The following is a 536,281-nucleotide window of genomic DNA, read 5'->3' as shown; positions in this document are numbered from 1 at the left end:
ATTCATCTTACCACAGTCTGTTGCCCTAGACTTTTTGGTATCTTCTCTTTTCTCTGAGTGGAGCTTAAATTTCCTTTGCTTTCTGACATTTCCATTGCCAGAAGGAGCAGCCGCGAGGTTCTTGGGTTCCAAAAGGTGTAGTATGAAGAGGAAGCACGAGAAGCCTGAGTACTTACACCCGGGGCGCCTGGTCAGAGCATCACACCCAGGGCCTGTTGCACCTGAGAACTAGCCCAGGTTTCAGAAGAGAAAGTCCTGCTTTCTGACGTCCACAGGGCACAGGGGATCTGAAATCCCTCTCCTCCCGGCACCCCGCCCCCTGCTGCTCTCAGGCTGCAGGTGCATCCAGTGCCTGGGCGGGTCTCGGGAGCAATCCTGTACCCCAGCCTTCTCACCGCTTCCCGCCCTCCCAGCATCTGCTCTGGCCTGGCAGCTGTTCTGAACTTTCCCTTCCTCTATTTAAACACCTTTCACTCCCCTAGCATTCTGTGCAGACAACAACAGCAACATTGTCCACTCATTCTTTTTCCTCTGAACTGAGAACTGAGTGGTGCCTCCACTCAAAGAAATAAGCCCACCCGAGCTGACCGAGCTGACGGAGCCGGCCTCGGTGATGCACCGGTCGGCTGCTCTGTGGTTGGCAATGGCGAAACTGCTCCTCTTCCTTCCTGGAAAAGACCAAGCTTGAGATGAAAATGATTTATTTAGGCCCATGCCTGTCTTCCAGGTGATTACGAATTGTTCTACCGTGTGAGGATTTGCCGAGACACTTGGGGGCTCGCTTGGCAAGTGGACTTCTCTCACCTCTCAGTTACCCAGCCCTTTACCCACGCATGCATGTCTGGCGACATTGACTGGGCAGCAAGACAGCACAGTGAACTGTGTCTCCCGAATGATGCAGGGCAGTGTTCCTCCTACTGAACCTACAGCACAGACTTTTGTAGGGTGGGGCATCCAGAATCAATCCCGAGCTGGGTGCTGGCACTCTGGATTTTTAGGAACTCTTAGGTTTATTCTCAGTGAAGCTTCCTCTCACCCCAAGTCTTTTGCATCTTCAACTTTCACAAAAGACCTTTGAATTAATCAGACACTTCCCTTCCTCTGGTAGCCAGCAACCAGGTTTGAGATCCAGAAGGCACTTCCTGTTGTGTGCAAGTTTTACAAATATTCACCACACACAGCTCCCAATACACATACCACACAACACAACACACACCAAAAACACACACACATCTCACACATACAACACATATACAACACACAAAACACGGCACACAAACCACACACAGCTCACAACACACACCTCACACCCAACACAACAAAACACACATACTACAACACACACACACCACAACATACAACATACACCACAACACACACATTCTACGCATCCCATCCACACAACACCCATAGATCACCACAGCACACACAGCTCATAACCACATACCATACACACACAGTACACACAAAACACACACACCACCTTCCTCTGTGCTTCCTGCTTGCTAATAACCTTTCTTGCTTGCTTGCTCCTCACCATAAAATACTGAAGGTGGTAGAGACCCAAGAGTCTGCTGACTGCACCCATTCATTACACAACAAAGAAACCAGAGCATTTTAAGAGGGAATGACTTGTCCAGGGCCGCGCACCAGTTGCTAGGGGACCAGACATGAATCGGGCCCTCAGATCCTGGGGAGAACACAGAGGTTGGAGGCCATGTGGGCAGTGGGGGACATCACAAGGCTCCCAGCTTTTGTGGGACACTTGGCAGGTCTGCACCAAGTGCCACCGAGGCTGGGGACTGATTCTCTGAGCTGCCCTGGCAGGTTTGTCCAGAGGGGCTTGTCGTGGTTCAGCCTGATGCTGGGCTTTGGCTGACATGAGTAAGCTCGTCTTAAAAGCTCCCCTTAAAAGAGGAATCAAGATCATGTTGCACAATAGCCGGAGGCAAACGCCCTGCTGCTGTTTAGCAGATGCACGCCTGGGACTAAGAAAACAGCACAGCCCCATTCAGGGGATGGCAGTGCCTGCTGTTAACCACTCACCCTGGTTAGACAATCCCAGAGGGCTGGCCATGAGAGGGACTGATGTCACCCATTATTTGGTCCCTCAGCCTCAGGAGCATCCCAAGAACCTGTGGACCAGAGTGGTGTTGAGGGTCCCACTCTGGCTTCAGAGAGACGTGGGTCACATCTGGTTTTGCCTGTGACTCTGTGTGCAACCTTAGACCCTCCACACAACCCTGCAGCACTCCTGTCTCTCATCTGTGAAATCATGAACTTCTAGGAGGTCTGGGAAGATGCAGTGAGCAGTTCAAGTTCAATGGGAGCTTCATGTGCTGGGACGAGGACTAAGTGCTTGACATGGAGCCCTTCAGTTCATTGCTTAGTTTTGTTTTTTAATGTTTCCAAAAAAAGTTTAAAAAAAAAAAAGTAGCACAACAAGTGCCTGTGTGACCAGAACCCAGCCTGCAATTCATCAAACCTTCTGCCATGATGTCATTGTTTCATTACAATGTGTGGCACACCAGTTATATTCCTGGATGCCCTACATGACCCATTCCTCTCCTACCCTCCACAAAGGTGACCACCTTCCCAAAATTACTTTGCAGCTTTGACATGCATGTTCCCCTTCTTTGAAGACTTTGCATCTCTCCGTAACAACATAGACTATTGTTTTCCACCCCTACTGTCTTTGATATAATGAACATATTCAATAACTTGCTTTTCTTGCTTATTTGATGTTTCTCAAATGTACCCATTGTGATACCTATGCTGGTTCATTCCTCTTGTTTATGGCACAGTCTGCCAGTGTCTGAAGAGAGCTCTCTGCTTACTAAGGGATGCATGCTCTTGCAGACCATGCTGTACTGTGCATTCACTTGTGTGTCTCCTTACGTGTCTGCACTGGAACTTCCCTCGTGCATTCACTTGTGTGTCTCCTTACGTGTCTGCACTGGAACTTCCCTCAGTGTAGACTGAGTAGTGGGGTGGGTAGATCACAGCAGCTTGGGAATCTGCATCTTCACTAGGTTTTGCCTACTTGTTTTTATCAGTGTACTTGGGTCAGCCCAGGTCATTACTCCTTCACCTGCAATGTGGCACCACACACAATGCCATGAAGGCACAGCAGAAAGAGAAATCAACCAGAAGGCAGGAAACACAGGTCCATGGAGACATGGAGACGCAGAGTGGGAAGGCACTTTGGAGGAGGTTTAGAGTGACACTCCCAGCCTTTTACACTTTAAATTATAAATAGGAAATGCTAATATTTGTGAGAACACAAGAATAAACAAACAAGGATGACTGCAGCTGAAGGCAACTGGTCTCAGAGCTCTGGTCCCCTGACAGCCTGCACAAATAGACCAAGGGTGAATATACGAAAACACACTACATTGTACTGAATTGTACACTATAAAAGGATAAATTTTATAGTTTGTGAATTACATCTCAATTAAACAAACTGTAAAAATCTAGGCACACAAAATGAATCAACAGATAAGCTAAATTTCATATACATATATTTTAATTTGTAATTGAAAACCATCTCGGCCAGGCGCGGTGGCTCACGCCTGTAATCTCAACACTTTGGGAGGCCGAGGCAGGTGGATCACCTGAGGTCAGGAATTCAAGACCAGCCTGGCCAACATGGCGAAACCCCATCTCTAATAAAAATATAGAAATTAGCCGGGTGTGGTGACACACACCTGTAGTCCCAGCTACTCGGAAGGCTGAGGCAGGAGAATAGTTTGAACCTGGGAGGTGGAGGCTGCAGTAAGCCAAGATCACGCCACTGTACTCCTGGGTGACAGAGCAAGACTCTGTCTCTCAAAAAAGAGAAAGAAAGAAAACATCTCCATGTGATGATCAAGACATGGGTGGTCACTGGTTTCCAAGACCAGTGTCAGAAAAGAAAAAATGAGCTTAGTTCCAGGGAAGGGCTGCACAAGCTGCTTTGCACTTGAAGTACAAGTACAAATGGTGTGCCTTTAACTCACAGAGGGCCAATCTTGCCCACATCCCTTTATAAAATTCAATGACCAGTGTAGTAGCAACAGCCACCTATGCTTCAATGCAGCCAGCACTGTACTTCCACACGTGCAAGGGGGCTGTGAGCATGAAAAGAATGGTCTGGTTCCAGGTAAGATGGAGCAAGAACACTCCACCCTGTCTTTCCCATGGAATGCAGCAATAAAACTAGCATGAAATGCATGGAGCAGATATTTGAGGACTCTAATAAGGAAACAGTAGCAAGCAAATTGGGAAGGAAGACCAGAATTCTAAATCCTAAGCTACGTAAGTGGTAAATTTCCCATTTTTCCTCTGGTAGATCTCCTGACCCAGAGCTGAGGCACCTCCAAATCTAGAATTGGGCCCTGGAGCTCAGAGAAATTTCTAGGATAAATCCTCTGGTTCTAGCTTGAGAAACAAGAAAGAAGCTAATCCCTCAGAGACAGTAGAGGAAGTCCCCCACTTTTTCTTTTTGTTGTCTCATATCCCTGTCTTCAGATAACCCCATAGTAACAAGAGTCAGTGATAATTGCAGGGGCAGGTACCTAAAACCCTGAGTTTTTTCCCATCAGTCACCTGTTGCTTGCCTAGACATGGGCACAATTGTGGGACGTATACAGTAGTAATACCCTTCCACCCAGAGTGAAGAAAGCCACAGCTTTCCAGTTAGAAGACAAAAAATAGGGAGCTCAGGAAACTGGAGAGCTTGTGAGACATCATGAAGAAGGAGGACACTGAGAAGTCAACCCCATAAAGTCGTTTATGAGCTCCTGAGCTCACACTGAAGTTGCACTGGCCACTTAGTGATGCATATGCAGGACAAATCCCAACAGTACTGCAAAGGCTTGGAAAATGGAAAGGGCATTAAAACCATAGCTTAAATGATGCTGGCCAGACCTGGCCTAAGCTCAACTGAGTAAATGGCCTGCTAGAATAAAAATAAGAACTTTTTAAAAAATTTAAATGAGACCCAGAGTCTCCTAACAAAATATTTAAAATGTCCAGGAGAGAATCCAAAATTATTTACAATACCAAAAATCAACTCAAGTGGGAAACAGTCAACAGACACCAATGTAGAGATGACAGAGGTATTAGAATAATAAGAGAAAGGCTTTCTGTAGCTATTATGAAAGTGCTCTGAAAAGTATGGAATAACAATCATGAAACAAATACAAAAATATAAAGTCTCACAGTGGGAGAAAATCTTCACAATCTTTACATACGGCAAAGTTCTAATATGCAGAATCTACAACAAACTCAAACAAATCAGCAAGAAAAGAACAAATAATCCCATCAAAAAGTGGGCTAAGGCCATGAATAGACAATTCTCAACAGAAGATATACAAATGGCCAACAAACATGAAAAAATTCTCAACATCACTAACGATCAGGGAAATGAAAATCAAAACCAAAATGCAATACCACCTTACTCCTGCAAGAATGGCCATAATCAAAAAATCAAAAACAGTAGATGTTGGCGTGGATGTGGTGATCAGGAAACACTTTCCACACTGCTGGTGGGAACGTAAACTACTACAGCTACTATGGAAAACAGTGTGGAGATTCCTTAAAGAACTAAAAGTAGAACTACCATTTGATCCAGCAATCCCACTACTAGATATCTACTCATAGGAAAAGAAGTCATTATATGAAAAAGAAACTTGCACACACATGTTTATAGCAGCACAGTTCACAATTACAAAATCATGGAACCAACCCAAATGCCCATCAATCAACAAGCAGGTAAAGAAACTGTGGTGTGTATATATATATATATATACACACGATGGAATACTACTCAGCCATAAAAAGGAATGAATTAGTGGCATTTGCAGCAACCTGGGTGAGATTGGAGACTATTATTCTAAGTGAAGTAACTCAGGAATGGAAAAACAAACATCATATGTTCTCACTGATATGTGAGAGCTAAGCTATGAGGATGCAAAAGCATAAGAATGATACAATGGACTTTGGGGACTTAAGGGGAAGGGTAGGAAGAGGGCGAGGAATAAAAGACTACAAATAGGGTATAGTGTACACCGCTCAGGTGATGGATGAACCAAAATCTCACAAATCACATGATAGAACTTACTTGTATAATCAAACACCACCTGTACCCCAATAACCTATGGAAAAAATTTAAAAACTTTTTGCACGAAAAGCAATAGAAATTATAAAGAAGGACCAAATAAAAAGTTTAGAACTTCAAAATACAATAACCAGAGTAAAAATTTCTCTAGATGTGCTTAGTAGCAGAATGGAGATGAATGAGTGTGGGTGGCAAGCCACCCAGGTGAGGAAAGAGTCAGTGAACCGGATGATAAATAAATATTATTTAATCAGAAAAAAGAGGGAAAAGATAAAGAAAACGTTGACAGAGACTCAGAGACCTGTAGGTGATACAAAAGTCTAACATTCTCCAGATGAAGAGAAGGAATGTGGATTAGAAAAAAAAACTTGAAGAAATATTGCCCAGAAATGTCTCAAATTTAATCAAAGACATAGACTTGCATAATAAAGTAGCCTAACAAGCCCCAAAGAAAAAAAATAAAGAAAATAATAGTCAACTGAGAGTTGTGTTTCTAGGAAAAATATCATTCAGAAATAAAGGTGAAATTAATACATTCTCAAGTGAAGAAAAACAGAGGATCTTGTCAGCACATCTACTTTAAACAATTACTAAAGGAAGTCATTCAAACAGAATGGAAGTGTTATCAGAGGGAAACCTGGAATAATCCTAAGTAAATAATGATAAATAAATGAAGCTCAACAGAAATAGTACACATCTAGGTAAATATAACAGACTATTCACACCTTGAGTTCTTTAAAATAAATGTAATACTCAAAAGCAAAAACATCATCTGATGGGGTTTTTTATGCATATGGATATAATCCATAAAACAACTACAACATAAAAAGGGGAGGGTAATGGAACCTATAAGATGAAAATATTGTAAATTCCTCTTTAAGTGGTAAAGTATTGATTCTAACTAGACTACCAAAGGTTAAGTACATCTTTTGCAATTAAAAAAAACACTAAGAAGAAATTATGCAAAAAGATAAAGTCAAAAATAAATCAGAAAATTAAAATGTTATATTTAAACAAAAGGCTCAAATAACCCTGCAGAAGGTTGTAGAAAGAAAGCAGACACACACACACACACACACACACACACACACACACACACACACACAGGACAGGACAGAAAGACTGATCTAAACATGCAATGAAAATAGCAATAAGATTTTTTTAAAATCTAAAAAGCCTCTAGCAAGACTGACAAACAAAAGAGAGAGAACATACAAATTGCCAGTGACAAAAATAGAATAGGAGATATCACCACAGACCTTGCAGATAGTAAAAGAATAATAAGTGAATACTACAACAACTCTACGCACATATATTCAATAACTTAAAAAAATAGATCAGTACTTTGAAACCACAAAATACTAAAACTCACCCAAGATTAAATAGAAAGCCCATACTAACTCATTATTTATACATGAAATTAATAGTTTAAAACCTTTCAAAAAAAGAAATCTCCAAGTTTCATGAGTGAATTCTAAAGAGAAGAAAATTATACAAATTATACATATTGTTTTCTAGAAAATAAGAGAATACATCCCATTTTATTCTACGAGGCCAGGATGGGCTTTATAACAAACTAAAAAATTATACAATTTATATATATAGTAAAACATTACACTGTACCCCATAAATATGTAATTGTTTTATTTGTATTACAAATAAAATAAAACCAAAAAAGAAAAACATAGACCAATATCCCTCATGAGTATAACAACAAAAATCCTAAACAAATTCTTAGCAAATCAAAAATAGCAATATGTATTTTTTAAGTTCCACCATGATCAAGGGGTTTAATCCTAGGAAAGTAAGGCTGATTCAATATTCTAAAATAAATTAATGTCATTTATTATATTAAGACTTGAAATAAAAAATATTATCATATTAATTGATACAAGAAAAAAATTGACAAAATTCAACATCCAAACATGATAAAACTTCTCATCAAATTAGAAACAGTAGAGGACATCCTCAATTTAATAAAATCATCAATAAAAATTCTACAGCTAGCATCATACTTTATAGTGTAAGAATGAATGCTTTATCACTAAGATCAGGAACAAGGCAAGGCTGTCCTTTCTCACAGCTTCTATTAAACACTGTATTAGAAGTTCTAGCCACTGCAATAAAGCAAGGAAAATAAATGAGTCAGAATGATTAGAAAGGAAGAAATAAAAGTGTTTACATTTGCAGATGGTATGACTCTCCATGTAGAGTATCTCAAAGAATCTACAAAAAACATAGAATAAATAGATAAGTGTAGCAAGGGCATAGGATACAATGTCAACACAAAGAAAACTCCATCATATTTCTGTATACCAGAATGAGCAATTGAATTTTTAACTAAAAAAAATCATTCCAAATAGCTCCAAAACATAAAATATTTAGGTATGAATGTAATGAAATACCTATAAAATTTTTATGCTAAAAATGATAAACTCTAAGGAAGTAAACTTTAAAATATCTAAATATATAAAGATACACACCATGTTCATGGATTGGAAGACTGATAAAGATGTTACTTCTCTCCACATCTATATAAAGACTTTACCCAATTCCAATTAAAATCTCAACAGAAAACTTGTAGATTAAAATTTATATGAAAAGGCTAAAAACAACTAAAATAATTTTTAAAACAAAGAATAAACTTAGAGGAATCACACTATCCAATTTTAAAACTTACTATATAGTAATCTTGATTACTGTAGTAATTGAGACAGTGAGATCTTTATAAAAGGACATATAAATAAATCAATGGAACAGAATAGAGTCCAGAAATAAACTCACACAAATACAACAATTTTATTATTGATGAAAGTCTCAAAAGAAGTTGAATGGGGAATGATAGTTTTTCAATAAATTATGTTGGAACAAATAGACATCTATACGCAAAAAACAACCCTGACAAAAACTTTGTACCTTATAAAAGTTAACTCAAAATGGATCCTAGGTCTAAATATAAAATGTAAAACCATAAAACTATTAGAAGAAAATATAGGAGGCAAATTCTATGATCTGAACTTAGAGATAACACCAAAAGCATGATCCATAAAAGAAAATAATGTTAAATTATATCAAATTCAAAAGTTTTGCTGCTTAAAAGACACTGTTAAGAGCCTGAAAAGACAAGCTACAGACTGAAAGTATTTGCAAATCACAGATGTGACAAAGAATTTGTATGCAGAATATATAACTAACTCTCAAATAAAAGAGTAAAGGGGAAAATGTTCAATTAGAATCAGTTAAAATGCATGAACAGACACTTCACCAAAGAGAATATACAAATGGCAAATAAGTACATAAAAAGTTGTTAAAATTCATTACCATTACAGTAATGAAAACTGAAACTGCAGTGAGATGCCACTACATACTTACCAGAATGGCTAAAAAACAAACAAAAAATTTGACAATTCTAAGTGCTGAGGAAAATACAGAGCAACTAAAACTCCCATATATTCCTGTGAATGCAAATGGCACATATTCTGAGAAATGATTTGGTGGTTTCTTATAAAGCTAAACATACACTCACCATACAACCCAGCAATTGCATTCCTAGATATTTACCTTGGAAAGTGGAACCTTATGTTTGCACACACAAAAAAACCTGTACACAAATGTTTATAGTAGCTTTTCCATAATTACTGAACACTGAAAATAACCCAAATGTTCTTCAATGGGTGAATAGATCAACAAACTATGCTATTTTTATAAAACAGAATGCTAGTCAGCCATAAAAAGGAATTAATTACTGATATATGTATCAATGTGATGAATCTCAAAGGCATTATGCTGAATCAAAATAAAAGCCAGTCTCAAAGGTAATATATGATTCTATTTTCATGATGGTATGATTCCATTTTCATGACATTTTAAGGCCATCATGAAACTATGGTGAGACAGAACAGATCACTAGTTAATAAGACTTAGGGGAGAGGTAGGGATGTGATTGAAATGGGTCAGCATAAGAGACGTTTTGGGGGTGATGGAACTATTTTGTATCTTGATTATGGTGATAATTACCATGTGCACTAATTTCTTAGGGCTGTCATAACATAACAAATTACCACAAACTGGGTGACTTAAAAGAACAGAAATTTATTCTCTCACAGTTCTGGAGGATATAGGGCTGAAATCCAGGTGATGGCAGGGCTGTGCTTCTTTTGAAGGTTCTAGGGAAGAATCCATCCTTTACTCTTCCGGGCTTTGGGGGATTGTTGGAAGTCTTTGGCTTTCCTCAGCTTGTAGCTGCAACATCCCAACTTCTGCCTCCGTCTTCAAATGGGCTTCTTCCTTCTGTGTGTCTGTGTGTCTCCAAACTCTTTTTTCCCTGTAAGGAGACTAGTCATTGAATTTAAGACCTACTATAATCTAGTATCACTTCATCTTAACTAATTACATCTCCAAAGATCCTAGTCCAAATAAGGTCACATTCAACGTATCTTTTGGGGTACCATTCAATGCACTATGGTCTACCCTTGGAAGTCCCCAAAAATTGACATGTGTCTTACATGTGCAATATATTCACCGCACCCCAACAACCCTAGAACCTACTATGACATCAACTCTTAAAGTCTCATTTAAGTATCATCACTTCAAAATTCCCAAATCTCATCATCTAATTGTCTAAGTAGCCCAGATGGGTGATATTCTGGGTATGATCCAACCTGGGGCAAAACTCATCTCCATCTGTGGACTTTCTAAACTCGAAAACATGTTATCTGCTTCCAAAACACAATAGTGGGACAGGCATAGCATAGGGAGTCCCATTCCGAAAGGGAGAAATTGGAAGGAATAAAAGATTTATGTGTTCCAAGAAAATTCAGAACCTAGCAAGAAACATTACATTAGGTTTCGAGACATAGCGACACTCCTCTGTTGCTTAAGCTTCACCCTCTGGGTCTGCAGAGGCAAAATCAAAACAAAACAAAAGCAAGCACAAAAATCAAAATTTCCTACAAAGAAAACTTTGGTCCAAAATGGCTTCACTGGTGAATTCTACCAACCATGTAAAGGAAAAAATAAGAATTCTGCATATCTCTTCAAGAAAAAGACATTACAAGAAAATTACAGATCAATGTCATTCATGAACACCAATGCAAATTTTTTTAGAATTTTTTTAAGTCTTAAAAACTAAGTTCAGCAATATATTTTTTAAAAGAATAGAATGATACATCCTGATCCAAGTGTGTGTAGTCACTCTATCTCAGGAATATAGGAAGGTTTAACATTCAAAAAATTAATCTGTGTAATTCACCAAATTAATAACCTTAAAAGCAAAATTATATGATCATTTTATCTATTCAGTAAAAGCATCTGACATAGATCAACATCCATTCCTGATCAACAGCTCTATCTGCAAAACAGAAAGAGAAAGTAACTCTCTTATCCTGCTAAATGTCATCTGTGACAAACCTACGGCTAACATCATGCTTGATAGTAAAAGACCAAATGCATTCCCCGCAAGGTCAGAAACAAGACAAGGATGTCATCACTGTTCCTCTGAAACATTATACTAGAAGTCCTAATCAGTGTAATAGGGTAAGAAAATGAAATAAAGGCACCCATATTAGAAAGAAAGAAGTAAAACTGTCTTTATTCACAGACGACAAAACCCACAATAAAACTACAAAAACTAATGAGTGAGTTTTGCATGTTTTCAGGCTACAAGATCAGTATTCTACAATCAACTGTGCTCTTATATACTAGCAATGCAAACTTAGAAGTTTAAATCTTTAAAAAAATAGTATTTACAACAGCACCAAAAATATGAAATACTTAGGAATATGTCTAACAAAAGAAGTATAAGACTTATACACTGAAAACTACAAAACATTGCTGAAAGAAATGAAAGATGTCCTAAATAAATGAACACACATGTCATGCTCATGGGTATGAAGACTCGGTATAGTTAAGAGGTCAATTCTCTCTAAATTCATTTTTAGAATCAATACAATCCCAATCAAAATTTCAGTAGCCTTTTCTGTAGAAATTTAAAAACTGATTCTAAAACCCATACAGAAATTCAAAGACATGAAAGAGCCAAAACAACTTTGAAAAAGAACAAATGTGCAAGAGTAGCACTACCTGATTTTAAGATTTATAATAAAGCTATCATAATGAAAACTGTAACCGTGGCATAAAAACAGATGGCATAATAAATAGATCAGAACAGGGTGGAATGGAATGGAATGGAATGGAATGGAATGGAATAGAATACAATACAATAGAATACAATACAATACAATACAATAGAATACCAAAAGCATGATTCATAAAAGAAAAAAATGACAAATTGCACCATATCAAAATTAAAATCTTCACTTTTCAAAGGCCTCATTAAAAACTGAAATGACCAGCCACAGGAGAAAATATTTGCAATTTACATGTCTAATAAAGAAGGACTTATATCCAAGATGTACAAAGCATTCTCAAAATTCAATAAGAAAACAAATGTCTTAATTTTTTAAGTGGGCAAAAATTTTAACAGACATTTCACCAAAGAAAATATACAGATAAAAAAATTAGCACATGACAGCTGCTCAACATTCTTTGTCATGAGGCCAATAACAAATTAAAACCAAGATGAGATGCCACTACCCATCTAATAGAATGGATAAAATTAATAACACTGTCCATATCAAGTATTGCCAAGAATGTGGGAGAACTGGAACTCTGATATACTGCAGATGAGGATGTAAAATGGTACAATACACTTTGAACATTTTTGAAAACACCAAACACACACACACACACACACACACACATATATAACACATATTTCAAATAAAGCATATATATGTGCTTTTTATTTATAATTTAAAAATCCAGACATTCCACCAGCAGGTATTTACCCAAGAGAATTGAAAGCATACATCCATGCAGAGATTTCCACAAAAATATTCAAGAGATTTCTACCCAAATATTCATAGCAGCTTATTTCTGTTTAATAGCCACAAAAAAATGAAAACAACCCAAATGTCCATTAACAGATGAATGGATAAACACACCGTGATATATCCATCCAATAGAATTCAACTCAACAAAAAGGAACGACCGATTTACACATACAATAGGGATGAATCTCAAAATAATCATGCTGAGTAAAAGAAACCAGGAGAAAAAAAGTAGATGCCATATTATCTCACTTACATAAAATTCTGGAAAATACAAACTAATCTAGTGTGACAGAAAGGAGATCAGCGGCTTCCAGGAGATAAGAATGGAGAAAAGGAGGGCTCAAGATTATGAAAGGTCAAGAAGTTTTTGAGGATGATGGAAAGGTTCATTTGTATGTTAGCGATTTCCTAAATGTATACATATGTCAAAACCTATCAAATCATACACTTCCAATCTGTGTAGTACATTGTATGTTAATTATACATCAATGAAAAAGAAAAATCTATCTCTCTGTCTATCAAATTGGAGAGGCACCATGGAATCTGTGGATTATGATCTAGGAAATCCAGCAAAAAGGGTCTGCCTCCGTCTCTCCATCTCCAGTGAAAGGGATAGATAACAGGACTCTCAGGACTCTTCTAGCTATGATAGGAGAGCTACTGGGAATCTTCTCCTTTCTATCTGGCCTTGCAAAGCTGGAAAAGGAGCTTGAAGTGGCACCAAAGATGCCCTTGGGTAAAGACACAGGATTGACACTGGTGCCGGGGACAAACCAGCTGAATGAAAAGTGCTCCTAAAATCTTTCCTGTCCCCTTTTAAGACTTCACTGGGCAGGGAAAGACCATACTAGACTGTTGGCCAGTTTGAAGACTGTATGTCATGCCCACAGGTAGACTCAATTGTTAGCATGTTGACATTTGAACTAAGGAGACAAGGTATGTGGGCTGTGTGCTAGGACTCATTTGAGAATAAAACCTTTAAGATTGTTCAGGTGGCTATGTGAACACAAGGATGAACTTTTATTTCCCATTCCCCAGGCAACACTGTGTCTAAGAGTTCATCCTTCCATCAGTGCTGTAAGATAGGTACTAGTGCCCTTACCTGGTCCTAGAATTGAGTTGCAGAACTTGCCCAATGTCAGAAAGCTATTGAGAGGAGAACTGAGCAAGCAGTTAAGAATAAACTCTAGTCTACTGTGATTGAAGTCCCCAGTCTCTCTCATTGTTCTGAAGCTTCAACCTTGAAGAAAAGTTGGAAGTTAGACAGAGTCAGGAATTGCCTCTGTTTGAATGACCAGGAGACACAGAGGTAACTCTTATCATGTAAATGACTAACTGTGTAGGCAAGGGTGTGGGTGCCCACATGTAGAAGGTAGCACTATTGTGAGAGAAAGCCATGACAGGAGTATCATTGTCCTGAGCAGAAACCTCCCTTCCATGGGGTGGGCTCCCAATGTCCAGGCCCCTTCTCTGGAGCATCTATCTCCAGATTGTCTGACGACACGGGACAGCACTAACTCTGAGGAGCCCCTGTCTCTGGACCATGGATTTCCACTGCCACAGGTACCACTGTCCCCATCCAGTATATCCAGTTACCTTCTCTTCTCTTCCAAATCTCAGAATTATGCCTTCCACAGGTCACATGCACAATGCCAACACCATCCCCTCTGAGCCCTCCCCTCGTCCCTCCAGGCACACAGAATGACTCTCTGTGGATGCCCATACTTTCTTCTTGCCTGCCTCTCTCAGCTGGACTCTCCCACATTGTTTAAGACTCAATTCAAATGCCACCACCTCTCAGAAGTTTTTTCTGACCACACGGACAGGTTTGCCATCCCTCCAGCAGGGTTATAAATGCACCCGGTGAACCTCTCTGTTTTCTCTGCTGTCACACTGCCTACCACTGTCTGGACTCTGGTGAGTCACTCCAGCCAGCCTGTGAAATCCTGCAGCTGGCACATGGAGGTGCTTAGTAATCATTCTTGGACTAAGTGGATAGATGAACTCTTAATGATGTTATTTGTGAGTAAAAGTCATTTGCAGTGTTGTTAGCCACCGTGATGTTGGCAGTTGATGGTCCCCAATGCATCCCCAAGCCCAGTATATGTAATTCCGGGAGGCTCACCCAGCAGGCGATCTGATGGAGAGAAAATTAGATTTCCTGTCTCCACCAATACGTCCCCTAAAGGGGAAAAAAAACCTGAAGCTTATAGGGTGAGAGCCACTGAGTCCTAGCAACTGGGTCCCCAACACTGCTTGCCTTTAGAAGTTTGGCTCTTTCTGTTCTAAGTCTATTGGTGGTCAGTAAGACTGATAGCCACACCCCAGAGGACACTGAGAAACAGTAGTGCTGTCAGAAGGAGAGAGACCCTAGGGTGGCTTGTCCAGCTGGGGGCTGAGCAGAAGAAAAGCAAAGGAGCCAGTATCACGCAGCGACAAGGTGCCCTTTAGCAGCAGGAGTGGGCTCAAAGAAATGAGTGGTTTAGGTCACCTGGTGAAAATAACGAGGCTGACCAAAGGAAACACTAATTATAATCAGGTCAGCTGGACTCCGTTAGTGAAAAGAGATCTATGCAGCCTCCTGACCTCTATTCGGATGGTTATTCGCTACTTTTGCAATGATTAGCAATTGTATGCCAAGCACCTTCACAGGGGGTAAACATCTTTCTCACTAAATACTAGTTTATGTTAAAAACTACAAACACCAGATGAATTGGAAGTTTAACAGAATTAACGAGCATGTCACAAAATTAAGTTTTATCCAGTCCAAATCCTTCCTGCAACAATTATGTTCCGGGAGGGGCAGGGAGCTTGCAGTTATCAAATAAAACTGGCTAAATAACAAAACACAATTCTCCCCGTGTCACTGCCTCAAATTTACTCTGCTGTTGCAAGATGTCATGATAAAGGTGATGGCAATCTATATAAAACATTGTTATTGGAATAGCCTTTGAAAGTTGAAATGTGACTTAGTCTTTACGTGTGTCCCGTGGTCCCTGAGGCCGGGCTGGACGCCTGGAGCTTTGGCGCCCCCTAGCCATTCGGCACTGAACAAGTTTCTCCAACTGCAATGCGAGGGAAAAAAGAAGAGAACCAAGAATAAAACAAATTTTTTAATCCTTTCCAAAAAGACATTGTTTCTGATCTTCCCCTGTCCACTCTCCAGATGATAAAGCTGAATAAAAAGTGCTACACTAACCAGTGGTCAGTCCAGGCTCTGCTGCAACATTGCACTAACCAGAACTGCAGACCTGGGACCTCAAGAATTGCATTTGATGCCGAACCCAGCTCTAATTTCAGAGTCAAGGTCTCTGCGAGTATTTAAGGAACGGATGTAAACCTGGGGGATTCGTTTTGTTTCCTTCAATTTTCCAATGAAATCAGAGATCCTGTTCTTGGGTGTCAACGCAGATACTAGAAGGAGGTGATACAAGAGAAAGGAAACAGCAAGCGACGATTATGGCACGGTTTCCTGTAAACAAGGTTGAGTGTAGCCACAGCCTGAGCACTGTGGGAGAAGAGCTCATAAGAAAATGACGGTGCTGGGCCTTCGTCACCCCGGGGCACTCCATTGTTCTTGTCTTTGGTCTCTTTTTATTTGTAGAGGTCCAATTATTTATTTATTTAGTACAAGAGGGAACGAAATTGATCTTTCCATTCTAAAAGGAGAGTATATATGTATAAAAGGAAGCTGTATAGATATGGGGGAAGAGGTGGACAGGGGGAAAAGGGGAGAGGACGAGAGAGAGAAAGGGAGGGAGAGGGACAAGGAGAGACACTGGGCGAGAGATCGATTAGGAGAGACAGAAATGATGAATGAAGATTAACTTCACCCAAGGCTTCGTGCTGGAGGGGAATGGAGGAGCTCCTGATTTGCTATTACTACTCCAAACTGCAAAGGGCTCCTTCAAGTCACCTATCCACCTCCTAAGGCAAGCGTCCAATTTCAACAGCGTTCAGGAAAGTCTCCTCCCGCGGAGGTCTCACCGCTTCCCACTCCACCCCCACAAACTCTTTGGAAAAGTGCCTTGAAAAATTTAATCCTCAATCCAATCCTGGACCACCAGCGTCCTCTGTTGGTCACCGAAGGGAGGGGGTGCGCAGACAAAACTGAAGAAACTCGAGTGCCAGAGAAGGCCGACAGGAGTTACAGCGACCTCAGCGCGCAATTGCGCCCCCGAACTTTACTGAAAAGTGTTTAGATTGCAGAGATAAGCTAGAATCCCAACGCATCGAGAATACAGTAATACGAAGTCGCCTTCAAAAAATGACAATGAAAATTGCCTATTAAAGGACTATTTGGTTAATTACGTTTCAGCAGTGCCCAGTTTATTGTCTTTATTATTCTTTTGTCATGGGTGTAAACTCCATTTGAAAACATAATCAGGGAGAATACCCAAGACAAGAAGAACAGTTGTCATTTAAAATATTTGAAAAGCCCTGCCTTAAGGACGCATTCGCTTGCCGGTCCACTCTTAATTGGAGACTTGCGGTGTAGCAACACGTGAGAGTCTTCTTGCGTTGAGAAGTAAGCCTGGAAAGGGGCGAAGGCCCCGGGCGCATCTTCAGATGCGTATTTGTGGGCCCCTGGGGATATAAACAGCCCAGCGGGTGTAAATTAAACCCCGCAGTGCCTTGGCTCCCTGAGACCCAAATGTAAGTCAGAAATGTCCCAAGACTTCGCCTGCCAACGGAATTAAATTTTAGAAAGCTCCACGAGGTACACACGAATGCGGAGCGCTGTATGCCAGTTTCCCCGACACCGGCTCGCCGCAGGGAGACCTCACCCCGAGAGCGGAAGGGGTAAGGGCGGCGGGGTCAAGGAGATCGGGGGTGCTGAGTTGGCCAGGAGTGACTGGGGTGACCGGGGGTGCTGAGGTGGCCTGGAGTGCCGGGGTGGCCGGGCACACCTTGGTTCTTGTAGACGACAAGGTGACCCGGGCTCCGGGCGTGCGCACGAGGAGCAGGTGCCCGGGCGAGTCTCGAGCTGCACGCCCCCGAGCTCGGCCCCGGCTGCTCAGGGCGAAGCACGGGCCCCCGCAGCCGTGCCTGCGCCGACCCGCCCCCCTCCCAACCCCCACTCCTGGGCGCGCCGTTCCGGGGCGTGTCCTGGGCCACCCCGGCTTCTATATAGCGGCCGGCGCGCCCGGGCCGCCCAGATGCGAGCACTGCGGCTGGGCGCTGAGGATCAGCCGCTTCCTGCCTGGATTCCACAGCTTCGCGCCGTGTACTGTCGCCCCATCCCTGCGCGCCCAGCCTGCCAAGCAGCGTGCCCCGGTTGCAGGCGTCATGCAGCGGGCGCGACCCACGCTCTGGGCCGCTGCGCTGACTCTGCTGGTGCTGCTCCGCGGGCCGCCGGTGGCGCGGGCTGGCGCGAGCTCGGCGGGCTTGGGTCCCGTGGTGCGCTGCGAGCCGTGCGACGCGCGTGCACTGGCCCAGTGCGCGCCTCCGCCCGCCGTGTGCGCGGAGCTGGTGCGCGAGCCGGGCTGCGGCTGCTGCCTGACGTGCGCACTGAGCGAGGGCCAGCCGTGCGGCATCTACACCGAGCGCTGTGGCTCCGGCCTTCGCTGCCAGCCGTCGCCCGACGAGGCGCGACCGCTGCAGGCGCTGCTGGACGGCCGCGGGCTCTGCGTCAACGCTAGTGCCGTCAGCCGCCTGCGCGCCTACCTGCTGCCAGCGCCGCCAGCTCCAGGTGAGCCGCCCGCGCCAGGTGCGCTGCGTGCAGCACCCGGCGCACTGGCGCCGAAGGGCCTGGGGGTTGCTGGGTGCCGCTGCGGGAGACTCCGCTTTTCTTCTCACTGGAGATAATATGTGGGGAAACTGAAGGCGCTCCGGGAAAGGTGAAGGCGGTCGCCGGAGGGACCCTCCCCAGCCGGCCCTCTACTTGCTCGATTCTCTAAGTGCAGAGTACTTGTAAATTGCAAAGCGCTTTCAGTGAAAATGGGTTAAAGGTTTCCGGAGCTGAGGGGAGCGGTACCGATGTTTAGCTGTTGGAAAGATCCTGGACACAGGAGATTCTCCTCGCCCCGCACGGGGGTGCACACGGACTGCAATCCCAGGGATGCTTGGGGATGGGGGGGATATAGGCGGATTTGGACCAAGGAAGGTGGGCAGGCACGTTGTAGGAAATAGTACCTCTCTTTTAAAATACTGACTTTGCACAGCCTTTTGGTTTGCAAAGCAATGTCTAGTCCCGGTATGTCCAAAAACAAGTAAAGTGGATTCGGGTTTTGATATCTTCTGCGGTTGGAAAACCTGAAGCTGAAAAAGAAGTAACTTCTTAAGGTTACCCAGCGGCCACAACAGAGTGTAGGTTTGAACTCCGCGTGCCACTTTCAGTACCATACCATTCTTACAACTCGGGCCACCCCTGCACCTGCGCCGACCTCAAACAAACTTCCAGGTGCGTGGTGGGTGCGGGCAATGTGGACTAAGTCAATTTCAATGACACGGAAGGGAATTGGAATCAGTCCTAGGGCTGTCTCCCTTCTTAATCTGAAATGGGGGGGGGAATGAGATGTTGTTAAGGGGAGCCCCAGAAGAGGAAAAATGCAAACATTTGGCAGAGTTACCCTCTTGGCTTAGCCACTATCAGTATCAGGCAGACAGCGACTCTGGTAAGGGCATCACATTGTTCCCTTAAAAAAAGGAGCGGGGGTTGTTTAAATGGATTTGGCAGCTGTTCTTTCAAGCATTCTTAGCCAGCCTCACCTAGTTATATGAGAAATAAAGTTCCTGCCTTGCACAGCTGAAGGCTGGGAGAATTCTCCCCATCCTAATTCCCCCAACTCCCCAACGATCACGTTGGACAGATGTCACTGGGCAGGCCCCCATCTAGGGCTAGCAGGATGAACAGTCCCTTTATAATTTATGTAGCTGTAGAGTTCCACGCCCGGGTGAAGTTATTTTCTGGCTCGGCAAGGCTGGCTCTGTTCACCCCTGAGAAATGCTGGATTCATGGAAAGGCAAGATGCCTGAAACATACACTGGCTCTGGTCAGCTGTTAAAGCTGCTGGAGGCATTTGTCTCTCGGGGCAAAGTTATGTCATTTGCCAAGTGTCGTACATTATTGTGCATTTTGGGGTATTCAAAAAGTGATCTTAGAAATACTGATACACATCGTCATTCTTGGGCTTTAGCAATCATCATGATTACCACCTTAGTAGCACTGTAGTATAGGTTGATGTGAGTTATAAGATTATAAAAAGATCTAAGTGACTTCTAGAATCTATTTGACAAAAAAAGGTAAATTTTCGACAGTCAAAAGTCACAATTATCTGTTGCTTAAATAGAACTGTTTTGTCTTCATGCCCTAGTCTGCAGCCCAGGCATTAAGAAGAAACCAAGGAAATTTAAGAAATTACTCAAGGTTCTTAGAAAAGAAGTATAAATACGTTTATTTACATGTTCTTAGAGTATTTACATTCTTAGTATCTCTTTTATCTCAGTATTTCCTTGAAAAAGAAAGCAAGCTAAGATTAAAAGAAATTGAAACCAAATCCTCGCAGGTAGGGACCTCCTCTGTGAGGCTCTGTGCTGGACCCTGGGAATGTGTGCTTCCCAAGGTATGAAACCCCTTGGGGAACTTTACAGCAGGACCTCAGTGAGCTGTTTGGCAGGTGAGGAAACTAAGACCCAGAGAGGAGAGGGACTTTCCTAAGGCCCTGGTGAGTGACCTGCCAGTAGCCACTTCCAGGGGAGAGCAGAGCATCTGCAGCCAAATCATTGCAGCCCCAGGTAGCTTTCTAGAATAGACTGTGGACCAGATGGGCCACCTGAGCTCCCTGCTAGGGTTACACATTATAGCCCTGTTTGTTGTAGTAGAGAAATTTCATGACTCTCAATTGTGGACTTAAGCCGATGCCTCCAGACCTTGGCATGGTCCACAGGCCCTGGGAGCATGGGCTCTGAATGTAGCCTTTGATCCCCATAGCGGTCTTACAGCCCCTCCAAGTTCATTCTGAAGAAGGAATGGAGTGAGAATCCTGGCTGCAGATCCAGTCTTGAATTTAGTCATATACTTAAAATTCCAATTCAACTGTTAACATTCCAGCATCCATTTTAAGCATCAGACTTTCTTCATTTAGCACTTTTTATTATAAAAGGGAGATCTGCTGGAGGGGGATTTCTCCTACCCCACCCCCACCCAGGGAAGGAAAAGCTCTTTGGCACTTAGAAGTCTGAGCCGTGAGTGGGACTTTGGCATTGTCTGCATCCATGTGCTGCTGTGTTCACCCGGGGTGAAAAGGACTCACTTAGGCAGGCACCAGCAAGATGCACAGGGTCTGTGTAGACCTTGAGTTTTAGAGATGTAACGGGGACCTAGAAAACAAGCCACCAACATGCTTGCATGATTCTGAGCCCCTGAGGCAAAACGCTTTGCAGGTAATAATTCAGTTTTCCCATCTGAGCTGGACACCAAGCTCTTATAAGCGTGTTTACCTGGTAGCATTGAGGACGGTACTGGTCAACCTTGGAATTCCCATAAGGGCTTGTTACAACTCAGACTGCTGCCGCCACTCCAGCGTTTCCGGAGTGGAGAATGTGCATTTCTTCCAAGTCCCCGGGCTGCCGCTGCTCCCGCGGGTGGGAGGACCACACTTGGAGTTGACTGCAAAATTTCTGAGCCGGCGCTGCAGCAGCCTCCCGTGGCTCAGGTCTGCCCCCTGCCGGTGGAAGATGAAGCATACTGCCTTCACCTACTGAGGGGCACTGAAGCGTTTGTCTGCCTTCTTTAGTTGCAGCTACTTAGGAAGAGCACCTGTCAGATTGACTTTCAAACAGATAACTTCTTGAGGTAGAGCAACCACCATGTAGTGAGTAGTATGATGGAATAATACTTCATCGAGGTATTTTAAAAAAAAAAACTCACTTGGATTGCCAACTAATATTGTCATTTACATGTGACCTGGTTGCAACGTTAAGATTTTTAAAAGACTGTGATAGATATTGATGACTCTCATGTGTTTGTCTCTCTTGGGCGTTTTAAGGAAATGCTAGTGAGTCGGAGGAAGACCGCAGCGCCGGCAGTGTGGAGAGCCCGTCCGTCTCCAGCACGCACCGGGTGTCTGATCCCAAGTTCCACCCCCTCCATTCAAAGATAATCATCATCAAGAAAGGGCATGCTAAAGACAGCCAGCGCTACAAAGTTGACTACGAGTCTCAGAGCACAGATACCCAGAACTTCTCCTCCGAGTCCAAGCGGGAGACAGAATATGTGAGAGCTTTTCCTCTTGTTAAAGGAGGAGGGCAAGACCTGCCAAGCCTGGGTACTCAGAGCCTCTTGAGGGCAATTCTTACTCAACAAACCCCAGCGCCTGGCTGATGGGTGGGCAACCCCTAGCCCCTCTGTGCCCTACCTCTCTCCTCTCCTTACATAAAGAATATTGACCCTTTTGGAGAATCTTATGAGGATCAAGCTGAAATAACACTCTTAAAAGCATATGGGATGTCATAAAGACCTCTGCAGATAATGAAAAATATTCTCATAAAGATAGTTTTATTTACTTCATCCTCTATGCTTGTTGACCTGCTATTGGTTCCATACCAGCTTCTGTGCCTTACTCTGGGAAGAGCAAAAAGGAGACAGGGAGTGATGGTTAGCTTATTCGGGGGACTTTCGTGCTACATCAGACATAAGGTATCTGAGGAGCAAATTACAGGTCCCACTTTTGGTAGTTGTGCAGCATCGTAAGATTTTTAAAGCACACATTCTAGAGTAAAAACTGTGACTCTGTTGCTCTGGTCCTTCCTGATCCCCAGGGTCCCTGCCGTAGAGAAATGGAAGACACACTGAATCACCTGAAGTTCCTCAATGTGCTGAGTCCCAGGGGTGTACACATTCCCAACTGTGACAAGAAGGGATTTTATAAGAAAAAGCAGGTGAGTGAGGTCCTCAGTGTGTTTTCTTCCTCTTCTGTTGACACAGAGGAGAAACCCATCTCACCAGCCCCCAGGCTCTTCTGGCCATAGCTCTAACTCTGAGCCTGTGCAGCACCAGTGCCCAGGACTTGGTGCCAGTCTCAGGAGGTCAGACCAAGGGCTGCTTTGACTTGTTGCTCTGAGTGCTGCTATATTGGCCATAATCCTCAACCCTAGTGCCTTTCCACCACCCGCTTCCCACTCCTGTCCTTTCAATGGTTCACCCACAGGGCGGACAAGATGCTGCCCAGTGGCACCCTTTATAAACTGCAAGTGGACATGTTAACACATTTGTTAATGCTGCGTCAGGGAGTGACATTTCAAACAACTATTATAGTCAGTTTCCAAGAAGTGTGACATGAGGTCATACCACAAAAAGCTTACCCTGAAATCCCACAATCGTCCCCTTTCCTACTGATGCCTTCCCGATAGTGAGCAGGTTGCAATATTAAGATTTTGAAAAGGCTGTTGCTAGATGTTGGTGACTCGTGTGTCTCTGTCTCCCTTGGGCTTTTCAAGGAAATGCTAGTGAGTGGGGGGATGACTGCAGCATGGCCAGCTTGGAGAGCCCAGCCATCCCCAGCACATACCAGGTGTCTGTCTTGGCGTGGAGGGGATGGAACTTGAAATCAGACACTCGGTCCATGCTGGGGATGGCCAGTCTCTCCAAACTGGCCATGTGGTCTTCCTCCGACTCACTGGCATTTCCCTAGAAAGTCCAAGTGAGAAGAAGGCATGAGAGTCATCAACATCAAACAACAGTCTTTTCAAAATCTTTATATTGCAACATAGTCCCATTCCTGGAAAAGGAATGGAGTGAGAATCCTGGCTACACATCAGCCCCAAATGTAGTCATATGCCTAAAATCCCAATTAACCTGAAAATGATCAAACAAATTTAAGATATAGTAATATTAAGCTGTAATAAATATGCTTCTATAGGCTTTGTGTTATGTGATGGCACTATTTCAATTGGCTTTCTAATTGGACAATTGATACTATGCTATCTACAGAATTGGCCTTTGGAGACCTAAGTGAGCCACAGTGGCCTCAGGGTGACCATATACTAGGATTCATAGTAGTGGCCACAGTCAGAAAGCCTAAGCTTTCCTCCATTGCCATTGCTCGTTTATACCCACGTTTTCTGTCAAAGTCATATTCATTCAACAAAGTCATACTGAGAAGGTGTCATGTGAGGCTGGATGTGGGCTCCAAAGTCATAGCTGTGACATTCGCAGGCAGCGGGGATGTTCTCAGTCCCACATTTGGCAGAGAAGTCAGTCAAGAGGTTCTACAAGGGCTGGTGTCCACCTTATACTCCTAGAAACACAAAACTGCCCCCACCCCCGCTTTCTTGGAGCAGGAAGTTACACCCACACGCATGCACAGGCGCACACTCAGCGGGCCTAGGCACGCATGGCTCTTGTGTTGCCTTAGCTGAAATTTCTGTTGTGCTTTCTCAGCATAGCAGAGTCACGCTGGCAAACCATCATGCGCCCTGGCCACCGACCTGACACCAGACCCAGGAGCATTCACTTCTCTGTCTTCTGTTTCTCTCCCACAGTGTCGCCCTTCCAAAGGCAGGAAGCGGGGCTTCTGCTGGTGTGTGGATAAGTATGGGCAGCCTCTCCCAGGCTACACCACCAAGGGGAAGGAGGACGTGCACTGCTACAGCATGCAGAGCAAGTAGACGCCTGCCGCAAGGGTGAGTACTCAGGAGGGGCAGCCTGGGGCTCCAGGGCCTCACTGTCCTTGGACCAGCCTCAGGGGCTGGGCGTGGCCACTGGCCCTTCCCCAGGCTTACAGACCCAGGAGCTGCAGCTCAGGGCCAGAAAGAGCAAAGCAAATAGGACAGAGCCCTCAGAAGGGTGCAGGGAGAGGGAGACCCCATCAACCCAACCAAACAAGTGTGGGGAAGGAGGCCGGCCAGTGCACCTCAGGGACACTCTGCTTTATCTCAGATACCTCACAGCACCTAAGCTATCATTCATCCACACACAAAGTGAAGATTTTCAAAGTTAGGCTTTACCCGTGAGGTCTGGAGGTCCATTTATCTTCACAGAGAAACCGTTTTAATCCGCAAGAACCTGCTAAAGATACATGTTTCTAAATTAAAGATGTGAATGTGAGACAGCTGAAATAGCTCAGTTGGGAGAGCATCAGTTTGAAGATGCAGCTTTTTTTTTCTGTAAAATATATAATGAATATTCTGTTAGTCTGTGGCTAATATAATTTTAATAAAGTTAATTTAAATCTGATAGAAAAATGAAATTTTAAACGATAATTTTAGAGAATGCTATTATATCCAGTCTTCTTTTTTCTTTTAATAAATGAGGGAACTATTGGGGGAAAGGAATAAATACATTTTCTTTCATTTTATTAAGACAAATTTAGTAAGCAGAAGAAATTTGCATGTTTAGTTATAAGGGTTTCTTTTTTCCTTACAAGTTGGAAAAAATAATTCTAATTTAAGGGTAACTCTTTGACAATGAACACTGTGAGCAGCATCTGGTACTCGTTGCTTTGTTTGAAAACATGAGTTGAGACCCCAGCCCTGCACTTGCAGGCCTAGTGCCATTAGCCTGCAGGCTGTGCTGGATATCTCAGGGCAAGAGTCGAGCCCTTTTGATTTTGGGGGGATTATTTCAATATATTTCTTTTTCTTTTTGTTTTAGTTAATGTGGAGCTCAAATATGCCTTATTTTGCACAAAAGACTGCCAAGGACATGACCAGCAGCTGGCTACAGCCTCGATTTATATTTCTGTTTGTGGTGAACTGATTTTTTTTAAACCAAAGTTTAGAAAGAGGTTTTTGAAATGCCTATGGTTTCTTTGAATGGTAAACTTGAGCATCTTTTCACTTTCCAGTAGTCAGCAAAGAGCAGTTTGAATTTTCTTGTCGCTTCCTATCAAAATATTCAGAGACTCGAGCACAGCACCCAGACTTCATGCGCCCGTGGAATGCTCACCACATGTTGGTCGAAGCGGCCGACCACTGACTTTGTGACTTAGGCGGCTGTGTTGCCTATGTAGAGAACACGCTTCACCCCCACTCCCCGTACAGTGCGCACAGGCTTTATCGAGAATAGGAAAACCTTTAAACCCCGGTCATCCGGACATCCCAACGCATGCTCCTGGAGCTCACAGCCTTCTGTGGTGTCATTTCTGAAACAAGGGCGTGGATCCCTCAACCAAGAAGAATGTTTATGTCTTCAAGTGACCTGTACTGCTTGGGGACTATTGGAGAAAATAAGGTGGAGTCCTACTTGTTTAAAAAATATGTATCTAAGAATGTTCTAGGGCACTCTGGGAACCTATAAAGGCAGGTATTTCGGGCCCTCCTCTTCAGGAATCTTCCTGAAGACATGGCCCAGTCGAAGGCCCAGGATGGCTTTTGCTGCGGCCCCGTGGGGTAGGAGGGACAGAGAGACAGGGAGAGTCAGCCTCCACATTCAGAGGCATCACAAGTAATGGCACAATTCTTCGGATGACTGCAGAAAATAGTGTTTTGTAGTTCAACAACTCAAGACGAAGCTTATTTCTGAGGATAAGCTCTTTAAAGGCAAAGCTTTATTTTCATCTCTCATCTTTTGTCCTCCTTAGCACAATGTAAAAAAGAATAGTAATATCAGAACAGGAAGGAGGAATGGCTTGCTGGGGAGCCCATCCAGGACACTGGGAGCACATAGAGATTCACCCATGTTTGTTGAACTTAGAGTCATTCTCATGCTTTTCTTTATAATTCACACATATATGCAGAGAAGATATGTTCTTGTTAACATTGTATACAACATAGCCCCAAATATAGTAAGATCTATACTAGATAATCCTAGATGAAATGTTAGAGATGCTATATGATACAACTGTGGCCATGACTGAGGAAAGGAGCTCACGCCCAGAGACTGGGCTGCTCTCCCGGAGGCCAAACCCAAGAAGGTCTGGCAAAGTCAGGCTCAGGGAGACTCTGCCCTGCTGCAGACCTCGGTGTGGACACACGCTGCATAGAGCTCTCCTTGAAAACAGAGGGGTCTCAAGACATTCTGCCTACCTATTAGCTTTTCTTTATTTTTTTAACTTTTTGGGGGGAAAAGTATTTTTGAGAAGTTTGTCTTGCAATGTATTTATAAATAGTAAATAAAGTTTTTACCATTAAAAAAATATCTTTCCCTTTGTTATTGACCATCTCTGGGCTTTGTATCACTAATTATTTTATTTTATTATATAATAATTATTTTATTATAATAAAATCCTGAAAGGGGAAAATATTTTAGCTGTAGTGGAAAACTTCATAACCACAAATGTTTCCCTGCTTTCCCTTTTAGCAAAAGAACCCAAGTCAGTTTCCATGGCTTTGTGGGAAGCCTATGGAGGCATTGGGTCATATCTGCAAGATGGTCCAATTCTAGGAGGTTGTGTTGTTGGGACAGTCTGTGGCCCAGGTTTGATCAGGTCAGCAATGTGCACCTATGTGACTGGTCCTTGCCTTTTTTGGGTTGTGTCCTGTATTGTCCCATCTAACACTAGCAGCCATCCACAGACAAGCAGGGAAGGACCAGAACAGACACTCAGCAATTCAGTCTCGTGTCCTTTACCGCTTTGTCCCCTTCCCATCTCCAATCAGAGAGTGGCCCTTCTCTGCTCCAAGCAGAAGGGGTTCTGGGATCTAAGCCCCCTCATCTGCAGCCTTGGAAGAATTGTTACTTGTCAAAGCCACTTTAGACAAAACACTGAGCCTGTGGCTTCAGAGCATCCAAGGATAAACTGCAGTCGAAGAGTTACCTCCTGTCGAGTTACCTCCTGTCTAGCGCCATGTCTGATTTGTTGATGAAACATCTAAAATGATACCCTTATCACGTGTTGTATGTGATGAGCAGCAAGCCGGTTCTGTAAGTGTTCAGAGGACTGGTATTGTGGTGTGTGGTCTCAGGCTGATCACATGAGAAACCAGGACAAATGAGAAAGCAGGCCCCTTGGGGGTGCTGTGACTGCAAGGCTGTGAGGATGGAGGGAGACAGTGAGCAGAAGGAGCCCATTGCAGGGAGCAGGCACCAAGCGTCACGGAGAGTTGTGCGGCAGAATCCTGGAGCACCTGGGGAGCGAGGCCAAGTGTCTGGAAATCCAGGACCGGAACGTGGCAACCTCTTGGGAGCTGCTGAAGAGCTATGAGCTACAAAATAATGCTTGCCTTCTAAGCCCACTGGGTTTGTTTTCCTGGGAGCCACCAACTCATGTGCCCTTTCTTGTCCTCATTTCTTAACCTCTAACTTCTGCTGCTTCCCACACTTCATGATGATTAATTCTATGTGTCAACTTGACTGGGCCATGGGGTGCCCAGGTACAGCATCTGTGAGGGTGATACTGTGAGCGTAGTATCTGTGAAGGTGTTTCCAGATAAGATTAGCATTTAAATCAGTGGACTCAGTAAAATAGATTGCCCTCCCCAATGTGGGCAGGCATCCATCGATCCATTAAGGTTCTGAATAGAACAAAAGGCAGAGGAAAGAAGGGTTTGTGCCTTTTTTCTGTCTGCGTGGGCAGAATTGCACCACCAGCTTTCCTGGTTCTCCAGCTTGCAGATTACAGATGGTGAGACTTAGCCTCCATACTTAGCCAATTTTTTGTAATAAGTCTTTTTTGGTGGGTGATTAGAGATAAGTAGGTAGATAGACTAGATAGATGATAGATTGATAGATTAGATAGATAGGTAGATTAGACAGAGATAGATACATAGATGATAGATAGATAGATAGATAGATAGATAGATAGATAGATAGATAGATAGACAGACAGATAGATATAACCTGTTAGTTCTGTTTCTCTGGGAAACCCTGACACAATACCTATGATCAACTATTCCCTCTAAATGCTCTCCTGCCACTTCCAGTAAATACCTTAAAATTGCATACTCTCATTCTCCTCTGGACCCTCCAGTTCTTCTACCTCCCTGCCTTGGTTCTGATCCTCTGCCATCTTCCTCAGGCAACTTCTGCTCCCTGGGGCTTTTGCTTCCACTAACCCCTAAGGTCACATGTACCCAAGCAACCTGCACGCAGACACACACAGAAATGAACAAGTAAGGGTGGTCTCCTCCATGGGAGTCAAGGTGATGCAGGTGCTACAACAACAGCTTCCTAAGATTAAGTTATCAAATCAACACACTTTAGGAAAAATAAAAATCACCATTGTTGATGAGGGTACCCTAATGGGATTCCAGGTTCTCTGCTGTGGCAGCCTGTCTAGAGGGACATTTCTGATCTGATCAAACTCCTTGAACTAGTCATCCCACTGGAGAAACAAATCCCACAGGCATCATCAGAGACGTGCACAGACAGTTAAGTACAAGGGCATTTTACACTGAAATGCATTGGTACAAAGAAATATTATGCCACCACTAAAAATGTTTTTGAATAAGAGTTACAGCAAGAAAAATGTCTGTGGTGGGCTAAAAGAAAAGCAGAATGCAATTATATTGTGTACACACACACATAAAACCAAAATAAAATACACCAAAATATTAACCTTGGCTATGTGAGTGTAGGTAATGTCCTTGTTTTATTTCTATTTTGATACAATCTCAACAATTTCCACAGTGAACATGATTTGTTTCTTTTCATTCAGAAAAACTTGCTGCATGTTTTATGCCCCTGCCTCTACTTCATGAATGAGCAATGAGCCTACATTTCCATCAGCCCACTGGTCATCTCCAAGAAGTATAGAACCCTGACCTCCTGGTCCAGCCACCTTCCCAAACCTTGGAAATTGTCTTGGCTTCTCTCCTTGTCCCACATTCAGGCATAATTGTTTATCTACTTTTTATGTTCTAGAAGGGCACATAGCAGTGAACAAGCCATATAAAATCACTGCCCTTGTAAATAAAGACAATAAACAAGATTAGTCAGTGGGATAGATAGGGTGGTCAATAGTGTTAAGTGCTATGGGGAAAAAATAAAGGGAAATGTGAAGTGTCAAGTATTGTTAATGCAGGGGTTTTTTTCATCTTCTCTCTCCCTCCTTTCCTTCCTTCCTTCCTTCCATTCTTTCCTTCCTTTCTTTCATTTTTAGAAAAGCTAGCCAAGGAAGGCCTCATTGAGAAGGTTACTCTTTTGTTTGTTTTTAATTGACAAAATGATTATTTGTACATATCTATGGGGTACAGTGTGCATGTATATAATGCATGTATACATTGTATAATAATCAAGTCAGGGTAATTAGTATATCCATCATCTCAAACATTTATCATTTCTTTGTGGTGAGAGCATTCAAAATCCTCTCTTAGAACTATTTTGATATATGCATTATTGAGGAGCTCTCATGACCTAATCACCCTTAAAGGCCCCACCTCTTACCATCACATTGGCCATTAAGTTTCAACACCCAAATTTTGGAGGGACACATTCAAGCCATAGCAGTATGAAATATCTAATAGTTGAAATGAAAAATAAAGCAGATGGAATTTTTAAAAAATGATAACAGCTAGGCCAAGCACAGTGGCACACATCTGTAATCTCAGAACTTTGGGAGGCCAAGGTTGGAAGATCACTTGAGCCTATGAGTTTGAGACAAGCTTGGGCAACATGGTGAGAACCTATCTCTACAAAAAATAAAAATAAAGAGCCAGGCATGATGGTGTGCACCTGTGGTCCCAGCTGCTTGGAAGGCTGATGTGGGAGGATTGTTTGAGCCCACCATGTTTGTGCCGCTGCACTCCTGCCTGAGTGACAAAGCAAAACCCTATCTCAAAAAAAAAAAAAAAAAAAAAAAGAATGGCTACAGCTAAAGGACAATTTAGTAAAGGGGAAGAACAAGTGGAGGAACTCTCTTAGAAGGAAGCAGAAAGAATAATGACTGGGAAATACAAAAGATCAGTTGAGAGAAATGAAGGACAGAACCGTTTCTGTATCCGTTACAGATAACAGAAGTCTTAAGAAATAACTAAAGAAATCACAGAGGTAATTTTCTCTAGGATTGAAAAAGGGGAAGACTTTATATTGAAAGACCTCATAGAATGTAAAAAGAGATAATTTCAAAAGCATTGCTTGGTAAATTATGGTGAAATCTTAAAATAGCAAAGTTTCAGCACAGAAAGAACATATCACAGATAAAGAAATGAGTATCCGTTGACACCACGTTTTTAAAGAGTGACTCTAGACACAGGAAGATGAGGGAAATAATTTAGAAGCTAGAGTTCTATACCCAGATAAACTGTCTTTAAAAGTGAGGGCATGGTCAACTAGTTTAAACATTCTCACAAAGAAATCACCAAGTTATTTAAGTTCTACACCAAGTGCTTGAGAAACAGATCGTCCAATTCAACAAAAACTTTTTAAGAAGCTGTAAAAGGAAAGAATATACCTCAAGTTATTCTACAAAACCAGTATGTATAACCCCAAAGCCAAAATCAAGCAAAGACAAATACAGGCCTATTTTGCTCATTAATGAAAAACCCCAAGGAAATCATTAATAAAGCAAACTCCATAGTCCCTATTAAAAGCATTACACTGTTTCCAACTGCGGTTTACTCCAGGCATATAAAATAATTTAATATTAGAAAACATATAAATATATATATATCACAATATATTAAAGAGAGAAGTGATATTTAATGGAAACAGTAAAAGCAGTTTACAAAATTCAACCCAACAAAAACTGTTAATAAATTAAGAATGCAAGGGAATGCCCATTATCTGATGATGTGTATATATTGAAGAACAAAACCCAGCAAGCACCATTGTAAATGGAGAAACATTAGAAACAATCTCTTTAAAATAATAAATCAGACGAGGATATTCACTCTTACCATTTCCATTCAACACAGTATGAGAGAACAGTAACAGTTTGTACAGTAAGATAAAAAAGAGACTTGACAGTTGAAAAATACTGTCACTACTTGCAGATATTTACATGGAAATAACAGAATCTACAAATTATTATAAATAATAAAAGTATTTAGCAGTATGGCCAGGTATAAAAATATGCAAATGTGAATTTTATTTCTGTCTACCAGCGACAACCAACATAAAAAAAGACAATGTAAAATCATCTCAGAGAACATGAAATACCAGCTCCCTTTGCCCTGCCTCGGCCACTCTGAGGTGTGACCCTCCCTATCTTGATGAATTGAACTTCTGTGGAGTTCAGTGTGGCTTGGCCTGGATTGGCCTTCCCACCTTCTGGGTCCCATTTCCTCATAACCATATTGATTTTTCATGAGAACGCTGCCTAGTAAGTTGCTTCCCTGAGTCTTTCTCTTAGTATCTGCCTTCTGGGGATCTAATCTAAGAAATACATGTACACACATGTACAAGAATATTTTTGCAGCACTGTAGACAATTTTTTAAAACCTGAAGATAACCGAGTTCCCATCATCAGCAGCCTGGATCAATAAACTGTGGTGTATTTTCAAGAGAGAGGACCCTGTAGAAGCCTAAATAAATAAACAGCAGGTGCATAAAACAATCAAGAGACTGGCAGCTTTACAGCATCAGTTTAAAAGCCAAGTCCCTAAAGATCATTTTCTGCATGGTACACTTTTTATGATGTTAAAAAAGTAACTGAAATCATCTAAAATAAAAATATATGTTTAAAAAATAGATATAGATAAAACATATGCAAAGAAAAGCAGTGAGTGATTAATTCCATATAGGTTGTCAGAATTCTGGTTAAGTTGGATGGGTATTTGATGGATCTTTATTGCACTATTAAAAAATAGAACAAATAAACAAGAGAGGACCAGGCGTGGCTCAATAATGAGAGTGTGTTATAAACCAATTATAATCAGCGCTTGCAGTTGATTAGGAAGTGTTCAAAAGAGAATAGGAGAGAAGGTGGAGTCAGCAAGCACAGGTGATTCTTTCCAGAGATTGATTCTCCGTCCCTTGTGTACCCCAATCTGCTTCCTTCTACTTTGATCTTCAGCATTTGCAACATAAATAAGTTTCACCAACTTCTATCTGGCTTTCTAATCTCCTTTGATCTTCAGCATTTGCAACATAAATAAGTTTCACCAACTTCTATCTGGCTTTCTAATCTCCTTTATCTTCTCAAATCCCATGACAATCATTGCTCCCTGAGTCTTCTTTCTAAATCTCAACACTGACAGAGTTGCTCCTACTGAAAAATCTTTCTTTTTAACAAATTTATTGAGACAGAATTAACATATCATAAAATTCACCCATGTTATGGCTTTTAGTATAGCTTTAAATGTACAGCCATCACCATAGGCCAAGTGTGGAACATTTTCATCACTTCAACAAGAAACCCTGAACTCTTTAGCAGTCATCCTCCATCCTCCCTTCCCAGCCCTAAGCAACCATTAATCTACTTTCTGTCTCTATAGATTTCCCTATTCTGCACTTTCATGTAAATGGAATTATAATGTATAATTGCATGTGACTAGCTTCTTTCACTTAGCATGTTTCCAAGGTTCATCCATGTTGTAGCATTATCAGTACTTCATTCTTTTTGATGGTTGATTAATATTTCATTGTCTAGATATACCACAATTGACAAATGTGTATCCGTTTGTCCATTGATGGACATTTGATTTATTTCCACCTTTTGGCTATTGTGAATAATGCCTCTATGAACATTTATATATAAGTTTTTGAATGGACATACATTTTCATTTATCTTGGGCGTATACCTAGAAGTGGCATTCACCCAGGAGCAGAATTGTTGGGTCATATGGTAGCTCTATGTTTAAACATTTGGAAAACTTCCAGACTATTTTTCAAAGCAGTTGCACCATTTTGCAATCCCACCAGTATTCTAAGAGGGTTCTGATGTATCCAGATCCTCATAAACACTTACTGTTATCAGAATTTTTGGTTCTAGGTATCCTAGTGGATGTGAAGTGATAACTTTGATTTGTACTTCCTTCACGACTAATAATGCCAAAGACTTTTTCATGTGCTTATAGGCCATTTAATACATCTTTTTTGAAGAAAAGTCTGTTCAGTCCCTTTGCCTATTTTTAATTGGGCTATTTGTCTTGATATTGTTGAGTTGTAATTGTTTCTTATATATTTTAAATGCCAGTCCCTTATAAGATATATGATATGCAAATATTTTTGACCATTCAGTGGATGTCTTTCACTTTCCTAATGGTGTCACTTGAAGCACACAAGGCTTAAAGTTGAGGAAGTCCAATTTATCTATTATACTTTTGTTGCTCATGCTGATGGTATCATATCTAAGAATCTTTGCCGAGTTCAGAGTCTTGAAGACTTACCCCTATGTTTTCTTCTAAGAGTTTTTTAGTTTTAGGTCTTACATTTAGGTCTTTGATAGATTTTTGAGTTAATTGTTGTTATGGTATATGGTAGGGGACCAACTTCACTCTTTTGCCTATGGATCATTTGTTGAAAAGATTATTGATTGCTTTTGGTACCCTTGTTGAAAATCAGTTAATTATTAATGTATGGGCTTGTCAACGGACTCTCAACTTGTCTATTTTTGTGCCAACACCACATTATGTTCATTACCATTACTTTGTAGTAATTTTTGAAAACAGAAAGTATGAGTCCTCCTACTTTGTATTTTTCTTTTCAGGATTGCTTTGGCTTTTCTGCGTTCTTTGCATACATTATGAATTTTAAAGTCAGATTGTCAGAGAAGTCAGCTGAGATTCTGATAGAGACAACACTTAATTTGTAGATCATTTTGGGGTATGTTGCCATCTTGACAATGTTAAGTCTTCTAATCCATGAACATGAAATATTTTCCCATTTAGTTAGAGCCTCTTTAGTTTCTTTTGGCAGTGTTTTATAGCTTTCAGAATATAAATTTTACACTTCTTTTTTCAATTTATTTTTAAATATTTTATTCTTTTTGATGTTATTATGAATAAAATTGGTTAATTTTATTTTTGAATTGTTTATTGCAAGCATATAGAAATATAATTGATTTTTTAATCTTGATTTCATATCCTGCAATGTTGCTGTACTCATTTATTAGTTCTAATGGACTTTTAGTATATTCCTTAGGAATTTCTAAATAGCAGATGGTGTTATCTTCAAATAGAGTTTCTTTTACTTCTTCCTTTCCAATCTGAATGCCATTTATTTATTTTTCTTGAATATATCCTCCAGTACAGGTAGAAGTGGCAAGAGCAGATATCTTTGTCTTGTTCCTGATCTTAGGCAAAAAGCCTATAGTCTTTCATCAAGTATAATGTCAGCTGTGGGTTTTTCCTAGATCTCTTTCATCAGCTTGAGGAAGTTCCCTTTTATTCCTAGTTTGCTGAATATTTTTATTATAAAAGGGTATTTTTGTTTGTCAATTATTTTCTGCATCTACTGAGATGATCATGTAATTTTTTTGTTTTTATCCTATGACTTATTAATTTTATTAAATTTTAGATGCTAAAATAATTAATATTATTTTAATTAATTAATTTTCAGATGCTAAAATAACTTTGCACCCCTGGAATAAATCCCACTGATCATGGGATATATTCCCTACTGATCAAGATTCTTTTAATATGTTGCTGTATTCAATTTGATCACATTTTGTTGAGAATTTGTGTGTCCATACTCATAAGAGATATATGATCTATACTTTTGCTCTGATGTCTTTGTCTGGTTGTGGTATCTGGGTAATAATAGTCTCATAAAATGAGTTGAAAAGTTTTCACTTTTTATATGTTGACCTATCTCCAAGTTCACTAATTCTTTCTTCTGGAAGTTCAAATCTACCATGGACCCTTTTTAGAGAATTTTGTATTTCAGTTACTGTACTTTTCAACTCCAGCATTTCCATTTAGTTCTCTTTTTTTCATAATTTTTCTGCATTGATATTATCTATCTGATGCAACATCATACCCTTCTTTACTTCTTTAATCATGTTTTCCTTTAAGTCTGTGAACATATTTATAATAGATTTCATATTCTGAAATCTATTTTTGTTAAATCTGGCATCTGAAAAGTACTTTGTGCCATCCGGTGTTGTTGTTGTTGTTGTTGTTTGTTTGTTTGTTTGGGACGGAGTTTTGCAATTATTGCCCAGGCTGGAGTGCAATGTCGCGATCTCGGCTCACTGCAACCTCCGCCTCTCGCGTTCAAGCGACTCTCCAGCCTCAGCCTCCCGAGTAGCTGGGATTACAGGCATGCGCCACCACGCCCGGCTAATTTTTTTTTATTTTTAGTAGAGATGGGGTTTCGCCATGTTGGTCAGGCTGGTCTCGAATTCCTGACCTCTTGATCCACCCGCCTCGGCCTCCCAAAGTGCTGGGATTACAGTTGTGAGCCACCACACCCGGCCTGCTTTTTTACTGGTGTATAGGATCTACTTTACTATTTATTTGCATGCCTCATAATTTTTATTGGAAACTGAACATTTTAGATTGTATATTGTAACACTTCTGGGTCCTGGTCTCTCCCTCACCAGCGCTTGGTACTGCTACTTCTTGTTTGTTTTTTAGTGATTGGCTCAATTATTTTAGTGAAGACTATTCCTGCTCACCACCACCAGGGTTCAGCAGCTGATGTTCCTCCTAAGGCTGCTTTGCTATGGGTATGTCCACAGGCACCCTGGGATGACAGTGGTACAGGTAGGACTCTCTTCCTCTTCCCAGGCCATGCCCAGCTATTAAACTCCACTGGTTGCCAATGGCCTCCTGTATTGTTTTCAACAATTCCCTGGGCACAAATTCCAAACTGTAGCTCATTTGAAGGAATAGTTTCTGAAGCCAGAGTTTGATATTTGTTCTGATCCCAGAGTCTGGTATTTGTTCTGTACCCAAGAGGACTCCTCCCAGCTGTCATCCCTCAGTTCTCTCCTGCAAACTAGCTGGGCTATAGTCCCGGCTGTATCTTCATTAGATCTATAAATCCCCTTCCAATTGCCTGTCATTACAATCTCCACTTTCTTGAGAGTGCCCATAGATTTAAACTTCTCCAGGTTCTCCTGCAAATGATGTTAGTTTTCATGAGAAGAGAAAGGAGCTACCTGTTTCATGTCCTGCATCTCCCTTCTGGCAAAAATCTCTGAGTCAGGGCTCTGGACTGGGGATAGGGACAATGACAATCTTCTCTCTAAATGATTTCCCTGCTCTGAGAGCTAAGTACTTCCTGGAGGGGGGATCATGTCCTTTGGCTTGCCTCTTCTGGTGTGAAACCAGAGCCTGGGCAAAGGAAATAAGAGCCCTAGTGTTCTCAGCATGCCACATCCAAGGTAGACTCCATTCCATGAATTGGGGCTGGGCAGAAGTGAGCCCCCTTCCACTTCCCCTCTTCTCTTCTCTCCCCTTCCCCTTCCTTAAACTCCCCACCTCCTTGCTCTTGACTGCACTTGTCTGGAGCTTACCTTAGCAACAGGTAGCTGGGGGCAGGATGAGACACACTGAAATCCTGACCCTCCTGGAAAGACAGCCCACTGACTGGCAGCTGGGAGGAGAGGAAGCTCTGTGTCCTTAGCTGCACCAGTCTGGAGTGTAATCTCTACCCACAGAGCTTAGAGGGGAAGGGAACAAGGGATTTTGGTTCATATACTACACTCTTATCTTTCTTACTGAACTTTCATAGATTTTCTTGGATAGATGTTTTTTCACTTGTTGTTTGCTTTTACAGCCATTTTAGGACTCTGAATGGTTTTGTTTTGTTTTTTTAATATTTTTCACCAGTTTTACTAGGGTGTAGGTTGGTGAAGCATCTCACACTGTCATGCTGCCTCCAAATCTTAAAAGTTCCCCATTGCCTTCCAACTAAATCAAAACTCTGAGCCTGACATTTACAGCCCACACTGGAAACTCCTAGCACACCTCACCTCTCATTAATGCCCATAAACATACCCTGTGTTCTCACTACACCAAACAGCTTACTAAACCCAGCATGCACAATGTACTCTCTGGTTCTTGTATTTTCCTTTGTTGAAACTAGTCCTTCCTCCATCTTGCTCAGGCGAGCCATCCTATCTGCCCATTCTTCAAAGTCATGGCCTGAAGGCCATTCCTCTGAGAAGCCCTCTTATCCACTGCATACAGAGTAGTTTCTCTCTCTCCTCTGAAAACCCCAGCACTATCTCAGTATATTTTAATGGACTTGACTTACTTTTGTTGTTATTATCTTACCCACCTCCTTCCCCTACAACTACCAAATCCTTTAGAAGAAAGATTCTTCTCTGTTTGATGTTGTCACCTCCCTAGCACCTATGTCATGAATAACGTTCATTAATTATTTTTAAATGAATGCATGCATGCATGCATAAATGAGATTGGGTAAATACAGGGCAAACCAAGAAGGAACTGCTGCAACAGCCCAGTTGTGACATGGTAAGAGTTCAAATCAGAGGATAAAAAGACAAAGTAAGAGTCATTAAAGAGCAAAATCAGCAAGATTTTGTCTCAGTTTTAGAGTAGAGGGAGACTACAAGGAAACATTAAGGCCAGGGATGCACCATGGATAATTTTTCACTCTCTCTATAGCCATGATGTGTGGATAATTCTGGATTTGAACACGTTTACCTCGCCCAAAAGCTTGCCAATGTCTGTCCATCTTACTTGCTGTCTTGCAAAACAACACCATACTTCAACATCTTCTCACACAGAAGAAGGGTTGTGCTGAAGACATGAAGTATGGAAATTTGGAGAAGAAGCTGGTTAGGGGACCAGGAGTTCAGATTTGACAAGCTGGGTTTCAAGAGAACAATGACCATGTAGAATATCATGTGGGAAAAAAGAAATTTGAGGTAAGAGTGAGGTAAGAGTGCTGAAAGCTAGGTGAAAGCTTTGAGAGTCCAGAGTAGAACACCTATGCAGGAGAGGGTTAGTATGTCCCACTGTGAAGGAGCACTTCTTTTAAGGAGAGAGTGAGTTTTTTTGTTTGTTTTTTGTTTGTTTGTTTTTAGTATTTCAGCTAATGTATGTGTCCTGTAAGCATTTCCTGACATTCATTCCATTCTAACAGGACAATTGAATAATGACACTAACAAGATCTTTCAGACTAAATATTGGTCCTCCATCATCTCTGGACTAGGGTGGCAGTGACTCACAGAAGCTCCCACATTTTCCAAGATGCCTCAGGGGCAGTCTATATTATTTCTCCTAGATCTCCCAGAGCATCCTGCTCTGTCCTCTTGTCTTACATCTCTGGTGGAAATCCTTTGTACCAACAGTACCCAGATGAAGGAGGGCCAACCATTTTGTCTAGAAAAGTGGCTCTAACTCCAAGTCACTGTTCTCAGACCAAGCCAGTATCTCTTCATTCTCTTTCCAAGGCCCCTTCCAGATGGAGGGACTGAAGCTGACAGCATCCTTCCTACTCAGCAGTGGTACTCAGCCCCTGTACTATGCTGGGGACACAACTGACATTGTAGTCCCTGTGAATGCCCTATTGTGGAGCCCTTAGAACACAACATGAAAGATGCCCCCTGGAGTTGTGCAAAATCTACTGTCCTGGCCAAAGAAGCAGTAAGAGAAAGGCAAGGTATGAGTGCACATGCTTCCTTGGGAAGCCAAAGAATTATTAAGGGAAGTAGAGCAATGGTTTTCAACGTAGCCTCAATAAAGTCTAAAGCTTTCAACCAAGGGCCTTAAGGAAAATTGTTAACATGAGTCTCTGAGTGTCATTATGATTTTTTAAACATTTAGTCCAGTATTCTTAAGTACAATATAACAAGACTTATGAAATTAATTTTATTTTCTAAAGCTTTTCTTTCTTCTTGTCATGACATTTTTAAATATCATATATAAATACACATATTCGATATCTATGTAATGATGGTCTATGAGAAATTCTTTCTTTTCTATTTCTACTGTAAATGTATTTTTCTCATATAAGAGTACTGTAACTAAAAGATAATTTTTATAGAAGGAAGGAAGAGAGGGAGACAAGGAAGAAAAGAGAAGAAAGAGGAAATGCCACCACAGCCCTAATGCTCCTACACAACCAAAGCTAAAATCTGAATGTTTTTCAGCCTGTTGTTTTTCCACTGCAGAACCAATGTAAAACTACCAGCAATCTTACTATAACCTGGATCTTAGCATTATATCTTGGTGATATAGTATTCTTTTTATACATTGTTGGATATGATTAGATAACATTTTCTCAGAATTTTTGCATCTATGTTGATGAGAGATATTGATCTGTAGTTTTCATTTCTTTTAATGTCTCTATCTGGTTTTCGTATCAAGATAATACTGACCTCATACAATGAGTTAAGTGTTAATTTGTATCTATTTTGAGAAAGAGATTGTGGAGCGTTGGTGTCATTTCTCCCTTAAATGTTCGGTAGAATTCACCAGTGAAACAATCTGGGGTTAATGCTTTATTTTTGGAAGGCTAATTATTGATTTAATTTTTAATAAGTATCATTCTATTTAGTTATTTATTTCTCCTTGTGTGAGTTTTGGTAGTTTGTGTTCTCAAGGAATTAGTCCATTACATCTATGTTTTCAAATTTGTGGGTGTAAGGTTTTCATAGTGTTTCTTTATTATCCTTCTAATGCTCATGTTACTAGAACTGATGGCCTCTCTTTTATTTCTGATGTAGGTAAAATGTGCCTTTTATTTTTCTTGGTTAGTCTAGCTACTGGTTTATCAATTTCATTAATGTCTTCAAATAACCATATTTGGTTTCATTGATTTTCTATATTGTTTTCCCAGTTTGGATTTTATTGATGTTTGCTTTATTTCATTCTTTATGCATGCCTTAGGCTTAAATTGCTCTTCATTCTCTAGTTTCCTAAGGTGGAGGTTTAAATGATTTATTTTAGACCTTTCTTAATAATTTCTATCTGTATTTAATGCTATAAATTTCCCTGTAAGCACTACTTCAGCTGCATCCCACAGGTTTTGATAAATTGTATTTTAATTTTCATTTAGCTAAAAATAGTTTTTAATTTCCCTTGAGACTTCTTTTTTTAACCCATGTGTTAGTTAAAAATGTATTGTTTAATCTCCAAATATTTTGTGATTTTCTAGCTATCTTTCTGTTACTGATTTCTAGTTTAATTCCATTGTGATCTGAGAGCAGACATTGTATTATTTCTATTTTTTTAAATGTGTTGAGATGTGTTTTATGGCCCAGGATGTGCTCTATCTTGATGACTATTCCACACAATCTCGAGAAGAATGTGTATTCTACTGTTGTTGGATTAAGTCATCCAAAGATGTTCATTATATCCTCGATTGATGATGCTGTTGAGTTCAACAATGCCCTTACTGATTTTCTGCCTGCTAGATCTGTCCATTTTTGATAGAAGGGTGTTGAAGTCTCCAACTATGGTAGCAGATTTATCTATTTCTTCTTGCAGTTCTACTTGTTTTAGCCTCACATATTTTGATGTTCTGTCATTAGACACACACACATTAAGGGCGATTGTGTCTTTTGGATAATTGACATCTGTTTCATTATGTAATGCCCCTCTTTAATGCTGATAATTGTCTTTGTTCTGAAGTTTTCTTTGTAATTAACCTAGCTAATTCTACTGTTGTAATTAGAGTTAGGGTGATATATATTTCTCCATCTCTTTGCTCTTAACCTATAGCGTCATTATATTTTAAGTAGGAATCTTATGAACAATATATATGTTGATTTTGTTTTTCATTTTCTAAAGCATACTGACAACCTCTTTATTTTCGTTGGGACATCTAGTATGTTTAAAGGGAGTGCTGATATATTTTGTTAAAGCCAGCCACATTTGTAAATGTCTTCTACTCATTGAATTATTATTTGTTTATTTTTCCTCCTCTTTTTCTACTATGGTTTTAATTGAGCATTTCACATAATTTAATTTTCTGTCCTCTCTTACATATCAATTGTATTTATTTAGTAGAAATTATAACTGGTTGTGATAGTTAATTTTATGTGTCAACTTGGTTGCACCACAATGACAAAAATGGGGTCAAACATTATTCTGGATGTTTCTGTGAGGGTGTTCTTGGATGAGGGTAACATTCAGATTGGTGGATTTTGAGTAAGACAGATAGCCCTCCATAATGGGGATGGGCATCATCCAATCAATTGGAGTCCTAAATAGAACAAAAGACTGACCAAGCAAGAAGGAATTCTGCTGGCAAACTGCCTTTGCATTCTAACCACAGCAGTGGCTGCCTGCTAGGTCTCCAGCCTGCTGATTTACCCTGTAGATTTTGGACTTCCCAGCTCCATAATTGCATGAGCCAATTCTTTAAAATAAATCTCTCTATATCCACATCTCATTGGTTCAGTTTCTCCAGAAAATCCTGACTAATACAGATTTTAGTACCTGGAGTGGTTCTAAAGGAACTCAATCTTTTTTTTAGATTTCAAAGTATTTATTTATTTATTTATTTACTTATTTATTTATTTATTATTTCAATAGATTTTTGGGGAACAGATGGTGTTTGTTTACATGAATAAGTTCTTTAGTAGTGATTTCTGAGATTTTGGTGCACCCATCACCTGAGCAGTGTACCCTGTACCCAATGTGTAGTCTTTTATCCCTCGCTCCCCTCCTTCCCTTTCCCCTAAGTTCCCAAAGTCCATTATATCATTCTTATGCCTTTATGTCCTCATAGCTTAGCTCCCACTTATAAGTGAGAACATACAATATTTGGTTTTCCATTCCTGAGTTACTTCACTTATAATAATGTTCTCCAATTTCATCTAAGTTATAGCAGCACAATTCACAATTGCAAAAATATGGAACCAGCCCAAATGATGAGTCTGAGTGCTGAGTTTACAGCACTTCAGTCAATGAGTAGATAAAGAAAATGTGGTATATGTATGCATGAAATACTGCTCAACAACAAAAAGGAATGAAATAATGGTATTTGCAGGAACTCAATCTTAAGGGTCAGTTTTCTGAATTGGTTCTGGGATTTCTGGAATTGGCTACCTGTTTTGATTATATTTAAAGACACTAATAACTCTATTTCCAGTAACAAAGAGAATACTGATAGTCCACAGCATAATGTTGCAGCAGAGATATGCAAAATATTACCACTGGATATTCTCAAATACTTGTAAGAGGCAAGGATCTGGGTGACTATGTATATAGTATCGTCAAACATTTTTGTCTAACTAACAAGCATAATGACATTAGCTGGTTGTTTCTAATTAAGCTGGATAAAGTGGGGAAAGGAAAGGATGAGCTCAGGCATTCAAATTCCCAGCTCAAGCCTATATAAATGACCTGAAAGCTTAGATATCTACTCTGAAGAAGTCCCTTGTCTCCTGTAGCTCCAAGACTAGAATTGGTAAAAATGAAACCCTGTGAGTGACTGACTTACAACAAAAATTGAATTCCCAGCCTCCACTTTAACAGTGCTTTCTGTTAAAGTGAGGGCATTGATAGGGAAAGAATGGGATCCTGAAAGTTGGAATAGATATGTATGGGAAGACCCTGGTGAAGGTGGAGAATTGAGACACTAATTTCTGCTGAGTTTTCTTTTCCAGTAGAAGCAGGCTGTCCACCCCCATCTGAGGGGATTAACTTTTTATTGCCCGAGGATACTGTAATGGCCTCCCCTGAGGCAGTTGCCATGCAAGACAATATTGCTTCTCCTCAGGACTTACCCCTACCATTCTTCTTTGGTTCTAGACCAGGTCCCATAAGACCCCTAAAAGTGAGGTACAATATGTAACCCATGAGGAGGCGCACCACATTCCGAAAGAACTACTTGAGTTTTCTAATATATGTAGATAGAAATCCAGGGAACATGTGTGGGAATTGATATTAGAGGTATGGGGTAATAGTGAAAGGAACAAAAAGTTGGATCAGACTGAATTTATTGATATAGGCTTACTAAGCAGAGATTCTGTGTTTAAGGTTGCAATTCAAGAAGCTAGAAACAGCTCCAACAGTTTATTTAGTTAATTGGCTGAAACATAGACCAAAAGGTAGCATAGACCAAAAGATCTTGAACTGCAAGATCTGCATTGATTTACAGTAGAAATGAACTCAAAGGCTTAGGGACACTAGAATGTTAGAGGGAATTTGTCATTTAAGACTTTCTTACCCACCATGGGCAGGTCCAAAGGGCATTATCTTGCACCTTGACCATAAGGAATACATTTATGAGGGGAGCCTCAGCATACTAGAAGAGCTCTGGCATTGCTCTTCTCTGTAGGCCAGACCGTACAGTGGGAACTGCAGCTGCTGAACTGGGAAACATAAATGCAATGGAAATAATGAGAGTCCAAGGGTGGCAGGGACCAAGTGGAGGCACTCAACCAACAAAGGCAAGGTAGGTACAGCTACTCTAATGGACAGCAGAGCCAAGGCAGCACTCAGAATAGTCAGACTCCTGTGGATCTATGACGTTGGCTACTTGATCATGACATTCCTAGAAGTGAAACTGATAGGAAGCCTACTAAATTGTTATTGACTTGTATAAGCAGGAAAGTTCAAGGACAAGTGAACAAAAATCTAATTTGAATCACAAAAACAGAGTCTTGGCACCTCAATCAATTCTCAGACTTAAGCCAGTTTACAGACCCAGAACCCCTTGAATGAAGGAGGGGCTGGGCCCCCTTGAGAAAGGGCCCCAGTACACTGTTGAAAATATTTCTACCAGTGTTCTCCAAAGGGACCTAGAGGCTTTCACTGGGGCAATTGTGGATTGAGGGAAAGGAAGTAATCAGACCTTTCAGGAACTACAGGGCACTGGCTCTGAACTGTCATTGATCAGTTCAGAAGCCATATTGCAATCCCAGAGAGATGGCAGAAATTAGTGCCACCATCAAGGACTTGAAAGATGCAGGAGTGGTGATTCTCACCACATCCCCACTGAACTCTGCTATTTGGCCTGTGCAGAAGACAGTTGGATCTTAGACAATAACAGTGAATTATTATAAGCTTAATGGAGTGGTGACTCCAATTGCAGCTGCTGTGCCAGATGTGGTTTCATTGCTTGAGCAAATGAACACACCTCCTGGCCCTGGGCTGCAGCTATCAGTCTGTCCCTGTCCCACATCGGTCTGGCTGCTCCTCTTGATGAGTCTGAGTGCTGAGTTTACACACCAGCCCTAGGGTCATGGCAGAGAGGATGGCAGCCTGGCAGCTATGGGGTTGGAGGGTTAAAGGGGGGACCCAAGATAGGGAGCTAGAGTCTCCAGGAAAAACCAGAATGTCAGGGAGGCCACCAGCCCCACAGATGAGAGAAGCAGCCATGGATGCCAAGCCTCCAAGAGGTGGCCTGAGGCAAGGAGAAGTGTGGGCTTTCACCCCGACATAGAGCAGGGGGAGTCCAAGAGACAGGGCTGGAGGCAGCCAGCAGACCGAGATGGAATCCCCTGGGATGGGCAAGGTGCTAGGAAAGATGTGGAGGGGAGGAAAGAAGCAGTCAACAGGGTGAGCAAGAGTTAGGAGGGGCAGCGTTGGGCACACCAAGCAGGGCACAGTGTTAAGGAAGAAGAGCTCTGAGGAGCAGAGAAGAGAGATGCAATCAGGGCTCAGTCATGGAAACAGAAGTGACAAAAGGATGCTGGGAGCCCTGTGGAAGAAGGAGGCTAGCAGGAAGGGAGGGCAAGCAAGGGAAAGGCTAGGGAGCAAAACCAAGGAAGCACTTCTGTCTTGTGTTTAAGAGGAAAGAAACCCTGTTCCTATTTATAAGTTGAACGGAAGGGACAAACCAAACCAAGAGGAAGAGGCTGAGGACCCTGGGGAGGATGGGGACTAATGGAGAGGTGGGACACAGGAATGCCCAGCCTGGCCAGGCAGAGGAGGAAGGTCCCAATGCCACTGGGAAGTGGAAACCCTGGGGCAGCCGGGGCAAGATCTAGGGTAGTTAGGACAAGGGGCTCTGCAGACCCAAAACACCATCTTGGTATCACAAAAGCACAAAATGCATAAGGAAGGTGAGGGTGAAGGACAAAGGGATTTCAAAAAGATAATATCACTAAATAAACATCCACAGAGATAACAGTATTTCCATGCAGAATATTTATTGTAAATGTTTCCATTATAGACACGTGTTTAACAACATATCCAGTGTACATTTTAACAGGTGGCAACATCACCACAGGTAGCTTTGATTATGTAATCAACACTTTTAACTTTCCCTACACATGTACATCAAATGTGAATGGTGGAATATACAAGTTAACCGTCCTCCTTCAAACTAGCTGAAAAACTACTCTCTCTTATTTCATTTTGCATTTTCTAGGCAGTATTTTTCCATGCTCTTTAAAAACAGACGCAGGAGCTTTGGAAGAGCAGAAATGCAATTACTTACATACAATATGATGAGAAGTGTTTCATGATATACAAATTGACATAGGACAAGTTATTAACATAGTACAAGTTTTTACTGTGTAGAAAAAATAAACTTACAGTGAATAAATAAACAGCTTTCTATATCAAGTTATGTATGGAGTATAAAAAGTAGTTACTATATATATATACATATACATATATATATAAATGTGCATGTTCTAGAGTATAAATATACTATATACTTAAATATTTCACGTGACAGAACATTATTTCATCTGGTTTCAGTTTTGTACATTAAAATATATCTGGCAGTTGGGGTCTCCCCTGATCTCTGGAGACCCAGGGATCCTCTTCCCATTCCAAGGGTAGACGCACCAGCAGAGTCCCGCCTCTCCATCCATGGATGTCTCACACTGCAAAGACAAGACCAAGGTCAAGAGCAGCAGATGACAAGCTGACAGGGAAAGTAGAGCCATAGCTGGCCCTTTTTTCAGTGCAGCCGAGCACTGCAGAGCCAAGCCAAGAGTCCCGGCTGTGAAACCAGCTGCCCATGATGCAGGCAAATCTCACACCCTCCTGGTTCTCATCATAAAATAGAGACAGTGACCGAGTGGCATGTGCAATAATGACTTCCCATGTGTGTTAAACAGTACAGTGTGTGCACAGCTGTCTGCTTCATAGCCTGATGTCAGGGGAGCCCAACCCAGAGGGAACATGTCTCGTGTGTGCCCCACTGTTCATTGCCTGTGAAGCAGGGCCTAGTCCTCAGTTTCTCCCAATAAAATCTACAGAACCTGTACTTCACTGAGACCTAAAGCACTCCTCAATATGAAATCTTGGTCTGTTTGATCTCATTTATTATCTGGCAAGCCACAAAAATGTTGTTGTGTTTTATTAGACAGTTCAAGGAGAAAAAAGTGTTAAGAGCTGTCCAAATAGATACTTGCTTTTCTAAGTTAAGTTTGTTCCCTTCCTCTCTTGTATAGGTGAGGAACCCAAGATCCAAGCGTTAGGGGGCCTAGGAAAGTCTTCCATAGCTATTGGCTTGCTGAGTGATGGAGCTCAGGCTTAGCCCCAGGGCCCCTGGTCCAGCGCAGGTTTTCCACCTCTGGTGGTGACATATTGACCTGTTCAATAGGCTTTCTTCACCTAGCTGTTCCAGGTTCCCAGAGGGGTGGATCTGGCTCAATACAACCACTTCTGGTGTCTACTTTGGAGTGGACCTTCTTTGACATGAATGACCGTGGCTTGGCAGGAATGTAGGGCAGTAGTCCCTTTCACCCTGACGACGCACACTGGCAAGGCCACCTACCTGTCTGCTGTGATAAAATCCATTCTTGTTGCAGTTTGGCAGGTAAAATTTGGAAATTTCTTCTCCTGATGTCTCCTGTGCCTTGGCTAAACTCTCTACGACTCTGTAGAGTTCTATTCGGCAGGGCTCCTAAGAGAATAACTTGACATTAGCATATCTAACAAGACACAGTGAATTATCAGCCTAGACAATGACTGATGGAAGAGGTTTTGTAGAAGCAGGAGTGGCCCTACGATCTGGCCACGGGGACCTGGGACTAGGTGTCATGTGATGTGCTCCCTCTGGGCCTCTTTTTCCCACCTGCAGTTAGTCTGTCTTAAGTTGTTCAGATAAAGAACAAGAACACCATTCTCTCCCTCACCAATCACTCTCTCAACACCTGCACAGAGACATCCCCTGGCAAGAGCCTCACCAACACCACAAAACTCTTCCCAACTCTTCCTGCCACCTACTGAATACTTTTGGCACCCGCCATCTGGTTAGAAGAGTGGGCATAACTCTTAATTAAGAATTTAGCAGAAGACATTTCTAGATTTTGAATAACTTTCCTCTGCAATCTACAAGGTTCTTTTACATAAACTAAATCAAGTGAGGATTAAGGCATTCATTTGGATAATTTAAGAATTAACTTTCCTCCATTTATCGTTATTCTCAGATGAAATTCCAAAATGTTGAGAAAATGGTTTAATCCTCCCTTTTTCTGGGTAGGCATGTTTGTGGAAGTAATTTATTTTCTCAAATCAAATCACTCCGACTTTGATTCTCTGTCGCCCTCAAGTGGTAGAATTCAAAACAGACATAATTAAGATAATGGAGAGTTGATGTTTAATGAGTTCCGAGCTTCAGTTTGGGAAGATGAAAATTCTGAAGGTAGATATTGGTAGTGGTTGCAGAATAACATGCATTACTTATTGTTACTTAATGCCACAGAAACCTATGCTTCAAAATAGTTAAAACAGTACATTTTATGTCTATTTTATGACAACTTTTTTAAAGGGAGGCAAATCATACAATGGGGGTGAAAGCAGTTAGGCCCTTGTACTAAGTTTTGGAACAATGTAACTCAATGTTCTCACACCCTTTAGAGAGGAGCTCAGAGACATGAAGTAACCTATCGTCCGGAACTACATTTTCTTTGCATCCAGTGGGCTCCTCTCCTGAAAGTCCATGTGTTCACAGTTTGACAAAGTTTAACTGAGAAATGGCCACTAGGTTTTGGGGGAAAAGCATTTCTTTCCAGGGCATCAGGACCAGGAAGGAGTGGGCCAGGTCTGCTTGTCACAGCCGACTCAAGCTACATCCTCTGACAGGAGAGTTCCCACCACCCACCTGCTGGGCCTCACCTTCCATTTTTTGATGTTGGTGACATGGAGAGCCTTCGAGCCATCATAGGTACTGATGGCGTCCCAAAGGATGGAATGATCCTCTTCAGAAGGGGCCATCAGATGGAAATTATCCAGGAGCTCCTCCTCAGTTATCTCCGTGCTCTCTGGGCTTTCAGGGCTCCCTGCCTCTGGAAAGGAAACATTGCAGACCCCATGAGCCCTCCCAAAGCATCTGCCCCTTTCGGGCCCCCAGGAGATCACTTCCTTCCCTCAAAACCAGGCTGGGCCATGAGGATGGCCACATTCCCTAACCTGATTTTCACTGACTCTCACTGTAAAGGACCTTGTAATGGTTTCCAGGAAGAGTTATGTCCCAACAGCATGCCAGCTCTGTTCCTGACAATAGTAAGTTTCAGGGCCTGGCAAGGGTGCCCCACGTTTCTGCTTTTAAAGCAGCAGGGGAGCAGAGCAACAAATGCATTTGCTGAGGTTGAGAACAACCCTAAAGAAGCCAGGATTAGAGTTCAGTTCCTAACCGCATTAGTAGGGAGCCTCGAAACCTCAGCTTCTCCATCCTTAAAATGGGGATTTTACTAATATCCCTGAATGGATGGTACAGTTCATCTAGAAGTGGAGTCTAGAATGCAGCTCTCCTGACCCAAACTACTACCCTCTTCTATTTTGGGGCCCCTGCCTTCCCACGTCCTAATGGACTTCTCTGCAACACCCCCTCCACCCCCATGGCAAGAGGATCTTGCAGATAGAGTCCAAAGGTACATGAACAGAATCAGCACACTGGCCTATAAGGGACCCCCTGTGGAAATCCATCTCCTTGAGGATCAGTGAGACGACTCCCTTTCATTTCCTCTGAAGGGCAGAGAATCCGCAGGAAATCCCTGTTCCCTCCTTGGAAGGGTCACTGACTCTCACACACTCACTCTAACACCCTATCAGGGTATGGAAGTCCTAATTCCTCCAAGAATGGCACAGGACAGGACGTGCAAGCAGTCCAGATGAGGAGATAGGGGCTGGAGTAGAGAAAGAGGCATTTCCTCCACTTCCCGCTACAAACAAATGCCTGCTTAAATCCAGGAAAGAACCTGATTGTCATGTTCTTAGGGGGCAACATACACATCAAACATTGTTTTTCTATGGCAATGAATGGAAGTGAAGCTTTTAGCCTCAACTCTCACATTATGTTCTGTAAACATCTGGGAAGCACATACTGTATCCAGGACGTATATTACAAAGGACATTCCAAACACCTCCTGGGGAGGCCAGCAGGAGGGATTCCCTTCTTAGGCCTTCCCGGATGCTCCAGCCACTGGGGCTGCCCACGTGCTGGCAAGGAGACTGGTGGGGGACCCAGGGTGGCATCCCAACTGCGGAGGCAGCCCCACCGCCTCCCTCTACTCTTGCTGTCTGGGTCTCTAAAGATCTCTGGGCTACGAGGGCCAAGTGGGAGCTTCCTCCTTGAGTCTCCACTAAGCTATGTGTGCCCTGGAACATCTTCCTTCTTCTCCCAGAGCACGTCCTGCCAAGACCGTGCAATGAGCGGGCTCCACTGGGTGACCCAAGCTCCTTCCCCAACTACGTGCTCTGGTTTCAAGCTCTAGTTGTGGACAAGCCCCTGCCCGGCTGCAGCCCCACCCAGTAGTTAGGGGAGTGGGGGCGGGAGGTGCCGGGCGGGGGCGGGCGGCAGGAGGTGCTGGAGCAGGGGCGGGACTGTGGTACCTGCAGCATGGGGAGCGGAGGCGTCAGACTCCTGCACGCAGGCGCCTTGGCCGCGGGTGAGGGCGTGCAGAGGTTGCTGCTCCCCCGGCAGCGCGCGGCAACTGAGTCCCCGGGCGCAGCGTGCAGTCGCCACGCCGCACGCGGCGCCCAGAGGCAGGGCGCACATCGGGCAACAGCCGCAGCCGGCGGACCGGGTGACCTCCGAGCACGAGGCGGACACCGGCGGGCAGAGCGCGAGCTTCTCGGCGGAGCAGGGCGCGCACTGCCACGGAGCGCCGGCTGTCACGCCGACCTGGACAGTCAGCAGGAGCAGTACCAGCCAGACGCGAGCAACGGGGACCTCTGACATCTCCAGGCGCGAGCAGCAGACAGGGGCCGATGCTCTCTGGGCTGGTGGCGGCGGGCGGTGGCCCAAACTCTGGGCAAGTGATGGTGGAGCGGTGGCCAGTGCTCTCTGGGAGGGTGGCGGCGGCGCGGCGGCAGATGCTCGCTGGATGGGATGGCGGTGGCCGATGCTCGCTGGACACAGCGCGCACCTTATAAAGGGCACAGGCCGCGCCACTTGCACCAGGAGGTTAATGATTGGCAGCGCCGCACGCTAGGAGCTGAGTGTTCAAAATAAGTTTGTTTTGCTAGTGCACCCAAGGCCCTACGCAAACCGCTGGTGGGAGGAGGGTAAACGGTTTTGATTTCATACTGTTTGTCCCGTTGTTAGGGGGTTCAGGCCCTCAGTTAAAGTCCAGTTCTAACAAGTGCTCAGCTGGGAGGGGGATGACGTTTGTTTTTGTCAAAAAGACAGCCCAGGTCCAGCTGGCCAGGCTCTTTAATTGACACAGAAAAAAGCCCTAGAGATCTCCTGCAAAGCGTCTCCTGCAAAAATTTAAAAATCCTGGGTAACACCAGCCCACCCAGCAGTTCTCAAACGCAGAAAACAATGCCCCAGGTGAGGAAAGGCGAGATGGGGTTAGAATCCAGGTCTCTGCGAGCCCTAGCAGGTTATCTGTGGAAAAGCCCGGAATTGCTTCTCTTTCTGCAGGAAAAAGGCTCCAACCTGCAACAAAACAAAACAAAAACACAGTTCATCCTAGGGCTCTGCCAAGCTCCCCAATCTCACTCTACCTCCAAGAGCCTTTCTCCTCTCTGGAGGGGCAGTTAAGAAGGTCTAACAAGGTCTTGTTAGCAGTGGAGCCAGAATCCCAGGGCACCCATGACTTTCCCGCATAGGCCAGATATTTATCAGTAGCAAATGCAAAGGTTTTCTCTTTAGTTAAAATTCTCATTTCTCGGATATTCTCTTTCACAGGAAAGAAGTCGAAAGAAAAAAATCCTTCAAAGAAAGTCAGAATCAGGCTTATCTCCAGGAGTTGCAGGCTCTCCCCATCACTCCCTCCATGGCCTTCCAGTGGAGAGCTGTGATCAGGGAGCGTGCCATGCTCCAGGCCTGCCCCTTGGTCTCTCCTGTGACCCCCAAACCCCACATTTTCCCACCCACCTGCCACCATCTTTGCCTCCCATTCTAGGCACAGGCTCAGGGCTACCCTACCTCCAGGCCTGGGCCTCCTGTTGTCCCTTCAGATCCTTTAGGAGTGGTGTTGCCAAACTGGGAAACTGGAGATGGCTTGTCCAGCCCCTTGCTTTATAGAGGAGAACACTGAGGCCAGAGAAGGAAGGCTATTGCCAGGTCAAAGTCACAGAGGCTATAACGGTGGATCCTGAACAAGAATTCACATTTCTGATGCCCATACAGTCCTGTTTACTGTAAGCAAGCCCTAAGTAAATGCCTTTCTCTGTAATCTGGCTAAAACACTCTAAAACAGTAGAGCATTGCTGAATCACCTCAAGTGACAGTCATTCTTACATTCAAGGAAATGATCCCTGCTGCTCCCTTCAGGGAAGGTGTAAGGGCAGGTGAAAATAATAACTACCCTGAAATTCTGAAGCTGGAGGTAGAATGGTCTGTGCTAACAATGCCACCCTCAGCTGTTTATCCTACAGATGATGAGACAGACGTGAGAGATCATTTTAAACTTATGTGAAAAAATACGCGAACCAATCCCTATCTGGAAGCCATACTGCAAGTAACCTAAATGCCCATCTCTAGGTGCTGGATACATAAATCCTGGGGCATCCTTCCACTGGAAGATAGACAGCTATCAACAAGAAAGAGCAACTCTGATTTTCTTATAGAGAAAAATCTCTAAAAGTAAAGTGATTCAACTGAAGTAAAATCTCCTAGCTAAGTACAAATGAGAAAGTACAGAGTGTGGTACTGTTTGTGTACAATAAAAGCAAGATGAATGTATGCAACTGATTCTACATTTATTGAATGTTTTGGGAGGAATACATAAATTGATAGCAATGCCTTCTTGTGGGTGGTGGTGAAAAATGTGACTGAGGGACAGACCGGTTTTCCTTGCATACCCTTTCTTAACCTTCTGAATTTGTAGATGTATTTACACTGTCTGTTACATTATCAATCTAAAGAATAACCAAGGGGCCAGGCTCAGTGGCTCATGCCTGTAATCCCAACACTTTGGGAGGCCAAGGTGGGCGGATCACCAGAGATCAGGAATTCGAGACCAGACTGACCAACATGGCAAAACCCCATCTCTACTAAAAATACAAAAATTATCCAGGCATGGTGTCAGTCACCTGCAATCCCAGCTACTCAGGAGGCTGAGGCAGGAGAATCGCTTGAACCCAGGAGGCAGAGGTTGCAGTGAGCCAAGATCATGCCATTGCACTCCAGCCTGGGAGACAAGAGCGAGACTCTGACTCAAAAAATAAAAATAAAAAAATAACCAAGTTGAAATTAACTGACGACCTCCTTTTCTCACCACTTTCCTGTTTCTGTGGCCTTCGGGAAGTGACTTGGATTTGCCAAGCTGGCTTTTGTTCTACCTCTAAAGTCTCCAAAGAGTAATGGCCCCAGCGTCTCCTGCAAAAATCAAAATAAGGCAGTGAGGTCACTGCAGTTGGAAGTTTATGATTGTTTGTCATTATTTCTTTACAGAGCAGAGTTTGGTGTTTGGTAAAGGAACTGACCAACGGTTTTGAATTTTTTGACATTATTTTTAGGGTAGATGCCTAAGCAATTTGATTTCCAGAAGAAGAATGTGTGCTCTGTATTTTCTCTCTGACTTCCTCAGCTTGCAATCAGTGCCCACAGCTGAAATGTTTTCTTAATGAAACACATGAAAGAGGCAATTCTTTGGTAAATATCTAGAGGCCACCTGCTGTGTGCCAGGCAGTGTACTCCGCCCTGGATAGTTGTGCACTTGCTCAGCATTCGTCCCACCCATCCTCCCTGAGGTCTCACTTGTCCTGCATGTAGTGAAAATTCCTCCCCTCAAGGATCGATTTCCCAAATGTTTTCCTTGCTTGCTTCATAGCAACAGCAAACCAAACAGCCCCCAAATCAAGAGAGAGCTCTCCTCCTACTCCTGACCCTCTGTCAACACAGATGGAGCCAAGCCCCTCCCTACAGGCCTGTGTAGGCCGACTGTCCATCCGTCCATCCTGTGTGGGAGTGAGCGGCCCTGCCCTGGCAGGTTGGAGTTACAGCCGATGATGTGACTGCTCACACAGCCATTTCTGGGAACATTCATGAATCCCCAAGCCCCACTGCCCCCTGGCAGGGGTCACAGCCTGGCCTGCCTTTGGTGGTCCCAGTGCTCTGACTCACAGCTGACTGGGGAGGCTGGGGAAGTGCCCAGGGGAGACATGAAAGGAGGTGCATCTCTCAGCTCTGGGAAGTGCAGGGTGGGCCCTGGGAGAGAGGTCTCCGGACCTGCTGCACCTCAGCCTCAGTTGGCCTGACCCTAACCCCATGACTCTGGTCTTGCTGTTCTCAGTGCCTGAACTTCCATCACCCTATCATGCTTATCAAGTCCATGGTCTCTTCCATCCATCCCGGAAACTCTTTCTTGCAGGACTCTATCCTGATATCCCCCACCTCCTGCGGCTGCCCCCTCAGAATGAATTGCTCTTCCTTCCAGCTTCTCCATCTCAAGCTCCCAAGCTTCTGTCTGCATTCTTTCCCTCACCCAACAGTGACCGCAGTGGAGTGGAAGGGAGGTACCCTTCCAATGTAGGGCAGGTACTGAGCTAGGTGTGGGGGAAAGGAGTGATGGGATGCCCTACACTGAGCCACAGTCTTGCCCCCATCTAGCAGGAGGATGGTCTGTCAAGGGCGGGCTACTTACAACCTGACCCTTAGGATAAGTGAGGTGGGAAGAGACAGCAGGTCTATTTGTGTCTGGGTACGTCTCCATAAGCTGCTGGCCATGGCTGGTCTTGGAGGGTAAGTGGCCTTCCCCCAAGCAGCAAAGGGATGGGGTGTGCAATGTGGGAGAATAGAGATGATGGTGGGATGACAGCAGACAGCTGGGAAGAGTGCAGTGTGTTCAGGGAAGAGCCAGTAGTTCTTCCTGCTGGGAGCTGGAATAACAGGCAGGGAGTGGCAGGGGAGCAGGCAGGGGACCAGGCACAAAGAGGCCTGGAGGCTGTGCAAAGGGGTTTAGACTCCTCATTAGGGCAGCAGGCCACCACCACAGGGGTATAAGCAGGCTAAGAGAGTGGATATCCTTAGAAAGGAGGTTCTGAGTCAGGCAAAGTGGCTCACGCCTGTAATTCCAACACTGAGAGGCTGACGTGGGAGAATCGTTTGAGGCCAAGGATTTGAGACCAGCCTGGGTAACAAAGCATGACCCTGTCTCTGTGAAAATAAAAATAATTAGCCAGGCATGGTGGTGTATGACTGTAGTCTAGCTATTCAGGAGGCTGAGGTGAGAGGGTCACTTAAGCCCAGGAGTTTGAGGCTACAGTGAGTTATGATCACACCACTGTACTCCAGCCTCGGTGGCAGAGTGAGACCCTGTCTCAAGAGAAAGAGAGAGAGGAGAGAAAGAAAGGGAGAAAGAATGGAGGAAAGGGAGGAAGGAGAGAGATGGAGAGAAGGAAGGAAGGAAGGAAGAAAGAGAGAGAAAGAAAAAGAAAGAAAGAAAAAGAAAGAAAAGAAAAGAAAGAAAGAAAAAGAAAGAAAGATCGGTTCTGGAAGATCACCAGGGAGGGAGCCGGCGCCTGGGGACCCCTCATTCCTGCACCCCTTCTGAGCACCAACCAGACACCCAGAAGCTGAGGATCAGCCATGAAGGAGGCAGAGCCCCACCCTCAAAGATGTAGAGGGGGAAAAATAGTAAACAAATACTTTAACAAATGCACTGCAGCTTGTGATTAATGCATGAAAGAAAGAAAAGAACATCAGGAAGGGGAGTATGGAATGATGCTTCAGATGGGATGGCCCACATAGTGACCAAAACTGGTGAGAGGAAGAGTTAGAGACAGATAAGAAAAGTCAGAGAGCCATAGACGAGGTCCATGCCGTAGCTCAAGGCCCCTCGGACTCCCTGGAGCCAACTGCACAACTGTGTGCTTCCGTGTGGTCTTTGGGAGTCGTCATCGACTCTAATGGGCCTTTGACCACCCAAAGGTTGAGGACCATTCTGGCCTCAGTTATATCTTCATGGCACTGTTCCTTCCTCCTATGACCCCTTCTCCATCCCTGGGGACCCACCATAAATGTCCTCACCTCTGCACAGCCTGATTTCAGTGCCCCCCTGTGCAATCCTGATGCTTGATCTCACATTGGGTTATACTCATGCTGAAGAGCTAAAATAAATGCCTATCTACGTACTTCTGTGTGTGTGTGTGTGTTGGGGTGTGTGTGTGTCTCACCTGGTTTAGTGAACAGGGGACAAGCACATAGATGTCCTTCTGTCCAGCACCACACAGGCACCAATAGGTGCCCCATGCCCATTTGATAAAGAACTATGAATCCAATTTCACAGGACACCTGGAATCAGAGCACCAAGAGCAGGGAGGGGTGGGGGAGCTAGTGTTTCATAAACGTTTACTATACTGGGCATACCTCATGCCAAGCCACACATGCCAAAGTTGCCAGTAGGTCTCATCACCACCAGCTGGAGATGAAGCCCCTTCTTCACCCGAATCAAAGCCTTTACCCTTCCTGCCATACCATACAGGCATTTTATGTAGGCTAGGGCCAAAAATGTCTGTATGTGCAGGGGCAACTGGGAGCATATTTTGGGAGGCAGGGATGAACAGTTGTTTGGGGTAAGTGTGGAAAGCTTTCAGTGCTAGACATGGAATTTGTATTCAATCAACTGAGCAAAAAAGGGTATTAAACCGGGGACCAGGAGACCTCCTGCCGCATTGCAAATTCTCTGTGCTGCAAAGAAAAGGAAACCACTATCAGTGATTCAGAAAAGGTGAGGGACACATAATCATAGCAGTCCCATTGTGTCACTCCAGGGGGTGCCTATGAATAGGGCCACACACGGCCTCTGCCAGCAATTTGATGGCACTTCAGAACACATCTGTCTTTTTCTTGTGGGAACCGCAAGAACAAATGTTGACCGTTGCACTCAACAACTCAACTCTGACAATTGTGTTAGCCCTTGAAGGGGAGGTCATGAAAGCTGGGAAGTATCAACAGCAGAACAGCTCTGGAGCAAGACCGTTTGTTTTTGTGCCTTAGATTTCTATGTCCTAGCATGTTGCATAAAGCCCCTGGCCTCAGTTTTTTCACCTGTAAGATGGGGATGATGGATTGCCTGGTACAAGAAAGCACTGCATGAACAGGAGCTATTGTCATCCTGAGCAGCACGGTGGCTCGTTCCTGCCAACGGCAGAGGCTGGGACCTCTGGGGTGGTGCAGTCACACGGGTGCTTCCATCATCTGCTCTTCCCAATCCTGCCTTCGTGCAGTGTGCTGCTTACTCACCAGCAGCTGAAAATTGGGCAATCCATGCTCTGAAAAACAATACAAGAGTCAAGGGCAAAGTCAAACTTTCAAAGGGAAGAAATGCTGCAATCCAGGGACACCTCAGAAAGGAAGTTGTTTTTAACACGGGGAAAAAAAACAAAGTGATGTTTTGCTTATGTTCCATGATCAACACAGGGGATGATGTAAATCTGTGCAAAGGCCCGACGTGCTGCCCTTATCTCCCAAGCTGATGAAGGACACTGCTTGGCAAACTGATGGGAAAGTTTGAAAAAATAGCTCTCGCCCACACTCCCCACTAATCAAAGTGGAAAAGTCACCTAGCTCTTGTCACGTCAACAAAACCCAGTTTCTAAACACAGGAGGAGCACAGATGTGTCCAGGCCAAAGCCCAAGGGACCCTGTCAGAAGACCAGGGTCTGAATCTCAGTGTTGGCGATGGAAGCGAGGCCATCCCGAAGCATTTGCATTCAGGGTGCAGTGGGTTGGGTGAAAGAGGGCAGGTATCAAGTGCCAAACATAGGGCAGGTGCTCTTCGTCTTCATTCTGTTATGCTCTCCCCGCATCAAGGCTGCTCAGGTGACAGACCCCTCCTAATTTCTCACCTCTGGTAAAGGGGGGTGGGTTAGACCACGGTCACTCACTAATTGGCATTTCTACCTAGATGAGTAGAAAGGCCCATCCCCAGGCCCTACACCAACCCCAGACTCCGGCCTCTGGGGGCGCATCCCACACTCTGTTACTAGGCAAGCCGCCTAGGAGAATCTGTTGCATGCTCAAGTCTGAGGCCATGGGTTCACAAAGCACTTCTGGGCCCGCACTTGCACAAAACCACTCCATAAGAAGTGAGAGATTAGGGTAATGGACACATTTGAGGGAAGAAACAAAGAGGCAGAGCTATCATTGCTGCAGCTGGGTGGTGAGAGGGCCTGGGTGGTGGAGGGAAATGAGGACGAGCCACCAGGACACCAGAGCTCCCTGTTGCTCACTCCCAGGAGACACATGCATCTCATTCCCCCAAGAATCTTCGCCACCCATATAAAAACTAAGATGATTTGGTAGAAGATGACACTTACCCGGACCATGCATGGGCTTCAGGAAAGTCACGACTGTACTACGTTAGATGTGGTGTTGTTTGATTAACCCTGAATTCACTAGATGGTGGGAAGTGTCCATCACTTTGGTGAGGTGAAAATTCCCATACCAGTTTGGCCCCGTGAACTCATGCCATGACCCCCATGGGGATTCTGTCAGCAAGAAACCTCAATGTGCTTGTGAGGCCATCAGTCCAACACAAACACCAGGGCTGCCACTCACCCAGCCCATAATAGGTCACCCCACAGGGGCAGCAGGACCTCTCCCACCCCAGGATGGAGCTGTCAAATTACTGTCCTCAGGTCCCCAGGCCCTTGCTGCACTCGCTACACACACTGAGTTGGAGCAAAGCCTGCCAATTACAACACGGCGGCAAGCACTAAGGACAGGTGACCCTGGCTCTGCAGGACTTTGCGACATGGCCAGGCAGCAATGACCCTGAGGTAAAAAGAGTGGGAGTCTCATTCCCCAAGTCACAGTGTGCCCATCACGTGGGGTACCATCACCTGCATATAACGTGCCCATCACATGGGGTGCTGTCACCTGCATACAGTGTGCCCATCACCTGGGGTGCCATCACCAGCATACAGTGTGCCCATCACCTGGCAGGCCATCACCTGCATACAGTGTGCCCATCACCTGGGGTGCCATCACCCGCATATGGTGTGCATATCACACAGGGTGCCATCACTGGAGTTACCGTATGAGGATCATGTGTTTATGAAAACCACAGCATGTTACTTTTGGGGGACTTGGACTGTGGTTTGTTTCCAACTTTTCTTCATTACAAATAATGCTGCAATCATTTTAATCTTTCCTTTCCTTTCCTAATGATATTTTCTCAGGATAAAATTCCAAGTTTAAAATAATAAAATAATAAAAAATAACTCCTCTTCATCTCAATTTAAACAGCCAACAACAATGTATGAGAGTATAAGTTTCACTTCAATATCAGCAGTATTATATGTTGACGTTATCATGTTTGCAGATTCAGTAACTTTATTTTTTTGTGTGTGAAGACAGAGTCTCACTCTGTCACCCGGGCTGGAGTGCAGTGGTGCAATCTCAACTCACTGCAAACTCCATCCCCCAGATTCAAGTGATTCTCCTGCCTCAGCCTCCCGAGTAGCTGGGATTACAGGCACCCACCACCATGCCTGGCTAATTTTTGTATTTTTAATAGAGATGGGGTTTCACCATGTTGGCCAGGCTGGTCTCAAACTCCTGACCTCAAGTGATCTGCCTACCTCAGCCTCCCAAAATGTTGGACTTACAGGCATGAGCCACTGTGCCCAGCCAGATACAGTAATTTTAAAGCAATACTGTGTTAGGTTATTTTGCACTTAGTTGATTATTAATGAAGTTTATAGTTGATATGGTTTGGCTCTGTGTCCCCACCCAAATCTCATGTCAAATTATAATTCCCACTGTTGGAGGAGGGGCCTGGTGCGATGTGATTGGATCATGAGGGCAGTTCCTAATTGTTTAACACCATCCCCCTAATGCTGCTTGTTTGAAAGTGTATAGCACCTCCTCCCCATCACTCTGCCACGTGAAGATGGTGCTTGCTTCTCCTTTGCCTTCTGCCATGATTGTAAGTTTCCTGAGGTCTTGCCAGAAGCAGAAGCCTGTTCAACCCACAGAACCATGAAGAGATTAAACCTCTTTTCTTTATAAATTACCCAGTTTCAGGTATTTCTTTATAGCAGCATGAGAATGAACTAATGCAGAAAATTGGTGCCAGGAGTGAGGCATTGCTATAAATATACCTTAAAATGTGGAAGCTACTTTGGAACTGGGTAAGGGGCAGAGATTGGAACAGTTTGGAGGGCTCAGAAGAAAACAGAAGATGAGGGAAAGTTGAGAACTTCCTAAAGACTTTTCAGATAGTTGTGACCAAAATGCTAATACTGATATGGACAATTAAGTCCAGGCTCAGGAGTTCTCAGATGGAGATGAGGAACTTATTTGGAATTGGAGTAAAGGTCAATCTTGCTATGCTTTAGCAGAGACTAGCAACATTTTGCCCCTGCTCGAGGGATCTGTTAAACTTTGAACTTGAGAGAGATGATTTAAGGTATCTGCTGGAAGAAATTTCTAAGCAGCAAAGCATTCAAGACATGACCTGGCTGCTTCTAATAGCATCAGCTCATATGCATGTGCAAAGAGATTATCTGAAGCTGGAAATTATTTTTAAAAGAGAAGCAGAGTGAAAAAGTTTGGAAAATTTGCAGCCTAGCCATGTAGTAGAAAATAAAAACCCATTGTCTAGGGAGGAATTCAAAGCTGCAGAAATTTGCATAAGTAAAGGTGAATCAAACGTTAATAGCCAAGACAATGGGAAAAATGCCTCCAGGGCATTTCAGAGACCTAGGGGGGCAGCCACTCCCAACACAGGCCCAGAGGCCCAGGAGGGGCAAATGGCTTTGTGGGCCAGGCTGAGGGCCCTGCTGCTCTATACAGCCTTGGGACATGGTGCCCTGTATTACAGCTGCTCCAGCTCCAGCCATGGTGAAAAGTGGCCAAGGTACTGCTCAGGCCATTGCTTCAGAGGGTGTAAGCCCCAAGTTTTGATGGCTTCCACGTGGTGTTGGGCCTGTGTGTGCACAGAGGCAAGAGTTGAGGCTTAGGAGCCTCTGCCTAGATTTCAGAGGATGTATGGAAATGTCTGGATGTCCAGGCAGAAGTCTGCTACAAGGGCAGAGCCTTCATGGAGAACATTTATTAGGGCAGTGTGGAAGTGAAATGTGGGGCTGAAGACCCCACACAGAGGGCCCACTGGAGCACTGCCCAGTAGAGCTGTGCGAAGAGGGTCACCATTCTCCAGACTCCAGAATGATAGATCCACTGACAGTTTGCACTGTGCACCTGGAAAAGCTGCAGGCACTCAATGCCAGCCTCTGAAAGAAGCTGATGGGGCTGAACCCTGCAGTCCCACAGGGGAAGAGATGCCAAGGCCTTGGGAGAACACCCCTTGCATCACTGTGGCCTGGATGTGAAGTCAAAGGAGATTGTTTTGGAGCTTTAAGATTTAATGACTGCCCTGCTGGGTTTCAGACTTGCATGGGGCCTGAAGTCCCAATTTCTCCCTTTTGAAATGGGGGCATTTTCCAATGCCTGTACCCCCATTGTATCTTGGAAGTAATTAACTTATTTTGGTTTTACAGGCCCAAGGTGAAAGGGACTTTCTTTGTCTCAGATGAGATTTTGGACCTGGACTTTTGAGTTAATGCTGTAATGAGTTAAGACTCTGGGGGACTATTGAGAAGAAATGATTGTATTTTGCAATGTGAGAAGGGCATGAGATTTCACAGGGGCCAGGAGCAGAATGACACGGTTTGGCTCTGTGTCCCCACCCAAATCTCCTGTTGAATTGTAATTCCCAATGCTGAAGGAGGGTCCTGATGGGAGGTGATTGGATCATGGGAGTGGTTTCTAATGGTTTAGCACCATCCCCTACTACTGCTTGTTTGAAAGTGTATAGCACCTCCTCTTCCTCTCTCTCTCCTGCTCCACCATGTGAAGGTAGTGCTTGCTTCCCCTTTGCCTTCTGCTGTGATTGTAAGTTTCCTGAGATGACCTCAGAAGCAGAATCCTGTACAGCTTTCAGAAACGTGAGCTGATGAAACCTCTTTTCTTAAAAATTACCCAGTTTCAGGTATTTCTTTATAACAGTGTGAGAACAGACTAACACAATAGTTTTCCCTGCCTTGTGGTGCTTTACAAAGAGTACTGACCACTTATTTACATCCTGGGGTCAAAAGAAACCTAGAGCACACTGGTTGTGTAGAAAACAACATGTTATCTGTTGTGGTGGAGTTTCCACAAAAATATATTCAATGGAAATGGAAATGGGGGCAGAGAAGGGAAATGCAGGTGGAAAATCATGACTGTAACAATGTGGGTAGAAGATGTAGAGAGAGAAGGTGCTAAAAGTTGTTGAGTTTACCACATGCCACACACTGTCTTGAGGATTTTCTACACCTTATCACAAGACCCAGTGAGGGGCTCTCATCGTCCAGGGCTATGTGTCCCCTCCAAGGCCCATGTCAGCAAGATGACAAGAGCTGGGCTCTGAACCTCATCCTGCCACCACTTCCACAAGCACTGTATGTAACCCTAATGGGGTTTCAACATGGCTGACTAGCAGCCATACCCAAACTGGCAGCTTGGACTTCGATCGCATCTGAATTCAGAGCCTGTGTGTCCTGCGCAGTGAGAGGTTTGGGATTCTGTGCTGCAGAGCTTTCCTGGGACCCAGTGAAAAGAATGTGTCAGGCTCTAGGCTTGGACCCAGGAGCTTGCAGGCACATGCATGGCTTCTCCCCTGGCTGCTGCCCAGTGATGGCCATGACAGCACCTGACGGCTGCCACCCAGTGCCAGGCTAACACCACTGTGTGGAAACACACTTTGATTTCCCAATTATATTATTCACAGACACAAACAAAATATCCTTACACTGCCCAAACCAGTGTACCTATGTGCCAGGAGGTCACAGAGACCTGAGATTCAGGAGGTTGGGGCAACCCTTAAGTCAAGAGGTCAGGGCAACCCTAGAGTGAGGAGGCAACTCTGGGGACCTGGAAGTCAGAAAGCCCTGGGGGTGGCCTGGCCAGCTTTGTGCTGTATTTTGGGACATGAGATGGGGTCCAGGCTAGGTCCTTGGCAGCTCTGTGATCTTGGGCAAGTAGCCTGATAGCTCTGTGCCTCAGTTTTCCCATTGGCAAATGGAATAGCACCTGCCACATCAGATTTTTCTGTATCAGTCCTTGTGATAGAAAATAATTACACTATAGGAGGTCAGGGTTCCTCACCAGGTAAGAGGGTTGTCATGGTAGTCATTTGAGTTACTGTTTTCTTCCTTGTGCTCAAGAGGGCCCTCTGGGAAAGTCATTGTGGTTTCTTCGTCCTCTACAAGATTCAACATGGCCTCACCCTGATGGCTCTCTGATGCTGTCTGCCCCTCTCTCCTGCCCTCTGACCCCTTCTAACCAGGACACACTCTGCTGTCCTCTTGACTCCCCAGCATACTCTCCCAGTTTTAAGGTCTGACCCTTAATTCCATCAGCAAAGTCTCTTTTCCCATGTGACAGAACAGATTCACAGGTTCAGGGGAATAGGGCGTGGTCATCTCTGCAGGCCACTATTCTGGGGCCAAGTGGTACTTCTGACAAATACTTGTCATGTGCATCTGTTTCATCCTTGCCTGGAACTGTTAAGGTCTTATGACAGGGAACTTAGACTTTTGTGCTTTCAAAAGTAATTCAAGACTCCAGTCTAAGAACAAACCACTCTGTCCTCAGTCACGCCCAGGTGGCACATAGTGCAGGGAAGAGAGACCTGAGCAGGAACTGGGAACCGGGACCAAGCAGCCCCCGCTGCTTCACTCCAGTATTCTGCACAAGCCTCTCCCTTCTGCTGCCCTCAGTTTCCCCATCTGGAAAATGAATTGACGGTGCTAAGGGAGCTTTACCTTCAAACACTCTTATTCATTAGGTGTTGTTTTTAGAAAAAATGCGAAACAATTAAGTGATGTTAAAGTTTATCCACCATCCTGCCATCTGGATGTCACAAACGCTACCATTTCTGTGTGTCTCTTTTTGGATATGTGTGTACATATGTGCCTGTGTTAATTTTGTTCTTTTTTTTTTTTTTTTTTTTGACTGAAGCCTCCTCCTCCCGGGTTCAAGCAATTCTCGTATCTCCGCCTCCCAAGTAGCTGGGACTACAAGTGCACACCACCATGCCTGGCTAATTTTTGTATTTTCAGTAGAGATGGGGTTTCACCATTTTAGACAGGCTGGTCTTGAACTCCTGACCTTAGGTGATCCACTTGTCTCAGCCTCCCAAAGTGCTGGGATTACAGGCGTGAGCCACTGTTCCCAACCCTGTGTCATTTTTAAAATGAGATCACACTATACTGTCTATTCTATAGCTTTTTTCTCCTTTAATATATCACAAACATCTTCTCTGTAGTGTGTGTATGCACACATGTGTACATCCATGCACATACACATGTTCATACTCACATACTGGCTGCAAAGTATTCCTTCCCTCAGACTCATTCTAATTTATTTCATCAGTGTCCTTTTCCTGGCTTTGCACACTGCATCTACTTGGGCTTTTAAAGATAACACTCCATGGCTACCAGTAACAGGAAATAAGGAATGACTCAGTTTGATTATCTCCTGACATACTCATACAAGTGGAATTGCTGGTTCAAGGCCATCCATACTTTTAAGTGTATCATACATTCACACCAACTTGCACTCCAGAAAGGCTGTACCCCTAGAGCCCCACCCCCAGGGTAGAAGAATTTCGAGCCACTCTCAGCACTTGAACCTGGAGCCAGTCACCCGGCTGTGTTGCTCTGCGCCAACCAGGGCAAGTTGGGATGGCTCTCTGACAAACCCTTTCTAGTGCTCTCTGAAGCCTCAGGAAGAACCCAGGATTCAGGGATCTCAACCTCTCTTGCCACTGAGTGTTCTGAAAGCGGACAGTCAGAGGGTGAGGGTGAGCATTCACCGCAGGCCTCAGCTCTGCGTGCTGTACACAGGCCTGGGTGCTGAGAGCCGCTTAGCTCTGCAGCCGTGCCTCCTCATTTAGGTTCCTATGTGCAGATGTTTCAGAGCTGGGAAAGCCCTCACATAGCACTTCATTTTACAGAGAAAGGAGAGAGCCAGTGACAGCATTCATTCACCAAAATCACATGGCAACTTAGTGGCAAAGTTCAGAAAAACAATACAGAGTAGCAAGGGATAAAAAGCACTTATTTTGGAGTCAGACAGTCCTGGGTTCTTGTCTTGGTTCTGCTAAATACCACTAGGTAAACTCCAGCAATTTGCCCCACAACTATGGGCTGTCTTTCCCTTATTAAAACAGGCTTACTGGCCGTGCATGGTGGCTCACACCTGTAATCCTGGCACTTTGGGAGGCCAGGCGGGCAGATCACGCAGAGTTCGAGACCAGCCTGGGCAACATGGCAAAGCCTGTCTCTACAAAAAAGTACCAAAATTAGCCAGGCATGGTGGCATGCACCTGTAGTCCCAGCTACTTGGGAGGCAGAAGCAGAAGGATCCTTTGACCCCAGGAGGCAGAAGTTACAGTAAGCCAAGATCACATTGCACTCTAGCCTGGGTTACAGAGCAAGATTCTGTCTGAAAAAAAAAAAAAAAAAAAAGTAAGTAAATGAATAATAAAATAAAATAGGCACACTAAAAACTTTGCTTTGGGGTTGTTAGAAAACTGAGATTATGTCTAAGAACAAACTACCACAGATCATTCTAGTCGTTACTAGCTTCTGAATTGCTCTTTTTAGTTTCATTCCCCAAAAAAGTTAAGGCATGGTTAGAGATTACTATTAGTATAGATCAGCTTTAGTATAGATTGGTAAAGATTAATTTACCATTACTCTGTGGCACGTGTTGCCTTTCATTCGTGCAGTGGTTCCTAAGTGGACCTGCAGCAGAGCAACACCTGGGAGTCGTTAGGTGATACCAATCACGGGTCCCTGCCCAGGCCTGCCCAATCAGGAACTGGGGCTGGCCCAGCGCTCTGGGCTCTAACAAGCCCTCCAGGAGGTTCTGAGCAGCTCAAGTTTCAGAAGCACTCAATGAAGGACTGACTGGTAAGGAGTCTTCTGCAGAGAAACATACCTTGTAGTCCAGTGGTTGTGGGTCCTCTTTTCTTGACATGGAAACGTGTTTTTTTTTTTTTCCAGTTGCCTTGTGGATTGAGTTGGGGTGGTAATCTCCTTTCCCGTAGGTGGTTATGATGCACATCAAACAGTATTTGGCACAGGTGGCTTGTTGCTGGGGGGTGGGGGGGTGGGGCGCAAGTGCCCAGCCAGCCTTCACTTCCCACAGGCTCAGGTGCACACAACAGAAACCAACAAGGGGAAGACCTAGAGGGCGAGGGAAACCTGCCCCACACCTGTGCAATGGCGTGGCCGTCAGGCTAACTCTGGCTCGGGTGGGCTCCTGCATACCTACCTGGGCCTAAGTGGGGACACAGCAGGTATTTCTTGGTGCTGAGGGCCACAGGGTGGGCGCTGCAACTGCCCACTTGGAAGCCAGCCCCAGAGGCAAAGCAGGATGGAGCCTGGGGTGCAGGTAGGTGGGGAGGGGTGCAGCCTGGGAATGAGATCTAGCTGAATACAGTAAGAGGTGGCGGGTGGGTAGGAAGGAAGGGCCCTCAAGGCTGCCCGAGCAAGAGGTTGGTTGAGGACTGGCCTTAGGCCTGGCCCTGTCCTGAGCTGGCACAAAGCTGTGGCCTGGTCCTGGTGGCCTGTGGGTTGGGCAGGCCGGGCACTAACACCCTGGGGTCCTCGGGAGCCTTGCCCAGAGTCTCCTCTTGATGCCCACGACATGGCCTGCAGGAGAGATCTTCTGCCAGAGCCCTTGGGCTTCCACATCTCATCAGCCTGGGCTCTGAGGCCCCAGGTGTGTCCCAGGCCCTCCAGATTCCCCAGAGCCCACGCACAATCTCAGTGACATCAGGTGGGGTCAGACATTGTCCTGAGACACTGGGCATTGGTCCTCCTCCATCTCCTCCCCTGGCCTGTCTCATGAGGCCTTTGGAACCTCAGCATTAAGAACCACCTTAGCCACAGCCCTTAGGGAAAGCCAGGCCACCAAGGGGACCAGCAGCCCCAGGGCACAGTGACAGGACACCTCATGCTCTAGATGCAAAAGGAAATGCCATCCTGCAGAAGTAGATCACAATCCCACCTGAAGTTAAAACCTGTCCTTAGCACCCTGCGTTGCATACAGCTCTGGAGCCTACAGCTCCGCCTGCTGGATGGAGAAGTAACTCCCTCTCCCAACCCAGCAGTCCTGGGCACCCCATTCCTAGTTTCCCGTGCCTGGGCTTCTTCGTCAGAGAAGTAGGGATTCTTTTTCTATTTTTTATTTATAAATAGAAAATGCATGCCTGTGGTTTCAAAAGTGATCAAAAGTATAAGAGCATAAAATTTCAAAAGCATAAGATGCACAGTGACCACTGCTGTCCTCCAGCCCTTTCCCCACCATAAGGAAACATTGTTTTTAGCTGTTTCGAATATCCTTCTATAGAGTAACTCTCTAGAAGGGGAGTTGGTGTCCAAATAGAATACTAACTTACAAATTTGAGTGCTACCAAATTGCCTTCCATAGAAGATGTTCCAGTTTCCAAACTGCCTTCCATAGAAGGTGTTCCAGTTTCCTCCTTGTGTTGTCTAAAGTTTTCATACTTCTAAATTTTTGAAGTCCGATAGATAAAACCAAATGGGAATTTGGTTTCATTTTGATCTGCATTTTTATTACTGAGAATGAGGTTCAGCATGTGTATACTGAAGGACCAGTTTCTATGAACTGTTAAGAAACTGTGTGGATTTATCCATCAGGTTGTTGGATGTTTTTCTAAATAGGAAGATTCACTGCTTGTTTATCTTCTATAGAAATTGTGGTTCATCTTTTGTCTTTGCATTGGTGTATCTTTTTTCTTTCCTTTTTATTGTAGAAGTTTTTATAAGTTTATATGTAGTCTAGCTCTTTTATGGCCTCTATGTTGTAAGTCATAGCAAAGCCTTACATAAGTTTATAGATAATGCACTGATAGTTCCTTCTAATACTCTTATGGCTTTCTTTTCTACATGTAAGTCTTTAATCCACTTGGAGTTATCTTGGTGAACAATGTGATATAAGAACCCGACTTTGTTTCAGATTTTTAATTTTTTTGTTTTTTTTTCTGGTAATTTATGAATTTTTAAAATCTTAGATTCCTTGTCATTTATTTTAGTGTAAGCCATGAGTTACAGGGACTTGGCTTTGCTGTTATTATTTTTTTCCCAAGTGGCCAACCAGCCAGAAGAAGATGTGATGAAAGAGAACAAAAACACATTCTTCTCTAATTATTTGAGATGTACCTTCTGCCACATGACATCCTCCTATGCATGTCTGGGTCATCTGTTCTGGGCATACATTTGTAAAACATACTAAATTGTTTTCTCTGTAAGCTTTCAATATATTACAATATTTTATCAGAAAACATCAAATTATCAACATTTAAGTACTGATTTTTAGATCACTTTTATAAATAGATTAGTTAAAAGTAGTTTCTGTTAATAAAAATATACTTAATGTTACCTTGCAGTTTCTGTTTGATAAAAGTCCCAGTCTGTCTTCTCACCCCCATTTCTTAACTTTACTCTGAGATCTCAATCTCTTTTTTGAAGTTGAAGAATTTAAAGTCTTTCCAGTGCTGATTATTCTCCAAGTAACAAGATAATCTTCTATGGGATTTTGATTTTGTTGTTGTTGGTTTTTTTGTTGTTGTTGGTTTGTTCCTCCACCCGCCCGCCCCGTGATCTAGCATGGGCTTAAAAAGGTGAATCAGTCTCAGTTACTACTTTATTTCTGATTTTCTGTATTTTTTTCCTAGGAGTTCGCTCTATGAATGTTGATGCTGTATTGTCTGTTGTAATCATAACAGCTATGCATTTTGGTTTTGGGTTTTATTACACTGTACTTCCAGTTTTGGTCTTGTTTCATGTATTTTGCCATAAATTCAACCTTTTCCAATATAAATATTGATGTCCACATTTTTTCATTTGCATTTCTGTGGCATTATCTTTGCCCATAATTCTACTTTGAAGCTTTCTACAGTACTTTGTCTTAGGTATGTCTCACTGTATGCAATGTGTAGTTGGATTTTGCTTTCTAACCCAATCTCAGTGTTTTAATAGGTGAGTTTATTGTTTGCCTTTATTAACATGACAAATATATTTGGCTTCTAGTTCTTTCAGCTTACCAAAGGAGTCATATCAATGGTAAATAAATACATGAAAAGATGTTCAACTTCTTTACTCATTACAGAAATGCAAATCAAAACCACTATGCAAGTAAGATGCTGCTTGTGCAAATGAGATGCACTACTAGACTGTCAGAAAACTTTTTTAAAAATTAAAAATTGGCAGTGCCAAATGTGGGTAAGAATGTGGAGCAACTGCTGGCTGCGGTGGCTCACGCCTATAATCCTAGCACTTTGGGAGGCCGAGGCACGTGGATCACCTGAGGTCATCTGTTCGAGACCAGCCTGGACAACATGGCAAAACCCCATTTCTAATAAAAATACAAAAATTAGCTGGACATGGTGGCACATGCTTGTAATCCCAGCTACTCTGGAAGCTGGGCAGGAGAATCGCTTGAATCCAAGAGGCAGAGGTTACAGTGAGCTGAGATTGCACCACTGCACTCCAACCTGGGTGACAGAGCGAGACTCTGTCTCAAAAAAAAAAAAAAAATGTGGAGCAACTAAACTGTAAAGTAGCAGTTTTCCAGCTTGCCTGTACTATTCTTCCAACCCACCAGCAATGTACGGGATGCTGGTTGGTGGGATAGAAACATGGTGCAGGCAGGTTGGAAAGCAGCTTGGCAGTTTCTGATGCTGACTCATGCTGTGGAGTAAATCCTATCCTTCAGGTTATTTGGAGTTCACACAAATCCAGTTTTAAGGGCTTTGCTGAAGGAAACGATGTACAAAATAAACATACTCCAAGAGCAACACAGTAGAAGCTCTGTAAGTGGTCATGATCAACTCATCATCCCAAAAGGAGGAGGCACTCCCTCCCTCCTTTCCGGCCAAGACTGACGGGTTTGGGATGTGAAGCCAGACCTCCACAGAACAGTTGCTCCTGGGTAAGCCTTGGTTTCACCAACTCTAGTTCACACCTCATTGTTGCTGCTTCTGTTTCAGGCCAATAAGCCATCTGGGTTTGAATATTTCCTCTGGTGACTTGACTACAATTATACTTACCTCATAAGAATGCATAAGAAATCAATGAGAACAGATTTTAATGTTCCAGCACACTCTACTGAATAGATGGTTCCAAGAAGAACCTTCCTTAGACCACATTTTTTTTCAAACCTCTTCTGCCCTGGCCTCATTCTAAGGCCTTGGTGGGAAGTGAAACACATAGCTCTTTCTATACTATCTCATTATGCCACATTCAAATATTCTATTGTGCATGTTTTGTTCAAAAGAGTCAGTGACATGAGAAATCGTCAAGGATGTGGAAAACTATGTAACAATGTGTATTATGATTCCATTTATGCAGATACCTAAGTTTTTTCCTTTATATATGGAATGCATGTGTCATATTTGCTTACATGGAAATATGCTGGAAGGAGAGGTAACACAGTGCTAAAGGAAACTACCTAGAGGGAGAAGGACTAGAGAAAGGTTAAGACTGGACTTTCAACTGGACTTTCTAGTATAACTTGTTTGTTTCTATATTGTTTGACTTTAACAAGAGGAATTCACTTAGAAAATGAGAGCTGTGTTTAAGTGCTACAGCCCCTTCCCCTGAAAGCTGAGGGCAGGGTGGTTGAGGAAGGGTCCTCCCCAGAGTGGATGCAAAAACCATGTCAGAGTGCTGGCTTTGAAAAATACAGGGCTCATCTCCTAGGATGATGTAAGACTCTTTCCATTCTTTGTCCAGCCATCTGTGCTCTGAAGAGTGAGGGGAGTCCTGAGGCCTCACATTGGGGATGAGGTGGGAGAAGCCACAGACCAGGGACTGTGGCTTCTCCTTAAATGCAATTTTCACTATCTCTTCTATGTCAGCCAGTCCCTAAGATGGCCATCGGTGACCTTCACAATTTGGTAGTCATACCTTTGTGGGGTTCTCCCACACTGAAGAAAACTGACTGGTGCAAGCAATAGGTTTTGCAGAAATGAAGGAGTGTGACTTCTGAAGTTAGATTATACAAAGACATTGCAGCCTCCATGCTGTGCTCTTTTGGCCTACTCTCCTTGGAGAAGACTATTCTGTATCTGGAGGACACTCAACTAGCCCCTGGAGAGGCCAGGCAGAAATAAACTGAGGCCTCCCACCAATAGCTAGCACCAAATTGCAGGGCATGTGGGTAGTGAGCAACCTTGGCATAGAACCTCCATCCCCAGTCAAGCCTTCAGATGAATGAAGCCAATACCTCAATGACAGCCTCATGGGTGACCCCAAGCCAGAACTTCCCAGAGAGGCTGCTCCCAAATTCCTGACCCATAGAAATTACAATTACAGATGTCTGTTTTAAGCCACTATGTTTTGGTGTATTTGTTACCCAGTAAATAACTAATATACTTTCCCACCACTTTGAATGAATATCCCTAATCCATCTCAGGTTTAAAGCAAGTGCTCATCTATCTCTTTGTTCTAAGAGAAACTTAGCTCTCTATTACTTCACCATCATTAAAATGGTTTCTAGCTGTGCCTCCCCCAAAATTAACTACCAGATAATCCTCTCTGTGTACAAATGCATACAATAATTTAGCAAAGTGGTGACGTCCTTGAACTTATGACACAGTTATCAGCCTGGGAAGAAGCTGCAAGCCAGTCCTGAGCAGGTGGACTCCTAGGTGCAGCCCTCAGGGTTTCACCTTAGACTGGAGTGGACCTGTTTTCAGGAATGCTGATGTGCTTTTTTGAGTCTCTCCTAGGTACATTCTGCATTCTTGTGATTGCTGGCTCTGTCCAGGCAATGGACATGCACTTGCTAATTATACGGTATTGGCAGGCATGCATCAGGAAATGTTAAAATCATTCCATTTTTAACATTCTTTTCTTTTAGAAAAGTTCCAGTTTTTTCTACACCCTGAATGACAGTGGCTTCCTTAATTGATTTAGGATGTCATTGCCTGCAGCAGACATTGTAACTGGGCACTGTTACTCCTACTACCAAAAAATAAATGCCGGAAATTGTTCCATTCAAGTGGGATTAAACATAAAATGAAAAATCTGATATTGCTTTGGCAGTTACCTCCATTGGTAGTAAATCGGCCAGATGTGCGGAGATACCAGTTAGGAGCACGCATGTGTGTGTCTGAGACACCAAGAGATCATTACAAAGCAATTGGACAACTCAATCTGCTGTCAGGTCACTTTAACATGGACAGACTTCAAGGGGCACTGCAGAGGCACATACCTTATGGTGAACACAAATGTGCTTGCCGGGTATAGTTCATCAGGATCTGAGAAAAGGGTGTGAGTGCAGGAGCATGATTCACTTAAGGCATTCTTTTGGAAGAAAACATTGGCTGTGATGGAATTGTTACAGTCCATCCTGGGGCTTGGGGTTGGGATGTTACCTCCAGGGCACACAGCACCTACTGCAAGCCACCTGCCCAGTGTGCTTCACCTGTTCATAAAATACTACAATGTTTGTCAACAGTTTTGCCTTTTTATGTTGTGAGTCTACAAGTCAGGATGATTTCATTGACAATGCCTTACAGATTTTTCTTGGTGGAAAAATATGGTTACCTGAATGTTATCTATGCTTCAATCCTATTCTTGAAAAATACATCTCTGACAATGCTTACTGTTTTGACAATAATTACATCCATGAAAAGGCAAGCACAGAGGGGCGTGGTCTAGCCCTGTGCAGGGTTCCATCTCAGGGCCTGCAGTTCTGCCCCTGGGTTCTGCACACTCCCCTCTCTGGGCGACAACTTAGGTCTGCCTCATGGGGCCATCATGCTTAAATAAGAATGTGCCTGGGGTCAGAGTTTAGTGCCTGTCTCAAGGCTCCCCAGGACTTTCTAGGACTCAAAACTCTGTTTTTACTTTGCAGGATCTAGGATTGAGCTCCTCTGAGGATGAGAGCCCCTCTCTAGCAATCAGGAGCCCCACCTTGAGAAAGCCCCTGAAACACAGCACCCCTGAGGAGGCAGCCCTGGGTTGGAGCCCAAGGCCATCGGGAGGTGCCTCCTATCTCAGTGGGTCCCCAATGCCTGCACACTTCTCTCAGGACCTTGCATCCCACCCAGCAGGGGTCAGCCCTCCAGCCACTGTTAGGAAAAGGAGGCTTTCTACTCTCTGGGCCTCCAAGGAGTCCAGCTTGGATCTCTCAGCTCCTGGGGAGGAGCCGCCCACATCAGCCTCCTTAACCCAGCGGCAGCGGCAGCGGCAGCAGCAGCAGCAGCAGCAAGAGTCCCTCCGGGCAAAGAGCTGGGCACAAAACCCTGGATTGCCTGGGATCCTGAACACAACAGGGAGGAAGAGACGAGACCCGAAGAAGCGGGCAGCTGCGGTATGCATTAACCCTGTCCCTGCCCCATCCCTTTCCCCCAGGAGTTCTGGGTCCCTGTGGAAGATTAGGAGAGTGAGCACTGCTTGGGACATGGAGCACTCAACACCCTCCTTCCCCCAATTAATGCTCCCATGGCGTGGCATTGGGGGCCAACACACCCTTACTCTGCACATGAGGTCACATGGGACAGGATCAAGGCTGTCCAGCCTTTCTGACACCTGCTGCTGCCCTGTCCCAAGACAGCTCTCTGCTCTGAGGGCCCCCGTGACTGATGCTGCCTATGGTAAACATGAGCTTCCTGGCCTCATGGTCTGGCATCCAGACCCAGGCTGCCGCTGGCTGGCTGCTTTGTCATTGCTCTTTAGCTCACAGGAGTCTGGGTGATGACTCTTTCAGCTTTGGGGCTTTGCAGACATGTTGGGGTGACAGGGAAGGTCTGATATGTCATCTTGTTACAGAATAGCAGAAAACAGCCTATTCTAGTAAAAATCTGCCTGGCTGTGCTGAGTCTCTTGGCATCTTCCTATGCTTTGAAGAGGGAGCTGTTACATTCCTGGAGCACTCCTGCATTTCTAAGGACCTGGCTAGGGTGGCTCTGGTGTCTTTCCATGGACCATTGTGACAGGGATGTCCCACCTTCACCATAGCCAGGTTTGCAGGCCCTTGCCACAGCTGGAGAACCAGCAGGGCACACACTGTCTCAGACCTACTTTTTACTCTCAGAGGCCATCTTCTTCCTTTGCTAATTGGAGATGCTGTGAAGCTGAAAGGACCCAATGAGAAGAGGATTGCAAGGGCTCTGATCCCCAGGGTAGCAGCCAGTTGGGAGGTGCCCTGGCCCTCTCCTGGCAGAATTCTGCCTCCTCGCCCATTTCCTGGTTTATCCTCTGGCCTTGTTCTAGTAGCTTCCTGAGAAGGGGCACTTTTCCGGCCAGCAGTCTTGGAGCCCTTTCTCAGAACTGGAAGGCCCTGTGTGCCCCTGTCCCTGACTCCCACCTGCCCAAGCCTCTCCAGGTCCCTTTTGTGGTTCTTGGTGGTGCTGAGTTTCATTTTGGGGTGAGTAGTCTTGCTCAGCTGCAGGACACTCCCTGGGCCCATCTGACTCTGGAAGACCTTCCCCTACTTTTCCTTCCTAACCTTGGGCTCTGTGTTCTTTCTCCGTCTGTGATCCTCTGCAGTTGGATGTTGGACATCCTGATTGATTCTCTGAGTTTCTTTTCTATTTGCTATTTAGCCCTTTCTTCTACTTTTTAGGAGAGTTGCTCAGTTCTGTCTTCCGAGGTTACTGCATGATGATATTTTCTTCCTTGCCACACTCCCTCATGTTCTTTACCCTGGCTTGCTTGCTGTCTTCTCTCACCTTCTGAGGGTGCTGATTTTGCAGTGGAGTTTTCCAGCCTCTCTTCCATGCCCTGCTGTCCTGTGGCTGTGCCTGGCTGCTGCCTCCCGATTTGGAGGGGGCCATCACAGGGCTGGGTGGGAGCTGACGGAAAGCCCCGAGTTCCGAGTGGGAACTGTCCACCAAGGGTCACCCGGGGGTTAACTGCTTCTTCACTGCACCACATCTGCCACCTCTTGCTAGTCAGCATCCCCATGGGTTAATGTTCCCACCTGCGGCCAGGAGAGGTGGGACTGGCTGGGGTATTCTGGGAGCTGAAGGTGAGAAGGGACCTGAAGCTCTCACTATGGGTAGAGCTTGTGGGGAACAACCCATGTGGAACGCATGTTGTGGATGCTCCCGATGGAGCATCCCAGCGGCCCCCAGCTGAGCCTGGATCCCCACAAGGCCCCTCTGTGGGATCAGAGGCTATTGCATCTTCCTCAGTCGCTGTGACAAACTGAGTTTCTGGGAGTCCAGACAGGCAGTGCCTGCGCCACACAGCCCTCTGAGAGCCTCAGCTCTCAGCAGCCTCCCTAGAGGTCACCCTCTGTGGACGGACATAAACACTGGGCACCAGGAAGGCAGCCCCTGCCTCGGGTAGGGAGGGGCACTGGGAATTCGCTGGTCCTCCTACCAGATGATCATGGGATCTTGCAGACCCCAGCCTGGCCCTCTCTGCTGGCCAGCAGTGGTGCTTAGAGCTTTGGCCACTCTGTCTCTGCTCCAGGACGCCTCCCGGTGGCTCCTGCTGGCTCTGGCTCAGGCCTTCTGCTCTTACAGCTGGCCCTCTGGAGGCCACTCTCGTTCCTTATTCTCAGTCCTGTGGGTTTGCTTCTGTCTTACACTTTCAGGGCGTTAGGAAGACACTGACCACTGACCCATGGTGGGCCTGCCATTGTTGGCCAGCGGACCCCAGCTACACTCCACGTGATCTGACTCAGCCACCCAAAATCCCCAGGTTCCAGTCTCTACTCCATCCTGGCATCGTGTTTAGTGTCAGGAGTTTACCCATCCTCGTCTTCCCTGTGCTGAACTGGGGAGGCCTCCTTCATTCCCTGCTGCAGCTGCCCTAAACACCCTCCTAGAAGAGGGGGTTCTAGAGAGCACAGTTACAAAATCCCATCTAGACTGACCTATGCACCTGTTCCCACGCAGGCTCGTCTACTCCATGCTCGCAGCCTGTCTGCCCCTTCCCTGGAACTTTTTGTCCCTGTCCCCTCCTTTGTCAGACACAGACTTCATCTGCACCTTACCCCATTCACCTATACACTCGTCTGTCTCCACACCAAGAGTGGGCCCTCTGGGTGGCACAGTATCCCATTTGAAGTATGTTTGAAGCACACAGGCAGAATTGTATAGGGCTGGCTGGGCCAGCTGCAGACCTTGAGTGGGCATTTATTTTCTAAAGCACATTTTGCAGCAGAAGAGCTTGTCTCCAGTAAAGATGGATGCTGCTATGGGGTGATGCCTTTCCTTTAAACAGATGGAGCGAGTGCGACAGTGGGAGATCTACGTGCTTCAGAACATTGAGGAAGCCACCCAGCATGAGCTCACCATCGAAGATGACTGAGTGCTTGGTGCCAGGACAGGAAGGCAGGGTGCTCTAGAGCTGCCTGCCTTGGGCTGGCTTCATCGTCCACATGGTGCCCTCCTTGGGCTGGCCCCCAATGCTGTTGCCCTTCTCCATGGGGTGGGAAAAACAGGTTTGAGAAGATCCTGTTGCTTAGACTGTAAATGTGTTTCTGGGAGGCATTGACATTGATGAGGGTCAGCAGAGGTGGCAGGTTAAAGAAGACAAGGCTCTGCATGGTGTGTAACTTGAGCCCTGGGTTTTCCACTGCCCAGCTCTGGCCTTGGAGACAGCTCTCTGCTTGTCTGAGCCTCAGGTTCCTTACCTGACACATGAGGAAACCCCATCCCAGACTGATGAAATGACTGTGGAGCTGATGTCTAGGCGAGGGCGGCCGTAGCCACTCAGCCTTCTCAGGAAAGAGTTGGGCCAATGCCCCATGAGCATATTTGAGACAGCAGGATTGAAGGCCTGAAGCAGGAACTGGAAAGAAAATCTCTGCACTGGATGGTGGGTTTCCAACCCTATGGTTATGGTGGTCTCATTGGAGCACCAATGGTGAGGGATGTATGTTCCCTTCCCTTATGTGGAGAGGAACCAGGTTTTGAGAGGAGGGGAGTGCCCATAGTCCCACCCCTAGAGGGTACCTACCTCCTTCCTCAATAGGCTGTAGGAGAAACCAGACTGTGGGATCCCAGGATGTTTGCAGATAAAGGCAAGGAAGCTTAGAGGAACTCAGAGGCCAGTCCACCCACACTGCATGGCTGAGAAGTCTCCAGGAGTCACCACACCTGGTATCAGGGGCAGGGTAGGTATCCTAGTGAGCCTGAAATGCCACTCTAGGAAAGCCCCAAAACCGTGATTCTCACCTGGAAGGCATTCTGGAAATCTGAGAGTGCTGGCTGTGTTTGTTGAGTGTGTAGGGCTAGAGGAACTTAACCTTTAACAGTTACATGGGCCAACCCCCTACACTCTCCAACGCTGTGCTCCCTGCTTAACATCAGGGTCCCACCCAGGTGATCAATAATACGAAGGTAATACATATTGTAAGGAAGAAGAAAGAGATGTCCAGGTAGCTTCAGTTTAACCCAAAGTCAGCATCAATTCTCCCAAGTACAGGCATCTCAGCAAGACCTGTTTGTGTGGACATGTTATGGTTACTAAATACAGAGCTAGAGTTTATTCATATAAATGTTTGCATCATCCACTCTAAAAAGCTTGCTTTCTACTTCCTAAAAAGAATGCACACATTTCCAGCCTAGTCCTACACTGCCTCCCTTCAAGTGTGCGGACAGGTGGGCTGGCATCTGGAGTCAGTGAGAAGGGCAACCCCTAGATGAAATCTGAGACTGGCTTAAAACATAGGCTCAGACTGGCTTAAAAGATAGGACATAATAGATTCTAAGGGCATGTGAGGTCTAGGATGTTCAGTTTTAAGAGACAGGTGAAAAGTTTAGATCTGCAGGGTGGGTGGAAAATATTCCTGATCAATAATTGGGTTCTTCCTGGAAACACCCACATTTCTTTGGAGGTTTCCAACAGAGAATGAGATTCTTCACAGGAGGGATTAGATATAGCGGCTGCAGTTAGACAGTAACTTCATATTTCATTGGATGTTCTATATGAGTGATAAAAATTTATTTACTGTGTAGTGTGTTTAAACATTTATAGGTTTTATGAACTAGTTCCTCCTGTATAAGCTATTAAAAAGTTTACTTTTTTCTTTTTTTATAACTTATATATTATTGGGTTACAAAATTATCAGATTTAAAAAATGTTTATTTTACAAATTAGAGTACAAAGAAGCAGAAAAAAACTGCCTATATTGCACACCATAGAGATAAATACATCAGAGTAATTCTTTCCAGTCTTTACTATTAAAAATAAACTGTTTTCATGAGAACTATTCCCGTGGTCTGTGTTTGATGCAAAGTGATTCAGGCATGTAGTTATGTTTCTATCTCGTTTTTCAAAGAATGAAATTCAAATTCAAAATGAGTCCCTGGAGGAAGAAAAATAATGTGAGTGACTCTGGGGAAGTGTGTCCTTGAAAGATTGGGAATTATCAGCACTCAGAAGAATGTTTTCACATATAAGATGATTTCCTAGATATTCATATTGCATCTTCTACATATTAGCACAATGTACTTACTATGTTTTTACATATTTGGAGTATATGCAGTTATCCATAGGCACTCTAGTTAAAGTGTTCAAAATGCAATCTCTTGGATTTCACAAATGGTGCACATCACATGTTCCATCCATGGGAAGATACCTACAGGAAGCAGCTAAAGACAGAACAAGTCTTGCTGCCCCAGCGCCTAGACATGCCTATGGAACTGAGTCTCTGTTTGGCTGCTACAAAGCTTTCCAAATTCTTGGGGACAGGAGACGATGAGAAACTTAGAAAGGGAGACAGGGCATTCTCAGACTGAGGGACACGGAGAAATGAGTGCTGCCCGCTTATGTTAGACATAGGGCAAGATTTCTAAATGATCATCTTTGAGGAAAATAATAAACAGCTAAACAATAGCCCTGGTAATAACACCAACAATGCTCACTTAGAGGTAAGCATAATGTAACTTGCAGCAATTATTTGGGATAAAATAGATCTTAACTCTCACTGTGTATGCGAACCCATGTATTTTGCAGAAAATGCAGTTTTGAAACCTGTCAGGCCCCTGAGCCCAAGCTAAGCCATCATATCCCGTGACATGCACATACACATCAGATAGCCTGAAGCAACTGAAGATCCACAAAAGAAGTGAAAATAGCCTTAACTGATGACATTCTACCATTGTGATTTGTTTCTGCCCCACCCTAACTGATCAATGTATTTTGTAATCTCCCCTACCCTTAAGAAGGTTCTTTTTAATCTCCCCCACGCTTAAGAAGGTTCTTTGTAATTCTCCTCACCCTTGAGAATGTACTTTGTGAGATCCCCCCGCTGCCCACAAAACATTGCTCCTAACTCTACCGCCTATCCCAAAACCTGTAAGAACTAATGATAATCCCACCACCATTTGCTGATTCTCTTTTCAAACTCAGACTGCCTGCACCCAGGTGAAATAAACAGCCATGTTGCTCACACAAAGCTTGTTTGGTGGTCTCTTCACACGGACGCGCATGACAAAACCTATGAGGAAAGGAAGTGCATTCTTGTACAGTTTCTATTCAACTTAAAATGCCCACAAACTCATCTTTATTGAAATCAAACCCTTTTTCCCTAAAATAAATATATTTACACACAATGCCTGAACCCCTCTGCCTCCTTGTAGCCAAGTGTGGTTCAAAGACCTGATTTCTGGGCACTGCCAGCTTTGCGTTATAAGACACACCTATGTTATGTGTTTAAATCATCTAACTTGTATATCAGTTTTCTATTGTGTATTATTTTCTATTAGTGTTTCTGTTGCATTTTAATTTTTTATGGCAACATAACAAATGACCACAAATAGCACTCACAATATCCATTCATTATCTCACAGTCCTGGTGGCTCAGCTGGGTCTCTGCCTGGGCTCTCTCCAGGTGAGACGGTGGCTTCTTACCTGGAGAATCTGGGCAGGAATCCATCTCCAGCTTCCTTCAGGTTGGCAGGATCCAGTTGCTTGTGGTTGTAGGACTGAGGTCTGCTCCCTGTTCCCCTGCTGGCTGTCAGCTGGGGGCTGCTCTGCTCCCAGATCCTGAAGGCCGCTGCCTTCCTCATCACCTGGCTGCCTCAACTTTCAAGTCACCAGGGGCTGAACAAAACCTTTTCAGGTTTGGAATCCCTCTGACTGGCCGTTCCTGCTGCCAGCAAAAGTTCTCTGTTTTAAGGGCTCATGAGAGGTCCGGTGTGCCAGATCACAGAGCCCATCGCACTGTTGGAAGTGGTAGTGTCTCATCCCACTCACAGCTTCTGGAGACTGGGGTCATGGAATACAGAGGAGTGTCTTTAAAATTCTATCCAGCGCCATTCCCAATTTTTCCTCATTATAAATACCAGTGATAACCTTTGCATAAAAAAACCTTGTACTTGTGTCTACCAATTTTGTTAGATAGGATCCAGAAGTTGACTGTGTTAAAGGATGTGAATGCTTTATGGTCCTTGTTATGTTTCAATTAATGAAGTATGAACTCCCAGGAGCGGTGTGCAAGTGTGACCTCACTGTCATTTTGCCAGCATTATTGTCAGAGGCATTTAAACCAGAGCAACTCCATTTTAAATAGGAGCTGGGTAAAATGAGGCTGAGACCTACTGGGCTGCACTCCCAGACAGTTAAGACATTCTAAGTCGCAGGATAAAACAGGAGGTCAACACAGAATACAGGTCATAAAGACCTTGCTTATAAAACAGTTTGTGGTAAAGAAGCCAGCCAAATCCCACCAAAATCAAGATGGCCACCAGAGTGACCTCTGGTCGTCCTCACTGCTACCCTCCCACCAGCGCCATGACAGCTTACAAATGTCAGGGTAATGTCAGGAAGTTACCCTATTTGGTCTAGAAAGGAGAGGCATGAATAATTCACCCCTTGGTTAGCATATAATCAAGAAATAACCATAAAAATAGGCAACCATCAGCCCTCAAGGATGCTCCATCTATGGAGTAGTCATTCTTTTATTCCTTTACTTTCCTAATACACTTGCTTTCACTTTAATATATGGACTTGCCCTGAATTCTTGCATGAGATCTAAGAACCCTCTCTTGGGGTCTGGATTGGGACCCCTTTCCTGTAACATAATACACTTAAAAACATTTGGCACATTGAAAGATGTCTGTGGTCTATCATTCTTTTCAATTTGCATTTAACAGTTTCATTGAACATATATATGTTCATATGTTTTTGGCTTAGCTGTATTTCTCTGACAATTCTGAAACTGCTTCTGAAAATTCTATCAGTGAGAAAATTATGACAGTGAAAGAGATGTGAGCTAACCCACACCCCATCTTGCCTTTCCCTTAATTATTCCTGGGCTGTTGGGCCAAGCTAACTCTGAGAGACTTTTTTTTTTTTTTTTTTTTTTTTTGAGAAAGATTCTTGCTCTGTCACCCAGACTAGAAAAAGAAAATCTTTCTTTTTCTCTCTTTCTTTCTTTCTCTTTCTCTCTTTCATCTTTCTTTCTTCCCCTTCCTTCCCTTCCTTCCTTCCCTTCCTTCCTTTCCTTCCTTCCTTCGTTCTTTCTTTCTTTCTTTCTTTCTTTCCTTCCTTCCTTCCTTTCTCTCACTCCAGTGTCCAAGCTGAAGTGCAGTGCACTGAACATGGCTCACTGCAGCCTTCACCTCTTCAGCTCAAGCAATCCTCCAACCTCAGCCTCCAAGTAGCTGGGACTACAGATGCATGCCACCATGCCCAGCTAATTTTTGTATTTTTTGTAGTAACAGGATTTCACCACATTGCCTAGTCCGGTCTCAAACTCCTGGCCTAAAGAGAGCCTTACACCTTGGCCTCCCAAAGTGCTGGGATTATAGGCATGAGCCACTGCACCTGCCCAGGAACAGAATATCGACCGCCATTTTAAAAGAATTCAAGAAGTTTGCTTGAATTCATGATCAAGCAGCTCACCAGCTGGGAATAATATAATGCCAATTTTTAGAGTAATGGCTAAATAAATCAGGATATAGCCATAGAACAGAATACTATGTAGAAAGCGAGAATGAAGTATTCCTTTATTTCTTCTTAAGGAAATACCTCTAAGCATAACATTGAGAAAGAATGAGGTATTCCTTTATTTCCTATTAAAGAAAGAACTCTAATCATAGCTTTGAGTGATAAAAGCAGGTCGTACGCTATAATAACATTTAAATAATGCACACAAAATATAGCATATTTTAATTATATAGGAATGTTTATATGCATTCCATATTGCGACAGTTAATTTTACATATCGCATGGCTAGGCCATGGCCGAATACTATCTTAGATGTTTTTGTAAAGGTATTATTTAGGTAAGATTAACATTTAGATCAGTGTACTTTGAATAAAACAGATTACTCTCCGTAGTGGGATGGGCCTCACTTAATCAGTTGAAGGCCTTAAAAGAAATAAGGCTGACCTCCCCCAAGGAAGAAGGAATTACATCTCCAGGCTTTCTTTGGACTCAGGGTGCAACATCACTTCTTCCCTGGGTCTCCACACTGATGGCTGGAGTTACCCTGCCTGCATATTTTGGACTTGCCAGCTTCCACAATTGTGTGACCCAATCCCTTACAATAAATCTCTCTCTCTTCTCTCTCTCTTTCTGTCCCCCTCTCTCTCTCTCTCTCTATATATATATATACACACACATAAATATATATAGATATATACACATATGTATATATACATAAACCTATGTATATATACCTATTCCTTACCAATTCCTTACAATAAATCTCTCTCTATTCTCTCTCTTTCATTCTCTCTCTCTATATATATATGCATACACACATATATATATACATGTATGTATATATACATAAATATATGTATACATAGATATGTGTACATAGATATGTATGTGTACGTAGATATGTTTATATAGATATGTATTTGCACATATGTATATGCACACTTATCTATGCATACCTACATATATTTATGTACACATATGCATGTGTATGTGCACGTATATGTATGTGTACATATATGTATATGCATATATACACAGGTGCATGTATACATGTGTATATATACATGCATATACACATGTATGTATACATGTGTACATCATATATACATATATGTGTATACATACACATATATGTGCATAGATATATATGCACACACATATATATACACACACACACGCAAATGCTCACCCATGCACCTGCTCATACACACACTTCTGGAATTGGGTAGGGAAGGAAGGACAGAAGGGACCAGGGACATTTTAGACTTACCTGAATTGTTTTCATTTTTTAACAAAGAAAACGTATGCAAGCATTAATTTTGCAATTAAAAGGCATTCAAACATTTTGCTGCAGGCACTGACCAATATCCCCTGTGAAATATCGCTAATGTCATGTTACTTACCCCTGTTAATGTTACAAAATTACACTATTTCTGTTTTCTGCTTTCCTAGTTTCCTGTTGCACCGTTTTTGATCTCTGCATGGTTCCACTGTCATCTAGCTTTTTGAAAAACTCATTTTGTTTGCTCTCCTTCCAGGTCCTGGCTTCCTGTCCTGGCCATCCAATCATATCCACCCAGAGCAGGCCAGGTCTGAACCGTCTATTTTCTTCCACTGACATAGAAAGATGAGATGCGTCAGCACCCTTGCAAACATGAAAGCCTAGCCAGTGAAGTGCTGAGTGCTGGAAGCTTTGCCTGGGCATGAACAGGTAGAGAAACTGGAGATTCTGTATCAGATGAAGTGACTCAAAGGGACAGAATGGCCATCTTTGGACAGTTTAAGAGCTTTCATAAGGAAGAGTAATCAGAACTCACTTCATGTGGTGCATGGTGCTGAATCAACAAGATAAGTGTTCCCAGGAAGCAGATTTCAGCCCATCTCAGCTCACTTCAACCTCTGCCTCCCGGGTTCAAGTGATTCTCCCACCACAGCCTCCCGAGTAGCTGGGATTACAGGCATGTGCCACCATACCCAGCTAATTTTTGTATTTTTAGTAGAAACGGGGTTTCACCATATTTCCCAGGCTGATCTTGAACTCCTGAGCTCAAGGGATCCACCCACCTCGGCCTCCCAAAGTGCTGGGATTACAGGCTTGAGCCACAGCGCCTGACCTATATGCGTATTTCATGTCCAAAGAAAAAAGGACTATAAATAAATATGAGAGTCTTGTTATGTGTGCTGAAGTGTTTAGGGGTGAAATGTACTAATGCCACAATTCATTTTGAAATGCCTCCAAATAGGATGGTTTGAGGGATGGATAGTTGAATAGATTATATGATAAACTGAGCATAATGAAATGTTAATTGTAGACTTCAGGGGTGGGTATGGATGTTCACTGCAAAATTCTTTCAACTTTTCATTAAGTTTGAACATTTCTTAAAAGTGTTAATTCATTTATTTTTTAGAGACAGGGTCTTGCTCTGTTTCCCGGGCTGGAGTGCAGTGATGTGATCCTAGCTCACTGCAGCCTCAACTCCTGGGCTCAAGGGATGCTCCCTTCTCAGCCTCCCAAGCTGAAACTACAAGTGTGCTCCACTGCATTTGGCTAATTACCCAGGCTGGTCTCAAACTCTTGTCCTCAAGTGATCCTCCCACCTCGGCCTCCCAAAGTGTTAGGATTACAGGTGTAAGCCCCACACCCCAAACGTTTTTATAATAAAACACTGAAGGGAAATTCTGATGCTGAGACCCTGCACTTACATCTGTTAATGAGATCTTTCCTCAATTAAATATACTGCCATTGGAAATTGGTACATTTCTTCGTCAAGGGCAACAGTTTGTCAAGGGCAACATACACATATTCCTGGGAGAAGTGACACTGTGGGAGATTGTTGAGCTTTTTTACCCCTGAAAATGAACTTGTCGGGGAATACGTTCATGATCTCTCCACAGGTTCTAATAATGAGGGGAGACCTGGGTTCTGCACCTGGCCTTGTTGTCGTGGTTACTGTTGCTTTCAGGCGATGGCACCTGTCCTCCAGGTGTGAGTTTGGACTTGTACTCGCTTTAGCCATATATGGCCACCAGAGGGCGGAGTTACCCAACAGTTGCCTGGAGCATCCACACTCTTCAAACTCACAGCTTGAAATGTCACCTGCAGCCGTCCGAGGTCATCCAGTTATTTTCTTTTTCTTTTCTTTCCTTCTTTCTTTCTTTCTTTCTTTCTTTCTTTCTTTCTTTCTTTCTTTCTTTCTTTCTTTCTTCTTTCTTTCTCCCTTCTTTCCTTTCTTCTCTTTCTTTTTTCTTTTTTCTTCCTTTCTTTTTCTTTCTTTCTCTTTCTTTCTTCTCTCTTTCTTCCTTTCTTTTCTCTCTCTCTCTCACTCCCTTCCTTCCTTCTTTCCATCTTTCCTTCTATCCTTCCTTCCTTCTCCCCTCCTCTCCCCTCCCCTCTTCTCCCCTTCCCGACAGAGTTTCGCTCTTGTTGCCCAGGCTGGAGTGCTGTGGCACGCTCTCGGCTCACTGCAACCACTGCCTCCTGGGTTCAAATGATTCTCCTGCCTCAGCCTCCCAGGTAGCTGGGATTACAGGTGCCCACCATCGTGCCCAGCTAATTTTTGTATTTTTAGTAGAGACGGGGCTTCCCCATGTTGGCCAGGCTAGTCTTGAACTCCTGACCTCAGGTGATCCACCCTCCTTGGCCTCCCAAAGTGCTGGGATGACAGGTGTAAGCCACTGCGGCTGGACATCCACGGCTATTTTCATCATGCCTCACCTTCCCCTGTTGGTTCAGTGACCCTCAAAGGACAGAGCCTCTGTGCCATGGGCCCTTCCCCCGGATCTGTGCATTGCCTAATATGACTGGACCCTCCTCCTCACCCCTCATCCTGCCCCAGCTCCTCTGATGACATCATCGGCTCTGGAGCCGCCACTCAGCCTCTTGCAAGAGGGTCCCCTCCCTCCGACCCCACTGGCCCCTCAGGACCCCAATTCCGCTGGCACCATCTGGAGCAGGGAGTCTTTTTTTTCTCCTATACCCCACGTACTGCAGAATCTAAAGTAGGGTCTATATCCTCCATGCTTCCTGTGGTTGCGTCCAAGACATTTCTCTTCCAAAGGCAGCAGAGTCACCTGCTGTCCCTCTCGGTGACTGCTGTCTGCTGGTCTTCCCCTTACACCTCCTCATCCACTGAGGACTTGGGCTTTCTGTTGACAGTGTTCTCCATCATTCTTGTCATCTCGTTAGAGGGGTTGCTGCCTGGCATCCCCTCTACATCCCCCAGGAGGTTTGCAACAGTGATTTCATACAAGACGTTGGCGTCGTCACCCACGTGGACATGCCAGGCTACTCCCTGAGGGCGTCATCACCCACGTGGACAGGCCAGGCTACTCCCCGAGGGTGATGTCACCCACGTGGACAGGCCAGGCTACTCCCTGTCTCTCTGGGCACCAGGACTGCTGCAGCTCCAGTGACCTTTTCCAGTGTGCCTCTCAGCCACCTCTCCCTGCCTGCGGTCACACCTGGGACCCTCCATCACCCAGAAAGGAGACTTCAGACAGCTCCCCACTGACCTCTCCTCTCTCGTTCCAGAACTCTCCACTTGGCCTCGTAACCTCACTGTCACTCTCTCTGTGTCCACTGCCTTCCTTAATCATCGTTCATAATTAAAATCAACTCCTGCAGGGCGAGGTGGTTCACACCTGTAATCCCAGCACTTTGGGAGGCCGAAGCGGATGGATCACTTGAGGTCAGGAGTTTGAGACCAGCCTGGCCAACATGGCGAAACACCCATCTCTACTGAAAATACAAAAATTAGCCAGGTGTGGCGGTGGGCACCTGTAATCCCAGCTACTGGGGAGGCTGAGGCAGGAGAATCACTTGAATCCGTGAGGTAGAGGTTGCAGTGAGCTGAGATCACACCACTGCACTCCAGCCTGGGCGACAGAGGGAGACTCCGTCTCAAAAAAAAAAAAATCAATTCCTTTGTCTCTCTCTCTCCTGACATTGTTCCCCTCAACAAGGGTGACATGAACGGGCTAGATGTCTTGCGTCTGCACCTGGACAGCCAAGCATCACTGGGAAAGCACACACTCAGCTAAACTTTTACTTTATTTATTCATCTATTTATTCATTTGTTTATTTATTTTAGAGACAGCTTCTCACTCTGTCACACAGGCTGGAGTGCAGTGGTGTGATCAGAGCTCGCTGGAGCCTCCACCTCCTGGGCTCAAGCGATCCTCCCACCTCAGCCTCCCTGGGAGCTGGGATCACAGACGTGCACCACACCATGCCCAGCTGACTTTCTAATTTTCTGTAGAGATGAGGTCTCATCATGTTGCCCAGGCTGCTGTTGAACTCCTGGCCTTAAGCAATCCTCCTCACCTCAACCCCTCAATGTGCCGGGATTACAGGTGTGAGCCACCATGTCTGGCTGTACTGCCCAGGCTGGAGCGCAGTGGAGCGATCTCGGCTCACTGCAATCTCTGCCTCCTGGGTTCAAGCGATTCTCCCACCTCAGCCTTCTGAGTAGCTGGGATCACAGGTGCCCACAAACATGCCTGGCCAGCTTTTATATTTTAAGTAGAGATGGGGTTTCACCATGTTGGTCAGGCTGGTCTCAAATTCCCGGCCTCAGGTGATCCACCTACCTTGGCCTCTCAAAGTGCTGGGATTACAGGAGTAAGCCAGTGCTCTCGGCCTGGACAGACTTTCACTTTAAATTCACAGACTTCAAGTAGGCTGCCTGGCAACCCCTTTACATTCCCCCAGGAGGTTTGCAACAGTGATTTCATACTTCCTCTCTCTCTCCTCAAACCTCCTGTGCTTCCTTCCCTCCCTCTCTTCTGCTCAGCTGAAGCTCACTTCTCTAACGTTATTAGAAGACATCAGAGTGAATGTTCTTTTTTTTTTTCTCTTTTTTGAGACAAAGTCTTTCTCTGTCGCCCAGGCTGGAGTGCAGTGGTGCAATCTCACTCCAAGCTCTGCCTCCTGGGTTCATGCCATTCTCCTGCCTCAGCCTCCCTAGTAGCTGGAACTACAGGCGCCCGCCACCACGCCCGGCTAATTTTTTGTATTTTTAGTAGAGACGGGATTTCACTGTGTTAGCCAGGATGGTCTCAATCTCCTGACCTCGTGATCCACCCACCTTGGCCTCCCAAAGTGCTGTGATTACAGGCGTGGACCGCGCCCAGCCCAGAGTGAATATTCTTATCTTCCCACCACCCACCGACTATGTCTCTGTTCCTTCCACTGTCACTGTGTAATAATTGCCCTTCTGGGGCTGGGCATGGTGGCTCATGCCTGTAATCCCAGCACTTTGGGAGGCTGAGGTGGGAGGACTGCTTGAGGCCAAGAGCTTGAGACCAGCCTGGGCAACATAGTGAGACTCTATCTCTACAAAAAGTTTAAAAATTAGCAAGGGTCTGGGTGCGGTGACTCCCACCTGTAATCCTAGCACTTTGGGAGGCTGAGGCGGGCAGATCACCTGAGATCAGGAGTTCAAGACCAGCCTGGCCAACATGGTGAAACCCTGTCTCTACAAAAATACAAAAATACAAAAATTAGCAGGGCCTGGTGGCATGTGCCTGTAATTCCAGCTACTTGGGAGGCTGAGGCAGAAGGATCACTTGAACTCGGGAGGCGGAGGTTGCAGTGGACTGAGATCATGCCATTGCACTCCAGCGTGGGTGACAGAGCAAGACTGCATCTCAAAAAATTTAAAAAAGTAAAAATAAAAGTTAGCAAGGCATGGTGGTGTGCACCTGTGGTCCCAGCTACTCAGGAGGAGCTGGGAGGATTGCTTGAGCCCAGGAGGTCAAGGCTGCAGTGAGCTGTGATTGGGTCACTGCACACCAGCCTGGGCGATGGAGTGAGACCTTATCTCTTAAAAAAAAAAAAAAAAGAATTGTCCTTTTTATTGATGAAGCCACAGACCACCATGAGCTGTGCTTCCTATTCCTTCTGGCTTTCCCAAGCTTTTCTTGTCCACCGGAAGCTTTCACTAGAAGGTAGAGGACTGGCTCTGTAGTTGGGAACTACAGTTGGGAACATTCAAGAATATTCTATTAACATATTTACATTTTTTAAATATTTGGTTTTAAGAATATCAGCCCCCTTGGCCAGGCACAGTGGCTCACGCCTGTAATCCCAGCACTTTGGGAGACTGCGGTGGGCGGATCACCTGAGGTCAGGAGATCAACGCCAGCCTGACGAACATGGTGAAACCCTGAATCTACTAAAAAAATACAAAAATTAGCCAGGTGTGGTGGTGGGTGCCTGTAATCCCAGCAATTTGAGAGGCCAAGGCAGACAGATCACCTGAGGTCGGGAGTTCGAGACCAGCCTGACCAACATGGAGAAACCCCGTCTCTACTAAAAATACAAAATTAGCCGGGTGTCATGATGCATGCCTGTAATCCCAGCTACTCAGGAGGCTGAGGCAGGAGAATCGCTTGAACTCGACAGGTGGAGATCATGCCATTACACTCCAGCCTGGGCAACAAGAGTGAAACTCCATCTCAAAAAAAAAAGTCAGCTAGCTCATGTCTTTTTATTTTTATTTTTGACACAGGGTCTTGTTCTGTTGATCAGTTTGGAGGGCAGTTGTACAATCATAGTTTACTGCAGCCTTGACCTCCTGGATTCAAGGGATTCTCCCATCTCAGCCTCCAGAGTAGCTGGGACCACAGGCATGCACCACCATGCCTGGCTAATTTTTATATTTTTTGTAGAGATGGGGTCTCTTCATGTTTCCTAGGCTGGTCTCCAGCTCCTGGCCTCAAACAATCCTCCTGCCTCAGCCTCCCAAAGTGCTGGGATTACAGGCATGAGCCACCACGCCCAGCCTCTTTTTATAATGTACTGAAACACTCTTTCAAAGTACTGGTGAGTGCACAATACAATTTTCCTTTAGGTTCAGTTTTTCTATCCCAGAACTTGCTGAATCTGAATCCCAGCCTTGTGCATTCCTGGACTCTGTTTCTGCCATTCACTCTGAGTGTGGGATGCAGAAACAGCTTTTTAGATACTGGTGCTTAATTAACTCCCAAAGGCATGAAGAAAAAGGTCTTTGGGCCAGGCGCAGTGGCTCACACCTGTAATCCCAGCACTTTGGGAGGCTGAGGCAGGTGGATCACTTGAGGTCAAAAGTTCGAGACCAACCTGGCCAACATGGCAAAACTTCGTCTCTACTAAAAATACAAGAATTAGCCTGGCATGATGATGGGTGCCTGTAATCCCAGCTATTTGGGAGGCTGAGGCAGGAGAATCGCTGGAACCCAGGAGGCGGAGGTTGCAGTGAGCAGAGATCACACCACTGTAATACAGCCTGGGCGACAGAGTGAGACTCAGTCTCAAAAAAAATTAGAAAAAAGAAAAAGGTATTTGCACATTTCTGATCACAGGGGCCCTGAAGATGGGTCTGCTGGCCTTTTACTATTCTCAGAAACCTGCTTGGTGTTTGGGAGGAGGGTTGAGAAGGGGGCAAGAGCTGACCTTCTTCGCCCTGCAACTGCACGCAGGGGTGGCTGTTCTGTGTTCAGTCAGGCGCTAGACTCCAGACCTGTGAGCCCTCACATGTTTTCCTCCCCTTCTCTGGCCAGGCGCTGGTTGGCCCACATGCCCTTAGCTTTCAGAGCATCCAGCTCTGCCAACCTTGCAGGAAGATCCGGGGGTAGGGGGTTCGGGGAAGAATCTTTATTGGGGCCATACACACTGCAGCCTTATAGGATGGGTGGGGCAGGAGCCAGGGCCCAGTTGACCCTGATGAAAAGCTTAATAGAGATATGTAGCCCAGCTCTGGCCAGGCACAGTGACTCTCATGCCTGTAATCCCAGCACTTTGGGAGGCTGAGGCGGGTAGATCACTTGAGCCCAGAAATACTAGACTAGCTTAGGCAACATGACAAGACACCCCTCTTTATTTTATTATTTTTTATTTATTTACTTTTTTGAGACAAAGTTTTTCTCGTTTCGCAGACTGGAGTGCAACCGCACGATCTCGGCTCACTGCAACTGCCTCCTGAATTCAAGCGATTCTCCTGCCACAGCCTCCTGAGTAGCTGGGATTATAGGCATGTGGCGCCATGCCCAGCTAATTTTTGTATTTTTAGTAGAAATGGGGTTTCACCATGTTGTCCAGGCTGGTCTGGAACTCCTGACCTTAGGTGATTCACCTGCCTCGGCCTCCCAAAGTGCTGGGATTACAGGCGTAAGCCAGGGTGCCTGGCCAATGCCCCTCTTTATAAAAAATGTATAAAATTCGCAGGGTGCGGTGACTCTTGCCTGTAATCCCAGCACTTTGGAGGCTGAGGTGGGCGGATCACGAGGTCAGGAGATCGAGAGCATCCTGGCTAACATGGTGAAACCCATCTCTACTAAAAATACAAAAAATTAGTAGTCCCGGCTTCTCAGGAGGCTGAGGCAGGAGAATGGTGTGAATCCAGGAGGCGGAGCTTGCAGTGAGCCGAGATTGTGCCACTGCACTCCAACCTGTGCAACCGAGCGAGACTCTGTCTCAAAAAAACAAAACAAAACAAAACAAAAAACAGAAAAACAATTATAAAATTAGCCGGGTGTGATGGTGCATGCCTGTAGTCCCAGCTACCAAGGAGGCTGGGGTGGAGAATGTCTTGAGCCTGGGAGGTTGAGGTTGCAGTGAATTGTGATCATGCCACTGCACTCCAGCCTGGGGGACAGAGCAAGATGAAAGAAAGAAAGAGAGAGGGGCGGGGGGAGGGAGGGAGGGAGGAAGGAAGGAAGGAAGGGAGGGAGGGGAGAAAAAAGAGAGAGAGAGGGAAAGAAAGAGAGAAAGCAATTATTATAATATGATGGTCAAAGTGTTCTTATTCAGTTAGCCTCTCACCAGAGCTTAGCGGAGGGGTCTTCAACTCTAGACTACAAGTTAAGGCAAAGTTTTCAGAATTGAGTTTTTTCCTGTTTTTGTTTTTTTGTTTGTTTTTGAGACAGGATCTCGCTGTGTTCCCGAGGCTGGAGTACAGTGTTGCAATCATAGATCACTGCAGCCTGGAACTCCTGGGCTCATGTGATCCTCCCATCTCAGCCTCCCAAGTACCTGGGATTACAGTAGAGAAGCACCACCATGCCCAGCTAATTTTTAAATTTTTTTGTAGAGACAGGGTCTTGCTATTTGCCCAGGCTGGTCTCAAACTCTTGGGCTCAAGCAATTCTTTCTCATTGGCCTCCCACAATGTTGAGATTACAGGTGTGAGCCACCATGCCCACCCAGAGTGATTTTTTTCTTTTTGAGACGGAGTTTCACTCTTGTCATCCAGGCTGGAGTGCAGCGGTGCAGTGGTGCAGTGGTGCAGTGGCGTGATCTCGGCTCACTGCAACCTCCGCCTCCTGGGTTCAAGTGATTCTCGGGATTACAGGTGTGAGCCACCGTGCCTAGAGTCCATATTTTGGAATATTTTCGATCTGTGGTTGGCCGAATCCATGGATGGGGAACCTGCAGTTATAAGGGTCAACTGTACTGGCCTCGTCAGTCTGGAAATGCCCCTTCTTCTGTTTTCTGGAGATTACGTGTAATTGGTGTTGCTATTTCTTTAACTATGAGCAGACTTCTCCAGTGAAACTATCTGGGTCTGGAGATACCTTTTTTAAGAGTGGGAGGAAAGAGTTAACACAACAGGTCTGATTCATTCATTTCTCACTTATTTCTATAGCCAAAGCATGGCCATTGGTCAAAGTCTGAAAACCAAACTCCTGGAATATTCACATAGCTACCGGGTCAGATGTTATTCTCCACGCCCAAAACAGTGAGCCCAGATGAACCAGGCTGTCAGCAGGTTTAAAGTAAACATACAGATTCATGATGCTTGGCCAGGCTCAGTGGCTCAGGCCTGTAATCCCAGAATTTGGAGAGGCCGAGGCAGGCAGAATCGCTTGAGGTCAGGAGTTCAAGATCAGCCTGGCCAGCATGGCAAAAACCTGTCTCTACTGAAAATACAAAAAATTAGCTGGACGTGGTGGTGAGTGCCTGTAATCTCAGCTACTTGGGAGACTGAGACAGGAGGATCATGTGAACCCAGGAGACAGAGGTCGCAGTGAGCCAAGATCACACCACTGCACTCCAGCCTGGGTGACAGAACGAGACTCTGTCTCAAAAAAAAAAAAAAAAAAAAAGCCACAGTGAGCTATGATCATGCCACTGCACTCCAGCCTAGGAGACATAGTGAGACCCCATTTTTGAAAAAAAAAAAAAAAGAATAAAAGATTCATGATGCCCAACCTGGTGGTTTAGGGCTGTTTGGTCACATGGCAGGAATGTCACCCAGGCTGGAGTGCAATGGTGTGATCTCAGCTCACTGCAACCTCCGCCTCCTGGGTTCAAGTGATCCTCCCGCCTCAGCCTCCCAAGTAGCTGGGATTGCAGGTGTGTGCCACCATAGCCGGCTAATTTTTTTACATTTTTAGTAGAGATGGGGTTTTACCATGTTGGCCAGGCTGCTCTCGACCTCCTGACCTCAGGTGATCCGCCCCCGTCAGCCTCCCAAAGTGCTAGGATTACAGCCATGAGCCAGATGGAGTCTTGCTCTTGTCTCCTAGGCTTGAGTGCAGTGGCACGACCTAGGCTCACTGCAACCTCCGCCTCCCGGGTTCATGCGATTCTCCTGCCTCAGCCTCCAGAGTAGCTGGGATTACAGGTGCCTGCCAACATGCCCAGCTAATATTTTTGTATTTTTGTATTTTTAGTAGAGATGGGGTTACACCATGTTACCTAGGCTGGTATCGAACTCCTGACCTCAGGTGATCCACCCGCCTTGGTCTCCCAAAGTGCTGGGATGACAGGCATGAGCCACCACGCCCAGCCTTTTTTTTTTTTTTTTAAATAAAGATCTGATCTTACCATGTTGCCCAGGCTGGTCTCAAACTCCTGGACTCAAGCAGTTCTCCCATCTCGGCCTCCCAAAGTGCTGGGATTACAGGGATGAGCCACTGTGCCTGGCCTAACCACACAAATTTTGACTCCAGAACTCAAGTGCGATTTCCTGGGCAAGGACATCTCACACAAGTCCTTGCAGTTTGCTCCTGGAAAAGATAAGTCTGTGCTGTCCCTGCAGAGGTTAAGTATGCATTTGACCTTCCAGCCTTCATCTATTAATATCCTTTTTCCTGCTGTCTTTGTATTGTATCCTCCACTGTAATAAACCTTCACCTAGAGTATAACTTGATCTAGAGTCACATGGGTCCTTCCAGGGAATCACCAAACTAGTTGTATGCGACCATGAAGACAAGAAATTCTTTTATTAAAACTATGAATTCAAGGACAGGCGTGGTGGCTTACACCTGTAATCCTAACACTTTGGGAGGTTGAGGTGGGTGGATAGCATGAGGTCAGGAGTTCGAGACCAGCCTGGCCAACATAGTAAAACTCTGTCTCTTCTGAAAATACAAAAAATTAGCCAGGTGTAGTGGTGGGCACCTGTAGTCCCAGCTACTTGGGAGGCTGAGGCAAAAGAATCGCTTGAACCCAGGAGGCAAAGGTTGCAGGGAGCCAAGATTGTGCCACTGCACTCCAGCCTGGGTGATAGACTGAGACACCATCTCAAAAAAAAAAAAAAAAAAAAAAGGATTCAGCTGGGCCTAGTGGCTCATGCCTGTAATCTTAACACTTTGGGAGGCTGAGGCAGGTGGATTGCTTGAGCCCCAGGAGTTGAAGACCAGCCTGGGCAACTTGGCAAAACCCCATCTCTACAAAAAATAAAAATCTAGCTGGGTGTGGTGGCGGGCGCCCGTAGTCCTAACTACTCAGGAGGCTGAGGTGGGAAGATCACCTGAGCCCAGGAAGTCAAGGCTGCAGTGAGCCGTGATTGTGCCACTGCACTCCAGTATGGGTGACAGAGTGAGATACAGTCTCACAATAAAATAAAATAAAAATAAAAAACCATGAATTCAATTTTTAAAATTGTTACAAGATTTTAAAAATTATGTTTCCTATGGAGTGTTTTTTGGTAGTTTGTAGTTTTCAAGGAATTGGTCCATTTCATCCAACTTGTTGGATTTATATGGGTAGAATTGCTTAGTATTCCCTTATTATCCTTTTGTTAGTTGTTTTGTTTTGTTTTGTTTTGTTTTTTGAGACAGAGTCTCACTCTGTCACCCAGGCTAGAGTACAATGGCACAATCTTAGCTCACTGCAACCTCTGCCTCCCTGGTTCAAGCGAGTCTAGTGCCTTGGCCTCCCGAGCACCTGGGATTACAGGTGCCCGCCACCACGCCTGGCTAATTTTTCTTTTTTTTTTTCTTTTGAGACAGAGTCTTGCTCTGTCGCCCAGGCTGGAGGGCAGTGACCTGATCTCACCTCACTGCAACCTCCACCTCCTGGGTTCAAGCGATTCTCCTGCCTCAGCCTCCTGAGTAGCTGGGACTACAGGCGCCCACAACCATGCCCAGATAATTTTTTGTATTTTTAGTAGAGACAGGGTTTCAATGTGTTAGCCAGGAAGGTCTCGATCTCCTGACCTTGTGATCTGCCCACCTCGGCCTCCCAAAGTGCTGGGAATACAGGCATGAGCCACCATGCCTGGCCTAATTTTTGTATTTTTAGTAGAGACGGGGGTTTCACCATGTTGCCCAGGCTGGTCTTGAACCCCTTACCTCAGGTGATCCACCTGCCTCCACCTCCCAAAGTGCTGGGATTACAGGCATGAACCACTACACCGGCCTTGTTTTGTTGTTTTGTTTTGTTTTGTTTTGTTTTGAGGTTTTGAGACAGAGTTTCGCTCTTGTTGCCCAGGCTGGAGTGCCCTGGCACGATCTAGACTCACTGCAACCTCCTTGTCCCAGGTTCAAGCGAATATGGAACGCAACACAAATTTGCATGTCATCTTTGTGCAGGGGCCATGCTAATCTTCTCTGTATCTTTCCAATTTTAGTATATGTGCTACCGAAGCATGCACAATTTTTGTATTTTGTGTAGAGATAGGGTCTTGCCATGTCACCCAGGCTGGTCGCAAACTCCTGAATTGAAGTGATTCGACCACCTCGGCCTCCCAGAGTGCTGGGATTACAGGCATGAGCCACAACACCTAGCCTCAAATGGAAATTTTAAAACAAAAATACAATAACAAAAATTTAAAACTCACTAGATGGACTCAATTAACAATATGAAGGTGAGGAAGAGTCAGTAGACAAACGTGGATTGATAGAAAGCATTCAAACTGGCCGGTCAAGGTGGCTCATGCCTGCAATCCCAGCACTTTGGGAGGCTGAGGTGGTGGATCATTTGAGGTCAGAGTTCGAGACCAGCCTGGCCAACACGGCAAAGCCCCGTCTCTACTAAAAATACAAAATTAGCCAGGCATGGTGGCACACGCCTGTAATCCCAGCTACTCAGGAGGCTGAGGCGGGAAATTGCTTCAACCTGGGGAGGCAGAGGTTGCAGTGAGCTGAGATCGCGCCATGGCACTCCAGCCTGGGCAACAAGAGCAAAACTCCATCACAAAAAAAAAAAAAAGTGCTGAAACTGAGGCCGGGCGTGGTGGCTCATGTCTGTAATTCCAGCACTTTGGGAGGCCAAGGTGGGTGGATCACCTGAGGTCATGAGTTTGAGACCAGCCTGGCCAACATGGTGGAACCCCGTCTCTACTAAAAATACAAAAATTAGCCAGGCTTGGTGTTGACTGCCTGTAATTCCAGCTACTCAGGAGGCTGAGGCAGGAGAATCGCTTGAACCTGGGAGGTGGAGGTTGCAGTGGAGCCGGGATCGTGTCACTGCACACCAGCTGAAATGACAGAGCAAGACTGCATCTCAGAAAAAAAAAAAAAAAAGAAAGAAAAAAAAAGATCAATGGGATTACTTGGTGTGTTTCTGTTTCTTTCAGGGAAATTTATCAGAAGAAAGAGAAAGGATATTTCAGTTTTCTCTGAAAAGCTGATTTTGAAAAGAGCCCTATATCTTATACATAATTTCCCCATGATTCTCCAGAATTCTAAAAAGGGAAGCACATTGTTAATGTTAAAAGGTTTTTTCCTAGGGCTATTTTTGGACTGGACAGAAAAGCAGAATAGTTTGTGTTTTGTGTGGACTTCAGAGTGCATTGAAGGCTGTAAAATAACCGATCTTGTTAGACATCTGTATCCAAAGTCACAGCACTCCAAGCATAGTATAACCCTTGTATATTACTAAAGACTACCCCATTGTTATGTTTTTGCCTTTTTTTTAATAAACCGGCTTTACTGAGACATAATTTACGGACAATAAGTTCTACATATTTGAAATATCAAGTAGATGACTTTTATCAAAGGTATAAAACATTTTCACCTCCTTCCCTCCCCTTTACAGGCAATCTCCCTTTCACTCCCCACTCCAGGCAACCACTCATCTGATTGTTCTCTCTATAGGTTAACTTTGCCTGTTCTAGAATTTCATGTAACTAAAATCACACAGTATGTGCCCTTTTGTGTTTAACACGTCTCACTGAGCACAATGTGAGATTCACTCACACTGCATGCATCAGTAGGTTCCTTTTTATAGTTGAGTGGAGGTTTTGGTCTGAACATACCACAATTTATTTATTCTCCTCTTGATTGACAAAAGGGTTGTTTAGGATTTTTTGGCTAAGTAAATCTCTTTTGAATGTTATTGGACTAGAATTTTTTTTTATTTCATTATTATTATACTTTAAGTTTTAGGGTACATGTGCACAACGTGCAGGTTTGTTACATATGTATACATGTGCCATGTTCGTGTACTGCACCCATTAACTCGAGATGGAGTTTTGCTCTTGTTGCCCAGGCTGGAGTGCAGTGGCATGATCTTGTTTCACTGCAACCTCCACCTTCCAGTTTCAAGCGATTCTCCTGCCTCAGCCTCTCGAGTAGCTAGGATTACAGGCACCCACCACCACGCCCAGCTAATTTTTGTATTTTTAGTAGAGACGAGGTTTCATCATGTTGGCCAGGCTGGTCTCAAACTCCTGACCTCAGGTGATCCGCCTGCCTCGGCCTCCCAAAGTGCTGGGATTATAGGCGTGAGCCAGCGCACCTGGCCATGTTTTTGCTTTTATGAGATATTCATTGGAATTAGAATTTGTTTGATGCCGCTTCAGGATATCAGTAATTATTAAAAGAAAATGTGACTTTTTAACAAAGCAGTCCAGGAATACATTGTAGAGAAAAAAGATGACTGCTTAAAATATGGCTATGGTTAAAATGTTGTCTATATTAAGGAACCTTCGTGAGATCCCCGACATCATTGTGAACACAATCTTTTGTGATTATGTTACATGATTTTCATCTTTTTTCAATTTATCTAAGTGCTTGGCCATAAAGACACAACTGACCACGCTTAACCCCTCTTGAAGACATTTTTAAATCTCTACATGAATACTAACTCCAACATATCTATCTTGTTTTTACCACAAGCATTTTGAAAAAGCAGAGTAGGCCAGGTGCAGTGGCTCATGCCTGTAATCCCAGCACTTTGGGGGGCTGAGGTGGGTGGATCAGCTCAGGTCAGGAGTTCGAGACCAGCCTGGACAACATGGTGAAACCCCGACTCTATTAAAAATACAAAAATTAGCTGGGCATGGTGGCAGGTGCCTATAATCCCAGCTACTCAGGAAGGAGGCTGAGGCAGGAGAATCACTTGAACAATCCAGGAGGCAGAGTTTGCAGTGAGCCGAGATCTCACCATTGCACTCCAGCCTGGGTGACAGAGCAAGACTCTGTCTCAAAATAAAAATTAAATAAAAAAAAAGAAAGGAAAAGAAAAATCTGATGAATGGGGAAAATCTATATGTATTCTTAGAAAAAAATGCTTTTCAGGGCTGGGCGCGGTGGCTCACACCTGTAATCCCAGCACTTTGGGAGGCTGAAGTGGGTGGATAACCTGAGGTCAGGAGTTCAAGACCAAATTGACCAACATGGAGAAATCCTGTCTCTACTAAAAATACAAAATTAGCCAGGCATAGTGGCACATGCCTGTAATCCCAGCTACTAGGGAAGGCTGAGGCAAGAGAATTACTTGAACCCGGGAGGTGGATGTTGCAGTGAACCAAGATTGCACCATTGCACTCCAGCCTAGGCAAAAAGAGTGAAACTCCATCTCAAAAGAAAAGGAAAAAACGCTTTTCAAATTTTTGCATTTCTGACAACTGGATGTCCCCACCTGCCAACCAGTCCTGTGGCCCCCACTCAGGAACTGACTCAGCCCAAGAGGACAGCTTTAATTCTCTATGATTTCATCTCCTGCACCCAACCAATCAGCAGGCCCCCTATCCTAGCCCCTTGCCCACAACACTATCTTGGAAAAATCCCTCTTCTGCAAGACGTTAGCAAGATTGATTTGAGTAATAACTCCATTTCCCACGTGGCATAGCTGGCTTCGCATCAATGAAACTCTTTAACGCCATGGTCTTCAGTGGATTTTGTTTGTGTGGTAGTCAGGAAGAACCCCTTGGGCCATTACAAACATGGGGACATGTAGAGGACCATTTTAGGGACCCCATTCTATTGAGTGCCATGAATACAGAAAAAATCGTGATTCCATTTACATGTTTTAGAAGTGAGAGAAACTCCAAATATGATATGGTCAAGTTGTGCAACAGAATTCAGAATTTATTCAATATTACAGTGTTTATATCACAGAGAACATCTTTGTCACTTATACAGGCAGTTTTCCCTGGGGCTCACATGCTATTGAACACTGTAACGTTTATTTTGGAGAGAATCTGTGGAGATGGGGGAGGCATCGTCAACATTCCAATGCAGCATCAGCTAATTCACATGCAACAAAGAGTCTATCAATGCAGAAATGTGCAAGAGCTTTTGGAAAAGTATAGCTCATTCAACATCAGAGAATTCACAATGGAGGAAAATCGTATGTGTGTAATGGACGTAAAAATGCTTTGAGATGGTGCCCAGAGCTAATCAGACATTCTGGGATTTTGTAGCACAGAGGGGCCTTGTGAGTATAATGGATGAGGAAGAACCTTCAATCAGAGTTCCATACTTAGACAATATCAGCTAATTCAGGTGGGACTTTAAATGGTCATACGTAATGAAGACGGAAAACTCGGGGAAGCATGGGGAATATGGAATGTGAGATCATCCACACTGGAAAGAAGTCTTAGGAGTACAATGAGTGTGGAAAATCACTTGGGGACAAGTTTAGCTTTCTCATCATTGGAGAATTCACACACAAAAAAGGAATGAGCTTGGACGGATCATGGGAGAACTTTCAGGCACTAATCAGGCTAATTCATCCCGGAGAAAAACCTTGATGATGAAGAAGGGGAAAAAGTCTTCCAGTTTTTTTCCTTATTGGATTTCAGAGAATCCTCAGTGACATATAGAGAAACTTGCTGGAGGAATTCAGGGTTTATTAAGATTCACGTTAAAACATTAATCCCATTAAAGTAGGAGTTTAAACTTTTTTGCTTCTTTCACCCCAATCAAAGTTTTCATTCCTTACGTCTCTGTTGAGGGAATGAAGCAACAGGCAAAAATCAATGGTGCACTGGCTTTGCCTTTCAAAACATTACACAATATGTGGGGTGCAGAAGGACAGCATTGAGAGGTGCTGGGTTTGGTGCCAGAATATGGCAGTTGCAAATTCTAATATCATCACAACACACTCATAGGTAGGCCCCATATATCTGATGAACTTCCAGGACCACATCTCTACAAATGCTGAAGATTATTTGGAGATGGGAAAATGTGGCTGCAGGTGCTTTTTCTCCAGGTCTGAGTAAAATGAAATAGTGGGTATTTCTAAGATACATTAGGAGGATGCCAGTTTCTCTTTGTTTCATATTTTCAAAAACAGAGATTTAAAGAGGATGGGCTAGAGCTCTTACGTTCAGCTTCTTATTCCATAAGGGAAGAATCAGGCGTATTTCTTGTGTTGAAGCAACACACACACACACACATACACACACACACACACACACGCACATGTTGTTTGGCAAAAGTCAGACCAGAAGAAAGCTTCTCTCCTACCAGCCTCATTCCTTGGCCTTGAACCAGCATTCTAAGTCTTCCAATACATCCTTGTCTCTCCCTACAGTAACTCTCCCATTGAGTTCTGTTTTTGTTTGTTTTTTGAGAAGGATTCTTGCTCTGTAGCTAGGCTGGAGTGCAGTGGCACAATCTTGGCTCACTACAACTTCTGCCTCCCAGGTTCAAGTAATTCTCCTGCCTCAGCCTCCCAAGTAGCTGGGACTACAGGCATGTGCCAACACGCCAGGCTAATTTTTGTATTTTTAGTAGAGACAGGGTTTCAGTATGTTGGTCAGGCTGGTCTCAAACTCCTGACCTCTTGATCCACCTGCCTTGGCCTCCCAAAGTGCTGGTATTACAGGCGTGAGCCATCATGCCCGGCCCATTGAGTTCTTAATAGAAGTGAGTTAGGTTTTGTAGATTTTTGGCTCCTAGCTTTGCTTAGAGAAGCCAGAAAGAGGCTCAGTGGCTCACACCTAGAATCCCAGCACTTTGGGAGGCCAAGGCAGGCAGATCACAAGGTCAGGAGTTCAACACCAGCCTGGCCAACATGGTGAAACCCCATCTCTACTAAAAATACAAAAATTAGCCAGGTGTGGTGGCATAAACCTGTAATCCCACCTACTGGGGAGGCTGAGGCAGGAGAATCGCTTGAACCTGGGATGCGCAGGTTGCAGTGAGCCGAGATCGCACCACTGCACTCCAGCCTGGGAGACAGAGTGAGACTCCATCCTAAGAAAAAAAAAAAAAAAAAAAAAAAGAGAGAGAAGCCAGAAAGAAAATGTAGGAAAAAAGAGGAGAGGCAGGGGAGATGAGGAATGAACAAAGTTGCAGAGGGGTTGGGGTGGGGGGCGGTGGCTATGCACATAGAGAATGGCAACTGAGGACACCTTATTCCTGAGAACTAAGGTGGCACTAAGGTTGATGGCTAGAGAGTAACTGAAAGGCCTATTTCCCACTAGGCCAGTTTAGTTCCAGCTGCCATCAACTTTTTCTAGTTAGTTCCCTTGCTCACACTCAAAATCTCAGGCATTAAAGCCCCACTGAGTTACCACAATTCATCGAGTCCTGTTTTAGAAGATGTCTAAGGCTGGGCAAGGTAGCTGACACCTGTAATCCTAGCACTTTGGGAGGCCAAGGTGGGTGGATCATGAGGTCAGGAGATGGAGACCATCCTGGCCAACATGGTGAAACCCTGTCTCTACTAAGAATACAAAAAAAAAAAAAAAAAAGTTAGCTGGGCATGGTGGCACTTGCCTGTAATCTCAGCTACTTGAGACCCTGAGGCAAGAGGATTGCTTGAACCAGGGAGTCAGAGGTTGCAGTGAGCCGAGATCACACCACTGCACTCCAGTCTGGCAACAGAGCAACTCAGTCTCAAAATAAAAAAAGAAGATGTCTGGAACTTGCATGAATATCTCTTTCTTTCCTTGTCTATGTCCCCTAGGCCTTGGGGTTAGGACTCTGAGCTGGGATTCCTCTGTAGGCTAAGACCAATCCTCATTCTTATTCCCTCCATATGAGCAATAATTTGATTTCTAATGTCTAAACTTAGGTTGATTTTCCATTGGGAGTTACAGCAACAGTCACGGGGTTCTGAGAAGCGGTGAGGGATGCTTTAGGCTGCAGGTAGCAGAAATCTGCCCAGAAAATAAAGACACGTGACTTACAGATCAGTAAGACTGGAAGTGGGGGTTCCAGGATAGGTATGGTGGCTCAACGCTGTCATGGAGGACATAGGCTCTGCCATCCTCAGTATGTGGGCTTTTCCCCTTGGTCTTGTTGCCTCGTGGTCTCAAGATGGTCCCAGCCATCTCGCCATATGTTTTTGTTTTGTTGTTGTTGTTGTTGTTGAGACGGAGTCTCTCTCTATCACCCAGGCTGGAGTGCAGTGGCATGATCTCGGCTCACTGTAACCTCCGCCTACAGGTTCAAGCGATTCTCCTGCCTCATCCTCCGAAGTAGCTGGGATTACAGGCATGTGCCAGGACATCCAGCTAATTCTGCATATTTAATAGAGACCAGGTTTCACCGTGTTAGCCAGGCTGATCTCAAACTCCCAACCTCAGGTGATCCACCCACCTCGGCCTCCCAAAGTGCTGGGATTACAGGCATGAGCCACGGTGCCTGGCCCACAATTTTTGTATTTTTAGTAGAGACGGGGTTTCACCATCTTGGCCAGGATGGTCTTGAACTCTTGACTTCGTGATCCACCTGCCCTGGCCTCTGAAAGTGCTGGGATTACAGGCGTGAGCCACCATGCCCGGGAAATGGGATGGCGTGCTGCATGGGCTGGAAATCCCTCTACGTTCTAGCAGCACAGCTAAGTCACCCACCCACTTCTAAGCCAACTGACAGCAAAGGGAACAAGTGGCAAACTGGCTGCAATGACACCCACAGGCAGGAGGTCCCCCTGGGATGGCTTCTCTCGGCCCTTTTTGGAGTCCCAGCTCAGTTCCTGCCCTGTCCTCCTTTATCCTCTCGCCAAAACCAAGCTCATTTTCCCTCCGCAAGGGGATTTTCTCCATGGCTTAGCTTATTTTGGTTTTGCTTCAATCGCCAAGTTTCTTCTCCGGTGTAATTCTGGCCAGCACACTGGTCTGACCAGGCCCTACTTGCCCTTAGGACATCTTGTTGCTCATTGATTCTACTGTCTGGTTTTTCCACTCCAATTTCCAAAAGGGGCCATCTGACTGGCCTGGCTGGCTTTCCCTACATTTGTGAGCCAGATGACTTCAAAAATCACTGGCCAGCTGTATGTGATCCTGGTCCACTGAACTGTATATCTGGGGGCTTGGGGGGTGGCAGAGAGGCAGGGTCACATGGTGTGACACAGCTGCCTGGGCAGCGGTTTCCATGGAGAGGCTGGGGGTAGCACAGGTGATGGTGCAATGGTGTAGGGTATCCATAGAGGGTTCTCAGAGCCCAGCAACTGTACAAGATGACAAGGCTACTCTGTCAGGGAGAGAGACCACATGGAAGAACATGAGGCATCAGTCATGTGACTGCAAAAGCCACTTTGGACATTTCAGCCCCAATAGCTGTGGAGGAGAGGAGACCTCAGACATAGTGGAGCAGAAATAAACTGGAACACAAGACTCACGGAGCTGAGGGCATCATCACAGATTCTTGAGTCCCAGCGGCCTCAAGGCTTCCATGGCTCAAGAATGTCCCCCAATTCCCACAGCAGAAATTCCAGTTGCTGCAGGTAGAAAGCTTGAGTTCTCTCATGAACATGGCTTTAATAGTGATTGGAAGTGTTTCTTGCCTACTGGATTTAGGATGTTGAAAAACTTTTTTTTTTTTGAGACGGAGTCTCATTCTGTCACCCAGGCTGGAGTGCAGTGGCATGATCGCAGTTCACTATAACCTCTACCTCCCAGGTTCAAGCGATTCTCCTGCCTCAGTCTCCCGAGCAGTTGGGACCACAGATGTGCGCCACCATGCCTGGCTAATTTTTTTTTATTTTGTTTTTGAGCTGGAGTCTTGATCTGTTAACCAGGCTGGACAGCAATGGCGTGATCTCGGCTCACTGCAACCTCTGCCTCCCGGGTTCAAGTGATTCTCCTGCCTCAGCCTCCCAAGTAGCTGGGATTACAGGCATGCACCACCACACCCGGCTAATTTTTGTATTTTTAGTAGAGATGGGGTTTCTCCATGTTGGCCAGGCTGGTCTCAAACACCTGACCTCAGGTGATGTGCCCACCTTGGCCTCCCAAAGTGCTGGGATTACAGGCATGAGTCACCGCACCCGGCCTTGGGAAACTTTTTGTGGCTTTGACAGGCTGAAGAAGGAACTGTGGAGGCAGGACTATTTCAAGATGGCCCTGTTACAGACAGAAAATGGGCTGGTTCTTCCAGCAAATGGAATTTTAAAATTCTTCAATGGAAAAATGAGAACTTTTAGAAACATGGGTGATGGGCAGAGCTGGATTTGAACCCCTGCTCTTCTACTTACTAGCTGCATGACCTTGGGCAAGTTATTTAGCCTCTTTAAGTCTTATTTTTTTCATTTGTAACAAGAGGATAGAAACACACCTCTTTCACAGGGTTGCTGGTAGGACTAAATGAGATACTGCATGGGAAACAATTGGCACCACTGGCCCAGGACACATGATGGTGACTGCGATTGTGAGTCACTTATGCACTTGGCAAGTGAGGGCCAAAGGCCCAGTGAGAGACCCAGCTAGAGCTTCAGGGCACTGGCTTGGCTCTTCTTAACAGGGATCTGGTGCCCTCCATGGTGGGGACTGGGGATGGGGTAGGGGTGTCTTTACAGCTCTCCATCTAGATCCAGTTTCTTGAGCAACTTTATAGAAGCCTCTCATTTTATTTATTTATTTATTTATTTATTTATTTATTTATTTATTTATTTTGAGATGGAGTCTAGCTCTTGTCACCCAGGCTGGAATGCAATGGCTTGATCATGGCTCACTGCAACCTCCGCCTCCCGGGTTCAAGCAATTCTCCTGCCATAGCCTCCTAACTAGAATTACAGGCCTGCACCACCATGCCCGGCTAACTTTTCTATTTTTTTGTAGAGACGAGGTTTCACCATGTTGGCCAGACTGGTCTTGAACTATGGACCTCAAGTGATCCACCCGCCTTGGCCTCCCAAAGTGCTGGGATTATAGGCATGAGCCACCATGCCTGGCCCTCTCATTCTCTTTAGAATGGCCTTTGCTACCCCCATGGGGATGCCTAGCTTCTCCAATAGCCTTCACCTGGTCTTTCTTCCTCCTCTCTTTATTCCTCCTCTTTCTTTCTCTCCTACTCTCTCTCTCTCTCTCTCTCAGGGTCTTGCTCTGTCACCCAGCCTGGAGTGCAGTGGTATCACATCTCACTGCCACCTCGAACTCCTGGGCTCAAGCAATCCTCCTACCTCAGCCTCCTGAGTTGCTGGGATTACAGGCATGCTCCACTACACCTGGCTAATTTTTAAATATTATTGTTTGCAGAGACAGGGTCTTGCTATGTTGCCCAGGCTGGTCCAGAACTCCTGGACTCAAGTGATCCTCCTGCTGTGACCTCCCTAAGTGCTGGGATTACAGGTATGAGCTACCATGTCCAGCCAGGTTATTAATGTCAATCTCCGTCACCTCCACCTGTTTTTGTAATTTCTTATCCAATTTGGCCTGGGGATCATCACCAGAGGAGGGATTTGAGAGGGTATTCTTTTTTTTTTTTTTGAGATCGAGTCTCACTTTGTTGCTCAGGCTGGAGTGCAGTGGCACAATCTCGGCTCAGTGCAACCTCTGCCTTCCAGGTTCAAGTGATTCTCCTGTCTCAGCCTCCCGAGTAGCTGGAATTACAGGTGCGCACCAGCATGCCCGGCTAATTTTTGTGATTTTAGTAGAGACAGGGTTTCACCATGTTGCCCAGGCTGGTCTCAAACTCCTGGGCTCAAGCAATCTGTCCACCTTGGCCTCCTAAAGTGCTGGGATTACAGGCATGAGCCTCTGCGCCTGGCTGAGGATATTCTGGAGGCTCACTGTAAATGGCATTCCAGCTATACAATTCCAGGACTTGAGCAATGAAGCCAGCAACCGGCTGTCTCCTGTGGCCTGCAGAGAACTGGGTAAATACACGAGCATCTGGTAAGCAGACAGAGAGGCAGCTGGCCAGGGAACTCCCTTTCCTTCTCTCCTGAATGCTGAATGACCTGCTGACATGTTCGGCAAGTCAAAGTTCAGCAGTGTGGAAGACTTGGCTTTCTAGGAAATGCAGTTCTCACAGGCAGCGCCAACACTAAGAACTAGTTCTTACCATCTGTGTCAAGATAACAAGAATTTTAACTTACTAGGTTTTTTTTTTTTGTACGAAGTCTTGCTCTGTCACCCAGGCTGGAGTGCAGTGGTGTGATTTTGGCTCACCGCAACCTCCACCTCCCAGGTTCAAGCAGTTCTTCTGCCGCAGCTTCCCAAGTAGCAGGGATAACAGGTGTGTGCTACCACACCCAGCTAATTTATGTATTTTCAGTAGAGTTGGGGTTTTACCATGTTGGCCAGGCTAGTGTCCAACTCCTGACCTCAGGTGATCTGCCTGCCTCGGCCTCCCAAAGTGCTGGAATTACAGGTGTGAGCCACTGTGCCTGGCTAGTAACTTTTAAAGTTAGAAGGGAGCTCCAAGGCTATATAAAACTCTGGACTTGGCTGGGCGTGGTGGGTCACGCCTGTAATCCCAGCACTTTGGGAGGCCGAGGCAGGTGGATCATGAGGTAAGGAGTTTGAGACCGGCCTGGTCAACCTGGTGAAACCCTGTCTCCACTAAAAATACAAAAATTAGCCGGGCATGGTGGCACTCACCTTTAATCCCAGCTTACTCGAGAGGCTGAGTCAGGAGAATTGCTTGAACCCAGGAGGCAGAGGTTGCAGTGAGCCGAGATCACACCACTGCACTCCAGCCTGGGCAACAGAGCAAGACTCCATCTCACAAAACAAAAACAAAAAAAACTCTGGACTTGCACACAAATTTGTTCCCTCTCAGAGGAGATTGACATTTCACCACCAACAAAAGGTGAGAGGCCTTTTCTGTCCTGTGTCCTTGAGACCCAGAACTTAGCCATATATCAATGGGATGATGTCCTCCCCAGGGGCAGGAGCAGACCCAGGTGGGACATTTCAGCACAGTCCTTAAGGTCTGTTCTCCTCGCTACCTCCAAGAACTCCTTGGCTGCCTGGGAACCAGAGTGCAACATTCATTCAACAGATACTGAGTGCATACCTACTACGAGCCAGATGCTAAGCTGGGCACTGTGGACACAGAGACAGGCCTAAGGCATAGCCTTGCTTTCAGAGAGCCCCAGGTTCACATCGAGGGTGGTCCCTGAGCTGGTCATACTTAACTAGGACTGTGAATGCACAGCTCCCCAGCAATGGTGACTTCTATTTTTTTTTTTTTTTTTTTTTTGAGAGCAGTCTTTCTCTGTTACCCACGCTGGAATGTTACCCAGTAGAATGCTCTCAGCTCACTGCAATCTCCACCTCCCGGGTTCAAGCGATTTTAGTGCCTCAGTCTCCTGAGTAGCTGGGATTATAGGTGTGCACCACCATGCCTGGCTATTTTTTTGTATTTTTAGTGGAGATGGGGTTTCACCATGTTGGCCAGGCTGGTCTTGAACTCCTGACCTCAGGTGATCTGCCCAACTTGGTCTCCCAAAGTGCTGGGATTGCAGGTGTAAGCTACCACCGCACCTGGCCAACAACACTGACTTCTTGCTTGTTCCTTGCCTTTCCATCCCCAAAATTGTTCCCAGGGCCTAGTGTAATACAGGGCAACTAGCAACAACTCTCAGGCAGAGCTGAAGCTGTGGAGACCAAGCATCGACCACCTTGGCTAATGCGGCTGGCCTGCCTGGGGCTGGAGGTTGGGAGGGGAGGAAGAGGTGGCAGTAAGTATAAGATCACCTTCCTCCCCGTGTGACCTTCAAGGGGCAACCACCCTGAAGAAGGCGGGCTACATCTTCAGTGGAAGGTAAATGACCTGAACAACAAACCCATCTGCCTAGATGACATCGTCACAGTTATAAGCAGTCTCCTGTCCACACAGTCCGCCAAGCCACCCTGAGTGTCTCAGGGTTCAAAGGATTCTTGGACCATCCAGAGGACAAGGGGCGGCCCCTCTTCAAAGATCTCTCAGTCTGCTTCAGAAGAAAAAGTCATCAAAAGATAATGAAGGGCTAAGTGTGGCATGAGTGTTAAACGGGTTTCACAGGCAGTGCATTCTCATGAAGGGAAGCAGGGGAGCAGGGCTCCAGGCTCACAGCATCCCAGGAAGGCTTCAGGGAACAGGTGGGCTTTGGGCCAGGCTTAAAGGATGGGCAGAATGCGGAGTGGCAGGGGTGGGCACCCCACTGCATTCCAGGGGGCGCTGACCATCAGCAATGACATGGCACTCAGAATACAGTTTGGGCTAAGCACGGTGGCTCATGCCTGTAATCAGAGTGCTTTGGGAGGCTGAGATGGGAAGACTCCTAGAGCCCAGGAGTTCAAGAGCAGCCGGGGCAACACCGTGAGACCTCATCTCTATAAAAAATTTAAAAATTAGCCAGGTATGCTGGCGTGTGCCTGTAGTTCCAGCTGCTCAGAAAGCTGAGGTGGGAGGATCACTTGAGCCCAGGAGGTCAAGGCTGCAGTAAGCTATAATCATGCCACTGCATTCCAGCCTAGAAATGCAGAGCAAGACCCCATCTCTTAAAAAAAAAAAAAAAAAGGTACCACTTTGGGGAAATTGCAGACTCTAAGCCTAAACTCTACTGGCCTGATACACATGGCAAAACACTTGGTCAGGATTTGCAGTAGAATATCAAAGAACTCACAGGGCAGAGGAAAGCTTCAAATATTATGAATGAGGGAAAATTTCCATTCATCTCATAATTCATACTAGAGAGACTCCCAGTGAATGGCACTAGTGGAGGAAAATCCTCAGACGGAGGCGAGCTGTTATTGGAGATGCGAAAATCACAGGGGAGGACAAAGCATAGAAGCGCGTGGAACCATGTCACAGCTTGCACCTGAAAGCATCACACGGGAGAGAACTTGCATCCTCAATGAATGGCATTCCAAAAAAGCGCAACCGCATCAAGCATCAGACAAGCCATTCTGAGCTCAGTCTTTGCAATGTAATGAATTGGGGGTGGTAATCATTTGAGAAGAAATCAGCCCTTACTCATCAGCCAATGGTTCCGACTGGAGAGAGGGCGGGTGCTCATCATGGATGATGAAGCTCTCGGGGTGCTCCGATCACATATAACAAAGGAGGCTGCAGAAGGGGCCTGAGGAGGGCTGTCAGGGGGTCCTAAGGGTACACGTGACATAAAACGTTCACAAGAGGAAAACATTTCAGATGAAAGGGGCGAACTTAGAAAGTGATTTCGGGCCGGGCACAGTGGCTTGCACCTGTAATCCCAGCACTTTGGGAGGCTGAGGTGGGGCAGGGGGAGGGGAATCACTTGAGGCCAGGAGTTCATGACAAACCTTAGCAACATAGCAAGACCCCATCTCTACCAAAAATAAAAAATAAATCAATAAAAAATTTTTAAAAGCTTTTTTTGGAACTTGTCCTCTTAGAACCAGGAATGGCTGTGGGGAACGCAGATACCCTTCAGAGGAGTCTGCTCAGAGGACACAATTGTGCACATGTGATCCTTGGGGTGACTTGCAGGGGTACCCTCATGCCATGCACAAGAATCCAGCCCAGCAGTTCTCAAAGTTTCCTTTTCCCACAGAGCTATACATTTTCTTTATCTTCCCTCCTCCTTCCTCTTTGTCCTTTGGTAAAGTCCAATGTCAATTTTTCTGTTCCTTGTCGTTGCCTTGGGAGGGTGTCCTGGCACCTGTGTGTTCACATGTTCTCTGCCTGGCCTGCCTATCAAGAGGCTGGTGGCAGGCCAGACACAGTGGCTCACCCCTGTAATCCCAGCACTTTGGGAGGCCAAGGTGGGCAGATTGCCTGAGGTCAGGAGATCAAGACCAGCCTGCCCAACACAGTGAAACCCCATCTCTACTAAAAATACAAAAATTAGCTGGGCATGGTGGTACATGGCCTGTAATCCCAGCTATTAAGGAGGCTGAGGCAGGAGAATCACTTGAACCAGGGAGTTGGAGGTTGCAGTGAACTGGGATTGCACCACTGCACTCCAGCCTGGTGACGGAGTGAGGCTCCGTCTCAAAAAACAAAACAAAAAAACCCAGACATGGTGGTGGGTGCCTGTAATCCCAGCTACTTGGGAGGCTGAGGCAGGAGAATCACTTGAACCCAGGAGGCAGAAGCGGAGGTTGCAGTGAGCCGAGATCACACTACTGCATTCTGGCCTGGGTGACAGAGTAACTCTGTCTCACAAAAAAAAAAAAAAAAAAAAAAAGGAGGCTGGTGGCCACTGGGGATCATGCCCCAGGGGATACTGTGATGGCTGCTTCATTCATTCCTTCATTCTTTTCATGTCTTTGGAGCATCTATTCCGTGCCTGGCACTACTCTTTGTCAGGGGATAGAGGAAAGGGCAACCTTGGGGAGGACAGAGGTGGGTCAGGAAGTAGCGGCTGCTACTTGAGATTGCAGGAGTGTGTGTGTGTCCCAAGGTTCCAGAGGTGAGTGAGCTTAGGCAGGGGCACTGGGAAAGAGGGAGGAAGACCCTGATCTAATGACTGCCTACCATGTGTCAGGCTGGCGGGCAATGTGTCACAGCAACCCTGCAAGCTTGGTCCCATTTTCTCACTTTGCAAATGAAGAAAATAAGGTATGTGCACAGCTGGTAAGTGGTAGAGCCAGTTCTGAGGCTGGGTCGGCCTTCCTCCAGATCCCATTTCTTTTATTTATTTATTTTTAGTTTTATTTTTTTCTGAGACAGAGTCTTGCTCTGTCACTCAGGTTAGAGTGCAGTGGCACTATCTCGGCTCACTGCAACCTCCACCTTCTGGGTTCAAGCGATTCTCCTGCCTCAGCCTCCTGAGTAGCTGGGATTACAGGTGCGGGCCACCACACCGGGCTAGTTTTTTTATTTTTAGTAGAGACAGGGTTTCACCATGTTGGTCGGGCTGGTCTTGAACTCCTGACCTCATGGTCTGCCCACTTCGGCCCCGCAAAGTGCTGGGATTACGTAGGCCTGAGCCACTGCACCTCTTTCTGGCTTCTCTAAGCAAAGCTAGAGGTTTCACCATGTTAGCCAGGCTGATCTCAAACTCTCAACCTCAGGTGGTCTGCCCGCTTCAGCCTCCCAAAGTGTTGGGATTACAGGCGTGAGCCACCACACTCGGCAAATGGGATGGCGTGCTGCATGGGGTGGGAATCCCCATACGTTCTACCAGCACAGCTAAGTCACCCGCCCACTATGCCCGGCTAATTTTTGTATTTTTAGTAGAGATGGGGTTTCACCATGTTAGCCAGGCTGGTCTCAAACCCCTGACCTGAGGTGATCCAACGGCCTTGGCCTCCCAAAGTGCTGGAATTACAGATGTGAGCCACCATGCCTGGCCTCTTTTTTTTATTTTTTAGAGACAGGGTACACCTGTCACCCAGGCTGTAGTGCACCGGCGTGATCATGGCTCACTGCAGCCTCAACCTTCTGGGCTCAAGCTATCATCTTGCCTCAGCCTCCCAAGCGCTGGGATTACAGGCATGCACCACCACACCTGGCTAATCTTTGTTTTTTGTAGAGATGGGGGTCTTACTATGTTGCCCAGGCTGGCCTCAAACAATCCTCTTGCCTTGGCCTCCCAAAGTGCTGGGATTACAGGCGTGAGCCACCGCGCCCAGCCCGAATCCCATTTCTTTCCACCATCACAAGGAACAGAACTAGTCCTTCAGCAGCACTGTTCCTTGGGATGTGTCTGCAGAGGCTTGGGAGACAATGAGAGGCACCTGGTGAACAGGGAGGGAAGGGGATGGAAGGAAGTACACTGGCTTTTGCAGACACTTCTCAGGGAACAGGGAAGAATACACTCATTCATTCCTTCATTCACACATTTAGTCAATTTTTTTTTAGAGACAGGATCTCATTCTGCCAGCCTGGCTGGAGTGCAGTGGCACAATCATGGCTCACTGCACCCTTGAGCTCCTGGGTTCAAGCGACTATCCCACCTCGGCCTCCTGAGTAGCTGGGACTACAGGTGCACGCCACCACACTTGGCTAAGCTTTTAATATTTTGAAGAGATGGGGTCTCAGTATGTTGCCCAGGCTGGTCTCAAACTTTTGGTTTCAAGTGATCCTCCCAACTTGGCCTCCCAAATTGCTGAGATTAAAGGTGCGAGCCACTGTACCTGGCCATATTTAGTAAAATCCTTACTGAGCCCTGTGGTGTGCAAAGCATGGTATCGAGGTGCTGGGCATAGGTGTGCATGAGGTTGACACGTGCTCACCCTCATGGAGCTTCCATCTGAGAAGGCAGGCAGACACTCCAGTGTGCTAAGTGGTGTGACAGGGGCTCATTGGGCCCAATGAGAAGCTCAGAGAATTACACAGACTCACAGGGTGGAGGAAGACTTCTGGGAAGAGGTAACTGCTTATGAAATACTGGGAAGGCTGGGCACAGTGGCTCACACCTGTAATACCAACACTTTGGGAGGCTGAGGTGGGAGGATCACAAGGTCAAGAGATCGAAACCAGCCTGGCCAACATGGTGGAACCCTGTCTCTACTAAAAATATAAAAATTAGCTGGGTGTGGTGTCGTGTGCCTGTAATCCCAGCTACCTGGGAGGCTGAGGCAGGAGAATCTCTTGAACCCAGGAGGTGGAGGTTACAGTGAGCCGAGATCATGCCACTGCACTCTAGCCTGGGCCACAGAGTGAGACTCCATCTCAAAAAAAAATAAAAAATAAAAAAAATAAAGAAATGCTATAAAGACCCTTCCAGAAAGGTGCATACAGGAGGGTCTGCTGGTGGCAGAGATGAGTGATAGCAATTGCAGCTGACATGAGCCCAGTGCTGTCTGGTAACAGCATGTGGGGGTGGCTGTGGCAGGGAAAAAGGCCAGAAGCAGGGCCAGGGCATCGGGGCCTGACAGGCCTTATAAGGAGTTCACAACTGGGTCCTGGGCAATGATGGGAAACCAGTGAAGAGCATGAAGCTGGGGGAGATGACCTGCGAAGCCTGAGGCTACAACACAAGGGGAGAGCTGTCCAAAGGTTCACCAAATTCAGGCCGGGTGTGGTGGCTCATGCCTGTAATCCCAGCACTTTGGGAGGCCGAGGCTTGGTGGATCACCTGAGATCAGGAGTTCAAGACCAACCTGGCCAACATGGTGAAACCTTGTCTCTGCTAAAAACACAAAAAACTATCCGGGCATGGTGGTGGGTGCCTGTAGTCCCAGCTACTTGGGAGGCTGAGGAACGAGAACCGCTTGAACCCGGCAGGCGGAGGTTGCCATGAGTTAAGATCGCACCACTGCACTCCAGCCTGGGCAACAGAGCAAGACTCTATCTCAAAAAAAAAAAAAAAAAAAAAAGGGAAAAAAGCAGCATGCAGGAAGTTCTGCCGGTGGCTGAGGTGAGTGATCGCAATTGCACCTGACATAAGGCCACTGCTGTCCAAAAACAGAGAGTGTGGGGTGGCAGGTGACAGGGAAGGAGGCCGGAAGCTGGACCAGGACATCCCGGGCCCGACAGGCCTTATGGGTCCTGGGCAATGATGGGACATTGGTGAAGGGTGTGAGGCTGGGGGCGATGACCTGCAAAGCCCAAGGCCGCAACATGAGGGCAGACGAATTCGGGCAGAATGGTCCAAGAGTGAGCACATGAGTTCTTTTTTTTCCCTCATGAACCAAGGTTTCCAAGCGGCACGCTGAGCAGTAAGCAATAAAGCTAGGAGTGACTAAGGGTGATCTGAGTGAGAGCTGCCAACACCAGGTGCCAGGGCTGAGATTTCCAGTTTTCGGGCTGATGTTCCTGAGCACATATCCCCCTTTTGTGGCTGAGAGCGCTGTTGCTGCTGAAGAGACAGGCTGAGGACCCCGTCCAGCCTCTCATCCTGAAAACCACAAGATATGGTCCAGGGGCCAAATCTACCTTGGGGACCCCAGGAGATTTCCCACTTGGTTTTTAGAAAAATCTGATTAAGGCTGGGCGCAGTGGCTCACGTCTGTAATCCCAGCACTTTGTGAGGCCGAGGTGGGAGGATAATCTAAGGTCGGGAGTTCCAGACCAGCCTGACCAATATGGAGAAATTCCATCTCTACTAAAAATACAAAATTAGCCGGGCGTGGTGGCACATGCCTGTAATCCCAGCTACTCCAGAGGCTGAGGCAGGAGAATCGCTTGAACTCAGGAGGCAGAGGTTGCCATGGGCTGAGATCGTGCCATTGCACTCTGGCCTGCGCAACAAGAGCAAAACTCCATCTCAAAAAACAAACAAAAAAAAAAAACAAAGAGAAGGCAATGTGGGGACATAGCAGAGACTGGATAAAGAGAGTACATGTGCAGGTTTGTTACATGAGTGTATCATGTGATGCTGAGGTTGGGGGTATGAATGATCCCATCACCCAGATAGTGAGCATAGTACCCAATAGGTGGCTTTTCTGCCCTTGCCTTCCCCCTCTGTTCCCTCTGCCCCCTCCAGTAGTACCTTGTGTCTGCTGTCCCCATCTTTATGTCCATATGTACCCAATGTATGTCCATATGTCCCACTTGTAAGTAAGAACATGCAGCATTTGGTTTTCTGTTTCTATGTTAATTCTCTTAGGATCACGGCCTCTAGCTGCGTCCATGTTGCTGCAAAAGTCACATTCTTTCTTATGGCTGTGTAGTATTTTACAGTGTATATGTACCACATTTTCTTTATCCAGTCCACCATTGATGGGCATCTAAGTTGACTCCATGTCTTTACTATTGTGAACAGTGCTGTGATAAACATACAAGTGCATGTGCATTTTTGGTAGAATGATTTATTTTCTTTTGGGTCTATATCAAGTAATGAGATTGCTGGGTAAATGGTAATCCTGGACAGATTCCTTGAGGCCAGGAGTTTGTGACCAGCCTGGGCAACATGACAAAACCCCATCTCTACTAAAAATACAAAGAAATTAGCTGGGCATGGTGGCACATGCCTGTGGCCCCAGCTACTTGGGAGGCTTAGATGGGAGAATCACTTGAACCCAGGAGACAGAGGTTTCAGTGAGCTGAGATCACACCACTGCACTCCAGCCTGGGTGACAGGGCAGGACTTTGTCTCAAAAAACAAACAAACAAAAAGACAATGTGAGAATGTTGAAAACTCAGAGAGAAGAGCAACTCTCACAGATAGAGATCCAGATAACATTAGCAGCTGATTTCTTGGCAGAAACCTTGAAGGCCAGTAGGCAGTGGATTATATATTTAAAATAATGAAGAAACCTGTCAATTGAGAAATCTACAGCTGGAAAACTTATCCTTCAAAAATGAGGGAGAAATTAAGACATTTCCAGATATTTTTTTTAAACTGAAAAAAATCCATTTATCCCTGAATTTGCCATTCAAGAAGTGTTAAGTCCTTCAAGTTGAAACAAATGAACTCTAGGCAATAACTATATAAGTAACTAAGCAAGCTGTATGAATATACAAAGCTCTCTGGTAAAGGTAAATACATAAACAAACATAAAAACAGTCCTATTGTAATTTTGGTTTGTAACTCTGCTTTTTATTTTCTACATAATTTAAAAGGCAAATGCATAAAATGTAATTGTAAATCTGTTAGCTGGTACACAATGAATAAAGATATAATTTGTTACATCAATAACATAAAAAGAGTAGAGCTATATATATAGCAGTAGAATTTTGGTATGTGATTGAACTTAAGTTGAAATAAATTCAAATTAAAATGTTATAACTCTAGGATGTTATATGTAATTCTCATAGTAACCAAAAACAAAATATACATAGAATATAAACAAAAGGAAATGAGACTAGAAACAAAATGTGTCACTACAAAAAAATCAACTAAAGATAAAAAAGAAATAAATAATTGAGAAAATGATTGGCAAAAATCAGTAACTCTGAGGTATTAAAACTTTCCATGCTACATAAATCTGAAAACTCTATTTCACATAAAACTGGAGCTGAAAGAGACAAATATTTACCTATAAAGTTAAAAGTTATATAGGGAACAAACACTAATTTTTTTTAGAAAAAATTATAAAAAGAGTAAAAATATGCCTTATACTATCATAATTTCATGTTTTACAGCTCTGGGAAAATAGAAAATAAAATGTTCTGTTAGCATGACTCCTTCTGTGCCCCCAAAAAACCCTATGGATTGCATCATTATTACCTAAAAAGTCTATTCTCAAATGCAGCAGAGTGATATTTTTTACAAGGTAGATATTAATTTTAGATATGGAATAATATTGGTGATTTCAATTTTATAACATTGGGTTAAGATGAAAGAATGAGAAGATAAAGGTCCCTCAGCAATATAACTCACAAACATGTTCAGAAACAGTAAGAAGTTACATTAATTATCTTTTGAAAGTCAATAATCTACATCTTTAATGTATGCATATAGCATAGCTAATGTACTATCGCTGGGTCCATTTATTCAATGAATAATTGCCGCTATGTGTCAGACATTTTTCTAGGCCTAGGAATGGATACATAAGTGAACAAAGCAAAGATTCTGGTTCTTGTAGAGTTTCCATTAAAAGACCATTTAGTAAAACTTTTCTTCCCCCAAATTATAAAATCTGTAAGATGATTTAACAACATGTATAAAAAGTCCTTGTGGGTCAGGCACGGTGGCTCATACCAGGTGTGGTGACTCACAGCACTCTGTCACACAGGCTGGAGTGCAGTGGCACAATCTCTGCTCACTACAACCTCTGCCTCCTGGGTACAAGCGATTCTCCTGCCTCAGCTTTCTGAGTAGCAAGGACTACAGGTGCACACCGTCACGCCTGGCTAATTTTTGTACTATTAGTACAGATGGAGTTTCACCATGTTGGCCGGGCTGGTCTCGAACTCCGGACCTCAAATGATCCGCCCACCTCAGCCTCCCAAAGTGCTGGAATTACCCATGTGAGCCACAATGCCCGGCCTTATTTTCTACAACTTTGGTAACTTTAGCATATACCTCAAATCTGTAAGACATAATATAATTCAAATGCAACTCATGGCTTTTCATTGTACTCTTTCTCTAGCTTTTGAATTATTTATTCTAATATCAGTTTTAATTCTGACACAAAAGCATGGGAGTTCTAATCAAAATCCAACCTTTTATCATAAAAACTATGAAGAAATTATGAGTAGAATTTAAAAAGGAAAATAGGCCTATTAATTAGATTTGTCTTTGTAGCATTTAACTCTATAATAAATAACATAATATTTTATGCCTATGAGTCCCCAACAAAGCCTCCAGCTTCTATTTAGATATAAAATGTAAAAGTCACTACTGGATCCACAAGCAAGACTATGGTAAAGAAATTTCTCCACCTAACCAGCTCCTTTTACATATGTTACATGTTTCTTTTGTTTTTTCATTTTGGCAAATATTGTCATCTTCGTGTTTGTCTATGTCCTAAGTGCTGGGATACAGAATCTGAAAAGATGGACACAGGACCTGCCTTCAAGGAGTTCACCTTTTTTTTTTTTTTTTGAGATGGAGTTTTGCTCTTGTCGCCCAGGCTGGAGTGTAATGGTGAGATCTCGGCTCACTGCAACCTCCACCTCCGGGGTTCAAGTGATTCTCCTGCCTCAGCCTCCCAAGTAGCTGGGATTACAGGTCCCGGCCACCATGCCTGGCTAATTTTTGTATTTTTAGTAGAGACAGCGTTTCATCATGTTGGTCAGGCTGGTCTCGAACTCCTAACCTCAGGTAGTCGACCCACCTCGGCCTCCCACAGTGCTGAGATTACAGGCATGAGCCACCACGCCCTGCTAGGAGTTCACGCTTTAGTTGGGGAAAATAAACAATAAGCAAGCCAATTTTTAAAATGAGAACTGCAATTAGAGTTAAATGCTACAAAGACAATCTCACAGGAAGATGGGATGTAGAATGATAAGGCTCTCAGAATAGTAACAGAAACTATTGCTTCTTACGATGCTTGTCTTTCTTTGTATCAGTGCTCAGCTGAGTCTGCAGTGCTTCAGAGGCAGCTTTCATTTTATAAAAATCTATGATTTCTCCTTCCAGTTGTTTTTTCTCTTCCTCGAGCTTCCTTATCTCCTCCTGTTGAATCATTTTAAGATGCTCGAACTTGTCGTGCAGCTGTGAAACCAATGTGCAGTTGTGACACCAAAGCACAGTGTGGCTGAACACCCAAAAGAATATGCTTTTTTCTGATTATCAAACAAACCCAAATCATCACAGTAGAGCATGATCTTAATAACAATCTCAAAAACTCAGGAGTAAACACTCAGATATGGAATTTTTCTTTTCTTTCTTTTTTCCTTTTATAAGATGGAGTCTCACTCTGTTGCCCGGGGTGGAGTGCACCGGTGTGATCTGGGCTCACTGCAACCTCCATCTCCCAGTTCAAGTGATTCTCCTGCCTCAGCCTCTTGAGTAGCTGGGACTACAGGCATGCACCACCACTACAGGCGTGTGCCACCACACCTGGCTAATTTTTGTATTTTTAGTAGAGATGGGGTTTTGCCATGTTGGCCAGCCTGGTCTCGAACTCCTGACCTCAGGTAATCCTCCCGCTTTGGCCTCCCAAAATTTTTTTTTTTTTTTTTTTTATATAGAGACAAGGTCTCAGTATGTTGCCCAGGCTGGTCTCAAACTCCTGAGCTCAAGTGATCCTCCCACTTCAGCTTCCCAAAGTGCTGGGACTGACTGGATGCAGTGGCTCATGCTTGTAAACTCAGCATTTTGGGAGGCCAAGGTGGGAGGATCGCTTGAGCCCAGGAGTTCAAGACCAGACTGGGCGATATAACACAATAGTAAACTTCAACAGGAGAGATAATCTGTAAACTTGAATATAGATCTTCTGAAATTATCCAGTCAGAGGACAAAGAAAAAAGGAGTAAAAAAGAGAAAAGAATGCTGGGCATGGTGGCTCAAGCCTGTAATCCCAACACTTTGGGAGGCCGAGGCAGGCAGATTAAGAGGTCAGGAGTTCAAGACCAGCCTGGCCAACATGACAAAACCCCATCTCTACTAAAAATACAAAAATTAGCCGGGTGTGGTGGCACACACCTGTAGTCCCAGCTACTTGGGAGGCTGAGGCAGGAGAATCGCTTGAACCCAGGAGGCGGAGGTTGGAGTGCAATGTGAGCCGAGACCACACATTGCACTCCAGCCTGGGTGACAGAGCACAACTCTGTCTCAAAGAAAAAAAAAAAAAAAAGAAAAAAAAAAGAGAAAGAGAAAAGAAAGCCAACAAGACACCATTAGGCAAACCATTGTCAGGTTATGGGAGTTTGAGAAGGAAAGTAGAGAAAGGAGAAGAAAGCTTATTTAAAGAATGGCTGAAAACTGCCTAAATCATGGGAAAGATTTAGACATCTAAATCCATGAAGCTTAAAGATTCCTAAAGAGCTTCAAACCAAATAGATACTCAACAAGTCACAATATAATCAAATAGTCAAAAGTTAAAGAAACGTTGCAGGTCAGGACAGAATCGAATAATACATTCAAAGTGCTGAAAGAAAAAAACTGCCAGCAACTAATACTATGTCTGACAAAGCTGTCCTTCAGAAAGAAAGAAGAAATAACGTGTTTCCTCGACAAACAAAGTTGAGGGCATTCAGGACCACTAGATCTACCTTAAAAAAATGCTTAAGGGAGTTTTTCAAGTAAAAATGAATGAAGTTGGGAGCGGTGGCTCATGCCTGTAATCCCATTTTGGGAGGCCGAGGTGGGTGGATCACCTGAGGTCAGGAGGTCAAGACCAGCCTGGCCAACATGGTGAAACCCCACCTCTAGTAAAAATACAAAAAATTAGCCAGGTATGAAGGCCACTGAGATCGTGCCACTGCACTCCAGCCTGGGTGACAAGAGTCCAACTACATTTCAAAAACAAAAAACAAAACAACAAAAAAAAACAAAACATGAGGCCTGGCCTTCTGCTCCTCTCCAACCCCTCCTTCTCTGGGCCCAAGCCACCTTGGCTGAGGAGGGGGCTGAGGAGGTGTGAGCCCCTGCCAGGAACCCCCTGCCCGGACCAAGTACTCGGCCCACAGGCCTGCGTCCAGCGAGGCCTCTCGTGGCGTCAGCATGTTCATGTGGAGGAATGTGGAACCTCGCTCTGTGGCCATGTTCCCCTGGTACTCCGTCCCCTTCCTGACCCCTCCCTGCAGCCACACGAGGCCCGGCAACCTGCCAGTCACTCAGTGGCCTCCAACCAGAGCAAACAACCTGCCAAGTTGGCAGCTGTTGCTCATGAGCGTCCACCAGGTGGGACAGGGAGTGTTGACCCTGCGCGGCCCCCTGGAGCCACCTGCCCTGAAAGCCCAGGGCCCGGAACCCCACACACTTTGGGGGTGGTGGAACCTGGTAAAAGCCCACCTCCCACCATGGAGGAGGAGCCCTGGGCCCCTCAGGGGAGTCCCTGCTGGACAGTGAGACAGAGAATGACCACGATGAAGCTTTCCTCTCCGTCATGTCCCCTGACACCCAGTTGCCTCTACCACTCAGATGATGTCAGGCCCAGTCCCTCAGTGCCCTGCGCAAGGAACAGGACTCATCTTCTGAGAAGGATGGATGCAGCCCCAACAAATGGGACAAGGACCACATCCGGTGGCCCATGAGTGGTGGTCATGATCTTCAGCAAGCGGCACCAGGCTCTGGCAGGGCGCACCAGGGTCACCCCAACCAGGATAACTGGACCGTCAGCCAGATCCTGAGCAAGCGGTGGTACACCCTGGGGCCCAATGAGACGCAGAAGTGCTACGACCTGGCCTTCCAAGTGAAGGTGGCCCACTTGCAACAAGGACCGAAAGAAGTCCAGCTCAGAGGCCAAGCCCACAAGCCAGGGGCTAGCAGGAGTGTACAAGGGCTCGTGGGAGCGGAGCATATCAGAGACGGGCACTGCCACTGCCCCTGGGGTGTCCTCTGAACGCCTGTCAGTTGCGGCCCAGACACTCCAGAGCTCGGATACCAAGGAGCAGCTTCTGTGGGGCAGGACGGCTGCACACAGTCAGGGAACCTGGCTCAGCCTGGCCCAAGCCTTCTCCCACAGCAGGGTACACAGCCTGGACGGCAGGGAAATAGACCGTCAGGCACTACAGGAACTGACACAGGTGGTGTCTGGCACTGCATCATACTCTGGCCCAAAGCCTTCTACTCAGCATGGAGCTCCAGGCCACTTTGCAGCCCCTGGTGAGGGAGGTGACCAGTGGGCAGCCCTGCTGCTGCCCACCTGAGCTGCTCATTCCCAGCACATGGCCGGTGAGGACACAGCGAGTGACGAGGAGCCCATGGTCATCCATGAGGAGGAGGGCGTGATGATGTCATTGCTGATGACGGCTTTAGCACCACTGACACTGATCTCAAGTTCAAGGAGTGGGTGACCGACTGAGAGTGGGGACGACTCTGGGGAGGAGCCAGAGGGCAACAAGGGCTTTGGTGGGAAGGTATTTGCACCTGTCATTCCTTTACTCCTGCCGCCCCTTGCTGGATCCTGAGCCCCCAGGGTCCCCCGATCCACCTGCAGTTTTTGGCAAAGTCTATGGTCCCACCCCGTCCTCCTCCTACACACTCCTATGCTTCCTCCTCAACCTTGGCACCCACCTCCTTACTGGGCCCAGGAGCCTTCAAAGCCCAGGAATCTGGTCAGGGCAGCAGAGTGGGCCCATGGCCCCCACCCCTGGGGATGGGGGCCCAGGGACGCCTTCCAAGGCGACCTGTTTCCTCCCAATGGATCCTGCCACCTTCTGGTGCAAGAGACCTGAAAGTGTGGGCAACCTGGAGCTACCAGGCCCCTCAGTCATCACGGTCCCTCCCAACACTAAGGCTTTCCTAGGCAGAAGCTGGGCTGAGCCACCCGGGGGGCAGAGCCTGAAGAGGAGAAACTGACTGGGCTTTGGGGGTCAGGGCAGAGGGAACCCCACGGACATGGATCCCGCACTGGAGGACCCCACCACGCTCAAATGCAAGATGAGAAGATGCTCCAGCTGCAGCCCAAAGCCCAACACCCACAAGTGTACGATGTGTGATGGGGACAGCTTCCCCTTTGCCTGTACAGGTGGGAGAAGCCGAGGACGGGCTCAGGGAACCAGAGACCGAGAAGGCAGTGTCTTCACTGCACGTGCCCTGGACCAGTGCCGGCCCTGATCATGCAGCTCTTCCAGGCCTACTGCTTCTTCCTGTCCACTAGGCCACAGCCGCCCTCCAGGCCCACTATGCACACATCCTCCCCTCCAAGGTTTGTTCTGCCCCTGCCCTGACTCCCAGCCCTGTGGGGGTCCTGACCCCACCTCACCTGGCTCAGACTCTGACGCTGCCCTGGCTGCCCCACCACTGCCTCTGCCCGAGAGTCACGTGAGGCTGAGAGTAGAGGCAGGGGCAGCAGTGGTGCCAGTTGGGGGGCGGTCCAGTGGGAGGAGCCTCAGCCTCGCGGGCTGCTCCGTGGGACTGATGACTGCATGATCTTCTGGGCACCTCACGGATCTTCAACTGCAGGTGAAACGGATGCTGGTGGTGAGTGCAGGGCCGCTGGGAGCCGCTGCATGGGTCCCAGAGGCTGGACTGGAGCAGGTGCCAACTGAAGCTGCTGGGGCAGCATGAGCAGGATGTTCTGCACACAAACCTTGGAGAAGAAGATGTGTGCATAGCGGGTCCACTGCTGCTGCCCCTGCCCTGACTCCCAGCCCTGTCTGACCCCACCTCACCCTGCTCAGGCTCTGGCGCAACCCTGGCTGCCCTGCCACTGCCTCTGCCCCAGAGTTGGGGCCTTGACAGCCTGGCTGGAAGGGGACACCCCAGCCCTGCCTCAACACCTGGGGGTCTCCATAACTACCACAGGCAGGTGGGCGACCCCAAAGAAAGATCCCAGGACTCACAGTACCCCCTGAGAACATGGACAGTATGTGGGGGTAGCAATGGAGGGCAGGATGGTTATCTTCTCCTGGGTAAAGCCATTTAATCCTTTCAGTCTGGGACAGAATAAGGCCTGCCTCTTTCTTTTGAGACGGAGTCTTGCTCTGTCGCCCAGGCTGGAGTGCAGTGATGCGATCTTGGCTCACTGCAACCTCTTCCTGCTGGGTTCTCCTGCCTCAGCCTTCCGGGTAGCTGGGATTACAGGTGCACGCTACCACGTCCGGCTAATTTTTGTATTTTTAGTACAGATGGGGCTTCATCATCTTGGTCAGGCTGATTTCGATCTCCTGACATCGTGATCCACCTGCCTCCACCTCCCAAAGTGCTGGGATTACAGGCGTGAGCCACCACACCTGGCCAAGGCCTGCTCCTCTTATATATACCCCCTAGCCCTGCAGCTGTGCCGGGGAAAGCTGGGCAGTTTCCCTCCTCCGAGCCCCTGTACATACCATGAAGTGTGGGACCTTCAGAGCTTTTCACTTTTCGGAAAATAGCTCCTGCTGGGGCTACAAGATGGAGTGTGAAGAGGGCCTTGGGCCACAGGGAGGCGCCTGTGGAATAGGGGGAGTTCATGCACCCTTTCTTTCCCCAGAGGGGCTGGACTCAGGTGAGTATGGGGGTGGGGGCTCCTGCACTTCGACACAGGCAGCGGGAGGGTTTTCTCCCCATTTCCTCTGCACTCCCAACTTGAGCTGTACTTTTTAAGAAAGTGATTCACCCTGCCTTTGCCCCCTTCCCCAGAACAGAACACGTTGATCATGGGTGGTATTTTTCATTGTGCCAAAAAGTTGCCATGACCGTCATTAAACCTGTTTAACACCAAATAATAAGGAAAATAAAATAAAAAATTCAGGCTTGGTGCAGAAACTCACTCCAAATAAATTACATACGAAAATATTTATATAATGGTAGCAATATTCCAAAATTCCATATTTTGGGATTTATACACAAAAGATAAACAAATTAGAGGCCAAAAGGCTGCCGGAAGGGAAAAACGGGGCCTGGAAAGGCCGTTGTGAGGAATGAGCTGGGCCTAAAGAGGCCACTGGCAGGCAGGAGCTGGGCCTGCCAAAGCGGCCGAAAGGCAGGAGCTTTCGACTGGGGAGGCCGCAGTGAGGCGAGAGCTAGCTGGGCGTGGAGAGTCCGCTGTGAGGCTGAGGCTGGGCCCGTGCAGGCCTTCGAGAGGCAGGAAGCCGGGCCTGCAAAGGCCGACTGGAGGTCAAGTTCTGGGCCTGAAGAGGCCACCAAAAGTCAAAAGCGGGGCCTGGGAAGGCTGCTGAGAGCCATGAGCTGGGCTGGGCCAAAAGAGGCCACTGGGAGGCAGGAGGAGCTGGGCCTGGAGAGGCTGACTCGAGGAAGTTTTGCACCTGGAGAGGCCAAGAGGACGGAGCTGGGCCCAGGGAGGCCAACTTGCAGCTCTTCCAGGCCCACTTCCAGGCCGACTTGAGGACAACTTAGGCCTGCAGAGGCTGCCGGGAGGCTGGAGCTGGACCTGGAGAGGCCGACTTCAGGACGATTTGGGCCTGCAGAGGCCGCCGGGAGGCCCAAGCTGGGCCTAGAGGAGCCCACCGACCGGAGGCCGTTTGGGACCTGGAGATGCCATCGGAGGGCAGGAGCTGAGCCTGGCGAGGCCACCGTGAGGCCTGACCTGGGCCTGGGGAGCTTGGCTTCAGGAAGTTGTGGGCCTACCAGGGCCACTGGGAGCTGGGCAGGAGCTGAGTCCAAAGAGGTTGTTGGGAGGCCGGAGTCGGGCCTAGAGACGCAGCCGGGAGGAAGAGCTGGGCCCGGAGAGGACGCCGGGAGGTTGCAAGTGGGTCTGGAGAGGCCTGGCCTCTGCCTCCCGCATGGCGGCCTCTGCAGGCCCAGCTGTTCCTCCCGGCTGCATCTCCCGGCCCACCCCCTGCCTCCCAGCAAGCAAGCTCTTTTGGCTCAGCTCCCGCCGGCGTTTGTAGACCCCGAAGTTTCTGCAGCCAAGCTCTTCAGGCCCACATCCTGCCTCCCAGTGGCCTGTACAGTCCCAGCTCTGGCAGGAGAAGAGCGTCTGCAGGCCCCACTGTTGCCTCCCAGGGGCGTCCCCAGGCCCAGCTCTCGCCCCACCGCGGCCGCCCGGGGCCATGTCCCTGCCTGCTCCCGGCAGCCTGCGTGCGGCCCTGCTCCTCCCTCACGGTGGCCTGTTGAGGCAGGGGCTCACGCTGACCTCTCTCAGCCTGGGAGGGGCCGGTGTGAAGCAAGGGCTCATGCCGACCTCTCTCAGCATGGGAGGGGCCAGTGTGAGGCAAGGGGTCAGTGTGGGAGGGGCCGCTGTGAGGCAAGGGGTCAGCGTGGGAGGGGCCGGTGTGAGGCAAGGGGCTCACGCTGACCTCTGTCAGTGTGGAGGGGCCGGTGTGAGGCAAGGGGCTCACGCTGACCTCTGTCAGTGTGGGAGGGGCCGGTGTGAGGCAAGGGGCTCACGCTGACCTCTGTCAGTGTGGGAGGGGCCGGTGTGAGGCAAGGGGCTCACGCTGACCTCTGTCAGTGTGGGAGGGGCCGGTGTGAGGCAAGGGGCTCACGCTGACCTCTGTCAGCATGGGAGGGGCCGGTGTGAGGCAAGGGATCAGCGTGGGAGGGGCCAGTGTGAGGCAAGGGGCTCACACTGACCTCTGTCAGCATGGGAGGGGCCGGTGTGAGGCAAGGGATCAGCGTGGGAGGGACCGGTGTGAGGCAAGGGGTCAGCGTGGGAGGGGCTAGTGTCAGGCAAGGGGCTCACGCCGACCTCTGTCAGCGTGGGAGGGGCTGGTGTGAGGCAAGGGGTCAGCGTGGGAGGGGCCAGTGTGAGGCAAGGGGCTCACGCCAACCTCTCTCAGCGTGGGAGGGGCCGGTGCGAGGCAAGGGGCTCAGGCCGACCTCTCTCAGCGTGGGAGGGGCCGGTGCGAGACAAGGGGCTCACGCCGACCTCTCTCAGCATGGCAGGGGCCGGTGCGAGGCAAGGGGCTCATGCAGACCTCTCTCAGCATGGGAGGGGCCGGTGTGAGGCAAGGGGCTCATGCGGACCTCTCTCAGCGTGGGAGGAGCCAGTGTGAGGCAGGGACTCATGCCTCTGGACAGGGTGTCAGAGGCATGCGTTGGGCATCAACAGGCCACCGTGAGGGAGGAACTGGGCTGCACGCGGGCTGCCGGGAGGCAGGCAGGGACTTGGCCCCGGGAGGCCGCCGTGGGGGCGAGAGCTGGGCCTGGAGAGGCCTCTGGGAGGCAAGAGCGGAGCCTGCAGAGGCTGTTCTACAGCCAGAGCTGGGCCTGTACAGGCCACCGAGAGGCAGTAGGCGGGCGCGAAGAGCTTGGCTCGAGAAAGTTCGGGGCCTACAAAGGCGGCTGGGAGCTGGGCAGGAGTTGAGCCAAAAGAGCTTGCTTACTTGCTGGGAGGCAGGGCCGGGAGACGCCGACTTCAGGACGACTTGGGCCTGCAGAGGTCACCGGGAGGCCCAAGCTGGGCGTGGAGGAGCCCACTGACCGGAGACCATTTGGGGCCTGGAGACGCCATCGGAGGGCAGGAGCTGATCCTGGAGAGGCCACCGTGAGGCCTGACCTGGGCCTGGGGAGCTTGGCTTGAGGAAGCTGTGGGCCGACCAAGGCCGCCAGGAGATGCGCAGGCGCTGAGTCCAAAGAGGTTGTTGGGAGGCAGCAGTCGGGCCTGGAGACGCAGCCGGGAGGAAGAGCTGGGCCCGGAGAGGACGCCGGGAGGCTGCAAGTGGGTCTGGAGAGGCCGACTTGAGGAGGCCCGGCCTCTGCCTCCCGCATGGCGGCCTCTGCAGGCCCAGCTGTTCCTCCTGGCTGCATCTCTCGGCCCAGCTCCTGCCTCCCAGCAAGCAAGCTCTTTTGGCTCAGCTCCCGCCGGCGTTTGTAGACCCCGAAGTTTCTGCAGCCAAGCTCTTCAGGCCCACATCCTGCCTCCCAGTGGCCTGTACAGTCCCAGCTCTGGCAGCAGAAAGCATCTGCAGGCCCCGCTGTTGCCTCCCAGGGGCGTCTCCAGGCCCAGCTCTCGCCCCACCGCGGCCAAGTCCCTGCCTGCTCCCGGCAGCCTGCGTGCGGCCCTGCTCCTCCCTCACAGTGGCCTGTTGAGGCAGGGGCTCACGCTGACCTCAGCGTGGGAGGGGCCAGTGTGAGGCAAGGGCTCACGCTGACCTCTCTCGGCGTGGGAGGGGCCGCTGTGAGGCAAGGGGCTCATGCTGACCTCTCTTGGCATGGGAGGGGCCGGTGCAAGGCGAGGGGCCAGTGTGAGGCAAGGGGCTCACACCGACCTTTGTCAGCGTGGGAGGGGCCAGTGTGAGGCGAGGGGCCAGTGTGAGGCAAGGGGCTCATGCGGACCTCTCTCAGCATGGGAGGGGCCGGTGTGAGGCAAGGGGCTCACGCCGACCTCTCAGCGTGGGAGGAGCCAGTGTGAGGCAGGGACTCACGCCTCTGGGCAGGGTGTCAGAGGCATGAGTTGGGCATCAACAGGCCACCGTGAGGGAGGAACTGGGCCGCACGCGGGCTGCCGGGAGGCAGGCAGGGACTTGGCCCCGGGAGGCCGCCGTGGGGGCGAGAGCTGGGCCTGGAGAGGTCCCTAGGAGGCAAGAGCGGGGCCTGCAGAGGCTGTTCTACAGCCAGAGCTGGGCCTGTACAGGCCACCGAGAGGCAGTAGGCGGGCGCGAAGAGCTTGGCTCGAGAAAGTTCGGGGCCTACAAAGGCGGCTGGGAGCTGGGCAGGAGTTGAGCCAAAAGAGCTTGCTTACTTGCTGGGAGGCAGGGCCGGGAGACGCCGACTTCAGGACGACTTGGGCCTGCAGAGGTCACCGGGAGGCCCAAGCTGGGCGTGGAGGAGCCCACTGACCGGAGACCATTTGGGGCCTGGAGACGCCATCGGAGGGCAGGAGCTGATCCTGGAGAGGCCACCGTGAGGCCTGACCTGGGCCTGGGGAGCTTGGCTTGAGGAAGCTGTGGGCCGACCAAGGCCGCCAGGAGATGCGCAGGCGCTGAGTCCAAAGAGGTTGTTGGGAGGCAGCAGTCGGGCCTGGAGACGCAGCCGGGAGGAAGAGCTGGGCCCGGAGAGGACGCCGGGAGGCTGCAAGTGGGTCTGGAGAGGCCGACTTGAGGAGGTTCTGGGTCCGCAGAGGCCGCCGGAAGGGAAAAACTGGGCCTGGAAAGGCCGTTGTGAGGAATGAGCCCCATGGGCCTGAAGAGGCCACTGGCAGGCGGGAGCTGGGCCTGCCAAAGCGGCCGAGAGGCAGGAGCTTTGGACTTGGGAGGCCGCAGTGAGGCGAGAGCTAGCTGGGCGTGGAGAGTCCGCTGTGAGGCTGAGGCTGGGCCTGTGCAGGCCTTCGGGAGGCAGGAGGCCGGGAAGGCCGCCGGGAGGCATGAGCTGGGCTGGGCCGAAAGAGGCCGCTGGGAGGCAGGAGGAGCTGGGCCTGGAGAGGCTGACTCGAGGAACTTTTGCACCTGGAGCGGCCGCCGAGAGGCCGGAGCTGGGCCTGGGGAGGCCGACTTGAGGACGACTTGGGCCTGCAGAGGGCACCGGGAGGCAGGAGCTGGCCCTGGACAGGCCGACTTGACAACAGTCTGGGCCTGCAGAGGCCGCCGGGAGGAAGAGCTGGGCCTGGAGAGGCCGACTGGAGGAAGTCCAGAGCCTGGAGAGGATGCAAAGCAGCAAACGCTAGGCCTGGAAAGGCTGCCCTGAGGCACGGGCTTGGCCTACAGAGGCCACTGGGAGGCAGGAGCTGGGCCCGCAGAGGCTCCCGAGAGCGGGGAGCATTGCCCCAGGAGGCCACGGTGAGAAAGAGGTGGGCCTGGAGAGCCCACTGTGAGGTAGAGGCTGGGCCTGTAGAGGCCGCCGACAGGCAGGGGCTGGGCCCGTTGAGGCCACGAGAGGCATGAGCTGAGCCTCAAGAGGCCAGTGTGAGGCAGGAGCTGACACTTGGGCAGGTTGCAAGAGGCATGAGTTGGGCGAAAAGAGGCCACCGTGAGGGAGGAGCTGGGCCCGTACAAGTTGCCGAAAGGCAGGCGCAGCTTTGGACTGGAGAGGCAGCAGACAGGGAAGAGCTGGGCATGGAGAGTCTGCTGTGAGGCAGAGGCTGGGCCTGTACATGCCCTCGGGAAGCAGGAGGCTGGGCCTGGAGAGGCCGACTTGAGGCAGTTTTGCTCCTGCAGAGGCCACTTACAGACAAGAGCTGGGTGTGAAGAGGCTGACTTGAGGTCGATTTTGGCCTGCAGAAGCCACCGGTAGCTAGGAGTTGGCCCTGGAGAGGCTGACTTGAGGACAATTTTGGCCTGTAGAGGCCACTGGGAGGGAGAGCTTGGTCTGGAGAGGCCAACTGGAGTAAGTTCAGGGCTTGGAGAGGATGCACAAAAGGAAATGCTCAGCCTGGAAAGTGTGCTGTGAGGCATTAGCTTGGCCTACACAGCACTTGGAGGCAGGAGCTGGGCCTGCAGAGGGTGACTTCAGGACGATTTTGGCCTGCAGAAGCCTTTGGGAGGAAGAGCTTGGCCTGGACTGGCTGACTGGAGGAAGTTTTGGGACCGGAGTATGCGTCAAAAAGCAAAAGTTAGGCTAGGAAAGGCCACTTCGCGGCATGATCTTGGCCTACAAAGGCAATTGCGAGGCAGGAGCTGGGCCTGTAGAGGCTGCCGAAAGGCAGGAGCTTGGCCTTAGGAGGCTATGCTCAGGCAAGTGGTGGGCCTGGAGGGTCTACTGTGTGGTAAGAGTCTGGGCCTGTGTAGGCCGACATGAGGCAGGAGCTGAGTTAGGAGAGGCCAACTTTTGGAGAATTTGGGCCTGCAGAGCCTGCCAGGAGGCAAGAGCTGTGCCTGGAGAGTCTGTCTTTTAGCAAGAGCTGGGCCTAAAGAGACCATTGTGAGGCAGCAGCTGCCTGGGAGGCAGGCAGATTCGTGGCCTGGGGAGGCCACCGTGAGGCAAATGCTCAGTTTTCGGAGGATGCTGTGAGGCAGGGAGAAACTTGGCTTTCGGTGGCCGCAGTGAGGGAATAGTTTGATTGCTGAGGCTGCCGGGAGGCCGAAGGTGGGCCTGGAAAGCTTTACTTTAAGAACTCTGTGGCCTACAGAGGCTGCCAAGCAGCTCAGCAGGAGTTGGACCAAAGGAGGTTGTTGTGAGGCAGGAGACGGGCCTGTAGACGCACTGGGAGGATGAGCTCGTCCTGGAGACGCCGAGTTAAGGACATTCTGGGCCTGGACAGGCTGCAAAAGGCAAAAGCTGTGCCTGGAAAAGTCGCCGTGGGGCATGAGCTTGGCCTAAAGAGGCCATTGCAAGGCAGGAGCTGGGCCCGTAGAGGCTGCTGAAAGGCAGGAGCTTCGCCTGAGGATGCCACAGTGAGACACCATCTGGGTCTGGAGGGTCCACTGTGAGGCAGAGGCTGGCCTGTAGAGTCCGACAGTAGACAGAAGTTGGGCAAAAGGCTGATTTGAGGAAGTTTTGGGCTTCAAGAGTCAGCCAGGAGGCAGGCACTAGGCCTGGAAATGGCCCGACAGTCATGAGTTGGGCCTAAATGGGCCACTGTGAGGGAAGAGCTGTGCCTGTTGAGGCTGCTGGCAGGCAGGCAGAAACTTGGCCTGGGGCAGCCGCCATGAGGCAAGAGCTGGGCCTGGAGAAGCCCCTGGGAGGCAAGAGCAGGGCCTGCAGAGGCTGTTCTCAAGTCAAAGCTGGGCCTGTTCATGCCACCAGGAAGAAGGCAGGCCTGGAGAGTTTGACTTGAGGAAGTTTTGGGCCTACATTGGTCGCTGTGAGCTGGACAGGAACTGGGCCAAAAAAGGCTGTTGTGAGGCAGCAGTTGTGCCTGTAGACTCAGCCCAGAGGAAGAGCTGGGCCTGGAGAAGCCCCCATGAGGCAGAGGTTGGGCCTGTAGACGCTGACAGGAGGCAGGAGCTGGGCCTGGAGAGGTCAACTTGAGGAGATTTTGGGCCTTCATAGGCCACCAGGAGGCAGCAGTTGGGACTAGAGAGGCTGACTTGAGGAAGTTTTGGGCCTGGAGATGACGTCCTGGGACAGGAGCTGGGCCTGGAGAGGCCACCGTGAGGCAAGAGCTGGATGTAGACAGGCCAGTGTGAGGCAAGACCTGGGCCTGTCTAGGCTGCTGGGAGACAGGCAGGAATGTGGCCAGGGAAGGTTGCCATGAGACAAAAGTTGGGCCTGGAAAGGCCCTTGTGAGGCATGAGCTTGGCCTAAAGAGGCCACTGGGTGGCAGGAGCTGGGTGTGTAGAAGCTGCTGAAAGGTTGGGAGCTTGGCTTGGGTGGTCCACAGTGAGGCAGATACTGGGCCTGAAGAATCTGCTGTGAGGCAGATGTTGGGACTGTAGAGGCTGACAGGAGGCAGAGGCTGGGCCTGGAGAGGCTGCCAAGATGCAGGAGCTGGGCCTGGAGAGGCTGCCAAGAAGCATGAGCTGGGCCTGGTGAGGTCGACTTGAGAAAGCTCAGGGCCTGGAGAGAAGGCTGGGAGGCAGGAGCTGGGTCTAAAGAGGCCATTGTAACGGTGGAGCTGTGCCTGTGGAGGCTGTTGTGAGGCAGTAGCCTCATCTGCAGAGACTGCCGTGAGGTAGGGTATGGGCCTAAATAGGCCATTGTGAGTCATGAGCTTGGTCTGTGGAGGCTGACTGGAGAAAGTTCTGGGCCTGGAGAGGCTGCCGGGAGGTAGGGGCTGGGCCAAAAGATTTAAGCACATTACATTTATTAGACACTTTATTTCCATTATTACACTGTAATATATAATAAAATAATTATAGAACTCACCATAATGTAGAATCAGTGGGCGTGTTAAGCTTGTTTTTCTGCAACTGGATGGTCCTACCTGAGCGTGATGGGAGAAAGTGACAGATCAATAGGTATTAGATTCTCATAAGGACAGCGCAACCTAGATCCCTCACATGCACGGTTCACAACAGGGTGCGCTCTCCTATGAGAATCTAATGCTGCTGCTCATCTGAGAAGGTGGAGCTCAGGCGGGAATGTGAGCAAAGGGGAGTGGCTGTAAATACAGACGAAGCTTCCCTCACTCCCTCACTCGACACCACTCACCTCCTGCTGTGTGGCTCCTTACGGCTCCATGGCTCAGGGGTTGGGGACCCCTGCTCAAGTGCATCCAAAACAACCCTTCCCACACCAGTCTTCACAGTGGTCAAGTGCAGCAACCACTTAGCTCCCAAGGCATGTGCCTCAGCTGGCATTTCGTCACAATCAACAGTAAGTGGTAGCTTGAGTCATTGTGAGGTCACTTCCTGGAAATCACCAGCATCCCATTTCCCACTGGCAAAGAGCTCAGCACTGCCCCCTGGGAAACCAAACCTATGCCCAAATCCCATCTGTGTGGGTTTATCTCCTGGGACCCTTCCTAACATATTAGAGTCCAATCAGGAAGCATAAACTGCTCAAAAGTTTAAAGTGGTAAAATTTAATACAGAGAATTATTCATTATAACAGGTGAACAGCATAATGAGAGATTGGCTAGCACAAAGTAAAGAGAACTCTAGAGAATATAGGACTAGCCCAGGCCAGGCATGGTGGCTCATGCCTGAAATTCCAGCAATTTGAGAAGCTAATGCAGGAGGATTGCTTAAGGCCAGGAGCTAGAGACCGGTCTGGACAATACAGTGAGACCCTGTCTCTATCCAAAAAAAGAAAAAAATTAGCTGGGAGTGGTGGTGCACACTTGTAGTCCCAGCTACTCGGAATGCTGAAGTTTGAGCCTGGGAGGTCAAGGCTGCAGTGAGGCATGATTATGCCACTACAGTCCAGCCTGGTGACAGAGCAAGACCCTGTCTCAAAGAACAAAACAACAACAACCATTTACAGACAGAAAAGAAATAGAGCTAATAAGCTAAGGGAAGATGTTGAAATGTGACAAGTAAAGTAATATGAGGTCTTTTATCTATTTAAAATAATCAAACAAAAAATGACTTACTAAATTATAATACCCTGTGCTGGCAAAGGTGCAGTGAAATGGGCACTTTCTTATACTATGAGGGATGTTTAAATTGTGTATAAGCCTTCCAGGGTAAAGCTTGTCAATTTTTAAAAATAATACAGACAGGGTCTCACCATACTGCCATATTGCCTCCTCCAACTCTTGGCCTCAAGCAATCCTCCTGTCTTAGCCTCCCAAAGTGCTAAGATTATAGCTGGGAGGCACCCAAAACCTTGTCCATTTACATCAAGGGTAAGGAGAATGTCCATTCACCATGACTCACAGTAATCTTACTTCTGGGGAGACAATTCAATCTCAACAAAAGGTCATCTGTACAAACACAGTAAAAATCTGGGGAGTAACTGAAGACAGAGTTGGTAAGTGAAATAAGAAACAGTTATAAGAAATTAAACTATGGTATCAATAGGCACCTGGTAAAAGGTCAGTTGATGTTAGCTGCTACTTTTTTGTTGTTCTGAGACAGGGTCTCACTCTGTCACTGAGGCTGGAGTGCAGAGGCCTGATCATGACTCACTGCAGTCTCAGCCTCCTTGGGCTCAAGTGATCCTCCCAGCTCAGCCTCCCAAGTAGCTGGGACTACAGGAACATGCCACCACACTAGGCTAACTCATGTATTTTTCTATAGGGATGGTGACTCCCTTTGTTTCCAAGGCCTATCGCAAACTCTTGGCCTCAAGCCATCCTCCTGCCTCAGCCTCCCAAAGTGTTGCGATTACCAGTGTGAGCCACCACACCTGGCCAGCTGCTACTTTTATCAATATTATTATTCCACTCAATTAAAAATTATTATTTTCAAGGCTATGCAACAGTATGTATCTTACAGCGTAATTGTAAAAACATATACTGTTGTCCCTCAGTATACAGAATTAGTTCCAGCCCCCCATCTCTGCATATACCAAAATCCATGCTTACTCACGTTTCGCTGTCACCCCTCTGGAATCCACGTATAGGAAAATTCCAAATATTAGTTGGGCATAGTGGCAAGCACCTATAGTCTCAGCCACGTGGGAGGTTGAGATGGGAGGATCGCTTCAGCCTGGAAGGTTGAGGCTGCAGTCAGCTGTGATAGCACTACTACACTCCAGCCTTGGACAAGAGAGGGAGACCCTGTCTCAGAAAAAAACAAAACAAACTAAAACAGGTTAGAAATTGTAATGAGGTCTGTTGGGCAAAATTCCATATAAGCAAAGTATAAATTAATAAAGCAAATGGTGATAAATTAGTATGATTGACTTTCTGGAGTTTCTGACAATAAAAGTAAGGAAAATGCAAAACACAAAGACAGAGAGTAAAAAGAGAAATTAGGAAAGCATTCTACATGTTTAATAGGAAGACACTGGCCATGTTCGTGCAGCGGCAGTATGTCATGATATGACATACCTTGGAGAGAAGTTAACAGATGAGGAAGTTGATAAAAATGATCAGAGAAGCAAAATACTGGTAGCGACACTCAAGTAAACCATGAAATTTCCATAACTTATGTCAGCAAAGTGGGAATATTGTACAGTGTGTGTTGAAGTTCCTATACAACATTGTTTATCTGCCTTTTGTTTGTTTGTAAGGAATGTATATACTAAAAGTTCTTCTTGCTATCAAAAGAATATGTGTGAATAAGTCATTTTAACTTATTCTTCTGTTTTATCTTCCTGCCATCATCCCACAGCCTTACTTTAGAAATTTTTTTTTTAGAAAATTGAACAAGTGCTCCTTGTGATGGCACATACCTCTAGGATGGGAGGCAGGGGTGGAAGGGTCACTTGAGGCCATGAGTTTGACACCAGCCTGGCCAACAAAGTGAGACCCCATGTCTACAAAACAATTTAAAAATTAGCCAAGTATCGTCATGTATATCTACAGTCCCAGCTACTCAGGAGGCTCAGGTAGGAGGATCCTTAGCCCAGGAGTTCAAGGCTGCAGTGAGCTGTGATAGCACTACTGTACTCAAGCCTGGGTGACAGGGTGAGACCCCATCTCCTAAAATAAAAAACAAAGAAAAAAAATAGTTCAAGTAGCAAGTTGTATGTGGCTTACTCTGAATATTTCTAAACTAGAAATTCTCAATCTTTTGGGGTCTAACATCCCTTTACATTTTTTAACTTTATTGAAGAACTCTAAGACTATTTCTTTCTGTAAATAATTATATTAAAACTAGAAAATAAGACAAAAATTTTTAAATATTATTCATCACATATTAAAGCCATTACATGTTGATATAATACAAGATTTTAAAAATATTTAATATTCATCACATATTAATAATAAAACCATTACATGTTGATATAATACTTTTGTTTTTTTCTTTGAGACAAAGTCTTGTTCTTTTGCCCAGGCTGGAGTGAAGTGGCGCAATCTCAGCTCATTGCAACCTCCGCCCCGCAGGTTCAAGCGATTCTCCTACCTCAGCCTCCCAAGTAGCTGGGATTACAGGCGCCCACTACCATGTCCGGCTAATTATTGTATTTTCTTAGTAGAGAAGGAGTTTTCTTAGTAGAGAAGGCTGGTCTTGAACTCTTGACCTCAGGTGATCCATCCGCCTGGGTCTCCCTAAGTGCTGGGATTACAGGTGTGAGCCACCGCACCCACCCCGATTAATATATGTTTTAAAACACTGATTAGACATGCAACAACACCGGGCAGGGGTCTCCTCATTCCCAGCGACACAAACCCCACTGCACGGCTGAGGGGTTGCAAGTGCTGCAGAGCCAAAAGGCTCTGACTTGAGATTTCATTATTTTACTTGTATTTTTATTTGTATTGTGAGACAGGTCCTGCTCTGTCACCCAGACTGGAGTGCAGCTGTGCACTTACAGCTCACTGCAGCCTCGACCTCCTGGGCTCAAGCCATCTTCCTGCCTCAGCTCCCCAGTAGCTGGTAGTACAGTTGAGTGCCCCCATGCCTGGTTATTTTTTTAATTTTTTTGTAGAGTGAGGGGTCTTGCTATGTTGCCCAAGCTGGCCTCAAACTCCTGACCTCAAGAGATCTGCCCACTTCAGCCTCCTGAGTAGCTGAAACTACAAGTACACATCACCATGCCTAGCTACATTTATTTAATTTTGAAAAATATTTTTGTAAAGAGCAGATCTTGCTGTGTTGTCCAGGCTGGTCTTGAACACCTGCCCTTAAAAGATACTCCCACCTCTGCTTACCAAACAGCTGGGACTACAGGCATGAGCCACTGCAATGAGCCTGAAGAGATTTCTTTAATCTAGCATCCCATACTTGGTAGGATTGGGAAAGGCAGTAGTGTTTTTTAAAATTACTTAATAATTTCAGTAACAATCAAACTCAACCTTGACCCCTGCCTTCTCTCACACCCCATATCCAGTCTGTCAGGAAATCCTGTTGACTGTCTTCAACATGTACTAAAGATCCCCACCCAGTAACTCCCTGGCCTCCTCCCCTACTTCTCCCCTCTGACCATCTCTCAACACCACCACGACCCTGGTCAGGACCACCATCATCTCCCGCCTGGATGTTGCCAAAGCTTGGCCCCCATGCTTCTACCCACATCTTCCCACAGTCTTTCTCAACTCAGCAGCCAGACAATGCTTTTAAATTGGGAGACAGATCATGTCACCTCTCTGCTCAGAACCTTCCCGCAGTTCCCATCTGAGTCAGAGTAAAAGCCAAAGCCCCAGGAATAACCTCCCAGGGCTTATGTGATCTGTACTGATCTCCACCCAGCAATTCCCTGGCCCCCTTCCCCTAATTCTCTCCCTCTCTCCGTCTGCTCCATGGGCCTCCTTCCAGAGCCGCAGACACACCTCAGACACTTTATTCTATTGTTTCTGCCTACAAGCCTCTTCCCTCAGCACCTTGGCCAGCTCCTTCCCCTCCTTCAAGTCTTTACTCAATTTTCACTTAGGAGGCCACCCCTGACCATTCTATTTAACATTGCCATCTGTCCCCATGCCCACCATGCTCATTTCTTCTTTCTTTACTTTCTTCTTTCTTTTTTTCAAGATCTCACTGTCACCAAGGCTGGAGTGCAGTGGCGCAATCACAGCTCACTGCAACCTCAAATTTCCAGGCTCAAGTGATCCTCCCACCTCAGTCTCCCGAGTAGCTGGGACTCCAGGTTCATGCCATCATGCCTGGCTAAATTTTTTAGTATTTTATTTTATTTTATTTTGAGACAGAGTTTCACTCTTCTTGCCCAGGCTGTAGTGTAATGGTGCAATCCCAGCTCACTGCAACCTCCACCTCCCAGATTCAAGTGATTCTCCTGCCTCAGCCTTCCAAGTAGCTGGGATTACAGGTGCGTGCCACCACGCCCAGCTAATTTTTCTATTTTTAGTAGAGCCGGGGTTTTGCAATGTTGGCCAGGCTGGTCTCGAACTCCTGACCTCAGGTAATCTGCCCACTTCGGCCTCCCAAAGTGCTGGAATTACAGGCATGAGCCACCATGCCTGGCCAATTTTTTCATTTTTTGTAGAGACAAGGTCTTACTATGTTGCCCAGACTGGTCTTGAACTGCTGGCCTCAAGTGATCCTCCTGCCTAAATTCCTAAAGTGCTGGGATTACCGGCATGAGCCATCATGCCTGGCTTCATGTTCATTTCTTCTTGCTGCTGCAACATAGTTTGCAGTTTCCTACATTTAGTGGCTTAAAACACCACAAATCTACCATCTTACAGTTCTAGGGGCCAGAAACCCAAACTAGGTCTATTAAGGCTAAAGTCAAGGTGTCAGCAGGGCTGCATTCCTTCTAGAGACTCTAAAGTGTTCCCTTGGCTTTTCTAGCTTCTAGAAGCCACCCCCATTCCTTGGATCATGGCCCCTGACTCCATCTTCAAAGCCAGAAGTGAAGCATCTTCAAATCTCCCTCTCTTACCTCTGCTTTCATCACCACATCTCCTGCTCCAATTCTGAATCTCCTACTCTCTTTCTTTTATAAAGACCCTTGTAATTGCTGGGCATGGGGGCTCCCACCCAGAATCCCAACACTTTGGGAGGTCAAGGCAGGAGGAACACTTGAGGCCCGAAGTTTGAAACTAGCATGAACAACATAGTGAGACCCCCGCCTCTAGAAAAAAATAAAAATAAATATTAGCCCAACATGGTGGTATGCGCCTGTAGTCCCAGCTACTTGAGAGGCTGAGGTGAGACAATCGATTTAGCCCAGGAGTTTGAGATCAGCCTGGACGACATAACTAAATCTCATCTTTACAAGGATGAGGTGGGAGGATCACTTGAGCCCAGGAATTTGTGGCCAGCTTGGGCAACAAAAGAAGACCCCATCTGGCCAACATGGTGAAACTCCGACTCTACAAAAATGAGCTGGGCATGGGTGACATGCATGTGTAGTCCTAGCTACTTGGGAGGTTGAGATGGGAGGATCGCTTGATCTCAGAAGGCCAAAGCTAGAGTGAGCTATGATCACATCACTGCACTCCAGCCTGGATGACACAGGGAGATTCTGTCTCAAAAAAAAGAAAAGAAATATATATTTCATCTCTGTCCCTGGTTCCTGGCACAGAGCTTCTAAAGCTCTTACAAAGACCTCAGTGATAGATGTGACAGGAACATCTTTTGTTTTAATATTTGGTCTTGGTCCCAGGTTTCTAACACAAGAGCCTCTAAGAATTTTGGGATCTCCAGCATGGTAAGAATGCATTTGGGGATGTTGTTGAGATGACTGGGTGACTGCAAGCTCCTAGATTTCTTCAGGAGGAGGGCTGATTGCCAATGGAAGCAACCACATGATTAGACGCTTGGAACTTTCAGCCTCATGCACTGAACTCCAGGAGGAAGAGGGGCTGGAGACTGCCTTAATCACCAATGGCCAAAGATTTTATCAATCATGCTTGCATAATAAAGCCTCCATAAACACCCTGAACAGGGTTTGCGGAGCTTCCGGGGTTGCTGAACACAGGAGATGCTGGGAGGGTGGCATGTTCAACAGAGGGCATGGGAGCTCTGTGCCCCTCCTAACTTACCTTGCCCTGGGCATCTTTCTTTTTTTTGAGATAGGGTCTGGCTCTTTTGTCCAAGCTAGAGTGGAGTGGCACAATCTCAACTCACTGTAACCTAAGCCTCCCCAGTCCCCAGCTCAAGGTGTCCTCTCACCTCAGCATCCCTAGTAGTTGGAACTCTAGGTGCACACCACCACACCCGGTTATTATTATTTTTTTGTTTTTTGTAGAGACAGGTTTTCACCATGTTGCCTAGGCTGGTCTCAAACTCCTCAGTTTAAGCGACGTTCCCACCTTGGCCTCCCAAAGTTCTGAGATTACAGGCGTGAGCCACTGCATCCAGCATGTACGTCTCTTTCATTGGCTGTTTCTGAAATGTATCCTTTGCAATGAACCAGCAATAGGAGATGAACTGGCCAGATGCGGTGGCTGACATCTGTAATCCTAGCACTTTAAGAGGCAGAGGTGGGAGAATCACTTGAGACCAGGAATTTGTGGCCAGCCTGGGCAACACAACAAGACCCCATCTATACAAAAAATAAATTAGCCAGATGTGGTGGTGCAGGCATGTAGTCTCAGCTACTAGGGAGGATGAGGTGGGAGAACCACTGGAGCCCAGGCAGTCAAGGCTGCAGTGAGCTATGACTGCACCACTGCACACCAGCCTGGGCAAAAAAATAAGACCCTCTCTCTTAGAAAAAAAGAAAATAAACTGTTTTTCTGAGTTCTGTAAACTGTTCTAGCAAATAATTAAACCCAAGAATAGAGTTATGGGAACCCCCAATTTGTAACAGGTTGGTCAAAAGTACAGGTGACAACCTAGGACTTGCCATTGGCATCTGAAGTGAGGATGGTCTCGTGGGACTGAGCCCGTAACTTGTGGGGTCTGTGCTAACTCCAGGCAGTGTCAGAATAAAATCATGGGATACCCAGTTAATATCCAGAGCACTGGAGAATTTGGTGTAGAAACTCCATACATACATTCAGTCGGAAGAGTGTGAGTAGAGACAAACATGGGCTTTTCTGTCACCTGTCTACCTGCTTAACTGCATAGGAGAGGAAATACGTGGTGCTCATGAACAAAGCAAACATTAAAGTCAGACCAGACCCAACATTTGACTCAGTCTTAATATCCAGGTGAGCTTGGGCAAATCATTCATTATTCCTAAGGCTTCATCACTCCATTCATAAAATGGGGATAACTGTGGCACCTACCTGTGATTCTGTGAGAATTAATGAAATATTATGCTTGGGGTTATTATGATCATTCTATTCCAAACTATTTGACAAGGACAGTGATGAATGATGACATCAAAAAATCAGAAACTGCAATGAGGTCTCTCAGGCAAAATTCCATACAAGCAAATTACTGTCTCTACAAAGCATTCCTGCCACACCTAATTCACCATTCCCTGAACAAAATATGCCATCTTCGTTGTTCAGGTCTGTACAGTGCTGGTTTCCCTTCCAGGGCAGTTTGCGCTATCCCATCCCAGCCCATTCCCCATCCCTCCACCTCCCCCTTCCCTCCCCTCTCTCATACAACTCTTCCTCATCTTTCAGGACTTGGCTTCAATGTTACCTTAACTGGAAGCTTCTCTCACTCTCCAGAAGAGCTTCCCATTGCACTTGATGCATGCACTATTATTTGATCATTTTTAACTTACAGTCCAAATCTTTTTGTACCTGAATAACATGTTGCCCAGTCAGTCTCTCTTCCTGGATTCAGAAGTCTTTCATGGTAGATCCAGCTGGAAGTGACAAAAAGACATCTTTTGACATAAAGGGATGACACAGACAGACATAAGTTCTTAAACGTCTTAAATGTTATGTGAAAATTAAACAGAATTCAAAGACTTGTGGGGAACACTTAGGAGGGAAAGTTACTGGGAATGTCATAAAGGGTTAATTTTTATTTTATTTTATTTTATTTTATTTTATTTTTTGAGACAGTTTCATTCTGTCACCTAGGCTGGAGTGCAGTGGTGCAATCAGGCTCACTGCAGCCTTGACAACCTGGGCTCAAGTAATCTCACTTAATTTTTATTTGGTTTAAGAAAGTCTTGGTTGAAGGTGGTGGCTTATGCCTGTAATCTCAGCACTTTGGGAGGCTGAGAGAGGTGTATTACTTGAGGCCAGGAGTTTGAGATCAGCCTGGGCAATATATTAAGACCCTGCCTCTACCAAAAAACAGAGTGAATGTGTGGAAGACAATTTTTCCACAGATTGGGAGTGAGGGAATAATTTCAGGATGATTCAAGTGCATTACATATATTGTGTACTTTATTTCTATTATTACTACATAGTAATATATAATGAAATGATTCTACAACGCACTATAATGTAGACTCAGTGGGATCTCTGAGCTTGTTTTCCTGCAACTAGACTGTCCATCTGGGGTGATGGGAGACAGTAACAGAATATCAGGCATTAGATTCTCATAAGGAGTACACAACCTAGATCCCTCGCATGCACACTTCACAACAGAGTTTGTGCTCCTATGAGAATCTAATGCTGCTGCTGATCTGACAGGACATGGAGCTCAAGTGGTCATGCAAGCGATGGGAGGGGCTAGAAATACAGATGAAGTTTCCCTTCACTCGCCTGCTGCTCACCTCCAGCTCTGTGGCCCTGTGGTTGGAGACCGCTGCTCAAGTGCATTCGAAAGGATCCATCCCATGCCATTCTTCAGAGTCATCTTTACTGCTGCAGTGGTCAACTTGTAGCACCCCTAAGCTCGCAGGACATATGCTTCAACTGGCATTTCACAATCAACACTATGTGGTAGCTTGAGTCATTGTGAGCTCACTTCCTGGAAATCACCAGCATCCCATACCCCATTAGCAAGGAGCTCAGCACTGCTCCTTGGATAACCAAACCTATTCCCAAATCCCATCTGTATGCGTCTATCTCCTGGTACCCTTCCTAGCATCAATTCTGTATTTGTAGGAGTCCAATCAGGAGACACAAACCACTCAACAGTTTAAACTAGAATGAGCAAGGTGGCTCACACCTGTAATCCCAGCACTCTGGGAGGACAAGATGGGTGGACTGCTTTGAGCTCAGGAGTTTGAGAACAGTCTGGGAAACATGGCAAAACCTCGTCTCTACAAAAAACACAAAAATCAGCTGGGTGTGGTGGCACTTACCTATAATCCCAGCTACTCAGGAGGCTGAGGCAGGAGAATTGCTTGAGCCTGGCAGGTGGAGGCTGCAGTGAGCAGAGGTTGTGCCACTGTACTCCAGCCTGGGTGACAGTGTGAGACCCGGTATCAAAAAGAAAAAACGTATATATATGTAAATTTAATATAAAAAGTATTAATTTCGGCCAGGCACAATGGCTCATGCCTGTAATCCCAGCACTTTGGGAGGCCAAGGCAGACAGATCACCTGAGGTCGGGAGTTGGAGACCAGCCTGACCAGCATGGAGAAACCCCATCTCTACTAAAAATACAAAATTAGCTGGGCATGGTGGCACATGCCTGTAATCCCAACTACTCGGGAGGCTTGAACCCGGCAGGTGGAGGTTGCGCTGAGCCGACATAGCGCCATTGCACTCCAGCCTGGGCAACAAGAGTGAAACTCCATCTCGAAAAAAAAAAAAAGGTATTAATTTTTACAGAGGATCAGCACAATGAGGGACACACTAGCAGAAAGTAAAGACAACTCTAGAGAATATGGAACTAGCAGAGGCCAGGCATTGTGGCTCATGCCTGTAATCCCAGCAATTTGGGAAGCCTAGGCAGGAGGATCGCTTGAGGCCAGGAGTTGGAGACCAATCAGCGCTAAATAGTGAGACTCTGTGTCTACCAAAAAAAGAAACATTAGCCAGGTGTGGTGGTGGTGCACACCCGTAGTTCCAGCTACTTGGGAGTCTGGGGTGGGAGAATCCCTTGAGCCTGGGAAGTCTACACTACAGTGAGCCAAGATTGTGTCACTGCACTCCAGCCTGGGCGACAGAGTGAGACCCTGTCTTAGAAAGAAAAAAGAAAAGAAAGTGTTAATCCCCCTATGGGAATCTCCTCTTCTCCTGCCCTCTCTGGAACCTCACTTGTCAGTTCTTCCTCCCACTTTCCTGTATCTTTAACCTATCCCCCACTTTTAGCTCCTTCCCATCATAATTTAAATTACTCAAACTTCTTCTGTTTTAAAAACCTTTCCCTAAACTCAGTGAGAGGTATCCTGCACACCCATTGAGCCATCTGCTCTCCCTGGTGCCTTCTCTACAGCAGCCTGAGCCATGTCTCTAATCCATGAATCTCATCATGTTACTCCCCCATTTACATCACTTCTCCTTGCCTCAGGGATTAAGTCCAAACTCCTTAACAGCCCCTGCTCTGCCCTGCCTTGCAAGGCAGCCTCACTGCTTGCCCCTCTCCATTTCATCTGCTATGGAGTCCAACTGAGCTTCATCTGCCCCTTGAACGCCCACTCCTTCTCCTCTGGGAGTCTCTGAAGTGGGTGATATCCTCTGCTTATAATATGCTTCCCCTTAAACCTCTACTCTCTTCCTAGCTAGCTTCGACTCCTCTGTCACTTGTCCGCTTTGGCATCACCTCCTCATAGAAGACTTCTTTGACTGCCGAGATTCTCAGGAGCATGGCAGGTGAGGTGCTCCTCCCATGAATGGATGGAGATTAGGGAGTGTGTGTTATTCATGCTTAATTCACCAATGCTTAGCTGAGTACCTGGCATAAAATAGTTACTGTGGTGGCCAAAGTAATAACCCCCACCGCCGCCACCAATTGCTCATGTCCTATGTTACACAGCACAATTACATAGGAAGGGGGAATTAAGAGTGCAGATAAAATTAATGTTGCTCATCAGCTGACCTTAAAACAAGATTATCCTGGAGTATCTAGGAGAGCCCATGTAATTACAAGCATTCTTTAAAACTGGAAGAGGGAGGCAGAAGGTTAAGAACCAGAGACGGTGGGCACAATAGCTCATGCCTGTAATACCAATACTTTGGGAGGCCAGGGCAGGAAAATCCCTTGAGTGCAGGAATTCAAGGTCAGCCGTGGCAACATACTGAGGCCCCATCTCTACAAAAAAATAAAAACAAAATTCACTGAGTGTCACGATGCTTACCTGTAGTCCCAGCTACTGGGAAGGCTGACATGGTAGGATTGCTTGAGCCTGGGAGTTTGAGGCTACAATGAGCCATGATTGGACCACTGAACTCCATCCTAAATGACAGGGCAAGGTCCTGTTTCTAAAGAAAAAAAGGACATTGGAATCAGGGTCCTCTCCATCCTGAGGTGCCTACAAGGCATCTCTCTCTGCAAACGAGTAAACATCACCCTCCAACTCCTTACAGAGTGGAGCAGCAGGAAAACTCCTTCACCTCATTTCTGTGCTGCTTGGGAGGCCTGGACAGCCCAATAACCAGCTTCTTGCTGATGAAGCAATCAGGAAATGGCTCGAGTTGAGCTAAGGAGAATTTGGATCCTTCTTTTGGTTCTCAATAGGCAGGGTAGGGGCCAGGCATGGCGGCTCATACCTGTAATCCTTGCACTGTGGGGGGCCAAGGTGAGAAGATTGCTTGAGGCCAGGAGCTCAAGACCAGCCTGGGCAACATAGCAAGACCTGGGTGGCATATACCTGTGGTCTCTACTACTTGGTAGGATGAGGTGGGAGGATTGATCACTTGATCCCAGGAGTTTCAGGCTGCAGTGAGCCATGATCACACCACTGCACTTCAGCCTGGGTGACAGAGCCAGACCATGTCACAAAAAGTTAGAAAGAAAAAAAAGAGAGGGAGAGAGACTATACACAGGCACCACCACGTTTGGCTAATGTTTAAATATTCTGTAGAGACAAGGTCTTGCTAGGTTGCCCAGGCTAGTCTAAAACTCCTGGCATCAGGCTGGGCATGGTGGCTCATGCTTGTATCCCAGCACTTTGGGAGGCTAAGGCAGGCAAATCACCTGAAGTCTGGAGTTCGAGACCAGCCTGGCCAACATGGTGAAACTCTGACTCTACCAAAAATAAAAAAATTAGCTGGGCAGTAGTGGCGTGTACCTGTAGTCTCAGCTACTCGGGAGGCTGAGGCAGGAGAATCACTTGAACTTGGGAGGTGGAGGTTGCAGTGGACCCCATCACTGCACTCCACCCTGGGTGACAGAGCGAGACTCTGTCAAAAACAACAACAACAGCAACAACAACAACAAAAACAAAAACAACAACAACAAAAAAGACTCCTGGCATCAAGACATCTTCCTGTCTTAGCCTCCCAATGCCCTGGGATTATACTGTTTCCTATAATTGAAGACACTTGTTCTTATACTGCTTTAAGGTATAAAGGAAAAAAAAAAAAGCAGATAATGGCAAATGTTGGTGAAGGCCGGGCATGGTGGCAGCCTGTAATTCCAGAACTTAGGGAGGCTGAGGTGGGCAGATCACTTGAGGCCAGGAGTATGAGACCAGCCTGGGCAACATGGTAAAATCCCATCACTACAAAAAAATATAAAAATTAGCCAGGCATGGTGGTGTACACCTGTAATTTTCAGCTACTCAGGAGGCTGAGATGAGAGAATCACTTGTGCCTGGGAGGTCAAGGCTGCAGTGAACTGTGATGGCATCATTGCACTGCGGCCTGAGAGACAGAGCAAGCCCCTATCTAGAAAAAAAAAAATGTCAGTGAAGATGTGGAGGAATTGGAACCCACATACATTACTGGTGGGAACATAAAATCATGTAACCATTTTGTTTGGGTATTTCTTTTCTTGTCATTTTAATTGGATTTTAAAAAAATCAAGACAGGGTTTCACTATCTTGCCCAGGCTGGTCTTGAATTCATGGGCTCAAGCCATCCTCCTAGCTGAGCCTCCTGCGTAGCTGGGATTACAGGTGTGAGCCATTGCACCCAACTGGTGTAGCCACTTTAGAAAACAGTCTGGCAGTTTCTCAAAAGGCTAAATGTACAGTCATCCTATAATGCAACAATTTCACTCATAGGCATATATCCCAGAAAAATAAAAATATATGTCCACACAAAAACTTGTACAACAATCTTCATAGCAGCATTATTCATAATGACCAATACATGGAATACATGGAAACAACCCAAATATCCACCAACTGATGAACAAATAAACAAAATGCAGTGTGTCTCTACCATGGAATACTGCCATAGAAGGAATGAAATATTGATACACACTATGACATAAAGGAACTTTGAAAACACTGTGCTAAGAGGGAAAAAAGCCACAAAAGATCACATATTGTACAATTCTATTTGTCCAGATTAGGCAAATCTATAGTGACAAAAAAATTAATCAATGGTTGCCTAAGGCTGGGGGCGAAGGTAGGTGGGGAGAGTAGGAGGTAGCGGCTAAGGGGTATGGATTTCTCTACAGGATAATGAAAGGTTCTAAAAGTGACTGTGGTGATCAATGCACAGCTCTGTGAATATTCTAAAACCTACTGAATTGCAGATTTCAATAAATAAATCAATTGAAGGGTATGTGAATCATATATATTCTCCATTTGCCTTGTGATATTTTATTACCTTGTGAAGCATGTGATCTCTGTGACCCACACCCTATTCGTACACTCCCTCCCCTTTTGAAAATCACTAATAAAAACTTTTGGTTTTGCGGCTTGGGGGGCATCGCAGAACCTGCTGACATGTGATGTCTCCCCTGGACACCCAGCTTTAAAATTTCTCTCTTTTGTACTCTTTCCCTTTATTTCTCAGACTGGCCGACACTCAGGGAAAATAGAAAAGAACCTACATGAAATATCAGGGGTGAATTTCCCCCGATATCACACGGGCTCTTCTCTCACCTGTCTACCTGCTTAACTGCATAGGAGAGGCAATGCACGGTGCTCATGAACAAGGCAAGCATTAAAGTCAGACCAGAATAACATTTGACTCAGTCTTAATATTCAGGTGAGCTTGGGCAAATTGCTCATTAACCCCAAGTCTTCATCATTTTGAGCACATAATGGGGATAACTGTGGCACCCACCTGTTTTTGTGAGGATCAATGAAATATTATGCTTGATGTTACTGTGATCATGATACTATCTGACAAGGGCAGTGATGCATGATAACATCAAAAAATTAGAAACTGTAATGAGGTCTCTTGGGCAAAATTCCATACAAGCAAATGACCGTCTCTCCAAAGCATTCCTGCCACACTTAATTCACCATTCCCTGAACAAAATGTGCCATCTTCATTGTTCAGGTCTATATAGTGCTGGTTTCCCTGCCTGGGCAGCTCATTCCATCCCAGCCCAGCCCAATCCCCATCCCTCCACCTCCCCCTTCCCTCCCCACTCTCATATAACTCTTCCTCATCTTACAGGACTTGGCTTCAATGTCACCTTAACTGGAAGCTTCTCTCCCTCTCCAGAAGAGCTTCCCATTGCACTTGATGCATGCACTATTATTTGATCATTTTTGAGTTACGGTCCAAGTCTTTTTGTACCTGAACAACATGTTGCCCAGTCAGTCTCTCTTCCTGGATTCAGAAGTCTTTCATGGTAGGTCCAGCTAGAAGTGACAAAAAGACATTCTTAAAAAAAGAGGGATGACACAGACAAACATCAGCACTCAAAAGTTTTAAATGGTATGTGAAAAACAAAATTTAAGGGCTTCTAGGAGAAACGTAGGAGGGAAGGTGTTACTCAGAAATATGATAGAAGGTTAATTTTTATTTTATTTTTAGAGAAAGGGTCTTGCTCTATCGCCTAGGCTGGACTGCAGTGGTGCAATCACAGTTAACTGCAGCCTCAACCTCCAGGGCTTGAGCAATATTCCCATGTAATTTTTATTTTGTTTAAGAAATGCAGTCTTGCTCTTAGCAAAGCTAAAGTGCAATGGTGTGATCATAGCTTACTGCAGCCTCAACCTTCTAGACTCAAGTGATCCTCCAGTCTTAGCCTCCCCAGTAGCTGGGACTACAGGTGTGCACTGCAACATGTAGCTCATTTTTTTTTTTTAATTTTTAGTAGACACAAAGTGTCGCTATGTTGACCAGGTTGGTGGTGATCTCCTACACTCAGGATGTTCTCCCACCTCAGCCTTCCAAAGTGCTGGGATTACAGGTATGAGCTGCCACACCTGGCTGAGGGGGTTAATTTTTAATTATATAAAGAGCTCAAAGCAAATATTAGAAAGAGCCTAAATGCCTCCAGCAGTTGACTGGTACTGGTAAATTGTGATACATCCATATAATAAAATATTATGCAACCATGAAAAAGATTAAGATAGATCAATAGGTATTGGCACAAATGTCCACAAAATATGAAAATGTGAAGTGATGTTCAATCACCATGTACGTATCTTGAAGGATATGGCCCATTTTCTCAATAGCAATTATTTCCTGAGATAAGATTATGGGTCTAAAGAGTGAAGGAAATTTTTCACTTATTTAAAAGTATTTACTATTTTTATAATTTAATAAAAGATTAAACAGATCATTGAATTAGTAAAAGACAAAGTAACTCTATAAATAAATGGAAAAGACACAGATACCCCAGGCATGGTGGCTCATGCTTATAATACCAGTACTTTGGGAGGGGGTGGTGGGGGGATTGCTTGAGGCCAGGAGTTCCAGACCAGCCTAAGAAACAAAGCAAGACCTCGTCTCTAGTAAAAATAAAAAAATAAAAATAATTGGCCAGGCATAGTGGCACGTGCCTATAGTCCCAACTACTGAGGTGGAAGGATCACCTGAGCCTAGGAGGTCAAGGCTGCAGTGAGTTGAGACTGTGCCACTACACTCAAGCCTAGGAGACAGAGCAAGACTTCATCTCAGAAAAAAAAAAAGGACAATAAAGAAATAAAGCTAATAAGCTAACATAAGGAAAGATAAAATATGTGACAAATAGGCTGGGCGCATGGCTCACAGCTGTAATCAAGCACTTTGGGAGGCCGAGGCGGGTAGATCACAAGGTCAGGAGTTCGAGACCAGCCTGATCAACATGGTGAAACCCCATTTCTACTAAAAATACAAAAATTAGCCAGGCACGGTGGCATGTGCCTGTAATCCCAGCTACTCAGGAGGCTGAGGCAGGAGAATCGCTTGAACCTGGGAGGCAGAGGTTGCAGTGAGCCGAGATCACACCACTGCACTCCAGCCTGGTTGACAGAGCGAGCCTGCATCTCACAAAAAAAAAAAAAAAAAAAAAAAAAAAAATGGGTGACAAAGTAATAATATGAGGTCTTTCATTTATCACACAGAAAATAACTTGTTAAATTATAATACCTGTGTGGGCGAAGGTGCAGTGAAATGGCCATTTTCTTGTAGTACTAGTGGTGTTTAAAATGTATATAAGCCTTCCAGGATAGAGCTTGGAAATTTTTTTTAAATCATACAGACAGTGACTCATTACACTGCCTCCTCCAACTCCTGGCCTCAAGCAATCCTCCCACCTCAGCCTCCCAAAGTGCTGGACTTACAGGCTGACAGCCACCATGCCTGAAAACTTTGCAATTTACATCAAGGGTAATAAGAATGCTCATGCCCTGTGACTCACAGTAATCTCACTTTTGGAAATTTCATCTTTGGATATAATTCAACCTAAACAAAAGGTCACATGCACAAACACGGTGAAAATCTGGGAGTAATTTTTTCCTCTTTTTTTTTAAAAAATATGGAATGCTTCACAAATTTGCATGTCATTCTTTCACAGAGGCCATGCCAATCTCTCTATTGTTCCAACTTAAGTATGTGTGCTACTGAGGCAAGCATGAGTAATTTAAGATAGAGTGGTTAAGTGAAATAAGGAAGAATTATGGAGAATTTAAAAATCTATGCTATTTATAGGCATCTAGTAACAGCTCAGTAAATATTAGCTGCTACTATTATTATTTTTATGGTAATTTCACTCAATTAAAAATTGTCATTAAAAACTACCATTGTCATGGAACATAATGTCTCCTACAGTATAATTGTAAAAACAGATACAATTTGTCCCTTGGTATATGGGGTGATTAGCTCCAGCTCTCCCATTTCTGTGTATACCAAAATCCATGCATATTCAAGTTTTCGAAGTCAGTCCTGTGGAATCCACATATAACACAAATGGGAAAATTAGTGAGGTGTGGTGACAAGCACCTGTAGTCCCAGCTACTTGTGAGGCTGAGGCAGGAGGATTGCTTGAGCCCAGGAGGTTGAGGCTGCAGTGAGCCATAATTGCACCACTGCACTCCAGTCTGGGCACCAGAGTGAGACAGAAGGTTGACTTTTTAATAGAATTTTTCTGTTCACTTGAAGATATGGTCAGGATTGTGGCATATGAAAATTCTTCATAAAATAACTATCTAATCCAATTAATGCTGGAATTGGGAACAGCAGAAGTGTCATCTCAGAGCTACTCACAATGAAAGGTGATGTCTGGGGCTCAGGTGTGTTGAGGTCCCCATGCCTGGACTATGGGTGATGAGTGGGATTTACTTGTCCATCCATTTTCTATATTCCAGCACTGGGAAACTAGGGTTTATCCATCTTGATAAGATGTCATTTAAATTCCACTTCACAAGAACCACAAATGGAAGAAAGGCCATGAAACCACAGGACAGTACTTGTTCTCAAGGGAATCTTCAGCTTAGGTGGCTCTGTAAAAGAGAAATTACATTGTTGAAAAATCGTCGCAGGTCAGGTGAGGTGGCTCATACCTATAATCCCAGCCCACAGGGAGACTAAGGCAGGAGGATCCCGTGAGGCCAGGAGTTCAAGACCAGCCTGAGCAACACAGTGAAACCTCATCTCTACAAAAAATTAGAAAATGAACTGGGTGCGGTAAAACATTCGTATAGTCCCAGCTACTCTGGAGGCTGAAATAGGAGGATCGCTTGAGCCCAGGAAGTGGAAGCTGCAGTGAGCTCTGATCTCACCACTGCACTCCAGCCTGGGTGACAGAGTGAGACCCTGTCTCAAGACACACACACACACACACACACACACACACACACACACCCCCCTAATCTCAGTCTGTCCAGCCTTGACTAATCAAAAGGGCCTTCTGGTTACAGAAGAGGTATGCTCTTTTGTAGGATAGGGAGAGACCAGCAAGCTTGTTTACAGACTTTTCCTCATCCTCTGCTTAGTTTTCCAAGAACCCTCACAGTGGAAATGGAGTCTCTGGGAAAATGACCTAAATCTTTGGGTTACCAGGGGAGAAATATGCCTCCTTTGTCAATTAATAAATGGAACACGTGCCTTAAAATCCAGGGAGTTCTGCTAGAATGAATCACTCCCTAAGACCCTGACCTATGCATGGAACATGAAAAACTGAAGTTTAACTGGGCGCAGTGGATCACGCCTGTAATCCCAGCACTTTGGGAGGCTGAGGTGGGCGGATCACCTGAGGTCAAAAGTTCTAGACCAGCCTGGCCAACACGGTGAAACCCCGTCTCTACTAAAAATACAAAAATTAGTTGGGCATGATGGTGGACACCTGTAATCCCAGCTACTCGGGAGGCTGAAGCAGGAAAATCGCTTGAACCCGGAAGGCGGACGTTGCAGTTACTTCTAGAAGAATTTCCATTAGCCCTTTGAAATCCTTCAACATTCATGAAGGCCAAAGAGTTTTCACTTAATTTAATCTGATGGGTATGTGACCAGAGTCTTTCTAGGGAATAGAGACTCCCAAACCGTTCAGCTGGGAAGTGAGGAGAGAATTTATTACTTAAAATCAAAGGGAAATGAAAAGAGGCCAACATAGAATGTCATTATTCTTTCTTGGTGGGGAATGGATTCCAGAGTCATTCTGTGACCTTTACATGACCTCCTTATTAGCATCTAAAAGCTTCCAGTGTAGGATGCAGCCAGCTAGGTTCTCTTCTAATGTAATAAAATTTGCTTCAGCAAATCTTATGCAGAGCCATCTCCAGACTCCAGAAATAACAGGCTATAAATTACTGGATCTCCCATTTGATATAATGAAGTATAAGCATGGTCCTGAATGACTCCTCTACATACTACTCTGGGTGGCTTGAAGTGAATTTGATACAAGAACTGGAGCGAGCGCAAAGCAGAGCTAGATCTAGGATTAATGTGCTTGGGCCCAGCTCCTCACTACTCACCTATGAGTCCAGTTCCAGAACCCAAGTAGAGGGTGGGGAAACAAGGCTCCTGACTTTTTTCCCTAATGTCTGCATCTCTTTCACATTTCTTATCTCCTTGCAAAGAAACTAAACAGGCTCAACTGAAATAACTAAATGATTAAACCCTATACAGAGAATCTCCAAAGACTGATAAAATATCATTCAAGACTGTTACACAGACAACCTTGAGGATGACTTGATGTACCAGTGATCTACAATATTTGGGATCATTCCAAATTCCCATCAAGGATCTGCCTATATCAACACAGGAGCCAAGGACCAACCATTCAAATGGGCCCTGCTGCCAAGCGTTTTTTTTGTTTGTTTGTTTGTTTTTTTTTTTTGTTTTTTTTTTTTTACAATGCCATCTCTTCATATTGTTCCATTTAACAAAACTGCAGCCCTTCATCTATCCTTAAGTCCCTTGGCCAATGGTACAGAGCCAGAGTATGCTACTCCCTAGCAGGAAATCAACAGGATGACCTACTAAACACCATTCAGAAGATGCTAAGACCCATGAATTGCAAAAGGAAAGAAAAGACAGAGAATTAGTCAGACAGGTACATGCTGTGCAAAAAATGCACTACAGCCCCCACCCAATTCTGCCTAATCCTAGCTGGGCTGACACCAACCTGATGAGACAGGCCTATAAGATCTCAAACTAAAACAGAAACTCCTGAACTGGGTTCTTTTGAACCCAGGAAGCAGCAGTAAATCATTAAAGAACAGATAGGTTCTTAAGGTGAGGGAGAGTTTCAGATAAATGGAATGCTGGTAGAACACAGGGCCCAAAGGAGCAAAAGTTAACCTAAGCCCAGGTAGAACCTTGTTTACTAGAGTATTAGGCATGGGTTGGGGCAACTATTCTAACCAGAGAAACTGGCTTCAGTGAGGGCAAGTTGGCAATCCAAGGTATAGCATGCATAGGGCTGGCAAAATTCAGGGTGACTGAAGCAAAAGCTTCAGAACCAGAAAGACCACATCTGGGGGTAGAGCACAAAACTCCCAAGAGATGAATCTTTTGTAAGAGTGAGGCAGAACTATATAGCAGTTTTAGGAGATCTGTTGGTGCCCAGCAAGAGCTCCTAACGGGCTATATGCAGGGAGGCAGGCTGTAGTCTCAGGAGAGGAGGTTCACAAAAGTCATTCAGTCCAAGACCTCAAACTGTGTTCTCTACTAAAAGGAATCAAGGTTCCCTAGAGAAATGGCTGACTCCATGTATGGTGCAGTATATTGATCCTGGAACATCTTGTTTGCCAGAAAGCAAGGAAGCCATCAAAGTCCAAAAGACATCACGTCAAAAAGACATGAAAGTCAACTTGAAGAGATAATTATTAACCTGGATGAGACAATGTAAGCATCCAAAACAATAAAGACTGCAATGGCCTGAAATACATCAAATGCAAACAATAATCTGTGAGTTCATAATGGTATTCAGAAAAAAAACTACTGGTCATTAGAGGGAAGGTTACTAGGTCACTAACTTACTACTCTGAAAAGTGACTTAAGATGAGAGGTAGGGTGGAGAATTAGCTATTTATTCAGTTTTTCCTGTACAAACACAAATTTTTAGGGAGATTGAAGCAGATGAAACAAATCTGGAAAAATGGAGGTAACTGCTTAATCTGCGGGTTGGGTGCATGGAGGTTCAACACATTTCTTTTGTGTATATTTGAACCCCTACAAAAAAAGCACAAGACAGAATGTGAGCCAAGCAGCTTAGGGTTTAGGCAAGGCTTCTGCCTACAAGAGACACTAGGATATGAGGGGTAGTTTTAGTCCTGATGGGCTGAGCCAACTGGAGGTATATAGGGAGGTGCTAAATTGCAGAGGTATCATGTTGCCCAGCACTTGATCAAATCCTAGATCCTAGGTCTGCTTGGTAGCATGCTTCCTAGGTAGTAGATCTGAGGCTACCTATAGAACTTCCTTTACAGTCATAATTCGCTCAGAAACTACAAAAGTGCTTGTTCTTGAAAATGGAGTCTGTCTTTGTCCATTTCATGCTTCTATAAAAGAATACCACAGACTGCATAATTTATAAAAAGGAAAAAAGGAAGGAAGGAGGGAAAAAGGGAAGGAGGGAAGGAAAGGAAGGAAGGGAAGGAAGGAAAGGAAGGAAGGGAAAGAGGGAAAGAGGGAAGGAGGAAGGGAGGGAGAGAGGGAGGGAGGGGAAGGGAAGAAAAGGGAGGAGAAGGGAAAGGAGGAAGAAAAGGAAAAAAATAAATTTTATTTCTTAACAGTTCTGGATGTTAGGAAGTCCAAGGTTGAGGGGCCTGCATCTGGTAAGGGTCTTCTTGCTGCATCATCCCACTACAGCAGGCAAAAGGAAAAGAGAGTGCAAGAAAGCAAGAGGGCAAAAGGGGCTGAACTCTGTTTTATAATAAGCCCACTCTATGATTACTAATCTATTACCACAATAACAACATTAACTCATTCATGAAGGCTATTGTATTAGGCCCCACATCCCAACTGTTGCATTGAGGATTGAGTTTCCAGCACATAAACTTTGGGGGACACATTTAAACCATAGCAGAGCACTTATGTTAATTCAACCAAGAGGAGCTGGGAAAATCAAAGGCATGAGAAAGACAGCAAAAGCTAGCAGAGAGAAATGCACAGGTTAAGGAAAAAAGTCACAATGAATCCTGTAGTGCAGGCTACTTTATCAAAAGCACCTAAAAAAGATCTCATTAACTCCCCCAGCTCACCTCCACCCACATCTAAAGAGCCACACACAGTACCACCAAAGGCAGCACAATGAGAACAGCATTCTCCTCAACAGACAAGCTGGGAGTATCTAGACACCTGACCTCAATAGCTCCAGAACAGCCCTAAAACATCTCCTCCCTAACCACCACTCAAGTCATCAGCTTGGAAAGTATTCAGAAAACCCAAATCCTGACACACCACTATGAAACAACTTAAAACAGCAAAGAACAACCCATTTAAACAGCAATGCCAGCTGCTGGGAAAAGAAGGAACAATGAGTAGAGGAGAACCAGATCTCTTGGGGTCCACCAAGACCCAGTCTCTCAGCTTCAGCACTTTCGAATGCAGAATCCATACCCCTCTGGGGCCTGTGGAGCTCCACAAGGCATGTTGTCCTCAAAGATAAATGAGCAGGCAAGCTGGCTAGAAAACCACTAAGGGTATTATTCTTTAAAGAATCTTTATAGGGTCAAAGAGGAATGGGTCTTAACTGGCTATGTGAACTCCCCACAGATTCTGAGGATGATGTCAGTATCCCTTTCCAGATGTGTTTAACACTTTGCAGTCACTTGTATTCCTGCCACTGAGTGCCAGTGCTTTGCTAATTTGAACTGATTCCAGCTCATGCTGACCCCAGCTCCCTGGATGTTACCATTAGCCAAGACTGTCACCCATACTGTACCCTTTCAAAGAGTCCTAAAAACAGCTCTTCGCCTACTCTTCCAAGACAAGTAAAAATGTCTGCCAAAGAAATGGGGAAAAAAGATTCAGAGAGTGAAAACAATTAACATACTAACAAGAGAGCAAAAAGCAAAGGGGGAGGAGAAACTAGGAAGATCATATATGGGCTCACACCTATTTCCAAAGCTGGGCTAATGTCCTTTTGCTTGTGTCTGAATAAGGCACCAATTTTAAGCTGCTAATGAAAAAAAAAGAAAAAGAGAAAGAAGCAGGCCCAGGCTGGGCGCAGTGGCTCATGCCTGTAATCCCAGCACTTTGGGAGGCCGAGGCGGGTGGATCACCCAAGGTCAGGAGTTCTAGACCAGCCTGGTCAACATGGTGAAACACCATCTCTACTAAAAATACAAAAAATTAGCCAGGCATGGTGGCACATGCCTGTAAATCCAGCTACTCAGGAGGCTGAGGCAGGAGAATTGCTTGAACCCAGAAGGCAGAGAATGTGGTGACCTGAGATCACACCATTGCCCTCAAGCCAGGGCAATGAGAACAAAATTTGGTAAAAACAAAACAAAACAAAACCACCATAAAATAACTCAGACTTAATTAAATACAACCCTAGTGGTGAATGACTAAAGATGAATTACTCCTAACAGAGATAACAATCCAATAAGAATCCAAGAATCTTACCTTTTAATAACAAAAAAATCCTTTCCTTCGAAAGTAATATCCTCTCAAGGCCAGGAATTCCATTAGTAGAAAGCCTTCCTAAAAAACAAAATTCCTGGCCAGGCATGGGTTCATGTCTGTAATCTCAGCACTCTGGGAGGCCGAGGCGGGAAGATCACTTGACGTCAGGAGTTCAAGACTGGTCTGGCCAACATGGTGAAACCCCATCTCCACTAAAAATACAAAAATTAGCCTGGTGTGGTGGTGGGCACCTGTAATCCCAGCGACTTGGGAGGCTAAGGCAGGAGAATTTCCTGAACCCAGGAGGCAGAGGTTGCAGTGACCAGCAAGGTTGCACCATTGCACCCCAGCCTGGGCGATAAGAGCGAAAACTCCATCTCAAAAAAAAAAAAAAAAAAAAAAAAAATTCCTTTGGGAAGGCCTTCTACATAAAAATCTTCAACATGAGACTGGAAAAAAGGGTATGGGATCATCACCGGACCTTTGGCTTTTACAGCTCGAGCTATAAGAACAAAAAGAAAAAGGGATATCATTTAAACACAATATGTAGAAAAGAATAATTATTGAATCTGTACTGGTCTTTAACTTTTACACTTTGATCTTTAATTCTGTTATTGTGATTGAGTCCAAAGAAAAATAGTATGAGTAAAATAAAAAGAACACCAAAAATGCTAATATTCTGTTTACTAAAGTCTGTAGTGAAATATCCCATTAAATCCAAGTGCAGTGACTCACACCCATAATCCCAGCACTTTGGGAGGCTGAGGCGGGTGAATCTCCTGAAGTCAGGAGTTCGAGGCCTGCCTGGCCAATATGGTGAAACCCCAACCCTACTACAAATACAAAAATTAGGCAGGCGTGGTGGCAGAGGCCTGTAATCCCAGCTACTTAGGAGGCCGAGGCAGGGAGAATTGCTTGAACTCAGGAGGTGAGCTTGCCATGAGCTGAGATCATACCACTGCGCTCTGGCGTGGGCGACAGAACAAAACTTCAACTTACAAAAAAAAAAAAAAAAAAAAAAAAACAGCTAGCAGGTGACATTTGCTACAGGGAGACTAGGGATATGATCTTGCTGCAATCCTTCCATTTTAGTAAATCTAAACAGTGTGAATCCATTCCGTTTTGTCCCCACTCCAGAGCCAAAACAAGAAAATCAATTATATTTCTATTTCTTTAAAAACATATCTAACTAAATCATCTAATTACAAGATAATATGCATGGTTCCCTACTCTAAAAGAAAACTTATGTCCTGCATATCATGGACATTTGATGAATGCTTATTCAGTTGACTGGTGTAGACTTCAATAATAACCTGTTCAATGCATTATGCCAGATGAATCTTGCATCTCAAAAGTAGAACAAATATTGTTCTTTCAGTTTTGTCTACCCATAAATGCAATATTTACTAATAAAAAGAAAATGAGTTTATTGTTCTAGAGAGTATGAGAATTTTGACAACATGAATTCTCCTGTCCTAGGACATAATTAATACTTAGAGGCATACTATTTCATGTGGAAGCTACCATTAAATCAATGTTAAGTGTTAATTACTTCACATAATCTTCTAATCTGACTTAAGACTGAAGACGTACCTCACGAAGCTGATTTATCAAGTTGTAAATCTTCACCTGTTGAATTCATAAGTTCATGTCTGAAAGGTGAGAATAAATACTTAATATTCACTAGGCAATATTCAGCAAAGTAATATCCACTAGTACATATTTAATATTTCATCATGAACTGTGGGTGTGAAGAGAAAAGACAGGCTGGGCACAGTGGCTCACACCTGTAATCCCAGCAGTTTGGGAGGCCGAGGCAGGCAGATCATGAGGTCGGCAGTTCGAGACCAGCCTGGCCAACATGGTAAAACCCCGTCTGTACTAAAAATACAATAACTAGCTGGGCATGGTGGCAGGCACCTGTAATCCCAGCTACTCGGGAGGCTGAGGCAGAATTGCCTGAACCCAGGAGGTGGAGGCTGCAGAAACCACGATCACGCCACTGCATTCCAGCCTGGGCAAAAGAGCAAGATTCTGTCTCAATCAATCAATCAATAAAAATATAAGGAGGAAGCATTTAGTGTATATTTATATGTCTGGTATTATGTGAAGCACTTTACTATCTTATCAAATCTTTGGGACAGATCTTCAGTTCTCATGACCACAAAAGAGGATACTAAAGCTCAGACAGGACAAGAGACATGGCCAGCCTGTGTCCCCAGGGCCTATGGTCTTACCACTAGGTTACAGTGTTTCCAGGTATCACATGTTGTAAGATTTTTGCTTTAAAATGAACCAAAAAAACCCAAAGGCGAAAAAGGCTTAAGCTATTAAAAAGTGGGAGAAACACTAAGAGAACCTTAAGCATGTAACTAAAAATATTATGAAAATGTTATTGAATTCATTAGCAAATTTAATGCTAGGTTTTCATTGACAAGTAGGTTATATTACTCATGATGAAGAAAAATGTTCATTTTAAGTATATTAACATAAATACCATCAATATGGTTTATCATGTTTAAATGTTCACTTAAAGCAATTCAGTTAAAATTGTGCATATCATACAATTTTATAGTTTGCTAGTAGGTTACAAGTAAATAGTCATCCAAATAAAAACATCATGTGTTTTCCACTGGTTGTTGCTCTTTTTAGGTGAGCATTTGATGTATACCAACAGAGAGAGGATAATAACAAATCACTAATTTCTTTCAACATTATATAAAGGTGGCTTCAGAATAGAATAGTATAAGGGCAATGATGAGTTTGAAATCTAACATCAATTCAGTGATGCATCAAGATAAAAGTAGAGACAATAGGGGCACCTTGGTGAGTACTGAACATTTTATTTATTTATTTATTTTGAGATGGAATTTTGCTCTTTTTGCCCAGGCTAGAGTGCAATGGTGCAACCTCGGCTAACCGCAACCTCTGCCTCCTGGGTTCAAGCGATTCTCCTGCCTTGGCCTCCCAAATAGCTGGGATTACAGACATGCGCCACCACGCCCGTCTAATTTTGTATTTTTAGTAGAGACGGGGTTTCTCCATGTTGGTCAGGCTGGTCTCGAACTCCCAACCTAGATATCTGCCTGCCTTGGCCTCCCAAAGTGCTGGGATTACAGGTGTGAGCCACCGCGCCCAGATGAATTCCAAATTTAACAAAGCAGACTAAGAGAAACAATTCATTTAAAAAAATAATATTTGGCCAGGCATGGCGGCTCACACCTGTAATCCCAGCACTTTGAGAGGCTGAGGTGAGTGGATCAGGAGGTCAGCAGTTCAAGACCAGCCTAGCCAAGATCATGAAACCCCGTCTCTACTAAAAATACAAAAATCAGCCAGGAGTGGTGGCTGGCGCCTGTAATCCCAGCTGCTCGGGAGGCTGAGGCAGAGAACTGCTTGAACCCGGGAGGCGGAGGTTGCAGTGAGCCGAGATCGTGCCACTGCACTCCAGCCTGGGCGACAGAGTGAGTCTCCGTCTCAAAAATAAATAAATAAATAATTCAATGAAATCCCTAAGATCCAGGGCTTTGCAATAAATATGTAAATAAATTTCCAATCTCCATACTGAAAGTTTAAAAGAAATGCTAACTAATAATTAAAGAAATACAACTTTTCCTCAGCTTTGCAGCAATCTAGAAACAAAGTGTGTAGACACTACAAAGCACCTTACAAGGAGAAACGTGTAAGGATGGCATGACTCGCCGGCAGCCCTGGGCTTGTCCACGGTACCCCCATGATGAACAGTAACTCCATTGTGTAAACGCCCATGAACATAAGATTACAGGACTTTTCCAGTTTAGACATACCATACTTTCTTTCAGACAATTCTTCAATTTGTTTACGTAGATCAGCGATACGATTATTCCATTTCTCTGAAAATCAAGCAAAAGTTGATTCTCAATAATACGTCCCTATGTCAGAGCAGCACTAACATATAATGACTTATTTCATATATTTTACATTCTAACAGTCCATATCATTTTACTGCTTTCAAAAAAAGATTTCCCTTTTTTGGTGGTTCTTAGAATTGGTTTAATGAGAGACTATTAGAGAAGCTGAAAAGCAGGAGGGCAGAAAAGTTCAATCAAATTAGACACAATAACAGGGAGGTCACAACGAGGAGGTCTCCAGGAGTCTTTCAGCAAACTTCCTAAAACATGTCTCAGCTGTGTGAAATAAGACTTTACAGCAGCCGGGTGCAGTGGTGCAGGCCTGTAATCCCAGCACTTTGGCAGCAGAGGCAGGCGGATCGCTTTGAGCTCAGGGCAACATAGCCAAAACCCCCTCCCTAGCCCCACCCCCACCCCGTCCCTACCAAAAATACAAAACAGCAGGGCATATAGCCTGTAGCCCCAGCTACTCAAGAGGCTGAGGCAAGAGAATCACTTGAACCCAGGAGGCAGACGTTGCAGTGAGCCAAGACCACGCCACTGCCGGCCTGGATGACAGAGCAAGACTCCACCTCAAAAAAACAAAAACAAACACAAGGTTAAGAGGGACCCCAGACCTTACAGATATAAGTTTAAGAGGGACCCCTAAGCAAAAAATGCCAACCCTTTTTCTCCCAATCATTGAAACACCAGGAGGGTGTAATAGTTTTGCAGCCTAGCTGTAGCAGGCTGATGTCCCCAAGATGCCCATATCCTAATCCCGGGAACTGGTGAACATGACCTTATATGGCAAAAGGGGCTTTGCAGATATAATGAAGTTAAGGGTCTTTGGCTGTTGGGGTTGATGTACTCACCCAGATCCTTATAAGAGCAGAGCAGGTGATGGAGAGGGTGGGAGGTGTAGTGACAGAAGCAGGAAACTCCAGTCATTCGAGACGGGCAGCACAAGCTGAGGAGTGCAGGCCACCTCCACGGCCAGGAAACAGATTCTCCCACAGAGCCTCAGAAGCCACCGACCCTGCTCCCACCTTGACTCAGTAGGACTTACTGTAGAATTCTGGCCTTCAGACCTGTAAGGGAATACATTTTGGTTGTTTTAAGTTACTAAGTGTGTGGTAATTTGTTGCAGCAGCCACAGGAAACTAGTATTGTAGTGAAGCCTCAAAACCCCCTGAAGGGGCTGGGCTCAGTGGCTCATGCCTGTAATCCCAGCACTTTGGGAGGCCGAAGTTGGTGGATCACTTGAGGTCAGGAGTTCGAGACCAGCCTGGCCAACATGGCGAAATGCCATCTATACAAAAAATAGCCGGGCATGGTGGCACATGCCTGTAATCTCAGCTACTCAGGAGGCTGAGACAGGAGAATTGTTTGAACTCAGGGGGGCGGAGGTTGCAGTGAACTGAGATTCCACTACTGCACTCCAGCCTGGGTGACAGAGCGGTGCTCCATCTCGAAAACAAAACAAAACAAAAAAACCCCACCTGAAGGTTTCCAGTTCTGCCAGCAGTCTCCCACCCAACCCCTAGAAGCAGACATTCCATTGCTGTGGGCCATGGACAGGCAGAAGGAAGCGCCTCCTCATGGCAGAGGCCTACCCAGGAGAAACCCAAGGGAAGGCACTGCCGGGCTGGCCCCTCTCTGCCAAGGCCATATTCTTTTTTTTTTTTTTTTTTTTTTGAGGCCTAGTTTCACTCTGTCTCCCAGACTGGAGTGCAGGGACACAATCTCGGCTCACTTCGACCTCCGCCTCCCCAGTTCAAGTGATTCTCCTGCCTCAGCCTCCTGAGTAGCTGGGATTACAGGAGTGTAGCATGCCTAGCTAATTTTTGTATTTCTAGTAGAGATGGGGTTTTGCCATGTTGCCCAGGCTGGACTCGAACTCCTTGCCTCAAGTAGTCCACCTGTCTCAGCCCCCCAAAGTGCTGGGATTACAGGAGTGAGCCACTGCACCCAGCATTTGCCAAGACCTTTGATGGCAGGCTTTTTCCAGGTGATCAGTCCTTGTCTGGTCTGGCTCTGCCCCACTCTCCTTCTCACCTAGTTGGAATCCCTAGCTACTTTTCAGCAGAGGAGAGTGTGTACCCCAGTCCCAGCTTGGTTCAGATCTGCATTTAACTCATGGAACCTGGCTGCTCCCCAGGTCCTGAAGAAAAAAAGGGGTCTCTCTGTGGGTATGATAAAGGATGGGCCTGTCCCCAGGACCCTGTGAGAGGGAAGCCCAATGTCCCACCAGGTTGGCAGGGCTGGGGAAGGGAGTGTTATGGTAGCCCCAAGAAAAAAAAAGGGCAGCAGAGGGAGCAGGACAGTGCTCACATGGAACTCTTGCCACTGCCTGAGTGAGGGGAGGGAGGAGTGCACGCCAGCGACGTCAGGGGGCAGAGAGGCGCAGTTCCAGGGCGGCTTTCCCCCTCACTTCCTGCCATGTTGCTCTGATCGCCTCCAGGTGAGCCTGCCCACTTTGTGCCCAGGAGCCTGTAGAAAACCACAGCTCCCCATGGTTATGGCCCCAGGAGTGGGGCAGAGCAGGGAGGAGTCCTGGACAGAGGAGAGGCAGGGGCAGGAGGGAGTGGGCCTCAAACTCCAGGAGTGGGCCCTTCTCATGGGTCCTGCTTTCTGGCTTCTCCTTCCTTACCCCTGGGCTGATCACTCGGGGAAGAACTGAGACAAAGTTTCTCACCCTCAGGCCCAAGGGGTTTAATTACTGGCCCCTTAGGGAGGTGTGAGCCCCCTGAAAGGATGCAAGGCTTTGTTTTGTTTTGTTTTTTGAGACAGAGTTTCGCTCCTGTCGCCCAGGCTGGAGTGCAGTGGCGTGATCTCACCACACTACAACCTGCGCCTCCCGGGTTCAAGTGATTCTCCTGCCTCAGCCTCCGGAGTAGCTGGGATTACAGGTGGCTGCCACCACACCTGGCTAATTTTTTGTATTTTTAGTAGAGACAGGGTTTCGTCATGTTGGGCAGGCTGGTCTTGAACTCCTGACCTCAGGTGATCCGAATGGCTCTGCCTCCCAAAGTTCTGGGATTACATGAGCCACTGTGCTTGGCCACAATGAAAGGTTTTGTGTGGAGAGCACATACATGCCTTTCTGGGAAAACAGTCCACAGCTCTTATTCTCAGCAGACTTCACGGTCAAAAAAGTTTAGAACTCTTGCTACAGAGCTGTGGAAGCAGCTAGGTGAGGGGCCTGCCAAGGGCACTCTGGGCACTACCTGGGCACTCTCGAGCCCATCATCCCCTAGGCAGGCTGCGCTGCTTGGTATTTGCAGAGCTGAGGGGGTGGGGCATGTGGGGACTGTGAAATCGCCCTGAGATGACCCACAGTCCTCAGCTGGGAAGTGAGCGGTGCATCTCCTGCAGTGTCCTCCATCCCTAGAGCCATGGGGCCAGGAGAACCGGCCCTTGCAGCAAGTGAAAAGCCTATTATTGACTCCCTCCCTAGCCATGTAGACAATGAACCAAGACACTCATATCAGGTAAATGCCTTGGTCTCTGTCACCGAGGTGACCAGTAGGCATTCCCAGATACAGTGAAGGTCCTCACACCAAGATATGCACCTGGCCACCTGAGGAAAGAGAGAGGACTATCTGAGGGGATGGGGCTGAGCTGGGTGTGGAGTGGTCCTTGTGGGTCTTGGTGAGTGGGAAGGGGAGCAGCATGAGCCAGGCCTCAAGGCAGAAGGACAACCAGGAGACAGCCTGGAAAAAGTGCTGGACCCACAACGGCTCGAGGCTGGCCAGAGGGGAGGTGGGATAGGCTGCAAAGTCCTGAGGTCTGAAGATTGGCCCTGGCAGGAAGAAACCAGGTAAGGTGGGGTGTTACCTACACCCTCGGGGCTAGATGCAGGCCAGAGCCAGCCAATTACCAGGCCCTTAGGGAGGTGTGAGCCCCTTGAAATGATGCAAGGTTTTTTGTTTTTGTTTTGGAGACGGAGTTTCGCTCTTGTCGCACAGGCTGGCACCTTTGCCCAGAGCAGGCACCAAGATTTCTGGCTCTGGGTGTGACCTCAGTCTGGGGAAAAGCCCCAGCCCCCACCAGGACCACCTACCCCCTAGACTACTTCAGGTGCTGAGCCCAAGCCAGGGACAGGAAGCTAAACTGATGCCTAGGGTAATCCCAACAAAGTCCCTGGTTCCCCGCAGCTATGGGGCTGACGGGGAATTACAGCCCAAACCCCAGATGCTGGCTCTCAAACTAACACTGAGCCCTCAGTGCCCACAGGGAGATACAATCAGTGCACTTTCCAGATGGGGAAATGGGCTCAGAGAAGTGCAACAGCCTTGCCCAATGCCCCAGACCACGGCTCCAGGCCCAGAGTGTTCTTTTGTCACTGTGTCCAGAGGGCAGCAGCTGCTGTGATGTACCCACCTGAGCCTGGCAGCTTTCTCCAACTTTGGAAGCCCAGGAGCATGGCCCCTGTCCACAGATGCACCTGGCATGAAGCGTGCCCAGAGGGACAGAGGCAGATGAGTTTCGTCTCCTCCACTGGATTGTGAGGGCCTAGAAGGAGACAAGGGTCTGCTTGAGAAGGCAGTGAATAGTGAGCAACCTGAGGCAGTGCCCCTCTGGATGGATGCGCAGTGCCTGGATGGAAACTGGCTCAGACAGAGCTCAGTTCTGCAGGTCCCTGAGGCATGGAGAGTTCACAGCTACCAAGTGTAGGAGTCTGGATTCAAAGCCAACGGCGTGACTCCAAAGTCCCTGCCCTAGCCCCTGGACCACCTTGCAGGCCCATCAGATGCCTTGGCCAGCAGCACAGCCGGCCAAGACCAGGGAAACTTCAGAGCACCCCCAGGTATTCCAGAGCCTCAGAGCACCCCCAGGTATTCCAACCTAATCCTGGTACCCCTGCCTCTCACCACCCTTCTTCCTGCTTTAACCTCAACCCCTACACAAAGCCTGGGCCACTTAATGTGGCATCAAACAGATGCCTCAATAAATCAGAGTGTAATCTTGAAAAAAAAATAAGACTTAACAGATACACAATTGCATGTTAGAATGCTAAAGACCATAAACATATAACAACTTAAAGTACATATAAATTCAATATATATCCAATCGTTGTGACTATGACACAGTAGAATATTAAAATACTATTTTCAAAATGTATACAAGCTTAATGTTCTATGTATTCAAACTATTTATTCAAAATACAAATCATCAACATAATTTGCCACTAATATTCAGTCCCTTCACAGGACACGATTCACTGGGAGTTAATAAATTAGCAGCCGGCAGGCAGTGACGCACAGCAAAAATGAAAACCAAGAGGTGAAATAGTTCTGAAATAAAGGTTTTAAAGCTAACAGAAATCACTGAATTACTAAGTCATTAGCACTAATTTTGAGCCGACTAACTAATTAATACGAGATGATACAATGTCCTATACTTTGGTAAATACAGACTATGTTTAAACAATGTCTGTAACGTGACTTTCAAAATGCTCCTGGCTTTACAAAGATGTGATTAAGACGTAGTAATACATGCTAAACCATTTCCCCCTGCAGAGCATGTGGTAACTTTCATCAGTCACACTGAGAGTCCAGAAGATAAAGGAAAAGGTCATGGATTTTGCTAAGAACTTACCAGAGTTGAACTCCCTCATTTTCCGTTCCCCAGCATTGGCGGGTTCTGGGACTGGTGGCTGTGGTGGCTCGTTGGTCTTTGTCTCTCAGAAGGTGGGGAATAATCATCATCTTGAAAAAGAAAAAATGGTCATTACTGAAGGAACCATCTTAGGTTACAGCCACCTCTGGGTCAATTCCCAACATTGAAAAGCTGAGCAGGGCTTTAAAGCTATCTTATTAATAATTATTTCTGTATTGCGAACTTCAGCATACTTTTTTCTAGTTACATTTGAAATGTTATTCTTTTGGGATGTGCTCAAGTGAATACTGCTTTTTCCTCTGTCTTGCTTTATTACTTTTTAGTTTGCTTCATTTGAATCATCATTTTAAGTCTCCCCTTCTCCTCAAATAACTTTCAAATTGCTGCCAAGAACTACGTTCTATTTTAAGGCTTTTGAGAAAAAACTTTCAATGAAGATAGCCACCTAAAGTTATACAAATATAGAAGAAACGGGATAAAATAAAGCTTAGATTGGAAAAAATATTTAAGATTATACAAAATTCAAGCATAAACAAGGGAAGCTGAGTAATTGTATGTTCAAATACTTTTAACAAGTGCAAAACATGTAGTCTTAAAGAAATAGAGCTGGCCAGGCATGGTGGTTCACGCCTGTAACTCCAACACTTTGGGAGGCCGAGGCAGGCAGATAACTTGAGGTCAGGAATTCGAGACCAGCCTGGCCAACATAGTGAAACCCCCTCTCTACTAAAAATACAAAAATTAGGCCAGGAGCGATGGCTCATGCCTGTGATCCCAGCACTTTGAGAGGCCGAGGCGGGTAGATCACCTGAGGTCAGGAATTTGAGACCAGCCTAACCAACATAGAGAAACCCCATCTCTACTAAAAATACAACATTAGCCGGGTGTGGTGGCACATGCCTGTAATCCCAGCTACTTGGGAGGCTGAGGCAGGAGAATCCCTTGAACCCGAAAGGCAAAGATTGTGGTGAGCCGAGATTGTGCCATTGCACTCCAGCCTGGGCAACAACAGCGAAACTCCATCTCAAAAACAAAAAAGAAAAAATTAGCCAGGCGTGGTGGCACATGCCTGTAATCCCAGCTACTTGGGAGGCTGAGGCAGGAGAATCGCTTGAACCCAGGAGGCTGAAGTTGCAGTGAGCCGAGACTGCACCATTGCACTCCAGCCTGGGTAACAGAGCAAGACCCTGTCTCAAAAAAAAAAAAAAAAAAAAAGAGAGAGAGAGAAAGAAAGAAAGAGGGCTACATTATTTATGAAACAGATACTGTTAACTCAGTCACCAGAAAGCCTGTGTATAAATGAGCAGTGAGATATCCAAGCACAGCACACACACACTTCTCAGGACAGCTGTCGTGAGAGTCCATGCTCGTTTCCTTCTGGATACATCAGCAACTCACTCTGCTATGATCCTGCAATACATCTCATGTTAGAATTAGAGACATCTGGGCCAGGCACAGTGGCTGACGCCTGTAATCCTAACACTTTGGGAAGCCGAGGCAGGCAGATCACCTAAGGTCAGGAGTTCGAGACCAGCCTGGCCAACATGGTGAAACGCTGTCTCTACCAAAAATACAAAAAATTAGCTGGGCATGGTGGCGCACGCCTGTAATCCCAGCTACTCGGGAACCTGAGGCAGGAGAATCGCTTGAACCCAGGAGGTGGAGGTTGCAGTGAGCCGAGATCGTGCCACTGCATTCTGCCATGGGTGACAGAGCCAGGCTCTGTCAAAAAAAAAAAAAAAAAAAAAAAAACAGAAAAAGAAAAAGAAAAAGAAAAAAGAATTAGAGACATCTGGATCAAATCAGCTGCCAGTCTCGCAAAGTGTCGGGTTAACATCCTATTAAGATTGCTGCTTACACATCATCTATAAAATACTGAAAATATCATTTTAAGAAATCTTTTTTTTACTTGGAGACAGAGTTTTGCTCTTGTTGCCCAGGCTGGAGTGCAATGGTGCGATCTCAGCTCACTGCAACCTCTGCCCCCTGGGTTCAAGCAATTCTCCTTCCTCAGCCTCCTGAGTAGCTGGGATTACAGGCATGCACCACCACGCCTGGCTAATTTTGTATTTTCAGTAGAGACAGGGTTTCTCCATATTGGTCAGGCTGGTCTCTAACTCCTGACCTCAGGTGATCCACTGACCTTGGCCTCCCAAAGTGCTGGGATTACAGGTGTGAGCCACCATGCCTAGCCAAGAAACCCTTATTTGAAAACAAGCCAGGTGCGGTGGCTCATGCCTATAATCCCAGCACTTTGGGAAGCCAAGGTGGGTGGATCACTTGACGTCAGTAGTTTGAGACCAGCCTGGGCAACATGTTGTAACCCCATCTCTACTAAAAATATATTTAAAAAATTAGCTGGGTGTGGTGGTGGGCACCTGTAATCCCAGCTTCTCAGGAGGCTGAGGCAGGAGAATCACTTGAACCTGGGAGGTGGAGGTTGCAGTGAGCGGAGATCATGCCACTGCACTCCAGCCTGGGTGACAATAGAAATACTCCATCTCAAAAACAAAACAAAACAAAACAAAACAAAAAACCACTAAAAAAAAGACTCCATTTCAAAAACAAAACTAAAATCAAAAACACAACACAAATGTAGTATACAAATGAAAATAATTACTGTGTTAAACACAGTTTCATAGAAAATAAAAGACCAATCAAATACAATAAGCTGCCTTTTTAGATGGGTATGTTATTCTTCTTTTACAGCTAAAGAAACAGGCTCAGAGAATGTTATTTGATTGGACCGTGTTGCATCTCTGGACAGTGCAGCTGAAATCAGACTGTGTGTGTAACTCCACTAGCCTACCAGGGTGCCTCTCATAAAGTTAGTAAGAAATGTAAATTTGGCCTAATATACAAAGTTGCCAGGGCAGCACTGGGTCAATTCTACATACAATACTTCTATGTTCATCAAGGGAAACCTTAAGGGAAAGTGAAAATGCTTTTAGAAGGCGACTGGACACCAGCGCCTTTGCTTGTTGCCTTTGGGCTCTTCTTCTAAGGCCAACAGTGACCTGAAATTATTGACTGACTTTTCCAATCAGGTGGACAAAATGGTACCAAGGTCGCCAACATCAGACAAATTCACTTGAGGGCCTTATCTGTGTGCTTTGAAAGACAAAACTGCTTTTGTAAAGGATACTTTACAAAAACATAATCACATTAATAACTAGTAACACTGTAAAATGCTGACGTGTTGAATGCTACTTTAGAAAAACATGTTCAAATTTAGGGAAAAAATTTGATACAAAACTACCTATCAATTATCTAGCTAGCTAGCTAGCTATCTCGAGACATGCTTTCATTCTATTGCTCAGGATGGGAAGCAGTGGGATTACCATAGCTCACTGCAGCCTTGAGCTCCTGGCCTCAAGTGATCCTCCTGCCTCAGCCTCCTAACTAGCTAGGGCCACAGGTGGACACAGTTACGCCTGGGTTTTTGTTTGTTTGTTTTGTAGAGACAGGGTTTCACTACATTGCCCAGGCTGGTGTCAAACTTTGGAGTCTCGCTGTGTCGCCCAGGCTGGGGTGCAGTGGTGCGATCTCGGCCCAATGCAACCTCCGCCTCCCCAGTTCAAGTAATTCTCCTTTACCAGCCTCCCAAGTAGCTGGGACTACAGGCATGCGCCACCACGCCCGGCTAATTTTTGTATTTTTTGTAGAGACTGGGTTTCACCATGGCCAGGCTGGTCTCCAACTCCTGACCTCAGGTGATCCACCCACCTCGGCCTCCCAAAGTGTTGGGATTACAGGCGTCAGCCACTGAGCCTGGCGGAGCACTTTCTTATGTTATTAAGTAGCCTAACCCAGGTGGGGCGCGGTCCCTCATGCCTGTAATCCCGACAACTCTGATGGCCAAGGTGAGAAGATCGCTTCAACTCAGGAGTTCGAAACTGGCCCGGGCAACATAGCGAGGCCCTCCCCCTATCTCTAGAAAAAAATACGAAAATTAGGCCAGGTGCGCACCGCGCCCGGCTAATTTTTGTATCTTTTGTAGAGACGGGGTTTCGTCATGTTGCCCAAGCTGGTCTCGAACTCCTGAGCCCAAGCCATCCATCCTCCCGCCTCGGCCTCCCAAAGTGCTGGGATTACAGTAGGGCCCAGCCAGCCTCATGTTTTATTTAGTAGTCCCTCCCTGTTGCACACTTGGATAGATTTTTAATTTTTTTAGACAGGGTTTACCTCAATCTCGCAGGCTGGAATGCTGTGGTGGGATCATAGCTCACTGGAGCCTTGAACCTTTGGGTTCAAGTAGCTGGGGGTCTGAGGTAGGACTACAGAGATGGGGTTGCGCCATGTTGCTAGGCTGCTCTTGGCCTGAAGGGTCCTCCCGCCTCGGCCACGCCAGACATAGTTTTCTATTTTTGACCAACATAAACACTGTGCTGGGTCTGAATTTTTCAGCTACCCTTCTTCAGCCGGCAACACACAGGACCTGGCGGGGAGGTCACTGTTATTAGTCCCCACTCTGATGAGAAGACTGCCCAGCTCCAGGTACTGTAGCGCCCCAGTGACGTAGGCGAACACCCGCTCCTGTGGCGTCGCGGAAGGCCCACCTCTATGGTGTCGGCGAAGACGCGCCCTTGTGACGTCACGGAAGGCGCGCTCTTGTGACTTCGCAGGAGACCGCCACTCACGCGGAGCCAATCGGAACTCGCGGCGGGGTTGCTGGGTCTTCCAGGATCGCGCATTAGCGGACGCTGGCTACGGGTGGCCGGGCGGGATGTAACCGGCTGCTGAGCTGGCAGTTCTGTGTCCCCAGGCTTCGGCCCGGCCGCCGCCGCACATAAACTGCGAGGAGGAGCTTTACGACTTCTCGGTCTTCGGGGCCGGGCGCAGCAAGGGCCAGACTCTGCGCTAGCAGGCGCTGCGCGCCAACCGGCCGGCCCCTGTCGCAGAAGGTGCAACCGATCGCACTGTCGCGCAGAAGCTCCTCAATGGCCAGCGCCAGCTGCAGCCCCGGCTGCCCACTCGCCTCACCTGAGCCTGGGTACGTGCGCCCCACAACACCTCCACCAGCCAGGGCCCGGGGACTCCCGGTAGCGTCCCCGGCTACCTGGCGCCGTTCATCCTGGGCAGGGTCGGCCCCCTCTGAGGCTGCCCGGCATGAGGGAGCTGCACCCCTGAGCTTGACGTCTGACGGCCCTTTGTAATAGCATTAAGTCTTTGAAACTTTGTAGCGGGGTAGAAGGGGCTAGGAAACGAAGAAAACATCTTTTTAAAAATATAAGCGATCGGCTGGGCGAGGTGGCCCACGCCTGTAATCCCAGCACTTTGGGAGGTCGAGGCGGGTGGATCACGAGGTCAGGAGTTCAAGACCAGCCTGGCCAGCATGGTTTCACTGAAACCCGGTCTCTACTAAAAACACAAAAATTAGTTGGGCCTGGTGGCGGGTGCCTGTAATCCCAGCTACTCGGGAGGCTGAGGCAGAGAATTGTTTGAACCCGGGATGCGGAGGTTGCAGTGAGCTGAGATCGCGCCACTGCACTCCAGCCTGGGCAACAGACCAAGACTCCGTCTAAACAAACAAATATATGTGTGTATATACATGCGATCGAGCCCGGGAGGTTGAGATTACAGTGAGCTGAGATTATATAAGCGATCAAGCACGGGAGGTTGAGGTTACAGTGAGCTGAGATTGCGCCATTGCACTCCAGCCCGTGTAACAGAGGGAGACTCTGTCTCTAAAAAATTATATGCAAGTGAGAGCTTTTCTTCCAGCCCTCATGCTCAGACTGAAGAAAGTAATTGGGCCAGGCCCGGTGGCTCACGCCCCTAATCCCAGCATTTTGGGAGGCGGAGGCGGAAGCGGGTGGATCGCTTGAGCTCAGGAGTTCCAGACTAGTTTGGGCAACATGGTGAAACCCTGTCTCTACAAAAATACAAAAAATTAGTTGGGCATGGTGGCATGCACTTGTAGTCTCCGCTACTTGCGAGGCTGAGGCGGGAGGATCGCTCAGCTGCAGCCTCGACCTCTTGGGGCAATCCATTTCAGCCGCCCAAAGTGCTGAGATTACAGGAATGAGCCATCGTGCCTGGCTTTACACTATATTTTAATACTTTTTTTGAAAATGGAAAGTTTTACAGGCAATTCACTTCCTTCAAACTAATGATAAGGAAGTGATGCTGTTCTGTTCTGTTTTGTTTTTTGTTTTTGTGTTTTTTTTTCTTTTTTGAGATGGGGTCTTTGCCCAGGTTGGAGTGAGGTGGTGCAAACAAGGCTCACTGCAGCCTTGACCTTCGGGCTCAAGGAATCCTTCCCTGTCAGCCTCCCCGGTAGCTAGGACTACAGGTGCATGCTACCACGCTTGGCTAATTCTTTTTTTGAAATGGAGTCTCACTCTGTCTCCCAGGCTGGAGTGCAGTGGTGCAATCTCGGCTCACTGCAGGCTGGTCTCAACCTCTGACTTCGGATGGTCCACCCACTTCTGCATCCCAAAGTGCTGGGATTACAAGTGTGACCCACCGCGCCTGGCGATTTTGCTCATTTTAGATACTAGAACTTTTTAATTTAAATTTTTTTTTCACTGAGATGGAGTCTTACTTTGTCTCCAGGCTGGAGTGCAGTGGCGTAATCTCGGCTCACTGCAACCTCCGCCTCCTGAGTTCAAGCGATTCTCCTGCCTCAGCCTGCCAGAGTTGCTGGGACTACAGGTGCGCACCACCGCACCCAGGAGTTCAAGGCTGCAGTGAGCCATGATCGTGCCACTGCACTCCAGCCTGGGCAACACAGCGAGACCCTGACTCCACAAATAAATAAATCAACATCATATGATCTGTACCAGGGTATAGGCAGGTGCTATGATCCCCACTTTTCATCCTCAACTCTAAGTTGAGTCATACATCAACCTCTAGTAAAAAGTGGCATGCTCTCAGTCAAAGGGGTAAGCCCAAACCACGTGGAGAGAATCTTATCTCTTTTGAGAGCTAATATAAAAAGAATTCCTCCTAGGCATAAAAATATTGTGACATCAGTTACTTAGGCTAAACATGCCTATTATGCTAAGTGAGTTATTAACAATAAATACTTTAACTCTGTGCCATGTTAATTATCATAATCTGATTTATAATTTGTTTTAACCTTAGGTTATATATACCTTGAAGCCATTTATATTTTGGTATACTTGTAATAGTTACTATACACTGGACTATGTATATTGGACTAAACATGGAGAGTCAAAAAAGAGTATGTGGTCAGAGTAGAAATCATGCCCTAGCTTCCTTCGTGTCTACCTCCTACCTTGAGTAGAAGCGGTAGAAAAAGTAATTACCTAAGATTTTTTGGATTCTGGTTTGTGGAGAAGCACCCTTATATTTAGGCTGATGGGTGGCGAAATTAGAAAGTATTTTTTGTGATTTAGAATTTTATACGGAGATGTTCATTGTGATTAATTATTCTTTGTATTAGCAGATTTTTGCTTTTTATAGCTGCATGATTTCTTGTTTATTATTCATTCATTATTGTCTATTAATAAAGAAAAACTTTATTTCACTGAAGCAGTGATACATAATCCAACTTGGATTTTTAAATAATGACTGACTTTTTTCTTTGGGAATACATTACTGTTAAAAATGTAGATTATTAGATACATTACTTTTAATGAATATAAGTGGTATAATTAGAAGGCTGAAAAGAATCCTTGGAAACGTGAGTTTAATTTGATAGCTAAGAAACTGAGGACAAGATACTTATTCTTTGTAGCGTATTTTCTAATGTCATTTCATTGTCTCACCAAGAAATACTTGCATAAAGCAAGTTCAATTATAGCATCTGTTGAATATTTAAGGTTGGGTAAAGTGGGTGAGTTTAACAGATATTTTCCCTTATTTCTTTTAGGTGAATCTGGACTGGGAAAGTTGACATTAATCAACTCATTATTCCTCACAGATTTGTATTCTCCAGAGTATCCAGGTCCTTCTCAGAGAATTAAAAAGACTGTACAGGTCTAGATATTAGTATTTTTAATTGATGATAAGCTGGAATAATATTAATACACACAAAGCACATGTTGTAACTTTTATTATGCTTCCTTAGAGGTAAGATGCAAATTTGCCCTTAGCCAGTGTAAGATGGTAAATATGACTTCATAAAATTAAAAAAACAGAAGAAGTACAGTTAATCAAAAGAATTATCTTGACTAGAACTTTCCAAATTTGTCCTAAGGATTCTCCTAGAGATGACACTGTGACATAGTAACCAATTCCCCTGGAGTTGTGCTATGTCGTATGATAGTCATTTGCCACATGTTTAAATCAATTAAAATTAATTAAATTAAAATGCAATTTCTCATTTGCTCCAGATACATTTCAAGTGCTCAACAGCCACATGTGGCAAGTGGCTGCCATTTTGTGCAGCACATATATGAAGATTTTCATCATTGTAGAAAATTGCATTGGACAGTGTAGAGAAAACATGATTCATAGAAAAGCTATTGTTATTTAAATACAGTGTTCTATATTAGTCGGTGGGATAATACCATATCATAGTTGAATGGCAATAGCAATTCTGTAAGACTCCCAAGGTATATGTGATCTAATTTACTGCTTCTCAGTCTTTGCTATGAATTCCAATCCTGGGTATCCTGTTAAATTTAGTTCTTCTAGTAGTTCTGAGATGGGCTGCCTTTCTACATTTCTAACAAGATCCCAGGTGATGCTGATGCTGCTGGATGGTAGATCACACTTTATAAAGCAAGGGGCTAGACTCTAGATATGCACTTTTTATTAAATAGTACAGCAGCCTGTAGCCACATGTGGCTATTAATCTTTGAAATGTGGGTAGTCTGAATTGTGATGTTCTGCAAATATAAAATATACCACAGATTTCTAAGACTGAGCATGGAAAAGAAAATCTCCGTAATTTTTTATATTGATTGTATACTGCAGTGATAATATTTTGGATGTATCGGGTTAAATAAAATTGACTGATTTCACCTTTTTCCTATTTTAAAAGTGGCTACTAAGAAAATTTTAAATTACTTACATGATTGACATGGTATTTTTATTTGGCAGCGCTGCTCTAAGCTGTTAATGAAAAATATTGTTGGTGAGCTCTGCTTAGGTAATATATAGGACACGAGCAGAGAGGAGGCACGTGAACAGTTCTGGCGGGAGTAGGCTTCATTGAGGCCGTGATGCTTTTAGCTGGATTTGAAGAAGTGGTAGTGATCATCCCAGTGCACAGGATAGTAGGGCAGTCTATATATTCTGAGCAGTAACTCATACATATCATACTGCAAGACCCCAAAGGAGTAATTTTGTGAAGTAAATATCTTATTTCTCCTTTTTAATGTTTCCATTTTAGGAATTTTTTTTTTTTTTTTTTTTTTTTTAGTAACCTTCATAGGGCTTGAGATTTAAAATTACCTGCAAAATTCTACTCTAAAAACTTGATCCTACATGCTTATTTATTTTGTGATAAATATTGGAAATTTTAAACCTAAGTAAGAAAATGAACTTTGAACTATCTTAATTTGGGTATCTGTTATGAATACCTTCACTTAAGTATTTATGAATTTAGATATGAAAGGTAAAACTAACCACTATCCAAATTAATATACAGTTCATTTCCAGAACCCTAGTTTCTTCCATGTGCTCACTCTCATTCAGTATTACAACCCCCAAAGATAAACACCATACTGACTGCCTTCTCCATAAATTTGCCTGTTCTTGAACGTTATATACATATACTTTTTTGTATCTGTTTTCTTTCAGTGCAGATTATGTCTGTATTATTTACTCATGTTGGGTGTAGTTGTTTTTTCATCGTCGTATAATACTCCATTGTGTGACTGTATCAGTATATATCCTTTATTATTTATTGTAGATAAGCCTTTGGGTTTTCAGTTTTTTACTAACGGGAACATTCTTGTGTATGTCTTAGTAGACTTAGGCACTCATTGCTGTTGTGTGTGCATAAAGATATAGAGGTATTTGAGTTTATTTTATTTGATTTCTAGTGAGGTTGAACATGTCTTTTGTACTCAATAACTGTTCAGATTTCATTAAAGTGTTTTGGTAATCTTAATATTTTCTGTCATTTTCTTGCTGATTTATAGGAGTTTGAAAAATCTAATAATCCCCTACATTTTAGATATTGCAGACATTTTCTCCCCAGGTGAGCATCTGTTAAAGATGTGACATGCCCTCAATTTACTAGAATTCTTACATTGGCTTAGCTTCAAAATAAATTGCCTAAACCCATTTTACCTTCCTTTAAAGTAACACTTCAAAAATATCCTCTTCTGTTTTGAATATCTTCTCGGAAACTCTCTTTATCTTGAAAACAAAGGGGTAATGGAGGTGAGAATATCTCTGGTAGGATTTTTAAGACAGGCCTGTGCACCACTGTTAAATATCTTTTCTTTACCAAAAAGAAGACCTGTAGCATTTGAGAACCAGATTGATCCTTAGTAGAATCTTGTAGAAGTCCTCTTTCCTGATTGAACCATGGAGGTGTATTCCTTTATATACTGAAAACTAGCTGAAGATAATGTAAACTCTTTTGCCCAGTTAGGAAAGAACATGCCATATTACGGACAGGGTCAGAGTCATTCAAGAAGCCTGAATATAGTTAGAAAATGAGAATGTAATCTTTTTAATAGTTGGCTGGCTCCTTACCAAGCCCGGTCGTCTTGAAGATATAGGGGAAATAGTGTAAACGGTTGTCAAGATAAATCTAAAATGGAAATTAATCAGTTTCCTAGAATAGATTGAGAAATTAGCTTTAGGAAAAAGATAAATTTCACACACACTCTACCATGGAAGGTACAGTGCTGATTCAGACAGACTGGGAATGGTCTCATTTTTAAGTGGTGATGTGAGGTACTTCACTGAGCATTGTGACAGGCACGGGCTTGGGAAGAGCCTATTAGGAAATGGGAGAGGCATGAGATTAAGGAGCACATAAGAGGAATATTAGCAGAGAAATTCTTGTTGAGGTTGAAGGTCATGAATTTTATGGTATAGGAATAGAAAGATGGGTTAATCCAGAATGGGATTTGAGTTGGAAAGGGAAAGAAATAAAGGTTTTGGGAAGGAGGTTGCTAGTAGAAATTAAGAGGGGCAAGGGATTTGAGGCTCAGTGTAAGGAGACAGGGATATGAGGAGTGGAGAGGTTCAGAATAGAAAGCCAAATTAGAGTTTTGGGATCAACTTTCTTCTTAGTAAAGTAGTTCTGGGTCTTCATGAGAAGAAAGTATTCTTTAGGCATAACTGTTCTACTATTGGTTACTTCCTCTTTCATTTTCTTGTGGAACACGATGAAATATTTAAGATGATATTTGTCTTTTGAGCCAATAAATAAGGGAAATAGATAGTTTTTGTGTTTGAGCTAAGTGGAGTATCTCAGGCCATTCCAATGTCTTCAGAGTTTTGGCTGTAATGCTACCTCTTGAGCAAGTGTAGGTAGAGGTAAGCTCTTGAAAGAAAATGTTAACCCTCTCTTCAAAATGTTATATGCTTAATTAAATAACTTCTTAATTTACCTTAATAAATGGCACGTAAACATTAAGTTAGAAAAGGTTAGTGTATATGAAGCTGTATAATCAACATTGTTTGACTTTTTTTCCTCAGATTGTAAAACTGAAAACTCGGTATACTAATACTCTTGTATACTGTATACACTCAGTATTAGAAAATGAGTACCTTGGATTTCTGGAATCTCAGATTCCAAAAGAGGTCTCAATAGATGAATTATACATAGATGATTCATAGACGATAGTTTTAGTTTTATTTATTTTTCAGGGAAAAACAGTTGAAAATGCCCTTGATTCATTCTTTTGGTATTAGATGATGCAGCTAATCTTAGAGAACCCTGAGTGATGCCATAAAAGATGTTGATGTGACCTGCTTAAGGGAAGTGCGTGGGAAAGTGACCATTTGGAATAGATTTGTTAGAAAAGTTTGAAATTCTTGGACTTGAACTAATTTGTTTTCCATGGATCCCATGAGGATACTTGTAAAAGCAGATGATAGGATACAGTTGGATCCTGTGAATGGCACTAGTTTACAGTTATGTTTTCTGGATCTCTTCCATATGTCGCTGACTTCTTTGTATTTGACCATGTATGGACATACAGAATTTCATAGGCCAGAGAAGAAAAGAAGCTTTATAAACATTCCTTATGTGTGTAAAATACAAATCTTCATTTGTCTTAGCAAGTCAATAAGTAATTAAGTTGTTGGACTGATTTTTTTTTTTAAACAGGGAAATATCTTAAAATTTAAGCTGTTAGGTTAAAATGTGTATTTGGTATACAGCATATTACTGAAGGTAGAATGGGCTTCATTTGGTAATAAAGGAACCAGAAATATTTTTAAGTAAAATTGGGAGATGATTCATGTAGATTAACTATGTTGTTGTATCACTTTCTAGAATACAGTACTATGTTGTTTAAAAGAGTAAGTACGTAAAGGAGTGGTATAATTACTTTGGATATTTCTGCTTCAGCCACAGTTACCATGAATAAATGATCTGTCTTTATAAAGGAGAGGGAGGTGAATTCAAGATATTGAGATGTTAGATTTGACTGGGTTGTCCTTTGACTAGAAGATCACCAGATAAAGAAAATGTAAACTACCTAAACCAGATAAGATGATATTGTTAAAAATTTTTTTTGGCCCAGCACTTTGGGAGGCTGAAATGGGAAGATTGCTTGAACCCAGGAGTTTGAAGCTGCAGTAAGCTATGATCTACCATGCACTCCAGCCTGGGCAACAGAGTGAGACCCTGACTAAAAAAAAAATTTTTTTTCCTTTGGTTCTCATGATTTCACACTGATGAATCTGATTGTTTTCTCTGAGTCATTTTGCCTCTCTCATGTTATTAGGGTAACCTGATAATAGACATGTTATCTTAGTTATGTGGTATGTAACAGTGATCTTCTAAATGATGTGCATCCATCACTGATGCTGAGGATGATCAGAAACTATTACAACTCTTATTTATTGATGTTTACTTTTAATCTACAGATAAATGATAATACATATTAATACTTAATATTCAGATTGCCAATAATATATATTTGGTGGGTAAATATCTTTTGGATCTGCAAAATTTTCACTGATAGTTTGTATCAGGATCAAAGCAGTTTCAAGAACATTAATCTAAAAGATAAGACTTTGGCATCTCATTTCTCTAAAAGATAAGTCATGCATGTCCACATCTCAGGCAATTTTTTTCAGTTTTATAAGTTTTATTCTTGATAATAAAATTCTTTTAACAGAAAACTCTTGATTGCTATAGACCTCTGCTGTGTATTCAGTAGTCACTAGCCACATGTGGCTATTTAAGTTAATTCAAATTAAATAAAATTAAATATCAGTTCCTTATTTGCACTAGTCAGATTTTAAGGAGTAAGTAGCCACATGGGCAAGTGGCTACCATATTGGACAGTGTGGATACACAACAATTCCATCATCTCAGAAAGTGTTATTGGATAGTGTGGCTACAGACTTTTCTTGCTCAGCAATCTTAGTCTCCGCATGTTAGTCTCTTCATGCATTAGGTAGCATCTATAAAACATGCCAAAAGGAAATAGGCTATCTGTAAAAGTGTCCCAAACTTTTTGTCTTGTAAATTAGCTTATCAGCATACTTGGAGCCTCTTGCCTTAATAAGGACTTGATATAAATATGTATCAGGAGAAAGCCTATCTTATGAAGGAATTATTCCCTTTTTATTTGAATCCGTGTTTGCTTTATCTTGGGCTCCTGAAAACTGATACTTTGCATTTAATAGCAGCATATGCCCAGGATGAATGATAATACATCTTCTGATACAGAGCTTGAGGTTACAGAATATCTTAAATTGTTCCAGGAACTGTTGTTATCATTTAAGTCCAATAATCAGTAAGGTTTCACCCTACCAGAATACACTTTTTTTTATTAACTGTCTGGACTTTTGCTGATTACATTGTCCAGAATGTGGAGTATCGCATTTGAGAAGAGGATTGGATCCTAGCCATAACATAAATATAAGGGTAATTACATCCATGCTGAGAAAGATTTAGGAATGATAGTAAGTTCACTTGAGTGAGTGGTTTGGGCCAAACTTGATAGAGAATAGTCCAGGAAGACATTTACTATAAACAGTAGATTAAATGTTCTTGCCTGATTAATTACATTTGAACTCTGTGAATGACTGAATCACTCAATCTGCTTATTTGTATTATTAGATGCACATTTAAGTTATGTATTACATGTCTTTAGTGGTGATCACTATTTTATCAGTTCCTCTGTCTTTCTTTATACCAAGTATGACTCATAAACCCAGTATTAATTTTCCAAGAGATTGGCATACTATTTGTATATACGCTTTTCTTTCAAATAATCTGGATTCCCAATGCCCACAATCATTGATCCTAAAGAAAATGTGGGAGTAGGTAGATAAACTCAAACATCCCTACCATCACCCCTGGTAGGAAATCACTGGTGTAATGTATGATACTAACATCTGCACCAATTACTCTTATAGGTGGAACAATCCAAAGTTTTAATCAAAGAAGGTGGTATTCAGTTGCTGCTTACAATAGTTGATACCCCAGGATTTGGAGATGCAGTGGATAATAGTAATTGGTAAGAAGGATTTGTCCTCACAACTTTCCAGTGTATTTGGGGTACTGGGGTGGTTAAACTTTCTCTTCTTAACATTTTAAAACTCTTCTTAGCAAAGGTCACCAAACTTCAAGTAACATGACAGGTTTGTATACCAGCTTTGCCACTTATTTGACAAAGTTTAACTTCAAAGTTAAACAAAGAAGTTTAACTTCTTTGAACCCATTTACTTTTCTATAAAATGGAGATAATACCTATCATAAAAATTGTTTTTAAGACATGTTCCAAAATAACGTAGCTAGATAGAAGAATTCTCATTATTGTAAGAAATTTAAAACTGTTTGCTTTAATTTTATCCATTTGTATAAATTCTATCTCAATCCTAATTTAAACCTGATATTTAGACCTTCAGTTTTTCCATAAGTCCTAAGTGAAGAAAACAACTATGAAATTTTAGTCTGAAGTAATTATCTTAGTATTTTATAAATAACTTTTATTTTTGTTTGAATTCACATTGTTTTTGAGGTATTTTTCTGTCAACTCTTAAAACTCCTAAGTTCATCATGAAGTTTTTATATTATTTAAAGTAATCTCTCATTTGAAATTTGAAACTGAATATAATTGTTTTCATATTATGAAGTGTGTTATTAATACACTTACTAGTGCCAGTAATATGCTAATAATTTAGCTGTGTTTCAACAATAAATATTTTCTTTCATTTGGAAAGTTTTGAAATAATAAAGATTTATTCAACATAATTTATATTTTTGAATCTTTATATAGAATAACTTGACATGTCTTCCATTGGTAAATTCATTTTGCCTATTTGAAAATATTGATTATTGTTCTTTAACAGTCATCAGTTAATTCATATATAGAATTGCAACTTAATTGTTTTGTTTATTTGCATTCTATAGCTGGCAGCCTGTTATCAATTACATTGATAGTAAATTTGAGGACTACCTAAATGCAGAATCGCAAGTGAACAGATGTCAGATGCCTGGTAACAGGGTGCACTGTTGTTTATACTTCATTGCTCCTTCAGGACATGGGTCAGTAACCTGATACTTCTGATTCCTTTTTGTTGTTGTTGCTTACTGTTACCTTTATGTGCATATTTGAGTAATCTTTAAGTTTGTGAAGTACATACAACTATACCCATTATTAAGTACCAAATTTCATGTAGAAATGTCTTAGTTGAAAAGCCTTTTTAAGTCCTGTGTAAGCTAACAGTGATTTTACTCCTTAGTTCTTCATTCATGAGGATTTTCCCTGCTTCATGGAAATAAACAGTGTTGCCACCATGGTTTGAGGTCTCAGTGTGGCAAATTTAGCTTTCATGTTGAACTACCAAATAAAGAGAAGCAGCCAAACCAGTTAGACATATTCAAAATAAATCCAAAGATGCTATTTATTATAAGTCTCATAAGAGATGGTTATCAAAAGCACTTGCATGCCAATGTTTTCTTGTGCCATTTCTTTCTGCAAGAAATCTGTTTGGCTTCTGTTTCACCTTAGCTGTCATAGACATGTCGTTTAAGTATCATATTGTCAGTACTAACCTTTTGTTTATTAGGACATAAGATCTAAGAATCTAGACATTAATCTGATGTGATTGTTCTGTTTGTTATAGTTAGCCTGTACTCCCTTTTTTTGTTCTTCGTACTTCCCCTTTCATTTTGAGTACATATATGTGTCATTTGTAACTGCAGATTTTTCCAATTATTCTTCCTCAGTCTTTTCCTTTGGGTAAGTAACTCAGCATACATAATTCAGCCACCTGGTGATTGTAACTCCACCATCTCTCCACCAAAAGAACTGTAGTAGCATCAGGCTAAATAGCATTAAGTTATCTAACACTCACATTACAGTAGAGTAAACCAATTCCTTCAGGTATACCTTTCTCTTCCATTTTTGGCTTCTCGCTCTCTTTTTTTTGTTTGTTTTTATAGATGGGTCAATGCCCATTATCACTGTAGATGGATAAGGGAGCCTTAATTATATACTTATATTTTTGCACTGTCAGATTGGAGTGGGGTAAAAATGTTTCTTCTTTTATGTCTAATACTCTTGTTTTTTTTTGTTTTTTTGCTGTGCCCTAGACCGTTACATAACTGAAGACTCCCACCTTCAGGCAGGATTGGGTAGTACATGTTTGTAACTACCTGGCATTGCCTTTTGTTGAGGTAATTTCAGTTTTTATTATTATTATTAGTAGTAGTAGTATACTTCTACGGTATATGTTCACAATGTGCAGGTTTGTTACATATGTATACATGTGCCATGTTTGTTTGCTGCACCCATTAACTGGTCATTTACATTAGGTATTTCTCCTAATAGTATCCCTCCCCCATCCCCCACCCCACGACAGGCCCTAGTGTATGATATTCCCCGCCCTGTGTCCAAGTGTTCTCATTGTTCAATTCCCACCTATGAGTGAGAAACACCTATGCGGTGTTTGGGTTTCTGTCCTTGCGATAGTTTGCTCAGAATGATGGTTTCCAGCTTCATCCATGTCCCTGCAAAGGACATGAACTCATCCTTTTTTATGGCTGCATAGTATTCCATGGTGTATATGTACCACATTTTCTTAGTCCAGTCTATCATTTTATGGTGTTCTCAGTTTACATATTTAAATCACTAAACTGACTCTTTGACTTAAAAGGCTCAAAAAAAGTCATCTCAAAAATACAACACACTGTATAACCTTTTATAAGTATTTGTGTAGCTTCTTGAATTTATATTTTTAAATCATTCTCATTTAACTTGTCAGGGCCTTTTCCTGAAAGCCAGCAGAGTGAAATCTTAACCTGCAGTTAAGTCAATAAAATTTGTTAGCTTATAACCAATTTTATTATTTTAGATTTTCCGAACTCTCTCCAACTAGGGTAATTCTCATGAAATCACATTCCTGCCATCCCTTTGGGGAAAATTTTATTTCTTAAAATTGCATGGGAAATGAGAGCTTTTTTAAAAGAAAAAGATTTTTATATTCAAATGATATGTAGTGGCTTTGTGCCATTTCTTATTTGTCACAAGGGGTAAGATGTTTAAAATTGCTATATCTTATATATAAAAATGTACCTTTGAATAATTTCTTAGTTTAACTATTTTTAGAAATGAAGCAAAGTTTTGCCCATTGGTACATGATATTGTGGATTAAGTGAAAGAATATGAGGCTGGGCATGGTGGCTCATGCCTGTAATCCCAGCACTTTGAGAGGCTGAGGCAGGCGGATCACCTGAGGTCGAGAGTTCGAGACCAGCCTGACCAACATGGAGCAACCCCATGTCTACTAAAAATACTAAATTAGCTGGCCGTGGTGGCACATGCCTGTAATCCCAGCTACTAGGGAGGCTGAGTCAGGACAGTTGCTTGAACCTGGGAGGTGGAGGTTGCGATGAGCCGAGATCACACCATTGCACTCCAGCCTGGGCAACAAGAGTGAAACTCCATCTCAAAAAAAAAAAGAATATGACACAGAATTTTATGTATAGAGTTCCAGGTACCCTGCTCACTACAGACTGAAATTCTATGCAGTCTAGTAAATGAATCAGAGCCTTTCCATCTTGTCTAGGTAGTCCCTAGGTTCCCTTTTTAGAGGGTTTTGTTTTTAGAGTGATTATAAATTCGTCCAACAGTGCACTTTCAGTGCCTCCTACCTCCCTCTACCAAGTATGAACTGCATGCACGGCTGATTTATGATTTTGGCTATTATCGCTTCATGTGTGTTCTTCACTATTTTGTAACTGTTATTAAAGTAAAATACTGACTTGGAACATGAATTTTAAAATGGTGTTTTATCCTTCTAGTATTGATTCCCACTTTTAGAAAAATTGGTGTCATCCAGTGAGTTTTATACAGAAGGATTTTTTCCCTTAGAAATACATACATACAAAAAAAATTTGTCACTTTCCCTGTAGTTGTTTATTATGCTGTAGAATTTGAGGCTAAATAGTCTTTTCTCTCTACTGTGGGTTTATCTTCTAGAAATGATAAAGGATTTTCTATTTCTTAAAAACAAGATTTAAAGACTAAATTTGTTGATGAAAAGACTAGCCAATATAAATCTAAATGGACAGAGGGAAAAAATTCAACCGGAATGTAATACACATGTGAACTAAATGTTTTCTGTTGCTGACGTCTTGTAGGCTTCTGAAATTTAATGAGACTTTTACAAGGTTTACCTTTTTTCCTAAAGTTTAATTTCTAAACTGACTTAAATGTTTTTTGACCCTTTGGTTATATTTAAGAAGTTGACTTCTCTAATTTCCTTGTCACGTTTATTTTTAAATATCTTTCTCTTTAAAAGTTGGGATACTATAATAAATATTCAGCAAGTATTTTGCATTTAAAGATAAAATCTTCTTATTTGGATTTTAATACTTTATATTAAATGCCTTTAAGATTTATTAAAATTTTAGGTTAACTGAACTCTGCTTTTTTGTCACTGGATTAATAAGCAGGCTTGTATCTGACATAATAGCTTAATAAGGCAGTGACAATTTAAATTTGTCATGAGTATAAATTGAAAAATCATAACAATTTAGAAATCGGAGATTGAATATTTCATGGCATTTATATTTAGTGTTTTATATAATGATTAATGAAAAGAAGCAAAACTTAAATTTTTTTTCAAAGATGGATAGGTTCAGGCCAGATGCAGTGGCTTACTCCTGTAATCCCAGCACTTTGGGGACCAAGGCAGGAGGACCATTGCTTGAGGCCACAGACTAGGCAACATAGTGAGATCCTGTCTCTACAAAAATTTAAAAATTAGTTGGGGCTGGGCGCAGTGGCTTACGCCTGTAATCCTAACACTTTGGGAGGCTGAGGCAGGTGGATCACCTGAAGTCAGGAGTTCAAGACCAGCCTGGCCAACATGGTGAAACCTCGTCCCTACTAAAAATACAAAAATTAGCCGGGCATGGTGGTGGATGCCTGTGATCCCAGCTACTCGGGAGGCTGAGACAGGAGAATCACTTGAACCCGGGAGGCGGAGGTTGCAGTGAGCCGAGATTGCGCCACTGAACTCCAGACTGGGCAATAAGAGCGAAACTCAAAAAAAAAAAAAAATTAGTTGGGCATGGGGGTGCACTCCTGTAGTCCTAGCTACCCAGGAGTCGAAGTGGAAGAATTGGAGGCTATGGAGAGCTATGACTACACCACTGTACTCCAGCCTGGGTGACAGAGCAAGACCCTGTCAAAAAAATAAATAAATAGAAATGGATAGGTTCTTTTAGTTAACACTAGTGAGGCAAGAACACAGTTTACAGATAATCTAAACAGTGTTATTCCATCCACACACTCTTTTTCATTGTGCTCCCTATTCTCTGAATGCCAGTGTCAAATTTCAAGGGATTTAAGATAAGGAGAATTAGAATAGGAGGCAACTATCTTAATTCTCCATATTTGCATTCTCCCCCTCACTGTCTCTGTCTTTCTGCCTGTCAGCCTTACCGCCACAGTGAAGTATATGCGGTAATCTTTGTTAGTAAAAAGGACTGGACTATCTTATTAGTTTTAGGGCCCTAATCCCCCCAATTTTAATATATATGTTTCTCTTTCTTCATTTTAAAATGTGAGTCAATTCAATTATTAGTATTAGTCAATAAAATTAATAACAGAATGAGACTTTTGTTTCATTTTTCTCATGTTTTTATAAAAGTTAATGAATACCTCCGGGCACGGTGGCTCACGCCTGTAATCCCAACACTTTGGGAGGCTGAGGCAGGTGGATCAGGAGGTCAGGAGTTCGAGACCAGCCTGACCAACATAGTGAAACCCAGTCTACTAAAAATACAAAAAAATCAGCTGGGCATGGTGGCGGGTGCCTGTGATCCCAGCTACTCAGGAGGCTGAGGCAGGAGACTTACTTGAACCTGGGAGGCGGAGGTTGCAGTGAGTCGAGATCATGCCATTGCACTCCAGCCCGGGCAAGAGTGTGAGACTCCGTCTCAAAAAAAAAAAAAAAAAAAAACAGTCAAGGAATACCACTTTAGAATGATAGTCCTTTGCAAAATATTTCTAGTATCTTCATTTATTCTTGTGAAACATTAAATTTTAGTCCACAGTATATTCTAGATTTGAGGACTTTGATTCTCATTTAGAATTACTAAAGGAAAATTACAGCAGCTTACTTTTTTTGTCAACAAATATTTGGGCACCTTCTCGAGTGTTAGATACCATGCTAAGTGCTGAGGATACAGATGAATGAGATAAAGCCCTCACTGTAAAGGGTATTTCAATGAGAAGATGGGAGAAACAAATACAGATGCTCCTTGACTTGGGACAGGGTTACATAAACCCATCATAAGTTGAAGATACGTTTGATATACCTTGCCTACTAAACATTATAGCGTAGCCTACAGTTGGGCAAAATCATCTAACATAAAGCCTATTTGTAATAATGTTTTGAATATCTCATGTAATTTATTGAATACTGTACTGAAAGTAAAAAACAGAATGGTTGTATGGTTTCTATTCAATGCGTATTGCTTGCACACTATCAAAAAGTTGAAAAATTGTTAAGTGGAACCATAGTTGGTGAGGAACCATCTGTATGCAGGCAGGCAGTTACTGTACAGCACATTAAGTGTTGTGACCACATAGAAATATGCCTAGTCTTAGGTTAGAAAAGGATTCCCAGTGGAAATTGGATCGTAAGCCAGTGTCCTAAAGGATGAATAGGAATTAGCCAGGCCAAGGAGAAGGAGGATGAGAATGGAGGGTGTTCCAGCCAAGGTAATAGCCTGTGGCCAGATGCCAAAGTATGGTGCTTTTAAGGAATTGTAAGAAGTAAAAGTAAAAGAAGTAAAAGGCTGGCACATTGGAAGTAGGAGGCAAAGGAAAGGCCAGGAATGCTAAGAGATGAGGTCAGCTGGAGAATCTAGGTCTTCACAAGCCTCGTAGGCCATACTAGTTAAGGCATCTGGTCTTGATAAGATTTTTGGTCAGGGCATAACTCAGTAAGATTTGGATTTAGAAAGACCACTCTGACTTTAGTATGGATGGTTTGTATTATAGTTATTCATTCCAAAGGTCTTGGTGGCCTAGACTAAAGTAATGGAATTGGAGATATGCATACATACATATATACATCTATACACATACTATATATATGGGAAGAGGATTAGAGGAGGGGAGGAATGCTAGGTTTCACACTTGAGTAACTGGGTAGACTGTAGTGCCATTCACTGAGATAGGAAGCACAGAAGAGGGAAAATGGGGTTCAGACGAGCTTTTGATTTTAAGGAGCCCATGGAACACCTGGGTAGCGTATCCACTGGGTAAACACAAATGTGGAACTTAACAGTAAGATATGGGCTGCGTATGAAGATTTGAGAGTCAGTCGACCAACTGAAGATAATTGAAATCTAACTGGGGATGTGAAGAATCTTGTTCTCTCAAACTGATTAATTCAGTCATATAAAATACGTCTATTTCAGACTTAAACCATTGGATATTGAGTTTACAAAGCATTTGCATGAAAAAGTGAATATCATCCCACTTATTGCCAAAGCAGACACACTCATGCCAGAGGAATGCCAACAGTTTAAAAAACAGGTGAGCAGGATGTGTTAACTCAGGTTTCTTATACCATTCTCATAATTTGCAGGTTTTACTATTTTTAGTATAATGTGTTGCAATCCATTCCTCTTACTGCTTTACTGTATTGTCATTTATACTGTATTAAAAATAACTCTTGAATCTTCTGCCTTAGTTTTCCCCTCAAAGCTCTTACCCATTGTCATAGTATCCTTATCCTTTGTCAGTTTTTAAATATGGCTGTTTTAAGTTTTGTTTTTTTTTTGAGGCAGAGTCTCGCTGTGTTGCCCAGGTTGGAGTGCAGTGGCATGATCTCGGTTCACTGCAAGCTCTGCCTTCTGGGTTCACGCCATTCTCCTGCCTCAGCCTCCCGAGTAGCCTGGAACTACAGGCACCCACTACCATGCCTGACTAATTTTTTGTATTTTTAGTAGAGACAGGGTTTCACTGTGTTAGCCAGGATGGTCTCGATCTCCTGACCTCGTGATCCACCTGCCTCGGCCTCCCAAAGTGCTGGGATTACAGGTGTGAGCCACCACACCCAGCCTTAAGTGTTCTTTAATAACACCTCCACACAGATAATTTTGACCCATACTCTTTAGAATTATTTTCTTAGAATGAATTCCCAGGAAGAGGATTATTCTTTCAAAGGCTATGATTGTTTTTATGGGTCTTTATCTTCCCCACTCCCCATTTTGTCATGGTGCTTTCCCAATAAAACAAATTCATTTTATAAAGCGTACATCTGTTTCACTGTGACTTTGCCAGCATTGTTTGTTATTTTTATTTTGAAAACCTTTTTGGAATAAAGTGGTACCTAATCATTTCTTTATCTTTTCCTTTTATTTTCCAGAAAGGCTGAACATTTAAAAACAAAGTTTTTTTTTAACTTTTTGTAAACACCTGTTTAAATCCTTTGTCTTTTTGACCGGTAGTACTTGGTATTGCCCGTATTTATTGATATGGGTTCTTTTTATTCTGGGTATTTAGTTGTCTCTCATTTTCACAATATTTTTTATGTTTTCTCTTTTGCTGCTTATATCCTAATTTTGTTTTCAGTGCACTTTATGGGATATTTATAGTTTAAGTTATTGTTCAAACCCGTGACCCTAAGATTAAGAGTCTCATGCTGTATGACTGAGCTAGCTGGAAGACCACTAAACTGTTTTTCTAGACTCATGTCTAGTTGTCTCAATAATATTGAGTTATACAGTCACACATATTTCTAATTTAATTGTGTTTGGTTCATTATATATTACATTTTATGAAATGTAGGGTCAATTCTGGAAACTTTCTCTATTCCAGTAGTCTTTATTTTCAGCCAGTATTATATTGTTTAAACCACAACAACTTTGTATAATATTTAAAAATAGATGGTAATTATCTCTATTGTCCATATAGTCCTGTTGTAACAAAATATTTTGTTTTTCACCTTTTTCAATATGCATTTCAGAATACCTTGAAACCTGTTATAAAAAGCCTGTTAAAATTTGCTTTGAAGTTACGCTAAATTCATATAAATTTTCAGAATGTTTTAGTACATTGTTTTTACTGTATCTAGTATTTTTCTGTTTTACACTTATCCATTCCCATTTTTATTTTGTAATGTGCTATTTCTAAGTTTCAAGTACTATAATACATTTCTCTTCTTTTATTATATATTTCTATTTGGATTTTTACTGATAACTTTAAGGTAAAAAAAGATGAATATGAAGTGACGTCTTCTTTCAAATTGGTCACATTCTGGTGGTTGTACTCAGGTCATTTTAATATACAACCTCTGACTAAAACCACTGCTTTTAAACCTAGCTACAATTATTCGTTTTTCTCTTCATTATGTATATGTTGCCTCATTTATTCTGTTTTTTTTTTAATATATATGTAGGTACATACCCTAATTATAAAAGATATGTGGTCCTATTTTTCTTCAGTGACAGTTTTACTTCTGTTTACTTCTATCTAGTATAGTAACCATGTAACACAATTTGTTCAGGGTCCTTTTATAGCTGCTGGGAAGCTTTGCCATGAAAATTGCACCAAAATATAAGTATAGGCAGGGAAGCTAGTTTTAGGTATATCAGCCATTGGTTTGTTATGGGCTCAAAGAAGGATAGGTAGTTGAAAATTATTTGGATGTCTGTATTCTGTTTAGAATTTGGAGTGGTTTTGGACATGATAATTTAATTTGAACTAGGTCATTCCTGATGTTATTAATAAGTTGTCTTCTTTAGTTTTCTGCATTCTTATTAATTCTTGATTTCTAGGGTGTGTTTTCTCCCTGTGTCCTCCCCTAATCTTATACCTGCTGCTCCTCAGTTTGTGTGTATGCACATGTACATGCAAGGATTTTTCTGATGAATGTGCAGGGGGCAGTGTTGTACTTAGTTTCACTTTACTTTTGCCAGATTCTACTAAAAATTTTAGGTGAGTTTAGCCCTGTTTATTCAACTAAATAAGATACTTGGAGATTTATATCTAAAGGAAGAATCTCAGTCATTGTAAATAAATGACCTAAAGTCATTATTCTGGAAATCAACCAGAGAAATTCCTTTCTGGAGTTTTACATCTTTTTTGGAACTCTTTTGATATGATAGCTGTATGACTTCAACACTTCTGAAGTAATTGGATTTGGTGTTTATATATCAACTTTACAGTTTAAAAAAAAAAGACCAGCATAGTACTTTGATTTTAGATTACAACTTTGCATCATTAAAAAAACAGTAAAGGATGTGGAAACAAGGAGCCATATAGGAATCTAAGAAGCATGTAATAAACATAAGACTAATGTACTAATTATGTATGGTGCTCTTTTGCTGACTACTTCCATTTTAGATAAAGAAATCCAAGAACATAAAGTTAAAATATATGAATTTCCAGAAACAGATGATGAAGAAGAAAAAAAACTTGTTAAAAAGATAAAGGTAGGTTCATCCCTGTACATACACTAAAGTAATCTGAGGCCTTAAAAACATACTACAGCGTCCACAGGAAAGATCAAAAGTATCGGTGTTTTAAGTAGTTGGCTTACAAAATGCCTAGGGAGATTTAATGTTGAATTCAACTTTATAGTTAACTTTGAAGATTAGCTAGTATATATAACAAGCAATTGTGTAAACTACTGAGGTGAATAACACAATCCTTATTTCAAATTGTTTTTAATTAACTGGCTTTCATATTATGTAATTTTTTCCCTCTTAAGAAACAAGTGATGAGAAAGGAGAGAATTCCTTCTGTTATGTTTTAATTGCCAGACAAAAACTGTATTTCTTTTATCTTTATAAAAGCCAACCAAAATTACAGCTAGATAGGAGGAATAAGTTCTAGTGTTCTGTAGCATTGTAGGGTGGCTGTAGTTAACAATAATTTAGTCTATATTTTCAAATAGCTAGAAGAGAGGATTATGAATGTTCCCAATACAGAAAAATAAGTGTGAGTTGATAAATGTGCTAATTACCCTAATTTGATCATTACATATTTGTATACAGGTATCAGAATACCATACTCTACCCCACAAATATGTACAATTATGTTTCAATTAAAAATAATAAAAACCAACCAAAAATTCACATCAACACAATTTTCTGTATTTTAATTTATCGTGGTTTTCTAAGTACTTTGTCCCTAAAAATGGTATACTGAATAATGGCATTATGTAGGCAAATACCTTGGAATAATGAAATGCTTATACCTCGCCAGTGAAGAATTTCTGCAGTTATATAAAATAGCTGGTTAGATATTTCCAGGAGCCACAGAACTGTGAAGGGCTACACATGGATGAATACAAATCCAGTCACCTGGATTTGAAGTTCCAAAGTTAGAGCTTAGCAAATATACTATTCCCTGTTTAGGTACTGTTACAGTTGGTTTGTGATCAAGTAGTCAGGCTAGTCATTAGCCTCCTTTTATTTTCCCAGATGCTAATATATTTTTTACCTTTTTCCCCCCAAGCATGGGACAACTTTCTGTAGTGATTTTTAGTAAATAATTTGACCAGTATATGCTTGAATATTCTTAACTTTAAAGAGAACATTTAATTTTATTTATTATTTACCTTGGTGGTAATATCATGTGATGTCAATTTACTAAATATTGGTTAAATGGCCTATAAAAACTAATGCAGAAACTATCAAAAGTAATTTTTTTTGGCTAATCTGTTGAGTCATGTAACTTTTTTTATTCTTGAAATTTGTGAATACTATAGAGATGTATTTGAACAAGAATACTTTGTTTTATAGGACCATTTACCTCTTGCTGTGGTGGGTAGTAATACTATCATTGAAGTTAATGGCAAAAGGGTCATAGGAAGGCAGTATCCTTGGAGTGTTGCTGAAGGTAAGGTTTTCTTCAGTGAATGAGTTTCTATAAGATCTCAAAACTGATTAAAAATTTGTATTTATAGTAAGGAGTATAATATGCACACTGTATTGATATAATCTAGATTTCAAGGATAGTACTGATTTCAGGTTCTTGTAGTCTCATTTTCCTCTTAAATACATTCATATTTTTCAAACCTGTATCCTACTAAGTCATGCAAGTATGTGTTAAGTCCTAAAGTTGTAGTATAGGTTGAACATTCAATTTTTTTTTTTTTTTTTGAGATGGAGTCTCGCTCTGTCACCCAGGCTGGAATGCAGTGGCATGATCTTGGCTCACTGCAACCTCCGCCTCCCGAGTTCAAGAGATTCTTCTGCCTCAGCCTCCCAAGTAGCTGGGACTAAAGGTGCGTGCCACCACGCCTGGCTAATTTTTGTATTTTTAGTAGAGACAGGGTTTCACCATATTGCCCAGGCTGGTCTTGAACTCCTGACCTTGTGATCCACCCGCCTCAGCCTCCCAAGGTACTGGGATTACAGGCGTGAGCCACTGTGCCCGGCCTAGGTTGAACATTCTTAAAGAGAAAATTCAAAATATGAATTGCTCCAAAATCTAAAACGTTTTGAGCACTGACATGCCACTCAAAGGAAATGCTCAGTGGAGCATTTTGAATTTTGGATTTTTGGATTAAGGATGCTCAGCCAGTAAGTATAACACAGATATTCCAGAATTCCAAAAAAATTCAAAACACTTCTGGTCCCAAGCATTTCAAATAAGGGATACTCAACTTGCCCCACCCTGGCTGACATCCCTGCCTCATTATTAAGTCTATTTCTGTTTTCTTATTTGAAAACATAACTAAAATTGAGGGGTTCTTTACCTGGGGCCCTAAGTTTGCTCCCAGGGAATCTAATGAACCTCCTGGAATTAAACATTTTGGAGAGAAGGCTAGTCACTTTTATCAGAATGTCAGATGGGTCATGGACCCTCAAGAATTATTTTAAAAATGAATAAGCCCAGTTAAAACATTCACAGTCTCCTTTCCTCAGTGCAAAAGTTGCCTTTTTTGACATCGCATATTTAGAGTAAAAAAATTTCATTAGTAAGAGATACTCTTTACTAGTTTTGTAAGGATTTTTTTGTTTTTTAACCTGCTATCTTAAATTATTAAGGGTTAAGTAAGGAGTTTTAAATACCAATAAAATCTTATTTATAACACCAAACCTCAGAAGTCCTTCCTCTTGGCAATAGGTTTATTGTATTGGTTTAATCTGATATTTAATCTTCTGTATTATAGTAAGCTGAAACCAAAATTGAGACATGATTGTTTTATGTTTGTTGCTATTATTTTTGAATTTTTTTTTTTTTTTTTTAAAGACAAGGTCTTGCTATGTTGCCCAACTGGCCTCAAACTCCTGAGCTCAAAGTGATCCTCCCACATGCTCCTCCCACATCACATCACTATAGGCACACACCACTGCCCCTGGTTTATTTTGAACAGTTCTTTAATTTTTAGGATATTGTTTCAAGTTACTGTCCTTATTGACAATTTTCCCACCAGTGACCCCTGTACCTTGTTCCCAGCTCTCTCTGTCATGCCCAGGCAACTTTCAGTTGCTGAGTTGAGGCTTTAGAACTTACATACCCCTTAAAAATAGGCACCAGAGAAATTGATTTGCATCTCTCTTTTGTAGTTTACCTCTCTACTCCCAAGTAATATTCCTGTTTGTGATACATTCTTTAAAAATAAAAGTAAAGAATCTTAAAGTTCTTGGCTCCCTTTTTCATTTTGGTTACCTTAAGATTTTTTTCTAAAGTGATTCCCCCTTCACTTACACCACTGAATTTTTTAAATGTATTATATAATAAATATATTTTTTACCAATAATGAGAAAATGTGTGATTTCCCCTTTCAAAATTTCAAAGTTGTTTCCGGAGAGCTCATTTTAGTTAGGTTGACATCTGTTTCTGAGGATTAAACTACAGTAAGGTAATAATATAGTACACTTCTCTGTCATGCCCTTACATTGAGTACTATGTTAGTGTTAAATCTCAAAAAAATTGATCTGAGCTGTTTTGCATTTCCCCTCCCTTGTTTTTACCCCCCAAGTTCCTGTGAAATATTTTTTGAAAAGACTAGGCTTAGTGAAAATATAATATTTGCGGTCTATTTTTTTCTTACAGTTGAAAATGGTGAACATTGTGATTTTACAGTTTTAAGAAATATGTTGATAAGGTAAGTACAAGCAATGATGGAAATAGCATAAGATTTTCTTTCCCTAAATAAGAATTGGATAGATTTACTTTTTGCCTTCTATAAATGTAGCTAATTTAAATTTATATCTTCAGTCTAGTAATGAAGTTAGCACTACAGGTAGACGATTCTTTCTCCAAGGTTTTGAAGTCATCAGCAAAAGTTACAAAATAATTTGTGTGTCTAGGGATACATAGGAAAATTAGTCTCTTTACTTTATCGTTATACTTTGTGTTGAGGTTTAATACTGAAATAACTATGGAAGGTGAAATAGAAGAGGCTCTTCTTGTTTCTTAATGTGAAAAACTTGTGAAAACTGTATAAGGGAAGGCTAGTTTTTGAGTCAAAAGCTAGAATTTGAATGTTAAAAGGTACACAACCTGGTAGCTGGTGAGTAGGGCATATTTTATGTACTGGAACATAGAGAACAAAACCAATCTTCCTATCAGGTGAGACAAAAAAATCCCTACACTGTGTCTTGCACACCTGCTGAAAGAGAAGGAAAGCCTATGGGAGCAGGACATTGAGACCATCCTGATTAGAGGACCAGGACTAGTAAAGAGGAGCTCTTACTAATGAATTAGAAAAGCAGCAGCAGAGAGGAAATCATGAAGAAAAAGTGTAATAGGACTAGAGATGTTAGTAGGTAAGGAACAGAAAGGGCATCAAAATGATCCTCAGTGTTTTCATCTTGAGACACATTCCTTCCTCTCTCTACTTCACTCCCTATTTCCCGCTTCTCTCTCTTGCTTCTCTACGCCTTTACCACATACTCTCTTTAACCTCCAGTTTTAGATGTCTGTCTTAAGTTGATATCTATTCATTTTCGTACCTCTTACCCACTTTCCCGAAACGCAAGAATCTCTTTAGCTATGTAAAGAAAGGTAGTAACATAAATATGGATAATAATTGGAAATCATGGAATAACAAGAAGGTCATTCTCACAAGTGAGAAGTGAGGGGGAAAATTTAAGAGAGTCAAACTGCTACTTCAAGAAATACAATAGAGATGAGAGTGAATTTTGAAATGAAAGAAATTGACATGTAATTGACTTTTATTTTCAAAGGAGCAGGTGTTTTTGGTAGGAACTACATGACAGGGTTGATTGAGCAGTTGGGGTTGCCAGGCCTCAATTAGGGGAGAAGAGCAAATGCACGAGAAGGTCATCCTCTGGGTTTTGAGAATACAACACTTCAGGCTGTGTTATGAACTATTCCCTTCCTCTTCCATTCTTAAAGTGTGACTTCAAAAGGATACCTATTAATAATATAATCTGCTATGACAGTATATAAGTAGAGAATGTTTAATAAATACTAATTACCATTGCATTCCTCTTATTTTTAAATCTTCTATGGTACTTGTCCAGTGCTTGACATGGTGGCATTCTATAACTTTTTCTTGTGTATTTTAAAAGTATACAATCAATAATTTCCTACATACCTAAAACACTGTAGAGGGGAAAGCTAGTTACTAAGCCAGAGGCTACTTTGTTGAGATGGAGTCTCACTCTGTTGCCCAGGCTGGAGTGCAGTGGCACGATCTTGGCTAACTGCAATCTCCACTTCCCCGCTTCAAGCAATTCTCCTGCCTCAGCCTCCCGAATAGCTGGGATTACAGGCATGTGCCACCACACCCGGCTAATTTTTGTATTTTTAGTAGAGATGGGGTTTCAGCATGTTGGCCAGGCTGGTCTCAAACTCCTGACCTCAAGTGAGCCACCAGCCTTGGCCTCCTACAGTGCTGGGATTACAGGTATGAGCCACCACGCCCACCCAGCCCAGAGGCTACTTTGAATATTTGAAAGTTCACAGCCTGGCAGCTAGTGAGGGTCCTCCCTAGTATAAGCATTACAGAGCAAATTGACCATGCCTGCAGGAAGATTTAATACAGCAGAGCAGCAAGCCTTTTATGCCTAAAAATTCTAAAGTTATACGTATTAGAAAGATGTATATTTAATTTAGCTCATGTCTTTAAGACAAAGGCGTCTAGTGGATATTTAGTAAATACCTGAAGGAAGGAAATACAATACCAGTATTGCAGATGTCTGTAAATCCCAAGTAATTGAAATCTTCAGGTCAAAGGAATAGTGATTGCTTCTAAGAAAGAGTCAAGTTCAAAGAAGTGTTTGCTAATTAAGAGAACTGAATTACTCCAGGCAAACCAAAGAAGGCAATGGAAAGGAGGAAAACTATACAAATATTTTCAGGGTGTGGAGATGGGTGTTTCAGAAATCAAATATGGAAAGAAAACAAAAGGAGAACAGAAAGAGTTATGGTATCAGCAATGGGAAATGGAAGAGACAAATTCCTGAAACTGTGGGGAAACTGTATTGCTAATTACCAAATTATTTTGAGAATGGAGGAGTGGGATGAATCATAAAAGGTTAAAGCATATTTAATTAAATGGAAATAAAGACTTATATAACCTGAAAAAATCAGAATTATGTAGTCATATAGAAGTGAAAGTGATTTTAGTGAAAGGAAAATCATCCATTATCTAAAACATTAGATGACACTAACAAAAATAGCTTAACAATTAGTAAATTCACCTTACCTTTATTTTACACATTCATGCAAACATTTCATGTAAGTATTCTTCCTTAGAACCTTTAATGATTTTTCAGGGATGTAGTGATGATATGTAATATATAATAATTAAAATTAGGCCGGGCACAGTGGCTCACACCTGTACTCCCAGCACTTTGGGAGGCCAAGGTGGGAGAATTGCTTGAGCTCAGGAGTTTAAGACTGGCCTGAGCAACATGGCGAAACTGCGTCTCTACTAAAATATAAAAAATAGTTGGGCGTGGTATTGCATTCCTGTAGTCCCAGCTACTCAGGAGGCTGAGGCAGGAGGATGGTTTGAGCCTGAAAGGCAGAGGTTGTAGTGAGCTGAGATTGTACCACCACACTCCATCCAGCCTGGGCGACAGAGCAAGACTCTGTATCAAAAAAAAGAAAGAAAAAAATTACATAAACTTTTTTTATATTGGCATAGGTGTTTATTCTTATTATTCTCCACTTAGAGAAACTGGTAACAATAATTTATTCCAAAAAGTGTTTATCATATCTCAGCTTCAATCTTGAGTTACCAATTTTGTTAAAATTCCTATTTTCTGCTATCTGCATTGGGACACAAAAGGTAATGGTGTGTTCCTTGTAAAGGGGAACTTATAGTTGAAGAGGTATGATGTCACCTGTGACATATACTTGTACCAAAAATGAATGACAACCAAGAAGAAAATGTTCATGGTTGGAATGCTTTGATGTCAAGGCTGGGACAAAGGTTTCTAAAGCAGTTGAACTCTTTGATGAGAGATTGACAAATTAGCCTGAACTGTTCAGTGTCAATCACCAGATACGCCAGGAGTAGGGAGCTGTCTGACTTGCCCTAAGTGGAGTGGTAGAGCTTTAGAAGTAACTGTTGTGGCTATAAGAGAACATGAATTTATCAAGGGACAAAGTCTGGGAGATGAGATTTTTGGAAAACTCAGACTTAGGACTAAGGGGAGTGAACTATCAGAGAATTGCATGGAAATGTCAGTACGATATGAATCAGAGTAATTGAATATCACATTTTATTCACAAAGGGGGAGATTCAAGAAGCTGGATTGTGAAGTAACAGTAAAGGTTTTCTGGATGTAAGGAATGATAAAAACAGTACAACAATACGCTTTTTTTTTTGAGACGGAGTCTCACTCTTATACCCAGGATGGAGTGCAGTGCACGATCTTGGCTCACTGCAACCTCCACCTCCTGGGTTCAAGCTATTCTCCTGCCTCAGCCTCCCAAGTAGCTGAGATTACAGGTGTCCGCCACCACACCCAGCTGATTTTTGTATTTTTAGTAGAGATGGGGTTCCACCATGTTGGCCAGCCTGGTCTCAAACTCCTTGAGCTCAGGCAATCCACCTACCTCGGCCTCCCAAAGTTCTGTGATTACAGGCATGAGCCACCACACCCAGCCAACAATACACCTTTGTGTTTGTCTCCCAGAAGGGAGTTTTAGTAAAGTGGTGAAGATGAATGATGGCAGATATAGGAAGTTTGAGATAGAACAGATGATGGGAAGAGGGAGAACTGACAATACAGAGTATTGCCACACCGTGTATATCCAAGAACACTACATTGGTAAAGGATATCCATGGAGCAGCTAAGGGTATCTTCGGTGTCTTGAATAATTAAATAATGATGACATCATCCCGTATTTATTGTAGATTTATCTCATATGTATTGATTTTATATATGATAGAAATGCTGTAAGCAAAAATTTGTTTAACCAAAATACCACATTCACCTAGACAGTTTGAAGAAACAGAAATTTACTCTAAAATTCCCTAGTTTGAAAGCAACTTGATATGTCATCTGAAATGTATTATTATGTCTTAATAAAAACTCATATATTACCTTAGTAATATTGCTAAAAGGCAATTACTTTTAGATTTTATGAGCTTCAGTAGTAGCTAATCTACACTCTCTTGTCTAGTATTTAAATAGATAATATAAAAATGAATACTCTTTCATAGAAAGGTCATCCTTCAGTTACTGCTTTGGGAGATTTGTGGGTTTTTTTTTTTTCTTTTTTGAGGATTCATTTTCTTTATTTAAAAAAATGTTTTTGGCCGGTCGCGGTGGCTCACGCCTGTAATCCCAGCACTTCGGGATGCCGAGGTGGGTGGATCACAAGGTCAAGAGATTGAGACCATTCTGGTCAACATGGTGAAACCCTGTCTCTACTAAAAATAAATAAATTAGCCAGGCGTGGTGACACGCACCTGTAGTCCCACCTACTCAGGAGGCCGAGGCAGGAAATCGCTTGAACCCAGGTGGCGGAGGTTGTAGTGAGCCAAGATTGCACCACTGCACTCCAGCCTGGCGAAAGAGGGACAGAGGGAGACTCCGTCTCAAAAAAAAAAAGAACAAAGAAAAAAAATGTTTTCCCCTATGTTATTTTAGGAATCAAGCAACATGGGACGTGTTGAGGAGACAGCACAATCGGGCAGGAAGGAGGGTTGAAGAGCAGACAGGCTCGCTGGGAGAGCAGAGGACAGGGACGGGGAGAGAGGGTGGGATGGAGAGGGCATCTGAGGGGAGATGGTCAGAGGTCGACTGCTGTCTCAGGCCCTTTTTCAAAGTCATCCCAGCTCTTTGAAAGGGGCTTATTTGCCATTTAAGAGCTGTTGATGTTTCTTTAAAAATGAATCTCAGGGTGTGTGGCTGGGCAGCAGGCACCAGCACCAAGAGGAGTACAAACAAGGTCCCTGGGCTGAGGATCCCACTGTGGGCAAAGCCTGTAGTGCAGAGAAGTGGCGGAAAACTTAGGGCTCCAAGAGGCAGACCTACAGGGAGCTGGCCATTTGCACTCACCCTTCCTATCCTAGGCAAAAGAGGGAGCGAGCTGAGGAAAAGTTAGAACTAGGCTTCTTTAAAGTAACAGATTAAGCACTATTTAATTTCTGCTCTAGACCTCAAAGGAGTTAAACCAGGCGACTTCCACCAGATTTTCTTGATTCTGTGTTTATTCCATGAGAAGCTGTGGGCTCGATCCTGTACAAGTTCTAGAACTTCGTGGAACCTGCAGAACCTATATGGGCAGTTGAAGTGAGTGGAGAAACCAGGAATCTCAAAATATCTCAATATAAAGACACCACTCCTTCCCCTCTCTTCACTGCTCCTGCAAAAGCAGGTCCTCCACGCCACTGCTGCCTACCCAGACCGCTGCACTCTCACTAATGAGGCTATTTCTTTCTTGACTTCGCTGTGCTCTTGGCCCAGTGACAACAATCAGAAATAATCCGGCGCAATCAAGCCCATGCTACCCTGGACAGAGAGTAATATTTCCATCCAAGGCCTCCCTAGTGGTTTTCCCTCTCTGAGCAGCGGGGACATGGAGCAGCTGTCAAAACACCAAGGGAGGCCCAGGAAAGATGCTCATCTCCGGGGAGGAGCGGAGGGGACAGCCAGCATGTCTTCAGCCAGGAAGGGGCATGACAGCACAGGGCAGCCTGTGGGGGGCATGGCGGGGTGAGAAATCTTCCTGTGGCTGTGGAAATCTTGATAAGGTGGCGAATGTGTTGTATAGTGGCATCCTGAAGGCTGCCTGCCCTCCCAGGCACCCAGGGCAGGCAGGCAAGCTGCACGCTGTCATCGCCTAAGTCAGAGGCATGGGGCACACTTAATTACAGGGGAAGCAGAATCTGACTGCACTTTCTGTGCCAGCTGCTGAGTTCGTTTGCATCGTCATTTTTTTTTCCTTTTTCATACCTCAATGGAATAAATCTGAAAGATGTTTAGAGCTAGATTTTCACCAGCAGGTCTTCAGAAATGAATACAGGGATGAGGAATTTCATCCATTTATCCTTGCATTGGCTGAGCAAATATTTATTGAGTGCCTGTTGTATCCAGGTACTGTGCTTGGTGCTAGGGGGGTTCTCAGATTTGTTTTCTAAGGTGAAACAATCGGAATTTGGAGCCACCGATATTTTCCATGCTCATCACAAGGGAGAGGGGAGCTATAATATTTGGACATCACAATGAGATAAACTGGAAGTAATCAGCCCAGAAGACACTGCCTGGTTTCTGGAAGGTGAAGATTGAGATGCAGGCTCATAGGTGGGAAGCTCTGCCTTTGATCTGGGCATTGTGATATTTCCATTAATGAGGCATAAGGTGGAAAGGTGGTGCCTGTCATCTGGGCTTGACAATCTTCTCAATGCCCTAGAAGAAAGTCTTCCCTCCTATGGCCATTTCTCTTTTTCTTTTTTTCTTTTTCTTTTAAATTATACTTTAGGTTCTAGGGTACATGTGCACAACGTGCAGGTTTGATCCATATGTATACATGTGCCATGTTGGTTTGCTGTACCCATCAACTCATCATTTACATTAGATATTTCTCCTAATGCTATCCTTCCCCCAGCCCTCCACCCCTGACAGGCCCCAGTGTGTGATGTTCCCCACCCTGTGTCCAAGTGATCTTATTGTTCAGTTCCCACCTATGAGTAAGAACATGTGATATTTGGTTTTCTGTCCTTGTGATAGTTTGCTGAGAATGATGGTTTCTAGCTTCATCCATGTCCCTGCAAAGGACATGAATTCATCCTTTTTTATGGCTGCATAGTATTCCATGGTGTATATGTGCCACATTTTCTTAATCCAGTCTATCGCTGTTGGACATTTGGGTTGGTTCCAAGTCTTTGCTATTGTGAGTAGTGCTGCAATAAACATACGTGTGCATGTGTCTTTACAACAGCATGATTTATAATCCTTTGGGTATATACCCAGTAATGGGATTGATGGGTCAAATGGTATTTCTAGTTCTAGATTCTTGCGGAATCGCCACACTGTCTCAATGGTTGAACCAGTTTACAGTCCCACCAACAGTGTAAAAGTGTTCCTATTACTCCACATCCTCTCCAGCATCTGTTGTTTCCTGACTTTTTAATGTTCACCATTCTAACTGACGTGAGATGGTATCTCATTGTGGTTTTGATTTGCATTTCCCTGATGACCAGTGATGATGAGCATTTTTTCATGTGTCTGTTGGCTGCACAGATGTCTTCTTTTGAGAAGTGTCTGTTCATGTCCTTTGCCCATTTTTTGATGGAGTTGTTTGTTTTTTTCTTGTAAATTTGTTTGAGTTCTTTGTAGATTCTGGATATTAGCCCTTTGTCAGATGGGTAGATTGCAAAAAATTTCTCCCATTCTGTAGGTTGCCTGTTCACTCTGATGGTAGTTTCTTTTGCTGTGCAGAAGCTCTTTAGTTTAATTAGATCCCATTTGTCAATTTTGGCTTTTGTTGCCATTGCTTTTGTTGTTTTAGTCATGAAGTCCTTGCTATGGGTCTCAAAATCTCTATGGAATCTAAATTTGGTGTCAAGTTAGCTTATTTTTTATTCTACTTTGGGTGTAAATGAAAGCAGATGAATGCCACCTTCCTTAACAATAGTCTTTTGTTCATTTTAAATCTGAAATTTTTGTTTTGGTAAAATTTTGAATTTATATTAAAGCTTTTTTAGCTTTATGCCCCCTAGCTATTAATAGAAGCAAACTCTTGCCGTTTATTTATGACAGAACACACGCAGGACTTGAAAGATGTTACTAATAATGTCCACTACGAGAACTATGGAATCAGAAAACTGGCAGCTGTGACTTATCATGGAGTTGATAACAAGAAGAATAAAGGGCAGCTCACTAAGTAAGTATATATTTTTTTCTCCAAAAAAAGGTATTCTTTCTGTAGTCAGTAATCATATTGTTTCATTTTCATTAAATTTCTCCTGGCTACTCAGTAGAAAATTTGGATAACATTCTCTATGCATAACAGCATAAATTTATATTGTTATGCTTTGTTAATAGTAGAAGCTTTTTTGAATGAACCATTTTGATAAGAGTTTTCACTTACAGATTGTGTGGAAACAAAGGACAGGCTTTAAGAAAAGGAATATTTAGGGCCGGGCGCGGTGGCTCACGCCTGTAATCCCAGCACTTTGGGAGGCCGAGGTGGGCGGATCACGAGGTCAGGAGATCGAGACCATCCCGGCTAAAACGGTGAAACCCCGTCTCTACTAAAAAAAAAAATACAAAAAATTAGCCGGGCGTAGTGGCGGGCGCCTGTGGTCCCAGCTACTTGGGAGGCTGAGGCAGGAGAATGGCGTGAACCCGGGAGGCGGAGCTTGCAGTGAGCCGAGATCCCGCCACTGCACTCCAGCCTGGGCGACAGAGCGAGACTCCGTCTCAAAAAAAAAAAAAAAAAAAGAAAAGGAATATTTAGATGAATTTATTCTTGGTTACCTTCTCTATTCCTATTCCAGGGAGTAAATTAGCTGGAGTTTCAGTTTCTTCTTTTGGTTGTTAGACTGGTGTAAGTGACTACGAAGTGTGTAGCTTTGCCCTATTGAGCTTATATCTCAAGCTGTGGTGGTTTCATGTTGGAGTCAAAAAAAGAGATGTGTGAGGAAGCTGGTAACCATGTCTGTGCCCTACTTTTAAAAAATTTGTCATTATTGAAGATCACAATTACATCATATGTCACTTAGCAATGGGGATACATTCTGGGAAATGTGTCATTGGGCTATTTCATCATTCTGTAAACATGATTGAGTGTACCTACATAAACCTAGATGGTAGAGCCTTCTGCACACCTAGGTTATGTGGTCTAGCTATTGCTTGTAAGCTGTAAACCTATACAGCATGTTACTGTACTGAATGTTATAGACAGTTGTAACATAATGTTAAGTATTTGTGTATCTAAACATAGAAAAGGTGCAGTAAAAATACAGTGTAAAAGATTACAAATGGTTTATCTGTATAGGGCACTTGGTGTGAATGGAGCTTGCAGGACTGGAAGTTGCTCTGGATGAGTCAGTGAGTGAGCGGTGAGTGAATGTGAAGGCCTGGGACATTACTGTACACTACTGTGGACTTTATGAACACTGTACACTTAGGCTATACTAAATTTACTTTCTAAATTTGTCTTTAGTAATCTTATTTTGCTGTAACTTTTATAATAACTTAAATTTTAAAAAACTTTTTATTCTTTTGTAGTAACACTTAGCTTAAAACACAAACACATGAACAGATGTACAAAAATATTATCTTTATAATCTTTATACCATAAGCTTTTTTCTATTTTAAAAGTTCTTTCTTTTTTCACTTAAAACTTTTTTTTTGTTAAAAACGAAGACATAAACTTACACATTAGCCTAGGCCTATTCAGGGTCAAGATCATCAAAATGCTACTGGGCAGTAGGAATTTTTCAGTTCCTATGGGCCACCATCATATATGCAGTCCCTTGTTGACTGAAATATCATTATGCAGTGCATAGCTGTATTACGAAACCATTTTAAATAATGTGCATTTGTAGCTCGGTGTTATCTACCATTAGACAATAATCCTGACGGATCAACTGTATAAATACATAATACAAGTTCTCAAAGTAGCTATGGTGTTTTCCGTAGTGGTTAACATGCTTTATCATGGAATAGAAAAATGTCCCTTCTTAAATATTTAAAATACAAGATTCTGTTTGAGGTAAGCCTCAATACATGAACAAAAGGAAGGCTTTTTATCTCTTTTTTAGCCAAATGTTTATTGAACAACTTTGGCACAAAAATTTAAGGATCCATCATAGTGAATATTGTTCATAAAATCCTAATTCACTTTAAACTCATTCTCATTAATGATGAACGTTTTAACTCATTAAAAGAAACACATACACAAAGCTACTGATGATTTTGTATATTAAAAGAAAATATACAAAATATACAAAAAATATATGTACTTATACAATATATTTTTTAAAACATTTGTTATGTTGTCGATATAAGGAACTGTTTAATTGTTCCCATGTCTCAAATGTAAGGCTTTTTAAAGTAGTGCTGTTGGATGCAGGTAAGATAATTCAGAGAAAAATAGTAAACTTTACAGTATCATTAGGTTTTTTTCCGCATACACAAAATTCTGTGTGGATACGTGAGTTAAACTATATCCCAGGTGAAAACATAAATAGTAGAATTCTACTGGAAATATATCTCTTAAAGAGAGGAATCATACCATACTTTGTCTATGCGAATAAGAAAAGAAATGTTTGCATTGCTAAAAAGCAAATTGCCCCAGGAGCTAGCATAATATTTTATTTTATGTTAATAATAAGTAGAACAATAAACATTTGAGAAGATCAAGCCAACTAGGGAATGGCTGTAATTGGAATAGATATTTGATATGATTTGATAAATTAGATTGTTACTACTTCATTGAATAACACATACTGAATCTGAAAGAAATCGCTTAGAAGTTTATCTATTGGTTGTATCTTACATTGTCTTGAAAATGTTAGCAATTTCAAAAAATATTTTTGTTAAATTTTTCTTTAAAAGTCATTAACAACTTATGGTGCTTTAGCTGATGTAAGGTGCTTTTCCTCATAGCTCAGTACATATCCATGAATAACTGAAAAGAAAGACTAATGTTTAAATAAGTGAAGTAAGCAGGTATGAGTTAGGCTTCTTTTAATCTTCTTTTTATATTGCTCTCATGCGACTCTCCATAGCAATGTATTCTTTAACAGTGGTAGTGGGGAGGGGTTGAGAGTTGCAAGAATTTTGGAATGGAACATGAACCTATTGAAAATTTATAGTTAAATTGATCTTTGGCAATGTATGCTTCACAAAGTGCTAATCACACTTTGGTTTTAGAATATAAGCTAAACTTTTTAAAGATGTTAGACATTGAATAGTAAAATACATTCATGCGCCACATAACGATGTTTTGGTCAATGACTGACTGTATATACGACAAGATCCCATAATATTATAATGTCTATACCATAGAGCCTAAGTGTGTAGTAGGTTATACTATCTACAGTCGTGTAAGTACACTCTGTGTTGTTCACACAATGACAAATGAATTTCTCTGAATGTATCCCCATTGTTAAGCAGTGCGTGACTGTAGATCAATTTATCTTATATTTAAATTTTCTGAGGTAGTTTTGGGCAAACTGTAGAGGCTATTGAAACATGAAATAAAAATAAAAATTAAAAATATATGTGTAGATGTCTGAAAATGTGCCTTTCTGTTAATAGCCCTGGAACAATTCTATTTTAGAGGGACTTAAAACAAGAATTAGATGTGTTGTTTAAATCTGAAGAATAGCTGAACTTGTCCAGTCAGCTGTAATTTGTCTCAAGGTTAGATCTGGAGAAGTGGATGCTGTTCTTAGCAGCTATCCAGTAATTACCTGTTTCTGACAAAGAACGTATGGAGCCATCAAAGTACTTCTTAATTCCTTAGAGAATGTATCTTGCATCCCTTATGGAGGGTAGTGGGTGGCTGAAAGCCACAGAAAGGGTAGCCTTTCAAATCAAAGGAAATTCAGCAAGGGTCTGTAAAGGAAAGGGGAGAAGAGTTGGTCATATCAGATTGCTGATCTCTTAAAGGAAGTGATTCCCAATAAGAGGAGGGCCATCTTGTTAAACTTCCTTCTTGAACTTTTATCTGCCTCCTTTTTTCTTGATCTTCATTGTACCTTTTACTTAAAATCACATTTGATTGGTGACTCTTTTTCAGAACTGATGTGTATCATTGGTACCAATTGTGACAATAGATACCTTGCTCCAAGTTGGGGCACACCCTAGTCTCTCTTTCCCTTAACGTTAATTTATTTTTCTGTTCTCCATAGCCTTTTCCATCAGTCATCTTGGGAAAACTTTATAAGTAAATGACTAAAAATACAGGTTCCAAAGGCAGATCCTCAGAATTCTTCATACAAGAGTCTCATTGATCTAAATAGAAATAAAGACAATTTTCTGAAAATTTCAAGTTGTTTCAAAAAATTAAACTTATTTATTTATATCTTTTACTCTTTATTCAAGTGTCCTTTCATAAAATTATAATGATAGTAGTTGGAGTTTTGTTTATGTTTGGTTTTAATACTCTTACTTGGCAAAACAAGATGTTGGCAACCATTATTACTTAAAATTTTTGGAAATTTTTATTGATCTTTCAAATAATTTAAGTGAAATTCCTTTGGAAAATTTTGCACATAGTGACCTACTAACCACTGGAGCGAAAAAGTATGTAAATCTACTTGCTTAATGTATTCTTTAGGAAAGACAACCACACATAATTTAAATGAAACATGATTGTTTTTTATTATACTCCAAGGGTGGGTCACGTGTAATGCAGCAAAGTAGAACTTGACTAGGTCATCCTTATGTGGTGGCTGTAATTCTCTTATTAGTCACATGAAGGGGTGTGGCTTGCAGGAATTTTAACCTTATAAAGACATCCCTAGAAGGAGCTAAATCTTTGGGGATTTAGTTTCATATTCGGGTTATGTTGTAACCATTTACTTTTGCTTGTTTTACTAGGCTTTTTTCATTTCTTTGGGTTTTTAATTTCGCTGATAGGTTTATAAGCTTTACTACTACATGTGTGTGGGTAAGAGTTTCCTATTTAAAAGCAGGCAGGCAATGATATAACTTAAATGGTTTTTCCAGCTGTTTAATAAAAGGTTTTACTTGGAAAAAAATAGTAAATATGAAGACAAAAAGTGATCTCCCTATATTTTCTGCCTTGTAAGCATAATTTTTTGTTTCGATTTTCTAAAAATTAATAAAGATGTCTAGAAGTGAGGCATTAATTTAAAAATTAAAAATGTGAAATATTTTTACTGGTGAGAGACTTCAAAAAATTCATTTTAAATATGCATGAACATTTTTTCACAGTATTTGAGTATGTTTGGTCAGATTATTTTTACAAGCCTAAAAACTTACAGTATCTTAACTGTTAAATATTGCACATTTCTTTTAGAAAGTACACACATTTAGCAGGTTTAGAACTTTGAACAGACTTTCAGAAGATAATGGCACAGCATATTTATTTTCATAGTGATTTAGTGTAATGATTACGAACATAATTTGGGAAATAAATTAGCTTTAGCGAATTTTACTGTACATTTTTTATTTACGGCACATACCTTCATAATTTAATTGTGAAAGCTACGCATTTGCCTTTAATTGAAGCTTTTAGCATGCTTTACTTTTAATGTGCTAAATCGCTAATTTTTGTTCCTTTAGATATGATACAGTTGAAGGCATGTAAGGCGGGGAATTGTTTTTCCAAAGACATAGTAGTTTTACTATACAGGGATTTTTAATACTTAAATTTTGAATTTAAAAGAAGTTTTTTTTTCCCTTCGAGATGGAGCCCTGCTCTGTCACCCAGGCTGGAGTGCAGTGGCACGATCTTGGCTCACTGCAACTTTTGCCTCCTGGGTTCAAGCAATTCTGCTGCCTCAGCCTCCCAAGTAGCTGGGATTACAGGTGTGCACCAGCACATCTGGCTAATTTTTGTATTTTTAGTAGAGATGAGGTTTCACCATGTTGTCCAGGCTGGTTTTGAACTCCGGACCTTGTGATCTGGCGGCCTTGGCCTCCCAAAGTGCTGGGATTACAGGTGTGAGCCACTGTGCCTGGCCTAAAAGAAGATTTTGAAACATCATTGCATGTTTTCTCTGCAGTCTCTTATTTTCCCCTTGTAGTTATTTAAATAATAATTTAGGTAGCAAAATTACCTGCTCCTTCCCAAGGATAAAGTAAAATAAACATTTTATAGATGAGTTATATAAGTAGGACTAGATATTTAATTATATCTGATTTCTAATTTAATGTATTTACAATCACAATTATGTTGTTGAATAATCTTAAGTTGCTTAAATATACATATTCGGTTACTTAAGATGAGCAATTAATCGTTTTTAGATTATTTCTTTTCTAGAGCCTAAAAAAGATTTGTGGGGTGTTAGGGGACAGCGGGAATTACAGACTCTTTGAAAATGTAACAAAAGCTTTGGACCCTTTCACTGGAAGAATGCTGGCAAACACATTTGGTATGCTGTTTCAGGGCAGTCGCTGACACTGTGTGTGCTCAGGAGATCAGAGGCAACTATATTAAAAAACACCTGCCATTAATATGAGGAATATATTATTAAGAAGGATCTCATCAACTTTTAACCAAAAAAAAAAAAAAAAGATATTTACACTTGAAAATGTATTTCAGCTGACTCCACTTTTTTTTTTTTTTTTTTTTGGAGATGGAATCTCGCTCTGTTGCCCGGGCTGTAGTGCAGTGGCATGATCTCCGCTCACTGCAAGCTCCGCATCCCGGGTGCCACCACGCCCAGCTAATTTTTTGTATTTTTAGCAGAGACGAGGTTTCACTGTGTTAGCCAGGATGGTCTCGGTCTCCTGACCTCGTGATCCAACCGCCTTGGCCTCCCAAAGTGCTGGGATTACAGGCATGAGCCACGGTGCCCGGCCTCAGCTGACTCGCTTTTAAAATGCAGGTTCTTGTTCTAAGTTAATATGTCTGGTTACTTTCATTTTCAGAACTTTTGATCCATTGCTTAATTGGAAAAGTATATGGCAGGTTTACATGTAGAAGTAAGTTTTCTTTCAGTGAAGAAATATCCTTGAGTTAAATAACATTTTATTCTAATTTACGCAATTGCGAAAACAGATCATCTTAATTAAGAAAAACTGGTAGCCAGTATGCTGTCTTTTTTGTTTTGTTTTTAACATTTTCACTCTAGCTCTCTTGCCTGCTTCCTTTATAGAAAAGATTGCTATGATGGTCAGAAATATTTAGCCAAATAAGGAGAAAAGACACCATAATAAGAGTGTGTCAAATCAGGGTTAAAATGACCAGCCTTAAAGTTATGGGTGAAATCCAAGGTCTGGTTTTTGTTTTTAAGCCATGAGTTAATTCTTTTCTTAAAATTAGTGTATTACAATAAAATTTACCCATTTAAAATATAAACCTTAATGGTCAAAGCCTGTTTTTATGGAGACAAAACAAGCATGCTTTATTAACAAATTCAAAGAAGGATCTACCTCATTTAATTTGTCCCAGGGTATTGAATAATTTTCAGAGACTCTCAAAGCAAAGAGCCCACTTCTCTTTCTGCTCCTGGGCTGAAAGCATTAGGTACTTTGGTATTCTCTTGTGTCTCTGTGAGTAAGTATATTGGCCTTAACATAAATCCCACCTGTAAATATATCTCAGTGTGAAAAATTTTGAACCCAATTGTCCAAAGAGATTTGAGTCCATGGACTTTAACATCAACAGAGTGAACATTTTTTTTTATTTAACTATGCTTATGTGTATATTCTGGCATTTAAAAAAATATTTGCTTCTGATTATCTCTAAAGTATGTGTGTGTGTTTTAAATCATTGAATTTAAGACTGAAATATTTAAGTGGAATTATTATTATTTTTTTTTTTTGAGATGGAGTCTCTCTCTGTCACCCAGGCTGGAGTGCAGTGGCGTGATCTCGGCTCACTGCAAGTTCCACTTCCCAGGTTCATGCCATTCTCCTGCCTCAGCCTCCCGAATAGATGGGTCTACAGGCGCCCGCCACCATGCCCAGCTAATTTTTTGTATTTTTTTTTTTCAGTAGAGACGGTATTTCACCATGTTAGCCAGGATGGTCTTGATCTCCTGACCTCGTGATCCACCCGCCTCGGCCTCCCAAAGTGCTGGGATTACAGGCATGAGCCACCACGCCCGGCCAAGTGGAATGAATTTTCAAGAGCATTGAAGTTACCATAAGGGGCCTAGAAATACTCTGTATACCTATATAGTGCTCTAGGTATTGACTAGTAGTGATTTCCAGCATATCAGTTCAGTTACCAAAATAAATAATAATATTGTTCATTTTTGTGGTGTTAGTAGCTGTCTTAGAAGAGATTGTAACACTTGAAATTTTGGTAAAACTAAAAATACTCTACATACATTAACTTCATTACTCATTTTCTGTTTTTCATGTTAAAATGTTGTTTAAAGAACAAAATTAAATGATTTTCTTCTGATATTTTATTCTGTGAATGTATTTTGGGAATTTTTTTCCCCATTTTCCTTCTACACTTTATTTGGTATGTCATCATCCTTAGATTTGATATGTAGTAGGTTTAGAGAATATCTTTGCTTTTTACATTTTTTTCATAAGTTTTATATATGAAATATCATGGAAAGAAGTTCTAGGTTATAAATATATTAATAATGGCATATATACATTTATAGCATCTCTGTTTTCATCAAACTGTTTCATAGTTCTATTATAATTTTTATTCACAGACATTTAATGATTACCCTTAATATTCATGACAGGAGCCCTCTGGCACAAATGGAAGAAGAAAGAAGGGAGCAAGTAGCTAAAATTAAGAAGATGGAGATGGAGATGGAGCAGGTGTTTGAGATGAAGGTCAAAGAAAAAGTTCAAAAACTGAAGGACTCTGAAGCTGAGGTAATCAGTCCAATATTCCATCTCTTAGCAGACATTGTGTTCCTTTTTAAATAGTATCTTCAGTAAAATTTATAGATAATATAACCTTCTTATACATATTTTTTAAAAATTAATACCCTAGCATAACAAAATGGAGAAATTTCTACAAGCAAGCACTGTTTACAATAAAATAATATAGACTTCAATACATAAGTGCTTGGACATAGTGTATTAGGTATGACAGCATAATAGAGTACTTACAATGAATTATTAAAGTTATAATGAACAAGTGTGAGTTGGGAAAAATAAAATTATAAGCCATTCCATACAGGTGGCATAAGAACACTAAAAATGAGAGTTTGGGGTGGATGTATGCACAAAAACTAGTGTTAGGATAATAATAATTGACCAGACTTATTTGTGTATGAATGAAAAAGAGGGAAATAACCTTTACTGAACTAAAGACATGCCTGGATAAATTACACACAGTTAAAGGAGAGAAAATTAGGGAATGTGATATTTTTGCTAACAGGTTGGGCCTTATTTATAATGTAGTGTCAAGGAAACTCCTAGCGTCGCAACATTGGGCAGGGTAATGACAAAACATCCCAGCAGACATATCTACTATCTTGAAACCCTTCTAGATGTCGAGTTATACATTTAGTTTCTATTAGTCAAAAAGACCTTGGAGACATTTCCTTCATTAGGTGGCAAGAAAGAAAAGATGGAGAAAAGGATAAACTTAATATAAGAATCCACAGAGCAGTAGTTTGATAGATATCTGAGAATAGTAGGAAAAAAATTGGGTAATCCCAAAATAAATCAGTGATTTCAGTATGAAGTTTTCTCAACATAAATCTGCTATAATTAAAAATTACAGGCCTTCAGGAAGTGTCGAGTCTGGGACGCCCAGCGCGGGCCCGAGCAGGGGGAAGGGAAGCGCAGCTCGGTCCGCGTGGGTGGAGGGGACGTGAAGCCGCCCTGAGATGATGGTTGAGGAAGGGCTCTACGGCTCCCAAGCTAGGCCAAATGCCTCCGGCGGCCGCGCCCGGGCGCCCCTTCCCCTGTGGGGCAACCCTAGCTTGGGACGCGTGAACCACCTCCGTAGCTGCCCCACCAGCACCCCCAGCCGTGCGCCCCTGCACCATGCAGCTGCCCTGCGCATGGAGCCGCGAGGGACAGCAGGCCCAGCCCTCAGCACCACCTGCCTGCCAGGAGGTTCGGGAAACTGGCGCCGCAGCGGAGAGGGCATCTGTCCAACGCCTCCCCCGGGGCTCAGCTGCGGGCCCCCAGGCATAGGCACCCATGACCCTTCTGTGTTGTTTGTCTTTGTATAGTCTGCAGATGTGGATCCTGACTCCTGAGAGAAGTAGCTCACCGTGACGAAGCTGCGTTTGCTTTTATCGATTTGCAAATCAAAGAAGGGGGACATATTGGGAGAAGGCCCCCCAAAATCTGGCCATAAACTGGCCACAAAACTGGCCATAAAATCTCTGCAGCACTGTGACATGCTCATGATGGCCATAACGCCCACGCTGGAAGGTTTTGGGTTTACCGGAATGAAGGCAAGGAACACCTGGCCTGCCCAGGGCAGAAAACCACTTAAAGGCATTCTTAAACCACAAACAGTAGCATGAGCGATCTGTGCCTTAAGGGCATGTTCCTGCTGCAGATAACTAGCCAGACCCACCCCTTTATTTCAGGCCATCCCTTCATTTCCCATAAGGGATACTTTTAGTTAATTGAATATCTATAGAAACAATGCTAATGACTGGTTTGCTGTTAATAAATAAGTGGGTAAATCTCTGTTCGGGGCTCTCAGCTCTGAAGGCTGTGAGACCCCTGATTTCCCACTTTACACCTCTATATTTCTGTGTGTGTGTCTTTAATTCCTCTAGCACCACTGGGTTAGGGTCTCCCCAACTGAGCTGGTCTCGGCACTTCTCTTTGCCTTAAAAACAGGTACAGCGGACCTTCCTGGCATCAGAAAAAGGCCTCCAGAAAAAGAGACACAGGTACTAGCAATTCCAAATTATCCAGAGCCCTTCTAAGTTGTAAGATCTGAAAGAAATGTCTGCCATCTATATTCTCAGCCACACTTAGTTTCTTAATCTGCAAGATGGAATTAATAATAGTACTTACTTTATGATGCTGTTGCAGAAATTCACTGAGTTGCTACACGCCAAACACTGAGAACCCAGCTGGGCATATAATAAGCATTCTATTGCATGGCATTATTGCCATCATTTTTACTTCTATTACTGCTACTGCTTGTAACTGCTTGTAACTGTTTGTGCTTTTTTGATATGAAAGTCCACCATCAGGGAGCACTGTAGTGGAAAAGGTATTAGGCCAGGCATAGCCTTTAGTTCTCTGGCCTTGGGTCCTTCATCTGTGATATTCAGTTAACAATACCTAGCCAGTAGGGGTGTTAAAGATTAAATAAATGTGAGAATGTGCCTGTTGCTTAATCTTCCTCAAAGGGTTATGGACTCTCAGAGCCAGAAGAAGGTCATCTCTCCTTTGCTCCTCGTATGCTGGGATCTGCCACATCAATGGCAACCGCTGGGCCTCCAGAATTTGCTCCAGGGTGTTTGGAAGTCCTGACACCCTCCTGATCTTCTCTGTAACATGCACACTTTGGCCTGTGTCAGTTTGCTGGAACCACATCAGGCCGGCCCTCTTCCTGGGACAAAATTCTTTCTTTTTCTTTCTTTCTTTTTCTTTCTCTTTCTTTCTTTTTCTTTCTCTTTCTTTCTCTTTTCCCTTCCTTCCTTCCTTCCTTCCTTCCTTCCTTCCTTCCTTCCCTTTTCTTTTCTTTTCTTTCTACTGTGACATGATCTTGGCTCACTGCAATCTCTCTCTCCTGGGTTCAAGTGATTCTACTGCCTCAGCCTCCAAAGTAGCTGGGATTACAGGTTTGCACCACCATGCCCGGCTAATTTTTTGTATTTTTAGTAGAGACAGTGTTTCACCATGTTGGCCAGGCTGGTCTCCATCACCTGATCTCAGGTGATCCACCCACCTCAGCCTCCCAAAGTGCTGGGACTACAGGCATGAGCCACCACGCCTGGCCGAGAGACAGTTAAGTTATACTTTAAATGATAATAGGCCTCCCCCAAAACTCAGCTGCTTTTGTAAAGCTAATGGGAGGCCATCAGGCTGGGGGCAAGGAGGAGAGCCCGGATCCTGCTAAGGTGCAGACATAAACGAGTATCAGCCATTATTCTGGAGGTTATAAGATATGCACCTTCCCCAATTACCCCTGCAATCACACCATTATTGTAGATTGGCCCTTAGAGTATCTTTTCAGGTTTTTTGGCATGTCTGACACTCATGGCTCTACTTGGACCCACCAACCCTGCTCCTATGGCTCCACCCAGAAGCCATTCAGCCTAGAGGACAGCTCTGACCCCCCCTGTGATTTCATACAATCAGCAGCAAGTAACTGTTACCTCACCATCCCCACCCCTTCTGCCAGACTGCCTTTGAAAAACCTCTAACCTGTGAGCACGAGATGATTCCAGAACAAACTCTGTCTCCCATGTGGCATGACCAGCCTTGGGTCTCTTAAACTTTTTCTCCACTATAATGCCATGGTCTTTATGCAGCAGGCAGGAAGAATTCAGGTGGTTATAATTCCGTATGTGCTTTTTGAACATTTTTCTACTGGGCTATTGCTCTCTTCATAATGATTTTTTTAACTTCTCTCTATAAGGAACTGATTTCATCTGAAATTGAAGAGACAATCAGAGAAAAACTATAGACCACTCATGATGGTTGTTATATGTGCTTGGCTGGGCCATGGGTCCCAGTGTTTGGTGAAACACAGCAGCAGATGTCCCTGTGAGTAGATGTTGCTTTGAAGGTATCTTTTAGATGTGATGAACATTTGTCATCAGTAGACTTTGAGTAAGGCAGATAGCCCGTCACAATGTGGATGGGCCTTATCCAATTAGTTGAAGGCCTTTGAAAAAAGACTGAGATCCCAAACGAAGAAGGAATTCTGCCTCCAGACAGCCTTCCAACTCAAGTAGCAACATAACCTCCTCCCTGCGGCTCTAGCCTGCTGGCCTTTCCTATAGACTTCAGACTTGCCAGCCCCACAATCATGTAAGCCAATTCCTTAAAATAAATTCTCTGTCCTGTTTTTGCCCCCTCTCTCTTTCTGACAGCACACACATGCCCTCTTGGTTCTGTTTCTTTGAAGAACCCCAGGAAAACACACAAAGGAAAAACAACTCGATAGACAGAAGATTCTTCAATGACAACAATGGAAGCCATCTTCACCATTCAACTAAACTTGAATGGGATATTATCAAACTTAAAAAAAAATTATCAACTGATCGTGTAATCAGTTTCATCTTTTAAGACAGGAAATGAAATAAAGTATTTACAGATGAATGTAAAATGAACTTATCATTGCATCCTGAGCTACAGTAACTTCTGAGAGACCAAAAAAGCAATACTGTCTCAGCAAGATATTCTAAGATACAAGAAAGGCTAGTAAAATGGAGAGTCTATATTACATTTTAAATATTATCTAAAATGTAATTGTGAGATTCAAAAAGGCACAAGATGAAAACACTGGATAGGAATAGCATATAATGGGCTGGGCTCGGGGGCCCACTTGTAATCCCAGCACTTTGGGAGGCCGAGGCAGGTGGATCACCTGAGCTCAGGAGTTCCAGACCAGCCTGGCCAACATGGTGAAACCCCGTCTCTACTGAACATACAAAAATCAGCCTGGCGTGGTGGCATGCACCTGTAATCCCAGCTACTTGGGAGGCTGAGGCAGGAGAATGGCTTGAACCCAGGACGCGGAGGTTGTAGTGAGCTGAGATTGCGCCACTGCACTCCAGCGTGGGCAACAGAGCCAGACTCTGTCTAAAAGAAAGAAGAAGAAGAAGAATAGTATGTAATGGGGGGATAACAGTTCATGTGTGGTTTAGTCTAAATGGGGTCACGTAGTATTTAATACTTTGAATAATAAAACTTCCCCCAGAAGTTATGTGAAACAGGCAGGAATGTCTTCAAAACATCCACATAACCATTTATTTTTCAACTGAAATGGCCACAGAGTTTAGTCAAGCAATTTTTTCCCTTTATTTTTGTTAAATAAGATTCCAGAAAGTATAGTGCAAACACTCAGTAGAAAAGTTGCAATTAAGAAATGTACATTCACATTTAACATTTCAGTCCATTCACTTTTTTTAAAATAAAAATAGGACAAATTATTCAATTACTTGTCTCAATTTAACAATCTTGAAAAAGACTGGAAGGTACCCTACAGTGTTCAGTTGACATAAAAATAGACCCGTATTGATCATACAAATCTATCATGAGAAGTTACCCAGTGAGAGTGAGTTATTGTAATTCTGAATGTACTCATCGTGTTTCTCACTTCTACAGAAGCATCCTCAGTGAGTTGTATTGTGCGAGAAAATGACACCCTTGCCCACATCACTCTCCATTCCATAGAGGGACACAACCCTATCTAGCCAAACCCAGAAGAACGCAGGCGCTTACACAACTTTTCTCGGACAGTCGAGAAAATCCAAAAGTGGGCTTTGGGCTTACCTTAAATAGGAATGGAATGTACCACTACGAGATGGTCATCATAATAAGGACATTGTTGTTTGAGCGGGGGGTGTGCAATCAGTATAAATGAGGATGGCGGAGGAAGAGGAGTGGTGACTGAAGGGAGGTGGTGCATAATAAGTGCACGAGCTACACAAAGCTCGAGCTACACAAAGCTCAGGCTCCACGGGCCTCGCCTTGGCTCCCAGGGATGCTCTGCAGCCAGCGGGCGGATGACCTGAGGTCGGGCCTGGGCCTGTCCCTTTGTGCATGCGGCGTGATTTCAAATTCAAACTAAGTTCCACACCATTAGGAGTTTTCACGGCATGCAGTTCCAGAGTGCAAATGGCTTGCATATGTGCAGTTTTTACAGGTGGAAGGCAAGACCATACATCTCTCCCACACTGGGCGTGCCTCCTAGTGGACAGTTGTATGCAAGAGGCGGTGATGGGCTCCCTCAGGATCCCCCAATGTGGGAATGGTCCCCTGAGACTTGTGCTTCGTGTGCCTGGGGCCCAGAGTTGGGTGGGGGGTTGCTGGTGGGAGGTGAGAAACAAGTTCTGGCTGCCGTCGGGCCAGCTTCCCACTGCCCTCACCTGGGAGGTGGATGCCCACAGGCAGGATGCTCTGGGCTACTGTTGCACAGTCCTGCACGAGATATTTATTCAGCCCACAAGATTTAATAGATCTCTTGGGAGTTCATCTAGGCTATTATGTCTGTTTAAACATTAATTCTCAATAAGTGCCTGAAAGCTCTTTTGAAAGCAACCTATTTGAAGGTCTGAACCGCCCGGTACCAGCAGGAACCAATGCCCAGGAGAGGGTCAGAGCACATGTGCTCTGGTGGTTGTCAAATCTCTCACCATCCATCATAAGCCCTCTGAACTCCTGCTGAAATCGGCCCTTTGAACATCCTCTAACCCCTGGGAAGGCACCCGGACCCACCTTTACCTCACCAGCAGCATATGACAATAACATTAAATGGCTCTACAGCAGAGGAAGATGAAAGTAAAAGTAGCAAATACAACCAATGGCCTTCCCATAGCTCACAGAACTCCTGAGCAGAAGCTGAGCAGGGAAGAAATGGTGTGTAGTTTCAGGGTGTCTGGAGGTGCCACCATTTCTCCCCATTTGATGTCAGAGAGGCTTTACAAAAAAATAAGGCAACAGCTCTTAAGGAGATTCTGTATATTTGAAATTAGACGCAATGACAGGTTTCGCTCAAATATAGTTTTAGAATATAGTCTGATATGACAAAGTAGGGATTTTTAAAGCCTAACATTTTATTTCCTTGCTGGGGATCAGTTAGTAAAGAAGGAGGAATTCCTCTTACCCAAGAGGAATTGCATTGCTTTAATTTAGCAATGTGAGGTAAGGCCTGCCAGTGCCAGGGAGGACTTAGGCACCTGCTCTGAGGGCGGGCAGTTGGAGCGAGTCTCACCCATTGCGGGGACAGCCTTGGCTGCATTCAGAACCCACCTGCTGAGGTGGCCCCTCCACCACTTGGGCACTAGCATGTGGATGAGCTAGAGTTCTCCATCAAAACCAACACAAATCTTGCAGATGTTGCTGTTAGCAAAGAGGCACTAAACATAATGGAAAACACAAGGGCTTGGAACTGGATAGAGCAGGAATGGAACCCTGGTCCTGCCTCTCAGGGCTGTGTGACTTTACTCAAGTCCCCAACCTCTCTGGGCCTCAGATTCTTCACTGTCAACATAAGGAGTATAATAATACCTCCCTCCATGGGCTGTTTGAAGTAGAGAGTGAGGTGAAGCACACAGAAGGTGCATAGTTACTGTAAAGCCCGACTTAGATACTAGTGATGAGTGTTTCCTTTATTTGTGGTCACGGCAAAAGACCCATGGAGACTGTGGTAACCAGGTGGGAGAGCGACAAGTGCCCTTCCCCTGTGGTTATCGGTGTATTAATAGAACATATTGAATCTGGTGACGGGTAGAAGGAAACTCACTAATTTCACAAAGAATGAAGGAGTTGTGCCTAAAATGAGTGACCCCTGTCAGGTACAAAAACACAGCATTAGGCCAGGTGGCTACCACTGTGGTCGATTTTCTGATTTCTTTCTTTCTTTTTTTTTTTTTTTTGAGAGAGTCTTGCTCTGTCGCCCAGGCTGGAGTGCAATGGTGCAATCTCAGCTCACTGCAACCTCCGCCTCCCGGGTTCAAGCAATTCTCCCACCTTAGCCTCCCGTGTAGCTGGGACTACAGGCTCCCGCCAACACGCCCAGCTAATTTTTTTTTTGTATTTTTAGTAGAGACGGGGTTTCACCATGTTGACCAGGCTGGTCTTGAGCTCCTGACCTCAATGGATCCACCCGCCTCCGCCTCCCAAAGTGCTGGGCTTACAGGCATGAGCCACTGCGCCCGGCCTGATTTCCTGATTTCAAAGATGTTTTTCCCAGTCCATTGTGAAGCACAACCCAAGAAGGTCACCTGTCTGTTGTTGCTCTTCCACTGCACAGCTGAGAGAGAATGAAGCTGACAGACACTCAGCTGGGAAGGCCTGGCCTCCAAATCGGCTCCTGGTAACTGGAGGGGAGCTGGAGGGCCGAATTCCTGCAGCGGTCACCGCCCTGAGGCTCTCTCTACAGCCTCTGCACACCGAGAACCCAAAAAGAAAAAATAAGTAACCAAACCAAAGAAAATGGAACCTAGTTAGTGCCTCAATGCCCCTGGACTTCAGTGCTGATGTAGTAGATGATAAAGTTGACTTGATGTCTGAGATGCTGCTGCCCCTGCCCAGACCTTCTCCTCTAATAACAAGGATTTTCTGAGGGAAATCACATCAGGGCATTCGGGGATGGTTCCCCAAATGCCCTGCGTGGCAGTTATCTGACTGTATTCAAATTTAATTTTGTTCCTCATATGAATCCCATGAACAAATGATTTTCATTTGGCTTATGCTATGCAACACACAGATGTGCATGACACACACGACAGAAACACGTGTTCACACATGTAATGCAGGCACACACATGGATTTGAATTAAGCACAGCCTCTAGTGGAGTATCTATTTTTTAAGGTAGTGAAACAGACTTCATATGGAACAGAATAGATTAAATTTTCAGGGAAATTTAAAAATACAAATATATGCATTATTTCACAATGGCATGTTGTTTAGGGAAGTCTAGCCCCAAAATGTGTGGCAACTGAAATGGAATCTGGTGTTTATGGAATGGACCACGCAGGTGACAGATATCCTCACATCCTAGTACAGGATCTGCTTTCACTAAGTGTATGAACAAACAGAAGGATAAGGCAGGAAGCCCCTAGAATACTTTCCAGTGCGTGTCCCAGGGCTCCTCTAGGTGAGCGGAGGGCTCCAAGCTCCCCACCGTGTCTGTCTGGGGCTGTGCTCATGGGCACTTGGCCCTGCGCAGGAGGAATGTCTATGTGCAGGAAGCAGCTGCCCTGGCTGGGGCTCTGCCCCCTGCTGCTGGCCCCCAGCCCACCCTGTCTGCCTCCAGAGACCCCTCTGCCTTCACAGCCCTGGGAGCCCTGCATCCAGCAGCCCATGCCCGTGTCCTCTCCCAAGGCCGGGGCCTGTCCTTCAGCTCCCTGCTGTCAGTTCACACAGAATCACAGACACTGCAGCTTACAGACAAACCCCGTGTGGCATTCATTCCCCAACGGCAGGGCCTGACCACACTCAGATCACCCAAATCCATCTGTGAAAAACCACAACTATGAGAAGAGCCTTCCTTCTGCTGAGCCCACTGAGCCTTCCTCAAAGTCTACCCTGGGCTCCATCCTGGCCTGCCCTCCATGCAGGGGGAGCAGTCCTCAGGCCCTGCCCCTGCTCCTGATGCCCCCACCCAGGGGGGCTCCTTGGCTCCAGCCCCTCCCCCCAGGCTCAGTCCAGCTGGGATGCTGGTCTCAGCCCACCCAGCTCTGCTTGACTTGGTGGGTGCAGTGAGGGCCGGGACTGAGAAAGGTTGAAGCAACTCCATTTCCCCTACTGCCCATTTTTGCCAACTACGGACACCTGCCTGCAGCATCTCCTGCCTGGTGCCAAAGAGCATGGAATGATTTGTGCACTGATGGTTATTTGGGGTATGTGAGTTCCTCGAATAAGACCCCTCTCTTGGACACCCCCAAGCTCAATTTGAAGGCCTAAGCCACCCAGTTCGACCTTCTCACACCCAGGCAAGCCTAGCATGGGGCCCCCAGGCCTGAACAGGTGTCCTGTTCAGAGGGCTCTTCTACCAGGATGGTACCAGCATTGTGGAAGGTGAATGGGGACAGCCTTCAGAGTGCCACCATTTCCTTAAAATGGCCTATCACAGGTAAGCCTTGATATGTTATCCTTTAGACTCTGCACCAAACCAACAAACTGCAGCATACCACCGTTGGTCAGTGTGAGGCCAGTACTGAGGCTCATCAATTGGAACGGATCTTGGATGGAGTGGGTGCCTTTGCCTCCTTCCTTCCTCATCCAAGCAAGGGTGTGGTGACAATGACCTGATCGGGGTTTAACGCCGGCTCTGTCTGCTCACCAGACCTGGGGTGCTGAGCTCTGACCAGCCTGGGCAGCCCAACCCACAGGAACTGCGGTTTCATAGCTGGGTCTTCAGGAAGGGGTGGAGGCTTTGGGAGTGGCAGCTCCCCGCCTCCCACCACCCCAAGCCAGAGAATGGGGCAAACTTGTATGCATGGCTTATCTCTAAATTACTAATCTGCTTCGGACCAGACTCATCTCTACAGTATAGAGTTAGAGTTATTGCTTCTATGACAGGTGTTCCAGAAGCCCTGGTGGCTTTAAAGTCTGAGAAACACGGGCTGGCAACTTGGGTTGCTGGGTCTGTAGGGGCGTCCTCCTGCAGGATACAGACACCCCGCAGGCATGGACCACCCGGGCCGGCATGGTCCCTTGCAAGCAACTGGAAGCATTCCGGGGCTGTGTTCTACTCTACGGCATCAGGCATGAAAGGCATGCAAGGGTCGCGAGGGGAGCACACAGGGTCATTTCCAAAGGGCCACAGCATGGCCAAGCAAGGGCTGAGGTGGGTGTGGGGCTTGTCTTCATTTTTGGTACGAGTAAACAGGCAGCACCTGTCACTGGTGCACTATTTACAAAGCCTCTTCAATAAATAATTTAGAGAGAATCCTACCCGAATGGCTCTAACATTTGTACATGAATATTGTACATGATTAAAAATAAATAAGGCAATATAATACAGTTTTCCCACAAATAAAAAGGAAGTTGTTTTTCACCAAACCCCAAGGGACATTATGGCTAAACACAGTTCCTGAACTCCCAGGAAGTGGCTGGGGTTTGGAGTTGCTGATGATGGAGATGTTTGCCCCTGAAGTGGAGACCTTGCCAAGTCTGCCATGGGGTCCTTTCCAGAACAGTCGTGAGCCCAGAGAAGGCAGCATGGTCCCCGCGACGGCTTCCTCTCACTGCCCTACAAGTGGCCACACCTTGGGCAGCTTCCAGGATGTACATGTGTGACCTCCCGGCTCTGTGGACCCCAGGCACAGCATGGCGTGGCTGGCTCTCTTCTCAGTCTCACAGGCCAAACCAAGGTGTCGCTGGACTGGGCTCCACTCACGCCTGGAGGCTCTGGGGCGAATCTGCTTCAGGCTCACTTGGGTTGTTGCCAAACTCAGCTCCTTCTGGTTGTGTGAGCGACACCCGGCTTCCTTGCTGACTGGCGCTGGGGTTGTGGAGTGGCCTCTGGTGTTGGCTCCTGGCCCCTTGTCTTTAAGCCAGCAATGACGGCACCATCTCTGTGACACTTCGAATCTTTCCAGGCTCTCCTGCCTCCCTCAGCCATTCCAAGGGGTCACTGAGCCCACCCAGATAAACCAAGTTCCCCTCCCATCCTTAGATCCCTAACCCTAATTCCACCTGCAAAGTCCCCTTTGCTGTGTGACAGCACCTGGCCACAGGGCTTAGAACTGGGGCATGGACACCTTTGGGGTTCACTCCTCTGTCTACCCACCACCTGGATGGCCGAAGCTGGGCAGCGGCACTGGGGGCAACAGGGTTGGCTGTGCCAGGGGCTCTGCACCCTTCTCAACAGCTCGTGGGTCAAGGACAGCACCACGGTGAGCTGGGGGAGCCAGGGCAGCCACACTCACCACCACCGCACTACTCCCTCACAGGCTCCCTGTGGCTCCTGTCTGAAGTGACTGCTTTAAATCCGGCTGGGATAGACAGATGAGGATGAGAAAATCCTAGTGGAAAGGGGACCATAAGGACAAACCATTTGTCCTGAAGAGAGGAAAGCACAGGAGCAGGGACAAGGCAGGGCCTGGAGGAGAGGTTGACAGCAGGGCCCCAGCCAGGATCTCAGCCCACAGCCAGCTCAGATGGACCCTGGGTCCTCAGGATGAGCTCAGGAGCCCTCGATGGCAGCCTGGAGATTCCACATAAACATTAGGTCCTGTGGATGTCCCAGTAGCAGCGAGAGGCCCTGCAAGCACCTCCTTCTGCCCTAGGACCTCACGGGAGCCCAGCCCCCACCGGCACAAGGTGATGCCAGAACACCAGGAACATGAGCGGACAGCGACATGAGGACCACCCAAGGAAGATGAAAGGTGCCCGAGCTCTGCCCTCAAAGTCTCCAGTGGGTCCATGGGGTCAGCCTACCTGTGGGGTCATGTGGCCTGGCCTGGGAGCTCCCTGTCATAACCAGGGGAAGGTGCTGGAAAGGCATTGGTCAAAATCACTCTGCAAGAAGGTGTCTGGAGACCATCCTGCCTCTTGCACCATCACAGAAGCCAGAGCCTAATCCACACCCTAAGGACAGGCAGACAGGGGCCCCCACATGCAGCCTCTACCCGCCTTCCCTGCCCGAAGCCATCCACCCTGCCCACCTCTGTCCGGACTCCTGTCTCAGCTGGAAGCGCCAGGCATCACTGCACTGGCCGCCCTGCAAAGCCCTCAGGGTCTGGCCTCCCCCAGCTATGGCCCAGGCCCCTGCTGCCCCCACATGGCCACACAGCTGAGGCAGGATCAGCCCCTCCCTGTGCAGGGGGCTGCCTCTGACGGCAGCAGCCAAGGACATCACCCACCTGTGCGGACAGGGATCAGCCTGGAGCAGGTCCCACACACAGGTCTACACTCCAGGGAAGGAAGTCTGGGCTTCTCTCTGCTCCTATTCTGAAAAGTCGGGGCCCTCAGGAAAGGGTTACAGCTGTTGAGGAGCAGTGAGGAGGCGGACCCCCAACCCTGCTGGCTTTGAGCATAGGCAGGGCTCAGGCCTCATCTGCAGTCCACAGAAACCTCTCTGACCACATCTCAGAGCAGTGGGTCTTTAGACATTCCCCTACTATGGTGCCTACCCAGAAGCTTCCCTCCCATTTCTAGCTGCCTTCCTCCCTGTGACCGAGATCCAAGGTTTCCACATGCCAGACCTCTGTCCACTATTTCTGGATAGTGCCTTCCCAGTGGCCCTCCTGGACCCCGTCCCCATCATCCTTATTTTCATCTTCATTGTGACTATTTAGACATGCACATAGGAGGTTGTCAGACGTCAGACGTCAACACTATCACCTGCAGTCAATTTCCCTGCAAATTACAACAGGGACACCTGCACTCACGACCATCAGCCAATTCTGAAACTTCGTCCTGGAGGGTTGGTTCTGCCGGAGAAACAGCATCTTCCATCAAGGAAACTTGCTCATGGGTGTGACAGCCGCTCATATTCAACAGAAGTGGAGCCTCACACTGTTGTTGCTAAATGTAAAGGATCCACGATGCCACAGGGAAAAGAAGAAATGACACCCTTCGTTTTCTCTGAACAAACACAGTGCCGGTGCAGGATGGGGAATGTCCAGGTGTTTTAGGAGCTGGAAGCCATTGGCGGAGGGGTGGAGAATGCACAGGTGCAGCAAGAAGCCGATGCTGGCCATGGTTGTGGAGAGGGGGTCACAGGGCCCCCCTGAGAACTCCAGAAGACCTGCCTCTGGCTCTTAGCAAAAAACCACGCTTGAAAGCCAGCAGCCACCACTATCCATGCAGTGAGAGGCAGCTTCTCAATTCTCCCCAGACGGTCCAGTTCAAGAGTGGACAGCTCTGTATTGTGCCTGTGGTGTGAACAACCCCAGGCCTTGTGACCTTCCCAGAGAGGCCTGACTTCCCACTCTGGCTCTTGAAGCCGCTGCCCAGGGCTGGAGCCGCCTGTATGTCAGGTCCCACCTGGGCGGGGCGGACAGGGCTGTCTCAGAGGGCACACTCTCGCAGAGCTCCTCAGTTGCTCTGCCAGCCACACCTCAGTGGCTCTTGCTGTAACCCTGGGATGCTCTGAAGGTCCTTACATTGATGCCGACCTGGCCAAACCTGAACAGGCTTGCTGGAAAGAAACAGTGCTCCCTACGCCACGGAGGGAAGGATGGAGTGGACACCTCTCCAGGGAGGCCTGGAAGTGTGCACAGTCGGGTGTCCTCCCCTCACCGAGTCACTGCTGTGCTGTGCCTGCTCGGTGGTTGGCCCTCGGGCCACAGGCCATGCCTGGACAATGCTCCTCCTCCACCCTGGCAAGTGGCTCCCTGCTCTGCTGGTCTGGCTGGTCCTGGCTGGAGCCACCGTGGCCTGTGTCACCCCCGGAGCATTCCCACCCCATGTGCACCCCAGAGGCCCACGTGGGCTCCACTAAGCCTCCTTCCCAGCTGCTGCAGAGGGCAGGTACTGGCCTGGGGAGTGTGGAGGGAGCCCAGCCCTGACTGAGACGCCAGGCATGGGGCACACGGGGGGACGTCTGCCCTGAAGGCCAGCTCTCCCAAATGGACACATTTTCCGATCCAAGCCCAGGGACCTGATTTGGGAGCCGTTTCCATCAGTCCTGCCTTCTAGAAAGTATGTCAACATCTCGCCTTTGCCCTTGACACTGACTTTGCCTCGGCACACAAAGTGGTAGGGGCACCTTCTCAGCAGCCGGTGGACTTCCTCAGTCACCTGTTGATGGAGAGAAGTGAGTGTTACTTCAGGGCAATGAGGGGGACTCCTCTGGGAAGAGACCAAAACACTCCATCCTGCATCTGTTGCTGTCCACCCTGACTGCCCAACCCTGGCACTGGGATGTGGCTTTCCCAGCTCAGCCTGGCAGCCAGGGCCCCTACTCTTGCTGAAATCACTTGGGTCACTATGTTAAAAAAGACACAGCCCTGCAAAGACAACCCAGCGGACTCGGAGGAGTCTAAGGGGCCAGCCCCAGGGGAGTCTCACTGCCTGTTCCCTGGACAATAGGAGGAGGCAATGTTCACTGAGCCAGAAAGGGTGGCCCAGGAAGCACCCAGACAGGCAGGCAGTGGGGCAGGGCTTGCTTGTAGGGACCTAGCACCAGGGTCTGGATGTGAGCTTCCATGGTGGCTCCATGCACTCCATGCCAGAGGCTGTGTGGGACCCAGCTCCAGATGCTAGAACAGAGAAGAGTAGGGTAGACTCTCTGGGTTCAGGACTCTTGGCACCTCAACAGCCAGGGACATTTACAAGTAGGGCATACAGAATGTAGGGGGCAGAAGGTACCCCCCTCAGCTGGAAGGGGCAGCAAAGAGTAGAGTCTAGGGCAAAGCCTGACTTCCAACTCACTGCTGGGGGCAGCAGCATGGTGTCGGTGGGGGTGCAAACCAGCCAGTTCACAGGACCCCGGCATAGCTGCCTCTGCAACCCTGAGTCAGGGGAGGGAGGGACCAGCATACGGAGGGCAGCAGGCAAACTGTCCAGAGAAAACAGAGACATTTCTTGACAGGTTCGCAACCAGTATTCTAGCTCAAAGAATTTCTGCTTCACAAAGTTAGGAAAAAGATAAAGGATGAGAAAATAGTTTCTACTAAATGCAATGAGTCCTGTGAACAGAGGACATGACTGGTATCTCTGCGTTATGTTGGAGGTGTGATCTTGGAACTTCCTCTCTTCCTCCCTATCTCCCTGGCTGCTCCTCACTCTCCCACACACACAGTCCATTCAAACCCTGGCATCGTTTGTTAAAAGAACCAAATCCATGCCAATCCCACCTTCTAATACCCAGAGTTGGGGAGGCTGGCCCCCGTCAGTGTGGCAGGGGTGGTAGGAAGCCCAAGCAGGGGAGGGAGGACAGAGGCCCTGTGAGTGCAAGGGTGATATCCTGGGCAGCCAGGAGACACCTGGCTGGGGATTGGACAGAGGCCACCAGTGAACAGTCTGTGTGTTAGGCAGGGGCAAAATAGGACAGTGGCAGGCCCAGATCTGATTTTAGAAACTTAAAAATGCAATGTTGGTTTGGGGCAGGGGCCAGGCTGGGGTGGGCAGGATGGGGCTCCCATGAAGTTCTCCCCTGGCAAGTCCAGTTTTGGGGGAATCCTGCAGAAGGGTGCAGGATACAGTCATTGTAAAAAAAAGTACACTGTAAAAAAAAAAAGGTGTAAGTATATATATATTTATATATTTAATATTAATTTAATATATTTAACATTTAATTTTATTATTTAAATAAAATTATAAAATATTTAAAATTTAAAATAATTTAAAATAAAAATTTTAAATATAAAAATTTATAAAATTATAAAATTATAAAATATATTATATATTTAATATAATATATAAAATATATATTTAATATATTATATAAAATATATATTTAGTATAATATATAAAATATATATTTAATATAATATATAAAATATATATTTAATATAATATGTATTTATATATTTAATATAATATGTATTTATATATTTAATATAATATATAATATATTTATATATTTAATATAATATATAAATATATTTATATATTTAATATATATTAATAAAATTAATATTAATATTTAAATATTGTATATTTTAAAAGTACATTGTAAAAAAGTATAAGTATATATATTTACACTTCATGCTGTATATATACACATATATGTATATACACACACGTATATATACACACATATATGTATATACACACATATATGTATATATACATATATGTGTGTGTATATATGTGTATATGTGTATACATACGTGTGTGTGTGTATATATATATATATATATATATATATATATATATATACAGCACGAAGTTCTGGAGGTGGATGGTGGTGATGGCTGCACAACCATGTAAATATATTTAATGCCACTCAACCGTACACCTAGAAAAAAGATGACAAATTCAATGTATACCTTACTGTGATAAAAGAAATTTTAAAAAAGAGAATGCAGAAGTGCAGCACTGCTCCATGGAAGCCCCATCTATGTTTTGAGCAGGAGAGGAGAGCTCCATGAATATTTTGGCCTACCTGTCCCTTAAACTGCCCCCGTGAATAGCTGCTGTCACGTGCCTGGGGACCAAGCCTTCCCTCCATGGCCTCTGGAGGCCTGCAGTTCCCAGCGAGGGTGGCTGCAGGGCTGTGTGGCCCCTCACAATCTCCATCTTAGTTTTAAGGGCTTCATCCTGGTGGTCATCAAGACCGAGTCAAGTTTCAAATTTGTTCCAAGGGAAATCCCAGAAGCCGAACCACATTCCTCCACACTGAGGAAAAGCAGAGGCTGCTGCCTTCTAAACCTTTCCATGGCTTTTAGAGGGTGTCAGCCACCATGTGTCAGGCCACCTCAGCTGCCCACAAGTTCCTCAGATGAGGTGGACATGCACAGCACCCTCCCTTCAAACACACAAGAAAGCCCTTCCTTCCTATGGCAGCTGGTGGAGTCCGGAGTCCTGGGATGTGCAGAGTGAATGAGAGCCACCAGGCTGCTGGGACCAGCAGCAGGACCCAGTGACTCAGTGCTCCCACCACTGCACTTGGTCACTCAGGAGCCAGCCCCCAAGGCTAAATGACAAACCAAACAGCAAAATCAAGATGCCCGGGCCAGGATGCCCTCCAGAGCAGACAGACCGAAATATGCAGCTCTTTCTGCCCTGCCACTTACGGGCTGTAGACTGGGGATTCAATTCTGGCCCCCTGTGCCTCAGTTTCCTCACCTGAAGAATGGGCACCCATGCCTTAGGGGTTTCTTGGTGAACTGACCTGGATTCTGCCCTGGACCCCTGTGCTATCCATCCGACTGGCCACGTTGACTGTGTTTCCCCAGATGTCGTACTGGGGCCTGCGAGCGCCAATCACTCCAGCCACCACAGGGCCAACATTGATGCCTAGAAAACAGCCAGCGCATGACCTGTCATCAGCGGGAAAAGTGTAACTCACCCCACCAGGGCCACCAAATGCACCTGATGCTGCTCCTGGTGGAGAAAAGGCTGCTCCTTTCAGGGCTTTGTTTCCTGGGGTCACCTAGCACCAGGCTCCTTCCTGAAGCATCACACACAGCACCAGAGAGGCAGCTGCCCTGCTGCACGGGCTCCCCTGGGCAGGGTCTCCTCACGACACTGTCCACTGCACTGGGGAACAGCACTGGCTGTTCAAAACGAGTCCTGATCCTAAATAAAAGTCCCCTTTCCTGGAATAGCAGCCTCTGTGCTGAGCCCTACCAGGGGAGCCACTCAGAAGTGTGGCCTTTCAATATCTGTGATTACAGGGTATGTCTCCAAGTGCATCCTCTCTTCCAGAAAAATAGCAGCTCCGGACCTTTTCTCAGAATGTGACCTTATGGCTATTTTAGAGTATGGGCCCCATAACTAAGCAAGATGGTGCAGAATGCTCTGAAGGGAGGAGAGGGAGTATCTTCTCTTTTTGTAGCTCAGTGTCCAACTGGCCTCCGGACAGCTGCAGACCAGCTGGACAGCATCGTGACAACCCAGGCACACCCGAACTTGAGTCACCCCTTGTGCAACTTTCTGCAAAGCACTCACCCTCTCTGAGCCTGGACTTCCTTCCCTGTAAGTAGGGCACATACCAGGCTGTGACGCCTGGCCCGTCCTCGGCAGGACAGAGGGGGACCAAGCATGCTGTCAGCTCTCCTGTTACAGCCTGCTGGCAGCCACCTCCTGCAACTGGGGCTTTCTGGCCTCGACCGAAGCCACTTCCTATCTTCCCCTTCCATACTTGTGGACTAATTTTTCTGAGCTTGTCCTAGAAAATTCCTCTGACATCCTGGGCAGTGGGGAGCTGGCATGGCATAGGAGGAGCCTGAGAGCAGGCGGCACAGTGGTGTGAGCTGGGGAAGGTGGGCATGGTAAACTCAGAGAAGAACCCCAAAGGACCACTTCCCAGATGGCTGGAGCTGGTGGGAGTTAGGGAGCACCCTCTGCTAACCCCAGACTCCCCACCCACATAAAGAACACTAGGCTAGCACCGGCCTGATGGGCAGAAGGGCCCCGAGAGATCCTTGTCCAGCCCCACTGCATGACCAGACACTGAGACACAGGGCTGGGCTTGCCAGCTGGTCTTGTCATTGGAAAGTGAGGAGCAGAATTTCCCCGACCCACCATCAGATTGATTTTCAGGCACATCAGTAGCTCTGCCGACCAGAGCCCAGGGCCCAGCTGGCTCACTCTGCCCCTGCCCTCTGCCCAGACACCATGCCTAAAGCCGAGCTTGCTTTTCAGGACATCAGAACTCCACATGCTCTAAATGGATCACCTACCACCCTTCACACTCACAAGCAGCTCCAAGTTTTGTTTTTAAGGCTACTGGATGTTTGAATTCGAAAACAACCATGAACCTCTAGTTTAACTGTATCCTGGACTAGTAGAATTTATTTCTGGTAAACTGTCTACATCTCAAGAAAAAGTGAATTTATGATTAAAAAAAAAAACAACAAATCATAGTTTTATAAAAGCTAGAAAGGAACTGGGGCATCCAATGGTTTTTCCTCCTCACGACACAGGTGAGGGAAGGAGCCTGGAGAAGACACAGGGCGGCTGGAGTCCGCACAGTGGGGCTCCCGTCAAGGCCTCCTTCTGGACAGCCCATGTGGCCTCAACTATGTAGCCGTGGCTGGCGAACAGGGAAAAGGGCATTTTACTTCAGCTAAGTGTGGACTTGGAGGAGCATCTGAACGTCTCCAGGACAATCAAGATTTCTAATGTGTTTCCTGAGCTAGACAATGAATCTTCAAAGTCTAAGTCACTTTCTGAAGCATCTTCACCTTCCACCAGCAGCTTCCAGGGGCAACTCGGTACACAGGTCCCCATGCCCTCCTGGGTGGCACCACCCTCCTTCCTGTAAGACCAGGGTACCTCATCAGCTGATCCCACCCCTAGGTGGGTGTAGGAAGGTGTTCCACATGGATGGACAGGATAGGTTTAGAGCCACATACCAACTCGGAGGACAAAGTCGTTGTAAGACTGGTAGTTGATTTCATCCAGAACGTCAAACATCTCAATGGCAAAGTCCGCCAGCGTGCTCAGGTGGGAGGAGATGGACTTCTTAGCCTAGGTGTAAACAGATGGGGTCATTACATCTGGGGAGTGCAAGGCAAGAGGGGGCCAGGGACCAACCTGCAGTGCCCAACAGCTGCACTTTCAGAGGAAGGCACTCTGAGTGCCTGGCTATAGGCACATTTATCATTCCATTCTACAGGTAGGAGACTAAGAGAGAGGCAGGGTATTGGCCAAGCCCCAGGGGCTCCTGAGGGGCAGAGACAGGGCCCACCCAAGGCTGCCTGCAGGAATAGGGCAGGGCAGCCCTTTTGAGTGGGAGACCAGGTGCTCAAACTCCTGCTTGGACAGCGTTGCTAATGGCCATTGCAAATGAGCAAAACAAGGACAGAGATGCATGCCAGGGAGTAGGCAATTTCCCTCCTTGAGATTGAGGCTACATCGTCATGTATGTGTGTGACAAGGTCCTTTCTCTTGTGAAACAGTAACAGTTGTAAAGTCTCTAATTTTTATTTTTAAAGGGAATTTTATTAGTTCTCACAATCAGGAAACTAATGCTTTTTAAAAATTAACAGACTTTATTTTTAGGGCAATTTTAGGTTTATAGGTAAGTTGAGCAGATTATACAGAATTGTCATATATCCCTTCTCCCCACAGTTTCGCCTATTGTTAACATCTTACCTAAGTGTGACACATTTGTTACAACTGATGAACCAATATTGATATTATTAACCAAAGTACATAATTTAATTAGGGTTCACTCTTGGTATTGTCCATTCTATGCATTCTAAATGCATGACATTTATCCACTATGACAGTATTACATACAACAGTTTCACTGCCCTGAAAATCCTCCCTGCTGTCTGTTCATTCCACCTTTCCCCCAACCCCCAGCAACCACTAATCCTTTTACAGTCTCTACCGTTTTGCCTTTTCCAGAATTTCATACAGCTGGAATCATACAGTATGTAACCTTTTCAGACTGGTTTATGTAGCCAATTGTATTTAAGGCTTCTCCATGTCTTTTCATAACTTAATAGCTCATTTCTTCTCACTTAATAATATTCTACCTTATGGATATACCAAATTTCTTTATCCATTCACCTACTGAAGGATACCTAGTTTGCTTCCAGTTTTTATTATGAATAAAGCTGCTATGAATACTCATGGACATAAGTTCTCATTTCATTTGGATATATACCAAAAGTGCAATTGCTGGATCATATGGTAACATTATGTCTAACTTTGTGAGAAACCACCAAACTCTCTCCCACAGTGGGTGTCCTAGATTGCATTCCCACCAGCAATGAAGGAGAGTTTCTGTTGCTCCACATCCTCACCGGCATTTGTCTTGTCAGTGTTTTGGATTGCAGCCCTTCTAACAGGTATCTAGTGATATTTTATTGTTGTTTTCATTTGCAAAGCCCTAAAAACATACAATGCTGAGCATCCTTTCATATGCCTATCTGTCATCTGCATCTCTTTTGGTGAGGTGCCTGTTCGAATTGTTTGCCCACTTTTTAACTGGGGTTTTTTTTTCTCCCTTGTTGAATTGTAATGGCTCTTTGTGTACTATAGATACAAGTCCTTTATCAGATAGGTGGCTTGCAAAGATTTTCTACTAATCTGTGACTTGACTTTTCATTCTCTAAACAATATTTTTCACAGAGTAGGAGTTTTTAATTTTCATGAAGTCCAACTTACCAATTTTTTCTTTCATGAATCATGCTTTTGGTATTGTATTTAAAAAGTCATTGCCAAACTGAAGGTCATCTAGATTTTTCTTCTATGTTATCTTCTAAAAGTTTTGTAGTTTTGCATTTTACATTTAGGCTTATTATCAATTTTGAGTTAATTTTTGTGAGGGGTGTAAAGTCTGCATCTATATTCTTTTTTTTTTTTTTTTTTTTTGCATGTGATGTCCAGTTGTTTCAGCACTGTTTGTTGAAGAGACTATCCTTTCTCCATGGTATTGCTACTGCTCCTTTGCCAAAAACCAGTTGACTATATGTCTATGGGTCTATTTCTGGGCTCCCTAGTCTGTTGCACTGATCTATTTGCCTATTCTTTTGCCAATACCACGCTGTCTTGATTACTACAGCTTTGTAAGTCTTGAAGTTGGGTAGTGTCAGTCCTCCAGCTTTGTCCTTCTGCTTCAATATTGTGTTGACTATTCTGTGTCTTTTTACTTTCCATAAAAACTTAGGATCATTTTGTCAACGACACAGAATATGGTGGTGGAGTTCCGATTGGACTTGTGTTAAATCTATAAATCAAATTGGGAAGAACTGCCATCTTAACAATACTGACTCCTCCGATGCAGGAACACTGACTCCCCAATTACTTAGATCTTTCATTTCTTCCATCAGAATTTTATAGTTTTGCTCATATAGATCTTGTACATAGTTTGTTAGAGTTATACCTAGTATTTCATTTTTTGGCTACTACTATAAATGGCATTTTGTTTGTAATTGCAAATTCCAATTGTTCATTGCTGGCATACAGAAAAATGATGAGCTTTTATATATTCAATTTATATCCTGGAACCTTACTATAATTGCTTCTTAGTTCCAGGGGCTTTTTTCTGTTATTGCTGTTGTTAATTCTTCTGCATTTTCTACGTATAGTCATGTCATCTGCAAGCAGATTCCTTCTCAGTCTGTATGCCTTCTGTTTTCTTTCTTGTCTTACTGCCTTCCAGTAAAATGTTGAATAGAAATGGTGAGAGAGGATATTCTCGCCATGCTTCTCATCTTAGAGAGCATTTAGTTTCCCTCCATTAGGTATATCAAGCTATGGGTATTTTGCAAAATTTTTTAAATCAAACTGAGGTGTTGTCTTCTATTGCCAGTTCACTGAGAGTTTTTTTAAAAAACCAGGAATGGGTGTTAGACTTAAATAATTTTTCTGCATCAATTGATACGATTATATAATTTTTCTTCTTTATCCTGTTGATTTGATGAAATTTCATGAATTAATTTTGGAATACTAAAACAGCCTTGTATATCTGGAAAAAATCCAATGCAGTTTTAGTATATAATTCTTTCCATTCATTATTGAATTCAATGTGCTAATATTTGTTGGGGGTTTATACATCTATATTAATGAGAAATATTGGTCTGTAATTTTCTTTTTCTATTACGTCTTTGTCTGGGTCTGGTATTCAGGTAATGCTGGCCTACAGAATGAGTTAGAAAGTGTTCCTTCTGCTTCTGTCTTCTGGAAGAGATTGTAGAGAACTGGTGTAATTTCTTCCTTAAATATTTGGTAGAATTCACCAGTGTATGTATCTCAATCTGGTGCTTTCTCTTTCAGAAGATTATTAATTATTGATTCAACTTCTTTAATAAATCTAGACCTATTCAGAATAATTATTTGTATTTATTCATAGTTCTACTGTGGAAAAGGAGAGTGCAAGGCTGATGGGAGGAGAAGAGAGGGGCAAGCAGGGAGGAAGGTGGGGGCTGGTGGGGGAGGGACTGGGCTGCTGAGGAGGTGGGCCAGTGCGGGAGGTAATGGAGCAGGGGCAGGGTGAGGGTTCTAGGGGGAGGTGTCTAGCAGGGCAGGGCTGGGGCTGGAGGAAGCTCCGGTGCCTTCTGTGCTGACTTTCCCTAGGAGATTGTGTCTGGAGAGAGCCAGCCACGGACAAAAACAGCACTCAAGCTGCTCCTGTAATCCAACACAGAGGGCAAACAAACCCCAGTGTGGAAGCTACCCAGGGTCCCAGAGCAGTTTAGGGCAGAGCTTGGACCCAGTCCCCAAGCAGGCAGCGCCAGGCTGCACTCACCTTGGTCCCCGAGGTGGGCGCTAGCCCCACAGCGGCCATGTAGGTGCTCCCGATGGTCTTGATCTTCTCTATGTCCTTGTAAAAGTCTTTTTCCATGAGCTTTGTTTAAAACATAAAACTGTTAAACATGACATAACATTTGAGAAAAGTCGCTGCAGCCGTCAGCCCCCAGGAGCAACAGCAGAGCCGATGGACACATTCAGGAAAGCAACATGTCTTCTTTGCTTTGGGCAGACAAGTTCTAGGACTACACTGGCAAGAAGAGGTGAGGCAGGACAGTACAGGACACATTCCTGTCCCCAACAGGTGAGCTCGCAGCCACCAGGAGAATCAGGTCCAATGACAAGGCGTGGTGGGGCTGCCACAGTGCCTGGCTGGCTGTCGGGGTGGGGGGGGCCTGGAGGCACCCACCTGTCTGCCCATCTGTAGACAAGGGTGCGTGCCTGCCTGCCCATCTGTAGACAAGGGCCTGGAGGTGCCCACCTGCCTGCCCATCTGTAGACAAGGGTGCCCGCCTGCCTGTCCATCTGTAGACAAGGGCCTGGAGGCACCCACCTGCCTGCCCATCTGTAGATGAGGCTGCCCAGCCCTGGCCACTGTAGATGTCCCAGCCCTGACATTTACAACATGGACAACAAACACCCAGCCCCACCCAGTGGCCCTGGTCCCCCAACCTAGAGTCAAGACCCCCTTCTCTCCTGTCATGGTTGGTCTGGATCCCAAAGGAGACAGAATGCCTGTGCTTCCCGGGATTTGCTTTCTCTCATTCCAGCTACGAAGAATGTGACATATTGTGAGACACGCTCTGCCCACGCAACAGGATGCACCACCACAACCAGGCGGGGTCAGGATGGCGACGCACAGCCTCACCTCGTCAAAGTCGGCGATGATCTCGTTGAGAAGCCGCAGACACTCCACCCCCATGTTGTTGCCGTCCAGCTCGATGTAGAAGTCATTGAAGTTGGGGATGGAGGCAAACATGACGCCCACCTGGGAGTAGGACTGGTAGTAGAGGTCCTGGAAGTTCAAAGGATGGGTCAGGAAGGGTCAGCCAGGTGAGCGCCAAGTGGGGTGGCCAGAGCAGTGTAGGGCTAGTGCTGGCCAGGAGCAGGCTGGGTGCTCACCATGTTCCGAGGGTTGGACATGAGGAAGTGCTGGGCGACGTGGGCCGGCAGGAGGTTGAAGAGGATGCGCCTGTTGTCCAGCTTCACCTTCTCCATGTCCTCTCGCTCCTCCTCTGCCTGGGGTATCATGAGCCTCCATTAGTCCCATCCACTCACGCTGCCTTCACTTGTTCCCACCGCACACTTCCTTCTAATCATCCAAACTGGACTCCAGGTGTGCTGATGGTCTACATCCACGCTCCTGTCCCTCCTCCCCACTAGATGCAAGACTAGATCCATGTTACTGGGTAGGGAAGATCTGCAGATGTCTGCCTAAGTCACCACCTCATCTGCTAGAATGTCCAAAGGACAAACTATGGCTTCACCTCATTTCCAGGGTCCGCCCTGCCCTCCGCCACCCCTTAGGGACCAGATGCTACAGCAACTCTTTCTCAGGCATGTGCCCATCCACAGGCTCCACCAGCCCCCAGGCAGCTCCTGATGTGCCCCGCAGGGCACCTGTCCTAGAATGCCTCACACCCAGGTGGGGCAGACACCTTCCTAAGGCTCCTGTTTCCTCTGGAATCTCTCTGGTCTTCACTAGAGCCACATCCCTCTGGGCATTGAGGCAAGTAGAACCCTGCAGGGACCTAGGGCAGGGGCAGATCCAGGGCCAATGAGCTCATCTGAGTGCCGACTTCCAGCCCCCTGGGGCAAAGAGTAAAGACCCAAAGGGTCCCACCATGGGGAGAGGACACGGCAGAGCAGATGGCAGGAGCAGGTGAGTCCCAGCCTGCTTACTGCTAGCTGTAGGACCCTGCAGAGACTGATTAAGCTGACAGCAAAGGCCTCATTCACAGACCACTGTGAGGGCTCAAGAAGTGCTCTTGGCAGGACCCAGCACAGCCCTAGGAGGCAGAAGCCACCAGGGTCCCTGTGTTTCCTCACACAGAACCCAACTCCTGAAAGGAGTGAAGCTTGGGGAATACTCTAAGTATGTGTCAGCATTTATGGAGGCATCAAACTCTTGAATGTAGTAAAAACTGTGCAATGATTGCCCTTGCGGAGCGGCCCATGGCCTGGCCACCACAAGCCATGGTTTGGAAGCCAGCTCCCCTGGTTCAGGTCCCCCTAGGTGGCTGGTGACCCGGCCAGCAGATGCAGCCTCACTGTGCCGTGGTTTCCTTATTGTAAAATGGGTGTAACACACCCACTGTTAGAGGGAACACTTGTAGGGTTGTACTTAACAAGGGCTGAGGGGACAGCATGCCCCTTAGTTAAGCCTAAAGAGCACAGCTGCTTTCTGGCAGTACTGATATTATCAGAGCTGAGCTGGCCACGAATATGCCGCTAGACTGCACACAGTGATTCCACCAGTTAAAACAGAGAAGTGGAGATTTCTAAGGATAGAGATGACGAGGCCCCGAGCCTTGAGGGCCAGGTACGAGGATGGGGGTGTGTGTGAAGCCAGGCAGGGCATGCAGGGCAGGCCTGGTGCAAGTGTGTTCTGGGAAGACAATGCCAGCGAATCAGTGCGATCCATGGAGATAGACGGCGCCAGGTGTTTCTTCCTGTCCCTTAAGGAGCGTAGACCAGAAGCAGATGAGGACAAAAGAAACCCAGGGACCATAACCTTCTCGGTCAGACCAGAGCTGGGGTCTGGCTGCCCAGATGGGCTGGAGCCACACTCTGCCCACGCAGCGGCTGTCTGGGCACAGTGCTGACTTACTCTGGGTCATGCTCAAAGGTCAGAAACCTTCAATTTCCAGCCTCAGATGGTCTCCGGGGCTGCTTTCAACTCAAGTTCTCATCAATAATGGCATTCTGGACAAACACCTCTCTATAGGACCCACATTATTAATTATGTGTTAACACATCAGGCTCCAATATACACAAAAGAAAGGTTTGTAAAGGGTGACATAAACAGAAAGTGAAGAATATTTTCTAAAATAATAGCTTTGTTTTATTTATTAGTGGCACAAAAATTACTGCTCTCTCCAAAATACCATTGTTAATGTTAATAGTATTTTAGTGAAAACAACGTAATTGAATATGCTTTGATTAAAAACCATAATCTAGGTTTATGGCATTGTGATTTAAAAATTTGTGTCTACATTCTGCTTATTTCCACATTTGGATTAATGGGCTATCAGAGCTGCTGTCCTTCCCAAATCATCATATATCTCTTAATCCATCCACAAATGCAAAGGTCTTTGTTGAGATTTGACTGAGAAACGTCTGTCTTTCCCTGTGCCACTTATTTTCACGAACCAAGCAGAAGTTGTATTGTTATATATTTTAACAAATGTGATGAAAATCCACTGAAATTCTCAGTCTATAAGATTTTCCCACCAGGAAACTCTATTCTTAAGAAAGAATTAGTGGGCACCACACATTATTCCTGTCAACAAAATCACGTGTCCATCCAACCTCCATGTTCAGAATGTTCTCTTTATGGCACAGTTTCTTTCAAAAGGTATTTCCCTTCTCAATTGTCCTTCTGTTTCAGAAATCACTGACCAGGATGCATCTAGTGATAGTTACGTGATGCCTCAGAGAGGTCAGAGCCTGGAGGGCTTGTCATTTGGAAAAGAGAACAAAATAACAAACAGCATAACTTGGCAACTCCCTGTGTGCCGACATGTGCTATGAGTGACCCCCACAGTCACCCTGACAGAGTCTTCTAAATAACAAGACCAGTAACCACAGAACCTGGAATCAACAACGTGTTTACTACAAGGGAACAGCCAAGGGAGGGTGGTCCTGTCCTCATTCTGTCTCAGAAGTGATGTCCCCACCTCCCTCCTGCAAGTGACACAGGGCATCTGGCCAGTGTCAGGTCAGCACTGCCAGTTCATTCTTCAACATCAGGAAAAAACATTTCTTAATTCTCAGATACAATCACTATAAATAGACTTTGTGATGCCCTCTCCCCAAACCTCACTGAACCATCCAGTGTCCTGAGGTGCACACACCCCTCTTTGCGGGCATCCCAGGGTCCACAAACACCTCCTTTTGGGAAAGTGCAGAGGGAAAGGAACTTCTCCAAGCACAGCAGCAGCTAAGACAATAGTCTTCAGCCCCAAGGTTAGAGGAACTTAGTCTCTAACTTTGGGGCTGAATTGCTTCATGTTCAGCTTCTTTGACACTTGGTTTTCCCTTAAGCAAGAGGCACTCTGTGACCCATGCCACCGACGGGACGAAGAAAGATCAGAGCAAGCAAGTAAGAAGTGATGCACGTCTCTGCATGGTGTTGCTGCTCCAAGGACGGATGAATCCTGAGATTCAGGGTGACCCTGGCTGGGCAGGCTGGGCAGGGTGCACATGTCCAGAGTAGCCCCATAACTGTTGTCAAGAGGGCAGAAACACCAGAGGGGCAAAGCCACATGCCCTGACCCAGTGAGTCTCCCCGGAATGGATGCCAGTGGCTTCTCTCCTCCCTGCAGGGCTCTGGGGTAGAAGTCCCTAATGCTCACCACTGACTTTCAGGGACAAAGAGGATTGTGCAGTCCCAGCCCTTGATAACCAGAGAGACCAAGGGGGGCTTCTGGCTGGACCCTCAGTGGCCAGCCTGGACTTCACAGCCCCCCTTCTGTGCTGCAGGACTGAGGAAGCTCCGGTGTCCACTGGCCTGGATCTTGGAGGACAAGGATGACATGATCCTCTTGCTGTACTGCATCAGACATGTAGTGAGAAGAGAACTCGTCCTATCTGAGGAACACTACTGGCACCCTCAGAAGGCCTGCGACTGCTGCGCAACCTAGCCCGACCTCAGAGTACCAGGAGTAGGCAGCAACTCTACAGGGCTGAACTCTGGAGTATTTCCCACTTTCCACTCTCCTTCCCTCCCATGTAGTTAGGTCCCTGATGTGCCCCTACCAACTACCAGCCTCCCACCCTCCCGTCCCCCAGCAGAGGTGCACAACCACCACACGTTCTCCACCTTGTCCGCAGCTCTCACCCTGGCTGCTCGGGAGGCTGCTTTGATATGTCCCTCAAATATCAGTATTCCAAGAAGCATTTTTAGAGGTAATCTTACCCCTAAAGTAATTAATGAATCCAGTCTACCTAATCTCCTTGAGCAGTTATCTGCGTTTCCTTGAACACCTCACAGAGATGGGGGACTCACTACTATACATGTCAGCTTCACCCAACCTCAAACCCTCAAGCCGCTGGACAACATACGTTGAATGAAAATCTCCCTCCCTGGATCTTTTGTCCAGAGGCCTTGGTTCTGCCCTCAGTGTGCTCCAGAGGCCAGCTGTACCAGGATGGAAGGACTGAAATGCCCTCACCCTACATCCTACTTTCAGTTCCTTTGGTCACTCCTCTTACTGGTGACTGGTTTGAAGGTCCCTCTCTGCCTGGATGTCCAGGCTGAGCCCAGCAAGCTGGCTAAGGCTTCTCCCAGGCAGGGCACTGGCTGGAGGCAGGGCTTTAGCCAAATGCAGGGCTCCCAGCCACCTCCCCAGGCCTCACACCATGAGTTGGTACTCAGCTGGCTGTATGCTCAAAAGACTGTATTTTAAACACAGAATGACAGTTCAGTTTTATTTTGTCCAGTTTTTTTCTATCAATTCAGCGGCTGCAGTGAGCACAGAACCTGAGCCTACCAGGGGTCACTCTGGTGCCAGCTCCTACTCTGTGTTCTTCTCAAACCATAGGACCATGGTCATGCATGAAAATGACCAGCTTGATAGGAGGGTGAGGCATGGGGAGAGGTCGCAGCTCCCCACTGGGGACTCTAGCTTTGCACGGCCACTTCAGGGACCACATAACATGAACACATGCCTGCTTCTCACTAATTACTTTTCCAGCCAAAGCACAAGACTTTACAAGCACTGTTTACAGCATGGGGCAGGCTGAGTGTGGTGCAGGTGTTCTTAATCTGAACACCAGGGCCCCCGGCTCAGCATCTTTGTTCACCGGGCACCCAACTCAGCACTTCAGACCCATCAAGTCCTGCCAATGCAACAGGTGGCCATCCCCTAAACCCAGGCCTCTCTCTCATGCAGGCCCCTGCTGCCTGCTACTCCAATCAGCTCCACTTCCCTTTTAGCATAGAACAGATGAAAAGCCCTTTTTAGATCAAAAATGCATTTCGGTTAAGGCTTCATGAGGAGAAATGTGATTTACATTATTCTACTACATTAAAGAGAAATCTTAATTTTAAATTTGAACAATTCAATGAATTAAAAATGTTATCCCTGACCTTTATTAGAAAATGAGAGAATAAGCCTTCAAATGCTGCAGTTACAATGTGTGGATGCAGGCATGCACATGTACATGTTCCACACTGCCCTAGGAAGTCCATAAGTGGTGTATGTGTGTGTGTGTGTGTGTGTGTGTAAGAGAGTATGTGTGTTTGTGTGTGCATGCACACATGCATGTGTGGTTTTCTATAAAATACTTAGCATCTTGTTGTATTTCTCTTTCCAAGAAATAAAAAGGCAGACCACAGCCCTCATGATGTGTTTGTCCCATCCATGGCCCTGTGGTATAAATGAGGCTGTGGTGATGTCATAGCTGGGGGAATTGGAGTTCATGAGCTGGAGGGCAAATCAGCTCAAATAAACCAGGACTATCCAACATCCAACCCCCACAGAAATGCTGGGACCGGCGGTGGTGAATGCAGAGGCTGGCTCTGTTTCTGACAATGAAGTCTTTACTCCTAAGGAGCTTCTGAGCTGAAAGTTTTGCTGTGCTGAAATGCTTGGTAGTTCTTCATTTCTTAGGATGAGTCAACATAGTAGTTGGAGGCAGGGCTGTGTCCAGTGTTTCAGACAGGAAGCAAGATGGGGATGCCATTTTAAAAGGTAAAGAGGGCTGGGCGCAGTGGCTTACGCCTGTAATCCCAGCACTTTAGGAAGCTGAGGCGGGCAGATCATCTAAGGTCAGGAATTCAAGACCAGCCTGACCAACATGGAGAAACCCCATCTCTACTAAAAATACAAAATTAGCCGGGCGTGGTGGCGCATGCCTGTAACCCCAGCTACTCAGGAGGCTGAGGCAGGAGAATCACTTGAACCCGGGAGGGAGAGGTTGTGGTGAGCCAAGATCGTGCCATTGCACTCCAACCTGGGCAACAAGAGCAAAATTCCACCTCAAAAAAAAAAAAAAAAAAAAAGGTAAAGAGAGCTCGTGCTAACAGTGAAGCTATGAGGCTGCAGTGGGCACAGCTGGTCCTGCCCCTGGGAGATCTGCTCTCAGTGATTCACGAGGTCCACCGTCACTGTACACGGAGAGAAACCGAGGCTGGGAAGACAGCATCCAGACTCCATAAGCAGAAGACACCCTGTCTAATGAAGTGAAGGCCCTGTGAGAGTCCTCTTTCCTAGCTTTGAATATCCACTTATACCAATATAAAATGTGGGGGTAGGATCTGCTGGAAATTGATCAAGCTCAGTTTCAGTGACTGAAGTTTCCAGGGTAAAATGTCAGACATTGAAATCAGGGAATTACCAAAATTACCCTTTTCAGAAAAGTCAGCATTTCTTGCCACAGTGAAAGGCCTGGTCCAATACCACCTCCTCCAGGAAGTCCTCTTCAGCCCCTTAATTAGAATAAATTACTCCTTTCTGAGGAGCAAACAACACCTGCCCAGGGCCTTCATGGCATTCTGTCTTCCACACTCCTCGAGTCTCCTCTCCTCTCCTCCCTTGATTAGCAGCAGCAGCCTGTGCACATTTCTGCCCACTCCGTGGGCAGAAAGCAACTTCTGGGGTCTTTGGACCTTTTACTCTACTTGCAAGATGCAGGAGAGTCTAGGGAGAAGCATAGGCCTCAGAGCTGGGGAGGCCACTGTGAATTTACCCACTCAGAATGTGAGGGAGGCCATCCTACGGGGGAGCACTCTGAAGCTGAACGGTCCTGGGGAGGGCTGAGAGCCTGACCCTGAGCACGTGTTGCCAGCACAAGCTCCCTTGTTTCCACAACAACTAGCCAGGCAAGAGTGGCCCCAGTCACTCCACATGGACACTAACTGTGCTAAACATGGTCTTTGTGATTATAAATGTAACAGACTGTTGCAGAAAATCTGGATTTTTCTTTTCCTTTTTTTTTTTTTTTTTTTTTTGAGATGGAGTATAGCTCTGTCGCCCAGGCTGGAGTGCAGTGGGGTGATCTCAGCTCACTGCAAGCTCCGCCTCCCAGGTTCACGCCATTCTCCTGCCTCAGCTTCCCGAGGAGCTGGGACCACAGGTGCCTGCCACCATGCCAGGCTAATTTTTTGTATTTTTTAGTAGAGACGGGATTTCACAATGCTAGCCAGGATGGTCTTGATCTCCTGACCTCATGATCCGCCCGCCTCGGCCTCCCAAAGTGCTGGGATTACAGGCATGAGCCACGGCGCCCGGCCGAAAATCTGGATTTTTCATTGCACACACACAGAAAAAAATGCAAAGCAGCCACACTCCATGACAGAAAGATGTCCTAGGGGATGTCCGGTGGGTCTGCTGTTTCAGACGGCCTCTGGTGCCTTAAAGCAGAAGGCTCCATTTCCTCATCAGAAAGTCTGGAGTTACCAACGTTTCTCTATCTTTTCGAACCAGGGAGGAATTGAGGTGCTATTTTCCACACTCTTGAGAAGAACACAGAGGTGCCTGCATTAGCAGTACTGAGTTCTGCAGGCTGGTCATAGATTAGCAAAACTGTGCTGTGCTCAAGTTAGGGCCTGCAGGTGAACTTCACGTGCTCAAGCCCAACATGGCATTGAGACACACCACAGACATCTTCTTTCTTGTTGCACAGTGACTGCCACACTGCTACCACACTGCTCTCCACGAACAGTCCACACTGTGGGCAGAAAGCAACTTCTGGGGTCTTTGGAGCTTTTGCTCTATGTTGAAGTTATGCTGCGTCCTTCTAACCCAGATCTAACCTTTCAGAGAAACCCTCCAGCCACACATGCATATGAAATCTTGACTGCTGTGGAGGGAGAAGCACAGGCCTCAGAGCTGAGGACTTCTAATTCTTGGCTGTGTTCACAGGATTCTGCCTAGAGACAGTTCTCACCAGAATGCCATTCCACTCTGGATGGTACTTAACTTGGCAGGAGAAGGATTCTGAGACATGTCATGCATGGCATCCATGAGAGTGCCCATTTAGGGTTTGGCAGATTTCAGTTCTGACCTTTGGCCATTTACTTTGGCCCTCACCTGTTACATGGGGATAATGACCAGTTTTGGGGTCAAAGACACTTAAATGGCCACATGAAGTTCCACTTCTGGAAAAGATGGAGTAACAGGAATTCAATTTGCCCTCCTACAAGCAACAAGCAGACCACACAAAATATATAAAACAGCAGCTTTCCAAATACTGGACAGGAGGCAATGAAAGACAGTGATCCTTGAGTGATGGGAATAAGTGATGAGGCCTGCAATGGCCCAGCATACTGCTGGGAGAGTTTCCAAGCCGCATGTAGAGACAGTGCCTGTGGAGCCTAGGGGTCTCCCAGATTTGACAAGGCTAGAGGGCTTGGAAGCCCAAGGCAGCTTGAGTTCAAAGGGAAAATACCAGAGAGGACACAGTGTTCTGGTCTCTTCAAGTCTCTAGTTGAGTACTGATTAGCAAAGGCTAGAGAAAGAACCATCTAGGGATTAGCACAGGTTAGGCAAAGGACTGTAGGGAACAACCCCCAAAGTTCATGCAATGCTGAGAATTGTTCCTGCCTCCACTGGCAAGAATAAAAAACCTTATAATTCACCAGGCATCAGGTAAAGTACTGAAAAGGGTTTTGCCTCAGGAGCGGACAAAATTAGTCTGAGAATTAATGCTCCTCTGGTTCTTCCTAACAAAGGTGAAAAGCAAGACCCAAAGGATCTGTATCCTTCCCTGTAAGTTGTCAATTTTATTGAGATAAAATTGATTATAATACTTCCTTGTTATTTTATTCCTTAAACATTTATAGAAACTGGTCTCTATTATTTAATTTCTTCTGATTACTTTTGGTTTAATTTCCTCTTTTCTGGCTTCTTAAGGTGATTTGAGAGAGACCTTTCTTCTTTTCTAATACAGGTGCTTTGTATTATACATTTTCCTCCAAGTACTGCTTTAGCTGAACCCCACAAATGTTGATCTCATATGTAGTTTCATTTGGTTCATATTACTTTCTAATTTCCTGTTTGATTTCTTTGAACCAAAAGTTACTAAGAAGTATATTCTTTAGCTGAGGATTTCTCAGAGATCTTTCTGTTATGGACTTCTAATTTAATTATATTGTAGTTAAGGAACATACTTTGTATGATTTGAATCCTTTTGAATTTCTTGAGACTTGCTGTACTGTTCATACTTATGTGCTCTTGAATAGAATGCGTATTCTGTTGCTGTTGGATAGTGTGTTTTATAAATGTCAATTAAGTCAAGTTGGTTGACAGTGTTTTTTTTTTTTTTTTTTTTTTATTATACTCTAAGTTTTAGGGTACATGTGCACATTGTGCAGCTTAGTTACATATGTATACATGTGCCATGCTGGTGCGCTGCACCCACTAATGTGTCATCTAGCATTAGGTATGTCTCCCAATGCTATCCCTCCCCCCTCCCCCGACCCCACCACAGTCCCCAGAGTGTGATATTCCCCTTCCTGTGTCCATGTGATCTCATTGTTCAATTCCCACCTATGAGTGAGAATATGCGGTGTTTGGTTTTTTGTTCTTGCGATAGTTTACTGAGAATGATGGTTTCCAATTTCATCCATGTCCCTACAAAGGATATGAACTCATCATTTTTTATGGCTGCATAGTATTCCATGGTGTATATGTGCCACATTTTCTTAATCCAGTCTATCATTGTTGGACATTTGGGTTGGTTCCAAGTCTTTGCTATTGTGAATAGTGCCGCAATAAACATACGTGTGCATGTTAAACTACCATCAGAGAATACTACAAACACCTCTACACAAATAAACTAGAAAATCTAGAAGAAATGGATACATTCCTTGACACATACACTCTCCCAAGACTAAACCAGGAAGAAGTTGAATCTCTGAATAGACCAATAACAGGCTCTGAAATTGTGGCAATAATCAATAGTTTACCAACCAAAAAGAGTCCAGGACCAGATGGATTCACAGCCGAATTCTACCAGAGGTACAAGGAGGAGCTGGTACCATTCCTTCTGAAAGTATTCCAATCAATAGAAAAAGAGGGAATCCTCCCTAACTCATTTTATGAGGCCAGCATCATTCTGATACCAAAGCCGGGCAGAGACACAACCAAAAAAGAGAATTTTAGACCAATATCCTTGATGAACATTGATGCAAAAATCCTCAATAAAATACTGGCAAACCGAATCCAGCAGCACATCAAAAAGCTTATCCACCATGATCAAGTGGGCTTCATCCCTGGGATGCAAGACAGGGTTCTTAAGTGTTGTAATCTGTCACTGATTTTCTGTCCAGCGATTCTATCGCTTTTCGAAAGGAATGTTGGAAACTCCAACTATAATTATAGATAGAAGAATTTCTTGCAGTTCTATCAATTTTTACTTTATGTATTTTGATGATCTGTTTTAGGTACATAAATGTTTAGGACTATGTCCTCTTGATAAACTGACCCCTTTATTACCCGCTAACATTACTGAAAGACCCTTTTTTTCCTTTGACCAACATTTAATTTCTTGCTCTTGAGATCCAGATTTGGTAAGTCTTTGTGAGCTTAGTATTTTTTTTTATTTTGAAATATTTAATTGACAAACAAAAACTGTATATATCTAAGATGTGCAATGTGATGGTTTCCTATATGTATACATTGCATAACTACTACGATCAAATTACTTAACAAATCTATCACCATCTGCAGTTACCATTTGTGTGTGTCTGGGATGGGGGCGGTGAGGACACTTAAAATCTGCTATCTTACCAAATTTCAAGTACACAATACAGTATTATGAACTGATTTTTTAAAATAACAATAAAAACAAGCATCTCACGAGACAGACATACTTACCCCACCTAGCACTCTGCCCTTTCCTTGGCTAATTCCTACTCATCCTTTAAGCCTCAGGGGTGAGGTATTACATTTAAATGATATCACATCCAACCTACCTGGGTCAGGGTCCTGTCTACATTTTACATGGCACGCCCTTCACTGTACTGAAATTTTCTGTGGCTTGTGTTTGATTCCTTTAACAGCCTGTGAGCACCCAAGGGCAGGGGTTACACCTCAACCATGTGAGCGTCCCCAGCACAGGATTAGGTATACTTTGGTGCCCAATAAGCACCTGTTGGATGGAGGCAGGTGGTAACACTTTGTGTGTAGGTACAGAGTGGATGCCTGCCAGAGGCTGTGTGTGCACTCTCAGATGGGCAAAGGGTGTATTTCCAGTGGGCATGGGGCCTGATGGATGTGGGGTCCTGAGGTTACGCACCAAGGTTTGGCTCCTCGGAGGTTTCCATAGAAGTGTGCTGCAGGATGCAGCTAGGATACATCTGGAACCATCTGTCCCTCCATAAAAGCTGTTTGTGAGGATGTACTCACCCAAAGGCCAGATGTGAAACCTATGGCCAGTAACAGAGGACAAGATGACGACTAACAAGCGTACAACATTTCAGGGTCCAAGAAGCATGATGACCACGGCTTTATATGACATAAACTCCTCCACAACCCCCTGAGAGACAAGTGTCACTGTCACATGTGTGGAGAAGACAAGTGACCAGAGTAAGAGGTGGAACCAGGTCTCTAACTTAGCTTCTGCCACCAGAAATTCCATGTCTATGCCATGACCACATCTTAGGAAACCTTCCCTCTAAATGTTAATAATGGCAACTGCAAAATGGGAATTACCATCGAATTAAGCGTTTATTGGTAGAGAAATAAGTTGTTTTAACTTCATTCTATACTAAATAGCATAAACATTGAAATTATAATTGCCATGATGATTATCTACTGAATGCAAAGAAAGAAATGACACTGGAACAAAAGCATACAAGAGTTTACAGGCGAAGAGGCTGAAGATGCCTCCCAAGGGAAAAGCCTATCTGTTTGTGCAGGTTTGGACAATCAATCCAGTCTCTGTAAATAATTAACCTACCTAGTGTTTGGCCTGGCAATTTTGCAATAGTTTGAGGCACTCTAATGTTTGTACTACATACCTAAATGTCCAAGGGCAAACAGGCAAAGTCTACAAAGTTCTGTGTTTTGCTAGGGTTACGGGAAAGCAGGTGGCATTTGTTGTTACCTATCTGTGGACAAACATGGCAGTATACTCCATGTGGGCAACCCTTTCTTGTGACACGCATGCACAAGGATCCGCAGACTTGCCCGGGCTGCCCCAAGGCCCAGGAATGCATATTCTAGCCCTAAAATTACTGGTATGCTCATTGGGCATTGCTAGGGGGTGTCACTGGATGGAGAACGACATGGCAGGGTCAAATACTGCATTTAATAACATTTCAAAGAACAACAAAGCCAAGAAAAAGCCATGTCAACCCAGATGAGAGGAAATGTCTCTCCCAGAAGTGTCCCTCAACTGGAAGAGTCATAGCCAAGGCCCAAATCTGCTGTCTGAGAATGAGGAACCAACCAGGCACCCTAGTAAATAACCTGGAAACCCCAGATCTCATGGGCCTGGGCTGTTCCAGTTTTTCTAGCTCATCCCAAGTCCATTCTTCTCAAGCTCTGAGTAGGTTTTTGCAACAAAAAGATCTGAACCCAGAGAGGCCAGCTGATGGCTGGGTCAACATATCCTCCCAGACCAGCCAGCTGGATCACCCTGGATAGCCAGCCAGAGCCAAACTAAGACCAAGTTCAGCAACACAGCCCATCATAAAGAGGCTCTTTTCCTATTACCTGGTGTGGCTTTAGCAAACTGCAGCTGGCCAGATCTCCCTTCCAGGGCAGGTATGTGCTGTATCTGGCCAGATCTCCCTTCCAGGGCAGGTATGTGCTGTATCTGCAGTCCATTCCCCACCGGTTCTGTACCAGGGAGGCCAGTCCAAGGACTCTACCAACAGGGTCCTGGGCCTCCTACTTCCGGCCAGGTTTGGCCAATGGGGAGCGGGAGCAGGGGCCAGTAGCGAGGGAGGAGAGCATTCCCAGTTCCTCTTTGCATGGTTGCTGCGGACTGGCTGCGTCTCCCGGCTGAAGGTGGTGAATCCTATCAGGCAGCCCTCTCTGTTCCCTGGTTCTAGGGCCCATTCCCACTGTGGCTGCCCCAAGTGCCACACCAGCCTGGAGATGCCCTGTGCCTGCCCCTGTCTTTCAAATAGTCCAAGCATCATAAGGGCTCCTGAACTCACCCCCTTAGAGTGTGCCCTCCGCTCTCAGCCCAGGCTGTGATACATGCACAGCCCCCTGGAGACCCACTCTACCTCCACTACTGCACCCTCACTTGATGGCCAACAGTGGCCAGACTCCACACGACCACTTCCGAGGTGCCCTCCTGCCAGCCCCTGACCATGCAACTTGCTTTCCTCAGGGCCCCTGTGGATCACAGGGCTCCCACCTGCCTCCTGGGCTGTGTGTCACACTCCATTGTCAGACCACCTTTGGAGACAGGGATCGGGTCCTATCGCCCTCCCTTTGCAGCTCCACTGCCCACAGGGGGCCTGGAGGGAGCACTGGCCCCTGTGATTGGACTCTGACTCCTCTCACAGTTTTTGCTGAAGAATTCCCTCTTTCTGCCATGTTCCTCGTCCCTTTCCCCTCAACCCCATCCCTCATCCTTCCATAACCGAATCTGAAGCATCGCACAAGGCCCAGAGAAACACAGTATGCCTGGCTTTGCTTCCTCTCAAACCCACTGTGGCCGCAGTCAGGCCTTCTGGCGTGAGGACTCACTTCCTGCCACAGCCTGCATTCCTCTGGTGATAAGTCAGACTCAGATGTTGATATGGTTTGGGTATCTGTCCCTGCCAAATCTCATGCTGAAATGTAATCCTAGTGTTGGAGATGGGGTCTGGTGGAAGGTGTGTGGGTCAAGCAGGTGGATACCTCATGGCTTGGTGCTATCCTTTCTCGCGATAGTCAGAGTTCTCGCAAGATCCAGTTGTTTTAAAGTGTGTGGCACCTTCCCCCCACCCCCTTGCTCCTGCTCTCGCCATGTGACATGTATGTTCATGTTTTGCCTTCTGCTATGAGTAAAAGCTCCCTGAGCCCTTCCCAGAAGCCAAGCAGATGCTGGTGCCTGTTGGTACAGCCTGTAGAACTGTGAGCCAATTAAACCTCTTTTCTTTATAAATAACCCAGTCTCTGATATTCCTTTATAGCAGTGCAAGAACAGCTTAATGCAGATGTATTTATGCCCCCACCAGGGTCCCCTCCCACTCCCCAGCAGGAATTAGGGCCTGTTCTGCCCAGACAGCCCTGCTGACAGTGAGCGCACCACACAGCAGCACTTCCCCGGGAGAGGCCAAAGGGCGAGGGTTCTCAGCAACCCCTGCCCACTCCAGAACCTGGAATTCAGGTATGCAGTGAAGACAGCGCCAGATCATGAGTCCCTCAGGAATCTGGATCTTCCCCACCTACAAGGCTAGCTCAGAGCTCCATCTAGTAGGACACAGGAATGTCTTCTGCCCAGAACAGGCACTAACTTAATACACAGGCTGAAAAATAAATGAAATGGGAAAATCTACAGACAGCGGGTAGACTGGTAGTTGCCTAGGGTTTGGGGGTTGAGGAGAAATGGGGAGTGTTAACTGATGGGGATGGGTTTCTCTTGAGGGAGATAAAAATATTCTAATATTGATTATAGTAATCGTTACAGGACTGTGAGTATACTGAAAACCACTGTTCACTAAACAAGTGAATTGTGTTATGTGAAATATATCTCAATAAAGCTATTATACAGTGAAGGAAAAAATAAGCCATGTTTTTCACCAAGCATTTGTGAGCACATGTATATAGATACACATATAGACAGTGTGTGTGTGTGATGTATGTATATGTTCTTTCTTTTGCTTACTCAAATCAACAACATAATTTCCATCACTTTAAATATGCATCCTGCCCTGTCATGCTGACATAAACCCACTGAGCTGCTTCTGTCTTTTCCAGATGAATAAAACTAGAGGAAACAATTGTGTTCATTTTTTTCATGAGTGATAACTTGCCTCCAGATGCTCCTCACACCTACCCTTCACCCTACTCTAACCCTCCCTCCCAGAAAGAGATCCCCCCAAAAATGGCTCATCACAGAGTAACAGGCTGCCAGACAAAGGGCTGCTCAGCCTTACCGAGCACCTACTTTGCACAAGGCCCGTGGCCAACGACATCAGGAATAGAATTTCAGTTATTTCTTGCACACCTGGATTAGGGTTCTCACCCCATTTTACTGCTGAAGCAGAAAGACAGATTGACCTATCACTGGTTGAAGTCATGCAGACCCTACATGGAGTTGCTGGAATTCAGGACGAGGACCACCTGATGCCAGGCCCAACCTTTGTTACCCCTGCTACTGCTGACCAGGGTTTCGGTCACTTAACTGCATGGCTTGATGCCCAGTCAGCCTCAGGAACAAAGACAAAAAATTGACAGGCTTCCCAACTCCAGCAGCAAGCCTGGTCCTGCTTCCACAGTGAGCTCTCAGCTGGTCCTGGCCACGCTTCCTCCTGGGCACCCTCTGGGCTGTGCCTGTCTGGTGTCTGTGCCCCAACTCTGGGCTGCACCTGCCTTCAGTCCTGACTGCAGAGTAGGACTAGGGTGAAAATGCTCTTGTCCTGCCTGGCCCCAGACACAGCTCTCTCCACAGGTTCAGAGCCTACCCAAAGATCACACAGATGGCAGCTGGATCCCAGCTCAGCCACCTTCTGGCTGCCCGACTCTGGCATGTTACTTTAGTGGCCCCTGTGTTCTTGTCTGTAATCCCAGCTCCTAGGCAGTGCTGTTCTGAAGACTGAATGAGATCAAATAGCTCCAACAGCGAAGAGCTATTCTTAAGGTGTCAAAATAAGAAGACTATCTCTTGCTAAAGCTAATATTCATCAGCCTTCATTCCCGGTTTTCAGGGGAGGAAACCTAGGAGGAGCAATTTTCCCAGGGTGAAACAGTTTGCAAATTCCACAAATGGGATTTGAACCCAGGTAGCCTGGTCCTAAATGTTTGATTGCCTCACCTCCCGGAGGGCTGTGGAGTATGGAGTTGGTGTGAAGATGCTCACACCAGCACCCACACGCTGCCTTGGCCCCTGGCCATGGGGTGGACACAGGTACACCCCTGCTGTGGCTCCGCAGCAGGAACTCAAGGTGAATATCTGGCAGTCATTGCCAGGATCACATCCAAACAGAAAGCCACCTACAGACTTCAGGAAAGCATGTCTCCTCTCCAGCCTGGTACCCAGATGTTTGGGGCCTGAAGCCAGTTCACATGTTTGCTACTCCATGGAGTCTCCCAAAGAGTGGTGCTTATGCCTCTTGTGTCAGAATTTCCCAGGGTACATGTAAAAATATAGACGTCCAGCCCCCACCTGCTGACCTACTCAATTTGGAGTAGGTGGTGAGAGTTTTGGCATTTTCTTGTATTTCCCAATGACCCCGATGAGACCTGCTGCCACTGCCCAGCCCTGCAGAGGCTGAGCCCCTCTGCACCACCACTGCACATGCTGTTCAGTGAAGGGGGACTCACTGCCTCGTGAAAGAGCCACGCTCTGACCATCAGGCAGGTCTCCACAACATGCACCCCACAACCTTCTGAACTGTCCTCTCACGAGGCATGGCTCCCACTCCCTGCACCCCCAGCATAGGTCTCCTCCATCCCCGGACAGTGCCTGGCTTGCATGCTGCTGAGGAGGGCCCTCCGAGGGCCATACGGCGTGTGGGTGTCTGTGGCAGCCCCCGTCAGATGCTTGCTGAAGACTTCTTCCTCCTCTAAATCCCCCACCCCCAGAAAGCAGAAAGGGCTCGTCTTGCCTGTGCGGCCCAGAGGTAGTCCAGCCTCAGCCTGATGTCCACCTGCCTGGCATGCAGGGCCAGCGCACAGGAGAAGAGCAGGATGGCCACAATCGGCTCGTAGCTGCGCCCGGAGACGGCACCACCCCTGGGGGAAGATGAGGAAGAAAAGCCAAGTCAGTGCCGAGCTTCCAGGGCAAGACTCTGCCACCAAACCCAAGAACTGTTCAGAGTGACCCTCAGGTGGTGACACCCAAAAACAGCTTGCTGGGATTGACCTTGGCCAAGAATCACTTATCATAGGGAAATCTGAGTCCTTGCTAGAACTTGGGTTGAAGAGAAGCAGCCACCAAACTAAAAATTGTGTATACAATTCAACTTGACTAGTTCTGGACTCAGAAGCCTGTAGTGCATATCTGTATACACAGATTCAGTAGCACCGCTGCTTAGGCCTTTTTCTTGAGGAGCCACACACTTACCCAGTCCTGGTGTATCCGCTGAGCTCCAGAACGAGGATGTAGGACGTGGTGAGCCCGGAGAGCAGGATCATTTTTGGCAAGGAGGACACCCGGAAAAATATGGCTAGCGGGAGGGTGCCCACCAGGCAGCAGAGCAGGGCATGGTGTGTAGACTCGCAGGGCAGGGTGGGCAGGGCTGTGCGCTGGCCCCCAGACGAAAGGACCACCAGGGAACTGTTGGGCTTGGAGCTCCAGGCCCAAGGCAGGCAGCCCACCTGGGAAGGGAGGGGTCACAGGGGCTTAGCAAAGGGCAGGTGAAGACCTGCAGCCCCTAAGCATGCTCAGGTGTCCCTCTTCAAGCAGGTCTCCCAAGGTTTTGCTCTGACCCACCCCCAGTGCTATCACACCAAGCCACAGACCTCATGGCAACTCACAGCACTTCAAGGCTCCCCACTGGCTGCCAGAGCAGGCAAGAGGCTCCAGGGAGGACCAGGTGGGATCAGCCCTGCCTGCTCCCCAGCCCAGCGGCTCCAACCTGTTACTCCTGCCCCCAGCTCCAACCTGTTACTCCTGCCCCAGCTCCATCCTGTTCCTCCTGCCCCCGGCTCTGTCCTGTTAATCATGCACCCAGCTCTGTCCTGTTCCTCCTGCCCCCAGCTCTGTCCTGTTAATCATGCCCCTAGCTCCGTCCTGTTCCTCCTGCCCCCAGCTCTGTCCTTCCTGTTTCTCCTGCCTCCAGCTCCATCTTGTTACTCCTGCCCCACTTCTATCCTGTTACTCCCACTACAAACTCCATCCTGTTACTCCCACCCACTTCCATCCTTTCACTCCAAGCCCCAGCTCCATCCTGTTCCTCCTGGCCCAGCTTCATCCTGTTACTGCTGCCCAGCTCCATCCTGTTCCTCCTGCCCTGTCTGTCCTGTTTTTCCACCCCTGCTTCTGTCCTCTGCACCGTATGAAGAAGCCAGGCTCCTTTCACCAGGGAGAATTTGCATTTTCCTCTGCTAAGTAAAGTCTCTTGTTCCCTGGCTCCTTGGGGCCCCATGCCTGTTACTGACGTCTCTGATGACCTCCCTGTCTCTGCAGCCCTGGGTCCTGGCTTCTGGGCTGGTCCTCCATGCCATGCCCTCTCCCGCCCCAGCGCATGCCACAAGCTGGAGATGCTCACCACACAACCTTGGGCTACTGAGTAGATTAAGACCACTATGAAAATACACAGGACAGTGCGAATCTGAATCGTCAGGCACCCTGGAAAACACTGAATAAGAAATGTTAATTTAGAAAATACCCTCTGATTACCAAGGTGATTCACGTGCACAGTTAATACTTCCTATAGTGGAATGTGCAGATGACCTGCAAGCTGCTAGGTCCACATCCGTTTTTCACCCTCCTCACATGTCTCTTGGCTTTTTTCATTTGTTTATTCTCCCAGGTGAAAAGCTTGCCAAAGTTAAAAAAAGAAACCTGAAGTCTTTAAATTACAAAGAATAATACTTCCCTTCCTTCCACTTGCATTGTAACTTTGATTGGCACTGAAGTTAACTGGATAGATTAACTTGGTATTTTCATTATATTGAATTCTTCCATTTCAGAAATGGTACAAATTTCCATTCATTTGTGTCTTCTTTGATATGCTCTAAATAAATTTTATTATTTTGTTCACGTAGGTTTTATAGAGTTATTAGAAATTTTATTTTAAATCTATGTATTATACAGACATTTTGAAATCTTCAAAAAGTGATTTCACGGATAAAAGAAGTCCTTTTTACACTTAACACTTCTGAAAGTATAAATATAAACTAAAATTAATACGCAGGGACCTTACAGAAAACAACTCACCCTGCTAGAGTCCCCGACTAGTCGGGGTGCCCTTCGCCGGCTACACGGTTATTCCTTTAACCCCCACATGAGGTCAGATCATTACTAACTCCGCTCTACAGTTGAGAAAAAGGTGGCACAAATCCACCCAGTCCAGCATCACTTCTTCTATGGACAAGGACAAGGCAGTGTGTCCCAGCTTACCCAGCTGGTGGGTTATGGATCTAGGATCCAGTTCTAGGTTTCCCAAGTCCCAAGATACCATTGGGTATTTCACCAACCCAGTGGTCTCTGCTGATCTCAGAAGAACCGCTGCTCTGCAGCGGTGTGAGGCTCAAACACTTTACTGACCGTGAATCACTGCACTTCCCTCCCAGTCCCAACCTGGCCTCTGGGCAAGACGCAGGTGCAAGTCCTTGATCCCCACTGCAGCCTCCCATCATCTGCTTCCCCCGCTTCCACCTGGCGTGAGCTCGGTGTGCTAAGGGAGGCCACCAGAGCCACTGGCAGGCCCCCATGCGGGAGCCATACCACAGGCCTGGGAACAGGATTTTAGAGCAAGATCCTGCCATCTTTTGCAGGTAACTATTCTCCTTTTGAGAAAGCCTCTTGGCCTGCCGCTGGGCCTGAGTAGAGCCTGAACCCCTACCTGTGGGCCAAGTTACCGCATGACCTGAGCTGCCCATCATGAACTGGGCGTTACCTGACCCACCAAGCCATAAAGCTGGGTGTGAACAGCAGCCCTCCATCATCAAATGAAAGTGCTAATATATATGATCAGCTCCGAGCAGACCCTTAAGGCACAAGTAAGTGACACGACAAAATGGCCCCAATGACCATAGTCCCCAGTCCTGCTACCCTGCCTTCTCTCTCCCAGCCTGTACCTATGGCCTCATGGGGAGCTCCCTCTGATTAGGTGACAGAGTAAGAGAAGCTCAGGCCTTGTGGGCAGCTGCAGCACTTCAGCCCAAATGACACAGCCCTGAGGGACAATGGTGAAGGGAAATCCTCCCATTGGGCAGAACTTTGGGCAGTTCCCCTGGGTGGGTACTTTGTTTCCAAGGAGAAATGGTGAGATGTAGTCATATACTGATTCATAAGCTGTGGACAACGGTTTGGCTGGATGTTCAGGGAGTTGGGAAAGACATGGTTGGAAAATTAATGACAAGGGGGTCTGGGGGAAAAGTATGTAGATAAACCTCTCCAAGTGGGTGAAAAATGTTAAGATACTGTGTCCCATATGAATGTTCACTAAAGGGTGACCTAAGCAGCGGAGAATTCAAATCCAGTGGATAGGACAACCCCTACTGTGGACACCAGTCATTCTATTTCCTCGGCCACTCCTGTCATCCCAATGGGCTCATGAACAAAGTGGCCATTGTGGCACTTCGGGAGATGATGTCAACTGAGGATGAGAGGGAGAAAAAGCAGGCACCATTTCCTGACCGTCTGCACTCACAGGGGCTAGAATGAAGCCCTCGGGCTGTCTCTGATGGTGCTACACTCCCCTCTGTGCGGTGAGGCTCCCTTCCCCCTACCTTAAGGATCTCTGCCAAGGTTTTCTCTTTTCTTCAAAGCCACCTAGTTTAACTCGAGTATCATAACTGGTGAAAATCTTCCTTCCACCACCTACCACCTTCCACACCTTGGCTTGGGGACCTATGATGGGATGCGGCCTCTACCCTAGCCAGCCTGGGTGGGCCCAACACCCTCCTGAGCCTGTCCCATCTGCCTCTCTTAGAGCCCTAGGACGGCGAGAAGGAGGATGGGGAAAACAGGGCTGAAATGCAGGTCTGTGAGCACCAGGCCAGGGTGGGAGAAGCAGAAGCAGCTTATCCGAGGCACACCCAGCCACCTTGTGGACCACATTGTGCCCACATCCCCAGGGTCCAGCCAAGGGCCTCTGAATGTGCCTGACGCCTTGACCTCGGCCTGCCCCACCTGCAGCACCCCGGGGTCCAGCCAGTGCACACCTCCTGGGCTTCCTCCTCTCCTCTGCCCGCTCCTGATGTTCTCCAGGCCTAGCCATGCAAACCTCAGCCTGCAACCCTGACAGAAAAAGTCCACATCCTGCCCCAGACATTCCTTTTCAACCCTCAGCAGGACCCTCGGGTCAGCTCTGCCGCCCTCTGCAGATGGTCAAGATGGACAGGATTAGGCACCTCCCCACCCTGATTCCCGGGATGAGCTACACCCACTGCCCCACCCCCATGCAGCTTCTCTGTCTCATCTGACTTCAGAACACTCCAACTGAGCGTGTGCTGTGCCAGGCTCTGCTCCACAGACTTTGTGCAAATGAGCTCACTGAATCCTCATGTCAAGCCAGTGAGGTGGGGGCCATCATCACCGCCATTTCACAGAGGGCAACCCTGAGGCCCAGACAACTGGAGCCCAAGCCTGGAGTTGACATACCCCCGAGGGATGGGGATGGGGAAACCAGATAGGGGTGAAGGTCCCAAGGGGCCATGGAACTGCCACACTGCCCTGGGCACCCTGGCTCTGGACACTGTCAATGTCGGGGAGGGAAACATTTCTACCCGGCCTTCTCAAGGATGTGTTCTGGAACTAACTCCGTCTGCATGACCCACCGCGTCCACTCAGGCCACAATGGCCTTCTGCTGGGTGGCCCTGACCTATCCCCTGCTGGCTTCCTGCAAACCTCCCTCACCTCCATTCCCACAGCCATTTGCACAGGCCTCTTCCCTGGCCCAGGGTCAGCAGGGATGCTCAGAGCCCGGTGCAGAGCCTGCGAACAGGAGCCTAAATACTTGTGATTCAATCAAACCCTGACCCAGTACACACTGGCTGTGAGCTGAATCCCCTCTCCTGTCCTAGCTGAGAAGTCTGGGCACTTAGTCTCCACTCTGCTTCTTCCACAACAGCCGCAAGCACCACTGATGGCACTCCCAGGAAAGCTGGACCCCCACTGCTTTTCGAACCTAGCACCTCCAAACCACACACTTAGGAAAAAACGCTCTATGCTTGCTCACAGAAGAGGGTGAGAAGGGAGAGTGAATATTCAGAAGGAAAGGAGCTAGTGGCATCCAGGGCAGAGTCCACCAAGAGAACAAAACACTGGAATACAGAAGAAGCTTCATGGGATAACTGCAGGCTAGCCTCCTTTAATGTCAGCACCTGGAATTATTCTGGCCAAAGTTCCCAGCCATGAGGGCAGCTCCCTTATTAACAAAAGGGGGGTAATTCTGGGCAGATGACTTAGCGCCCCAATCCCACAGATCATGTGTTTTTTAGAACCGAGAGTTTTCTTAATTTGAATATTATTTTTATGGACAGATTGGGTGCAGATTTTGCTTCCTGGTTTCATGAGCACATCCCTTAGCCTGCCTGAGCCCACTTTCCTCACATGTGGGAAAGGGGCTGACCCGTCTCACCACCTGGCTTGGGAGGCTCTCGTGGAGTCACAGAAAGCAGTGTACATCCACTCGCAAGAATCAGTATTCCTGGGCCAGGACCTTTGGGCAGAGCTTTCCAGGCTGGCGCATTCCTTGGCTTCTGCTTTGTCATCGCTCTTCTTGCCCAATGGCTTTTCACACTTTCTGCATGTCTAATGCTATTTGTACACCATTGGGTGGGCACACTGGTTCCCACCACTGAGGACTAAGGAATAGGCTTTAAAAACTATCATCCTTCTGTCCTGCTTTCACTTGAAATTATATGAAAAACAGCAGTTTTACTTGAAGTGGTAAATTTTAAAATTTGTCAAACCAAATGTCACTCAATCTATACAAGTCAAAGAAATAGGAATGAAGTTTTAATAGTTAGCATTTTTTTAATTTAAAAACTCAAGATATTACCTATGAATAATGACAAAGTTAAATGAATGAAACTAGATTTAATCTTTTCAAAAAGTTGCTGTTTTCAGTAATTATGCAAATATAACACTGGGTCTGCCAGAAGTGACATCCTGGGGTCGGCTGAGGGAAACGAGTCGTTTAGAAATGAAGGTGGAGAATGTGATGAAGGAATGCAGGACTAGGAACTATACAGTCCTCCAAGTGAGCCACAGATAGTACAAGGCCGCAAAGCTCACGTCTTTCCTGCAAAAGCCCACAGAGCAAAGCAGATGAGGCATCAGGGCCCAGATAGCACAATGTACCTGGAAAATGTCACCCCTCTCCAAAGTCTGTGACATAAACACAGAATAAACATCCCTCTTCTGTCCTGCTGCTAGACTCTCCATTCCAAGAGAACAGGATCAGTATCTTGTGCTCATTTGTTTAATCAATATCAATCGCCAGTCTATTGTGCCCACCAGGTACACTCCCAAAGGAGTGCATGTGCCCAGTGCAGAACTGGGTCTTCATGAGCACCTGCTATATGAGCAGACTCTTTCTTCCTGTCTAGGCAGGGGAGGGAACAGAACTGCCTCCCCTATCCCACCCCATCCCACCCAGAGGGCAGGCAGAGGCCACCCTCATACCTGGACCAGGTGATATGCAGGTACAGGACACAGGCCACCCACATACCTGAACAAGGTGATATGCAGGTATAGGACACAGGCCACCCTCATACCTGGACCAGGTGATATGCAGGTGCAGGATACAGGCCACTCACATACATGAACCAGGTGATATGCAGGTACAGGACACAGGCCACCCACATACCTGGACCCGGGTGATGTGCAGGTACAGGACACAGGCCACCAGGAAGCAGATGCAGAATACTAGCAGGAGCAGGACGACCACACTCCTGGGGGACAGAAAACATGAGAGTCACTGATAGGTGGGGATTAGGAGAGGCGGACCCAAGAGATGGCTGAGAATTGGCCCCTCCCTCCACATCCCCTGTGCTCTCAGGAGGAAGCAGCATCGTTAACCTGGATGCCTGCCACTCAGGTCTCTGGGAACTGACATGGCTGGTTCTATTTTTTAGGGCAGGGCATCTGGGGTTCCTGAGTAAGAAGGGGGCCCCTCCTGAGTCTACCTCCCACTTCTCCTACCCCCACCGCAGAGATCTAGCTTAGGCTGAGAATCACAGAACTTTTCTGGAAGCCGTTTTCCTCATGATGGAAAGACAAGAGTTTCCCAGACTTTGCTGAGCTATTCTCTAGCTGGGCTTTGTCTGGGAAGGGCATTTTTAGAAAACGCTTAAATCCCAAATAGGCCCATGAGGCAGGCTGCTGTGTTCAGTGTCTGTGGGCTGGGCAGGATGCAGAGCACCCAGGGCTGAACTCCCTCCTCCTCCGCAGGTGTGGGGTGGCCTCCATGTGCTTTCAAACTCAGAGGAGGTAGTATTCCCGTAGGTAGGTTTTATTAAGAAATGAGTACACTTGAAAGTAAAGTGGCAAGTGCAGACTCAGTGGTGTCTTTCTTGCAAAAAAAATAAAATAAAATAAAAGCTGCCAAACTCACATTTACTTATATGATGTTTAAATGTTATTTAAACTACTGTTTTTCTTCCTTTTAAGAGGGATTTTAAGTTTTTGAAAATGACATGGATTTAGAAGCCAATGAGCTCATTAAGTGCAGTTTCTTCTCAAAAGTTATTGTTATTATTATTATTATTATTTTTAGAGACAAAGTCTCACTATGTCATCCAGGCTGGAGTGTAGTGGTGAGATCATAGCTCACTGCAGCTTAGACTCCTGAGCTCAAGGGATCCTCCTGCCTCAGCTTCCTGAGTAGCTGGGACTACTACAAGCAAGTGCTGCCATGCCTGGCTAATTTTTTTTTTTTTTTTTTTTGTAGATAGAGTGTTGCTATATTGCTCAGGCTGGTCTTGAACTACTGGCCTCAAATAATCCTCCTGCTTCAGCCTCCCAAAGTGCTGGGGTTACAGGTATGAGCCACTACACCCAGCCAAAAGCTATTATTACAGCAATGGTGCATGTTGCATGGATGAAAAAGCATGAAAATATATTGTGTCTTAGAATTAAGTAAATTCAAAATTTAAAATGGAAAGTGACCAGTCCCATGCCATATACCATCAAGGCTTGTTACACTACTGACTTGAGAAAATGAGGAAATGATGGCTGGCTAATGTCAGCCATGTTGGGCACATTGGGACAATAACTGTGGGAGACGAAGCTTGAGCATACAACAGAAACACAACCACGAACCCCAGAAACACAACCACGAACCCCAGAAACCGGGACTTCTTGGTGAGTTCCTCACCTCGTTGATAGAAATACTCACTGTGGGAATATTAGAAGGTAGACAAGGCCAAATAAGGCAGCCAGGATGAGGGTGAGGACAACGGCGCTGGTGAAATACTCGTCCTGAAGCTGGTGGTACTGTGTAAGAGAGAAGTCAATCCATCAGGGCTGAGGGCTTCCTCCAGCCAGGCAGCGCCTTCGCAAGCAGCACCAGGGAAGCCGAAAACCAGAGTTGCTTACCTTTTGCTCCCGTTCGACATGTTTGTACTTCAGGGTAAAGAAGTTCAGGTCTGCCATCTCCAGCTCTGTCTGGCGGGCTTCTAAGAGGCGGCTGATGTACCTGTTGACGCGAGTGCCCGGGGTGGTGTAGACAACGTTGGTAGAAAAAGATGAGCGGTTTCTGAGTTTTTCCGAGGCTGTTCTTAATGCCCTCCGCTGGAGCCATCATGGAAATAAAGGAGTATCATCAAATTCTCCACTTATTGAAGAAAAGCACCTGTACTCTCCCTCCAGCCAGATCCGCTGCAGGGTGGGGTCGGGTTTGGGAATCTGACATTTAATAATCATGACTCTGCCCTGCTGGTGGTGAGATGGCAGGTGAGTCATCTCAGCAGCCAGTGTTGGGGTTCCCACACCTGTAATGGCGGTTTTATGGCCCCTGAGTGATGGCATGGCAGCAAGGATTAGGTGATTAAACACGTTTGCAGTGGGGAGAACAGCATCCCAGTAAGAGCAGGTTCCTAAACTCATAAAACCCCAACACATGCAGAAAGAGATTCCCCAGAGTTACAAGAGCAGGAGTCCAACCCCCTCCTTCTAAGAGAGAGAAACGGTGGCAAACGGAGTGGCTTCACCAGTCTCTCACTCTGGCCAGGGCTGATGGGAACAGAGAGTGAGCCTCTCCTCCACAGCTTCCATATGTCACATGAGGGATACGAGAAAGCACCCATTTGCCAAAAGGAAAATAGAGTCTAATTTAAAACCACTTGCCATGAACTCACTATCAGTGCTTCATAAACAGAACCTCTGGTACTTAATATACTTGAGAAGAAAATAAGAATATTAAAAGAGGCTAGCCATGCGGTTCCAGAAAAGATGAAATGAACACACTTGTTTTTATTCCTACTGAGTGGTAAAAGCACTGACAATACATGTAAAATAAGCACACAGACTGTGAAAGGTGGAAAGAAGAGGGTGATCGCAGGGACCTTGCAACTCAAAGGAAAACAGTGTCGGGTGGATGGTGTCCCTTGAGGTTTCTTTCTGCCTTATTTATCCCAGACTAGAAACAAGAGAAACCAGCAGCCAAAAAATGCCACTGGATACAGATCAACTTTTTTAAAGCCCCTACAAAAAAGCCTGTTGTTTCTAGCCAAAGAAAAAAAAAGGGGCAACCTAGCAAAACAAAACTTTTAGACAATAACCACCCTATTGTAGCCAAAGACCATAAAAAAAAAAAAAAAAAATCTGTGGCCCCAGCTCCACCCAGGCCAGCAAAGACCATGTGGGGAGCCTCGACTTTGATCTTTATTAGGCTGTGAGGAGGCACACCCAAGGCCCCACTGACATAGTGTCAGAAAAACCTGAACAGGGAGTGGAGATGCTCATCTCCACTGAGTGGTAATGAGCTCCCACTTGCATTGTCAGTGGATGCTGAACAAGGATGCAGAATGTCCATATTCTACTCAACAGTAACAAGGTGCCAGGCATCACCTTGGTGCCAAATGCCAGGCTGTCATGGAGGATAAGTGGGAAACCCGGAATTCCACCCACACTGCCCCAATGCTGTAAAGTCTGAAGAGACTTGCTAAAACAAAAAATTTCAGTAGGATCCAGAGTATCACAACATAATACCCAAATGTCTAGGACATAAAAAAAAAGAAACCACTCATAATATCAAGCCTTAAAAAATGTCAACTTGAGAAAGATAATCAACAGATACTAACTTCAAGATGATAGAGTTGTTAAAATTATCTGACAAGAATTTTAAAGCAGTCATTATAAAAATGCTTCAATAAGTAATTATGAACACACCTGAAACAAATTATAGCAAGTCTCAGAAAAAAGGAAAGTATAAGAAAGAACAGATAAAAATTACAGACCTGAAAAATACAATAATCAAAATTTAAAACCTAATGGATGAGCTGAACTGCAGACTGAAGTGCACACAGTAAAGAATTCCTGACCTAGAAGACAGAGTCACAGAAATTATCCAATCTGAACAATGAAAAGAAAACAGACTTAAAAAAAAAAAACAAAACAGAGCCTTTGGAACTGTGGAACTAAAATGGAAAATTTAACATTCATTCATGTCATCAGAGTCCCGAAAGGAAGAAAAAGGGTGTAAGACTGGACAAATATTAGAAGAAATAATAGCAGAAAATGTCCCAAGTTTGGCAAAAGATATAAACGTACAGATTGAAGTAAGTTAGCAAATCTCAAACAGGGCAAACTCAAAGAAACAGATGCCAACACACATCACAATCAAACTTCCAAGAACAAAAGACAAAGGAAAATTCTTGAAAGCAGCATGAGAAAACTAATATCTGATTTTTTGGGGGAGGAAAAAAAGTAACTAGAATGATAGCATCATTTCTTCAGAAACCATGGAAGCCAGAAAAAAGTGGGAAAACATTCATCAAGTGCTTAAGAACTGTCAACCCAGAATTCAACATCTAGCAAAATTATACTTCAGAAATGAAAAAAAAATTATAATATTTTTAGATAAAGGAAAGTTGAGAGTTTATAATCAACCTAAAGAAGAGCAAAAAGAAATTCTTGAAACAAAAAAGAAAATAGTAAAAGAAGGAATGTTGGAACATCACAAAGACAAATAACAGAAAGGATAAAAATTGTGGCTAAATGCAATATACTTTCCTCCTTCTCTTGAATTTTCTACATGTTTTCTGGTTGAACCAAAGATTATAAATTTGTCTGATATATATAGAGGAAATATTTATGACATTTATGTTATAAATGGGGAAGGATAAAGGGACTGAAAAAGAGGTAAAGTTTCTACACTAAACTTGTTAAAATGTTGACATCAGTAGGCTGTAATGTTATGTAAAAATAATACATATCTAGATAAACTACAAAAAATTGTATGCAACAAGATATACTATATATAAATCAAAATGGAATTCTAAAAATTGCTCACATAAACCACAGCAACATAGGAAAAAAAACAGACAAAAAGAGAAGGAACAAACAGAAAAACAAAAAATAAGTTAAATAGCAGACTTATCAATAACATATCAATAATTGCATTAAGTGTAGATATTCTAAATATACCAATTAAAAGAGGCTGTAATAAATGATTTAACAAATATCATCCAAATATATGCTGTTTAAAGAAACTTACTTCAAAATATAGCAATATATGTAAGTTGAAATTAATAGAATAGAAATTATACACCATGCAAACTTTAATCTAAAGAAAGTAGGAGTGGCTGTAGTGATAACAGAAAAAGTAGATATCAGAGCAAAAAAATTTACCAGGGATAGAGAGAGACATTACAAAATGATTAAAGAGTCAATGTAAAAGGAAGACATAGAAATCCTAAATGTGTATGCATAAAACAATAGAAATTTCAATCACACAAAGCCAAAACTGATAGAATTTAAGGAGAAACAGTGGGGCGCTGTGGCTCACGCCTGTAATCCCAGCACTTTGGGAGGCCAAGTGGGGTGGATCACGAAGTCAGGAGTTCAAGACCAGCCTGGCCAAAATGCTGAAACCCCGTCTCCACTAAAAATACAAAAATTAGCAGGGCGTGGTGGCGGGTGCCTGTAATCCCAGCTACTCGAGAGGGTGAGGCAGAGAATTGCTCGAACCCAGGAGGCAGAGGTTGCAGTGAGCTGAGATCATACCACTGCACTCCATCCTGGGTGATAGAGATTCCGTCTCAAAAAAAAGAAAAGAGAATTTAAGGAGAAATAAACAAATTCTCAATTATAGTTGGAGATGTCAACATCTCCCTTGAACAATCAGACATAAAATAAGCTAAGACATCATCAAACAAGATCTAATTGACATTTATAAAATACTCCATGCAACAATGGCAGAATACATTCTTTTCAGGTACCCAAGAGTATGTATTAAGAGACCTTGGCCATAAAACAAAACTCAACAAATTTAAAATAACTGAAATCATACACATTATGTACTCTCAAACCAAAACAGAATCAAACTAAAACTAGTAACAGTTAGATAACAGGAAAATTTCCAAGCATTTCTAAATTAGCCACAGGTCAAAGAGGAAGTCTCAAGGAAAAAAAAAAAAAACAACAAAAACATATATATATATATATATATATATATATATATATATATATATATGCTCATCTGAATGAACATATGCCAAAATCTACGGGATGCAGCTAAAGCAGTGCTGAAAGGTAGTTAATAGTACTAAATACTTACATAAGAAAAAAGAAAAAGTCTCAAATCAATAATCTAATTGCCATGTTAACAAACTAGAAAAAGAAATGCAAAATAGACTCAAAGCTAACAGTAGAAAGGAAATAATAAAGAGAAGAATTCAATAAAAAGAAAACAAAAAAAATAGAGAAAATCAATGAAACCAAAAGTTGGTTCTTTGAAAATTATCAATCAAGTTGGCAAATCACTGCAAGCCTGAAAAATAAGAGTGAAAAGACACTAACAAATTCAGAAATAAAATGAAATTTTACTACATACTCTGCAGGCATCAAAAGGTTAATGAAGGAATATTATAAACAACTCTACACACATAAATTTGACAACTTAGATCAAATGAACTATTCTTTGAAACACAACTACCACAACTCATCCAACATAAAGGGTAAATTGAAAAATCCTATAATTTCTAAAGAAATTGACTTTATAATTTAAAAATTCCTGAAAAAGTAAACTCCATGCCCAGATGGTTTCACTGACAAATTCTAGCAAATGTTTAAAGAATTAACACCAGTTTTAACCAATCTCTTCCAGAAAATAGAAGAGGAAGCAACACTTCCCAAGTCACTTTACAAAGTCAGTATTACCCTGATACCAACACCAGACGAAGATAGTACAAAACAGAAAACTACAGGCCAATATCCCTCATGGATGTAGATATAAAAAAAATCTAACAAAATATTAGCAAATAAAATTCAGTAATATATAATTAGAATTATATAGAATAAACAATTCTAGGGATGAAAGGCTGGTCAAATATTTGAACATCAATGTAACCCACCAGATGAACTGGTTAAAGAGGAAAGTCAATTGATACAGAAAAACCATTTGACAAAATTCAATACCCATTCATGATAAAAATTATCAGAAAACTAGGAATTGAGGGGGAACTTCTCCAACTTGATTAAGAACATCTACAAAATGCCTATAGCTAACATCACACTTAATCGTGAAAGACTGAACACGTTCCTTCTATGCTCTGGATAAAATACAAGATGTTGGCTCTCACCACTTCCATGCAGCATAGTGCTAAAAACCCCAGCCAGTGCAATAAGGCAAGAAAAGGAAGTAAAAGGCATACAGATGGGAAAGAAAGAAAATTGTCTCTAGTTTCAGACGACATGATGATCTACATGGAAAATCTCAAGGAATATATATATATTAAAAAAATCCTAGAACAAATTAGTGAGTTCCACAAGGTGACAGTATAAAAGATAAACGTAAAAAATAATGGTATTTCTTTATATTAGTGATGAAAAAAGGAAGACCAATATTAAAATGTAGTATGATTTATAATCACTGAGAAAAATAAAATACAAGATGTAAATCTAACAAAACACAGCGAGGTCTCGTATGCTGAACACCTCACAATGCTGATGTAAGGAATCGAAGAAAATCTAAATAAATGAAGAGGCATACCACGTTCATGCAAACAGAAAGGAAAAGGGACTAGAATAGCCCACTTTTCTTTAAAACAATAAAGTAAGAAGAATCACTCTACCTGATTTTAAGACTTATACAACTGCATTAATCAAGACAGTATGGTGTTGGCAGACAGACAGACAAATAGATAAATGGAACAGAATAGATAACCCAGAAATAGCCTCACATAAGTATGGCCAACTGACTTTTGACAAAAGTTCAAAAGCAATTCAATGGAGGAAGGATAGCTTATCAACAAATGGTGCTGGAGAAACCAGATATCCATAAGCAAAAATAAAATCTAAAAAATAACTGAAACTTACACCTTATTAAAAAATGAACTCAAAATGGATCATAAACTATCAAATGTAAAACTATAAGATTCTTAGAGTAAAATGTATGTCAAAATTTGGGGACTTGGGCTATGTAAAAGGTTTTTAGACATGACATCAAAAACATGAATCATAAAAGAGAAAAATCAATAAATTGGGTATCTTCAAAACTAAAAACATCTGTTCTGTGAAACAGAACAGAAGACCCTGTTGAGATGATGAAAAGACAAGCTATGGACTGGGAGGAAATAATTGCAAACCACACCTCTAACAAAAGAATCGTTTCTAGAATATACCATGAACTCTCAAAAATGAACAGCACAAAAAAATCAAATAATCCAATTAGAAAGCAGACAAAAGACATGAAGAGACAGTTCACCAAAGGGCAAGAGAACATATGGATAAAAAATGAGCACATGAAAAGATGTTCAACATCCTTAGCCATCAGTGAAATGCCAAAATAAAATCATAGTGAAGTATCACTACATACTTATTAGAACAGCTACATTTAAGAGAGAGAGAGAGAGAACACCAAATGCTGGTGAGGATGGAGATGAACTGGATCCTTCATACACTGGGGATGGGGATATAAAATAGACACTCTGGAAAACAGTTCGGCAGTTTATGAAAAAAATCTAAACATGACCCATCAATCACACATCTGGGCATCTATCCTAGATGAGTTAACATGGATGTGCGCACAAAATTTCGCACGACAATGTTTATGGCAGCTTTATTTGTAAAAGTTAAATACTGGAAACAGAAATGTCCTTCAACAAGCGAATGACTAAACAAACAGTGGTCTATCCATACCATGAAGGACTATTTAGCAATGAAAGGAAGGCACTATTAACACACACAACTTGGATGGATCCCAGGGGCATAATGCTGGATGAAGAAAAACCCAATTTCAGAGATCACATACTGTATGATACCATTTAGAGGGATGATTCCAGGTAAAAACTTCCATACTCAAGGGGAACCTCTGTCCTGAAGCTGGAGATAATGAGGAAACCATGCTCAGAGTCCTTGCCAGCGCAAATCTCTGCTGCGCCCAGCAGCTTTTCCATTGCCAATTCAGGCTACAACCCCAAACAAGCAGACCTTGACTTGAGTTCCCTGCCGGTCACTGGTTATCTACCTGAGGTTGGGCTTGTTCAGAAGACCAGTGGTCAGTGCCAACTGCTCCCTGGTCTGACAGTTCTGAGAGTTCACGTGAAGGGTTGATGGACACAGGTCCACCTTGAGGTCAGGGCTGATGGACACATGTCCAGCCTTAAGTCGGGGCAGACGAACATGGGTCCACCCTCCAGTTGGGGCAGATCCACACAAGTCTACCCTCAGGTCAGGGACTGAAGGACACAGGTTCACCCTTCAACATCAAGTCAGGGACTGAGGGACACAGATCCTCCCTGTGGTCAGGGCTGATGGGCACAGGTCCACCCTCAGGTGAGAAAATGATGGACACAGGTCCACCCTGGATCAGGGAATGATGGACACAGGTCCACTCTCAGGTCACGGAATGATGGACACGAGTTCTCCTTCAGGTCAGGGACTGAGGCATACAGATCCTCCCTGTGGTCGGGGCTGATGAACACAGGTCCATTTTCCGGTTGGTGCTAATGGACATGGATCCTCCCTCAAGTCAGGAGTAATAGACATTGGTCCACCCTCAGGTCAGCCACACCTCCAAACCCTGTCACCACCCAGCATCCTCTGCCTGTCAGCTCACCTGCTGTGTCCTGGGTTACTGACTGTCCTCCACAGTCATAAATCACAGTCCTGGGCTGTGACGGGCATCCACGAGAGTGGCCAACACATTGAGAGGAAGGTAGCCGTCCTTCAGTGAGTAGATGATACACACATCTCTGAAAATGTACCAGGAACAGCCCAAGGCCACAGGGATGGACAGGAAGGTGAAGCTCCTACAATGTCAAAAGAACCCTGGAGGATGCAGTGATATCACTGACCATATTAACAGTCAGAGGGGGAACCACCAGGCTAAGCATCTTAATACCTACTCAAGAGTATTTTCTAAAATTCAACATCTGCTTATTAAAAGAAAAAATTCAAAAGCTAACTCCAATGGATCACTTTCTTGAAATAATTAGCCATATACTATTACTTCTAACCCAAAGCATCACAATTAGTGGTAAAACCCTATTTATTAAAGCCAGAACAAAAAAGAATGCCCACCCTATTGCAATCATTTAACATAGGATGAAAAGGAGAAAGCAAAATTATCACCATTTGAAAAACATACTATTGTAGATCAAAAAAATGCAACAGAATTAAGTAAAACATTATGGCAATCAGTTTCAAAAAGTGTGGACCAAACAAGTTGAAATTTTATCTTCATTAAATTCAGATAGATATGGTAGAAGTTATATTTTAAAAAAATTTCCAGCCATGTTTCAACAAAATGCCCAGGAGATGGGGTAGGAGAGCCCCTAGGTGGATCAGAAACAGAGAAGAAAATACGCAGAACTCTCCACTCCAAATCAACAGAATATACATTCTTCTCAGCACCACACCACACCTATTCCAAAATTGACCACATAGTTGGAAGTAAAGCACTCCTCAGCAAATGTAAAAGAACTGAAATTATAACAAACTGTCTCTCAGACCACAGTGCAATCAAACTAGAACTCAGGATTAAGAAACTCACTTAAAACCACTCAACTACATGGAAACTGAACAACCTGCTCCTGAATGACTACTGGGTACATAATGAAATGAAGGCAGAAATAAAGATGTTCTTTGAAACCAACGAGAACAAAGATACAACATACCAGAATCTCTGGGACACATTTAAAGCAGTGTGTAGAGGGAAATTTATAGCACTAAATGTCCACAAGAGAAAGCAGGAAAGATCTAAAATTGACACCCTAACATCACAATTAAAAGAACTAGAGAAGCAAGAGCAAACACATTCAAAAGCTAGCGGAAGCCAAGAAATAACTAAGATCAGAGCAGAACTGAAAGAGATAGAGACACAAAAACCCTTCAAAAAATCAATGAATCCAGGAGCTGTTTTTTTGAAAAGATCAACAAAATTGATAGACCGCTAGCAAGACTAATAAAGAAGAAAAGAGAGAAGAATCAAATAGATGCAATATAAAATGATAAAGAGGATATCACCACCGATCCCACAGAAATACAAACTACCATCACAGAATACTATAAACACTTCTACGCAAATAAACTAGAAAATCTAGAAGAAATGGATAAATTCCTAGACACATACACCCTCCCAAGACTAAACCAGGAAGAAGTTGAATCTCTGAATAGACAAATAACAGGCTCTGAAATTGAGGCAATAATTAATAGCTTACCAACCAAAAAAAGTCCAGGACTAGACGGATTCACAACCGAATTCTACCAGAGGTACAAGGAGGAGCTGCTACCATTCCTTCTGAAAGTATTCCAATCAATAGAAAAAGAGAGAATCCTCCCTAACTCATTTTATGAGGCCAGCATCATCCTGATACCAAAGCCTGGCAAAGACACAACAAAAAAAAGAGAATTTTAGACCAATATCCCTGATAAACATTGAAGCAAAAATCCTCAGTAAAATACTGGCAAACCGAATCCAGCAGCACATCAAAAAGCTTATCCACCATGATCAAGTGGGCTTCATCCCTGGGATGCAAGGCTGGTTCAACATACACAAATCAATAAACGTAATCCAGCATATAAACAGAACCAACGACAAAAACTGCATGATTATCTCAATAGATGCAGAAAAGGCCTTTGACAAAATTCAACAGCACTTCATGCTAAAAACTCTCAATAAATTAGGTATTGATGGGATGTATCTCAAAATAGTAAGAGCTATTTATGACAAACCCACAGCCAATATCATACTGAATGGGCAAAAACTGGAAGTGTTCCCTTTGAAAACTGGCACAAGACAGGGATGCCCTCTCTCACCACTCCTATTCAACATAGTGTTGGAAGTTCTGGCCAGGGCAATCAGGCAGGAGAAGGAAATAAAGGGTATTCAATTAGGCAAAGAGGAAGTCAAATTGTCCCTGTTTGCAGATGACATGATTCTATATCTAGAAAACCCCATCATCTCAGCCCAAAATCTCCTTAAGCTGATAAGCAACTTCAGCAAAGTCTCAGGATACAAAATCAATGTGCAAAAATCACAAGCATTCTTATACACCAATAACAGACAAACAGAGCTAAATCATGAGTGAACTCCCATTCACAATTGCTTCAAAGAGAATAAAATACCTAGGAATCCAACTTACAAGGGATGTGAAGGACCTCTTCAAGGAGAACTACAAATCACTGCTCAACGAAATAAAAGAGGATACAAACAAATGGAAGAACATTCCATGCTCACGGATAGGAAGAATTAATATCATGAAAATGGCCATACTGCCCAAGGTAATTTATAGATTCAATGCCATCCCCATCAAGCTACCAATGACTTTCTTCACAGAATTGGAAAAAAACTACTTTAAAGTTCATATGGAACCAAAAAAGAGCCCACATCGCCAAGTCAATCCTAAGCCAAAAGAACAAAGCTGGAGGCATCATGCCACCTGACTTCAAACTATACTACAAGGCTACAGTAACCAAAACAGCATGGTACTGGTACCAAAACAGAGTTATAGACCAATGGAACACAACAGAGCCCTCAGAAATAATGCCACACATCTACAACTATCAGATCATTGACAAACCTGACAAAAACAAGAAATGGGGAAAGGATTCCCTATTTAATAAATGGTACTGGGAAAACTGGCTAGCCATATGTAGAAAGCTGAAACTGGACCCCTTCCTTACGCCTTATACAAAAATTAATTCAGGATGGATTAAAGACTTCAATGTTAGACCTAAAACCATAAAAACCTTAGAAGAAAACCTAGGCAATACCATTCAGGACATAGGCATGGGCAAGGACTTCATGTCTAAAACACCAAAAGCAATGGCAACACAAGCCAAAATTGACAAATGGGATCTAATTAAACTAAAGAGCTTCTGCACAGCAAAAGAAACTACCAGTAGAGTGAACAGGCAACCTACAGAATGGGAGAAAATTTTTGCAATCTACTCATCTGACAAAGGGCTAATATCCAGAATCTACAAAGAACTCAAATAAATTTACAAGAAAAAATCAAACAACCCCAACAAAAAGTGGGCGAAGGATATGAACAGACACTTCTCAAAAGAAGACATTTATGCAGCCAAAAAACACATGAAAAAATGCTCATCATCACTGGCCATCAGAGAAATGCAAATCAAAACCACAATGAGATACCATCTCACACCACTTAGAATGGCGATCATTAAAAAGTCAGGAAACAACAGGTGCTGGAGAGGATGTGGAGAAATAGGAACACTTTTACACTGTTGGTGGGACTGTAAACTGGTTCAACCATTGTGGAAGACAGTGTGGCGATTCCTCAGGGATCTAGAACTAGAAATACCATTTGACCCAGCCATCCCATTACTGGGTATATACCCAAAGGGGTATAAATCATGCTGCTATAAAGACAAATGCACACGTATGTTTATTGCGGCACTATTCACAATAGCAAAGACTTGGAACCAACCCAAATGTCCAACAATGACAGACTGTATTAAGAAAATGTGGTACATATACACCATGGAATACCATAAAAAATGATGAATTCATATCCTTTGTAGGGACATGGATGAAGCTGGAAACCATCATTCTGAGCAAACTATCGCAAGGACAAAAAACCAAACACCGCATGTTCTCACTTACATGTGGGAATTGAATAATGAGAACACTTGGACACAGGAAGGGGAACATCACACCCCAGGGCCTGTTGTGGTGTGGGGGGAGTGGGGAGGGATAGCATTAGGAGATATACCTAATGTAAATGACGAGTTAATGGGTGCAGCACACCAACATGGCACATGTATACATATGTAACTAACCTGCACATTGTTCACATGTACCCTAAAACTTAAAGTATAATTTAAAAAAAAGAGAGAGAAAAGAAAAGACACTGCATTGAGCATACTGGTGATTTTTTAAACCATGCTAAAACACAGAGCTGACTCCATTCAGGAAACCAAGGCTCAGGTGCATCAGTGGTGCGAGCGAGCACAGCAAGTGCCTGAGAGAGAACAATTTGGCAACAGCTATCCAAAATTAAAACAGACACACCATTTAACCCAGCAATTCCACTACAAAGAAATACCCCTAGGCTATCCTCGTAAGATTTACTAAGACATTTGTGAAAAAAGATGTTCATGACACCAGTAGACATGAGATCAACCTCTAGAAATAAAGTCCCCAGCAACCAACAAGCCAGTGGTAAAGTCACATCCCTCCCTCCCTCCTGCAGTGGGAGGCCATCCAGCCACTTAGAAATGACTCCAAGATTTCTAAAGTCTGTCACCTAGTGAAAAGGTGTGGAAGACAAAATGATAAACTTCTATTTGCATTAACCTCTGGTGCACACCCAAATTGATTTTCTAGAAGGAAATACAAAATGGCAAACATTTTGGAAGACTTAATTTTTGTATCATGTGTGGATGTTGCTTTTATTTTTTAATTCAAGCTTAAATATTTAAGTGTGAAGAGAAGAACAAAAGAAGCGCTCAATAAAAAGAGAGAGAGACTGAATTGGGAGGCTTCTGGGTGTACCTATTAGAGGAGACAACTGTGCTGCCAGGTATTAGGAAACTGGAATAGAGACGTGTTCCACGGTGACTCAGGCAGGCAATGTCATGTTCCCCACCTGGTGGGCCCAGTGGGCGATGAGCGTAACTACCCTAACAGGCTGCACACACTCAGGCAGACACTTGACTCTCTGGATTCCATTACACAAAACCATCAGAGAAGTAAACGTATTTTCATGACCAAAAGCTCTGTCCACGATTTGCTTCATTTAAATATAACAGAAATAACCTAAATATCAATGGAGGTTGATTAAGTAAATGGTTTCTTAGGCTGCAAATCTATATAATGATTTTTAAAAATCATATTTTTGCAGCCATAAAAAAGAATGAGTTCATGTCCTTTGCAGGGACATGGATGAAGCTGGAAACCATCATCCTCAGCAAACTAACACAGGAACAGAAAACCAAACACCGCATGTTCTCACTCATAAGTGGAAATTGAACAATGAGAATACATGGATACAGGGAGGGGAACATCACACACAGAGGCCTGTCAGCGGGTGGGAGGAAAGGGAAGAGAGAGCATTAGGACAAATACCTAATGCATGCGGGACTTAAAACCTAGATGACGGGTTGATGGGTACAGCAAACCACCATGGAACATGTATACCTATGTAACAAACCTGCACGTTCTGCACATGTATCCCAGAACTTAAAGTAAAATAAGGACCAAAAAATCATATTTTTGGCAAGTATTTAATAATGGAAGGAAATGTTTATGATATATTGGCAATTAAAAAAAAAAACAAGCAACCAAACTGCCTGTGTACCATCCAGTCAAGTTTATTAAAAAAATACAGACACACAAACTTAAGAAACTGGAAGGAACAAAATGTTCATGATAGCTTTTTTGTGAGATGGTAGGATTCCAGATAAATGCTTTTCATTTTCTCCCTTGTGCATCTTTGTGTTCTCCATATTTTCCATAATCAATTATGTTTACGATCAGGAGAGAGTGCTGAGAGAAGAACAGAGCTGGCGTGAATGCCCTGGGGGATAAGGGCTGATGGCAGGAGCTCATCCTTGCAGCACTGGTGACAGTGGCTGTTGGGCAGGACCTGAAGCTACGTGCACAGTCGTCCCCGTTGCAGGGTGGGAGACCAAAACCCCAGGAGGACATCCAGGCCACTCAGTGAGGGATGGATCTGAACCTACAGGAGAGGCATCAGATGTGTGGGGTCCGACACAGCTTCTCTGCTTGACCAAATTTTAGCCAGGCTCTGAAACTTCTCCTAGGCCCAACGGTGCACTTCCTTGTAAAATCCAGTTTTAGCAGGAACGCCCCACCCTCAATATCCCATCCCCCACCTATCTGATCAGGTTCCTCACCCTCCACCAGCCCCCAGGGGAGGCCTGATCACCTAGGCCTGTCTTCAGCAAGAATCGTGCTAGGTCAGTTGGCCACAATCCCCTTACCCCTATGTTTCCTCTTAGAAATTTTCCATCCACTGACCCTCACTCCCCTCCTTCTGTTAGGAGCTGAGTCTAACCTCTCCCCGCAACAGCACGACTCCATTCCACTGCCGTGGTTCCTATGCTATAGCTATGGTCCCACATACAGAGCATCTTACTATGTTTGAGCAAGTGTCACTGAATAATTTTCTTTTTCTTTTTTTTTTTTGAGACACCGTCTCACTCTGCCATCCAGGCTGGACTACAGTGGCACAATCTCGGCTCACTGCAACCTCCACCTCCCGGGTTAAAGCGATTCTCCTGCCTCAGCCTCCAGAGTAGCTGGGACTACAGGCATGTGCCACCACGCCCGGCTAATTTTTGTATTTCTAGTACAGATGGGGTTTCATCATGTTGGTCAGGCTGGTCTTGAACTCCTGACCTCGTGATCCGCCTGCCTTGGCCTCCCAAAGTGCTGGGATTAGAGGCATGAGCCCACCGATCCAGCCAAATAATTTTAACAGCTCCCGCCCGCCTGGCTGCGACTGGGCCCTTGTGCAACACCGCCACCTAGAGGCCAGTCCCCTCTGCCCTGGCTCCCACACCCCTGAATGAGCACAGCTGGGGAACAGGGACCCTGAGGAAGAGGACAGTTTGAGGTGGTCCCAGTCTGTCCAAGAGCCTTTGTAAGACATTCCCCTGAACTCTGGACACGTTTGCTCACAAAGCTGCACCAAGGTCACAGACGGCACATGCACTCTCCCACCTGACGCCTAACTCCAGCTCCAAGGCTGGGCTCCATCAAACGCTGAGGCTGGCAGGCCTGGGCTGAGTCTGGAGGTGCGGGTAGCAGAGCGGCAGAGAAGAAAGTGGTAACAGGCCTGGACGCCTGCAGAGGGTGACTGCTGCAGGTTGGGGCTGCTCTGTGCACACAGACTGCACCTGTTCCTCTTGTCCTAGGCACACGCCCTACTGGGACCACCACAGACATCTCTGCAGAGACTACCTGCCTGCCATGCCCTGTCACCACCCTTTGATGGCTCCTGCAGTGGAGACGCTATTCTCCTCCCCATTTCTGACTTGCTTTCACTCATCACAAGGCAGCAGCAGTATGGAGCCCTGTCTGGGGGGCAGATGGTGATGAAGGGGTGACACTGGAACTGCAAAAGCCCAGGCTTCCAGGCTTCCGGGCTCGCCCTGCCCACAGCACCTGACGCAAAGCTGGGAAGCCTGGGGTCCGGGGGTGGGGAATCAGGCACTGCGGGCGAGGGGTCAGAGGTGGAGACTGCTGAGAAGACTGTTTTGCTGTTTTGCTCGTCTGGACGTCCTGGCTGGGCTGCTAACCGAGAGTAACAGAGGAAGGCCATCTGCAGGCAGCGAGCTCCTGCATAGAGAGGGAGCCAGGAAGCCGCACAGGCACAGACAGATGAGGCACAGGCTTGGACGCTGGGGGCAAGGATGACAGGTGGGTAGGGCCAGCCTTAGTGTGAAATCCACCTAAGGAGGGAGGGCCTAGCACATCTGTCCAGAATGAATACCCTCAGAGGCCATTTAGACAGCAGGTGGGGAATTTTAGCTTGAATTTATGGATAAACAGGAATAAATACATGGATTATGGACAAATACAAAGAATGCCAAGGAGTAAAAAAGTACACTATAATGACTTTTGCAGGAAATAAAAAGTAGCTCAGCTCTGAGCAGCATTTACAAGATTATCCACATGTGAACAGGGAATTCTGATCTAGCCAAATGGCACGGGGGCCATATTGGGAGGGCAGGACAGAGATCAGTCCCTGGCAGCTCCAGCATGGCAGGCTCCCTGGCTGCTCCTACCTTGTCATCGTCCTCGCAGGTCATGACATTGGAGAAGGGGATCTCGGCCTTGAACATTTTCCGGCAGTGCATGAGCTGCACCAGCAGGTAGCAGACAGTCTTGAACTTCATCCTTTTGGCCGGTTTTATATCTGAGAGAATCAGGCCTGGAAATATCTGTCCAAACACACAAGGGGCAAGGAGAAATGCTGTGAATGAGACACATTGTGCCTCTCGGACTGGGAATGCCATCCTGACAAACACAGCCACCCCAGGGCACTGGGATTCATTTGCTCAGCGCCTACTTCAAGCCAGGCATTGGGGAACGTGCCCAGAATAGAGCAGCAAACAAAACCATATTGGGAGGGCCACGTCCAAAACGTTCCATTCTCAATCCGCACCAAAGGCCTCTAAAAGCCTACGTGATGCTCGGAATCCTGAAGCAAAGTGCGGGGGAAGGCTGGAGGCCCTGGTCAGGAAAGACAACCAGGGCTTGGAATGAAGGTCTTTGTTACCCCGTTCAGTTTCCAGTATGTCCCCTTCTACAGACAAGGAAAGAAATCGCATGGGGAGGATGGGGAGGGCTGGGCAGTGCACCCAGCTGAGGCTCAGAACCTCAATTCCCTCACAGTCCTCATGTTCTGGGTGAAATTCCATCTGTAAAATCGGATGAACATCACCCACTCACCCGCTGGGGCCTTCTCAAGGTCAAATGAGGTGATAGGAAAGTGGGACCCCATGAATGCTCCACTGTCATCGTTCCTGCTGGCCGGCCTGTCTTCTGAGTGAGTCCAAAGTTCCTGCACCCCCACAGCAGCTCTGACCCCATCTCCTCTCCAGGAATGCGGTACCCCTTCCTTGGCCTCGCTGCCTACCTCTCAACTTCACTTTCTCTGGCCCCTACAGGTAGGTACAAATCTCCACTCTTCAAAACAACAAAATCCCCTTCTTCTGAGCATTCTCACTCTTCCCCTCCCGCTATTCAAACTTCTCTAAAGTGGGGCTGTATACTGTACCTATCTTGTCACCCCCTTTCACCCTCAAACTACAGGACTGGATACTATTGTCTATGTCAATGTGACAGAGCCCAGGGGCCTGCATCCACTGGGGTGCACAATGACTAGCTCCCACAAATTGTTTCTTTAAGAAGAGCCAACACAGTAATGGCTCTGCACCCTCACCTGAGGCATCGACCCTCCCCTGAGCCTGAACCCCTCACCTGAGCCCTGAATCCCTCACCTGAGCCATGAACCCCTCACCTAAGCCCTGAACATCTCACCTGAGCCATGAACCCCTGACCTGAGCCCTACACCCTCAATTGAGCCCTGCATCCTCACGAGCCCTGAACACCTCACCTGAGCCCTGAACCCCTCACCTGAGCCCTGAACCCTCACCTAAGCCCTGCACCTCACCTGAGCCCTGAATCCCTCACCTGAGCCCTGCACCCTCACCTGAGCCCTGCACCCTCACCTGAGCCCTGAACCCCTCACCTGAGCCCTGAACACCTCACCTGTCCCCTGAACACCTCACTTGAGCCTGAACCCCTCACCTGAGTCCTGCACCCTCACCTGAGCCTGACCCCTCACATGGACCCTGAAAGTGACTTGATCACTCTTGATCATGTCCAGACCACTTTTCTCTGGGCAGGGTGACCTCAAGTGCCCCATGTAAGACGGTAACAGCCCACCTCTGTGCCCAGCACCCCTCAGTTCACAGAGCTCCCCATCCCTGGCCCCCCTGCGGGGTTTCATGCCCACTTTGCAGGGGAGGCAGTGAAGGCCCAGGAAGGGGAAGGAGGACACAGAACGGCCTGCCCCGAGGTGATCCCAGATCTCTGACTAGGGGTTCTGGCTCCCTTACCTAGACCCCTCCCCACACCAGTAAGAGACAAGGCTCAGGACGGTGTCAGTGGGGACAACTCTCCCCATCTTAGCAAGTTCACAGCCCAGAGAAGCAGTGCTTGGAGAGGAAGCAGGAGGAGTCACATCTGTAAAGCTCTGCACAGGCCAAGAAGCTAAGGATCAACCAAATGAGGGGGGCTCTGGTGCCTACCTTTCGGCGATGGGATGGCACAATAAAAAAGGTTTCGATGTTATGAGTTTTCAAGAAACTGTTCCTCTCATGTCCGTAACCCGGTTCTACCTCGTAGTCCCCATTCAAGCACGCTAGGGTCGTCTTTGTGATATGAACCTTCCTACAAAAGGAGGAGGCAGAGGCCAGATGAGTGGGGAACCACTGCTGTCAGAGTCTGCAGGGCCTTACCAGAGGGGAAGGGGCACAGACAGAGGCTTCCCCACACCAGGGCAGGCTCCACGGGGAGTATTCATGCTCCCATGCAAGTCCGTCCATGCCAGGAGGGAGGGCCCAGGCAGATACAGTAGGGCCATCAGGAACCATGCCCAGCAGGACAGCAGGGATGGCTGAGGTGGGGGACACAGGGCCAGAGGGAGAGCAGAGGAACCAAGAGAGAGAGAGAAAGAATACATCAGGACTCATTAGGGAAGTTGAGGAAAAAATGGGCAGTGATGTGAAGAAGAGAAAGAGGAGAGGAGACATGGGAGTCCCTCCCCAGCCATGGTCTGGTCTGGTCAGCACAAGGAGTGGGCAGACCCCACTGGGTAGCAAGAAGTCAGGGGTGGCCACGGTGTTCACACATGAGGTGGGGTGGGAAGCAGGGTGGTAAGAAACGCTGTGGAGCCCAGGCATTCACGCCTCCCCAACCCAATCTTCTGGTGAGGACAGGAAAATCCCCCACAGTTGGCATCGTCTCAGCAGAAAACGAACACCCACAGTCTCTGCTCCTTAGCAGGGCACGCCTGAGCTCGCAGGTTTATGGGGCGAGAAGCAAACTCCCCACCTTCCAAAACCATTCCCTGCAAACCCAGTTCTTCACTTCACCGCACAACCTTCTGAACTCCTCGCAGGGGAAAAGCTTGGGATTCATAATTAAACTCTAAGGCTGGCTGAGGACGAAAGCAGGGAGCCTGGCTCAGATAGGAGGCAGTTGAAGGCAGAGCTGCCATGCTCACTGGGATCCTGAGAGGGTGAGGACAGGGCTCAGGAGATCACGAGGCCTTTCCCAGCAGTGGCTCCACCAGGATCCCCAGAGGAGCAGGGGGTGGGAGAAGGAGGGACAGGGAGGGACTGCCAGGCCAGGAAGAGAGGCTGCAAAGGGGCCAGAGGGCAGCACAGGCAGGTTCTGACTCCAGCCTCAGCTTGTCCCTGTGCTGCCCCATCTACAGGGGCCGATTCCTGTCATCAACTCAGAGTGCTTGGATCCCCGGGCCCAGTCCCTGCTGGGATGCTCCCTGGGTGTCCCCATCAGCAGCTCCCATTGGCCTGGGGCAGGCAGGGCGCTCACGGCAAGCCTCAACCCTTGCTGCTTCCTGCCCCCCCGGAGGGGCCCTGGAAGCACCTGGGGACACTGTCACCCCCATCAGCCTGGCCCTGAACTACAACGGTCACCGAGGCTGTCTGGAAACTTCCAGTCACCACAGTCTCCAGAAAGGCAAGTGTCTGTGCATTCCTGTGTTCAGCTGATGCTTCATCCATTCCATCAGCAATGAAGACAGCGGCTGCATAGCCCGGCCTTGGGAGCCAACGGGGAGAGGAAAACACCAGCTCTCACTGAAGCCCCTGCTTTATGCTGAGCCCCGGGCACACTGAGGGGCAGCCAGTGTTCTGCAAAAGTTGCCTGCTGAGGGGCAGCCAGTGTTCTGGAGAAGCTGCCTGCCATGATAGCCACTGCGAGATCATACAAAAGGGAGATTACAGGACCTGGGGGTGGCAGAGGGGTGCATGGAAATCTTCCTCAAGACAAGGCTGAGCCTGCCACGGTGCACAGCCATCAACAGCCCATGGCACTTCTCAGAGAGCTCAAAGAAGGCATCATCTGTGACCCAGATGTCCATGAGCTCCTAGATGGCTGTGTGGAGCTTGGGGGTGGAGAAGGAGCTCTAAAGTCCCAGCACTTTCCATTTGCACATTGAGAAAATGAAATCAAAGACAGCAAAAAGAGAAGTGATGCAGTGACAACAAGCCATGAGGACAGCACCATGCCATGGGCAGAGGTCCCCACACGCATCTGCTCTGGCCTTCTGGTCCAATGACAGCTTTTTGTAGATGTGCGCCAGGCTCAGCTGGGCCCAGCACAGACTGGCAGCCAGGCTGGGTGGGACGCCCACCACAGGGAGTCTGGTTGGCAGGTGCGGCTGGGACAGGCAGGCTCCTCCAGGAGCACTCACACAAGTGCCCTCAAGAGCACAGCCCAGAACCTGAAGCAAGGATTTAGCCCAGGGGTGCACAGCCATCACCCACCTCCCTCCCCTCCCCACCCCATCCCCGACTTACCCTGGCAGGCCAGCGGCTTCCATGACATTGGCCAAGGTCACATCATTGGACCACACGTCGTACTGCCACTTGCGCAAGCCCAGGACACCACAGAGGACCCTGCCCGTGTGCAGACCCACACGCATGTTCAGATCCACCTCGGTGGCTTCAGCCACAGATCTGCAACACAGACACAGAGCGTGGGGCTAGGGCCCACCTTGTATCCTCCCAGGGGGCCACCTTGGTCTGCACTGCTAGGCTGTGAGCACCAGGGAAACTGGGTCTTGTCCTTGCTGCATGTGGCCTGAGCGTGGAGGTCTCCTGGCATAGTCAGTGGACATGGAGCCTTCCTGCCCACCTGTGGGCTGAGGGCCTTAGGCAGGAGGGGTGGCTCTGGCCCATGCTCCCAGCCAGCTCGCACCATGTCCACACCAGACTCATGAGTTCCATTCATGGCCTCCTAGAGGGCCCTCCCTGACCAGGGCAGTCCCCAAATCCCAGGTGGACCTGGTCATTACTGTGGAGTGTGGCATCAGGACAGTTCAGATTAACATAAGGCTCTGTGAGGCCACTGCTCCCTCGCAGGGACCCATGCCTGCTTGCCAGCCAGATGCAGATGACAACCTGCTGGAAACATCCACAGGATCTGCAGCCCAGGCATCAGGCTCTGCCTCCCACCCCTTCCTGACACACACTTGGCCTTAGGCCTCAATGCAAACTTATGGTCAAGGCCTGGAGGCCACATCCAGACATGAGAAGCTGGTGACATGAGGGGCATTCACCAGGAGCTGGGGTGGGGACAACAGAGTATGGCAAGGGGTATTAGGGAAGGGAAAAGAGGCAGAGCAGGTGGTGAGAGAACTGAGGGCTTCTGGGAAACCCCAGGCCAGCCTGGCCGAATTTGGGTACACGATGCCCATCTCTATGCCTCAGTTTCCTCGTGTATACACCCAGCTCCAGCTAAATTCACTTTGACAAGCTTTGAAATCATTTAAACTCTAACCCAGTACATCTCAAGGCTTAAGAGGCCAACCTCCTCTTTCTATTCCATCCGGGATGGAAATACTAACAAAAGCTCCAAGGACTAAGGGGTGGGCCATCAGGTGGTGACAGCAAACCAGCTCAGCCTGGAGTCCCATTCTAGAGGCCTCTGTATATCACATTTGTCAATAACAACTCGGTACATGCAAGGCAAGGCTGTGCCACCCACCCGAGAAGCCTGTGTCTGGTTCACCTTCACCCCAACTTCCCACTGTGGCCTGCTTCCTGGAGCCCCAGCCAAGGCTCAGGGAGCACCTGCTCCACACAACCCCACTGCTTCCCCAACCTCCACTCAAACCCTTGCCAGCTGCCCATCACTACCCACTTCATCCTTACAAGGGCCTGTGCCCAAAAACCATAGCACATGGAGGCCCCAGCAGCCACTCCAAGGCAGATGGCTGCCCAGACCACAGAATCACACAAGTCCCAGCACACGTTCAGAAACCTCAGTAAACTCAGAAGTATGCATGCCACAGATTTACATTATGTGGAAGTTAGACTACTGATATATCTTTAATACCTATGTAGTTTTACATATTTTGAATATACTTTTTTTTTTTTTTGAGACGGAGTTTCGCTCTGTCGCCCAGGCTGCAGTGCAGTGGCGCTATCTCCCCTCACTGCAAGCTCCGCCTCCCGGGTTCACACCATTCTCCTGCCTCAGTCTCCCGAGTAGCTGGGACTACAGGCGCCCACCACCATGCCCAGCTAATTTTTATTTTTATTTTTTTTTTGTATTTTTAATAGAGTCGGGGTTTCACCATGTTAGCCAGGATGGTCTCAATCTCCTGACCTCGTGATCTGCCTGCCTTGGCCTCCCAAAGTGCTGGGATTACAGGTGTGAGCCACCATGCCCAGCTGAATATACTTTTTTATTTTAACTTTTTTTCAGTTGTTTGCCAATCTTCTTTGAGGCACTGAAACCAAACGCTGAAATAAAAAATTTATTTTTCAAAATTCACAAAAGGAAATGAGTACGGGAAAATGTAAATAACATAACATACTAATAACGTTTTTGTGCACTGTTAGTGTTTGTGCCTCCGAAGCCATGAAACAGTAAATGGCACGGAGACTTCTGGGACCCATGCCCACCTTCATCCCCAGATCCCCTCGAGCTCACCAAAGCAAACCTTTAGGCTCCTAGCAAGTGGCACCTCGACCAGCCTCCAACCAAATCCACGCCACCATGTTCTACCAATACTCTCCATCTTCAATCTTTCCCAGTCGGTTCTGCCTCAAAGATCTCAATTCTTGGTAACATCAGATCTGCCGTTAACTGAACAGTTACTTCTAAAAAACTGATGCACCCAGAACTGTTCTCATAGTGACTCCTCTTGGTTTCACCATTCCTGGGATGCCCAAGCTGGCTTCGTCTAAATCCAACAGAACCTTTAACTTCATTTCCAAGGAACAGAATTTCCACGGACTTTCTTGGCTTTATTTGTACTATGTTTTTTCTTTACTTGTGCTCTCAGGTTCACTTATTTATCACAAGTGTTTTTTATGCAGAGGAAGAGTCTGACACTTGCCCACCACCTACAGCCCTGACCTTGGTCCTCTGAGCTGGACCCCAACAGGAAGGAAATGAGGAAGCAACCCACCTCTGGCAGAGGGGGCCACTGTTGGCCCCTTGGCGTGAGTAAATTCTGGCAGAGCTGAAACCTAGTCATGGCTGCACTGAAGCTTGGAAGTGAAAGGACAGGTAAGCATACATTCATTCACTTGTTCAACAAACATCTACTGAGTGTCAGCCATTATTTCAAGCACTGTAGCTATAGCTGTGCACATAACAGGGGGAAAAAAAGAGAAGAGAGGACACCATAGAGGCCGATTTACTGTCACCTAGGCAGAATTTCTAGAAATAACAACAACACACACGCCTGCAGCAGCCTCCAAGCCCCCATCCTTGTGTGGCGGGAAGGGCAGGGCAAATGGTTTCAGCCTCAGGTGGCTCAAGCTCATCACCTCAACTTGGGCTCCTCCCTTCCCTACCTAGGACTCAGTTTCCCTAACTGTAAAAATGCAGCTTCTCGATCTAGAATATAAAGATTCAGAAGCTCCATGTCCCCTAAAATTTTAGGGAAAACCACGTGTGGTGGTTGTAGAAGTGTGTGCACACAGGCATCACCTCTCCCACAGAAAATCCATCCCTAAATGTATCAACAGGTCTGGCTCTGAAAACTAGAATCCAATAATTAGACGAAGTAATCCTCCAAGTTTCTCTGCGCTGAGAAACTGAAGCATGCTCCATGTGGCACACACTAGCCCCCTTGTTAAAAAGTAAGATACTGCTGGGGACAGCCCAAGTGCCAGGCAGACAAGGCCAGCAGGCATCCCTTCTCGCACGACCTCCAGGGATGCAGGCTGGGGGACAATCAAGTTCTACTGACGACCACAGCACACACAAGCTGAACTTAGCAGCTCAAAAGTGGGTCAGGGAGGAAAAGCACATGCCATTTACTTCTAATTTAATTCAATGTAGTAAACCAAAAATACACACTGCCAGCAAGGCATCTGGATTGAGTCTATTTAGCAAAAATGGTGGCTTGCATACTTGGTGGTCATGTGGAAGAATGAGGTTCCTGTTCAAAATCTGATTCACGGTTTGCCTATCACCTGTGACGAACAAGGCTTCCCCCATGAAGTGGACAGAAAAATCCACATTCCTATGGGTACACAGAACCATGTGGCTTCAGATAGAATCCTGCCATATTGGCCACCGGCTCCCTCTTTCTGGGAGCTGATGAATCAATACTTGCAGCGGCTGCTAGAACCCAGTCCATGCAGGCCCATTTAATCTGAGATCTCATTAAATTATCAAAACAACTCAGAGATGCAAACACTGTTTCTCCATTTTACTGCAAAGAAAATTAAGGACTCGAGGAACCTGAAGCATCGCCTGAAGGATGGGAGCCAAGAATCTAGCAGGTTCCTGAAATCAGAAGCCCCCCAGCCCACTCAAGAAACACAGCAGCTGGGGATGAGGTAGCTGAAACCATATGAAATGCCATTTTGGTAGGCCAGAACTGGCTGACTAGGAGCAACTTCCTAGGGTGACCTAATACTCAGGGCAACTCTGGGAGAGCAGCAGAGCTGGTGGTGCGTGTCAGAGGAGAGGGGTATGAGCAGAAGAAGGTGGGTGAGCACAGACCTCACACAGAGCAAAGCCCCAGTGGGGGAGAGGGACTCAAACCTGAGTATCCCCCAAGCCAGGCCCCAGGGAGGGGTTCAGGCCTCATCTGACTTCACCAGCAGGAGAAAATGCCCCCTTCTTTCTGCCCCAAGAGTGTCACACATGACTTCCAGGTATGGAATACAGAGAGGGAACATTGGGAAGCCTCAGACTAAGACTCTTAACACGTGGAAGGTCTCAGATTGACACAGGGACTGATGTGCTGCCTGTGTCCCTGCAGTCTGGGCATCGCGGGCAGTCCTGCAGAAATCCCATTGGAAATTCAAGGTCAAGGACTGGCCCCAAACCTCAGGACACAGGGCCTGGTCTTGTCAGCCTGGCTGCAGCAGCTGGGAGGTTGGTCCTGCCACCCTCATCTTTCCAATGCTCTGTGGGCTCAGAGACAGGATGTCATGAGGCAGAATTGGCCATTTTACAGAGGGGGAAAACTGAAGCTCCAAGACAAAAGGAACATGTCCAGGGTCACACAGCTCTTCAGGAGCAAGACCAGCACAGTCACCAAACTCACTGGACAGTTAGGATACTTCTCATCCCATCTTCATCTCTCCTATAGACAGGAACCACCTGGCCCAAACAGGGAATGTATATCACTTTTAAAGCATTCACTAAGAATCATACCAATAAAAATTAACGGGCATTTCCAAAATAGTATACCACACTCCTAAATAGAGCCCAAGTTTGAGAGAGAGGTGGAGGTCAGGGCAAGTAAGCTGGGGGCAGGGTCAGACTGCCCAGGGCCATCTGCAGGAGCCCAGAGCCTTGGAGATGCCCCAGCCCACTGCTCTGGCCTTTGGATGCTGTGGCTCCCAGAGGGCCAGGATGGCTAAGCTTGGTGGCTGAGGAAGGTAGGGGCCCTGGGATCCCACTTTCAAGTCCAGCATTCTTCACCATGTCTTTACAAAGAGATGCCCCACCCTGCACTTCAGAGGGCCTCTCTCAGCCCCACCTTGATTCACACTGGAGCCTCACTAGGCCCACAGGCATTTGACAAAACGGGTCCTAGACTCTTCCCAAATGACCGATCTGCATGAAAAAGGACTAGATGCTAGGCGTGGGAGGCCTAGGTTTACAGATCAGAAAAGGAAAATATGTCTATCCGTTTTTCCCATAGGAATAAACATTCTTCAAAGCGATAAAACAAGATCTTTCCCACTTGTTCAACAAGGAAAAGACTTTCTCCAGCCTCAGAAATCAAGACCCAGCTCTGGCTGCATGCTTGCCTGCACCTGCAGCAATTTCTTTCTTGTGCTACCAGCAAAGCATTGGCCTGAAAAGAGGCTGACAATGGAGCCCCAACACCCACCCTCTATCAGAGCAGCCTCTGGAACCACGGAATCTGCATGGGATGCTTCAAGAATCTTCCAACCAGCCAAACCATCCTGATATGATTTGGCTCTACGTCCCCACCCAAATCTCATGTCCAGTTGTAATTCCCAATGTTGGGACCTGGTGGGAGGTAACTGGATCATGGGGGTGGATGTCCCCCTTGCTTTTCTCATGATAGTGAGTGAATTCTCACGAGATCTGGTTGTTTGAAAGTGTGTAGCTCTTTCCCCTTTGCTCTCTCTCTCCTGCCGCCATGAGAAGACGTGCTTGCCTCCCCTTTGCCTTCCGCCATGATTGTAAGTCTCCTGAGGCCTCCCAGCCATGCCTCCTGTACAGCCTGTAGAACTACAAGTCAATTAAACCTCTTTTCGTCTTAAATTACCCAGTCTCAGGTAGTTCTTTATAGCAGTGTGACAACAGACTAATACACATTCCTTATGTGCCTTAGGATTTCCTCTGCCCACTCAGAATTCCCCAAGCCTGGAACAGACCTCTCTGTGGGCCTTGGAAAGGGACACATCTGACCTGCAGGCCCCTCTCCTTCCTGGTCACTCAGGCACTGAGCCTGCCACCGAGGACTCTATTAAAAGAGGAAGTCAGTGGGCAATTACTGAAATTAGTGTCTTGGGGCATGGCCCGCTCCTTTGGAGATGGGAAGGGCTTTCTGGAACAGAATCAGACTCAAGACAGGAAAAAAATGCAGTTGAGAGTGCAGACCTCGCTACTGAGGAGTGGCGGGGAGCAAACAGAATCAGTGGGCCAGCTGCGAGGCCCAGCATGGAGCCCTGCGGGGAAAGGTTAGCTCTGGCCACTTCACCTGTTCACCTGAAACTTTGTATTTCCAAAGTTTCAAATAAAACACTCCACTCCAAGGTAGGAGGAAGAGAAAGACATTATATAAAGTGTCCTCCTCTGCCTGGGCAAGCTCCCCCTGTTGATAAACATATTCCATCCTGCATGTGCAAGGCAGGGACACACACAGCCCAATGTGGCTGGCAGGGGATGCACCAGATGCCAAGATGGTCCCAACAGAAGGCCGGCCGTGCAGAGCACACACTGGTGGGTCCCAGGGTCTGTGACAGTCTGAGGAGGAAGAAGGGTCTGTTTGGCTGGGAGGCATCTTCCGTGCTCAGTCTTCGGTGGCTTTTCTTCCGGTCCAGAGCCAGGAAGCTGAGTGACAGGAACTCTGGCGTGTAGAGCTTCCTGAGGCCCTGGGAACACTCTGGTAATCAGGAGCCCAAGCAGACAGCAGCTACAGGAGGCCCAGGAAGATGCCCCTGGCACTAGGGTAGACCAGTTTCAGGTAGCAGGGGTAGAGATGTGGAGCTGAAGGCACCAAATCCTGGAGAATCTCACAGACTGAGAGCCAGCAGCTGGAATGCCAGGAGAGCTGGCCAAGAGGACACAGGTTCATGGAGCAAGTGAACCAGAAAGTGGAGCAAGCCAGGTGGGTTTGCAGCTCCAGGCAGCTCCAGGCCAGGTGCAGAACCAGAGCGTAGACGCAGGGCTTCCTGGGCAGCGGTCAGGAAGAGGCACGTCTGCAGAAACAGCTTATAACCCATCAACATGCAGGGCAGAAACAGTAGAAGGAAGGACAGCACCCTTTAAGGCCCAGAACCTCAAGCAAAAGATGGGGTGTTACTGAGCACAGGAGCATACACAGCCAGGTAAGGAGACCAGGGGCCAAGAATAAGCAGCAGACCCCTCTCAGGAGGACCCCACTCGGCACAGTCAGGGTCACCAACCTTCAAGGGCAGAAGGCCATCCAGTTCAGCTCCACGAGCCACCTGGTCAGCCAGGTCAGCCCACATCATTCAACTCTGCTTGTGTCTGTGCTCAGCACCGAGTGGGGGCTTCACAAATATTTACTAAGCAAATGGACTGACATCTGTCTCCTTAAAGCATCCACCTACAGAGCCTCATTTTCCCCCAAGGAGATCACACAAAACCAGATCTGATATGATATATTATCTATATACACACAAATAGCATATGATATGTGATGTGATATAATGTCATTTATGACATAATGTGATATGATGTGATCCATTAAGAAATACGAAAGACAGTTATATGACGTGTGATATATAATATGTGATATGTTATATGGTAGATTATGTGATATGTGATATATGTGATATATATTACATGAAACATGATGTGGCATGTAACATATGACATATGATATACAAGTGATACATGATGTAAGGTGATGTATGATGTCATCTGAGATGCAACATACAATATATATGATATGCTGTGATAACATCCCATCCTTTCAGAGAACAGGTGATGGTCATCACTTCTAAGTCTTCTCCACGCCAGGCATCTTTCCTTCCTTCCTGCTTCTGCCCAGCATCTCCTCCAGCCAGGCTGCTTTTCTCTGGGGCAATGGCTCTCTGTTAGGCTGTGTACTGAGGTCAGCTGAGGGGGCTTTTCCACTCTCAGTCCTAGATCACACTCCAGACCAGCCACCTCGGGCTCTTGAGGTGGAGCTACCATCAGGGACTTTGGTTTTCACAGGCAACTCTGACATGAAGCCGTGTTGGTGAACCGCTGCCCCACAGGGCTCGGCTTTGCTCATGTGTCCGACACACAGGTGCCAGAAGTGGGCACAATGCTTGAGGTACCAGCCTCCTCCCAACCGCCTCCTTCCAGTCACACTGTCTGCAGGAGCACTGCATGGGGCAGCCCACGAGGCAGTGATGGGGCAAAGGGAGCCAGCAGTCTCGCCCCATCTCTCAGCCTAGCTGGGTGGGGTGTTTGCCTGTGCATCCTTTCACCTGCAACTACCCATCATCTCCCTACAAAATTCTTATGCTACTACTTTTCCGCTCCAGGTATGAAGCTATGCCCCAATCCCTGTTGGCCCCATCTCATTGGAGCATACCCACCTCTCCACATTTTGAGATGTTTGTTTGGATCTACACTCCATACATTAGCTCAGCCTTCCAGCTCCACACCTTCCCTAACTTGACAAAAACATCTGTGTCTTCATCCCAGTCTCTGATAAGGACAATGACAACATAAGACTGACCAAGAAATGGGCAGGCCTGGCCTCACAGGTGTAATATTCATTCCATGAAGACTCACCTGCCCCGATCCCAAGCCTGTCTCCCCACACAGAGAGCATCTGAGACCCAGTTACCTTGCTGAGTGAAGAGAAACACACATATTTACTTCCTTTTAATAGAGAATTCAGCTAGATTGGGGCCAAACCTTTCTGTATGTCTTATCTGGCTAAGCTAAAGACTAATTTATTTTTGTATGACTCATGCATACCTGACAATATGCAGGATTCCTGTGGACAAAGAAATACAGCCACACACGAAATGTAAAGGCAGGGAATCACGGAAGCATCCTTTCATGCTTTCCTGAACCCAGCATCCTCCTAATGCTGGCATCATTCTCTGCAGCCTCAGACAGACCCATCAGGACAAAGCGAGACCCTGAGAGGGGAGCCCACATGGGGCAGAAGGTGGCTCAGCTTCTAGGATTTCAATGTGTAGATGCCCCAGGCCACTCCTCTCAGCCCCACGGGGTACTTACGTGATGGTATCAATCATGTCGAGTCCCATCTCCACACAGCAGTGGGCATGGTCAGTCTTGGGCTGGGTGAGGCCCGACACGCAGTAGTAGCAGTCCCCGAGAATCTTGATGCGGCGACAGTGGTTCTCCTTCAGGGAAGGGCAAGGCACATGGTAAGAGACAGCGCTACAGAGGCTGTGAGCGCCACTGCTGGCTCCACCACCTCTAGACACTGGTGGCCACAGAGCGCTGGCAAGACATGCTGCACCTGGGCCACCACCTTCCCGCCCAGGCCACACCCTTGCGTGGTCAGCACAGTCTTGAGGGCTGGGACCAGGCTCACATTGATCTCCTTCTCCCTTTCCCCATACCTCGCTCATGGCCTCTTTCCCCTTCGGGGGTCCATCCCTCCTGTCTGCTTCACTGAGCCAACCCTACAGGATGATCATTCAAGGTCCGGCTGGAATGCCATCTCCATGGGGCATCTTCCCCAACTCCCTTTATTCCCACGGCACCTCCCTTAACCGCCATGCAGACCATCACGGACAGCCCTCTGGAATGTGCTAGATTCCCCCCAGCAGCTGCTTCTCCCCAGGAAGGGTGGACCTCTCACCCATCTGGGTGTCCCTGGGGCTTCTGACCTCCCCACCCACAGGGCACACTCCCAGGAGGCAGAAGGCACTGGCCAAAGCTGAATGTCCATCTGCTCGTCTGTACAGTGGTATGAATAGGAACAGCAGCACCAGCCTCACAGGGCACATGGAAGGTGGAGAGAGTTAACTCTAAGACCCTGTATTGTCTTACTTGGATCAATCAGTGTCAACTGGGATTATCATCACGACTGTTGTGTTTATTTCAGGGACAACATTAAAACAGCAGCTCTAAAACATTTCCATTTCAGGACCCCTTTATGTCTTGAAATCACTAAGGACTCACTAAAAACTAAAACTTTTTGTGTAGGTGGGTTATAGCTACTGATATTTAACAATAAGAATTTTTTCATGTACAAATGCATTTAAAATAATAATGAATCCACTGCATGTTAACATAAATAACATTTTATGAAAAATCACGACATTTCCCCAAACAAAAGACAATGAGTGAGAAGCACAGTATTGCAGTCCACTTCTGTGAGCCTCTGTGGTGCCGTCATCTCCAGGGCAGACAGTGGATTCTGTGACCCACTTCTGCATCCAGCCTTCGTGCTGTGCTATCTCTGCAGATGCCCGTGAAGGAACCAGCCTCACACAAGCACAGTGCTGGATGAGGAAGGACCTCACAAGTCCCCTGAAATGGTCTTATAAGGCCACAGAACTCCTTCAGCCACTCTGAGAACACATCGGTGGCTTATATTTAATGTGATCCTTTGGTTTCTTACAAATGACTGGGGCCCTGCAGGTCCTGTCGAATGCTGAGTTAACACAAGTGCATTTGGAATGAGAATCATCAGCTCTCATGACCCCTGTGCTCATCTGTGCCCCACATTCTTAGAGAAAAGGAACCATGGCCAGCACAGAGTGAGTCAGGACAGGGACAGGCCACACCGACCGCTGGGAGCCCCAGTTCCCAGGCTGAGCAGGGATTGGCCTAGCAGCTGAATGGCCTGTCCATGGAAGTATCTTCCCAGAGCTGAGCAGACAGCTGATGACCCTGCTGTTGTCCTGAGCTGCCCTCAGGCCTGGCGTTGCAGGGACCTTGAGAGATGGCCCTGGCCACCGCCCAGCATCAGAGGAGGGGGCGCTGTTGGGCATACAGTTGGCTCTCTGCCCAGCTCCTTCCACCACTGAGCCTCCCTCAGCACTCCAAGACCATGGACGGGAGAAAAGGGGAGGAGGTGATCAGAGATTTCAGTCTGTGAGATGGACACTGAGGCCAGCCTTGTAAAGCCCAGGGTCCAAGTCTGCTCTGTGAGGGCCCGGCAGGCTCCTCCTGCTGACAGGGAGCTGGTCACAGAGAGGCTGGTGACAGTACAAAGACATCCAGGGTCTGGCCACTTAGGGTCCCTTCCATCTCTGCATGACTGTGACAACTACTTAGCCCTTAGAACCCTGGCCTCCTCATCTGCAGAAGGGGGCCTTCCCACCTGCCCTCATCCCCCAGCAGGCTGAGCTGCAGCTGACATGAGCCTGTGGCAGGGGCCCGGGAGCATGAGTTCAGAGCTGGGTAGGTAGGTCCACTCCACCCAAGGGCAGGCTGCTTGGCCCCACAGTGCTGTTTCCCAGGTGTCCAAATGTTTCAAAGGGGTCAGGATATGCCTGCTTGGAGGACCAGTGATGATCTGGGCAAGGGTCTCTGTGCAGTGGCTGGCACCATGGTTACTGTCACTGCAGCAATGACATGGCCTGGAACCACAGTCAGTGCTCACAGAAAGGACCGTGTCCTGTCCCAGGGAAGGTACAGCCAAGAGGCCACAAAAGTGACCTGGACACATGGTTGCTGCCTGGTTCCAGTGCCAGCCCCTCAGGGCCCAGCTTGAATGACCATTCACTGGACTCCAGCGTGGGCTGCCAGCGCCAGTCTCTGTCCTGCAAAACTGAAGGCAGGACCCCTCAGGGACTCACCAGGGATGCGACCGGACAGCCTTCTCAAGCCATACTCACCAGAGCCTCCAGGCCCACAGTCAGCTCTGGGCTCTCTCCTGGGACACTACCCTGTCCCCATTGGCACTGCCCTGGTGTGCTCTGTGCATTCAGGCCTGCTTCCAAACATCCCCCAAATGTCCCCAACGGTCAGACACAGGCCTGAATGCACAGGGCTTGCCAGGAAGGGGAAGCGGCCACACCTCATACTCAGGCTTCCTCCACCCAGCCCTTGCCACCTCCCACCCCCTCCCTGAGATTAGAAACCCCGTGAGCACTCACAACCTGTGATGATAGCCCTGACACATCAGGATTTCTTCTCAGAGGCCCAAATGAGGGCTCAAGACCCCTCTGGGAGCCCACAAGAGCCACAATGCCCACTGGCTGCTGGAACTCTTCTTGCACATGGTTTTGGGAGGGTCACCAATCCCCAACTCTAAGGACCTGTGCTCTGGACGTCAAGGACTTTGAGGGTGATGTGGGTCCCTGATCATCCCTGCATCTCATGTGCGTGAGTGGACTCAGGGATTGTGGGCAACTGCTAGTGTCCCTGCCCCCACCTCAGCTCTGAGCTGTGTTCCCAGCATCCTTCCAGGGTCCCGTGGTTACCAGGGCCTCCTGGTCATCTCTGTGAGTCCAGAACAAGCCTATCCCTGGAGTGGGACAGGTGTGCAGGACAAGGCTGCTGAAGGGATGAGTGTGCATGAGTGAACAGGCCAGTCAGATCTGATGGTAGCAGGGCCTCCAGGGTAAAAGGCAAAGGTGGGGCCTGTCAGTACAGCTGCTCCAAACAGCCCACCCTGTCAACCCAACTATCCTATTTGACACCAAGACTTGGCATGGCCACCGCAGAAAAGGACATTGCTGTGGGGCTGGCTGGGGTGGAATCTTCAATTACCATCCCTACAGGAGTCCTATGTAAAAGGAGGCATAAATAGCACACGGGAATGAAGGCTAAAGAGATGCCCACGGAGCCTCAAGTGTGACCGTCACTGCATGGTGTGGGCGAGCTGTGAGTGGGGAGAACCTATCTCTGCATGAGGACCAAGGGCAAAGCCATCTAGCACAGGCTATCCACATGCACATGGTCATGTGGCAAGGCCTTACAAGCAGATGAGGGCTTGTGTATTCTAAAGAAATTGTCCAGAACACTTGTCTTTAGAACAGCAATCCTCTCCTAGAACCTGGGCAACTCATACCATACACACATGTGTGCACATATCCAGCTCACTCAGCATCACACATGAGTCTCTGGAAACTGTTCTGAGATGCAAAGCTGAGAACCCTCCTGGGCCCTCATGGCATCCCTTTCCCACCCACCTCCACCACGCTGGCACTAGTGGAGACAGCTTAGGACAAATGTTGAATATATTGCTTTATTTTGTCTTTAATCTCAGAGGCCCTGGCTTTTGTTAGCAAGCTTAAGAGATCAAAAAAGGTATTTCTAATTGGTTTTAGTGTTTCTGATTTTAGACTCTTTTGTATAAATATGGAAAGTCAGCACCTAGAGTCCACTGCAATAAAGCACCACAGGAAGTGTTGTGTCTCCTCCAAAAGAAGAAAGAAGAAGATGAGATGGAGGGTTGGCAGGGGCTCAGAGGCATGTTCAGCCCTAAGGGACAAGAGCTGCCCCCTCCCTCCCAGGCTTGAAAGGGACAGGACTACAGGCAGGTGACATGACAACAGAAGCTTCTCAGTATAACAGAGCCACTGCAGGAGAATCCAGATAGGAAAGTCTCCTGATTTGCTCCAGGTATGGCCTAAAGAGCTGCGGCCAGCTTGCAGACAGTCTGGGCCCATCATGGCCTTGACTGAGCAGGCAGCCACAGAGAAGGGTCTAGAACAAAAAGGGCTCACATAGGCCAGTGCACTCTGACCCTGCCCAGCCCCAGGACCCGTCCCAGAAGGGCACAGAGGTAACGTCTAGAAGAAAGCAGAGAGTCAGTGGCTCAGGAAGATCCACTGCCAATTCCAGAGCTCTGACATGCCCAGGCCGCTCTAGGGCCAGCTCTAAAACAGTAGAGTCCAGAGAGGTCATGGACTCGCACACTGCATCCCAATTCTAAGAAAACAGATACCTGGGAGAAGGAGAGGATGAAAAGCCTGAATCAATCCAGTTTTTGCCCGAAAGTGACTGCATCCAAAACCCAAACTGGCCAAGTCCAATTAACTTTGTAAGACTGGAGTGTTTGGCTATCAGTGGAAGAACGAAATAAGAAATTTTAGAAAACCCTAGAGGAAGCTTCCTGCTACAGAGATAGCGCAGAAGAGCTGAAACACAAGAACTCTGCAGACACCTGTTCATCAACAGGATCAAATCAGGTCCCCGGAAGCCTCCCTGCCTCAGGGGAGGACTGAGGAATCAGCGTGCCCTGTTGGGAAGCACTCTCCAGGAACAGTTTCACAGTGCATGCACTACCAGCATCAAAAAGAAACCAAAAGGAACCATGGAGGGGCAAGGGGAAACCCAGCACAAACATCTAACTACACGCACGGGAGGAACAGTGAGCAAGGGAGGGGTCTCTCCATGTACCTCGACTTCGGTTTTTTACTGTGGAACTGAACCATGCAATTATTTTATGTGCCTAAAAAGAAAAATTAAAAACAGTTATACCTAAAAGATCAAAACCAAAATGAAATAAACCTGTTACCAGCATGACCACAGAGAGAAGAATTATTTCGAGCGATGAGAAAATGCATATTTGACTGTATGTCTGGTAGAATATAATGCAAGGACAAAAATAACCACAAAGAAATCTCCAATTGCATTCAGCAGACTTATTGTTGAAAATAATATTGGCAATGTTATTTTGAGCCTACTATATATGGAAAGATGAAATAAATAATATTACTGTCATTAGAATTTTCAGCATCACCAAAAAGATACAAATATAAAAATCCAAGGAGTGAAGTGAATTGGAAATATCAATATAAACTCATAATTTATTTTTATTTTCCTAAAAAAAAAATCCTATCTCAATGCCCTAAAAAGCCTCGGACCAATTACAACCCAGATTATGGTGTTGAAAAACCATTTCCCACTGAAAGAAACCAGGCCTTCTAGAAAAATGATTAGTCTGAAGATGCTGCTCAGAGGTGACTGACCTTAAAAAAAAAAAAAAAAAAGACAGAAAACAGAAAGTAACCTGAACAGGCTCCCACTTGCCAAAATAGGAAATTTAACACCAAAAATAAAAAAGACGGCAATCGATCAAAACACATCAAATTTTTAAAAATCCATGACTTCATAACGGGGTGCTGATTATTATTTTGAAAACTGATAAGTAAAAAGAATTGAACATTTACTATTTTTGAGAATAACCAAATAGCTGAATAAGTATTCTTTTTTAGAAAAAATCATGAGCTAATAATGCTGAAGAAATTAGGGAATTAAAAACCTCCACCTTGCAAAGTCAAATGCAACACAAAATGTCAGCCATGCTTGCAAGGCAGCTGCTATAAAACCATTGGGTGCAATGTGGATGGGAGACCATTGATGGACGGGTCTCACTGATAACCGCTCCACCATCAACCTCAACCTGGCAAGAAGAAAAGGAGCCAGCACCTGCCTGCTAGAGAGAAGCAACGAGAAGTGCACAGCCACCCAGGGAAGGGTTATTAAAACAACAACAACAACAACAAAAGCAGATCCAAGAAACTACTAAGTCTCCTGAAGATCTACCAGTTCATAGAAGCCAACAAGTGGGCAGGAGGAGCACATAAAAAAATGTCACAGAGGATGGGGGGCCAAAATGGGAGGGGCACTGTTAAAGACTAAAAGGGAAATCCCAAGACTAGCTAATTCCTAGAAACAGTAAATACTTTCACATGCAAACCAACCCATCCCCAGTCCATCCCCTGACCACCCTTTGTCTAATCTAATTCTCACCTACCTGCCCTAAATCACCCCCTGGCCAGGTACAAACCAGGGCCCACTCCTATAGCCCTGAGCCCATGCACATTATTCAAACTATCTAATCCTAAACCTGATAAGCTGCTTAACCTGCCCCACCCCTTCCTTACCCTGAAACCACAATGAAGGCTCAAGGCCACACTGTCTCCTTCCTCCTTCTGCCTGCTGATGACCTGGGTGCTCACTGTGTGGCCCTGTTTGGCATGGCATGCATGCCCTCTGGTCTACAGGCTGTGAGTAATAAACTTCCCTCAATGGCACGGGACTGTCTGTGTCATTGTTCAGTCACCTCCAAATATTAAAATCTCGCAAGACAATCAAGACATATGTCCATCTCATTTGTATCCTGGTTGGAACAAATCAGCCAGGATGAAAAGACATTTTTTTTTTTTTTGAGACGGAGTCTCGCTCTGTCGCCCAGGCCGGACTGCGGACTGCAGTGGCGCAATCTCGGCTCACTGCAAGCTCCGCTTCCCGGGTTCACGCCATTCTCCTGCCTCAGCCTCCCGAGTAGCTGGGACTACAGGCGCCCGCCACCGCGCCTGGCTAATTTTTTGTATTTTTAGTAGAGACGGGGTTTCACCTTGTTGGCCAGGATGGTCTCGATCTCCTGACCTCATGATCCACCTGCCTCGGCCTCCCAAAGTGCTGGGATTACAGGCGTGAGCCACCGCGCCCGGCCGAAAAGACATTTTTGAGACACAAGGGTGAACCGAGCCCAGACTGGGTTTTAGAGATGATGTAACTTTCATCAGTTTGGTTGGGTATGATAATGGTATCGTGGTGGTGCCAGGTCAAAAGTTCTCAGATGATAGAGTTAAAGGATTTATGGAGGCAGCGAGATGATGTCTAGGATTTGAGGGAAGGCAGAGGGTAGAGACCAAACAAGACTAACCAGACATTAACAATTGTTGGAGCTACATTACGGGTGAGAATTCACTTCAGGCCTCCAGTGTGGCCAGTTTTTTAGCAGCTCACAGAACTGGGGTATGGGAGCAGCAAAGGATGTACAGACTTTCCAGTGTCCTTTTCACATTTTATAGTCATAGAAACCAAGACATGAGGATGACGTGGGTGCAGTCCTTGCAGCTGCCTGGTGATTCCTGGCCTCGGAATCAAGCCCAGTGAAAGGATCCACAAGGAGAGCAAAGGCTGGGAGGGGCTGAGGAAGTATGGAAGTGAATACACAGCTCCATGAACCTGAGACTTGACAGGGACAGCTCTGTCTCCTGGGCTGGCTTCCATGAGTCCCTTTTGGAAATATCCAGAGTAAACACAAAATAAATGAAAAATAATGACCTCACTAACACAAGCCATAATAATGTCATCTTTTGGCAATTAAAGGTTGAACAAAATGGTCAGACTGTGAGATAGAGCAGGGACCCCTCTTAGGGGTATGCAGGACCCCACAAGCATGGAAATAAAGGAAAATCCTGAGTTCCTTCAAGGGAAATTCCAGGCTCCCAGCTAGCCCTGAGAGGTAAATGAGCAACCTGATAAGCAAGAATATAACAGTAGCTTAAAACAATAGCCAAGGAAGTTAAAGTTACTTTAACAATAGTTAAAAGTTAAAGGATGTTTGGTCCCCTATAGAAAATAAAGATAACATCTTAACATATGTCCCTGAGTTGTTTTTTAGAAACCTAGACCCCAAATGGATATGCTGGCGACCTCAAATAATGGAGAACTGAGGACTGAACTCTGACTGCCAATCTTTGTCCTAAATTTCTTCCTTAAGGGCCTGAAGGAAGTCACACCCACAAGCCAGAGCTGACATTCTTTTCTGTTGCCTCGACATTTTAAACAAAACTTCTCTTCTTTAACCAATTAAAAATCAGAAAATCTTTGACTTTGACTCTACCTAGGAGTCCTATTCAAGATATCCCTATTCAAGATATCCCATCTTTTTAGGCCAAACCAGTGTATAACTACCATGTATCAATTTATGATTTTGTCTGTAACTTCTGCTTTCCTGAAATTTACCCCTGCCTTTAAAAACCTTGCTTGCAAGCCATTGGAGAGGTTCTGTCTTAAGCGGGAGCTGCTCAATTCTCCTTGCTTGGCACCCTGCAAATGAAGGCCCTTCTTTCTCCTGCTGTAGATATTTCTCCCTCCATGTAGATATTTTGGCTTTACTGTGCTGGGCAATCAAAGCTAGGTTCAGTTGAGTAACAACTGCACCATAAAGCCATGAATGTTCGCCTTGTCATCTATGACCAGGAGGCCCAGTACTGTGTCAGCCTGTAGGAGGATTCTTAAACCCGGCACAACACTTGTCTTATATTCCCTTAAAGCAAATTATATGAATGCAAGCGATCCTAACTTAAACACTCATTAAATCATTGCTCAACTACTCCTCTGTGTTGGGTCCCCATGGATCAGAATGTCTACTGATGTGTCCATGTTTGGGGTCAGCACAGACTTTCAGAGGCCATCAGTTGGCTCAGCATATCCCACAGGATTACTTAGATCCAGGTAGCCTCAAGCCCAGTCCAAGGAATGGGAATGTCTCATGGGGGTTGTCTAACCTCACCACACTGACCAGTCTACTCTTGCACTGATCCCCATCAGGGACCCGCCTGTACCATCTGAAATCTGAATGCATCTCTGGCATGCGCCAGGAAACAGTCACTGTGGGACTGAGAACTTACAACAATGTGAGGTGCTCTCATTGGGAAAAAAATGTTCCCAGAAGGGTCTTGGAGTTATGACCAGAACTAAGGGGCTGTGCTCCCATCCACTTGAGGAATGGGATCAGGATGAGCCCCAGGCAGCCCAGCTGATAACCTGCCAAGCTAGGATTGTCTTACCTCTGCAGATGGCACACAGTGAACCCCTCCATGCTGCCCCACAGTCTTCTGGAAATGGATGAAGGAACTGTATGCTTAGTTCAACCAGTTCATGTTCCTGTTAAGAAAACTGACATCCAGAGAAGGGGCCCTGTCCCTCCACAGGTGAAGGTGGAATGAGACTGGGCCTTGGCAGGTGTTTCTCATCAATTCAAAGGGGTGTGGCCAGTCTCCCAAATATACATGGGTATTAAAGCAAATGTAAATCTAACAAGTATCCAATAAATGGGGAAAAGGTCAAAAATATTGTTCACATCTGTGACTATCAACCATGGCTAAGGAGGTAAATAAACCATCAGCTACTATCGAGACTAAGGCAAACATGTTCTGTGTTTGTTTAACTTCCCCCAGAGACCTTCATAGAGAAAGATATGTTTGGACTGTAGCTGTGTGTAATTTTCCAAGCCTGCACGTCACAGGGGCCACTTGCATCACCAACACAAGGGCCTCAGACTTATGACAAGTTTATATGTGGGACACACATCCCATGTGGTCCTACTTCATGGGGGTCACCTGCATCTCCAACACCAGAGACTCAGAAACAGGCCCTTGCAGCCATCAATTATACAACCTTGAGCCTACAGTCTAAATATGACCCATCCTGGCTACCAGTGGGCTTCAGTATGCATGGACATCTGGCAGCCACGACTCACTATAAACCATTAGAAGGAAAGGTAGCTCTTTCCTGCATATAATGCCCCTATGGAGACCAAAGCATTTAAAAGACATGCTCCATTGCTGCCATACTCCCAGACACAACGTGAGCACATCTGAGGGACACGCATCTCACATGCTCCTACTTCACAGGGGCCACCTGCATGTCCAACAACAGGGACTCACACACAAGACCAGCACATATGAGGCACACACATCCTCCTATGTGCTCCTCAAAAACTGACTCAGGCAGATTAGAGTAAAACATACACTTGAAAAATACGTAACACCAACAATGCACAAAGAAAAACCAAACAAGTAATACAAAAAAAAAAAAAAAAAGGAGCAAACTGGGTCATTCCAATTTTGAACTTTCAGGCAGTTACCTCAACAAAGGGAAAAAAGATTCAAATTGAACTTCTGAAGATGAAAACTAGAGTGTCTGAGATGGAAGCTATACTGGATAAAATTAATGACATGACATACACTGCAGAAGAAAATAGCTACTATCCAAATGAAATAGAAAGGAAAAGAATCCAAAAATTTTGAAGAAAATCACCAATGAGCTACAGGCTCCCTCAAGAGTGGAACTCCCTAATACATGTGGAACTGATGTCCCCGAAGGAGGAAGAGGAGGAGTCATAAAATGTATTTGAAAAAGGATCACCCAGGTTTTTTTTTGTTTTTTGTTTTTACAAATTTGATTTAACTGTAAAACTACAGATGCAAGAAGCTCAACATACTGCAGGCATAGGAAACATGAAGAAAACTCAAATTCACATCAAAATCAAATTTCTTAAAACCAGTGATGAAAAGAAAAAAAAGTAGACAGAGAAGACCTATTTCAAACAAAGAAAGACAGTTGATGGTAGACTTCTTATTGGAGACAGCATGAGAGAAGACAATAGAACAACATCTTTAAAGTTCTGAAGAAAACAAAGCAAAACTGTCAACCTAGAATTCTCCATGTGGTGAAAATACATTTTAAAAAATTTAGGCAAAATAGAGTCTTTCTGAAGTACGAAAACTGAAAGAGTTCATCACCAGCATACCAGCACTACAAGAAATGTTTTTTAAAATTCTTTTATTTATCTTTTCACACATAGGGTCTCAATCTATCACCTAGGCTGGAGTCCAGTGATGTGATCATAGTTCGCTGCAGTCTCAAACTCCTGGGCTCAAGCGATCCTCCTGCCTCAGCCTCCCAAATAAGTAGGACTACAGGTATGTGCCACCACACCCAGTTAAGTTTTTTCTTTTTTTCAGTAGAAATGGGGTCTCATTATGTTGTCCAGTCTGGTCTCAAACTCCTGGCCTCAAGTGATCCTCCCACCTCAGTTTCCAAAGTGCTAGGATTACAGGTATGAGCCACCACACCCAGCCAAAAGAAATTTAGGCAGATACATAAAACACAAAGAAATAGACTGCATAAATGAATGAAAAGCAAAGGAAATAGTTACTACATGAATAAACAGATCAGATATTTTTACTGTTTAAATTGCTTTGAAAGAGAATTGACTGTGTAAATAAAATGTAAAATGGAGTTTATAACACTAGAAAAAGTAAAATGTATGGGAACAATGTCATAAAGGCCAAGAAGGAAGAAACAGATGTATATAATTGTAAGTTTCTTATGCTGTAATTAATAAATCATGTGATGGTAGACTGCTAAAAGTTAAAATACCTATTATAAACTTTAAAGCAACCACAAAAATAACAAAACAAAGAATTATACTAGTAAGCCAATAAAGGCAGTGAGATGAAATCATAAAACATAATAAATTAGCAAAATGGCCAAAGAAAACAAAAAAGGGAACAAAGAACAAATGAGACAAAAAGCGAATGGCAAGGTAACAGACCAAACCTAACCACATCACTAATGCAAACAGTCCAAACACTCCAATTGAAAGCAGAGATTGTCATCTTAGGTAGAAAAAATAAAAGCAAAACTAAGAACAAACTTCAAATAAAGAGACACAAACAGGCTGGGTATGGAGGCTCATGCCTGTAATCCCAGCACTTTGGGAGGCTGAGGCAGGCGGATTCCCTGAGGTCAGAAGTTCGAGACCAGCCTGGCCAATATGGTGAACACCCTTCTCTACTAAAAATATAAAAATTAGCTGGGTGTGGTGGTGTGCACCTGTAATCCCAGCTACTAGAGAGGTTGAGGCAGGAGAATCTCTTGAACCCGGGAGGCGGAGGTTACAGTGAGCCAAGATTGCGCCACTGCACTCCAGCCTGAGCGAGACTCTGTCCCAACAAAAACAAACAAACGAACACACACAAACAGACTAAAAATAAAAGGATGGAATAAGACACAGACCCTCCACATCCATGGGTTCTGCATCCATGGATCCAACCAACTGCAGATGACAGAATGTAGTTAGGCCTATCAAGGTTGCATCTATACTGAACATGTACAGCTTTTTTTATTGTCATTATTCCCCAAACAATACAGCATAACAACTATTTACATAGCATTTACACTGTAGTAGATATTATAAGTAATCCAGAGAAGACTTAAAATATAGAGGAGGATGTGTATAAAGGTTATATGCAAATACTATGCCATTTTTTATAAGGGACCTGAGTATCCAGATTTTGGTATCCATTGGTAGTCTTAGAACAATGCCCTGTAAGTATTGAGTGACAACTATTCTTTCTGACAATAGTCAAAGGAAAGTTGAAATGGCTCTATTAATATCAGACAAATGGGATTACAAAGCAAAAAATATTACCAGAATAAAGAAGGTCATTTCTTAATAATAAAATAGTCAATTTATCAAGAAGACATAACCATTACAAATATTTAAAAATTGAATAACAGTTTAAGAATACATGAAGTAAAAATAGAACTGAAAGAAAAAATGTACAATTATGTTGGAGATTTTAATACCCCTCTCTCAATAATTGAGAGAACAAGTAGCCAGGAAATCAATAAAGATATGGAAGACATGAACAATTCTATCAACCAATTGACCTAATTGGTACTTACTGAACACACTCTTAACAACAGAATTCTACAAAATCAGAGCACTAAACCACCAAAGTAAGCCATATTCTGGGCCATAAATTTAAGAGGCTTCAAATAATAAAAAGTATGTTCTCTGACCACAAAAGAACTAAATTAGAAGTAAAAAACAAGATCTTTGAAATATCCCTGAATCACATCTCTAAATAACCCATGGGTCTGGAAAAAAAAAAAAAAAAAAAAAAAAAAAACAAGAGAAATTAGAAAGTATTTTGAACAGAATTAGAAAAACACACAACATACCAGAAACTGTGGGATACTGCTAAAGTAATACTTTCAGGTAAGTTTACAACAATAAATTCTTATATTAAAAGACATAAAAAATGTTTAATTAATGGCTTTGGCATCCACCTTAAGAAACTACAAAAAGAAGAACAAATTAAACCCAAAATAACCAGAAGAAAAACAATAATACAGATACGAAAAGAAACTAAATAGAAAAAATAGAGAAATCAATCAAATGAAAAGCAGTTATTTTTTAAAAACTCAATGAAATTGATAAACTTGTAGCCAAAATGATCAAAGAGAAGACAAAACTTACCAAAACCATGGATAAAAGAGGTGACATCACTATAGATTCTACAGATATTAGAAGGAAAACAAGGAAATACTATGAAGAACTACCACCAAGCTTATTTAAGGAAAAAAAAAAAACTGACCTCACTAGCTCTATTTAAAGAAATTAAATTTGTAGTTAAAAACTTTTCCACAAAGAAAATATCAGGTCCAGATGGATTCACTGGTAAATTCTACTACACATTTAAGAAAGAAAGAATACCATTTCTACAAAAACTATTCCAAAAAATTCAACAAAAGGAAATGTTCCCAAACTCGTCTATGAGTTAAGCATTATCTTGACACCATGTACAGAATAAGAAAGCCACAGACTAATATCTTTAAGTAACATAAATGAAAAATTTTCTAAACAAAATTTTAGAAAAGCAAAGCCAACAATAAATAAGGATAATGCAATACAAATCCTCCTCAACTTCTGATGGGGTTACAACCCATAAATGTATGGTAAGTTGAAAATATTGAAAGTCAAAACTGTATGACTGATCAGGAGCTGTGGTTTGCTGCTGCCTCCCAGCATCACGAGAGGGAGGCACTTTGTATTGAATGTGTATCATTTTCCCATCATCTTAAAGTCAAAACAGCATATGTCAAACTATCATAAGTCGGGGACCATCTTTATGTCCAAGTAGGGCTTGTCCAAGGAACAAAAGGATGTTTAAATATCCTACCATCAATCAAGGTAATTCATTATATGAGCAGACTAAAAAGAAAAACCATATGATCCTTCCAATAGATGCAAAAGAATTAGACAAAATTCAACATCCATTTCTGAATCAAAAAAAAAAAAAAAACTCAGCAAACTAGAAATAAAAGGAAACTTGCTCAACTTGATAAAAAGTATCCACAAAAAATCCAACTGGTAATATATTTAATGATGCAAGACAGAATGCCTTCCCCTACTGTTGGGAACAAGACAAGAATGCCTGCTCTTGACACTTCTATTCAACATTGTACTGGTGGTTCTAGCCAGTAAAAGAAGGCAAGAAAACACAAATAAAAGGCACCCAAGCGGGAAAGGCAGAAGAAAATCTGTCTTCATTTGCAAACAACATGATGATTTATGTAGAAAACGTATGTATACGGAAACCTACCAGAAATGAGTGAGCTCAGCGGAGTTTCAGTACAGTTTATCAATACAAAAACTCAATTGTACAGTTGGCCCTTGAACAAAACACAGGTTAGGAGTGACAACCCCCCACACAGTTGAAAATCCATGTATAACTTTTGACTACCCCCAAAAACATAGCTACCAATAGCCTACCATTGGGCAGAAACCTTACCAATAACATTAACAGTTGATTAACATATAAATAGGCTAGTATCTATTTAGGTTGATGCAAAAGTAATTGTGGTTTTTGCTATAAGTAATTTAAGTAATTACGGTTTTTGCTATTACTTTTTTTTTTTTTTTTTTTTGCGATGATGTCTCACTCTGTCACCAGGCTGGAGTGCAGTGGCACGATCTCGGCTCACTGCAACCTCTGCCTCCCGGGTTCAAGCGATTCTCCTGCCTCAGTCTCCCAAGTAGCTGGGACTACGGGCGCCCGCCACCACACCCAGCTAATTTTTGTACTTTTAGTAGAGACGGGGTTTCACCACGTTGGCCAGAATGGTCTCGATCTCTTGATCTCGTGATCCGCCCGCCTTGGCCTCCCAAAGTGCTGGGATTACAGGCATGAGCCACCGTGCCGGGCCTTGCTATTAAAGGCAAAAACCACAATTACTTTTGCACCAACCTAAATACATGTATAATCGTTTATGTATTCATGGCATACTCAAACTTTTCTTAATGTTTTCAATATTTCTAGGCTACGCAGTTCATCTGTGAGTTTTTCCAAACTATCACAAATCTCCAAAGTATTTTCCAATATATTTATTGAAAAAAATCCATGTATAAGTGGATCCACACAGTTCAAATCCGTGATGTTCAAGGGTCAACTGTATTTTGCTATACCAGTAATGAACAATCAGAAATTAAAAGTTAAAAATCAACAGCATTGGCCGGGTGCTGTGACTTACGCCTGTAATACCAGGACTTTGGAAGACCGAGGCAGGTGGATCACTTGAGGCCAGGAGTTCAAGACCAGCCTGGACAACATGGTGAAACCTCGTCTCTACCAAAAATACAAAAATTAGCCAGGCATGGTGGTGTGTGCCTGTAATCTCAGTTACTCCAGAGGCTGAGGTAGGAGAATCACTTGAACCTGGGAGGCAGAGATTGCAGTGAGCCAAGATCACACCACTGCACTCCAGTCTAAGCAACAGAGCAAGACTCCGTCTAAAAAAGAAACAGCTAGGAGCTACTTAGGAATAAATCTGATAAAATATATAAAACACATATACATTGGCCGAGCATGGTGGTTCATGCCTGTAATCCCTGCAACTTTGCGAGGCCAAGGCGAGAGTATCTCTTGAGCTCAGGAGTTTGAGACCAGCCTGGGCAACATGGTGAGACCCTGTCTCTACAAAAAAAAAAAATTTAAAAATTAGCTGGGCATGGTGGCATGTGCCTGTCGTCCCAGCTACTCAGGAGGCTGAAGCAGAAGGATTGCTTGAGCCCAGGAGGTGGAGGCTGCAATGACCTGTGATCACACCACTACACTCCAGCCTGAGTAACAGAAAGAGACTCTGTGTCAAAAAAGAAAAAAGAAATACATATACACTGAAAACTATACATTTCTGAGAAATGTATAGAATTTTTTCTATACATTTTTTCTGAGAAAAAATTAAAGAATATCTAAATAAATCTAAATAAACATACAGTGTTCGTGAATCAGAAGACTATTTTTTAAATGTTAATCCTCCGAAGATTGGTAACATAGATTCAACACAAATCCCAAACAAAATTCCACCAGCCTTTGTTACAGAAACTGACAAATTGATTCTAAAATTCACATGGAAAAGCAAAGCACCTAGAATAGCCAAAAATCACTTTGAAAAAGAACAATAAACTTGGATAAAGCACAGGACCTGATTCCAGACTATACATTATAAAACTACAGGGCCAGGGTGTGTGGTTTTTGATGTCAAGATAAACACATAGGTTAATGGAACAGAATTTTTTAAAATCCAGAAATACATTCAACTACATATGGACAAGTGATTTTTCTAACATTTTGGAAAGGGAATTCAGTAGAGAAATGATAGTCTTTTCAGTAAATGATTCTGGGACAATTAGATATCAAGATAACAACAAAAAAAAATCCAGCTTTGACCCATACCTCGAAACATACACAAAAATTAACTCCAAATGTATTATAAACTTAAATGTAAAACCTCAAACTATAAAACCCCTAGAAGAAAACACAGGAGAAAATCTGACTTTGGTTAGGCAAAGATTTTTACTTTATTTTTTGTAGGTATATATTTATTTACTTTGCAACCTTACTCTGAGATGCAGAGATATGCAGGCTTGGCTTAGATAGCTGGCAAATGAAACAAATGATTGTGATTATTTGTGTATCTTTCTCATGTGAGTTTTCCTTAGGACAATGTGTATTTGTAAAGCTACAGAATTCACATGCGCACAAAAATTATGAATACACTATGTTGTGTTTTCACCTTATTAAACATTAATCTGATAATTGCATCTAATGCTTTGACTTTTTGTGGATGATGTTTGTTTTCAAGTTTGGATGCAGAGCTTATAAAATTGAGAATAAGTGAAATAGTACTCAATTTACTTGTGATATAGTATGTGCTCTGTAAAACAAGTATTTAAGGAAAACTTTTGTTCCCCTGCTGGATTGTGAGGCAGACTAAGTCACAGATTGTATTCTCCTTACATATGCCCGTACCAGTGATTAGCAGTTTCCTGCACAGAGCAGAATGAGAGGACATTTGCAGAGTTAAAATGGAATCCGGTTGCATTATAATGCTAATAAGGACAACGTTATTTGACAATTCTCTAAAACAGACAAAGCTGATAAATGGACAATTTCTAGCATCAAATGTTATCTGGTTATCTAAGAACTTGATGGGATTTTTAAAATGAGTTTATCATATCTTTATGTTAGAGGGTCTCAATGATTTTCAAGTTGGATTTTCAAATACCTGCATAGTTTTAACAACACTGACCCCACTGATCACAGCTTTCCTGGTAACAATGATAATTACCATATATTGAGTGTAAACCTTGTCCTAGGCACTGTGCTAGATGCTTTAGACCTTTTATTATTTTACTTTCCATTATTTTACTTCTCACTAACCAACCAAAATAGTCATATTTAGTCTTATTTTTGAATAAGGAGACTGAAATCCAGAGAGATTTTGGATGGCTGCTCTCAGTGTGTGGTAGGCTGAAATTCCATGCCTCCCGAGACCCCCAGAGATACCCACAGTCAAATTTCTGGAATCTGTAAATGCAAACTTACATGGCAAAGCACAAAACAAAGCAAACAAAAACAAAGATCTTTCTAATGTAATAAATTAAGGATCTTAAAATAGGGAAACCATCTTGGATTATCCAGATAAGCCCTGAATACAATGACCTGTATCCTTATAAAAATGAGGCAGGAGGAAATTTTACACACATACAGAAAAAGGGAAAGAGAGAGGGAGGGAGGGGGAAAAGGCAGAGAGTGAGAGAAAACAGAAGAATGAAGAGGAACACACAGCAATATGAAGACAGAGGGAGACTGGCCCACAAGCCAAGGAATTCCAACAGCCAACAGAAGATGTAAGAGTTAAGGGACAAATTCTCCCTTGGAACCTTCTGGATGGAGTATCGTTCTGCAAATATCTGGATTTTGGCCAAGCAATACTGATTTCAGAATCCGGGCCTCCAAAACTGCTCTCAAAGAAGTTTCTGTTGTTTCAAGCCACCAAGTTTGTGGTACTTCACCACAGTAGCCTTGGGAAACCAACACACAGTTATAGCACTTTGGGCAAAGACTTTTTAAATACAACACAAAAGTTACAATGCATTAAAAAAACTGATAAACTGGACTTCATAAACACTAAAACTTTCTGCTCTTCAAACAACACTGTTAAGAGAATAAACAAACAAGCCAAAGTCTCAGGGATCATATATTTGATGGAGGACTTATATGTAGAACATACAAAGAATGCTCAAAACTTCACAAAAAGAAAAAAGTCAACCCAAATAAAAAGAAGTGGTCAAAAGGTTTCAACAGACACTTCACCAAAAAGATAAATGAGTGGCCAATAAGCAATGAAAAGATGCTCAACCACATTAGCTATTAAAAAATAGGAAATTAAAACCACAATAAAATAGCACCACATGCCTATTAGAAAAAAACTAAAATTAAAAAGACTGACCACATCAAGTGCTGATGAGGATGCGGAGCAACTGGAACTCACACACTGCTGATGGGAATGTGAAATGCTACAATAACTCTGAAAACATTGTGTCTGTTTCATAAAAAGTTAAGCATACGGCCGGGCGCGGTGGCTCACGCCTGTAATCCCAGCACTTTGGGAGGCCGAGGCGGGTGGATCATGAGGTCAGGAGATCAAGACCATCCTGGCTAACAAGGTGAAACCCCGTCTCTACTAAAAATACAAAAAAATTAGCCGGGCGCAGTGGCGGGCGCCTGTAGTCCCAGCTACTAGGGAGGCTAAGGCAGGAGAATGGCGTGAACCCGGGAAGCGGAGCTTGCAGTGAGCCGAGATTGCGCCACTGCAGTCCGCAGTCCGGCCTGGGCGACAGAGCGAGACTCCGTCTCAAAAAAAAAAAAAAAAAAAAGTTAAGCATACATCTGCCATGTTTTTTAGCCATTCTACTTCTAGGTATTTACCCAAGAGAACTGAATACCCATACATAGACTTGTACATGAATGTTCATAGCAGCTTTATTTGTAATAACCAACACCTAGAAATAACCAAATGTCCATCAAAAAGTGAATAAACAGACAAGCTTCAGTACAGCTACAAAATGGGATGATTCTAAGCAATGAAAAGGAATGAAGTACTGACACATGCAACAAGTTGGTTGAATCTCAAAACAATTACACTCAGTGAAAAAAAGCCAGACAATGTAGAGTACATATTGCTTTGTTCCATATATATAAGGTTCTAGAAAATTCCAACTTATTTGTAGTGATAGAAAGCAAATTAGTAGTTGCCTGGACACAGGGAGAGAGTAAAATGAGAAGTGGGAGGAGACAGGGATTGCGAAGGGTCTAGGAAACACTGGAAGATATGCTCAGCATCTTGACTGTGGTGATGGCTTCACACGTGTACATATGCCCAAATGAACAGAACCGTACACATATGCAGCTCATTATCAGTCAATCATACCTTCAAAGTAAGGAGCCCTCTGTGCCACCTAGGACAGTGGGAAGCTGAGGAAAGGTTTGAAACAGGAAGAAGAGCTCCTCATGCTCACCCCATGAGGAGCTGCTGCAGAAATCCCGGTGAGGTGTAACATATCCCAGAGGTACTGAACCACAGAACTCACACGCATTATCGGAAGGCAGGCACTAGTTAGGCCACACGTGGTGCAGTTTGTTGGAAGAAAGAAGCATGCCAGGTTGCAGAAGACAGAGTATTATGTAAACCTTTCCTAGGAAAATTGACAGATTCCCTTTGTATTCAAAAAGTCATCCACACATATTCGAGAACTCTTCTTAATAATTTTCCTAAAGACACCAAAACACAGCCCATGGGATGTCCTGCCTTGGGGAAGGGCAGGGGTGCCTCCTCATATACTCCCCATGTTCCCCTTCCTCCAGAAACCGCTCACCCTCCACCCCTGATAGAGTCTGGGCAGGTCACTCTGCAAGGATCCCAGGACAGGGAAACACTTTCCCTGCTGTGTGAAGAAAGATGTGTTTCCATTCTGTCCATTACAAACTGTGCAGGGGTCTGGAGGGGCTAGAGCATGGGCAGGAGCATGGAGATGGATGGCGGAAACCGAGGTCTTCAGGCAGGGAAAGCGAGAGGCTCACTTGGCTGGAAGGTTGGGGTGTGAGGAAAACCCATGGGGTCAGAGTGGAGAATGCCAAGAGACCCACCTCTGAGGCCTAGTGGCCTGTATACGAGCACAAGCTTTAGAGAGTGGCTCTCAGCCTCTGGCCTGCAAAATCCAGGGCAGTTAGCAAAATGCAGATTCCTTATCCCTAAGACTCTGATGAGTGGTTCTGGATCTGGCCTAAGAATCCACCTTAAGGTGTCCCAGGTGACATGACAATTGCTTCTCAATCATGTGCTGAGAAATAGCAAAGAACCTCCCCACCAGGAGCCTGCCAGGGGCAGCCTCATGCTCAGCCATGGCTGTGCATATGCGAAGTGGGCGCCGGGGGTCTTGGGGAGCTTGGTATCCTCCCTCCAACCCCACAGGACACTCACTACCACCTGGTGACAGCCAGTCAGACTTGTGCTTGCTCTGCAGATGCATCTCCCCACGAGTGGATTCTGGAGCCTGTTTACAGCTATGGGGAGGGTAAGAAGTGGCCCCTGCTCTTCAGAGCCATCATGCACAGATAGTTGAGCCCTAAGGAAACCCAAAGCCAGCTGTCCCAGGTACTGACCCTGCTCCCAGCCCAACTCAGCTTCCCCAAATGAGGCTCCTGCTGGCCAAAAAGTGCCTGTTGTAGGCCACCCCAGCCCCTCCTCTGGCCATTCTCATATGTGGGCGCCATCAGAGGTCCCCCAGCTTCAGGTAACAGGCCAAGGAGTCTAGAATCCATCGGAGAGGACACACTGGCATGGCACTGTCCCACTTAAACAGGCGGGGATAGCCATTGTGTGCCAGGCTCCATGGTCAGCGCTGGGACTCAGTGCCAACTCAGACATGTGTATGGGCTGTCCACAGGCCAACCCCTCCCTGGAAAACAGCCACACACACAGTGATGAATGAGTAGGGTTAGCTGGACAGGATGCACCCGTTCCACAGAAGGCTGGTGAAAGGTCAGAGGCCCAGTGGGCAGAGACCTAGAGAAAAGATGGCCTTTGGGGCTTTCAAGGATGAGTAGGAGTTCTCTTCTAGGGAGACAGGCTTCGGAGCCATAATGACACCGCTTCCAATCCTGGCTGTGGCTCTGGGGATGTTGTTTTACCACATGAGCCTCATTCTGCTCACTCTTAGAATGAAGATGACATCATGTGCTGGCCAGGATGTTACAAAGACTTCTGTGAGGTCAACAACTTGGCCTTTGTCTCCTCATGTTGCATAGTGCAGCCAAACTCAAGACTTTCAACTAAGGCTCTTAAAGTTCTACCCTGATTTTGAGGGCAGGGGTCAAGAGAAGAAACAGGTCCAGCCCCTTGTGCCTGCATCTGCTCACATTGGAGCATCTCCTTCTGGCCCTCTAGTGCTATAAAACAATTGCTGGTCAATATGTGCCCCCACCCACACACTGCCCAGCCCTCTGCACCCCAAGGCTGTCACTCTGTGGTGGCATTAGTGCACTAGGGCAAGGCCCCGTCCTCCTTCCTGCCTGGCTGGTGAGATCCCTAATCGAGCTCCCCTCTGCTCCCATGTGGTCAAGGGCTTCATGCCCAAATGGATCCCATTTACAATAATGTGTTCCTAGAAACTAGAAAATATTCTCTTCAGCTCAAACTCAAATGTTGCTGGGGACTGAGCAGCCAATTTACACCAGAGTTGTAGTTATCGGGGGTGATGCTATTTCTGCTGCTGCAGGGACTGCTGCTTCATTTCTCTCTGCTGTGCTCCTCGTGGGCACGTGGAGCTCTCAGCTGGCAGAATTCAAGGGCTGCATGAAGGCATCTTGCAGCTGTAATGATATCCTAACCTCTGCCAGCACTGTCAGCCCTGCTACCCAGAAACAGCGTCCCCAAGAACAAAGGCGGCCAGCAGCACAACCTGGAGGCTCCACGGGGCTGACTCCCAGGACACTCCACCGCCCAGAGGCCAACACATCAGCCACTGCTCAGCTGCTGGGCAGGCACATGGCAAACACAGGGCGTATGGATGTCTTTAAACGTAACACTGTTTGGGTGTCACGGTTTAGAGCAGAGGCTGGCACGCTGAGGCCGTGGACCACTCCTTGTTTTGTAAAGTTTTACTGGTGTACAGCCACACCCATTTGTTTACGTATTTGTGGCTGCTTCTGTGCTCCAAGAGCAGAGTTGAGTTGCTGCAACAGAAACGATACGTAACCCACAGAGCCTGAAATATTTACTATCTGCCCTTCACAGACCTCGTCAGCTAACCCCAGGCAGAGAGCCTCGCATTAGGGGCTGGTAGGTCCAGAGCCACCAAGCCTCTAGGAAGTAGCTGGTTCTCCCTGACCCTCAATCTCCTTCTCTTGGACATGGGTTAACACCACAATCCTGCATGGTCACTGGGAGAAGCAAATAGCAGAGTGCAGGGCTTTGTGCTTCAGCAGGTGTCTGCAATGCACACATCCGTGCACACATGGGAAGTCAAGAGGACAGACTCCCCTGACACAAAACCATGTCAGCTCAGTCCCCATTTCTCATGAGGTGACTGTGTTCTGTGCTGCCAAAGGTCTCCAAGAGAATGTTCCCAACCAAAGGTGGTGACCCACAGGGGACACACAAGGCACATACATGCATATACAGATGCACACTCACACAGGTACACACACATGCACATACTCATATATATACCACATGCATGCTCACCTACACACATGTACACACGTGTGTTCATGTAAGCACTCACACATGTAACACATCTACACACATAACACACATATGCATTTGCAGGCACACAGGCTCACTCATGTACATTCCCACACATGCACACCCATGTTCACACATTCATGTGTACACACGTGTGCACATGCATGCTCACATATGTGCACACTCACACACATATGTACAGGCACACACATCTCAATACATCTCTCACTCCACTTGACCCATCAGGCATCTCCACCACGTACGTCACCCACTCTCTGATGCGTGTGTGCATTCTTCTTGATAAAAGTATGTAAGCCAGCATCCCAGGCATGAATCAGTGTCCTGGCAAAAGAGCCAAGTAGGTTTCAAGGAGCCACTTGGAACATGGAAACATGAGATGACAGAGCATGTGACGATGCCTCGAAACAGGCCCAGAGCCCCCGCCCATACACCCTGGACAGTGGCACAGATAGAAAGGAACAGCAGAAGCCAAGGCCTGGGACCAGGGTGACAGCCCAGCACCATGAGCAGCAGGCAGCTCTCCGTGACACCTTCAGCCTCTCCTAGGAGCCAGCACTTCTTTATCAAAGGAAGAAACTGCAAAGCAACTGGGCTGAAATAAGGTGCCTCATAAGAGAACTAGAGCCACAGGGAGTCTACAGCAGGACTGCAAAGGGCCTGGGCTGACCCAACGTGGGTCCTGTCCCCTCACAGACAAAGGTGCTCATCTCAGGACTGCCAGGAAGACAATCAGATGCTAGGAGTGGAGGGCCCAGCATCAGCTCCAAGCACGGTGAGAGAGAAAAGGCCCAGGTGGGGCCAAGCGGGACCCTCCAGAAAAAAGTTCCCAAGATGACCAGCTTCCTGCTGAAGGGGTGGGAAGCAAGGAGCAGGCCCAGGACACAATACTGGCTGCACAGTCCAGGGGACAAGCCTAGTGGACAGCCCAGACAAGACTGCAAGGGCATTGCAGACCAGAAGCTCCAGTGCCCAGCAGAAAGATGAAGTGGGCTTTCCCAAACAGGCTGCTGTGGAACTTTGGCCCAGGCTATCAATGGGGTGTGACTGCCCACAAAAATTCCTGTGGGGAATAAAAGGTCTTGAGATCCAGTTGTAAAGTCAGTTTACTTTTCCACTATTTACTGGAAAAGTAAAAGGTGCTGATCTTTTCCACTGTTTATTAGAAAAGTAAACAGTGACTTTACAACTGGATCTCAAGACCTTTTCTTCCCCACAGGGATCTTCCAAAGGGAGTAGCGTCCAAAATCCCCCATGCCCACCCTCCTTCCCCCTGCCCCTCCTACCTTAACCTCTCTCCCTAACCAGGTGTCTGCAACAGGCTCCCAAGTTTTCTCCCACCTCCAGTGGGTCCCCCTAACTGCTGCCAGGCATGGCAAGTCTCACCGGCCTCAGCTCGTGTGACTACCGCCTGGCTCTGTCCTGCCCAGCCCTGCCCTGTGCTCAGAATGCCCCTCAGGACTCTGCACAAGCCAGCCCCCAATCAGGGTGCCCTCTTCTCCCCTCCTTCATTAAGGGAGCATCCACATTTTCCCTCAAGACTCTTCACTGTCACCTTCTCTGAAAAGATGCTGCCTTGCTGAACAGAGCTCACTGCCCCTTCCTCTCACACTGATCTCAGCGCCCCTCCCTGACCACCTGGAGTGAGGCTAGACAAGAGGTGAACTTGAACTTGGCTCCATCTCACTGTACTCCTCCCACACCCTCACAGGGCAGGGATGCTAGGTGTCTGGGGTCCAAGGAAACTCGGGTGGGTCAGTGGCCCTGAAAAGCATCACATCCTGGGCTCTCCTGACACCGGACTCCCTCCTCCCCTTCCCTCTTCGAAAGAGGAGACTTCCTGTGCCCATGGTCAGTTGTCTGCAGAAGCCGACCCTTCCTGCACAGTCTGGGCGTGAAAATCTCAGGGAGGATGTGCCAGGTGAATGGCAAGAGGGGAAGTTCCATCACTTGCAAATAGGGCACATTCTAGCTTTCAATCTGATGGCTGATGAGTAGTACAATGTATCCATGGGCAGCGGAGGAAAACGAGGGGTAGGATATCGATGCCATGCAATAGATGTGCTCTCTCTGGGCCTGCAACGTCTGTTGGCTTCTGCAGCTCAGATCCCAGCCCGACATGTCCTATCTCTAAACACAGCACATTCTGTGGGGGAGAAAGGGGGACAGTGGCAGCCCCTCAGGAGCCTTGTGGCCAATGTGACTAAGTCCCAGGAGGGCAAACCTCTGTACAAGGAGGTTTGGCTAGCTTGCTCATCTTTGCTTCCTAACATGCACGTTACAAGCCAACGCTGTTGGTATGGCCTTGGCCCGACATTCAGCAGAACTTGGCTGCCAGATGTGACTGGTCCAAGGAAGGTCTTTCAAAACCCCAGCACGCAGTCTGCTGAGGGCAAGGGTGGCCACTGCCTGCACCAGGCATCAGGAGACGTCAGCAACTGGGCCCCCAGCTGACAAGTTTCAATCCCAGGAGGGTGGCAGACCCAGAATCAGGCCTGCTCCAGTAGAGCCCAGAACGAGGGATTGCAACACCAGCTCTGTCTACAGTGGGACACAATGGCAGCAGGATGGTGCACAGGACAGACCCGTACCTACGTATGGCCTGCACAACAAAGCCTTCTGCATGGAAGCCCCGATTCGACAGCATGCTGGCCATGCTTGTGCAAGCATTTTCTTATCTGGTAAATGCAAGGCTCCGGTTCAAGGAAAGGAATCAATGAACAGTGAGGCTAAAAACAACAGGTGATTTATAACCTTGCTGGAAGAAATGCTTAGCAATCAGTCTAGTTCATGGTCCAAATACAGGGAATCCACCTGGCTTATCGTCACTCCAGAAGCAATTCTAATTTAATTCGAACAAAGAAAAACGCTGCACTTACCGTGGCTAATTCATCGAACTTGCCGAAGAGCTCATTGAGGAGTTTCACCAGCTCCTGGGCTGTGCACTGGGATGCCAAGCCCGTGAAACCCACGATGTCAGCAAACAGGATGCTGCAAGAGAAAGGGGTGCCAGGCTGCCCTTCTCCCAGTCACTCAGGAAATAATCCCTAGAGATGTACAGATGTTTACATCTCCAAATCACTGTAGAATCAATCACCCCATTTATTCCTCAATGCAGACCAGAAATGAAGGCTTCCTGGTTCCCATCATACAGGTGAGAAGACTGAGGCTCAGAAAAGCCACAGAACGCCGAGGCTTGGCCACTGGGGGAGTAAATGCTGAGGCCATTCAGAGCTCGCCATCCCCCATGCTGACCCCTCACACCACATAGGGAAAGCCCATCTGCCCTCCACTAGACCTGCCTCCCCTTCTTGGGGAGGTTACGTGACTGGGATGTGGCCAGCGGCACCGAGCAGAAGTGATGTGCTTTTCAGCATGTGGGCCCCTCCACATCCTAATTTTCCCCTTCTGCCAGCTGAATGCAAGAAACTCCCAGGCCCTGAGTGTGGTGTCAATGCTTCACAATGAAAAGGGAGGGAGTCCCCGAATTCCTGGGCAAAGGGGCCGCCCCCTCAGTCTGCAATGAGAGCAGGAAACACACTGTCTTGCATCAAAGCCTCTACGTACTGAGTGTCTATTTATCACAGCACTGGGGGCAGCCCTAAACGACACAGTGTCTACCCACAGGGCAGAACTTTCATGTTTTCTGGAGATAATAAGACTTTAAAAAGATGTTTCCTATCTCTTCTTGCAATATTAAAACATGCTCTTTGAAAATATTAGAAAAAAATTAATTATATATTTTTGTCTGTAAAAATGTTGTAGCTTTAAGATATCTCTCCACAGGGTCCCAATCATTTATTCACATTTGTTCAAAGTGTTCTTGGCTTTTTCTCTAACTTTGAGGCTTCCTGAACCCAGAACGCCCCCAGCACCACTATAGGAAATAAACGCAAAGTAAAGGAAAATGACCTATTTTGTTCACAACACAGTGTATCGCCAAAGATGGGCCAGCAGGCAGGGACAGGAGGGAAGTAGGGTTCAGAATTGGACTCCAAGGGAACTATCCAGCTCCACTATTGACAGCAACTTATCCAACCGTTCCGCATGTCCGCCATGTAAAATGGGAATAAGACTAGAGTCCAGGTCATACCTTGCCCCTAGTAAGAGCTCAGTGATTGTTCACAATCATTTATAATAATTTTTAAGTATTCTAATTCATTTATTCACTTGCTTATTCAACAAATATTTATTGAGGGCTATATGTGCTGGCATTGCTCTAGGTGCTTGGGATTTAGCAGTGAATAAAAGATTCATGGCAGGGCATGGTGGCTCATGCCTGTAATCCCAGCACTTTGGGAGGCCAAGGCAGGTGGATCACCTGAGTCCACGAGTTCGAGACCAGCCTGAGCAACATGGAAAAACCCTATCTCTACAAAAAATACATAAATTAGCCAGGTGTGTTGGCGTGCACCTGTAGTCCCAGCTACTTGGGAGGCTGAGGTGGGAGGATCACTTGAGCCTGGGAGGTGGAGGTTGCAGTGAGCTGAAGCATGCCACTGCACTCCAGCCTGGGAGACACAGTGGAACCCCGTCTCAAAAAAAAAGGATTTGAACAAACCTCACTGCCCTCAGAAAGACTCCATTCTATTCAGGGAAGGGGCAAACATGCAGAGAACATCAAAGGTGACACATGTAACTATGGAAAAGCAGGGAAGTCAGATATGGAGCTGTGTGTACTGTCAACTAGGATTGGTCACGGGGGTCCTGAAGAAGGGCAGAGGGGGAAAGGGGCACACAGACACTGGGAGAAGAAGATTCTGCATGGTGGTAACAGCAGGTGCTGCTCTTGTGATTTTTGCCGGATACAGAATTATATTTTTATTTCAACCTTTGAACATGCCATTCCACTGCCTTCTGGCCTCCCTGGTTTCCGATGAAAAATCAGCTGATAACCTTGTTGAAGATCCCTTGTAGATGATAACTCGTTTTTCTCTTGCTGCTTTCAAAATTGTTCTCATATCTTTAGTTTTTGACAGTTTGATAATGACATGTCTCAGTGTGGGTCTTTTTGAGTTTACCCACCTTGGAGTGCACTCAGCTTCTTGGATGTGTAGGTTAACGTTTTCCAAAAACTTTGGGACATTTATGGCCATTATTTCTTCAGATATTCTTTCTGCCCCTTTTTCTTTCTCCTCTCCTGTGGGACTCTCAATATGTGTGTACTGATAAGTTTGATGGTGTCCCTTAAGTCCCTGACACTCTCTTCATTTTCTTCATCCTTTTTTTCATTCTGTTCTTCACACTGGATAATCGAGCTATCAAGTTCACTAATTCTTTTTAAAGTGTACTATACATTATTGTTGACTATAGGTAAAATATTGTACAGCAGATATCTACAGCTTCATGGCCATTGACTGGTAATTCCCCATTTCTTCCTCCCCCAAGACCCTATAACCACAATGACACTCTTTAATTCTATGATTTCGACTATTTTAAATACCTCATACAAGTGGAATATTGCAGTATTTTAGTCTTTATGTAACTGACTTATTTCACTTGTATAATGTCCTCAAGTTTCATCTATTTTGTCACATATTGAAGAATTTCCTTTTTTAAGGCTTAACAGCATTTCATTTTATGTGCATAACACATTTTCTTTTAACACCTTTATTGAGATACCATTGACATAAAAATTGTGTTTACTCATGTGTATATGTGGTGTACAATTTGATGTTTTGATAAACCTACATAGGTTGAAATAATTGACACAATCAAGGTAATTAAAATAGCCATTACTTCTGCATAGCTACGTGTATGTGAGCAAATTTCAAACATACAATACAGTATGGTTAAATATTGTGACCATGCCGCATGTTAGATCTCCAGAACTTATTCATGCTGCCTAACTAAAATTTTGTATTCTTTTACCAACATCACCCCATTTTCCTCTGCCTCCTTTCCCTAGCAACCACCATTCTACTTTGCTGCTATGAATTTGACTATTTTACTTCCACATACAAATGAGATCATGCAGATATTTCTCTTACTTAGGTTACAGTAATGTCCTCCAGCTCCATACATATTGTTGAAAATGGCAAGATTTCCTTCTTTTCTGTTACGTATATGTGTGTGTGTATGTTGTATAAATATTTGTATATATGCACATATATATATTAACTGACACATAATTGTACATACTTATGGGTTATGGTGTGACACTTCAATATATGTATACAACATGCAGTTATCAAATCAGGGTGATTAGGATATCCAACACCTCCAATTTTTATTATTTCTTTGTGTTGGTAACATTCAAATATCGTCTCTTCTACGTACTTGAAAATTGCAATAAATTATTGTTTACTATAGTCACCCTACATGCTATAGAACAATAGAACTTATTTCTCCTATCTACCTGTAATTTTGTACTCATTAACCAATCTCTCCCTGTGGCTTCCTTCCTCCTACTCTTCCCAGCCTCTAGTAACCACTATTCCACTGCCTACGTCTAAGAGATCAACTATTTTAGCTTCCATATAAAAGTGAGACTATGCAGTATTTATCTTTCAATGACTGGCTTATTTCACTTAATATAACATCCCCTGGGAACACCCATGTTGACACAAATGACAGAATTTCATTTTTTAATGCCTGAATAGTATTCCATCCTGTAAATATACCACATTCTCTCTATCCATTCATCTGCTGTTGGACACTTAGGATGATTCCACATCTAGGTTACTGTGAATAGTGCTGCAATAAACAGGGAGAGCACATATCTCTTTGACATACTGGTTTATTTCCCTTTGGATATATACCCAGTACTGGGATTGCTGGATCATATGATAGTTCTATTTTTAGCTTTTTGAGAAACTTCCACTCTATTTTCCATAATGGCTGTACTAATTTACATTCCCACCAACTGGTACAAGAGATCTCTTTTTTCTGCATCCGCATCAGTATTTGCTTTTTTGTCTTTTTGATAATAGCCAATCTAACTGGGGTGAGATGATTCTCATTGTGGTTTGGATTTGCATTCCCATGATGATTAGTGATGCTGACCATTTTATCATATACTTGTTGGCCATTTGCATGTCTTCTTTTGAGAAATGCCTATTCAGATGCTTTGCCATTTTAAAATCAGATTATTTGTTTTCTTGCTATTGAGTTCCTTGTATATTCTGGATATTAATCCCTTGTCAAATGAATAGTTTACAAATGTTTTATCCTATCCTTCTGTTGTCTATTCACTCTGTTGATTGTTTCCTTTGTTGTGCAGAAATTTTTCAGTTTGATATAATCCCATTTCTCTAGTTTTTGTCTTATTGCCTGTGCTTTTGAGGTCTTAGCCATAAAACATCTGCCCAGACCAATATCCAGAAGTATTTCCACTATGTTTTCTTCCAGAAATTTCATAGTCTGGGTCTTACATTTATGTCTGATCCATTTTGAGTTTATTTTTGTGTATGGTAAGAGATAGGGATCTAGTTTCATTTTCTGCATATGCATATCCAGTTTTCCCAGCACCATTTATTGAAGAGATTGTCTTTTCCCCAATGTATGTTCTTGGCACCTTTGTCAAAAATCAGTTGGCTAAAATTACATGGATTTACTTCTGGGTTCTCTATTCTGTTCTATTGGTCTATATGTCTGTTTTTATACCAGTACCATGCTGTTTTAGTTAATATAGCTTGGTAGTATATCTTGAAGCCAGGTAATGTAATGCCTCCAGCTTTCTTCTTTTTGCTCAAGATTGCTTTGGCTATTCAGGGTCTTCTGTAGTAACACATGAATTTTGGAATTTTTTTTCTATTTTTGTGAAGAACATCACTGATACTTTGATAGAGATTGCACTGAATCTGTAGATCACTTTGGGTATTACAGTCATTTTAGTAACATTCTTCCAATCCATGAATGTGAAATGTCTTTCCATTTTTATGTGTCCTTGTCAATATCTTTCATCATTGTTTTATAGTTTTTATTGTAGAAATCTTTTACATCCTTGGTTAAATTTATTTTTTGTAGCTATTGTAATTGGCATTGCTTTCTAGACTTCTTTTTCAGCTAGTACATTATTAGTGTATGGGAATGCTACTGATTTTCGTACATTGATTTCCTATTCTCCAACTTGATTGAATTCATTTATCAAATTCTAAGAGTTTGGTCCTGCCAAGGGGAAAGTGGGGTCAGCCCCAGCAGTCACAGCCTTGGCCAGCAGATGGGGTAAACACATCCCTCTCTCATCCCAGTCCCACCTATCACAGCTGACCCTTCAGACCTAGGCAGTCCATGCCTAGCCTGCAACTCGGCCCCAGGCCATACAAGCCCGCACCCAACTCAAGACCGAGACTCCATAGCAATTCACATCCTGCTTAAGCCCCAGGAGTGGTGCCTGCTTCCCAGTGCCAGTGGCTACAGACCACACCATGATTGCTTCTCAGTTACAGCTGCAGGAGCCCACCCCTGCTTTGCTCCAGTTCCACAAGCAAATAGCCCACATTTCCTGAATGCCTAGGACTGGCACTGCTGGATCCCAAAACAATGCACACTCTGCTAAAAGCTAGGATTTAAAAAATGGCATCTTGCTGTAGCCACATAGGTTGCAGAATCGGTGTGGGACCCAGGGCAAGTTCCCTCCCTGGAGCAGTTCCTGCTTACAGCCTCCCAGCTGCTTTCTAAGATGGATTCAAAACTTGGGAGGATCAAGGTGCCCTACCATCACCTGGATCTCCAGTGGGAAAGTGGGCTGCAGAAAGACTCTCACTTGCCCCTCCTGTGGGTTGCCTGTTTTCCTTCTGCTTCCTAGTTTTCCCCTTTCCATTTAGGATGCCTTTTTTTGTTGCTGTTCTTTCTTCTCTAATTGCTCTGGGCAGGACTTCCAGTACTATGTTGAACAGAAGTGGTGAGGGTGGATATCATTGTCTTGTTCCTGATTTTAGAGGGAAGGCTTTTTGTTTTTCATCATTGAGTATGATCATAGCTGTGGGCTTGTCATATACATAGCTTTTATTTTGTTGAGGGGATTTTTTATCCTAATTTGTTGAGAATTTTTATCACGAAAGGGTGTCAAATTTTGTCAAATATTTTTCTGCATCTATTGAGATGATCACATGATTTGTATTCCGTATTCTCTTAACATGTTGTTATCACACTAATTGATTTTTGCATGTTGAACTATCCTTGCATTCCAGGGATAAATCTCAATTGATCATGGTGTATGAGGCATTTAATGTGATCCTGGATGCATTTGATAGTATCTTGCTGAGGAAATCTGAATCTATATTTATCAGGGATATTTGCCCATAATTTCTTTTTTTGTAGTGTTCTTGTTTGCCTTTAGTATCAGGACAATGCTGGCTTCATAGTTTCAAAGTGTTCCCTCCTCTTCAATTTTGGAGACTTGGAGAAGGACTGCCATTAATTCTTTAAATGTTTGGTAGAATTTACCAGTGAAACCATCTGGGCCTGGACTTTTCGTTGTTGGGTTTTGATAACTGATTCAATCTCCATACTATATATAGGTCTGTTCAAACTTTCTACTTCTTAATGACTTAGTCTTGGTTGGTTGTATGTTTCTTGACATTTATCAAAATTTCCTGGGTTACACAGTTTGCTGGTGTTCACAGTAGTCTCTTATGATCCTTTTTCATTTTTGTGGCCTCAGTTATAATATCTCTTCTTTCATTTACAATTTTATTTGAGTCTTCTCTTTTTTTATTGGTCTAGCTAAGAACTTGTCAAAATCTTATTTAATGTTTCACAAAGCAACTCTTGGTTTTGTAGATTTTTTAATATTGTTTTTTATTTTCTATTTCATTTATTTCTGCTCTCATCTCTGTTATTTCCTTCATTCTAATAACTTTGGGCTTAATATGTTCTTTTTTGTGGCTTCTTGAGGTGCAAAGTTAATATTGTTAATTTGAGATCTTCTTTCTTTTTTAATGTAAGCACTTATTGCTATGAACTTCCCTCTTATTACTGCTTCTGTTCCATCCCATAAGTTTGGGTATGTTGTGTTTTCATTTTCCTTTGTCTGAAGGTATTTTCAGGTTTTTTTGTTTGTTTGTTTTGTTTTGTTGAGATAGGGTCTTTCTCTGTCACCCAGGCTGCTGGAGTAGAGTGGTGTGCTCATAGCTCACTGCAGCCTCAACCTCCTGGGCACAAGCAATCCTCCCACTTCAGCCTCCTGAGTAGCTGAGACTACAGGTGCATGCCACCATGCCTGGCTAACTTAAAAATTTTCTTTTAGAGATGAGGTCTTACTATGTTGTCTAGGCTAGTCTTGAAATCCTGACCTAAAGCAAACCTCCCACCCCGGCCTCCCAAAGTGCTGGGCTTACAGGTGTCAGCCACCATGCCCAGCCTGGAGGTATTTTCTAATTTCCTTTTTTATTTCTTCTTTGACCCCATAATTGTTCAAGAATGTGTTTTTAATTTCAACACATTTATGAATTTTTCAGTTTTCTTTCTGCCATTAATTTCTAATTTCATCCCTCTGTGATCAGAAAAGATACCTGATATAATTCTTGAAATTGTAAGGACTTGTTCTGTGACTTAACATATGACCTTTCCTAGAGAAAGATCCATGTGCACTTGAGAAGAATGTGTATTCTGCTTTTTGAGTTTTGTAATGTCCGCTATATGTCTGTTAGGTCTATTTAGTCTATAGTGTTATTAAAATCCTCTGCTTTCTTTTTGATCTTGTCTGGATGCTCTGTCTGTTATCAAAAATAGACTACTGAAGTCGCCTATTATTATTGTTTTGTGGTCTATTTCTTTTTACAGTTCTGTCAATGCTTGTTTTATATACTTAGGTGCTTTTATGCTGAATACATATATATTTACAATTATTTTATCTTCCTGGGAGCTGACCCTTTTATCATAATAAAGACTTCTTGTCTCTTCTGGCAGTTTTTGACTTAAAGTCCCTTTTTTCTGATACAAGCACAGCCATCTTTGCTCTATTTGGGGTCTCATTGGTATGAGCTATCTCCTTCCATCCTTTCACTGTCCATTTATGTACATCCTTAAATAGACAGCATATAGTTAGGCTTGGTTTTGGTTTTGTTTTTATCCACTCAGCCATGCTATGTGTTTTGACTGGGGAGTTTAATCCATCTACACTTTAAGTACTGATAGGGAATGGCTTACTATTGCAACTTTGTTAAATGTATTCTATTAGTCTCGGAGTTCTTTATTTGTGTTTTCCTCTCTTTCTGCATTCCTTTGTGTTATGTTAATGTTTTTGCTTTGATGTGCTTTGATTCCTTTTTCTTTCTCCTTTGTGTAGTTTCTATAGCCATTTTTTTTCTTTGTGGTTACCTCAGTGATTATAAAAACTATAACTGTCCATTTTGAGCTGATAACAACTTAAGTTCAATTACATACAGAAACTCTACACTTTAACTTCTTCATAATTTATTTTATGTTGTCACAGTTTCTATTTATTCATATAGTATATATTTTAACATACTTTCCAGTTATTTATTTTTAATACTTTTGTTTTCTTAACTTTTATGCTAGAATAAAAAGTGATTTATGCACTACAATTACAGTAATACAGTATTTTGTATTTGTTGATGTATAAAACTTTACCAATAAGTATCGTATTTTCTTATGCTATTGTGTTGTTGTTTTGCATCCTTTCATTTCAATGTAAGAACTCCTTTTTGCCTTGCTTGTAAGGCAGGTTTAGTCATGAACTTCCTCAGCTTTTAATTGTCTGGGAAGGTCTTTATTCCTTCATGTTTTTATGGAGACTTTTGCTAGGCATAGTATTCTTGCTCAGCAGTTATTTTCTTTCAGCACTTTAAACATATCATCCCACTCCCTTCTGGCCTGCAAGGTTTCTGCTGGAAAATCCATTATCCTACGCTGGTTCTGTTGTATGTGACAAATCACTTTTTCCTTTCTGTTTTCAAAATTCTCCCTTTGTCCTTGGCTTTTGAGAATTTGGTTAAATGTATCTAGGTGTGAATTTTGGGGTATTCATCTTATTTGGTGTCATCTCAGTTTCTTGTAGCTGGATGTCCATTTCTTTAACCAGATTTGGGAAATTTTCATTGTGTGTATACATATTCATATTTAATGATATATTTTTACATCATATATGTAATATATGATGAAAATATATATATAATGTGTATGTGTTGTGTGTACAATCTGGTTCTGTTGCTCACTCTTCTTCTGTAACTCCCATAAGGTGTATATTGGTCCACTAATGATTTCCCACAATTTTCTCAAGCTTTCTTCAGTCTTTTCCATTCCTTTTTCCTTTTGCCCCTCTATCAGAATTATTTCCAGTGACTGCAGTGACTTGTCTTCCAGTTCACTGATCTTTTATTCTGCTTGATCTAGTCTTCTGTTGAATCCTTCTAGTGAATTTTTCAGTTCAGTAATTGTGGTCTTCAGCTCCATGCTCTCTGGCACTTGTTAATATTTTCTATTTCTTTGTTGAAATTCTCACTTTGTTCATGCATTATTCTTTTGTCCTCCATGAGCATCTTTATGGGAGTTATTTTAAATTGTCTATCAGGTAAATTATATAACTCTGTTTCATTAGTCAGTTTCCGTATATTTATCTCATTCCTTTGTTTGGAACATCTTTGCCTGGTTCTTAACTTTCCTTAACTCTCTGTGTTGGTGTCTGAGATTTAGACAAAGCAGGTACCTCTCCCAATCTTCATGGACCGGTCCTGTACAGGAGGAGACTCTCACCAATCAGCCACAGATTCTGGTGCTTTACCAACCCTTTCTCTCCTGAGGGAAAAGCAGGCAGCTGTTATTTTTGTCTGTTCATTCTGTGCTGGGAAGGGGGTGAGTAGGGGGAAGTTATGGTATCTATCACCCCAGACTACCACCTCTGTTCTCTCCTGGCCAGACTGTACAAGACCTATCAAGAGATCCAGGGGAGAGATAGAGGCTTGTTCTTCAGGCAGCCCCATAAAAGTTGGGGCAGTGGTCACACTGACTCTTTCTCTCCCCAGAGAGAAGCTTAGAGCTGAGATTCTTCATCAGTTCACTCTATGCTGAGCAGGGGAAAGGGTCAGTGATGTCTGCCAGCTCTAGCTGTCAAAAGGCTCTTGACTTTTGATGCCTTTCCTGCAGTATGGAGAGGCTCTGGCTCCCCTCGAGGTATTCCAGGGATTATTCTGGTGGTCTGTTCTTCTCATCAGGGGACTGGGTCAGTGTGTCATGTCCTTATTTTGTAACAAGAGGCAGTGAGTGAAATGACAAAAGTCAAGGCAGATATTAGTGTCAGCTAATCCCAGTTCCTGTCCCAGCCTGCCACTCACTGGCCAGGGAGTCCTGCATACCTTTCACTTTGTTGAACCTAAATTTCCTCATCTATAAAATGGAGGTGACAATGCCAGCAGTTCACAGAAGCATGATGATATTAAACAGAACCAAGTATCTAGCAGAGAGGTTCTCAGCATAAATTCTGCAGTCATGCTGGGCTCAAATGCTGGCTCTTCAGCTACTTTCCACCCACTTGGGCCTTCACCCCACATTGCTTAAGCATCCTCCTCTGCAGAAGGAGGACAACACTGGTCCTTACTTAATAGCATGACAATGGGCAGTGAACACGTGTGCTCAGAACAGTGACTGCTGAGCTCTCAACCAGACAGCAATTAGCCATACTGGCTTGGCACACAAGGATGACTGACTCTGATGGACCCACAAACCTCAACTCATTTCCAATGAATGAGTGTTGGTTTGCAGGGACCCAGTCTGTGGTGCTCAACATAAGAAGGACTGAGAGTTTCTATTGACCTTTTGTGTCTTCAGAGGCCAAATGGGCAGTGAGGCCTGACACCAACATCCAGAAGAACCAGCAAAAAACAGCAGAAAAGGAAAAGTGTTTCAGGTCCCTCAAACACCATCTCCTACCTGAGTGATATTTATGTAAAGCATTAATCCCAAATAGGCAACACTCAAACCATTCTAAGCACACTATACTTGCATGAAAAGTATTTTTAAGTGGAATCCACAATTTAATAAAATAAATACTTTTAAACAGAATCTTTAAAAAAAAAAAAAAACAAGCAAACCTCAGAGTGTCTAAAGCAAGTTGGTTCACTTTGAAGGTTTAGTTTCCTCACCTATAAAATGGGAACAATCCCTTCCTCCTAGGGCTGTCATGAAATGAACAGAGTAAGACAGAAGAGCACACATATACCAGACCCAGCAACAACTAGCATAATGCTCAGCTACTATTCTGACATGGCAAATTCTGAGCCCAAAATGTCACTGCTCAAAGCCAGGTTTAGGGACAGATTTTTTACCCTCTCCAGTCAACAGAGGAAGTGTAAGAATACTGAAATAAGAAATTGGAAAGATAACTGTAACATGCATCACCCAAGAAGCCAAGAGCCCCCTACACGTAGGACCTGTTTCCCTGCTAGGCAGATGTCCACCTGAACCTCCTGACCACATCTGCCCTCTCCTCCCTTCACAACTGAGACCCTTTGTCCACACTCCCCCTATCTCCCCACCTGCACCATCACCTCACCTCCTCCATCACCTCTTCACTTCCATCATCAGTTTACTCACCTCCACCATCACATCCACCATCACCTCCCCACCTCCACCATCACCCCCACACCTCCACTATCACCTCCTCACTTCCATCATCACTTCTCCAACTTTGCCATCACCTCCACACCTCCACCACCACCTCCACACTTCCACTATCACCCCCCACCTCCACCATCACCTCTACACCTCCACTATCACCTCCTCACCTCCAAAATCACCTCCATACTTCCATTATCACCTCCCCACCTCCACCATCACCTTCCCACCTCCACCATCATCTCCACAACTCCAATATCGCCTCCACACCTCCACTATCACCTCCATACCTCCACCATCACCTCCCCACCTCCACCATCACCCCCACACCTCCACTATCACCTCTACACCTCCATCATCACCTCCCCACCTCCACTATCCCCTCCTCACCTCCACCATCACCTCCACTATCACCTCCTCGCCTCCACCTATCACCTTCTCACTTCCATCATCACTTCCCCACCTTCACCATTACCTCCACACCCCCATTCTTTCCCCACCTCCATCCATCCCTTCCCCACTTCTGTCATCACCTCCCCACCTTCACCATTATCTCCACACCTCAGCTTCCCAGGCTCCCCGCTGTGCCGGGTCAGCACCAGCCCTACCTCACATTGTCGTGCCTCTGGATGTAAATCTTGTGGAAAATCCTCTCAGGGGGCTTCAGGAAGTCCTCCTTCATCTCCATGGCAACGTTCCGGGGCAGGAGGCTCATGAGGAGCCGCTCCTGGACAGAAGAGAAGGGCCCGGGTTAGACAGCAGGGCCCCCTCCCTCCACTCCTCCTCACCTCACCCTCCCCAGTAAGGGCGCCGGGCCCCTGAGCCTGGGTAGGCCCACGTCCAGGGCTGGACTGCCACTGAACAAGCAACTCCCTCCAGGAGCACTAGCCAGGGCTGGCACAGCCTCCCCAACACCCAAGCCTCCCTGCGGCGCTCCTCATGCTACTCCCTGGACACACTCCTGAGTCTCGGCCTGTGCTTCAGTGTACAGCAGGGTTACAGCTGTGAAAACACTGCTGTCTCCACCAGGGCCCCAACCTGGCTTCTCTCCCTCCCCCTACTGCTCCAACAATATCCCAGAAAGAGTCTTTCACATTGGCTTAAAAAAACAAGCTGTCCTCCTGAGGTACCCACAGAGTCCTCTTGTTCTTACACAGATAGGCGGGCTACGGGACCATGTGGCATTCTTTCTTGGTCTTTGTCTTCTTACTTCTCCCTTAGCTGTGTAGGTCAAGCATTTTCTTTTTTCCCCCAAGAGAAAAGAATAAATGTTTGGATTTTTCAAAATAAACTATGCCATCCTGGAGAGTCCTTTCCCCTTCCTAGACCTCAGTTTCCTTGTCTGGACTGAGGGAGTAAGTAGGACTTTGATTCTCATCCTCCAGTTGGATGTTCCCTGACCCCAACCCCAGCTGGCCCTTGACCTGTTGGGCACACCCCTACGTCTGAGAGACCATGTTCCAGAAATGTGGTGTGAGGGTCCCCGACTCATCCCTCAGTCCCTCCCATGCCCCTCCCACTCTGCTTTGAAAAGAAAAGCAAAAGAGCAGAGTTTAAATCCCACGTAGAATCAGGTAGAACATCCCACTGACAAGCGCGGAAACAGGCTGAAGAGGGGAAGAAGCTCCATCCCTCCCACCGCGCCCTCTGGCTCCAAGCCCCTCCGCAGCGGCCTGTCGTGCTCAGTGCCAGCAGCATTCCCTCCCTCCAAGGAGCCTTAGCAGTAGTCACGCGGGCACCCAGCACTGAGATGCTTCCGCCTCCTCTCCATCCCCAGCCACGCAAGCCTGCCGGGCACAGCCCTGGGAGTCCCTCCTGCACAGGCTACATCCCTGACCCAGGAGCGGCCTCCATCCTGTGTGACTTTCTCGGAAGGAGCACAGGTGCCCAGACACCTTCACGTTCAGGAGCCATAGGAGCAGCCACAGTGAAAATAGCTACCCACATCCCAAAATCCCAGATGATCTCTGGGAAGTGGCCATGAGGGCCTCACCCCTCTGTTCCACATGGCAGATAGCATTCCATGAGCACAGCCCATTTTACAATGGGAGAACAAATTTGGCACACTTGAAGTTTCCCCTGGTAAGTTACTTCCACATAAACTTCAGAGAAGGAAGACCAGGTCCAGCTCTGTCTGATGCCAAGTGAGGCTAAGTCTATGCCTCAGCTGCCTGAGTCCTGGCACCGGAGTCTGTGGCCTGGAGGTGTGTCCTAAACAAGGCCAAGGTCTACACTGAGAACCCACCCCCACCAAGGGCCCCACTGCAGTCCCCACCCGAGCCCTCACTATAGCCCCCAAGTAGCTCCCATGAAGCTCTGCCGCAGCCCCCATGTGGCCTCCACCTTGGCACCCACTTTCTGAGGAATTGAAAAATGCAGGATACTGAACTCCAAGGACCACAAAAATGTGACAGGTGATGGGGGAGCATCCAGAGCCACAAATGCTGATCCCAGGAAGGAAAGAAAGACTGCTGGGAAGCCCCTGGCACACATCCTGACTTCCCGCACACGGCCCCCAGCATGGGAGACTGGAGCTCACGTGGACAACTCAGCCGTGGCACAGGGTGCTGCAAGAACCAGCTGTGGCAGAGTCACCCAGCTATCAGCTGGCTGTCCCCAGTAGCCCTGCTCCACTGCTGGCCTGACAAGAGAGACCCTTATTTTCATTGGGGTTCTTGGCTACCTGGAATAAAGACCATACTTTCCAGCCTCCCATGCAGCTAGATGTGGCCAGGGAGACATGAGTTGAAAGGTCATGTGGAAGCTTTGGAAATGTTCCTTAAAAACAGCTTGTTCTAGCAAAAACCAAATAACCTTCATTAAAAACTGGGCAAAGGACATGAACAGTCACTTCTCAAAAGAAGACATACAAGGAGCCAACAAACATGAAAAAATGCTCATCATCACTAATCATTAGAGAAATGCAAATCAAAACCACCATGAGATACCATCTCACAGAAGTCAGAATGGCTACCATTAAAAAGTCAAAAAACAACAGATGCTGGTGAGGCCGTGGAGAAAAGGGAACATTTGGTGGGAATACACTGCTGGTGGGAAACGTAAATTAGTTCAGCCACTGTGGAAAGTAATTTGGAGATTTCACAAAGAACTTAAAACAGCACTGCCATCAAATCCGCAATCCCATTACTGGGTACATATCCAAAAGAAAATAAATCATTCTACCAAAAAGACACATACATGTGTATGTACATCGCAGCACTATTTACAATAAAAGACATGAAATCAACACAGGTGCCCATCAATGGTGGGCTGGATAAAGAAAATGTGGTACATATACACCATGGAATACTATGCAGCCATAAAAAAGAATGAAATGATGTCCTTTACAGCAACATGGATGCAGCTGGAGGCCACTGAAGTAACACAGAAACAGAAAACCAAATACCACATGTTCTCACTTACGAGTGGAAGCTAAACATTGGATACATATAGACATAAATATGGGAAGAACAGACACTGGGGACTCCAAAAAGGAGGAGAGAGGGACGGAGGGAGGCAAAGGTTGAAAACTAGCTACTGGGTACTATGCTTTAGTACCCGGGTTATGGGATCAATTGTACCTCAAACCTGAGTATCACACAGTATATCAACGTAACAAACCTGCACATGTACCCTCAATCTAAAATGAAGGTTAAAATTTAAAAAACAAAACAGCTTGTCCCTCTTCCCTTCTTCTCCTGCTGTTGTTGGGAACACAGTCATAACAGCCAGATCTCCACCTACCATCTTGGTTTAGGAGGATGAAGGCAACACACTAGGGACACAGGTGGCGAGCTAGATGGAGACAGCTGAGGGTTTCATGGATCACATCTGCCGCACCACCATAAAGTGTCTACCCTGGAATGTATACGTAAGACAAAAAGAGCTATGTTACTTCTGTAAGCCACTGTCACACGACGTTCCTAAGGACAACTGCATTTCTAACCAAGGGCTCAGCATTAGCTCTGTCCATTGGATTAGCAGCAGCATCTAAGCCAATGCAAGTTAATAACCACAGACTAAAGTACAAAACCTTTCCCACAGGAAGCAAGCTGCCATCTGATAAGACTCAGCATTCATTTCTGATTAAAAAAAAAAAAAGACGAAGTAGCTCATTCACATTATAAAGATTCCACGTGAAATTCACATCCAATCTCAAAACCCTCAAGGCCCAAGCAGCAGTAAACATTAGTGTCAAGAACAGATCATATGTCAATAAGCTCTAGCCAACAAAATAATTTAAATAGCCAGAAATCAAAAGTATAAAAGCTAATATGAATATGGATCATACAAAGTACCTCAGTGTCCTATAAAGGCTATATAAAAATCTTAACGAATTTATCTTGATTATCAAAATGTGACTTAAATGTACTCTTAAAAAAAACTAGATTTTCAGTGACAATTGTGAAGACTCTACTTCTGGGAAGATGGAGAAGTATTTTTCCCTATTCCTCCTGCTGAACACAGCTGAAAGTCCTGGATGTTACACATCAAACAACCAAGACTAAAAGTCAGAGGGAAGAAGGCAGAAATCTTGAAACCAAGAAATGACATAAAGGTGAGTTCCTGAGGTTTCTTTAGCCTCATATATGCCAGACTGAGTGCTTGAGAAGTGGGCAAGTCAGCAATACCAATAGGCACAGACCAAAGGAAAACACAACAAAAGCAGCTCTCTTCAGCCAAAGGCCCAGGACTGGGCAACCTCACAAGAAGAAAACTTCCAGACAATAACTTACCTACTCCAGGCCAGAGACACTGAAAACTCTGTGCCCCAACCCCACCCACACCAGCAAAGGCCAAGTAGAGAGGCCAGACCTCCACCCCCACCCCAGGCTGTGAAGGGGCCCCCAATCAACCCACCCACTCCCAGAGTGAGCCAAGCCTTCCCTCTCCACCTGCTGGTAACAAGCATCCCCCAACTCTGCAGAGTCAGTGGGAACCAAGGGGATCTCATTCTCCTCCCCCAAGCCAGGTACTATTAGCGGGGACCATGAGGGACTAGAACTCTCACTCCTGCCCAGCAGTAAGAAGGAGCCCTCCCCACATGGTGTCAACAGAGGCCCAGTGTGGAGCCTAAACTTCTAACCCCACCTGGCAGTAAAGAGACAGCAACCCCCCTTTCCCAACCAGAGTCATGTCACAGAAAATCATCAAAAACAAAATGTCCAAATAATATACAGAGGCTCATACACAACATTCCAAATGCCTAGGTTCCAGTGAACCATCACTCATCATACCAAGAACTAGAACAAGCTCATCAAGTGAACAAAGACAACCAACACACATCAATACCAAGACAGAGATGCCAGAATAACCAACAAAGACTGTAAAGCAACCATCATAAGAATGACTAAATAAAGAACTACGAATGCACTTTAGAAACATAGATATAAAAGTCTTTTACAAGATAGCAATTCAGTGATATGCAACAAGAAGTATATACCCCAAACACATGGGGTTTAATCCAGGGATGTAATGCTAATTCAAAATTGAAACATCAATCAGTGCAACACACCATGTCAACAGAATAAAAAAAAAAATCACATAGCAATTGATACCAAAAAAGAATTTGACAAAATTCAACATCTATTTATGATGAAAACTTCCAGAAAAATGAAAATAGAAAAAAAATTTCCTCCTCATTATAAGGAATATTCAGAAAAAGCCTACACCTAACAAACATTGAATGCTTTCACTGGGAACAAGGCAAGGATGTTGGCTCCCATTACTCATATTCATCATCTCATGGGAAGGTCTTATTAGTGCAGTAAGTTCAGAAAAGGAAAGAAAAGGCATACAGATTGGAAAGAAAGAAATAAAAGTAATATGATGGTCTACATGGGAAATACAATGGATGTTACAAAAGCAGAAACAAAAGAAAATTGTACCAAAAAGACTCCTAGAACAAATAATTAAGTTCAGAAGGTCACAGGATACAAGATCAATATACAAAAGTCAATTACATTTCTATATACTGGCAATAAACACATGGACACTGATATTTAAGATACAATACCATTTACAGTTGCTCAAAAATGAAATACTGAGGTGTAAATCTAACAAAACATGTATAGGATTTGTATGTTAAAAACCATAAAAGACTGATTAAAGAGATCAGAGAAGATCTAAATAAATGGAGAGACATACCATGTTCATGGATTGGAAGACTCAACTTAGTAAAGATGTCAACCCTCTCCAAATTGATATACAGTTTTAATATAAATCCTATCAAAATCCCAGCAAATTCTTTAGTACCTATAGACAAAATTATTCTAACACTTAAATATAAAGGAAAAGGAATAATACTACTTAACATAATTTTGAAAAAGAACAACAAGGTAAAAGAAATCACTTTACCTGATTTCAAGGCTTGTTATAAAACAACAATAATCCAGACAGTGTGACGTGGGTTGCCAGATAAACACATAAGACAATAAAACAGAATCTAGAATCCACAAATAGATCACACAAATATGCGCAACAAATTTTTGACAAAGGTTCAAAAGTAATTCAATGGAGGAAGGGTAGTCTTTTCAACAAATGCTACAGCAACTTGACATTCATAGACAAAAAAATGAATCTTAACCTAAACCTCATACCTTATGCAAAAATTAAATTAAAATACGTTATAGATTTAAATGTAAAAGATAAAACTTTCAGAAAAACACATAAGAACTAGGGCTAGGCAAAAAGTCTTTAGACTTGACACCAAAAGTACAAAAGGAAAAACTGGCGAATTAAACCTCATCAATATTAAAAATATTTGCTCTCAAAAAGACTCTGCTAAAAGAATGAAATGATCAACTATAGGTTTTGAGAAAATATTCACAAACAAAATATCCCAAAAAGTACTGTTATCTAGAACATATAAAGAACTCTCAAAGCCCAGCAGTTTAAAAAATCCAGTTAGAAAGTAGGCAAAAGACATGGATATGTTGCTGGGTACATAAATGGTACAACCATTCTGGGAAAGTTTCACTATTTCTCAGTAACCTAAATAGGCAACTTCCATATGACCCAGCAACTGTACTTTTAGGTATTTGAGCCAGAAAAATTAGTACCTATGTTCACACAAAAACCTGTGCATGAATGTTCATAGCAGCTTTATTCCTAATAGGCCAAAACTGGAAACTACCAAGACATTCTTCAATGGGCCAACAATTAAACAAACTGTGATACAGCCACACCATAGAATGCCACTTAGTAATAAAAAGAAACAAATATTGATATATTCAACAATATGGATGAACCTCCAAATAATTATGCTGAGTGAAAAAAAAGCCAATCCCAAATGTCTACAGTATTTTATTATTCCATTTATATAAATTTTTTGAAATCACAAATTTAAAGAAATGGGTAACAGGTTAGTGATTCCCAGGTCTTAAGAATGAAGGTGTTGTGGAGGGAAGTGGATGTGGCTATTTAAAGGGAACATGAGGGATCCTCAGGGTGACGGATGTTCCATATCTTGGCTGTCCCAATGTCAATATCCTAGTTGTGATATTGTACCACAGTTCTGCAGATGTTGCCACTGGGGAAGCTGGGTAAAGGGCACATGGGATCTCTCTGTGTTATTTCTTATAACTAAATGTGAATCTACAAGTAGTTCAAAATAAAAACAGTTTAATTTAAACAAAAAAAAAGATTCTGAATATGGAGAAACTAGAGGCTTTGCATACTCCTGGTAGGGATGGAAAATGGTGCAGCCACTTTGGAAAACAGTCTAGCAGCTCCTTAAAATGCTAACCATAGAGTTACCACAAGACCTAGCAATTCTACTCCTAGGTATTTATCCAAAAGAAATGAAAATGTGTTCACACAAAAACTTGTGCATGATTTTTTATAGTAGCATTACTTATTATAGCCAGAGTGGAAACAACCCAAATATGTATCAGCCGTGAACAGATAAACAAAATGTGATCCATCCATACAGTGGAATATTATTTGTCCATAAAAAAGAATGAAATACTAAAACATGCTATGATCTGGATGCACCTCAAAAACATTATGCTAAGTGGAAAGAGCCAGTCACAAAAGATCACCTATTATATGATTCCATTTGTATGAAATGTCCAGAACAGGTAAATCTATGGAGACAGAAAGTAAATTAGTGGGTGCCTATGTCTTGCTGGAGGGCAGGTGTGGGTATACATGGAGAGTGACTGCTAATGGATATGAGGTGTCTTTGGGGGATAATAAAAATATCCTAAATTTAGATTATTGTATACTAATTTTCTACAATAAGATCATTTGACATATGTATTAAATAAGATTAATGTGTAATAAGACTAAGATTCTTGCATAATTCTAAATAATAATAACTCTATAGGAAAAAGCATTTGAGTGAACTTTATTCAGTTGGACAAAGTTTATTTAATTGAACTTTATGGTACATAAACTCAATAAAGCCATTTAAAAATGAAAAATAAATCACAACGGTAGTTGTTTGAGAAGGTGCTGTCCATTGGCCAGCCCCATTTAAAAATCCATACTGCATCACTTAAATGGAAGTCTTCTTTCTCTTGATAAATTTCTTCACATGATGAGAACTCAAAATTGTTCCATTTACCTTGTTAGGGTAACAAATTGAGTGTGTGCTTTAAATAGCTGCATATTATTTTTGGAATTCTGATTTAATAATGGCATCTGAGGAACAGCCAGGGCTCTGGGAGGGGCCAGCTCCATAGTATGGAAGAGGGAGCTGAACTCAGGGATACAGGGCTTCCTGGACAGGCTGCAGGCAGCGGAGGAGGAAGCTGAGGGTGACCTCCTATGCCTCTCACCCTGTGCTCTCCAGCTGCGACAGGCACAGACTTCAGGCTAGACCCTTGTGGGGGACCATGAACACCCTGAAGCCCCCAAGTGGTCTTCACCACCCAGTGGAGCTGCACTTCCAGCCCATATCCCCTTCCTCTCCAAGCAGAAGGAAGGCAGAGCTCACGCTTACCAAAAGTAATACCTGTGACCACCTCCACCTCAATTTGCTGCCTGAATGCCTCCTCCAGTTCCCACCTCCCTGCCTCTACCTGGCAAACCCCTACACATCCCTCAAAGCCCTGATCACTCTTGTTCTTCCCCATAGTACGTCCCTATTCGGTTCAGTCAAGGCCACCTCCTGAAGCCCTGGCACTGGTCACTTCTGAGAGCATCTCTACAGCCAGAGCAGCCCTGGCGTCCTCTGCCCTGCCCCAAGCCTGGTTAGTGTTCTCAGCCATGGTGTCCTCCATCCACACTGCTGGAGGGTTTCAGGCCCCTTCCCTTCTCCTGGCACCATCTCCAGGCTGGACATGTCTGGAAGGTGAGGGCCATCTCCACTTGTCCTCACCCCTACCTCTCATCCCGAGTTCACTAGCAAGGTCACAAAAGCATGTGTATGAGATGCACACACAAAGAGGCCACCGCTGGGAGCACTGGGCCAAAGAAGCTACAGGATCAATTCCCCAATCACACTCAATTGCATTCATTCACTACACACCTATTAATGAGGACTCATGACTGCACCTCTACCAGCCATTGCTCCACAAGGTAAAATCACCATCGAGACAAACCAGAAGGAGGACTGGAAAAAAAAACAAACAATAATGGCCTCTAAAGTTGTGGCAGTACTGCGAAAAGGAGTCTCCTTCCAGGGTGGACAGCAGGCCCTGATCAGAGGAGCAGGCTAAGGGTGCAGTGCGCTCAGGTATGGATACCACCGCCCCTCATCACCCACAACCAGCCACACTCAGGGCTGGTGGATCTGAGGCCTGGAGCCAGTTAGGGAGCTGCCCAGCCACAGTCCATCAGAGCCAGCTGAGAACCTGGCAGGATCCCCTCTCCTGCCTCCTGCCACATGCAGTTCAAGTAAGAGCAGGGGGGGAAGGGAGGAAACCCAGCAGGAAGGGACCGTCCCCCCAGCCCAGGCCTGCTTCTCCACCAGCTGCACAGGGGCGGCCATATGTACTTCTATTTGCACTCAGCCATCCAGGGAGCCCAGAGCCAGGCACTCACCAGTCCAGGCACACTCATCCAGGACTCACACGCAGCATCTCCTTATTTTTAAATCATACACTCGACTTTTATTTGAAATAAAATAAGATGTTGTTTAGTGGCTGCTATGGACTAAATTGTGACCCTCCCCTCCATATTCATAGATTGAAGCCCTAAAACCCAATGTGGTGACTATATTTGAAGATAGGGCCTTTAGGGAGGTATTAAATTAAAATGAGGTAATTGAGTGGGCCCTAATCCAATGTGGCTGCATTCCTCTTCTCCTCCTAAGAGGAAATCAGGAGACACAGAGAGACACCAAGGGTGTGCGCACAGAGGGAAGACCATGTGAGGACACAGGGAGAAGATGGCCATCGGTAAGTCAAGGAGAGAGGCCTCAGATGGAACCAGCCCTGACAACACCTTGATCTTGGACTCTGCAGCCTCCAGAACTGTGAGGAAATACATTTCTCTTGTTGCAGCCACCCAGTCTCTGTTACACAGCCTAAGCTGACCACACCAGCCCCGGGCTGCCTCCCTCCAGACTTCTGCCCATGAGACAGACAACTTCTATTTTGTTTAAGCCACCATTTTCCAGGTCAGTTACTAGCAGCCAAACCAGATTCTAACTGACGTGCTGTCCCAACGGGCCACTTTACTCCAGACAGGCTCTCTCAGCTCTGTCTTCCTCAGCGAGTGGGGTCAGAGCCTGCCTTCCCATGGCTGCTCTCCCTGACTTGTGGCTCTGCTCCTCGGGCTCTTCCAGGAAAGGCCAGTGGGAAACTGCAAAGCTCCCTGCAGCCTGCAGCTGTGTGTGCTGAGTCCCTCACCCTGTCAGAGGTCCCCTCCATGGGTCACTTCATGTCACTATACTAGACATAGCTGGGCCCAGTTCCCTAATCATCTGAGAGCCAGGCTGCAGATGCTGGACTCCTTGCAGCGGATCTGCCCTCTCCCTCATAGACCACCAGATGCCCACAGCACAGCAGATCGCATGTCCTCACCAGCACAGAGGTGGGCCCTGGTGGGCTCAGGGACCTTTCCTCTCCCGGCCACACCTGGGCTCTATATCTTGGCATGTGGCTTCTGAGCCTGGGCTGTTCCATCAGGGAGAACCAAGAAGACCAGTGTGTCCAGGAGCCACATGTTGGCCACCACCTCCATCTGCCACACAGACTTCAAACAAAGTAGGAAAAAGACAGATGTGGCAAGGCCGCTCAAGGCGGCTCACACCTTTAATCTTGGCACTTTGGGAGGCTGAGATGGGCAGATCACAGGAGGTCAGGAGTTTGAGACCAGCCTGACCAACATGGTGAAACCCCGTTTCTACTAAAAATACAAAATTAGCTGGACGTGGTGGCACATGCCCGTAATTCCAGCTACTCGGGAGGCTGAGGTAGGAGAACTGCTTGAACCCGGGAGGCGGAGGTTGCAGTGAGTTGAGATAGCGCCACTGTACTCAAGCTGGGGTGACAGAATGAGACTCTGCCTCAAAAAAAAAAAACAGATATGGCAAACAACTGGGTACCCACAAACCTCCTCACAGCCCCCGAGGACATGCCGCAGAGCCTCCCACAGACCAAGGCGACAACCAGCTCCGGCATCTTCCTCAGCAATATTGCAGCACTGGCCACAGAATGACAGGGAGGAGACTCTGGGATTCCCGGAGCTGATACAGAGCAAACTGTGACGCACAAGCCACGAAAACCAAGCAGAAGGCGGTGACTGAGGGGCCCAATGTAGTGCTCCTGGAGAGCTAAGGAGACTGAAGAACCCAGTGGGCTGTGCCAGCCACAGGGGAACAAGACGCCTCAGCATGGAGCCAGATGTGTGACATCCACGCAGGAGGGGGATGCCCCCGACACCACTTTTGACGGTCCTCAGAAGAGATGCTGGCATTCAAGGCAGGAAGGAGGCTGGGCAGGGGCTGCTCCAGGAGGCCATATGACCAACAAGTTGGGAGCTGGGAGCATTCTAGAGCCTCTGATGCTGACCACAAACACCCTGGACCTCAGTTCCACTTGCACAGGTGTCCTGGCAATGGCAGGGGGCTGACAGCACACAGGAGTCATGTCACCCCGACCAGGCAGCATGCCCTGCCCCTCGCTCCTAGAACCTGGTGCATGAAACAGCAGCAGGGCAGGGACCAAGCATCCACCTGACGCCCACCCAATCCACTTCGGCACCAAGAAGCCAAACCACTAATGAAAACAAGACTGAGAAAGAGGCTTTTCCTGCCGTCCACGTGACAGGCCTTTGTGAGATGTGGGAATCCGAGCTCCGTCCTCCATAATCACCAGCCAGCTCGACCTAGGCTCAGAGAGCGAGCTTTCTATGCTGTGACTGATCAAATTGCAATCGCGTTTTCCTTGAAGTTCTGTCTAACTCATCTGTAAAACCATCTGGGCTTGCTGTTTACTTTTTGATGAGCTTGTAAATTACTGAATCAATCTTTTTAATAATTATAGGATTTTTCAGGCTTTCTTTTTCTTTGCGGATCATCTTTGGTAACTCACACTTTTTCTGGAAATTTGGCCATTTTGTCTCTCTTCAAATATACTGGCATAAAATTATTCTCAGCATTTCCCTATTATCTATTTTTAATCCCTGCTTTATCTGCAGCCTTTCTCATCCCTCATGCTCCTTATTTGTGTCTGCTCTTTTTCTTCTTGATCAGTCTCTTTAATGCTTTTCTATTTCAAAGAACCAACTTTTGACATTTTTGTTCAGAAACAGAAAAAGCTCTGTTAAAAGAACCTTCACACCCCTTTGGAGCATTTTAGCTCAGTTATTTGTAAGCCTAAAACATCTGTGTGAGCATTTTTTAGCTGAGGAGATCTGTGGCCACGAAAGGAGGAAACAGCCATGTGGTTCCCTTGGAAGATCCCGGGCTCACCCTGGCTCTGCCACTGGTGACTCTATTATTCGCTCCGTTATCTTTCCTGGGTTATTTAAATTTTCAGAGCCCCAGTTCTCAGATTTATTAAGCAGAATAAAGTCCTTACATTCCTAACCATGATATAGAGGGCTGAAATTAATTTTAAAGAGATCTGACAACTCAGAAAGAACATCTTAGTACCTTGACCTTCTTCTCTGCCCAGACCCTGCAGGCAAGGACAGATGAAGGGCAGGGGCCCAGGGTGACCCTTTGTTCTGTTTCTTTGTTTTGCTGTGTTGAGAGGAGGGGTCATTTTAGCTCATTCAAATCCCCCCAAAGGAATCAGCCTCAGGCACACTGACAATTCAGGTAAACCTTTCCTAAGTACAGCAGAGAACTTTCCAGACAGACAGGAAGTAGTGCAATGAAACAGACAAGCCCCCATCCCCACCCCACCCTTCTCCAGAGCCTCTTGTTCTATGGGCTGCCCTGAGAAGGTGGACGGGAGGAGAGTGAGAGCTACTGTAATATTTCCCCTCATAAGAATGTTGGCAGAAGCCTCACCCCTTGAGACTGGCACCTGCCTCGGCAGGAGCAGACCAGACCCTTAAAGCCTCAAAGATTCTGCAGGGCACCCGCAGGGCTATTGACACTAAACAGTACAGGAGGGGAAGGAGAAAGCTCCTAGTGTCTGTATCTGTTGTCACCCTCTTCATGGGTTGCTGCAAAAGTTAGCAGTAAGTAGGCACAGAGCACCCAGGGATGCATCCCGGCTGGTAAAAGCCAACACTGGCATCATAAGCCAGGAAATTGAGAGGTGCTCCCCAGGGCTTAAGATGAAGCACACCCTACTACTGGTGTCAAAACATAACTTATCAAACGGGGCAAGAACGATCTGGCATTGGGGAACAGAAGCATCCAATGCGTAAACAGAGTGGAGAAGAGCGTGAAAGCCGGTGGCCTCCACCCCTGGCACTGCCAGGAGGCTCGAAGCAAGGGCACTGCTGCTGCAGCCATCTCCATCTGTTCCATCAGTTCCCATCCCAGAACAAAACTGGTTCAGCTGGGACAGGATGAGGAGTTTTAATATTGGGAGTTTGCATTTCAGAACAGCAGTACCCTGCTGTGCTCTCCTGCAAACCCAGGCATTCAGTGGGGGCCATAAAGTGCAGACCTGTCCACACTGGGAGGTGTTTTCTGAGCCTCCTGAGCCAAACTCCTATTTTGTGAACTGAGCACAATGCTCTCCCTACTCACAAAGCCACTGACCACAGTGCCTCTGAGTTATGCATTCATCCCCCAGGAAGAAACAAAAAGAAAACCACCGCCAAACTCCCCAGTGTGTCTGCTCCCCTGCCTCCACGCACTTACCTGTGCACTGACCCTCAAAACGTGTTCATGATGTCTCTTTCCTGCTAGGCTCAGGAGCTCCCCTCTGTGAGCACAGAACCACAGGAGCCAGCCCTGCCCCACTCTCTACCGGTCAAGCCATCTCCTTCCAGCTGAGGTCACAGGACATGAAATGATTTCCCTCAAACACCGTGCATGGGAGCGTAAGGCTCGGAGTCTGCCCACAGGCCTCCCCTCAACTTGACCTCACTCAGCCCCCATCTTCTGGTCCCTCTGGACGTGCCCGGCATTCCACCGCCTCCTACCAGTGATGCCCACATCGGCTCCCAGGACCAGGGTGCATTGACCCAGAATCCCTCTCAGGACTGGGTTGTGTCCCCTCTAGATCCCATCCCGAAACCAAGGTGTGTCCCCCAGATCCCCTCTTAGGACCAGGGTACATCCATCCACCCAGAAGCCCTCCCAGACTGGGGTGTGTCCACACCCAGATCCTCTCCCAGGACCAGGTGTGTCTCCCTGGATCCCCCCACAGAATCAGGTCACATCCCCCCATATCCCCTCTCAGAACCTCAGTGCATCCCCCAATCCACTCCCATCACCCGTTGTGTTGCCTGGACAGTTCAAGTGGCTGGAGAAGGCTCTGGGAACAGGTGCTGAATGGAAATGTGTCATGAATGAAATTAAAACATGAAAGGCAGATGCTCACGACTAGCCACATGGTAAGGCTCCCTCACCTGTCATTCAGGAGACTGGCGTTTCATGCTGACACACATGAGGCCTGGGCAGGGCTGCCATGGCCACCTCTAGGCTCTCTGGATGGCCAGGCAGTCTCCAGGCAGATGCTGAGGGGCAAAGTGCCTGTGTAGCTGAGAGACCCAAGAGCTGGCAGGGCCCTACTGGGCCCCAAGTGCTCCCCTCTGCCATCCCAAAGAGACAAGGCTCCCTGCACTGACATCAGACAGCAGGTAGCCAGGAGGAACCTGGGTGCTGATTACCAGCCCATCTAGGCAGACAGTTATTGTGAGATACAACCCTGTAGGCTCAAAGGGAATCGACAGAAAAAATACAGCAAAAGTCAGGACAGCTGAGGTCTGAGGATATACTTGGTAAAGTCAGGGAAGGCACGTCCTCAATCAGCGCTCATGTGTCAAAACATCAGCTCAGCTATGAAGCAACAGAGGAAATCATGAAAGAAAATGATCCTTCCATTTGAAAATATAAGAGATTGAATTTTACACAAGGAAAAGCAAAGCTGGAGGAACAGACCTGGGGAAACGTGGGGATGAGGCATCAGTGTCTCTGTTATACAGTGAGAAGTTCACCCGACTGCCAGGAAAGTCAGAATGTAACGGGACGGAGGGTTGAAGCGTACTAATCACAAAGAAATACAGAAGGTGAACAAGCATGAAGGAGTCGCCGTCAGCCTTAGTAAACGGAAAGGGGCAGGGGAAACAGGAGGTGACAAGTCCTCACAGAGAGAGAGGGAGGCAGGGAGGGAGAAAGTTGGAAACCAATAGGCAGAAGGAGAGGGAGAACGGGAGAAAGACAGGGACTGCAGAGCAGCTCATCAGAACCCCAACCCCCCTGGGCCCCACCCTAGGGGCTTTCCCACCTACAGGGCTGGGTGAGGCCTGGTAATCTGCATTCCTAACAGGCTCCCCACTGCTGCTGATGCAGTGGTTGGCCTGGGCTGCTATAGAGAGCAGAGTATAAGCAGACATCATTTATAAAGATGTAAAAGAGCACAAGTTTGGGAAAATACCTCAGAAACTTGGGAAAGAAATGACATATTTACACTGCTAAAAATGTTACTCAGTGAATACTTCATGTGCGTGAAGAAAAAACTCTTTTAGAACGTGGTATCTAAATGTCAGACACTGAGAACACTGCAGAACATGCATTAAGGGGAAGAATAAGCAGATGTTTTAAATCACACTTATCACACCAGTAGCTATGTCTGTGCAAAATGATAAGCAAAAAGACAGAAAATAAAATTATATATACACCACAATGACAATCACGTGGGGAAAAATAAACATAAAGACAAAATCTGAACACTAAATAGCATTTGGCTGGGTTAACTGGATTGGGTGACATTTTGAAAATGTCCTCCTTAAGAACATCCACTCTGCAGTTAGAACTTGGACACATTTCTGAGCCTCCCTGAGTGTGGACTGCCTCCTCCATAGGGCTGAGGAAAAAATTCCTTGCTTACAGAGCTGCTATAAAACCCAGTGAAATGCTGCACATCAAGCAGCAAAGGCTAGACTAGACAATACTGGGAGGAAAGAGAGTCCTTAGGAAAGGCAGCAAGTGTCAGAAAATAAATGAAAAAAGACCAACACAGAAGTAGGAAAGGAAGGTATGGAAAAGGAAATGGGAGGGAGACAAAAGAGGAAAAGAAAAGGAAATGCACACAAGCAGGGCCCACAAAAAGAGCCTTTGCCTTCTCCACTACAGAGGATGTAGTTAAGGGGAGAACAGGGCTTCCAAAGATTCATTTCTGGGATCTTATGGTGGTAACAAAATAAGGCTATATGCCTCCCAGAAAGCACAAAGGAGATATCTCTCCTTGTGTGACTGACTCTGGTCTAAGAGAAAATGCTCAGGGTTCAGCCTTGAAAGATGCTCAATTTATACACACACCGACACATTCATGCACACACATAGACAACACATCAACACATGCGCATACACACATATACACATATCCCTGCATATCACAGACATACACACACAGACATACAGGCATGCCCACGCAAACACATCTACCTGATTACAAAGCCACACACACATGCAACCACACAGACGTACAGATAGGCACATACATGGACACATACACACGAGCACAGGCATTCACAGACACACATGCACACATGTACAGAGGCAAAGGCAAATATGCACATATCCACACATGCATCTCCACAGGGATGCACATGTACATATACACAGACACATACCACTGCCCACATAACATCCACATGGACACGCCCTCCTACGTGTTCACATAGACGGCAATGCACACACCACCTAAACATACATATGTGATCTATTTCCTACTTTTATTGTATATCCTACTTTTATTGTAACTATTAGGGATCATAATGTCGACACATGAAATGTGTTTGTGAGTTTTTACATTTATATTTGGTATAATACCTTATATTCACATCGTTGAGAAAGAGATCCTATATGTCAGCTACAGGCCTGAGACATGAGCAGTTTGGTGTCACAGAGGCCTGTAAGCCCCAAGGCTAGGGGAAGAATCTAGATCCTTCCAGTGAAGGCACCTGGAATGTGCCAGGCTTATCCCAAGGGCTCCCAGATGGTCCTTCCTAAGCCCACATGCTGGGCACAGGCCCCGCGCAGCAGACAGAGAGCACAGAAGATGGGTCATAGAGGGCGGTGGGAACCTAGGCATGGCTCCTTCCAAGCCACTGCTCTTTCCCTCGCGGCTGTTTCATCCTGAAAATGGGGTGATGCCGGCCACTGGAGGAACCCCAAGGGCTGTGGGTGCTGTATCATGACCACTGTGACCCCTCTACAACTCCCAGCAAAAGGGCATCTCTGCCTTCCAGAAGTGCCAGCGTGCTCTGGGGTCGGCCACACTGAGCCAAGGGCAGAGCTGGTGGAAGCCTCAGGCCAGTGGATCAGGGCCACCTGCACGGTCACATTCATCCGAGGCCCAGCCAGGACCTGCCTCGTCCTCCCTGGGCAGCTGACCTATTCCAGCTGCAACCGGAAGTCCGTGCGCCCAAATGCTGTCCCCAAAGCAGCCCCATCCCAACACTATCCCATGGGCAGCAAACTCAGCCTGCCTGTCCATTTGCTAACTATAAAACCTCAGGGCATCTCCTCCACAGCCTCAAATACCAACATGTACCAATGGGAATTGTGGCCCATGTCACCACGGGGTAAACTGAGGCTCAGGAAGCCAGCTTCTTCCACCTCCCCAGCCCCACAGCCAACCCCTCTAGGCTGACTGGCCCAAGCCACTGACCTGCTTCTCGTTCTCATCCTCCAGCCTCAGTCGGTCCTCAATGCAGCTCCGGGCCTGCAGGAACGCCTTCCTCTGTGAACGCTCAGTCAGAATCCGCACAAAGACCCCATACATGTTCACACCGACGAAGAGCAAGGCATTGGCACCGAGCTGCAGGGAGAGAAGGAGGCAACATGTGGAGCCTGACATCCCACACACACAAAGAGGGCCTAGGCCGCCCGGAGAGCATAGCAAGAGCTCTCCAAAAGCCACGCCGCCCGGGCCAAACCCACAGCGCAGGGCCAGGGACACAGGGAGTCAGCCGGGCAGGAGCTCGTCCTCACCCTGTCCGGGCGGCTGTGAGACAGCATGTCAGGGGATGAGGAGTAACCAGGCCTAGTGTCAAGGCCAAACTGTGTCCCCCAAAATGCATAAAGCCCTAACCCCCAGGACCTCGGGATGTGACTAATTGAAAACAGGGTCTTTACAGAGGCAATTAAGTTAAAATGAGGCCATCGGGGTGGGCACTAATCCAATCTGCCTGGTGTCCTTATAAGAAGGGAGATGAGGACACAGACACAGCCAGCGGGAAGACTCTGTGAGGGCACAGAGGGAAGGCGGCTGTCTGTAGCCCAGGAACGAGGTCTCAGGAGAGCCCAGCCCTGCCCACAGCTTGATATTGGACTTCTGGCCTCCAGACTGTGAGATTCTCCATTTCTGTTGTTTAAGGTGCCCAGTCTGTGGTGCTTTGTTATAGCAGCTTCAGAAAACCAAGACCCCTGGAGAATACATATGTGTAGAGTGGCTGTTCCCACAAAGCCTGCACAAACTCCTCTGGAAAGATTCAGGAAAGGTGAGTTCACAAAAAAAAAAAAACAAAAAACGAAAACAGCCCAGATGTTGATTTGGGGACACAGTGAGCACCAGCACAAGATGGGGAAACGCAGTGTCCAGAGCCCGGTCTCTGCACTCTCCCTTAGTCCTGTCCCCACTTCAGCTTCAACAGATGAGACACAAAGAAGGGGCCAGCCTGAGAAGGAGCCAGCACTAGCAGTGCACCCACACTCCAGGCTCAGAACCAGGCTCAGACCCAGGCATCAGGCACCTGGGGCCAGCCTGACCCAGGGTTCCCCTCCACAATCACTTCCCACTCCCCACTGCCTGCTGCCGGTCTCCTCATCTGATCTGTCTCTACGTCTTGCAGACCACTGGGTCTGGACACAGGCAACTCTGACGAGCCATGCAGGGCCATGGCATGTCCTGCCAGAGGCCCTGAAGAGGGGCTGCAGTTTGTAAGTATTGTATGAAACGGGTGTCCCTTGGTCACTCGCAAAATTGGAGAATTTCTATGTCTGATTAAGCCCAGGCATTTCTACCTGTCTCCCAGGGAGCAGAAACCTGCAGGCTCCGGCTGTCACTGCTCCACACAGATTAACCACAAACACCCCCACATGTGAATGTGTGCTGCACACTATGAAACAGAACTAAAATCAAAAACAAACTCACACAGTAGTGTGGGGAGCAGCTGCCACCTGACGGGGACCAAGCGAGTCCAGGAGGTAGACCCATGAGACGGGACAGATGGGTGTCACCCTGATCGGGCCAAGCTACAGGCAGCAGGATGGGGCCCCCAGACGGCTCTAGGAGGGAGACCTGGCAGCTCCTGGCCACCTACTGGATGCTGGGGCTGAGGAGCAGGTAGGAGAGCTGAGACTGACCAGGGGCAGGGGCCACAGGGAGGGGAGAGGACAGATTTGGAGCACCTTCAAACCTGAGGTGTATGACATAGCCTCAAAGGCACATCCATCAGGAGGCTGGAAAACAAACCTAGGACCAACGGTCACATGCAATCTGGAAACAACATCAGAGCCACTCTCAAAGAGGTGACAGGGAGGGAGGACAAGGAACACGAATCTGCAGGGCTCCAGCTGACAGCCATCCTCTGCCTGACACCTCCATGGGGGACCTGACCCTCGCCCAGCACAGCTCCCCACACACATCAGACACACCCCCACCTGACCCTGTGGGGCTGACGACGTTAAACACCACACACTGGCAAAGGCACAGGCAGGAGGTTGCCCCTGCTGGACAGCACCACCCTGACCACACCCTCTGCAGGCCAGACGGGATGGCTGTCACCTGTGAGGGGTCAGAGAAGGCAGCAAGACATCCAATAGGATGGTCTCTCCCAGACCCTGAGCATCAAGAAGGTGACCTTGAAATCTCCACTATGACCCTGAAGATCTCCATGGGACCTGAACACGGCCATTTAGCTTCCCTCTCGGTGCATTTGACAGAGCTGTCATCATGGTGTGGATACCACTCAGATCCGGCTTTTTCCACAAACAAAACGCAGAGCATGTTAGGGTGTGTTCAGCGCTCAGAATCACCAAACACCATGGATGTCTGGAAAGGGTCAGGGCCAGAGCAGGGAGCTGGAAGACCCAGGGGCCATCGGACACATGGGGCACTGGAGCTGCCAGAGCTAAGCCAGCAAGGCCTGCGGAGGAGCCTGCACAGGAGGCCACCACCCACTTTCTAAAGGAAGTGAATGGCAGGTGGACCCCAGCCCTTAAAACAAAAACGACAATTAGGAAGAACAAAACCTTCCTTGGAGATTTTCCACATGTTAGCTTCCTTTCTCCCCTGGTTTCCTCCTGGAACACAATGGGCTTAGATTACAGGTTTATGACAAGGAGTCCATGGGGGGGTGGGGACATAGCACAGCTGGCGGGTCAGTTGTCAAGATGACCGACCCTCCCCGTTTGCATCAGAGCTGTTCCGTGTGGGCTAGCAGCCCGTGGAGGCTGGGGGGATTGGCGGCCGGTCCCCCTCATCTCTGCACTATATGGAGGTGCCCCTGCAAGCCCTCCCAGGGCCCAAGGAACCCTTTCTCAGAGGGAACCAGCCACTCCTCTCTTTTCGTTAGCTTGCCTCCCCATTTCTGTTAACTACAATCTGTCCTCACGAGAATGGGAACCATCACTACCTGCCCTTGGGATATCTGAAGGGCACTGTCACCAGTGAAACCAACACTCCCACTGGAAGCTTCAGACCCCCGTGGCCCTGGAAAGGAAAAGCGCCATCAAACAACCCACTCCTCTAGGAGCTGGGCACTGCCTCCCTTCAAAAAAAAAACCCACGGTGGAGGGTGGTTGAGAAGAGACTGCTGCAGAAAGGACACTTCAGTAGGGCTGGGTGTCATCTGCCAAGTGCCCCACACCTGCCCATGAGCACAGGGCTCACCCGCCGAGACACCCACGCCCCCGCATTTTCCCAGATGAGCATCCTCAACCACCAAATGCATCCACTGTGTTGGAATTGAGAGTTCCAAACCTGTCCCCAAGGTCTGGAACTCTCGATTCTCTCCATGAAGCTCTCTGAACTCACGGCTAGAGGGGCATTTAGATCCAAAAGATGCATGTCACAGGGGCAAGGCAATTGTAATGTGGCTTAGCACATGTCACAATGACAAGAAAGGCAGGCTCGGGTCACCACGAGCTACTCAGAGATGAGGGCTGCAGGGGCCTGGGGGACAGGCGGCCTCCCCACCACAGCCCGCTGGCCACTCCTGGAGCAGGAGACCCAACCCCGGCCCGGCCCGGGCCATCTGCACACCACCACCACACTCCCTGACCACAAGGTGGCCCAGAGCCACATGCTGCCCACACCAGCCAGGCCCTGGGTGGCACCAGGCTGCTGGTCTCCCAGTATGGACACCCTCTCGGGCCCTCATCCCAGCAAGGGCTGTGCTGGGCTGCGAGCGAGGACAGGAGTCCAGGTGTCCTCACCAGGGTCAGACCCTGCCATAGCCCTGCCTTCTGCCTGCACCATCACTGTGGCTCAGTCTCTCCATCCACCAGATGGGCAGATTGGTGACAACTGTAGTACCTCCCAAATGAGCTTATCAAAGAGACCTAAGGAGAAACCCAACAAAGGACACTGCGTGGGACACAGGTTAGACTCTGAGGCATCAGGGTGAGCCTGGAGCACCATGCAGTGCCAGAAAGTAAGGAAAGTGTTACACACACACATACACACACACACACACACACACACATACACGCAATGATGGGGGTGTGTCAAAGGATACAGCAGCCAACTGAAAGAGCCCCCAATGGCCAAAGAGCCAGCACCTGGAAACACCCTGAAGAAATCTTCATGGGCCAGATTAACTCAGCCAGACAGCCGGGAAGAGAAGGGCTTCCCAGGGAGTCTGCTAGACTGAGCACCAGCATGCTCGGAAAAGGCAGCCAGGAGGAGCAGGACCTGTCCGCAGGCCCTGGGGCATCTCTACTTGACTGTGCACCACCTGAAAACATCACCAGGGCCAGCCCCTCACTATGGGAGGCAGGTTAGACTCTGAGGCACCAGGATGAACTCGTGTTTGACTTAATTCACAGATGGGTACATATGCAAACGTTTATAGAAATGTGTGTGCACATATATGTTCTAGCTCTGCCTAATGAGAGAAAACTAGAAGCAATGGCTCCCCAGGAGCAACGAGGACATGAGGAGGCCAGGTAATGGTCTTTAATAAAATTCTCCAATAAAAGGAACTGGGGCTCCCTGGAGAAATGACTGATTCTTGGGCTCAGGCAGAGAAAATATTTGCTAATCAAGCAGATGGGCCTGGAGCACCTTGCAGGGCCAGAAAGTAAAGCAAGTGTCACACACACACGCACACACACAAATGATGGGGAGGGGGTGTATCAAAGGACACAGGAGCCAACTGAAAGAGCTCCCAATGGCCAAAGTTGGAACAATTTGAGCAACACAAAGCAGTATTGAATTGTAACCCAAAGTATAAAATAAACATCAGTACTAATATAAATCAATGATTAAATAAAAAATAAATGAAGGATAACAGATGAATAGGCAAAAATTTGGATCATTCCAAATCATTTATAGCTACTCCGCCTTCAAGAAGGTAAACTCCCCACTCCTTCAGTATGGGCTCAGCACAGTAACTTCCTTTGGAAAAGCACAAAATGGAAAAGGAAAAGTAAAGAGAAAACCTTTACGGAGGAGAAACCTGCCAATACCACCTTAGCCAGCTGGTAACTGCCAGCACTGGCCATGATGAGTCCTGTTGACAGAAGTGCCCTGACACAATGCAGTGAGGGCATGTCCTCTGAGGCCTCCTGCTGAAAACCAACACCCCAGTCTAACCATGAGAAAATCATCAGACACTGGAGGGTCACTGGACTAGCATCCCTCATGCTAGACACCACTCGTGGTCACTAGACTAGCACCCTGGAGGAGCCCTGGGCCCCTCCCCCAACCCAAGACGTCCCATAGTCCTTGGAGAAAGTATCCCAATTTGACATCATCATCCCACATCCCCAGGTACCTGTCCTTCCTCCCCTCCAGAGACAGGTGCCACTGCCCAAGCCAAACCTGCAAGTCCTCTGACGTTCTCTCTCTGTCCTTCTCAAGCCTTCATCAGGCCCTGCCCCTGACAGCCCTATGCCACCAACTTCTCTCTAACCCCACCGCCTGACACAACCCACAATCAGGCTGTAGTCAAAGTCCCCGTGAGGCAGACCCTCCCATCATCCCAGATTCTGGATGGAGCGCCACCTCCCTGGCACACAAGAGACCCGCTGAGCCCTGGACTCACCTCTGACCTGTCTGCCATGCCATGCACATACATGGAAGCACACGCCCTGGCCATGCCACAGCTCTGGGCAGAGCATGCTCTCAGACCCACAACCCTCACTGCCACCTTGGCCCAGAGGGGTTTCCCTCCTTTTACAGAGCAGCCTCCTGATCCCTGGACTGGTCTGGGTGGTCCCTTCTCACCCCAGGATCACTCCTATTGGGTATGAAAACCTCTCTATTGAATTTGCTCCCATTTTCAACATGACATCACCCGGGCTGCCCCAGCACAGTCTCTCAGCCTGGGTGGCATTCAGACTATCCATGGGGACAGGAGAACCACTGCAGGACAGTCCTCCAAACCAGCCTCTCCTGAGCAGAGCAAGAGTGCAGGCACAGGTCGGGGGGCCTGCTGGAGGGAGTGCTTTCTCATATGAACCAACAGCACTTGGGCCACAGGCCAGCAAAGGAGCTGACTCCACACAACTGCTCCCTGCACAGCACTGGGCATGTTCTCATTGGTAAATTCCCAGACTGCGATCAGCCTGCCACCTCCCAGGTGTCTGGATGGTGGAGTGGTCCCTCTGTCCCCCTCCCTGACTGAGCCCCCAGTGGACACCACTCAGTCCCTCCATGGTGCTCACCAGCGGCTGAGTGCTGGTGTGACATCATTCTCTTTAAACCATGGCTGCTTCTTCAGTGTCTCACACAAGTGGGTTTTTAAATTAACGTAATTGCTTGTTAGCTTCTGGTGTTTGAATTAATAAAAGCGTTTTAGAATTAGCATCATTTGAAACAGGGCCGGCAGAATGCTGATAATTGTTGGAGCCAGTGATGGGTACTCAAGAAATCACTGTGCTGGTCTCTCTACTTTTGTGTATATTTGAATTTTCCATAATAAAAATAAAATAACACAATTTTTTAAAAAATAATTTGACAGGCTCTCCCTGAGCTCCCGTCATCAGGTTTCTAATGCGTGAAGCTATGTTCAACAGACCTGGGAAAGGATTCTCACGGGGACCTGGAGAAGCAGCCGTCTTTGGTGCTTCCTGTGTAACCACTGGCACCTCAGTTCCAAGGGGGTGTTAGGGCCGCATGCAGCCTGTTCCTCCATGGTGCCCCTCTCCAAGACAGCCCAGCCTCTCCTCCCAGGTCATGCACACTCGCGAGGTCAGCTTAGGAGGGAGAAAGGAAAAAGCACTGGTAGAATCTGACATAAGGACACCAGCAGGAAAGTGAGGAACACAAGGCAGGGAAGTCAGGAAGACAGATGCAAGCCCCCAGGTGGTAGAGCACCCTGGGGACAGCTCCCATCAAAGACAGTCCGCTCCCCACGTGTCTCAACACATCCCTGCCCAGAAGATCAATGAATGACACGGTGACCATCTGAACCTCCCAGAGAGGGTAACACCAGAACCTCAGAACAGCGCCACTTCCAGCTTGTCCACCCCCACCCACCCACAGCACCTGTGACACCAGCCAAAAGGAGTCACACCATCAGCTGAGCTCTCAGGCACTGCCCATTTCTGACCCTTGAACAAACTGAAGCCAAGGTGCTTGGCATAAAAGATGTGCCCACCTGGGCCAGGTGTGGTGGCTCACACTGTAATCCCAGCACTTTGGGAGGCCGAGGTGGGTGGATCACCTGAGGTCAGGAGTTCAAGACCAGCCTGACCAACATGGAGAAACCCCATCTCTACTAAAAATACAAAATTAGCCGGGCGTGGTGGTACATGCCTGCAATCCCAACTACTCAGGAGGCTAGGCCAAGGAAGGAGAATCACTTGAACCCAGGAGGCAGAGGATGCAGTGAGATGAGATCGCGCCATTGCACTGCAGCCTGAGTAACAAGAGCGAAACTTCATCTCAAAAAAAAAAAAAAAAAAAAAGATGTACCCACCCAATGGGACCCTGCCAGTGACGAGATCCCACCCAGCACCAGGACATGGTCAGTGCTCATGAAACATCTGTGATGTCTGCAAGTACAGATTTTTAAAAATTAACTATCAGAGATATTTCAAAATCTTTAGGCTAAGCCAATGTTTCCTAAACTGTGTTCCCTCAGTTAATCACTGACACTGCAGGGCAGGTAGGGTTTGAGAAAACAGCTGTCACAGAAAACAAGTTCAACGAACAAGTATTTAAGATCCCTTTTTGAGGCCACGGTTGTTTCAGAAAGGCAATGCATTCTCTTAAGAAGAGGCTATTCCTCTCATAGGGGAATGAAGGCAAAGGCACTCATGACTTCTGGGAGCATTGCCACTGAGCATGGCTCCAGCACAGGCTCGCTGCACTGGCTGGCACATGGTGCACACCGAGGTGACCAACCAGAATGCTCACTGCCACATGCTCCCTGGGGAACAGAATGTTCCAGAACAGGCTGCCCTGACTCCCGGCACAGGCCTGCAACTGCCTGGCATCTCCTGAACTTTCCACCATACTCCTAAGCAGACTCGCCCTCATCAGCTGCATGCTTACCACAATAATGCTGCTTCCAGAGACTGGACAGTAGAGCTGAGAAAACCCACAGGTGCCCCCACAGGCTGGGAGAGAAGCCCTCCTGGAGTGTAACCAGGTGATGCTTCACATGGAAAGCCTAGATGCTGGCCACAGGCTGGGACCTCTAGACCTGGCTCTAGACTGTGTGGTAGGTGGGGGGCACAGGGAGCATAGAATGCAGTATTAAACAGGTTTATCGAGAAAGCACTGAGCCCAGTTGTCAGGGAAGGGCGCTAGAAGGACCATGTCCAGGGACAGGAGGTCAAGTGAGTCCTTAGGGCTAGTGGGCAAGAGCCAGCCAGAGAACCACAGTTAAAGACATACAGCAGGGGGCAGCGGGGGGCTCTGTCCCAGGCATGGCCCTGCTGTGAAGGGGCCATCCTCTTTGTCCACAGTGGGTGCCTGACATCTCCACACTCGGACATGTGATGCCTTGGGCCCCACGCCACCTGTTGTGTAAACAACAATTCCCCATCCATCGGAAGCATCGATGCTCCCAGGAAGTGGGGGCCACCAGAGCCAGGGTGTGCCACACGCAGCAGGACGGCAATCAGGCGAACCATGTCAGTAAGAAAAGGGCACTCAGGGCCTGGCATGGTGGCTCACATCTGTAATCCCAGCACTCTGGGAGGCCAAGGTGAGGTATCACCTAAGCATAGGAATTCAAGACCAGCCTGGGAAACATACTGACACTCCATCTCTACAAAAAATAAAATTAGCCAGGCATGATGGTGCACTCCTGTAGCTCTACCTACTCTGGAAGCTGACACAGGAAGATCACTTGAGCCCAGGAGTTCAAGGCTGCAGTGAACCATGATAATGCCACTGCACTCCAGCCTTGGCTACAGAAAGAGACTTTGTCTGAAAAAAAAAAAAAAAAAAAAAAAAAAAACAGGGCACAGTGGCTCATGCCTGTAATGTCAACACTTTGGGAGGCCAAGGCAGGTGGATCACCTGAGGTCAGGAGTTCGAGACCAGCCTGACGAACATGGAGAAACCCCATCTCTACTAAAAATACAAAATTAGCCAGGCGTGGTGGTGCATGCCTGTAATCCCAGCTACTCAGGAGGCTGAGGCAGGAGAATCGCTTGAACCTGGGACTCGGAGGTTGTGGTGAGCCGAGACAGCGCCACTGCACTCCGGCCTGGGCAACAAGAGCGAAACTCCATCTCAAAAAAAAAGAAGGGGGAAAAGAACACCAGGTGGCCAAGCACCAGGAAGCCAGGCCAGCCAAGCACCATGCATCTGCATTTTCTCAGGCTGAGCCACTTCCCAAAGGCTGAAGAGTCTACTTCAGAGAAGAGTCTACTTGGGAGAAGGAAACAAGGAAACACTGTACTCTGATAAAAGAGCTGCTCTGTATTTTTAGAATCAAAACAAAAAGTTGTGCTCAGATTCAGAATGTGCTACCAGCATGGACTTTCTCCTCTGCAGGGCTCAGAGGCTGTAGTGCAGGGCTCCCAGCACTTCTGGGGACCCCACCACACTGCTGGCAGCATCCTGTCCACCTGCTCCCAGGTTCCTCTAAATGTTACCAATGCTCTTGCACTTGTATGCACACACAAGCATACACGCATGGAAACACATGCACATGTAAGAACACACATGCATGCACACATGCACATGGGCATGCACCGACATACAAACATGCACATCCACACACGATGTGTACAGTCACACGTATCCACACGCACATGTGTGCACACAGGCACATGCCCATACAGAGGCCCCACCCAGAGAGCTATGTTCAGGCTCTACGAAGTCACACCCGAGCTCTGGGAAGCAGACAGCTCTTCTCAGCTCCAGGCTTTCTTCCCAACCCAAACTGAAGGCAGAGCGAACACTAAAGCCTGGAGATCAAAGCAGTTCCTGCCATCCCTTTAATCCAGGGAGATGGGATTGTTCCAGGGACTGTGCTGCCTTCAGCACAAAGCCAGAGCTAGGCTGCTGCGGTGGGCTCCTATTCTCCTTGCCCTGCCCCCAGGGATTCCCCCACACCTCATACATCCTTCCTGGGGCTGGCATCTCTGCACGGCAGAGGGAAACACACATGGGGTAGGAGGACAGATGGGACCCCCTTAGCAAAATACTGCAGAAGACACCCCATGCTCCACTGAGAGAAGAGCCCAGATCAGCCTGAAGAGGGCACAGGGAGCTGAAGGGTTAAAGGGGACAGAGGAGAAACACTGGGAGGGAGAACAGGAAGACTGGGCAGTGGAGGCAGGCCTCCCACCCCATCCCCCACCACCCCCCACCCCCCGCCAGGTGCCTGCCCTGGCCTGCACTAGAGAGGGGCACAGCCGAGTGGCAGACAGCCCCACTCCCTTCCCTAAGGAAGGCTTTAGAGTCCTAGCCCGGTCCCTGCCTCCACAGCTCCCAAGTCCCATGTGGACATGCCTGCCCTCCCACTAGCCCTCACTACACTTCCATGATGCAGGTAAGGCTGGCAGCCTGGCTTCCCTTCACAAGCCAGATTCTGAGATTGCCAAGGTCACGGAGCTGGAGGTGCAGGAACTGGGCTTCAACCCAGGTCTCTGTGGTGGTGCTGCTGAGACACAGGGCACAGGCTGCCCTCCCTCAGAGACCAGGATGGCACATCTACTCAAAAGACCCACATATTAGTAACAGTGAAGTGAGTGTAGGTGAGCATGAACATGTAAGTGTGCATTAGTTTACGAGTGTGCATCAGTGTGCAAATGTGCATTGCTTTGTGAGTGTGTGAATCTATAAGTGGGTGAGCATGCATGTATTTGTGAGTGTACTGTGTGAGTGTGTGAGCTAGTGTGTAGGTACAAAATGAGTGTGAGGGCGCATGTGAATGTGTAAGTGCATGCACGCAAGTGGGTATGGATGTGTGAGTATGCACTGGTTTATGAGTGTGTGTTTCTGTGTGATTATGTGCATGCATGTTTGGGGGGAGAATGAGTGTGAGTGTATGCATCTGGGAGGATTTTTGTGTGGGTATGTGCATGTATGTGTGTGTGTTTATGTGTGTGTATGAGCATGTGTTTATGCATGAGCATGTGTGTTTGTGTATGTTCATGCAAAGAGGAAGGATGGATATAACTCATATGCTCAAATGGAGAGCAGGAAAGGTCTCTTCCTATTACCTTGCTCAGCCCCTCAGGGTAAAGGGAGGAGCCTGTGGTCGTGTGAACTCCACAAGGGGGTTATGTGGACATGGATAGGTGGTCAGGCTGCTTCTCCTGCCCAAACCATTGCCCCTGCCACTTCAGCCCCCATGCTGCTTGGGGCTCAAAAACCTGGCTGAAAAGGGGTCAGCCTGGCATGATGGCCACAGGGATGCCAGCCTCCACTGCGGACACATGGCCACCTCCGACTGGGGCTGTTCCACAGGGTGTTTAGTACAGTTGTCAGAGAACACTTGGGCTAAACAGACTATGCCTGCCACCTGCATTCTGGGAGTCTCTCCCAACATTTGATCAAGACCAGCGCCTCGCTGCAGCTGTTCAGTTTTACTAAGTCACAGACTAACTAGTAGGTCATCAGCTACATACAGCTATGTATGTAAGTGACGGTAAGGGGTAGGTCCCACTTCACTGAGCCCAGAACAGTGTGGGGAGGACAGGGAACGCCTCCCAGGCACAATCCATTCATATTAACTGGAGGATGTATCTGTTCTACAAAACCACAGAAGGGAGCTACTGTTCCCTTTGGTGAGGGAGAAACTGAGGCATGGGGATCATCCCAAGCCTAAAGTCACACAGATACACTAGAGCCCCTGAAATGCCAGAAGAGTCACCCACCTCACATGCCCACCAGCTTCCGTCTGAGTCAGGAAATGGTCCAAGGACATTTCTGGGCATCTGCAGGAACCTGTGAACCTAAGGAGTTGATCCCTGGCCCTCTCAACCTCAGAGATGTGACAGGAGAGGGACATCAACCTAAAACCACCGTGAGCCCCAAAAGGGCAGGCAAACAACTCTAAAAGCCAGTGGTGACAGTGGCAAGCGGACACCACTGACCGCAGCCTGCTGAGTGGTCCCCTCAGGTCCTCACACAGCCCCCAGCACACTCCCACCTCCTGGTGGCCACACTCAGCACTGCTCTTGGGAGAAAGGGCAAGTCCACAGTGTGGTTTTGCCCCACTTGGGCCTTTGCGGGACTCGCCCCACTACTCTCGCTCGCTTGCAGCCCTGTGCTTGGTCCAGTGATCCTGGCTGAGCGCCCAGTCCACAGGGAAGCCGCCTCAAGTGGTTAGGCCTGGTCTGTCCCCTGTGCACACCTTCAAAGGTCACCTGAATGTCCTGCCCTGTGGGACTACAGTGTGAGTTATTGACCAGGGTCTCCCCAATAGACTGCAGCTTCCCAGAGGAAGGGAGGTCTTATTCTCCCGGTACCCCAGCCCCGTGCTCAAGCCTGGCACCTAAACACCGTGGGGTCATGGGAACCAGAGCAGAGAGGCAGGGAGGCCCCGGCAGCTGCAGACTCCACCCCTGTGTCTGCTCCCAGCTCTTCTCCGGTCCATGAAGGAGCTGCCCCCCGGCCCCTCAGCCCACTTTCCATCAGTGCGACCAGACTCAGCACATGTCTAGGGCTCCTTCCACAGTGCAGCCCCTGCTGGGCACATTGTGGAGGGGCAGAGAAAAGCCCCTGGGCCCACTGGACCACTTCAGAGGTGGAGTGAGTGGGAGCCCCTGGCCCGATGCCCAGGACCATTCTCCCTCTCTTTTGTCTAGACTCATTTCCTGCTCACCCTCATCCCAGCTGCCCTGACAGGGGCAATTCTGGAAGCTTTTTATGTTAAAGTTAACTGCCCTTGAGGAAGGATAAGCCTGGGGGTGAAGGGAAATGGACCAGGGGACCACCCACCCCTACGAGAAAAACAAAAATGGGGGCGAGGGGGGAAGGGGGAAGGGGGGGACGGGGCAGTTTCCAGGGGCATGGATGTCCCCTGCTGTTGCTCCCTAAACACTAAACACAGGCCTGGGGGCAATCTGGAGCTGGAGGAAGCAGCGAGGCTGCCACAGGACTGAAGCCAGAGTCAGGAGCACACTGTGGGGGGCCATGCCCAGGACAGCAGCAAAACTGACCTCAGGAAGAGTGTCCAGCCAAGGACAAGGAGACTACCTTCAGGTCGCCAGGCCACCACACAGCAGGAGGCAGGGAAGCCCACTCCCTACCTTCACACAGCCTGACCCCTGTGCCAGGAGGAGCACCCCACCTCTTACCCTCCCTGACCCGGCTCTAACCCTAGCCCTGTCGCTGTAGGCAGTGGCTCCACCAAGGCAGATGGATGCACAGCAGATGGGTACTCCATGGTGACAGGACCAGGCTGCAGGCCACGAAGATAAGCGGGCCAGTGGGAGGGGAAGTGGAGGAGGGGTCCGTGGGGGAGTAGGGGCCAGCCACAGAAGGTGGGGCCCAGCCAGGGGAAGGACCAGCAGCGGGAGGGGCTGGTGGGGGAGGAGGATCCCAGCCGGGGAGGAAGGCCCAGCCAGAGGAGGGGCCAGCAGGGGAGGTAGGGCCAGCAGAGGGAGAGGCTGGGGAAAGGGAGGCAGGGCATGGGGTTAACTGGGAGTTGACAGCATGTTGGGCAGTGGGCACAGGGCACACAAAGGCATACGGGACACAGCCTGAGGGCTGGCAGATTGGTGTCACCAGCGCACACCTAGGCCACGAGCTTTGCTATCAACAACCAGGTCATCCAGGGCCCTTGAGCCCTATGATTCTGCGTGCTGGGGTTAGGTTGTTTCACCTCCAAGCAACCAAGCCATGGTTCTGAACCAGAGCTCAGACATAACTGGGGCTGCACAGGGAAATTTCAGCTGACTCCCATTTCTCCGTGATAATCGTGATTTCTGTTATCCTGCCTACAGCTAAGAACTCGGCAGAACAGAAATGTATTTCATTTACATTGATAAGCAACGAAATTGAAAGCATATAATTTGCACACTGCAATGGATCCCTACTACTTCAGAAAAAAATTAGGTAAAAATACAATATCCTGATTCACACTGGTCAAAAAGTGGGTATTTCAAGGCTGTGCAGAGTAAAGTAGCAAAGGGAGGAAGCTCAGAGCTGGCAGAGACCAGGTCTTCCTCTTGCACACATGTGCTGCACCCTGGTTCTCCCCAGGCAATGCAGGGCACAGGGTGGGAAGCGGACTCCTGTGGGAAGGACTGGGGCCCTGCCCAGGCCCCCCTTTCCCAAGATTCCAAGCTGCTCCCTCTGAGGCTCTCTGAGTCTGTGAGTGGCATCACAAGAGGCCAAGCCCAGACATCCAGTGTCTCCCTTTCTCTGCCTTCCTAATACCCCATGGTCCTTGGCACTCACCCCTACCCCACCCCCATGATCTTCAGCCCACCCTGGCAGGCCTTGCCCCCTACTGACTGTGAGCAGCCAAGGATGTCTTGAATAGGATGCTTTCAGTTCTGACAGGTGCTCGGCTAAATAAAAATGGATTGTATGTCATATAGGTACAATTAGTGACCCAAAAGCAAGGGGCTGGGAGAGGAAAGGAACTCAGTTCTGGCCACTTAGCACATATTTATGGATACCTCCCCCTCAGTGCCGGCCCAGGTAGGAACAAGGCTGTTTCCCCTAAAGACCTCTCTGCTCAGGGACATCAGCATCAAGCACTTCTCCGGGGGAGGAGCTAAGCCCTAGCTACTCAATTCCACCTGTGCTAATAGTCATGCACACTAGCTTTCAGCGTTCTCTCCTCTGCCCCCCAGAGTCCTGGGGCAGCTTGGGCTTTACAGGAGAGGAACCAGATGCCCCAAAGCACCCAGGCTGCATTCCCAGAGCCCTGTGCACCAGAACTGGAACAATGAATGCTGCAGGGAACCCTGAGAGCCTTGCTTTGGAGGGGCAAAGGCTCTGGAAAGAAAACACAAGAACTTTCTCCATAGCTCAGAGCAGGGACTTGAACCCAGGCCTCAGAAAGCGCAGGCTTTTTCCAGGCCTCCTTAGGGCTATCCTTGATAAGAAGGCATTTGGGTCTCAGAGAAAGGGGTGGGATTCAAGGGAGGGAGCTCCTTTGCCCCATGGAGTTAACCCGACTCTGGAACTCACTGGGCTCAGCACCAGGAGATCACTGTGGAGATCTCAGACTCTGAAGCAGCATCCTGCTATGTATGCAGTGAGGGAAATCCCCTGCAAAGATTCCTTCGTTCATTCACTCCATTTTTCATCCTCTTTGGGACATCCACTCCACACCCAGCATGGCTACTACCTGCCCAAAACTCAGTATGGAGGACAAGGTGCTGTCAACGAGTGACTGCACTGCACAGTGGCACAGGTCTGAATAGAAAGTGGATGGTAAAGCAGTGAAGAGCAGCAGAAACATCAATGCTGTGTAAATGCGTGTGCTGTCTTCTTCACCATCTCAAGCACCAAACTGCAGAGCTCATTATGGACAGATTTCACAGGCTCCTGGAATTCTCTAATTGGAAAGCAGAATCCCTGGGAATCATCTGCCCTGCTCCCCCCACTGTAAGTCTCCCTGCATTGATCCCCATGTGTTTGTCAGTATCACTACCACCTGTATAGACACGTGGACTTGAATAGAACATTCTAAAAAGGCCAATATGTGCTTTTCCAATAGGAAGTGTTTACCTTCACTACAACCCTGCAGGGGGCCATTCTGCCCTTTACACAGGTGAGAAACCTGAGGCTCAGTGAGGGAAGGCTTTGGATTGCCCAGGGAGTCACAGCTAGCAGGGAAACCCAGATGTCTGCTCCCTAAGAATCCTTGCTCCCAGGATGGGCTTCCTTCCCCACTACAGTGACAGTCACAGGGGCTCATCTTATCCCAGGGGGAGAGGCAGAGTTCCCTGTGTCCAGAAACTCCTTTATAGACTCTCCCCTCTCTCTTTTTTAATCTTTAATTCTCTAAAAGAAATGACTAGAGGCTATATAGGAAATGTCTTTATTTTAAAAGAGAAAGACAATAACGCAGCCTTTTATTACACCAGCTGACTCCCTGGTGTAATAAGAGAGAATGCAGTGTGGTTGGGATCCCTGGGCCTGCCCAGGGACCAAGCTCAGCCCCTCCCTATTCCCAAGCTGCCCTGGCATCTGGTCAGATTGGGGAGGCCGTCTTGCGGTTGCGGGTCTGGCTGTGGGGGCCAGCATGAGGCCCAGGCTAAACACAGACAGATGGGGGGTGGAGGCAGTAGGAGATACAGGAATGCCCCCTGAGACTGATAAGGCAAGGCCCACGTGCTGCCCACAGGAGGCTGTGGAAGAGCCTCCTTCCCCTCCAGGACATGAAGTCCTCTGGCTCCTTTCCCCTTTCCTCAGCCTTTAGCCATCCTTTTGTGCCTCTGCCCTTCACCTCTACCTCTCTTCCTCTCTTCCTCCGACGCCCTCTTTGACAATTCTCCATGTACTCCTGCCTTCTTCCCTCCCGCCCCTGCCCACGGGTTGAGCACATGGTGGTCTCTCTCTGACCCTAAGACACAAGTCCAGTGATGTGTCTATCCCTGTGCCAGGTTGAGCATCTCATGGCTCCTCTGACTGTGTGCTGCCCCTGGCATCACAGTCTAAGGATGCCTCCTTAGATCCTTGGGTGCTGGTCCCCCGGGGCCGGGCTGTGGGACTCCTTACCACCGCCCCCCAGTTATTCTTCCCTAATCTCTCTGGATTCAGCTTCCCCTCCGACCCCTTACCTCTCCCCAGTTTGCTCCCACCACTGCTTCCTTTCGTGAGATGGGCTCCCCCACTCCATTTGAGTCATACCATCCCCCTGCTAAACTGCAGCTAGAGGCAGAAACAAAACCCTCCTCAGGGTCTTCCAAATCTCCCCACCCCCCAACTCCCCAGCCCCATCCCTGCGGCCCGTTGGAGATGGGCACAAGGGGAAGCTCTCAAAGCCCCGCCGTGGGGCAAAGACCTCTGGTCCACGTCCACCTCCGGGCAGTTGGAAGAGCAGGCTCCTCCAGGGCCCAGGAAGAGTCCGCGGGAGGCAGACAGCGTCCCCGTCCTTGCAACCATCTCGCCCGCCCGACTGGGAAGACAGTGACAAAGTTCGGGCGCAGAAAAGGCAGGGTCAGGGCAACCGCCGAGTGGCAGCGGCAGGGACTAGACTGTGTTTGACCTTGGCAAACCCCACTCTTTCTGGGCCGGAGGCATGTCCACAGAAGGGTGGCCAGCAAGGCTGGAAGAGCCGAAGTCCTTTCCCACCACCCATATACCACCCTCGGGTCCGCAGGGTTGGGAGGCGAGCCCAGCACGCGCTCTAGGTGCGCAGGGGAAGAGCCCAGCGCTGCGCGCAGAGCCGGCCTTGGAGCTTGCCCTGGGGGTCTGCTCTCCTCGCCCACTTTCAGTCCCTCTGTGGGGATGGGTGCGGCAAAAGACCGGCGGACCCCTCTGGCCGCCGTCTGGCCGCTCATCAGCTCCCTGACCTTGGCCAAACCTTTCTCTCTCCACACCTGTCTCCCCTCTCCACACTTCACGCCAGGGGCGCTTCGTGGATTGTAACTCTGAAGAGAGCCCTGGCCGGAGGGTGCCAGCCCCGACTGCGTCCCCAACTCGTAGGAGTGACCTTGAACACACCCCCACTCGGAGCCTCAGTGTCCCCACCCGCCGCATAGGAAAAAGCGCGCCCGACTCCGGGCATTCCCAGCATCGTCCCAGCAAGTGTGTCCGAGACCAGATGAGGGGTGCGCGGCTGCACTTACCGTCCTCCAGAGACGTGGGCGCTTGGCGGGGACCAAGGTGGCTGTGACCAGCAAGTGCGACGCAGCCACCACGAGCCCAAAGCCTATGGCCAGCAGGCTGCGCACGGGCAGCAAGGCATAGGACACGAAGGTGACCAAAAGGAGCTGCCAAACCCCTTGTTCGGCGGTCGCTGGCCCCCCAGCGGCCCCGGCGGAACCCCGGGCGGGGCCGCCCAGCGCGAAAGGACAGCAGAGCAGCGCGAAGGTGAGGCTGAAGAGCAGCGCCAGCTGGCCGACCTGCTGCAGCTGGGGCACCTGCAGGGACCGGACGTTGGTTACCACGAGCAGCGCCAGGAAGAGGACGCAGTGCACCGGGTGTGAGCCCTTGGCCAGGCCGGGCGCGGGCCCCGGCGCGCCCAGCAGCTCGGCCAGCGCCAGCGCGCCCGCCAGCAGGCTGAGAACGGCCAGCGCCTTCAGCGTGGCCGCCTGCTCCAGCCGCAGCGTGTAGCCGCGGAACAGCGCCTCCAGCTCTGGGCAAGCGAACTCCTCGTCGCACGCCCGGAGCCCGCGCCGGCGGCTTGTCCCGGCCGCCCGCTCGGCGCCCCCGGGCTCGCCCGCGCCGCCTCCGCCGCCGCCTCCGCCGCGCGGCGCCCCCGCCATCTCAGCGCCATGCAGCGGCCGCGGCCGCGGGCGCGCCCCTCGCCGGCCCGGGGCGCCGGGGCGCGGGCGGCGGCGCCGGGGCGGGCGGGCGGCGGGCGGCGAGGCGCCGGGGCGCGGGGCGCGGGGCGGGCGGAGTTGGGGCGCCGGCTGCCCCGCGCGCGCGCCCGGAGCGCGTCCCCTCCCGCCCGCCGCGCCTGCGCACTGGAGCCCGCCCGCGCCCCGACCGTGGTCCTCGGCGGCGACCGCGCTGCGACAGCCGAGCCCCGGGAGCCGCGAACCTGGGCGCGCACAGCCCGCGCCCCAACTCCGCGTCCTGCGTTCCCGCCCGCCGGAGGAGCCGCGTGACCTCGAGTACCTTCCTTGTCCCCTCCGAGCCTCAGTTTCCCCACCGTGCACAGTGGAACCCACCCTCTTGGCGTCACCTGGGGAGTCGAAAATACTGAAATCCTGCGAAATTCCCTGTTGCGGGGCAGTTAATCTTGGAAAATATGTGCCTTCCCCCACTCAATAAAACCAGGCCACTAGATTTGAGAGGGGCCCGCGTCTGACTGCGAACCCAGGGCCCTCGCCCCTACGAGACGGAGAATCGACGTCCAAGAATCCCCGGGGTCAGGAGGAAGGTGGAGGCCTGGGGCGTACGTCCCTTCCATGCGCATGAGGGACCCCCCGCCCCTCGGCAATTCTTCCCTAAGCTCTAGGGTCGCGGAGACCCTGTGGGCGGGTGCGGGCTGCGGGAGCTGTGCTGGGGAGGCGGCGGTGGTGAAGTCCAAGAAACAAAGTCCTGGGAGTCGGCCCGAGGGATTCCTCCTGGGTACTGAACTGAACCAGGATGGGCTCCTGGCAGTGCTGTGTCCCGGGAAGAAGGTGTGAGGCTGTAGGTGCAGAAATGGGGCAAGAGATGAAAGGAAAAGGGGCGCTGCTGTTTGCCTTAACGATTAGCTGGATACCCGAGAGAGAGCGAAACGTTTTCTTCTAGCAGGACAATTGGGAGGGAAGGACGCTGGCCCATGGGGGTTAAAACCCGCGAGTCGAATTCCACTGCTTACATTCATTCACTATGAGGGAGACAACTTTGTGCTGGTGCTTCAAGTACATGATGTCATTTGGTGCTCAGACGGCCCCTGGGCTGCCTGCATCCCCCTTACAGTGAGGATCTCTCATGATCAGCTCCCTCCAGGAGGCCTAGAGAGGAGTAGCCACTGCAAGAACCCCTGCCTCCTCCGTTATCCCGGCTGCTTCTCGTCCCCTCAATATGGATAGACCAGGAACTGGGATCCCATGAAATAATGGAGACCAGGAGGCTAGGCCCCCTGCAGAAGGCCCCACTCCCAGAAACCAGGATTTAAGGGATCTCGCCCAGGCATTGGTCTATTTTAGAAATGCCCCAGGGATTCCATTAACTCTCAGGGATTCCACGTGTTGTTATACGGAACAAAGGTTAGAATTTGAGGCATTTCCATTTTATCTGGAATTGGTATCAGGTTGAACCATACAAAATTGCCGTTTTTGTAAAAGGGCCAAAGTTGTCACATGTCAGCTCTTTCATATGCTTCAACTTAATAGTTGCAGATGATGACACCTCTAGGCTTTGTCTAGAGTAGGGGCACTTTCCCATCCCATGTCCCCAGTAGCTCACACCAAAGGCCCCCAGCAGACACTTGATGACAGCTGGTCCCTCCTCCTGGAATAGCATCCCCAACAGAACATCCTTTCTGAAACCTTTCTGGCTCCTTCTGGCACAGCTCGTTGCTTTCTCCCCAGTCCCAGTCTTCCGTGAAAATTCATACCCACCACTCTGTAGCCTCATTTTCTGTTCATTTGCCTTCCTCCCCTCTTTGAGCTGAAGCCCTCAGAGGGCAGCACTGGCTCTGAAAAGATGGCATGGCCCAACCTCTGTCACTGACTTGAGAAAGCACCTTCTTCTATCCACTAGTCCCCTGCTTATCCCCAAATAGGAGCAAAGTCTGCAAGATTTTTCTTTTCAAGTGTTAAGATTGAAGTGAAGATTTTCTTGTTAACTGGTGTGGTATATTTTTGGATCCTAACAATTTATTAAAGAAAAGCTGAATAATATCCAAAAAGGATCAAACTACATGAAAATGAAAAAGTATGATAAAGTTAATCTGGGTGCAAAGTTTACAAATAAATGGCACCTTCTTTTACCTGTTTTGGCTCTCAACTTTGTCCTCACTCAAAAAATGACATTCAGACAGGTGCAGTGGCTCATGCCTGTAATCTCCGCACTTTGGGAGGCCAAGGCAGGGGGATCACTTGAGTCCAGGAACATGAGAGCAGCCTGAGCAACATAAGGAAGCCTCATCTCAACAAAAATTTAAAAATTAGCTGAAAGTGATGGTACATATCTTTAGTCCCAGCGGCAAATGAGTTTTAAGGGAGGCTAAAGTGGGAGGATTACTTGAGCCCAGGAGTTTGAGGCTGCAGTGAACCATGATCTTACACTCCAGCCTGGGTGACTTCTCTTTTAATAAGAGTCTGTCTCTTTAAGAAAAAAAAGAAAATCATTGGCAAGATTGGCAGCAACTGCTTTCAAACGAGGTTATAAGGATTCAGATTAGGCTTTGGACGGAAAGAGGTTCAGTCATAGGTGCAGTACCCTTTGCTTACTGTCACACATGCTTGTCCTAATATGAAGTCCTAATAAAGTATCCAGGGATACATGGTGTGGTGTGGTTTACATGTCATTCTCATGTCTGTAGTTCTCATTGATGCTCCATGGCATCTTGGAAGGCAGATTTTATCACCCTCATTTTGTTGATGAAGAAGCAGAGACCTAGACATGCTCTGGAGCTGGCCCCAAGGCACAGAGAGGACCAGATTCTGGTGGGAATCTGGGGGTCCTCCAACTCGTGTTGTTAAACCCTGGGAGGGGTAAGAATTGAAAATTGTTATTGTCAGTGGTGTGGACTTGAGCTGTGAATATGTTAATACTGTCTCCACATTTCCCAGGTTGGAAGAAGAAGGCCTTCAGATGGGCAGTTTGCACCAGGCATAACAGGGAAATTATCTGAGATACGACAAAGTGATTGCAAGATGTCCTCTTAGTGGGTGTCAAAAGTTGAATTGTGGTCCCCTCTGCCCACCATTTATATGCTGAAGTCCTAATCCCTGCCTCATAATGTGGCCTTATCTGGAAATAAGGTCATTGCCGATGTAATTAGTTAAGATGAGGCTATATTGGAGTAGTGTGGGCCTCTCCTCCAATATGACTGGTGTCTTATAAAAAATGTGGACACACAGACACACAGGGAGAACGCCAAGTGAAAATTGGATTGATGCTGCCACAAGCCAAGGAACTACCAGAAGCCAGGAGAGATGGTCCCCTGGAACCTTCAGAGCAACCAGCCCTGCCGACACTTTGATCTCGGACTTCCAGCCTCCAGAACTTCAAGACCATAAATGTCTGTTGTGTAAACCCACCCAGTCTGCAGTGGGTTTGTATGGTAGCCCAAGCCAAAAAATACACCTAACATATAGTCTACCCTGGCTAAGGTTTCGTGTTGCACTGGGTAAATAAAGAACAACAGCCAAGGGCGGGGGAGGGGGGTGCTGTGAGGCCCACAATGAGCGATTCTGCTCTTCGGGGGAGCACCTGCCTCCTTCATCAGAGGCCAGCAAATAGCAGGGCACCATCATCCGCGACATTGTCTCTGCACATCTGGGAGAATGGGCATGCAATTACTTCCATATAGCCACAGATACACTTCTTCTCAATAAAAACAAACTCGTTGGATAATTTGAGCCTGCTTGTTCACATGGTGGGGGCTCTAGTTCTTTCCCTCTCTCTCCCAATATGGGAGGCCGGTGCCTTATTCAAGACATGACTGCAATGCTTCTTTTTTTTTTACCTTTTTTTTTTTAGATTCAGGGGGGTGCACGTGCAGGTTTGTTACATGGGTATATTTCATGATGCTGAGGTTTGGGGTACAGATCCTATCTCCCAAGTAATAAGCATAGTGCCCAATAGGTAGTTTTCCAGTCTATGTCCCCCTCCCTCCCTGTCTAGCAGTCCTCAGTGTCTATGGTTCTCATCCTTTTGTCCATGTATATTCAATGTTTAGCTCCCACCTATAAGTAAGAACATGTGGTATTTGGTTTTCTGTGCAGTGCTTCTTGCTACAATAACACCACTGGGTGTGGCTTTTCACCATTTACAAATCTCTCTAGTCTACCTTTGCATTGGAGCCCCATAACTGTTGAAGGTCCTGGTCTTTGTAGAAACTAAATGAATTGCCCAGATCATGGGGGTGGTGCAGGGTGGGCCCATCCTGGAGCCTCAGCCCATCTGACCCAGTTCATAGCCACCACAGGGGAAACTACATGATATCATGGCTAAAAGAGTGTGGACCCCTGAGGTGGGTTGTTGGGCTAACATGTCAACACCACCCCTCCCAGCTGTGACTTTTAGCAAGTTACTCAACCTCTCTGTGCTTCTCCTCTTCTGTAGTTTGGGAACTTAGCACCTGGCCCCCAGGGTTATGGTCGGAAGAGAGGCCCGCATGCACACAGAGCCTACACTTTATACACACAAAGTATAAAGCAGAGCAACCAGCCCTGTCAACAATTTTTCCTCTAACAATTCAGTGTTCTGGGTAGACAGAAGTGGGTGAGTGCCATTCAAACTCTTAGAGCAAAATATATCCATTTAGGCATCTGGACAGCAGCCATGACAGCCAGGGAAGCCAGCTAACCAGCTTCTGTCCTGGGAGAGCTCATTGATTTCCACTGACTTTGGTCAGACGTTTGGCTTCCAGATGAGTGTGTATCGTACTCCACTCATGCTTTGTCTTTTGGGACAAATTTCCCTTGTGAATTTGTAAAAGAGAGAGCAGCCTCTATATAGTCGATTGACTCTGAGCCACTTGTGGAAATGAGGCTGTTTAGGAAAGAGGTTGCTGATTTGTGTCTATAGGATAGTCAGTAAAGTTAATTTTGTCACAGCAATTTCTAGGTAATCAAATGATTCACACAACAGGCTCAAAACAGTGAAACACTGGAAACCAGCTGACATCAGTGGGGCTCAGCCCAGACAGATCAGACCCTAAGATGCAGCCTCCTCCCCAACTCTCCCCTTCATAGGGGCAGCTCCCAACTCCTGACTTCATCTGATGCAAGACACAGTGTGGGACCCAGCCCCCCTGAGTATTTCCTCTTGGAGCATGTGGGGACAAATGAAGGGGTCTTTAATTCCCTTGCAGATGGCAACTAGAAACCATGGCATGTATATCTGTTTAGGACTCTTCCAGTCAAAAAGTGACAGAAAACCCCAACGCAAACTCAAACTACCTTAATCCAAAACTATGACTGTGTTGGCTGTCATAATAGAAGGGCCAGCAATGGCAGAATCACGTCTACACTCAGCAGGGAACAGCTGAGCTCAGTCAGACCCACCGCTCTGGGGTCTGGGGAGGGCCACTGGGTGGTGACTCCCGCTACTGGCCCATGTCACCCTGCCCGGCCTGGCCAGGCTACATGACCACGGTGGGGGTTGCTGGTCACCCATTTCCTCCAGTCCTAGAACGTGGGAGGGAGGGCACCACCCAGACAGCTGGAACCCAGTGGAAGGGTCCTAGAGCTAAAGGCAGGAGCTACAACTGGATAAAGGGGCTGGAGGGTGAGTCAGCAGCAGCCTGTGTGCACAAGGGCGGCAAGATCTGATCTCACCAATTTGGCCACTCCAAGCATCACTGTTCTGCACTGTGTGGCATTCCCTTGCATCATGGGAAGCAGACTGAGTGAGAGGACTGAGTGAGGCTTCAGAGCCGGCTTTGCCATTCACCTCCATGTGACTGTGGGTAATGCTCGTGGGAGGATTACCCTGGAGGTCTCATTGTCCTCAATGCCATGCCAGGGTCTCAGGCTGGACTAAGGGACATCAGGAGTCAGATAAACATGATTGTGTGTCCTGCCTTGCAGGGAGAACTGGTTGGCAGGAGGAGGTTTATGTATAATCATTGTCACTTATAATACAGTATTGAGCAGAGTAGGTGGGGTTCACTCTATCAGGAACCCTGGCTAGGTGGGAGAGGCAGATACTAACCCAATAATCCTAAATATGTGACCATAAATATACCCGGTGCTTCTAGAGAAAGGAGCCAGAAGAGCATGGCTCTGGCATGGCTTGGGTGTACCCCAACATGCAGAAAAGGGGTCATGATGGTGAGGTGGTGGCTGGTCAGCATCTGGCCCTCACACGACTCTCTGAGAAGACTGGATGAGGAGGCTATTGCCAAGGTCGTAACGTGGGAGGTGGGGGGTGGGGGCTGCACCAGGGTAAGGCGGTGCAAATAGAGGGAATGCAGCAATGGATTTAGGAGATAACAGTGCATGAGGAGCTGCAAGTTGTCAAAGCCATGCTGGGTTATGTGAGAGTGCCCAGCCCCAAAAAGGAAGGGCTAGAGGCAGCAGCAGGGAGACCTGTATTCCCAGAGGTGCAGGATGTGGTACCCTGACACTGGGTGGGCAGAAGCTGCTCTCCCCTCCTACACACAGCTGAAGTCCCTGTGAAGTTTCTGTGTTGCACTGCTGAGACAAGAAGTGGTCTCACAGCAGTGGATGTCAGCCATGGGCCAGGGTGGAAGGGTCTGGATGACCCCGGGATGGGGACCATGGTAGATGGCTAGAGGCTGTGCATCAGGCCAGGCCTGAGTGCTGGACATTGGATTGATTACTGTAAATATGATCTCACTCAACCCACAGCTAGAGATGCCTCTGGAAACTCAGGCCCCATATGGCATGAGGGCACTGATCTCTAAGATTCCATGAGTAGCCATTGCTGGCATCCCATGGTCCCTAATCCTGCTGGCTTACAACATGACCTTCTCCCCTGGGGCCAGCAGAGGGTTTTCCCTTGTATTAAGGGAAAACCAGTGTCCCCAACATCTGCAGGAATGGGTGGGGCTTGCATTTCTTTGATGGCCTCTTTCTTCTGTCTTCTCCCACCATACACCTTCCCCTCATTCCTTTATCCTCTAACATTCCTTTATCCTCTAAGAGCAAAGCAAAGCTCTTCTGCACAGCAAACTTCACAGAGGATGAGAGAAAGAAGGAGCACAGCACTGCTCAGGGGAGATATTTTCAAACTGAACATAAGATCCAGATGTCCTAAGACTTCATTTTCCAGGACTCCATTGGCCCCAGTGCACTAGGACCCTGATGTCCCACAAGTCCCTTTGAGACCCTTTCTGTTTCCCCCACCCCATTTCAGGCCTACTGATGCCCCAGCTTCTTTAACTTCCAGCAAAAACTTTAACACCCCGATACTATCCTTATGCAGAGCGCTGAAGCCTGTCTGTTCCATTCTGTCCAAACTATTGGATGGAGACAGCAGGTAATTCCAGCCCACCCCCACACCCACTTGGGTTTTCCCAAGGCAGAACCATCTTCCCTGATGTACGCCGCACACCACTCAAGAGCCCAAAGCAGGTGCATCTTGGTCTTGTTCTTTTTAATTGCAATTTCTTTCTACTAAATTGAAAAGAAATTAGATTTACAGCAGGTATACTAAAGAACTGCAATTCTCCACTCCTGAGAATGAAGGTGAGCTCTCCTATCTGGTGGAAAACATGGCGTGTGGTACATGCTCTGTCCTTGCTATGCTCCCTGGGATGCTGCAAATTAGAAACCATGGCATGTATATTTGTTTAGGACTCCTCCAGTCAAAAAGTGGAGCTGGCTGGGGGGGACATCACCCTCATAGGGGACTTCCTGAGGTCCATCCCTGTCCATGTTCTATCTGGCTTTCGATCAAGGATGTCAGCCTTGAGTGTGGATTCTTGGGACAGGTTTTTGCTTGTCCCAGATGGACTTGGGAATGACTGCTGACTTTATAAATAGTGCCCGGTCTTTGCCACATATCCTGTTTGGGTGTGTTTTCAATGGACAGCAATTCTTGGCCGGCATGACCAGGATGCCCAAAGGTACTCAGGGAATGTGGCATTGAGAGAAACAGCAGCTGCCCTAGGGTTCTTCCCTGCTGAGCATCACATCACTCAGGAGCATTTGTACAACCAGGCCACAACTTGCCCGCTTTCTTCCAGCACCTCCTGGTTGATTTTGATACATGTTCACACAGCTTTCTCAGGAAGGACACTTTGTGGTGATATCTGGAATCTGCCGGACAAGGGGAGTATATTAGTCAGGGCACCCCAGAGAACCAGAACTAATAGGATGTGTGTATATCTATATATACATACATATATACATATGGAAAAATAGATTTATGTTAAGGAATTGGCTCATGTAATTATGGAAGCTGGTAAGTCTGAAATCTGCAGGGCGAACTAGCAGGCTGGAGACCCAGGGAAGAGCCCATGCTGCAGTTCAAGTCCAATGCCCATCTGTGGGAGAATTCCTTCTTCCTTGGGGAAGGTTGGTCTTTTTGTTCGCTTCAGGCTTTAGCTGATTACATGACGCCTACCCACATTGGGGAGTGCATGCTGCTTCACTCAAAGTCCACTGATTTAAATGTGAATTTCATGCCAAAACATTTTCACAGAAACATCCGGAATAATGTCTGACCACAAATATATCTGGGCCCTGTGACCCAGTCAAGTTGACAATAACATTAACCATCATGGAAAGTTTGGCCAAAGTCAACAGAAGGGAAAAATTATGGATATGGTGACTCTATTTTCGTGAATCAAAATCAAGCCACATCCAGAGACTACCAGTGGTCAAATTGTTTGAAACTGGGAATGTCTTCCCAAATTCAAGACTTGAGGTTTGTGAGGTAAAGGTGAAATTGGCCTGGTCTCCTTCTTTTGAGTGTCTCTGTGAGGGTGGGAAGTGGGAAAGAACCTTCCAGAGAGAGCAGAGTCTCACTGTGGACACAGCCCAATGGAGGGCTGTTGCTTAGCAGAGCCTGCTGAGGGGTAAAGACATTGTGGGGAAGGCTGGGCAGGTGATAAGAAACCATGGACACCCTGAGCCTGCCTCCCTTCTCACCAGCATCCTTACTTTTAAAGAAACAGGGCTGGGGCTTTCCTAGCCCTGGTCCCCATGGTGATCGGCTCAGCATGGTGGACTCTGAACACATGCACACCCATACCAAACTCAGCTCGTGCTCTCCCTGGCCCCTCAAGCTGAGCTGAGATGTGTGCATCTCAAACGGGAGCTGGAGCCAGGGTCTCCCCAGGCAGAGGCCCCCTGAGGGCAGCCTTGTGATAAAGGTGGGTTACTTGCCTCGGACACACTGTGCACAGTTGCGGAGACACAGAGATAGAGGCAGGACCCACCCTGCCCTCCAGGAGCTCGCAGTGCAGGGGTGGAGGTAGGGAGGCGGGAGAGCAAGCAGCACCCAGGGCAGTAAAATCTGACACTGGTGAGGACACTGATATCAGGGCTTGGAGAAGGGGCCACTTCCCACTTGGAAGCACCCGAGAAGGCTGCAGGCAGGATTGGGGGGCCTGCATGCATCCTCAGAATGGGCGGAGTCCCCTGGCCAAATAAGGATGGCAGAAAGGAATTCTCCAAATCCCCAGTGACTTTCAGGGTCAGCAACGCTCTTGGTAACAGAAACTGGGGTTGTCTTTCTGCTGTGTTACGTGTCCTTCTCCCAGGTGGATCACCCACAACTAGGACAAAAGGCAACAGGAATGGGGAGGGCTCAGGTGCTTTCCCCAAGCTGGCTGCCTGGACTTGGTTATTTATGGTAACACTGGGGACCTAAGCTGATGAGCACTAAATGGATTTGTGTAAGCCATCCTGGGGGCTGAAGATGGAGGGGAGGCCAGGAGGGCCGGACAGTCAGGCCTACCCTGAAATGCACTGGGAAAATATTCAAAATAGGGTCTGGCTCGGGAGAGCGGAGTGTGGCGGAAAGTCGGCTCTGACAGCTGCGTCTGAAAGGCCGGAGGAGCTTCAGCCTGAGGATTTGCACTAAAAATAGAATCGCTGGCTTGTGGGTAGAGAATTTGACCCAATTAGAGATTACCAGTTTCAGGAATTACTGGAAAAGAAATCTCATTAGATAGGTTAAATATAGGAGCCAGAAGCTTAAAAGGCCATTTGGGATTAAAAGGAAAACCAAAACCTCAGAGAGATTTTAAAATAAATGTTGCATCTCCTTTAAGGGTAGGGGACTTAGACTGTATAAATGCAGCGGCTGCACTGAAGGGACCTGAGAGATGAGCCGTGAGGTTCATGGAGAGGGCCAGCGGCTCGGCAGACCGCTCAGCAGAGCCTCACTGCTGTCCCTGGACCTGTGCCCAGCGTGGTCCCTGCTGGCCGCTTTTGGGGTTCTGGCTAAGCTGGCCCTTCTCATGCTAAAGAGCCAGGAAAGGGTGGCAGCTCCAATCACATTGAAGGTTCGTGACAACGCCCATGTCAGCATGTGGCCCACCCAATCCATTCTGGATCCTTTGCATCTCCATACACCACCTAACCCCAGCCAGGAACCCAGCAGCCACACTCCACGCCTCCCTCTCCTCCCCACACCAAATCTGTCACCAAGTCCTATAGATGTATCCTGAAATAGCTTCCTCCTGTGCGTCTCTGCCCCTTGCCCACCGCTGCTGCCTTCATTCAGGTCTTTGCCAATTCCTGCCAGGACTACTAGAGCTGCCACCAGTTGCCCTCTGTCTCCAGCCTCCTCTCCCTCCGCCGCTCAGTCACCAGCACATCTTTCCTAAAATGTAGAGCGGGTCTTACCCATTTCTTGCTCTAAAAAAATTGCTGACTTCCTAGTGCCTCAAAGCATCCCCTAGGGTGTGTTTTTACAGCACTCAAGTCCTGAGGAAAATCCTAAAAAAAGAAATGCTGTGCTTGAATGCATTGGAGGAATGCTACAGCCAGGAAACCCACTTATGGGAATCCTGGTGGAATCCTGACAGTGCTGTCTCAGCCCTGGGCACTCCCTCCCCCAGCACACCTGCCTTCCAGTCACCTGCATCCCCCACTGGGGACTCTTGATCTGTTCCTTGCCTTCTCTATATGTACCTTGCTGTTCTCCATGGGAGACTGGGCCCCCTCCGAATCATTTGTCCTCCTTGCAAAGTATATAGGAAAATACCATTATTTTTCCCAACTGTGTATTTACACTCAACACAGAATACTTCTGGTTATCAAAATGTATGAGTTTTTTCCGCACCACCAGCTGGGATGGAACAATTCAACTCAATTCTGACACTATCTAGCTGGAGTTGGCCTCAGACCCCACAAGTTAAGGTCTTGGTCCCATAGACTGCCACTACTTCAGGCACCAATCTCAAGTAATAGGCCCCCAGGTCACCCACACCTTCCATACAACTTGATTACAAATTGGAGGTTCTCACAACCCCTCACAACCCCCATCTCAGTTTCCATCATTTGCTAGAGTGGTTCACAGAGCCCAGGAAAACATTGTATTTATTAAGTTACCAGTTTATTACAAAAGATATGTGAAAGGATACAAATGAACAGCCAGATGAAGAGACCTGAAGGGTGAGATTCGGAAGGGTTCTGAGCACAGGAGCTTCTGTCTCTGAAAAGTTTTGGGGAGTGCCATCCTCTCAGCACCTGGATGTGTTCTTGTTCACCAGTACACGAGCTCTCTGAACTCTCTCCTTTTGGAGGTTTTATTATGTAACCAAGATTGATTACACAGTTGGCCATTGGTGATCAACCCAACCATCAGCCCCTCTCCCCTCCCCAGAATTCAAAGGTAGAGCTGAAAGTTGGAACTGGTTCCCCTGGCAACCAGTCCCCATCCTGAAGCTATGCAGGTGTCCCCAGCCACCAGTAATCTCATCAGAATACAAAGACACTTACCACTTCAGAGATTCCAAGTGTTCTAGGAACTGTGTGTCAGGAACCATGCATGCGTGGACAGAGACCAAATATATAGATTTCTGTGGGGCGCAGTGGCTTACGCCTGTAATTCCAGCACTTTGGGGGTCCAAGGCAGATGGATCATCTGAGGTCAGGAGTTTGAGACCAGCCTTGTCAACATGTTGAAACCCTGTCTCTACTAAAAGTACAAAAATTAGCCAGGCATTGTGGTGCACACCTGTAATCCCAGCTACTAGGGAGGCTGAGGCAGGAGAATTGCTTGAACCCGGGAGGCGGAGGTTGCAATAAGCTGAGATTGCGCCACTGCACTCCAGCCTGGGTGACAGAGCTAGACTCTGTCTGAAAAAAAATACATATATATATATATTTCTTATTAATATTCACACATACTTTTACCATTGCATTTGCCAGAAAGCTTTCACTTGCAACTCAAAGGAGTAGAAGCCCAGAGCACTGGGGTTGGCTCATGCAAACCTTTGCCAAGCCCTGACAAACTTCTCCTGACAAACTCTCTGTCTTTTCTTTTACCAGCTTTTCTTCTGGTGCTTTACACAGGCAGGGGGTAACTGGTTAGTTATCGCTCCTTAATTAACATTCACAGGGAGAAACTGCAAGAGTCAAAATTCTACTGAAGTCATCACGAGAGAATTAAAACTCCAAGGAGATGCCACTACATGTGTACCCAGGAGAATGGCTCAACTCAGAAGTGCTGACAAGGGTGCAGTGATATGGTTTGGATATTTGACTCCTCCAAATCTCATGTTGAAATGTAATCCCATGTTGGAAGTGGGGCCTGGTGGGAGGTGTTTTTGTCATGGGGGCGGATCCTTCATTGTTTGGTGCTTTCCATGTGATGGTGAAAAATTTCTCATGAGATCTGGTTGTTTGAAAGTGTGTGGCACCCTCCCCCATTCCTCACTCTTGCTCCACCTCTTACCATGTGATGGTCTCTGCTCCTACTTCACCTTGCATCTGAGTAAAAGCTCCCTGAGGGCTCCCCAGAAGCAGATGCCAGCACCATTCTTCCTGTAAAGCCTGTAAAACCATGAGCCAAATTACCCAGCATGGGTATTTCTTTATAGCAATGCAAGAATGGCCTGACACATGCAGCAACATCAGATCATGCTGGCTCTTGGCTACTGGGGTGGGAGAGACATGGCCCCAAAACCCCAGCCTCCTGTGCCCCTGGCCCTGGGCCACACACCTGTGCCCTTGAGCATGCCAAGCAGGCCTTAGAGATGCTCCTGGGTGCTGTACCTTAGTTTTAGAGGGAGTTACTTGGAGGGGGCATTCACTTTATGAAAATCTGCCAAGCTCAGTATCTACCAATGCACACTCTGCAGGTTTATTATTTGCCCTTGACCTTGTCAAGCTAAAATAATCAAAAGGGCCAGAATCCCATTTTAAAGATTTCTTGAAGCAAAAAGCTGGGGATGGCCACACCAGGACACACAAACTCCAGAGAAATGGGGTCAGTGCTCCCTAGTTAAAGGCAACATTATTGCTTATATAGGAAGAAGATGAAGAAATTTTACAGCATTACAACATTTTCTATACAAGGCTGGTTTATGAGTTACAACAAACTGTTAGTTATAGTTTGGCTTTTTTTTTCCCGTGTGGTTTGTTTTCTTTCTAGCTGGTTTTCATTTTATTTCCAATTTAAGAGATCGTATTTAGCATTCTTTTTTTTTTTTTTTTTTGAGACGGAGTCTCGCTCTGTCACCCAGGCTGGAGTGCCATGGTGCGATCTCGGCTCACTGCAAGCTCTGCCTCCCAGATTCAAGCAATTCTCCTGCCTCAGCCTCCCAAGTAGCTGGGATTATGGGCATATGCCACCACACCTGGCTAATTTTTTTGTATTTTTAGTAGAGATGGGGTTTCACCATATTGGCCAGGCTGGTCTCGAATTCCTGACCTTGTGATCCACCTGACTCGACCTCCCAAAGTGCTGGGATTACAGGCGTGAGCCACTGCACCTGGCCTTTTTAAAAAAAAATTTTTTTTTAAATCAATGTTGACCGGGTTGACCTTGAACGTGTAGCCTTACCTACCCCAAGTGCCAGGGTAACCAGCCTGAGCCACCACAGCTCCCTTAGCATTCTACCTTAACGAAATGTGATAGCCAAGAAGTTTTGGGTGAAAAAGGTAAGAGAGAGGTGAATTTACAATGAAAATCAGCAGCAGAGAGAAAAGGGGTATTCCTGGTGCCCTTTGGCCATTTACAATGTTTTACAAAACAATGCAGCTAATAGAAAGATTTAACTTTGTAATCAGAGGAACAAAAGTTTGCAGCTGCCTAGGTTACAGCTGTCTGTTACATGACTCAGGCCCCATAATAAAAATAATTTAGAGTTTTAGTAGCTTGAATTTTGAATTACTTACTTTCACAGTCTCTTTCTGCTCAACTGTCCAGGTGAGACCCTAATCTCTAGGTCTCAACATTTTCATCTGTAAAAGGGAGGGTGACTCTCAAATGAAGTGATTAATTGACCTTTGTGGAAGTGCTGAGAGACTGGGGAGTGAAGGAAGCCAGATTGTCACAGCCAGGGCCTTCTGAGGAGAGGATCAGCCACTGAGGGGGATGGGAGATAGGAGGAGGAGAGGGTCAGCCCCAGGAGTGGTAACAGTTGGGGAGGGGAAGAGGAGAGCATCAGCCCCACTGGGGTGAGGGGGCAAGAGAGTGGGTGAGGGGAAGAAGAGAAGATGAGCCCCACTGCAGGGAAGTGGGCATGGGGAGAAGTGTAATTGCCTGATGGATTCTTCCTGCCTGCTGCTCAGATAAAATCAATTCACTGAGACAGTGGTATTGCAGTAGAGAAAAGGTTTAATAATCACAGGTATAGCCAAACAGAAGGGTGGGAGTAATTACTCAAATCAGCCTCCTGGAGAACTTAGAGGCTAGGGATTTTATGGATAATTTGGTGGGCAGGGGGTTAGGGAATGGGTGCGGCTGATTGGTTGGGGATGAAATCATAAGGGTGTAGAAAACCTGTCCTTGTGTGCTAAGCCAGCCTCTGGGTGGGGGTCACAGGACCAGTTGAGTCATGAGTCATGGGTTCAGGTAGAGTCAGTTGGCCACTATAATGCAAAAGTCTGAAAAACATCTCAAAAGACCAATCTTAGTTTCTATAAGAGCAGTTAGGAGAGTCACCAATCTTGTGACCACTGGCCACATGACTCCTGAGCAGCAAAGGATGATGGAAAAGCAAGCTGGAAAACAATGGCTGGTTATCATTTAACTCTGCCTACATTTTAGCTGAATTCAGGCCCCTCCCATAATCCTAATCCTGTGGCCTTCCATTAGTCTTACAAAGGTAGTTTCAGTCCCCAAACAAAAGGGGGTCAGTTTTAGACAGAAACTATTATCATCCTTGTTTCAAAGTTAAACCATAAACTAAATTCCTCCCGTGGTTAGCTTGGCCTATGCCCAGGAGTGAGTGAGGAGAGCCAGCCTGTGAGGCTAGATGCAAGGTGGAGTCATCCATGCTAGCCTTCTCTCACTGCCATAATCTGCAAAGGCAGTTTCAGCAGGAGAGGGTTGGCCCCACTGTTGGGGGCGGAGGGTGCAGGAGGGTGCTTCTTCCACTCCTCCTTTCTTCCTTCCTGATGTCTGGTAGAAAATGACAACTGGAGCCACCACTTTGGACCCAGGAATGGAATTCCATGATGTAGGTGGATGAGCCTGCCCTAGACCACCCACTCCCATTTGGATGATTACATGTAAGGGGAAATAAAACCTTCTATTTTATACAAAAAGGCATGAGGACTGTTCCAGAATAAAAGAAACATACTGATCACCAGTTGCAATCCAAGAATATTGATTGGATCCTAGTTTATATAAGCAAGCCCATAATAGAGCTTTTGGGGAGCAGTGATGGAAATGTGAACATGGCCTGGTCTTGAACGATATTAGAGAATGACTAAGTGGCCAGTGGACTTAATTTTCTTAAGATTGATAATGATACAGGGAGGATGAACTAATGTCCTTATTTTTAGGCAATGCATACTGAAGTGCTCAGGGATGAAGTTTCACTGTGTCTATAACTTTCATGGAATTGGTTCAGTCAATGAAAACTCTTTCCACTTTTTGGTATGTTTGAAAGTTTTTGGCCAGGCATGCTGGCTCAAGCTGTAATCCCAGCACTTTGAGAGGCCCAGGCGGGCCAATCACCTGAGGTCAGGAGTCCAAGACTAGCCTGGACAACATGAGGAAACCTCATCTCTACTAAAAATACAAAAATTAGCTGGGCATGGTGGCATGCACCTGTAATTCCAGCTACTCGGGAGGCAGGAGAATCTCTTGAACCCGGGAGGTGGAGGTTGAGGTGAGCCGAGATCACACCACTGCACTCCAGCCTGGGCAATGGAGCAAGACTCTGTCAAAAAAAAAAAAAAGGTTTTCATGTCAAAGGTTAAGAAAGGGAAGAGGGAGGGAAGAAAGGAAAGACTCTGCCTAGAGAATCAGATCAGAAGTACCCTTGGCTATCAGTAGAAGCCTAAATACTCTCTGTGGGAAAGCATCCAAAATTTATGCCCCCAGTACTCCACAGATTAAGATAAACAAACTAGAGATCATCAAAGATATAAGGGAACAAACTACTGACAGTGACAGCCAGCAGAAAAGCAAATGATAAATTTAGATCTTCAAAGACCCCAGATGTTGTAATTATCAGATAGCGAATAATAAGATAATGGTGACGCCGGGCGCATTGGGTCACACCTGTAATCCCAGCACTTTGGGAGGCCAAGGCGGGCAGATCACCTGAGGTCAGGAGTTCAAGACCAGCCTAGTCAACATGGTAAAACCCCTCTCTACTAAAAATGCAAAAATTAGCTGGGCGTGGTGGCGGGTGCCTGTAATCCCAGCTACTTTGGAGGCTGAGGTGGGAGAATGGCTTGAACCCGGGAGATGGAGGTTGCAGTGAGCTGAGATCACGCCATTGCACTCCAACCTGGGCGACAGAGCGTGACTCTGTCTCAAAAAAAAAGATAATGGTGAATCACATTTTAAGGAACTAAAGGTGTAGTGACAAAAGTGAGCCACCAATAGAGAATGCAGTAAACAAGAGATCATAAGAACAGCCAGAAGAGAAAGACTTGTCACCTATGCAACTGCAACAGGTGAACTGACAACAAACTTTTTGACAGCAACAAAGAGAAGTAATAAAACATGGATTATAATTTCAAAGAACTGAGAAAACAATACCTCTCAACCTAGAATTGTGCAATTTGCAGAATAAATGATGTAAAAGATAATAAAGACATTCCAAGAAAATCAAAGACCAAAAGAATTGCACCAAAATATTGCACTACAATAATGAAACTTCTAAAGAAGTACTCCAGGAGGAAAATAAAATGAACCCAGAAAGATGATCTGTATTGTACAGTGAACTAAAAGATAAATACCCAGGGCTACAAACAAAATTAAGCAATATATTATTTGCAAGAGCTCTACAGATAATAATGTACACACGCTGTAGGTCAAGAAACAGGAAAGCAATGCAAATTCTGGTCAAAGAATGCTGGCTGGCAATATTAGTATAAGGCAAAATCAACTTTAATAATAAAAGCATTAAGAATACAGAAATTCACAACATAATGACCAAAGCTTCAATTTGTCACGAAGATATAATAATTCTAAACTTTCACGCTAAGAGTGAACTCCATGTATATAAAGTAAGAATTGTTAGAATTACAAGGAGAAATTGACAAACCTATCATTAGAGTGGTATATTTCAATCCACCTCTCTCAATTACTAATGGATAAAGCTGACAAAAAATTAATAGATAATGGAGATTTGAACAACACTGTTAACAAATTTGCTTTATTTATTGTGCATCAAGAGCTGTGTTGTACACAATTAGAGAATACAGATTCTTCCAAGCACATATGCAACATTTACAAAAATGTAATACTAACTCACAAAGTAAACCTCAAAAGTCTCAAAGACTCGGATTCCTACAGACCAGTTATCTGGTCACAATAAAATTAAAATGTATTTTGTTAAAAAAAATTGCTGAATCCCATTACTGGGTATACACCCAAAGGATTATAAGTCATTCTACCATAAAGACACATGCTCACATATGTTTATTGCACTACTGTTCACAATAGCAAAGTCTTGGAACCAACCCAAATGCCCATCAATGATAGACTGGATAAAGAAAATGTGGCACATATACACCATGTAATACTATGCAGCCATAAAAAAAGGATGAGTTCCTGTCCTTTGCAGGGACATGGATGAAACTGGAAGCCATCATTCTCAGCAAAGTAACACAAGAAGAGAAAACCAAACACCGCATGTTCTCACTCATTAAGTGGGAGTTGAACAATGAGAACACATGGAACCAGGGAGGGGAACATCACACACTGGGGCCTGTCGGGGGGTGGGGGGCTGGGGGAGGGATAGCATTAGGAGAAATACCTAATGTAGATGACAAGTTGATGGGTGCAGCAAACCAACACAGCACATGTATAGCTATGTAACAAACCTGCACGTTGTGAACATGCACCCCAGAACTTAGTGTATAAAAAAAAAATTGCTGAAATGTTCCTACATATGTAGAATTTTTAAACACATTTCTAAATAAATCATGACTCAAAATGGCATAACAAAAAAATAACAAATCCTTAACACTGAGCAAAAATAAATAAAAAATATCAAAACTTAAAAGATGCAATGGAAACAGTACTTAATAAGAAATTTATAGCTTCCAATAGTTAAATAGGAAGAAAGAAGGCTAAAAATAAAAAAGGTAAGAACCCAACTTCAGAGGTTAAAGAACTATAGAATAAATTTAAATGTCATATGAGAACCATGTTAGTAAAGAAAAGTCTGAAATTAATTAAATAGAAAACAAGTAAACAAATTTTCCTTTAGCTTTATTGAGGTATAATGGTCAATTAAAAATTGTATCTATTTTACATGTACATGTTTTGATATATATACATAGTGAAATGATTGCCACAATCAAGCTAATTGATATATCCATCCCCTCATATAGTCACCATTTTTGTGTGTACAGTGAGAACACAAGATCTGCTCTCCTAGCAAATTTCAAGTATACAATACATTATTATTAACTACAGTCACCATGCTGTACACGAGATCCCCAGAACTTATTCCTCCTACACAATGGAAACTTTGTACCCTTTGACTGACATTGTCCCATTTCCCCCTCCCCTCAGTCCCTGGAAACCATTCTACTCTCTGCATCTATAAGTTCAACATTTTTGGATTCCACATATAAGTGAGATCACTCAATATTTGTCTTTCTGCCTGCCTTATCTCATATAAGATAATGTTCTCCAGGTTCACCCATGTTGCTGCAAATGACAGCATTTCCTTCTTTTTATGGCTGAATAGTATTCGATTGTGTACATATGCGACATTTGCTTTATCCATTCTTCTCTTGATGGACAGTTAGGTTGGTTCCATATCTACCGTGAATGATTTCATGTTATTGTGAATGATACTCCAGTAAACACAGGAGTGCAGATAACTCTTTGAGATACTGATTTCATTTCCTTTGGCTATATACTCAGAGGTGAAATTGCTGGATCACATGGCAATTCTATAGTTAGCTTTTTCAGGAACCATAATGGCTGTGCCAATTTACATTCCCACCAACAGCATACAAGGGTTCCCTTTTCTCCACATCCTCGCCGGCACTTGTTATCTTTTGTCTGTTTGATAACGGTCACCCTAACAAGCATGTGGTTGTATTTCATCGTGGTGTTCATTTGCATTTCCCTGATGATTCGTGATGTTGAGCATGTTTTCATATACCTGTTAGCTATTTGTATATCTTATTTTGAAAAGTGTCTATTCAGATACATTTTCCATTTTATAATTGGCTTGTTTTTCTTTTGTTTTGTTTTTGCTGTTGAGTTGTATGAGTTCCTTATATATTTTGATATTAAACCCTTATTGGATATGTAATTTGCAAATATTTTCTCCCAATTCATGGGTTGCCTTTTAATTTTGTTGATTGTTTCACTTGCTGACCAGAAATTTTTTAGTTTGAGGTAGTCCCATTTTTTATTTTGGCTTTTATTGCCTGTGCTTTTGGTGTCAAATAAAAAAAAAAATCATTGCCAAGACCAATGTCAAGAAACTTTTCCTCTTTGTTTTCTTCTAGTAGTTTTATGATTTCAGGTTTTGTGTTTAAGTCTTTAATCCATTTTGAGTTGATATGTGTGTATGGTGTAAGAGAAGGGTCCAGTTTCACTCTTTTGCTTGTGGATATTCAGTTCTTTGGCACCATTTATTAAACAGACTGTCCTTTACTCATTGTGTATCTTGACACCTTGTCAAAAATTTGTTGACTGTATATTCATGGGTTTATTTCTGGGTTTCCTATTCTGTTACGTTGGTCTATATGTCTTATTTGTGCCATTACTATGCTTTAAAAAAAAAAGTCTATTGTAGCTTCAGGGTTACATGCGCAGGTTTGTTACATAGGTAAACTGTGTGTCACGGCGGTTTGGTGTACAGATTATTTTGCCACCCAGGTAATAAGCATAGTAACTGATAGGCAATTTTTCTATCCTCACCCTCCTACCACCTTCTACCCTCAAGTAGGCCACAGTCTCTTGTTCCCTTCTTTGTTCCCATGTGTGTTCAATGTTTAGTTCCCACTTACAAGTGAGAAGACACAGTATTTGGTTTTCTGTTCCTGCATTTACTCACATAGGATAATGGCCTCCAGCTCCAACCATGTCCCTGCAAAGGACATGATCTCATTCTTTTTTATGGCTCTGGCTCCATAGTATTCCATGTATATGTGTACCACATTTTCTTTATCCAGTCCATTGATGGGCATTTAGGTTGATTCCATGTCTGCTATTGTGAATAGCGCTGTGATAAACATATACATATGTATGTCTTTATGGTAGAATGATTTACATTCCTTTGGGTATATACCCAGTAATGGGATTGCTGGGTCAAATCATAATTCTGTTTTAAGTTCTTTGAGAAATTGCTGAGCTGCTTTCTACAATGGCTGAACTAATTTACATTCCCGCCAGCAGTGTATAAGCACTCCCTTTTCTCTACAACCTCACCAGCATCTGTTATTTTTTTAATTTTATAATAGCCATTCTGACTGGTGTGAGACAGTATCTCATTGTGGTTTTGATTTGCATTTCTCCAATGATTAGTGATGTTGAGTGTTTTTTCATATGCTTTTTTACCATGGGTATGTCTTCTTTTGAAAAGTGTCTGTTTTCATCCTTTGCCCACTTTTTAATGGGTTGTTTGTTGTTTGCTAATTTAAGTTCCTTATGTATTCTGGATATTAGGCCTTTGTTGGATTCAGAGTTTGCAAATATTTTCTCCCATTCTGCAGTTGTTTGTTGATAGTTTCTTTTGTTGTGCAGAAGCTCTTTAGTTTAATTAAGTCTCATTTGCCAATTTTTGTTTTTGTTGCAGTTGCTTTTGGCATCTTCATTATGAAATCTTTTTGAGAATAGTATTTTGTAGGTTGCCCTCCAGGGTTTTTATACCTTTAGGTTTTATATTTAAGTCTTTAATCCATCTTGAGTTGATTTTTGTATGGTATAAGAAAGGTGTGGTCCAGTCTGAATCTTCTGCATATAGTTAGCCAGTTATCCCAGCCCCATTTATTGAATAAGGAGTCCTTTCCCCACTGCTTGTTTTGTCAATTTTGTTAAAGATTAGGTGGTTGTAGCTGGGTGGCATTATTTCTGGACTCTCTATTCTGTTTCATTGGTCTACATGTCTGTTTCTGTACTAGTACCATGTTATTTTGGTAACTTTAGTCTTGTAGTATTGTTTGAAGTTCAGTCATGTGATGCCTCCAGCTTTGTTCTTTTTGCTTAGGATTGCCTTGGCTATTTGGGCTCTTTTTTGGTTCCACATGAATTTTAAAATAGTTTCTTTCTAATTCTGTGAAGAATGCCATTGGACTAGCAAGGACAGCCAGTCCAAGTCTCAAAACTGAAGAACTTGGAGTCCGATGTTTGAGGGCAGGAAGCATCCAGCATGGGAGAAAGATGTAGGCTGGGATGCTAGGCCACTCTTGCCTTTTCACATTTTTCTGCCTGCTTTATATTTGCTGACAGCTGATTAGATTGTGCCCATCAGATTAAGAGTGGGTCTGCCTTCCCCAGCCCACTGACTCAAATGTTAATCTCCTTTGGCAACACCCTCATAGACATACCCAGGATCAATACTTTGCATCCTTCAATCTAGTCAAGTTGACACTAAGTATTAACCATCGCAAGTCCACCCCTTGTCAACTTAAACCCATACACATCTCCTGAGATCATACATAATCTTCAAATAAAGACAATAATAAGGTCATAATTATGGCTAACATAATACAACTATCCTTTGTACAACCAGAAATGCACCATCCCCAACCCAAATACTATTAATATAAGGTTAACAATACTTAAATACTAATATGAAGTCAATAAATCTTATGTCACATGATAAAGGAAAAGGAAATAAAATGAAGATATTTTATTAGCACAAGTGTTTACATGCACAAATATGTTTTTAACAAAAGAAGGAGGAAATACTCATGACAGTTACAGTTCTCATTTCTGCAGCAGGTCACATAGTCGTAGCTGGTATTGATGACTACCTTCTTCTATTACCCATTCTATATTCCCTTTGCCTTCAGCAAGCACCTCAGCAGGTTGTGTTTTTTTCCTGGTGGAGTGACCCAAACCTTCATTCCTGAAGGGTCTGGACCATTTGGGGTCCCGCCTGGATTGGGCTGTTGTAGTTTCCCATTGACCTTAACCACAGGGCATGGTAATACTAAGAGCCACCCTAATGGATCTCCTGTATTCCGTGCATACTCTTCCTTACCTCTGTTATGGAGTAGTAGAGTGATTTCATCTTGATAGCCCAGGTCAATCACCCCAGCCAACACTGTAAGTCTCTTCTTAGCCTGTTGACTTAAAGGTAGGAGGAGCCCACAGTGGCCAGGTGACAATCTTTACTTCCAGTTTAATGGAATCATTGTTGTGTCTCCTGGTGTTAGCGTTCTTCCCTCTGGAACTAAGACCTCTAGGCCAGCAGAAGGTAATGTCTCAGGAACATGAAGCAAAAATTTTGCTAGTGTATCACTAGGGGTGATGGTGAGTGGTGCCACTTCCACTTCCACCACTTGATTCCTGGACCCGTGAATCCTAGCTATGGGAAAAACAGTGCCATATATTGGACACTGATTCAGAACATACATAGCCTTCTGGAGAACTTTGCCCTAGCCCTGCAAAGTGTTGTCACCTAGTTGGTGTTGTAATTGTGACTTCAAAAGGCCATTCCACTATTCTATCAATCCAGCTGCTCAGGATGTTGGGGAACATGGTAAGACAAGTGAATTTCATGAGCATGAGCCCACTGCCTCACTGCTTTAGCTGTAACGTGAGTGCCTTGGTCAGAGGTAATGCTGTGTGGAATACCATGATGGTGGATAAGGCATTCCATGAGTCCACAGATGGTAGTCTTGGCAGAAGTATTGCATGCAGAATAGGTAAACCCATATCTGGAGTAAGTGCCTATTCCAGTGAGGACAAACCTCTGCCCTTTCCATGATGGAAGAGGTCCAATATAATCAACCTGCCACCAGGTAGCTTGATGATCACCCCGAGGAATGGTGCCATATTGAGGACTCAGTGTTGGTCTCTGCTGCTGGCAAATTGGGCACTCAGCAGTGGCCATAGCCAGGTCAGCCTTGGTGAGTGGAAATCCATGTTGTTGAGCCCATGCGCAACCTCCATCCCTGCCACCATGGCCACTTTGTTCATGGGCCCATTGGGCAATGAAGAGGTGGCTGGGGAAAGAGGATGAGTGGTGTCCACAGAATGGGTCATCCTCTCTACTTGATTATTAAAATCCTCCTCTGCTGAGGTCACCCATTGCTGAGCACTCACATGGGATACAAATATCTTCACAGTTTTTGACCACTCAGAGAGGTCCATCTATATACCTCCTCCCCAAATTTCTTTGTCACCAATTTTCCAATCATGCTTCTTCCAAGTCCCTGACCATCCAGCCAAACCATTGGCTACAGCCCATGAATCAGTATATAATCGCACATCTGGCCATTTCTCCTTCCATGCAAAGTGCACAGTCAGGCGCACTGCTCGAAGTTCTCCCCACTGGAAAGTTTTCCCTTCACTGCTGTCCTTCAGGAATGTCCTAGAAAGGGGCTGTAGTGCTACAGCTGTCTGCTTTTGGGTGGTGCCTGCATATTGTGCAGAACCATCTGTGAACAATGCCCTAGTCTTCTCTTCCTCTGTCAACTGATCATAGGGAACTCCCCATGAGGCCATTGGTGCAGGCTGGGGAAGAGAAGGCAGGGTGGCAGGAGTGGAGAACATGGGCATTTGAGCCACTTCCTCATGTAACTTATTTGTGCCTTCAGGACACGCTTGAGCCCAGTCACACATATGCCACTTCCATTTTATGATGGAATGCTGCTTTGCATGACCCACTTTATGGCTAGATGGGTCAAAAAGCACCCAGTTCATGATAGGCAATTGAGGTCGCGTGGTGACTTAATGACCCACGGTCAAACGATCAGTTTCCACCAAAGCCCAGTAACAGGCCAAGAGCTGTCTCTCAAAAGGAGAGTAGTTATCTGCAGAAGATGGCAGGGCTTTGCTCCAAAATCCTAGAGTCCTCTGCTGTGATTCACCTATGGGGGCCTGCCAAAGACTCCAAACAGCATCCCTATCTGCCACTGATACCTCAAGCACCATTGGACCTGCTGTGTCATATGGCCCAAATGGCAGAGCAGCTTGCACAACAGCCTGGACCTGTTGCAGAGCCTTCCCTTGTTCTTGACCCCACTCAAAACTGGCAGCCTTTCAGGTTACTTGATAAATGGGCCGGAGTAACACACCCGAATGAGAAATGTGTTGCCTCCAAAAATGCAAATAGACCCACTAGGTATTGTGCCTCTTTCTTGGTTGTAGGAGGGGCCAAATGCACCAACTTATCCTTTACCTTAGAAGGAATATCTCAACAGGTCCCACACCACTGGACCCCTAGAAATTTTACTGAGGTAGCAGGTGCCTGGATTTTAGTTGGATTTATTTCCCATCCTCTGCCACACAAATGTCTCATCAATAAGTCCAGTGTGTTTGCTACTTCTTGCTCACTGGATCCAACCAGCATAATGTCATCAATGCAATGGACCAGTGTGATATCATGCAGAAGCAAAAAGTTACCAAGGTCTCTCTGAATAAGACTATGACACAAAGCTGGAGAGTTGATATACCCCTGAGGTAGGACAGTAAAGGTATATTGCTGGCCTTGCCAGCTGAAGGCAAATTGCTTCTGGAGGGCCTTATGGACAGGAATGGAGAAAAAGGCATTTCTTAATAAACGTGCTTTCACTTTATGGACTCATCCTGAATTCTTTTTTGTGAGAGGTCCAAGAACCCTCTCTTGGGGTTTGAATTGGGAGCTCTTTCCGGTAACCTCTATTCGACATAGTACTGAAAGTCTTTGCCAGAGTAACCATGCAAGATAAAGAAATAAAAGGCATCTAAATAGAAAGAGAGGAAGTCAAACTATCTCTGTTTGTAGATGATATGATTCTATATTGAGAAAACCCCATAAGCTCCTAGATCTGATGAAACAACTTCAGCAAAGTTTCAAGATACAAAATCAATGTACAAAAATGAGTAGCATTTCTATACACCAACAGTGTCCAAGTTGAGTCATGGGTATTTCCCTCTTTTGTTAAAAACATGTTTGTGCATGTACACAGTTGTACTAAGAAAATATCTTCATTTTATTCCCTTTATCATACAACATAAGATTTATTGGCTTCATATCAGCATTTAAGCATCGTTAACCTTACGTAATAGTATTTGAGCTGGGGATTGATGCATTTCTGGTTGTGTGAAGGATAGTTGTGATAGTTGTATTATGTTAGGCATAATTATGACCTTATTATTGTTTTTATTTGAAGATTATATATGACCTCAGGAGATGTGTATGGGTTCAAGTTGACAAGGGGTGGACTTGTGATGGTTAATACTGAGTGTCAACTTGATTGGATTGAAGGATGCAAAGTATTGATCCTGGGTGTGTCTGTGAGGGTGTTGCCAAAGGAGATTAACATTTGAGTCAGTGGGCTGGGGAAGGCAGACCCACCCTTAATCTGATGGGCACAATCTAATCAGCTGCCAGTGAATATAAAGCAAGCAAAAAAATATGAAAAGGTGAGACTGGCCTAGCCTCCCAGCCTACATCTTTCTCCCATGCTGAATGCTTCCTGTTCTCAAACATCAGACTCCAGGTTCTTCAGTTTTGAGACTCGGACTGGCCCTGCTTGCTCCTCAGGCTTGCAGACAGCCTACTGTGGAACTTTGGGATCATGTAAGTTAATACTTAATAAACTCCCCTTCATATAGATATATCTATCCTATCTGTTCTGTCCGTCTAGGGAACCCTAACTAATACAGATTTTGGTACCAGGAGTGGTTCTAGAGGAACAGAATATTAAGGATAGAGTTCTTTCATTGATTTTGGGGTTTCTGGAGTTGGCTGCTTAATATGATTAGACCAAAAAATGTTAAGGACTCTAATAGTATGGAGAACACTGATAGTTCTTGACATGAACTGTTCGGAGGCTTATGCAAAATAAATGCATTTGACACTCCTGATTCATCGCTTGTGAGAGGCAAGGAGTTTAGTGACTTTATACATAATACCTTTGACCACATGTGGAGAACCAAGGAACATAATGAAGCTGGTTGGTTGCTTCTAAGTTCAGTGGACAAAGTGATGAAAGAAAATGATGAACTCAGCCGGGTGCAGTGGCTCACACCTGTAATCCCAGCACTTTGGGAGGCTGAGGTGGGCAGATCACGAGGTCAGGAGCTTGAGACCAGCCTGGCCAATATGATGAAACCCGTCTCTACTAAAAATACAAAAAAATTAGCTGGGTGTGGTGGCACATGCCTGTAGTCCCAGCAACTCGGGAGGCTGAGACGGAAGAATTGCAAGAACCCGGGAGGCAGAGGTTGCAGTGAGCCGAGATCGCACCACTGCACTCCAGCCTCAAAAAAAAAAAAAAAGAAAGAAAGAAAGAAAAGAAAGAAAGAAAGAAAGAAAGAGAGAAAGAAAGAAAGAAAATGATGACCTCAGGGATTCTATCTCCTGGCTTCAGAAGCAGATACTGAGCCTCAAATCTGCTAAGATTGCCCTGAGTGAGAGTCTTATCTCCTGTAGAGAAAGAGCTGAAATTGTAGAAAAACAGACATAAGCTCTTATCATGTGAGTGGCTGACCTGCAACGAAAGGTGCATGCACAGCCTCGCCAGGCATCTACTGTTTAAGTGAGGGCATTGATTGGAAAATAATGGGACCCTGCAACTTGGAATGAGGAGGACCCTGAAGAAGCTGGGGACATTGAGTCTGATGAACCGTTTTTACCAGAAGAAACAGCTTCCCCATCCCCAGTAGTGGCTACATCCCCTCCCCGACCCATGCTGCCATCAGCCTTTTCACCTTTGTCTGAGGAGATAAACTCTCCCCTGCCTGAGGTAACAGTGATGGCCTCCCCTGAGTCAGTTGCCAGGCAAAATAATGTTGATTCTCCTTAGAAGCCACCCCCAACACCCCTGCTTGCTTCTAGACTTATAACTAAAGTCCTGGTAGGCCCCTAGAGGTGAGGTTGAGAGTGTTACTCATGAAGAGGTATGCTACACTCAAAAAGAACTGCTTGAGTTCTCTAATTTATATAAACAGAAATCCAGAGAACAGGAATGGGAAGGGTACAGGATAATGGTAGAAGGAACATAGAGTTGGATCAGGCTGAATTTATTGATTTGGGTTCACTTAGTAGGGACTCTGCATTTAATGTTGCAGCTTAGGGAGTTAAAAAAGGTTCTAATAGTTTATTTGCTTGGTTAGCTGAAATGTGGATGAGAAGATGGCCCACTGTGAGTGAACTGGAAATGCCTTATCTCCCTTGGTTTAATGTAGAGGAAGGGATCCAAAGGCTTAGGGAGATTGGGATGGTGGAGTGGATTAGTCACTTTAGTCCTACTCATCACAACTGGGAGGGTCCAGAAGATATACCCTTGACCAATGCTTTACAAAATAGATTTGTGAGGGCAGCACCTGCATCTTTGAAGAGGCCTGTAATTGCTCTTCTCTGTATGTCAGAGTGGGAACTGCAGTCACTCAACTACAAAATTTAAATACGATGGGAATAATTAGATCCCAATGTGGCAAGAGCCAAGTGGTGGCACTCAACTGTCAAAGGTAAGGTAGGCATAGCTACCGTAACGGACAGAAAAGACAAAGCAGCAATCAGAATAGTCTGACTTGTGTAGAGCTCCGGCTTTGGCTAATTAATCATGGTGTCCCCAGAAGTGAAATTGATAGGAAGTTTATTGCATTCCCACTTAATTTATATAAGCAGAAAATTTAGGTTGAATGGACAAAAGACTACTCTGAATTATAAAAACAGAGAACCATGGCTCCTCAATCAATTTCCAGACTTGAGCCAGTTTACAGACTCAGAACCCATTGAATGAAGGGAAGGCTGAGTCCCCTTGAGGAAGGACCCCGCTACATTACCAACAATTTATGGCTTGTATCTTTCTCCCATCCTTCCCCAAGAAGACCTCCAGCCTTTTACCAAGGTAACTATACATTGGGGAAAGGGAAATGGTCAGACATCTCGGGGACTACTGGACAGTGGCTCTGAGCTGATGTTGATTCCAGGGGACCCAAAATGTAATTGTCCTCCAGTTAAAGTAGGGACTTACGGAGGTCAGGTAATTAATGAGTTTTAGCTCAGTTCTGACTTATAGTGGGCCCAGTGGGTCTCCAGACTCATCCTGGGTCATTTTCCCAGTGCCAGAATGCCTAATTGGCATAGAAATACTTAGCAGCTGGCAGAACCCCCACATTGGCTCCCTGACTGGTAGTGTGAGGTCTACTATGGTGGTAAGGCCAAATGGAAGCCATTAGAGCTGCCTTTACCTAGAAAAATAGCAAACTAATTATGCCTAACATAATACAACTATCACAACTATCCTTCACACAACCAGAAATGAATCAATCCCCAGCTCAAATACTATTAGATAAGGTTAAGGACACTTAAATGCTGATATGAAGTCAATAAATCTTATGTTGTATGATAAAGGGAATAAAATGAAGATATTTTCTTAGTACAACTGTGTACATGCACAAACATGTTTTTAACAAAAGAGGGAAATATCCATGACTCAACTTGGACTCTGTTGGTATATAGAAATGCTACTCATTTTTGTACATTGATTTTGTATCTTGAAACTTTGCTGAAGTTGTTTCATCAGATCTAGGAGCTTATGGGGTTTTCTCAATATAGAATCATATCATCTACAAACAGAGATAGTTTGACTTCCTCTCTTTCTATTTAGATGCCTTTTATTTCTTTATCTTGCATGGTTACTCTAGCAAAGACTTTCAGTACTATGTCGAATAGAGGTTACCGGAAAGAGCTCCCAATTCAAACCCCAAGAGAGGGTTCTTGGACCTCTCACAAAAAAGAATTCAGGATGAGTCCATAAAGTGAAAGCACATTTATTAAGAAAGTAAAGGAATAAAGAATGGCTATTCCATAAGCAGAGTCACCCCGAGGGCTGCTGATTGCCTATTTTTTATGGTTATTTATTAATTATATGCTAAATAAGGGGTGGATTATTTATGAGTTTTCCAGGAAATGCCTGGGCAATTCCTGGAACTGAGGGTTGGTTTCTCCCCTTTTTAGACCATGTAGGGTAACTTCCTGATCTTTTCATGACATTTGTAAACTGTCATGGTGCCGGTGGGAGTGACTTTTTGCATACTAATGTATTATAATTAACTTATAATAAGCAGTGAGGATGACCAGAGGTCACTTTCATCTCCGTTTTGGTTTTGGTGGGCTTTGGCCAGCTTCTTTACCACAGCCTGTTTTATCAGCAAGATCTTTATGACCTGTTTCTTGTGCCAACCGCCTATCTAATCCTGTGACTTAGAATGCCTAACCTCCTGGGAATGCAGCCCAGTAGGTCTCAGCCTTATTTTACCCAGCCTCTATTCAAGATGGAGTTGCTCTGGTTCAAACCCCTCGGACAGGCTGAGCCATCACTCAGCCAAAACCCTGTGGAAGGTCACTAATAACAGACTGGGCTGGGGCTGGATGGGATAATATGCAATGTCAGACCCCAGGATTCAGTGATGTTCTGATTCAAAATCTGGGCAAATCTAGTTTCTTAGCGAACTGACAGGTTGGCATGACCCTGTTTTTACAGACAAAAAAAACCGAGCTGCAGAAAAGTTTAGGTTGTCATTCACAGACTGAACCTGTTCTGTGAAGGTCTCAAGAGAGCCTTAAACTATTTTTGTATGTGTGTATTATGTATGTTTGTGTACATGTGTGTACATGTGAATGTGTATATGTATTATGCATGTGTATGTTATGCGGGTGTATGTGTTTACGTATGAAAGTGTATTATATATGTCTGTATATGTGTGTATGTATTATATGAGTGTATAGTATGTTGGTATGTATTTTGGGAATCAAAGAACCAAGAATATTACCCCAATTTTTTTGCTGTAATTCAGAGTACTTTTCAAATGTGAGCCAGCATCAGAATCATCTCACCTACAGGACATGCAAAAAATTGAATTGCTCCCTACGCCCTCGCAAGGTTTCTCTTTTAGTCGGTCTGCGGTGGAGCCAGAGAATATGCATTTTAAATGATTTCCCAGATGATATGATGCCAGGTACCCCATTTTAAGAACCCCCACTATATTTGTTATAAACCTTCTGCCTAAAGAGCCTATATCTTATCCATTTCCTCACTCTGTTTAAAAGATTAGAAGGACTAAAATCTAATTGAAAAGCTGGGAAAATACTTTTAAATAGTTAAAATTTGCATTTTCTATTATCTGAACAGGAATAAAAATTAGCAATTCTATTTGACAGACATAATCTGTTCTATTTATAACTATGTAATTATACAAGCAATAACTCTTCCTATTAAAATTCCCAGTGGTATATGTGTTTACTCTCATTCTGAGCAGGTCAACTGGGATTAAGCCGTCCTGACCCAATCCACACACACACAACCACCAACGAACAGAGGACTCATAATTCATGTCACTAAATTGATTTAAAAGCTGGAGAAAGGACTTTAATGTTTACCTAAATGCTTTGCATAACCCCAAAGAGTCACGTTGGTGATTTAAATGAGTTTTATATTATAGAGCTACAGGATGAGTAGAGTTTCCATGGGAGAAGTACTCATTCTCCCCACTCTTTCTAGCTCACATATTTATATGGGTGAAAATGTAGAGCTTTTGGTGCATCAAGAGTCTTAAAATTATTAATGATATAGACAGGCTTTTATGAACTAATGTTAAATGGAAAAAGAAAATTGTACACTCAGTATGATTCTAAGCAAGTTAAAATATCCAGTGTACAGAAGATATGGCTTCCTATATAGATGTTCATGTTTTCTCTAATAAGTAAAAATCATAGTCACTGCCACTCAGAGCCTGCACTACATGCCAAGCCCTGCTCTAAGCATTTTCCGTATTATAGCTCATGCTGTCTTCATGGTGTTCCTGGAGGTAGGTGCATGTAGGGACACTGAGTCACAGAGCTGTAGGTAACTTGCCCAAGGTCCCGCAGTGGTAGCCCAGGCCCCACATTCTTGCTGTCACCAGCCTCTTTTTAATGTGGCTAACTGTAAAGATGCAAGTATGCTGGCCAGGTGTGGGGGCTCACGCCTGTAATCTCCATGGGGACTTTTCTCTGAGACAGGTAACAGAGGCAGGAAAGGCCTTCTTAGCCTCTTGGCCCAAGGACAGGGGATCCTTCACACCAGAACAGCACTGTGCAGGTGGTTACCTGCCCCCAGGAGACCCACACTCGGTTTTGGGATGGAGTAGCCTTAGCTCCACTTTGTGGGTCTGTAAGTTGAGGTCCAAAGAAACGGATATTGCCAAGGCCACACAGTGAGAAACCTGTGTTCTGATGCAAAGCTGCCATCGACGCACCCATGCTCTCATGTAGGTTCCGATGGATACATGCAAGCACATACATGCACACACGCCCAAACAGGCATACACACACACATGGTCTGGCAATCATAAGGAGGAGGACTCTTGTGAAGCCATATCCCCTCCTGATGGGTCTCCCCTGTCAAACGCACTCCCGCATCCCCAAGAGGCAACCCACTCCACTGTACCTTGGCAGTCTCCACTAGGTCTCAAATCTTTGCTCCAATATTTCTGTTCACAGTTGGTGGTGGCTGCTCTGGCCTTTGGGGTTCTTAGAGCCAGGGCCTTTTGTCCCCAGTTTTCTCCTGGGCTCTTGTGCACCTGTGGGGTGCACAGAAGGGCTGCTTCCTTGCTGATGTGGTACATTGTTTATCTTCTGCCTTCATTCCTATGAGAGGGGCTGTGGGGCTCTTCATCTTCATGGAGCCAGGTCCCGGCTACATCTGAGCCCTCCAGCAGCCTGGGTACTATCCTTTGGCCTTGGCTCAGGAGGCTTCTGGGATGGCTGGACTCAGATGGCTTCTGGTAAGACTCCTCATCTCTAAGGTTATGTTGTCAGCACAAATGAAGAAGGGGGTTCCTGGTGCTTCCTGGAGCAGGAAGGAGCATGATTTTGGGGGCTCCTAGTTGAACCCGCTTTCCAGGTTATTTACCAGTTATTGACATGTGGCCCTTGGTGAGTTCCATCGTGAGATGGGCCTTAGTTTCTCCACCTGTAAAGAGAGGGTTGATATACTATTATAGGATTAAAAGGAACTGCCTGTGTAATGCACCTAACAGGGCATGTATAGTCACAGCCCCTCCCGCCTGCTGATGCATCCGCTGCCTGAACATTCTCCAGGGGCTTAGGTTAACTGCATTATATATCTTTTAAATGAACTTTTCTGATTCTAAAATAGGAAACTAACACACAGTGCAGAAAATATTTTTTTAAAAATAGAGAACTATAAGAACATCAACAATGATACCCTCTTTTAATTTGAACTAATTTACTAATGAGACAGATATTTCTCTATCTACTTCTTACCCTTTAGTTTTTTTTTTGTTTTATGTAAGAATGTTTGCTGTGTTTTGTCTTTTGCCAAGACATGGTGTTTTAAAGGTGAATTTCAACAGAACTTTATGTATCTTAAGGATAGTAACATTTTATTTGTTGTTAAGATTGCAAATAATTTTCTGGTTTGTTATTTACATTTTAATTTTACTTGGTCTTTACTTTTAAAAAGATATTTACCATTTACCATAAAATTTATATTTACCATAAAATTCATCATTCGAAAGTATATAATTCAGTGATTTTTAGTATATTTACAAGATTTTGCAATCACCACTAATTCCATACTATTTTCATCACCCCAAAAAGAAACTCTGTACCCATTAGCAGTCATTCTCTGTTCTCCCCAGCCCCCAGGTCCTGGCAACCAGTAATCTGCTGTCTGTCTATGGATTTTTCTGTTCTGGACATTCATATAAGTTGAATTATATGTTCTGTGGTCTTTTGCGTCTGGTTTCTTTCATTTAGCATATGATTTTCAAAGTTTGTCTGGCTTGTAGCAAGTGAGGGTATTTCATTACTTTTTCTGCCTGAATAATATTCCATCATATGGATATAACACATTTTATTTATCCTTCCATCAGTTTATGGGCATTTGGATTACTTCCACTTTCTGGCTATTGTGATTAATGCTTTTATGAACATGTGTATACAACTTTCTGCCTGAACTTATGTTTTTGATTCTTGTGAGCACATACCCAGGAGTGGAATGGCTGGGTCCTCTGGCAACTGTATATTTAATATTTTCAGCAACAGCCAAAGTGTTTTCGAAAGTGGGTTCACTATTTCACATTCCCACCAGCAGTATATAGGGGTTTCAATTTTCCATATTCCCACCAACACTTGTCATTGTCTTTTTTATTATAGCCATCCCAGTAGGTGTGAAATCTTATCTCATTGTGCTTTTTATTTGAGTTTTCCTAATCACTAATGATAATGAGCATCTTTTCATGTGCCTAGTGGCCATTTGCATACATTATTTGGAAAATTGTTAATTAAAATCCTTTTTTAGTCCAGATGTGGTGGCTCATGGTTGTAATCCCAGCACTTCGGGAGTTTGAGGTGGGTGGATTACTCAAGCCAGGAGTTTGAGGCCAGCCTGGACAATGTGGAGAAACCCCATCCTACAAAAAATACAGAAATTAGCCAGTCTCGTAATCCAATCTCAAAATAAATAAATAAATAGATAAAAATAAAAAATACAAACAATGCTGTATTCTGTTAATTTTTAAAAAAATCCTTTTTAGCTGGGTTGTTTAAATTGTTGAGTTGTAAGAGCTCTTTGTATATTTTGGATACTAGACAATTATCAGATATATGATTTGCAAATAATTTCTCCCATTCTGTGGACTTTCATTTTCTTAATAATGTCCTTTGTGGCACAAAAGTTTTAAATTTTGATGTAGTTCAAATTACATATTTGTTCTTTGGTAATTTGTGCTTTAGGTGGCATAAATAAGAAACTGTTGTCTAATTCAAGGTCACAAAGACTTACATCTGTATTTTCTTCTTAAAGCTTTATAGTTTTAGCTCTTACATGTAGGTGTTTGATCCATTTGAATTAATATTTGTGTATGGTGTAAGGTAAGGCTCAAAATTCATTCTTTTTCATGTGGATATTCAGTTGTTCCAGTGTCATTTATTGAAAAGACTATTCTTTCCCCTACTGAACTACCTTGACACCCTTGTTGAAATCGATTAACCATAACCATGTGGGTCTATTTCTGGACTCTCAGCTCTATCCCATTGATGTATATATGTGTCCTTATGCCAGTGCCATACTGGCCTTATTATCACAGGTTTGTAGTAACTTTTTGAAATCTGGAACTATAAGTCTTGTAACTTTGTTTCTCTTTTTAAGGTGTTAGGGCTATTTTGGATCCTTGTATTATTGTATAAACTTTCAGGTAAGTTTGTTGATTTCTCCATTGGAATTTTGCTAGGGACTGCATCAAATCTGTAGATAATTCAGAGTATTGGCATTTTAACAATAATATGACTTCCAACTCATGAACACAGAATGCCTTCCCATTCCCATTTATTTACATTGATTTTGTATATTGATTTTATATCCTACAAATGTGCTCATCTTGTTATTAGCTCTATTAGTTTGTGTGTGTGTGTGTCTATGTGTGTGTTTCTTTCTTAGGATTTTCTACATACAAGATCATAGTATCTACAAACAAAAAGTATGAAGAGTATAGTTTTACTTTTTTCTTTCTAATTTCAATGCATTTTATTTCTTTTATTGCTCAATTTCCCTGGCTAAAACTTCCAGTACAATGTTGAATAGAAGTGATAAGAGCACACGTTTTTGTTTTATTTCTGACCTTAGAGGAAAGCATTCATTGTTTCACCATTACATGTGACATTAGCTGTGGGTTTTTTCTTAGATGTCCTTTATCATATTGAGGAAGTTTCCTTTTATTCCTAGTTTGTTAAGTGCTTTATTATGAAAGGGTGTTGTATTTGGTTAAATGTTTTTTCTGTAATTATGAAATGATCATGTGTTTTTCTCTTGTGTTCTGTTAATGTGGTATATTATATTGCTTGATTTTCATATGTTGAACCATCCTTGCATTCCCGGGATAAATCCCACTTGGTCACGGTGCATCATCCTTTTTATAAGCTGTTAAATTAAGTTTGCTGGTATTTTGCTGAGGATTTTGCATCTTATTCCTAAGGAATATTGGTCTCTAGTTTTCTTTTTTCTGTCTGGTTTTGGTATCAGTGTAATAGTGGCCCATATAATAAATTAGAAATTGTTTTATCCTCTTCTATGTTTAGAAAAGCTCGCAATGTATGTGTGTTAATTTTTCCTTAAACATTCAATAGAATTCACCAGTGAAACCATCTGGCACCAGGCTTTTGTTTGTTGGAAGTTTTTTGATTACTAATTCCATTACTTTATTTGTTATAGATTTATTTAGATTTTCTTTTTCTTTTTGAGTCAATTTGTGTGTTTCTAGGAACTTGTTCATTTCATCCAGCTTAACTAATTTATTGGCCTGCAATTCTTGATTTTCATAAATTAAGTCTTTTTCTTCGTCATTGTAGCTAAAGGTTTGTCAGTTTGTTTATCTTTTCAAAGAACCAAATTTCAGTTTTAGTGATTCTATGTTTTTCTATTCTCTATTTCATTCAAATATTTATTATTTCCTTCCTTCTTCTTGCTCTGCATTTAGTTTGCTCTTCTTTTCTAGTTTATTAAGGTGGAATATTAGGGTGACGATTAATTTTATATATCAACTATCAACTTGGCTAGGCCACAGTACCCAGATAATTTGGTAAAACATTATTTTACATGTTTTTGCAAACATATTTTTTAGATGAGATTAACACTTAAATCCATAGGCCTTGAGTAAAGCACATTATCCTCCATAATGTAAGTGTGCCTCATCCAATCAGTTGAAGACCTTTAGGGGCAATTTAAAAAGCTGACCTCCCCCAAGAAGGAGAAATTCTGCCACCTTTGGATTTGAACTTCAATATCAACTCTTCCCTGGGTCCACCCTGCTGGTCCACCCTGGTCCACCCTGCAGATTTTGGACTTGCCAGCTCCCACAATCATGAGAGTTAATTGGATTAAATACATTTCTCTCTTTCTTTCTTTCTTTCTCCCTCTCTGTATGTATGTTTGTGTGCTTATGTGTATATGTACACACACACACACACACACACACACACACACATATACATATGCATATACATATATATACACACATCCTATTGGTTCTATTTCTCTGGAGAACCCTGAATGATACAGTTTGTTTATTAATTTTTTTAAGTATAGGCATTTACAGGTAGAGATTTCCCTCTAAGCAATGATTTCACAACATCCCATCAGTTTTGATATGTTGGATTTTCATTTTTATTCATGTCAAAGTATTTTCTAACTTCTCTTGTGATTTTTTTTACCTATTGTTTATTTAGGAATATGTCTAAATTTACACATATTTGTGAATTTCTCAAATTTCTTTCTCAGGTCAATTTCTAATTTTATTCCATTCTGGTCAGAAAACATATTTTGACCTCAATCCTTTAAAAATTATTGACAACTGTTTTACAGCTTAATATATGGTCTAGTCTAGAGATCATTTTATGTGCATATGAGAAGAATGTGTATTTTGCTCTTGTTGGATAAAGTGTCTTTACTTTTTAAGTAGCCAAATATGCACCTTCCTTTTTAATTTATTTTACCATTTTTATAACTAGAAATCTTTACCCATGGTGAGAATATGTAAATGTTTACCTCCGTGAATTTATCTTTTAACAATGACTTAATTGAAATATAGGTATATTTTCTCAGTGGGGCACCAAAGAACCCCCAAATACCTCCCAAGAATAAGAGTCCACATTAAACATCCACCAAACATGTCAAAGCCTAAAAAAGAAGCCAATGTGGTGACTACTCAATCTTCAGTAAGTTATTTAATGGATAATTAATCTCTTTCTTTTACTATGTCTTTGTATGTAGCAAGGTGAGGGAATTGTTTTGGAAGTTGTTAGACAGACATTATTAAAATTGGGGGTATAGCTTGTTTATTAGTTGTCTGGAGCCGTAGTAACAGTAACAAAGTATTGCAATCTGGGTGGCTTAAAAACAGAAAGTTGTCTCACAGTCCTGGATGCTAGAAGTCCAAGATCAAGTTGTTGGCAGGGCTGGTTCCTTTTGAGGTCATGAGGGAGCATATGTCCCAGGCCTCTCTCCAGCTTCTGATAGTCCATTGGCTTGTGACAACATCACTCCAATCCTCACACAACATTCTTCCCATGTGCACTTGCGTCCATATTTTCCCTTTTAATATGGACACCAATCATATTTGATTAGGGGCCCACCCTGATTGTGTATAACTAGTTAAGTATAAATTAATTACATCTGCAATAACCCTACTTTCAAATAAAGTCACATTATGAGGTACTGGAAATTAGGATATCAACATGTGAATTTGAGGGGTACACAATTTAGCTCATAACAGCTTGAATACTTTAGGAAAATGTGTAGACAGTAAGAATATGGATTGATTAATTTTTACTTATATAAACCCATGTAACCACCACTCAAATCAAGATAGCGAACATTCCCAGCACTCCAGCTGGCTCCCTCACATCCCTCCAGTTAATTCTTTCCCCAAAATAACCACTACTTTAGAGAGACTTTATTTTAAAAACCAAAGATCTATTTTTATTTTCCAATGTCTGTTTGAAACGATCTCACCAGGGCCCTGCATTCTCCCATTGCCCAGTCTTTCCTAAGCAAAACGTCCACTCCCAAGTCTGTCTGTTCTGTGACTAACGCCATAAGAGATATCAATGTTTTCAAGTCAATCAGGGGCTATTCTACCTGGATTCCCTGCTGGCACTGAGGCACTGTTCAAGTATCAGTCTTCATCTGGTGAATGTCTGGGTTAATAGAAAAGCCAAATTAACTGACACAGTGTTCCAGAGCCAATGCTTCCTATTACATTTCCCTCTGTACACCACCTCCAAGGACATTTCCAGTGACCAGGTAATGGGGCTGTTTTAAGAATGTGAGAGAATTTACTCCCATTTATCCTGAAGTATTTACTCATATTGGGCTCACACTATCATTTTTAATGCTTTTTGTTGTTGTTGTTCTCCAGTCTGTTTATTCTTGCTTTTTATAGATCTTCATAGCTGAATCATCCAAAACATAGAAAGAAATTCAGCAGCTATGATAGCAAATCTCTTGCCACCTCTTGAAGGGTCCTCAACTGTGCTCTGTGATCCACTGATGTGTCTAAAGACACTTCATCTGGTTAACTCAAAAGCTTCTCAAACTCGGTCAGCAAAATTTAAATCCCTGTGTGTCTCCCCTAAACTGTACAGTTTTGTTATAATTTGTTGTGTTGTGTTGTGTTGTGTTGTGTTTTGTCTTAGTCTAGTAAATCACTCCTCCACCTACTCAGTTACCCAAGAAAAAATCCTGGAAATTATGTTAATTGTTTCTCTTTTCCTAAATTCACTCATATACCTAACTATAGTACTCCATCTATATGACCTGCTGGTTCCCCCACTTCCAGGTGCAGACCCAAAAGGGAAATCATGCTCTGGGTTCCACCTGTCCTTTTGGCTTAACCTCCTCACTGACCACTACCCCCACCCCACTCTCCACCTGAGAAAGTCTCGGCTTATAAACTTCACCTTAGGGAGTTCTACATGGATGATCCCCTCCCCTAGATAAGTGGGCCCCATCCTCTGAGCCCAACTCACAGACACCCAGACTCTATTCCCAGAGTAGCTCCCGTTCAGTGGTCAAGAGTGTGGGCCATGCGGCTGTGCTGCCTGGCTCAAGACCCCTTCAACCCTTGTAGCCAAATGACCCTAAACAAGTCGATTGACTGTTCTGAGCCTTGACTTCTTGTCTTAGTCCATTTTGTGCTGCTGTAACAGAATACCACAGACTGGGTTTACTTAGAAAGAACAGAGGTTTATTTCTTATAGTTCTGGAGTCTGGGAAGTCCAAGTTTGAGGGGCAGCATATAATAAGGGCCTTCTTGCTGTGTTATAACATAGCAGAAAGCATCATATAGCAACAGAAAGCAAGAGATGAAACAGCCTCAAGCCCTTTTATAATCAGTGGACTCCCCATGACCAAAACACTTCCCACTGGGCCCCGTCTCCCAACACTGCTGCAATGAGGATTAAGTTTTCAACACTGGCTTTTGGGGGGACACATTTAAACCATAGCACTGCTACATCTGTAAAATGGGGTCATAATAGCCTACCTCAAAGGATCTTTATGAGGAATGATGTTTTCCTACACTAGAACAGCACCAGCAAATGGTTACTTAGAACAGCACTAGCAAATGGTCACTGCTCAATAGATAATAGTTGTTAATATTCTGTTACATCTTTCTATTAAACTGTTAACTATGGTGGAGCATCCTCCATTTAAATATCTTCATTTCCCATGAGGCTGTGACTTCTCTAAGAATAAGAACTGCTCTCTACCATCCCTCTAGGCAAAGATCCAAGACAAGGAAGGCATCCCTCTTGACCAGAAGAGGTTGATCTTTGCTGGGACACAGCTGGAAGATAGATGCACCCTGTCTGACTACAATATCCAGAAAGAGTCCACTCTGCAGTTGGTCCTGCACTTGAGGGGAGGTGTCTGAGTTTTTCCTTTCTTTTAAGCTTTCAAGAAGTCTCATTGCACTCAGTGCCTGATGCATTGTCAGCAAGAAGTAACCATAAAAGACTCCCCTATATTAATTCCATTATTCATATAAGATGGTTGAGTGAGCTAATTTTTTTTGCTTTGAATCTTGTAAACTGTAGATAAGAATGAAACAATGTGTGTGCTTGGCCTCACCCATCTTTCCACTGGACAGTCAAATGACGTGTGACTGTGTTGGCTCTGCAAGCTCCCATACCCCTAGCTGGACCAGAGAATCAGGCAGAAGTCATTTGGAGTCTAAGGATTGCTGCTTTGAATAAATGATCCACTAACTGCAGTGTTGATCTTCGTCTGAAGCTCGAGGCTGTAACTACAGATGGAAATTCTGATCGTTGCATTTGGAAGCCCAGCTCCAGCCCTATTCTGACATTCTTAGCTCCAAGACCCTGACTGGGGCTGTAATTTAGGCCTTGGGAGCCTCCGCTGAAAATGGGGTCACAAAATCTCGCCTCATTGAGGTAGGGCTTTGTAAGCAATTCATAAATATAATACAGAATTAGAATTCTTACTTAAAAGGAAAAACATTTAAGCTATAAAACATGGCCCTGACTTAGCCAGATGCATAAAATAGACTCGGGAACAATGATAAAGGGACTTTGTCCTTAAAGCTGGCCCTAAATTCCCTATGAAAAGATGTCTAAGGTTTTACTGAATGAATTGGAGAAGACCAGCAATGTTCCTTGAAGCTTTTCCTGTGTCTGTATGAGCCCTTGTAGTCCCCTGAAAGTTACCTGTCATGCTGACCCAGCAGCTCCTGTAGCTGATAGCCCCTGACCCTGAAGCCACCAGGCCTTGGTCCATTGTGGTCAGGAGATTCGCCCTGAACAAAATTTTCCTTACCCAAAACAGAGCCCCACCTTCTGCATGCCCCCCATTCTCACCTCCACCCCTGGAGCTAATTTTGCCTTAAAGAGTCAAACAGAACAAGGTGACTTGTCTTCTACCTGGCAAACTTTCCAGTGTTGGCCTGGGACAGCCGGAGCTCAAGGAGCAGCAGTGAGAGCGAGAGGAAGCCTCTGTGGTTTTTCTCCTGCCCCAAGTCCTCTCTCTCTCTTAGGCACACTCCTTCTCTTTTCTACCCTACCCTCTTTTTTGAGGGTAGAGCAAATTCCCATTTTGCGGAAATGTTCCCATTGGTAGTGCCCCTGTAGAAAGTACCTGATGGCAAGGCCCCTGCTATGGCTGCCCCACAGGGCCAAGCATGGTGTCACCTCTTCACCTTCACCAGAAGCAGAGCCTAATATTGCATTTGGGGTTCTAGTCCCAGCATCTAGTCCCAGCAGGCCATATTCATGTTCATAATCAGCTATATATGGGCTCATTCTATTTAATACAAAAAATAGTGACTGCCGGCATCCATCATGACTCAGAACTGAAGAAGCTTGGAGCTTAAAGATGGTGAAAGATGGGTTGCCTGTCTTTATGAGATATAGCTAAGCAGAAGTTTGCAAAATGTTTAAGACTGAGTCTGGCTTCCCTGAAAAGGTGACATTCAATTTGGGTTTTGAAGAATGAGTAGGAGTTTTTCCACTGAAAAGGGGCATTTTATGTGGAAGTGAATGTGAATATTTTGCTAGGGGAAAAAAAACAGAAGTATATGATTAAATAGAACATGGTAGAAATACCATAGCCTTTGGGAGTCAGCAGTTACTCTTTTTTTTTTTTTTTTTTGAGACAGAGTCTTCGTCTGTTGCCCAGTCTGGAGTGCAGTTACTTTTTTGAATTCTCTTTGAATTCTCAGTTAATCTCTTTGCTACTATACTCCCAAGCTGTAGAACAGGGAAATGATACTTCTTAACAGAGTAGATTTTTCACTGAATTAATACATATAAAATTTTAACTGTAAATTCTTATAAAGCCATTAGTTTAATAATGTGTTATGAGACATTCTGGATTCTAGTTCCTCTCACTGATAACACTTCTTTCTCCTTTGGAAACAGGCTTCTGACCATCAATTGGTTACTTCATTAATCAATTCATTCATTCCCCATTTTCTGATTTCTCCTATGTTAGCTTTTGGGATGCAAAGGTAAATGAGACTCAGTTCCTGGCCTCAGGGAGCTGCCAATCTAGCAAGGTTGTAAGTGTGAACAGACCATACCCATGTGAGCTAGCATGGCTTTGCATGATGAGCTTCTTAGCCAGTAGGTACCTGAGCCTTGTTCTGGGGTTGGTGAGATCCCCATTGAACTGTTGGAGTCTGTGGGTCTACTGGGGTGGGAGACTTTGGGCATCTGGGAGAGTTGAAAGCTAAAAATTGGTCTAATCAATAATAAATTCACTTTAGTAGCATTTATTGAGTAGGTGAGAAAATAGTATTTCATGTAGACTGGAATCATTAATAGGCAGCCAGAGGGAAAAAGTGACATTCTCTCTCTCTCTCTCAATCTCTCTCTCTCTCTCTCTCTCTCACACACACACACACACACACACACACATACACACACACACACTTAAATGACAATTATGGACTACCATGAATATAATGGAGATAACCTAGGCATCTAATAATCCTTTCTAAAGCAGGATTTGGTGCCTTAGCTTGTCTCTCTTCTCTATTATTATCTTAGTAAGGAAGGAGGGATGCATGCTTGCCTCCCATAGCAATACAAATGCCCTCTAACCTTAGTATTATAAAACAAGAGTGGTAGGCTAAAGATGGAGTTTAAGTCAATATCTGATCTGCCTCTTAGAAGCTGTGCGAGTTTTGGCAGCTCACTGAGGCTGGTACTTGGCCTTCCTACATCACTAGGTTGCCATGAAAAGTAAATCTGTTTCAGTTGAGATCTTCTGGTTGTAAGTTACAAGAAGCAACTCAAATTAAGTTGAGTAAAAAACAAAAGGGTAAAGGATTTCATTATCAGTTTCAAGGATATCTCATAGAAACCAAGAGCAAACGAGGAGCCAAGGTGCAGAAAGGAGCCACCTGGGGCACGGATGGCACCTGGGGGCCCACCCCAATTCAATGTGAGGAAGTTTCTAAGCTAATAGCCTATAACTAACTGTACATTACAGTCCACACCCTGACTGCACTTGTGAACACTCATACCTAACCTAACTACCTTACCTCTAACTGTGATTGAGTCCACCTTTCCATAATGAGAATCAGTCCAAGGTCACATCCACAGACAAAGCCCTACAGTCATTGCTCTGTGCCCTCTCTCTCTCTCTCTCTTTTTTTTTTTTTTTTTTTTTTTTTTGAAGTCTTGCTCTGTCACCCAGGCTGCAGTGGAATGGCTGCGATCTTGGCTCACTGCAGCCTCCACCTCCTGGGTTCAAGAGATTCTCATGCCTCAGCTTCCTAAGTAGCTGGGATTATAGGCACCCGCCACCTCGCCCGGCTAATTTTTTTTTTGTATTTTTAGTGGAGACGGGGTTTCACCGTGTTAGCCAGGATGGTCTCGATCTCCTGACCTCGTGATCCGCCCGCCTCGGCCTCCCAAAGTGTAAACAACACACTTCTAAAGTAATAATAGTCCAAAGAAAAAGTCTCAAGGGATATAAAAGCATATATGGAACTGAGTGAAAATAAAAAAAACCAACGTATCCATACCAACGGGACCCAGGGAAAACAGTGCTGAAAGAGAACTTCATAGCACTACACACATATTGATAAAGAGGAAAGTCTCAAATCAAGCACCTAAACTCCCACCTCAAGGAAAAGAAAAATAAATAAAGCCAAAGAAAGCAGAGAAGGGAAACTAGAAAAGAAAACAAGAGAAATTAATGAAATTAAAACCAGAAAAATAAGAGAGAAAATCAATGAAACAAAATTGGTTCTTTGAATAATTAGTAAAATTAACAAACCTCTAGGAAGACGGATGAAAACGGAAGACACAAATTATCCAAATTCGGAATGAAACAGAGGAGATCACCACAGATCTTGCAGCCTTCAATAAGAAAAGTAATATGTACTACACAGTACTATACATATGAATTTAAAAATGTAAATGAGGTGGATCTCAAAAACCAGAAACTACACAACCTATGCATTATAAAATAGATAATTTGGATAGCCCTGTAGCTATCAAGAAAATTGAAACTGTAATATAAAACTTCCCCGCAGAAGACATTTCCAGGCCCAGATAGTTTCATTGGAGAATTTTTCTAAATATTTAAAGAATTATCACCGATTTTACACAACCTTTTAAAGAAAATAGAAGAGGAATGAACTCTTTTCAGTTAATTTTATGAGGACAGAATTAACCTGATACCAAAACCAGATAATGACAGTCCCTTCCCCCCAAAAAACTAATAAATAAATAAATAAACGAATATCCCTCATGCATGTAGATGCAAAAAATCCTCAACAAAATATTACCAAACAGAACTCAGCAATATATTAAAAATATATACCTTATGACCAAGTGGAATTTAATCCAGATTGCCAACGATAGGTCAATATTTAAAAACTCAATCAATATAATCACCATATTAATAGGCTATTGAATAAAATCAAAAGATCATATTAATTAATGCAGAAAAAAGCATTTGACACCACTACTAGTTTCTATAAAACCTAAAAAAAAAACAGACTACAGAGGAACTTTTTTTTTTTTTTGAGGTGCAGTCTCGCTCTGTCGCCCAGGCTGGAGTGCAGTGGCACAATCTCAGCTCACTGCAAGCTCCACCTCCCAGGTTCAAGCCATTCTCCTGCCTCAGCTTCCTGAGTAGCTGGGACTACAGGCAACCGCCACCATGCCTGGCTTAATTTTTTTGTGTGTTTTTAGTAGAGACAGGGTTTCACTGTGTTAGCCAGGATGGTCTTGATCCCCTGACCTCATGATCCGCCTGCCTCAGCTTCCCAAACTGCTGGGATTAGAGGCACAGAGGAACTTTATCAACTTTTAAAAAATTTTCTCAACTTGATAAGGAAGGATTTATTTTAAAAAAAAAAGCCTAAAACTAACATTATACTTACTATGAAACAGTGAATGCTTTTCCGTTAAGGCCAGAACCGAAGATGAACCAAAGGTGTCTGCTCTCATCCCTTGTAGTCAACAAAGTGCTAGAGGTTCTACCTGGAGCAATAGGGTAAAAATGGCAAATGAAAAGCATGAAAATCAGAAAGCGAAAATAAAACTATCTCTATTCGCAGATGACATGATTGTCTATGTGGAAAATCCCAAGAATCTATGAAAAAACTTAGAAATTAATAAGTGATTTTAGTAACATGATAGAACACAATATCAACATGCAAAATCAATTGTACTTCTTTATGCTAGCAATGAACACATAGAAACCAGTTAAAAATACAATGCCCACTTATAATTGTTTTAAAATAAAATAGGTATGTATAAATGTAACAAAACATGTACAAAGCTTTTATGTTGAAAACTATAAAATTCTGGTGGAAGAAATTAAAGAAAACCTAAACAAATCAAGAGACATGCAATGTTTTGTATCGGAGAACTCAATATAGTAAAGATGTTACTCCTCCCCCAAGTGATATACAGGTTTAATGTAATTCTATCAAAATCTCAGCAAGACTTTCTAGATATGGACAAGATTATTCTAAAATTTACGCAGAAAGGCAAAAGGAACCAAAATAGATAAAACAATTTTGATAAAGAAAAATAAAGCATGAGGAATCACTCTTCCTGCTTTTAAGACTTATATAGCTACAGTAGTGAAGATGGTGTGGTCTTGGCAGAGAGACAGACACATAGATCTATGGATCAGAATAGAGAACCCAGAAATAGACCTACTCAAGTAGAGCCAACTAATTTTTGAGAAAGATGTAAAACCAATCGAGTGGAAGAAGGATAGTATTTTCGACAAATGCAGCTAAAGTAATTGTACACCCACAGGCAAAAAGATAAACCCTGACCTAAGTCTCACACTTTACACTCTATAAAATTAACACAATATGGATCCAGACTTAAATGCAAAATGTAAAACTATAAACCTTTTAGTAGAAAATCTTTAGGACCTATAGTTTGTTACAGAATTCTCAGACTTGACACTAAAAACACAATTCATTACAGAAAAATGATAAATTTAACTTAATAAAAATTAAAAACCTTAATTCTGTAGAAGACTCTGTCAGATGGATTAAAAGGTTATAAGCTGTGTAAAAAAAATGCAACCACGTATCTGACAGAAACTAGTATCTAGAACATATAAAAAAACTCTTAAAACTCAAGAGTAGAAAATGGACAAAAGATATGAAGAGGTAGGAAATCATGGAAGAGGATACTCCAAGGGTAAATAGGCACATATAAAGATGTTTGACATCTCTAGACACTAGAGGAAATGCAAATCAAAACCACAAGGAGATGTTGCTTTACACCTATTGGGATGGCTAAAATAAAAAATAATGATGATAACAGATGTTGACAAGGACGCAGACTGGATCTCTCATGACGCTGATAGGAAGGTAAAATAATAACAGCTACTCTGAAAAACAGTTTGGTAGTTTCTTTAAAAACTAAACATGCACTTAAAATACAACCCAGCAATCACACTCCTGGGTATTTATCCCAGAGAAATAAAAACTTAAGTTGACCCAAAAACCTGTACATGAATATCAGCTTTATTTGTAATAGCCAAACCCTGGAGACAACCAAAATGTCTTTCAACAGGTGACCAGTAAAATTAAATGTGGTTCATCTATTCCATGGAATATTACTCAGTAGTGAAAAAGTATGAAATAGTTTGGCAAGATCTTAGGGACATTGTGCTGAGTGAAAAAGCAACCCCAAAGATCACATTCTTCTATAATATATAATTACAGTGTATAATTATGTTACATATATATAATTCTCAAAATGACAAAATTATAGGGATCGGGAACAGATTAGTGGTTACCAAGGCTTAGGGAAGGTTGTGGGAAGGAGAGAGTAGCTGTGACTGTTAAAGGGATAGCACAGAAAGATCATCCCCATAATGGAATATTTCTATAATTTGATTGTGGTGACATTTACATGGACCTATACACGTGATATAGTGATACAGAACTATATGCACATGCGTTGTACCAATGTCAACTTCCTGGTTTTGATATTGCTCTACAGTCAGGTAGGATGCAACCAGGGAAACCAGCTGAAGGGTACAGGAGACCTCCCTGTACTATTTTTGCAACTTCTTGTCCATCCACAATTATTTCAAAGTAAAAAGTTTTTTAAAACCCAATACTGTACAACTTTTAAAAATAAAAGTATACTACTGGCTTCTGCAGCATGTGGATGTGTCTCAGAAGATTATATTGAGCAAAAGAAGTCAGGCATAAAGAGCACCTGCTGTATGCTTACATTACTGAGAACTCAAAGAACAATCACTACTAATCGATGGTGATATAAATCAAACAGCAGTTACCTTGGTTTTGGAGAGATGAAGGAACATGAATGAGACATAAAAAATAAAAATGTTCCATAGCTCTTCACTTGGGCTCTGATACAGTAGTACAGGGTATGTAGGTAAAAAGAATTAGTGAACTGTACACCTAAGACAAATGTGTGTATTCATTACATTAAAAATAAAAAGAAAGGAAAAATTCTTGTCTTGTTTTGTTAATTTCTTAACTGCCAGGACTGGACCTTCCCTGAGGGGCAGGTCATTCTTCCTACCCACCTGGAGCCATTTTTCTCTCTTCTAGGTCTTGATCTCAGTCCACAAATAGGGCAGAGGAACGGCTTTTTTATCTCTTCCCTTCTAGAATGTTCCCATGCTCCTATACAGTATTTCTGTGCTAATCATTTGTATTGCTATTTTTGAATCAAAAGCTTCACGATATTTGTCTAGACCAATGAATCTCAAATGTGGTTCCCCGCATCAGCAACATCTAGGAACTTGTTAGATATGCAGATCCTGGGCCACACCCCAGACCAACAGGAACAGGAAGTCTAAGGGTGGGCCCAGCAATCTGTTTTTTAACAGGCCCTCCAGGCCGTTCTGTGGTATACTGGGAAGGCCTCTGACCTCAAATCACTGTTGCAGATTGGGTCCCCAGGAAGCCAACTCTGAGGCAGGGTCAGCAATGGGAGGTGCTTTGCAGTGGCTTAGAAGTTGGGAGCCCCTTAGCATCTCCAGGTATTCCAGTGTGTGACCCTTCTAGTCACCAGGATCACCCATTTCCAGGTGCCTGCTGGAGCTTCATCTGCAGGAAAGGGTGAGCAGGGAGTTTGAAACTTTATCAGGGAACATTCTTAGATCTAGACATTGGCAGACCTTGTTTGATGGCTCTGCTTCCTCTGACTTCCTTCAATTGAGCAGCTTTGCCCTTGAGCTGGTTGGTGTCTTCTCCATTATGCTTTACTGAAGGCTGCAGGAAGAAACCAGCGCATTTTGCTGTCAAAGTGGCCTGAGTCCTTACTTTACCACCTTGTGGTAGAGGCTGAGAGCTTGTCAGGCTGTCCAGGAGGAATTCATAGGTCTCTCTACCTCTCTTAAGGTCTAGACTGTAGCCCCGGTCCTGAGAATGATTTCTGGCTTGGTTAAGAATTTTTTGGGCCAGGCACAATGGCTCATGCCTATAATCCCAACACTTTGGGAGGCTGAGTTGGGAGGATCACTTGAGCCCAGGAGTTCAAGACCAGCCTGGGGAATATATCAAGACCTCATCTCTTCAAAAAATAAAACAAATTAGCCAAGTGTGGTGGCACACACCTGTAGTCCCAGCTACCCAGAAGGCTGAGGCAGGAGAATAGTTTGAGCCCAAGAGGTTCAAGGCTGCAGCGAGCCATGATCACACCACTGCACTCCAGTGTAGACGACAGAGCAAGACCTTGTCTCCAAAAAGAATTTTTTTGGAAAGTTCTAAGTTATAGAATCCAATTTAAACAGGCTTAGGAGCAAAAGTGTTGAGGGCAGAAGTTATAGAGAGAGTGGGGTTTCTCAAGGAACTCAGGAGGAGACACTCAGCAACGCACTGGGGATGGACTGTAACCAGCAAGAAGAGGCAGCCAGAGCCCAAGGGACCTTCTTCCTCATTTCCATCTCTCAGTCCTTTTTCCCTTTGCACATGTGTTTCGCTCTTTTCTTTCTGCAACCCATATTTTTCTCTGCTTCTCAGGGTTTATGAAAGGTCTAAAGAAGACCACTCAGCCAAGAGTTTATATTTCTTTTAGGTTTACTGCAGTATCACTGTCTGGCTGCTGTAGACTCCCTGTCTCTTTCTCTACTCCCAGCAGAAACAATGAGATTGTACTTTTGGTCAGGTGCCACCCCTCCAAGTTATCCAACCAACTGCAGCTGGGATTGGGGTCAGGAAGCAAAATCTCTGGGGGTCCATCTTTCAGGATGATGAGGCAATTCTTAAAGAATTGGGGCAGGGCAGACAACCCACTCTTTACTGCCATATCCTGTAAAGATGCATGCAAATGTGCTTGGAGAGTTTTATGGCTCTCTAGTGCAATGTTTTCTTCTCATTAGAAATGATAGACTCAATTTTCTTCACTGGATCTCTGTGATGTCTAATTCATTTTGAAAGGGAAAGCAAAATTATTTAATTTTCAGGGGTTTCAGTGTGAAGGGTAAATTAAATAATAACATGGAGCACGTCATTTCTAGTCATTCTTTTGCCTTCGCCCCTCTCCCAGAAACCACTTTTCTTTTCCAGTCATTAGAGATTATTTCAAATTATCTTAAGAAGAAAAATGCTGCTCTAACAACTATAAATGGCTTATATTGTCGCTTTCAACCTTTTAAAAGATGTTATATTTTGCAAAAATTAAATTGCATCAGACTCAGAACCTCTGGGAACTGAGCAGGCAGACTCCTCCAATTAAGCCTCCTTCCCACATCTGCTGCAATATTTTGCCAATAAGTCATTCCAATCCAAATATAGTTCTGATTCTCGCAGCACTTTCTGTAGCAATTAAGTGTGTATTTTTTAACATCCCCATGTTGTATTTGGCACTTACTTCCCGCTGGCCTCCGCTCTGTGACCACCTGCAGTCTAATTCTGGCCTCCCCCTGCACTCTCCTCGGGCTCTAACATGGTTGCCTGCTTACCCTTGCCTTGCTTTGCAAATCTACAGCAAACAAAGAAAATCAGTGGCTTCTGTTCTTGGCCACCTGGGAGATAAAGCAATCATTCTCCGTACCCCATCTCCACTCATAAGGAGGGGAGTCACTACCTCTTTCCTAGACCTCCTTCTGTGGCCTCACACTAAATGTTCATCTGCCTACTCCAGAGCTCTGCCTAGAAAATGATGTCCATGGTGAGTTACACCTGCCAGGGGTTCTCAGTATCCTGCAAACGCTAGCTCAGTTTCTCCTCACAACATTCCAGGGAATGTTATCACTACCAGGTGCTGGTGCAGGTTGGGTGGCCCCTGAAGCTGCTTCTGAGATGGGGACTCATGTGCCAGTTGCTTTTGGCAGGGGGGAGATAACCTGGGGAGAAGAAAGGCAAGCAGGAGGGAGCAAGGGACCCATGCAACACCCCCAGGGCACCAGGGCCCCACAGGAAGCTAAAATCCACATGTCCCCATGGAGGTGTGTCACTTGGGCTGAGGGAACAGGTTGTCATCCCTGTATCAGTCAGTCACTGGATGTGGCATAGCATGGGACCACCACTGCCTCTGGCAAGCAGATGGCTGGGGCTAAGGTCATGCAGTGGGTGAGAAGAGAACCAGGTTTAACCTCACACTGTGGCTCTATATGCTCCCCTGGTGTCCCCTGCTACTTGTCCCACTCCTGCCACTACCCCCCTGAGCTATCAGACCATGTTTCCATGCTGCGGATGCACCTTCATCTCCCTTTCTCCACAAATCCTAACCAAATCCTATTGGGTTACACTTCCTGGACACGCTACCACCCACCATCCTGCCTCTTGCTCTGGTGTCATGGTCTCACCTTGCACACTCATCAACTCTCATCTGGACTAAGCAAATGACCCCCAAACACCCAGCCCTGCTTTGAGTTTCTCCCCTCCCTCCCTGCTGCTTCGTACCAGGTATCCTGAACTGCAGCTCAAAGCTCTGATTAGGCTTCTTCCCAGAAAAGTCCAGGGACTCCAACTGCCTAGACCTGTGAGCAAAACCCAGCTCCCTGGTCCGCTCTCTAACTTCATCCATCACTGATGCCATTCCTAAGCATGGGCCTTATGGGCAATCCACTGTTCAGATGCCTCTTCCCACAGCTCCCTCCCCATGGAGAGTGCCTGTTATCCACCCTGCTGGCCTCTTCTCTAGAATATCACTCAGAGGCTACAAGTCAGGAGAAGAGGCCATTGCAGAGGAAGCTCAGGCCTTGGAAATATTGCAGTGCATCCCAGGGTAGCTGGAATAGGAAAAAGAGATGGAGTTATAAAAAGAAGAAAATTATTCAGAAGGGAGAAGAGAAAAACACACTATAATAATTGACAGATAAATGCAACAACCTGCCTTTCATTACCTTGCTACACTCATTTTACCTTAGTTAAATGGGTTAAGGAATCTAAGATCAAATTTCTAAGAAAAGGTGAAGTATTGACTAATATTTCTTACCTATTACAGGGGTTGGACAGTGTCTCCCCAAAATTTATGTCCACTCAGTACCTCAGAACATGAACTAATTTGGAAATCAAGTCTTTGCAGACATAATTAGTTAAGGACCAGTATAAGGACTGGTGTCCTTATAAGAGGTGGGAAATTTGGACTCAGGCACACAGGGAGGAGGAGACCATGTGACGACAGAGGCAGAGGTTGGAGCGATGCAGCCACAAGCCAAGAAACACTTGGAGCCATCAGAAGCTGAAAGAGGCAAGAAAGATCCTCCCCTAGAGCCTCTGGAGAAAGCACTGTCCTGCCCAGACCTTGATTCCAGACTTTGGCCTCCAGATTTGTGAGAGAGTTAATTTCTGTTGTTCTAAGCCACTAAGTCTGTGGAAATTTGCTATGGCAGCCCTAGCAAACTCATACATCTGCATATCAAGAATTGCCATAAGACAAATAATGCATGAGCATTGACTCAAAATAGGCTAGGCCCAGGTCTAGATTTGACAAAACATCTCACGAGACACATAGCAGCCCCACATAAGACGTCTTAGCTTTAAAAGAGGCACTGCAGGCATGCTGAAGATGGCACCCCACACAAGGCAGGCAGCTTTGAAGAACTCAGGGTATCTGGAGTGGAGGTCCAGACTCCTCCAGTGTCAGGGACTTGGCCAGTGCCAGCCATGGAGGCTGAACTGGCGTCAGCCACACCCTGCATCCCTTGCACACCCTTATTCTGGGCATGCGTTGTGTCATTGGATGAATATTTGTGTTCCTCTCCTTCAAAATCCATACATTGAAGCTCCAGTTCCCACTGTGATGGCATTGGGAGATGGGACCTTTGAGAGGTGACCAGCTGTAAATGAGGACATGAGGATGGAATATTTATGGGTTAGCATTCCTATGAGAAAAGGAAAAGACACCAGAGCTTGCTCTCTCCACCATGTGGACACAGCGAGAAGGCGGCTGTCTGCAAGCCAGAAAGAGAGCCCTCCCCAGGAATCGAATCTGCCCACACCTTGATCTGGGATCCATCCTCCAGAACTGTTAGAAGTAAACATCTGTTGGTTAAGCCCCCCAGTCTGTGGTGTTTTGTTCTGACAGCCCAAACAAACTGAGACACACCACAGTCCTCCTGGAGGTCTCAACCAAATGGCATCCTGGGCAGAGCAGCTGCAGCCAATTGTCAGGCTCTCATGAGGGGCAGTGCAATGGGTGCACTTGATTCAGCACTCCATGGCAAACCTCTCACATCCAGCATAACCTTCTGTATTGTAGACAGCAATGTTCTAGGAAAGGACATGCAGTTAGTTACGCATGGTCTGGAGCAAGCATTCATACCAACTGTTGGCATTTTCCTTGCACTATGAATTTTCTAACTTTTTTTTCTTTTGTGGTTATTTCTGAAACAAGCCTGACTTTATCCACTCTAAAGATAGTTAAAAAAGAAATAAATTGCGATGATGGCTAGTATTGCTTATTACCTTTTGAAGTGTTAAGAATATGTAAATTAGGTTGATGATATTGCAATCATTTTTATGAATGGACTTCTCAATTACCTTCTCTACAGATTTTCATATAAATTGTTCTTTTGGTATTGAAACTTCTCTAAAGAAAAATGTACATTTTGGGATTATTCTACATGTCCTCTTAGTAACAAATAGACTTACCAGGTTTAAGTACAAAATTTTGTCCTAATGATTTTTTAAAAATTATTATTGTAAATATAACAGTTCTTCTTCTGTTCCTATTCACATCTCATTTTGCCTTCTCCTTCTCCTCTCCCAAGACAGGAAAAATTATTTTATCTTTCAAAGAGGAAGAATGTTAGAATTATTTTCCATTTACCTGTGTTTCACTTAAAAAAAAAAAAATAGGGTCAGGTGCACTGGCTCACTCCTTTAATCCCAGTATTTTGAGAGGCTCAGATGGAAGAATCACTTGAGCCCAGGAGTTCAAGGCCAGCCTGGGAAACATAGCAAGACCCCTATCTCTACGAAAAATGAAAACCAAAAATTCTCCAGGCATGGTGGTATATGCCTGTAGTCCCAGTTACTCAGGAGGCTAACGTGGAAAAATCACTTGAGCCCAGGAAGCCAAGACTGCAGTGAGCTGTGATTGTATCACTGCACTCCAGCCTGGGTGACAGAGAGAGATCCTATCTCAAAAAAAATAATAAATTAAATAAATAATATATAAGTAAAATCAAACTCAATATCTATTTTTAATTTTCAAAAACGTTCTTGAACTAATAGTAGAAGAAAAGCATTGCTTAACATAATAAATAATCCATTTCAAATGAGCATCTAACATTTTCCTTCATAGTGACTGACACATTGGAGACATTTTTATTAAAATCAGCAATAAGATAAGAATATTTGCTACCACTAATAAATTTTGAACTTTCCCTGGGCATTCTAACTAATGCAGTATAAAAACAGGGGTGGGGTGAAGTAGAAACATTGTAAAGGAGGAATCAAAAATTTTACAAATGATATGAGGCTAACTTAGAAAATGCTTGCTTTGGGTTTATTTTGCTCTTTTTTTTCTACTTTCCTAATGTGGAAGATTAGGCAGGGCCTCATTCTGTCACCCAGGCTAGAGTGCAGTGATACAATCATGGCTCACTGCAACCTCAAACTCCTGGGCTCATGCAATCCTCCCACCTTAGCCTCCCAGGTAGCTGGGGCTACAGGGGTGCACCACCATACACAGTTAATTTTTTTATTTGTGATCCTTCTGCTTCAGCCTCCCAAAGTGCTAGGGTTACATGTGTGAGCTAACACCATCTGAGTTCTTTTTTTAATATAATCATTTAATCATATAAATTTCCCTCCAAGCACTGATTTAGCTGCCTCCTACAAATTTTAATGTTTTAATTTTTGGTCAGTTTAAAATATTTTCCTGTTTCCTTTGAGACTTTCTCTTTGACTAATGGATGATTTAGAAGTACATTGTTTAATTTCCAAGTATTTGGAGACTTTCCTCTTTTATTTCTGTTTTTTATTTCTAGTTTAATATCATTATATACAGAAAACATTCTTTGTATGATTTCAATTCTCTTAAATTCATTAAGGTTCAATTTTGACCCAGGATATGATTTTTTGTGGTGAATGTTTCATGGACACTGGAAAAGATGATGTATTCTTCTATTTTGTTTTTCTGTTTTGTTTTCTTTTTCTTTTTCTTTTTTTGAGACTGGGTCTCACTCTTGTCATCTCCACTGAAGAGCAGTGGCATGATCATAGCTCACTGCAGCCTCAAACTCCTGGGCTCAAACAATCCTCCCACCTTAGCCTCCCAAGCAGCTGAGATTACAGGTATAAGCCACTGCACTCAGCTCCTATTCTGTTTTGTAACAGAGTGTTTTATATATCAATTAGATGCCATTGGTTGATTATGTTGTTCAATTCTTTTATATTGCTGATTTTCTATTTGTTTTATAAGTTACTGAGACAGGAAGGTTGGAATCTCCAGCTGTAATTGTGAGGTTATTTATTTCTCATTTTTCTCCATATATTTTTAATTTCTGTAATTTTTTAAAATGCATGCTCATTTAGGATTGCTATGTTTTCTTGGTAAATTTACCCTTTTTTATCACTATGTAATGCCACTCTTTGTCTTCAGTAATATGTTTGCTCTGTCTGAAAATAATATAGCCACTACATTTTTCCTAATTGAAGTTTTTATATGATATTCTTTCCAGCCTTCCACTTCAGACTTAAATATACCATAGTATTTGAAGTCAGTTCCTTCCAGACAGCAGACAGTTAGGTCACTTTAAAAAATTCATTCTGACATTCTCTGTCAACTTAATTGCTGTGTTTAGGCCACTTACATTTAATGTAATTATTGCTAGGTTTGAATTTAATTCTACTTTTTATTTCTTGTTTTATGTTTGTTTCTTGTGTTTTCATCCTTCTGTTTCCCTTTTCCTCCTTATGTAGATTATTTAAACTTTTTTTTTTGAGACAGGGTCTCATTCTTGCCCAAGCTGGAGTTCAGTGGCATGATCATAGCTCACTACAGCCTCAACTTCCTGAGCTCAAGTGATTCTACCACTTTAGCCTCTCGAGTAGCTGGGACTACAGGTGAGTGTCACCATGCTCAGCTAATTTTTTGTTTTTTAAGTAGAGACTGGGTTTTGCCATGTTGCCCAGGCTGGTCTCAAACTCCTGGGCTCAAACAATCTGCCTGCCTCAGCCTCCGAAAGTGCTGGGATTATAGTCATGAACCACCATGCCCAGCTTATTTGAACGTTTTTAATAATCCATTATCTGCTGTGGTTTTGATTATATCTGTTTGTGTATTTTTGTAGCAATTGTTTTTAGGATTACAATATGCATATTTAACTTTTCCCAGTTCACTTAGAATCCACATTTTACTACTTCATTTGGAATACAGAATCTTTATCATGATAGAAACCTGTTTGTCTTCCCCCTGTATATTGTTGTCTTATAAATTACATCTACACACTTTGACAACCCCATCTAGCAATGTTATAATTTTTGATCTTCATTGTCAATACATTTTAATGGATTCAAGAGAAAAATAAGCTATTATATTGACCCAGATATAAACGATTTATGTTGCTCTTCCTCCTTTTTTTTTTTTTTTTTTTTGAGACAGGGTCTTGTTCTGGGTCCAGTCACCCAGGGTGGATTGCAGTGGCACAATCTTGGCTCCCTGCAGCCTTGACCTCCCAGGTTCAAGCGATCCTCTCACTGCTGACTCCTAAGTAGTTGGGACTATAGTCATGTGCCACCACACCTGGCTAATTTTTGCATTTTTTGTAGAGGTGGGGTTTTGCCACTTTGCCAGGCTGGTCTTGAACTGCTAAACTCAAGCAATCCACCTGCTTTGGCCTCCCAAAGTATAGGCGTGAGCCACCATGCCTGGTCCCTCCATTTCTGATGTTTTATTTCCCTCTAGTAACTTTCCCGCTCTTTGTAAATAACTTTCTTTGGCAATTCTACTAGAATGGGTCTGTTGGCATGTAGCTCTCTTAGATTCCCTTCATTAGAGAGTGTCTTTATTTCACTTTCGTTCCTGAAGGATATTCTCTTTTTAGATGCAGAATTATGGATTGACTGTTCTTTTCTTTCAAAACTGTTTTTCCAACTTATTTCTGGTCTCCATGATTTTGGTGGGAATCTATATCATTTAAACCATTGTTTTCCTGTAGGTACTGCATCATTTTTCAACAAGTGTTTTCAGAAATTTTTTGTCTTTAGTGTCTCTATGATATGTCTTTGCTGTGTTTCTGTGGGCTTATTTTGTTTGCAGTTTGCTTTACTTAAATCTGTAGGTTGAGATCTTTTACCATATTTTAAATGTTTACAGCTATTATATATTCAAATACATTTTCTGCAACACCCTCTTTCTTCTCCCCTACTGGGAACACCAAGACACAAATGTTAGACCTTGTAGCATTATCCCACAGGTCACTGAGGTTCTGGTACTATCTTCTTTTTCAGTCTTTTTTCTCTATGGTGTTAGAAATTGACTCCTCTCTCATTTCTACTCTGCTATCGAGGGCATTTTTTTTATTTTTGTTACTGTATTTTTCAGGTTTACAATTCCCATTCAGTTCTCCTTTTTATGTTTTATTACTTTTCCGAGATTTTCTATCCTTCCATGTGTTTCAAGATTGCTTATTGTTACTTCTTAGAGCATTTTAATAGTAGCAGTTTTCAACTCTGTTTGATAATACCAAAAATTGATTTTTGTAGCAATGTCATTTTGGCATTGGCTTCTATTGATTGTCTTTTCATACACAAATTGATATGTTTCTGGTTCTTTGTGTGCAGAGTAATTTTGGAGTGTATCCTGAACATGTGGAATTAGGTTAGGTTCAGGCCACAAGTTCCAACTTGCTTCAGTAAGTAATGGTGTTGGCGTCAGTTACATTTTCAAAGCTTCTGTGGTGCTATTTAGATCTGTCCCACCTGTGTGCCATCCACTGGCCAGGCTAGGTTCTGGGCACTGGTTTATCCCATATTTCAGGTCTCAGAATCTTCAGCATGTTGTTTAGAGTCAGGTCCATGTATGCACAGCATGGGAGTAAACACAGGAGTTCACAAAATTCACAAACAATTTTATGGATCCCTACCTATTTGTGAACTCCCTGGTACTTTCTGATTCCCTGTTGATATCACTTTGGAACCTGGTGCTATGGTTACTCTGCTCTGCCACGCACTTCTTATGACATCTCGGGTCAAGTGGTGGAAGGCCAAAGAGAGAAGAGGTAGCAGGAGTTTGCCCCACTCTCTTGGGACACCAGCTCCTCTTATTTGGGAGGGAGTTTTCTTTCTGTAGGGTTTTAAACACCTGGGAACCCTGTTGCTCTTGCTGTCACCATAGCTGCTGCTATGGTGGTTGTCCTTCCTACCACTTCTGACACTGGAAGATTGACTGGGGTTGGAGCACGGGAGAATAGAAAAAAGGAAAGGAAAATGGTAGAAAGATTTCACCCACTCTTTCTGAGTGTTACAGTCTCCTTTTCCATTCTTCAAGTCGGAGTTAGAGGGCTTCTCCTGAAGGTCTCCCTGCTCATGTCAGTGCCCACTTCTGGTGTTTGGGCTGCCTTGAATTTAGCTTGGGGATAGCAAGGAAGAAAATAGAACAGGAACCTATCACTGGTTTAGTGGTACTTCAAATTCTCATCTACTTCCCTATCCATCTGCTATTATTTGCTTTACAGGGTTCTTGTCACTGCTCCATGCACTCTGTCCAGGATTCCAGCTGCATTCAGTGGAAGAGACAACCAGAGTATGCTTCCTCCACTTACCTATAACTGGAACACAACTTTTTTTTCATTATTTTTACATTTGAATCTTTATCCCTATGAAATCTGTAGTGATGTTGTAAGACATGGATTCCAACTGTATAATATGGCTAGCCCATGTTCCAACACAATTTACTATACAGTTTATCTTTTCCCACATGCTGTTCCTTGGATTAATTTCACATGTAAGTTTAATCAATTCAAAGAAAATGACACTGAGATTTTTTAAGTTGTTAGCAAGGTCGTCTAAAAGTTTGCTAGGAAAACAATAAGTAATTGAGTTGACCAATGAAATTTTTTAGAAAGAGGAGTGATGGTATGTGGGGTGGGTTGCCTTCCATAATATATAAAGATATAATCATTTAATCAATGAATGGATGGGCTACTAGTGTGATCACAGACAGATCAAAGAAGCAGAAGAGAAAATAGAACAGAGAAGATCTAAATATACACCTACCTTCCAAAGCACAAAGGAAAAGGCAGTATGTGTTTATGTGTGGCAGTGTGGTGGTACTGGGAAGATTTTATTTGTGTGTTGGCAAGGAAGTTCCAAAAATGACAAGGAAAGTGACCTAAGAAGCCAAACATACCTGTATATGCTCAGCATTAAAGTACAGTGATATGGATACACATGATTAATAATCTGCAAGACACAGAATTGGGCTAGCAAAGAAACAAAGAAATTGGGGCTGGGCCAGGTCCTCTAGAAGACCACACCTACTTGGATTACTCTCTGTTAAAGACAGCCATTTGTCCTCCAAATCCAAAATCTCTGCCAGAGGTTGAGGGTAGATGAATGTGTCTTTGCTCAAACAAGAGGAAATTCAAAATAAGATTGATAACCAGGGACAGGAAAACTGCTTTCCCCAGTTGAAGTGTCAAGAAGGGGTGGGGTGGGACATGTTTAATAACAACATGGGAAAGATAAGCACAGAAAATTAACAAGACAATCAATTGCTAATCAAAAATCAAAACACAAAAATCCTCACTATTTTCTGCTTTTTATGGAGACCCCTTCTACATTTGACTCTTGTGAAAATTACCTCCAAGAAACTGCTGGCTGCATTCCAGGGCTTTAATCACATTAAAATGTAATCTCATGCATTCTTCCTTAGGGATTGTAAAAAAAAGAGACAAAGAAACCAGAGAACAAAGAAAACCTTTCAACATTGAGTATAGTGGATAAATCATTTCGTGTTTATGGAATTCAGGTAGGTTGTCGATGTAAGGAACACTTAAAAATTAAATGTGCGGTATGGAATCGTAAACCCTCTTGAGAATGAAATGAAATAAAATTAAGTTGAAAATATGTAGAACCATGTCTTCAATATTATATTATCTCTAAGTGATGTAAGCTAATATAAGCCATGTCTGTAAGTCCACTTAGCAAACATGAGACTTCGTAAATGTCAGGTCATAGTTTCTTAGACGCAGATGACTATGCTAAATGCAGGAGTAGCCCTACAGCCTGCTAGCTGGACAGTCACCAAACTTGGCTTAAATTCCTGTCCTGGGGAGACACCATCTCACCAGGGGTCATCCATTGTAGAGAGGATTTATTTATTGGGAAGTGTTCGTACAGTTTCACCAAAATCTGCTTTCCTGTGGCTTCTACGCTTGTGGCCCTAGTTGTACCTGCAGGATGCAGGTAGAACGTCTGTTCCAGGTCTCCCTGCAGACCGTCTGCTGTCTAAGGACGCTCTCCTAAGAGTGTTGCTGGTGCCTTGGGCCTGTCCTCACAGGGTAGGGTTTACCAACCTTTCAGGATCTCAGTGACTTTCTGATGGCCCCTGTCTCTCTCTCTCTCTTTTTCTTTTTTTTTTTTTTTTTTTTTTGAAATAGAGTTTTGCTCTTGTTGCCCAGGCTGGAGTGCAATGGCACAATCTGGGCTTACTGCAACCTCCGCCTCCCGGGTTCAAGCGATTCTCCTGCCTCAGCCTCCTGAGTAGCTGAGTATGCCACCATGCCTGGCTAATTTTTTTGTGTTTTTAGTAGAGAGGGGGTTTCGTCATATTGGTCAGGCTGGTCTCGAACTCCTGACCTCAGGTGATCCACCCACCTCAGCGTCCCAAAGTGCCGGGATTACAAGCGTGAGCCACCACACCTGGCACCCTGTCTCTCTTAAGGAGGAGGAACAACACCATCAGCAGCAGAATAGTGACATCTAGCATCTCATGGTGTGGTAAGGGCAAATTCTGTTCTGCATAGGTCATATCTGTTGTGTTCAGGCCATATAATGGTCTATGAGAATATTAGTCAGCCCTGGATGCTGCAACAAACACCATAGACTGACTGACTTCAACAGAAATTTCTTTTCTCACAGTTCCAGAGGCTGGGAGTCTGAGATTAAGGTGTTGGCAGGGCTGGCTCCTTCGGAGGCCTCTCTCCTTGGCTTGTAGATGGCCGCCTTCTTGCTGTATCCTCACGTCTTCCCTCTGTACATGTCTGTGTCCTAATTTCCTCTTGCTATAAGGACACCAGTTATATTGGGTTAGGGTCAACCCTGAATAACTAATTTTAGCTTAATCATCTCTTTAAAGAACCTGTCCACAAATATGGTTACATTCTGAGGTCCTGGGGTCTATTCTGAAGTCCACGTCAGCATGTGGATTTGGGGGAGACACAGTTCAGGCCCTAATAATGAGGTGGACTTTTGTTATCTTCATTTTATGTGTGCAGAGCACGACGGTGGGTCATGTCTCCATTTCCTAGAGGGTTTTCTTCTATTAAGGCAATTTAAATCTTTGCAAACTATTTCACACAGTTTTGATTAAGATAGTGGCCTGCTAAAACTTCCTCCTACAAATTGATGTCAATCTGCCCTTCCCACCTGTCAAACTGGGACAGTTGATTTTTCAAAAGCATCATGTAGAAAGGAAGGAAGGAAAGGAGGGAGGAAGAGGATCAAAATGAAGGGAAGGAAAAAAATGAGTGCAATTGATTTATTTACACTTTACCTTTTTTTTTTTTTTTTTTTTTTTTACTTTACCTCTTTCTTAAATTGCATTAAAATCTCAAATATATCTGATCCCTTCTTCCCAGCAAAGAGATTCAGGAACACTGAATTTCCTGAGCGGCAGGAGTGTCTTGTCTTTTTTTTCTCCAGAAAGAGTCTCGTTCTATTGCCCAGGCTGGAGTGCAGTGGCACAATCTCAGCTCACTGCAACCTCCACCTTCCAGGTTCAAGCGATTCTCCCACCTCAGCTTCCCAAGTAGCTGGGACTACAGGTGCATGCCACCACGCCTGGCGAATTTTTGTATTTTTAGTAGAGACAGGGTTTCACCATGTTGGCCAGACTGGTCTCGAACTCCTGACCTCGTGATCCGCCCACCTCAGCCTCCCAAAGTGCTGGGATTACAGGCATGAGCCACTGCGCCCAGCCTCAGGAATGTCTTGTCTTTGTTGTGTTGATGAGGTGATGCTTGGTGGCCCCTATGTAGCTTCAGGATGGAGCTGGTGGCCAGAAAAACCAAGCTCATGACTGGAGGGTTGAAACTTTCACCTTCAATCCATCTCCAGGGAGGGGAGGGGGCTAGACACCAAATTTAATCACATGGGCAGTGATTTAACCAAGCTTGCCTGTGTCATGGAGCATGGATAAAAACTGAACACCAGGCTCAGAGAGCTTCCTGATTGGTGAACTCATGGATATACCAGGAGGGCAAGGCACCCCAACTCTGTGGAGACAGAAGTTCCTGTGCTTGGGACCCTCCTTGACCCTGCCTACAACCTCTCCATCTTGCTTTTCATCTATATCCTTTATAATAAAATGGTAATGGAAAATAAGCACGTCTCACCATTCTGTGAGTCATTCTAGCAAATTCGCAAACCTAATAGTTGTTGTGGGAACTTATGAATTTGCAGTGAGCAAAGTAGAAGCGGGACTCCACTTGTGACTGGTATCTGAACTGGGGCAGTCTTCTTGGAGATTTTACCCTTTAACCTGTGAGGGCTGCACTAACTCCAGGTGTTTGGTGTCAGACTTGAATTGAATCATCGGACACTGGCTGGTGTGGGAGAATCGGTGTTGGAACACACAAGCAGCACATGCTGCTGAGCAAAAAGGCATAATGATTGCTCAGGGGATACAATGTCTGTCCTAACAGCTGTTAAGAAAGACCAGAGCTGGATGGTAGCTGAAGCGGCAAAAACAGATTTTATTCAGAAATGATTGCAATAGGGGAAAAGAAACCTCAGCATAGAACTGGGCTCAACTCTGAATACAGTAAGGACAAGTAGGAACCTATACCCAAAGAGCAGGTTGCAAGGGTCAGTGGATGGAAAATCACAAGAGGAAACATCAGGGTAGTGGGGATCTGGCTAAACTGACCTAGCAGGATTCTTGCAGAAGACAGCCAGGGTGGTGAGACATCACGTGGGGGATGGTGGAGGATAAGGAACCTGACCAGATTGCAAGGTTGGGAGGATTCTCTCTAAACTAGCTTATTAAAGATTCTTGCTAAAACCAGACCTGGCAGGGACAAAAGCCCAAGGACAAGGCCTAGTGGAGAAGTGGGCTCATAGGAGCCTAATGCCTGGTCAAGCAGGGTCTTTGTCACAGCAAAGGTTTCTTCTTGGGATTGACACAGTATTGGGAGCATTAAATGAGGTAGCACAGAGAATTACAAATATGTCTCTGTGTGTGTCTGCCAGTAGACACATCTCTATCACTCAGTAATCCAGACATTTCTGAAAACATGAAAAATTTGGGGACTGGAGTAAGCAAGCATATCTCCAGGCCCCTCCATAGGGAAGATTCTATGAGAGGGTTTATTTAAAGAAAGAAAGCATCCGATGTGACTGGAGATGCCAGAGTGGAAAGTGGGGCCTGGAACCCGAGGCCCAGGCTTCTTGACCCGCTTGCAGACATCTGGGATGCTCAGAGCTGGAAGGAGCTGAGGGGTTTGTTCCCCAAATAGATGGGGTTGGTAGCACTGATTAGAATAAACACTTACAAGAGCATCTTGATTAGATAAGCCCCCAGCTGGCTTTTGCCATAGTCATTCACCTTAGAAAACAAAACACTCACTAAAAATAGTTCTCTCCTAGAACTCAAGAGGCAAATAGCTTTTGGAGACAGGTTTTCTGGAGATTCAGTAAAATCACTGCTGGGCTCTATCCAATTTGATGAAAATTCACTGAGTTTCTCCTTGGGACTGGCACCTTGTGAAGCCATAGTAGAGTGGGAGGTGGGTCTGATTCCGACGGACACCTGACCTTCAAAGGGGCCCCCAGTTTATAAGGGAAGTGGGAAAGAAGCAGGGCATTGCTGCACCAAGCAGGCTTCAGCCCTTTTCTGTCCAGGCTAGTGGCCACAGCAGTGAGCACACCTCTCCCCACAGCCCTTCCAACATATAGACAAACTGACTCAGCCTGGGGCCAAAGGAGGAGAGGTGGCCAAGTGCAGACCTCCCGCCTGATGCTAGATTGTATCCCCTCCCACTCCGAGGCAGGAGCGTCCTTAACCTCACCTCTTTCAGATGTTTGACACACATATTTTCTCCACTTAGCTTAAACAGGGCACTTTGTCCTCCAGGCTCTGGACAGAGATGAATGGGGTGCCTTGCTTTTATCTCAACAGTGGGGCAGCACAGGGCGGTGAGCTATTAAAAGAGCAAAGCTCCAAGGCTCTCATGAAGAACTACTTCAGGAACCCTGGATGTGCTGTGCAAGTTGAGGTGTTCTCATGCTGCCACTGTGATAGGGAGATGCCCACTAGATGCCCTTGCAGGTGCTTGTTCTCCACGCCCACCTCCCACCCTCACCTGGTCAGCTGTCCCACGGGCCACTCGCCCCTACCTGCTTTTCTCCCACAGCACCCCACTGCGTGTCTCTACCGTACACCTCCTGCCCCGTGTCCAGTCTCCTGGGCGATGGAGATGGTGATGGGCATCTGTGTGCCAGGCCAGACACAGCAATGATGATGGGAGGCTCAGGTCAGAGTCACTCCTAGAAGGCCTAGGTGCATCAGGAGATTACACTGAGGCTGGCTTTCTCCAGTGGGCACCCTAGCCAAATCTGCCCCTGCCTCCTCCCATGGCCCTGGTCCCATCTGCAGAGCCTCTTCCTATGATGATTAGTCAAGCTGTACACCCTCAAGGCTAACCTGGCACCTGAAGCAGGGTTTTGCATTTTCTGAACCTACTTGAGACCTGGGCAGTGTGAGCCTGAGAGACTGCAGACCTGGGCACGCAGCTGTTCACCTGTAGGTCCTGGCAGAGTCTTTGCTACATTTCTCAACTTTGCTGGCTTGACTTCCTCCCAGGCTCTGACGCTGTGATTTAGGGTGTCATGAGCCCACATTCCTTTCTTCTGGAGTGAGGAAGCGCATCTCAGAGAGAGAGAATTCAGGGAGGCCAAGGCCTACAGTCCCACCACTGTCCCTCTATCTCTTAGGGGAGGGCATGCTGATAAGACTCCCTCCCATAACGTCCTCTCCTGTCCTTGGGAGGAGTGCTCCCAGAAACATGTGCTCTGGGTGGTCAGTGTCGTGCCTGCAGCTCCTGTCTGAGTCACCCCTGACCTAGGCCGCCCTTCTGGCTTTGCTGGGGGAAGACACAGAGCAGGTGTTCAGGGAGACCGTTCAGACCTGGTATGAGGCCAAGGCTGCTGGCTGGAGGCTTATTGACCAAACCCAGCCCATGGAAGTAGCATCTAAATTTTGTGGGGTTTTTTGAGCAAGTATTAAACAATTGTGACTTTTTACATGAAAACCTAGATTCTGATTGCTTCTGAAAAATCCTGTTGAATTCTTAATGGCAGCAAGGCTCATTGACCCAGTGCAGCCCACAGTGACCCCCTGACCTGCTCCTCTCATTGTGGTCCAAGCCTGGCCCTGGGGGCCTTGCATGTGCAACCCCTGGGGAAAGGACGTTGTGTAGCTAACTTCCTGGGCTTGTGTGCGTATTTTCCAGTGTTGTCATTAGGATGGAACATATTTCATTTAACACTATGTGAGCTTGAATGATTTATTTAAACATTTAAACCCTCAGACCAAGGGTGTGAGGCCTCCCACTGCTCCCTTGCCTGGGGGCTACAGTAACCAAGTGGGCCTGCTGCTGAGAGCCTGTGCTCAGGCCTGCCCTCAAACCCCTCTGGTGGCCACAGCTTGGCCAGATACCAATATTTCTGGAGATTTAGCCTTACACCAGCAAATGCCAGAGTCAGCCTCAATGGCCCACATGGGGGTGGGGCGGGAGACAATAATGTGTCATTCATTCAGTCAAATCTCTCTTCATTCCTTTTCTACATCACCCACATATAAGCAATGTCTTCATGGAGCTCAGTTTCCTGGGGAAAGATGTAAATTGATACTTGCTCCAGTGTGTAGGGCACAGCCACTGTTCCCTGAGGGGTGCCAAGCAGCCTGACTGGCTGGCCCCGGAAGTGGACAAGCACCTAGGAAATGTACACACTCTTTGATCTTTAACAATACTTATTTTGAAACTGGCTCAATTGTCCCAGAGAACTAATATTGACCCTCCCTGGTCTTAAAACTTGAAACTTACATTTGTCTCATCTGAGTTCCTTCCTCAGGAAACTGATCCTCAGGCAAGGGACTGGAACTCACCAGATCACTGCATCCAGGCCCCTCATTCATCATGATTGCTTCCTTACTCTTTCCTATTCCTGTTTTCCTACCTTACCAACTAAATAAACCCCCAAATTTTAGTCAGTCTGAGAGACTAATTTGAGACTTTACCTTCCATTCTCCCTGGCTGCATTACCCAATTAAAGCCTTCCTCCCTGGCAATACTTGTTGCTTCAGTGATTGGCTTTCTGTGCAGCAAGCAATAAGACCTAGATCAAACCCCTGCATTTTGGTAACACTTTCATTAAATGCCAAATTGGAATGACCAAGATGTGGAACACTGACAACACCAAATGCTGGTGAGGTTGTGGATGAACAGGAATTCTCATCATTGCTGGTGGGAATGTGGGAATGCAAAATGGTACAGCCACCTTGGAGGACAGTTTGGTGGTTTCTTAAAAATGTAAACACATTCTTGCCACACAATCCAGCAATTGTGTTCCTCAGTATTTATCCAAATGGGTTGAAAACTTATGTCCACACAATAACCTGCACAGGGATATTTATAGCAGCTTTATTGATAATTGTGAAAACTTAGAAACAACCAAGATGTCCTTCAGTAGGTGATTCAATAAATAAATGACAGTACATCCAGACCATGCAATACTATTCAGCACTAAAAGAAATGATCTATCAAGCCGTGAAAAGACATGGAGGAACCTTAAATGCATGTTACTAAGTGAAGGAAGTCAATCTGAAAAGGCTGTACATTGGATGATTCCGACTATATAACATTCTGGAAAAGGCAAAATTGTGGAGAGCATAGAAAGATCAGTGGTTACCAAGGGCTAGGGGAAGATAGGGATGAAGAGGTAGAGCAATAGGATTTTTAAGTCAGTGAAGCTACTCAGCATGATGCCATAATGGTGGTTGTATGTCATTATACATTTGTTCAAACCCACAGTATGTACAACATAAAGAATAAACTGTAATTTAAACAAATAATGGACTCCGGGTGATGATGTATTGATGTGGGTTCATTGACTGTAACAAATGTACCATTCTGGTGGGGGATGTTGATAATGGGGGAGGCTGTGCATGTGTTGGGGAAGGGGGCATACAGGAAATCTCTGTATCTTTCTCTCAATTTTGCTATGAATCTTAAACTGCTCTAAAAAAATAAGTCTTAAAAAAATTGAACGTTAGGAAGTAGGCTCAATTCTACCACAAACACTTTCTTAAAATTTCATACAACTTAAAGAAATCCATAGGGTCACTATGGGTACAATCCTTTAAGAATTAGTTCTAAAGCAGTAAGATCACATAAATGGAATTTGAAGATTTAAAAGAATGAATATCTGGGCATTATGCTAGCTTACTGCTAATATTAAAAAACAGTGAATTTAAAAAATACTTCTTTAAGATTGATAATATGTATTTGCAACTAAAAGAACTAGGGGGAAAAAAGAGTGAGAATGCTAATAATGATGTTATGGACAATACCCTGAGCCCTGGTTGCAATAGCAGTACAGGAGCTGTAGTAACATCAACATGAGCTGAGTGTCTGTGAGGCAAGGCCTCAGGTTCTGGCTTTTGGCTTCTTCTGACATTTATTCCTTGCAGAGATTAATCTAGTTCCCACTCTCCAAAGAGTGGACAGAAGCCCAGGGAGCCAGGCATCCAGGGGTCGACTCCTATTAATGAGGGGACAGGCAGCCACAAAAGCTTCCCCAGGGGCTAGCTGCTTGCTGAGCTTGCTGAAGGGGCTAGGCCTGGAGCTCCACACCCTCTGTGAACCCCTGGATGAGCACAGGGGCCTGGCCCCTCTTGAAAAAGGGCTGGGTAAGGCCCAGTACCACAGAAAGAAAGATGAGCCACAGATGTGCAGAAGAGCAGGTGTGGGGATGATGACCAGGGCTGAGTCGGTGTTGGGTGGCAGAGCGGGGGCTTGGCCACCATAGTGGACACAATGGCAGGGCCAGATAAAGGAAGTTTTACAAACTGCAGAAATCAACAAATGTTGGCAATCTGGACCCAAGTCAAGTAGGCTCCAGGCCACAGCATCTGCAGGAGGGGATCCCTGGCTAGGGAGAAGGCAGCTTGAGTCACTTTCCTTGGTATAGGTGGGTGCTTTTGAGGATCATGTGACACAAGTGTGTGTGATTGTGAGGCAGTGGGAGATGGGCCTTGGATGGGGAGGCTGAGCCCTCGACCAGGAAGGGGCTTGAACAGGAAGGGGTGTGGACAAGAAGGGAAACTGGACAGGAAGAGGAACTGGAGAGGTAGGGGAACTGGACAGGAAGAGGAATTGGAGAGGAAGAGGAACTGGAAAAGAACAGGAACTGGACAGGAAAGGGAACTAGACAAGAAGAGGAACTAGAGAGGAAGAGGAAATGGACAGGAAGGGGAACTAGACAGGAAAGGGAAATGGACAGGAAGAGGAACTGGAGAGGAAGGGACACTGGACAGGAAAGGGAACTAGACAAGAAGGGGAACCGGACAGGAAGAGGAACTGGACAGGAAGGGGAGCTGGACAGGAAAGGGAACTAGACAAGATGGGGAACTGGACAGGAAGAGGAACTGGAGAGGAAGAGGAATTGGACAGGAAGGGAAACTGAAACTGGGCAGGAAGGGGAACTGGACAGGAAGAGGAACTGGGCAGGAAGAGGAACTGGACAGGAAGGGCCCTGGACCTGGAAGGGAATGTGCTCTCACAGAGCCCATGCCTCCATGTGGTTGGGGCAGTGCCAGGCAGTGTCTGGGACAGAAAGTCACAGCAGCCTGTATGCTGTCACTTGTGCCAGGCACTGTGCTGCCTTTAGTCTGTGTTTTACCTCACTCCATCCTCCTGACTCCACCTCCAGGAGACAGGACATCCGGGCCTCCTCAACCTGCCACTCCACATAGAAAAGAGTTGGGGGGCCCAGAACCCAAGCCCAGACTCTGGGATTTTACCTGGCCCTGCCATTGTGTCCACTATGGTGGCCAAGCCCCCGCTGTGCCACCCAACATCCACTCAGCCCCACAGTCATCATCTCCACACCTGCTCTTCCTCCCCACTGCACTTTTTAAGTTAAGAAAACGTTTTTTGTTGTTGTTATCATTGAATATTGTGTCTGTTCAGCTTTTCCTTTCTTTTCTCTAGAAACAAAGACAGCCAATATGAGATCTCAGCAGTTCTGTTTTCTTTTCTTTCACCTTCTTTCTCGTCCATTTTGTACTTTTGACATTTTCTTCACCATCTCAAAAAGCCTCCCAGACTTTATTTACATATCACTAATTTTCTTCTCTGAAGAGTGCCTTCTGTGTCTCACTCCATCAATGAGCTTTTAGTGCTGCTCGGTATTATTTATTTCCTCATGCTCCTTCTGTTACATTTTGTCCTCTTTGTTATCTCAAGGTATTTGCTTTGACCCCCTTTTGATCTTTTTTGGTGCCCTTAATTTCCTTAAGAACGCTTAGCATACACTGCTGTGCCCTTCTCACAAGGATGCTGCACATTTGAGTCTCTTACAAGCTGGACTGACCTCCTCCCTCCAAATAGAGACCAACTGTGGACCTCTGCAGTCCCTTCTCTACACACCTCCTTGGATACACCAACTCCTGGGAAGGGATGTGTCCAGCCCCTGGTCTGGCCCCATTTTTAGTGCATCTAGCAGGAATTCCATGGAACATGTGGCATCTGGGCACTTTTCTCTACTTTTGGGGCTGTGAAGTTTCCCCCTGTTTTGTTTTCCCTTGGTTTTTTGTCTGTTTCCAGGGATAGGGATTCAGAAGCTGGTTCTGAAGTACCCTCTCCTTGGCCACAGTTGTTACTGTGTTCCTTTAAGTCCAGTTGTCCCTGGCCCCTGGTTCTTTTTTTTACAACAGACAGGTTGGTAAGAAAGAGTTGGGTTGACAGAAGGTCATGCTCTGGATTGTCACCAGCAGCCACCTGAGCACTGGGAATCCTGGCCCCAGACATGGGCCTTGTTCATGTAATCACCTGGCAGCTTCTTCCTGCCCACTACAGAGATAAAACCGATTCACTGAGACCGTGATATTGCAGTAAAGAAGGAGTTTAGTTATCCTGAGGCTGGCCATGTGGAAGATGGAGTTATTACTCAAATCAATCTCCCTGAAGACTTGGAGGTTACAATTTCTCAAGGATAGTTTAGTGGGCAGGGGTCTAGGGAATGGGTGCTGCTGATTGGTTTGGGATGCAATCATAGTGGTGTGGAAAATGGTCTTCATGTTCTGAGCCTGCCTCTGGGTTGGGGGCTACAGGATGAGCTGAGTCATGAGTCATGAGTCCAGATGGGGTCAGTCTGAAAAACATCTCGAAAGACCAATCCTAGGTTTTACAATGGTGATGTTATCTATAGGAGCAATCAGGGAAATCACATATCTTGTAACCTTTGGCCATGTGACTTCTGAGCAGCAAGAAATTATAGAAACTATGCCTACATTTTAGCAGAGTTCAGGCCCCTCCCATAATCCTGATCTTGTGGCCTTTCACTAGTCTTACAAAAGTGGTTGTGGCCCCCACACAAGGAGGGGAGATCAGTTTTAAGGAGGAGCTATTTTTGCTTTTTGAGATGGAGTCTCGCTCTGTCACCCAGGCTGGAGTGCAATAGTGCAATCTTGACTCACTGCAACCTCCGCCTCCCAGGTTCAAGCGATTCTCCTGCCTCAGCCTCCTGAGTAGCTGGGATTACAGGTGCCTGCCACCAGGCCTGGCTAATTTTTGTATGTTTAGTAGAGACGGGGTTTCACCATGGTAGTCAGGCAAAGTTAAACTGTAAAGTGAATTCCTCCTCCGGTTAGCTTGGCCTATGCCTAGGAGTGAGCGGGGACAGCCAGCCTGTGAGGCTACAAACAAGGTGGAGTCAGCCACGCTAGATTTCTCTCACTGCCATAATCTTTGCAAAAGTGATTTCACTCAGAGTTCATGAGGCTTGGAAGTCTGTGATTCAATAAATCTCAGAACTTGGGATTTTGCTTTAAATACTCCATAAATGACTGAGATTTCCAAATCTGCAAAATTAGCATTAAACTCTTCAGAGACCAAAGTTTCCTTGTAAAATCAGCAATTCTTTTGGCTTCCTTAGAAAAGAATGCCAAAATATCTCCCTTGGTCATATTTTGTTGCATTTCCCCTTTTCAGCACAGCTAAGCACAGAGAGGCTCATACCAGTGAAAAAGTACAAGGTAAAATCTGTCTAGGCAGGTCTGTGTTGGTGGGGCCCAGCGGCGATCCAATTCATCAAATCCCTCCACATTTCGGAGTCAGCATGGCCTGAGCCACATGTTCCATCACTCCAGGGACATGACTAAGCTCCTCATTCCACTGGGTCATCTTCCTTTATTTCTGTACTAGAGTGAGGATTGGGAAGACACAAGTACTGAGCACAGGTCCAGCTTCTGGAATCTGCATATGCTATTTAAGTAAATTATTGTTGTTAACACTGGGGGTAACACTGTTATTCTCAATTCACTGATGACCATGCAACCCTCCACTCTTGTGTGCTTACTGCACACCATGACCCACCCAGCACCCCTTCATGATTTGGGGGAAATACAATTAAGAACAAAATCTCCCAAACCATAAAACCTCTCTGTGAGACAGCCAAGTATAAAGGGGTCACCAGAGAACCTCCAACCAGCCTGCACACTGGGAGGAGTGCACATTGGGGTGGAGGCTCAGGAAGTTTGTGCCATTTGCAGGGGAGAGGAGCCTGGCCTCTCCTGCTCCAGGGTGGACTCCTGCTTTGCTGAGAGTTCCTGTTTCCCTTTTTTTTTTTTCCTTTTTGCCCAATAAATTCCATTTTTCTCACCCGTCAAAGTGTCTGCGAGCCTAATCTTTCATGACTGTGTGACAAGAACCTGGCTTTTAGCTGAACTAAGGAGAAAGTCCTACAACATCCATATAGATAGTAAAGAAAACTGTTTTATTACGGAATAAGCATTGTACCACAATGTGGTGTACATAATATGCAACCTAGCAAAAGATTGGGAAGACAGAGAGAATGCTTGTCCCCTTGTATAGACAGGCAGAGACAACCCACTCTATCTATGTTCTACAGATAAATTGTAAATTGTCCTCCAGTAAGGGGACTTGACAGCACCACTTGTCACACGTAGTTCATACTAAATTTACCTGGTAATTGCAAGGGTAATCTGAGTTAGCAGTTGCTTTTCTAAAAACACAAAACAAAAAAACTCCTATCTTCATGACAGGAGGTATGTTTGCAACTTGGAGCCAGTGCCCACCAATGTTAGCCTCTTACTCTCCCACGGAAACTGGGAGATGAGATGCTATCTCCCTTGGATGCTGACTTTACAAAGAGATGGCTCCCAGGTCTTTGAGAAGGACATCCCTGGGCTGCATTAACAGAAAAACCAAACTGTAAAATATTTTAAAGAGGTTTATTCTGAGTCAGTATGAGTGCTCATGACTTGGACAACACTGTCTCAAGAGGTCCTGAGTAAGTGTGCCTGAGGCAGTTAGTTTACAGCCTGGTTTCATACATTTTAGAGTGACAGGAGTTACAGGCAAAGGCATCAATCAATACATGGAAGGTGTACATTGTTGTTCAACCCGCTAAGGTGGGACAACTCAAAGTGGGGGCTTACAAGACATAGATGGGTTTTAGGAATTCTTTAGTTGACGGTTGAGAGAGTTGAGCTTTGTCTAAAGACTTGAAGTCAATAGAAAGACAGCTTGAGTTAAGATGTGGAAGTTGTGGGGGCCAAGGCCCTTGTTATGTAGATGAAGACTTATAGGCAGCAGGCTTCAAAGAAAATAGATGGTCAATGCCTCTTTTCAGACCTTAAATGTGTCAGACTCTCAGTTAATATAAGATCTGGCTGCATTTATGGAGATTCTCTACAGATGCAAATTTCTCCCACAAAAGACAGTTTTGCAGAGTTGTTTCAAAATATGTCAAAGAAATAAATCTGGGGGTAAAATATTTTTATTTCCCTCAGGGTCTGCTGTCATGTGATGTTATACCAGAATCAGCTTGGAGAGAAAGCAACATTGCACTGGGTTAATTTTTTTTTTTTTTTTTTGAGACATAGTCTTGCTCTGTCACCCAGGCTGGAGTGCAGTGGTGTGATCTTGGTTCACTGCAAGCTCCACCTCCCGGGTTCACATCATTCTCCTGCCTCAGCCTCCTGAGTAGCTGGGACTACAGGCGCCCGCCACCACGCCTGGATAATTTTTGTATTTTTAGTAGAGACAGGGTTTCACCATGTTAGCCAGGATGGTCTCGATCTCCTGACCTCATGATCCGCCCGCCTTGCACTCCCAAAGTGCTGGGATTACAGGAGTGAGCCACCGTGCCCAGCCTGTACTGGGTTAATTTTTAAAACTCATTTAAAAATATTTTACAGTTTATACAGTGTGACTTAACTGTTGCCTTGTGTGGCCTTAGGTCTTAATTATAATTTGTTATTACCACAAAGAGTGTGTTTTGTCAGTCTTACGATCTCTATTTTAACCTTAATGCTAATCAGTTGTGCCTAAACTCCAAAAGGAAGGGAGGAATAATGAGGTGTTACCAATCTCCCTTCCCATCATGGTCTGGAATTTAGTTTTTCAGATTACCCTGGGGTCCCCTTGGCCAAAAGGGGGCCTATTCAGTCGGTTGAGGGCTTAGGATTTATTTTTGGCTCACAGTTGTAAAGCCAGCAAGAGGCTTTTTAGCTTTTAAACAGATTTATCTACATTCACAGTGGCAGAGAAATAATTTATTAAAAGTTTTCCAAAGTAGATACTGTAATGAAAGGGAAGGAGGTGGTATCTCTTCCCTCACTTTTACAGGAGACTATGAATCTTATTTTAAATTTGTATTTGCCCTTACATGGCCCACCAGACTATAAGGCCTTCAGAGTCAGAGTCAGGATGCTGTACCCACAGCATCCAGCCCTGTCCCCAGGGCTTTCTGGGCCCTCAATAAGGCTGTTGGCAGGCTGCTCACTCTGCTGACTTCTGCCCTTTGCTTCTGAAATGACACATGTGAATGGACAATGGACGTAGCAGTTGAGATGTGTCCTGGTGATATGGTTTCGATGTTGTTTTCCTCCAAATCTCATGTTGAAATGTGATTTCCAATGTTAGAGGTGGGACCTGGTGGGAGGTATTGGATCATGGGGGTGGATTTCTCATGAATGGTTTAGCACCCTCCCCTTGATGACGAGTGAGTTCTTCCTCAGTTAGTTCACATGAGATCTGGTTGTTTAAAAGTGTGTGGCACCTCTCCCCTCACTCTCTTGCTCCCTCTCTTGTCACGTGATGTGCCTGCTCCCCCTGAGCCTTCTGCCATGATTGTAAGCTCCCTGAGCCCTCACCAGAAGCCAAGCAGATATTGGTGCCATGCTTGTACAGCCTGCAGAACAGTGAGTCAAATAAACCTCTTTTCTTTATAAATTACCCAGTCTTAGGTATTCCTTTATAGCAATGCAAAAATAGGCTAACACAACAGGTTTTAATACAAGTGTCAAAGATTTTTCATTCTTTTTAGTTCTTTAAAAAATTTCAACTACCTATCCTCAAAGATGCTTTAATTGTATGTTAGGAAATCTTAAAAGAGTGGACCAGCTTACAGATGATTGTTTACTGTTTATACCTTTCTTTTACAGATAAAGAAGGAAAAAATTGAATGAAAAGATACATGGGAAAGGATAATTTCATTTATTCATACCCTTAGTTTCTTCTCATAAAAATGTCAGTGAATGCTTCAGGTGTCATGTTTGTGGTAGTGATAATCAGAGTTATTTTTAGCATCTGTATGTCAGATGCTCTATATTCATTATGAGAAAAGAAAAGAAATTTTATCCGAGAAATGCGAATCCTTTTAAATTATCAGGCCCAGAGAAACATTAAAATGAGACAGCAATCATGTCCTACTTCCCCTTGAGCTATGTTTTCATCTCTTAGAACTGCTTGCTACTGCCACAAGTAGCTACAAATTAATCTAACAATGTCATGCTGGACACTGTAACTCACACTTTTTAGAATAGCAATGTGTAGCCAACCACTAATCAATGTTATTTCTATAAACCAATGAGAATTCTTGGCAAACAACTTTGTATCAGTCCACTCCCTGACCCCCTTTTTTGCCTTTACAAATCCACTTGTAAGTACTGCTAATTGGAGTGTATGTCCAGGGCAACTTGAGTCTATGCTCTTGGGTTGCAGTCCTTAAGCTTGGCCCCAGTAAACTCTGTACTTATATTGTTTGCCTCAGTTTCTTCCTTTAGGTTAACATATCGTTAGTGTTCATTTCCTCCACAATTCTAAGAAAGCAGGGATTATTTTATTCCTGACATGGCTGAAGAAACTCAACTTCTGAAAACTCCCTGGGTAGATAATCTGAACAAACCTGCCTGACCCTTGTAGGGAACAAGGGAAAAACTTCTCCTTTACCCTCTGAAGGCTCACTGAAAACTCACAAAAGGCAGAGTAATTGGAGAAAAGGAATATAGATTTTATTAATGTGAGCACAGGGAGAACCACAGAGTGACTGCTCAACTCACCAATGGGGTGCAGAAGCTTACATATCATCTTGAGGTTACAGAAAGAATGGGAGTCCAGAGCACAGGCAAAAACAGGTTATAGTGGTAAATCAGGTTATAATGGCAAAACAGGTAATGGGAGGGAGAGAAGAGGAGGCCTGGCCGCCAAAGGTGGTCTTGTTATGTAGATGAAACCTCACTGGTTGCAGCCTTCGAAGAATAGATGGTACGTTTCTTTCAGATCTGTAAGGGGTCAAACTCTTAGTTAGTCTTTCCTAGATCTGGACAAGGGAAGACCTAGCTGCTTCCTGCAGATGCTCTACAGATATAAATTTCCCCTTCAAAAGACAGCTTTGCAGGGCTACTTCTGTTTGCTGGCTCTGTGACAGCCATCTCAAAATATGTCAAATAAATATATTTTGGGGTAAATATTTTTATATCATTCACCCTCAACTCCAGGCTTCATTGCTATAGGAAAATGTTTGAGCAATGCTCCCACCCCAGCCTCTTGAGTAGCTGGAATTACAGGCTCGAGCCACTATACCTGTGACTTCAGTGGCTTTTTTTAATGACATATAATTTAACATCCTTATGTTAAAAATTGTTTAACTTTTACTGTGTGATCCCTCCCATTGCTTCAAGGCTGAAGAACTTTAGTCTTCCATGAGACTATAATTTTATGTTTTCTGCTAGTTTTTAAAGCCTTATTTTTTTCCCAGGGAATTCTTTTATTTAGCTGACTTTAATTTTAGTGTATGATAGAAGGTACAGAGCCCATTATGCTCCCTCCCAAGATTGAGATCCAATACATATTCATTAAATAATCCTTTCCCTCTCCCTTTTTGAGAAAGTTACCCTAAGTTTCAGACACTGCTGTGTTTTCATTCTTCACCTTTAGTCTAAGTGTCCATACTTTTGCTTATATATTTTAATTCAACAGCACTATCTATAGCACTTGAATTTTTTGATTACTTCTATTTGGTTCCAGAATCTCTGATAATCTTGTGCATATGCTTTGTCTTTTTCTTAGGTTATTTTCTCAAATGTTCATTCACTTTGGAATACTTCTAATACTTTCAAAGATTTGGATTTGCATTAAGCCCACATGGAAAAGCAATTGCATTTAGCAATGTTCCACCTTCTTGTCCCTGAACGTGTCTCCCATCTCTCTCTTCTTGGTTTTCTTTCCCTCCTGACATTTCCCAGAAGGTCCCTGGTTGCTCCCACAGCTCTCATTAATCTCATTCTCATTCACGTTGTGTATTTGTTGTTTCTATTCTCAAGTGAATAGCTTTTCTCATCATTCTCTGACAGGTGTTCCTGGGAAAGTGAGGGCTTTTTATTTGACATATTTGCCATGAAGCTAGTCTTTCTCTAAACTCTCTCACAGTCTAATTGTTTTTCTAGAAACTATGGGAAACACCTGCCCATCACCAACTGTACAAAGGGTTCTGTGACTACACGCTGCCAGGTGCCCTTCTGGGGCTCCCAGAAGCAGAGATGCCCAGAGGAAGCCTGCTGGCCCCGTTCTCTGCGGGAAGGGCCCCGGTCATGCTGCCCACAGGAGCTTGGCTGATGCCTGGGGATGTGGAGTTGGGTAAGAGAGACATTTAGTGGAGCTTTGCAACCACAGTGTCCTTTCCTCCCCTTTCAACATGTTCAGGGAAGACCCCTGTCTAGTCAGCTGTCAGGAGCCATTCCATCATGGCTCACTTAGAAGTCAGGGATCTGAAAGTCTGTCTCATGGTTAAAATTCACGTTTGTCTTAAAATAGTGAGTAGAAGCAAAAAAAAGCTATGACCCACTTCAGCTCCACTGACTCCTAAATTAGGGTAACCTGGCATCTTGTATATACAGGGCATGTCCTGTATTTAATGCTTTGGCCCTGCATCCTGTATTGCTTTGTCAGGATGCCCTAAATGTCCTATATTCAGCTTTCTTTTTTTCCAATAAATTACAAAAATTTGGCAGTTAGAGCTAATTTGCCACCGCAGTAATTGAGGTCTGAATCACTAAATGGCACCACTCACAGAAAGCCGGACCTTCACAACCAAGGTCTGAGTGAGCCTTACAGCCTTGCCTGAGGGTGTGGCTGATGGTGGCTGGTGGGGGAGTGGAGGGAGGTGAGGGAGGGCTAAGAATTAAAAGTATTTATTTTTCATATTCCAGAAAGGAAAAGACTGTTGTTTGGCCAAAGCCCCAAGTCATGAACAAGTCACCATCACTAATCAGCGCTAACTTCAGGTCCGTCCTTGTGCTCTAAAGACCAGCTTCCTAACTGAAACCAGGCTTCTGAAAGGAAGCACAGTGGTGATATCCCAAGCTTCCAACAAACTCCAGTCCTGAAAACTGCTATTTTTTTCTGTCCACCCAGCCCAAGCCCCACGGTCCCCAAAACCCTAGATGAGGTCAGCTTGGCTTCAACCTGGGCGCCCAAGCCCTAAAAAGTGCCCATATTTTTGTATCCAATATCAAGTTCAACTTTTTTTAGTTCATGAGTTCATAATCATTTAATTTCATCTGTTCAAACTCCTGTCTATGATTAGTTATGAGTTCAGACTTGTGAGTAATGGATGTGCCTAAGCAGCTGTGAGGTTATGAAGCTCAATCTTTTTTATTCTATGTTTTATTTATGTATTGAAGTCCCAAAATGCCAAAACACAAGTGTAAATTTTGTGGTAACTTATTTGAACAGTGAACATTTACTAAACAGAAAAAAAAATACTTTGAATCTGTTGGGGCTCAGAAAATGATACCCCCAAATATGGCACTTTAAGATGCTGAACTGAAGAAGCCTCAAGTTCTCGCTGACCTCCCTCCCTGCCCCTACCACCTCTCCCAAAGAAGCTGAAGTTCCTTTATCTGCCTAAAGTCCACAGCCACCATGGAAAACAAATGATTTTTCTTCCCCTCCCTGTTGTCATGTTATTGCAGAAAAGAAGACCAAGATGTGACCATACCTGAAGAGACCTTTTTCAAGATAATGACTGTCCCCAAGGATCATTTAAATACCAAAGAGAACCATTTACAAGTTAATTTCTGTTTCCCATCCAGTCATTCTCCTTAATAATCATTTATTGCAACTCAATAGAATTCCTCTTCTCCCACTCCCATAACCTGTTTTGCCAGGATCCAAGCCTCTACTCTTTCTATAACCTCAAAATTGTATATAAGCTTCTGTACTTCATTGAGATGCTGGGTCTTAATTCTGAAGACACCTGTGTATAGACATTAAATTGTATGCCTTTTGTAAATCAAAAATAAAATTCTAAGCCCCCCAACCAACTGAGCTCTTGGCTCTCGGCTCTCAGCCAAGAGCATTCCAAAGTAAACCCAGAAAACTAGTTCAGGACATGGTGAGAAAGGGGTGTCAAATGTGCCTCATTATACCCTCCTCCCTCTGGAATTCAGGAAGAACTGACCAGCATTAACATTAAAACCAAGATCTTAAGAATGACAGAACAGAAGTGAGGGAGGGGGCAAGATGGCTGGCTAGGAACAGCTGCGGTTGGAGGCTCCCACCAAGAAGAATGAAAACGGCAAGTGAATCCTCACTGGCAACTAAGGTATCCAGGTTCACTCACTGGGACTCACTAGGCAGCTGGCACAACCTACAGAGAGCAAGGAAAAGCAGGGTGGAGCAACAACCCACCCGGGAGCCGCACGGGGCAAAGGGAGGCAGTGAGTGATTGTGCTACCCCACCTGGGAAACCACACTTTTTCCATGGATCTGTGCAACCCGCTAATCAGGAGATCCCTTCATGAGCCCACACCACCAGGGCCTTGGGTCCCAAGCCCAGAGCTGTGGAGATTCTCGGTGGCCACTTGGCTGGAGGCTGCCTAAGACTACCAAGTTCCCGTGGGGAGGGGCGGCTGCCATCACTGCGGCTCCAGTCTGCTGTTTTCCGCCGCTGGTGCTGGGGAGACTGGGCAGTTTGGACCCAGGAGGAATTCCCCACGGCACAGCACAGTGGCTGTGGCAGATCCTGGCCAGACTGCCTCTTTAGGCCAGACCTAGGCCCATCCCCACTCACCGGGCAGGGTCTCCCTATGGGGATTTCAGGAACTCCAGCCAGGAGTTTACAGACAGAAATCTGATCTCCCTGAAATGAAGTCCCTGCCAGGAGGGGCGGCCGTGGTCTCCACAGATCGGTGGACTTAGTATTTTCCCCTGCTAGCTCTGAGGAATCTGGGCAGTTCCAACGAGTGGGATTCCCCCAGCACAGCGCACCCCCTCCACAAAGGGGCAGCCAGAGTGCTTCATCAAGTAGGTCCCTGATCCTGTGCTTCCTGACTGGGTGAGACCCCCAACAGGGGTCACCAGACACCTTTTACAGGAGCATTCTCACTGGCATCAAGTCAGGGCCCTTCTGGAACAGAGCTCCCAGAGGAAGGAGCAGGCAGCCATCTTTACTGTTCTGCAGCCTCCACTGGTGACACCTCTGGGTTCAGGAGGGACTCAGGCAAATAAGGTCTGGAGTGACCCCCAGAAAACTGCAGCAGCCCTATGGAAGAGGGGCCTGACTGTTAAAAGAAAAACAAACAGAAACAACAGCACTATCAACAAAAAAGTCCCCACAAAAACCCCCCAAAAATCGGCAGCCTCAAAGATCGAAGGTGGATAAACTTGTGAAGATGAGAAAGAATCCATGAAAAAAATCTGAAAACTCAAAAAGCCAGAGTGCCCCTTCTCCTCCAAATGATCACAACAACTCTGCAGCAAAGACACAGAACTGGGCTGAGACTGAGATGGATGAGCTGACAGAAGAAGGCTTTAGAAGGTGAATAATAACAGACTTCGCTGAGCTAAAGGAGCATGTTCTAACCCAATGCAAAGTAGCTAAGAACCATGATAAAACATCACAGTAGCTGTTAACCAGAATAACTAGTTTAGAGAGGAACATAAATGACCTTATGGAGCTGAAAAACACAACACGAGAACTTCACAATGCAACCACTAGTATCAATAGCCAAATAGACCAAGCAGAGAAAATAATTTTAGAGCTTAAAGACTATCTTGCTGAAATAAGACACGCAGACAAGATTAGAGAAAAAAAGAATGAAAGGGAATGAACAAAACCTCCAAGAACTATGGGACTATGTAAAAAAAACTGAACCTATGACTGATTGGGGTTTCTGAAAGGGGTGGGGAGACTGGAACCAAGTTAGAAAACACACTTCAGGACATCATCCAAAAGAACTTCCCCAACCTAGCAAGACAGACCAACATTCAAATTCTGGAAATCCAGAGAACAGAGAACCCCAGTAATATACTCCATGAGAATACCAATCCCAAGACACATAATCATCAGATTCTCCGAGGCGGAAATGGAAGAAAAAGTGTTAAGGGCAGCCAGAGAGAAAGGCCTGATCACCTACAAAGGGGAGCCCATCAGACTAACAGCGGATCTCTCAGCAGAAACCCTATAAGCCAGAAGAGATTATGGGCCAATATTCAACATTCATAAAGAAAAGAACTTCCAACTTAGAATTTCATATCTGGCCAAACTAAGCTTTATAGGTGAAGGAGAAATAAAATCCTTTTCAGACAAGCAAATGTTGAGGGAATTCATAACCACCAGGACTGCCTTACAAGAGTTCCTGAAGGAAGCACTAAATATGTAAAGGAAGAACAATTACTACCAGCCATTACAAAAACACACTGAAGTACAGAGACCAATGACACTAGAAACAACTACATCAACAAGTCTGCAAAATAACGAGCTAGCATCATGATGACAGGATCAAATTCACACATGATAATATTAACCTTAAATGTAAATGGGCTAAATGCCTAATTAAAAGACATAAAATGGCAAGCTGGATAGGGTCAAGGCCCATCAGTGTGTTGAATTCAAGAGACCCATCTCATGTGCAAAGACACACATAGGCTCAAAGTAAAGGAATGGAGGCAAGTCTACCAAGCAAATGGAAAGCAGAAAAAAGCGGGGGTTGCAATCCTAGTTTCTGACAAAACAGACTTTAAACCAACAAAGATCAAAAATGACAAAGAAGGGCATAATGGTAAAGGGTTCAATTCAACAAGAAGAGCTAACTATCCTAAATATATATGCACCCAATACAGGAGCACCCAGATGCATAAAGCAAGTTCTTAGAGACCTACAAAGAGACTTAGACTCCCACACAATAATAGCAGGAGACTTTAACATTACACAGTCAATATTAGACAGATCATTAAGACAGAATATTAACAAAGATACTCAGGACTTGAACTCGGCTCTGGATCAAGTGGATCTGATAGATATCTACAGAACTCTCTACCTAAAAACAACAGAATATACATCCTTCTTGGCACCACATGACACTTACTCTAAAATAGATCACATAATTGGAAGTAAAACATGCCTCAGCAAATACAAAAGAACTGAAATCATAACAGTTTTTCAGACCACGGTACAATCAAGTTAGAACTCAAGATTAAGAAACTCACTCAAAACTACACAACTATATGGAAATTGATCAACCTGCTCTTGAATGACTCCTGGGTAAATAAAAAAATTAAGGCAGAAATCGAGAAGTTCTTTGAAACCAATGAGAACAAAGAGACAATGTACCAGAATCTCTGGGGCGCAACTAAAGTAGCATTGAGAGGGAAATTTATAGCACTAAATGCCCACATCAAAGAGCTAGAAAGAACTCAAATTGACATCCTAACATCACAACTAAAAGAACAAGAACAAAGAGCAAACAAACCTCAAAGCTGGCAGGGGACAAGAAATACCCAAAATGAGAGCAGAACTGAAGGAGGTAGAGACACAAAAAACCCTTCAAAAAAGTCAATGAATCTAGGAGCTAGTTTTTTGAAAAAAATTAATAAAATAGATAGACTGCTAGCTGAACTAATAAAGAAGAATCAATTAGACACAATAAAAAATAATAAAGGGGATATCATCACTGATCCCACAGAAATACAAACTACCATTAGAGAATACTATAAACACCTCTATGCAAATAAACTAGAAAATCTAGGAGAAATGGATAAATTCCTGGACACATACACCCTCCCAAGCCTGAACCAGGAAGAAGTTGAATCCCTGAATAGACCAATAACAAGTTCTGAAATCAAGGCAGTAATAAATAGCCTACCAACCAAAAAGAAGCTCAGGACCAGACAGATTTACAGCTGAATTCTACCAGGGGTACAAAGAGGAGGTGGTACCATTTCTTCTCAAAATATTCCAAACAATTGAAAAGGAGGGACTCCTCCCTAACTCATTTTATGAGGCATCCTGATACCAAAACCTGGCAGAGATACAGCAAAAAAAGAAAGTTTCAGGCCAATGTCCCTGATGAACATCCATGCAACAATCCTCAATAAAATACTGTCAAACTGAATCCAGCAGCACATCAAAAAAGCTTGTCCACCATGATCAAGTCAGCTTCATCCCTGGGATGAAGGCTGGTTCAACATACACAAATCAATAAATGTAATTCATCACATAAACAGAACTAAAGACAAAAACCACATGATTATCTCAATAGATGCAGAACAGGCCTCCGATAAAATTCAACACTGCTTCATGTTAAAAACTCTCAATAAACTAGGTACTGATGGAACATACCCTCAAAATAATAAGAACTATTTATGACAAACCAACAGACAAGATCATACTGAATGGGCAAAAACTGGAAGCATTCCTCTTGAAAACTGGAACAAGACAAGGATGCCCTATCTCATCACTCCTATTCAACATAGTATTGGAAGTTCTGCCCAGGGCAATCAGGCAAGAAAAAGAAATAAAGGGCATTCAAATAGGAAGAGAGGAAGTTGAATTGTCTCTCTTTTGCAGATGATGTGATCCTATACCTAGAAAACCCCATCGTCTCAGCCTAAAAGCTTCTTAAGCTGCTAAGCAACTTCAGCGAAGTCTCAGGATACAAAATCAATGTGCAAAAATCACAAGCATTCATATACACCATAATAGACAGGCAGGGAACCAAATCATGAATGAACTTCCATTCACAATTGCTACAAAGGGAATAAAATACCTGGGAGTACAGCTAACAAAGGAAGTGAAGGACCACTTCAAATAGAACTACAAACCACTGATCAAGGAAGTCAGAGAGGACACAAACAAATGGAAAAATATTCCTTGTTCATGGATAGGAAGAATCAATATCATGAAAATGGCTAAATTGCCCAAGTAATTTATAGATTCATTGCTATTCCCATTAAATTACCATTGATCTTCTTCACAGAATTAGAAAAAATTACTTTAAAATTCATATTGAACCAAAACAGAGCCCACATAGCCAAGACAATCCTAAGCAAAAAGAACAAAGCTGGAGGCATCACACTACCCAACTTCAAACTATACTACAAGGCTACAGTAACCAAAACAGCATGGTGCTGGCACAAAAACAGACATATAGACCAATGGAACACAATAGAGAACTCAGAAATAAGACCACACATCTACAACCATCTGATCTTTGACAAACCTGACAAAAACAAGCAATGGGGAATGGATTCCCCATTTAACAAATAGTGCTGGGAGAAGTGGCTAGCCATATGCAGGAAATTGAAACTAGACCCCTTCCTTCTACCTTATACAAAAATTAACTCATGATGGAGTAAAGACTTAAATGTAAAACCCAAAACTATAAAAACGCTATAAGAAAATCTAGGCAATACCATTCAGGGCATAGGCACAGGCAAATATTTCATGAGAAAAACGTCAAAAGCAATTGCAACAAAAGCAAAAATTGACAAATAGGTTCTAATTAAAGAGCTCTACACAGCAAAATAAACTATCTTCAGAGTGAACAGACAACCTACAGAATGGGAGAAAATTCTTGCAATTTATCCATCTGGCATAGGTCTAATATCCAGAATCTACAAAAGAAACTTAAACAAATTTACAAGAAAAATACAAACAACCCGACAAAGGACATGAACAGACACTTCTCAAAAGAAGACATTTATGCAGCCAACAAACATAGGAAAAAAAGCTTGACATCACTGATTTTCAGAGAAATGTATATCAAAACCACAAAGAGATACAATCTCATGCCTTTCAGAATGGCGATTATTAAAAAGTGAAAAAACAACAGATGCTGACAAGGCTGTGAAGAAATAGGAATGCTTTTATACTGTTGGTGGGGATGTAAATTAGTTCAAACATTGTGGAAGACAGTGTGGTGATTCCTCAAAGACCTAGAACCAGAGATAATATTTGACTCAGCAATCCCATTACTGGATATATAACCAAAGGAATATAAATCATTCTATTATAAAGACATATGCACACGTATGTTCATTGCAGCACTATTCACAATAGCAAAGACATAGAATCAACCCAAATGCCCATCAATGATAGACTGGATAAGAAAATGTGGTACATATACACCATGGAATACTATGCAACCATAAGAAAGAATGAGATCATGTTCTTTGCAGGGACGTGGATGAAGCTGCAAGCCATTATCCTCAGCAAACTAACGCAGGAACAGAAAACCAAACATCGCATGTTCTCACGTATAAGTGAGAGCTGAATGATTATAACACATGGACACAGGGAGGGGAACAACACACACTGGGGCCTGGTGTGGAGGATGTGGTGAGCTGGGAGAGAGAGTGTCAGGAAAAATATCTAATCATGCTGGGCTTAATACTTAGGTGATAGATTGATAGGTGGTGCAGCAAACCATCATGACACATGTTTACAAATGTAACAAACCTGCACATCCAGCACATATTCTGGAACTTAAAATAAAACAAAATAATCTAGGTGAAAATATAGGCAAATATTTATCTGTTCTTCAGATAGGAGAACTCCCTGAGATGTAAAGTAATAAAATAAACCAAGATTAAAAAAAAAAAATGAAGGCCAAGGCAGGCAAATCACTTGAGGTCAGGAGTTCAAGATAAGCCTGGCCAACACCGTGAAACCCCGTCTCTACTAAAAATACAAAAATTAGCCGGGCGTGGTGGTGTGCACCTGTATTCCCAGCTACTCAGGAGGCTGAGGCAAGAGAATTGCTGGAATCCGGGAGGCAGAGGTTGCAGTGAGCCAAGATTGCACCACTGCACTCCAGCCTGGAGGACAGAGTGAGACTCGGCCAAAAAAAAAAAAAAGACAAAACAGACTTTGTTGCAATAAGATGCCAAATTCCAACCTGACTGTAGTATAGCATCACATGCAGATAGAAGGCCCTGAAAGAAATCAAAGTATTTTACCCCAAAATATATTTTGACATATTTTTAAATGCCCCTGCAAAGCTGTCTATTGTGGGGAAAATCTACATTCTGTAGAGTCCTGTCCTTCTTTCCAGGTCTTTCCTGATCCAGGAGAGATAATAAGGGTCTGTCACCTTTTAAGGCCTGATGAGAGACATTTGCCATCTACTCTATATAATAATAACCTTGGTCTCCACACACATTTCCCCTTATCCTGGACACTCCTTTCTATTGATTCTAGGTCTTTAGGTAATAATTCAACTCTTTCAACCAATTGCCAATCAGAAAAATCTTAGAATCTACCTATGACCTGTGAGCTCTCCCCAACCCCCTTTCCCCTCCCCACACCCCACTGGCCATTTCAAGTTGTCCTACCTTTCTGGACTGAACCAATTGAACCAATGCATATCTTACATGTATTGATTGATGTCTCATGTCTCTCTAAAACCAAGCTGTCACCTAACCACCTGTGCACATGTTCACAGGACCTCCTAGGGCTATGTCATGGGTCATGGTCCTCACATTTGACTCAGAATAAATCTCTTCAAACATTTTAGAGTTTGACTCCTTTTTGTTGACACTTTTCTCCTATTAATCAATCTACTTCATGTCAGTGATTTTCAGCAAACCTCCAAGGTACCAAGGGCCTTGGCCCCCACAAAACTCTTTGTTCAGGATGCAATTGTTCATTCAATATAGAAAGAGTGGAAAGTCAGCCATAAACTAGCACAGGCAAACAGCTAAACATAAGAGACATGTGATTTCCTCAACTAGTACCGAAGAAAGTGATAAAATAACTTTTTTTTTTTTTTGCTTTACAGGAATTCAAATGAAGAAGACAAAATAATTGCAGAAGTTGTGATGACTTCCACACTGTATATCACCTTCAGTCTTTCAGCTCAAATGACTGCCTTAACATACTGCTGCCAAAAGTATTTTCTGATTCCAACATTGCAAGAAAATTTATAAGTGCCAAAACAGAATCTCCTGCAATAATAAAATACGTAACCACTCCATTTACTATCACAGAGATTATCAAAGCTCCAACTACCTAATCTTTTTACAGCACAGACCCAGAAGCAAAACCAAGTAATCACAATACAGAAACATTAATTCCCTTTGCTCATGCAATATGTTTCTCTTGAAAAACACTTGCTTCTACGGTTGTCCCAAGTAAGATATCTTTCAGAGGAGACATCAATAATATTAGCAGATTTTCGCAGTGATTCTCTTATTGACTTTGTGGTTAATGAAAAAAAGTACTGCTTTTCATGGAAATGATACAAATACACATTTTGCTGGATGTTTGTGTAAAGGTGCAGAAGACAATGTCTATTGAAAGTGGCATAATAAATGATTCTGTGGCAGGGTTGGCTGTCCTGCCCATATTCTGCATAATGCTGCTCAAACAGCAGCTGATGTTCTTTCTATTGACATCAAAGTAATTGTCACAAAATTGTTCTCTAATTTCAGCATTAATACTGTTTGAACTGAGTAATTAAAGGGCTTTGGTAATTTTCTGGGCATTCTGTAGTGCTCAATTCACTCACATTCAAAAACTGTTTTCTCTCTTTAACAAATTCAGTTGAGAGACTCCTCAGTTTATTTGAAGCACTGAAATCATACTCTAATTCTGAAGAAAAGGCACTAAAATTTCTTCTTGACTTTATAAATAATTTACTGAGTGAAACCTACTTATTCCTTGCTCAGAGTTTTCAATATCCCCTTAGCAATAAGATTATGCAAATTGAGAGAAGAGCAAACAGTGTTATTGAAGGACTCTATTGCCTAAAGGAACTTATGAATACATTAAAGAAACCATTAAAGAAATATTTATCCCTTTAAGTATCATGGCTGTTCTTCAAAGGGACAACATTAATTATGAGCAGAAAAGGAAATTCTGGCTCAAAGTGGATAATTATTATGGCATTTGCCATGACTATCTTTGAAATGGATTTCATCCCTTTAAAAATTTCTTTCTTTTACATGAATGTTACTAATACTCTCTCAACCTGGGAACAACAAGAAACATCATGTGTAATGTTAAAGGGAATAAAAATTGACTGTCCTTTTTATTGTTGGTGGTGGGCCACATCTTCAAAAGTTGATGAATGACAGATACAATGGAATCTCTAAGAATGAGAAAGCAAGCTGTACTAAAGAGGTGGTATTATGCACCTCAACAAATCAAACCCCAAGGGCAGTTTTCAGAGTTGCTAACTTTATGCCGGGGTGTGCTCAGTGTGCCAGCTCATAATGCTAATGTTGCACAGTTGTTCTCATTAATGATAGCCAGTGGGCAGAAGAGTGACTAAAGTAACGGAAAATGAGCTATCACTGCAAGGAATTTTTTAAACAAGTTCTACAAACAAGAAATGGCTAAGGAGAACCAAATCATCAAGAAAATGTAATAAAAGAGAGGTATGTAACTTAGATTCTTATGATTTACTTCAGCTAAATGATGAATAATTCTTAGTACAAATATATCCATGCAATATGTTTCTTTTATATCAATGAATATATACATAGCTAATTAGAAAGAACTTAAATGAATATCAATACTTTTATGATCTAAGTCCAGCAGCCCTGCCCTGACAGAACTCACCAATTTCACCTCTCTCCTTACACTGCATTTTCTAGAGCCAAGCATGGCGTTTATATTAAGAAAAAAAAAATAGTAGCCTGAATCTGTTCTTAAGCATGACTGATAATCAAATGAGTTTTACCAATTTCCTAAACTGTGAGCGGAAATTATTCTTAAAGTTTCCAATTTAGGAAAAATTAATAAAAAGTTTGACAGACTGTTCCCTGAGATGTATATGCAGAGTGTCTTACTCAGGTTGGGCTGCTATAACAAAAAATACTATAGACTGAGTGGCTTATACAACTTAATTTCTCACAGTCTACTGGCTGGGAAGTCCAAGATCAAAGTGCTGGTTGATTTGGTTCTTGTTGAGGGCTCTCTTACTGGCTGGCAAACAGCTGCCTTCTTTTTTTTTTTTTTTTTTTTTTTGAGACGGAGTTTCACTCTTGTTGCCCAGGCTGGAGTGCAATGACACCATCTTGGCTCACCGCAGTCTCTGCCTCCCGGGTTCAAGCGATTCTCCTGCCTCAGCCTCTGGAATAGCTGGGATTACAGGCATGCGCCACCACACCCAGCTAATTTTGTATTTTTTTTTGTTGTTTTTAGTAGATACGGGGTTTCTCCACGTTGGTCAGGCTGGTCTCGAACTCCTGACCTCAAGTGATCCACCCGCCTCAGCCTCCCAAAGGGCTAGGATTACAGGCATGAGCCACCACACCCGGCCCTAACAGCTGCCTACTTATTCCGTCCTCACATAGTGGAAAGAAGGTGAGAGAGTTCTCTGGTGTCTCTTTTATGAAAACACAAATTAATCCCATCATGGAGGCTCCACTCTCTTGACCTAATTACCTTCCAAAGGCCCCATCTCTTCTTCCAAATGCCATCACATTGAGGGATTAGGGCTTCAACATATGAATTTTGAGAGGATGTAAATATTCAGTCCATAACACAGAAGTTTTTTCTTCTCTATTTAAAACTCAAGAGTTTCCAAAATATTTTACATACTTATGCATATATATGCACATATATATGTATGTGTGTGTATGTATGTATGTGGATATATGTATATATGTATCTATATATAGTGCGTATATATATGTGTATATATGTGTGTGTTTGTGTATATACATATATTTCAAAAGTTGAATGGTGCACCTGCCTTCTCCTGGTCCTTACCGCTGTGAGAGCCACTTGGCAGAGTCTGGAGGGCACTGAGAGTTGGGCAGAGGTCTGAGCTATGTTCTTGCCTTGAAGGTGATATGATGGCTAGAGCTGCAGGGGCTACTCTGTGGCTTGTGAGAAACAAGCTAAGGGGATTGCTAAGGGAACTGCCCTGACACCACTGAGCTGCTGCGCCAAGCCCCAGACTTCTTGTTTATTTGAGCCACGAGTGCTGCTCTTCTCTTACTCATATCTGAAAATATTGCAGAGCCTAACATCAGGTCATGGGCAACACCAGCGTCTGGAAAAATGGTATGTCCTTGTGTAAGGGATAAAGATAAAAGGTGTGACATAAGTGGCCAAACAGTGGAGACCCTAAAGAGCTCAGGATAAACTCTGCAGGGTGGCTAGGGTCCTGGAAAATGCACACCCTTTTTATTTTAAAAAGCATATTTAGTCTTCAAAGCTAATGATATTTCAAAACATACTTGAAAACATATTTTCTTCAATTTTAAAATCTTAGACTGCTTTGATACTAAAGTAGAAATAAAAACTGAATGAAACTGCATAATCGGGTCTGGAAAGTCAAATATGGAGAATGTGTTCCAGGCAACACTTCAGAATACAAATATTGTGATGCTGTAAATGCAGACTGCAGGACGGTGTGTGTGGTATCTTTTCTATCAATTTGCTGAATTTAATGGGCATATTTTGGCACATCAAGTGAAATAACAAACTTCCTAATTCTTTTTGTGAAAGCCATTCAAGCTGTTAGAGGGAAAATGCTGTTTTATAATCTATAATCAGGGGAACTCCTCCCAGCTTGCACCAGGACTACGAGGCCTAATAATGTAGCTGTAATAAGAAGAAAAGAACACTAAAATTTCTCAGCAGGCTGCAAACGAGCCCCGAGACATCCAGCAAAGGAAGTGCTTCCCGTCGATCCTCTGCAGGGGTGAGCAGGCAGTGGGGAGAGCCACGGCTCCCTCAGGAGGTGACTGAACTGAGCCACTGGTAGTGGCGTGAGGCAATGGCCTTCAGCTGCAGTGCTTTAGTGCTTAACTGACAGAAATCCTATTTTCCTTGTGCAGTGATTCTGAGAAGTGAGTTTGCATGGAGTGATCAGAGATAGTGCTTCCTGCCTCCTTTTCCTCTTTCCTGCCATTCCTCTTGATAACCAAATCAGCTCTGGATGGTGTAGGGGTCAATGAAACAGGTGGCCTTCAGAGCAGGTGTTTGGGACAAGCAGAGCCAGGTGATTCTGGCTTCCACACCCTTCTGGCTATGATACTTGGACATGTTACTGGGCATGTCTGTGCCTTCCTTTCCTCACTTATACTATGGAGATAAAGCGGTGCTGCTGTTGTACAATTGCAGGAAAAATTATGTGACGTCACCCTCAGTATCTGACCTACAATCAGCATCTAGGCGGGCACTCTAAAGATGGCAGCAGATTCTCAGCAGAGTGGTAGTCTACACCCAGGTGAAGATCCCTTCCGTTTTCCTTGCTATTCCTGCTTCTTTGCTCATCACTATCTCACAGAAGCACAGTGACTCCCGCGCCTCCCCCTGTAGGGCAGTTCTCAGGACCGAGGGGCGATCCACGGCTCTCCTACTAGCTCCAGGTGAGCCTTCTGCAAATAGGCCACATGTCTAAGCCGTCACTCTCTGGGGATACTGCAGAATGACTCTCATGTGACAAATTAAGACTAATTCCATTGATGAGGACCCCGCCCTTGATCCTGTCACCTTGACTTATACACTGTGATGCCTGGGGGCAAATCAGCCCTGAGGGGCACCTCATAGTTCTCACAATGCTGAGGGAAAATCATATCTTTGAACCTGTTTTGCACAAAGTGAATAAACGTGAATTGTATTTTCTTGTTCTCTTGGGATGGTCTTGAAATAGCTCAGCAAGTTTGCAGATGATAGTAGCTGGATTGGTTTGGGGGTGACATGGGGATTGGCAAGGGAGGGTGGATATCAGCCCCGGATCTAAAATGATACCTTAACAGTCTTGGGAAAGGGATCCTATTTAACTGAAATAAATGCAAAGTCTTGAGATTTGCTCCCAAAATGTTTCCAACATCACAAATACTAAGTAAGGAGAAACAGAGCAGGAGCCAGCTCAACAGGGATCCCCCTACCAAAATTGGGTTAATTAGGGCATTAGAAAAAATAATGGCTGTCACTGACTAAAACGTGTTCAATTTCTAGAAATCCATGACCCCATATTAATTCTCAAAGAAGACAGCAAAAACAATCTGTCTTAATTGGTGTCTGTTGGAATGAGGTATTAAGTCAGCTCTTTCCTCTGAAAATTCACAATTAGGAGAATGAAGCCCTCGTGCCACCTTTCCAGCAGAATTTATATTTGTGGTTACTGAGTAGGCTTAGCAGATGAGATAAAATTCTTCCCTATGGAGTAAGGTCAGCTAATAAACTGAATTGATAGAGTAAGAAAATCCTCTTTAACATTCCTAGCAAAATAATTGATGTAAGCAAGGCACATCCAGGGATGCTAAGGAGGTTGATGGGATGCTGGATACTCTCAGGGTTCCAGATGCACATCCCATAGATTTCTGGCCAATACCCAGGGGAAACATAATGTTGCAATGGAGGATGCGGTTTGTCAAGTTACCCAGAGAGCTATTTTAGCATATTTTAGCTATTTTAGGCCACCAGGCAATGCATGGCTCCTGATATGATCCATCCCCTATGTGTCCTTGCCTAAATTGCTTGACTAGATCACAGCAGGTCATTGAGGGCCTCGCTTCCAGTTTATAGGCAACGCAGGAGATAGGGAACCAGTTACACACTGCAGCAGGAAGCAGGAATGAGTGGCAACAGTGAGAAGGTGGGACTCGTGAGACAACTGGCCTGGTCTCTTCAACAAGTCAACACAATGAAAAAGAGATGCAGAAGGAAAGGTTAACTAGCTTTAAAGAGCTATGAAAACATACAACCAAAAGTTTTGTCTTTGATTTGCCCAAATCACATTTTAAAAACATCTTGGAGACAACTGGAGACATTTAACTTTCGAATGGGTATTACATAATATTAAGAAACGCTTGCTAATATTTTTAGGTGTGAACAATAGGATTGGGATTACATAGGAAAATTAATTTTTATAGGAGAAAACAAAAGTGGGGTAAAATGCCACATTATGTGTAATTTACTCTAAAATACTTTGGTTAAAAACAATAGCTGTAATAAGTAGGGCAATGTGTTAATGAAATCTAGGTGATGAGTCTATAGATGTTCATTTTCATATTCACTCCACTTTCTGGTGCTTTCTTCTTCTTCTTCTTTTTTTTTTTTTTTTTTGAGACAGAATCTCACTCTGTTGCTCAAGTTGGAGTGCAGTGGCACAATCTCAGCTCACTACAACCTCCGCCTCCGGGGTTCAAGCAATTCTCCTGCCTCAGCCTCCTGCATAGCTGGGATTACAGATGTGAGCCACTGCACCCGGCTACTTTCTTGTATTTCTGAAACATCTCATACTGAACAGTAAAAAAGAGTAAAGAAAAAGATCATGGCTCAACAGTAGCTCATTAACAAAAGATGTGAGAGACTCTGTGAACTGCAAGGCTATAAAAGGTGACTGTGTGGCATGTCCACCAGTGATGCTGTAGCAGCCATGGACACCTCCATGGAAACACAATGCCCAAACCCAGGACAGAGATCATCAAGAGCTGCTCTGCCTTGGAAGACTGGAAGGAACATTGGAGAGCCAGACGACTTAAAGCAGAGGGAGCAGGGGGTGGGGAAGGCTCTGTAAATCAGGTGTTAGGGCAGAAATGGCAAACAGATTTTGTGTGAGTCTCTTCTAAGACTGTCCTTCCAGGCTGGTATGGGAGGGCACTCTGAGAGCCATCATAGGCAACTTCTTTTCCCTTTCTGAAATCCTGGCCTTTATTGGCCCACCAAATCCATTGGGGGAGACATTATGGAGCAGGATTTAAAATTTACACCAAGTGAATTTAAGAAGAAATAAAGAGGGAATTTTTGGATTTACTGTGTAAACTACTGTTATGTGACATGCAAATGGGCCTGAAGGCCAGGCTATTGCCTGAGTGGAGATTCTAGACTGTGAGCCTTTTGCACATCAAGGGCCCAGCCTGGAGGACACATAGGTTTGAGGGAGGAAGACCACAAAGGTAAGTATCATTTTCCCCATCACATCATATCAAGAGCACATACTACTGACATGACTTATCACTCTTGATGTTGACCTTGATCACCTGGCTGAGGTCATGTGTGTCAGGTTTCTCCATTGTAAAGTTCCTCTCCCCACTCTTTCCACGATGTGTATTTTAGAAGAAAGTAACTATTCATTGTCTAGACTTAAGGGTGGCAGTTATGCTCCTCCTCCTTGAGGATTGTAATGGCTAATTTATGTGACAACTTCACTGGGCCATGGAGTACCCAAATATTTGGTCAAATATCACCCTGGATTTGTCTCTCAGGGTGTTTCTGAATGAGATTAGCGTTTGAATTACATTCCAATGTGGGTGGGCCTCATCCAGTCAATTGAATGAATAGAAATAAAAGGGTGACTGTCTCTGATTAAAAGGGAACTCCTGTTCTATGGATTTGGCAAATCCATGGTATTATATATTTACCATTACAGAATCATACAGAATATCTTTATCATCCCAAAGTTACCCTGTGCTTCACCCATTCAACTATCTCCCCTGAATCGCTGGCAACCACTATCTCTATCCACTTTGAGCTGGGACATATGTCTTTTTCTGCCTTTAGACTGGGACTGAGAGATCAGTTTTCCCTGGGTCTTGAGCTTACTAGTCTTCAGACTATTACTTATACTGTCTGTTCTCTTGCATCTCCAGCTTGCTGGCTGCAGATCTTGGGACTTCTCGCTTCTGTAATCATGGAGCCAATTGCCTATAATAAATCTCTTTCAATATGTACACATCCTATTGGTTCTGCTTCTTTGGAGTGTCCTGACTAACACAAGTGAGGACTATCTAAATAAATTATTTGGGATTCTTTTGAGTAAGAAATTTCTCTGTGCTTCCTCATCTATTTATTTATTTGATCATTTATTTATATAAATGTACATACAGGAGTTATACGTGTGTATATATTATGTATGTGTGTTTATACATATACTCATGAATATTTATTTTACACTTTGGGTTATAATTCAATACTATTTTGTTAACTCTGTTGCCCAAGTTGTTCCAGCCTTGGCCACTGGAAGCCCGTTCAGTAGGCTCCTGTGTCCCTTTGACATGCCCCATCATTGTGGTTCCACTGTTGTGGTCATTATTGTTATTGTTGAGCATTTTCTTTCTTCCTGTCACTAGGAGATGCTTCAGGCTCACTTTGTATATTCCCTGCCCCAGCTCTGGAATCAGACATTTCTCTATGGATTCCTAGTTCCTTTTATTCAAGAATGGTATAAAACACAAAATCTAGGCACCAAGTGTGCTCATTGCCACTCAAGTTTCGTTGTATTTAGACTCCCTCAGCTGATCAGCAAGGGAATAAATGTGTGTATATTAACTCATCTATAGACTCGTAACTGTAAATGTTTCTATGTGTGTTGATCTGAATCTAAATTAAGCTATCCATGAGTTCCTAACTCTACTCCAACTCCACATAAACCATTCTAGCCCCTTTCTCTTACTTACCTTTAACCTCCCTTTCCAATCAGCAGTAACAAACTTGGCTACCGACACCCACTCTCTATTTCTTACTTTTTCAATTCCAGTGTATATTTATAGTGGTTTCAAAATTATTAACACATACTCCCGGGGAAGAACTTTATTAACTACAGTCCAATGCTTAATGTGCCATTTCTTTTGCTATTTGTCTTGCAGACTCCACTAATTTCCAAAATTACTTATGTCAGTAACTTTCCCCCACCATTCCCGTCAGTGAGGTTGTTTCCTGCACTTTTAATTCAGTTAGATTATTTTGTTTTAATCTGAATATCTTCCCAGAATCCCCTAACCTCCTAAATGTTTTCTGAAATTTGCATTCATTGATACTGACTGTTGTTCAGACTGTAAAGCTCTATGGGTTTTGACAAATCCATAGTGTCATGTATTCACCATAGCAAAATCATACAAAATAGATTTCTCATCCTAAAAATATCCTATGCTTCACCCATTCAACTCCCTTGTCTCTGAATTTCTGGCAACCATGATCTCTATAGTTTTACCTTTTCTGGAATTTCATATAAATGGGATCATACACTATGTAGCTGTTGCAGGCTGTGGTCTTCTGTGAATTCTTGTATGAATTGCTTATTCACTCAGCAATATGCATTTAAAGCTCCTCTTCATGGCTTGATAGCTGTTTTAGTCCATTTTCACACTGCTATAAATCACACTGGGTAATTTATAAACAAAAGAGTTTTAATTGACTCACAGTTCCACATGGCTGGGGAGGCCTCAGGAAACTTACAATTATGGCAGAAGGGGAAGGGGAAGCAAACTTGGACCTTTTCACATGGTGGCAGGACAGAGTGAGCATGTGCAAGCACAAGAAGAATTACCATTTATATAACCATCAGATCTTGTGAGAATTTACTTACTATCATGAGAACAGCATGGGGGAAATGGCCCCTGTAATCCAATCACCTCCCACTGGGTCTCTCCCTCAACACCTGGGGATTACAATTCAAGATGAGATTTAGGTGGAGACACAAAACCTAACCGTATCAATAGTTCATTCTTTTTTATTGCTGAATAATTTTCAATTGTGTTTAAATACTAGTTTACTAATCCATTCACCTATTGAAGGACATCTTGGTTGCTCCAAGTTTTGGCAATTACCAATAAAACTATAAACATTCATATGCAGGTTTTTGTGTGGACATAAGTTTTCAATTCCTTTGGGTGAATACCTAGAATCATGATTGCTAGATCATAGGGTAAAAGTATATTTAGCTTTGTAAAAAAACCACGTGTCATCCAAAGTGTTTATACCATTTACATTCCCTCTAGCAATAAATGAGAGTTCCTGTTGCTCTATAGCCTCATCAGCAGTTGGTAAGGTGAGTTTATTTGTTTGTTTCACTTTACCATTCTAGCAGATATGTGGTGGCATCACATCGTCACTTTAATTTGCAATGCTTTAATGACAAATGATATTGGGTATAATTTCATATCCTTATTTGCTTCCTACATATCTTCCCTGGTGAGGTGTCTTTTCAGATGTTTTTGCCTTTTTTTTTTTTTTTTTTTTTGAGACAGAGTCTCAAAGGCTGGAGTGCAGTGGCACAATCTTGGCTCACTGCAACTTCCGCCTCCTGGCTTCAAGCGATTCTCCTGCCTCAGCCTCCTGAGTAGTTGGGATTACAGGCAAGCACCACCATGCCCGGCTAATTTTCGTGTTTTTAGTAGAGATAGGGTTTCACCATGTTGATCAGGCTGGTCTCGAACTCCTGACCTCGTGATTCGTCCACCTTGGCCTCCCAAAGTGCTGGGATTACAGGCATGAGCCACCGCACCCAGCCTTTTTGCCTATTTTTAATTGGGTTGTTTGTTTTCTTATTATTGAGTTTTAAGAGGTTTTTGTATGTTTTAGATACAAGTCCTTTATTCTGTACATGACTTAAAAATATTTTCTCCAGGTGTAAAACTTGTTTTCTTAATTCCCTTAACAATATGTTTCACAAAGCAAAAGTTCTGAATTTTTATAAAATTCCTATACACTTACTGAGGGTTAGGAAATTTTCTTCTATTCCTAATTTTTTAGTGTTTATCATGGGTGTTGAATTTTGTTGAATGCTTTCACTGCATCTACTGATATGACCATATGGTTTTCTTCCTAATCTGTTAATATCATGAGTTATACAGATTGGCTTACGAATGCTGAACTAGTCTTGCATTCCTATAGTGAATCCCTCTTGGTCATGATGTGTTATCTTTTCTGTATATCACTGGATTCAGTTTGTGATTTTTTTAAAGGATTTAGAGTCTAAATTCAGAAGAGATATTGATCTTTACTTTTCCTTCCTTATAATGTCTCCACTTGCTTTTGGTATTAGGATAATGCTAGCCTCACAAAATTAGTCAGAAACTGTTGCTCTTTAACCTTATGGGAGAGACTGTGGAGAATTCATGTTATTTCTTCTTTAAATGTTTGGCAAAATTCACCAGTGCAGCCATGTAGCCATGCTGTTTTTTTTTTTTTTGAAAGTTTTTTTTAAATACCAACTCAATTCCCTCAATAGAGACAAAGAGAGTTAGATTATTTTTTCCTTCTGAAGTAAATTTCAGGATCATGCCTTTCAAGAAATTTGTCCATTTCAACTAAAGCATCAAACTGTGGTCATAGAGCCATTAAAGATGTTTTCATATGATCCTTTTAATGGCTATGGGACAAGTAAGGATGATTTCACTTTCATTTCTGGTATTAGTAATTTGTGTGTTCTTTTATTCCTGGTTAGTGTGGCTAGTGGTTTATCAATTTTATTAATATTTTTGAAGAACCACCTTTTGTTTTCATTAATTTTCCCTATTGCATTTGTGTTTTCAATTTCATTGGTTCTGCTCTTGTTTTTCATTTCCTTCCTTCTACTTGCTTTGGGGTTTGTTGTTGTTGATGGTGGTGGTGGTAGTGGTTTTTGCTCTCCATTTTCTAGATTCTTGAAGTAGTAGCACAGATTATTGATCTGAGGAGATTTTTCCTGTTATGTAAGCATGTTGCACTTTAAAAAGTCCCCTGCAAGCATTATTTTAGCTGCATCCTATGTTCATTTATATTTAATTCAAAATATTTTTACATTTCTCTGGAAACTTCTTATTTGATTCATGTGTTACTTAGAAGTTTTTTTTAAAAACAACAACAACAACAAACATAGACTTTATTTTTTAGAGCAGTATTAGGTTCCCAGCAGAATTAAGCATATATCCCCTCCAAACTACCCATTTCTCTGTCCCAACCCCCTCCACCACCAATCAACATCCTGCACCAGAGTGATACACTTGTTGCAATTGATGAACCTATATTGACACATCATCACCCAAAGTCCATAGTTTTCACTAGGGTTCACTCTTGGTGTTGTACATGCTATGGGCTTTGACAAATGTATAATAATGGGAATCCATCATTGCAATATCATATAGCATAATGTCACTGCTCTAAAAAACCTCTGTGCTCCACCTACTCATCTCTCGTTCCCCTGATAGCCCCCCAACCTCTGGCAACCACTGATCTTTTTACTACCCCCATAGTTTTCCTTTTCCAGAATTTCATAGAGTTGTAATCATATAGTATGTAGCCTTTTTATGTTGACTTCTTTCACTTAGTAATATGCATTTAAGTTTCCTCTATGCCTTATTGGCATAGCTATACCTAATGCTTAATGGTTTGATAGCTGATTTTTTTTAGTGCTGAATAAAATTTCACCATCTAGATGTGCCACAGCTTATCCATTAACCTGCTGAAAGACATCTTGGTTATTTTCAAGTTTTCACAATTATCAATAAAGGTACTATAAACATCCATATGCAAGTTTTTGCATAAACATAAGTTCCAATTCCTTTGGGTAAATGCAATTGCTGGATTGTGTAGTAAGTCTTTTGGTTTTGTAGGAAGCTGCTAATCTGTTTTCCATGGTGGTTGTGCCATTTTGCATTCCCACCAGCAATGGGTGGGAGTTCCTCTTGCTCCACATCCTTGGCAGCATTGGGTGTTCTCAGTGTTTTGGACTTTTTTCCATTTTAATATGTGTATAGTGGTATCTCTTTTTAATTTACAATTCCATATGATGTTGAGCATCTTTTCATATGCTTATTTTCCATCTGTATATCTTCTTTGATGAGGTATCTGTTCAGGTTTTTGCCTGTTTTTTAATTGGTTTGTTCATTATCTTGTTGAGTTTTAAGTGTTCTTTGTATACTTTGGATAACAGTACTTTATCAGATATGTCTTTTGCAAATATTTTCTCCCAGTGTATGGCTGCTTTTCTCATTCTTTCAACATTGTCTTATGCATGTCAGAGGTTTTTAATTTTAATGAAGTCCAGCGTACTATTTTCTTTATAAACTGTGCCTCTGGTGCCAAATCTAAAAAGTCATCACCAAACCCAAGATCATCTAGATTTTCTCCTATATTATCTTTTAGGAGTTTTACAGTTTTGTATTTTACATTGAGGTCTATGATCCATTTTGAGTTAACTTTTGTGAATGGTGTAAGATTTGTGTCTTGGTTCATTTTTTTGCACATGGATGTCCAGTTGTTCCACCAGCACTTTTTTCTCCATTGTATTGCATTTGTTCATTTTTCAAAGATCTATTGACTATATTTGTGTGAATCTATCTCTGAGTTCTTTATTCTGGCCCATTGAACTATTTGTCTGTTCTTTCACCAATACCACACTGTCTTGATGTCTGTATCTTCATAGTAAGTCTTTTTTTTTTTATTTTTTATTTTTTTTTTTGAGATGGAGTCTTGCTCTGTTGCCCAGGCTAGAGGGCAGTGCTGCAATCTCGGCTCACTGAAACCTTCACCTCCCAGGCTCAAGAGATTCTCCTGTCTCAGTCTCCCAAATAGCTGCGATTACAGGTGCCTGCCACCATGCCCAGCTAATTTTTTGTATTTTTAGTAGAGACAAGGTTTCGACATGTTGGCCATGCTGGTCTCGAACTCCTGACCTCAGGTGATCTGCCCACCTTGGCCTCCCAAAGTGCTGGGATTACAGGCATAAGCCACCATGTCCAGCCTATAGTAAGTCTTGAAGTTAGATAGTGTTAGTCCTCTGACTTTGTTCTTCTCCTTGGTATTGTGTTTGCTATTCTGGATCTTTTGCCTCTCCAAATGAACTTTATAATAAATTTGTTCATATTCACAAAATAACTTTCTGGTATTTTGATTGAAATTGCATTGAATCTATAGCTTAAGTTGGGAAGAACTGACAGCTTGACACTATTGAATCTTCTTAACCATGAACATGGAATATCTCTCCATTTATGTAATTCTTTTTTATTTCTCTCATCAAGGTTTTATAGCTTTCCCCACATAAATCATGCAGCTATTTTATTAGATTTATGTGTAAGTATTTTATTTTCACGTGCTAATGTAAATAGTGCTGTGTTTTTAATTTCAAATTCAATTTGTCCATTGCTGGTATGTAGGAAAGTGATTAACTTTTGTATATTTATATTGTATTTTGCAAGTTTGATAATATTGTTTAGTTTTTGCTGATTTTTGGGGATTTTTTTGTGTAGAAAATCATGTCATCTGCAAAAAAAAAAAAAAAAGGCAGTTTTATTTCTTCCTTCCTAATCTGTATACTTTCCTCTCCTTGTATGATTGCAATAGCTAGGACTTCCAGTACAATGTTGAAAAGAAGTGGTGAGAAGGTAGGTGGTAGATTTTAAGTGATTTTTTTTTACATCTATTAATATAATCTTGTGATTTTTCTTCTTTATCCTGTTGATGTGGTGAATTACATTAATTGATTTTTAAATGATAAACTAGTCTTGACTACCTGGAATAAATGCCACATGATCATGGTGTATAATTCTTTTTATATGTTGTTTGGTTCAATTTGATAATATTTTATTGAAGATTTTTGCATCTATGTTCATGAAAGATGTTGGTGTATAGTGTTTTCCTTTTCTCTTGTAATGTCTTCATCTTGTTTTAGTATTAGGATAATGTTGGTTTAATATAATGAGTTTGGAAGTAGTCCTTCTGCTTCTATTTTCTGGAAGATATTGTAAAGAATTGTTATAATTTGTTCCTCAAATGTTTGGTAGAGTCGACCAATGAACTTATCTGAGAGAATAATATTTTTAAATCTCTGTATATTTGAAAATTTTTTGAAGCTATCTTTCTGTTATTTATTTACTTCTAGTTTAATTCCTTTGTTTTATGAGAACATACACTGTGTGATTTCTATTCTTTTTAATTGGTTGTATTTTTTTGGCTCAAAATTATCTATCTTTGTGAATGTTGTAAGTGAGTTTGAGGAAAAAATAGTATTCTGTTGTTGGATGGAGACTTCTATAAATTTCAATTAGATCAAGTGAATTGATTGCACTCTGAAGGTGATCTGTATCTATACTGATTTTCTACCTGTTTTGATCTATAAATTACTAATGGAAGGATGCTGAAGCCTCCAACTCTAATCTTGGATTTGTGCATTTCTGTTTTCAGTTCTGTTAGTTTTTGCCATACGTATTTTGACATATTTGATTCATTATTAGGTGCATACACATGTAGCATTTTTGTGGGTTATCAGAAAATCAACCCCTTTTATTATATAATGAATATAACTCTTTATCCTTGATAATATCTGGTCTACTCTGTGTGAAATTAATATACTTCCTCCAGCTTTCTTTTGATAAATTACAGTGTTATGACATTTCTCCATTCTTTTCCTTTAATTTAATTACCTGAATCTTTATATTTAAAGTGTTTCTTACAGACAGAAAACAGTTGGTTTTCACTTTGTTTTTACTCACTCTGAAAATCTGTTTTTTAATTGGTGTACTCAGACCATTCAAGTTTAAAGTGATTATTGACAGTTAGATTGATATCTACTATCTTTTTAACTGTTTTTCATTCATTTTATTTGCTTCTTTTTCTTATTTTGCTTCCTTCTGTGGTTTTGAGTATTTTATATTATTGGATTTAATATCCCTTCTTAGCATATAATTTATACTTTAAAAAATGTTTAATAGTTTTCTTAGATATTACACTATATGTTTTTAACTAGTCTTAGTCTACCTTCAAATAATATTCCACTGCTTCATGTGTAGTGCAGCCGCTGAGCAATTTTTCTCCTTTCCCTTTGCCATTGCTATCATTTATCTCGCTTAGTCATCCAATACATCATTACTATAATTTGGGATTAAAAATTGGTTTTTAGATCAATTAAGAGTAAGAAAAATAATTTTTTACCTTTATGTATTCCTTGTCCAGTGCGCCTCCTGTCTCTATGTAGTTTCAAGTTTTTGACCTAAATACTTTCTTTTCTCTCTGAAAAACCTTTTTCAACATTTCTTTTTGTTTTTTGTTTGTTTGTTTGTTTTGAGATGGAGTCTCTCTCTCTGTCACCCAGGCTGGGATGCAGTGGCGCAATCTCAGCTCACTGCAAGCTCTGCCTCCCAGGTTCACGCCATTCTCCTGCTTCAGCCTCCCAAGTAGCTGGGACTATAGGTGCCCGCCACCACCCCCTGCTAATTTTTGTATTTTTAGTAGAGACAAGGCTTCACCATGTTAGCCAGGATGGTCTTGATCTCCTGACCTCGTAATCCGCCTGCCTTGGCCTCCCAAAGTACTGGGATTACAGGTGTGAGCCACCACGCCCGGCCTCTCAACATTTCTTACATGACATATCTGGTTGTGATGAGTCCTTTGTTTTTTCTTTTTCTTAGAAACCCTTTATATTTCTCATTCATTTTTGAAAATAATTTATCTGGATATATAATTCTAGGTTTGTGGTTTTGTTTCCTTCAATCCTTTAAATGTATCATTCTTGTTGCTTTCATGTTTTCTGACAGAACTTATGTGCTAATTCTAATACTTGTTCATCTGTAGTTAAAGTGGATTTTTCCCCTTCTATTCTGCCTGATATTCTCAGAAATTCCTGGATCTGTGATTTTTGTGTCTGTCACTAACATTGTAAAGTTTTCAGCTATTATTACTTCAAATATATTTTCTGCCTTCTTCTCTTTCTGTCTTCTCCTTCTGGTATCCCATTTATGCATATGTTACACCTTTGATATTGTCCCATGGTTCTTACATTGTTACATGACTATTTCTTTTTCTCCTCCTCCTCCTTCTTCTTCTTCCTCTTCTTCTGTTCCTATTCCTCCTCCTTCTCCTCCTCCTCCTTCTTGTTTCTCCTCCTTCTTTCTTCTTCTTCTTCCTTATTCTTCTTTCCTCTTCTTCTTTCTTCTCCTTTTGTATTACTATTTGGGAAGCTTCTATTGACATCATTCAAGTTTAGTGATTCTTTCCTTAATATATTAGCCAGAGTTCTTTAGAGAAACAGAACCAATATAAGAGAAAAAGAGAAAACAGGAGGGAGAGAAGAAAATGGCTTATTTTAAGAAGTTGGCTCACCATGTTTCTGGATGCTGGCAAGTCTGAAATTTGCAGGGCAGGAGAGCAGGCTAGAAACTAAGGCAAGATTTATATATTACAGTCTTGAGGCAGTATCTTTTCTTCTTCAGGAAACTTGTCTGCTCCTAAGGCTTTCACCTGAGTGGATGAGGCCTATCCACATTATGAAAGGTTATCTGCTTTACTTAAAGTCTGCTCATTGCAAATGTTAACCACATCTGAAAAACACCTTCACAGTAATATCTAAAGCAGTGTTTGTCAAAGCAACTGGGCACTATGGCCTAACCAAGTTGACACATTAAAATAAAGCATTGTCATTCACTCCTAGTCAACTTGGCATACATACACACCTCCTTAAACCATACTTTTTTTTCCTCTTAATCCATAATTAATATCCAAATAAAGACAACAAATACTTTATTCCTGAGGAGTCTGGGTCATTAATAGTCCTGCCTAGATTGGGTTGCAGTAGTTTTCCATTGGCCTTAATCACAGGGCATGGTAGTACTAAGAGGATCTCCTAAATTCAAGACATACTCTTTCTTACCTCCATTGTGGTAAGGAAGTGCAATTTCCCATTGGAAGTCAGGATCAATTATCCCAGCCAACACAGGAACTCCCTTCTTGGCCTATTAATTAGAGGCAAAAGGAGTTCCAAATGGCTGGGTGGTAATCTTAACTTCCAATTCAATGAAATTATTGTTTTTCTTAATGGAATTCTTCCTCCTTTTGCAACTAAGACCTCTAGGCCAGCAGAGCATAAGGATGAAGAGACAATAAGAAAATTTTTTTCTGGGGAATCACTAGGAGTAAAAGTGAGACTTCTATTTTCACCTCTTGGTTCCTGGGCTTATTAATCATGCCTATGAAAGAAATGGCATCATATGTTGGACCCTTACTCAGCCCTCTTGGAAAGCCTTGTTCTAGTTCTGCAAGATATTGTCATCCAGCTGGCCCTGTAATTGTATTCTCAAAAGGCCATTTCACAATTTTAACAGCCAGCTGTTTCAGGATGATGCGGAGCATGGTAAGACCAGCGAACTCCATGGGCATGGGCCCATTGCTGCACTTCTTTAGCTGTGAAGTGAGTTTCTTTATCAGAAGCAATGTTCTGTGGAATACCATCACAGTAGAAAAGGCATTCTGTAAGTCCGCAGATGATAGTTCTGGCAGATGCATTGCATGCAGGGAAAGCAAAACAAATCCAGAGTAAGTGTTTATTCCAGTACAAAAAAAATGCTGCCTATTCCATGATGGAAGAGGTCCAATCTAATCACCTGCCACCAGGAAGCTGGTTGATCACCCCAGGGAATAGTACTATACAGTGGCTCTCTTTGGTCTCTGGTGCTGGCAGATTGGGCAGTTAGTGGTGGTCATAGCCAGATCAGTCTTGGTGAGCGGAATTCCATTTCATTTTCTGAGCCCATGCATAACAGCCATCCCTGCCACCACTTTGTTCATGAGCCCATTGGGAGATGACAGGGGTGGCTGGGGAAAGAGGCTGACTGGTTTCGACAGAATGGCTCACCTATCCTCTGGATTATTCAAATCTTCCTTTGCTGAGGCCATCCTCCATTGAACATCATATGAAACACATGTATCTTTATGGGTTTTTTCCCATGCAGAGAGGTCCATCCACATACATATTCTCTAGACCTCCTTGTCACTAATTTTCCAGTCATTCACCTTCCAAATTCCTGACACCATCCAGCCAAACCATTGACCATATCCCATAAATCAGCATATAATTGCACATCTAGCCATTTCTCCTTCCAAGCAAAGTCCACACCCAGGCACACTGCCCAAAGTTCTTCCCACTGGGGGGATTTTCCTTTACCATTGTCCTTCAGGGATGTGTCATAGAGGGGCTGTAATGCTGCAGCTGCCCACTTTTTGTTGGCACTGGAGCAAAACCATCTGTAAACCAGGCCTGAGTCATCTCTTCCTCTGTCAGCTAATCATAGGGAGCTCCCCATGAGGCCATAGCTGCAGGATGGGAGAGCAAAGGCTGTCGGGACCATGGGCATTGGGGCCACTTTGTCATGTCATTTACTTGTGACTTTAAGGTTTGCTTAGGCCCAGTCACATATGCACCACTTTCATTTCCTGAAGGAGTGATGCTGTGCATGGGCAACTTTATGATTCTGTGCGTATCTTAGTCTGAGCTGCCACAACAAAACACCATCGACTGGGTAACTTACAAGTAACAGGAATTTATTTTTCACAGTCTGGACACTGGGAAGCATAAAATCAAGGCACTGGCAGATTTAATGTCTGGTGATGACCTGCTTCCTGACTCACAGATGGAGGCTTCTAGCTGGGTCCTCACATCATGGGAGGGGCAAGGCAGCTCTCAGGGGTCTCTTTTATAAAGACACTAATTCTGTTCATGAGGGAATGTATAACCTGATCAGCTCCGCAAGGCCCCCCCTCCTAATAGCACCCTTAGAATGGGGGGCTAGAATTGTATATGAATTTAGGGGTATCATAAGCATTCAGTCCATTGCAATGGGTCAGAAAATACCCAATTCATGATGCCGTGATTGGACTTCTCTTTAGAAATCACTGAAGTAGGGCGGTTCCAAGATGGCCAAATAGGAACAGCTCCAGTCTACAGCTCCCAGCGTGAGTGATGCAGAAGACAGGTGATTTCTGCATTTCCAACTGAGGTACCAGGTTCATCTCACTGGGGATTGTCAGACAGTGGGTGCAGGACAGTGGGTGCAGTGCACCGATCGTGAGCTGAAGCAGGGCGTGGCATCGCCTCGCCCGGGAAGCACAGGGGGTCAGGGAATTCCCTTTCCTAGCCAAGGGAAGGGGTGACAAATGGCACCTGGAAAATCGGGTCACTCCCACCCTAATACTGCACTTTTCTGATGGTCTTAGCAAACGGCACACCAGCAGATTATATCCCGCACCTGGCTCGGAGGGTCCTACGCCCAAGGAGCCTCGCTCATTGCTAGCACAGCAGTCTGAGATTGAACTGTAATGCAGCAGCCAGCCTGGGGGAGGGGCGCCTGCCATTGCTGAGGCTTGAGTAGGTAAACAAAGCAGCCGGGAAGCTCGAACTGGGTGGAGCCCACCGCAGCTCAAGGAGGCCTGCCTGCCTCTGTAGATTCCACCTCTGGGGGCAGGGCATAGCTGAACAAAAGGCAGCAGAAACCTCTGCAGACTTAAATGTCCCTGTCTGACAGCTTGGAAGAGAGTACTGGTTCTCCCAGCACAGAGCTTGAGATCTGAGAACGGACAGACTGCCTCCTCAAGTGGGTCTGTGACCCATGAGTAGCCTAACTGGGAGGCACCCCCCAGTAGGGACAGACTGACACCTCACACGGCCAGGTGCCCGCTGAGACAAAACTTCCAGAGGAACGATCAGGCAGCAACATTTGCTATTCACCAATATTCGCTGTTCTGCAGCCTCTGCTGCTGATACCCAGGCAAACAGGGTCTGGAGTGGACCTCCAGCAAACTCCAACAGACATGTAGCTGAGGCTCCTGACTGTTAGAAGGAAAACTAACAAACAGAAAGGACATCCACACCAAAACCCCTTCTGTACGTCACCATCATCAAAGACCAAAGGTAGATAAAACCACAACGATGGGGAAAAAATAGAGCAGAAAAACTGAAAATTCTAAAAATCAGAGCACCTCTCCTCCTCCAAAGGAACGCAGCTCCTCACCAGCAACGGAACAAAGCTGGACGGAGAATGACTTTGACGAGTTGAGACAAGAAGGCTTCAAACGATCAAACTTCTCTGAGCTAAAGGAGGAAGTTCAAACCTAATGCAAAGAAGTTAAAAAACCTTGAAAAAAGATTAGACGAATGGCTAACCAGAATAACCAATGCAGAGAAGTCCTTAAAGGACCTGACGGAGCTGAAAACCATGGCATGAGAACTACGTGACGAATGCACAAGCTTCAGTAGCCGATTCGATCAACTGGAAGAAAGGGTATCAGTGATGGAAGATCAAATGAAATGAAGCAAGAAGAGAAGTTTAGAGAAAAAAGAATAAAAACAAATGAACAAAGCCTCCAAGAAATATGGGACTATGTGAAAAGACCAAATCTACTTCTGATTGGTGTACCTGAAAGTGATGCGGAGAATGGAACCAAGTTGGAAAACACTCTGCAGGATATTATGCAGGAGAATTTCCCCAACCTAGCAAGTCAGGCCAACCTTCAAATCCAGGAAATACAGAGAATGCCACAAAGATACATCTCGAGAAGAGCAACTCCAAGACACATAATTGTTAGATTCACCAAAGTTGAAATGAAGGAAAAAATGTTAAGGGCAGCCAGAGAGAAAGGTCAGGTTACCCACAAAGGGAAGCCCATCAGACTAACAGCTGATCTCTCGGCAGAAACTCTACAAGCCAGAAGAGAGTGGGGGCCAATATTCAACATTCTTAAAGAAAAGAATTTTCAACCCAGAATTTCATATCCAGTCAAACTAAGCTTCATAAGTGAAGTAGAAATAAAATACTTTACAAACAAGCAAATTCTGAGAGATTTTGTCACCACCAGGCCAGCCCTACAAGAGCTCCTGAAGGAAACACTAAACATGGAAAGGAATAACCAGTACCAGCCACTGCAAAAACATGCCAAATTGTAAAGATCATCGATGCTAGGAAGAAACTGCATCAACTAACGAGCAAAATAACCAGCTAAAATCGTAATGACAGGATCAAATTCACACATAACAATATTAATCTTAAATGTAAATGGGCTAAATGCTCCAATTAAAAGACACAGAGTGGCAAATTGGATAAAGAGTCAAGACCCATCAGTGTGCTGTATTCAGGAAACCCATGTCATGTGCAGAGAAACACATAGGCTCAAAATAAAGGGATGGAGTAAGATCTACCAAGCAAATGGAAAATAAAAAAAGGCAGGGGTTGCAATCCTAGTCTCTGATAAAACAGACTTTAAACCAACAAAGATCAAAAGAGATAAAGAAGGCCATTACATAATGGTAAAGGGATCAATTCAACAAAAAGAGCTAACTATCTTAAATATATATGTGCCCAATACAGGAGCACTCAGATTCATAAAGCAAGTCCTTAGAGACCTACAAAGAGACTTAGACTCCCACACAATAATAATGGGAGACTTTAACATCCCACTGTCAACATTAGACAGATCAATGAGACAGAAAGTTAACAAGGATATCCAGGAATTGAACTCAGCTCTGCACCAAACGGACATAATAGACATCTACAGAACTCTCCACCCCAAATCAACAGAATATACATTCTTCTCAGCAACACACCGCATTTATTCCAAAATTGACCACATAGTTGGAAGTAAAGCACTCCTCAGCAAATGTAAAAGAACTGAAATTACAACAAACTGTCTCTCAGACCGCAGTGCAATCAAACTAGAACTCAGGATTAAGAAACTCACTCAAAACCTCTCAACTACATGGAAACTGAACAACCTGCTCCTGAATGACTACTGGGTACATAATGAAATGAAGGCAGAAATAAAGATGTTCTTTGAAACCAATGAGAACAAAGACACAACATATCAGAATCTCTGGGATACATTTAAAGCAGTGTGTAGAGGGAAATTTATAGCACTAAATGCCCACAAGAGAAAGCAGGAAAGATCTAAAATTGACACCCTAACATCACAATTAAAAGAACTAGAGAAGCAAGAGCCAACACATTCAAAAGCTAGCAGAAGGCAAGAAATAATTAAGATCAGAGCAGAACTGAAAGAGATAGAGACACGAAAAACCCTTCAAAAAATCAATGAATCCAGGAGCTGGTTTTTTGAAAAGATCAACAAAATTGATGGACCACTAGCAAGACTAATAAAGAAGAAAAGAGAGAAGAATCAAATAGATGCAATAAAAAATGATAAAGGGGATATCACCACCGATCCCACAGAAATACAAACTACCATCAGAGAATACTACAAACACCTCTACGCAAATAAACTAGAAAATCTAGAAGAAATGGATAAATTCCTCGACACATACACCCTCCCAAGACTAAACCAGGAAGAAGTTGAATCTCTGAATAGACCAATAACAGGCTCTGAAATTGAGGCAATAATGAATAGCTTACCAACCAAAAAAAAGTCCAGGACCAGACAGATACACAGCCGAATTCTACCAGAGGTACAAGGAGAAGCTGGTACAATTCCTTCTGAAACTATTCCAATCAATAGAAAAAGAGGGAAACCTCCCTAACTCATTTTATGAGGCCAGTATCATGCTGATACCAAAGCCTGGCAGAGACACAACAAAAAAAGAGAATTTTAGACCAATATCCCTGATGAACATCGATGCAAAAATCCTCAACAAAATACTATACAACAAAAAAAGAGAATTTTAGACCAATAACCCTGATGAACATCGATGCAAAAATCCTCAGTAAAATACTGGCAAACCGAATCCAGCAGCACATCAAAAAGCTTATCCACCATGATCTAGTGGGCTTCATCCCTGGGATGCAAGGCTGGTTCAACACATGCAAATCAATAAATGTAATCCAGCATATAAACAGAACCAATGATAAAAACCACATGATTACCTCAATAGATGCAGAAAAGGCCTTGTGCAAAATTCAACAGCCCTTCATGCTAAAAACTCTCAATAAATTAGGTATTCATGGGACGTATCTCAAAATAATAAGAGCTATTTATGACAGACCCACAGCCAATATCATACTGAATGGGCAAAAACTGGAAGTGTTCCCTTTGAAAACTGGCACAAGACAGGGATGCCCTGTCTCACCACTCCTATTCAACATAGTGTTGGAAGTTCTGGCCAGGGCAATCAGGCAGGAGAAGGAAATAAAGGGTATTCGATTAGGAAAAGAGGAAGTCAAATTGTCCCTGTTTGCAGATGACATGATTCTATATCCAGAAAACCCCATCATCTCAGCCCAAAATCTCCTTAAGCTGATAAGCAACTTCAGCAAAGTCTCAGGATACAAAATCAATGTGCAAAAATCACAAGCATTCTTATACACCAATAACAGACAGAGAGCCAAACCATGAGTGAACTCCCATTCACTATTGCTTCAAAGAGAATAAAATACCTAGGAATTCAACTCACAAGGGACGTGAAGGACCTCTTCAAGGAGAACTACAAACCACTGCTCAACAAAATAAAAGAGGATACAAACAAATGGAAGAACATTCCATGCTCATGGATAGGAAGAATCAATATCGTGAAAATGGCCATACTGCCCAAGGTAATTTACATATTCAATGCCATCCCCATCAAGCTACCAATGACTTTCTTCACAGAATTGGAAAAAACTACTTTAAAGTTCATATGGAACCAAAAAAGAGCCTGCATTGCCAAGTCAATCCTAAGCCAAAAGAACAAAGCTGGAGGCATCACACTACCTGACTTCAAACTATACTATAAAACTACAGTAACCAAAACAGCATGGCACTGGTACCTAACAGAGTTATAGACCAATGGAACAGAACAGAGCCCTCAGAAATAATGCCACACATCTACAACTATCTGATCTTTGACAAACCTGACAAAAACAAGAAATGGAGAAAGGATTCCCTATTTAACAAATGGTGCTGGGAAAACTGACTAGCCATATATAGAAAGCTGAAACTGGATCCCTTCCTTAAACATGATACAAAAATTAATTCAAGATGGATTAAAGACTTAAATGTTAGACCCAAAACCATAAAAATCTTAGAAGAAAACCTAAGCAATACCATTCAGGACACAGGCATGTGCAAGGACTTCCTGTCTAAAACACCAAAAGCAATGGCAACAAAAGCCAAAATTGACAAATGCGATCTAAAGAGCTTCTGCACAGCAAAAGAAACTACCATCAGAGTGAGTAAGCAACCTACAGAATGGGAGAAAAATTTTGCAATCTACTCCTCTGACAAAGGGCTAATATCCAGAATCTACAAATAACTCAAACAAGTTTACAAGAAAAAAGCAACCCCATCAACAAGTGGGCGAAGGATATGAACAGACACTTCTCAAAAGAAGACATTTATACAGCCAAAAGACACATGAAAAAATGCTCATCATCACTGGCCATCAGAGAAATGCAAATCAAAACCACAATGAGATACCATCTCACACCAGTTAGAATGGTGATCATTAAAAAGTCAGGAAACAACAGTTGCTGGAGAGGATGTGGAGAAATAGGAACACTTTTACACTGTTGGTGGGACTGTTTACTGGTTCAACCATTGTGGAAGACAGTGTGGTAATTCCTCAGGGATCTAGAACTAGAAATACCATTTGACCCAGCCATCCCATTACTGGGTATATACCCAAAGGATTATAAACCATGCTGCTATAAAGACACATGCACATGTATGTTTATTGTGGCACTATTCACAATAGCAAAGACCTGGAAGCAACCCAAATGTCCAACAATGATAGACTGTATTAAGAAAATGTGCCACATATACACCATGGAATACTATGCAGCCATAAAAAATGATGAGTTCATGTCCTTTGTAGGGACATGGATGAAGCTGTAAACCATCATTCTCAGCAAACTTTTGCAAGGACAAAAAACCAAACATCACATGTTCTCACTCATAGGTGGGAACTGAACAATGAGAACACATGGACACAGGAAGGGGGACATCACACATGGGGGCCTGTTGTGGGGTGGGGGGAGGGGGAAGGGATAGCATTAGGAGATATACCTAATGAAAATGATGAATTAATGGGTGCAGCACACCAACATGGCACATGTATACATATGTAACAGACCTGCACGTTGTGCACATGTGCCCTAGAACTTAAAGTATAATTAAAAAAAAAAGAAAGGAATCACTGAAGTAAGAAGAGTGTGGCATGAATAAGACTGAAAAAGAGATGAATAACATAGACTACAAACATGGCATTGAAAATGGTGAGAAACGACATTTTTCAGGATACATGTTTTAGATAAACTTGGTAGAATTTGCTGATGAATTTTGTATATGGGGTGAGGAAAATAAAAGATTCAAAGATGATTCCTAAACTTTTGGCTTAAGAAAATGGTGAATGTGATACAATATATTGGCATGAGATGCGTGTCGGGGGTGAGTGGCTAAGGTGACTTTGAAGTCAACTTTTTTTTGGCCAAAAAGGTTGAAATTTTTATTAAACATCCAGATGGGGATACCATATCAAATAGTCAACTAGCACTTGCGTGAGAGGGCCAGGCTGGAGATAGAGATTTAGAAGTTAATTTCAATTGGAATTTCATGGGACTGGAATAAGAGTATAAACAGAGAAGGAAAAATGTTGGGATAGTTGCTCAGGGAGGAAGTAAAAGCCAATATGGGCAGATTCCAGAATGAACTATGAGGAAATTAACTTCTCTCTCCTGAGCAAGGAAAATCCAATGGAAGTTTCAAAGCAAGAAAGTGATGTAAGGTTTTTATGTAGTATAATCAATTGTATATTGGTAAATGTTTAACAATCAGCTCTCAGAAAAACAAGGGGAGAGAGAAAAAGAGACACACACACACATAGTCTTACATGTACATTACATGGTATATCCACTATACATGCAATAGATGTGAAAGTTAGCTCAAGATAATATTAAAATGTAATCATTAGAAAGTGATGAGGTTTGAGTGTGTTTTGCCTTTTTAAAAATTATTTATTATTTATATAACTTAAGTTTTGATAGTGTGTGTGTTGAACAATTGGCTCCCCAAATTCCTGCCTATTTAGCATCTGGCTCTCGTAAGTCAGGGTTAACCAGCTCCCACACCACCACCATATTCTATGAAGCATAGTATGTGTTGCTTTTATAAGAGAAATAAGGATTTCTCATTTGTGGATTGAACAGACTCTTCTAAAACAAAGTTCAAGTTTCACAAGAAAATTTCTCTCTTACTACTAAATAAAATCAGAAAGCTGTCATTTATTCAAAAGCAGTTTCCCCAGAGTTTTCAAAGTTTTGGCCCCTTAGGCAACTACCAAGTTCCTAATAGAAAGGGGACATAAGTCAACTCCTGTTCTTGTTGTGAAGCCAGTGGGTATCATGTTCACCCACTCACTTCTGCTTTCTGAGGTAGGAGCGGGAGACAGGAAGATCAGTGTTGGCTAGAACACGCCAGCAGGAGACCCTCTCTTGAGATGGGACATCCTCCTCTCAGAGCTCCAGTCAGTGCTAGAAAGCCCTCAGAGGCCAAAAACCCCTTTCTCCAGATGGGAATACCAAGGCTCACGCTGGGAAAGGGATTGCCTTAAAATCACACATCAAATCAGTGGGTGAATCAAGAACAGAATTCATACCTGGGCTCTTTGCATGTTCTGATGCTCATTCTGGCCAGTACAGCAAGCATTTCCCATGATGAAGACAGACCAGACTGGGAGCTGGGGAGGTGAGCAGGGTGAGCCAAGATTCCAAACACTCTGTCTGGATGTATTCATTCAATCAATATTTACTAATCAGCTTCTATCTAAAGCATAGTCCCACCGTTAAGGAGCTAAAGTCCTGGAGACTTTAAAGGCCTTTCTTGTTACCAAATTTCAGGAGCTAATAACATCTTCCAGTGTATCTTCTTTGGCCTGGTGCACTTTTAGGAAAGATTGGATGATTCTGTTTCAAAACTCTCCATAGCTGCCATGATGATTAATACTGAAAAGCAAATATTTAGGCCGGGCATTACATGGAGGAAATAATCTCCCCAAATGCCACAGGCAAGCTTTCTCAGCAGTGAGTAAACCTCCAACAACCATTGTCCCGGGGGCTGTGATGCAGAGAGAGGGACCTTGATAATTCTTTTGTGTTTTTCACATCATCCTTCTAAGGAGACTTTCTAAAATATTCGCAGACATTTATGGTGTACACACTGCACACCAAATCCCATTAAGCAATTCCACAGGCTGTTAGGGGTTGAATTGTGTCCCCCCAAGAAGTCACAGGTTGGAGTCCAACCCCTGGCACCTCAGAATGTGACTGTATTTGGACACAGGGTCTTTAAAGAAGTAACTAGGGTAAAATCAGGTCATTAGTGTTGGCACGCACCCAATATGAATGGTACCCTTATTAAGAGGAAATTAGGACACAGACATGTGCAGAGGGGAGAAAATATGATGACATAGCAAGGAGATGGCTATCTACAGCCAGAGGCTTCAGAGGGAACCAACTCTGCCATCACCTTGATCTCTGACTTCCAGCCTCCCAAACTATGGGAGAATAAGTTCCTGTTGTTGAAGACACCCAGTTTGGGGTACTTTTTCAGCAGCCCTAGCAGGCTGATGAATGGGCCATCTCATTTAATCCACCCTGTGACTCTGCGAGGAAGGTAGTGCATCCCCCACCTTGATAGAAGGCTGTTCAGACTCAGGTGTGGACTCTTAGGGCAGACAGCCAGGCCGTAATGATGTGGCAACCTCTCTAATAGTTTAGGCAGTTTGGCTTTCTGGGTATTCTATTTGCTTGTGGGGAACAATCGAAGGAGTTCAAGCAGCTTCCAAAGCTCAATTTGGATCACAAATAGCTGATTTATGTAATTAGCCCATGCGCAATTACATGGAACTCCATCAAGTGGCTTTTTTATGAACCAGATTGGCACCACCTGATTCCTATAAACATAAATAGATCAAGTTGTTAAGTAACAAGTAATTAAAGGGAACACATGATATTCTCTCTGGGCAATGCAGACTACCCACGTTTAATCTGGTTTCTGTATTGCTCAGCTGAATCAGAAGGAGGTGGAGTGAGGCTTTCAAAATGATGTGCTCAAGCAGCTTAGGAGGAATTCCAGGGGATATATGAACGGCTCTGTGGTCCTAGCTCAAATGCAGATAAGGCAGAGAATATTCAGAGCACATTGGCAGCCATCGTTTTACTCTCCTGGAGTCCATCGTTCTTAAATTACACTTTTTGTAACAAACATTTGTAGCAAACATTATGAAAGAGGTAGACAACTTTTTATATATAAAGAGCACATACAAATTATTAAGAAAACATTAAGACCCAAATACTTTAGTTGTCAAGAGACATGGAGAGTCAAGTCCCAAAGGAGATACAAATGACTAGTGAGTATATAATAAAAATGAAATTTCACTAGTAAGCAAAGAAATATAAAATAAAGAGACGGGTTTTTGTTACCTATGCTTCCAGCAATAATTTAAAAGTTAATATTGCATTTGCTTTTACCCTTCTTGAAACCCCAGTGAATGACCCTATAAATGCACAGAAAAGAATAAACTCACAGCAGCAAAGCAAGGAAAGGGGTCTCCAAGCTTACGGATGACTTAAGACAGACAGACCTACGTGGAAGGGCACAAGTGGACAGATGGACAGAGCCAAGGAAGACACAGTGAACACCCTTCCAGAAACTGCCCTGAGCTCCCGAGCTCAAGGTCAGTGGCAACAGTGGAGGCCAGGAGTGGGGTTCATTTGAGAGCTGTCTGTGGAGCAAGTGGAGCCCCCAGCAACTCCTCAACACCTGTGTAAAGAGAGGCACCTATGAGAGCTACTTACCCCATGGCAAAAAACCTGAGGGCTCTTCCTTGGAAAAAATGGACCTTCCTTCCTGGGAGTTCCAAGGCTTGCATGGTGGATGTAGCACCAGATAAGCCCTACCCCTCCTGGGCTCCCACCAGGCGATCCTACAAGGAACCTATCTGCACCCACAATGATTGAAATGGACCCACGTATTCAGAATTTTTAATAGACTGTGAGAATGTCAAGGATTAAAGAGAAGTTTCTAGAAGTTTTCATAGAAAAAAGCAGCTCAGCTGCAAAGGAATGAGAGCCAAAGGGGCATCAGGATGCTCCCTAGTAATTCTAGATTCTAAATAAGGTTAAACCTAGAACTCTGCCCCCAAACCATCAATCAAGTATGAGGGCCCACTGAAGTATTTTAAGGCAAGCAGGAGCTTCAAAAATGAAGTCATTCCTGCACCCTTTCTTAGGAAGTTACTTGAAAATGAGGGAAGCAATAAATGTGGGATTTTGATTGCCCTTGGGTATACCCCTAGGTCCAGAGAGGAGTGGGACCCACTGAAGGCAGTGCTGATTCACGGGGAGGGGGAGGTGAGGGAAGGGTGCTCAGTGGGTAGAAGTGGTTTGGACAAAACACATTACTCTCTTTCAGAATGGAATAGGAAAACACTCTTTAGGGGGAAGAAAAGCTCTGCTAAAATGTTATGTACTAGAAAGAACATACAAGGCAAATTGCAGTGTGGCCAGATTTTGCACAATGGATGGAGTGTAAGAAAAGAGAGTCCATTTGACCACGGACCTCCTCAACTTTACTTTAACCAACTTGCCGTCTGGATTTGTTAACCTCTGCCTCTCCAGCTGGTTTGGAATTTGAGACTGCAGGCTTCTTGGAGTGGGTGGATTTTTGTTTCACTCTCTCTCCTCTTACTCCCCCTTGCTCTCTCCTTCTGTGAACACCTGCTCTAGGGTGTCTCCACCAGCCCCTGCTGGGATCTTGTAGATCTGGCCTGCAGCCAGTCTCTTCAGGGCCCTGGTGACAATGTAACTCCCAGCTGGCAGGTGGTAGCTGAGCCCCAGCCCACAGCCTCTGGGTGTCTGGCTTAGTCCCCTCCTTGCCCAGAGCACATTCACAGTGCATGCCCGATGGGAGCCCTGTGACCCACGGAGCTGGCACCACTAGATTTTCATTGTGTTCCTTTCTTGTCACCAAATACATGCATCTTACCCTGAGGTTTGCTGTATCTTATACTCCCTCTTTCACTTTATATTTTTTCTGTCATGGGAACAAAGAGGGTTTTACAGATGAATTTGCTTTGCCATGTTGATGGTAAGTTCTTTGTTTATTGCTTTTTAAATTTCATGATAAGTTAGAAATAATGCATGGAGCAGTCAGCTGCAGTTACAGAAAAGGCTGTGATGCTATCAAGTCAGCACCACAGTTCTGAGAAATCTCCATCTTTTTCCAGGAATTTTCATGAATATTCAATCCCTTGGTTAAAGAAACCCATAAAGACAGCAGCCCCAGACCCCATGGTACGACTGTCTCTTGAGCACGCCCGCACTCCCATTTCTGGAGTGTGTACTTTTTGCTTTGCAATAAATCTCTGTACTTTCACTACTTTATAACTCATCCTTGAATTCCTTCTCGCAATGTTGTCAAGAGCCTGGACACCAGCTGGGGTGAGGTCCTCCTGGCATTTGGGGACCTCTTCCAGCTCACTGGTATCACTCAGTCCAAGCGAAAGGAGCCATCAAGTGGGAAGCCAGGAGTTTCTCCAAAGGAATCATCTCTCCAGAGGTAGATGAGATGGGAAAGTTGAGGGTGGGGTTGGAAGTGGGGCCTGCAGCAGACTGGGAGTAATTCCAAATCTGGGGAGTCATTAGCTGCATGTGGTTTAGTGTTGGCTGACTGGGAATGAGAGGCTTCCTGGGAATGAGAGGCTTCCTGGGAGGTTAAGGCATTGGCCAGTAATGATCTGAGGAGAACTTGATAAAATCCTCTTATGGCATCCAATGGGGAAGAACATGTCCAAGCCAAGGGCCAGGGGCAAGGGAAGGGGAGCAGTGCCTGCTGGCTCAGTCACAGCCCCAACCCCCGCTGCGAGGGTCCTGGGATGGGCCATTGCCTCTCTGGCCTGAGCAAGTGCCTCCTCTGTGAGACACGGTTTCCCATGACTGCAGTGAGTTTCAAGGTGAGGAACAGCATGGGCTTTACAATCTGAAAAGCAGCTCTCTCTACCACAACAGGACAAATCCCCCCACCTGCATACCCAAGCCGTCTCTTCGCAAGATTGCCCTGGAAGTGCCTGAGGACAAATGTGAACACCTGCCCTAGCCCCACAGCCCCTGAGAGCTCCTCATGGCATTGGGTTTTCCTGGAGAGAGAGGCCTGAGATACTGCACATGGGGCTGAGCAAAGGGAATCGTCTTCCTCTTGGAGTGGAGGGAGGGCAACCACAGGAGGAGCAAAGCGGGAGGAACCTGGAGCCCGTGGGCCGGGCAGAAGGTGAGGCCAGCAGCAGGACCTGACCACCAGGGTGACACAATGTTGAAGAAGCCTCCCATCCCCAGTGCCTGGCCAGCCCCTCTGTGAAAGCTTGTTTATATCTCCAGGGGTAAAAGATTGTTTGAGGAAATCCATTAGCTTCGGCAATTCAAAGAGGGTGAGTTTTATATCTAGGTCAATATGACAAGTGCAATGACAGCCTGGACCGACAGCCCAGGAGGTGGAGAAGCCTGGAGAAAGCCCTTCTCAGAGCCCCTCCCTGGTGCCTGCTGTGGGCTCCACTGTCCCTGACACCCACCCTCTCCTGGCCAGTGAGTCTGTGGGCCAAGGCACTCAGCTTGAGCACTGAACCCAGAATTCCTACTCACCACCAGAGCCAGCCCCACGGCCTGCAGCACCCCCGTGGCCCATCCTCTAGGGGGCTGGCCATGTGTGGCTGTGTCCAGCCGAGGTCCAAAGGGCACATGAGCTGTGTGACCACACCCCTGCAGGTCAGACCTTTCAGGGGCCTCCTGAGCCCATGCATCAGGGAAAGGAGCCAGTTCTCCCCTGTGTTGCTGTGCTACTCTTCTAAATCTAAACCAGGACTTCAGGTCATTGGGCAGGTTTCTTTGCGAAGGTGAGAAGAGGGTGTGTTTTATTTAAATGCTTGCTGGGTTGACTTACAGCTTGATTTTTATCTCAGACATTTGTATGCAGCCTGTGTTTTCACCGTGCCCCCTGCACTGCGTGCTCAGGCCAGGCCTGACCTGGGAGAAGGCTGGGGCTTCCATAGGCCATAGAATTAGCAAAGTTTGTCACATGAAAAACAAATCCAGACTTGGTGAGAACAAACTCAAGGGTTAGGCAAGTCGTTTTTTCTTGTACAGAGAGGACTAAATAAGGCTAGAAGGAGCTGGTTTGGGAAAATGGGCTGGGGGTGGCAAGTTTGGACATAGATCAGAGAAGGTTTGACCTGAGGTCACATGTGCTCAGGAGGCCCCCGAGCGGTTCAAATTAAGGAGGAGCTGAGGTGCAGGGGCCTGAAAGACAGAAACTGAACCAACATTGGGTTAAAAATTATTTTGTTCTGACTGATCAGTGGGCACGAGCAACTCAGCAAAGCATTTATGCAGCAAAGATGGAAATGTGGAGGGTCTGGCTCTGGCCCAGTCCTAGGTGAACAAGGGGCACCTCCAGTCTCATCTAAGGCACATAAGGAAGGGACTTTTTTTTTAGTGGTGATAAAAGTCGGATGAGGGAGTAGGGGGATGGGGGAGGGGGGTGGGAGGGGTTGGTGGAGCAATTCTTTATCTATCACTGCTTTCCAGGACCACAGGCTCAGGTACATTCAACACTGCCAGGTTGGATACAAGGATAACAGGATGTTTTGTGTGCCACAGGAGCCCCTCTGACATTAAGTTACACAGGTATGTAACTTTCTGTCATTCACTTTGAATGTTGAATTGTCATTTTGAATTTAAGAAATACCTGCTCGGATCATGTCTTAAATTTTAATTAAAGAATTTCTCCTCAACGAAGTACATCCCTGTGGGTGGCTGTGTTGTAAGCTTCTAGCAGCCTGCACAGTACCAGAGGCCAGGGAGAGCTTGGGCCCTACATCATCGTGCTGGGCAAAAGCCTCCCAGTCTGTTGCAGGCTTCTCTCAATGCAGTGCACATGTGAGATAAATACAATCCGTGGCTTCATCAAACAATAGTTGTGTGTGGTTTATTTCTGGTGTCTCTCACTCCTTTTAAAATCCCCTGCCTCTAAAATTGTGGGCCTCCATCTCTTAGATAAATAGGTCTATACATCACAGAACATAATTTCAACTTAAGAATTAAAACATTAGGCCCAAAAGTCACCACACCAATGCCCTGTCCACACTGGGTCTTCTCTGGCAAAGGCTGTATATCCCTGGGGCAGACACAGGGCTGAGCCGGCTCACCCTTCACAACCGCCCCAGGTCAGAGTGGGTCCATTCTCTGCTCTTGGCCAAGGGGGAAGCTACCTCCCTGCAGGTGGCTACAGTGACCACAATGCCCAGCTCACAGCCCACAGCTTGTGGCCTTGTGGGGGCCATGCCACAGGCTCCGACTGCCGGGGTCTCCCCTTGTCCCTGAGCTGCAGCTCCATCTGCAGGAAACCCCAGCAGGACAGCTGGCAATGGGGAGGTTCTCCAGAGGATGAGAGGGCATCAGAGGATCAGGAGGAGTTCCATGCTCAAAGTCCATGTCTGCTCACCAGAACCCTTCCTATACATCTTTTTGTGTGAGCAGAATTGCAGATCACAAGCATGCAGCAGCAGCTTGGGACCCTTGTTGCTGGATGTGCAGGTGGCACCGTGGGTTCTGCTGATTCTCCCTGCAGGGTGGATGTGCAGGGGCAGCCCTCTGCTCAAGCCCTCCCAGAGAGAATGTGGTCTGAGTCCAGGAGGATCCTGATGCTCCCCGCCATGGCCATTACACTGAGCTGAGCCGGGAGCTATCTGACTTCCCTCTCTGAAGCCTCAATGGCTGCCCTGCCATCTCACATTGGATAGTGAGCCATGTATCTTTATTTCCAAAATTTCACTCAGATTTATTTTCTTTTTGATCACAGGACAAACTCATAATTCTCATCCGTATCATCTTGGAAAATACTTTGCCTCCATCCCTCCTCACCCCCTCTCTTGCCTCCTACCACCAGAACTAAGAGATTCCTCTGGTGCATGGCAAAGCCCATGGCCTCTCCCTCCTGGATGTGGTCCAGTGAGTCTGCAGAGTCTGTTTTGTCTGTGAGCTGGTGCACTCTGCTAGCATCCTCACCCTTCACCGGTCAGCTAGTTAGGAGCTCGGCAGAGAGGCCTCATGAGATCCACCAAATCAGGAAATAATCATTGTGCAGTCTTGAGATGCTCTACAGGCGGGCAGCCAGAGGGCCTTGAGTAAGGTCTCTTCCCCTTCTGGGGAGCCCTAGGCCCCTGTCAAATGCAGGGACTAGTCAATGTCAGAACATCTCACAGAAGACTTATGAAAGTCAAATGTCTGTTAATGCTACAGTTCAAGAGCTAAGATTTGACTTTTGCACCATTGAATTACTCCATTCAGCTTCTTTTAGAGCAATGATGATGACAGTTAATGAGTCTGAATTTTCAAAATATGAATTTTGTATTCTTATCTTTCTTCTCTGTTTCCTGCAAGAAGACAAGACAGAATATTTATTGCCAATAAAATATGGTAATAAAACCCTGGCCATGTGCACAATATTGATTATTGATCAATTGTCTAATTCTATTGTATACCATGAGGTTTATCATTGTCTATATTCTATCAGTTCGATGACTGAGGCAATTTTCTTTTTATTTCTGTGATGAGATTATTATTATTCAGAATTACAACACAGAAATCAGAATGTTTATTTTGACTAAGATGCAATTTCTTCTTTCAGAAATCATTTAGAATGTTTCATAATGCATTTTAAATTTTAATTTGAAAAGTAATTTCCATGCCAGCAACTAGCCTGCAGAGACACCCAAATTGGCTATTGGCATAAAAAGAAAAAAAAAGAGATATCTTTGTAAGTTAGAAAAATGTGAATGATAAAATGGTCATTCTTTTTTCAGAAAGTAGCACATGTAATTTTTTAAACAAAAATAATTATACTTATGTGATGAATCTTGAAATATTTGAGAAAAAATATAAAGGAAATAAGTTACCTCTAATCCTACCAGCCAAAGATCACCATTTTTAATATATTGGTATATTTCTTTTCAGCCTTTCTTCTGTGAAATAAACATTTATTACTATTGGTTCAATATTGCTACCAGGAATGTGTCATTGTCTGGCAACCTCCCCCCAGAGTTGAAAATTTAGGTTGTTTTAAATATTCTGTTAAAAGGTAATCTGTTAGTCTTCTGGTGGGTATACAGTGATATCACATTGTGGTTTTTATCTGCATCTCCCAAATCTCTAATAAAATGGACATATGGCATATGTCTATAGGTCATCTTGTTCAATTTTAAAATGTCTTCTCAAGTCTTTTGCTGTTTTTCTATTGTGCTGTCTTCTTATTATTGAGTAGTAGGACTTCTTCCTGTATATAGGATATAACTCTTTTGTCAACTATATCTATTCCCCTTATTTGTGATATTTATGTTTTGTAAAGTCACTGTGAACACTGAATTAGAAAATATTAAACTATTGCTCTTAAGAAACATACAGAGTTCACTTCCTGAGAGCCTCTGATCACAACACTTTCATCAACCAAAATGGTATTTGTATTATATGGGTTCACTTGCCGGTGTCCTCATAAAACAAGACAATCTTATCAGCTTTTAAAACCTGATTTTCCATACAACCTTTTTCTTAGTATAATACTTAGCAGGTATCTAAAAAACCTTCCACAGCCTCCCAATCTGCAGAATCTGCCTCACCTGCAAGTTTATTTTTCATACTGTATTGCCTTTGAAATGTGTGAGTCAGCCAGCACTAGCTGAGAAGGATGAACATTTCCTCTCCCTGAGTAACATGACCATAAATTTCTTTGGCTTTCAGCCTCACAGCAATGCAGTCCACTGTACTTTTTAAAAAATCGGTTGTCATTTCATGAATCTACAAATTTAGCTGATTTTCCATCTTTTCCCTAGCTTAATCACACACTCTAGATGTTACTTTAGCACTTTGAAGAACAGCCTCACATACAGATTGGTCAATTTCCTTTTCCTTTTTCTGGATGTGGCTTATTGTACTGTTGATTCCTTGACACTGAACGCACAGCCACCAGCACTATAACTCATGCCTAAACAAAGCATATCTAACAAACTTATTTCCTCCTTAAGGCACATCACAGCCTTTCTGCTCCTAGGGACACTAGACAACAGTTCAGCACTACACTTGGGAGGCATTTTAAACAGTAAAATCACCAACAGAAAGCACAAAAATGCAAAAAAAAAAAAAAAAAAGAAAAAGAAAAAAGGTGGCACTAAATAGATCATGCTAAAGACACTCGTTATTAGCATGAGAGCTGATATAAGAAGGCAGAGTGTCACCTTGTTAGACCTCAGCTGGGAACACGCATATTAGACGACTCAAATTTTACACTAATCTGCACGTCTGCAAATGACAACAGAAGAGCCATGCGTATTGATATTGATGTTATAGATACATTTCAGCACATAGGTGAATTCACAAATAACAGAATTCATAATTAGTAAGAATAGGCTATATTTGTATTGTGAATATCTTTGAAATTGCCTTTGCATAGATTATGACAGTGAAAGAAATCTAACATGGCTGACTCCACCTTGCTTCTTGCCTCATAGTCTAGCTGTCCTCACTCATTCCTGGGTGTAGGACATGCTAATCAGGCAAGGAATGTAGTTTGTAGTTTAACTTTGAAGCAAGGGTATTATTAGTCCTCCCTAAAACTGGTCCCCTCCTTGTTCGGGGGCTGAAACCACCTTTATAAGATGCATGAAAGTCCACAAGATTAGGAGCAGAGGGACCTGAATTCTCCTAAAGTGTAGGCATAGTTTCTATAAACTGCTGCTGCTCTAGAGTCATGTGGCCAGAGGTCACAAGATTTGTGACTTCTCTAATTGCTCCTACAGATGACATCACTATTGTAGAACCTAAGGTTGGCCTTTTGGGATGTTTTTCAGATTTTTGCATTCTGGCAACTGACTGACCCCCACCTAAACCTGAGACTCATGACAATAAGTCCTGTGGCCCCCACCCAGAGCTAGACTCAGTGCATGAGAGCCATTTTCTAAGAGTTTGACTACTTTAGATACCTCATATAAGTGAAATCATACAGTACTTGTATTTGTCTTTTTGTGACTGGCTGACTTCACTTGGCATAATGCTCTCAAGTTTCATCCATGTTGTAGTATGTATCAGAATTTCCTTCCTTTTAAAGGCTGAATAATATTTTATTGCATGAGTATGCCACATTTTCTTTATTCATCTGTAAATGGACATTTAGGTTGCTTCCACCTCTTAGCTATTGTGATTAACACTGCAATGAACTTGAATGTGCAGATATCTATTCACGATCCTATTGGCAATTCTTTTGACTATTATTTTAGTTATTGATTCTATTATAAATGGGATTGTTTTATTACTTTTCTTTATGTATCATTCATTATTATGTACAGAATCACAGATGATTTTTGTGTGTTGGTTTTGTATCCTGCAACTTTACTGAATTCATTTATTAGTTCTAACAAGTTATTTTTGTGGAATTTTTAGGGTTTTTACATATAAGATTATATCATCTGTGAACAGAGAAAATTTAACTTCTTTCTTCCTTATTTGGAAGCCTTTCATGTTCTTTTCTTGTCGAATTGTTCTGGCCAGGACCCTCAGTACTATGTTGAATAGAAGTGGTGAGAGTGGGCATATACTTGCCTCATTCTTAATCTTAAAGGAAAGACTTTCAATTTTTCACTGTTGAGTATGATGTTTGCTGCGGGCTTTTAATATATGGCCTTTATTATGTTGAGGTAATTTCCTTCTATTCCATGTTTGTTGAAGTTTTTTTGTTATCATTAAAGAGTGTTGAATCTTGTCAAATGCTTTTTCTGCATCGATTGAGTTGAGCTTGTGGGGTTTTTTAATTCATTCTGTTAACGTAGTATATTGAATTGATTGGTTTTTACATTTAGAATCACTTTTAATTTCCACTTGGTCATAGAGTATAATTCTTTTAATATAGTATTGAATTCATATTCTTGGTGTTTTGTTTATGTTTTTGAATTAATATTAATGAGGGATATTTGTCTATAGTGTTAAGCAGAATTCACTCCTAGGGAAGGACTCTAAAACCACCTTGCCACTTTCTGCTTAGGTTCCTAAGATCTGGAAGGAGGTTGTGCACAAACCGTGTTGCCATAGAACAAGTCTGCTAAGATATACACACAACAAGTCATGCAAAGCAATCTTATTACTTATAGGATAGCAGCAAGAACCAACAGAAGCCAAGGACCCATGGCCAAGAATGGCTCAGGAAAACTGCCCAGGGTGAATAGAATATTGTCTGTGCACACCCCACTTTCTAGGACCTGAAAACAGTCTGGGCTTTTATACCTCAGGGACAAGTAAGATCACTGAGCAAAAGCTTTGCAGAACCTCCTGTCAGGGATGAAGACAAAGCCCAGGCTGTTCTGGACAGTTTTTCCCCATCTCAGGGTGCTATGCCCTCAGCACACCCTAGAGTTATCTGAAGAACTACAAGTAGGAGAGCTGGATGGGCCAAGGACACTCAAGGGACCCATCCTGTACCTAATTTTCTTTTTTTCTAGGAACTTTGTCTAATTTTGGTCTTAGGGTAATGCTAGAATCACAAAATAAGTTAGGAAGTGTTTCTTCCTCTTCAATTTTGTGTAACAGTTTGAGAAGGATTGGTGTTAATTCTTTAAATGTTTGGCAGAATTCTCCAGTGAAGTCATCTGGTCCTGGGCTTTTCTTTTTTGGGAAGTTTTTGATTCCTGATTTAATCTCCTTACTAGTTATAGATCTGTTCATATTTTTTATCTCTTCATAATTTAGTCTTGGTAGGTTGTATTGTAGGCAGCCAAGGCCCTTGGCCCTCAAAAGGTTGGCTGAAATATCAACTCACAAAAACCTGATTAGTTGGAGAAAAGGCATTCAAATTTATTTAATGTGTATGCACAGGAGTCCTCAGAATGAAGACTCAATCCCTCAATTCGGTACAGGAGTTGATATACCATCTTGAGGCTACAGAAAGAATGAGGCCTCAGAGCTTGGTCCAAAACAGGTTGAGATGGTAAGTCAGGTTTTAGTAGTCAGAGAGGTGATGGAAGGGAGAAAGGAAGAGCCTTAGCTAGCAAAGATGGTCTTGTTATGTGGATGAAACCTCACAGGTAGAAGCCCTCAGACAAAATAGATGCTAAATGTTCCTTTCAGATCTTTAAGGTACCAGGCTCTCGGTGAATCTTTCCCAGATCCAGACAAGGAAAGGGCTGGCAGCATTAAGGCACATTCTCCACAGATCTCCAGATGCAACTCTCTGCCACAAAAGACAGCCTTGCAGGGCCACTTCTGTTTGCTGGCCCCATGGCAACCATCTCAAAATATGTTAAAGAAATATATTTTGGGGTAAAATATTTTTATTTCTTTCAGTCTGTGTCTGGAAATTTATCCATTTCTTCTAGATTATCCAATCTACTGGCATAGAACTGCCCATAGCAGTCTCTAATGATCCTTTTTATTTCTGTAGCATCAGTTGCAATATCCCTTCATTTATAATTTTGAGTCTTCTTTTTTCTTAATCTAAAGTTTGCAATTTTGTTGACCTTTTCAGAAAACCAACTCTTAGTTTTATTTTTCTGTTTTTTATTCTGTTTTATTTGTTTTTGCTCTTATAATTATTGTTTTCTGCTTTCCCCTAACTGTGGGTTTAGTTTGTTCTTTTTCTAGTTCCTTGAGCTATGAAGTTAGGTTGTTGATTCGATATTTTATTACTTTCTTAATGTAGATGTTTATCACTATAAACTTTCCTCTCGGTATTGCTTTTTATGCATCTCATACTTTTTGGTGTTCAGTGTTTTCATTTTCTTTTGTCTCAAGACATTTTTTAGCTTCCCTCTTGACTTCTTGACCCATTGGTGTTCAGAGTGTGTGGTATAATTTCTAAATATTTTTAAATTTTCTAGTTTCCCTTGAGCTATTGGTTTCTAGCTTCATTCCATTGTGATCAGAAGAGAAAGTTGGTATCATGTCAATCTTCTTAAATTTGTTAAGACTTGTTTTGTGGCCTAACATGTGATCCATCCTGGAGCATGTTCCATGTTGCACTTGAAAAGAATGTGTATTATGTCGTTGTTGGTTGGAGTGTTGTGTATTGGATGTGATGTCAGAAGTGAAGTATTCTGGGAGTATTGAGAGTATGTTAAGAGTGAAGTAGGAGACCATTAGTTTTCACATTATTCAAGTAGATAAGCATTTGACCTTCAGCCCAGCAATCCACTTCCAGGACTTTAGGCTAAAAATATACTTCCAACAACATGAACATACATACACAAAGATCATTCATTGCAATTGCAAATATTGGAAACTATTTAATGCCCATACATATAGGAAATTGGTTGAATAAACTATGGAATATACATAAAATGGAGTAACACACAGGTATAAAAAAGAATGAAAAAGAGCTCTATGAAAGAATATGGACTGAGAGTCAAGAGATAGGATTAAATGAAAAAAATGTTGTGTTAAAGTAGTATATGTCATCTACTTTTTGTCAGAAGGGGAGATTTAAAAATACATATATCTCCTTATCTTTTAAAAAACAGGAAGAATAAACTAGAAAAGAAAAACAAAAGCAGAGTAGGGGAAGGAATGAGATGTCTGAGGCCGAGATATTTCTCTGAGTGTGCCTTTTTACATCATTTTGACTTTTGGAAGCATAATAAGGTTCTATACATTCAAAAAACTAAGAGAAATCAACAAGAAGGGAAAGTTGTAAGAAACTAAAACCAGAAGCAAGTGGAAACCAATGAACCCTGCAGTATTTCAAATAAGCACCAAAACTTACAGCGGATTAGGGACAGATGACAACTAATTCTAGAAACTTCTGAAAGCAGCATTGCACTATAGAGCCACACTGTTGGAAGGGACATGGAAGGGAGTGTGATTGCCCAAGGGGTTCTTCTTGCCAGCAGCCCAGAAAAGCCAATACACTGACAACAGCAGGAGTTACAGTAGAGAAAGAGTTTAATAATCACAAGGCAAGCCAAGAGAGGAGACATGAGATATTTCTCAAATTTGCCTCCCTGAAAATTCAGAAGCTATGGGTTTTAAGGTATTTTGATGGGCAGGGGGCTAGGGAACTGAAACAATTGATTGACTGAGAATGAAATCACAGAGGTGTTGAAACTGTCTTCGTGCAGCTGAGTCAGTTCCCAGGAAGGAGTCACAAGACCAGTTGAGTCAGTTCCTTGGTGTGGGTCACAGGTCCAGGTGGTGTCTCTCAGTCTGCCAAATGCTAAATCTGAAAAATATCTCAGTGACCAGTTATTTAGGTTTCATGATAGTGATGTCCTCTATAGGGGCAGTTGCAGAAGTTACAAATCTTGCAACCTCCAGTTATGTGACTCTGGGACAGTAAGCACTATAGAAAAGCAAGCTAAGCAAGTAATGGCATGCTGTTGTTTCACTGTGCCTATTCTTCAGCAAAGTTCAAGCCCCTACCCTAATTCTAAGCTTGTGGCCTTTTATTAGCTTTTCAAAGGGAAGTTTTGATCCCCAAAAAAGGAAGAGGTTAGTTTTGGGAAGAGAATATTATCACTCTTGCTTTAAAGTTAAACTATAAATTCCTCCCATATTTAGCTTGGCCTACATGAAAAAGATGAATAGAGGCAGTTAGCTGGCAAGGTTAGAAGGAGGATAGAGTCACCTGTGTTAGATTTCTCTCACTGTTACAATTTTGCAAAGGCAGTTTCAGGAGCATGGCAATCAGATGCTAATCTTTTTTTGGTCTGTTTGATTTTTCTAGTGGCATGGGCAAAGAAACTCTGAAATTATTATTATTAGTAGTAGTAGTAGTAGTAGTATTTTGAGACAGAGTCTTGCTCTGTTGCCCAGGCTGGAGTGCAGTGGCGCAATCTCAGCTCACTGCAAACTCCACCTCCAAGGCTCAAGTGATTCTTGTGCCTCAGCCTCCCGAGTAGTGGGATTACAGGCATGCACAACCAGGCCCAGCTAATTTTTGTATTTTAACAAAGACAGGGTTTCACCATGTTGTCAAGACTGGTCTTGAACTCCTGGCCTCAAGCGATCCACTCGCCTCAGCCTCCCAAAGTGCTGGGATTACAGGCATGAGCCACCATGCCTGGCTTGAAATCATTTTAGATTATAGTAGGATTGGGCAATTCAGCCAATGTGTTGATATTGCTGGGAGTCAGGTTCTTGTTGTGGAGGAGGATGAAAGGTAACAAACATGGAATGCCAGAAGGCAAGAGCTGGAATTGGAAGCATCAAGGTAAATTCATGATTCCTGAATTACATACACGTAAGAATGAACACATGGATGTATGTGGGCATACTGATGTGTGTATGGAGGTCTGTGTGGAAGTGTATTTGTGTATCTCTATAACCTATTATATGTCTATAACCTATCTATTATCTATTTATAACCTATCTATAATCTCTAATCTATCAATCGTCTGTCCATAATCTATCATTTATCCATCTATTTAGCTATGATCTATTTATCTATTGATATATTTCCTGAGAGGGTAAAGAAACAAAAATAGCCCAAGATCTTGGTCACTATTACCATTGCCAAAAAATTTTAGGGCTCCTTGGAAAAATGGTTGACTCCAGGCTGTGGCAGAGTGGGTACAAAATGAGCCAAGGGCATCTTGTTGCAACAACACATAAGGAAGTGCTCAAAAAAAAAAATGATGCAGGAATATCTCAAGGGCACAAGGGCCTGCTTTAAGGTGCTCCAACAGGCCAAATCTAGGACAATTTGAGTGCCAAAATAATTGAATAGAATGATGAATTATAAACCATTGGAAGAAATAGAAATTCATGAGTCCACACCAATAACAGACAGATAAATAAGTGGGAATGAAGGGAGGGCTCTTGTCACAGTAGAATTCTGAGGACCAAATGGTAAATGTGGAAAGCATCTTTAGTTGAGAAATCATCATTTTTCAACCATCGTAGTAAACACTGGTCCATGCAACAATCTTTAATGGAAGATATACAACTTACTTAAGTGCTTTATTCTGGCCAGGAATAAATAATGCATAACCTGAATCTTCTCATGAAGAAATATCAGATAAACCCAAAATGAGGACCATTCTAATACAAGGATAAAAGTTGAGAGTGTACATTATTTTAAATGTCCATGTTATAAAAGTTAAAAAAAAAAGCCCAAAAAAGGGTCTATGTTAAAGGAGACTGTAAAGATATGACATATGCAATACTGATCCCAGGCAAGAATTATGCGATTAAACTGGAGGAGGATAAAAAACTCGACTAAAAATATTATTGGGGCTACTGATAAAATTGAACAATGGATAGTATGTTAAATTTACTGACGTTGATAACTAAGCATTTGGCATTCTACTATAAAAAAGTTGATAACTAAACATTTGGCATTCTACTTCCCTCTCTTCTCTCCCATTTGTTTATTTAGTTATCTATTTATTATCGGCGTGGACTCATGATTGTTCGTTCTTTCTTAGAACATGGGCTAATGGACTTTTATATGTTTAAGTGCTTTCAATCACTACCATCATTCTCCTTTTGTGGGAAAATTGCCACAACTTTCACTTGTGAGAGTCCCTTGCAGGTTGGCTTTTGTGTCCCTTAATCTTTAATTATTTGTAATAGTTTCAGTGTTTAACTTTTTCTTACTTTCTGGCACATACACACACACACACACACACACACATACTCCAGGCAAACATATCCCTTCCTGGCTCTCGTTGGAGAGAGGTACTGGATGCCACTTCTGGGCTCCCCATGTATGTAGGGAGGTAACATTGCTGTAAGGCCATTTCAGTAGTCAGAGCAGGACAAGATAACTTTTCATAAAAGCACAAATTTATGTTGATATTTCCAGTTCAGATTTAACATGACAGCATACCTTCCTAAAAATTATTTTTATTCTAGTAATTGTACTTCCTTTTTTATTATACTTTAAAAATCTCAATTCTTAAAAAGTAGGTGATTTATATGAAATGTAAGGAAAGAAAAATGATAATAAAGATACCAATATCATTATGAACAAACTACTACAGAATGCAGCTTTCAGATATCTTGTGAGACTCCTTTTGTCTTTAGAATGAGCCCCTCTAAGAATGTGTAGTCAAATCAGTTTGTTCTGAGATCACTCATGATTTCTCTGTCTGTGTGACAGTAGAAGGACTTCTCTGGTAAGCCATATGATCAGATTATTTCAGTTTGCTTTCAGTTTAAATGTCCTGACATTCTATTAGCCGACAGATCTAGGTTCCTAGAAGATGGTGACTGTCAGCTACCAGCCTATTCTTGATGATACTCAGTTACTGGAGAAGAAGGGAGGGCCTCTGTTTGATCATTTCGAGACAATAGAAAGATGTGAGCAAAGTTTTATTTTACCACCATCTGGTCATCTCGAGGACTTCATGCCTAATTTTAAGTGTAGAACTTCTCTGTTCTTGTTGGACAAGCCAATTCTGTTTCCATCATTTATTATTTAATAGTATTAAAACCCCACAATCCTCCACATACTTAACTAAATTCTAAATCTACTGTCACGATTGAAAGTTTTCAAATGGTCTTGCTTTCTTTCCAAGCTGCAAGCTCTTTCTTCCTTCTTATAAAATGCAGCACTCCTTTAGCAACCTAATTGTCATGCTCTGTACTATAATGAGGTTTCAGAGAATCCTTCCTCTTCTCCCCTTTCCTCTCCTTCAAATACTTACCACCTTGGATAATAGCAAAGTCCTTGGCTTCAACCTCGATTCCTCTCTCTTGTCTCTTGTCTGTCAGCTGTTAAATAAATTTATGGGAGGCTACTGTTTTGGACTAATGGCCTGCACTGGCCCCAGTAAACCAGAGCAAATCAGAATGGAGTCACTTGTGCTAAGTGCCACATAATCAAACTAAACCTTGAAGCAGGCCAGCTTTCCAAAAAAACAGGAGATTCATAGCAACCAATCAGAAGGGGACGTGTACCTTAGCCACATGATAAGGAAGTCCCTTCTGATTTAACCCTGTAAGGAAAGTAACTTCGATGACCAATCCTTTTTTCATTCCGTTTCTGCTTTCTTCAGCCCTTTCTGCCTATAAAGATATATAGAGATATAGATATAGATATAGATACACATATATATAATTTTTTGTTTCTTAGACACAGAGTTTTGCTTTGTCACGCAGGCTGAAGTGCAATGGCACTATTATAGCTCACTGCAGCATTGACTTCTTGGGCTCAAGTGAAGCCTCCTGCCTCAGACACCCAAAGTGCTGGAACTACAGACATGAGACACCACGCCCTGCCTTCATTATATTTTATAGAATGAGGTGTTGCCCGATTCTGGAATTGCAAATAAAAGCCAATTAGATCTTTAACCTAACTTTGTTGTAATTTTGTTTTTTGACAAAACAAATATTATAGATAATACTGGCCACATAACTTACGGGGCCCCATGCAAAATAAAAATGTGGGATCCCTTGAGGGTAAATTATGAAGAATTTCAAGATGGAGATGGCAGCACATTAAACCCAGGATTTGCCTTCAAAATAGATCCAGAACCTGACTCCACACCACACTTACCGCCTCTCCTGGGAGCAGGGGAGAATTTATCTGTGGTCATCCATCCCACACTGGTCAAGGGTCACCCCATGGGATGTTTACCCCCTCGAACAAGTACGAGCACCACTGGGTTCCAGTCAGGGTCCCACTGGGTTATTTGCTGTATCTGTAGCCAGAGTAAAGGGTTGGTTCAAAGCACGTGAGACAGACACAAGAGGTATTCAGTATAGCTTTAGAAAAATATAGCATCTAACTCTATATTTTTACCCACTGTTTATCATCTTTTTCCAGTACACTGTAAACATGAGAGTGGAGACTTCTGCCTGTTTTGCTTGCTGCTATGTCTCTCCAATGCCCAGAACAGTGCTTGATACACACTTAGTGCTCATCAAATGTTTGTTGAATGAATGGATGAATTATTCCATCAACTAACTGCAGTATTGGTGTGACTTCAGAAACCACATTGGGTTTTTTTAGTTGTTTGTTTTATATTTATTTTATTTTATTTTTTATTTTTGTGGGTATATAGTAGCTGTATATATTTATGGGATACGTGAGATGTTTAGATACAGGTATGCAATGTGAAATAAGCACATCGTGGTGAATGGGGATGGATATCTCCTCAAGCATTTATCCTTTGAGTTATAAACAATCCAGTTACACTCTTTAAGCTATTTTGAACTGTACAATTCTGTTATAACTGACCATGTTCTACCTGTTGTGCTGTCAAATAGTAGGTCTTATTTATTCTTTCTATTTTTTTTTGTACCCATTAGTCATCCCCATCTCTCCCCTGCACCTCCCCACTGCCCTTCCCAGCCCCTGGTAACCATCCTTCTACTCTCTATGTCCATGAGTTCAATTGTTTTGTTTTCATTTTTTGGTCCCACAAATAAGTTCTGATTTTTTTGATTTTTTGGTTTTTGATGTAGTCTGATTGTTTTGATTTTTAGGTCCCATAAATAAGTGAGAACATGTGATGTTTGTCTTTCTGTGCCTGGCTTATTTCACTTAATGACCTCCAGTTCCATCCACATCTTTGCAAATGAAAAGATCTCATTCTTTTTACGGCTGAATAGTACTCCATTGTGTAAATGTATCACACTCTTTGTCCATTCATCTGTTAATGGACACTTAGGTTGCTTCCAAATCTTGGCTATTGTAAACAGTGCTGCAACAAACATAGGAGTGTTTGTGCAATATATGGAGTATATACTTCCATATACTGATTTCTTTTCTTTTGGGTATATACTCAGCAGTGGGATTGCTGGATCATATGGTAGCTCAATTTTTAGTTTTCTGAGAAACCTCCAAACTGTTCTTCATAGTGATTGTACTAATTTACATTCCCACCAACAGTGTACAAAGGTTCCCTTTTCTCTACATCCTCGCCAGCATTTGTTATCACCTGTCTTTTGGATAAAAGCCATTTTAACTGGGGTGAGATGATATCTCATTGTAGTCTTGATCTGCATTTCTCTGATGATCAATGATGTTAAGCACCTTTTCATATGCCTGTTGGACATTTGTATGTCTTCTTTTGAGAAATGTCTATTCAAATCTTTTGCCCATTGATTTGATTGGGTTATTAGATATTTTTTCTATAAAGTTATTTGAGATCCTTATTTATCCCAGTTATTAATTCCTTGTCAAATGGATAGTTTGCAAATATTTTCTCCCTTTCTTTTGTGTCTTGACTTTGTCGATTGTATCCTTTGCTGTGCAGAAGCTTTTTAACTTGATGTGATCCCATTTGTCCATTTTTGCTTTGGTTGCCTGTGTCCGTGGGATATTGCTCAAGAAATTCTTGATCAGACCAATGTCCTAGAGATTTGATCAGACCAATGTCCTGGAGATTTTCCCCAATGTTTCATTGTAGTAGTTTTATTTCACAGTTTGAGGTCTTAGATTTAAGTCTTTAGTCCATTTTGATTTGATTTTTGTACATGGAGAGAGACAGGGGATCTAGTTTCATTCTCCTGCATATGAATATCCAGCTTTCTCAGCACCATTTATTGAAGAGGCTGTCTTTTCCCAGTGTATGTTCTTGGCACTTTTGTCCAAAATGGGTTCACTGTAGGTGTGTAGATTTATTTCTGAGTTCTCTATTTTGTTTTATTGGTCTATGTGTCTGCTTTTATGCCAGTACCATGCTGTTTTGTTCACTATAGTTCTGTAGTATAATTTGAAGTCAGATAATGTGATTCCTCCAGTTTTGTTCTTTTTGCTTAGGATAGCATTGGTTGTTCTGGTCTCTTGTGGTTTCATGTAAATTTTACGATTTTTTTTCTATTTCTGTGAAGAATGCCATTGGAATTTGATAAGGGTTGCATTAAATCTGTAGATTGCTTTGGGTAGTATGGCCATTTTAATAATATTGATTCTTCCAGTCCATGAACACGGAACATTTTTCCATTCTTGGGTTGTCCTCTTCAATTTCATTCATTTGTGTTTTATAGTTTTCATTATAGAGATCTTTCACTTCTTTAGTTAATTCCTAGGTATTTAATTTTATATGTGGCTATTGTAAATGGGATTACTTTTTAAAATTTCTTTTTCACATTGTTCATTGTTGGCATATCGAAATGCTACTGATTTTTATGTTGATTTTATATCCTGAAACTTTACTGAATTTGTTTATCAGTTCTAGTAGTTTTTTGTGAAGTCTTTGGGTTTTCAAAATATAATCCATGTCATCTGAAAACAAGGATAATTTGACTTCTTCCTTTCAAATTTGGATGCCCTTTATTTCTTTCTCTTGTCTGATTGCTCTAGCTAGGACTTCCAGTACTACACTGGATGAAAATGGCACAGTGGACATCCTTGTCGTGTTCCAGATATTACAGAAAAGCCTTTCAGTTTGTCCACATTCAGTATGATATTAGTTGTGGGTCTATCGTATATGGCTTTTATTATGTTGAGGTATGTTCTTTCTATCTCCAGTTTTTTGAGGGTTTTTATCATGAAGGGACATTGAATTTTATCAAATGCTTTTTCAGCTTGAATTGAAATGATGATATGTTTTTGTTTTTGTTTTTGTTTTTTTTAATCAAGGAACCACATTGTTTAAGGGGCATCTAGCAGGTTGGGCTCCCTTCTTGATTCTTGAACTGAGGAGAACTATAGTTCACCAATCTAGCCTAGAGTTAGAAACTGAATGTCTTATTTTTATGGGTCACTAGGAAAGATACAAGAGATGGGGACAACACAGACAGAGAGAAACTCAGGTTGTGATCCCAGCCTCAAATGAAAAGAGCTTTCTGAATGTACCCTGTTTGGGAACAGAGCAAGGATCCTCATGTGGCTAAGAGGAGGCACAGAGGAGGAAAGCAAGAAGAGCTACCTCACTACCTGCACGCAGCCTCTTTCTGAAGATTCCCTGAGCTGCTTTCAGATTCTGTCACAAATTGTTGTGGCTCTGAATTTAAAATAAGACTTGGTAATTTACAAAGGCCCACATTGCAGGAAGAAAGAGGGTGGTGCCATGATAGTTCCTAAAATTACGAGCACAGTTGATATAAAAGAACAGCATAAGATAACTTGCAAGAGTTGCTTTTTAGAGTCCTTGATGCTCAGATACCAGGAGAAGGCTCATAGTATCAGCAGGTGGAGGGAGGTGGAGTCTGAAGTTTGCAGTCCGAAGTTAGCAAAGACTCCAAAGCCCTTTTGAGTGAGTTGCCAATTATATAAATTTGAAAGGAGTCACATGGTGTACATCTAATAAAATGTTGAGTTTCTATAATTTCCTTGAGACTTAAATTTTTTTCACCACCTCCACTTTTCTTTTCCGCCTAAATCTCACCCACCCACCCATAACACACAGAAGACCATATGTAGGTTAATATTTGCTACTATGAAAAACAGAAATGAAAAAAAGAAGCTGTTTCTTAGTGATTTAGTGCTTTCCACTCCAACAACAGCATGGCACATGGTATGTTTTGGTGGAAGGGTCCTGCCTGTCAAGCCATTAGCCATGCATCTGTTGCCCTCAAAGGAGCAGATTGATTTAGACACTGTTACAGGGCAGTGGCCAGTGCCTCTCGGAATGCACCGTGTTTCTGGGCTCATGGCACTGGCCTCTACCATCAGAAATTCCTGGAGTGTGCTGTGAGCCGAGATCTCCATGAAGGATGCAACTAAAAGGGGTTTCACTGACAAATAATCTCCTACAGTCAATAATAACCTACAGTCTAAACATTTCACCTGTTTAAATTACAAATTCACTTCCCAACTTCTCATTTTAAATCTGAACACATAAAAGAAAAAACCATCAATTGATATTTGGCTAAAAAGTTCAAAATTCTTACATATCTGCATTCTGCAATCCAGTATTTCCTTGCTACCTATTTCAAGGAAGTTATTCGAAATGCAAGCCAATCTGTATGCATGTAAATACTCCCGCCTCGGCCTCCCAAAGTACACAGTGGTGGTTTCAGTTATATAAATTATATAACCATAAAATTTATATGCTAAGCCAAGAAACGTTTTAGGATAAAGGGAAGGTGTAAAACTAATTGCAATTATGTAGTTTCATATATATATATGTATTTTGTAACTGACAAATTTCTTTTTAACATGGTACACTTATAAAAGAGGTCTAATTGCAAAATATTGTAAAAGTTGTTTTTTCTAAAAAAATAGAATATTCATCTATATTACAGTCAAAGAAAAGCTTTCCTGTAATTCCCAATTTTAAACAAGAGTTTTATCTAAAGATTTTTTTAAAATACAGCATGAGGGAACATCTGGCATGTCTGTATACTTGAATGCATTCCATAGCCAATGCATTTCTAATGTACTGTCACATCAACAGCTACATGGACTTGCAGCCTTGTGAACGAGCCACCTTGGAAAGAGACGTGGCGGTCCTAGGGGAACCTCCAGCTGACTGCTGCCCTGGCTGACATTTAACTGCAATCTCATTAAAGACCCCTAGCCAGGAATGTCAAAAGGCCTTCCAAGCCAATTCCAAATTCTTGACCCCCAGAAACTGTGAGAGATAATCAATGTTAATTGTTTTAAGCCACTCCATTTTGGGTGATTTGTTACTCAGCAATAGACAACACAACCAACTTGCCGTTTGTTTTCTGCTGCCCCACTTCTTAATTTGTTCGCTGGTTCATCTTTCCTGTCTTTCTTGAAGTATTAATTGTTATTTTCTCATTTTTCTCATCTATTGACATTCTAGCTGTATCTCTGTAGTCTGTTTTAGGGGTTACTCAACTGACAACACTAAACACCCACGACTGACAAAATGTACCTTGACTAAACAGTATTCTGCCACATGTATAATGCAACATTATACATGATACATGTGACATTATACATACAACATTTGCTTCTCCATCAGCACTTGGTCTCTATATTGATGATGAGCAGTGAGTGATGATGAGTTTTTATTATTGCTCCCAGTATATCATATGTCTGTTTTCTCTGGCTATTTTAAATATTTTTTTCCCTTTGTCTCTAGTTTTCAGCAGTTTTTATTTGGTTTGCCTTGATGTTATTTTTTTGGGGGGTGGAGGACTTGGGGTGATGAATGTATCTATACAATTTGGGATTCCTAAATTAGTGGGTTAATGAGCTTGATCTTCCCACGAATATATGCATATTTTATTAAACACGTGTACACTCCATCTTTTCCTCCTCTTCTACCTCTGGACACCATGTATATGTATGTTAGACCGCTAGGTACAGTTAAACACGTCGTTGAAGTGTCATTCATTTTTTGCTGTCTTCCTTATCTTTATCCCTGTGCTTCAGTTTGGAAGGTTTCCGTTGTTCTTTCTTTAAAATCACTGATTCTTTCTTCTGTTACATCCAATCTCCTGTTAAGCCCATCCAGTGAATTTTCTACTTCAGATATTGTACTTTTCACCTCTGAGATTTTCATTAGGTTCTTTTTATAGCTTTCAAATCTCTCCTGAAATTTCCTTCCCCCTCCATTTATTATATTCAGTTATTCCTGTGGACTGTATAAGCGGTTTACCACAAACATTTCAAAATCATTGATGCTGAGCCCAGCATCTGGGTCTTTGTGAGTCTATTTCTAATGACTAATTTTTCTTGACTGTGAGTCATAGTTTCTTCACTTATTTACTAAATACATTCCTGTGCCATGATTTATTAATTTAGTAAGAACATTGGTTTTTCTATGACCTGTACTCCACTAAAATGTGTGTTCATATTTACCACAAAAAATTGTATCTTCAATATCAATTTTTAAATTAAATTTACAATAGCATTCACAATTATTTCAGATGTTTTATTTTCTATGGCATAAACTTCTAAAAGCTTTGTGTTGATTCCATGAATTAGATTTAAAAATTAAATACTTTTTATTAATTAATTTTCTATTTAAGGTACCTAATGACCCCAACAAAACCGACATGATGTGACTGATTTTGCAGTTCTTTGTCTGAAATTGGAGGCCACATAATAACAAATATGGCTTGGCTTTTCATACATTCAAAAAATCTAGAACTGAAGAAAAAATTGATTTAGAACAGCAGCCATTTGATCTGAAAAGTCATGCTTCTTAAAGTGATGTCTTCATGCAGCGTCTGTCATTGTGTCACTCTGTCATTAATTTTTCACCTTTGAGCACCATGTTCTTAAAATAACTGCTAACTTTTAAAGCAAAAGCTGATGATTTCTCAGCAATTTTTTTTTCTTTTGGAGACTGGTGGCCTTTTGCCTTCATGTCTCTGAGGTATGCCATGCTGCTCGTCCTTCAGATTTAATCATGTGTTCAAGCTGGCACTCCACTCACTGCACATGCGTCTCACACACTGTTAGACAAGCCCATGGCAGCCACTGGAAGTGCAAAGTGGTGTTCTACCCATCTCATCCCAGCATATTTTTATGTAACTATTTGTCATAAGACTTAATTAAAAGCTGAAAACCCAGGATAAATATATGGGAGTCCAGGACACTAGGATCATCATGAGGCAACTGGGACATATAGTCACTATGTATACATACACCTTGCAAAATTATTGTGAAGATGTGGCTGGTGAACTTTTGCTCATGCTCCAGGATTCCATCCCTGCACCACTTGCTGGTATCTGCCTTTTCATCCCCCCTGAAGGTTCAACCTTTGAGCTACTGCTGTGCTCAGGCCCCAAAGTTGTGGGTCTGGGCATTCTTTACTGTGCCACATTTTCAGTGGCGCTGACTATATGGAGATGACACCTCATACAGATTTCTTCATGTTTGTGGGGGGAGTTTCAGTGCTTACACACGAGAAAAGGGGACTGTTCTTTGATTTTCAAGGTGTATACCATTTGATCGCATCTCTCTCTTCTGTCAATACAGATTGTGCCCACAAAACTCAAGTTGTTCCATAATTTATTATGTTCACTGTTGTGCATGATAGAGCGCTACAGCTTGTCATTTGGCATTAGTTCTTAAAGGGTTGGTGTGGCCCACATATGTAAATCATGCACCGCACATGCATGCACACTCTGAATAGGCTGTGATCTCTGCGGTGGCAGATGTCACCTTGCTCAGTGGGAACCTCCATCTCTAAGAGGTTTTTAAAGTAGATATACATCTTTGATGGGGACATTAATACTTCATGAGCTTGGAAATACTGCTTGAGGGAAGAGTTTTCATCAGTTTCCAGTACCCATTAAAATTCATGTGCAAATTATTCTGGGGAATTTTTAGTTCCTAGTCCATCAGTAACTAGTGAGACAGCTGGATCACATGTGCCACGGAGGGAAAGCCCTTGCATACCCAATTCAGTGTAATATGTTCTACCACTTTAAGTTTTGGGGGGGTAGTTGTTAATTGTTATGAAGTTGGTAAAATTTGGAACAAACGTGCTTCAGGAAACACAAGTATAAGTAATAAATGACTCCTTAGCTTTAGGAAGGTTAAGGCTGAGGCTTTTAGGAGGTGTTAAAGCCTGGTTTTGACAGCTGAGTTTTGCCATAAGAGGCTGCTGTTGACAACCTGCTTTAGGAATTCACATCATCCTAATACACTGCACAAATTCCAGTCCTGCCTAAGCTGTGCTTGCCAGAATAGAAATGTCAAAATTGTATATGCCTATTACTGGAGCAATAATTCAAATCCACCTAAACTCACCAAATATTTATTGAGCATTTACTCTGTGACAGACCTCGCATTCACAGCTGGGGAATCACAAGGGTCAGATATGGTTCTGACCCTGAAGGAGCCCACAGTCTTGTAGGATCCACTGAAGAAAAAAAAATGACAGTAGAGTGATGGAGAGTATATGTGAGCAGAACAGGGGGAAAAAAAAAGGTAGGAATGGCAGAAGGAAGGGAAGCTTCTAGAGAGTGGCCAGGCTGCACCATGATCTGCAGAATGAAGAGAAGGTCTAGAAGCCCACCAGGCGGTGGTTGGGGGAAACAGTGTTTGCAAAATCAGCTATATCTTCACCCTTTTTGTGAATTAGGTAGGCCCCAGGTAAGTAAGGGAATAGATGGGGGTGCCCACACACTATTCCATTCAAGGAAAGGTAAGACATGGGAAAGAGGACAGAGAAGTGGTCATTCAGGGTCATTCTCAGGCCGTTCTAAGGCACTTGGGCTTCATCCTGAAAGGAGGAAGGTGGATGCTTGGATGGAATTACACTGGACAGTGCAGGCTCTTCCTGCAGGTAAGGAAGTGGAGGACAAAAAGGCAAGCACCAGGGCAATGGCAGTCGACTGCCAGGAAGAGTTCCAGCCAGGGAGGAGGGAGAGGAAGGAGGAGGGGGAGGTGGGAGCCTCCTCATGTTGCTCTCCTGGTCCCTCCTCCGCTCTCCTGGTCCTTCCTCCTCTCTCCTCTGCTTTTCTGGTTCCTCTTTTGCTCTTCTCCATCTGTCCAGCCCCTGCCAAGCTGGCTGCATGGCCATTTGGGGAGGCATCCGTGGAGCCCACTCCTTCCTGGCCTGGCCTCCACATGGCAGTATCCAAAACTTGGAAATAGGCAAGCAGTATACAGGTGTTGCTCCATTCATGATGGTTCGACTTTATGACAGGGCAAAACAGTTCAGTAGAAAGCAGGACCATAGGGCTGGGTGTGGTGGCTCACGCCTGTAATACCAGCACTTTGGGAGGCAGAGGCAGGTGGATCACCTGAGGTCAGCAGTTCAAGACTAGCCTAGCCAACATGGGGAAACCCCGTCTCTACTAAAAATACAAAAAATTAGCTGGATGTGGTGGCAGGTGCCTGGAATCCCAGCCACTCAAGGCTGGCAGGAGAATCAGTTGAACCCAAGAGGTGGAGGTTGCAGTGAGCTGAGATCGCACCATTGCACTCCAGCCTCAGTGACAGGGCAAGGCTCTGTCAAAAGAAAGAAAGAAGGAAGGAAGGAAGGAAGGAAGGAAGAAGGGAGGGAGGGAGGGAGAGAGAGAGAGAGAGAAAGGAAGGAAGGAAGGAAGGAAGGAAGGAAGGAAGGAAGGAAGGAAGGAAGGAAGGAAGGAAGGAAGGAAAGAAGGAAAGAAAGAAGGAAAGAAAGAAAAGAAAAGAAAGAAAGAAAGAAAGAAAGAAAGAAAGAAAGAAAGAAAGAAAGAAAGAAAGAGAAAGGAGGGAAAGAAGGAAGGAAGGTAGGAAGGAAAAAGAAAAGAAAAGAACCATAATCGCTTCAGGCTGGACAGTCATGAGGGTAAGCAGCAGACACTCTAAAGGGTACTGTGTTGCCGGATGGTTTTGTCCAACTGCAGGCTAAGGTAAGTATTCCGGGCGTGTTTAAGGTAAGCTAGGCTAAGCTGTGATTGGTAGCTTAGGTACATTAAATGTATTTTAACTGAGGATATTTTCAGTTTATGATGGGATTATCAGGATGTGGTCCCATCATGAGCTGAGCAGCAACTGTTACGGGTGTTTTCTCACTTCCTGCTGGGCCAGCCCTCCACTCCTGGTGATTTCGCATTTTCTAGACCTGTGTCCTTTGTCCAACTTTCTATTTTCTATTGTTCTGGATAGTTTACAATTCTGTGAGGGTAGAGGTTACATTGCAGAAAACTGGGAATAGGGCAGATGGTTCTTGTCCAGCAGCAGGTAAATCATATCCACGGGGTAGAAAAGCTAACTCCGGAGGGTGGAATTTGTTGCTTTATATCTCTTAATGCCTCAGCTTGTTTGCATCTTTTAGGAAATTCATTTCAGTATTTGTTTGACTGAAAAGCTCTAAAATGTCCTCCTCAAATTCTCTTTTGAATCAGGATTAACATCTCATTAGTTCTTTCATCATTTAAAGACTGAAAATTTTGGACTCAGTTTCATTTGATATTTGTATGAGAGTCATGGGTTTGATTTTGTTTTGAAATTAAAGTTATACACTGTCTTCTTGAAGCCAAAGAGGAGAATCGGAATTCCTTGTCATCATACATAGCCAAGTATTTAGCGATTGCCACCTCTGTTCAGTGGTCTCCCTCTCCCCACCATCCCCAAGCGTGGTAGCCTCAGCTGTGACTCAGCTGGGAACTGGTTCCTCAATCAGCAGGAGTTAAAACACATCCTGTGATCTGACATTGCCTAGCAACTTTGTAAGCTCTGTCCTGGAGGATTTCAGGGAAAGGTAGCCCTTTCCTTTTCCTAATGTGTCCAGGCCTGAACAGGTGCCCCTCTCCCTCTTCTCCCACTCCCTCTCATCCTTCTCCCCTCCCTCGTTGTAAACAACACTATAGGAGACTTTCATTTATCTCCCTGTGCACATGTGTGAGGCTTTCTCTGGGAAAGTATCAAAGTTTGAAATTTTTAGATCCATATGTGGACATTGCCATTATTTTATATTGCCAACTCGCTATGCAAAGTAGCATACTCCTGTATTAGTCGGCTCAGACTGTGTAACAAATACCATGGACTGGGTAGCTTCAATGATAGACGTTTTATTTCTCATAGTCCTGGAGGCCAGAAGTCCAAGATCAAGGTGTCGGCAGGTTTGGTTTCTCCCGAGTCCTCTCTTCTTTGTGTGTTGATAGCCGCCTTCTCCCTGTGTCCGCACGTGGTCTTCCCTCTGTGTGTGTCTGTATCCTAATCTCCTTTTCTTACGTGGGCACCAGTCATATTGGATTAGGGCCCACCCTAATGACCTCATTTTAACTTAATTACCTTCTTAAAGACCTGTCTCCAAATACAGTCACATCCTGAGGTCCTGGGGGTTAGGACTTCAACATAGGAATTTTGTGGTGTGCACACTTTGACCCATAACACTCCTCCATCCTAAGTTCCTATTTTTCAACATCTTTGCCAACACATAATTTTGTCAGACTTTGTAATTTTTGCAAATCAAGTGAATAAAATAAATAAAACCTAGATTATTCTGGGTTTAATTGGCATGTTGTTAAGATATAAGAAAAAAATACTCAGTTTTTCCTGTTACTCTCACAACAATCAACACAGAACGCTTCACCTCTCTGGTCACCAAAATATGTGTGGGGATTTCTCCTTACCGGCAACCAATCAATTCTGCAGCAGACACCAGCTGAGTGTCCTCTAATTTAATTCTGGCACTGTCTACCTAGAGATAGCATCAGCTCCCGCAGGCTGAGGGCTCAGTCCCACAAAACTACCCCCACTTCAAATGCCAGTCACAAGTCTAGACTTCCATAACTTCTGACCCACCGGCTATAAATCAGACTTCCACTGTCCCCCCTCGGGTTCGATTAATTTGCTAGAGCGGCTCACAGAACTCAGGAAAACACATACGTACATTTACAAGTTTATTATAAAGAATATTACAAGGCACACAAATAAACAACCAGATGGAAGAGATGCATAGGTGAGAAAAGTGGGGGTGGCGAGGCTTGGTGTTTCCATGCCCTCTCCAGGTGCACCACCCGCCAGAAACCTCCGTGTGTTCTGCTCTTCAGAAGCTCACCCAAACCCAGCTCTTTTGGGTTTGTATAAAAGTTTCCTCATGTAAGCATGTTTGATTAAATTACTGGTCTTTGGTGATCAACTCAACTTTCAGCCTTCCCCAAGGTGAGAGGGTGGGGCCGAAAGTCACAACCATCTAATCCTGCCTTGATCTTTCCAGTGACCAGCCCCATCCTGACGCTACTTAGAGGCTGCCAGCCATCGTTCAACTTGTTAGTGCACAGAAGACACTCTTAACACTCTGGAGATTCCAAGGATTTTGGAGCTGTAATCAGGAAACGGAGAAGGAAGATAAAATACATATTTCCCAGTATATAACATCTAACATTGAACTACTTTTCTGTTTTGCCCATTATTTTATTGGGTGGTTTATATTCCTCTTATTGGCTTATAGAAATTTTTAATATATCTGGATACAAACCATCTGCCAATTGTATATGTAAAAAGAAAATAAAATTTCAGAACCTTCCAAATATGCCAAGGAGAAAACTAGAAACTGAGTCACATGAACCAACTGTTCCATGGTGTGTGATCATTGCTTCCCAACTTTTGTGTTGACATTTTTTACATTAACCATACTCCCTATCCCCACACAAACCTAGACTAAATGCCATGGAGATAGCCACCCCTGTGAGTTCTATGTCTTTACAATAGAATATTCAGCAACTCCCTTAGAGTGGAATCAATGGTAGCCAATCAAATCTTCTTTGTGTATGTTAGCCTTTGTATGAAAAATGCAATTCTGTTTACCACCTTCATTTTTTGCCTACATTAACAGTCTTCATTTTTCCCCATGCTTTGGGCTTGAATGAGCCCTTTTAATTGGATCCTGAGCCTTGTGATTATTGTAAGTTGACGTGTGTTTTGCATTTACGTTCTACTAATCTATAACTGGCCTTTCCACTTGTTAACTGGTGTCTTTTAGTGAGTGTAAGTTTAAAATATTAATATAGCCACATGTATCTTTATGATTTGCTCTGTCTCTGTTGTATAACTAAAAGTCTCCTGCTTAGAAGTATTAAATGTATTCTCTATGTTTCTTTCCCCATGGATTTTAAAGTCTTGCTTTTTATATTTAGATATGTAATCAAAGTACAATTAATTTTTATGTGTGATGTGAATATCCCATTTTCCCCCATAGGAATAACCAATTGCTTCAGCTTTGCTTATTACATAGCTAACCACCTCCTTTCTGATTTGCAGTATCATGTCTTACACACGTTTTCCACTTAAGTTTTATGAGCAAAATCGATTTCCAGTTTCTATTTTCAATTTCTTTTCCACTGGTTGACTTTTTGTCTCTGCATCGATGCTATCTCGTTGTTGTTGCTGCTGTTTACTGAGGCTTTGTAAGTCTTTATATCCAGAACAACTTTGTTCTTTGTCTAAGCAATCTTTTATCTAGTTCACAGGAACCCCCGTGGAGATTCTGATAGCCGTTATTTGGAATACACAGATAATTTGGGGAAGAATTGACATATTTACACTGTTGATTCTTCTTATCCACCAACCTAGAAATTCGCTGCATTCATTTAGGTCTTCCTTGATGCCTTTTGATAAAATTTCTTTTTTCTTCTTTCTCTTTCTTTAATACCAGTCTCACCTTGCACATCATTTTTAAGATTAATTCTTGCGTACTGATAATTTGGAGGTTCTTATAAATGTTGCCTTTTTAATAACATTTTATTTTCTAAATAATTGTTGCTGTAGTATAAAAATACAATTGATTTTCTTTAATTTTAGTTTACAGGCAATCCCCTTGCTAAATCTCTCTTTTTCTTTTCTTCTCGAGATGGAATTTCACTCTTGTCACCCAGGCTGGAATGCAATGGTTCGATCTCGGCTCACTGCAACCTCTGCTTCCTGGGTTCAAGCAAGTCCCCTGCCTCAGCCTCCCGAGTAGCTGGGATTACAGGCACCCGTCACCACACCCAGATAATTTTTGTATTTTTAGTAGAGATGGGGTTTTGCCATGTTAGCCAGGCTGGTCTCGAACTCCTGACCTCAGGTGATCCACCCACCTAGGCCTCCCAAAGTGCTGGGATTACAGGCGTGACCCACCACGCCCAGCCACTAATTCTCTATTTCTAATAATATGTGTGTAGATCCTTTTAAGTTTTCTATTTAAACAAGGATATTGTCTGCAAATTGATAGAGCTTTATGTTTTCTATAACAATTCTTCTGCTTTTATTTTATTTCCTCCTGCCTTATTGAACTAACCAGGACCTTCCATATAAGATTGCGGAGAAGCAGCAAAAGTAGACATTCTTTTCTTATTTCTGTCATTCTGCATTTAGAAAGATGTAAATGATTACACAGATAATTACTACTTTTCAGGTTACAGAAGTTTCCTTCTATTTCTAATTTTAAGAAAATATAATTTTTAACTTATTGATGCTGAATTTTATCAAATGCTGTTTGCCCTTTTTTTAATCCATTGAGTTGATTATATATTTCCCTTTGGTTTCTTAATATGGTGAATTTTATTTGTATATCTTCAAGTGTTAAATCTTATGGTATTCCTGGGTTAAGCTCCATTCATATTATATTATTTTTCAAATCACTGATGGATTCATGTTGCTATTATTTTGCTTAGGATTTTTGCATCTAAGTTTGTGAAGACTGGTCAGTAACGTTTTCTGTCTCATGCTGAATTGAAATCAAGATTTTATTGGCCTTTTAGAAAGATTCAGAGAATATTTTCTATGTTTTTATTCTCTGGAATATTTTTATAATATTGGAATGATTGTTATTTGAAATTTTAGAACTTGCTACTTAAAATCCTCTGTGTCTGATGTCTTCTCAAGGAAAGATTTTAAATTACTGATTCAATTACATTAATACATATAAGGCTACTGAGGTTTTCTATTCTTTTTTTAAGATCATTCTATTTTTTTCTAGATGTTTACTCATTTCAACTAAATTTTCCAATTTATTGGCACACAGTTCTTTATAGTATTTCTCATTTATCCTACTTAAAAAAATTTGTCTATCTATCTTGAAGTAAAGCATATATACATACCAAAAAGCTCAAGAACAATAAGTAACTGCTCGATGAAAATGTGCAAAGCAAAAACATCAATATAGCCAATATTCAAGTCAAGATGGAAACCATTCCTGGCAATAAGAAGATCCTTTCATTCTCCCCCGTCACCCCCTGTTCCTTCCTCCCCAAATATAATGATTATCCTAACTTTTTTTTTGCGAGACGAGGTTTTGCCCTTGTTGCCCAGGCTGGAGTGCAATGGCACGATCTCGGCTCACTGCAACCTCCTCCTCCTGGGTTCAAACGATTCCCCTGCCTCAGCCTCCCAAGTAGCTGGGATTACAGGCATGCGACACCATGCCCAATGATTTCTTTTGTATTTTTAGTAGATAAGGGGTTTCACCATGTTGGCCAGGCTGGTCTCGAACTCTGGGCCTCAGGTGATCCACCCACCTCAGCCTCCCAAAGTGCTGGGATTACAGGTGTGAGCCACCAGGCCCAGCCCCTTAACTTCTAATATAATAGATCAGTTGTACTTGTTTTTGAACTTTATATAAATATTACCATGCAATATGTATTTTTGTATTTATTTTTTCTTTCAATATCATATTTGTGAGATGTATCCTTGTTGATTATAGCAGCAATTTATTTCATTGCTATACAGTACTGCTCTATGTGCAAACACTGCAATTTAATTATCCATTCTAGTATTGATGGACATTTGGGTGGTCTCCAATCTTGCGGGGGGCGGGCATTAGAAATAATGCTTCTGTGAATGTTCCTGTGCATGTCTTTGTGCATGGATTGCTGTGTCATAGGTAGGAGTATATCATATTTGATATTGCTAATCTTTTAAACGATAGGCATTTAGGTTGATGTACAGAGGCATCTAATTTGCTTTTGCTGTTTAACTAATGAGGTTGGGCATATACTCCCATGTTCACCGGCCTTTTTGAATTTCCTGTTTTGAGAAGTGTGTCTTTCTATCGGGTTATATGTCTTTATCTTACTGGTTTTCATGAATTTCCTTTGTCAGTTATGTCTTGCAAATTTCTTTCATTCTGTGACTTGCCTTTAATCGTTTCCCTTGTTGAACAGAGGTTTATAATTTTAATGTAGCCTATTTTATCAATATTTCCTTTTTTTCTTTTTGGTTAGTACTTTTTATTTTCTGTTTAATCTCTCCCTAGATCTAGGCCATGAAGACATTCTCCAGTGATAACTTCTAGAAGCTTTGTTGTTTTACATTTTGTATTTAGACCTATTATTCACCTAAATTATTTTATGCGTGGTATGAGACAGGCATTGATGAATTTTCTCCACATGAATATCAAGTGATCCAACATTATTAATAAAATGTCATCCATTCCTCACTGCATTACTGAGAGCTTCTTGTCAAAAATTAAGAGAACATAAACCTTAGAGAGATTTTTGCTTTGTTTTTTTTTCCAGAAGCCAACACTGAAGCAGGGATTTGAGGACAAGTATATTGGGAATGAGAGACTGAGAATGGGAAAAAGCCAGTAAAGGATGTGGTATTAAACAAGTTACTCTATGAGCAACTGAAACTCGGTCCTGCTGGGAACGTTGGGAGAATGCATAAAACATACACCTCAGAGAGCGATGGAGCAGGGTGCATACCCACCATCTCCTGTCAGCCTTTGGCTGGGGGACACCTGGGAACATTAATCCCCTAAAGTCTCTGGTCTACCCCATGCACAGACAGAGCCGGTCAGGTGGCTGAAGAAAGTCTCTCAGCTGCTGGGAGTTAAGCTAGTGAACAAGGCAGTGATAAGCTGAGAAGGTCCAAGCGAGTACCAACACATCAGCTCTAGTGACTGATGACTCCCATGTTGACAAATCCAACAAGTGCTTGTTACTTTATCCTTGTCTCCCTCAACCTCCTAGCTGAGCTCACTCTAGCCAGCTCAGAGCATCTGCAAGCCTCTGGCTTTCAACCATGGGAGGTGTTGCCCCCACCCCAGGAGACATTTGGCAATGTCTGGAGACATTTTTGGTTGCCAAAGTGGGGAGAGAGTACTACTGGCATTGGTGATTAGATGCTAGGGATGCTGCTAAACACCCTCCATCTCCCTCAAAAGAATTATCCAGCCCAAAATGTCAACAGTGCCTAAGTTGAAAACTCTGGCTCCCGTCTCTCTACTGATCTCTCTACTCCAGTCTCATCCTGTGCAATGCTCCCTCCTATGTCAGTCAGAGCCCAGCTGGGATGAGGGTGAAGCACACAGGACATGGAGGGCACAAAAAATATGAGAAGCTATTAGGCTATTTTGCAATTAAACAATGCCTGCAGGATGCTGTATGTTGCTTGATTTTCGTAAGTCATGCAGTAGTGGTTATGAAAATGTAAAAGTAAACAGAACTATTTTTGAATAATATAATTTTCTATAACAATCTGGAAGGCTTTACTGTGGTAATGCCTAATCTGTTTCACTGCCGTTCTAGGTACTGTTGTTCTTTGGAAACCTCCATTTAAGAAGCACTATCATAACTTTAGAACCTCACGACATTGAAGTGGAAGGGGTCTGTCATGGACTAAATTGTGTCCCCCAAAATTCATATGTTGAAGCCCTAACCCCCAGTCTCACTGTATTTGGAGACTGGGCCCATAAGCAGCTAATTAAAGTTAAATGAGGTCCGAAAGGTGGGACCCTAATCTGATGGGACTGGTACTCTTATAAAAGGAGGAAGATATACAGGATCTCTCTCTCTCTCTCTCTTTCTCTCTCTCCCTCCCTCCCTCCTCACCATGTGATGACACAGTGAAAAAGTGGCCCATCTGAAAGCCAGGAAACAAGCCCTCACCCTCACCAGGAACCAACCATGCTGGGACATGTAGCCTTAAGAACTGTGAGAAAAGAAAATTACATGTTTAAGCCACCTGTCTATAATATTTTATCATGGCAGCCCAAGCAGACTAAGGCAGAGTCTCATGGGTCCTGCAGCCAAACTCTCACAGTTTGCCCATGAAGCAACTGCTCCAGGACACTACTTGACTTTCTCAGGGCTGCATGGTGACTGCTTGGTAAATACATGGTTCATAGTTACTTCCCACTGCTACACACCTGATTCTACCATCCCCATCCCAAGTTGAGTGCTGGTATAGAGAAAGGCCACACAACCCACTGACAAGGACAGTCCAAACCATCACAGTGGGGCAGCAGAGAGGGGTGTAGGGTGGCCTCTAGAGCTTCTCTAAGACCTTGTCAGGATGATGTCTAAGCCATAATTGTCTTTCTTGCAAATCTAACACTGGGTTCTGCAGATCAAGGATCAAGAAAGAATGTGAACGGGCAGAGGTAGTCGGGAGCCTTGGGTATGGTGTGTCCTGCACTGCTCCATGCTCTTGGTTGTCTGTGATGTGAGACGCATGGGGGCAGAGCCAGGAGGGCAGTATGAGACGACCCAGAGGGACACTGGAGCTTCCTGAAGCACAGACAGGATACTCCCTGGCCCAGGCGGCAGCACTGCATCACACCCCCATGGGTAGGTGCCGGTGGCCTCTACTGGTACCTACCCCACGTCTGTCCAGCAGCCACTGAGATGATGACTCTGCGCTGCTTTGCACCTGAGCTGACTCCCTTCTGTCAGCTTTCACGTGGAGGTGTAAAGAAAAATCACATTTTGCCTATCCTAATGCCTAGACCTTAAAAATCCCTTGGCAAATCATAGAAATTCCAATTGTTTGCTTTCAACACAATTGAAAGAAAGCACAAGGGTATTATCAGCTTATAGATCATTAGAAATTCTGTGGGATTTTTGACACAGAAGTTTAAAAGAGTTGAAATAATTAAATAACATTACTTGAAAAACACTTCTCAGTTCCAACTAGTTAATTATGTGAACAGTTTCTCAGGGCTTACTTCCATAATGAAGAAAAATAAACATTTAAAACATAGGTAATATTTAACCATTGATAGATGAACAGATAGGAAAAAAACAGCTCAAACCTGTGTATCTCATTAAGAAATACATATTCGTCCAGGCACGGTGGCTCACGCCTGTAATCCCAACACTTTCGGAGGCCGAAGCAGGTGAATCATGAGGTAAGGAGTTTGAAACCAGCCTGGCCAATATGGTGAAACCCCATCTCTACTAAAAAATACAAAAATTAGCTGGGCTTGGTGGTGCATGCCTGTAATCCCAGCTACTTGGGAGGCTGAGGCAGGAGAATCGCTTGAACCTGGGAAGCAGAGGTTGCAGTGAGCCAAGATCACACCACTGCATTCCAGCCTGGGCAAGAGAGACTCCATCTCAAAAAAAAAAAAAAGGAAGAAATACATTTTCACTAATATTTTAATGTTTTGGGCTTAATAAATATTTAACAAAAGGAATACATTTATGAATGAATGTTGAAAAAAATTGAAAAAATTCAATACCTATTCATGATTTTTTAAAAAATTCTCAGAAAAACAGGCATTGAGGGAAAACCTCTCAACTTGAGAGAGAATCTAAAAAGTTTACAGCTAACATAGTTAACAGTGGAAGACTGGAAGCTTTTCCTCTCAAATGTGGAACAAGGTATACATGTCAGCTCTCTCTACTCTTAGTCATAACAACACTGGACATCCTAGCTCTAAGGCAACAAAATAGAATTAGAAAGCACACCAATCAGAAAGGAAGAAATAAAACTGTCTCTATTTGCAAGTGACATGATCATCTACACAGAAAACACCAAAGAAGCTACACAAAACTTCTACACTAATGAGTTCAGCAAAGCCACAGGATGTAAGATAAACATTCAAAAATCCATTGCTTTTATATACTAACAAAGAACACATAGAAACTAAAATTAATTATGTAATGCCATTTACAATCACGCAAAAATAAAAGAAACACTTAGATGTAATAAAACATGTCTAGTACTAATATGCTAAAAACTACAAAATGCTGATGAAAGAAATAAAAGATCTAAATAAATGGAGGGATATACTGCATTCATGGATTGGAGGACTCTACATAGTAAAGATATCACTTCCCCCCAAATTCATGTACAGTTGTAATGCATTTCCTATCAAAATCCCAGAAAATATTTTTTATTAAACAGACAAGATTATTTTAAAATTTATGTGGAACAGCACAGGCCCTAGAATAGCAAAAACTATTCTGGAAAGAATTAAGTGGGAGGACTCACTCTATCTGATATTAATTCCTACTATATACTATGGTAATCAAGAACATGTGGTATGGGCAGAGGGATAGACAGATCAGTGGAGCAGAAAAGGGAATTTATAAATAGACTCACACAAATATGCGCAACTGATTTTTGACAAAGTTGCAAAAACAATTCAGTGGAGAGGAATAGCCCTTCCAACAAATGATGCAAGAGCAATTGAATAGCCATCAGCAAGAAAAAGACCTCAACTTTAATCTTATACAAAAATTAACTCAAAATATAGCATAGACTTAAACATACAGCTTTCATAGAAAAACAGGAGAAAATTTTAGTAATCTAGCACTAGGCAAAGTGTTGTTAAACCTGACACTAATAGCACTATCCATTAAAAGAGAAAGTGCTAAATTAGACTTAATCGAAATTTAAAACTTTTGCTCTGCAAAACAGCCTCAGAGAATTAAGTGTCAAGCTACAGGCTGCAAGAAAACATACGGAAACCACATTTCTGACAAAGAATTGGTATCTAGTATATCTAAAGAACTCTCAAAACGCAAAAGTAAAAGCCAAATAATCAATTTGAAAGTGTGTAAAAAATATGAACAGACATTTTACCAGAGAGGACATAAATATGTCAAACATGAAAGGATGCCCAATATCTTTAGCTATTAGAAAATCCAAATTAAAATCACTATATGATATCATTACACATTATTACAACAGCCAAAATACACATTAGTAATAACACGAAATTCTGGTGAGGTTATGGAGAAACTAGATCTCTTACACATTGCTGATAGGAATGTAAAGTAGTACAGTCACTCTGGAAAAGGGCCTGGAAATTTCTTGCAAACCTAAACATGCAACTATTACGTTTTGTGTGCTGTTACAGCCCAACAGTTGCACTCCTGGGCAATCTCAGAGCAATGAAAGTTTGTGTGCACACAAAAACCTCTACATAAATGTTCACAGCAACTGTATTTTTAAGCCAAAAACTGGAAACAATTGGGGTGCCCTTAAGTGGGTGAGTCGTTAAATACACAGTTATATTCATGACAGGGAATACCAGCTAGCAGTAACAAGGAATGAACTGCTGAGACTCACAACTTGAATGAATCTCCAGAGAATTATGCAGAGTGATAAAAGCCAATTTCAGAAGGTTGCATATTGTATGATTCCATTTATATAACACTCTTAAAATGACAAAATCATCAAATGGAGAACAAATTAATAGTTTATCAAAATGGAGAACAAATTAGTAGTTTATCAAAACAGAGAACAAATTAGTTGTTGCCAAGAGTTAAAGGAGTGAAAGAGCAAGTTGGTTGTGAAAATATTAATAAAAGGGGAACCTGAGAGGTACTCGTGTTGATTAAAATGTTCTGTATCTTGTCCATATCAATGTCAATATCCTGGCTGTGCTACTGTACTTAATTTTGTAAAATGTTACTTTTGGGGGAAACTGTTAAAGGGGCACAAAGGAACTCTTTGTATTAATACAATGGTACGTGAACATCAAATTACCTCAAAATTATAAGTTTAATAAAATAAATATCAAAAAATTATTTGACCATATATGTCTGGGGTTTTTTTCTGGACATTCTACCTATTCCATTGATCTATTTTAATGCCAATACCACACCCAGGCTCCTCCTGGCATCCCCATCCCTGTGCCATGGCCTGGAAACTGTTGAAGGGCTGTGAACTCGGGCAGTCAGGGGCTTATCTCTCTTATTTTCTGCCTCTCAGAGATCACTGTCTTACATTACTTGATGTCTAATATAAGACAATGGCTTGAAAATCAGTGTTGCATACATTTTATCTGGTTTTTTGTTGTTGTTGTTGTTGTTGTTTTGGTGTGGGGGTGTTGTTTGTATAGGAGAGTAGGCTGGTCTTTGTTACTCCATCTTTACCAGACACGGGTCTTTTCCATACATTTCCAAATGGATAAATGGTGCATATCTAAATGCTACTGTATTCCTATTTCATCAGATATGTTTGAAAGTGATGTCACAGTTTTACTTTAAAATGTTAATATTTACATTACTCCAAAAATTACATTCTTTGCAATATTTAACCTTATGATGAATGTTTTTATATGTCAACCTAAAAAAAATTCTATCAATATTATTCTGAGAGTACATAAACAAAACAGTGTGAAGTCCATTGTTTTAATTACTCAAGTGGTGTGTCAGTTTGCAACTAGTGACATTTAGAAATATAATGGTCACGTAGGGGCTGCTGGAGGTCTTAGGACCTGCTGGACTTGAGGTCCCATTTAAAGTCCATATTGTATGTCATAACAGGACCTGCCTTGTCCCAATTCCTTCCTCTTAGTCCAGGCTGTGTCTTGAATTTCATGAAAAGGAAGTCTGCACCTAGGGTCACCAGCAATACTGCAGTAGGTGTCCATTTTCCCCTTTGCTTTTCCTGTATGCCGTTGGTGATGGAATGCTGATGTTTGCAGAGCGAACATTGGGGATTCGTGCAAGTTCACATATCTTGGTCTTGGTCCTGATGTACTTAGCTGCACACTCATGATGGATGAGTGTAAGCTTAGATCATGTTCAGAATAGTTGCTGCCGCAAGGCACAGTGAGATGACATGTCCAGTGTCACCGTTATCAGCAGTAGATCCAGAATTGGAGTCTGAGGCATCTGATTCAGCATCTCCTGTCTCTTCTCCACACCAGAGTCTTTAACCTAAGTGGGACAAACAACCCCATGACCCACCTACCCCATTATTCCTACTTTCATGTAAAGACAGAACTTGAGTAAAAATTGTCACTGCATAAATTAAATTTTGCCGATAAGTTATTTATTATTTATGTTGTATCAATAAAAGATGATTCATAGTTGATCTGTGCATAAGTCTTTAGTCTACTTATTGAAAAATAAACCAAAATGAAGTTGATACAACAATGCACCACTATATACTGTAAGTTAACCAAACAAATGTAAACAAATTAAGTCAATAATCATGTAGCAATATTTTTAGTAATTTAAATTTTAAAAATAAGAATATCAAAGATGCGCATGGTGGCAGACTCCTATAGTCCCACCTATTCAGAGGCCAAGCAGTGGAGTCGCTTGAGCCCAGGAGTTCAAGTCCAGCCTGGCAACATAGTGAGACCCTATCTCAAAAAAAAAAAAAATCATGAAATTCATGACCAACATAAACTGGCAGTTATTATAAAGCATTATTTCCTCAACTTTTAGTAATTTCAACCATGCGTGTGCACAGAAGGAAGCGTGCATCTATTTAGGAGAGTTCCTATAAGTGCCCACTAAAAGAATGAAAATTTATAGAATTTCACGTGATTTTTTTTCTGTGAGAACCAAAGAAAGACCTAGAAAGTAGGGGATTAAAGAGGAGTTTGAATTTTGACTCTGGTGGTGTGGTGGATTAAGTACCCCAAATGACCTTTCTGACCGAATCAACTAAAATACTAGATAAAATATAAAAATGAAAAATAAAAATTAAAACAACAATAGCATAAGTTGGGCAGGGCTGATACGCAATAAAACATTCTAAAGTCCTTGAATTATTAGGGTGAAGGTAATTAATGTTGCACTGTAAAATTAAGTATACATGTTAATATACCTGGCATAGCCACTTAAATAAGAGGGACAGAACACACAACTGCCAACCTGGTGGTAGGAAATAAATGGAACCAGAAAAAAAAAACAAAAGAAAATCAATGAAAATGATGGCATGAAAGAAGGAAATAGAAAACAGAACAGACCAAAAAAAAAAAAACTTAAGATGATAAAATTATGTACAAATATATAAGAAATCAAAATAAATGTAACTATATAAACTTCAGTTACAAGACAGAAATGTCAGACTGTGTCTTTTTAAAACAAGCCTAACAATTTTTCACTTTATAAAAAGACACAACAAAAACTTCAGGACACAGAGACAGTTAAAACCTAAGGACAGAAAAAATGTATATTAGACAAATACTAACCAGAAGATAGCTGATGCAGTTATTTGAATATCAGACACATTAGTTTTTGAGAAAAGGTTCAATTTAGCAGTAAGATATAACATCTCTAAGCTTGTAAGTGCCTGATAAAAGTCTCGAATTGTACACAGCAAAAATTGTCGGGAAACTAAGAACATTTGACAAATGCACTATCAAAATGGAGGATTTAAACCACTTTTTTCATTAATAGGTAGATCAAGCAGGCTAAAAACTCAGCAGAAATGTAGATCTGAACAACAAAGTTAACAATCTGGATCTAATAAACATTTATAGAACATTGCACTTAGCAATTATGCAGTACGCATTCTTGTTAAGCACTTGCTAACTTCAATAAATTTCAAATGGTAAAACCCATTCTCTGACCACAATTCAATTAAGTTAGAAATCAATAGCAAAAAGAAAATGAGAAAAGCATCACACATTTGGAAATAAAACCTCATACAATATCTGAATTTATGGACAAAAAAGGAAATAATGAGAACAAGATCATATTTAAAACTGAGGGAGGATGAGAATGACATTTATCATAATTTGTGGGTTGCAGTTAAAATATGACTGACGTGGAAATTTATAACTTCTGTGCTGACTTAGTAAAGTTGAAAGTGCACATATCCCCAAACAAGGTCCTTGTCATCCTAGCTCTAGATGCCAGACACAGAAACTCTTGCACATGCGCTGCACCAGAAATTATCTTTAAGAAGGTTGTAGAGGCCAGTTCTCTCCTAGAAAAGTGTGATAGGTAAAAGTGGTTGTGGTATTTACAGTGATGAGAGACAATATTTAACAACTTGCATGGTATAAGTTATTAATACATAAATCTAAGTAAAAATTCCCTTTTTTAGATAGAACAATATTATATTACATAGTGCTTACCAAGCAATGTAAATTAGACTGCAAACTTTTTATCAACTCTAACAATTTCTAATTGAAAAAGAAATTTTAATTGTGGTAAAATACAGATAGCAAAAGTCACCATCTTAACCCTTCTCAAGGGCACAGTTCAGTGTCATATTATTGTGCAACCGTCACCACCATCCATTTCCAGAATTATTTACATCTTGCAAAACTGAAGCTGTGCCCATTAAACACTAACTCCCTAGTCTCTCCTACACCCAGCCCCTGACAAACACCATTCTACTTTCTGTTTCTGTAGGTTTCACTACACTAATTACCTTACATGAGTGGAATCATACTGCATTTGTCCTTTCATGTCTGGCTTCTTTCACTTAGCATAATTTCCTTGAGATTCTTCCATGTGCTTTCAGTTCTTCTGGGCATATGCCCAGTAGTGGAATTACTGGATCTTGTGGTAATTTTATTTTCAATTTTTTAAGGAATTGCCATATTGTTTTCCACAGCAACTGCACCATTTTACCTTCCCACCAATAGTGCGCAAGAGTTCCCAATTCTCCACAGCCTCACCAACACTTGTTATTTTCCTCCTGTGGTTTTTGTTTGTTTGTTTTAATAGTAGCCATCCTAATCGGTGTGAGGTAATATCTCTCTGTGGTTTCTAATTTTTTAAATAAATTATTTGCTCAATATTTTGTCTGCTGAAGCTGTTACAAGCAAAATGGTGCCATGATTTAACTTGGAAATTTTTCCAGCTCTTTCACTAATTTCCCCATTAAGTTGGTAGCCATTAGGTGACTTGTAGTTATAAATAGTAGAAATTTTCTCTTACCATCAATGAAATTACTTATGGTTCTGAATAATTTCTCTGTTTCTGTGGCATAATAACTATAAAAATGACATTATACTTAGTAAAATAAGCCTGGCACAGGAAGATAAATAGTGCATGATCTCACTTTTATGTGAAATATTAAAAAAAAAAAAAACTCATAGAAACAGAGAGTGAAATGATGGTTGCCACAGGCTGGGGCAGCAGGGAGCCAGTTGGGGAGATGTTAGTTCAAGGGTGCAAAGTTTCAGTTCGACAGGAGGAATAAACTCAGAAATCTATTGCACATCATGGTGACTACAGTTAATGTAACGTATTGTCTACCTGAAAATCAGTAAGAGAGTAGAAAATATTCTCATCATGAAAATAGTAAATATGTGAGGTGATGGATATGCTAACTAGCTTGATTCAATCATTCCACAATATATACGTATGTAAAAAACATCACGTTTTACATCATAAATATATACAATTCTGTCATTCATCAATTTAAAACAATTAAATATAATTTTTTAAAATTCCAGTCCTTATAGAACTGCCTGTGATTTTTGTATATCAGTTTGTCTTTTATCAGCTAAGTCTTCAATATCATTGTTGAAATAGTATATCTAATTAGCTGATTTTTGTTAGTTTTTGTTAACTTTCAAACGCAAGCTTGACAAGTCTTAGAATTCATTAAATTAAATATCTTAAATGTGTATTGTATTTTTTTTCCTTTTCTCATCAAACAAAACCTGTATTTACCTATAATTTATTAGGTATTTGAAAATGTTATTTTGGATTTGACTTTTTTTTTGTTTCAACTGGTATTCTAAATACCAGTGGTGACTGGGGCCCAGCTGGCTCCAAGTTGGCCTGATTCTGGGACCAATAGCCCTGTCTTCACACATGGGTGACTGACCTGCAGCAAGACCAAATGCACGGTTGCTATAGGCACAGGTGTGGAGGGCTGGAAGAGACACAATGTCCCTAAAAGAAGCAAGTTGCACAATAATCAATACGGTATGAGTCCATCCAGGGAAGGTCAAAAGCAGGCAAAACTATACAACATGCTGCTCAGGGACTCAAATACAGGGATTCAAAAACTATAAAGCAAAGAAAGGAAAAAAGATTAAGACAAAATTCAGGAAGCTAGTTAGCTCCATAGGGGAAGACAGTGATGTGACTGGGGAGACCTAGAAGGGGTATAAGGGCATATCTCACATTATAGAATCTTTTGTAAAATAAGATAATCTCTGCAGGTCACCATGCAGCGTGCCATGTCCATACTCGAATGTTCACTGCCCTCCCTGTTTTATAGCAGGGCCCCGACACTGACTCATTTATTATCTAGATAGGACATTTTCACTCCTCCTGACTACATCCTACAAAAGGAGGGATTAACTAAGTTATTTGGAATTATCATGATTGGCTTAGCTGGCATTACCAATGTAGGGTAATTAAAGGCCAACAGGGAATAATAATGAATGAGAAATGTTAAAATTTTCTGAAGCCATAGGATTGCTTCACCAATAACATTGGATTATTATTTTTAATTTTTTGGAGCTGTTTCTGTTGCTATAGAAATAAACAATAAGGCATGTGATTGTGCCCTTTGGAAGAAGTCTTGCCAGCAGCCTCATTCTGAAGACAGCATCTCATCTCTGGAAGACAGCATTTCTGTGGGCATCAAGGGTCTGGAGGAGGCATTTTTCTCTTTCCAGGGCAGCACCAGTCACCTCACTATGGTTTCCAGAGCCGGTAGCTGGTGCCCACTTTATGAATGCGATCTGGACCCTAGTCCCACCTCCTTCTTGTCCTGTGCAACCTTGGGCAGCATGCTCACCCTCCAGGAACCTCAGGTCCTGTCTGTGAAGTGCCCGTCACTGTGTCAGTGCAGCCTGAAGGAGAGGGCAGCCACAGAGTCTAGGGTCTGATGGGCTTTCCCCAGCCCCTGGTGAGTCCCACAGCCTCTCCCTTCCACTACCTGCTGAGTCTACAGCCCAGCCTTGTGGGCCATGCCCTGTCCAAGGTCCCAGCTGGGCCTCACAGCCATGTGACCTGCCTGGCTCCAGGTCACCCTGACCCCACATTTGTTCCAAAAACCAGTGCAAGTACCTGCCCACTTCCACATCAAACAAACTAACCGCCACTACCTAGGCTGCATTTTGCACGTATTCCCTTGTTCTGTCAGGTGGTAGAAAGGAGGGGTACCCAGATTCGGGGGACTCACCCCCAGTGGCCAGGGCTCTGGATTCCCCTTCTCCTGATGTTCCACGACAGCTCACAGACTCCCACCATCCTGGCCATAATCGGCCTTCCCTGTGGTAATTCTGGGACCATAGCAATGGAGTGTGAGTTTGGGGGCTCCAATTTTCTCTGTGAAATCTGAAAGGACACAAGTGAGATCCTGATCCTGAGCTATGGGAACACTTAGAACCTTCTTGGTCCCAATGGGAGGCAGCCAATTGTCCAAAGACACAGAGATCTCACAAGAAGAAGGAATCAGGGCAAAGGTCCTAAGGGCAATGCCAGGGAATTGGGAGGAGAAAGTCTCTACTCCACCCTCCTCCACACAGTCCTTGGCCACCTTTCTCAGGCTGGGCTGTTCTGGACATGAAAGGAAGGCTTTGAAGAGAGTGGGCCACGCAGTGTTACTGAGTGCCTTCATGGGGCTGGGGGATCCTCCCCTTCTGATGCAGCATCCTCCTAGCACAGACCCTCTATAGCTGGGTAATAGACACGGGTCCCTGGGACTGCCCACTGGGAGAAGCAGGTGCCGTATGGTGTCCATTATGGCAAGGGTAGCAGTTGCATCCTGAGCCTCACCCTGGCAGTGCCTGCTGCAGGGTCCTAGCATGGTGTCAGCTCTGGGGCAGCTCAGCACTGGGAAGGGGCAGTGGTCCTGGCCCTACAGGCTCTAAGCCTTTTGCCAGCCACCCCTAGCTCAACTTGAGATGGCTGTTACCATCCTGCATTAAATACCTTTTCTGTTTAAATGGGTAGAATTGGTTTCTCAAGTCCCCAGCATACACCATGTCCAAATGTATTTGCTTGTTAATCATGATGCTGGTGTCCATCAATAGATCAATAACTTCTTTGATATTTCACAAGCTAAAGTTGTCCAGCTTTCCAGGGGATGCCAGGAAGATAATGATAACACAGTTGCACACGATATCTGTGAAGTGCCTGTTTCATGTGGACACCAGCCTGTCCTGGGATATGGCAATGCCATGCACAAGGTCCGTGGGGCAGCAGGGGCTGCAAGCACAAGGGCACACAGCTGGCCCTTGAGTGGCATCAGATCCTTTGTGTGCACCTTGTATATGTCGCCCAGGACTTCAGGACCCTTAGTGTTTGCAGGGAACCTTCTAGATGCCAGGGAGGTGATTATTGCTAGAAACGGAGAAGCCAGTAAACATGGCAGGAGGAAGTGAACAGTGAACCTGGGCTTTAGTGTCTTCTTAGCTCCCAGGAACACTTTGGAGAGCCCTGAATCAGTAGCCAGTGTTTCATGTTAGTTCTGCATCCAAATTCCTCATAACCATCTTCCTAGCTGATTGTGCAATGTTAGCATTTGTCTCTGAACCCGACCCCATGGTGGGTTCAGAGCACAGAGTTACAGGCACAGAGCTGAGCAAGGCACAGGCTGTGTTAGGCTATTCTTGTGTTGCTATAAAGAAGTGCCTGAGGCCGGGCGTGGTGGCTCACGCCTGTAATCCCAGCACTTTGGGAGGCCAAGGGGGTGGATCACGAGGTCAGGAAATCGAGACCATCCTGGCTAACACAGTGAAACCCCGTCTCTACTAAAAATACAAAAAATTAGCCAGTGTGGTGGCGGGTGCCAGTAGTCTCAGCTACTCAGGAGGCTGAGGCAGGAGAATGGCATGAACCCGGGAGGCGGAGCTTGCAGTGAGCTGAGATCGCGTCACTGCACTCCAAACTGGGCGACAGAGCGAGACTCCATTTCAAAAAAAAAAAAAGAAGTGCCTGAGGATGGGTAATTTAGAAAGAAAAGAGGTTTAATTGGCTCATGGTTCTGCAGGCTGCACAGGAAGCATGATGCCAGCATCTGCTGAGTTTCTGAAGAGCCCTCAGGAAGCTTCCAAGCATGGCCAGTAGAGTCAGGAAGGCCCCCTGGAGGTAGTGATGTTTGATCCAGATGTTGTCAGATCCACATCTAGTCAGATGAGCAAACAGGGCATAGGGCATTCCAGGCAGAGTCAGCCACATGAACAAAATCAAGGAGATGTGGAAAAAAACACACAGTGATTTCCAGAAACTTCCATTTTTATGTGGTTGGAACCAAGGCACCAGAGGTGCTTGGGTGGATCTTTTTGGGCCCCATATGTGACAATGTTCATGAGGACATATTTGAAGGCTCCACTGGAACATACAAGACAACAGTTTTGCTTATAGAACAGCTGGATTTGTGTCCTGGTTTTGTCACTCACTAGCTTAATAATCTCAAGCACCCATTGGTTTTCTAAGTCTCATTTTCCTCCTTTGGATGGAGATGTAATTACCCCTCCCTTCCCAGCTCCCAAGGCTGTTGTGAAGATTGGGTAAGATCGTGCATGTTTTTGTGTTGGGGAAGCATCCCACTACAGAAAGACACAAATGGCACATTTAACTGGATCTTGCTGCACGTGAAGACATCTACACTCACATATACATACACACACTCACCTAGGCACATGTACATGCTAAGCCACATGTTCCATACATGTGCACAGGTGACCAGGCAGACACACACCACAAGCACACACATGCACTGCAGAGTATGATTGAGCATTAAAAGTCATTATTTGCAATGAGAACTAACAAAGAAATGTATTAAAATGTTAGGTGGAAAGTGTAGGCTTCAAATTGTATCAAAAATGTGATAAAAATTATGTAAAAATATGTGTTGTGGAATGAATTGTGTCCTCTCAAAAATATGCAGAGTCTTAACTCCGGTACCTGTGAATGTGACATTATTTGGAAATGGGATCTTTGCAGATGCAGTCAAATTAAGATGAGGTCATGATGGATTAGAGTAGGCCTAGTCTAATGACTTATGAGAAGAGAGAGATTTGGAGACATGCAGAGGTGTGGACACATATAGGGAGAAGGCCCTGTGATGAAGGAGGCAGAGATTGGAGAGACACATCTACAAACCAAGGAACACCAAAGACAGCTGGCAACTGCCAGACCCTGGAAGAGGTGAGGAAGGAACCACCCCTGGAGCCTCCAGAGGGAGCATGGCCCTGCCAACACCATGATTTTGGACTTCCCAGCCCCTACAACAGGAAATAAGAGTCTGTTACTTTAAGCCACACAGTTTGTGGTCAATTGTTAGGGCAGCCCCAGGAAACTCATACAATATAGAAAGAAAAAGCAGTCTGCCACCTGTGGTCCCAGCTGCTGGGGAGGCTGAGGTGGGAAGATCGCCTGAGCCCAGGAGCTCGAGGCTCCAGGGAGCTTGGATGGTGCCAAATAAGGAGTTAGACAAAGGAATTAACCAAGTAATAGCTCCTGTTCTTTCATCTCTGAACCTCTATAATCATAATTATCTGAAATATCAATATTCAGCTTCTTCTACTATTTACATTTTTCAAACCCAAGCCAGATGGAACTGGCCATGCTCTGAGTGCTTCTATCTTCCCAGAAAGGTCCTGTGAGGCCTGTCCGGATGTGACAGTCTTGAGTTGGAAGGAATTTTGTTGTGTTCGGAGCTCTCAGGTAGTCCTAGTTAGCCAGCTTCCTGGGGGCGATGTTTCCTCTTTGGTCCAATGCACGTCAAATATGAGGCTTAGATACTGTCTGATGCTCAAGCAGTTTATTCTGGCATCGCTCTTACAAGATGGATATTGGGAGCAGGCTGATGCCTGGGCTAGATTCAGTCAGGGGTCAGATGACCAATTGACTGAGAGGGTCTCTGTCTGCAGACCATTCTCTGAGTTTGGGGTATTCTCCACCTCACACCTTTTTTTTAAGAGGTGGGGTCATGCTATGTTTCCCAGGCTAGAGTGCAATAGCACAACCATGGCTCACTGCAGCCAAGTTCCTGGGCTCAAGAGATCCTCCTGCCTAAGCCTCCCAAGTAGCTGGCACTACAGGTGTGTGCCACTATGCCTGGCTTCTTCCATCCCCCCCTTTTTTCTCTGGGGGGATGGAGTCTCACTCTGTCGGCCCAGGCTGGAGTGCAGTGGCATGATCTCAGCTCACCGCAACCTCTGCCTCCCAGGTTCAAGTGATTCTCCTGCCTCAGCCTCCCAAGTAGCTGGGACTACAGGTGTGTGCCACCACATCTGGCTAATTTTTTGTAGTTTTAGTAGGGACGAGGTTTCACCATTTTAGCCAGGATGGTCTCAATCTCCAGATCTCATGATGCACCCACCTTGGCCTCCCAAAGTGCTGGGATTACAGGCATGAGCCACCATGCCTGGCCTCTTCCCCCTTTCTTAAGCCTGTATTCAGTCTGGGTCCATTACCAAGTATTTCTTTCATAAAGGCAGCTTAAGCTATTTCTGTAAGGGTAAGATTTGTTTCAAGGTTTATGAAAGCTTCATCTGTGCTGAGGTGGCCTTATCTCCTAGAAATCCTGGGGCCAGGGTTGGAAATCCCCAAGCCAAGTTGCCTCATACTGCTAAGAAACACATAGTGTCAGCCCCGCAAGATGTTTCAGTGGGCCTTATGGCTATTGTTAATCTTACAGCCACAATATCTCTTATAGTATCCTACAAATCCACCAAAGATCTTTACAAATAAAAGCATAGACCTTCCTGTAGCATAGAAGGTCTAGGAAGGTCTAGGAAGCACAGACCTTCCTAGTCTAGTTAGGGAAAGTGCAGGAGGTAGCTGAGTGTGGTGGAAGAAAACGCTGTCTGACAGTCCCAACTGAATGCTCCCAGCCCAGTCTATACTGCCGGCAGGTGACTTAGGCCTAAGTCACCTGGTACCAAACCAGCTCCTACCTGGTCCTGCTGGGGTGCCCCTGTACCTTGCCCACATGTCCCCAAGTCCCTCCAGGACCAGTGCTGTTCCACAGAGAGGTCTGTCTGTAGTCACAAGAAACTTACCAGTCCTCTTCCCATTGTCTGACTCTCTTGGCAATTTCACCTAATGAAAATTATACCAAAGGAGATGAGAATAAATAAAGCAGGGTGGCCAATTACAAACCCAAGCCATGGATACTAAATCAAAGGCAAACTGAGAAATTTCTTTGCATTTAGTGAGCCTTAAAATTTTTGTGATGGTTAATGGAATTCTGCTGAGTTGAAGGCACTGTCTTTGATGCTTAGACCTCATGAAAATTCATTTGTGTGCTCAATGACATTAGAAAATACACTGATCTTTTTATGGGGTGTGCTTTATACAGATCCATAGCTGGTCAGACACAACGTCCCTGTTCCTACAGACTTGTAACAAACCACGCATGGTGATGATTCTTTTAAAACGTCTTACCTAAGAGTGAAATGACTGCCTTTTCGTTATATTTTCAATTTATTTCTGCCTCTTCCTTTTATGGTTTCTTTTGTTCAAAAATCAGCATTGCCTACAGAATAGAAAGATGCAAACACTGGCATTGTGAAGCACTAGGTTCCAGTAGCAGGCAAGTCTGAGCTCCCATTATATCACCTATGAAAAGTGGCAAGAAATAACCGTGTATTTGAGGGAGTTTTGTAAGCCTCGCGGGAGGAAATGCCTGTACAGCGCCATGTCCATGCATCTGCCTGAGGTTCTCCTGCCCTTTTTCCCTTGTCATTTTTGTCATTTTTAAACAGGAGATGGTCACCCTCATCTCCTTTCACCCCAGACAAAAGAGACGATGCAGGAAGAGGAGGACCAGATAGGAGCAAATTGGAAAACAGTAAAGGCTGAAAGAGGAGAGCACCAGGCACAGTGGCGCGGCCAGTGCGCAGCTCTGGGGACTCCCTCAGGCTGCATGGAGCATGGCGGGCCTGGTGCAGAGGAGGCTCCCAGGAGAGGCAAAGGGGTGTTGTTTTGATAAGGGCAGGAGTTTGGGGGCAGTTGCCTGGAGGGAACTGGAGGGGGAAGGGGGATTCAGCAGAGGCTGGACCGGCTCCCGCTTGCTAGCTACGCGCAGGAGGCTGTATCTCAGTTACTTGGAAGATGGAAGGATTGGCGAAGAGGCTGGAGGAACGCTGGGCTGCGTGCACCAGCCATCTGGAGCAGTAGCTATTCTGGGCCTGAAGCTGAAGAGACGGGGAGCAGGGTGTCCCCAGAGCCATGGAAGAGAGGGTGCTAGCAAGTGGAGGAGGTTGGAGGGAAGGAGCAGAGGGGCGGAAGGCGGAGGCTCCCGGGGCTTGGAAGCAGATGGGTACTGCGGAAAGGTAACCAGTGTTTGTTGGTTTCTGCGGAGGTAGCCTGGTGCAGCCAAGTCCTACCGAGGCCCCGCATGGTCACAGCATCCCCACCAGGCAAGAGCAGGGCCTGTGGAGCCTCTCCTGCAACTCCACAGCGATGAGAGTGCTCCCTCTACCTTTGGGACGCGGAAGGGCTGGGGGAGGGGTTCTGCCTTTTCAATTTATAGGAAACACATTAAATGCCCCTACCGTGGCAGCCCTTTGAGGAGAGAGTCGGCCATGTGCTGTCCACGTGCTCAGCGCTGACACTGACCCAGGAGAAAACAAGACCAGGGAGTGCCATCGGCGGCGCCCCTGCTGAAGAAGTCCCTGATGGTGCCGCAGCTCTGGCCCATCTCAAACTCCACCCTTGTGCGACCAGAGAGCAGAGCCTGCTACTCGTCCTTCCTATCCCATCTCATTGCCTTCTAATCACCACAAAATAAAAAAGCAAATAAAATGAAGTTGAGCCTTCTCAGAAATAGCAGATTAGAAGATGCTGTTAAAATAAAAGCTTTAAATACATGAGGAAAACAAGCTTAAAGATTCATAGTGAGTGATGAAAGTGGTTTAAATTCCATTTTTATTAAAAACAAAATACAAAGAAATGCAGCTTTCTGCATGAAATGTCACAGACACTCACTTTCAAATCTTCATTTAAGTCGTCTCTTCCCGAAATACCCTGTTCATACTGCTACCTGCATTGCAGTATTATGTTTCTGGAAGAGCAAATTCCATAAAGATACGCAGTCTTTCTGAATTAGCATAGAGATTTAATGCAATTGCACTCCAATGGAATTCATTTGAACTAAAAAATATGCTCCTAAAATTCATCTGAAAGACTAAATAATGAGATTGCTGAGAAACTTTTAAAAATGAAAAGTAATAAGAGAGCTCGTCCTTTACAATAACTTTAAATGATTAGTTAAAAAACAGAAAAGACCTTTTTTTAAAAAAAAAAAAAAATAGCATTTAAAGACTCTCAGTTATGTCCAGAAGGGTGCTGCAAACCTCTGCCTCAGGAAGCAGGTGTGCATCTGGACTCCCTCCTCTGCGTCTGCCTGGTTGTAAGTCCTGCCTCTTTAGCCCCCAATGGCGGATGTCCTCTGAGTGGTCATGGATGCCGGAGTGTCCAGATGTGCCCCATAGACAAGATACAGCTGCTGTTTCCCTTGATTTCAATGCAAATGCACCCTTGTATTCACACTGCTCCCTACTGTGCCTATTTTAAGGTGGGAGGTTCTGTCCTTATGGACAGAATGGAGAGGTTTCTGCCTAACTTTTGAGTTCCAGAAAATTCCTTTGAGTTTAGTTATTCTGAAAACAGGTGATTTGGAAACAAAGCCCTATCCTCACTTGCCCTGCCAAGTAGGATAGTCTTTCCATGGTTGGACAGAGCTTTAGGGAACAGGTACTGAGCTGTAATTCTGATTTCCAATCTAAGGGGGGGTTAGTGTTAACATTAATTGTGTCCAGACAGTACCCTAGTCATTTTGTCACTGTTACGGTGACTGTGTGAAACGTACATACATGTTGAGTGGTGTTGGATGTTTGGGCTCTGGGCCTTGCAGGATTTGCCACAGGGCATCAGGGGGCAAGGGTTAAGTATGGGGTCCAGAATGTGCCATTGCCTTGAGGAAGGAGTATTCACCTCAACACTTGGGAATCCTGCTTTACAAGAGACCTGTCCTTTCTCACCCATCTATTCATTTACCCAATCATTCACATCAGTGTGGACTCAAGGTTATAAATATTATACTTTGGATTAAAGCACATTATTTATTTTGTTGCACAAGTTGTTGCAGCATTGGCCATTGGGAGCTCTTTTGGAGTCTAGAGTACTAGCCACTACACCGTGGAACCTCACCATTGGGAGTTATTTTAGTTGGCCCCTGTGTCCCTTTGACATGCCTCCGTTGTTTTTCTTTGTTTCATTTTGCTTTTTGAAGCATTTCCTTGCTTTTTCAATGCAAGACACTGCAGGAGAATCTTGTATGTTCCCTGCCCCAGCCCTGGTGTCATCCATTCCTTTAAGGATCCCTGATTGCTTTTCCTGAAGAGTGATATCAGAAACCAAGAAGTGGGCACTGGGTGTGCTTGTTGATAAAGAGGTATCATTGGTTCTAGACCTTCCTAGGAGACAGAGCTAGGAATCATGTGTGTGTAATCCATGAACACACATGTACACAATGCATCCATCCATATCTTTCTTAGGCTAAACAAGAGTTCATAATTATGTCTTCAATTTTTGTGCAGTACCACTTGGCTTATTCTAACCATCTCCCCCAGCTTTTCAGGGACATCTAACTCTGTAAGAAGTCTGCTCCCACCATCTACCATCCATTGACTTAATTCTTCAGGTCTGGTGCCCATGTGTAGTGGCTTTAGAACTGTTAACCCATGTCACCTTCTGAGAAACAACTGCACCAATTAAAATGCCATCCTTATATACAGTTCCTTTTGACTTTAGCCTTACAAACTTCTCTCATTTCCAAAGTTTCTTAGATAGCACCTTTGCCCCACTCCCTTCAGTGAAGTTGTTTCAAACATTTGTAATCTAGCCAAATGATTATGTCATATTCTGCACTTCCTCCTGGGGAAAATACACCTGAGCTGTGATCCAATATTAGAAGCCCACTGCTGTTACTAAAGTCCTGCCTCCAAATATCCATAAAGCTGGTAAAAGGACCCTGGACTACTGCTATTGAAAAATCTCCTATTTTTTGCCAACAGAAACAGCTGAAACAAAAGAAAGAGGACCCCTGAATTTCTTTTGTACCTTGCATGAATGCATCTAATTGGTGGAAACTAATTTGCACTTGGAACAGGTGCAAAGCAATTTAAAAGTTTAATTTTTGCTTCCCAGACTCTGTAATAGAAGAAGACATACCTGGCAAGAATTGGAATGACTGTGGGTGTCAATTCACCATCTCCACCACAGGTAACCAATGTGTAGTGGGAACTCCAGGCAGGAGGCAATTGTAACAATCCAGGTGAGAAATGATGGTGGCTTGGAATAGGATGACGACAGCAGGTGCAGAGATAGTGAACAAATTCAAGAATTAAGTTGTACGTTGTAATCCCAGCACTTTGGAAGGAGGATCACTTGAGCCCAGGAGTTCGAGGTTATAGTGATCTATGATTGCACCACTGCACTCCAGCTTGGATGACAGAGCAAGACTCTGTCTCTAAAACATAAAATTAAAATTTAAAAAACTCCCCAGTTGGCAGGTGTTGCAACTCTTGAGTCTAAGATTTTATCACTTTAGACACTTGTTCTATTGCCCAAGTCATGACCATGTGCCTGGAGCATGCACCTCATTCCCAGCTCAATTGTGCTTTGGCTCCCACAAGACCAACAAGAAATCTCATATATATCTCGGTGATTCCTATTTCAAAGATGAAAAATGTCTTGTGCAACTGAGTAAGGATCCTTGGAGTCTGCCTCTGGAAGTTTCATACCTTCCCATGCTTGCCTTTGCTTCCTTCCTCCCACAGTATCCTTTAACTTCATTTACAATACATGGAGCCTGCTAAGTCCTTTCAATGATCTAACTCCATGAAATTGCAGCACCTGCAGTTAAGTTTCAGTTGGGGCCACTGAATCTCTCATACAGGTGTTTTTTCTTTCTTTTTTTAAACCTTTGATTCAAGGAGGGAATTGGGTAAGAGCAGAATTCAAATCCCTTTCTTCCCAGAAGGATCTCTTCCATACAAATTTGTTTCTGTGTTTTGGGGGAAGGGGCCATCTAGTCTTATCTTTTAGCAACTAAGGCCCCAATTCCAAAGGAAATGTTGGAGGATGAGGTGATAATTCACCCCCAGCAGGGTCTGAATCTCAAGCCCTTACACAGCAGAAGGTCCTGCTTCTCCATGTGATCAGTGGGGTCCCACAGGCAGTGGGATATTTAGGCAGATTACATTTAGGAGGAACAAGGAGAACTTATATCTGCTGATAAAATGATCTCTGAAGCTGGCATTTGTTGTGGCAAGTTGGCTATAAAGGGACCAGGAATCTGGTCTCTTCCATGTCCCACTGCTGATCTGGCTCAGGCTAGGTATAAAAGATGATGCCAGGTTTTAGTGTCTGCAGCTGGTTACGGAGTTCAATTTCAGGCTGCCATTTACTGAGACAAGAATGGCTGTGAGGGGGTAGGGGGCATAGGAAGGAGGTGTGGAGACAGCTAAAATTCAGAGATTAAGTGTGAACACTTACATGTGCAGTGTGTCTCAGGGTTCCAAGTGGAGATGGAAGAGTGGAGTCTGAAGTTGGGAAGGAGTTCAGGTAAGTGGTATAGATGAGTGTCATCATTGCAGCTGATAGTGTTCAAAGCCATTGGATAGTATGAGATCACCTGGAAGGTGAATATGGAAAGAAAAGAGAAGAGGCCTGAGGACTGGGTTCTGGGGACCTCCACCTTTTTGAGGTTAGTAAGTTAAGAAGAATCTAAGACATTGATAATGACAGTGTTACAAGTCCACCAGCTTTGTATGCCCACTGCCCAGTAACAAACCAATACACCGAGACAGCAGGATTTGCAGCAGAGGAAGAATTTAATGGTCATAGAGCAGCCAAGCAAGGAGATAGGAGGGACTCTCAAATCCATCTCCTGGGCTGGGGACAGTGGCTCACACCTATAATCCCAGCACTTTGGGAGGCCAAGGCAGGTGGATCACCTGAGGTCAGGAGTTCAAGACCAGCCTGGCCAACATGGTGAAACCCTGTCTCTACTAAAATACAAAAATTAGCCAGGTGTGGTAGCACACACCTGTAGTCCCAGCTCCTTGGGAGGCTGAAGTAGGAGAATCGCCTGAATCCAGGAGGTGGAAGTTGCAGTGAGCCAAGAAAGCACGACTGCACTCCAGCCTGGGTGACAGAGTGACTCCATCTCAAAAAAGAAAACAAAAAAAAAGAGAAATCCATGTCTTGGAGGAGTTCTGGGCTGGGTGTTTTAAGAGGGCAAGG

The 536,281-nt window shown here is 44.3% G+C and overlaps 4 protein-coding genes, 2 long non-coding RNA genes and 8 pseudogenes across 22 annotated transcripts, besides 14 other annotated features; 5 read left to right on the top strand and 9 right to left on the bottom strand.

Moving 5' to 3' along the window:
* Positions 17,187-17,767: an enhancer, noted in NCBI's record as "H3K4me1 hESC enhancer chr7:45961255-45961835 (GRCh37/hg19 assembly coordinates)". NCBI's record gives its function as "activates a minimal SCP1, AML or CMV promoter by ChIP-STARR-seq in naive H9 embryonic stem cells {active_cell/tissue: H9 hESC(naive)}" and the evidence as "EXISTENCE:reporter gene assay evidence [ECO:0000049][PMID:30033119]".
* Positions 17,768-18,348: an enhancer, noted in NCBI's record as "H3K4me1 hESC enhancer chr7:45960674-45961254 (GRCh37/hg19 assembly coordinates)". NCBI's record gives its function as "activates a minimal SCP1, AML or CMV promoter by ChIP-STARR-seq in naive H9 embryonic stem cells {active_cell/tissue: H9 hESC(naive)}" and the evidence as "EXISTENCE:reporter gene assay evidence [ECO:0000049][PMID:30033119]".
* IGFBP3 (insulin like growth factor binding protein 3) lies at positions 18,151-27,178 on the top strand. 3 transcript variants are annotated; one of them, NM_000598.5, is made up of 5 exons: positions 18,151-18,685; positions 21,984-22,210; positions 22,756-22,875; positions 24,478-24,618; positions 25,589-27,178. In NM_000598.5, the coding sequence occupies exons 1-4, from the start codon at positions 18,283-18,285 to the stop codon at positions 24,601-24,603; spliced, it is 876 nt and encodes a 291-aa protein (NP_000589.2). In that variant the 5' UTR covers positions 18,151-18,282; the 3' UTR covers positions 24,604-24,618; positions 25,589-27,178. The 3 variants fall into 3 exon arrangements, with proteins under 3 accessions (NP_000589.2, NP_001013416.1, XP_047276281.1); NM_001013398.2 differs by having other exon boundaries at positions 18,151-18,703; XM_047420325.1 differs by lacking the exon at positions 25,589-27,178 and having other exon boundaries at positions 24,478-25,171.
* IGFBP1 (insulin like growth factor binding protein 1) lies at positions 45,763-50,935 on the bottom strand. Its single transcript, NM_000596.4, has 4 exons — positions 50,422-50,935; positions 48,706-48,875; positions 47,363-47,491; positions 45,763-46,463 (listed from the first exon to the last, which is right to left on the bottom strand). The coding sequence occupies exons 1-4, from the start codon at positions 50,768-50,770 to the stop codon at positions 46,332-46,334; spliced, it is 780 nt and encodes a 259-aa protein (NP_000587.1). The 5' UTR covers positions 50,771-50,935; the 3' UTR covers positions 45,763-46,331.
* Positions 53,089-53,306: a silencer, noted in NCBI's record as "fragment chr7:45925716-45925933 (GRCh37/hg19 assembly coordinates)". NCBI's record gives its function as "represses an EF-1alpha promoter that drives an FKBP-Casp9 reporter gene in an ReSE screen in K562 erythroleukemia cells {active_cell/tissue: K562}" and the evidence as "EXISTENCE:reporter gene assay evidence [ECO:0000049][PMID:32094911]".
* On the top strand, positions 54,251-79,429 carry CCDC201 (coiled-coil domain containing 201). Of its 2 annotated transcripts, XM_047419863.1 has the most exons (4): positions 54,251-54,520; positions 72,115-72,312; positions 72,929-73,387; positions 76,252-78,361. In XM_047419863.1, the coding sequence occupies exons 1-4, from the start codon at positions 54,251-54,253 to the stop codon at positions 76,336-76,338; spliced, it is 1,014 nt and encodes a 337-aa protein (XP_047275819.1). In that variant the 3' UTR covers positions 76,339-78,361. The 2 variants fall into 2 exon arrangements, with proteins under 2 accessions (XP_047275819.1, NP_001382164.1); NM_001395235.1 differs by lacking the exons at positions 54,251-54,520; positions 72,115-72,312 and adding an exon at positions 66,341-66,433 and having other exon boundaries at positions 76,252-79,429.
* Positions 60,355-60,873: an enhancer, noted in NCBI's record as "NANOG hESC enhancer chr7:45918149-45918667 (GRCh37/hg19 assembly coordinates)". NCBI's record gives its function as "activates a minimal SCP1, AML or CMV promoter by ChIP-STARR-seq in primed H9 embryonic stem cells {active_cell/tissue: H9 hESC(primed)}" and the evidence as "EXISTENCE:reporter gene assay evidence [ECO:0000049][PMID:30033119]".
* Positions 95,686-95,789, bottom strand: RNU6-326P (RNA, U6 small nuclear 326, pseudogene; annotated as a pseudogene).
* On the bottom strand, positions 115,918-118,503 carry SEPTIN14P7 (septin 14 pseudogene 7; annotated as a pseudogene).
* On the top strand, positions 120,365-124,097 carry CICP20 (capicua transcriptional repressor pseudogene 20; annotated as a pseudogene).
* LOC112267911 (putative uncharacterized protein FLJ44672) lies at positions 124,160-125,393 on the bottom strand (annotated as a pseudogene).
* Positions 124,160-129,373, bottom strand: LOC112267918 (putative uncharacterized protein FLJ44672; annotated as a pseudogene). Its single transcript, XR_007060303.1, has 2 exons — positions 128,380-129,373; positions 124,160-127,021 (listed from the first exon to the last, which is right to left on the bottom strand). The product of XR_007060303.1 is annotated as a putative uncharacterized protein FLJ44672 (transcript).
* Positions 129,374-131,512: 2,139 nt separating this feature from the next.
* Positions 131,513-134,194, bottom strand: LOC730234 (uncharacterized). Its single transcript, NR_146388.1, has 3 exons — positions 134,134-134,194; positions 132,026-132,083; positions 131,513-131,933 (listed from the first exon to the last, which is right to left on the bottom strand). It is a non-coding gene; the product is annotated as an uncharacterized LOC730234 (long non-coding RNA).
* An 89-nt stretch (positions 134,195-134,283) lies between these two features.
* GTF2IP13 (general transcription factor IIi pseudogene 13) lies at positions 134,284-170,285 on the bottom strand (annotated as a pseudogene). Of its 8 annotated transcripts, none has more exons than XR_007060308.1 (12): positions 169,956-170,285; positions 165,750-165,859; positions 164,532-164,663; positions 161,021-161,236; positions 160,083-160,148; positions 157,870-157,928; positions 156,277-156,778; positions 150,469-150,704; positions 147,571-147,635; positions 144,225-144,348; positions 140,820-140,884; positions 134,284-134,324 (listed from the first exon to the last, which is right to left on the bottom strand). The product of XR_007060308.1 is annotated as a general transcription factor IIi pseudogene 13, transcript variant X6 (transcript). The 8 variants fall into 8 exon arrangements; XR_242174.5 differs by lacking the exon at positions 134,284-134,324 and adding an exon at positions 135,151-135,191 and having other exon boundaries at positions 141,749-144,348; XR_007060307.1 differs by lacking the exon at positions 134,284-134,324 and adding an exon at positions 135,151-135,191.
* On the bottom strand, positions 149,735-149,838 carry RNU6-241P (RNA, U6 small nuclear 241, pseudogene; annotated as a pseudogene).
* LOC124901625 (uncharacterized) lies at positions 150,363-150,711 on the top strand. Its single transcript, XR_007060310.1, has 2 exons — positions 150,363-150,584; positions 150,664-150,711. It is a non-coding gene; the product is annotated as an uncharacterized LOC124901625 (long non-coding RNA).
* Positions 169,796-170,573: an enhancer, noted in NCBI's record as "H3K27ac-H3K4me1 hESC enhancer chr7:45808449-45809226 (GRCh37/hg19 assembly coordinates)". NCBI's record gives its function as "activates a minimal SCP1, AML or CMV promoter by ChIP-STARR-seq in naive and primed H9 embryonic stem cells {active_cell/tissue: H9 hESC(naive and primed)}" and the evidence as "EXISTENCE:reporter gene assay evidence [ECO:0000049][PMID:30033119]".
* Positions 170,115-170,474: an enhancer, noted in NCBI's record as "active region_25972". NCBI's record gives its function as "activates an Ori minimal core promoter by ATAC-STARR-seq in GM12878 lymphoblastoid cells {active_cell/tissue: GM12878}" and the evidence as "EXISTENCE:reporter gene assay evidence [ECO:0000049][PMID:35858748]".
* Positions 170,405-215,636, top strand: SEPTIN7P2 (septin 7 pseudogene 2; annotated as a pseudogene). Its single transcript, NR_024271.1, has 13 exons — positions 170,405-170,763; positions 180,249-180,349; positions 181,246-181,380; positions 182,431-182,514; positions 187,777-187,894; positions 190,709-190,797; positions 192,112-192,208; positions 194,375-194,426; positions 202,513-202,636; positions 210,397-210,591; positions 211,110-211,245; positions 213,187-213,239; positions 214,943-215,636. The product of NR_024271.1 is annotated as a septin 7 pseudogene 2 (transcript).
* Positions 216,307-365,283, bottom strand: ADCY1 (adenylate cyclase 1). Of its 4 annotated transcripts, NM_021116.4 has the most exons (20): positions 364,241-365,055; positions 346,515-346,664; positions 328,926-329,044; positions 316,680-316,791; positions 290,626-290,753; positions 281,538-281,696; positions 279,240-279,381; positions 277,209-277,364; positions 261,360-261,554; positions 261,160-261,257; positions 259,630-259,714; positions 254,355-254,444; positions 253,208-253,461; positions 252,750-252,876; positions 235,931-236,047; positions 235,677-235,823; positions 234,807-234,905; positions 230,959-231,073; positions 228,771-228,895; positions 216,307-225,730 (listed from the first exon to the last, which is right to left on the bottom strand). In NM_021116.4, exons 1-20 carry the CDS (start codon positions 364,877-364,879, stop codon positions 225,428-225,430), a joined length of 3,360 nt encoding a protein of 1,119 aa, NP_066939.1. In that variant the 5' UTR covers positions 364,880-365,055; the 3' UTR covers positions 216,307-225,427. The 4 variants fall into 4 exon arrangements, with proteins under 4 accessions (NP_066939.1, XP_005249641.1, NP_001268697.1 ...); XM_005249584.4 differs by lacking the exon at positions 228,771-228,895; NM_001281768.2 differs by lacking the exons at positions 216,307-225,730; positions 228,771-228,895; positions 230,959-231,073; ... (7 more) ...; positions 261,160-261,257; positions 261,360-261,554 and adding exons at positions 274,743-275,134; positions 365,235-365,283 and having other exon boundaries at positions 364,241-364,534.
* Positions 252,738-253,239: an enhancer, noted in NCBI's record as "H3K4me1 hESC enhancer chr7:45725783-45726284 (GRCh37/hg19 assembly coordinates)". NCBI's record gives its function as "activates a minimal SCP1, AML or CMV promoter by ChIP-STARR-seq in primed H9 embryonic stem cells {active_cell/tissue: H9 hESC(primed)}" and the evidence as "EXISTENCE:reporter gene assay evidence [ECO:0000049][PMID:30033119]".
* Positions 292,808-293,721: an enhancer, noted in NCBI's record as "H3K27ac-H3K4me1 hESC enhancer chr7:45685301-45686214 (GRCh37/hg19 assembly coordinates)". NCBI's record gives its function as "activates a minimal SCP1, AML or CMV promoter by ChIP-STARR-seq in naive H9 embryonic stem cells {active_cell/tissue: H9 hESC(naive)}" and the evidence as "EXISTENCE:reporter gene assay evidence [ECO:0000049][PMID:30033119]".
* Positions 329,611-330,586: an enhancer, noted in NCBI's record as "H3K4me1 hESC enhancer chr7:45648436-45649411 (GRCh37/hg19 assembly coordinates)". NCBI's record gives its function as "activates a minimal SCP1, AML or CMV promoter by ChIP-STARR-seq in naive H9 embryonic stem cells {active_cell/tissue: H9 hESC(naive)}" and the evidence as "EXISTENCE:reporter gene assay evidence [ECO:0000049][PMID:30033119]".
* Positions 339,174-339,675: an enhancer, noted in NCBI's record as "H3K27ac hESC enhancer chr7:45639347-45639848 (GRCh37/hg19 assembly coordinates)". NCBI's record gives its function as "activates a minimal SCP1, AML or CMV promoter by ChIP-STARR-seq in primed H9 embryonic stem cells {active_cell/tissue: H9 hESC(primed)}" and the evidence as "EXISTENCE:reporter gene assay evidence [ECO:0000049][PMID:30033119]".
* Positions 356,586-357,581: an enhancer, noted in NCBI's record as "H3K27ac-H3K4me1 hESC enhancer chr7:45621441-45622436 (GRCh37/hg19 assembly coordinates)". NCBI's record gives its function as "activates a minimal SCP1, AML or CMV promoter by ChIP-STARR-seq in naive H9 embryonic stem cells {active_cell/tissue: H9 hESC(naive)}" and the evidence as "EXISTENCE:reporter gene assay evidence [ECO:0000049][PMID:30033119]".
* Positions 364,570-364,669: a silencer, noted in NCBI's record as "silent region_18165". NCBI's record gives its function as "represses an Ori minimal core promoter by ATAC-STARR-seq in GM12878 lymphoblastoid cells {active_cell/tissue: GM12878}" and the evidence as "EXISTENCE:reporter gene assay evidence [ECO:0000049][PMID:35858748]".
* Positions 365,481-366,041: an enhancer, noted in NCBI's record as "H3K4me1 hESC enhancer chr7:45612981-45613541 (GRCh37/hg19 assembly coordinates)". NCBI's record gives its function as "activates a minimal SCP1, AML or CMV promoter by ChIP-STARR-seq in primed H9 embryonic stem cells {active_cell/tissue: H9 hESC(primed)}" and the evidence as "EXISTENCE:reporter gene assay evidence [ECO:0000049][PMID:30033119]".
* Positions 530,803-531,303: an enhancer, noted in NCBI's record as "H3K4me1 hESC enhancer chr7:45447719-45448219 (GRCh37/hg19 assembly coordinates)". NCBI's record gives its function as "activates a minimal SCP1, AML or CMV promoter by ChIP-STARR-seq in naive H9 embryonic stem cells {active_cell/tissue: H9 hESC(naive)}" and the evidence as "EXISTENCE:reporter gene assay evidence [ECO:0000049][PMID:30033119]".

Source organism: Homo sapiens, chromosome 7 (assembly GCF_000001405.40).
Source record: "Homo sapiens chromosome 7, GRCh38.p14 Primary Assembly".
NCBI lineage: Eukaryota > Metazoa > Chordata > Mammalia > Primates > Hominidae > Homo > Homo sapiens.
This window is presented reverse-complemented; position numbering and strand designations above follow the sequence as displayed.

What these genes read in the sequence shown, in the direction of transcription:
- IGFBP3 (NM_001013398.2), top strand. Translation starts at nt 18,283, where the DNA reads ATGCAGCGGGCGCGACCCACGCTCTGGGCCGCTGCGCTGACTCTGCTG. An exon ending in AGGTGAGCCGCCCGCGCCAG is followed by an intron (nt 18,704 to 21,983) that starts GTGCGCTGCGTG and finishes GGGCGTTTTAAG; the next exon opens with GAAATGCTAGTGAGTCGGAG. An exon ending in CCAAGCGGGAGACAGAATAT is followed by an intron (nt 22,211 to 22,755) that starts GTGAGAGCTTTT and finishes CCTGATCCCCAG; the next exon opens with GGTCCCTGCCGTAGAGAAAT.
- IGFBP1 (NM_000596.4), bottom strand. Translation starts at nt 50,770, where the DNA reads ATGTCAGAGGTCCCCGTTGCTCGCGTCTGGCTGGTACTGCTCCTGCTG. An exon ending in CCAACATCAAAAAATGGAAG is followed by an intron (nt 47,492 to 48,705) that starts GTGAGGCCCAGC and finishes TTATTCTCTTAG; the next exon opens with GAGCCCTGCCGAATAGAACT. An exon ending in GATTTTATCACAGCAGACAG is followed by an intron (nt 46,464 to 47,362) that starts GTAGGTGGCCTT and finishes TTGTCTTTGCAG; the next exon opens with TGTGAGACATCCATGGATGG.
- CCDC201 (XM_047419863.1), top strand. Translation starts at nt 54,251, where the DNA reads ATGACTCTGGTCTTGCTGTTCTCAGTGCCTGAACTTCCATCACCCTAT. An exon ending in ACCCTTCCAATGTAGGGCAG is followed by an intron (nt 54,521 to 72,114) that starts GTACTGAGCTAG and finishes TTGCTTTGGCAG; the next exon opens with TTACCTCCATTGGTAGTAAA. An exon ending in CGAAGAAGCGGGCAGCTGCG is followed by an intron (nt 73,388 to 76,251) that starts GTATGCATTAAC and finishes TCCTTTAAACAG; the next exon opens with ATGGAGCGAGTGCGACAGTG.
- ADCY1 (NM_021116.4), bottom strand. Translation starts at nt 364,879, where the DNA reads ATGGCGGGGGCGCCGCGCGGCGGAGGCGGCGGCGGAGGCGGCGCGGGC. An exon ending in AGTTCGATGAATTAGCCACG is followed by an intron (nt 290,754 to 316,679) that starts GTAAGTGCAGCG and finishes CCTTCCCTGAAG; the next exon opens with GAGAACCACTGTCGCCGCAT. An exon ending in TGCACATCACCCGGGTCCAG is followed by an intron (nt 254,445 to 259,629) that starts GTATGTGGGTGG and finishes TTTCTTATTCAG; the next exon opens with TGTTTTCCAGGGTGCCTGAC.